The sequence below is a fragment of the Sarcophilus harrisii genome, chromosome 5 (assembly GCF_902635505.1).
Source record: "Sarcophilus harrisii chromosome 5, mSarHar1.11, whole genome shotgun sequence".
Taxonomy (NCBI): domain Eukaryota; kingdom Metazoa; phylum Chordata; class Mammalia; order Dasyuromorphia; family Dasyuridae; genus Sarcophilus; species Sarcophilus harrisii.
Window position 1 is genome coordinate 175,844,698 of NC_045430.1, and position 576,716 is coordinate 176,421,413.

The window sequence follows — 576,716 nt, forward strand, 5'->3', positions numbered from 1 at the left end:
CACATTCATATAGAAAGAAAACACTAAAGAACACAGGGGGATGAAGTATCTTTCTAGTTTACCATCAAAGTCATGTAGACATAGCCACATGTAAAGATACATGCCTGAACACTCCTGGACACAGATGCAATGAGGTATATTAGCATAAATAAATACCTGAGTAGGTTCTCTCCATCTCAACTATGGTTTTGTTGATATATGTATGCCATGATATATATGTTGCTATATTTCACTTTCACATATGTAAGCACATCATAGAAAACATGTAGACATGGAAGAGAAGGAAGGAAGAAAAGATGAAAAGAAGGAAGAAAGAAAGAAGAAAGAAAAAGAAAGGGAGGAAGGGAGGAAATGAAGGAGGAAGGAAGGAAAGGAGAGAAAGAAAGAAAAAAGGAAGGAAGAATGAAGAAGGGAGGGAAGAGGAAAAGAAGGAATATTTCTATTAAATCAAGCTGAGCTTTTAAACACTAGGTCACTGAGCATGGTGTGCATATATTTGATAGTCCTGGCTTTACATGGAATCAGACCTCACAGAATGTCTAGTGACATTCTTCTTAGTGATTTCTTAGGGAAGTAAAGGAGCCAATGTTATCATTGCTATATAGGATGGCGGGGTGGAGGTAACACCCATGGGTATATATAAAGGAGTATATGAGATTCTTATGTGCTAGTATGTAGCCTCAGCTCTTCACCATTCAATCCTAAGTGTCAAATGGCTTCCCTTCTTACCAGGTTAATGTATGTGTATCCATGATCATCAGGAATGACATTTAATATTTACAATGACCTCCACATTTTAGTTAACTTACCAATTTCAAGTGCATAATGTGGAAACATAGTGGTTGATCTAAATTCTCTAAAGGTCTGGTAGGGACTGGACAAGAGCGAGACAAGGAAAAAGGAAGCCCAGAACTCTAAAAGTCTCACTCTATCTTCATATTCTAGTGTCAAACTCGAATAGAATCCAGCAGTAGGAGTAAATGATGTTACAGTCAGCAATGTGGGGGCATGAGGACTGCATTCACCTAAGGATCTTTTTATTGGTGAAGGGTCAGAGTTCAGACTGCGTATGAGAGAAGGGGAATAATGTTCTTGCAGAATACAATTTTAGATTCCAAGGACCAATTAAGGGTGTTTCTTCCTTACCTCAGAGCTCACACACCTTTTATTATCTGAGGTCTTTCTTCTCAACTATTTCAGACCAGTTCTGATGACTTTGGCTTAGTGTAAGAACAGCTCCTGATTATGAATTCAGGACCACAGAATGTGAAAAGTGCTACTAGGTCAGTGCCTGAATGCTGCTGATGCCCCTGGATAGTCACTCACCTGTGTCTGAGTGGATTAAGGAACAGAGGTAGTACATGAATTTTATGCTGTGGTTCAATGTCACTTCCCTCCTGCCCATCAGAGCTCCCCAGGCCTAGTTCTCAGGAGTGCCCACAATATTAGGGAGATGCAAGTCGCTGCGCCCCAAGCCATGATCCTCCAGTAAACAGCTGCATGGAGAAAGGGGGTGGGGTGGGGATGTTAGGGGGAGCTAAGACAAGCCTCGGCAGATGGTGGTGACTGCGATTTCCCCCATAAACCTCTCCCTCCCCCCGCCTTTACAATGAGCTCTCTGGTCTGAGCAAATAGAGGCTCCAGACCCGGGGAGGGGGGTAAACCTGGGGGGAAGAGTGACTGGGGACAGGACTTAGAAGGAGGGGGAAGCTAGGGTAAGCACAGGGCTCAGATACTCAGCTCTCTGCCCAACTTACTTCACTGTTTGAGGAGCAAATATCAACCTTTGCGACCAGGCTCCCCCAACACCTCCCCCCCCCATCCCCGGGCTAATTGTCCCTCATTAGCTGGCTTGGCCCCCAAGCTGCTGCCGGCCCCCGCCATCTGCTCACAATTATACATTAACCCGAAGACCCAGCCACCCGCCAACCAGGTTGTGCGCCCCTCTCCGAGGTTGACCAGAGACTCCTCTCCTCCACCAGTCTCGCTATGGAACTTTGCCTACTTAGGGTTTTCCACCGAGAGAAGGTCCTGATTTAGAAATCCACAGTGCAAGAGAAAAATCCGTTCTCCGGAGAACAGGCTGAACCTCTCTGCCCTACCCCTGGAGGCCCTACTACCCGCTGAAGCCGTGCGTAAAACTGGAGAGTGCAAGGCGCGGTAGGCGCAAGGAACCCTGATGGGGAGTGAATCGAACCTCAACGTCTCGGCTCTTACTACGGCTTCCCGTCCATCCCAACACAAAATTAAGATTCTCGCCATCAGGATAATTATCTCTGATTTAGGCAGTCCCCCTCTCTGAAAAGCCTCCACTTGAATTACCCTTTGAGCGCACTGCGCCACCTCTCCAAAATAGCTCTGCATCTCTTTGCGCCTCCTAGTTTCAGCGCGTGGAGATAGTAGCTGATATGAAGCTATGGGACCCTGTATTTTCTCACCCTATCCTAGACCCAGGACTCTGCATCCTGGAAATGAAGAGAGCCCAGTCAATAATAGCGGCCCTCCAGTAGATTTCCAACTTCAGCTCTCAAAGCGCTCTTTTTGTCTGCTTCTCTTTCGTTTCTCACCTCTCCTGAAGCATAGTTCTTTGAGCGCTGGAGGAGAAGAAAAAGGGGCTATTTTTCACTTTATACAGGCAAGAGAATCAAGAAGCTTTAGAAAGCCCTACTCTTTCTTCCTCACCCTAATCCCCTCAGCCATGGCTGGTCTTCCCAGAGCCCCAGACTTTCTATATTCGGGAACTTAAAATCAGGGAGTTTTCCCTGCCTGGACCCCCAAGCATGTAGCTGAGCTGCAAAGGACAAGATGTGGAGTGGGAGCAGATGGAGGCAAAAAGATGGCATCTGATAAGAAAACCCAAAGCCTGAGCCTGGAGTCAATGGGGAGCCAGGGGAGCCCAGGGAATTTAATGACCTTGTGGAAATGACATGAGTGTGTGTGTGGGGGGGTCTTTGTTCAGGAGGAAGAGAGACAGTATTGTTCGACTACCAGATGGAGAGTCCCTTTAAGCTGGTAATTTAGAAAGGAACAAACTTCTTTCTATATCCTATGGAAAGAGAAGATGTCAGTTTTGTGGAGAGATTTTTTTGTTTTAAAGACTTAAAAAAATTTCTCCATAAATGACGGGAAGGGGTAATGGAATTTGACTGGAGACAAACCTTTCCTTAAATTACCAACTTCTCCATCCAAACTTTTAGTTTTCATCACTCTAGGAAATAAAGTAAATATTTTTTTTTTCTGTAAGTCAGTCAGTGAGTCAATAAGCATTTACTAAGCATTTAATATGTGACACCCCCTGCGCAAGCCCTGAGAAGACCAAGAAAAGTTAAAAATAAAGTCCTTGTTCTCAAGGAGCATATATTCTAATGAGAGAAGATGAAAACAACTATGTAAACACAAGATTCATATAGAGCAGATGGAAGGCAAAAAACTTAGTTCTCATGGTGATGGCAGGAATTGCTCGCTGGATACCTGGGGATGCAGCAGCTCCCTTCCCCTTAAGATGTCCAAACCAGTATGGATGGTTTCTGAACATTCTCCTCTGAAGCCTGGATTTACAGGAATTGACTTTATGATGACCATCCAGTTCTTCCTTGATTCATGACATTTTTGGTTATTTTGGCTTTATGTAACAAAAATAGTCTCCAAAAGGAGGGAAAACATAATTCCTACCTCCCACTCCTCCCCTTCCAAAGATCACAGGTAGAAATCTTCTAAATATTTCCATGGTTTTTCACCTTTACTTTTCTAATTTTGGCTGCCTTTCTCTCAGTTTCTCCTGAGTTTTTTTTTTTTTTTTAACCCAATACACATATATTTAGTCAGTGAATGGGATTAAGGGAAGGGGAAGGCAAAGGAGTAGGAAAAAGGGGAGGAGTAAATATTATAAAAAGGTAAATAGTTGAAGTTTCATTACTCACTTTGGCTGCCCCAGATTAATACTATCAGGTAACTAGGTTCTTAATGAAATATTCATTTAGATTTCAAACTCAACAAGCTTCTTAAATTCTGATCCCTGAATTATTCTGTCTTTCCTGGCAGAACTACAGAACAAAACTATCCAGTTTATATGCCCCCACACTCTAGCTCTGTGCTCCCTTAGATTAGACCTAGGGCTTCTTTTTTTTTCTTTTGTAAATGGTATTTTATTTTTTCCACTTATATATAAAGACAGTTTTCAATATTCACTATATAAGATTTTGAGTTTCAATTTTTTTTCTCCCAACCTCCCTCCCCAAGATCACAAGCAATCTAATATTGGTTATACATGTGCGATCATGTAAACATATTTCCACATTAGTCATGTTGTGAAAAAAGGAACAGAACAAAAAAAAATCACACACAAAAAAGAGAAAATGAAAATAGTATGCTTCAATAGCATTCAGACTTAAGAGTTCTTTCTTTGGATGTGGATAGCATTTTCCATCTTTAGTCTTTTAGAATTATCTTGGATCATTGTATTTCTGAGAAGAACTAAGTTAATCATAGACAATCATCACACAATGTTGCTGTTACTGTGTACAGTGTTGTCCTGGTTCTGCCCTTTTCACTTAGCATCAGTTCATGTATATCTAGATTTTTCTGGAATTTACCTGCTCATTATTTTTCATAAAACAATAGTATCCCATTATCTTCATATACTGCAACTTGTTCAACCATTCCCCAACTAATGGGCAACCCCACAATTTCCAATTCTTTGCCATCACAAAAAGAGCCACTATAATTATTTTTGTACATATGGTCCTTTTCCTTTTTAGATGAAGACCTAGGATTTCTTCATCAAAATTATCTTCTTTATGGCACACAGTTCAGGATGAATGCTCAGGAGAAGCTCCCATACCCTTTATAATTTGGACCCTTCTTTCCTGCTCTCTGGCTCTATGTTTTATGTCTTTCAGAGCACAGTATTACTGACTTTCTTCATCCATGCAGGGTGTTCTCATTTGAATTCATTTCTCTTAAAGAAAGGTATCATAGCATAATGAATAGAGAGTTGGAACTGGAAAGACAGATTCAAGTCTGCCTCTGAGAAATAATGTCTGCATGACCCTGGGGAATTCACTTAATTTCTCACCAGTCTAGGCAACTTTCTAAAACCATCAATTTCAGAGAAGGTCATACATGTAGAAATAGAATTTGAGCCCAAATCTCTGACTTTAAAGCCAGTACTCTTTTTATTGTACTACACTGCCTTAAATCATTTAAATTCTCTGAAATTTAAAATCCTTGTCCATAAATTGGGGATACTAAAACCTGTAGCAATAATAACTGAAAGCACTTTACATAAATAAGCTTATTTGATCCTCACAACCCCAACAAAGTACTGTATTGTATATATAATATATATATATATATATCTTTACATGTTTGTGTTTATATATAAATATAAATCTGTTGAAAGATCAGGAAACTGAGGCTGAAAGAGATTAAATTACTTTTCTAGGATTGCAAAACTAGTAAGTATATGTCAAGATTTGAACTCAGATCTGATTTCAAGTCCAGTGCTCTAATCAGTATACCTCCTAACTGCCTTACAAACTTATTTTGTTTCTTTTTTCTTTCTTTCTTTCTTTTAAAATACTAAGGCAATTGGGGTTAAATGACTAGCCCAGGATCACACAGCTAGGAGGTGTTAAGTGTCTGAGACCAAGTTTGAATTCAGGTCCTCCTGACTTCAGGGCTGGTACTCTATCCACTGCACCACCTAGTTGCCCACTTACAAGCCTATTTTGATGACCAAATTAGATAATGTATGTGCTTTACAAAATTAAGTGTTCTATAGATGTCATTTAGCATGTCTTCTTTCATTGATTCTCCCCTCCCAGAAATATCACCTGGAAAGTATTTCATTCCTACCTCCCAAGTCACATTTTATTCACAAAAATAGACATTTTTGGGGATCATCTCCTTTTTTCAACATGAAAACTAGGATAAAAAACAAATTCGAAAAACTGATTTGCTTTATGATTACTCCTACCAGTCAGACAAAAGTCCTATTTAAATACAGTGATATTTATATGTAGATAATTTTGGGGATATAGGTCTCTCATCACTGGTGATGCCTGAAAGATTGCACTGAGTAAGTTAAAACAACAGCCTTTTGATAGCCTCAACATTAATCATGTATATTCCATTATTTAGTGCTTGTAACATTCACATATTCTTATCTATAAGTCCACAACACAAATACAGATGCATAGAATTGCATGACAAAAAGACACATAAGTTATATGATGATGATGATAAATAGCAATTATATAATACGGTAAGATTTGCAAAATGCTTTTAATGTATTATTTCATTTAATCTTCACCACAACCAGAGGATGTAGGTGTTATTATTCCCATTTTACAGTTCAGAAAACTAACACCTAAGTAAATGTCTAAGGCTAGGTTTGAACTCAGAAATTCCTGGCTCCAGATGCAATGTTCTATCCACCGTGTCAACTAGCTGCACATATGTATGTATAAACATAATGCAAAATAACTAGCAATAATATGTGTGTGTATATGAAGAAGTTACATACTGTAGACCAAATACATGAGTTACATGCAGTACAAAGAACATCACATATCAACATCACATATTAAGCTTATACGGGGGGATAGAGATCAGATCTGTGATTTCATTAGTAGAGGGAATTCTTGGTTAAGGAAACTCCCTCTATCAATGCAGATCAGCACCTTCTATGCAATTTACTGTCTTAACATTGCTGTGGAGAAGGGACCAGCTAGGTGGTACAGTTGATAGAACACTGGCCCTAGAGTCAAAAGGGACTTGAGTAAATCTGCCTCAGGCACTCACCAGCTGTGTAAAACTGGATAAATCATTTAACCCTTATTGCCTCAAAAACAACAACAAAAAAGAATCTTGCTTAGAGCAGTGATTTTTTTTCTCTCAGAATGATATAGTTAGTATGTTTCAGAGACTGGACCTGAACCCGATTTTTCCTGGCTATGAATTCAGTTCTTGGTCATCTATGTTCTGCAGCCTCTCTCTCAGGATTATATTCAAAATGAATATTACATGTACTTCATTATTGGGTATCATCTGCCTTTATGAATAATCTGGAGAATCAAAAGTCAGCCTAGTTAATAGTTAGATCATTCTGCTACTCCAGCAGAGAGCTATCCATTCTGGATCCTTAATACCCTTAAACAACCTCAATTATTAGCCTGAGCTGTTCACTAGCTGCTTCTAGCTCCAAGTCAATCAGGCATTATAAATAACTTCTCATTTTTAGGAACCTCCACTGTTGGAGGTATAGCTTCTATCTTTATCTCTTTTTCTTTGTCCAGTCAGAAGTCTTCTCAAGCTAAAATAGTCTTTCTTGATTTCCTAGACTTTTAAAAAGGCACTAGCATGCAATTTCATCTTCACCTCAGTTCTTTTGATATGAGCCATTATCTGGCTCAAACAAATTCATCTGACCTAATATTGATTGTGCTCCTTGGGTCCCATCTGGGCAATTATATATTGCTCTTTTCCTCCTAAGCATTCAACAGTGTTATTAATCCCCTTCTGGAAAGTAGATGGGGTGATGTATTGTCTTTTAGGGCCTCAATCATAAAGTCCAGAGGTCTGTTTCATAGACTGATAGATTTCCTAAGTTTTCATTTAGTTACTATGAGGTGGCCTTCTCTATATGTTGTATTTTTTTTAGACACCAAGACTTAGATATAAATTCCCTAGCTGGAGACGCTGACAACAAACTGAATTGCCATTCCATAAGTTGTTTGTTTCCAAGTTCTTCTGAGCTGAAGTCATAGCTAGCCTCCCCTAACTGATATCTTAGTCAAAATACTTCTTGTAAATATCCATGTCTTCAACAGCTTCCAAGACCCCAAAGTTTAAATCAATTGGCAAATTTTTTCTTGGTACTCCTCACTTCTATTTGCATCAGTTCATACAAATATTCCCAGATTTCTCTGAAATTGTCTTTTTCATAATTTCTTATAACACAGTGATATTCCATTTCATTCATATGCATACCACAATTTGTTCAGCCATTTTCCAATCGATGAGCCCGCCCTTATTTCCTACTTTTGTCATTACAAAAAAGAGATGCTCACAAAGATGCATGTACATAAGGAAACTTTTCCTCTTAAATTTTTTTTTCAGTTATTGGCCTAGCAGTGGTAATTTTAGGTTGGTATTAATTTTTCGGACATAGCAATAAGTAAATGTGAATCTCAACTAAGTACAAATGTGATGTCAAGACTTTTGTGTGATTTTTAATAGCATGATATTCATACACTAGAAATGTGGATAATAGACTCCATTGATCCTTCTACCCAGACTTAAGAGTATTGAACATACTTAGAATTGAATGGTTAGTCCCATTACTCTCTAAGTGTCTTCATAGTCTCTTGGTTCTTTTCCATGATGACACTTCTTTGAGTAACTTATTCTCAATTAATAATATTCTTGGTAATAATAACTGATTATACAATGAGAGAAAATTTGACATAATGGGAAAGGAAGAGGGAGGGGGAGAGAGAGAGAGAGAGAGAGAGAGAGAAAGAGAGAGAGAGAGAAAGAGAGAAAGAGAGAGAGATTTAAATGTTAGGAAGGTAGAATATGGAAGGATATGTGTGTGTGTGTGCATGTGCGTGTGTGCGTGCAGTAGTAGAGGAATGGCTCTAGTAAAACAGATTCATTTTCTTGAGTTCTAATCTGGCCTCAGATGTACACTAACTCTGTGACTCTGGGCAAGTCACTTAATCCTGTTTACCTCAGTTTCCTCATCTGTAAAATGAACCAAAGAAGGAAGTAGCAAAATTATTCTAGTATCCTTTCCAAGAAAACCCCAAATGGGCTCACAAATAGTTGCTCATGACTGAACAAAAATCAAAGCATACTAGGTATACTAGAAAACAGCAGAACTGGAAGTTAGCAGATCTATATTCCAGGCCTATCTGGAGAATATATTGACATTATATTTAGTATTATCCTTCCTCTTTGTATTTCTTTATATCTTTTCTATGGAGTCTGTGAATTTTTAAGACTTTTTTTTCAATATAATGGGTTTTTTAAAAAATTCTTTGTATTTTATATTATGCATTTAAAAACATTCTGAGAAGTGTTCACTAGGTTTCATCAGATGACACACTAGTTAAGAACTCCTGAGCTAGATCTTCTCTAAGATTCCTTCCAGTTCTATGGAATTCTCTCCATGAACTAGGGTAGTTGTTGTTAACACCAAGTATTTATGAATATTTGAACTAGGTGGGTTCCTTGAACATAAGTTTCCTCACTTGTAAAATTAGGAGGCTGGACTAGATGACTTATCAGGTCCTTTTCTACTTTAACTCTGTGATATGAAAGTAGCTTGTAAACTTAAATACCACAAAGATAGGGAGGAGAATTTTGAAATATCTCTTTAAAAAATAAATTGTTAGTAACAGCAAGATTACATAATGATCAATTCTGACATGACTCTTTTCTATAGCAAGGTGATTCAGGCCAATTTCAATAGACTTGTGATGCAGAGAGTCATCTGAACCCAGAGAAAGGACCATAGGGACTGAATGTGGATCACAATGTAGTATTTTCACCTCTTTTGTTGTTTGTTTGCATTTTGTTTTCTTTCACATTTTTCCCTTTTTGATTTGATTTTTCTTCTGCAGCATGATAATTGTGGAAATATGAATAGAAGAACTGTACATATTTAACATATTTTGGATTACTTACTATCTAAGGGAGGAGATTGGGGGGCAGGGAGAAAACAAAATTTGAAATACAAGATTTTGCAAGGGTGAATGTTGAAAGCTATGGATATGTTTTGAAAATAAAAAAGCTTTATATAAAAATTATTAGAAATTTTATCGTTTGCTTAAAAATATTCTTTTTGCTTGTTTGGACATTCTGCTTAGCTCCAAACTGAGCTCCTCTTCCCCCAAATTATGATGAGGTAGAGTGAAATGGGATTAAGTATGTTGAGCTCAAGGGACTATTGTGGTTGTTAAGCCTCTTCATGACCCTATTTGGAGTCTTCTTGGGAAAAAGCCTGGAGTAGTTTGTCATTTCCTTCTCCATTCGCAAAATGCATTTGTATTCATTTTACTGAAGAGGAAATTAAAGCCAATAAGGCTAAGTGACTTGTCCAGGGTCATTCAGCTAGGAAGTATCTAAGGTCACATTTGAACTCAGGTCTGCTTTTCAGGGCCCAACACTCTATGCACCTCCTAGTTGACCCTCGGGTGATCTTTCCTAAACCTAATTCTAACTCTTAACAGTTCTACAGATTGTGGTTTAATATAATTTTATATTGCTTGCTGGGTCCCAAGACTTCATTATGTCTGTGCCTGGAGTTGGAGACTTTATCAGTTCCCTCCAAAGAAGATAGTATTGTCCAGGCCTTGAGTAGCATTTTTCTGATTTGTTGGTCAGCAGTATTGTTTCTGTTTCCTAGATTGAAACCTTAAGATGATGGAGCAGTAAAAGAAATGGAGACATGGATTCATACCATCTGGGAACTGCAGATGTGAGGGGAGAGAGTTTTTGGAAATAGGTGAGATAATAGTTAATTCTAATTCATTGTTATTTACTTTCACTTCTCTTTTAGATGAATGTTCTTTTGGTGTTGTTTTTGTTGCTTTTGTTGTCATGTGTATAGTGCCAGCAAGGTCAGAGAGATTCATTGGGAAAATGGGGAACTCAGCAGTGACTTTGACTAGATGATGATTCAAATAAGTTCTAGGAATCTGAATGTTGTAGTGGGGACATTCCATTCAACTTTGTGTTGCTTACAGAGGTTAGTATTTGAGTAAATATTTATACTCAATAAGTATTTGTTGAATGAATAAAAAAATGGGAGAAAAATGACTCAGGGCAGGACCCAGATTGAGACTTTGGGCTTGACTGGGAGAAATAGCAGAGAACAGAGTATTTTAAAGAAAAATCAGGAGGTTTCCTGCTCAAGGATTGCTCTGGCTGAGCTCTAGATCAAAAGTTCCTTACCTGCTGAACCTGTAGGTGATCAAAAAGAGATCTTCAAATTCATATTGATATCAAGTGTGCTCATTTTGATCTTTATTTAGTTTCCACAAAGATTAGTGCACTATTTAGTATATAACAAGGCTTTCTAGCAAAGCCTAGGGCATTTTGCATGAAAATCTTCTAATTGGTGGAGAAAATGATAACATATTGAAGCTTGATGTGGAAGAGGAGAGGACTTTGTGAAAGGAAGGATATTTGTTTATTCTTTTTCCACAAAAGGTTCCTCATAATTTCAGACTTTGGGGACCAACTTTGACACTTGGAGAAAAAAGTACTTTGGAAAGCAAAAATATAAAATAGAGGAAGTTGGCATCTTCTTACACCCTTGCTTAGTTCCCTAGAGACTTTGGGAAATTTTTGCTTGGGCAATAATGGGGCCTCTTTCTCTAGATTTAATGTGAGATATTTTACTCTCAGAGGGAGAATGAATTCACTCTGTGCATTTTAAAAGGTATATTTTAATCTGTATGACTTCCATATTTTCTGTTGGCATTTGTTAGGATAAATGAGATTATTTGCTATCTCTATTTGGAATGGTCTTTGGTGTAACTAGCTTTTGTTGGGAAGGTACCGAACTTGTGAGTGTAAGCCAAGAGATATTTTACTCTCTTACTTGTAAGGGACAGTGACCAGGAAAGTGAATAGTTTTTGTATTGAGCAAACTGTATCCCTAGATCAGGAATATTTGGGGTGTGTGGAAGAGATAGATATACTTCTAATCTATTACCTTTCTCAGAATGGGCTATGGATATGGATAGAATGCCAAAGTCAGGAAGACCTGAGTTCAAATTTCACTTCGGATACTTACTAGCTGTATGCTATTCAGTCTGTCATACCTTTATTATCATTATTGGCCACATACTACAAGTCATTAATATTCAACATGCTCTTCTCTGTAGTGTTCTTGTTGGTTTTCTGGAGGTCTTGGAACCAGCCTTCTTTTCAGTCAGAGTAATCACCAGGAGAACAACCAGGTGTTAAAGTCCAAATTCTTTATTGTCTCCTTGCCTGGGGCTGGGCAGCTTTCTGGAGAGCCTTTTAGACCAGCCTTGGTCTCAGTGGGGGAAGTGCAAGAGGCCAGTCACGAAGGTGGTGTGAGATGAAGTGAATGAATCTGGCTGAGTTCGAGGGCTTGTGCTTCAGCCTCCAGCCACTACAAAGGTGGACAATGGAATGAATGTGTCTCTGGATCCCACCCTGGCTGAGATTGTCCAGTTAATTTGCTCTCTTACAATTAAATCCATTCATCATACTAAGTATAAGCCAATCATTATATCACTAGGGAACCATTATTTGTTGCAAAATTAAATCAATCATACTGAACTAGAGAACTATGCTAAACTAGGTAATCATTGTCTTATCAATTCCACTGACTTAACACCTTGTAAGAATATTTAAGTACAGAATTCTGGTCCATAACACTTCTCCATTGTACTTTGGGTCATTCACACTTTTGAATTTTCACAAACCTTAGCATTCCATGATCTTCAGCCCTCAAAATAGCATTACAAGATAACACTATTATTTTTAATGGGTTTGTATTCAAGGAACAGCTTAGAATATTTGAGTTTAAGACATAGATGTCTGTTACCTGTGCTTTGAAGTCTTAGAGGATGGGGATGATCTAGAGAAGTGACACATAAGCACTATCCCTTCTAACTAAAACACTAGTCTATACTTTAGCTATAGCTTTAGATCAGTAAAGCATAGAAAGGAGACATGCTCAAGTTCATCAGGACCTTTAGCCAGGTCATAGAGTCCTATTACCAAAATTTAATTTCCTGGGAAAACCAAAAATAATGGACACATGGTAAGTCATCCTATAGAAAGAGTTGAGAGAGTAGTCTTGAATGACTGTGTACCTAGACAGGTGAGGTATCAAAATGACTTCTGGCCTCTAGAAGACAGGAACAGGAACAGAGATGGTCAAGAATTTAGGCTTCATGAAAGCTGTGTTCACTAGCTGAATGGTGATTCATAGAGATAAAACTTATACAAAGGATGTTCCCAAAACATGGATGAAAAGGAAGCTGAGTTTGTCTACACTACTGGGTAATGGGAAAGATGGCAGAAATGCTTCAGTTTTGAGGAACACTTTCTGGACAAAGGAAAAGGGTTGGATTTGTTTTCTGTCCTATTCTCTGGCTTTGAAAGTCCCAAGGGAACTATGCCACTTTTGTTAATACTACCCATTAGAGGAGGGAGACAACTTCATTTAACCTGAGGCATTCATAATTCAGAAATAAGGCTAGGTGCTGGTGGATCTGAAGAAACTTGTTTTCCAATGATACCAATGGGAGGTGCTTGAGGATGTCTAGGGATAAGTGAAGTAATAAGGAATAAAACACATTATAGGAGAAAAGTAAAAGTCTCTGTCTTCACAGAGCTTATATTCTAATGGTGAACAACAGATACCCATATAATTATGATATATGTACAAAAAGAATTTAAAAATCTTGGAGGAAACTAGGATTCCGAGAGATAGAAGTAAGGAGGAAATATTTTTCAGAAATGGAGGATAGCCAGTAAAAAGGCTTGGGGATGAAAGATGGAGTGTCTAAGTGTGAGGAGTAGACTGAATTGCAGAGTTCATGAAGAAGACTAATGTTTGAGAAGACTGGAAATGTAGTTTATGAAGAACTTTAAATGCCAAATATAGTAGTTTATATTTAGTCAAAGAAGTAATAGGGAGTCACTGAAGTTTATTGAGTGGGAAAATGATATGGTCAGACATTAAGCAAATCATGGATGGCTTTGTGGAGAATGGATTGGAATGAAGAAAGACTTTTTTTTTTTTTTAATTAAAGCTTTTTATTTTTCAAAACATATGCATGGATAATTCTTAAACATCAACCCATGCAAAACCTTGTGTTCTACTTTTCTCTACCCTTTCCCCACATCTTCCCCTAGATAGCAAGTAATCCAATATATGTTAGAGATGCTAGAAATATATGCTAAACCCAATTTGTGTAAACATATTTATACAATTATCTTGTTGCACAAGAAAAATCAGATCAAACAGGAAAAAAATGAGAAAGAACATAAAATGCAAACAAACAACAACAAAAGGAGTGAAAATGCTATGTTGTGAATCACTCTCAGTTCCTGCACTCCTCTCTCTGGGTGTAGATGACTCTCTTCATGACAAGATCATTGGAACTAGTCTAAATTATCTCATTGTTGAAGAGAGCCATGTCCATTAGAATCAATCATTTTATAATCTTGTTGCCATTATAATGATCTCCTGGTCCTGCTCATTTCACTTAGCATCAGTTCATGCAAGTCTCTCCAGGCCTCTGTGAAATCATCCTGCTGGTCGGTTCTTACAGAACAATATTCATGTACCATAACTTATTCAGCCATTCTCCAACTGATGGGCATCCATTCAGTTTCCAGTTTCTTGCCACTACAAAAAGAGCTGCCACAAAATTTTTTGCACATGTGGGTCTCTTTCCCAATGGACAATGACTTAAAATAGAGAGACTAAACAGAAGACCATTTCAATAATCCAGGTAAAATATGATAAAGACTTTAATTAGGGGCAGTGACTAAAGGAGTAGAGAGAAGGGAACATTGATGCTATTAAAGGAGGAAATGACTAAATTTGTCATTAGATTGGATATGTGGAGTAAGTCAGAGATAATTCCTCCAAAGTTGTGAATCTGGGTGACAGAAAGGAGAGTGGGCCCTCCATGTTGTAAGGAAGTCTGAAACACGAATAGATTTTTGGGAAAATGACATCTATTTTGCAGGTCCTTTGAGACGTCTCCAACAAGTTAAGACAAGAAGTTAAAGGCATATTTATTGCAAGAGGGACCTTCTTCCACGTAATAGCAGGCATAGTAGAAGAGCAGCAAATGGGAACTGTCACAAAGGAAGGAAATCTTGAATTTCTTTCTTTCTTTCTTTTTTTTTTTAAATAACTTTTATTGACAGAACCCATGCCAGGGTAACTTTTTACAACCTTATCCCTTGCACTCACTTCTGTTCCGATTTTTCCCCTCTCTCCCTCCTCCCCCTCCCCCAGATGGCACGCAGTCCTATGCATGTTAAATATGTCACAGTAAAATCTTGAATTTCTTGAGAATCTGGAGAAAGCCCTCTGTGGTAGGCTGCTTTGTTCACACAGCGAGTGCCCCGAAGAGAAGGAGCTGACGGGTATCAGGCTACAGACTGACAAGCTACACAGGGAACTGGATAAGGAAGCGCGCACTGAAGTTCTTGAAGGGAAGGAAGCAGCCTGGGCCAAGTTGGGAGAGCGAGCAGACATTGAGCGATGGAGCTAGAGGAGCGGGGAAAGAGAACGATCGGGCGTGGTAGGGGACAAAGACTAAGGACCAAAGGACCCAGGGCTGGCCATGCTGTGTCAGTGCTTACGGCACGCGCAGGGAAATTTCTACCCGGTCCAGGTTCAGGCAGGATGAACCTTTTTTTAATTGTGGCATAAAGTGTAATGTTCTTGCTAGCCCGAGGGCTTGTGGGGATGCTTTCCTGACAGCGACGGCGGCAGAGGGCTCTTCCCCGGCGGCGGGGAATGCGGCCCGGAAGGGCTTTCTGGGAAGGCGTCCCCAGGACTTTTCTCGGGGGTACCTCATCGGCCTCGCGGGGCCCCCATTTACTTCTGGAGTTTCCCTTGGAGGGCCGGGACCGCCCCCTCCCTCCCCGCTCCTTCCCTCCCCGCTCCTCCCTTCCCCCCTCGCCTCGGAAGTTCTGCGCTGCGCCGTGGGAAGCCTGGGACTCGGGCAGAACGCGCTCTTCCCGAGTTGGTCTTTACGTCATTGAGCGCCTCTTTGGTTTGGGAACTATTCTGCACGTGGGCTGCCGCCGGTGACGCCAAGTCAGCGCGCACGCAAGTTCCCGGAAAAGTTGAGCTTTTACATTTAGTTATTGTTTATTTACTTTTAGTTATAGTAACTTTTTATTGACAGAAGTTTTTGTTTATTTGTCAGAGCAGGAGCGCTCCCTTTTCACCTCAGCCCGGCTCGAGAAGCGGGGGCGGGGGGTCTGGTAAGGCGTGTGCAGAAGGAGGAGCTGTCCTCCTCGCCTTCCCCGCTCCCATGGCCCCCTGCGCCCCGCCGGCCAGATGCTGACGTGTCCTTCCCTTCCCCACCACGCCTCCGGGCCCCTCCAGACACCGCGGCCTCCCGCGGCCCCCGGAAGTCCCACCTTTCGGTTCGTGACGTCACGACGAATCAGCTCTGTCAGTGCCTCCGGGCGCCCACATCCCGCTACGAGGCCCGGGGGCGGGGCTCCGCCGACAGAGTGTCGATTGGCTTGGGTTCCGGCGGACCGGACGTTCTGATTGGGCGGTGGGCGGCAGGTCTCTGGCGCGCTTGCGCGGCGAGTAGAACGTGTGGCGGCGGCCGCTGTAGCGTCTCCCCTTTGCTTCCAGTCCGGGTGCTGGTGGTGCTGTGGACCGATTCCGTCCGCCTGTCCGTCCCAGCCTCTCGCCCGACAGCCTCGTCGCCGCGCCGGCCGCTCCTCTACACCGCAGCCGATCTTCCGGAAAACTCTTCTCCTCGATCCATGGCCTCATCCGCGCAGAGCGGCGGCTCCTCTGGGGGACCCGCGCTCCCCACCCTGCAGCGGGGCATCGTCAAGATGGTGAGAACCGGGGGCCGGGCCCCCCCAGCCCGCCACCCTCCCGACAGCCGGGTCTGGGCCCCGGACCCGCCTCGAGCCCTCCACAACCCGGAGCCTCCTGCCCCCCCAGGCGCTGCCCCTCGACCCTCACCCCCTGCTTGAGCTCATTAGTGCGGGAGAGGGGCTTCTCCTTCCCCCTTCCCACCCCGGAGCCCGCAGCAGGAGCATCTTCCCTTCCTTTCCCCACGCTTCTGCCGAACACGGACACTTTTCTGTCCCATATGTTCAGATGGAACTCTGGGAGAGTTTTCCCTCCTTCCTTCTCCCGTACCCTCCCCCAGGGCCCCCCGAACTGAAAACGGGAATCCCTAACTGTAATCCAAGGCATCTCCTTCCCAGCTCCGAAAGGAGCGCGCAGTGGAGACCTCTTCCCAAACTCAGAGTTTCGGACCAGCACTCCTCCAGCGCGCCTGTTAGCTGAGGCCCGGGGCACTTACTGTACACTGCCGTGGGATCCGGACGCGGGGACGGGACGCCTTATCCCAGGCCCCCGTTTTTCTGCGCTCGAGGATTGGGACAGGAGTGCTCGTTTTCTTGGGCAACCTACTGGGAATGACATGTGGATCCAGACACTTCCCTGTCTCCTCCCTTGCATGCTCATGCACCGTGTCTGTTTTAGGTTAATAGCCTCCTTTTCCTGATTGTCTCCTCTTTCTCCAATCTGTCCAATACAAAGTGCTGAAATAATCTTCCCCGGGGAAATGGCTGAAGGAGTGAGTCTCTTGCTCAAAAGTTTCCAGTGGCCCCTCATTACTTTCAGAATGAAATAGAACCCCCTGTAGTTGATCATTTAAGATCCTCCACAGTCTCCAACCTAGCTTTTAAGCCTTGCTTCATATTATTCTTTATCACGAACTTTATATTCCTACTAAACTAAATTCTTCAGGCTTTTCAAAACTTACTTGTCTTTGCCAAGCTCCTTTTTCCTCTGTTTATTATCTTCTTGGCTCATTTCTAGTGTGGCCTCCTTGAAGCATTTCCTGATTCCTGCTTCCTCAGTTTTCCTTTTACTGTACTTATTTGTATGTTTTGTATCTTCCCATTTGAATATAAGCTTCTTGAAGGCAGGGACTTTTGGGGGGATGGGTGGGTGAGAATCTCTCTCAAATGTAGTAGAATGGCTTGCAAATAGTAGGTGTATAATAAATGTACTGAATTAGTTGGATTTGAGACAGGAAAACCTTCCTTCCAGGAAGCTAAATCTGCTACTGCAAAATGGATGCCCCTTCCCATATGCACATGTGTGGAGGGGTAACATGCATGGGTTCTTAGTGATCTGGGATCATACTTCTATTAGTCTCAGTCCTCACACTGGGATTTGTTGATTAAAGAGATAAAAAACCTTTTTTATCTCGTCTCTTTATCCTCCATTGTTTTTGACATTAACTTAGTCTTGGTTTGCTTTTTTCAGGAGTCTGTTATCCAAGTCTTTACAACTGTGCTTGCCTGTGAAGCCATTCTACTCCACAGCAAACATCTTCTGAGTGCTGAAGACAAAACAATAAAAAAAATAATATAGATCTTGCACATAAACAAAATGCATCTGCCCTTAAGTTTCCTGGGCTAGAGGCAGGGACAGCAGATGTGACTTATAGGTGGAAGTATCATATAGTAAAGTAAAGGCAGTATTTGGGGCAAAGGAGATATACTGTGCAGAATGCTCTTAGAAAAATTTGTAAAAAAAGAAAATGTCTTCAACTGGATGGGAATTGGAGAAGTTGATTAGAGGGATTGAGAAGCCTATAGGGATTGGAGAAGTTGATTAGAGGGATTGAGAAGCCTATGTAAAATAGGTGGTTACATCAGAGCTCTGGTTTGAATGAAATCAATTCTGAAATGTGTAAATAAACATTGGGGTGTAGAAGTAATAGATCCATGTAGGAACAAAATGGTACTTTTTCAGTTTGACTCTTCCAGCCTTTTTTTTTTTTTAAAGGCTGTAGAATCCCCACATTTTGTCATTGATAAAAACTGATAAATTTTCTTGCTTTCTCTATTTTTCTTTGGACTTCTCATCTTACTTTATTCAAAACAATCTATGATGCTTTTGGACTTCTTCCCCAACTTTACTTTGATCAGTGGAGTCTCAATCCTACCTTTTCATCCTTTTAACTTTTATTTTCAAGCTTTCACCTTAAGGATTTTTTAAAAATTTTGGACAAGATTCTTGGACAAGTTTTTCCAAAACTCTGGTGCATTCTTAATAATCTACAGTTTTAGGACCTGACCTTTTTTTTTTTTTTTTTTTTTTTTTTTTTTTTTTTTTTTTTTTTTTGTCATTTCCAGATGTCTTAATCTTGGTTACTTGTATTTTCTACTTTTATATTTTGACTGAGCAAGTGAGTGTTTATATGTATAAGTTATGGTATAGTAGACCAAGAGCTGATCTTGATTAGCTGGGTTAAATTTCCTTCTCGGAGGACAAATAACTTAGTTAATCTCTCAGTGAACTAGACAACTCTAAAACCAAGAATTACAGAATAGATTTCTGTCAATGTCAGTGGGAGGAGTTCTCACATCTAGTGAACCCAATGGCAAAAAAGTTAAGTCCCCATTCTTTCCCCTTACCCCTACCCCACTACAGTTCCAGGGACTGAATGAAAAAGGTGAGGGAAAAAAAGTGTCTTCCCTTAAAGAACATTTTTTGTTTTTTCAGTTGTGATCCAAGAAATTCTCTTAATTATAATCACTCGTGAAATTTTATTATGTTTTTTATATACTAGATTTCAATAAAGTATCTAGTAAAAGCCCTGTTGCTTTTGTTCTTATAGAATGAGGAAGAAGTGAGAGACATTGGGATGTAGAAGTTGGAGAGGAGGCCTCTGGGTCAGGAAGATTTAGGTTAAGTATCTGCTTTGTGTACACTTTGTAAATCCAGGCAAGTCATTTGACTCCGAGTTCCCTAGTAACTCTTGAGGTTCAGGTACGTTTGATGATCTGCATTAGTATTATTTCTTCACCTGGAGTTTCCTTCACTACTAAAATCACAGATCTTCCTTATCTACTGCCCCCATCCCCTTTCCAAATGAAAAGTTTCTTTTTTCTTGATTTAAAATGATAGGATTTATCATTGAAAGGTCATTTAGAGAACATCTAAGTCTGCCCTTTCATTTTACACGTAGCAAGCTGAAGCCCAAAGAAATTTAAATGATTTGTTCAGAGTTACACAGATTTTTAGTGGTAAAACGGAGATTATAATTAGAAGAGGATGGTAGGTAGTGCAGTTATAGAGTGATGGATCTGAAGTCAGGAAGGCTGGAATTCAAATATGACCTAGGACCTCGAGACAGTTACTAGCTGTATGGCTCTGGAAAAGTAATTTAACTCTGCCTGTTTTCTCATCTGTAAAATGAACTAGTGAAGGAAATGCCAAATTGCTCCAGTGCTTTTGCAAAAACCTAAATGGGATCATAAAAGATTGGACACAACTGAACAAGGTAAATTTGGTATCAAAAGTGCCCACGCAGGCCTTTTAAATCAGCCCTCTCATTTTGGACAGGAGGAACAAGAGGATATTAGAAATATAATTTGCCCAAGGTCATACAGGGGATAATGAGCAACAATTGAACCCTGATTCTCTGAATCAGATTCACTGTTTTTACAATAAATATAGTCTTGTGTAGATATAAAAGAGAAACTAGATCTTAACTTCATGCTGTTCTCTTTTTTTTTTTTTTTTTTTTTCCACTGCCTTCTCGGACCTGTCCCTTAATATCTGGTAGAAAATTAGTTAAACCTCCTCCCCCCCCCCCCCCAAAAAAAAAAAAAAAAAAAAAAAAGGTGAGATGAGAATCTCCAATATCCATTTTTATTTTATCTACTAGAAGGTTTTGCTTAACCTAGGAAAGAATTACCCCAAAAGAGTGCCTAAGTAGGGATAGCTAGATGGTACAGCAGATAGAACACCAGCCCTGAACTCGGGAGAACCTGAGTTCAAATCTGGCCAGTCATTTAACCCCAATTGCCCAAGAAAACAAATAAAATTTAAAGGGGGAAAAAAAAAAAAAGATTGCCTAAGTACTTATGTCTAGCAGAATTACCATCAAATTTATATAGCTTTTGAAAGTATGCAGCTCCCTTCATATATATCGGTTCATTTTATCCTCATAGCAAGCCTATATCGTAGGTGCTATTATTACCATTCCTATTTTACAGGTGAGGAAACGACCTTAGGTTAAGAAATTTGCCTGAGTTCACACAACTAGAGAGAATTTGAAGGGGTCCAGAGTTTGCTACTCTGTCCACTGTGCCATGTTGCTTCTGTGGTGCAAGTGGGTGCTTAATAATTGTTTTGTTAAGTGCATAGTGGAAACACTAGACAGGAAATTAAAGAAATCTGCAGGTAATTAGTTGTGAGATTTGGGGCAAATCCTGTCACCTCCATATCGGATAATGAAGAGTCTTAAGTACTTTCTACTTCTAATGTTTTCTCTGGAATTTGATTTCCTTATTTGTTAAATGTGGTCTACGATTCCAAATGACCTCAGTAATTCTCTACTGTAATTAGATAGCTTTTTCTATTCACCATTGAAAAAATATTATAATTGTGTACATGTACTGTATTTCCATATTAGATTATGAATTCTGGAATGACAGAACCTATTTTAGTTCATCTTTATCTTTCCCAGTGCTTTCCAAAAAACTCTTTGGTTATTAGATGCTTCAATTTGGAAATTGACTATAGAGATTATCAGGAAGTGGTTTGGTGAAACAGCACACTTTTCCTTTGTGACAGCCTTCTCTTCTCTCTTCTGTTCTGTCAGGGAGTTGGACCAGGCCTTCTTAAAGGCCTTTTCCACTTGAGATCCATTTTTGTTAAATTGGCATATCTATGCCTGGATAGCTGGATAGCTATCCAGGCATAAAAAATAGGTATCTGTAAAAAAAAACAGGTCACCATTTACTGGTGACAAATATTTTTGCATACTTAGTGTTTAGTTATATGATCCAGATGGGTTCATGACCCACAATTTAAGAAACTTTGAATTAGACAACTGGCATTAAGATACTATGTGGGCAGCTAGGTGGTGCAGTGGATAGAGCACCAGCCCTGAAGTCAGAAGGATCTGAGTTCAAATGTGGTCTCAGACACTTAATAACTTCCTAGCTGTGTGACCCTGGGCAAGTCACTTAACTCCAATTGCCTCAGGAAAAAAAAGAAAAGAAGAGAAGGTGCTACTATGTGCCAGAGATGATAATAAGCTTTGGAGATAGAAAGGCTCACATCTAATAGGAGAGAAAATATACAAATAACCGTATGCAAACAAGATATACATAAGACAAATTGGGGATAGTCTCAGAATGGAAAGCACAAAAGTTAAAGAAGGTACTTCTTACAGAATCTGAGAATTTAGCTGAGACTTAAGGGAAATGAGAATTTAGCTGAGACTTAAGGGAAATGGTAGGTGAAGGGGAAATGGCATATGTAGCATCTATTCTGTACCAGGCACTATGTCAAATGTTCATCCTCACAACAACTTGGTGAAGTAAGTATTATCTCATTTTACAATTGAGGAAAGTAAGGCAGATAGTAATTGACTTGCCCAGGGTCACTCAGCTAGGGTGGATTCAAAGCCTTTGCACAAGAATGAAAGCATTCAGTAAGGAGATGGAGTGTCATATTTGAGGAACAGTAAGGAGGCCATCATTGCTACTGGGTAGCAGAATACTTAGAGGGGAAAGTAGGGTGTAAGGAAATTGGAAAGAGGCAGGGGCCAGAGTATAAGGGTTTTATACTTAATTTATCATCTAGAGGTGGTAGGGAACTACTAGAGTATTGAATAAGGGATAAAATAATCATCTCTGGACTTTAGGAAGAGCAGTTTGACAGCTGAGTAGACTGCAGCAGAGATAGGTTGGAGGTAAGACCAACCATTAGGCTATTGTATATCACCAGTAGGTGGGCCTACTGCATCTGGTTTGTGGCAGTATCAGAAGAGAGAAGGAAGACATCTGATTGACTATGGAATGTGAGTGTGCAGCTGTCAGAGGCTAGGCTGTATTTTCTTTTACAGAATTTGAAGCCATTCAAGATTGTAGTTCAGTGAAATTGGTAACAGTTGAGTTGGGGAGAGGATAGTAACTTGGTGTGTCCATGACCTACCAATGTTATCAGTGTCTTTATATGAGTAGAAATGTAGCCTTCATGTACGTAGAAATATGGCCTTTATTTTTGTTTTTTGAATTAAAAATTCATTGTTCAGGTAGACTGTATTTTCTTTGAATCTTGCATTTTTGTGGTTGTCTAAGAAGATTGCTTGAGAATTGGGGGAAATTGTAGGATATAAGTTTATGCCAGAGTAGAGAGCTGTTTCCTAGGTTGGCTTAATACACTGGTCAGTTGAGATTATTTCTACTCTTGTGCTAAGCATGCTTGTATTTAACTTGAGTGTAATTTTCTTCTAGAGATACTGAACAGATTGCTTTGTTATTGTTGCAGAAAGGTAGAGAAGTTTGTGGAGGGAGGTGCAAGTACTCTTTTTTTTTAACATGTTAAGCATGTTAAAGTATATCTTAAATACAATATATGTGTACACATCTGTACAATTCTCTTGTTACACAAGAAAAATCAGATTCAGAAAGGTAAAAATAACCTGAGAAGAAAAACAAAAATGCAAGCAGTCCACATTCATTTCCCAATGTTCTTTCTCTGAGTGTATCTGGTTTTGTCCATCATTGATCAATTAGAACTGAATTGGATCTTTTCATTATTGAAAATATCCACTTGCATCAGAATTTATCCCCATATAGTATTGTTGTTGAAGTGTATAATGGTCTCCTGGGTCTGCTCATTTCATGTGGCATCAGTTCATGTAAGTCTCTCCAAGCCTCTCTGTATTCATCCTGCTGGTCATTTCTTACAGAACAATAATATTCCATAACATTCATATACCACAATTTACCCAACTATTCTCCAGTTGATGGGCATCCTCTCAATTTCCAGTTTTTAGCCACTACAAAAAAGGCTGCCACAAACATTTTAGCACATACAGGTGCCTTTCCCTTCTTTAGTATCTTTTTGGGATATAAGCCCAGTAGTAACACCGCTGGATCAAAGAATATGCACAGTTTGATAACTTTGAACATAGTTCCAAATTGTTCTCCAGAATGGTTGGATCCGTTCACAACTCCACCAATAATGCATGTGTCCCAGTTTTCCTGTGTCCCCTCCACCATTTATTATTATTATCTTTTCCTGTCATCTTGGCCAATCTGACAGGTGTGTAGTGATATCTCAGAGTTGTCTTAATTTGTGTTTCTCTGATCAGTAGTTTCTGATTTGGAACAGCCTCTCATATGAGTAGAAATAGTTTCAATTTCATTTGAAAATTGTCTGTTCATATTCTTTGACCATTTATCATTGGAGAGTGGATTGATTTCTTATAAATTAGTCAATTCTCTATATTTTGGAAATGAGGACTTTTAACAGAACCTTTAACTGTAAAACTGTTTTTCCAGTTTATTGCTTCCCTTCTAATCTTGTTTGCATTAGTTTTGTTTGTACAAAAGCTTTTGAATTTGATATAATCAAATTTTTCTACTTTGTGATCAATAATGATCTCTAGTTCTTTGGCCACAAATTCCTTCCTCCTTCACAAGTCTTAGAGGTAAACTATCCTATGTTCCTATAATTTATTTATAATCTCGTTCTTTATGCCTAAATCATGGACCCATTTTGATCTTACCTTGGTGTACAGTATTAAGTGTGAAGCCATACCTAGTTTCTGCCATGCTAATTTCCAATTTTCCCAGCAGTTTTTGTCAAATAGTGAATTCTTATCTCCAAAGTTGGGAGAGGTGAAAGTACTTTAATGATTAGGCAAACATGTGGTCCTTTTCTCTTGGTAACAAGTTGGTTAAATAGAGCTGTACTTATTCTGAGAACTGTCTGGTCTTCATGGACCAAGGCTGCCTTAATGTGCTTTGTAGATGTAGTTTGCTTCAATAGGTGGAGGATCTGGGAATAATACTTTATAATTCTATTTGGCCACACAGGGGTAATAAAGTTGTGGTGGGGTACAGGTTGTCACTGGTTTCTGACTAGAAACTTTTGCTTTCTATGTAGTCTATTACCTAGATGTAGACTGATTTTTTTTTTTTTTTTTTTTTTTTTTTTTTAACTCAAGTAGACTTGAGAACCAAGAGGTAAAAATTTCTGGATTTTACGAACTGTTGGATGAGAGCAAAAGCAAAAGGCACTATCATGTTACTCAAAATGAGGGTGAAGGAAGCACAAGTACTGTTGAGAGTGTCAAGGAAGAATTAGACAATGATTTGACAAACATGTTGGAGTTGCTCCTCACTGAACTGATTAGAACTGATGGACAAACTGACGGTTTTTGAACTTTTGGGTTCTTCTGAGGAATAACATAGGCTTTCCTTGATACAAGAAAACGGTCAGCTACTGTTGGACCAGGTAATTAAAGAGTTCAAAAGCTATAAGCAGGTATATATTTTCTCTATTTCTGTAGGCTTTGATTATTCTTTGTCACTGAAATAAAGTATAAATTTTGTCATCCATGTTTTCCTATGGTTTGTCACACTAAAATATATCTGCCTTAGTTCTTCACTTTATTGGAAGGATGAGCGATAGCAACTTTTTTGATTTTGCTTTTTGTGTGGAGTGTTAAAATAAAAAATAGCTACAGAATTCTCTTTTCTTCCACAAGTCCTGTCATTGCTTCTACTTATGTTTAGAAAAAAGGAAGGGCATCTCGAAGGCACAGGGAATAGAGTACCAGTCCTGAAGTAGGGAGGACCTGAGTTCAAATCCAGCCTCAGACACTTACAAGTTGTGTGACTGGGTAAGTAACTTACCCCCAATTGCCTTGTGTGTGCTCCTCCCTGTTGCTCCCTCTAAAAGAAAACGAAAAGAGGCAGGAGTGCTTTTGTTCACATTAGGGTCTCTTCCCTGGGATTTGTCAATTATTGTCGGCATTTGCCAAACAAAATTTAAATTTCCTGTTGAGTTGCTTTAGACGAGGTTATTCTCAGTTCATAGTGTTAAAGTGCTAACTATTAATTTCCTGTAGTTGAGTACTTCCTATTTTTCAGAAGTTGGAAAGTGTCTGTATTGGAGGAATTCAGCAAATTATTAAAAACCTACTATGTTCAAGATGCTGAGTTGGGGAGACAAAAAAAATAATCGTGATAACATTTCAATCCCAAATCCCTATTTCTAGTTCTCTTTTGAACTCCAATCACTCATAACAAAATCACTTTTTGTACATTTCCCTTCAATAACTCAACCTTAGAATGTTTAAAATAGAAGCCACTCAAAATGAACCCTTTCACTTTAATAACTGTTTCTGGTGAGGGTATCCTTCATTTCCTCTAGTCTGGCAATATTGGAATCATTCTTGACTTTTTCTTTCCCCTATTCCGATCCTTTCAATTGACTGCCAGATTTTGGGTTTTTACCTTCACAAAATCTCTCACATCCATCCTTTCCTCTTTGCTCATGTGGCCATTTCTATAATTTGAAGCCCTCGGTTCTCTTTCTTCCCCAAGACCATTATGCTAGCTTTCTAGTTTCACCTTTGCTTTTTTACTCTTTATCCCATTCGATCTCTACACAGTTGCCAAAACAGTCTTTTGGAGTCTGATCATGTCACTATCCTCTTCAAAAACTTTCTGTGCTTCCTTATTGCTCATAGAGTAAAATACAAATTCTTCACCCTATCTTCTCATTTACTCTTTTGTAGTACTCTTTTGAATTTCTCTTATGCACTTTTGTTACTTGTGGTGGGTTTCACTACTCTTATTAGAATGCAGGGTTTTTTCCCCCTGAGGCAATTGGAGTTAAGTGACTTGCTCAGGGTCACACAGTTAGGAAGTAAGCTAAGTAAGCTAGGAAGTCTGAAATCAGATTTGAACTCGGGTCCTCCTGACTTCAGGGCTGGTACTTTATCTACTGTGCCATCTAGCTGCCCTAAAATGCAAATTTGTTGAGAGCTTATTTCTCAAATCTTTTCCCATGCTTATCATGGGCATTGTACACAGCAGGCAGTTAGATGTTTGTTGGATGATTTTTTTTTTTTTAGTTAAATAAATAATTCTCTTAAGATTTTTATTAGTATGACTTTAGAAAACTTTCCTTTCTCTTTTTAGCAAATATTTATCAAACATTTGCTGTAGGGAAAGCATTGTGAATAAATGATCAAGATAGCTCCTTCAGAGAGTTCTCTAGTAGAAGAGATAAATGCACACAAGTAACATGAGAATGGAAAAAGTATAGCCAAAGAAGTAAAAAGTTCTGTGAGAATTCAGAGGAGAGACTCCTTACTAGCAAGATTAGCAAAAGCTTGATGGAAGAGATAGCATTTGAGGTCAGTGTAGTAGTGTCTTTTCTTGGGTTACTATATTCTGATTTAGTGAAATGTGACATAAAGATAGGATGAGGTATTTTACACACACACACACACACTCTCATAATTGTCAGTTTAAAACCTGTTTAACAAATGTTGGCAATATAGAAACTGAAAAGGGAAGTGACTTTCCCTCAAGTCATATTTGTGTGTCTTCAAAGTTAAGGACAGGATTTGAGTTCCCTGACTTTTTTAGTCAGGTCTGCTTGTTCAAATGCTTTCCCTAAGGAGGTGATGCAACAGAAAATAAATATTCAGAATGACTTAAGGTGAAGCGCTTCAGTTGGTATTGTAGTCTCATTGCTCAGTGGCTCAGTGGTCACTATTGCAATTGAGGGGCAGATGGTCAGTCTATTCATTTATTGGGTGATAAAAGTTAGAGAAATGTGCATGATCATTTCAGGATGGAATTTTAGGTATAGAAAGGGAAATTCTATAAGGAATAATTCATTTTAGATAGAATCACCAAAATATTGTTTAAGAAGAGTAGCTTTTTTTCAGAGTAGTATAGATATGTACCTTTTAAAGATGACAAAGGGGTATCTCTCGTCGCAGGAAGGCAGAGGAAAAATACTAAGTAAGAGTGATACAAAGTTTGTATCTTTGTGAATATTTCCAGCTTTAGGATATTATAGTTAAATCTTTTTAAATTCTTGAGAAAGTAAGCATTCTACATTTGCTTGATAAATTGTTTTGACCTGTCTCAGTTCTGTTCCTGTTTTTTGTCAAGGTTGTGTTGTATGGCCCTTTTGGTTTACTGTTGGGAGAAGCCACCCTCAGTTTCTTTTGCTTCTTCCTCTCTTGAGAGTCAAACATATGTTTTTCAGCAGAAAATGGTGTAAAATTGCAGGTTGTGAACATTTGGTGCAGATGGAGTTTTTGTAGGATTTCACTTATTCTCATTAAGACTTAATATGATAAATTGTAGCAATATTTTTCTCACTTAGTTTTCATTTTTAGGAAAAAAGAACAGAATTGTCAGATGCTATTAAAAAATTCCAATTTAAGCAGCTTTATAGGAGTAAAAACTTAACGAACATTAAACTCTACATCATTTTCAGGTGACATTGTTCGAGGTGGCCAGTCTATGTTGTATAACCGTGATTTGGTACATTTTCCCTGTTGCAATGCTTTTGTTGCCTAGTGATTAAAGTAACATCTTCTACTTTTCTGTTTTACTGTTCAAAGTAAATTTGTGATATGGGAAGTGCCCCTATGGGAGTATTTTGTTTGTAATACTTTGCTTACAGATAGAATGTAAGGAATCTTGGTAAACATTTAGGGATTTTTGCCAAGTTTTAAGTCAGCAAATCTCTTAATATTTATCATTGATAGGGACTGCATGATAGAGATGCCCATATAATGCTTTAGGGCCAGTGTTTAAAAAGGACTTTGTAATTCCTAAATCCTGGGAACATGATATCTTTCCATTAGCTTCCTGTCTTGTGGTGAAATATTTTTTTGATTTCCTAATTCGGTGGTTTCCTATTTCTGTTGGCTGGTATTTTTGAAAAAGACCAATTTAATATTCATGCTGTGGAGTAGAATGGAATCATAATTTGAACTATACCCTGGACTAGCTCCTAGATATTTTCTTGGGTAATCCTAGTTCTTTTTCTTTGCTCCAGGGAGTAGTAGAATAGGAGTGGTGGTTGTTTGAGATATTTTGGAATATAATGAGAGTGTATGATGGCACAGTTCTTTAGAATTTATTCATCACTTCCATTACACACCTGTACTGATATGTTATAGGACAAATTTGGGGCTCTAGGTCTAAATTGAGCAAGGTGAGGGAGGAAGGAGAAGTTCAGAGAATCTGTAGTTATTTTGTGGAGAGTATAATGGAACAGTCTCAGGGAACTTGTTTCTTGTTTTGATTTTGTCACTAATTGATGAATGATAGTTGAAGCTCAGAGAGATTAAGGAATCTTGGGTAAGTCATTATTGTAAGGGCTATACTACTATCTTCCATTGATTTCAATACTCAATTGTTCCTAGTTTTTTATTTGTAAAATTAGGAGATTTAATGGGTAAGCTTGTTTTTAATTTGGGTTACATAAACTTTAAAAAGCAAAACTTGGTTTGGCTTTTGGTCAAGGGGTTGGAGGAGCCAGACTATACCAGGAATTTTCGTCTTCGTTGTTGCTTTTACTGTGAAAATTTGATGGTATGAGGGACAACCGTTTGCCTGTGGAATGAATCTCTTGCTATATTAGTTCTATCTTTAGCTTAATGCTTAATTAAAGAACATCTTATTTTAAATGATTTTCATTACATCATTCTTCTACTCAAGAGCCTATTATAATGGCTCACATTTGTCTCTGCTTAGCATTGAATTGCTTGTGCTTGGTCAGATCCTTTCCTTTTGACCCATATACCACTATATCACAGTATGAAGCATCCGCTTCCCTCACTGTTCTCAGCATTTCACATGAACCTTTCTATCTCTGCATCTTTGTTCCCTCTACCTAGAATCCTCTGCTTCCCTTCCCATCTTTAATGGGATATAATCTATTTTTAAAGTTATAGCTCAAGCCTCACTTACTTATTTTGAGTGCACATGCCAGGAAATAATGAATTTTTAATAAATGTTTATTAAATGACTACTCCAGTCCATATATTTCATATACATTTGTTATCTGCTCTGTGGAGGGAGTGCTTTGGAGTTTAGAGATCCTGGATCTTTTGTGGTATTTACTACATGCATATATACATATATAATATTGTTGTTCACTTGTTCTACTTATGTCTGATTCTTCATGTCTCCATTTGGTGTTTCCTTGGCAAAGATACTAGAATAGTTTTCCATTTCCCTCTCCAGCTCATTTTATAGATGAGGAAACTAAGGCAGACAGTGACTTATCCAAGGTCACTCAGCTAGTAAGTGTCTGGGGCTGGATTTGAATTTATTTTTTATTATAGCTTTTTATTTACAAAACATATGCATGGAAATTTTTCAACATTGACCCTTGCAAAATCTTCTGTTCCAACTGGATTTGAATTTAGAAAGATAAAGTCTTCATAACTCCCAGCTTATAAATCTGTATACTGAACACTTTAGCTACCTACCTATATAACTCGTACAGACTCCTAAGCTTAAGGTCAATAATGGAGTTTAGAGTTTATCTAGTACAAATCTGTTATTTCATGGAGTGGGAAACTCGGTTCCCAAGAAATTAAACCACATTCTGACATATGTTAGTCCTATGTTTTAATTCTAAACTTCATCAAGTTTCTACTCCTCAACTCCCGTTCTTCCCATAATCCTTCAAAAAGTTATTTTATCATTTGGTGAAATGACTAAGTTCCTCTTCTGTCATTCATGAGTATATAGATTTTGGTTATGTCCTCTCAGTTTTGCTGATCCCAAAATAAGGAAATCTATTTCCTTTGTTGTCTTGAAACCTATCTCTAGTCTTGGATCGCTTTTCTTGCACTTAACTGAAGCTTCTGTAATAATATGTGTGTTTCTTGTGGTATTTCACAACTACTGCAGCATACAGTATTCCTTCCAGATGTGGATTCATCAAGCTTATAGAAAAGGATAGAGTAATTTGTTTTCTCAGTGACCTTTTTTTATAGACCTTTCAGAGCAAAAGAGCACATTGTTACCTAAGAACCTCAGTACAATCATTGGGAGCTTTCGGACCTTTCCCTGCTTTATGACTAATAACTTAGAATACATCATTGTATATAAACAGTAATAACATTATTTATCCTTAAGCACATTCCTTTGCATTTGCTCTAATTAAAATACATCTGTCATGTTTGTGACCATTTGTTGCAGACTCGTAAGGTTTCCTTGAATTCTATCCCCCGTCTGTTTGGTTTTTCTCTACTTAGAAGATGTGTCACTCTCAAATTTGGAGAGCTCATTGTATTCTATGCCCTATCTACATCAATTTCTGCAAGAATACTACTCTAATTTTCCTATCTTGTCTAGTGCCTATCTTTCCTATTTTTAAGCAATATTCTTACAGATTTCCTCCCCTTCCAGATGCCCAACACTCCACAGCCTCTTGGTTATTTGATTTTTGAATTGGCTTTGATGTGGAATTTTGTCAGGCATTTTGAAGGTTCTGATTCAATTATGTTCACCTGGATGTTTGCATCTGTGTATCTTCATTTCTTTGTCAGATGATAGTTAGGATTTTACTGGGCAGAATTGGCTCTACAATGAGGACATTGGAGTTAGATAATCCCTTAAAATGTCTTCTTCCATTTCATTGATTCTGTGGCTATTTGGTGATCATGTCTTTAATTAAACTATAATAGGTTGCCCAGTGTAGAAGTGAAACTTATTGGTTGGTAATTCTTGCATTTCCTTTTGATGCTTGTTTTCATCACTGGGTAATTCATTGGCAGTGCATGATGGCCATTTGTAACAATAGAGCATACATTTTGACACAGTAACTTTCCCCTGTCTCTTCAGTACTCTAGGTGAATATGATGATGTATAAATAGTTGATGTACTCTTTATTTTATTTTATTTTTGGTGAATAAATATGTCCACCCTTTTAAGGGAGAATGAATTTCTTTGATATCCTTCTGGATAAAGCTTTGTTTGGTCCTTGTGCTTACTCTTCGCACAAGTTAACATCCACATTCTGCTGTGGATGTAACACTCAAGTGCTCTCTAGTTATTTTGTATTAAGTGCCTAGGAGAAAACTGTTCGATACAAAATTTCAGTAAAAGTCTCCGAGATGTAACCATCCTAAGGGCATAAGACAAAAGCAGGTAACCAGTTGGTACTGTGAAAGAAGGATAGTAGAGATGTTGTGAGATTTCCATGGGGAGGAACTACTTGTTTCCACAGTGGCATAAAGACCCAGAGAGGGCTTGGGGAAAGATCGTCTTTTGTATGGGCTTTAAAAATTAAACTGGAGGGGCAGCTAAGTGGCTCGTGAATAGAGCACCAGCCCTGAAGTCCGGAGGACCCGAGTTCAAAGCTGGTCTCAAACACTTAACACTTCCTAGCTGTCTGACCCTGAGCAAGTCACTTAACCCCAATTGCCTCAACAAAAAAAAAAGAAAGAAATTAAACTGGAGTCAATAGGGAAAGGATGGGTGAGATAATCTTTAAAATTAAAAATAAAGATAATTTTAAATTGATGGAGAAGTGAAGATATATCTGTGTTTAGATAAATCTCAGAGCTGTGGCTATAGAGCTGAAAGGGACTTTGGACTTCAATTCTCTCGTTTTCTTAATTAATATTCAGTATTCAATAGTATTTTATTTTTTCTAATTACAAGTAAAGACAATTTTTAGCATTCATTTTTATAAAACTTTTAGTTTTAAATTTTTCTCCTTCTTCCCTCTTCCTAAAACAGTAAACAATTTGACATAGATTATATATGTGCAATCATGTAAAACATATTTCCATAATTAACTAATAATTTTGAATTGAATTTAATTGAAATCTTTTATTTTCAAGACATGCAGGGATAATTTTTTCAACATTGACCCTTGGAAAACTTTGTGTTCCAATCTTTCCCCTCCTTGCCCCCACATTCTTCTAGATGGCATGTTAAAAGTGATAAAAATATATGTTAAATCCAATATAGCCATATATATTTATACAATTATTTTGCTGCACAAGAAAAATCAGATCAAAATGCTTTTAAAAAATGAGAAAGAAAATAAAATTCAAGCAAACCACAATAAAAAGAATGAAAATGCTATGTTGTAATCCTTGGTTCTCACAGTCCTTTCTAGGAGTGTAGATGGCTCTCATCATCACAAGATCATTGGAACTAGTCCAGATCATCTCATTGTTGAAAAGAGCCATGTCCATTAGAATTGATCATAGTAGAATCTTGTTGCCATGTACAATGATCTGGTTCTGCTCAATTCATTTAGCATCAGTTCCTACAAGAATCTCCAGACCTCTCTGAAATCATCCTGCTTATTGTTTCTTATAGAACAATAATATTTCATAACATTTATATACGCTAACTTATTCAGCCATTCTCCAACTAACTGAAGGGCATCCACTCATTAACAAATAATTCTTTTAAACACATTTATTACTTGATATTTTTTTTTCTCCCCTTGTATCCTGCCTTTAAGTATAAAAAAGGAAAAACCTGCCCATGATAGTACCCATTATGTTCCATTTTTGTATTTTGGTGTTGATCTTGCTTTAATTTTTAATAATATCTCTATTCTTTGTTGACTTTCTTATTATTACTATATATGTTATTTAGTTCTGTTTTCTTCATTGCATCAGTCCATTCAGATCTTTCCATGTTTCTTTAAATTTCCATTAAAATCCTTTTAGCAGAGGAATGTAGTTTAATAGAAATAGCAGTTTTCCTCATTTGTTAAATGAATGGATTAAATTAGCTAATCTTGAATATCTCAGCTCTAAATCTTTTATCCTAAGATTACATATATAAATAAGGGAGATCAGTTTGGCAACAATATAGAGAATAAATTGGGAGATACTGTGGAGGTAAAATCAATAGGGACTGGGTACCCAATTGACTATCAGTGAGAAGTAAAGATAGCTTTTTTTTTTTTTTTTTTTTTTTTTTTTTTTTTTTTTTTGATAATGGAAGACTTAGTGTATGGAAGTACTCCTGGTACCCCTGACAAAAACAGTGAAGTAAGAAGATATAATAGATTTAGGAGGGAAAATTTTGAATTTGTGATACTCGTGGCAGAAGAGATGTTTTGTGGGACATTTGGAATTATGAGTCTGGAGTTTAGAAGTTAAGTGAACACTGCTGATAGAGGTTTGTATGTCATTTGCATAGGTCTTGGCTGAAGCCATAGGAAAGAATGAAGTTGCTAAGGGAGAACATGAAGAGAAGACCAAAGAACACCCAATTTTAAGGGCTACGTGGAAATTAAAGAGGATAATGGAGAAAAGCCATTGGGTTTTGTGATGAGAACATAATATTGGTGATCTTTTATAGAGCAGTTCTGTACTTAAGGGATTTTTAAAAAGCAGTTTTGCAAGGGTTTTGAGGTATGGAGACAGTGGATATAGATACTTTTTTCCATAAATTTAACTTTGATAGGCAGAAGGGATGGACTGGATAAGGTAAGAGGATAATGGGAAGACTTTTTTTTTTTAAAGAATTGGAGATTCTGCAAGTCTTTTGACTGATGGAACTCGGAAGAGAAATGTGATAAAAGATGCATGAATAGTAAGAGCTAACTGCTGGTATAAGATTTTACATAGAATAAGAGGGAATAGGATCAAAGCCATAGGTAGCATAATTTTTTCTTTTTGACTAGAGGGAAGGAAAGTGAATGATGATGCCTAGAAGGGTTAAGGAGTAGAGGAAGGGAGCTGGAGGAGCTCATTGGATGTCAGTCTTTTTAGAGCAGTAAAGAGTCCAGGTCATCTGTGGTTATTATTGCTGTTGAATGTGGTTGGATAGAGGAAAAGACATGGGAAAAGTTGCTTCTCGGAATTAGTAGAATAGAAATTGTTGTGTATCATAAAGGACCAACTGAGGTTATTCATTGTAAATTTATAAATAAATGTAAATATTATACATTTATAAATTACAAATTTATAATTTATAATTGAAATTGATTTTGTGTGTGTGTGTGTGTGTGACATATTGGGAGTTATTTTTGAGCTCTAGATTTTGAGGAAAGGAATCATTTGGTAGTGACTTGTGTGTTGGGAATGATGCAACATGGTGATGAAGGCAAAGTATTCTGGGGATAAGTGAAAAAGTAAGATAATTGACCATCAGGACAAAGGTTGGGTTCAGTGGCATGTAAAACTAAGGTGGGAATAGGAGTATAGATGAACCAGGAGAATAGGGCAGCTTACTGAGGGACCAGATAGAGGTTATGATAAAAGATGAAGAAGAGTAGACTTCAGGTGGAAGAGAATGGGCAAGCTAAACATTTGTGTGATGGTAGTCAGTTGGACTCTCCGTTATTTTCTTTTTTTCTTTAATTAAAGATTTTTATTTTTCAAAACATATGCATGAATAATTCTGCAATATTAGCCCTTGCAAAACCTTTTGTTGTAGTCTCCTCATCTCCAATATATGTTAAATCCATATATATATATATATATATATATATATATATATATATATATATATATATATATATATTTATTTATTTATTTATCTTGCTGTACAAGAAAAATCAAAGCAGAAAAAAAAATTGATGAAGAAAATAAAATGTAAGCAAAAAACAACAAAAGAGTGAATCACACTCAGTTCCCACAGTCCTCTCTCTGGGTGTAGATGGCTCTTTTAATCCCAAGACTATTGGAACTGGTCTGAATCATCTCATTGTTGAAGAGAGTTATGTCCATCATAATTGTTCATTGTATAATATTGCTGTTGACATGTACAATGATCTTCTGGCTCATTTCACTCAGCATCAGTTTATGTAAGTCTCTCCAGGTCTCTCAAATCATCCTGCTTATCGTTTCTTATAGAATAATAATGTTCCATAACATTCATATACCATAACTTATTCAGCCATTCTCTAACTGATAGGCATCCACTCAAGTTTCCAGTTTCTTGCCACTACAAAAAGGGCTGCCACAAACATTTTTGCATATGTAGGTCCCTTTTCTTCCTTTAAGATCTCTTTGAGATATAGGCCCAGTAGAAACACTGCTGGATCAAAGGGTATACACAATTTGATAATTCTTTGAGCATAGATCCAAATTGCTCTCCAGAATGGTTGGATCCATTCACAATTCCACCAACAGTGTATCAGCGACCCAGTGTTCCTACATCCCCTCCAACATTTGTCATTACCTTTTCCTGTCATTTTAGCCAATCTGAGAGGTGTGTAGTGGTATCTCAAAGTTGTCTTAATTTGCATTTCTTTGATTAATAATGATTTAGAACACCTTTTCATATGATGTAGAAATGGTTTCAATTTCTTCCTCTGAAAATTGTTCATATCCTTTGACCATTTATCAATTGGAGAATGGCTTGAATTCTTATAAATTTGGATCAGTTCTCTTCATATTTTAGAAATGAGGCCTTTTTCAGAACCCTTGAATGTAAAAATGTTTTCTCAGTTTATTGTTTCCCTTCTAATCTTGTCTGCATTAGTTTTGTTTGTACAAAACCTTCTTAATTTAATATAATAAAAATTAATCGATTTTGTGATCAATAATGATTTCCAGTTCCTCTTTGGTCACAAATTTCTTCCTTCTCCACAGATCTGAGAAGTAAACTATCCAATGTTCTTCAGATTTGTTTATGATATCATTTATGTCTAGATCATGAACCCATTTTGACCATATCTTGGTATACAGTGTTAAGTGTGGGTCAGTGCTTAGTTGCCATACTACATTATGTTTTCATTCCTTATGAATACAATGCTAATATTAGGACTTAAGTAAATTCTTTTTTGTTGATTTTTGGGTACTGCTTAGGAAATAAATATTGAGTTAGATGGTTTTGTTTGGAGCCTTTTTTTTTTTTTCCTTTTTAATAGCACCTCTTAACTGAGTATGACTTAGAGGTCTCTGAGCTATATCAAGACATGGACTGTTTTCTCAACAAAATTATACTCCAGTAGATAAAGAATATAAATAAGAGGAGGAGTTTATTTTCATCCATGTTAGGAATTAAGGAAAATTTTGTGGAGGAAGTGATACTTGAGTTGGGCCTTGAGGGGAGTGCCTTCAGCAGTAAGTTAGAAAGCCAGGTTAGGCCTAGTAAGTTTTTGACAAAACTGCACATTCACCTGAGACACCATAGTAAGGGGCATATTTTTGTCCTTATCCCATGATTACTTTGAATAGGCTTTGGGTGCCAAAGATTTGCAAGTGTGGTAAAGTGAGGTGCAGGGAGTCCTGGCCAGTTGATCTTTGGACAATGCTGTTATCTGTATTTGTTATGATAATAATAATAAATCACTAATTTATTTGGTGCTTTAAGGATTTGCAAAGCACTGTATAATGTTTCATTTGATTTAACAATTCCATGAAATTGAGTGCAATTATTTTTATTAATATTTTGTTTTTTCCAATTATGTGTAAAGAACATTTATTTTTAAAATAAGATTTTGAGTTTCAAGTTTTTTCTCCTTTTCCTTCCATTTCCCCTCCTCAAGACAGCAAGTGATCTGATAAAGGTTATATATGTGCAATCATATAAACATATTTTCACATTAGTCACATTGTGAAAGAAGGAACAGAACAAAAGGGAAAAGCTACACATAGTAAAAATAGTATGCTTTGATCTACATTCGGACCTCACAGATATTTTTCTGGTTATGAATAGCATTTCCTATCAGGAGACTTGGGTCATTGTATTGCTGAGAAGAGCAATCTATCAAAGCTGATCATTTATACCATATTGCTATCACTGTGTACCATGTTTTCCTGGTTCTGCTCACTTCACTCAGCTTTGGTTCATGTAAGTCCAGATTTTTCTGAAATCTATCTGCTCATCATTTCTTATAGAACAACATATTACAATCACACACTACAACTTATTTAGCCACTCATCAATTGATGGGCAGCCCCTCAATTTCAAATTCTTTGCCATCACAAAAAAGAGCTGCTAGAAATATTTTCCCCATTTTTATGGTCTCTTTGGGATAAAGACCTGACATTGGTATTGTTGGAAAAAAAGGTATGCACAGTTTGTTTGTGCTTTGGTTATAGTTCCCAATTGCTCTCTAGAAACAGTTCACAATGTTCAGTTTTTCCACATCTTCTTCCAACATTTTTAATTTGTCCTTTCTGTCATATTAGCCAGTTTGATTGGTATGTGGTAGTATCTCAAGTTGTTTAAATTTTTGTTTTTCTAATCAGTAATAATTTAGAGCATTTTTTCATATGAATGTAGATAGCTTTAATTTCTTTTCACTCAATTCTTTATATACTTGAGAAATGAGGCTTTTTATTACAAACCCTTGAAAAAATTGTTTTGATTAGGTTCTATTATTAATCTGGTTCTGTAAATGAGGAAACCGAGATTTAGAGACATAAATGATTTGAGCATGGTAGCATAGCTAATCAGTGATTAAGCAGCATTTGAACACAAATTTCAGTACTCTTTCTATTATGTTACCTTTCTGGAATATTGGTAAGAATATTGTAGTGATTTCTTTGAAAGCAATTATGAGCAATCTAGATTCCCTTGTGGAAGGCAAGAGGAATTTACCAGCATGTATAAGGATGTTTTGGAGGTCTTAATTCTGATCACAAATGAGCTATCTGAACTCGGGGTATTTCCTCCCAAATCTTTTAAATCTCAAGATTTTTCAGTTCTAAAGGAAGAAAAGAATCCTCTTGCTAAGTAGCTCTAAATATCAAGGGGGCAGTTTTAATTTTGAAAACAACTAAAGCTAATGAATTATAACATTAACTGAATGAAATTCATTGGATTCTCTCTTAGGATTTTCTGCTAATTTGATGGAATCCCCTTTTTTTTTTTAATTACTCTTGGGTATAAGATGGAATATCTGGACTCTTGTCCCACTGAGAGCTATTATCCTGTATGCAATAATTACTAGAAATATTATTCCTGGGCAAGTAAGCCCTTTCATAGCCCAGAGGCCAGTAGTCTTTTTCCATTCATTTAAAACCCAAGTCATCTTATTAAATGATTCCCTTGTGAGAACTTTTAAAAATACTTACTCGCTTTTAAGACTGATTTCTTTACCAGATTTTGAGTATAACAATTAATCTTTTTACTCTTAATTAAGTAAGCCTGACCACTTGCATGATTCTGATTATAGTCATTGATGTATGACTTTCACTTTCATAGAAAAGGTGATTCTCTTGCCTATGGTCCAATTTAGTTGGTTTTAGTTTTAATACTGAGATTCACATATTTTAGTTTTTGGTAGAATTATCTTTCTTCCTGTCTAGCAGGCAGGAGAACATATATTTTAGGATCAGGAGAAATGAGGGGAAGAAAAATAAGGAATAGTAAGCAAATCCCCAAGCACTAGATGCAGGCATTCTGCTTGGAATGGGGACACAAATATAATACATGAAACAATATTTTCATATAAAGTCTTAGATCCTACAGTTGGTAGGAGTCCTTGTGTTTAGTCTGTACCCAAAGAGGAATTCTCCATGAAGTCATCCTTCGCAAGACATCTAGTGATGGAAAATCGATCCACTATAAGCTAAAGCAGCTCGTTATTCTTTTGGACAGCTTTAATTGCTAGAAAATATTTCCTTATGTCAAGATAAAATTGGCAATTTGTATCCATTGCTCCTAATTGTTCTCTTTAGGGCAAACAGAAAAGTCTTTTGCCTTTGAAACTAGCCTGGTTTCAAAGACTAATTCTGTACTGTGAGTCCTGGTGTGAAGTAGTCAACTGGCTGTTGTGACCATTGTTCATTCTTCTTTCACAGAAGCAGTTGAAAAATTCTTGCCTATGAAGTCGGAATCCTTCAGTTCCTAGTTGTGAAATATACTGTTAGCTCTGCTACTGTGATCTAATTACTTAAACTTCCTAAGTCTTTTATTTGTCTGTAAAATGTGACACATTTACCTACCTTATAGAGTTTTAATGGAGGCAAAAGTGCTTTTTAAACCACAAAGCATTCATTAAATGTAAGATAAAACTACTAATGTTTTCATGCATGAACTTTGCTCTTTAGTCAGTCTGGTGTCTGCACTGATTTCCTGCGGGCACCATATTTGCTCTTGCCCCTAATCCTTTCTTAAGTACTTCTTAATTGAAATAACCTTCCTCTCCAGTTGGTCATCTGACATTCTTCCTCCTCTCCAAGCCTTTCCTGCTGGCTGTAGCCTCATTGACACTTATCTGAATTCATCTAATAGTGACTATTCCTTTTTGCTCTCCACTTGCTTTTTTTTTTTTAATTATATGTAAAGATAATTTTCAACATTCATAAGATTTTGAGTTCCCAAATTTTACTCCCTTTACCCCTCTCTTTCTTCCCCAAGACAATAAGCAAACTGATATGTTATACCTGTACAGTCATATTAATAATATTTTCATATTAATCATGTCATGAGAGAAGAATCAGAACAAAAGGGAAAAATTATGAGAAAGAAAAAAAACAAATGAAAATAGTATGTTTTTTTTTCTTTTTTAAATGTACAATCCTTTTAAAGACATTTCCATGTTAGTAATGTTCTATAAGAAAAATCAGACGTGAAAAAGAAAAAGCAAACAAACAAAAAGGTGAAAATACCATGCTTTGATCTCTACCTAGTCTTCATAGTTCTCTCTTGATGTGATGGCACTTTCTATCCAAGTCAAATAGTATGTTTCCCTGTGTATTCAGACTCCATAGTTCTTTCTGTGAATGTGGATAGCATTGACTATTTCCATTTTAGCACTTATTCACACACTTGATTGTTAAAACTTAAAAAAGGGGAGGGGGTAGTTAGTTGGTACAGTGGATAGAGGAGCACCAGTCTTGAAGTCAGGAGGACCTAGATTCAAGTCTGATCTCAGATACATAACACTTGCTAGTTGTGTGATTCTAAGCAAGTCACTTAACCCCATTTGCCTCAGCAAAACAAACAAACAAACAAAAAAACAGCAAACAATCTCTTAAAAAAAGTTATGTCAGTCTTGTCTCCATGATGAGACTATAAATTCCTTTTTGCTAGTACTGTCTTTTATGCCACTTTTGTTAATTAAGGATTACACCTTGGATAATAAATTTTGAAGGATTTGTTGAATCAGAGTAAATGTTTGTTGGAAAGTATTAAGTATACTGAAGGACCACTATAGGCAAATAGAATGCATTAAGATTTAACAAACATTTTTTAATGTATGGAACTATTCTGCTATTTTGTGGATACAGACTTTTATCATGGACCTTGTCGTTAAGGATATATTCTAATAGATACGTAAAATGGATAATGATAATGCGTGGAATAGTGTAATTATAGTATAATAAAAGAGGAAAAGGAGGAGAAAGAAGAGGAAGAGTTCACTTTCACTTAAGTTGAGAATTAGGGAAGGTTTCATGAAAATGGCTTAAATAGCAAGTTAGAGAATAGTATTTATGAAGGGCAGAGAAGTGGGACGTACATTTAGAAAGATACGTTGTTAGAATGTGGAGAGCCTTTAGTGCTAGATTAATCTAGATCCTGGATGAGGGAATGGAGAGAAGAGAACAGATGTAAGATTACTGAAGTGACATATATGGGGGGAATTGGACTGTGTGACAGAGATCTCCTGATGTGTAGAAAGGAGTGAACAGAAGTCAGATTGAGAAGGGGTAGAAAGTAGTTTATTTAGTCAGAACGTAAGAATACTGTCCTGAAAGCAGAAGAGTTGGGGCTCAGATGTTGGTTGAGGAGAGATCAGTGAAGGATCTATAAGTTTCTCACCAGAATCTGATAAGATTAAATTTTTCAACAAACATGATTTTCTATTTCAAGATGCTTTTAAGTAGGGTGAACTTTTTCTGTCCTTAGAAGAAGGGTCAGTTTAGGAAAGAAGGTCTAGTTTAGAAGTGGAAGAAATCTATATAGAGGTTGCTGTTAGACAGGAATCATTAATGATAAAAGAGGAGTAGATGAAAATACAGCATATATTTTATTTTATTTATTTTATTTTTTTAAAAATTTTTTAATAGCCTTTTATTTACAGGATATATGCATGTGTAACTTTACAGCATTAACAATCGCCAAACATCTTGTTCCAATTTTTCACCTCTTAACCCCCCACCCCCTCCCCTAGATGGCAGGATGACCAGTAGATGTTAAATATATTAAAATATAAATTAGATACACAATAAATATACATGACCAAAACGTTATTTTGCTGTAGAAAAAGAATCAGACTCTGAAATATTGTACAATTAGCTTGTGAAGGAAATCAAAAATGCAGGTGTGCATAAATATAGGGATTGGGAATTCAATGTAATGGTTTTTAGTCATTTCCCAGAATTCTTTTTCTGGGCATAGCTGGTTCAGTTCATTACTGCTCCTTTGGAAATGATTTGGTTGATCTCGTTGCTGAGGATGGCCTGGTCCATCAGAGCTGGTCATCATATAGTATTGTTGTTGAAGTATATAATGATTTCCTGGTCCTGCTCATTTCACTCAGCATCAGTTCGTGTAAGTCTCTCCAGGCCTTTCTGAAATCATCCTGTTGGTCATTTCTTACAGAACAGTAATATTCCATAATATTCATATACCATAATTTATTCAGTCATTCTCCAACTGATGGACATCCATTCAGTTTCCAGTTTTTAGCCACTACAAAAAGGGCTGCCACAAACATTCGTGCACATACAGGTCCCTTTCCCTTCTTTATAATCTCTTTGGGATATAATCCCAGTAGTAACACTGTACAGCATATATTTTAAAGAAATCTGTTTAGAAATAACTTTTCCCTAGGAGTTTCACTTTAGTATTAAATGGAGGATGGATTGGAGTAAGACTTGAGGCAGGCTGACCTACCACAGACTCTTGTAATAATTCAGGTCTGAGGTGATGCACCAATGCTGGCGGTGTTAGAGAAGAGAAGGTGTATTTAAGAAATGTAGTAAAGGTGGAATTGACAGGCCTTGGCAAAAGAAACTTTGATAAAGTGATTTCCTAGTGGTAATCGAACATGGTAGTGAGTAAAGAAAATTTGTTCTGAACATTTTTGTAGATTAGTGATGCAATCCAGTTGTTTTGACATTAAGAAATCACTGTTAAAATATTCCAGCCAGAAAAATTACAATTTTCCCATTGTCTAAAATAACTCAGGGGAAATGAATACCTTTCATGTCCAATATTTAAATGACCAAGGATAAACGTATTAATATTTACATCATGGTGTATTGTAAAGATCATAGAATTTGTAGTTGATTGGAGTTTTTCCTTTGACACTTGTTCAATTCACATTTTTAATCAGTTTTTTAAAGTATTAATTACCTCCTTAAGAAATAAGAAAAGCAGCATAGTATAGTAATAGTAATATTATAGTAATGATCTTTGAGTCAGGATGACCTAGATTCAAATGCTTTCCCTGATACACATTGGCAAGTTAATATGTTAGCGACTCAGTTGTTGTAAGATTAAATTTTGAATGAATTTCAATCTGTATTGGTAAAGAAGTTTCTATATTGAGAACTCTCCATGTTGATGAAATCAAAGGGCTGGACTCCTCCTCCTAGCTTTAAAGAGCCAGTTGTTAAATATTTATCAGCACACCCCTGGCTGCAACATAAGACTTTGCTTTCAATTAGTGTACAGTCAGGTAAGGAAAGGAACAAAAGTATGGATGCATCTGGAGGGAAAGATAGGAAGTAGCATGCAGGGAATGCTGTCTGGAAATTTGTCCTGCAGCTGCAGCAATGAAGACCCAGAAAAGAAAGTTCTTGGCATCAAAGTCTTTGGCACTTCTGAATGATTCAACATTAGAAATAGTTTTTTGTTTGTTTTTTAAAACAGTAGAAGGACCAATCACATCAATAGTATTAAGACTTTAATTTGAAATAAAAATTTTCATCCTTCTTGTTTTTTTTTTTTTTTTTTTTTTAATTTCATGAGTAAGAAATCTTTCAAGGACATTTTGCCTTAAATTTCTAACTACTGATGAATGGAAAATATCATGGAAGAACATGCATTTAGTTTCTGGACCATTCTGCTTTTTCATCTGGTTGCAGCTGAAACATCTCTTAGACATGTCCCTTGTTAGAAATATATGAATTTGATAGCAGGCACTATCTTTTTGTATCATATCACAGTGCTTTGTAGATATCAAGTGCTTAATAAATGCTTTTTGATTCATTCAAAAAACTATTATAATAGAAAGTGAGATATATTACAGAGAGGCCTATGCAAAGTTGTGGATTGAGTCAATGAAATTGCAGTATTGAACTTGGATTTATGACACCTAAGTCAGCATTCTTCCATTTGCTGCTTATACAACCACAGACATGTCATTTGCCTTTTTGGTAACTCAGTTCAAATTGTAAGGCAGTTGGGAGTCATTGAAAATTTTTAATTAGAAAATGGCAAAATTATAGGAATATATTGAGGTTATCAGATGATGTGGTGGTGGATGGATTGTAGAGGGGATAGATTGATTGGCACTAGAAAGACTACTTAAGAGCTGTTTCAGTAATATAGGTGGGAAGATCAATGTTAAGTTTCCTTTTGTTTTTTTTTTCCCCCTGAGGCAATCGGGGTTAAGTGACTTGTCCAGGGTCACACAGCTAGGAAGTGTTAAGTGTCTGAGGCCAGATCTGAATTCAGGAACTCTATCCACTGCGCCATCTAGCTGCCCCTCCATTTAGATTTAAAAAAAACAACAACAAAACTTAATAATATATAAGATTTGAAAAGCATGGATAGACCCAAGTTTGTATGGGGGAGAAAATCTGCAAATTTTAGTGGACTGCATATTTAGTAGGAATAAGTAATGCAACATGGTTGCCAAAGATGGCTGCCATGCAATCTTAGGCTGCATTAACAGAGGCTTAGTTTCCAGAATGGAAATGATGGTTCCACAGCCCTCTACTAATACAACAATCAGCCTTTTACTCTGCCCTGATTAGGAGAGATGTGGATTTGGGAAAAGGAGGTGAAAGAGAAGAATGCTCTCTATATGTAAAGCATTTAACCTACTTTATTGGTTTGTATTTGTTCATGATATGTTGATGCTGCATATACCTTTGGATTATATTTATCTCCTTTAGAAAGTAAGCCTCTTGTGAGTAGGGACTGTCAGCACAGTTGATATTGTCGAGTCATTTTTCAGTCGTATTTGATTCTTCAAGAGCCCATTTGGTGTTTTTTTGGGGCAAAGATACTGGAGTGGTTTGCTGTTTTCTCCAGCTCATTTTACAGATGAGGAAACTGCGATAAATAGGGTTTAGGTAACTTGCCCAGGGTCACACAATTAGTAAGTATCTGAGGCCAGGTTTAAACTCAGGAAAAGGAGCCTTCCCTGACTCCAGGTCCAAATGCTAGTTATTGTTAAGTAAAGCTGCATATCTTAGGACGTTTCAGTGTCATTTTACTTCAGAGGTCTTCAGTTGAAGGCTTGACAACCATTTGTAGATGATGCTAGAGATCTGGTTTCTCTTCAGGTGAGGTTCTCACTAGAAAGCGGCCTGTCTGGCTATTGGTGGAGACTAACACTTTTAAAGGCATAAAATGAAATAATAGGATTACAAAGGAAATCAATTACATTGAAATAGAAGTGTTTTTTTTTTTTTTTCCTTAAGTTCATAAACCTTGAATCAATCTCAAAGATCCCTTTAGGCTCTGGGATTCTGTGAAGAGAAGAAGCTGAGACTAGGATGGGTGTAGCAATAGTAGAGGAGAAAGTTTGAATTGCAAGTTTTATGAATTATTGAACCTGTAGACTAGTTATTTAAAGTTTCTTCAGCTTTATTAGAATTAATGGTACTTATAGTCTTAATCTAATTTGGTTGTTAGTAGGAAGTCCTTTGCAATAGATGTATTTCCCTAGTTACTACCTGATGGACAGGTATTTGAAATTTTATTTTAGATATATTTATTTATCATTTATATATTTATTGTCATAGGTCAGCTTTCTAAATTGGATGTTGCAAGGAAGCTTTTAGAATACCAGGGAAAGAAAGCTGTGCCCCTGAAGAGCAGATGAGTGGTGGCAGCTGTTCATTAGTGCTGACACCACTGAATTCTCCTTTTTCTTGCTCCGAGTGTTCCTTTCCTTACACATCCCTATAAACTGTTTCTTTGTCAGCTTCTCTTTTAGGGCTATAAAGAAGGATGTTATTATCTTAAACAATATGGAAATTTTGCTATTCACTCTCCTGCTTATTTTAGTGCTATGGTATTTTGGTATAGAAGATGGATTGCAAATCCATTAGGTAAGAATTTTGTTTTTAAGACAAAAATAAGTTGTGAAATACAAGCTGTTCACTAAGGGAAAAGGGAGATTTGACATGGGAAGATAGCAGCAGACTAGAATAAGAAATAGAGAAGAAAATCATAGGTTTCTCTTTCTCCTCTTCCTATTGCCTTCCCTCAGTAAGATTTAATAGTATTAAACTGGGTCATTTCTTTTGGCAGGACATCTAGGCAAATTTGTCCAGTGTTTTCAGACTTTATTTGGCTAGGTAGTAGAAATACTAACAGTAAATAGCTTATCCTCATCTCTCCATTTGCCATATGCTGACCAAAAATGTATTATTTTTCAGAAATTTTGTTGATATCTTATGGGTTTATATTGTCAAATTTTCTTTGTATAAATTATTGATACTTGAAACAGTTTATTCACTAAAACTTTTTATTTATTTAGCAAGGCAAATGGGGTTAAGTGACTTGCCCAGAGCCACACAGCTAGTAATTATTAAATGTCTAAGGCTGCATTTGAACTCGGATCTTCCTAACTTTAGGACAGGTACTCTTTTTCACTGTGCCATTTAGTTGCCTCCTTTATATAAAACTTCTGAGAACTACTGATTGAGGAACTCGTAGTTAGAAAGGGCATAAGGAAAAAGAATAGCTCTAAACTCATGGCATTGTTGATTTGCAAATTCATAGAATCCTAATTGGAATTAACTATAATTAATTTAGTCCTCCCAACCAGTGCAAAAACTCTTTGTAGAATCTCCCACTTTAACTTTTACAAGAAACTGTAATAGTGGTATGTTTTGGTTTTGGAGAGTTGGAGCGAGTATGAATTTCCTTTAATAGTTAAATATGTTAAGCAAAAAATGATAGGAAAAGTATTTAGTGGTTAATTTAGAGAATACATTGAAACAATTGAAATTTTTGTGTTGGAAGCAGTTTTAGAGGACATTTTGTCCCTCTTTATTGTATGTTTGATTTCTTTCTTATTTTTTAAATTGCGTTTTATTGATATCTTTTTTGCATAATGCTCTTTTTCTTTTTCCTTAGGTAGTTAAGGTTAAGTGACTTGCCCAGAGTCACACAGCTAGGAAGTGTTAAGTGTCTAAGACCAGATTTGAACTCGGGTCCTCCTGACATCAGGGCTGGTGCTCTATCCACTGTGCCACCTACATGCTCCTTCTCTTTTTCTTTTAACAAAGAAAGAATAGTTGGAAAAATCACTTACTGTAGTGACTAGGTTGTCTTATAGGTATGCAGTATTTTGTGGCATTTTCACTCACTTTTCTAAGACAGGTAAGAAGTTCCCTTCTTTTACAAGGTGAAATTTGCACATTATAATTAGAGAACTTTCTGCTTTATTGCACTGTTATTGTTACTATAGTCACTGAGTTCAAATCCAGAGATACTAGATGTGTAGAACTTAACCTCTATCTATCTTAGTTTCCTCATCTGTAAAATGGGGCTAGCACCAGGGTTGTTGTGAGCATAAAATGAGTTAACCCTTACAATCCTATAGAAATGCTAGTGGTGATTTTTTTTTTTTTTTTTTTTTTTTTTTTTTAATACTCAGTTCTCCCCTTTTTGGGGAATATTATTCCTGGAAAAATGGGCTAAAGTTAAAAAAAAAGAAGCAAAAGTTGAAACTATGGAAAATAGGGTGTTATTTCCCAAGACCACCAAAATCTATAAGCTTTCTTTAGAAACTGCTGAAAAATACATTTTTCTCTTTTTAAAAAGTATTTTATTTTTTTCAATTGCATATAAATACAATGCTTAACAATCACGTTTTCAAGTTTTGGGTCCCAGATTTTTTCTTTCCCTCTTTGAGAAGGCAGTTTGAGATAGATTATATATGTACAATTATGTAAAATATATTGAAGGAATATGTGAAGGAAAACAGACCAAAGAAAATACCAAGAAAGATAAAAGAAAATTTTTATGAGTATTCTTTAATCTGCATTCAGGTTCATTATTTTTTTCTGTGGACATGGATAGCATTTGTCATATTAAGTGCTTTAGAATTATCTTGGATCATTGTATTGCTGAGAATAGCTAAGTCATTCACAGTTGATCATCTTACAATATTGTTATTGTGTACAGTGTTCTGGTTCAGCTCACTTTATTTTGCTTCAGTTTACTGAAGTTTTTCTAAGTTTTTCTGAGAGCATCCTGCCCATGATTTCTTTTAGCACAACAGTATTCCTCACAGTCGTAAACTGCTCAGCTATACCCCAACTGATGGCCATGGTCCTCAATTTTCAATTCTTTGCTACCACAAAAAACTGCTATTAATGTTTTTGTACATATAGATCCTTTTTGTTTTTATGTCTTTGGGATATAAACCTAGTAATAGTATTGCTCGGTAAAAGGGTATGAACAGTTTTATAGCCCTTTTGGTGTAGTTGTAAATTGCTTTCCAGGTTGTGTCAGTTCACAATTCTATCAGCAGTGCACTAATGGCTCATTTTTCTCATATCACTATTACCTCCAACAGAAAATATACTTTTCTGCACATAATCCCTTATAACAAAATATTAATTATGTTAATCTGCACTCTTCTAAAGCAGTAACCATAAAATGCAAGAGAGAGGAGAGACAGTACCACATGGGAGAGGGCAGTAATATCAGAAGAACCCCTGAAGTAAAAAGAAGGAAAGGGGAAACCTGTTATTTCTAATCTCCTTTTTGGCTCTATGGTTGAACTATTCTCTGATAAAAAACACAAGCCTTGTGGTCAGTCCCAAAGCCAAGTTTCAGCTATATTCAGGCTAGAAAGCCAGTAGGAATGAGAGTGTAGTTGTGTAGTACCATCATCTCATTTACCCACCAACTTAATACTTTTCCATTTTTATTCAATTTCCATCGGAAAGATTACTTAGTACTTTCTGGAGTAGATTCATGAACAGTTTTGTGAATACTTGTGTGTTGTACCTTTCATTTTTTTCCCTCTACTGTTGATTGCCTGCAAACAGAAGAGTGAAATTGAGGTTAGTAATAAAATCATGGGAATGCTTGAACTTTTGAAAATCAAGTACATGGAGAACTGGGTAATTTTTTTCCAGGTTTTAAGAACTTTGTCTTCCTTTCTTTCCTCTCCTTTTCTCCTGTACTGAGAAGTTAAATGGCTTGTCCATGCTCATATAAGTAAGTGTGTGTCAAAGTTTGATATCTAGGTCTTCCTGACTCTGAGCTCTTTTCTGTATTTGTTCTGCCGTGTTGGTCTTGTTTTGCTTACTTCTCAGGTTTGTCTGAATTAGGAAATTATTTGTCATTTCTTATAGTGCAGTGATTTTCCATTACATTCACATACCACAGTATATTCAATTGTTCCCTAATTAGAAAAGCCTATTTTGTTTACATTTTGCTACTGCCAAAAGTGCTGCTATGAAAATTGGTATTTATGGGACTTTTCTGGCTTTAACCTTCTTAGAGTATTTGTCTAGCAGGAGAGTTCAGGGTCAGAGTTTGGTTACTTTTCTTTGAATAATTCCAAATTACTTTCCATAAAAATAGAGCTTAGATCAGTTTACAGTTCTACTAATAATGTGTTGGTATGCCTGTCTGCGGCTCTTCTAACATGGATAAATTCTGTCTTTTGTCATCTTTGCTCATTTACTGAGAATAAGATGAAAAAGTCATTTAGATTTGAATTTATCTTATTGTTTAGTGATTTGGAGAACTTTTTCTTGTCTTCTATGCTTTGGTCATTTGTTATTAATTGTTACAAACCCCTTAAGTTCTTCAGGCTAATATTTCTTCAATTTTGAAGGGATTAGTTTATCCCATGAACACCATATCAAAGTATCAAATGAGAAAATATAAAGTACTTTGCAAACTGAAAAACAGTAAGTAAATCATAGTATTTTTACTTTCTTGTGCAGAACATTTGGTTTATGTCCTACCTAAAGCTCCTCTCTTAGCAGTTAACTCAGTGAAGATTCACATGGTTAGTTCTTAGAATCTGAGGCAGCTAGCTATTAATTCCGTGGACAGAATGGCTCACCTGAAGTCAGGTAGATTTGAATTCAGATGTGACCTCAGGCACTTAGTAGCTCTGTGACCCTGGGCAAGTCATTTAGTCTCTTTTGACCTCAGTTTGCTCAACTGTAAAAAAAAAAAAAAAAAAAATGGGGGGGTATAATAATAGCACCTATCTTATGAATGATTATTTTCTTATTGGGTAGGTGGATGTTTTAAATAGTGAGAAGGATTTCAGTTTATTTTATTCCTCTTTGGATATTATTTTGATATCAAGAATAATATCCATCTTAGTTTTCCATCTTTTCTTTTCAACTCTATTCTTGGCTTCTTTCCCCTTGTAAATAAAAACAAATAGTTGCTTCAATGATCCCTAATTATGCCTTTGTGAGAATTCCTTTTGTCCTTGGAACTCTCTAGTTTGAGATAGGCCTGTTGCCCTCATCATCCTATCTTTCTCAAATCTGAGTCTTTGTTCATGTTCCTGGACATCTGTCTTGAGTCTTTGGCCTTGGGATTAATAATGCACCTTTTTATAACAGCTTGATAACAAATATTTATTGGTATATTAAGTTATAACCCCTGGATACATTACTGTTTGTTGAATTATAGCTTATTGTAACCCGTCTGTTATAACTAAATTGTTCCTACCTGGAAAGAAGCTGTTTTGTTTTTTTTTTTTTTCCTCTCTAGCTTAATTGAACAGTAGGTTATGCAGATAATGTGTTGATAGTAAATTTTAAAATGAGAGGTATAAGACATAAGGATAGGGATGTATTTGGAGTCAAGAAGGATCTTGGACACCCATTTGTCATTTAATCTGTGTCTAGGCATCTTGTTAGGACTTCTACTTCTCACTTGCTGGTGAGGGGGGGGGGGTTTCTTCCACCAATGAAATCACAACCGTAACCCCCCCTTCGTTTTTTAAAAATAGAAAATTAAACCCTTCATATTCATCTCTTAAAAATAATAGAAAAAGAACTTTGTCTGGGAGTAAGGAGACTTTAAGTCTATTGTCTTTGCTACTAGTAAACTAAATTTCTTGGGAAATAATCTTTATAGATTTCAATTTTTTCTTAACAGTTAAGTTAGAGAGTTGAATTTAGGATTATAATGTTCTTTCTAATTTTAAAATTTGATTGGAAAATTGGGATATTTGTGTAAAGTTGAATGAAATTGTGGGAGCCTGTAGCTTTGCATCTCTGCACTGTCAGATACTCAGTGTACTGAAGGAATGGGAAATTGTACTTTGGTGCCATGCCCTTTTTTTATTTTAGATGAATGCTGATTTCTTTAAGTTAGGCAAGGCTCTTGCTTTTTGAGGCCAGCTGCCTGCCTACAGGAAATGTGTAGTTGGCGGGCATCCTGGGAAAAACCTTCTGGGCCACATATCTTAACTCTTCAGGATTGTCCATTTCTTGTCTAAATAAATTTTAAATTCTCAAGGGATGGTGCTCTCCTGTGGAGATGACTGGTGACTGCCAGGAAGCTTGTTCCTGATGCATTCTAAAACCTCTGACCCCCACCCCCATCCCCCTCAATCTCCGCTTCCAATTTAGTTTCACTCCATTATTTTTTCTTCATCTTTTTTACTTGGTATTTTCCTAGTCAACATCTACTTCATTGCTGTGTCTAGCACCTTATCACATTGTTGTTTTTTCACTGACGTCTAATAATGCCTTCCCCATTCTACTCTTTTCTAATTTCTGTGACTGGCTTTGAGCTCAGGAATGTAATGAAAATCTTTTTGTTTCTAGTCTTGGCACATTATCTTATTTCATATACCTCCACAATGGGAGATACTAACTTCGAAATTGCCTTGTTGACTTCTTTGGTTCACTGTCTCTGTGATATCTTTAATTTTTAGTGACTTTCTATGGTGTATTTTTTTTAAGTTAGTGCATCAAAGAACTCTTATTTCTAAAAACTTACCTTATTTCTTGGCATCCTTCCTGATACTTTTAGATTTCATTTGTGCCATTGCTTCCTTCTCCTTTGTGACTTCCTTCTCAACACTTATTAAAAATTTGTAGATTTAAACTAGCCCTCTATCCTCCAGTACCCTCTTGATCTTTGTTCTTATCTTTCTGTTAGTTTTTTTTTTTTTAAGTGCTTAGTATTTGAACTTCTTATCCTATATATTGAGATAAACTATTTCTGATCATTGTTTCCTTTGACCCATATTGGGCCACTATGCTTCCACCCCCACCCCTCACCCCCAATTCTGTATTTTCTTTTCACATTACTTTTAATGTTTGCTTTATTTGTATTCTTTTGACCATGGCTTCCTTCTATTTACTAGATATTTTATGTACTTAGGCCAGCTGCCCTCGTGGAGCTTAAAGACTGCAATATTGGGTTTTATAGAAGCTAATTGGATGGTATTTGAAATTGAGAGATAAAATTGGCCAGTTTAAGCCTGTTAAGGGACACTACCCCTACAACTAAATTATTAACTTTTTTATTTCAATTAAGCTACTCTCTCTGTGGTTAGTTGGCTGGTATTAGGGTGTTGGAGACTTATAACAATAATTAAGTAACCTGAAGAACATAGTCTCTGAGGTTTTCCTACTTCAGGGTAGCATTTCATTGTCTGCTTAGTATGTGCTTTAATGTAGTAAATCGTTGTCTAATCAACAGCCTTTGGTTTTGGACAGCTCTATTGGCTTTTGTAAACTGTCAAATGTACCCTGAAACTGGGTCTTTGAATTGCTTCCCTTCTTCCTTCACCCTTTATTAGCACAGCTGAGTAGTTTATACTTCATAACCTTAGGCTGACTAACTCAGTGGGATAGCTAGGTTTCACAGATAGACAGGTGTATTGGGTAAATACTGATAGAATACATAATTTTACTATTGGTAATTGGCTGTAAAACAGTTGCCATGTCAGTTGCTTTCTATCTGCTATAAATTAACAAGAATAATTGCTGTAGCTATAAAAGCTTGAAACAAGACCTGCTAACAGCTTTGATAGTGGCAAGATAGGTCTTTCTCCAGTTCAGTGATATTCCTTTGAAATTAGTGTCCTCTGGGCTAATCTCAGAATGCCTTGTGAGCTTTATCAAAGGGGCTAGTGAACATATGGGGAGAAATAATTTGTCCAAGTAGCCAAGTTAGTAGCCTGAGGATTGCACAGTTTCATAAGATTGTCTCTTCATGTTTGAAAAACTAGTCCCCCTCAGGGAATTGGTATCTGTTTTAAATTGAAAGTCAGAGGTACTTAGCAGGAAGGCATCTATCTGTAGAAAAATTTTTACAGTGAACTGGATTGAAAAGACCTGATGCTCTTGATGGTGATATTATTCATGCTCTTTAATCCAGCCATATCACTGCTAAACCTGTATTCAAAAAAGATCAAAGAAAGAGAAGGTCCTTTACATACAAAAGTATTTATACTGTATCTTTTTTGTGATGGCAAAAAACTGGAAACTAAGAGGATGTCTTAGTGGAGAAGTAATTGAGGATACTATGGTGGTGAAGAATGAATGAATTTTGTGATATGAATCTGTCCTCACACACTTGCTATCTGTATGAACCTGGTCAAGTCACTTAGCCTCTTCTTCAGTTACTTCAATTATAAAATGTAATAACAACACTTTCTTTTTGGAGTAGCTATGAGGACAAAATGATATAATATTTGTAAAAGGTGTTTAACATAATGCCTCATACATAGTAGGTTCTATATAATAGCTTGGTTCTGACATTCACAATCTTTTGTAGCTTTCACATTCTTATCTTTCCAGTCATATCTTGCATTATCTTCCTTCAGTCCTCTTTGTTGCTTCCAAATTGGTATTTTCACTTTTCTCTGTTCTCCTTTTCTTAGCCATCATTATGCATTTTCTCTTGCCGTCTCCTCTGCCTCAAGTGGACCTCTTCTCTTTGTTTTGTATTATCTCCATTATACCCATAAATAGAATTGACATGTCTTAGCTGCAACCATTTCACAGCAGTAAGAGGTATTCTTGATTCTCTTCCCATTTTGTAGATCTTTTTCTGGTCTGCAATTTTGTACATTTTTCTGACAGGTTGATTGTGTTGTGTTTCTATGCCCGAATTTTGATTTTGTCTTTTGTTTCTTCTCTCCCAGGTCCTCTCAGGATGTGCTATCATTGTCCGAGGACAGCCACGTGGTGGGCCTCCTCCTGAGAGGCAGATTAACCTCAGTAACATTCGTGCTGGAAATCTTGCTCGTCGGGCTGCAGCAGGACAACCAGATGCAAAGGATACACCAGATGAGGTAGGTGACTCCTGTTTTCTGGGTTTTCCATGTAGGTAATTGGATATAAGATAAATGCATTTCTTGGTCATTGTCACTTTTATAATTGTTTCTGAGTCTTAACAAAATTCTTGTGTCTAAGTACCAATATTAAGGCCAATTTCTCTATTCCATTCATTTAACAGAGGTTGATTATAGGTCTTGAATCTTCTCATTTACTGTCCTAGACAATTTGGCACTTCTCCAAGGTTTTTGTAGCATCTTCCACTTGTAAAAAAATGAAATTCTCCATCTTTTGGCTCTCCTAACCTTTGTGGGCCACCAATAATGATAAAAAGCAGAAAACCATCTTGGGTTCCCTTTCATTCTTTTGAAAGACCCAGCTTCTTTTGAATCTTCAATTTGTTCTCTCCAATTGCCACTACCCTTCTTTTAAAAACAAACTTTATGGATGCTTTTTGTTTTGAGAACACATTCCTTTCTAAAGAGATCCCATTCTATCTTCTATCCCGAGTTGAATCCTCCGGGCGGACTGCGCGGACCCCACCCGTTTACCTCTCAACGGTTTCACGCCCTCTTGAACTCTCTCTTCAAAGTTCTTTTCAACTTTCCCTTACGGTACTTGTTGACTATCGGTCTCGTGCCGGTATTTAGCCTTAGATGGAGTTTACCACCCGCTTTGGGCTGCATTCCCAAGCAACCCGACTCCGAGAAGACCCGGTCCCGGCGCGCCGGGGGCCGCTACCGGCCTCACACCGTCCACGGGCTGTGCCTCGATCAGAAGGACTTGGGCCCCCACCGAGAGCGGCACCGGGGAGTGGGTCTTCCGTACGCCACATGGCCCGCGCCCCACCGCGGGGCGGGGATTCGGCGCTGGGCTCTTCCCTGTTCACAACTTTTTTTGGGTCATCTTTGCCAATTTTTACCAGTAACTTACTAATGTTAATTCCATACAATTCCCCCCCCCCCCTCCCCTTTTTTAAGGCTTTGCTATTGTATAGTTATATGGAATGATTCCCTTGTTTACAAATATCTTATTATAGGAATAAGTTGAAGTTATTGTTAAAGCATTGAGATGATTTCCTTGGTTATAGTAAAATCAATATAGTTCTTTGAGAAGTTCACTCCTGACTTATTTTGCCTTAACTGATAAGGTAATTAGAGGTTTCCTTTCAAATCTTCTGAATTTCTAGTTTTAAATGTTATGTACAAAGGTGATTATGTAATGGGCAAATTACTTGAAGTACTGATTGGAAACTGGAATTAGAGTTCTTATGTTGCATGTCTATTTTGTCTTTTAGCCCTGGGGATTTCCTGCTCGAGAATTCCTGCGGAAGAAGCTGATAGGGAAGGAAGTCTGTTTCACAATAGAGTACAAGAACCCCCAGGGTCGTGAATATGGCATGGTCTACCTTGGGAAAGGTGAGCCGAAGGAAATAAAGATCGTTCTTTCCTGGAATCTAAAACTCCTGGAGAAATCTTTTTGCTTAAAAGGGCAAGTTTTAGATTCTAGTGAAGTAGCCCCTAGGGAATTGGGAGATATCAGAAAAGAGACTTCAGCAAAGAGTATTGAATGCATTGTCAGGGATGATGTGATTTTCTTGATTGTGCATTTGTTCTCTTTCTTTTCCTCTAGCTCCTCCTGGACCATCTAGCCTTGGGGTTCATTGCTAGTTAAGGTATTTGTTGGGCTAGTATTCTAGCTTATGTTTAGGGCATCGGCTCTTGGAATATAATGACTCTGGATTTTTAGGTCACAGTGGTAATTGATTTCTATAGTTTTCCTATTGTATCTTTTATTTACTTTATCCATCTTGGGACTTTTCTTTTCTAGAGGGACACTTTAGGAAAGGACAATTTGTTAGTATTTATAGTTTTCCTTATAGTAATAACCCAGTAACAATCTGTTACCCTGGAATCATTTAAATTGAAAGTGTTTGTAGAGTCTCTTTGGGAGGGCTTTAAAAGGTCCAAACACATTCATCTGGAGTTATTTTCAGTATAAATATCTTTCCAGGTTCTTGTCCTCCTGATAAGGGATTAGGTGTTGTTCATCTGAGTGGGGAATGGTTGATAGTTGATTACATGAGAAAATGGTTTGTATTTTAAAAACCATTTCTGATTTCTACTAGCTTGACCTTGAATTGACAAACTGATAGAAGATAGCACTTCTGCTGATATAGTGTTTGATTTTAAATATTTTACTTCATTATAATTATAGAATTGTGTGGAAAGTCATCTCTGGCATGTCATTATATTTGGATTTTTTTTCTTGAGGAAAATGATGTGCAAAATGTAAATATAAAAAGATGTGGGAGATACAATGCTATGTTTAGATGTTATGGAGAAATTTATTATATTTTTATAGTACAAAAAGAATATTACCTAGATGTGAATGAATTTTTATTTTGTCTTCAGGATGCAAATAGTGAAGGACTTCATGGAAAAGAGAAATTTTGCAAAATTTATCTGTATTCTCTTACTTTTCAACATTTAATTTGTTAGATTTAATTTAAAATTTTAATTGCTAGCATTAGGACTTAATCAAGTTGCCATCTCCAAGTAGAAGCAGAGTGGAAAGATCAATTGCTGAACTAGAAGCTAAGAGGGCTGTGTCTGAATGTTATCTTGTAGAGGGCTCTCTGCTTCATCTTCTGAGCCCACATCTCATCTGTAAAAAAAATATTTGCTTTGCTCAAAGTGGCTTTGACAATAGTTCTTTGTAAATCCTGAAGCACTGTATAAATGTTATGGTGGTATTACTATTAGTACTTGTTTTCTTTTCTTTCTTTTTTTAATTTTTAAAGCTTTTTATTTTCAAAACATATGCATGGATAATTTGACAACAATGACCCTTACATAGCCTTGTGTTTCAGATTTTCTCCTCCTTCCCCTCACCCCCTCCCTTAGATGGCAAGCAGTCCAATATATGTTAAACACGGTAAAATATATGTTAAATCCAATACATGTAAACATATAATTAATTCTCTTGCTGCACAAGAAAAATTGGATCAAAAAACAAAGTAAATGAGTAAGAAAACAAAATGCAAATGAACAACAAGAAGAGTGAGAATGTTTTGTTGTGATCCACATTCAGTTCTTACAGTCCTCTGTGTTGGAATCCTAGTGTTAACTCAATTTGAAACAAGGTGATAACTCAAGGGAGATGTTAGAATCCTAATGTTAACTCAATGGAATTGATACAGTGCTTGTGTTCACACCTTTAGAGAGTTCATATAAGCAAAGTAGTATTTAAGTACTCATTGGAGTTAACACATTTGGGAGATTTCAGGGTTTATTATGAGATGTCCGAATTCAGACCTCCCTTAATCCCTCTCTCAGAGGGGAGGAGTCAGCCTTTGGGAGATGATATATAAGAAGTGGACAGAGGCTCGGTTGGGAGTTCAGCTGACTTAGATTGAGAGGGGTGCGTCAAGTGAGTTCAACCAGAAGCCCTCTCTTGGAGGCAAGAGAGATTCATTACAACTTTCACCTTGATGCTGGCTGGAGGCTGAAGAAAACAGGCAGAAGCAAAGGACAAAGCTGCAAGAGCTCTTAGAACCAAGGAGAGAGAGAAAGAGGCCTCTAAGAAAGCTAACCGGGCTTGGAAAGAGATAAGAAATAAACGTTTGAACTTTTATCACCTGGCTGCCTTTGGGGCGATTATTGATTTTAACTGAAACTAAGGCTGCCTCCAGAAAACCTCCCCGAGAAACCTGCTCCCAGAGAGAACCATCTTATGTTATATTTTAAAGAAGAAAAACACCACATCTCTGGGTGTGGATGGCTCTCTTCATCACAAGATTATTAGTACTGGCACTAGTCATCTTATTGTTGGAAAGAGGTCACATCAGAATTGATCATCATATAATATTAATGTTGCTGTTACTACTTGTTTTCAATTAAATTCGTCACATCTATAATTCAGACTCAAATGATTCATGTTACATAAGAAAACTATCCTTTACAATGTCGAAGTTTTGGCATATTAACAAATAATATTATTTTTAAATGGGGTTTTTCTTTACAAACTTTTCCTTCCTTCTTAATTTTAAATGTTTTATTAATATTTTTTGTTTTTATATTACCTTCATTTCTGAATATGTTCTTTTTCATCCCCAGACACCTAGGGAATTTTTATAACAAAAAAACAAAAAAAAGAGGAAAAAAAAAAAGCAAATCATCAAAACTAATCAACAAAGCCCAATCTGACATTATATAGTGTTCCTTATTGGTGGCCCTTCCTCTCTGCCAAGAAGGAAGGAGGAGGCAGAAAGGAAAGGAGGGTCAGCAGATCACCTCAAATCATGTTAGTGTCTATGCAAGCATGAGTTAAAGAATTCATTTTAGAATGGTTTGGATTATCACAAAAGCATTTAATTACCAGATAGTACTTGTACTATCTCCCTCTGAGATAGTAGGAAATGATTGAATTTTGAAGATGTAGCGGGTGACTGGATCCTCAGACCTTGGCCAAGAACATATATCCACTTACTTCATTGACACCTCTATTTTACAGGTTCAAAAAACTGCAGTGCTTCAATGACTTGACCAAATCTACACAAAAAAGACTAAAATGCAGTTTGATTTGCTTATGATGCAATCTTTGGTCCTCTGTAGTCTGCTTCCTAAGAGTTGAGATCTGGGAAATAGGTTTTCGTTCTATTAAGAAAAGGACCAAAGCTCAATGCTTTCTGTTATATAGACCAATTAACAGTTCAGTGTGAACAGTGCCAGTGTAATGCCTGGCGACTGTTGATGCCTGACATTTGACTAGGCTTAATAATAATAGCTGGTCCAGGAATATTAAGAAAACAAAGCTCACTCGTTCAATTTCCTTTCTCTGGGCTTCTGATTTGGGGTAAGAGAGGAATGGGATGAGGTCTAATTAGTATTTAAAATATTCCTTGAGCCTTGCTATCTTGGGAATAACTATTAGTTACTATGGAACCAACTAATTTACTACTTATTATATTATTGTCAGTCAGTCAGCAATGTCCATGATCATCAGTTTCCTAGATAGCAAGAAGTTTTACCTCCTGTTCAAATGGTCTAATGATCTAAAATGTATACACTCCCTTTCTGAGAATTTGCTCTTATAGGAATCTTAGAGAAGGCTGACAGTAGGCTATGAGGGCTTGGGGGCCAATATGTGTGTATTCATCATTGCTTGACAGAACTAGGATATATATATAGAAAGAGTCAGTATTGTGAATATAAATCTTCTTGGTTCCCCCTCTCCCCTCTTCTTCCCCTTTATAGTGATATTGTTTATCAACCGGAGTGCTATTTCAGTTTGTCTAGGATATTGTTCTTTGCCATACTAAAGATTTTTATGCCATGATTTCTATGCAAATATCTTTATTTTTCTGACTGACTGACAGATTTAAGGGAATGTGTGGCTCTAAAAGCTTCTTTGATAACAAGGAATCACAAATAATATTTCAAGTGCCAGAATAAAACTTAGGAGTATGAGTTTTTATTTTCCCTTCTGGTTTTAAGGGATGACTTGTGGAATTTAAAGACTGAAAAGAAAATCTTAATACCTTTCTGAGAAGAGTCTCTGAGATGTTTGAAGATCTTAGGAATTATGAAGGGACTAGAACCGCCTTGATGCCATCTTGCAGGCAAACTCACATCATTGACTCTGCAGGCCTGAGTTTTAGGACTGCCTTGTTTTCTTTCTGCCTCATGCTTTTTGGCTTCTTTAGTTAGTATCGTCGTTGAGGGACATAAACTGGAGAAGTAGAAAGGAAGTTCCCTCAAGTGAAGTTAGGAATCAGTCCTGGATCCTAGGGCATTCTGTTGAGGCTTACTTGAAGTTGTATCATCAGACCATTTGATTTATTTCCTTGGAAAAATTGATAATTGATCTTGAAGAGTGAAGATAAAATTTTCCAAGTTTTATTGCTGATAGACATGGGCTTGATTGTTGCATTTAATTTTTTTTCCCCCTTTTTCAGATACAAGTGGGGAAAACATTGCAGAGTCACTGGTTGCGGAAGGCTTAGCATGTCGGAGAGAAGGCATCCGAGCCAATAAGTATGTACGGTTTTTCTTCTTTCCTCCTGGACATTCCAGAATTTGTTTTAATTAATATCTGGAAGAACATTAAGGGTTTGGTGGTTCTTGACAAGCATGTAGCTGCATGATGGCTTTACTGAAACAGAAGAAAAAAGTCTAAGCAGCTACTGCCATTTCAGATCTTTAGACCTATATCTAGGCAGATTTTGAGAGAAGATTTCAGTTTCTAACAAGTAACAGGCCTGTTTTTTACCTGATTGTGGTGTGAATTTACCATTTTGGGAAGTGAAGTTTAGGAGTGTTAGTAATGGGTATGAAGTGCAATATTGGATTTGGCCTCACTGGCATCCCATTTGTTTGATACTTTGGCCTGTGAGGCAAGTGCTTGTGTGGCCTAAGAATGTTGTTTAATCATATATCTACCAAATGGCGTGACTCTTAGAGGTATCTGTAGATGTTTATTAGACTTAAGAGATTTCATGTGCTGTCCTGTCACCTGTCCCTTTGTATCTTCAGTAGTAATTAAACCCGATCATATAGCACTTAAATTCTCATAATAACTTCATAATACGATCTCTGCTCTTGGCTAACTGAAGGGATATGTATTAGCATGTAAAGTGAGTGATAGACTGGTGGATGTATTTATCTAGTGGCAAGGATGGCAGGGTCACTATTTTTCCAAATATGTGTATGTTTAGGTAATATTTTTGGAAGCATGCCAAAATTTATATCATAGACAATTGCTAGAATGCTTGCTCTGTGAAATATATATTTTTTAATTATTATTATAGCTTTTTATTTACAAAACATATGCATGGGTAATTTTTTCAACATTGACCCTTGCAAAACCTTCTGTTTCCACTTTTCCCCCTCCCCCCCCCCCCCCCCCCCCCCCCCCCCCCCCCCCCCCCATTCCCTCTCCTAGATGGCAGGTAGTCCAATATATGTTAAATATGTTAAAGTATATGTTAAATACAATATAGGTATACATGCTTATACAGTTATCTTGCTTCACAAGAGAAATTGGATCTAGAAAGGAGGTATAACAACCTGAGAAGGAAAACAAAAATACAAGCAAACAATAACAGAAAGAGCGAAAATGCCATGTTGTGGTCCACACTCATTTCTCATAGTTCTCTCTCTGGATATAGCTGATTCTCTTCATTACTGAACAATTGGAACTGTTTTGAATCATCTCATTGTTGAAGGGAGCCACGTCCATCAGAATTAATCATCATATAGTATTGTTGTTGAAATGTATAATGATCTCCTGGTCCTGCTCATTTCACTCAGCATCAGTTCATGTAGGTCTCTCCAGGCCTCTCTGAAATCATCCTGCTGGTCATTTCTTATAGAACAATAATATTCCATAATATTCATATGCTACAATTTATTCAGGCATTCTCCAATTGATGGGCATCCATTCAATTTCTGTGAAATATTTTTTAAGAACACACATTCTGCCTTGTAAATATAGAGTAAACATAAACCCCAGAAGACTGCCAAGGTAAGGTTCTAATTTATTTCAAAAATGGAAACTGCACAAGAGGCACCAAATCCATATTTCTCCAAGGATGAGTATAGGTCTAAATGTTTTTGTTTTTAGTATTTAGTTTTGTTTCTTTTTCTTACGCTACATTATTGTCATCTATTGAAAATTTAGAATATATTATTTAATTTTTTGTACCCTATCTGAGTTCTTAAACTTTTTGCATGTCAGAGATACCTTTGACTATTTTGGTAAAAACTATAAATCCTTTTCCAGAGTGTTTTGAAATTCATAAAATAAAACACATTGAACTACAAAAGAAACCATCCATATTGAAAACAGCTTGCAAACTTAGAAAAACAACCCAAGAAGTTTATAGACATTAGGTTAAGAACTTCTGCTATGTAATATGAATTCTAATAATATAGCTACCTTACTATGAATTTGCAGGCTGGTGATTTGGGAAACTTTCTGTACTTGCAATTCAGTGCCAACTCTGTGCTGTGTAGTTAGGCATTAAAGTTTCCTACTGGGAAAAGTGGAACCTTAACTTGGCACAGCTCTCTTAGGGATGTTAGTTACATCCTTAGATTTTGTCTTTGAAAGGCCTTTAAATGAACAGTTCAACTTATTTTTGCCATCAAGAATAGAGATAAGTCGTTTGTATATGTGGACTTTCTGCTCTAGACAGTGGGGTACTTCTTGTTTCATTTCTAGAATACCTTAGGTTTGCAGTGATAAGGAATGAATGTTCTTCAGATTTGTTCAAATTTCTATTTAGTGCTTAGTTTATTTGGTGATAACAATGAAAATAGCAATATTGTATGTGTTCTTCAAGAACTTTCTATAGACTTTACTAATTGTGTGTCTTTTTGAATTGAGACTAAACTACTCTTAATTCTGGTCTTGTTAAAAGGAGTTCCTGGCAAGGTTCTAAGCTGAACTACTTCCATCCATATTTCCAGATTGTTGAGTCCCTAGTAGTGAGAAAGAGCTGGCATAAGGTAGTAGATAGAGAGCCACTCTTGTAGTCTGGAAGTTCTTGGTTCCAGGGCTGCCTCTAGCACATACTGGCTGGGTGATCTTGGGGGTGAGCTGCGCAACTCTTTTAAGACTGGTAATTATATAAGTTTCTGATCTTCATTTTCGTATATCAGTGAAATCAGAACCAGATTTTTAAACATGTAGTGAAGGGAGATTGTGTTATTCTTGCCCAGGCCACACTCCATCAAAATGGCCATAGTAATTGAAATTTCATTTTTATGATTTGAAATATGTTGCTTGAGTGGATTCAGTTTGGAATCTGGAATGGCATGGATGGTCATCTTTCTCTGTCTCCCCTCTAGAGGAGGCCTTGATATCTGACATGTCATGTTGGCCAGATGTTTTGATATTCCCAGGTACTCAGATGATTGTTATCCGCCGGCTGACCTTTTTTTGTCCCTGTCTCAGCCCTGAGCAGAACCGGCTTGCTGAATGTGAGGACCAGGCAAAGATGGCCAAAAAAGGCATGTGGAGTGAGGGGAACGGCTCTCACACGATCCGGGACCTCAAGTACACCATCGACAATCCTCGGCACTTTGTGGATTCCCACCACCAGAAGCCAGTCAATGGTGAGTCCCTTGGCTAGGGGTTGCAGTGAGAGAGTGCCCAGATGCATCTCATGTTGACAAGTTGGGTTTTCTTTTTCTCTGTAGTTCATTCAAAGTAAGAGACCCTTGTCAAGGTGGAATCTGAGTGGGATAATGTGGGTGCACCCATGTGACCTAGAAAGGATTTTGAGCCCATTTCTCATAAACATGTGTTTCACATTTTAAAAAGGAAAAAATGTTTTGATGTTGTTCTTAGATAGATTTTCTCTATCAAATCTCCTTCCACTCCTCAAAAACATTTTGCTCCTGGGCTTACAACACATTTTAGTTTACTTTGAATTATCGTCCATCAGTTGAGAACTTAAAATCCTTTCTTATCCCTTCCCCTGTCTTGGAAGGGAGTTGTGGATTTAAATTTTTCAGACATACATTGACAAAATGCCTGGGGTCAGGTCTTTTACCTTCCCAGTGCTTGAAGCAAGTCTTTAAAGAGAACAAGCTGCAGAGCAGCTTCCGGTCAGTGTCACTGAGGAGTACCCTCACCTCTCTTCACCAATAAAAGTGGTGGTTCCTACCAGAACTCCAAGTATTGTCAGCAGATATTGATTATACATTTGTTAGCTTGGATAAGTCACCTCATCTCTGGGACCTTATTTTTCTCACATGTAAAATAAAAGCCTTAGATTTGATGCACTTTAAATCCTGTGCTTAAGGCAGCTCAGCCATATGTTGGATAAAGTCTGGTGACCTGGAATCAGGAAGAGCTTAGACAATGAATAGCTCTGGAACTCTGGGCAAATCACTTATTGAGTTGTTCATCCTTTAAAATGAATGTGATCTCTCATAGAGTTTTCAGAAACATAAAACAGGATAGTCTTTGTAAAGCATTTTTTTCAAATCTTATAGGGCCTTGTAAATGTTATGAGGATGTTGACCACCACCTTCATCCTGGCTGTATACAGCACTCACCACTTGGTGAGTGATAGTCTTCAGATAGATAATTATAGACTTGCTAATGGAAAAGCTCTAGGCCTGGAGGAAAAAGGACTAAGACAATTGCCTTAGCTATACAGGCTCAATCTAATTCAACAAGCATTTATTAAGCATCTGGCATGCATTAGGCCTTGATAATCTCTTCCTTCCAGGAACTTCTACTCTGCTAGTGAGACACATCTATTATGTACTTCTATATAAATAGATATAAAATCATCACAACCCATTTAGAATTTAACAACTCAAGTCATGGAAAAAATCCTCTTGTCAAAGGGCCCGTGGAACTAGGATTTTTGAAAGGAACTGGGAATGATTTGTCTGTGTTTAGCCTCGTTATAGACCTGGCATTTCATGCCTAATGGTAACTTGTGAAACTTCTTATGCTGCAATTGCTATTGGTTCTCTAAGGGAATATTTTTACTTCACTCATATCTGGATAGAGGTGTGTGTGATTGGCATTTGGGGTGTATTTTAGTGTATTATATTCTTCTCAATGTTTATAGCCTCTCTTCTCTCTGTAATGGCTTTTTTCAAAAACAGAAGACTTAATTTCTTCTTTTTGTTATACAGCTATCATCGAGCACGTGCGAGATGGCAGTGTGGTCAGAGCTCTGCTCCTGCCTGAGTATTATCTGGTCACAGTCATGCTCTCAGGGATCAAGGTCAGGCTGTGCATTGGGGCTATTGGATGGGTAGGGCATTCCCTTTAATTAGGCAGGTAGTCTATAGCATATGATACTAAATTTCATTGTTGTTTGACCTTGAGGGTAGTTGTTCCATTCTGAAAAGAATGCCCTTCTCCTGTCCTGGTTTAAAACCTGCAGTGAGATTAATTTGAACTGGTTCAAATCGAAACAGATTTCTTAGGGATTGTTTGGTTGAAGATTTAGAGAAGGGGGTTCCTTCTGAAGGTATTATTAATCTATGGGAAAGGGCTGAGATATTCTGGTGTCTGGGTGATTGTGACTTGTATCGCTGCAAATTATCTTTTCCTATGAGATAATTAGGTCTTAAAACTCCGGTGATTCCTTGTTTGGTAAAACATTGTTTTTGACCCTAATTAAAGCCACCTTGGGATTATATAGCAGCTTTATTATCATTTAGCAATAATGCCTTTAAGTTGTTTGAAACTTTTAAAGCTAATTTTCTTGAGATTATTTCCTTGAGGAAGTTCCAGTCTGATTTATGAATGAGTGACCTACATTATTAGGATGAGTGGGACAGAGCCAATGGCTAATCTGATACTTGCTTTTGCCTGTAGTGTCCAACTTTCAGAAGAGAATTAGATGGTCCTGAGACACCAGAGCCATTTGCAGCTGAGGCTAAATTCTTCACTGAGTCCCGATTATTGCAGAGGGATGTACAGATTATTTTGGAGAGCTCCCACAACCAGAACATGCTGGGCACTGTCCTTCATCCGGTGAGTCATTTTATAAATGGGGATTCTTGGTTACAGGAAGAGGAATTTGGGGATGGGAGGATTCTTGTTTGCATCCTGAAATTGTGTGTGGTTGAAAGAATCTTTATATATCCTGAATTGGTGTCCCACTTACTTCTTTGATTTTTGAGACACTTAAGGAAGTATCAGTTAGTTGGGCAGGAAAAGATACAGATGTGTGGTCATTTATCATTGCTATAGAGATTTAGAATGTAATCTTCCTTAGGTTACTAGGAAAAAAGTAAATTGCCTCAAGCTTGTTCTCAAAAGATACATGTTCAAGCTGAGACAGATTAGGAAATGCTTGTATAAACTGAGAGTATAATGCTTTTAGATTCTAGGATGATGCCTACCATCATTGGAGCTACATGAGACCCTCCTGATGCTTTTAACTCTGTTTTGTGCATCCTAATACTGTTCCTGAATAGCAGTAGCTACATTACTCCTGTCCAAGATTTGTGACTGAGATGATACTGCTCAAATGCCCATTTTGATTACTGGGTGCTAATTGGATGAGAAATGATCTTGCTAGTTTGGGAAATTTATCATTCTTAAATTGTGGTGATTATTATTACTGTCTTTTGCCTACATCAGGATTAAAGCTATCATGCTGGTAGTTGTGCTGTTAGGGCTGAGTTTGAAGTATATCCTGTAATTGCTATATAAACTGTCCTTTCTTTGACCCAAAGCAAGAAGAATGGGGATCCAGATTTGCCTTCCCAGAAGAGCACATTTGTAGACTGGACAGACTAGAATTTGTTAGAGTGAAGATTCCAATATAAGAGCTAGAATTGAGTCATTCCATGCCTTCCCCCTTTTCTCATTTTCCCTTTGGAATGGGAAAAGAATAATACCAGTAAAAGAAGGAAAGAGTGAGACATACTAGCTACCAAAGGGACCAGCATGCTTTTCCTAGAAGGTCTATTGAAATGAGTTCTGCTTGTTTTTTCACTGGAACTCTGGAGTAGAATCTACTTGAAAGAATTCACTTTTGATATTGTCCTGTTGGCAGGGTCCTGTAAATCAAGAGATAGTTTTGTGTGTTTTTTTGTTTAATTTTTTTTTTTAATTTTATTTAATAGCCTTTTATTTACAGGTTATATGTATGGGTAACTTTACAACATTAACAATTGCCAAACCTCTTGTTCCAATTTTTCACAAGAGATAGTTTTCTTGACTATTTATGTGAATGGGAAGGAAAGGACTAGTGACTAGATTTTTTTGCTATATAATGAGATTCTAATGTATCCTTCAATCTCCATCTGCCCCTTTTTCCAGAATGGCAACATCACAGAGCTTTTGCTTAAGGAAGGCTTTGCACGCTGTGTAGACTGGTCGATTGCAGTATACACAAGGGGTGCGGAGAAACTGAGAGCAGCTGAAAGGTAAGGTGTGTTGGACTCTTTCAGTGGGAAAGGTGTTAGATAAGTGACTTCCAGTGAAGTCTTCCATCTTCTGTCAACATTCCAGAAGGCTTTATGGTAGCTAGGAAAATTTCCCCTACCATACAATTCATGATTTTAGTGTTGTGTCCCAGTATGCAGTATCTGTTACCTTGATCAATCTAGCTTAAGAGGAGGAAATGAGTACTTTCATGTGTATGAGCCATTTTGTTAGATGAACCATGAAGTTAGAATGGTTTTGACTTCTTCATGAGACTTGTAGCTTATCCATAAAAGGGCTATTGAGGATGGAAACCATTGTTCAAGCCAGGAATGGGTGTGAGAGAAAAAGACTTAACTGTTTAGTAGCTCCTAGAATTTAGGCTCAATTTGGTTCTTCTTAATTTTCCACGGCTTTTATTTATAAAAGTATTTCTGGACTGGATACATACCTGATTTATATAGTCTCTTCTTTTTTGAGAGGGACTTCTGCACTGCAAACAGCTGAGGCAGATATTGTTTCTCATCTAGGTCTTCCATCACCGTGGTAAGTTCCTGGGAGCAAGAGGCAACCAAGCTGCCTCAGGAGGAGTTAAAAACGAAGCTAGGTCGGGAATAGATCCAAGTGTCCATGCTGGGCACTAATATAATCAGGCTTCCAGTGTAGAATAGTTGAGGGTAGAGAGTAGCTATTTGGTGAGGAATTTTTGTTGTTGTGGCAATCCATGGAATAGATTAAAATGCAAAATGTCCCTCAGTCCTATGTGACTCCCTTTTAACCTCTGTAGTGCCCATTAATGTCATAATGGGTGCAGAGTTTATTTTCCTAATAAAATGACTATTTTATTATTAAAAATTTTTAATGGATTTTCTTGTTGAGTTTTCTGACACTTGTGGAAGTGTCAAGAACTGAAAATATAAGAAATCTTGTTGTCGTGTAAAGGACATTAGAATGTCGAGAAAATTGTATTTATATTTCAGCACTAATCCAAACTAATGATGAGCCTTTAGGCATGTCACTTAACCACCTTAATGACTAATAAACCACTGAACATTTATAATAGTTTACAGAGTTCTTTTCATATGTCATTTCATTTGATTCTCACAACAGTTCTATGAAGTAGATTCTGCTAGTTTTGCTTTTAAAAACTGAGGCTTCTAAAAGATTGAATAACTTTTTCAGATATATAGCTTCTGTGTTTGAGTCAGAATTTGAATTCACGTCTTACTGATTTGAAGTCCAGTGATTTATCCCCTACTAATATACCTGGCCAGCTTAGAGCTTCAGTTTCCTTATTTTCAAAATGAGCATAATACTTCTACTACCTACTTGATAAACTCTTAAAATATAGAACTGGAAGACACCTTAGTTCAACATCCTCACTTTATATATGACAAAATTTGAAAACTTTAAATACAGAAATATTACCTGTCATTGTTATTAATAATAGTGCTAAACTGCTAGCATTATAGTAAAACAGAAAGATTGTTTTTCTGGACTTTGATATTTTGTGTACTCCATAATTATTAGAAGCAAGTGTGTTTATAAAAAGAGGTGGAAAGGGAAAAAGTCACTTCATTAAATAGACTTTTTGCCACATTTAACTTTGCTTATATTTTTTATTAGTTATCTTCATTAGTTTCTCTTGTATTCTTATGGACCTATGTAAGTTGAAGGTTGGTTTGAATGAAGGAAAACCTTTGCTATACTTAGACATTTTAGTTTATTTTTTCATTTGTGGCATTTTCAATATATGCCAGTTTTCGCTTTTCTTTGCTGCAGAAGTTGGAGGAATTTGGAAAAATAAGAAACAAAAGACATCATTTAGGAAATTGGCCATTTGGTGAAGAATTTATTTTAGCTGTGGCAATTCCTGAAATAAATTAAAAAACAAAATGCCCCTCAGTCCTGTGTAACCCTTTTTAACCTCTGTAGTGATATGTCAGAGTGTCAGGAAAAATGGCAAAAGATGTTAAGAATTACAATTTTGGGATTATTTATAAACTTCATTTTAATTATTGGTTTTCCAAATGTGAGTTAGGTATGCAGACTCCCAGATACCTGATGATCTTGAGTGTCTACATTTGAAAGTATCTTTCCAGCATTAGCACCTCACTCTTCTGTTTTTCAATAATCCTGTTGAGCGCACAGGTTTTACTTATCCTGTAGGTTTCTGCCTTTGAATCATAGATCCAAGAGATTTATAGCAACATGAATTGAGCTGACAGAATTCTTCTGATTTCTTAATAGTCTCATTTTACTTTCTTCTTTCCTTGTAAACAAAAATCTACTTAGGGTACTCAAAATATGGCAAAGGACTGTCTACTTGTAGTGGTTGCTGAGGAAATTAGCTTTAGAGGCTTCAAGGAATTCTGCAATTCAAGTTTGAAGAAATCCTCCTTAAGCACAGAGTTTACATTTCTGAGCATTTCTATGAAGAACTTGAATTCCTTGAAGAACTTAATTATTTTTTAATGAAGAAAGATTTTGCATCTCTTTTACTATAGATTCTATTACTATTACATTCTTTGTTCTTTGCAGACAGCAACTTCCATATTATTAGTTTTTACTTATTTCATTAAATTCACTCTAATGAATGTTTATTAGGCATATGGTGCCATGATAGGTGATAGATACCAAACAAAAATAAACCCATCCCTGTTCTTGAGGTGCTCTACTAGAGGATATAGCATATGTACAACTAAGTGAATACAGGGTAATTTTTTCTTAGTAATGTTTTATTTTTTCAAGTACATGCAAAGATAGTTTTCAGTATTCACCTTTGCAAAACCTTGTGTTCCAAATTTTTCTCCCTCTCTCTCCCCATCACCTCCCATAGACAGAAATGATTTAACATAGATTAAACATGTACAATTTTTGAAAACATCCATATTGGTCATGCTGAACAAGAAAAATCAGAACAAGAGGTGAAAGAGGGGAAAAAAGCAACAAACAGCAACAACAACAAAAAGTGAGAACACTATGAATACTATATTTTGATCCACATTCAGTCTCCACAGTTCTCTCTCTGGATGCACATGGCTCTTTCCAACATAAGTCTATTGGAATTGCCTTGAATCACTTCATCGTTGAAAAGAACCACATCCATCACATCACAGCTGTTCATCACATAATCTTGTTTTTGCTGTGTACAACGTTCTCTTGATTCTACTCACTTCACTTAACATCAATTCATGCACATTTTTCCAGGTGTTTTTTTTTTTTTTTTTTTGAAATCAGCTTATTTCTATTACAGTAATAATAATATTCTATTACATTCATTTACCATAATTTATTCAGCCATTCTCCAGCTGATGGGCATCCACTCAGTTTCTAGTTCCTTGCCACTACAAAAATGACTGCTATGAATATTTTTGCACATATATATCCTTTTCCCTCTTTTTTTTGATCTTTTTGGGATACAGATCTAGTAGAGACACCAGTGGATCAAAAGGTATGCATAGTTTGATAGCCTTTGTACAGAGTTCTAAATTGCTCTCTGCAGTGGCAGTTCACAACTCCACCAACAATGTATTAGTGTCCCAGTTTTCCCACATCCCCTCCCAACATTTGTCATTATCTTTTCCTGTCATCTTAGCTAATTTGAGAACTGAAATAGTACCTCACAGTTGTCTTAATTTGCATTTCTTTAATCAATAGTGATTTGTAACTTTTTTTATATGGTTAGAAATGACTTTAATTTCATTTTGTGAAAATTATTCATATCCCGTGGCCAATTATTAATTGGGGAATGAGTTGCATTCTTATAAATGAGTCAATTCTCTATGTTTTAGAAATGAAGCCTTTATCACAAGCATTTGATATGCAGCTTTCTTCTTCCCTTCTAATGTTGGCTGCATTGGTTTTGTTTGTACAAAACCTTTTTAATTTAATGTAATCAAAATTCTCTAATTCTTTGGCCATGAATTCTTTCCTTCTCCACAGATCTGAGAAATAAACTATCCCTTGTTTTCCTTAATTTGCACCCTTTATGTCTAAATCATGAACCCATGTTGACTGTATGTTAGGATAAGATGTTAGATATTGGCCAGTGCTAGATTACTGTAATCATTGGTTATTGGCACACAGGGTAATTTAAAGAGAAAGCAAGTACTACAGATGCTACTTGTAAGAACTTAGATATCACTTCATCCATTATCTTATTGGTAAAATGAACACTTTGGACTGCATGGGCTCTCACTATGATCTTGTGACTTATTGAGGTGAATCAACATAGATGAAAGCACATACAAAGACATGTATTACTTCCTTTGGTAGTCAGCAAAGCTCAAACTTTACTGCTCCTCATTTTCTTTAGGATTATTGATATTTTAAGAGTTCATAGATTTTGCATTATATCTCTTCTCATACATTCTATTAAAAATGATTAATGTGTTATCACAAAGTTTGATTCCTTCTTCATGTATGTTTTATGGAAGCTTATTGTTAGTGATGTGTTAGACATCATCTGGTTGAACTTTTTACTTAGTACAAGAATCTTTTCTCAGTATCTCTGATAAGTGGTCACCCAGTCAAATTGGTCTGTCCTTCTGTTTTAGTAAAAGACAAGCTTTATTAACTCCCCAGTTATGTTCTGACTTCTTGAAAGAGGCTTGCTCAAAAAAACAAAAACAAAAATCTCCTGGACATATGACATGATGGCATTAGAAATTTAAAAACTTGCTCTTGGTATTTTTTTTTTTTTTATTATTGACAGTGGTCTAGAAGGATATATTGATGTCATCTATTGGTTTGTCCATTTTCTTCCCTCATTTTCAGGTGTCATGTTTATAAATCGTGTCAGTAACTTTTTTCATACAAGTCCATGCAGTATCTTGTTGCTTGTATAAATTTACTTGACTCTTTGTAACAGTGCTGCTTTTTCTTGCATTGACAGTCTTGTTCATATTATTTAACCACAAAGGTATTGGAGGGTCATGAATAAAGATATGAGTCACTAGAAATCTTTCACAGTTCAGACAGGAGTTAAGCGCTCTGGATATATCCAGCAATTGAATGTCAAAACAGGGCCCTAGTGCTTCTTCCATATTTAGGAAGTTGTTACTCTACTGGAATTGAGAAAGCGTACACATCTTTATATGACAGCATCCTACCTATGTAGTGACTTCTTGTTGATGGGGATTCTGTTTTGGGGGGAATTTGGCTCCCTTTGTGACCTTTCTTCCAGTAACCTGGCTAATTTGATTCAGTATTGCAGTCAATAAGGGCTTGAATTGAGGCTCTGGTTCTGGTTAAGAATATCCACCAAAGTATTTTGTAAGAATAGTCTCTTCTCCATTTCTTGTTTTGTTTTTGTATCCTAGTGCTTACCATTATGGCTGGCACAGAGCAAATGATTTATGTATACTTCTTGACTGACTGATTGATTCCTATTGCCAGGTTTGCCAAGGAGCGAAAATTGAGAATATGGAGAGACTATGTGGCCCCCACAGCTAATTTGGATCAAAAGGACAAGCAGTTTGTTGCAAAGGTGAGTCATTCACAGTGCTAGACCAGAGAGAACACAGATTTGTCCAGTAAGGCGACTTTAAATTCTTGTTTTCAAGAATAGGTATTTAAGTATATATAAACATAATATGCATGAATATTGAAAACTTTTCAGGCTTTCTACTAGAGTCCTGGGTTATTGTTTTTCTTTAAAATTGTATTTCTCTTCACAAATTGGTGCTTATTCTCTCTGAAAAATCAATGGAGTAGAATATATTATGGGCAGTGTTGGATTATAACATCTTTCAGTAGGATCCTTTTATGTGCTCAGAGAATTTTATTCTTTGTGAGTTATTCTGTTCACTTAATAGGACCTTAGATTGCTTTCCCTACTGTCTGTGTGGTCCTATTAGTTAAATGAGTCTGATTTTTCTCTTCATCATTTTTTCACTAGCAATTATGTATTGGGCTAGAAATCTTATGAAAAGGATTGATGAGAGCTTTAAAAAGTAGAAAAACATACACTTATGCCTTTCTGTGAGATCCTGACCTTCTGAGAGAAATTCCTTGTGGCCATTCTGAGGCTTGTATCCATATTTATCTTTAGTTGCAACATGTAGTACTTTGAAGGTTAGTGGCAAGGGTAAAATTGGTGGCTCTTCAAAGTGCTTGATTGCTGGCTTTCATGCCAAGAATCTGATTTTTTATTATTTTTTTCCTTATTTGAAAAAAGAAACTTTGCTTTGAATGGATCAAAGAGGGCTCTGACTATAAATAAAATTACTTGGTTGTTGTCAGCATTGCCATCCTTAGATTGCATTGGACCCTTTTGCTAATTTTGAGATTGTAATAGGGCCACCAGGTGGCACTGTCATACTGTGAAATATTGATTGCTGCCTTCTAACTAGAATTTAAAGTAGTGTCACTGAAGACTCTATGGGGATTTATCTTCATTACTACTATAGCTAAAGTTAGCCCCCTTACCTTATTCTGCAACTTGTTTCCTTGTGGTTGTTTAGATAATTATGCTCATGTTTTACAGAATTTTATCAGTGCTATATTGCCCTCTTTTGCATCTTGAAAAATTTTAATGGCAGGCTGGATTCCACACCTTCCTTCTTTATGAATTGAATGATGAGAAGGTAATTAAATATGTCAGGAAACATTCCCCAACATTCTTATTCACCCATAGGATACTTAATCCTTCAAAATGATTATTTTATTAAAGCACAGGTCTGGCCATTTCAGCCTCTTACTTCATTGTTTCTGCTACTTTCAGTATCAAATATATAAAGTCCTGTCTTTGCTTAGAAATCCTTCACAGTCTGGCTCCTTTGTGTGTGTCTTTCTAGTCTTACATTTTATTCTTCATGTTTGTAACTTATTCTTCTTCATGTTTATAATCCAGTTGGTTGATGTTTTTACTTTTCATTGCATCCTTAGAACTTATGGTATATCTTCACCAATGTGGTGTCTGGCACATAGTAAGTGCTTAATAAATGCTTATTCAATGACTAGTTGATTGAAAAATTCATACTGTTATTATTCTTTGCTACTCACTCAACTATGTCATTTCAACATCTATACAGGCTACATGAAACTAGTCTCCAACAAGGGTAGAAAAACACTTCCCACTGCATTACAGATTTAATTTTACAATACTAAAGTACTTCAGTATTAGAATTATAAGTGACACATGCAAAGCTGAGTTGACTGGTTGGATTCTACAAACCTAGCTGATTTCCAAGATTTTTTTTTTTTTTTTTTTTTTTTTTTTTTTTTTTTTTTTTTTTTTTTTTTTTTTTGTGAATTAGTAGGTGAAATTCAGATTAGTGGTATTTTGATTCAGTAGAATTTCACTTGTATTGAATGCTTTAAAACTCTAAAACTCTTCTTAGCCAGATGTTGTATTTAGAATCTTTGTAGTCTTCTTGATGGTCTTTCATGGGCATTCATTGTTAGTGGAGTATTCTGGTGGCCCTAGCAGGGGAAAAATGCAGTGAGGAAAAAATTAGGTTAGGTTGCAGACTTTGTCCTGACCCATGTTGGTGAAGATTAAGATTTGACTTCACCTTTGGATTTTACTAATTTGGGGATGATTCTGCCCATAGGATCCAGAGAAAGATGGGGGAATTTCAATTTTTTTTAAGGCTTAAAAATACTTCATTGTTTTTTGTATATGTCTAATCCTAATCCCCAGTGTTTTTGTGGTGTTTGGGATTAAATAACAAAAATCTCTGATCACCATCTTGCCTTTTAGGGATCAGTGTGAAGTCTGGTTCTGGGGATGCACTAGCCACTAGGATTCACAATAGGTTATGTTGAGAGGATTTTCAGTTTTGGTAATAGCAGCTCCTTAGTAGTACTGCTTTCTACCTATAGTTTTAATCACATGATACTAAATTCTGCAAACTTTGTGAAGAAAAAACCTTCTAAAAGTTATCTATAACTGTTGATAGTTCTTTCTAAAGTGTTGATGACTTAAAGGTCCTATAATCTTTGGGTGCCCTGGTCAGTGGATTTTGCCCAACAGTTCCTTCTGAAAAGGCAAAACCTAGGTAAGAACAAGTGTCTATTTTACACGAACATTGTTGGAACCTGCATTGAACAAGGGCTGATATACATAGTTTGCTTAGATGGCATTATTTCATGCAGAGTGAAATGTGGGGGGGAGCTTGCCTTGTCACTCTCAGTTAGCAAGGGAGCGTATTCCCTTCATACTGATTAGCTGAGACTTTTCTGTCTACCCTTCAATGTCAGCTTTCCAGTGTGCTTTCCTTGTGTCATTTTGCTGATTGCTGTTGTTTGGTGTAATGTTCACTTCTCTAAAATATGATCATTCTCTGGGAGCAGGTTTCTTGGGGGGCTTCTGGAGGCAGCCTTCCTTTCAGTTCAATGTAATAATCATCTCAAATGGAGCTAGTAGTTACAGTCCAAAATCCTTTATTTTCTCCTTCAAAGTCTTGAATCTTTCCCTGGGGCCCTCTCCTTGGTTCCAAGAGCTCTTGCCGCTAGTCCTTTGCCTCTGCCTTTGCTAGCTTTAGTCTCTTGCTCCCAATGTCTCCAGACAGCACAAAGGTTGAAATTGGAATTAATCTTCACTCCTCTTCCAAGAGAGTGGGATTGTGGGTTCCTGATTTGTGAATCTCCTGAAATCTCTTGTGGGCTTGTGGGAGCTCCTCCTTAAATATGCTCTCTAAAGGTGTGAGCTCTAATGTGTGAACTCTCTTGAAGGTGAACTCTAAAGGTGTGAACTAAGTACATAAGCATTGTCCCTATCAATTCCAGTGACTTAGCACCTTGTTTCAAGTTCTGGCCCATAACAGTTTGGGACCATAGGACCTTGAGTATGTGTTTTAGGTTCCTTGACAGTCTTGCTAGATCATGTGAGTCTGACTAACATTCTTAGAACATGGTCTTAAAAATGGAGTTTCCTTAGCTATAAAAACTTAGCTGAGATTACATTTTAAGGCTATGTAAAGCTGATGATTATACCTGTGTTTCAAAAAGAGGGACTGTGGCTGCATCTTTTGCAGAAATCCTGCTTTAATATATTGCAAGTCTTTTTTTATGGCTATTTCTTGAGAATTATCTCCAACTGAAAATAGCCTTTTCTGTTTTTTATTGGCACTGCAAAACATTGAAGACCTCTGCTTTTCCTGGTCTCCTGGTACGACTTTAACATGGTGACAAGAAAATCATGGAACTGTTTAGGTTCAAAACAGTTTGCCTGTGCAGTAATTAGAAATAAGGGGGTGATAGGATTGCAGGAAGGGGGGAAAACAGTATCAGGTAAACTGGTTTCCTGATGGAAATGTCCAGAGTAGTGACAGACTGGAATAGTAATTCATTGCTTATTTCTAGATCTACCCATTTTTTGCCTACGTAATGTTGAAAGCTGTTCCCTTTGTTTTCTGGGTATCCCTAAGGGCCTTAATCACTGGCATGGTAGATTGTTGTTAGCTATACCATATTTATGAGAATTGGGAAAGTGAGTTTTGCTATGTTTCTGGACATGAGCATAATGTATAGCAGAGGGGATACTTTTTGCTCCACTATTTCTAGGAAAGGGGGGAGAGAAGAAGGACTGGAAAGACTTAGCCTCTGTCTAGCCATTTTAGTATTTCTAAGGATCTTTAGGAACTGGCTGTGTCTGGTTTTAGGATCTTTGTAACTATGGAAGTCTATTATGAGTCCCCCATTTCTTTTTTAAGTGTCCAAGTATTGGAGAAATTAGCCTTGAAAAAAACATTGAGCACCCCTTAAGTGGAGCATTGCAGTGGTATTCTCTAGATTAAGAATACAATGAACAGCGATCCCTTAGTGTTCTGCCATCAGTACCAGAGATTGCTAATGCTTTGTTTCTGATGTGAGCCTTGCAGTGACTTATAGTATCCCTTGAAAAGTACAATATCATCACTAAACTTTTTGGATTTGTCTTTTTTGCAGTTAGAAATTAAGCAGGGTGACCCAGGAGCTAGATTTACTTTGCACATCTCATAGCTCCACTAGTATCTCGTTCTGTAACTTGTTGTTGGTTGCTTGCTTTTGTGCTTTGGAATCTCTTGATAGGGGAAAGCAGCAAGGGATGATAATTAATCTTTTAGCTTGTAGATAGTGTGAATGGTATGGGCGAACTAAAATATTCTGATGAAAGGCTCCATAAGTACCATTATTACCGCTATAAATATGATCTGTAATGATGAGAATGGTGCGGGCTTTGGTAGTTAAGTGATCCACTCTGTATTACACTGACTACAGGGTACATGACTTTAACCAGTATTTTTATTGCTTACTCCATGTCTCTGCTTAGAAGTTGCTTGTTCTCTTGACAGTAATGACACAATTTACAGGGAGGAAAAAAAAAACCCCCACACATATACACCAAAGCCTCATCACCAGAATCCCAGACCTCATTTGGCTAGAAGCATCATAGTGTGCAGCTCCTGAAGAGGAGGTTTCTAATCAGGGAGATATTGAAAAGAGAGTCTATTGCTGTGGCCTAACATTTGCAGCTCCCAGAATCTGTCTGCTGCTTAGTCAGTCTAGTTAATGATGACTGTTGGCAACACAGGAACACCTCCCCTTGGATCCTGATCTCTTATGAGCTTAAGTTGAAGGTTTGATCAGTACATATCACTTTACCTTCTGTTCTCTCCTCTTCTTTGAATAACTGGGAAAGGTTTAAAAAAAAAAAAGAACTTAGATATTTTTAAAGTGCTGATTGCAGAAGTATTCCTACATTTCTGGTAATTGATAACTTAAGACTGTGGTGTCTGTAAGTTTATGCCTTTTTCGTCCCTTGTACTTTTCTTGGAGAAGAAGGGTCGTTATTATTTATAGCTCTTGAATTTTCTGCCTAGAAGCTTGGCATCCCCAAGACTTTGCCTCTCGTTTGTTCTGATTATGCTTTTAATGGTTGTTTCTTTACTTCTGTAGTATTTCGAGGATTTTCTCTGTGACCTTTACAAATAATCCACAACTATTCTTTTGCCATCTGTTACTACTCATTTAGATTCCTAAGGGCATTTAAAGAAGTAAAGAAAGACCATAGTTATGTGACCCTGCACAGATTATTTGATTTTTCTCTTCGCTACTTTCCTCATTTATAAAGTGAGTGGGCTGGACTTGCTGTCCTCTGAGGTCCCTTCCAGCTTTAGATCCATTCATCCATATCCTAATTGTAACATGAAGTTACAAGATCTGACAAAGGAACAAGCTTTTTTGATTTAGCGGATGGTGATAGTAGTGAGTGATGGATGATATGGAATCAAGTGAGTTGGATCTTGAAAGAAGATATTTTAGCATAGTTTAGAAAACAACCCCAAGATATATTCTTTGTACTTCTGCCAATTTGAGACTTGAAATTTTACTGAAGAGCTAAATACAATCCGAACGAAGCTAGAGAGACTTACCCAGCAAACACAAAAGGTCCAACTTTGGAAGAGAGAGGTGCTGATACTAAACAATAAGGAACAAAAGAGGTAAAAGAGCCTTATAGAATACATTAATGTCGATTACACGAGTCAAAGCAAACTACCTGTGGATACTTACATGCAACCAGGCAGGGCCTTCTCATTTTCAAGCTTTTGTTCATGGTGCTTCCCCTAATCTCCTTTTTTTTTTTTTTTTTTTTTTGGGGTGTGTGTGTGTGTGTGTGTGTGTGTGTTGTATGATTTTGGCTGAAGACTTTCTTATGTTTACCTTCTGTGATTTTTAGAACTTTTAAAAAGCAGTTGCAAAAGCAGAATCTTTCATATTATAGTGGCTGATTTGGGCCAGTTCATTTATTACTCTTTGATCTGCAACTCACTTCTTGAGTTATAGAATGGGCCAAGCAGTCATATTCCATTTCCTTAATCTATTTACCTATTTACCTAATTTTTTTTCAGACCCTCCATTCTGCCCCAGATTGTTTTCATAACTTACTGGCAATAATTTAGACATATCACTAGTTATCAATGCTAGCTAGCTTTCCATGGACTTTGAGTTTACTCTAAGTCTCCTTTAGACATAATTGTTTTATGAAACCCACCACTTTCCATTTTCTACCTTAGTAAAGTCTTTCATTTGGTTTTCTGTTGTTCTCAGTATTTTCTTGTACCATAAAACTTATGCTTTTGTAGTATAAAATTGGATGATCTTCTGAAAAGTATATTGAGTTGGCAGGAGTATGCAAATGAAAAAAACTTCCAGGCCGCTGGGTCTTATTGGGGAGGAGGAGAAAAGGAAGGGGACTGTGGATGGATTATGATTTTCAGATTAATGACATTCATAGGAAACTTTTGCAGTTCTATAGAATTTAATACATAGCTGAAACTGATTTGTTTCACTGCTTGATAGCTCTGAGCGGGGCATGAGACAAATACAACAGAAGCTAATTTTCTAGTTGTTAAGCCATAAAGATATTTTGTACCATAATAAAAAAGGTTTAATCTTTAAGAATAATACAATTTTCTTGTTGGGGAAAATGTCAGGTACTAATAAAATCTTGGTCGACTGATACATTTGAGATGGCACTGTGAAAGTGTTGGACTTTTGCTATTTACTCTGAGGTGATTGACTTTTAATAGTCTAGGTCTTTTCCTTAACACTTCTGATCCATTGGAACTATTGAAATAACACCGATGTCTTCTTCTTTGCCACAGGTGATGCAAGTGCTCAATGCTGATGCCATTGTTGTGAAACTGAACTCTGGTGACTACAAGACCATCCACTTATCTAGCATCCGACCCCCAAGACTGGAGGGAGAGAGCACACAGGTGAGAATGGGGAGGATATCAGAATCATGATTAAAAAACTGTGGAGAAAAAGCAGGAAAAACTACACTGTGGGGTATGTATTTGGGGATGACAAAGGAAAATCATTTTAGAATTCTGAATACCATGCTACGAAATACCTGTAACAGTGTTTCTGTAACTTTTGGCAAACTTCCAATCCATATAACCCCACAACTTTACCTTATTTGGATAGGTGAGTAGTATTAGAGCCATTATTTTCTTTTTTGTGTTTGCAGTCATCTTTAGAAGTTGGAATGTGCAAGATGTTAAAGATATTTGATAAATAAGTGTGCTTCACTATTTTATTTTGTAGCTTGATAATATAGCTTGATGATGTTGGTCCCAACATCATTAATATCAGGAGATGACTGATTTTTGACATTGACAGTCATTGATCAGTTTATTACTGTTTCCAATTTTATTTCATTGTTTTTCCTAAAATAGATCTGTTTTCTTGCTAGTCTTTTATAAGTGGTAGCTGTAGAAATTATGGTTGTATCTGTGAATATGAAAAAACTCCCTCTTCCAAAGTAGATTAGTACCTTCTTTAACTTGAATTCTAAAGATGTGATGAGTGATGGGAGGTGGTAACCTGTCTAGGGTTATAGAGCCAGTATGTGGTAGAAATAGAGCTTGAACCCAGGTCCTCTAGGCTTCAGGGTCAACTCTAGCCACTCCTAGCTATAGTCATAGTAGAATAACATTTATGACACACTCAAAATAAGTTGATTTGTATGTCTGGCCAGTCAGTTCATTTTCTTTTTTTTCTTTTTCCTTCTTCATTAAGAGGCAGTTTGAAGCAGCAAATAATGCTGAGGATGAGGATGAGAATTCAAATGCCTGAAAGACTGGAAATGACAAACTAAGATTCTCTTAGTAACTATAGCTCTGCTTCATTGCACAGAGTAAATGTACATCTCCAGGTTTATCAGTGAAATGCACAATTTTACATCTCTGACTTACAGTGTTCCCACAGCAATCTTGACTTTGAAATTCCCATAATTCAAATTTTGTAATTGCATCATCAGCCAAAGTATTATTTTAAAATAGGTTTTGGAATTGAATTTTAAGCAGTTTTCCAAAATTGTGGTAAGTTTTAAGAGGAAGAGATGAAGCTTAGAGAACTCTTACAGTACGAGTAGTTTGGCCACAAAGTTTATGGAGTAAGAATTTAGTTTTTCCAGTGACCCAATATATTCAAAAAGATTTGTTTCACCTGGCTGCAGGATTGGCATGAATGGAGAATTTAGAGTTGTGTCTACTTTTCTATTTTTTTTAAATTTTCCTAATTATTTCTAATAATTACCTTTCAATAATTATTTAAGGTTCAGAGATTTAATATTTTTAGCTTGAGATGACTTTTTTTTTCCCTCCCTTATACTTCATGATACTGCCAATTCTCAGGAAAACATTTGCATAATGGGATTGATGAATGCTTTTTCTTTTATTCAATCAGCAAAGTGAAGGAAAAAGTTGTAGTTGTAGTTGGTTTTATCTAGTGTTTGGGACATGAAAACTTGTGTTAAGTCTTGGGAAAAGATTTCTTTAACTCTAAATGAAGTTCCATATTGTATAATCTTAGGACTTCTTAATGAGTATTTGACTTACACCTCAAACTGTGAAGTCTTATGCTTTATTGTTGTATTATGCTTTGAGTGACATTTGACTGTTAATGACAGAATGTGTAGCTATTAGGCCTCTAATAAAGAAGCTAGTTGATTCCTTAGTAAAATCTTCTATTGCAGTGTTATTTTCACTTGAAAAGGTAAACAAAATTGAAATTTACCTTCACATAGCTTTCATTTTACAATTACATTCTCCCCAAATTGTGTTATGTGGGAAGTTTTCTTTTGTAGTTCCTTAATTTTGTATTAAGCCTCTCAGGTGTGCCTCCTTTCATTACCCCTGTTTGGAACTCTGGGAGAATATAGATTAGAAGTCAAAAATCCATTATCTAGAACAGTTTTTTTTCCCTTTAATTATTTTCCTTGATCAGTATTTTAAAAAAATGTAAAAATGTTGAAGTTGGAAGAGGAATCATGTGATCCTGCCTTTTTCCCCATTAGAATTTTTTCTAAGTTTTGCATTACTTTTATTTTCAAATAGTTCTCTCCCCTCTTCATTTCTCAGCAACCCACCCCTTATAATAGAATAAAAAAATGGAAGAAAAAAAAGTAACACACCAACTGAGTCTGGCAGTTAATGACAGCATTATTTCTCACTTCTGGAAAGGAAGGAAGGAAGTGCGTTTTTCTCATTTCTTCTCAGGAGCCAAAGTTGGTTATTATAATTACCCAGCATCCACTTTCATAGTTCCCTGCCTCCATATTTTGAAAGTCAAGAAAAGGGAAGTGAGTAGTTCTGGCTTATTGATGTTAGTTTTCAGTATTCCTTTTTTTTTTTTTTTTTAAGTACAATGTTCTTTCTTCAATATACCAAGCTTTTATGTGATGTTGAGTTCTCTGAGACTGCTGTAAGTCACATTCTTCTTCTGTCTTCTTTGGTCACTTATTCTTTCTACAAATCTATCTCTATATTTTGCATGGTCAACTGTCAGAAATTATTCTGGGTTTTGTAGAAAAGTAGAAAGATGGTATTTTTAAAGAAAAAAATATTATAAGACCACTTAACCCCAAAACTTCATTACTTTGGTCTTTTTCTTGTGTTCCATTTGTTTCGAGACACTTGTTCCCAAGGTGTTACCCTGGGGTTTCTCTGTAAGCATTTACTTTATATACATGAGCTGCAGTGACACTTTTTATGAACATATTTGGGATTCCAGAAGGCTTTTTTTGTCAGAAGTCAAGCAGTTTGGGTGTTAATAGCTACATCCATTGTATAGCTCTCTCTTCCACATAGCTCCAGGGTGCTTCCCATTCAGAAACAATTAAAAGCCATTTTGAACCTTATTCCCCTTCAGTTTAGATTTTTAAAGGCAAACTGACTGATCTTCTTGGACTACTAAGCTGTATTTTTCCTTAGCTGCTTCTGCCTCAGTAATGCATTATGATTTAAAGCTAAAGGGCCAGAGTCTCTTAAGTTTTGTCAGAGGCAAACCAATAAACTCACTGGCTATGATCTTTGGGGTGGGACTGGAAGCATAAGGCAAATAGCAAATTATAGAGGGACTCTAGTTTGGCACTAGGAATCTTGGAGAAAAGCAAAGCCTCTTTGAAATGAATCTGATATGTTACAGGTTTCCAGGGGAGCAATTTTGAGACTGGAGAATTGTGATCAAAAGATTTTGAATTTGTTAGAACCCTGGCAGACGTAGTCTGTACCAGCATCAGGGGTGTTTGATATAAGTATTTTAGAGAAGAGTGCTTGAAACCATCTTTTTAGGTGACTTAAAAAATTGTCATGCAAACTTAGCTTGTGGCTCACCTTCCTTTTGGAAATAGTAGCTAAGATTTAATGCAGCAGGCTGATCTTTTACTCAGGTGAAGGTAGCCCAAAGCCACAGGGAAAATGTTTGACTCCTTGTAAAGAGTTTATTTAAATCATTTGGTACATGGGGAGACCCTATGATTCTTTCATGTACATATTCTGCTGATTTTAACCAAATTATAAATTTTCTCACATTGTAAGCTCTTATATTTTTTTTGGGGGGGTAGCACTTGTTAGTCTCTTTTCATTTTTAATACCATCCTCTTAAAGATTCTTATCTTTTTTTTAGACTATTGCTTGGAAACTTGCTGCCGAACTAGCTTCCTTGTCTTCTGATCTGCCAATTATGGAGTGGTTGATCTTACTTAGTACCATATTGGCTTAATCTATTTCATTTGATTTAATTTTTAAACCGATTTCTTTCAGGATGGTCTCTCAAGACACCCTTGAGTGTGTCTGCTTTAGATATATATTCTCTATATATTTATATTATATTTATATCCTTCTTCAGTTATTTCTTATTCAATACTGATTTGCCTTTCCCAGTCTGTCTTCATAAGTTAGTCTCTCCAACCATTTAATCAGTACTCTTATTATACAACTTTGAATTCCTTCCAATTTATCTATATCTTCCTAGTACTGATGTGCTCATGTGTCTCACCTCTACTACCTCCTGTGAGCTGTTGCAGTAATTCTGTCTCCGTGGGAACTTGGCAGCCTCATTGCATTTGGTATCATTTAGAGAGTTGCAGTGTTTGCCCTGTTCCCCAAACACCCTTTTCCCTACTGACTTGAGTTAACTTGAGGTTTGAGGTAACAAACCCTGTGGTAGTACAATTGTTATCTCTCCATTTCAAATTCCTGGCTACTTCTCTTGCCTGTCCTGGTTAGAACTGCATAAGCTTGTGTTTAGAAGCCCTGGAAGTAGGTATTTTTGCTCCTGTTTACCTACTTCCTCTGTAATTGGATTGTTTTGATGGTTGATTGGCACACTGCCTTCCCTGTCTTGATTGCTTCTTTTGGTATCTTGCCCTTTCCACCCCTCCCTGAAATGTGTTTGTTATTTTCCTCATAATGTATATTCCATTAGCTTACTGAAGATTAAGTTCAATCCACCAGAGGGGTTAATTTCAGGATTTTATTTGTTTTTGAAGATTGGTCTGCAATTGGCTTTCTTTTAATACCTCTCTTATTCAAGCTACTCTTAAGTATTTTTCTAGCAATTCAGTCATTTTGTTAGCTAATTCTCCTATAACCTTTTATCTTTCCCTTTCACTCTCCATTTGCATTTCCACTACTCTATTTATGGACTTTTTCACATAGCCTTTTAACTCTTTCTCTTTAGTCCATTCTCTGTATGATAATTAATCTTGTCAAAATATAATTTTGATCCTATCAGCCCCTCCCTAAAAACTTTAATGGTTCCAAATGATTTATCAAATAAAATTTCCTTGTTTTGACATTCTAAGACTTTCACCATTTGTTCCTAGTTTACCATCTTATGTTTATTGCCTATTTCCTTAATGTACTCTGTACTCCAGACAATCCAGTCAACTTGCTTGGTCTCCCTTCCTTGGTTCATATTGATTCCATGATTCCAAAATTCTCTTGACAATTCCCACTTCTTTCTCAAGGCCTAAGTTGAAGTGCTATCTACTCATAGTCTCCTTTTTTCATCCTCACTAGAGACAATCCTCTTTCATTTCTAAATTGTCATAGTCTTCTCTATATTATTGATATGTATGCTTATTTTCTTCAAAATTGTTCAAAAAGGGCAGGGATTCAATCTTATCCCTCTATTTTCATGACCATTTCTGGCAGTGTCTTATCTCCCATTAGGTACTTGATAAATATTTGTTTAATGAATAATTTCAACTGAATATTGAACTTTGGAAATTGTTTTTCTTTACCATTTTTAGACCTGTGGCTTTCGGATTTTTATTACTTGAAAAATTTAAAAAGTAATTATCCCTTGACATTTTCAGATGCAAGAATGTGAAAAATCTTGAATATCTCTAGACCCAATCCTAACAATTTCTATCATATTTATTTACCATGCAAAACAAGTAAAACAACATACTGTATCTATAAAAAAAAGTTTTCGTTTCTACCCAAAAGAATTTAGAATCTTTGCTGTCACCAGTGTAGCTGCATCAACTTATGGATTTCTTTCTCCTAAAAAAGGCAGAAGATACAGACATCATTGTAGGGAAAATCACTGACCGAGTCTAGATGGTAGAAAGACCAAGAACAGGCATTCCCAAAGAGAGTATGTAGCCTGTAGTTCTTTACAGAACTTTACAGAAACTTTTAATGCAATTTTACTCTTTGTAATAAATTTATGTACATGTACTTATGGTAGCAAATGATAAAATAGTTTAATAACATGGTATTTATGCTTTGCCTTTTTAGTTTTTTTTTAATAAATGAGAATTGTCCGTGATTTTCTGACATATGCATGTACAACATATGTCTAAAAATTCCCATTTAATGGGAATGTTGGTCTATCTATGAGTAACCAAAACCATGAATGTGAAACTCATGAATGTTGAGGGAAAACTCTATATTTAAAAAAAAAACCAAAAAACACCTTTCTCTTTATACTGATAAATCATTTTTCAGGGGGCATAATGATATTTATTTTCTAGATAAGGTACTTTCCATACCTTTGAGAGTTACAGTTATTAGGGAAAACTTTACCAGTACAAGGATGAAACAATCTCTCTTTCCAGTGTGTTTACATTTTAATAAATAATGTAAATGTCTACTAATATTATTATTATTCCTCTATTCTCTTTTAATCTTCTGTAGTAGCAACAGTGAAGAAATAAAAGTCTCTCTTTTCTTCTGAATTAGAGAGTTAAGTGAAAGCTTTATTTACTCAGTGTGAAGAGCGAGTTGGCATCCTGGATATCTTAAAATCAGCTGGAGTCAGAATAAACAAAACTCCTTGGTCTTTATTTTTGGTCTTTAGTGGTGGAAGTGAAGGGAATGGACACAGGATTTCCGCGACCTTCCATGACTCTGGCTTGTCTTACTCCATCCCCTAATCCTTCCCACAGTTCTCTTTGAACCAGCATAGAATAGTGGAAAAGTCCATTTTCCAAGCATATGCTAATAGAGTATTGTCCAATGTATAGTTAGCCTTAAGTGTTCTGTTGTCTGACCTCAGTGCATCAACTCAGAGTTTCAGCCCTTTACATCTCAGGTCCTTGGAATGGCCTGAATTAGCAGACTGAGAAAGAGGTTTGATATTACTTAAGACTTGTTTTATTTGATTTTTCATTCTTTGAGAGAAGAAGTTTGTTTAAGTTCTTTGCTCTTTTCTTTTAGTATATTTAGTCCAATGGTTTTTTTATTTTGTTTTGTTTTGTTTTCCCCTTTATCTTCACCTGAGCATTCCCTCCTCTGGACTCTTTCATATTTCAGTTCAATTCTCTAAACTTTTATCAAGTACCTGCTTTGTGCCAAGCCCTGTACTAAGCTGTGCTGATGATATGAACAGGCAAAAGATAATCCCTGCCCTCAAGGAGGACAATTGGAATCTAAAATATATGTTTTTGTTGTTGTTATTATTGGGTTTTTTTTTTCCCATAATATTATGCTATTTTAATTTATAATATTTTTGTGGCCATTATTATTAGATAACTATAAAATAGTGTTCCAAAAGTCTTAGTACAGTTTGAATTTCACTGAATTAGGATTAAGATCCCTGTATAGTCTGAGAAGAGTCAGCAGTGCTCTATTAGAAAGCTATGACTTCATCCTATCAGATACAAATTGATCAGAAGGTACCAGATATAATATATTGATATCGATAAACTGAAAAATTCAGTGTAGTTAAAATCTTACAGCCTTTTATCTCCTGTCCTCATCAAATACAAAGAAATGAAATTTGAGTTTTGAAGCCAATACTATTTAACATCTCATGTCTCTATGAATATGTTATTTCATTTCCCTCTTCTTCACCAGATCCATATGCCATTCTAGACAGGGTAATTTTGCCTATGTTGAATTAAAATGTAGGTGCTTTCTTTTTCTTCTTTACTTGATGGACTCACTGACTAGAGAGTTGGTTGAGCCAACTTATTTGCTTTGGGTGATTTTCCTATACAGTCTGTTTTTCTTGACTCATTCAAGAGTTTGTGACTTGAACAATCTTTTCTGAGTATTTTGATGAGTGATGACTATTTTTAATAAATAATATAAATGTCTGCTATTATTATTATTATTATTATTATTATTATTCCTCTAACCTCTTGGGTGTGCTTTTGTAGTCCCCAATGGAAATTTGTCACTTTCTCCCCTCATTTTACCACTTAGTAATTTTTGCTTATATGGACTTTGGGAAAGTAAATTAGTTATTCTTAATCCTAGAGAAATCACTTACCTTACTGACTTGTAAAGGCTATTGGAAAGAACTTCCTTTCTCTCCTCATTCCCTTCTTATTTTAGGTTTAATCAGGTAGAATGGAGCCTGGTTACCTAGAGCTTTCCATTTTACACTACTCTCCACGTGACTGTCCTAGCTATTTTGGCTTCTACAGCCCCTTTGATTTGAATTCAGGTTTTTCTCTTTTCTTTTCTTTTCTTTTCTTTTGTTTTCTTTTTTTAAACCAGGAGTGGATTTTCTTAGACAACCAAATTATAGCTGTTTGTTAATGGAATTTTATGAAACCACATTTGCACAATTTAAGCAAGACCAATCTTCTTTTGCTCCCAGAATTTATCTAAATTGATATCTTAATTAGTAGAGTTCTAAATATGCAACACAGATACAGATTTTAAGAATATAATTCACTGACTGCTGGTATAAGGTTCTAAGAACATAAATGAATTTCTGAATGGAAATTTTAAGCCACATTTGAGCAATAATATAGTGTTCCTGTCTGTGTCTTTGTATGTGAGGTTAAAATTTAAAGTTGAGAGTAAGTTATGGTGGAACAAAACCTAATAGTTTCACTGAGCCTTGAGTTTGGCTAATTCAGTGGAGAAGGTACATAGTATCTTGGGAAGAATCCCAAACTATATTGAGGGTTTAGAGGCAACTCCTTAGATAAAGTACTTCAGTTTTGGTCCTGAGTTCTCCAGTTTTTCAGATGAAAGGTGATAATGAAAGTTACCATGAAAGATGAAAGTTATAATAGTTTTCCTATGTGATCTTATGTTTATATTTTATAAATTAAAAAAAAAAAATTATTCTGAGTAGTCCATAGAGTCCTATCAGACCATAAGACACAAAAAGCAATCTAGGGCTCTACAATCTCTAGAAAGCCCTCGTATACTAATTTTTACAGAAAATAAAAATATTTCTAAGCAGTTGAAGTCATAGATACCTTTTGCTGAATGTTTACATTTTCAGAAAAAAAAGGTTGTGGATTTGATTTTTGTTCCTGCTGTTTTAGTTTTCTTTCTTCACAGAATTATATTTTTAAATGGATAAAAAGTAAATAAATTACATTTTTAAAAGATACATATTTTTTTTAATATCCAAGTATGCCCCCTAAATCTAACTATAGACCCCTTGAGAGTTTAGAACCCAGGATCAGAACCCCTACCCTATTTGGATGCAATTTCTGGTAGGGTAGTGTTCATTGATCATATTCGAGAACTAAGTTTTTATTAAGTTAGCCTCATTTAGCCTCATTACTCTTTTGACCACGAGTTCTCACCAACTAGTATGTTGACTTATTCCTCTTCAGCTTTGAGAGTCTCTCAAGGATTGCTCTAAAAAGGGATAGAAGAGCTGTACGTCAAGAAATCCACCTGCTCCAGATAACAGTTATCAAGGGACTAGTATCCCTCAGGGCTTATCACAGACAATTTAGGCAAAGGTTTTTGTGGGGGCCTTGTCATTCACTGTTTTCAGGGTAAATTTACTTCTCTGTAGCCAAATAAAGGGCTTATGGAATATTGCCTTGCTGCATCTGTGTTCACATGCCATGAACTGCTATACTAACTGAATTTTCTGCCTATAGGAAAGGAACAAATGCAGAGTTGGCTATTACCTCTAGTGTGTGGAAGCAGCTCTCTGCCATAGGGTCATGGCATGTTATTAGAGGAATTTGTGAACTACAGCATGCATAGTGGCAATTTGGGAGCATTTTATGGACAAAAAGGCTACAAGCACTATCAGACTACCTTATTGGGCATTCTGTCAACTAGAAATCTATATTAACTCCAACTTTAGCATATCTGCAGTATAATAATAGTTCATATGATGTTCATAATGAGGTGCTTTAAGATCCTGAAATGCTTCTTGAATCATCAAAGAAATATTAAATTATGTTAAATGTATTTTATTGAACATTAATTGGTGATCTGTGTGTGGTGTTATAAAAAGAGTGGGTGAAAAGGGGCTATATTTGGAATGGGCTTTATGACAGCTGTGCTTTCTGCCACTGTGTAGGGTACAGTCCTTAGCTTTTCAGGTTCAATAAACACTGTTCTATCTATTGATCTACAGATTATCAAGCCCTGTTAAATTGATTCACATTAATAGAACTCAGAGATCTGATCTGTAAGCTGGCATATTGATTTATTCTTTTTAAACTGAGGTCAGAGATAGAAAATAAACTTAGGGGAAGTATAACTAATTCTCAAAGGAAACATTACATGAAGACTACAGTGAGGTTAAATTTATAGGCCTTAGTTATAGTCTAGCCTGTCTTTTTAAGTTGTAAAACTGGGAGTAATGCCCTTAAAATCTTTGAATCTCATGTTTCTTACAGTGCAGGAAATACACTTGATGATCTTAAGATCCCTTTCACATATAATACTCTATGACCCAATAACTATACAATAAGAAAAATATGACTGCCAAGCAGACTGGAATGTTTATTTCAGTTACTCAGCAAATTTCTTTCCTGTAGAGAAATTTATCTGGAACACCAAATTAGGATCAGAAGGTATTTCAATAAATGTAAAATCTAAGCAAGTAGAATCAGATGATCGTCCTGAATGGTATCTTGGGAATCTAGCCTTCTTAATTAAATGGACATATTTCCCAAGTGGGCTAGAATTTTTGCACCACTGGAGTGGGCCCATTAGTATCCTCTATAGCTGTTATTTTTTTAATTTTCTTCTGGCTAGTCAATTAGTCCTTGTGATAATATTAACCTTTCTCATTAAAATTTTTCAGATTTAAATTGTTCACTGCTATCTTGGCTATGGTGATCTAAATAGGTTCCAATACATTACAATCAAGAATTGAATAAGAGAGATTGAGATAAAGGATGAAATCAAAGAAAAATATAAAAAGATGGGCTGGTAGTAATAACTTATGGACATTTGATGTTTTTCAATGTAATTGGTACTCAAAGAAAGCCTGTTGTGCATTAGATTGGAACTGTCTTGGTAAACTTATGAGAGAATGCAGACAGGATGGGTAGGCATGGATAAGGAATGATCTGTATCTGACCTGAAAGAAAGAAGTGATGCTAATTCTTATATTAGAAAAGAATCACTCAGGTCTGAGGTTTGCTCTGATAATATAATGTGCTATGAGAATTTAGGATCTCTGACCACATAGCTGAATTCTTTTAGCTCTGCCAGTAGAATCCTAATTGCACAGTTCATCACTTTGAAGCAACTTGTTATCTGGGGGCCTTAGTATTGTTATGTTACAGTATCTTTTTCTTTTTGTTGAAACAGCAATGACTACCATAAATTCACATCAGTGATGCTAGTATAAAAACATAGGCTCTGTTCAAATCACTGAAGAGCAGTAGGCTAAAACTTGGTAAGTTCATAAATGGGGCTTAACTATGTGGGCTTCTTTCTCTAGTTTGAGTACTTTCACCATTGATCTCTTTGACCTTGATGGTCTAGGGCAGTGGTTCTCAAAGTGTGGTCTAGGGAATCCTGGGGATCTCTGAAACCCTTTTAGAGGGTCTACAAATTCAAAAATAGTAAATCTCTATAAATATAATCCAGATAAACAAAAACTCTTTGGAGAGATCCTTAATAATTTTTAATAGGATAAAGATACTGAAAACAAAAGTTTGAGAACCACTGGTCTAGGGCAATGGTATCATATTAAAATAGAAATGGATCCTTTGCCAGAGGCATATTGACTTATAAAATCACAATTTATCAATATCTTTGTTGTGTTTTTTTTTTTTTTTTTTTTTTTTTTTTTTTTTTTTTAATAAACAGTTCTCAATTTCATTTTAGTTTGGGTTATCTTTTTTGAGAATTTTGACACTTCTGGTCTCTAGTGAATAAGGAAAATGTAAACCTTTAAAAGTAACTAGAGTAAGGACCTACATATTTTCAATTTCTAGAGTATATAATCAATATCTTGAAGGATAATTGGAAGCCAATAAGCAGCCATTAACTAATTCAGAACTTTGATATAATGTGCTGCCTGGAATTCATGGCACTAGAAGTAAAGCTGCCCAACCAAGTTCACTTCAATTCTTGAGGAAAGCCTCACATAGGATCTGTTCTAATAACCTAACAAGAAAGCTTACAAAAGCATATACAACGATAATTTCCCTTCTATTAAATTTGTTCTTTCAACTTCTGTCACATCCTCACTTTTTGTTATTTTTGTTGTTATTGGGGCAAAAGCTTGATTGTATTACACCTCCAGTTTTAATTTTGTTGTTGCTTTCTCTTTTTACTTTGTTATGATCATTATGTATGTAATTTTCCTTTCTGCTTTTTTTCACTTGAATCAGTTTTTTCTTCCCATACTTCTCTGCACTCTTCATTTTCATGATAAAGTAGTATTTCATTATTTTCATGTACCACACTTTATTTATCCATGTACTAATTCATGGACATCTACTGTGTTTCCAGCTACATACATTTCCTACTACATAAGATGCTGTTATAAACACTTTGTTGTATTTTAGACCTTTCTATCCTTCGTCTTCTTTATATATATATATATATATATATATATATATATATATATATATATATATATATATATATGGAGAAAATTAAAACTGGAGATTAAAACAGGGAGAAAATCATTGTATATGCTTGTGCGCTCTCTCTCTCTTTATACCCCCAACACTCTGCTATTTCATGCCCTTCCTCTTAAACTATCTTATATTTAACTACTTAGTATTTGTTGTTCCTTATTTTCTCAATATCGATGCTAAATATACTTGATGTATTTGTTTTCTCTCTCATAACTATATAAGCTCTTTGTGAATAGGAAATGTTTTCATTGTTTGTATTTGCGTCTCCAGTGCTGAATGCCGTAGCAGTGTTGGTGATTATTACTAGGAATTCAGATAGGTATAGGAAGGGGAAATTTTCTCTTATTGTAAATTAAAGTCCCTTTATAATGCTGATGTTGTGTGCCAAGAATTTGTTTTTTCTTTTTTAACCCACCGTGACTGTCTATTCTTTTTGCCCAGTACTAAACTGAAGGTGTCTGCTCTTTTCTCCCTTTCCCCCTGGCTCTAGGGGAAGCCAGCCTAGAAATTATTTAAGGATAATTTATGGATAATTGTCAATCATTGGGCCTTTTTGGTTCTGTTCTTTTGAGATTGTGATTATATAGATAGATGTCTGTCAGTAGTGGCAAAGTGAGAAGTGGGTAATAGAAAATGAATAAATGAATGGTGCTATAGAGATTGGTTGTGTCCTTCCCTGTTAGTTCAGTAGAAGAAATTAGTGTCTTTGCCATTTTAAAAAGTAATTTTAGCCCATAGATTCCCTGCCACACTTGAACAACTTTTGGAAAGTGTAATATTTTACCCAAACCCCAGTAGATGCCAGCACTCTTTATCTATTCCCTTTACTGTTCTTTTACTGATTATAGAGATATTTATGTGGATTGAGGAGGAAGACTTATTTATTTATTTTTATTTTTCAATAACTTGGTTTTCCCTAGTGCCAGGAGCTTTCTAAGACTCAAACACTTTGTAATGATTTCTTTGGTAATAATCATTTGCACTTTCCTGGCCTCTTTCCTCGAGGGATTCCTTTGTACTTTCCAAGCATTAATTTAACTGTTCATGCCAGGAAACTGTACCACCAAGGTTCAGTGTAATTGACTCTGAGGTCATATGGCAAGCCAGTAGTAGATCTTTAGAGTTTTAAATCTGACCCCCCCTAAAAGGCAGTAAAAGAAATGCACAGACAAAATGGCACATGCCAATGTGGTACGGTGCAGGAACTTCTGGCAACATTTTTGCTATTACAGGCTGAATGCCTAGGTGTTATAATTTATAAATATACTCAAGAGAGGGTGCTTGAGAAGTCCTCATGAAAGCTGAGGAATTGGCTGTACTGTTTCAGGGAAGGCAAGGCATTGATCCCTGACATATTACTGGAAATAAGCTGCAGACCTACCGACTGAGTTCTTAATTAATGGTCAGAAATAACTAACCACGAGATAGTCATGTGTCACAGAGCAATTCAGTGGAAAGTTAGTCCAGGCTTTGATAAAGATTTTTTGATTTGATACCTCTTTATCAAAATGCAGCAGTTGTGCATCTGCATGGCTGGCTTCTTCTTGGTAAATCTGTGTTTAGGTTGTTTTCCAAAATGAAATTCTCCCTGTTGTCCATGAATACATATCTCAAGTACTGATTTAATGTTTGGGGCAGAAGCTGGCTCCCTTGGTGTCTTTTCTACTTTTAGGGTAACTGGCTGCAATTGTTTCTGATTACATGTACTCAGTTTGTAGGGGCCATTTCTCTTTTAGTCAGTACCTTCTCTGGTATGAGAGGTTATAAAAACTTTTCTAAGCAAGTACTTTGTTTAAAAAATGTATTTTCTTAAATGTTGATTTGTAGCCATAGAGGGAAAAATACACTACTTAACAGTGCAGTAAAAGATTAATGAGAAACAAAGGCATGAACTCATCAGTGTCTCATCTCTGTTAAATTACAGCTACAAAGATCACTCTTACTCATCTATGTATCACATATCACAACTGATTATTACTGGTTTTGGGTCTGACACTCCAGAAACCCTGCTCAATCAGCACAGCAGCTCTGTGTAAAAATGTTAAGTGCCTATGGATTAATTTTTAATGCATACTGAATATGTGTTGCAGGAAATGCGTGGTTGTGTTTTGAGGTGAGGGAATAGATTTGTAAGTCACTAACCCTAACTAGGATCCATCATCAGTTTTTTAAAAAATATTTTGTTATTAAGCCTTTGGTTTTAAATGATTCCTTTTTTTCTTTTCTTCATTTTCTTCCTCTTGCCCACCCATCAACAGCAGAGAATATAGTACATACTTGCTTTTCTAGCCAAGATGACATGATTGGATTGCCCATTTTATAATCTGCCTTGAGGTGTTATTGTTTATAGTAAGTCAAATTAGAGTTATTAGGAGATACAGTGTGACTTATGACCAGTAGTTTAGCAAGCAATTCTGATGACGTAGTACTGTCTGCCTCAGAGGGCAAGTTCCAAAATGGAAAATTTTGTTAAGGCAAGTGCATATGTGTTAAATAATAAATTTTTTTACAGCATCCTTCTTCCAAGATGATTGAGAGCATGCCTCAATTATATAATTCTCCCTTATCCTCATATTGTTCTGAGGGAGGAAGAGATAAGAGGTACTTACTTTTAAAATTGTCTTTCTTTTGGCATAGGTAACAATTCCCTTAAAAACCATAATGTGGCCTGTTTCATGAAGTTTTTATTAAAATAATTTATTTGATTCTGAAAAAGACATACCTGGGGCACACTACCTGGGAGGTTTTTTTTGTTTTTTGTTTTTTTTTTGAGAGAGAAACAGAGACAGACTGTATTTTAAGCTTGACTTGTTTCCTGTCATAAGTAACTTTCCTGAGTTGGTAAGACTAAATTGACTTTTCTTTCCAAAATGATTAGCACATTTCCATGACTTTGTCTTTGTTTACCAACAGGGGTAATTGTAATTGTTTATTTTTCTTTATGGAATTATTTATTCTTTTTTTTTTTTAATCTTCCTCTCCCACCCTTCTTCCTTCCTTCCTTCCATCTCCATAGTTCTCTCTCTGGATGTGGATAGTATTTGCCATCACAACTCTATTGGAAATCATGGTATATGTCTGCCACATAATCTTGCTGTTGTTATGTATAATGATCTCCTGGTTCTGCTCATTTCACTCAGCATCAGTTCATGAAAGTCTTCAGGAATCTCTAAAATCATCCTGCTGATTGTTTCTTATAGAACAATAATATTCCATAACATTAATAAATCATAACTTATTCAACCATTCTCCAACTGATCGGCATCCATTCAGTTTCCAGTTTCTTGCCACTACAAAAAGGATGGTTAAAAGCCTGACTCTTAATTTCACCTCTCCCTTCTTTTTATTTTCACCAGGAGTCATGTAAGAGATTCTGGTTACCCTGTTGTGAAATTCAGGTGATAGTGTATCAGTAGCTTCAGATGTTTGTGGTTTATGAACTGCTACAAATTGTGCCGCTAGCAGTGCTTAGTGTGGGAAGTGTAGACACTGATAGATTGGCTTCAGAAATGTTGTCTTTATTTCGACATTGGCTCAGGGATCCAGAGCTTGGGTGGCTTAAATGGAAAGCGTTTGACTATTGTGGTTAGTTTGTAAATGGAGTGCTCCAGGGGAGGAGTAATGTGACCAGAGGTTAGAATGTGCCACCAAGATGAGTCTTTGGCTGATGTTTAAATTGTATCAAATTAAAGGGTATTTCTCATTTTCTTCTGTGGTGTCACTAAAGGGCAGAATTAATGGCCTTCTCAGCATCTCTTGGGGTCATGTTCTGTCACTCTGCCAGCAATCAGCATTATTTGGGGGATCATCAGGAGGTCAAGGTAAATTTTTCAAATTCTACTGGCCAAAGAAGAGAATTATCTCTTTGCAGACCTTATGTAGGGCATTAATTTTTTTTTTTGCCCTTTCATTTTACCCTTTTTAGTCTTTGTCTTAACCATGACATGCTCTTTCTTTTGATTCAGTCTGATATTACAATTAAGAGTATATATCACACAGCTAGGGACGTGTTCAATGTATGAGGCCAGATTAGATCTGAGTTCAAATCTGGCCTCATACACTGAACACGTCCTAGCTGTGTGATCCTGGGCAAATCACTTAACCCCAGTTGCCTCAGTAAAAAAAAAAAAAAAAAAAAAGTGTATATATAGTACTCTGGTTTTACACTAAAAAATAGGCAGAAAGTATTGGAGGAAGTGGTAATGTTAAAAAGTACATCTGCAGTCATACATAAAGCCCTGTCTTTTCACTGTGATATACAGAGGGTTGTAGAAATGCTAAATCTTTCTTGTCATTGTCCGGTAGTTTTGTACTTTTGTCTTGTTGCTTTGGGGTTAGTGTTCTTGTCTAGACACTTGTATGAAAGAAGACAATTCCCTGGGATGTAAGTACCTGTTGTACTATTATAGTTCACTTGTGGGTGAGACAAAAGTATCACTAGAATAGGCAATACCCAAGTTTCTCTTTGAATTTCAGTCTGTTGTTCCACATCCCTCAACTCTTCATTCACTACATAGTAATTAGGTTCTACTTCCTAAGTTAATGCTCTTATGTTTTCTTAGATTTTTCTTTATTACTGAACTGTGACCATGTTCTATCCCTGCCCCATACCCCAAGAAAAATGTTAGTTTTTATTGTAATATCCGCTATGCCTGTATTGTAGTGCATTACACACGTAGTAAATGCTTTAATAAATGTTTGAGTTGAATTGAATTCATTCAGCTTCACATTGGTCATCACCAAGTTGGATGAATTTGTAAAGATTTAGAACAAGTAAGTCCTTGTCAATCTAGAAAAGGTTCTTTTTTAAGGAAAAGCAGAGTTGTGGCTTTGTGAATCACTACTATGTGGGCCAGAGTTGATTTATAGGCATAATGCAGGGTGCTTAGTAAATGACTCTTAACTAATCTGATGACATATGTCACCAGTAGACTTAGTATATACTTTGTTTTTGAGATTGTTGTTTTCTCCTAAGCACTCAGGTTTTTTGTAGAGTCCTTAATGTCCATGGTCTTTTTTGGATTTGAAATGAATCCTCCCCTGCCAATCCCCCTTATTCCAGAACATGGGATTGACACTGTTCTCTCTAGGCATCCTGGTTAGTCTCTTTAGGGAGCCTCTGTTGGTTTGTTGTCATTGAGTTCTTTCTGTCACCACTCTTCTGGGGAAGAAGATGCTTTCCCTTTCAGTAAAACAGCTTTTTGGATGTTCTACATGTAAAGTTCAGTGCATCCCTTGCCCTTGTTATCATCTTTAAAACTTGAGTCTCTTTCTCTTGAGGGTCAACTTTCTAGCTTATGATCCCTTGTAAAAGCACCAGGAGCTATGTCTGTTTTTGAGTAAAGTTTGAAGATTTCAGGCCTCATGTTCCTGTCTTGAACTGAGACAGTTACATTGTACCTTACGCAGGAGGGTGATGGTCCTTGACTTGTGGTAGAAAAGACTTCTTGGCTTGTCTCAGTAATTGAAATCATGACTAATCTAAGAATTAGTGTGTCAGGTTGTCTTTATCCAAGTCTTCCATTTTATTTACGTCCAGTTATCCCTTCCACATTGCAGGGTTTAGGGGCACACCACTCCTACAACCTGGAAAATTTGCATAACGTTTTTTAGCCTTCCCTTTATAACAGAAAAGTCCAAATTACTGTGGTATTAAAAGATAAAATATATTGATATACAGTGGCTTACATATATTTTATACATTTCTGAGTTTTTAAATATTTTCTCTATCATCTGTTGGCCTTTACATTTCATCTGTGGCTTTCAAAAAATTCCTTCAAAATTAATTTCTTATGCTGACCTACAATATATCAAAAATATGTCAAGTGGTGGGGAAATTTGAGATGTAAATGGAATAACTTTATGAGGAGAACTGAGGTTTAGGAAACTTAAAAGTCTTTCCAAACACAAATCTGAAGCCTGAATTGCCTGCATTTGGGGAAAAAAAAAAAAATCAGCATTAGGAATTACCTAGTCTAGATAGTTATAAGTTTACCAGAACATTTCCACACTCACCATGTGTTATTTCTCAGTAAGGGTCCCTCTGCACTCCAGGTCCTTCATCTCTGTTTTAGGAGATGGTTAATATATTTCACCATGGGTCCTTTGAAATCATGGAGGTTCATTACACTGACCAGAGATCTTTAGTTTGTCTTGATACCATTCCTTCCCTTAATATATTCTCCCTTTTATATTCCCCATCTTCTCTCTCTGTTAATTTCAATTAATTTTTACATAGTCAGATCCTTATTATGTAAATAAATGAAGCATCAAAAAATAAACTTCAACATATGCCCAAGATATTTCAGAGATTTCTGCCCTGCATGCTTATGAAGATAACTTCCTTATACCAGAAACATGAGTATAGAACAAATGTTTATGATTTATTTCAATGCTTGTTATTAAACATATTGGCATTTTAATCAAATGTGGTTATCCAATTAATTCTAGTCATAATATCATTATCTTCACACTGGAGCAATACAATGTTTGATGTTCAGAAGAAGACATTTCATATTTATTAAAGGAAGATCTTTTTAAATTTTCAGGTGATATAACATGACCTAACAGTGCATTGTACATAAATAACCATTCAATACATATTAGAATGAATGAATGGTTTGAATTAATTGCATGAATGATGTATTGATGAGGGATATGAAATTGCCATGTTGAATCTAGATAACTGTATACTACTCTGACCCATGAAGATCAAATCAATGCTTTGTTTTCTTTCACTTTCAGACTATATATATATATATATATAACTTTTCTTCTTTTTTATTATGTAATAGAGTTCATTTTAGAGATTGAATTATAAGTTTAATCATGCAGCTATTTACTTAGTAACATAGTCATGAATATTCCCTTTGTGATCAACATTCATTAGAAATAGGTGTTCTTGGTTTGTTAAAGAGGCTTTTCCTGTCCTCTTTACTTTTTCTATATCCTTTAGCCTATCTTATCCTTTTTGATGGTTTGAAGGGAAATAGAACCGAATCCTTTTTCTGTTATTAAGTATACCATTTTCCTTGTCAAATTTCTTGATTATTTGCCTGGCTGTTCAGTTTTCTTCCTTTCTTTAATTAACAGCTTCTCAAAGTTCCTTAAAGTGCCTAGAAAGGAGTGTTACAAGCTGTTAATAGATTTTATTGATTAATTGATGGATATTTCTCCCTTGGTGTCTTTACTTATTAATATAAGTATTAAGCATGAGTAGACTATTTCTCTTGACTTTTAATCTGTCAAATTTCAATCATATGTCCTACTAGAAGTACCAATCGCATTTTTCTCCCGATTATCTAGAAGTGGTACTTTTTTGGTTTTTAACTACTATTTTTTGGGAAAATTTAATATTAGAATGCTTTCTGATATCCAGATGAAATCTTGGATTCCTTTCTCTAGGTTGAGAAATACATAAGCATAAGGGAAAATAGCATATGGTAAGTTGTAAAGTAAACTGATTTTTAGAGATTCAGATTAGTGCTGGTCAGTGGGATGAATTTTTGGAAAACCCATTCTCTTTCAGAGATAAGGATTTTGGTGTAGTTCACATTCTCACCTGATTGTGGGGCTGGATGGCATCTTCATATGATGATATTAGTAGTTAGTCTCATAGCAGGGTTTTGTTTTTAATCCTCTATTTTGTTAGCAATGTAATCCTTAAGAAGATCAATGCCCAGAGAACCTAAACACAATATTCCTAAGCCTTTAAGATTCCAGGGCTTAGTATGAGATATCCGAATTCACACCTTCCTTAGGGCCAGAGAGCACTCTGGGAGATAACCCAGAATCCCTCTTTCTCCAGAGGGTGGAGTTAACCTTTGGGAGATGATATATATACAGGAAGCTCTTAGAGCTTGAGAAAGTTACTTGGGAACATTTCCAGGGGTCGGAGAGGAGCACTCTGGGAGGAAGCCCACAAGCCATCTGTCTGAGGCAAGAGAGATTTCATTGTATCTTCTACCTTGGTGCTGGCTGGAGTCGGAAGGACAAACCTTTGGATTTGGAGACATTCTGGCGGAGCTCTTAGAACCAAGCACAGAGATCGGCTCTGAGCTAACCGGGCTATATTGAAGGAAACAATAAAAGATCTGAACTTTTATCACCTGGCTGTGTTTTGGAAAAAGAACACCACAGTATTGTGCGATGATCAGGGGATACAAATACTAGGAAGCAAGAAAGGCTGAAATAAACAATCTCTGTGGTTATTGTTATTAACTAGGGAAGCAAAACTGACTTAATCTACAGTTTTTTATAACATGACAGATGGTTTAAAAAGTGTTTGGTAATATTACTTTACATGCCTTGCAGTTGTTAGGAGACTAAACATTAACAATCAGAAACTGTGCTCTCAAGGAAGCGGCCCTAGTTCTTAGTCTTTGGTTTAAATTGGTGCAAAGCCTAGAGTACAACATCTGGGCATGGTCTAAATTTTCATACCCCCTTCAGGATGGTCCTGATTTAATTTAGAACTTATTCAGTCTACTTTACTATCTTGTGCAGAATTCTTTTCTTTGACACATTGTCCAACTTCTCTTATTGAACATTTCCATTGATAAGTACTAAAAAAGGCAGGTTTTTCCTCAAAAATTTATCTGCATATAATCTTCCTTTTAGTAACTTGCATTCATTGGGTATTTTAAGAAGAATGTCTATTGTCTTCCATATGACAGAACTGCACATATTTGAGGACAGCTACATTTTTCCTGTTTTGTTTCTGGGCTAAACATATAACCATTCCTTAGAATGACATTTTAGGATTGAGCAAAATAGTCCAGATGTCATTTGAACAACATAGCATCCCAGCATAGGGATATTATCTCCCTTATTATAGATGCCTAACTGCCTATGGTTGCATTAGAATTTTTGGCAGTCATATCACAACATTAATGTGTTGCAGTTAATTAAAATCCTGAAATAATTTCCACCTGAATAGTTTTAAACCAGGTCTCCCTCTTTCATGTGCAGTTAATATTTTTCAAATCCTATCCAAAGACTTTATGAATTTTCCCCTATTAAATTTTTTTCATTTGTTTTGACTCATCCTTCCAATATGTTGATATTGAATTGTGTTTCTGTTATCCAGTTTATTAATTTTTCCTCTTACCTCTGCTTTTTTATTTTCCAATTTATCAATGTCTTTTATATAAAATATATGTGTAGTATATACAAGATCAGTTAAGTGCTAGAGCCCTGTGTCACCTTATTGGAATTCTTCCTTGAGGTTGATATTGATTGGTTAAACAACTCTCTAGGTCCCTGAACCAGCTGTGACTCCATCTAACTCCACCATTACCCAGTCTGTATTTCTCCATCATAATATCCATAAATATATTAAAAAGCACCATGTTAGATATCATCTATTAATTTAGAGCTAGTTAAAGTAATTGATGATAGATTAGATTTCAGAAATTGAGTTTGCATGATAGTGGATGGGTTGTATTCTACCTTGGAGTCTTGGAAAAGCCTTCAAAACTGCATATTGTTGCCTTTCTCCCATAGAGGTCCAGGAGAGACCAGGACTTTGATACATCCATTTAGCTTTTATGTCCCAGAAAAATAAGCATAATCAGTAGTTTTAAGAGTACCGGAGACTCACAACCTACTTGCTAGAGGACATAACGAATTTTGTGGGCCTTATGTCTATGGGGCCTTTCTTTTCGTCATTGAACTTATTTTTGTCTTTACGTAGTAGTGGACTTTCTGAGTCAAAGGGTATGAACATTTTAATAACATTCTTGTTAAAATCCCAAATTTTTAGGAAAGCCTTTTAAAATTGTAATGTTCTCTTTAAATGTGAGCTAATAATTATTAGTAGTCTATTAATGACTTTTCAGAATCCAGTTTCAATAGAGGAAGTAGAACATACTTCATGGTGAAGTAGAACATTTAGTAGGAAGTAAAGGAATGATTGGAATTTGCAAACAAGGTTCTTATTCTGAATTAAAACAATCTGGTCGTCATCCAATGTGACGCAACATTTTACCTGGGGAGAGAAGAATGGATTTGTTCTGTAGGTTCAAGATTGCTCATTGCATTTGCTCTCTTTGACTGAATTTTAGTGATGTTTTTCTTTACGTTCTTGTAGTCATTCTGTATATTTTTTCTATCTAAGTTTATATTTATATGATCTTTAAGGAAACTCTGGAAAGAACATGACCTCTCTAGTTTTTGATTGTGTACATGGAGTGAAATAGTTTCTCTGTTGCTTGCTTGGGGGGCTCATAGAACATTCATAGTTTATCCCTGGTAAGATTGCTTTCCAAGGATGGCTTTTAATAAAAACTGCTGGTTGTCTATGAAGTTAAAAAGAGAAAAAAATATAGATCATTTTAAATTTCAGGAGTTAGTAGATTCTTTTGGAGCTATCTGAATTTTTTTTTTTTTTTTAAAGCTTGTACCACTGTTTCTTAGGGGGAATGTTAAAAGATGTAGACATTAGCCTCCAAATTCTAGCTTGACTCTAGGAAAAACTTTTTAGGCAAGAAACAAAAGGAGTACTTTTACAGAGGGATACTTAGCTCTCTCCTGGCCTTTGGAGTGCATGAAATGTTTGTTATAGCACCACTCTTGCCAGAATTATACTGTTTGATGCTGTGAATGCCAGTGTCATGGTGGGGCAACATATGCTGTGTCGGGGAGGGAGTGGACTCTTGCCTTTCCCTTAAGCACTTTGTGAGGCCATGAAAGTAGGAAAAGCATTGAATTGCTACGCCACCCCCTGCAATCTCCCTTCTGCTGGTTTTGCATGTAGAAAATGAAAGATTGAATAAAAAGGGAAATTATGCAAAGGCAATGTAATTTGTTTCTCAGGCAAGAAACTGGATTGTAAGGAGACTCAAGGCAACACCTGTCTTTTGGCAGTGGAGCATGCTTTTTACAGAGGCTGGTCTTACTGTACTTATTTATTTGGAAGATAATGGTGTGGGGTTCTCTTCTGAGATAGAATAGTTTCCTTATTAGAACAGGTTCTTTGGCCAAATATTTTCCTGGATTGCTGTTTTGAACAAATGGCCTTTTTTGCACTCCTTGGTTACTCAGCACCCTCTGGACACTCGCCCTAGTCATGGGCAATTAGTTGTCCAAACAGTGTGTGCAAGACTGTGAGGAGGAGCTCTTGTTAAGGAAGACCCTAACTACTTGTCAAACTGACAACTTGCTGATGTTTTTACCCTCGTGGTGGCTGCTTCTTGAATCACAAATAACTTCAGACTTGATGATTTGCTATTCTTGAGCTCCCCTTTCTTTTTACTTGCAGCACTTTGAATATCTGATCGATGAGGCTGCATCTTGGCAGTGGGCCAGTCCAGCCAGCCATATCCTTAGATATAGCATTTATGTGTCTTTGGTTCTTTCTTTTCTCATTTTCTCTCTTCAAGCAATGCCCTGGGAAATCTCAATCTGATGGAGATGAAGCATTTGCTCCACCAGGTATTCTTACCTACATGCTGTCCCTCCAATGATTACAATGGCTATTCCCTTACTACTGTTATGCCAACTTTTGTGCTTATTAATGTGATTATGTGGGGTGTTTTTCTAAATTCAGTGGTGCTCCATTACTTTGGTAGGTAAACTAGGGCTTCCCTTCATTTAAAGCCATTTTCCTAACCTGAACTATTCAGTTGAACACCCAAAGTCAGAACATTCTTGTTTTTTTTCATCCCTGAACACAAACTAAAATGAGGTATTTCAGGTGTCTGTCTTGTTTATGGAGGAAAATAAGTTAATATTTCACACTGTTTCATGATTTAGCTAGCAAAATGCCCATCACTACCAAGACTTCTTGGATTTCAGACTTTAGGTGATTGAAGAATATAGTGATCAGAAATCACTTAATACTTATAGGTAGGGCTCCTCCATAAACTACCTTATTTCTATTCATGGTTGTTTTCAATAGCTTGAGTGTCTCTTCTCAGATAGCTGACTGCATTGTTCAGGTAATATTTTCCATCAACTTTGTATGATTTGACTGGATGGAGACATGATATTGATCCAGTTATTCTTAATTCCCTGTTTTATTAAGGATAAAGAGTTTCTTCCTTCAGAGCTACAATGGGCTTAAGGTTCCGAGTCCTACCCTTTGATAACAATTTTCTATCAAATGTCTTAGCTCAGTGAAATTATTCTTAGGGAGTTATTTAAAATTTTTATGTCTTTAGTGCTTTGAGGAAAAGTTAAACTGATCAAATCTCTTACTACTCACCAGAGATTTATAATAAGGGAAAAAAAAAAGTGAGGTAGTCCTGTAGCCATAATCCATTAACTGTCTATATGCACACTATAGATAGTCATATTATCTTGGAATCTAGAGGAACCTCTAACGTGAATTCCTGAGATGGATGTGGTCAAGAGTTGCACAGGATAATAAGGAATAACTGTGTTGTGAGATCACCTATTTGAGAGAATTGTGATGAGATCACTAATCCATGTAAGTAAGAAGACATTGATGGAGTTGACAGTGGAATTCTTTCTCCTAAAAACTAGAGGTAACCTTGGAGAGAATCCTATTTTGAGCTCATTATTATTGGATTTTTGCAGCCAGATATCAGGAACAAGTGTCATTAAAAATGAATTGGTTGCAAGTTTGAACTGATTCTGTAATGCCAGAGAAACTGAGGCAGAGATTAGAGAACAACTTAATAATTTATTTAGAAGGGAGAGATTTACTGGGACCAAATGGATCCATGGTTTGGTCCCAGGGCTGAATGAGACTATCGTCTCAAAGAATCCAGCAGTGAATGTCAGATACAAGATTCTTTTATAGGGTTACCAGAACGAAGACATAATGGGGGGGGAGGTACCTGGATGGGGATGACATAATGGGGGGAGGAACCTAGGCTGAAGATGACATAGTGGAGGCAGGCACCTAGGATGACATAATGGAGGGAGGTACTGGAGAGACTCCTACTCTAATGATGTCCAAAATGGATAAAGACCTTTATCCTAACTATTAAGAGGGAATGGTTATAATCTAAGGCAGAGTAACTGAATAGGACAATTGGGGAAACTGGGTCAGAACATTAAAAGGGAACTGTGGCACAACAATTCTAACAAATAGGAGTGTTTCATAAGTTTTCCCAGTGGCAAACAAACAAAAAATTTTCCAGTAACAAATAAAAAGCCTGTGGCTGACTTTTGCCCTCTAAAATTTGGGGATAGGAGGAAAGGAGACTCAGCCCCTAACACATTGCAGTTGTCAGATCCCTCACAAGGCATGTGCTTGGGACATTTCATCTCATTACTGCCATTTGCTGAGACAGTATTCCGAATGTTGCTGTTTCACTTGAATCTCTCCAGGACACCAACCATGTAGTAACAGTTGTTAGGGAAGCAATTTCTTTTTCTTTCATGTAACAGAGTTACAATGAGTAGTATCTCAGCCATACAGAACAAGACATATAACAAGGGAATAAGCATAAAAAACAAGTGTCCTTGTACATAAATGTATACAATTATATATACATATGCTCAGGTATATGTGAATGTGCACTCACATTACACATATATCTCAAGAACCCCTTTTTATTTTTAATTCATCTAAGATGGAGCTTGGGAGGGTGTATGTGTATGTGTATACACTGATCATTTTGAGTTGACAGCTAACAAGGTAGGCAAGAAAAAAAAATACAAAAATCCCAGAAAGAAACAAGAATTTCTGTCTCTTAATTCCCTAGTTCATCATCCTAGACCAGCATGAATTCAAATCTTCAACTTGAAGCATGGAAAGCCTTTTATCACTAGAATCTCTTATCATTTGAGGATTAAAGAAAGGAAGGAATTTTTTTCTGGTAAAGATGGAAATATCCATCACATCTTTTCATTCTGAGTGTAACAGGATGGTGACCAACACAAGCACAGTTACTTAATGCTGGCTTAGTAAAGTGAGGATGTTCCTAAGGAGGTATTGTCTTGCTTCCTTGTTTTGTTATGCCATAGTTCCCTTTTAATGTCCTGACCCAGTTTCTCCATTGTCCTATTTTAGTTACTCTGGTTAAGAGTTTCCCCTCTTAATGTTGATGAGATAAAGGTTTTATATCTTTAGGCTATAATCATTCCTTCTTAATGTTTGACCGGATAAAGGTCTATCCATTCTGGACATCATTAGAATATCAGTAACATCTCCAGTACCTACCTCCATTGTGTCATCCTAGGTGCTTCCCCCTACCATCTACCTCCCCCATTATGTCATTGTTCTTGCTGTCCCAATACTTAGGGCTGGATTCTTTGAGATGATAGTCTCATTCAGCCCTGGGACCAACCATGGATCCATTTGGTCCCAGTAAATCTCTCCATTTAATAAACTATTAAATTGGTCTCTAATCTCTGTCTTGCTCAGTTTCTCCAGCATTACAGTTTGGGGGTCAAATAGCTTTTTTCAGATCAAATAGAATCTCTGAAATTCTGGCTTTAAAAGGAATTAAATGCCATTCCTATTAATAAGTCCAAGGAATGGTGTATTTGTATTCATTATAGCCCTATATTCCCATACAATACTTCTAAATTCACACAGCACCACCTTTCCTTAGCAGCAGGCTTAAATTAATAAGATTATTTGGCTTTATAACTCTAATATGACTGTCCTTGACATTGATCAAATTTCTGATCTTGTTAAACGACCAATTCTAGTTGACCGAAATGTGACGTCTTTTGTGCTACAAAAAGGACAAAGCTGCCGCAGTTTTATTAATTTGCTTATGTCATCATTGATGATATATTAAAGCTTTAAAGATTAAAAGAATGGCAGTATTTAAATAAATGATTATTAATAATCAGTGATTTGGATAGATCCACAGTTTTCCCTTTTTCTACAATCCTCATTTCAAATTCAGTCTCTTGAAGGGCATGATTTGATGATTAGATTAATTTTAACTAGCCTCAGTCTTGGTCAGAATCCAGGTGTTGTGTTCTACTCAGGTTTGGGTGGGAATAAATTCTTTGATTAGATTGCTGAAGTCTGAGGGTAATTTAGAAGTAAATGACATAAAAGTTCATTAGAATAGACCCATTCACTCACTATAATATTTACTCTCTGTCATTTTTTTTTTTAATTATTTAATATCCTTTTATTTACAGGTTATATGTATGGGTAACTTTACAGCATTTGTCTGTCATTATTTGTAAGCAGTGTGAGTTGATTGTTACCCATCTGGAATACTCACTTTTCTAAAGGCATTTAAGCCTTAAGCCAACCATGAAGGTCTTTGGAATTCAAGAATGTCACTGTTCTATTTTATTAAAATGGCTAGCATTATTAATAAAATGACTTTTTTAACCCAGAAGTTATGCCTCTCTAAATTTTTAAAACATTACATCATTTATGCTGCAGGTTACTATGCACATAGTAGTTTTTTTACTTTTTTTTTTTTTTTTTAACTTTTTCTACAGCCCAGTTTCTTTCAGAACTAAAACAAATTTTATTTGACCCATTGGTTCATTCTGATTTGCATAGCTGTACTTAACTCTGGAGTTTATGTGGTGGGCATCTATTTGATCTCATACATACAGTTGACAAATCTTTATCTGCCACCTAGGTGAATGATTCCAAGAAGCCTATTTTATAACTGATATCTATTTCCTGAAATATTTGAAGAAACTTGTACTGATGCACAAATATGATGCAACACCACTAAAGTTGGGCTGTGTGGAGACAAGAATTGAGTGTGGCTTTTTTAGAGTGGTGACAATGCAGCCACATGGAACCAAAAGGGATGTTCTGTTCCTCTGGAAGTCTTCATTTCACTTCTTTCTCACTCTCCCTGGAGAGAAATTAAATCCAATTGTTTGATGTGAATGGAGTACTGAGGCTTTAAAAAAAAAAAAATCAGTTTTAAAGTCTAACTCATCTTTTTAGGCTTCCCACTTTTTATCCTTCAACCAGATTGAAAACCTGGAAGAGTTGCTGTGATTTTGTTATTTCATAGGCTTCACAAAATATTGTCCTCCTGTCATTGTCAAAATGTGGTCACCTGTCACTGAGGGGCTTTGTAATGGGCAGTGAAATGAGAGTAAACCTGCTGCTGAGAAATAATAGGATTTTTGCTTGAGTGTGTGTGCTGCATGCGTGTGTGTATGTGCCCTTCAGAATGTGCATCAGTGGGCTGCAGATGATGGTCTAATTTGATGTAGTGTCTCCCTTTGAGAGCGGAAGCTGCTGGTTTCAGATGGGCTCCCTGTAGGATAATGAATTGTCGTGCCTCTGCTGATTATCTAACTAGTTTGAACAACGTGTAACACAAGCTGACAAGACAAACAATTTTATTAATTTAAGCCTGCTGCTAATAAGATTGCAGAGCTATATGAATGCAGAAGTATTATATGGGAACACAGGACTATAATGCCTCACAAATACACCATTCCTTAATTTTATTAATAGTGGAATTTGGATTTCTTTCCAGAGCAGAAACTGTAGTATTTCTGTTTGTCCTCAATAAGGCAATGTTCATTTGAATGAATATTGAAAAGTACTTATGACCATTTGGGGAATAGTGGAGCTCTGACAAAATGAGTTGTTTCACTTTGAAGTATTATAGCAGATACATACTGTGTGGCCAGTAGATAAGCTTTTGGTTTTTGCAAAGCAATTACAAGTAGAGCAGCTTTTGTCTTAAATATGCCTCAAGTTTGATCTTAGTTTGAGTGAATGCCTGGATTTGCAGGGAAATGGATCACATTTTCAATTTAGTGGCATTTGATCTTTGATATGGGAAGTGGGTTTTTTGGGGGGTAGGGTTATATATTAACTTTATTTCTTTTTTTCCTCTTTCCCTGTCATCTGTAAAGAATTCCTGGAGAATTTCTAATTTTCCATGAGTTCTGTTGTGAACTATTTGAGGTGTTTTGTCTCTTGGATTGTTGAAGAAAAATAAATGTGTCATCATCATTTAAGGGGAAACTAGGTTGTTATAAATTGTTTCATTGAGAAGAAATGGATATTAAAAGTGGCAGTTGTATTTTAATATGGCTTTATGAAATCTCCTTCAAAGATGATATATTCCCCCATTTCACTGAAACAATCAAGAACATCCAAAGGTAGCACCTGCCATCTCATTTGCCTTCCTCCAGAACTCAATATCTGAATCTATTTTCCCTGCTTATCTCAGATAATGAGGTGACAGTCTACTACCCCTTACCAAGCTTAATCCCTTATCTGCACCCATTCCTTTTCTTTTTTCTTTGTTCTTTAGTCTTCAAGGTTACATCAGTAGGCCTCTCCTCTTTCCTTTGATTATCTTATCCAACTCCTTGCTTTAGTTATATAAAAATTTCTAATGCTTATTCTTTTGGCCTACAGCACAGACCCAAATTTAGCTGCTCTTTCAATGAGTATTTATTTAGAATATATTAGTTTATTGTTGTTTGTATTCTCAAAGAGGTCTATGACATGCAAATGAATTGGATTTAAGTGAGAGAAGTCTGTGCAAGGTCCCCAGCCTCATTCCTCCAAAGCCATCTGGGTCCAGTGGCAAGACAGATCAGAATGACTATCGATGGCCCAAGATGCAGTGGGAGACCTTGGTCTTTTTAAACTGAGGTCTTTCCCCGAATTTGTTTATCTGAGGCAACACCCATTCATGATTAAGGATAGCAAGTTTACTCTGAACTGAAAGGATGACTAAGGTAGATTTGGGCTGGGCTTATTTTAGCTAATTAGTGAGAACCAGAGTGATTTGTATTTATGACATGGCACTTAAAAAAAAGTCTAGCTCAGAAGAAAATCTATATTCCTTTGGGTAGAATTGGTATTCCAATTTGTGGACAGAGGGAAAGGAAGGAGGGAGGGAATTGGGTTTCCCCACCTGGAGGAAGTGTCCAGCTGGGTCTCAGTGGGGAGGTTGAGTCTGGTGATTTTGTGCAGCAACAATCTTGTGACATGACCACACAACACATATCGGATTGGGATTCTGTATTTGTTTCCCTTAGTTTATTCTTTGCCACTACAAAGAGAGCTGCTATAAATTTTTTTGTATACATGGGACCTTTTCTTTGTAGTGATATCATTCGTTAAAGGGTATTCACGGTTTAATGACTTTGGGGGCATAATTCTTAATTGTTTTCCAAAATACTTATCTATTAGATCTCCAACTTCTGTAGCAGCTTTAGTAAATAAGAATATACTTCGGGCTTTTGGTAGTGGTTTGAAATATTAGGATTTCTTAGTCATATCTGTCTTTTCCTTTCTTTGCAGTATACCTGAAAACTTAAGCTTTTTTTTTTTTAATCTATTTGCAGATTTTTCTTGTTTTGAATACACATTGGAGATTTTCTCTCTACTTCACCCTTTATTTAAAATTTTGGATTATTAGTCCTTAATTACCATATAATGACAAAGCTGCATTCTTTACTTCAAGCTTAAAACAATATTTTGGACCTTGAACATTTTCCTTCTACTGAGCCATGAGGTTTAACTTTGCAGTGCTATTGAGGTGTAAAGCCCAGTTTGATTATGAATAATCTGAATTAGAAAATTTCCAGAAAGTTTTCTTTAAAGGTACACAGAGCTCTAGTGTCAAGAAGTTTCTTAGAGATTGTTTTAAATGAATAGATGACAATCACATGACTTTGCAAATTGTTTTTGACTCTTGTTGCAGATTGTTTCATGATTCTTAACTAATGTGGTTTTCATCTGAATTACATAAATTCATTTCCAAATTAATGACATTAAAATTAATAACATCTGTTATTTTTTACTGTGGAATTATGTGCTTCTAATAGTTATTGGAAATTTAAGTACAAAATTTGATTCTTGATAGTACTTTCTTACCATATTTTATAGTTTCAATCAATGGTGAAATTTTTTTTTTTTTTAATGTTATTAACCCAGATTTGTAAAATTTTCTTGTGATTATTACTTTCAAGGTAGGGGGTTAGGTTTGTACGAGAAACCCACTGTTTCTTAAGTCCTTTATCACCAGTTTGGATAATCTGTCAGTGGCTGAACAGAGAAAGGCATGATTTATAGAGAGATATCGATAACCTTTTCTCCTCAGTTATGAGTTTTATTTAAGAATTTTGTCTTATTTTGTTTTTTACATCACCTACATTTTTCATGCCTCCCTTCTGCTCCTTATTACAAAGAATTAAAAAAAAAAAGAAACCCAGAACTATACCAAAACTGCACCATTGACTTGTTGACTAGTTTTACTGTTTAAAGACACAAGATAAATTGAGGTCAGCATGAATTTGAAAGACAAATGTGGACTCCTGCAATTCTGGGAAAGGCACAGTGATCATGTTGGGATTCTGGGAACAAGTACTGAAAATTGAACAGGTGCTTTTTGCCTTGTTTTATCTAGACATGCCATGTTTTCCCCAAATTTAAGCATTTTCCTGTAGTTTCTTTGGGTTGTCAGTATCTAGACTATCCACAAAAGCCTTTTTAGAATAATTGATACCCTCTAGAAGCACACATCCTAGAATTCTGTTGTATTTTCTTCTATTCCCTCCTCCATCAGAATGTAAACTTCTTGAAGTCGGGGACTACCTGATCTGTGTCTTTTGCACCTGCCACATAGTATGCACTTACTAATTGCTTTTTGATTGATATTGGAAATGTGGGATGCATTTTATTTTCTCATCAGGACCAGATACATAGTTATCCAAAGGTGTTAACAATTTTCATTGTTCCAAAAATAATTTTTAGTCTCCATTTCAAATTGCTGAATGCAAATTAAGCTTAGATTTTAATTTCCTAATTTAATGTCCTAAAATGTCAAGCATCCTAATTTACATTTCTTTCTCTCATAGTAGTTTGATGGGTGAAATCACTTTTCTGTAGGATTTTTTTTTTCCTTTGCAGACTTAGCATAGGCTGAGTTGTTGATCAAGCATTGAGCACTTTTAAAAAGGCTGTGATAGCCACATGCCTGCCCAGAGGCTTTTTTTTAGCATTTGGTCACATTAACTCTTAACATGATGCTTTGGACCTCTTTAAGACAGCTAAATGATTCATATTTGTCTTATTGCTAGTCAGAATAAAATAACTTTAACAACTGCTACTTAAGTCAGATCCCCTTTGTTCTCCTCAAACTAGAATATATCAACACCTACTATTTGTACTGACAAAACATTTGACATATGCATTTATTATTAGCTATTATGAACATATCCAGCCTTGATATATAAACCCTTTTCTTCCTTCCAATATACATTTTATTCATAGAGAACATAATTTGAAAAATAATGTCATTACACCTGTTTTGTCACAAGAAAAATTGTTTGGGTCACATTCAGTCTGACCTCTTAAGCTGATGGAATAATGTAATTGAAAAATCGAATGCTTCCATATGCTACTCAACCTTGTTTATTGGTGAAAAGACATCATTAAGTAAAATAATATTATTAGGCTAGTGTCAGAGAAATTGCACTATAAATGGGTCATTCTTCAAGCTTCCAATCTGCTTTCTTTCCCATAGGCACTTCTTTCCCCCGTAGATGCTATTTAACCCTTGCTATGGCTTTTTCGTCACTGTTTTCTAGATGTTGGAATTACTCTGTGGAGGGCATTGGTACACATATAATGTTGCCAGCCAGTTGGTTTTGTGTATATGCATTTACACCTTTATGAAGTGTCCTAATTTCTTACTTTCCTCATTTTTCATAACTTGAAATTCATACAAGGGATGTGTTCTCTTGTATGTGTTCATACAAGGGAGTTCTCTAAGAAGTGGAATTTCCCACAAACCCAGGGTTACATCTCAGAACCCCAAATTATTACTAGTTTTGTTCTCTTTTACCTAATCTTTAAGAGATTCTATACTAATACAAATACAAAGGACAGTTCTCCTGATATTGTCCATAGTCCCCTTAAAGACCAGATTTCTTACTGTCACATCCAAAAAATTAAAAGTATCTGGCCAGGCAATAATTACAGGCATCTGTGAGCCTCTTTTATCTTCGGTGTATAGTTGCTTGCCTTTCAAGAAAATAAGATATTTCTTGACTGTAACATTTTTATATATGGGTTTCATAAAAGAAATGTGAGTTAGGTGTAATATTATTGATGAAATTTGACAGGGGGCAAGGTCAGGATCCTATTCAGGGTTGACACATTTTCCTCACTGGAGAAAATTTCCATGTTTAGCTCTCTGCTGTACAGGAGATAACTCTATTGTTGACATCTGAAGACTGATAATTTATCCAGTACATTTTGATTTGAAAACCAAATATTTATTCCTTTTTCCAGAGGGATTTCTTTTTTACCTCTACCCTACCCAGCAGTCGTACATTATAGCCATTTTGCACAAAACCTGCAACTTCCATTTCTTTTGGCTAGCTCCATTAAGTAGGTGCAGAATCTGTTCTTTTTGTGAAGTATTTTAATAGGGTGATTTGGTTTTTAATGGTATTTAACTCTAGAAGGAATTCCAGATACTCATTAGATCAGTGATGTTGCTGTATTGCAGAAGCTGCAAAAGGCATCTTCTGCCATCAAGTCTTCATTGTTAGTGTGCCTGGTTTAGTTTAAAATAAATTTAAAAACTTGAAGGGCCAAAGTGGGTATGTCTTATTTGCTTTGAGAATCCACTTCCCTAAATGTTAAATTTTTTTTTTCTTGTCTCATTTTATGTCACAGTGACGGATTTGGGAGCTAAAAAAGAATAATTTTGTAACTTGGTACTAAATGACATTTCCTAGACTGGTTGGGAGGATCAAATGTGAGTTTTTCAAATTGGAACTTTTTCTAATGGACTCTTGGGAAATGTCTTAGCTAAATTGCCACAATGACTGGCGAAGTCGATCGAGGTAAATTGCTCCCCATTGCAGAGGATTCAGAAACCAGGCAGTCAAATCTCAAATTCCTGGGGAACTCGGGCAGAACTATTGCAGATGGTTTCCCTCTTGAATAGAGTAAAGAGTTGGAGCTACAAGGAGTTAGAGTTACAATTGCTGAATGGGTGAAATTATAGCTGTATTTTTACATTAAAAAGTTTAGTGATAAAGCTGCTTGAAAGGCTAGAAAAATTAAAAAGAGACCTATATGTTGGATAAGGTGAGGTTCTTTCTGATATTGCATATAAAACACTCTTCTCTCTTACAATTATCATAGTTGGTTAGATTAGTGCTCTATCCTGCTCTATATTTTGTTCCATAGAACAAGATCAAGGAATGTTTGTGATTTTCTTGGTTTCCTTAGAAATTTAGCACTATTATGATGCTTTCTGCCATCTGTTTAAGAATCCATTCCACAAATATGCATGAATTTCCCAAACCTTCCTGGAATTAGTTTATATGTAAAGTCAAGCTAGGATTTCTTCTAGCTATCAAGAATAATAAATTCCACAGATAAGCTACAATTCAGGTCCTTACTGAAGCTCTCAAAGACTTGACTATTAGTTTTTAAGATTAGGAGTTATAAAATGATGCATAACTCCCTGAAATCACTGCTGCAGAATTGACCATGTTGGTAAGGGCTTTTCTGAATATTTGAACCCTTGAGTTATAAAGCTAGTAGAATGTTTCCTGTGATTTGACTTCTTTCATCTCTTGGAATAACATTTTCTTCAAGTATGCATTAATTCACTTTGATATTTTGTTACTCTCCCTCAGTGGCTGTTTCATAGTTTATATTCTCTTCTCAAGCCTTCTATTTCATTTAGCTTCTTGCTTTACTGAAGGGGGAAAAAAAAAAAAAGCTTTTAATTATGAGTTCTGTTTCCTACTTCAAAACCCTTGTTCATTGTTCTGTATTCTCACCTCCTTTGCTCTAGGCTCAGACAGATTTGCTGACTAGGCCATTCCTTCTTCTTGTGTCTTTGATTCCATTTGTATGCTCTGGGAATTTGTCTCTTTAATCATCTCACCTTATTCTCTTATCTTCCATTTCTCCTGTGCTGGCTGTTCTCCTGCTAGTCTCATAATTCCTTTAAAAAACAAACCACCTTTCATCCCATATCTTTTCTATTGTCTTTCAAGACTAAACTACTTGACTTTGCTTCCTTTTCACTCACTTCCCAACTTCTGACCCTTTCATTCATCCAGAATAACTGAAAACATTCTCACCTAGGTGTGCCCAGTAATCTTTCTTTATTTTTTTTTAATTAAAGCTTTTTTTTATTTTCAAAACATGCATGGATTATTTTTCAACATTAACAAAACCTTGTGTTACAATTTTCCCTCCTTTCCCCTAAGAAGCAAGTAATCCAATAAATGTTAAACATGGTAGAAATATATGTTAAATCCAAATATACTTACCTTGCTGCACAAGAAAAATAAAATTAAACAGAAAAAAAATGAGAAAGAAATTAAATGCAAGCAAACAAGAAAAAAAGTGAAAATGCTAATTTGCAATCCACACTCGGTCCCCACATTCCTCTCTCTGGGCATAGATGTCTCTCTTCTTCACATCATTGGAACTGGCCTGAATCATCTCATTGTTGAAGAGAGCAACATCCATCAGAATTAATGATTGAATAATCTTGCTATTGCCATGTATAGTAATCTAGTTCTTCTCATTTCACTCAGCCATCGGTTCATGTAAGTCTCTTCAGGCCTCTCTGAAATCATCCTGCTGGTTGTTTCTTATAGAACAATAATATTCCATAACATTAATATACCACAATTTATTCAGCCATTCTCCAATTGATGGGATCTACTTAGTTTCCAGTTCCTCACCACTACAAAGAGGGTTGCCACAAACATTTTTGCACATGTGGGTCCCTTTCCCTCCTTTAAGATCTCTTTAGGATATAAGCCCAGTAGTAACACTGCTGGGTCAAAGGATATACACAGTTTGATAGTCCTTTGGGTTTCTGGAAACCAGAATATTTGGATCTCCCAGTAATCTTTCGGGCTACTTTGCAACTCTTGGCACTATTGACCATCAACTTTTAATGGTTTCTCTGGAATTATGTACCTCTGCAGATGGCAGATCCCAAAAGTATATAGCTGATCTTACTTTTCTTTAATTTTAGTTTCAGGTCTCCAGTTTCTGCTGGACATCTTGTAATGTTGGAGAATATGAATCAAGATAGAAATTAGAGTATTTCGTTTTTTATTTGAAAGGGTCCAAATGGATCCATGGTTTGGTCCCAGGGCTGAATGAGAATCCAACAAACAATGTGAGTTCTCAATGACATATATATGCTTGGCTCAGATACAGGGGGTAGCTAGAGGCCGGGGCGGAGTTGAAGAGGGGATCCAAAACTCTGAAAATCTTTGAAGGAGAAAATCTCCTTCAACTCTGCCTCAGTAAGGGATCCTGCCTTGAGGGACAAACAGTTTCATCCTGTGGGGTTGACTTCTCCTGAAACTCATTGAATTCAATTCAAATTCTAGCTCAAGCTGAAACCTAGGGAGGAGCCAACTTGGGACTCCACCCATGGGCCCCTTCAGCTAAATCTCTCATTATAAAAGAGCCAAACTAAAACACTTTCTTTGCAGAGGTTCCAAACATGTCAGCTCTATCCTTGGCATGCCAAGGAGCCTCTGTCCACTGGAATATTCTTTCCAGTTCTCTTTATGCTCACCTATTTCCCTAAAGAGACTTTATGCCTCTCTGTCAGGATTTCTAACCTTACTTCCAATCCCCATAATAAACCCTTTTATCAATCTAGGTTTTCTTTCTGTAAATTCCTTTACAGAGAACCTCTACACAGCTAGAAAGGGAGTCCCAAAAACTTCCTACCTTTGCGCCAAATCCCAAGGGGTGCAGCGGAGCCAAACCTCTCCATTTGGTTCCCTGAACCTGCCACTAGATCTTATCATTTAACTCCCTGACCACCAGAAACCCTAATTTCATTTTGGTTCCCTAAATCTAAACCTCATCATTTGGTTCCCTGACTGAGAATCAAACCCAGGCTGTTATGGTGAGAGTCCAGAATTCTAACCACTTCAGCTTGAGCCAACCCCACACAGATAACAAGGGTGAAACTTGTCCCTCCAGGCAAGTTCCTCAAGGCCCTTTACCTTATCTTTTATAAATATCCTTCAAATAGGCTTCTAATCTCTCCTTTTTACTATCCAGCTTTTACATAGTTGCCAAAGTAAGAAGCAAAGATTTGAGCCAAGTCTCTTTCCCTCTTCCCTTTTCTGTGGCTTCCCATTGTCTCTAGGTTAAAACACAAACTCATTCTGATATGTAAAGCTTTCTGCAGTATGATTACTACTAGTCTTTATTAGGTACTTAGCATTATTCTCCTTCCCAAACTATATTCTAGCCATACTGTTATGCTCTCTCTGCATTCTCAGCCTTTTGTTCATGGTGTGTGCATCTTTGCCTAGACTCTTCATCCCTGAAATACTCCTTGTAAACACTTCTCTTCTGTCTGCATCTCCCTCCGCCACCATGCACCCACAAATGCACACTTTGCTTCCTTTTAGTCTCAGCTCAGCCTGAGAATAAAAAAGAATTTTAGTGTTTGCCATGTGCCAGGATTCCCTTAAGTACCCACTTCCTAGTAGAAAGCCTTTTTTGAACCTTTCAATTAGTAATTCTCCCTTCAATTATTTTTATCTCTTTATATGTTGAACTCTGTAGTGGAATATAACCTTTTTGAGGGCAGAAACCTTAATCTTTATATCCTTAATGCCTAGCATAGTGCATTACTGTGATCATGCATCGAATTGGAAGCAGCTCACTCTTAATTGAATTTTTTCCTTCCTAATTGTCAGATGTACTGCTCATTGGCCCTGAGATGAGGAGCAGAAAAGGGGTAGAAATCTTGTCAGCCAGTTTTTATATTTTATATTTTCAAATTATCTAAGTAAGCAAAAGAAGTCAAGGATGGATTTAGAAACCCAAAATGTATAGTTCCAACTTTGGAAATTGCAAGAGAATTGATATAATAACATTAATCTTACCATCTTGAAAGAGTTAAGGGTATGTGTTACTGATGGATCCATTTGAATATCTCATTTACATGACATAGTACTTTTCTTTCTAGATATATTTGTGCTGTGTTCCTTTACTCTTGCCAAGATTTTGGTGCAAGTAAACATCTTGCAGTTTCCCCTACATTTTGTCCATGCCTAATTTAGGTTTGAGGCTCCTCTAGGCTCTTTCTTTTGCCTATGTTCTGTGCTTTGTAAAATGCTATGTACTTTTATAGCTTCTATAAATAACAAAATATAGCTCATGGAAAAATATAGCTCATGGCAATAACACGATGGCACCCCATGTATAGTTTGGGGTGTGTGTGAGAGAGAGAGAGATCTTAAATTATGAAGAACCTAGTATTCAGACTTATGTATCTTTTCATATTCTCACATAATTCCTGTGATTCTGAACTTGAAAGAGGAAAACTTTATTCAGTATTTCATCAACATTCAGTTCCTTCCTTCCTCTCTCAGGTGCTTCTAGGTAGCTTACACTTGAATGAAATTGAGATTAAAAGATGAAGCATTGTATTCTGTGTTAGAAAGTAGAAGATTCGAGTCCCAGATTCAAACCCTGAAGCTTCCATTTTGTTTTGGGAAATTGTTGAAGGTAGGGAGTTGGGAAACCCAGAGTTTAGTAAGTGCTTGAATTAGACCTGTCAATACCCTTTGATAAAATGCAAATCTAGTTAAAACCATAGACTTCCAATTAAAAGGCTCCAGCAGGGAGTCTGTTTTGATAATGAAAGTGATTAACAATGGTCTATTTTTTTCCCTTCCATATGAATGTTCAGCCAAAATAACTTGAGTTTCTGGCTTTAATTGTACTCTGGTAATGAGGTTCTAATAACTCTTTGATTCCAATAGTGACTAACAAATCTATTAGTTCTCTTCTGTTCCTATGTTCATTGCTAGAGACCAATAAGAAAAATATAATTTCTAGTTTCCATTGTTAATATAACATTACTTTCCCACTACTTTTTTATCTTGTTTATATTATATTTATATTGTTATGAAGAGAGCATTTTTCCATTAAGCTGTTTGTAAAGAGTCATTGTTTAGAGCCAATCTTCAAACCAAATTCAGATTCTAGTTTCTTGCTAATATTACGTCTCACTTCTGGATAAGAATGTTAAGATTCTTTGTTTAATTGTCCTTAGGTAATTCTGCTGAAGTAACTTGATTCAGTAGAAAGAGTTGGGGGGCGGGGGGGAAGGGGGAAGGTGAAGAACTTACACATCAAGCATATATTGATCAGAGACTGTTACCTAAATTAATTGAAACCTTAAAGGCCTGGGTTTAGGCTTCTCCAGAAGCATGTGATTTTAGATAAGTCCTGGACTACATTTCATTGTCCAAAGAAGGCAGTTATATGTTCTACTACATTCCACTGGCCAAATAGGGGAATAGAGCTTATGTGACCAATCATACCATATAGAGGGTGGGATTTGGGGGGTTCTTTGTCTGAAATATATAAATACTGTGAACATTTTCAAGGGAGTGGCTCTCTTTCCTGCTGTGGGCTTTGGCTCGCAGACCCAGGATGAGGGTCTGCTTCTTTAGATTCTAATAAATAATTCTTCGTGATCAATTTGGGTAGGTCTTTTTGTCCCAAACAGGGTTCTGTCTCTGGAATCAGAAACTGGAATTTATATAAGATCACTTTTCCCTTACATTTTCATTTTTGTTGTCTTCCTTTTGTTTGGAGTAGTTATGAAGAGATTATTTTTCCATTAAACTATTTGTAAAGAGTCACTGATTAGATCTAATCTTCAAACCAGATTCAAGATTCTAATTTCTTGCCTTTATTATTAATTCTATTATGGTTTACTTCTGGATAAGATGGTTAAGATTCTGCAGTTGTTGTCCTTAACTAATCCTGCTGAAGTAACTTGGTACAATGGAAAGGGTTCTGTTTCTGGAATCAGACTATGTGTGTGAACTTGTATGTGAAAATCACTATCCTAGTGAACAACAGTTTCCTTATTTTAAAAAAAGGGAAGGGTTGCTCTCTTGTGGCCTTGGATCTCTCTTCTGTCTCTAGATCCATAATTCTGGAAACCACTGACAATTTTCTATGATCTCCTTTATTACATGTTGTTCGTATAAGCCAAAAGACTGGCAAATTAAAGACAGGGGTGAGTAATGGTGGTTCTGTATGGAAGCTAACACTACATAGGAACAGAGAGGATTTATATACCTTGAAGAGATTTTAGGGACAATACAACCTCCATGTAGAAAGGAAGAACAGTCTGAGATTCATTGAAATTAAATAAATTGACCCATATTATAAAGAAAATAAATATAACCAGATTATCCTTGTTCATGAGGAAACCTGTGTGTTCAACTAAAACTTTAATAAAAAACATCTGAGAGCACCTAATCTAAGAGTTTATTAATTACCATGTATGTCCATTATCACCTTGCATTTCGTCTCCTTTGGTTCATTACTGATGATTCTTTTTCACTAACTGCTGATTACAATTCATCTCCCCCATGCAATTTAGGGCCTAATATTATAAAATGTGTTTGTTTTTCAATTGGTTTCCATTACAACATAACTGTGAGAGCAATCTGGCAACAGAATTCAGAGCTTGGCCTCACTTACTTTCTTGGGTTTTGGGTTTTTACTTTGAAAGTTCACTTACCGTTTCTTGTTATGACAAGATTACTCTTTGTCAGGCTGCTAGGAATATTACAAAGAATGTTATAGAATTAGGAAGGCCTTGTTATTTAAGGGGGTCTTATGAGGCAAACCAATTCAATATTTTGACTAAGAAAACCCTAAATGGGGTCACAGAATTGGACATGCTTGAAAAAGGGCTGAATAAAAACAGCAATGGTGCAGTAATATTCTTTATGTTCATATACCATAAATTATTCAGCTATTTCACTTTATTACTATGATTCTTGATCAGGTTTGGCTCATACTGGTGTAGAAGATACCCATAGATCGTATAACATTTAATAAAGAATTTTTATTTAGCAATAGCTTGGAAAGGACATTTGGCAAAGATATCATGTTGATTTAATTGGGTACAGCTTCCTGCTTCTCCATATTTTCCATGGTGGAATGCCCGGTCCAAAAAGTATGTTGACCTAAACCCCCTGGACTAATTAAGTTTGAATGGTTTCTTTGCCTGCTGCCCTCTTTTTTTTTTTTTTTTTTTAAAGGACCTTTTTCTTTTACTAATGAATCCTAGCCTAACTAGTAAATGTTGCTTTCACCAGCTGTACCTAGTATATTTCTAGATTTTCCTACTCCAGTAAATGTTGTTTATGAGACCTTTCTGTTATTACTTCCTTGCGTCATGTGCCCATTTGGGTGCTTGTGAGGTAAATGAGTTTTAATAGTTTAATAACTTTTCATAGAATTCCATGTTCTTTTCCAGATTGCTGGAATAATTCATAGCTACTTGAACAGTCAATCAAGAAGCAGTTAGTAAGCTTATCCTTAGTTTCAGACACTCTACTGTGAGATGAGGAGACAAAGACAAAAATAAAAATCCCTGTTGTCAAGGTGCTTAGGTTCTTTTGTTCCAGAGAGTATTGCTGCTGCTGGCGCTTTATTACTTATCTCCCATTTAACATCTTAACCAATTTAATTTGAATGAGGTAAAACAAAAAAAAAGAAATTTTCATTTTTATTCTTTCATTCATAATTTGGAGTTTTTTTTTCTTATGATAATTTTAAATGTTCATTTCTTCCTTTGAAAACTGTACATATCTTTGCTTCACTTATGCACTAAGTAATGCTCCTGGCCTTTATATATAGTCAATTCCCCATATATTTTTAATTTTGGATTTTCTAAAATTTTTATAAAATTCAGAGGTATTGGATAATTGAGGTATTTGTAATATTGACTTTTTCTATTTAAAAAAAATTATTTATGGGGCAGCTAGATGGCACAATAGATAGAGCACCAGCTCTGAAATCAGGAGAACCGGAGTCTGGTTTCAAACACTTAATACTTCCCAGTAGTGTGACCCTGGGCGAGTCACTTAACCCCAATTGCCTCATCCAAAACAACAACAAAAAAAGGTATTTACCTACTTTTTTTTTTTTTTTTTTTTTTTTTTACTTGTGCTCAGCATATTGATTTTGTATGTACATGTAAAAGCTGTTTAAATTTTATGTAACTTATTTTGTGAAATCTCTCTTCTTTTTGGAAAGGGGGTGTTTAGTTATGATTAAATGATCTGGAAGACAATTTTTAGTATGTCTCTTAGCAGTATTTTGAGAAGTGAATACTTGTCAGACTTCCTTTCAGAAGGTAGAGAGTGATGTTGGCATTGAAATTACTGATTCAAGTCCAGAAATTAGAATCCAGGCTTACTTCTGGAACAAGGTAATATGAAAACTCCCTCCTTGGGGCACTACTATTTTGATTTGCCCCACTCTATTATTACATCTCTAGGCCTGTTTCCAGACATGCCTAATCCTCTCCTCCCTAGCCCTTTCTTCTGGGGATAAGAAACCATATCCCTGGAGAATTTTAGTTTTTCCACCCTGATAATATCTTTGTCATCCCAATCCACCTCACCCTTAATCACTGTTTGCTTTGGCCAACTGTTTCAGGCTTGCCCCCCAACCCCTACAAGGTATGTGACATTTCCTTTCTGCTCCCTGCCTGCCTTCCCACCAGCTGTCTTGCTTTCATGAGTATTCTTCATCCTTTCCCTGTTTTAGAATTGTAATCAAATCAATACTACTATTGCTTCTGGAAAGGATATGTCATTGTACTCTCCTATAATTATACTTACTATCCCTGAAACTTTACAGAACAAAATATTTTTCTCTCATCATCATCACTCTTCCCATATGTATTCTTATTAGAATAAAGTCCGTGGACTTTATTCTGTTTTGTATTATAACCATAAAGCTTTGTACTGGGTTGCAAATAGCATATAGTAAGCAATCTTTAAGGCTTTTTCTTTTATTCATTCATCTGGCATGGTAAATATGCAGTGATCTTCACCTTTTTAGGTTGTGTTCCAAGTTTATTAGCCAGAAACAACCATGTCAGTCTGGTGCCTCATCACTCAGTTAATGGCATAACTTTTTCATTGATACCTAGAACATATTTGCTTGTTTCTTCTGTCTCTCGTGTAGTCTTATTGTGACTGACTGCTGACCCAGGTTCTATTCTAGAAAATCATCTCCAGGTTGTCGTTTTTTTTGTTGGTATTTGCTCTTTTCATTCATGTTACCTTTTTTCTCAGCAGTATTTCTTGAACCAAACAATTTCCTGGTACAGTTTCATTTCCTCTGGATTTAACTATTTTTTTCAGCAGAGCTCTTTGACCCTCACTCTTTCCCATGCACATTTTAAAGTTCTCTTTAAAAATGGTTTTTTTGCACACTCTTTATGAGATCTTTATTCCTTTGTATTACAGATATCAGAGATATAGACACTTTTATTGGGATTATGCCCTCTTGTGTCCTATTATAAGAGTGTGTATTACCCAATCTTTCCATTTGCTTTCTCAATTTCCAGTCTGAAATGAATTAAGAAATTCTGACATTTTCCTGATAAAAAATATTTATGGATTTTGTTGGCAGACTTCCACAAAAGTGCATTAGTATTTATTTCCTTGACATTTTAGTACAGATGTAGTTGGGGAGACCCTCTGAGTGCAGAAAAATGTTTCTTCTCTCTCATCTTTTGCCTTCTAAAACTGTGACCTTGTCCTTAGCTCTTGAGTAGGCCTACTTGAGGTTTTGTGGAATGGTAGCATTGGAAGATTTAGTCAGGGCTAAAAGGAAGCTGTAGGAAATACTTGTCTTCTCTCCTCATCTTACAAATGAAGAGGTCCGAGCCCAAAGAAATGCATCCGTAATCCATAGTACATAATACATAATTAGGGGCAAAGGCAGCCCCGGAACCCAAATGTCTTCCAGTCCACCCAGCAAGAACAAGTTTTTCAAGCTTCATAAATAAAAGAGGCAGAGAAATATGAAGAGAAATGAACATGTGTAACCTATTATGCTAAATACCATATACCTCTGTATGATTATTGTTTAGTTATATCAAATTAGGCATCTGCTTGATGAGCTTTTTAAATGCTGACCCTTATTTGCTATGCTTGGCAAAATCATTTAATAAGGAAACTTTTCAATTCCAGCTGTTTGATGTGACATCCTGACAATTTGATTTTAGGAGATTTGGGTTTGTAGGGAGGAGAGAAAATCAAGGTCAGGAGAACATTGATAACAATTCTGCTAAAGAGAATGTTGATCCCTCATTGACCAAAGCATATATTGGATCACAATGCAGTTATTCAGCATGAAAACCTTAAGCAGCTGTCGCATCCTTTCTAGCACAACTGTGACATCTGGACCCGATATTTTTGTGTAAGAGAAATGGTACTTGCTAAAATTGTTGTCATGGGATTGTATATCATATGAGGCTGGAGGTGGGGATAGCATGTTTCTCTGTTGGACTGCTGAATCACTATAATTTATTGCAAAATAAAAAATGCTCTTTGCAAAATCTTTAGTTTGGAGTTTATAGGTTTCTTTGTGGCAAGCATTTTTGGGGGAACTATGGGAACTATCATGAACGTACATAATTTAGCTAAGACTTAGAAGATGCATTCTGCTTGATGCACATGATACATGGATGTCCTCTAGGTTTATATATGATAGCACCAAGGATGAGGATTCTTGTAGTGGTTTTTTGTTGTTGATGTTTGGTTGGTTTTTTTGTTTGTTTTTCTCCTCAATGTGAAATTAGTTTGGAGTAAGTCTTTATGATCTGTACTCGTATTTTCCAGAAACTGAAATTCAAGGTTATAAGTGTCATGTCAAGGTTATACAATATTAAGAATGAATTTCATGTGAGATACATATAATTGACACATCCCAAGCAGTAATATTAGTTACAATTCTTAATTTCAGATCATGAAGTTTGTAATTTTTATGGATATGATTTTTCTTCCCATATATTCTCCACAGGAATGCAGACAATACAATAGATCCAGGGGATTAATGAATGTGGGAGAATACCACAATTCTTTGCAAGGCAGTAATTTAGAAGATGTGGTTATAAAAACTGCCAGAGCCAAGGAATTTTTAAAAAGTCTTTCCTGAGGGTTTGTAGGTATATATTTTTCTCCTCAGGATTTCTGCCATGATCTGTAATCACTGACTTACTTATTCCTAAGTTGTCTGTGTTTCCCTTGTTAATGGAGGGAAAATTTTGGGTGTGAAAGATAGGGAAGATATCTTAATGTCCTTATCTGTAGGATTAGATTTGCTGCCTATGCATTTATATTCATACTTTGTATTTTTTGTGCACTGTTTATTGAACTCTCTCAACACAGTAGATAATTGAGAGAGTGAACCAGATTTTAACTTTAGGCAGTTGTAAATTTGTACTATCCTTTTCCCACTCCTATAAGTCTTTGAAATTTTGGCGTGTGATTCTTTCCTTTGATATAGCCATTAAATTCATGTTAATGCTGTATATCTTTTGCATGTTTCCACTGCCAGCTCACCAGAAAGGACACTCTCTACTACTTTCTACTATAGTCTTTTGCTGTAGCAAGTTTTTCTGTCTCTTCTTCCCCCTCCTTCCTTCATATATCCTTTATATTTTTGCTAAGCTACTGTTCTTTATTAATAGGTATGGTCATGTGATTATTTATTGCTGAAATCCCTCCATTAGTCTCATCTCCAGGGAGGCTGAAATTCTTTCCTTTCTTTGGCTTTTAGAGCTCTCTTTATTTGGTGTCTTCCTGCATGCCGAGGTAGCTAGGTGGGACAGTAGGTAGGTAGAGTGCCTGGCCTGGAATCACGAAGCCTTCAATTCCAATTCAGCCTCATACTTTGTGATCCTGAGCAGGCCAATATAGCAATATCTTCCTCAGTTTCCTCATCTGTAAAATGAGAATTAGACGTAGCACTGTCTGCCAGAGTCACTGTGAGGATCAAGAGAAATAATATTTGTAAAGCATTTTGTGAATGCTGCACAAATCTTAGCTATTGCAGTAGAAAGGGAATTGAACTTGGGTGAAAGAAACCAGAGTTGAGTTATAGCTCTGCTCCTCCCTCTTGGCTTTATTTTTCTCACCTGTAAATATAAATATCTGTAAAATAAAGTACTTGAGCTAGGACACACCTCTGAGATCTTTTCCAGCCTCAATCCCTAAGATCCTAAGGTTTTTTTTCACCTTTAAGTCATTTAGATAGAAGAGGCAGTATTGTGTAATAGCTAGAGAATGGGTCTTAGAATTCAGAAGATTTGGGTTCAGGTTTCATTGAGTTGATTACATGACTAGGGCTAATCACTTAAGTAGTTGATGTCTCAAACATCCCAGTAAGGCTTAGGTTTCATCAATGGTAACAGACTAGAATACAAAATGGAGTTTCCTCATTGGGAGTTTCCTAAACCAATGAGATCAGAAGTCCAGTTGCCAAAATGTCATAATTCATCCAGTTTTCTCCCCCTCACCACACTTCAGTCAACCTGTATAACTCATGCCTTCCATCTGCTACTACCCCTAATTTATCCGGTATCTGCCTTACTTTACATGATTTTTTGCATATTGTCTTCTCCATTACCCTCCTGAGTGTCTTGAGTGCAAGCACCAGTAGGTTTCTTTCTTCCTCTTTTTGACTTTTCTTTGTGTCCCCAATTTTTATTTTTTTATTTTATTTTGTTATTATTATTTTTTAATAGCCTTTTATTTACAGGTTATATGTATGGGTAACTTTACAGCATTGACAATTGCTAAACCTCTTGTTCCAATTTTTCCCCTCCTTCCCCCCACCCTCTCCCCCAGATGGCAGGATGACTAGTAGATGTTAAATATATTAAAATACAAATTAGATACTCAATAAGTATACATGACCAAACCGTTATTTTGCTGTACAAAAAGAATTGTTGGCCCCAGTTTTTAACACAGTATTTAAGAAGTATTTGTATCCCCTAAAGCAGACACTTGTAAATATGTACTGACTTACTTATGTTCCTTTATAAAAAGTTGAGAAAATGAAAATTTCCCATTTAGAATAGGGACTAAACTTGGAAAATTCTGCTAAAAGCCATGCAAACTCTGTAAGCATTTATATAAGCTCCTTTGACACTATGAACATTGAGGGCTGGAATTTTGTGTTTCCCAAGTGCCTACCACAGTAAATGGCATATAGTAGATGTTCCATCCATTGTGATTGATTGTCTACCTTGTACGGTGTATTAGATACTGAGAAACAAATGTGGAAAATGGCATAAGCTTTATTCTGAAGGAGTTTATAGTCTATTAAAGGGATGAATAATATAACAGATTCAGTTAAATATGTAATATAATCAAGCCCAGAGGAATGAAAAATCTTTCCCCTCTCCCTTTTCTCTTCCATCTCCTTTATCTCCTATTTCTTTGTCTCTATCTGTTTCTTTCATATTCTTCATATTTCATGCAATTCTTCCTACTCTTTCCTTTTGGAATAAAATCTACTCCTTTGAACATTGATTCTTGACAGTTAGCAAGTGGGTTCTGTTAGAAAATATTCTATAACCTGAGTTCAGGGAGACGTGGTCCATAGTTTGAGGCAACATTGAGCTATTTCCCCCCTCACCCTCTCCCATGGCAGTCCCCACTTACTTCCCTTCTTTCAATATTCTGCTCTTATTCTTTTCCTATCTTTGCCTCTCATTTTTTTCTCTATTTAAAACCCTGAATAGTCTTTCTCTGGATCCTCCTTTCTTATTTTCTTTTTATGGGAGTGGAGTTCCTCTCTTTTATTCCTCCATTTTTATTATTGATTTACTAATGTGAATAAGATTTTTTTCTCTCAAACATTAATTTACTTCCATCTAGTCTCCTCATTATTCTCATTATGAATTTTGCTCCTTAGAGTTTAGCCAATAGAAAGATAATTTTTCTTTGCATTTTTAATGTTTGTTTTTTGTTTTTTTTTTTTAACAAAAACAACCAAAAAGCCTTAGTTCTAGTTTCACCTCCACATCCATATCTCTTAATCAAATGAAAATAAGCTTTTCATTTCTTAGGCTTTCATTGGTGGCAGAAAATGTTTAATTTAGTTCTCTCTGGCCATTTTTCATATAGATTTTGGTTATTTGGGGTTCTTTTGATGGAAAAATATTTATTTCTTTCCTTTTACTATTATTGTTATTTTAATACTTAGATTTAACTATAGGATATGCTCTTTTTAAGTGTCAACCAATCCTGTGTTTTTGTTTTTTTTTTAAAGAAGGAGTGCTGTTCTGCAGAATAGCCTGCAAAATAATATATGCAAGCAAACAAGGGCCCCTCAGGTTGATGGTGCACATAAGAAAAAGTGTGATTGTTGTAGTACATGAAGAAATCCATTTTCTCTCATCTCTATGTGGCAATGAACACATTCTCTAGGCCAGGCAAGTCATGAAAGTCTCAGACATTACTTGAATAATTGTAAATGAATTTAGACAGTGTGCCATTAAACATTTTATCACTTGAATAGGGATAATACTGCCTTCCCTTAACCTCCATTATAACAGTAGGGAACAGCTGAAAGAGTAGATGTCAGATACTTTGATTTGCTGGTTGAAAATTTTTTGAACATTACTTGACAGTACTAGTCTTTTCTAGTGTTTTTAATCCCTATTTACTTCTAGTCTTTCATAATTGCTGTGTTTGAGTAGCTTTCTCTTTCCTTCCCCTCAATTTACTCCAGGTAATAAGTAAAGGATTTCCATTGATAATTAAACCATTGTTATTTGTGGAAATATTAAGTGCTTGTTCCAATTAGAAATTCAGAATGTTTTTAGGGTTTTGATTTAATATTTTTCTCACTTTTTTAGAAGGAGGTACTACTATCTTACATATTATCTAATATAACTGCCTCCTTTTATAAATGAGAAAGTTGAAGCCCCCAGATAGGTGAAATAATTGAGCAAAGTCAACTTGAATCATAAGATAGAATTTAATAATTTTTATATTTTGCTGTCCTTTGGCAACTTTGTCTTTGACTTCTTGCTGTCTGTGCCCTCATATAAGAAATTTAGAGCCTTCCTTTAGGGTTTATTTTCAAGATACATTAAAATGATGTTCCTGGAGTATTCTCTCTAGGGTAAAACACACACTTGCTAATCTTAATTAGATCATTATCCCTTTCTATCTTTGTAGAACTCTTGGTTAATAGGATGGTTACAATCCCTGTGTGTGTTTGACTTGCTTATAAGACAATGAGTATGAATTGTTAGTACCTACCAAGCAAATGTTTATGGAATGTATCTTCAAAATTTGGGGATACACAGATCCAAAAAATGTAGTAATTCCTGCTCTCAAAGAATACTGCTCAACATACATCTTTAACAGGTAAATTAAAGATCATTTGTGGAGCGTAAGAATACTGCAAGGATTGAAAAGGGCTTTTCAAAAGCGATAGCAACTGATCTGACTGTAAGTAAGGATTCTGAGAAATAGAGGGTAGGAAGGTATGAGAACATTGAGGGGAGAGCTAAGGAAGGAGGAGCAGCAAGTGCAAATAAGTCCTTTTTTGTAAAGCTTTACTTCTCTATGTTGTGTGCATGATATGTATCTCAGAGCTATTTTGAAAAATTATTTACCTACAACAAATGATAAAGCTTTCAGAAACATTTAGTATATACAGTCTCAGAGATTTTAACAGAAATGACTTTTATGTCCCCAGAGAAAACTGATTGGGTGACTAACCATCTGAGGTCACTTAATTTTCTGATCCTCAGTATCTTCATTTGTAAAATGAAGGAGATTGAATTGTATGATCCTTTAGACTTCCTTCCAGATGTATAATTCGGTGATTGAAACTATTAAATTAAAAACTTGCTTTCTGAATTACTGATTAGGGCTAGACAAAATTACCCCAAAGATCCCTTCCAGTTTTAAAATGCTTAATGTAAAAAATAAATAAATAAATAGGAAAAAAAATGCTTTATGTAGACTATTGCTTTAAACATCTTTCTTGTTCTAGTCTCCTTAGAGTAATATAATGGCTGGCTTCTTTCAGACTATAATTCATTTTGAAGGTATGGAATAGAAAGCTATGTGGGACAGTCTAGATGCGAAATAGAATGTTTGTTTCCAACACTTTATTTAGCAATTTGATGCCTTCCCCCCCCCCCCCCCCCCTTAAGTTTACATCTTTAAATTAGGGAAGCTGTTGAAAACATCTTTGGTGGTTGATGATCACAGTCATAGTCATAGTTTTTGTTACTTTTGAAACAGAATAGAAAATTAATTAAAACAAAGCATCTTAACTTGTAGAACAATTAGTGGCCTCCTTACCTATAGTCAAAATGTGTTGATAAATGGCTTTGTTTGATCTGTACCTTTAAAGTATTATTAGGGAACTGTGCTGAATTAATTGGGGAACTTTCAGTAGCTGGCAGGCAGTTGCTGGCCAGGGAGGATGAAGATGAGATGTGGGACACCTTTGAGATGATGGCATCTTTCTGCTCCAGAAGGAAACTCATTTTTCTGTTTAAACCTCATTCTGTCATGGGTTATAGCTCTTGGAGCCATATATAGATTGTTAGTTTGCTGAAAATAGTCTTTAATTGGCTATTGTAAAACATAATGATTTTAATTTGCCAGGAGAGTCATAATTCAGTCAGCCTATTAGGTATTTAAAGTTACATATATATTTAGGGATGGGAATAAACTGCCTCCCAGAATTTTTCTGGAGGCAGCATCCAGCAGACTCAGACTATGAGGTTGGTTATATTCTACTCTTGACTGCTGAAACAAGTCCAAATGACAGACTTTTTTGCTTTTATTTTTTTTTTCCTCTTCAAAGAATCTTTTAAACACTCTTGAAAAAGAAATGGTATATTTTAGACTTATTGCTTATAGCATGCCAAGGAGTGGATGTTTCTGAATTTCTTTTTCATTCAGCTATGAGATCTTTAGATTGATTTTTTTCACCTAGAGAATGAAGTCCTATCCATGTGGAGATATTAGTGCATATATTTGCCCTAGTTGATGCAATTATATTTTTACTCAAGCTTTGGAGTGTTTCTACTTAACCAGTTAATCTCCGTTCTCCTCCCTCCCCACCCCACCCCAACAAAACAAAATAAAACAAAAAAGCAGCACAAAAACCCACTACTTGATAGTTGGTTTCTAGGAATAGTTATTCCATTTTTCTAGGAAAAGTAAGTCTGTCTTAATTTTTTTTTTTTTAAGAAGGAGAGAAAGGGAATGCTTCTTTGTTGCTTCCTTATTTGGTGAGATAAAATCCATCCTTCTGGGCTTCCCTTTTCATTCCTTTTATTTATATAGTAGTGCAGTGATATTGTTTTTAGCAGACTTGGAGCCAGATGTGCCTAACTATTACAGAAATGAAGTCTGACAGCTGCTGGTTAACCTTTTTAATAACGACTCTTCTACTTAAGTCTTTTCAGAGCTTTAAAGCCTTATTAGATATGAATAGTTGTTGCCCAAAGGAAACAGCACCCCTCTTCTTGATTGTCAATGCTATTGTCAGCAGAAGGTGATTAGCAGTTCTATTTTTTTTTTTTCCTGATAGAAACTGTTACTAGATTCTGTTACATCTTAGTATTGTTACAAAGTGTTTTGGTTCTGTAGAAATGAATTGCCTTAAAATATTTAACTCTTTTATATATGAGGATGTAAAGGAACTAAAGGTATAAAAGTACAGTATTGTCTTGCTCCATATAAACTTTCCTAGAGTACTTTGTCTAAAACTGTCTTGCTTTGGTCTCATTCTACTTCGTATTGTGCTTCTTGTGGACATATGATATCTCTCTTAAGGCAATCATAATCTCCTTAATCTAACCTGTTGAGTTAACACTTTGACAATTAAAGTTGATTGTGAATTCAAAGAAATGGTAGGAATGCAGGGATTTGTACTTAGATACGTAGGAACATATCTTGACTAGTGTATGAATCCTTAACATTTTACAGATGAGAAAACTTAAATGAAGATTAGGTGTTTTTGCCTATGGAAACCCTGGTAGTAACCTAGTATAGCAAAATTGAAATTTGACCAGAGGCCCCAGTCTTATTTCTGTAGCAACTCCCATCGTTCTCTCAATACAAGGTGTTTCTGCTTGTATTTCTAAGGGCAGAAATATCTATTCCATGTAGTATAAGTGATGCTTTAAAAAAAATTATCCATTTCTTTAACAAGTTTTTATTACATGCTTAACTTCACACAAAGTACTGTGTTTGAGATTTGAAAATGCAAATCCAAAAATGAAACAAGACACGAGGAGGGGAGATAAAATGTAGCATTATGTCAGAGACTGTTTGCTCTTCTGAAGGACTTCCTTTTTAGCCTGTTTTGCTGGATCATCTTTTGTTTCTTCAGCATTTGGATGTACCTCCAGGTTCTGTCCTGTACTTCTTCTAATTATCAGCCTTATATCTAGGTAATCTTATGCCATTGATTATTTTTTTTTAATGCATGTGACACTCCAAATCTATCTGCATCTATTTTCCTCTCAAAACATCCATCTGTCTGTCTTTTGTTTGCATCCATCTCATCTATGTATCTATGTATCTATCTGTCTAGATCTCCATTTAGTTTCATAGTTTCAAGTTCTCAAACATAGTTCTCAAATTAATATTACTAAGACTGGTTGACCATGCATCGTGACTTCATATTCTGTTTAGGGTAAAATAGAATCTTCAGGCTTGCAATTAAATCTTATTTCCATATTTTTAGATTTACTCTGTATCATTTCCCTTAAGCCAAATGGTTTATTGACTGTCAGTAAGCATTTATTAAGTATTTCCTATGTGCCAGTTTCTGTGATACATACTGAAAGTTCAAAGAAAGTTTTTAGGGTAGATTAGGTGCAAAAAACTAGATGCAATATGTATACAAGGCAGGTTAGAGATCATCTCAGAGAAAGGGCACTGACACTGAGGGGAACCAGTGAAAAACTAAGGGACAACTACACAGATACTCAGTGATAGCAGCAGCATTTGATCTCTGATTTGCCCTTTTCCCATTATAGCCAAAGTGTCAAACTGCTAACTTGAAAAGTGAGGCTGAACTCAATTAAAATATAATTGGAAAATATTTAATAAAATAAACTTTAAAATTCAGGGACATATAGACAGTATCCATTTCTGATTTTTCTATGTCAGCATGGTCTTCAGGATGTGTTTCTCTTTGACTTAGAAACTAGTGTCTATTTGACTTCCCTCCTACATGTTTATTTTGTTTTGAGGAGTAGAGTGGTGGGTCAGGGTTGCTAAAAGGTAGCTTTGGACTCCACTTTCAAGAAAAAACTGCTCAGTAATTATTGTAGGAGTTCTTATTTGGGGCCTGAGAACTTGCTTTTATTTTTAATATTTTGAAATTTTTATTTCAGTATAATTGATTTCCTCTGTAATCCTTGTTATCTATTTTAAATGTTTGAGAATACATTTGTGAAATGGCTCCTCCATAGGCTTTATCCTTTTCCAGAGGTCAAGAAAGTAAGCATTCCACAGCTATCCCAAGGCCTGGAAGGAGTATTTCATTTCTTTGGGGAACTCCAGATGAGAAAACTCACTGGACCAAAGTGCATAACTTTCTCTACAACTTATCTTCTTAGTTGCCTAAAGCAAGTGCTGAGAAGTGACTAGACCTTAGTTACACAATCATTAGTGTCAAAGGTGGCACTTGAATCTGTCTTGTTTAAAAAAACCATTTCTCTCTCTGTCATACTACACTGCCTTGTAATGATAGCTACTTAAAAGAGGATGTGTGTCCTATATAGCAAATTCCTCATCAATTGAGGTTATCGAGATAGCAAAAGCTGAGTAAATAGTATTTTATCATCCATTTTTATTGTATTTTGAGTTGCAAATTTCTTTCTCTCCTCTCTTATGATAGTAAACATTCTCATATAATTTATGCATGTGCAGTCATGTTAAACATTTCCTGTTGTGAAAGAAGAAAAAGAACAAAAGGGAAAAATCATGGGGGGAAATTGGAAATATGCGTTGATTTGCATTCAGATTCCATGGTTCTTTCCCTGGACATGGATAGCATTTTCCATCATGAGTCTTCTAAAAATTGTCTTGGATCACTGTATTGCTGAGAAAACCCAAGTCTATCATACTTGATCTTTGCACAATGTTATTGTTTGTACAATTAGCACTTTAGCATTCCATTATATTCACATGCCATTTGTTCAGCCATTTCTCAATTGATAGTCATTCCATTTTCAATTCTTTGCCACTAGAAAAATAGCTGCTATAAGTAGTTTTGTACATTTAGGTCTTTTCTCCTTTTTTATGATCCCTTTGGGATACAAACTTAATAGTGGTATTGATAGGTCAAAGGTGACAGACCACTTCTCATCAATACTGGAAATGAAATTCTTCATCATATATGAATTGGATCAGATGACCTTCAAACCGCTTTTGAATGAACATAAAATTAAGAGCACCATCTTATTTAATAAAAGAACTTTGAAGAATATCTGATTTCAGTAATGTTTCAGTAATTATTGTAATGTTCTCTCTAAAATGTAATGTTTTCTGTTGGGGTTTTCTTGGGGTCTCTGGGGGCAGCTTTCATTTCAGTTCAATAATCACCACAAGTTCAACCAGGTATTAAAAGTCCAAATCCTTTATTGTCTCTTTCAAAATCTTGTCTCCTTTTCTGGGTCCCATTCTTAGAGTTCAGATCCTTCATTATCTCCTTCCTGGGGCTGGACAGCTTTCTGGAGAGCCTTTCAGTCTGGCCTTGGTCTTAGTGGGGGAAGTGCAGGAGTCCAGGCCTCGGAAGATGGAAGAGCGAATTGAATTTCTCCTTTTGGTTCTGAGAGGTTAAGTTCCCGCCACCAGTCCTTTGCCTTCTCTTTGAATGTTCCTGAATCTTCCTGGCTGAGGCTTCTAGCTTTTATGTCCACACTGAGTACAAACCAATCATTATATCACTAGGAAACCATTATTTGTTGTAGGATTAAATCATTGCTAAACTAGATTTAACCATTGTCTCCTCATTTCCACTTAGTATCTTGTTTCAAGTTCTGGCTCATAACACTATACCTCAAGCACAAAGTTCTGTGTTATATTTAGATATCTACAGTTTTTTCCCTGTATAATGGTTTTAATAAATTATAAAATGAACTTGGATAACGTACAAATCATGTTATTGTATGTACTCAAATAAAACTTTCTAGAGAGATTTTTTTCTAAAAGATGAGGGGAAACACAAAGAAGTACACATGAGCTTGCCTACCTCCAGTGAGCTGTTGTTGGTTACTCTATACTTCTATTAGTTGTCAGTGCTTTCTTCTTTCTGAAATAATCTTGAGGTTAGTGTTTATTTTGTTTTTGTAAACACAAGCATATTCTGCAAAATGTCTTCATTTGACAAAGTGTACAATACTCTACTTTAGCTGCACCATCTGTGATTCATAAACCTCACTGGTTTTTCAGTTACTCAGTTCAACTTCCTTGTCATGTATACTACTTAATTTGTTTCTAGTTAATTCAATGTTTCTCTGAATTCCTCACAATTATAATTTCTTATTGTGTGATAATACTCTACTTTGTCTACAAAGTGACAGTGTTGAAACCATGTATTCCCTGAATTTTAGGAATTTCATTTCTAAAAAGTGTGGATAATACTTGCGTTATTTGTATAAATCAGGGGATAGGTTTGTGGAAAGTGCTTTATAAATCTTGGAGGGCTGCATAAATGAATGTTAGGCAATAATTATTGTCAATAATCTATTGGAATTTGATAATTCCAATAAAAATTTTTAAAAAACCAAATCAATGTGTTCATTTCCTTTTTTCCCCCTAGGTTTCTTTACTGTACTTTGAATTTAACTTAGTTGCTTTCTCCCATGTGATGCTTTTCCTGATTTACTTTCTCCCTGTTTGGTAGAGATTTCTCTTCAATGTAATTGTTTAAACTTGTCTTTGTACATTTTATATTCTTCCATAGAATACTAACTCAAGAGAAGAGTTTATTTTTTAAAATCCCATTTTTAGTTGGTGTATTAAATAAATTCTTATTAAATGAGATTAAATAGCTCCTTTAACCTTTTTTTCTTTTCTTTTCTTTTCTTTTGATGTCAAAATTCTTTCCATTTTTCTTGACTCAGTTAATCCTTTTCTAACTATTTTGGCTCATTGTTGTTCTCTTCCCTTCTCTGACCATTTAACATTTTATTTCTGTATTCTTTCTGATACTTGTTCATTTAAGTGTTGGTAAATCTTATTACTCCTATAAGATTGCAAGCTCCTAAAAAACATTGTGGCATACTTTAAATCTCTAAATTCTAGGTATATGACTCAGATATTTCTTAATTTCCATCTGCTTTGCATGTATTGTCCTGTTGTCTCTGAACTGGAGTGAATTAATGGTTTAGAGACGATTGAAATTTTTCTTAGAGATGTTATTAGTAATGGAGAGGTAATTTTTTAGATGGGTTGGTTGAAACTGTTCTAGTGGCATGGAGTGATTTTTCTAAGAAAGGAACAGAGTAAATAGTGAAATGAAGTAGAGGAAGTAGGAAAAAATGATTGAAGAAAGAAAGGGAAATGGTTAGTTACAGGCATTGCATTCCTGAGGTTTGGTACAACTGTTTGGGAGAAATAGTGGTTAAGAATTGTAAGCGTTTTATGACTGTAGTATGAAGTTGGAGAGAGTAGTAAGAAAGAAAAGGAAAAGTGAAGATAATGAAAAATAAAACATTATTGATTTCATAGAGAAAAAGAGGGAATTGTACACAAATTTGCTTAATCAGTATTTTTGTTTAGTTGATTTGTGGTCATAGATACCTTAACTCTTTTTTTAAATTTTAATTTAATTTAATTTTTTTTCTTTTTCTTTTTCTTTTTTTTTTAATTATTATAGCTTTTTATTTACAAGATATACGCATGGGTAATTTTCCAGCATTAACAATTACAAAATCTTTTGTTCCAATTTTTCCCCTCCTTCCTCTTACCCCCTCCCCCATATAGCAGGTAGACCAATATATGTTAAATATGTTAAAGTATATGTTAAATACAATATATGTATACATATCCATAGTTATTTTGCTGCACAAGAAGAATTGGATTTTAAAATAATGTATAATTAACCTGTGAAGGAAATTTAAAAATGCAAGCAGACAAAAACAGAGGGATTGGAAATGTGATGTAGTGATTCACACTCATTTCCAAGAATTCTTTCTCTGGGTGTAGCTGGTTCTATTCATTATTGAACAAATGGAATTGATTTGGTTCATCTCATTGTTGAAGAGAGCCACATCCATCATAATTGATCATATAGTGTTGTTTTTGAAGTATATAATAATCTCCTGCTCCTGCTCTTTTCACTCAGCATCAGTTCATTTAAGTCTCTCCAGGCCTTTCTGAAATCATGCTGTTGCTCATTTCTTACAGAACAATAATATTCCATAACATTCATATTACCAGAATTTATTCAGCCATTCTCCAATTGAGGGCATCCACTCAGTTTCCAGTTTCTAGCCACTACAAAGAGAGCTGTCACAAATTTAATTTTAATTTTTAAAAAAAAAAAATTTCCTGCAGTGAATTTTGATGATTGTCCATGACATATCATCTATGGTGGCTTCTGGGGATTGTCTGCCATTTAGGACCTTTGATCTAAAAGTAGTTTTTAAAAAGTATTATCTTAGCATTCTTGCTGTTATATTGATTTTTAATGTATATTTGCAAAACCTCAAACGTGTCAAATCCTTGAATGTTTTCCCAGAATTATCCACTATGCCCTTCTCTTAGATATGAAATATAATTTTTACAGCTTTGCAAAATGGTATTTAATGGTGGCTAACAGAAGAGTATTTAAGCACAATATTTAAATTTTTCTGTTATCTAGCTCTTGGCACAGATCATTGAATTGAAGTTGTAAGGAGATTGCAAAAGACCTGATTGCCTTAATAACCTCAGTTATGCAGAATGCTTATTTGGTCTCAGGTCTCTTGTTTTTCCTATTCTTTCTTGCTTTCTAAAGCTACATTAAAGAAAAGTAAATCATTTTTGTTTTCATTTCTTTGTATTTACTGTATCGAAAAGGTTGTATTTGTATCAGTAAAGCAAACAGGATGGACTTATTCAATAGAATTATGAGTTTCTAGCTTACTTTTTCTGGACTAGCTTTAGGAAGCCTCAAGCTTCATGTTTAATAGCCACATTATTTGCTATCAATAGATTTAATTGAATTCAATTTTAAGTGGATAACTCTACATATTAGTCATACTCAGTGCTTCCCTCAACTTTTTTGCATGAAATATATGCTCCCTTTGGATAAGCAATTTCATTTACCCAGCCTCTACCTTAGTTTAGTTCCTCACCATTTGTCCCCAGGGTTATTGCTATTGCTTTGTAATTGTTTTCCTTATTTCTAGTCTCTCCCACACATCCTCCGGAGAATCAGAGTTGGAGTAGAATTCAGCCACCATAATTTAACCTATATTTAGAACTGGAATTCTCCATTACAGTATAACTCACAAATAGTCATTTAACCTCAGCTTGAAGACATATTTTTTGAGGGTTCACCTGTGACTCCCTGAGCAGCCCATTCTAGTTTTGGATAGTTCCTAACATTAATTTTTTGGTGCTATGGTGGATATAGTAAAGAATTGATTTGGAGTCAGGAAGAAAGAAGTCTGAATCTTGTCCCAGATACTTACTAGTTGAATTAACTCTCATAAAGTTAAATAATTTTTCTAGGGTGCAGTTTTCTGTAAAATATGAATAATATCACCTACTCCTCTCCCCCAGGGTTGTTAGGATCATTTGAGATTGTGTGTGTATATAATAACTCTTTGCAAACCTCAAAGGGAAAGAGAGACTGGATTTGTACGGTTTGAGGCAACTGGCACAATGGATTAAAGTATGGGGCCTGGAGTCAGGAAGACCTGATAAAATTCCAACTCGGACATTTACTAGCAGAGTATACCCTGGTCAAGTCATTTAACGTTTGTTTCCTCAATTTTTTAAGCTTTAAACTGGGGGTGATAATAGCACCTACCTCAACAGAGTTGTGACCATCAAATGAAATAGGTATAATAATGTTATATTTAAACACTTAATCCCTTTTCTTTTCATGTGATTAAATTAGTATAGGGACCTCCCATATTCCTTCTAAAGTGTTAGCACTTTAACTGAAACAGCATTTTATAAAGATGACAACAATCTTGAGAATTCAGGTCATTTGCCCAGTGTTAGTTGGTATGGGTCAGCATTTGGAATTCAACCCAGGTCTTCCAGGTTCTGATGTTGGCTCTCTTGACATTTGCTAAGCAGATCCTCAAGTGCATCACCACCACTACCATCATCATCATCATTTTCATTGTCATTTTCATAATGTTAGGTGCATACCTATAAATTGCCTATTTATTTTATATGTTGCCTTTAAGTATAATGTAGTTTTAGTGTTCCTTATCTTCTTTAACTATGTCTACTTTTATTATTGGCCTTTTGTGAGGTTAAGATCTATTTTATTTGAATATGAAGGTTGGTAAAATTAATGATAGCACTAGCAAAGAGCCACCCCTCTGTTCCTCCTTTCTTCAAGTCCAGATTTTTACAATTGATTATTTGATTTTCTGTTCCCCTTTCATGACCTGTCCTTATTTAATTTTTTTAATTCATTCATTTATTTCTCTCTATATTTGCTGATGTTTGCTCCTCAACTCTTCCCTTCCTTTTAAAGCTTACTTTCTCCCCACTTGCCTGTTTATCCCTGTGAGACTAATGTATTTCTAGATAAAACTTCATCGTATGTATATGCTGGTGTTATTGTATAACCCTTCCTTGTTTATTGAGATCTTTGTGCTTATGTACTATGCATTTATGTGACTAGATGCTTATGTTGCACCTATTTAAGAAAAAATTTTCTTTCCCCATCTTCCTCATTTCTTCCATAGTGTTTTAGTTTTTTCCTCTTATAAAATCCAACTAAATGAGATAATTTTATTCCCAGACATTGCTTTTTTTTTTTAAACTCTGTGCCCCTTGAAGATATCAATGGTATATTACTCTTTTCTTCTCAGAATATATTCTCTTAGGATCCTCCAATTGCTTAAATGTATTTCTTTTTCTTGGTTTCTCTTGACTTTTTTATTTCCATTTTAAAGAGTCCGTGCTTTTTCGTACTTTTTAAATCGGGAATGATTGAAAGTTCTTTTTTAAAGATCCACTTTTTTTTTTCTCTTTAGGATGATTCAATTGCAAAATAGTAATTGCAACTTAATGATGAGGCCTTTCCTGATGCTCTTAGTTGGTAGCACTTCCTTTCCCCCCAGTGCCTTCTCCTCAAAGGTACTTTTCATCTGCTTCTTATATATCTTGTGTTTACTAAAATGTTGTCTCTTCTATCATAGTGTTAGCTCCTTGAAGGCAAGGACTATTTATACTTTTTTCTTTCTGTCCTCAGTCCCCAATTTAGTGCCCTTCATATAATGGTTAATCCAATATTTGTTTGATGAATTGGAACTCTTTTCTATTCAATACTGCACCTAAAATCACAAAGAGCTGAGTTCAAATCCAAGTTCACTCATTTACTAGCCATGATGATCCTGAGCATTTAACCTACTTTTTGTCTCAGTTTCCTCATCTGTAAAATTGGGATAATACTTTCTTCTCAAAATTGTTCAGATGAGAAATAATATTTATAAATTGATTGTAAACTTTTAGGTGCTATAAAATTCTATATATTATTACTACTATTTTATTTACTTTTTGCTTAATCTTATTTTTCCGTTGCAAACTGTAAGTAGCCTTTTTGATTGTTTTCTTTTTATTTTGTACTTCTAACACCTAGCTTAGGGCTTGGAATTAAATCTCAATATTAGGTGCAAGAATGTCAGTTTTGTTTTTTTTTTTCCTTTTTATGAAAAGAAAGAACAGGAGTTGCTAGGAGACTTACTTGCCTTTTGCGAAATTCCTGTCTGGTATGACCCTTTTCTCATTCAGTGTTGTTTTTAAAAGAAAAGAAAAGAAAATCTATCTTTCAAAATGAGAGAAGAAAGGTTTTTTATTTTCCTATAGTTGGGAAAGTATTTATTGAAATTAATGGAATATAATTGTGGTTGTCCAAAACTTAACTACTCATATCTACAGATTATTCTAGAATTCATGTCAAAAGTCTGTTCATTTGTCATTTTAAAAGACTGTCTTGTAATTTGAAAAGGGGATTTCAAAAGCATTGAAGCATATTAAAAGTAATGTCATTTTTTCTGAAGTTTATTTTTGCTTTTGTTTTTGAATAGTATCAAGTATTATTGGGTAGGTTAATAAGTGTTTAATGGACCTTTTCTCTTTTGAAATGAACCACAAGATAATATAAAGACTGCATTAGAACACACTGGAAAATGGATGAAGTAGTAGACTGAGGCCTCACTGCCTTTTATCATCTTGGGTATTCTTTTTGTTTTTGCCTAGCTAGCCTCACTAGCACCAAATTAAATAGGGATAATGTTTTATATTACATTACATTTATAAAATATCTCTTCAAGGCACATTGAAGCTGATACAAATGGAGTCAATTTTCAGTGCCACATTCTTTCCTGCTATTTATAGTTGTAGTTCATTTTGCACAGTCTGATATTCTTAGAAAATTCCATATGAAGTTAAATATTTGTGAATTACATAATATTTTAGATTTAGTAGAACTTATGGTAGTGAACAAGAAAATGAACTTTTTGTATATGAAACAACTCTCATTTTATTTTGGAAGTTGAGGGTTCCCTCCATCCCTTATAGAGACTTATTTCAATGATACCTGCTTATTCAAGTAATAGACCTTTTTGGTTAATGTAACATCTTGTTTTGTGTGTGCAAATTTATATCAGCACAAGTACCAAGTTGCCTTAGGCTTCTAGGATAAATAAGAAATTTCATCATACTTAACATCTCTAGACTCATTTTTTCATTCCATATAATGTGGAAACTCTTCCTCATGAAGAATAGACAACCTTTTGGGAGATAACTAAGTGAATTGGTGAATCCACAAATATTTATTAAATGACTTAAATTAAATTAGGGTCAGCCCTATCTTGGTACAGATACAAAAAACCCTCCATAAGGAGTATGTATGCTAGCAGTGAGAAAACAATGCACATTTATAGTCAATATAAAAGAATACAGAATAAATACCAAATAATCCAAAGTTAAGTCGATAGGGTGTCCACATTGGGATAAGGGATGGCTTTGTGTGTTGTGGTACTTGAGCTAAATTTATTTTGAAGAGAGGGTTTCTTTAAGACTGATTTGAGGAGATAGTGCTTTCTATTCATTGTCCAGAGACACAACAAATTCAGTGTCATGTAAAGAACAGAAAGTATAATGTGGCTGAAATGTGTCATTTGAGAAGCAGAATAACATATAAGCAAGTTTAAAAGATAGGTTGGTATGGGTTATGAAAGGATTTTATTTTTAAAATTTATATTTAAGAAAAAAAATTTAATAGTATTTCATTTTTTTAAATACATGCAAATATAATTTTCAGCATTCAGTTTTGCAAAATCTTATGTTCCAAATTTTTCTCTTTTTATGCCCCATTTAAGGTGGCAAGCAATCTGATATAAGTTTAAACATGTGCAATTCTTCTAAGCATTTTTTTTTTCATGCTGAACAAGAAAAATAGGTCAAGAGGGAAAAAATAAACAACAACCAATCCTTGTACCTTAAAAGAGAGAGAGAGGGTACTATGCTTTGATCCACATTCAATTTCCATAGTCTTCTCCAGATGGCATTTTCTATCCCAAATATATTGGAATTGCCTTGAATCATCTCATTGTTGAAAGGAGCCAAATCCATCACAGTCGATCATCACATAATGTTCTCTTAGTTCTTGTTCATTTAAATCTCTCCAGGCTTTGCTGAAGTCATCCTGCTCACCATTTCTTACAATATAATGATAGTCCATTATAGTACAATAAGTCCATAACTTATTCATCCATTCCCCAACTGATAGGGATCCACTTAGTTTCCAGTTCCTTGCCACCACAAGAAGGACTGTTACAAACATTTTTTACACATGTGGGTCCTTTTCCCTTTTATTTTGTTAATTTTATTTTTGTTATTAGTATTTTTAATTAAAGCTTTTTATTTACAAAACATATGCATGAGTAATTTTTCAACATTGACTCTTGCAAAGCTTTCTGTTCCAAATTATCCCCTCCTAACCCCCATCCTTCCTTTAGATTGCAGGTAACCCAATACATGTTAAATGTGTTTTTATATATGTATGTATATATGTATATAATCCAATAAATGTATACATATTTATGCAGTTATCTTGCTGCACAAGAAAAAACGGATCAATAAGGAAAAGAAACTGGGAAAGAAACCAAAATGCAAGCAAATTGCAGAAAGTGTGAATGCTATGTTGTGGTCTACACTCCCCACACTTCCCAAGGTTCTCTTTCTGGGTGTAGATGGCTCTCTTCATCACTGAATAATTGGAATTGGTTTGAATTCTCTCATTGTTGAATTAATTGAATGAATCAGAATTAATCGTCATATAGTATTTTTGTTGCCCTATATAATGATCTCCTGGTTCTGCTCATTTCACTTAGCATCAGTTCATATACCTTTTTCCTTTTTTATGATCTTTTGGAGATACAAGCATAATAGAGACACTGGTGGATCAAAGGGTATGCAAAGTTTGATAACTCTTTGGGCATTGTTCTAAATTGCCCTTTAGAATGCTTAGATCTGTTAATAGTTCCACCAACAATTTATCAGTGTCCCAGTTTTTCCACATCCCCTCCAACATTCATCATTATCTTTTCTTGTCATCTTAGCCAATCTGAGAGGTATGTTGTGGTACCTCAGAGTTGACTTAAAGAAATGAATTTTAACTAAGGTCTTGCAACTAAATACAACATCCCCTCTATTGTACAATATTTACTGTCCTATTATTTCATCCCCTCTATTGTACAATATTTCATTTAATTTCTCTGTTCTTAAGAAGATGTACTTCTGGCTGTAGAAATAGCCACAGAATTTTAATACTGTTACTCCCAAACGTTTTAAATGACTTGAAGTAACCAATTAAGTATTGTCAAGCATTATTTCTTGAGTATTATCTTAATAAATAGATAAGATCTGAGTCTAGTTCAATCCACTCAAGTTTTACATGAGAAAACTAAGGCTTCAGGGAGTTTATTTGACAGTTACTTGGGAAAAGAATGAGAAAGAAAGAAAGCGAAAGAATGATTGGCTTAGTTGAAATAATCTAGTCAAGTACTTAGAGGGGAGTAGTGGACTAAAAAGGGAGGGCCAGGTCTTGTTCATCTTTTACACAGCACAAAGAGATTCTATATAAATGTGATGAAGTCCCTAGTTCTCATGCTTTTCCCAGGCTAGAAAAATCTGTGTTATTTCAAGAACTGTTAAAGAAAAATATTAGGAAGAAATTAATGGTGCTGCATTTAAGCACATGCACTGGTGAAATTAGGATAATGTTTTCATCTGCCCTCAATAATGGTTGGTATTTGGCATATGATAATGATTTTCTGCCATTTCCTCTCTATGTGCTTTTCTCCTAGTCCTTCTCTATAATCTTGTCCCTTTCTTTCTTGAACCTATTTTTCTTCTCCTCCATGGAAAAACTGTATTTTCACTTCAATGGTATGTTTTCATTACTTTTTACCCTCCTTTACCAGTTGCTTTCTATAAACGGGGATTTGTTCACTTAATCGGCAACTTGATAATTAACTGAATTATTAGTATGGTCATGGAATGTGAAGGGTTATGTTAATAATGATATAAGCATTTACATAACTGCTTATAAGGTTTGCAAAGTATATTTCTTCTGTGATTTCATTTGATCCAACCGTATGGAATAAGTGTTCTTATCCCCATTTTGGAAAATCATTTGTCCCAGTCACACAGATAGTAATGAACCCAAAATGAGGTTATGAAGAGTCTGAAAAGACTGAATGTCAGATGGTTGGGAAGATATCAACCTATTATCTAATTAATTGTCTAAATGGATGAACTTATACTTTTCAGTGTCATGTTTCAGTCCCATTTAAAAAATTTTACTAGAAAAATTTTGAAATTTCCAATTTCATGTAAAGATTTTTCTTTTTAAAGATTTGTGAGTATATGCATACATATAAGTTTTTTCTCTTACTGTCCCTAAGACAGCAAACAATCTGTTATAGATGTGCATTTGTATAAAACATTTCCATATTATTCATGTTGTATAAGAAGAATCAGATCAAAAGAAGGAAAAATGAAAAAAATTTAAAAAGAAAATTGTTTGCTTTAATGTGCATTCTGATTCTGTCAATTCTTTCCCTGGATGTGGGTAGCATTTTCCATTATTAGTCTTTGGAATTGTCTTGGATCATTGTATTTCTGAGAATAGCTAATGTTGTTCCTATGTACAGTGTTTTCCTGGTTCTTCAATCTTCACTCAGCATCACTTGTGTAAATCTTTCTAGATTTTTCTGAAATCCACTTACTCGTCATTTCTTATTGCACATCCATGTACCACAACTTGTTCAATCATTCCCCAATTGATAGGCATCCCCTCACTTTCTAATTTTTTGTTTACCACAAAAAAGAGCTGCCACAAATATTTTTGTATATGTAGGTCCCTTGCCCTTTTTTATGATCTCTTGGGGATTCAGACCTAGTAGTGGTGTTGCTAAAACAAAGGATATGCATAATTTGATTGGTACTTGGGCAGTTTTAAAAGATATATAGGATGCAGGGTCAACAGACATATTTTAAAGGAACTGAAGATGGCTGAAAGTAGCAGTTTGAAATCCTGATACTGTTGTTCAAAAGGAAACTGTTTCAATGTTGGAAGGATGTTTGCCTCCAAAACTATGTATAAAAGATCTAGCACATCAGTGTATTGAATGACTTTCATTGGCTTGGGGGGTATGTGTGTGTGTGTGTGTGTGTGTGTGTAAACCAAAGAGAAACAAATTTTGGTTTTCATATGTGTTGAGTATTTGCATACATATATATTTAAATTTAGACATATACATACGTGTGTGTGTGTATATATATATATATATATATACACGCAAACTTTTGCTTCTTGCTTTAGTTTTTATATCACCTACATTTGTCATTGCATATTTCTCCCTAATTCCTCCCTGAAGAGTTATGATAAAAAAATTAAAAAAAAAAAAAAAAGAGGATGAAAAAACTGACATATTCTTTAAAAAGCCGATTTTATAGTAATTTTCTGCATGTCCCCCTTCACCTTTGTAAAGAAAAGGGCAGGGGAAAGTGGTCTCACTAATATTCTTTGGGGCCACACTTGGTGATTTGGCTACGTGAAGTTTTCATTCAGTCACCAAGCAATAATTAAGTGCTTACTATATTCCAGGTACTATGTTAGACCCTAGAAAGCCAAAACAGTCCCTGCCAGACAAAGTCTGAAGAGGCATCTTAAATAGGAGACAAAATAAAAAAAAATACATACCATTTATATTCAGGATATATGGGATGAAATATGAGAAGGGAAGGAATAACTAACTAGGGGAATGGAAAAGTCTTTTTGCAGAAATTGAGCTGATTCTTGAATAAAACCATGGAAATTAAGAGGCAGAGATGAGTAGGGTATTTATATGGGAGATGTTGTACAGGTTGAAATGACAATATATTTAACAGGAGATTGGTTTGTGTATTGAGTAATAGTGATGAGTCAAAAATGGTGGTTAAGTTGTGAGATTGAGTGATACATTCTTTCCACAGTAAAATGGAAGTTGTGAAGAGGGGAGGTATTTGGAAAAGAAACATCATAGGTTTTGTTCCTGTTATATTGAGTTTGAGATGCCTGTGGAACATTTGGTTGAAGAAGGCCAAGCAATGGTTATGAATAAGATTTTTGAAGAAAGTGGAAGGGAAAGAATTAAGACAGATAAAAAAACAAACTGCAAAATGTTATAGCAAAAGGCCCATAATAAAATGCTGATAAGCAAAAGAAGCTGGAGAGAAAAGAGTAGGAGGGAGCATTAAAATTTAATTTAATTGACAGGGGAAATGGAAGAAGTGGGCATATAATTAAATTAACAAATCTAAAAAAAATATTAATACAAATTGAAGAAAATAACTCAACTTTAAATATAAATGACCTAAAAAACAAAAACCAGTTAGACAAAAGATAGTTGTAGACAAGATAATAAAATAAAACCCTACACTCACGTTTTTTCTTTCCTTTTTTGTTAACAAGATATCTAAAACACAATGTAGGTTCAAAATGAAGTTGAAAACAAATTTAATATGTATCATATTTTCTCCTAGTCCTTCTCTATAATCTTGGAAATTATTGGAATGGAAATCTATAGAAGCAAGACTTGCAATATTTTTAGCTAATAAAACAAAGTAAAATAAAATTTCATAGCAAAATAAAATAAATTATATAATATATAAAGATGCCATAAAGTGTTAATATCCTTAAATATTTCTGTACCAAATCATTGAACATAAAAATTTATAAAGAAAATATTTAAATGAATTGCAAAAAGATACTGATAGTAATATAATAATAGTGGGAGATTTAAAAATGTTCTTTTCTTGCTTCAGAAGAAAATATGGTAAAGATAAATGGGAAAATACAGAACTGAGCAAACGAACTTGAGAATTTAGAAGTAAGATTTATAGCATCTTCTTAATATGACCACTAAAGAGTATATAAAGACAATATATTTCTCAGCATCTGTACAAAAATAGAGCTTTTATTAGAGCTTAAAGAAATTATAAATAACTGAAAAATCATTTTAAACACATTCTTTACTGAGCAAAACATATTAAAAGGAATAAACAGTGAAGGGAGTAAAAGCAAAAGACAAGCTATATAGAGATTTAAATCATAAAGAATGAGTATTTTGAAGAAGAAATCTTTGAAACATTTAAAATGTGAAATATAATTCATTATAATAATGAGATATACCAATATTTCTGTGGTACAAATAACCCAATCCTCAGAACAACCCCCAAAACATTTTAGAGGTGGATCGAACATAATATATGCTTAATATTTTTTAGACACCTTACTAATTACTATTACTATTACTAGGAATATTAATACAAGCTAGTAAGGCATTCCCTATCCAGGGAACTTCAGTTCTAATGGAAGGAACCACAAAAGTGGGTTGGGGGGTAGTGGAGGAGGGGGATAAGTAAGTTTAAAAGGTAGCTGGGAAGAAGTGGTATCTTGACTTGAGACAAAGGTGAAGTGAAAGCTCACTTTAGAATTGTGTGAGCTACATTGTTTTTGGAAGTAATATTCATGGAATGGGAGGTTATGATGATATAAAGTTTTAAAGACTACTTAATGGCTCTGTTGTAAATTATTCTGTGAAATTGTGGTTAACTCTCTCAATTTCTTCTTAGGAGTCAATTGTTGTCCTAATACTTAAACTCAGAAAAGGAAAAAAGCAAAGAAAGATCACTATTGACAATATTATTTTGATTTAAAATATTAAAATATAATGCTAGGAAAAAAGGCTACTGTAATTTGTCCAGAAATATCTTTCATTTTAAAAGGGTGGTGCATAAGAATATTAGGATGTGCCAAATATGCATTCATTTGATACACAAAGAAATCCAAGAATGGGATGCCATTATTGTCCCCGTTTTATAGTTGAGGAAACTGAGGCATAGTTCAGGGTCATTCATCTAGTAGGTATCAGAAATCATGTAAGAACCTTGTCTGCCTCACTCCAGGACAGGTATTGTAGCTCCTATGCCTTCAGCTCTCTCTGATGACTAAATGGGCTTTATAGAAGGATGGCTCAACAATAGGAAAGCAGCTGATTATGGAATCAAGTTATGGGCAATCTTTGATACACCTTCGTTTCCACATTCCATTCTCAATATTTCTTTTTCATTGCCTTTACTTATTCAGTAGAGTGTTGTTTGGATTTTCTGTTGTCCACATGGACGAGATATTATTGTTATCTTCCCAGTATCTTTCTGTAATTGTAAAATAATTTTGTGTACTGCTTCTAGTGGTATTGAGGAATGTTTCCAGATAGCTCTTTCTCCTGGTAGTTACCCATAGAAGTGACTTAGCTACACATTGTCTTATATGTAGGTCCTAAACAATTTGAGACTGTCAAAATTATGTTCTTTCAGGACAGCTAGATAGAATGCTAGGCCTGGACGGAAGACCTGAGTTCAAATCCAGCTTCAGACACTTAACAACTGTGTTCTCTGGGCAAATCACTTAACACCATTTGCCTTGGTTTCCTTATTGTTAAAATGAGCTGGAAAGGGAAATGGCAAACCTCTTCAAGGATCTCTGCTAAGAAAGTTCCAAATGGGAATATAAAATGGGGGTTACAACTAAAATAACCGAAGTGCAAGTATTCCTTCATAGTGCTTATACCATCATGGAATAATGGTATTTCTGACACATTCCAGTATTTTTGACTTCTTCTGTTCAGATTACCATTCATTTTATTCTCTGTGTCCAGATGATCATGATGACATATAAAATGCAAACATAATTGAGTAGACAGGTAGTTTCCAAAGAGATTTTTTGGGGGGGTTGAGGGGTGGGATAGTTATTGATAACAGGTAAGTTCCTTTAAGGACAACAAATTACATGATTTAGATTTGGACTTTTTTTTCGGTTGTGAAACTTGTCTTCATATTGGCAAGATACTAGTGCTAATCAATGGTATCTGAAAATGTCTTTGGAATTCACCAATCTGTGATGTTCAGTGTAATCTATACCCTAATCACCCTATTCCTTGGTTACTATATTTCCTTCTATTGATTCTACTCTTACCTTGTATATTCCAGTTTGCCTACAAAATGTCAGTTCCATCTTCTTTCTATTGTCATTATTATAGATGCCCCATATGAGTCGATCTTTGTCTCTTCTTTTTTTATACTTTCTTTATTCATTTTGAGAGAGTTCATGTATTTTCTTGTCTTCACCTTTACCTTTTAACTAATGCTTTTTAAAGATGCAGGTGGCTAGGTGATGCAGTGAACAAAGTTGTGGATCTGGAGTCTTCCTAAGTTCAAATATGATCTCATATTTACTAATGAGTAAATCCAAATGGGGCCACAAAGAACTGGACACACCTGAAAAAAACTGAACAACAAAACACTAACAATTACTTTTCTTATCTATTCTTTATTTTCAAACCTCCAGCAAGCAATCTGATGTCTCTACTTATCCTCATGTCAAATTTTATAGCCTTTCAAATATCTTCTTTTGGGACATGTGTCTGTCTGTGTATCTATGTCTATGTCCTATTGGTTACCAGCTTTTATCGATCCTTTCTTTAAGACAGTGTTGTAATGTTCTTAGTTTGGTTTTCTGGAGGTCTCTGGGAGCAGCCTTTAATTCAGCTCAGTAATCACCACAAGACTAGCTAGGGGTTAAAGTCCAAATCCTTTATTATCTATTTCAAAGTCTTGTCTCCTTTCCTGGGGCCCAGTTAGCTTCTTCCCTCTCTCCCTCCTTCCCTTCCTTCCTTCCCTCCCTCTCTCCCTCCCTCCCTTTCTTCCTTCCCTTCTTCCTTCCTTTCTTCCTTCCTTCCTTCCTTACTTCCTCTCTTCCTTCCTTCCTCCCTTCCTTCCCTCCTTCCTCCCTCCCTCCCTCCCTCTCCAGGGTCACAGAGCTAGGAAGTGTTAAGTGTCTGAGGCCAGATTTGAGTCTTAGGTCCTCCTGACTTCAGGGTTGGTGCTGTATCCACTGCACCACCTAGCTGCTCCCAGTTAGCTTTCTTAAAGGCCTTCTGAAGTCTTGGTTTCAATGGGGAAGCTAAGGAGGAGAGTCTGCCACTAAGGTGGTGTGAGATAGGATGAATGAATCTGAATCCAAGGGCTTGTGCTTCAGCCTCCAGTCCACTTGTCTTCTTTAGTTCTCTCTCTGAATGAATCTAGCTGAGGCCCCCAGCTTATATGCTCTACAGTGAGTATAAGCCAATTATTATATCACTAGGGAGCCATTATTTGTTGTAAGATTAAATCAATCATACTGAACTATTAATTACCATTCTAAACTAGATAACCATTGTCTCATCAATTCCATTTAATTAGTACCTTGTCAAAATGCTTGTTTCAAGTGCCCATAACACAGTATGGTGTAGGTGATAGGCTCAGGAAGAGTTAGGACTTGGACTTGTAGTCAAGAATAAGTGGGTTGACTCTCAAATATTTACTAATTGTGATTCTGGGCAAGTCATACATTGATTGAAATCTCAGGTTCCTCATTTTAAGTATGGATAGTAATAGTACCTACCTCTCAATGTCATTTGATAAATGAAATAGCATATACCATTCAAAGTGTTGTATAAATGGCAGTTATTCTTGTTATCATTATTATTTTTATCCAATCTGTTCTTATTATCCCTCATAGTTATCATATCTAGTCCAGGCTGTCAACTTATAATTTGAATATTTAAAAGCTTACCACTTGTTTTTTATGGTCCTATCCATACTTGGGCAAATGAGATAATAAATATAAAACACTATGGAAATCTTGCAATACTATAAAAATGTTAGTTATTATTATAAAATGCTACCTTTCAATTAAATTATAAAAGATATTTTATCATCTTTTTTGTTCAAAGACTATACTTGTTAGCTTCTATCTTTAACAGTTTTCCACTGTCAATCATGTCCTTTATTCCAAAGGATAAATGTTTTGGCCTCTGCTGGAATTCTTTACACATTCCACCTATTTATTATGCTTATTCCCTTTTTTCTGCTTTTCTATTTCTATTCCTCTCTTTTGGAGTGTTTTGCTGTTTTACCTTTAGCATCTTGCTAAATTGTCCCTTTTTCTATGAAATATTTAATAGTAACTGAAGACCACATTTATCCCTCTTACTTGATAGCAACAGCACACAATGTCAATAGCTCACAAGAGTTTGTGTGTTTTATAATTATTTGTATGAAATAATATATCTACAGTTGTTGCCTGTGAAGTTATGTTGATTTTGTCTCTTCAATAAGATTATAAATTCCTTTAGGTTTGATATTATATCTTAATATTCCCTACCTATGAGTAGGTAACTAGTATAGTAATTTATACCAACTGACATATTAAAACAGATTGATATAATAAATTTCCATTGTAGACATATGGTTTAAATGCTTTGCATCATAAATGAGTTCAGTCAAATTGGCAGTACCCTACCTCATCTAAAATTTAATTTTTTTGATAGAGGCACTGAGGGGCAGATAAAATGTCTCTGTTTTTACCTCTGGAAAATCAGTCGGGAAAAACAATTAAAAGCATTTGAAAAAGATTAACTGGGAAACTAAAACTCAGGTTTTTTAAAACTATACCCTCATTTTAAAGAACACATAGATAGGCATCTATAACTTTACTACAGTTTAATCAAGTTGGAGAAAAGCTGAAGGTATAATCTGTTTGGAACCATTTCCTTTACCATCCCCTCTTCTGACTGCCTTTACTTGGGTAGATGATTTCTTTCTGTGCTGAGAGCCTCACATAACCTCATTCCATATTATAGTAAGTCTGTCATTGTGAATATCAAGAAGTATATTGAATTGAATGAGTTTTCCCACTGGACTTTTGTGGAAGGAGATTGGTATCTGTAGAAAGGAGAAACCTGAAGGAATCAGTTATCAAATATCTTGGTTCCCAGCTCACTTTTATGTAGATATAAAATAAGATTAAGCTGTATATTTATGTATTTACCTCTTCCTTTACCCCCTTTATTGAAGTATAGTATATACATGATTTGCTTGTGTGTATAGGTGATTTTAAAAAATAGCACAGTAGAATATTTTCCTTGGTTGATGAATTGAACTATTCAACTTGGAGAAATCTGTACAAGACACTTCTTCAATTTGAAACCCCCAGACATAAAGAGCATATCAAAGATTCTGCCTTTGCCTCTTCAGCTTCAGAGTAGATAATTGAGGAGAGTCTAGAATGGCGGCAGAAAATCTTTCATCCTAGCTAAGAGAGGAATCTTGTAACTTCTTTCTGGGATAAACCTAGTGGAAGATATCAGCAATCCAATTTTTTTTTTTTTTTTGAGGCCTTCACCATGTTAATTGTGTTTTCTAAAATTTGGCAAAGGTGTATGAAAATTTGAAATTGGGCTTTTCCTCCTGGATATTATCAGTCCTCTTAACTCAGGCATCTTTAGCCATATTTCCCTGTTAGTAAATCTTCCTGTTAAACAGACTTCTTCAGTTGAGTAATTCTAAAGTAAAGACCAAAAAGCATTAAAAGATTCTAGACACTATCTCCTGACTGCCATGATTCAAACTCAAATCTTCTATAAAAATAGCATCAATAACAGGGCAACTAGAGATGATAGTTTAGAATCACAGCTCTTCAGTCTAACCTCACTCTTGCTTCTGGCAGTTATTTATATACTTTCTCTCACCTCTTTTTTCCTTCTCCTTTCTTTACTCTCTCCTTTATTTCTTATTTCCCTATATACATTCCCCCATTCCCTGATTCTTCTCCCTCTTTCCTGTCTCCTTCCCTCTAACTTCTTTTCTTCTCTTCATTTCTGTCCCCCTCCCCCAGCTCTAAGCCTCATAAATGAGGATTTAGTTTCTTAGGGAAATGAATTTTCTGAAGCCAAATTGCTCTAAAGGGTCATAAGGAGAAAGAAGTATTTGCTATTCTGTTCCAGGGAGGTTCTAAGAATAAATTTAAACTACTAAAATAAATTTAACTATATGTTGAGGAAACTTCCTGGCAGTTAGATAGTATAAAAAAATAGGAAATGATGCTCCTCAAAATTTATGGAACCCATTTTATTGGAGACCTTTAAGAATAGAATATACAGTTCAGAGCTAAGCAAAGGCAGAGAAGGGACTTTCATCCATAAAGGCCTTGGTTGCTATCTGAAAAACATAATAACTGTGTCAGTTGAAAATAACTGTGGAATCATGCTAAGCTAGTGCCTTCAGATGTCGATATGTGGGCGATGGTGTTTTTTCTTTCACTGACTAGAAAATGGCAGATGACTGAAGCTAGGTTTCCCATCTCGGATCTGAGTCATTGCAAGGCCTACACAGAGCGTCATTTCCAGAGTGATCAATGACTGCTTGCACATCTTGATTTGTGTATTATCCACCCACCAGAAAAGCAAGAGTTTTTTTTTTATTTTTTTTATTTTCCTGTCTTTAGAAAAACAACAGATTTTCACATAAATTGTCATCTAAATTAGACAGTTCTTTCAAAATAAGGCTTTAGCAAAAGTCTTGTTTTCATGGGTTATTATACCTGCAATAAGCTAACCATTTAAAACGTTTTTTAGTACTTGGTGATTTGGTGGGATTGGTTTTATTTTGGAATTTCTCAGGGAAATTTCTATTTCATAATTTCAAAAAACTAAATAAAGTGAATGCCTCAATCTTTTAGAAATATAAAACTGTCAAAATATGTTTTCCAAGGTGGTCAAATTTTCCAATTGTAAATAGTTTATTTGCCTTGAGAGTGAGACTTGCGTGTTAGAACAAATAGATGCTGCTATTTTCCCTCGTTATTTTGCTCATTAGTGTTTAGTTTTTTTGTTTGCTATGTGAATTTTTTTAATGGATAGTTGGCTTGAAGAAATTTGCTGCTTATTTCTAAAAGAAAGCTTATTTCTAGCTTTCTTTATATGATGTCTGACCTACACCTCACATTATCTTGTTATGACATAATCCCATAGGAAATGATAGAACCATGACTATGAATATAATTAGAGAATTGTAACTGTTTTACTTTTTAAAAAATCTTTTTTCAGACTCCTGATTTAACTTTTATTTGAAGTGAATTCCCTCTGGTCATGATATGGGGAATTCATAGTTCAATTTGACACATTTAGTGTACTTTACAATAGGCACTTTGGTGAGTGGATGTGATCTGATCTCTTGAAGGTCATAATCTAGTTAGTATCATGTATTTATCATATACAAAATAATTCAAATTACAAGACAGAATGTGAAATTTACTCTAAGAATGATACAAAATTCACTGTTTTGATCATTTCGTGCTGAGATAGATATTCATTGTTGAACTAAAGCAGAAAAATAATCTTAAATTGATTGGCGAAGTCATGATGTGTGAAGTGACTATTGGTGTTTCAAAATGGTGTTTATTTAGACTTGTATATTCACACAGCTTATCAATGTGTGTTATAATTTCTATGGCAAAATGAACATATAGGTCCCTTTCTAGTCTTCAGTGCTAATAGTGTTGTCTTTATTTATATTCCTTATAATTTCCAGTATGTTGCACCTCCTGCCAAAGGAGAATGCTTAATCTCTTTAAGTATGTACATAAAGCGTACTATAGACCTTGAAACATGGGAATTGGCATATGGAACTCTGCAAGCATTTATAACTAGTGATATATGTTTTTAAAAATCGTTAACACTCCAGAAACATTGCTTTTGCTATCTAATATTTCCTGTTTCTTAGTAAAGAATTTTGAAACTAGAAGGCACTTTAGAGGGCAGGCAGCACAAGCTTTTCCATTTTACAAGTCAAGAAACTGCGCTATGTAGAATTCATCTAATACCAAGTCTCTGGACACTATTTTCCGTATTGTTTCTTCTTATTTCTGGTAACCTTCTGTGTTATTCTTCCATATGTTTATAACATATTTACCATCAGTTCTTTTCATCACTTATTGGGCATTGAATTAGGAACATTTGTGGAGCCACGTAGCTATCATACTCTAGGATCTTAATTTTAGCTTGATTCAATGAACTTTTTTGGTAGTTATTTCTTCTTTTGGCTTAGGGTAGTATGTTTTTTATAAAGTAATCTCCGAGTTGTTCAAGGGCAAGCTTTGGAATGATGCTGTTGTCATTTTAACCATGTAGTATTGAGGTTGGTTGAACAAATCAGCAAGTCTTTTTCCTGGTTGTTATTTCCTTGTGATTGTCTAAAAATAGCAACTTTCTATAATCAGACGCTTTCCTGATAGTATTTGCAGGAGTGATGGTTCTCTATTTGTATTTAGTAACTTAAAAATTTTTAGGAAAAATCTAGTGTTCATGTTTAAATTTTACTAAAAAGCATAGGAAAGAAAAGCTTTTTCCTTAATGTGATCAGAAGTTATTATATAAAATCAAGAGCTAATATTTCTTTAAATGAAGATTCAAGAATGCTAGCTTTATTCAGTAAGATTAAATATGTCTGTTCCACTTGTGAACACATATATACATATACACACACATATCCCTTTCAGTATGCACATAGAATCATTTATGTACTGTGCTATGGATACACATAAATAAAATGTGTATACACAAATAAAAAAAAAAGCCTTTGTAAGCTTACATTCTACTGAAGAGGTTTATCACATATAAATAAATATGTAAGCAATAATTTTAATAGGGAGAGCGTACTAATGACTAGAAGAGTAAGGAGGGACTTTGACTAGGAGATGTCCATGACTGAATTCTTGAATGAAGCTAGATATTCTGAGAAGTGGGAAGTAAGGAGTGCATTCCAAGTACAGAGATACAGAGGCCTGAAATTAATTGTTGAGTTCTGAGAACAATATGGTGGCAAATTTTCCTGCAATGTAGAGTGAGCAAAAAAGAAGAAAGGAAAATAAACCTAAAATGTAAACTGAAGATACATTGTACCAGGTTTTAAATACTAAATTTAGGAATTTGTATTTCATCCTAGAAATACAAGAACCACTTAAGGTTCATGAACATAGAGATAGCATTCATGGTCAGATTTTTGCCGTAGTAATGTTATTTTGACAGCTTTGTGTAGGGTGGTTTGGAAATGGGAAAGAAAAAAAAATAGAACTGGCTAGGACTGTTTCAGTAGTTTAAGTAAGAAGTGATAAAGGATGATGGTCCCAAATTCCTTGTATTTCACTACCTTTTATATATTTATATTTATGCTGTATATATTTGTATACTTATCTCCTCAATTAATATGCAAAAATCATTTGAGTAAAGATTATTTTATTTTATTATTTCCTTTGTATTGTTTTCCCAGTGCTTAGTATAGTGCCTAGCAAACAAGAGTTGTTTAACTATTTTTTGATCCAGTGGTATGAGATGTTGAGGAGGAAGAATCATCATGAATTGGCTATATAATTGGTTGGTTGATTGGTTGTTGTTTTGGTAATGCAATTCGGGTTAAGTGAGTCACACATATAATGTGTCAATTGTCTAAGGCCAGATTTGAACTCAGTTCCTCTTGACCTCAGGACTGGTACTTTATCTGTTGCACTATCCAGCTGCCCCTTTTTATTTGTTGTGGAGAGTCACGGATGGCTCTGACATTATGAATCTGGGAGTTTCTGTTGGGAGCACGGTGGTACTCTAAACTGAAATAGGGACATTCGGAGGAAAGTGGTGGGGTGGTATTGTTTTTAGGGGAAGGATTTAATGCGTTCTGCTTTGACATACTGAGTTTGAGATACTGAGAGGTATATAGTTGGAGATATTCATTAGGAAATTGATGATATTTGATTGAAGCTTAAGAAAAACATTAGGTTTGTATATATAGAACTGGGAATCTACTGCATAAAAACAATTCAACCCTGGGTAACTGATGAAGGCACCTGGAGATAAAATTGAAAGACTGAGATTAAAGCCTTAAGAAATTGGAGGGGGACACCCACAAGCATGGGGTGGGACACAAATCAGTCCAGTCCTGGAAATTGAGATGTGACATATACAATCAGGATAGTGTAGTTATGAAAAAACTGAGGACAGAAAGATTTTGTAGGACAAAAAAAAGGGGAGTGGTTAAGAGAGGTCAAGAAGATTAAGGACAGAAAAAAAGTATCTTTTTTTTTTTTTTAAGCAATTAAGTAGTTATTTTCCTTAGAGAAAGAAAACTGTCATCTATTGATCTTGGGTCACAGTTTTCAAGAGGTTGAAAAAAGAGCCATAGATAAAAAAAAATTGTGGGACCAGAGTACTGACAACTTTTTCTAGGAGTTTGGCTGAGATATCTGGCCGAGAGATATGAAAATGACTTATGGGGATAAGACAGTAGGATCAATAAATAATTGTAGACCAGTTGAAATCATAGTGTGAATCTCAAGTAGTCTTTAATATGGGTATTTGATATCCATATAAATAAGTTTTACATAAGTAGGATATTTTTAAAGAAATAAACTTTGGGGAAGTTTATGAGTAAGAAATATTTAAATTAAAAATTCACTTTAGACCCATTGCTTTCCATTTGGAATATAGCATGTGTATGGCAAAAATGATTTTTGTCTATGGTAAGATATTTTAATCATTCGGTCAACTGAGTTAGTAAAAGCTTATTAGGCACTTTGTATGTTCCCAGCACCATATGCTCTTTAGCAGCAGAAGAAATAATTGTTTTCATTGTTACTTACAAGAGTTTTGTCAATTTTTCTGTTAGGCTACCCTATACTGATGCTTTCCTTTTTTCTCCCTCTGATTTTAGGACAAGAACAAGAAACTTCGTCCTCTGTATGATATACCTTACATGTTTGAGGCTCGAGAGTTTCTCCGGAAAAAGCTCATTGGGAAGAAGGTAAGCAGTGCATTCAATCTGTGGAAACTGATGATATTTCCAGTATATAAAAAGACTTATTCCTTCATTGTGGTTGCATCCCAAGACCAAGTAAATGATCCTCTCCTCTTGAGTTGGGAAGAAACTCTCAGCATTCTAACAGATGGGACCCTGACTCAAGGTTGACTGGCAAAATTAAAAGCATGTTCTCTTTTAGGGTTCAAGCCTAATTCAAGTTCTTGTTGAATTGTTAAAAGGCCTAACTTGGGGATACTCCTCCTTCCCCACACCCACCATGTTCCCATATTGGTGAGCTTTGAAACAATTTTACAATTGGAGGAGTATTTTGTGTTGTTGAATTTAAGTTGATAATGGTGATTTAATGAACTTGTGAGAAGCACTTTGAGTTTACAACTAAATAGTTCTTTTATGCATTATTTTGTTTTCTTGGCATTCGCATTTTGGTGGTCTCATTTTTATATAGATCCCCTTTTTTTTGTCCTACAAAATCTTTCTGTCCTCAGTTTTTTCATAACTACACTATCCTGACTGTATATGTCACATCTCAATTTCCAGGACTGGACTGATTTGTGTATTACCCCATGCTTGTGGGTGTCCCCCTCCAACTGAATCTTCATTGAATGGAAATACAATCTTGCTTCTGGAGTTTATCCCCAAATTTCTTCTCACTCTTAATTTCTCATGTGTTCTGACAGTCATATATAGGATCATTGATTGGGACTTTAAAGATCATTTAGTTCTTCCTTTTACAGTTGAGAAATCTGAAGGAACTAAGGAAGTTAAGCAGCTTGCCTAAAGTCACACAGGTAGTTATTGATGTAAGCGGAATAGAAAATCTAGAGTTCTTGGCAATGTTTTAGGTTGCCTCTTAGCTTTTGTGTCTTTAATAAAAATGAAAGATTATTTATTTTCTTAAGTAGCAGGTTTATAATTTCTAGCTAAGTTTTTGCTGTGTTTATATAACATGTCTCCAAGGGAGGTGGGGCTGCATAGAAGTCAGTATTTATAGGGAAATCATGTTGATTTAACCGTTGATTTCCCTGATGATGAAATTTAACTTGTTTTGTAAAACTAGACAAGTATGGAAATTCCTTAAGAGTTTTGTCCCCCTTCCAACTTTCTTTTACATATTTCCAATAAAGATAATATAAGGAAAATCAGTATTTATACTTCCTTACATCCAAAACAAGATACCTAAAAGTATTATACTTCATGTTGATTGCAAAACAATATGTCAAATCTTATTTGGGATATGGTTTCAGGTAATCTTCATTATTAATAAAATAATAAAAACAGAATTTGTCTTTAGCAATAACTTTGGTGGAATGTATATTGATGAGGAAGAAAAAACACCATAGCTTATTTTCTAAGATTTCATACCAGTTCAGAATATGTGTTAAAAAGTTAACCAAGGTAATGTCATCACATTTTATTATACTTTATAGCTTACAAAGAGCACTTTCTTAAAGATAGCTCTTTTAGGTTGGTAAAGATTATATTTCTCCCACTTCCCTACCCCCCTTTTTTTTAAACTTGAAGAAACTGAGGTTAAGTGACTTCTTTGTAGTTTAGTCATCTTAGATTGGTTTTCCCTTTATTATTGTGCATGGCTCCTATATACATTGTCATGTTACTTGTTCCCTTGAATTCTTCATTTATGTTCAGGATATATATTGTGATAATAGCCTGGAGAGTTGAGTTACAGAATGGTAATGTCTGTGTATTAGACTGCTGAATGAATTTTGCTGAGTTTTATACTTTAACCACCAAACGTGACATCGAGATATGATAAAGTCCTATGCTTGAGTGACTTAATTGGTTCTTATGTTAAATTTTATGAAGCCCCCAGTTCTCTATTATTCTAGATCTCTTATCTATGAAAATATCATCAATATCTTGACTTTAAAACTTAACGTCTTTTCTCTAACTCTTCCCTCCCTATAATGTTTCTCATAAGATTAATATGAGATCATAGGAGCTAGATCATAAGTTTCTGTCCAAAGCAAAAATAGTGCTCAGACAAGCTTTTCATCAGAATCAAACCAAAATGGAATAGAAATGAATGGTAATTTGCATTAGCTGTCTTTAGGCCTCCTGCCTATTTTGTTTTAGAAATGTCCTGATTTAATTTAAACTGTGCTTTTGTAGGTGAAAAGGTCCCCAGAAGGTGTTTATGGAAACCTGTTAGCAGATTTCTTATACTTGTTTATTCTTAATTAGAAAGGACACTGTTCCAATTGTTCAGTAATTAAGAGAACCAGCTACACCCAGCGAAAACCACAACATAGCATTTCTACTCTTTCTGTTATTGTTGGCTTGCATTCTTGTTTTCCTTCTCAGATTATTTTTACCTTCTTTTTAAATCTGATTTTTCTTGTGCAGCAAGATAACCGTATAAATATGTATACCTATTTGTATTTAAAATATACTTTAACAAATTTAACATGTATTGGACTACCTGCTATCTAGGGGAGCGGGTAGGGGAGGGGAAAGGGGAAAAGTTGGAACAGAAGGTTTTGCAAGGGTCAATGTTTAAAAATTATCCATGCACATGTTTTGTCTTTAAAAAGCTATAATAATTTAAAAAAAAAAAAAAAAAAAAGGCACCGGGCATTATGGACAAAGCTATAATGCTGGGAAGTCTCCTTGGATTTTGAAGGACTTCATATGACAATAATGATGGACTCGCTTGGGGAATTTTTTTTTTCCTTTAGGGTATAAAGTTAAAGTCACCTGTGTTTTAGAGGTGAGTTGTATTAACTTCAAATATAATCTCTGAAGTTGTCAATTGAAGTTGTCAATGAAGTTGTCAAGTGATGAATGTCTAACCATTTTAGGTGAGAAACCTGATGTAATTCAGCTATGTTAGGCTAGAATATCCTCGATTCAAGATGCTTTCCCTGCTATCTTTTATTTCCAAATTGAAACCAGATAGTAACTGTGCTTTGTAGAAATATCATTTGTGACAATTAATATCTTTATGCTCTTAAGGACGATGTTACATCTTCATGTGAGAAGAATGGTGAATAGAGCATTGCATTTTTTTATAGACATTTCCAGACATTTGCAACTGTTCTACATTGTATGTGGTAGCTAAGAGGCAAGGAGGAAGAATCTTTGCTTTTGGATTAACATAAATAGATAGATTGTCAAGATTTAAAATAAATAATTGAGATGAAAATTCTTTTAACTGCCAGAGTATCCTCAATTACAGTAGTTTTTAGATTATATAAAAATGTGATCAAAGGTCACTTAGCTACTTTTTAACTGAAAAGAGAGGCTATCCTCTTAGATATAGGAATCCTGCAGAGTAATGAGACCATGCTGGCCTGTATGTCAGCATTAGAAAGAAATTGTAAGAGGATTTTTCTTCCTGAAAGACTGCAGTAGGAGAGAATAAATATTTCCATTGTGTGGATCCCAGAGCTGAAGTGAGGTTTCAGGATGAAGAGCTGAAGTTTATAGTAGAGGAAGGTCCAAATACAGCCTTGATAGGAATGAAGAGAGTATTGTGAGAGAAGAGGAATATATTGTGGCTTACCTGTAGATACTCATTCTTTATAAAATTTTTTAAAATGTTAAACACACCAGTCTTTGTAACATTTCTGATAGGTTCTTCTCTAGTCTTTGATTGCTTTCTTCCAAATACAATTTATTTCCTCATCTTTATTCAATTATTTATTTATTATTGTTAAACATTTCATTTCATTTTAGGGAGAGGAAAAAAAATGTTTGCCTATGATATCACATTGAAAAGTTTACAGTCACACCTGGAATAATAAATAGCTCTGTTATAACTTGTTATGCTTTTGTTATCTCCTACTGATATAATAGAATAACTTATCCTTCCATTGCCCAGGCATTTGGATAGTGCGCATTTTGTGAGATAGCACTTTAGTTATTGCAAAATGAGCGCATATATACATATATATACACACACCCATATTTATTACATGTATTACTTATTATATCTATACATATGCTGTGTGTGTGTGTGTGTGTGTGTGTGTGTGTGTGTGTGTGTGTGTCTGTCTTTGGATCTATGTGTTTGGCCTGGAATTATTTCAGAAGATGCATATTCTGTACTGCTTAATAGAGTACTCTCACCACTCCCTGATTTACCATCTGCTCCTTTTACTAGTGGCTTAACTAATAATGTGTATTGGTTCAGAGCTCATCTGCAAATTTCCTCTTTGAAACCACATATTCTTATTGTGTTAAATGAGTAGCAAAAGAGAAAAACCAAAAGGATGACTTTCTTGTTGGACCCTTTTAATTCAAATGTTCTTAATAAAACTGTTAGTTTGCAGTAATTTTTTTTAAAGTGCAGTCATTTTCCTTGCTATTTGGTTAAAACAGAAAATATTTATCATTTTGGGGACCACAAGATCATTCATCTAAATTCACCTAGATCATTCTGTTAATGCGAAGAGAAGCTGCTAGGTATTAGTAGCTATTGTCTTCAATAGGGTTTTCTTTTGTTTAAATGTATGAAATGGCATTATAAAAGGACTTTTATGCCAGTAGTTCTATGACATAAAATCACAATAAACCTATTCATAGAAATTGCCATCACCACCATAGTCTCCTACCAATGAAACAGATCCACTAAAGATTTGAAGTCTGCAGGAAAGAAGTGAAAGAAACTTCAAGTAAACAAATCAGAAGAGCCAATCTGATAGTACTGATTTTTGGCAGCAAAATCCCAGTTCTTTAGGGGTATAGGCCAAAGAATAAGCATTTCTATTTCACTTCCTTTGTGTCAGACACTCTGCTAAGCACTTTTAAAAATATTATTTAATTGGATCTTAACAGCAATCTTGAAAAATACATGCTAATTTTTATCCCTATTTTACTCTTGAGAAAGTAGAGATTAAATGATGGATCCAGGGTGAGAGAGCTAGTTTGAGGATGAATTTGAACTCATATCTTCCTGACTCCAGGCCTGAGCTCTATTGCACCACCATGTACCTCAATTCCTCAAATATGCTATCATGTATAAGCTGATAGAATTTTCTTCAATGTATTGCCCTACCTAATATTCCCCTACAACACATTCTGAAGTCCACGTAGTTTAATAAGCATCTTTTTGAAAAAGTCAGATGCCTTTTGGAAATTTAAAGGATATTAATAATTAAGTACAGTCTGATTGTTTTTTCTGTGAATGGTTTGCAGCATCAGGGGCAAGCAAAAAGCTAAGCTGGCAGGAAAATTTAAGGAGATATCTAGAGATAATGGGCAGGTAGATCTAATTACCCTATTAGATTCATGCTCTTAAGTTCTGTACTATTGGTTAAATGTAAAGCAGTCTGCTCTCTCCCCATCCAATTTTGGGCCTAGTTTATCCACAATCTCTAGTTTACTGGTCATGCTTTCTGAGAGCATGTGTGCGTGCACACATATGCTATAAACTCTTATGGGATTACTCATTCATCTGGGAAATAATTGTTTTGTATTCATTTTAATTTTGTTTTTTGGATGATTAAAATGAATCTCCTTTAGAAGGTACAGCAATATCATTTATAAAGTTTGAGAAGTAGTACATTTTTATCCAAAAACAGTATCTGGACTCTGTCTCTGTCCCTCACTCTTTCTCTTTTATTTTACACCAGAAATCTTCTAAGAACATGGCAGATCCCTTTGGCAAGCATGCTTCTGCCATATTTTATCCCTTTGTTAATAATCAAGATTATCTAACATATTTACATCCTTTATGATGTCTCTTAATAGTAACTGCACGTAATAGGTGCTTAAAATATTTATTGAAGAGTTTCTTGTCTTTTGAAAAGTCCAAGAGGACCAGTAAGTGAGTAATTTTTTGCTTAGTAATTTTTGCTCAGGCATTAATAGCTAAAAGCATATCTCGTTTGTATTGAGGGGAAATATTTATATTTCCATCTCTACCTTGCTCTTTTTTTGAAGACCCAGCTCCCAATTATCTCTTTTTCAGCCCTTTTCCAGGGTTAAGTACGAACCTTCCTGGTGGTCAGGTGATTTTATCAGTTCTTGACTATCTTTGATGTATTTAGGTTTAAAAAAAAAAAAAAAAAAGCTTTCCCTTGTCATCTCTCCTTTTCATATTAGATTTATTTGATTGAGTTAAGATGATTGTAAATGGAAAAGTGTTTTACATTAGTGATCAAAACAGGCCCTAGAGGTTGTGAATACATTATGATTTCAGTTGACAGATTTCTGTGAGACTTCTTTTCCTTGTCTTCTCAGTTCCTGCTGACAGAATCAATCTTGACTATAAATTAATTTAATAAATGAATAAAACAACTTATTAAATTCTGGAATATGTCAAATGGCTAGCTAGCTCAGGCTACCTCTGACCCTCTTAAATATTTGATTTCTGTGGTTACACAAGCTTTAGTTTCATCTCAAAGTTCTGAGCAGGTCTCTTAGGGGCGATGTGTTTCTAAGCTCTCTTATTTTGGTACATAGTACCTATGCACCTTCTACTGGTAACTTTTTTAGTTGGAAAATGCATCACTTGAGCTTTGGAAGCCAGGATCATCCTAAAAGTGGTTTTCCCTATTGATTTCAGGGATATTCAGTATTAGAGGATTAAAGCTTTTGAGTGTGGATTCATTAACTTCATAATTTGGAGATGGTAATGAGAGATGGTATTTGTGTCATCTGATACTGCTACCTATATTTTCACCCTTAGTTGGAAATAGGTTTATAAAATAAAGTATTAGACTCCAGCTCTTATTCCCCAAATTTCCATTGCTGAATGTGATCTTATCTTTATACTACCTTTGTAAAGAAAAAAAGATTCCATGCTTTTGAAGCCTTTAAGGTCTTAAATTGGATACATTTTTGTGTTTTGGGGAAATGCAGATTTGGTGTAGAGAAATTATGCATCTGAATACCAAAACTGAGCAAAATCACTATTTTAGTTATTATTTTCCTAAAACAATCCATTTCTGCTTGGTTTCCTGTGGAAAAGGAAAGGAGAAGGGAACAAGCATTTCTTAAGGACCTACTACCATGTGTCAGGCACTGTACTGAGTGTGTTAATATTATCTCACATGATCCTCAGAAGAATACCACAAGGTGAGTGCTATTATATCCCGATTTTAGAGTTTAAAACATAAGGGAACCTGATGAATTCATGGAAGCTCCACTCATTCTTTGGTACTTGGACCTGTAATATCACTTCTCTTTTGTTTAAGGTGGGATGGAATAGGGAAAGGACTCTTTTTGTCTGTCTTCCTTAGCTTACAGTTTGTTGATGAAAAGTTACAAGCTATAATGTGTTATGTGATCATCTTGTTCTGTGTCTTCTTCATATCTTTCCACCTACAGTTCTGCAACATTGTCCTTGGAGCTGGAACTTTCCGTGCTCTTTCTCTGCCAAGTTTGGTTTTTATTTTTGGGGGAGATTTGTGCTGAATCAGTTCAGCTGTGTTTGGGGGTAGGGAAAAAGATTTGCTTCTTTCCCCCACAGTAAAAATAACCCTTTTGTACCACAAACTCTATAAAATGTGCTGACTTGCAAATCTTTGAACTTCTCATACCTTTTAGTGTAGAGAGAATATAATTTTTTTGTATCCTAGGGGTTAGGATGTAAAATATCTTCCTTGTTTGGTTTTTGAAAGGAATAATAATTCACATTTATATAGTATAAATTTTATAGGACTGCAAATTGTTTTCCTTTCAATGTCTCTGCGATATGCAGTAGAAATAACTTTTCCAGATATTTGAAATTGAGACCCATAGAAATTAAGCGAATTGTCTATATACATCACCTACCAAGAAAATGTCAGATCCCACCCTCATCTACTAATCCTCAGATCAGACCCCAAATCATGAAATTATGCCTAATTTTGGTAGGAAAATAGTCAATATGTTTTGAATATTTTTTTTTTTTTTAAATTTTATTTCTAGTTAACATTTTCTTAAATAAGGTCTAGTGCAGATGCTGTTTACATGTTTTCTGGTCATTTTCTTTGATTCCTGTGAGAACAATTTAATAAGATAAACTTCTCATAAATTTATATGCTATTCTAAAACAGTAAACTAAATTCTTATTCAGTGTTTTTAACATTCATATGGACCTTATTGTTTCTCTTTGCTTATTTTTGTGTTTCATGAATTCAGGTTAAAAATTGATTTTTCCTTTTCATTATTCTTTAATTGTGCCATGGTCGAGGGTGATGGTGGTGATAAGATTGAGATGGTTTGGTTGTGAGAATAAAATATGTGCCATTTACAGGACCATCTGGGACTACAGTTCTCTTAGTTCTTTGCATTTGGATAATGGAGCTATTATTTTAGTGTAGCAACTTCATATTGGGATCATATTGATTGCCTAAGGAATATGATCTCATTTCATAACAGTGCTTGAAAGAAGCTTTTTGTTTTTTGTCACAAATGTACATTCTTTTATCTATTTATCTGTATCTGAGACTGATCACTGTGATTAGATAAATTATTCCTGGCTCTGTTTTGAACAGATTTTCACATGTTCCTAAACTAGTATTCTAAAGAAATAAAAAATATTGATGTGGAAAGGAGTAAAGTGATTTTGAAACCACCCAGTTAAAAACAAACACACACACACACACAAAATGGAAATATATAGTAGTAATGTAGACTTAATAGTGAAACACTAAATTCCATTATTTCCTTATCAATATGAAGTTTATTCATATAGAAAGATGTTATCATCACTACATTTTTTTGAATGATAATATAGAAAAACTTTTTTATTCATCCTATAGGTTTCTTCCATATTCCAGCTTTAGCTTGACTTCTCTTTATCTTTCATATTCATGGATGCTAAGCCGTCTTCATAATAAATCTGAGTATTTGTCACATGTGGTTCCATCTCATCCCTTCCCATCTATCTATCTTCTATTGGGAACCTTACCTGTCTTGTTATACTCCCTTTTATAAATTTTGATCTCTTGTGTGATGGTGGTTATTCTTTGTCAAATTAAGTTTTTGATAGAATCCCATGAACTAGCATGCTTAAGAGAAAGTTATACTAGAATGGATGGAGGGTACTAAAATTTAAAATCTAAAGATGTAAAGGGATAAAATTCCTTTGAGCAGGAAAAATAAAATTTGTTTTAAGAGATTGATGTGAATGTATAGTGAACTCACTAAGCAACTTGAATTTTAAAAAGCAATGTACAAAAGAGACAAGCAAAGCTTTGGAATAGAAGATGAGTACAAGAACATGGCCTGCTTTTACAAAAATCAGTGTGATGAGTATGAAGGATGGACTCAGGTGAAAGAAACTAAAGAGTAGAAAAGGGGTTTGGAGAGAAAAGGGAGAATTGCAGAAGAGATAAGAACTTTGCTTGGTGATACTTAAAAAATAGAAGGGAGAGATGCTGTCATCTCTTTTATCTTCAAAGAAGAATGTAATTTTCACTGGAAGAGATAGAACAAATGGGATTAATAAAGTGTTTATAACCAAGATAAATAAATAAGGAGATAATTGGGGAACTATCCTTGATAAATTCAAGACACCTGACTCAAAGAAGCTATGTTCTTTCTTCCTCACCTGATCCTTGGGTCACTATCAATGATACTGGACATTACAAAGACAAATTCCATTCAGAATAACTGTCGACAGCATAAAATATTTGGGAATCTATCTACCAAAGGAAAGTCAGGTATTATATGAGCTAAATTACAAAAAACATTCCACACAAATAAAGTCAGACTTAAACAATTGGAAAAATATCAAGTGCTCCTGGATAGGTCTAGCAAATATAATAAAGATGACAATACTCCCTAAACTAATCTATTTATTTAGTGCTATACCAATCAGACTTCCAAGAAAATATTTTAATGATCTAGAAAAAATAACAACAAAATTCATATGGAATAATAAAAGGTCAAGAATCTCAAAAGAATTAATGAAAAAAAAATTAAATGAAGGTGGCCTAGCTGTACCTGACCTAAAACTATATTATAAAGCAGCAGTCACCAAAACCATTTGGTATTGGCTAAGAAATAGATTAGTTGATCAGTGGAACAGGTTAGGTTCACAAGACAGAATAGTCAACTATAGCAATTTAGTGTTTGACAAACCCAAAGATCCTCACTTTTGGGATAAGAATTCATTATTTGACAAAAACTGCTGGGATAACTGGAAATTAGTATGGCAGAAATTAGGCATGGACCCACACTTAACACCGTATACCAAGATAAGATCAAAATGGGTCCATGATTTAGACATAAAGAATGAGATTATAAACAAATTGGAGGAACATAGGATAGTTTATCTCTCAGACTTGTGGAAGAGGAAGAAGAAATTTGTGACTAAAGACGAACTAGAGACCATTATTGATCACAAAATAGAAAATTTTGATTACATCAAATTAAAAAGCTTCTGTACAAACAAAACTAATGTAAACAAGATTAGAAGGGAAGCAACAAACTGGGAAAACATCTTCACAGTTAAAGGTTCTGATAAAGACCTCATTTCCAAAATATATAGAGAGCTGACTCTAATTTATAAGAAACCAAGCCATTCTCCAATTGATAAATGGTCAAAGGATGTGAACAAATTTTTCATGCCAGCTCTCATTACTGGTTATCTCAGAGTCACACAGCTAGGAAGTGTTAAGTATCTGAAACCACATTTGAACTCAGGACCTCCTAACTTCAGGGCTGGTGCTCTATGCACTGCACTACCTAGCCACCCCTGAATCTGCTTGTTTTAGAGAAGTAACTGACTTCTGAGAAAAAAGGATTGTAGGAACAATATGATGAAAAATCAAGTGGTAGACTGCCCCTTAAATTCTGAATTTCCTCTCCTTTGAGGATCTTTATATGTTGGAACTGAGGTAATTATATTTGGTGGAGAGTCTATCCACATGAATAATTATCAGGGGCTGGTCCTTCTTTGTCTCTTCCAATTCAAAATGGATGTGTAATGTTCATACATGGTATCTACTAATAAAATAATAACCCCCAAATTATAGATTTGCTCTCAGTGCCTTAAAATAATGGATTTCCCAAGTGGCCAGTTTGATATGAAGATTTTTTTTTTAATTTTCCAGGTCACCTTCTCTTTCATAACATTAAAGAAGTAAGGGATTTCTTTTACTGTCGGTATGCTTAGTGAATTATTGTTTTATAAATACTGTTGGAAACAAGCTTTATATACTTTATAATTACCTTTTTATGGGGTAAATTTTATCTAGATAGCTAGTTAATAATAGTCAGTTTAATAACTCTTTCCTCCAAAGTATGTTGTTAGTTTTCCATTACAGATCTGTGACTGTTACATTAACATTTATGATTCAGACATATATATGTAGGTTTCATAAGTAGAATGTAAGCATCAAAGCCACAATTTTCCACCCTCATTCAGAGGTCGGGTACTATATCAGAAAATTGTGTAAGTAGGTAATTATGACATTGTTTGGGAAAGAATATCTACAATTCAATATTTAAATTGTTCATACATTGGGGCATATTTTTGCCAAATGTACTAGGAAAACATCAATAAAAACAATAAGCAGATGTTCTGTTTTACCAAAAAAAAAAGTTTATTGGATATTTTTGATTAAATGGAAGCATTTATTTAAAGAAATATCTGTATTTATATGAAGTGTGGTAATTTTAAAATTATTTAGTAGGTGTTTTCCAAGGCAAAAAAGACAAAAATATATTATATTTTTGTATATAAAATAAAAATATATATAAATAAAAATTTTATATAAAAAATATTATAACTTAACCTTATTTTTTCTTTCACTGTTCGAACTGTTGGAGTATATGGCCTTTGTTTTTTGCTACCACTTTTTTCAGTGTCTGTGCTTTCTGTAACCCGTGGTTCCTGAATTTTTTTCTCTATCAATTTCCCAATAATAAATTGTCAGTCATTAGTCAGTGATGTGTGGGTTACTAAACTCCATGTCTGTTTCTCAATTTTCATTCACCTTGACTATTTGGCCTTTATGTTTACCTCCTTTGTGGAGATCTTGTCTTACCTTTCCATCCTTTTCTTCATTGGCTCTTCTCCATCCTTTTCTGCTTCTTCTGTTCTCTCCTTTTATTCCTTCCTTGCCCTTCATGTTTTCCCTTTATTCTGTGACTACCTGCCCCTTTTCCCTTCCTCCTTTCCCTTTGCCTCTCCCTTCTTTTCTCACATATTCTCCCTGTTCCGCTATCCTGTCCCTGTCCCTAAAATAGTGGTTTTCCAAAAGCCTGATTATTAGCCATTTACCTTTTTTCTTTATAGAATTCTTCCATTGATATTTCTATTGGACAACTCTTCAATTTATATTAACTTTTTATTATTTTATTATGTGAAATATTTAATTTAAATTAAGAAAAAACATAATTGCATTGAATGAATTTCAGCTAACTCAATATGAGAGTCAGAATAAAAAGACCTGTGATCTCCAGTCAGCTATTGCCAACTATACCTTTTCTCCTTAAGGCTAGTTACCACAAACATAAAATGCTTGAAGTTGAACTGAGGTATCTGGGTGCCAGGAATTTGAATTTTATATTCTCCTACTCCTAGTCCATTGAAGTCATCTTATTTCAAATGTAATAAAAATGCAAGTTTTTGGAATATTTTTTCTCCTTCCCTCCCTTTCCACTTTCCCCCTTGATGTTGCCTTTTCCTTCTCTCCCTCTTTCTTTCCTTCCTTTCAAAGCAGGGCAGGATCTACTAAATATAAAATATATGCACGTAACAAAACATAGCTTAATTTAGTATAAAAACCATTGTTTCCAAAATAAATATTTTAAACATTGTAAATGTGCACCCAGTCCCACAATGCATTAATAATGGGTGGGGTTTTTTGTACACAAAAAGTATGTGACCTATCATAACCAACATATGAGCTTCAATTATTCATCTGTATTTTGTATACTAATAGAATTTTAACAGTGATGATTTTACTGACATACAATAAAATATGCAATGTAATTATTTATGAAAACTCATCTAAGTTTTTTTTTCCTTGTTAAATAAATAAGTTGGATATTTTAGAAAAAACCTTTTCTTATATAAATAAGTCATTTTACCATTTTATCTTCTGCATGGTTAAAAATATGTAAAAATATTGGTTTCAGAAGAGCCATTTTTTCTTATTTTTTTTTAATTGGTACTGATTTATTTTCTGTGTTCATATTCATCATTTATTATTTCATGTTAATACTATATTAGAACTCTTTGACATTATAATGTTGGTATATAAATTATTATACTGGCTTTGCTCACTTCATTCTGCATCAGTTTATACATGTCTTCCCAGGTTTCTATGAATTCATCCCTATAATTTGGCATTCTATTCTATTCATATCTTTTCATTTACTCAGTCATTCCTCAGTTTATAGAACATTCTTAGTTTCCATTTTTTTTTTTTGTCATTGCAGAAAGAATTATTATTGTACATACATATGGGTTCTTTCTAGCTTTCTTTGAGCTTTTTGGGCTGAATTTCAGCCTTTTTATAGAGGTAGTGCTAGTTCAAAGGGTAGTTACAGGTTAGATACTTTATAGAATGACAGCCCTCTTTAGAGCTATATCAAAAAAAAAATTTTTTTTTTTTTTATCCTGGTAGTGTATCTTTTTGTTGTCTTTGCAAACTTGATATGAGGCAGAACCTCAAAGGCACTTAGATTTGTATTTTCTAATTATTAGTAATTTGGTTTTTTTTTTCCCCTTCATATGGCTTCTGACAGCCCTGTTCTTGAGAAGTGTATGTTCATATGCTTTGACCATCTGTCTATTGAAGAATGGTATTTATTTTTAATAACATGAAATCTTTTCTTATATATTGTGAACTCTTTATCTGAGAACTAACAAAGTTATTTCTTCTGCAGGTTTCTTCCCCCTCTCCCTCCCTTAACTGTCTTTTTCCAATTTTAGTTGCATTGGTTTTTTTTGCACAAAAACTTTTAAAATTTTGACAGTATCAAAATTGTCCATTTCTTCTTCTGTGATCCTTTCCATTTTTGTTGTTCTTCTTATTTTGAATTTTCTTCCTTTTTCCTTTAATTTCTTCCCATTTGGAGCTAATCTAGTTATGTGGTCTCCCTGCTTGACAATGGATCCTCTCTGAAGGAAATCCTCTTTTTACTCAAACATAGCCTTTAAAGAAACTCTATTAATCACTACTCTTAAAAAGTTGTTTGGGAAAGTGTTTGCTTTTAATGTGAGTAGCAGTTCTTTAAGCTAGCAAATTACAGAGTTCAAACTGGACTGTCTCTGAGCTATACAAACCAGACCACTCATCTCTACTCACTTACTGTGTTGTTCACTTAGAATTGAGCTGAAAGTAATGCAATTCGGGTTTACTCTTAAGCTTGCTCAGCGGGGTAACAAAGCAGCTTGAAAAAGGTATAGTAGGGGGCAGCTGGTTTGTGCAGGGAATAGAGCACCAACCCTGAAGTCAGGAAGACCTGAGTTCAAATGTGGCCTCAGACACTTAACATTTTCTAGTATTGTGACCTGGGCAAGTCACTTAACCCATATTGCCTCGGGGGGAAAAAAAAGACATAGTAGTTCTTGTAGCAGTAGCAGCTGCTAAGATTTATGTAGCCCTTACTATGTGTCAAATAAATATGCTAAGGTTTTGATCTATATAAGCATTCTGGGAAGCATGTACCTTTTTAAAATCTCCATTTTACAAATGAGAAAACTGAGACCAACACAGGTTAATTGACTTGGCCAGGTCACAGAGCTGGTGTCTGAGGCAGTTTTTCAACTTGTCTTTCTGACTTCCCACTTGGGTCCTTGACCATTATGTTCCCTAGATATCTTGCCATCCCATTTTCTCCTCGGGCCTGAGATGGCAGTAGAGAGTAGAAAACTCTCTTCAGTCTCAGAGCCTCTCTTTAGCTCTCTCTGGATCTCTTAGTCACTGGGGTCAGTTTTCTCTGACTAATCTGATATCCCCAACCTGAACCCTTCTCTCATTTGAGAGAATGTCCATACACATCACAGCTCTAATCAAACATCTTTTCAGCTCTCGCCTTCTCTTTGTTTTCAATACTGTTCTGAGATTTTTTTTTTTTTCTTCCTTTTTACTCAGCTTCCTTTATATTTTCTATGGGGATGTAGATACTTTTAAGAATTAAACACAACAGAAAATATGGAGTAACAAGCAAGATCTACACAGAAAAAAAGAGATACTTTTGTGTGACGACCATGCTAGCACCCAGGACACCCCAGAATCGGCCGGAGTCAGGATAAGCAAAAGTCCTTATTCTTTATTCTTGGTCTTAGACTCAGGATAGAACAGGATGGAAGCAGAATCTCCACAACTGCCTTCTCCTGTCTACCGCTGAAAGTGTGTCCCTGACTAGTCTTACTCCACCCCTTGTACCTCCTACAATCATTGAGCCAGTACGGATAGTGGACAGGATCATTTTTAAGAGTCTCCTCTGTGCTAGGCACTGGGAATACAAATACAAAGGGAAAGAGATTCTCTGCTGCTTTATAATATAGTTTTAGATCAGGTACAGCTAGGCCACCTTCATTTGATTTTTTTTTTTCATTAATTCCCTTGAGATTCTCGACCTTTTGTTGTTCCATATGAATTTTGTTGTTTTTTGTTTTTTGTTTTTTTAGATCATTAAGATATTTTCTTGGCAGTCTGATTCGTATAGCACTAAATAAATTAGTTTAGGTAGTATTGTCATCTTTATTATATTTGCTCGGCCTATCTAAGAGCACTTAATATTTTTCCAATTATTTAAATCTGACTTTATTTGTGTGGAAAGTGTTTTGTAATTTTGCTCATATAATTCCTGACTTTCCTTTGGTAGATAAATTCCCAAATATTTTATGCCATCAACAGTTATTTTGAATGCAATTTCTCTTTGTATCTCTTGCTGTTGGATTTTGTTGGTGATATATAAAAATGCTGAGGATTTATGTGGATTTATTTTGTATCCTGCAACTTTGCTAAAGTTATGAATTATTTCTAATAGCTTTTTAGTAGAATCTCTGGGGTTCTCTAAGTATACTATCATATCATCTGCAAAGAGTGATTGATAATTTGGTTTCCTCATTACCTACTCTAATTCCTTTAATCTCTTTCTTGACTCTTATTACTGAGGCTAGCGTTTCTAATACAATATTGAATAATAATGGTGATAGTGGGCAACCTTGTTTCACTCCTGATCTTACTGGGAAAGGTTCCAGTTTTTCCCCATTGCATATGATGCTTACCGTTGGTTTTAAATATATGCTCCTGACTATTTTAAGGGAAAGTCCATTTATTTTTATCCTCTCAAGTGTTTTTATTAGGAATGGATGTTGGATTTTATCAAATGCTTTTTCTGCATCTATTGAGATGATCATATTTTTGTTAATTTGGTTATTGATATAGTCAATTGTGCTAATAGTTTTCCTAATATTGCACCAGCCCTGCATTCCTGGTATAAATCCTACTTAGTTATAGTATATTATCCTGGGGATGATTTTCTGTAATCTTTTTGGTAATATTTTATTTAAGATTTTAACATCAATATTCATTAGGGAGATTGGTCTATAATTTTCTTTCTCTATTTTCAACCTACCTGGTCTAGGTATCAGTGCTATGTCTGTGCAATAAAAGGATTTTGGTAGGACTCCTCAAATAGAAGATTTTCTATTTGATTATGGATGTAATAAAAAGCCACTAGAATTTATCATATTACTAGCATTTTTTTTTTTTACCTCTCCCTTATCGATTAGACAATTTTTTTAAAAAAGAAAAAGATACGTATAGTTCAAAAACAAAATTCTTACATTGGCCACACACAGCTAAACATGTAGATGTCATTCAGTATACTGAATCTATCAGCTCTCTAGGTGGAAATGTTGATATGAGTCATATTTCTTCCTTTGGGCTTATGGTTTAATCATTGCATTAATCACAGTTGTAGAGTCTTTCAAAGTGATTTTTCTTGCAAATATTGTTATATTAATATTCTATTTCCGCTCACTTCATTCTCCATCACTTGTTAAACGTCACCAAAACTGTTTGGTATTGGCTAAGAAATAGATTAGTTGATCAGTGTAATAGGTTAGGTTCACAAGACAAAATAGTCAACTATAGCAATCTAGTGTTTGACAAACCCAAAGATCCTCACTTTTGGGCCATTATTTGACAAAAACTGCTGGGAAAACTGGAAATTAGTATGGCAGAAATTAGGCATGGACCCACACTTAACACCATATACCAAGATAAGATCAAAATGGGTCCATGATTTAGGTATAAAGAATGAGATTATAAATAAATTATAGGAACATAGGATAGTTTACCTCTCAGACTTGTGGAGGAGCAAGAAATTTGTAACCAAAGAAGAACTAGAGATCATTATTGATCACAAAATAGAAAATTTATATCAAATTAAAAGGCTTTTGTACAAACAAAACTAATGTAAACAAGATTAAAAGGGAAGCAACAAACTGGGAAAATATCTTCACAGTTAAAGGTTTATCAGAACCTCATTTCCAAAAAGTGTCTCATTTCCAAAATATATAGAGAATTGACTCTAATTTATAAAAAATCAAGTCGTTCTCCAATTGATAAATGGTCAAGGGATATGAACAGACAATTTTCAGATGATGAAATTGAAACTATATCCACTTACATGAAAGTGTTCCAAATCACTTATTGATCAGAGAAATGCTAATTAAGACAACTCTGAAATATCACTACACACCTGTCAGATTAGCTAATATGACAGATAAAAATAATGATGAATGTTGGAGGTGATGCGGGAAAATTGGGACTCTGATATGTTGTTGGTGGGGTTGTGAACGAATCCAACCATTATGGAGAGCAATCTGGAATTATGCCCCCAAAGTTATCAAACTATGCATACCCTTTGATCCAGCAGTGCTACTACTGGGCTTATACCCCAAGGAGATACTAAAGAAGGGAAAGGGACCTGTATGTGCCAAAATGTTTGTGGCAGCCCTGTTTTTAATGACTAGAAACTGGAAAATGAATGGATGCCCATCATTTGGAGAATGATTGGGTAAATTGTGGTATATGAATGTTATGGAATATTATTGTTCTGTAAGAAATGACCAGCAGGATGAATACAGAGAGGCTTGGAGAGACTTACATGAACTGATGCTAAGTGAAATGAGCAGAACCAGGAGATCATTATATACTTCAACAACGATATTGTATGAGGATGTATTCTGATGGAAGTGGATTTCTTCGACAAAGAGAAGATCTAACTCAGTTTCAATTGATCAATGATGGACAGAAGCAGCTACACCCAAAGAAAGAACACTGAGAAATGAATGCTTTTCTTCCCGGATTATTGTTACCTTCTGAATCCAATTCTTCCTGTGCAGCAAGAAAATTGTTCGGTTCTACACACACATATTGTATCTAAGAGATACTGGGACATATTTAATGTGTATAGGACTGCTTGCCAACTGATGGAGGGAGGGGAAAAGTCGGAACAGAAGTGAGTACAAGGGATAATGTTGTAAAAAAAAAATTACCCAGGCATAGGTTCTGTCAATAAAAAGTTATAATCATGAAAAATAAATAAATAAATAAATTGACTTTTAAAAAATAAAAATTAGAAAAAAATTAAATAGGGGAAATAAAATGAAATTAATAAATTAAGCAAAATTCTAAAACTGATTAGGTGTGACCACCTTCAGTTATATTCAGAGGGGCTCATCACTTGGTTTACTACACTGTAGTGTGTGAAAGTGGGGTTGTATTTCACAAGCAGCTCCCACAACTCATCTGGTAAGGCACAGAAGGATTACGATATGCTGCTGAAAGGAATTCCAACATAAAATTATATGATTTTGAAGTACTGAAGTAATAGTACAGGTGTATGTTGTTTTATTGTGCATCACTTCATTGTGCTTTGTAGTTTTGGGTAGTATTTTTCTTTCACAAATTGAAGTTTTCTGGTAATCTTGGGTCTAGCAAATCTACTGATGCCATTTTTCCACAGCATGCATTCATATCATGTCTTTGTGTGTTATTTTTTGGTAAGTATCTCAGTATTTTGAGAAATAAACCTATTGAATTCAGAACAGGATGAAGTTAAAAGTCTGTTTTATTATACATCTGCAGAAGCAGTTGTATCCTTTTGTAGAATAGGCATATACCAGGAGAGAGGAGGATCAAGCATTATATTCCAATTCCTACCTGAAAGGTAACTTTTGTTTCCCCATTTGCTGGGTACTCCACCTCCTATGTACTTACCCCTAGATATGTTCCCCCTCCTACCACATACATTGCATGATCATTAAAATAAGCCTAAACTCCTCCTAAGAAGGAGAAGGTAATATTCATAAAGCAAATAAGCATTCATACTACAGCTGAGTTACAAATTTAACCTTCCTGTTTTCAGGACACTCAGTTTAGTCTGGTTTCAACTGTAAATTATAGATAATATATCTACAACAATGTGCTGTCTATACAGGATGCTTCTCCTACTTGTATTTTTCTCTGGAAATTCAGCAAAGTAATAATCCTACAGTAATCTCTTAAGTGTTCAAGTGAAAGGAGGAGACAATTCATATAGGAAACTTCATTGGTGTCTAAGAAATTGTCAGGAACAAACTCTCTCCCCTTTCCACTCCCCCAACCTTCTAAAACTGCCACTCCAATCAGTCAACAGCTATCAACATCAAGGAAAGACCCTCGAAAAACAAAAAGATAATGACTCACTGAATGCTCAGATGATTAGCATTTTTTAGCTATAAACTATTTTTTAATTAAGGCATGTATATCGTTCTTTTAAAAAGAATACTATTGCAAACTTAGTAGTCTTACAGTTTAATATAAATCTAGCTTTTATTTGTATCAAGAAAACAAAAAATTAGTGTACTTGCTGAATTGTAGTGGTCTGGAATATAATCTGCAGTATTTCTGAGTTATGCCTCTACTTGGAATACCTGTAATTATAAGATGTTTGAGGGGCATTCTCTTTAACATAAATGTATAAATAAATTATCTGTATTTTTACATCCATAGAAATAAGTTTATGGGAAACAATGTTATTGATATAATAGTTAATATCCTTATTCCTGGTAGATTGAATTATGTCATAAAAATAATGTGTAGCACATTCATCTGGATATATAAATGAAAATAGTAAATTACTCTGCTTGGCATCAGGAAAATTTAAATTTAAATCATGCCATTTATACTTAATAGTTATATGAATATGAGCATATAACTTATCTGAGTCTTAACTAGTTGTCTGTGATCTGTGATAGATCTCTCTCTGAGAATGTAACAGATCCTTTTTTATGTCCATCTGTCTCTTCCCTGCTCCTTGCTAAATGTATCTCTTCCAGAAAGATCCATTTTTGGGGAGTGAAATCCATGGCTCCCTTATCAGCTCTGTCATGTATTCTGGAAAAGAAGCAAATTCTTCCCTCTTACAGGAGACCTCTGTTAAATATTTTCAAACTTTAGCATTTTGAATTGACTTATGCATATATGTTGTGTTTACCACAATAAAATTTAAGGTCTTTCCCTTTCTCTTTTTCCTTTTCCTTTCCTTCTATCACTAGTGCCCAGTTTAGTGTCTAATCCGTAATAGGTGCTTAAATAAATGCTTTTGATCTTTTGAAACCAATTGGATTAAATAATTAGATTTCCCTTTTTCTAATTTAGTGTTATACGAGAGTTTGCCATTTTTGTTTAATACTTAACCAAACTATTCAATTTGGAATATAGAGGAAGGAAGAATATCACAAGAGTATGACTCTGGGTGACAGGGCAGAGAGAGATATATTGCTTTGTACACAAAATATATTTATTCACACAGTCCAGGTAACCAGGATACAAGGGTCCTTGAAGGATAAATTCAGTCATTTTGAGTGAGTGTCTGCATTGGGTTTATATGTACATGTGAAAGCAGACTGCTGGTGGATTACTTTATTATCTGAATGATAAATGGAGATGAAAATAAAGGTCCCTTTTGTGTCCTATTGCATTTTCCCAAGGACCATAACTGTCCTGCTGCATTCTCTTTTAACTTAGTTCAAATAATTTGTTTTTTCTTTTCACATCTCAGTAAAACTCATCATTGTTTCCCCCTGGCAAACTACAGTACTTTTTGTTGAGAAATTTCTTTATCAAATGTTTTCCCTTTTTTGATTCTGTACTTTACTTCTGAGACATGGCCCTTATGAGAATCCCTCCTATTTGAGCATTGGTATTTTGGAGAATTTGCCACCCTGAGAGAGACAGAAAAGTATCCCCTGAAAGAAAACCTTTTCTTCCAGAAGACTCTGGTTATTTCTTTTTTTTTTTTTTTTTTTTTATCTCTAATTTCTCTCTCTCTCTCTCTCTCTCTCTCTCTCTCTCTCTCTCTCTCTTTCTTTCTCTCTCTCTCTCTCTCATTTTATTTTTCTCTCTCTCTCTTTTATTTACAAGTTATATGCATGGATAATTTTATAGCACTGACAATTGCCAAACCTTTTGTTCCAAATTTTCCCCTCCTTCCTCCCACCCCCTCCCCCAGATGGCAGATTGACCAATATATGTTAAATATGTTAAAATATAAATTAAATTCCATATAAGCATACATGTCCAAACAGTTATTTTAGCTGTACAAAAAGAATCAGACTTTGAAACAGTGCACTATTAGCCTGTGAACGAAATCAAAAATCCAGGCAGACAAAAACAGAGGGATTGGGAATTCTATGTAATGGTTCATAGTCATCTCCCAGAATTCTTTCGCTGGGTGTAGCTGGTTCAATTCATTACTGCTCTATTGGAACTGATTTGGTTCATCAGAATTGATCATCATATAATCTTGCTGTTGCCATGTATAATGATCTTCTGGTCCTGCTCATTTCACTCAGCATCAGTTCATGTAAGTCTCTCCAGGCCTTTCTGAAATCATCCTGTTGGTCATTTCTTACCAAACAATAATATTCCATAATATTCATATACCACAATTTATTCAGCCATTTTTCAATTGATGGGCATCCAATCTATAATTTTTCCCTTTATAATGTGTTAATATTAAAACTTAAAGGTTTTTGTAAACCCCTATATTATATTCCAATCTCTCTTTGACAAGTTGTGGGAAGTTATTTGAGAATAGTCTGTAACTAGGAATTTGAAAGTTTAAGTTAGGAATATTTTTGTAATTTCTTTTAGGCATTGCTCGAGGTAGGGAACAAGAGTCATTTCAGTCTGGCTCCATGGTCAAGAAAAAGTCAAGCCAATAAGTGTCTGTTATGCCGTGGTGATCCAAGTTCAAACAAAAGCAAAGTCCCAGATCTTGAATGTTGGTGCATTCATGAAAAGTCAGAATCAGAGCAAAGGGAAAAAAGAAGGATGATGTCCTGGGCCCTTGAAATGGAACTTCCAGAAGGAACTCATGAGTTAGAGAAAGAAGCTGTAGGAATAAAGAGATAAGAGTGAGAGCTTCAGAGGATGAGGGAATTTTCAAAATGAGAATGAAACTGACTCATCCAAATCTCTCTATTTTAAGGCCTTTCTGAAGGGACTTACTTCTTATTTAGTTACTAATGTTGTGCCACAGTTCTCTTTTAATTGTCCTGCCTCAGTTTCCCTAAATTGTCCTGCCTCAGTTCCTAATTGTTCTGCTCAATCCTGCAAAACCTCCCCTCCCTCTCAACCATGATGATCCAGATAAGGAGAAAGACCTTCTGTCTTAGACATCATGCCCCCAGCCCTTCCCTACTTATCAGAATGCCTCTCCCAGTCCCAGAATGTCTGGTGCCTCTTCCTACCCTGTCAGAACTAGATTCATAGTCCTATTCCCACTCTCGGTGCCCTGCCTCTGCCTCTGCCTCTGCCTCAGTCTATCCTGAAGTTGAGCCAAGTGTATATATATATATATCATTGAGAAATCATATGGGTGCTAGATTCTTGGAGACCATAGTCTCATTCATTAAATTCATTCAGCCCTGGAACCAAACTATCAATCCATTTGGTCCCAGTAAATCTTTCTCTTTCAAAGAAAAATATTCAAAAGTCTCTAATGTCTATCTTGCCTCAGTTTCTCTGGCATTACACTACTTCATTGGCAATAGATACAGTGGAAGAGAAAAGGCAATTGTTACTTTTCAGTAGATGCTAGAAAATTCAGATCAGTTCAAATAAAAGATGCAAAGTGGTCTCTGGGTTCAGTTTCTGTTTCAGATTATTTATTTCCTATATTTAGGATACTTTCTGTCTTACAGACTTTTCACTGTGGAAATTTATATTTCACCTAGGAGGGAACTATACATCATTGTTTCAGACAGTTCCTTGTTTTAGTATAGTACTGGTATAAGGAAATGTTTTTCTAGACTTTCTTCTGTTTTAATTGACATGCATTTCTTAGTAGATATAATTGACAATGTTTTTTTTATTTTTCGGAATTTTTTTTTTTTCTTCCTCATTTTTGACAGCAAGTAAATTTACTGACAGCTGGCAGTCTGAGCTATAATTCTTTCATCATATTCTGTTGATAGGTAGTCTTTCATTGCGTCATTTAAAAAGAATTCCAAAGCTTGCTTTTATTTTGTATGATAATTTCTGCTTTTAGTATTAGATGGAATAACTTTGATTCAAGGAATTATTACATAGAACTGAAATAATAGGCTCTTAAATCCAGGAATGTGGAATTCTGGTTTACTTTATTTTAAAAAATTTAATAGTATTTCATTTTTCCAAATACATGCAAATAAAGTTTTCAATATTCACTGTTGCAAAACCTTGTGTTTCAAATTTTTCTCCCTCTCCTTCCCTTTTTCCCCTCCCCAAGGCAGTAAGCAACTTAATATAGGCTAAATATGTACAATTCTTCTAAACATATTTCCACATTCGTCATACTGCGCACCCACACACATAAATATCATCATCATCATCATAACGGGGAAAAAAGCAAGCATACAAACAACCACCAAAAAATTTAAATACTATGCTTTGATCCACATTCATTCTTCACAGTTTTCTTTTTGGATGTTGATGGCACATTTTATTGGAAGTACCTTGAATCACCTCATTGTTGAGAAACTCCAAGGCCATCATTGTTGATCATTATATAATCTTGTTGTTACTGTGTACCAAGGTCTCTTGGTTCTATTCGCTTCACTCAGCATCAGTTCACGTAAGTCTCTTCAGGTCTTTCAGAAATCATTCTGCTGATTTTTTTTATATAGAATAATATTCCACTACATTCACATATCATAACTTATCTAGCCATTCCCCAGTTGAGGGGCGGCATCTACTTAGTTTCCATTTCCTTGCCACTACAAACAGGGTTGCTACAAACATTTTTGTACATATGGGTCCTTTTCCCTCTTTAATCCTAACTTACTTTATACAAAATAGCTGTCTCATTCACCATCTTTTTAAATCATGACAACCACATCTCTTATATCTGAGTTTCTATTGCAGGTTTAAGATGGCCTGAATTTTCTGTTGACAAGGTTAGTTTTTTTCCTATCTACAGAATGAATTAATAACTTTTATCTCCATTAAGGTCATTGAGAGTGGCTTTAGTCCAAAATAATTCACAGTGGATATTTCATTAAGGGACAAAAATTGATTATTGGAGAGAAGAATAAAAGATGGTAAGATAGATGTCATAACTTTCCTACCCTACCCTCAATTGAATATTCATAATCTTGGTAGTGGGTACATTATGTTATGAGAGCTCACAAAGGTAATTACTATCTTGCCAGATTCTAATAAGGCTTGCAAAGTACTATCAGCTTTTGTTATGACATGGACGTTTAACGATTTGGATCACTCTGAGTAAAATGTCCAAAGTAATTATGTTTCTCTTGGTAATTTAATACAATTGCCTCATTATCTATTACAATTATGTTTGTTTTGGAAAAATGTTACTTCTTGATAAAAGTTAGTGTTCCTGGTTGAGTAGTGACAGAGAAGATTGATTTATTTTTAATCAGGACTTTTGCAAATTTATGCCACATAATTAGAAATCTTTGCTTTTTAAATGATGTTGATAGACTTTTTTAAAAAGGAGTAGGTTGAAAGGTCCACAACTTTATGTTGAGACTTTTGGGAAAGAGAATTATGTGATTTTGTGTAAATTTTTGGGGGGAGAAACAGCCTTCGACCTGAAAATGTTGTCTTCTATTCTTGAGTGAAGTTAGCTGTTTAAAACATTGAACATATAACCAGAATTATGTTCTTATGATGGAAGAGTGAGACTGGTGAAATATAACTAGATTGTTATAGTAGATTGTCAAGGTACCTTTCCTAATATTTCCTTGTTAGGAAGCAGGATTGAGAAAGGGAAAAAGGAGTATAGGATTTACCCCTCTTGAGATGATAAAATCAGGAGTATAGAGGAAGTCATATAAACAGATTGTATAGTGGATTTATTATAAAATGTCTCAGTGACAGCACAATTGGGAGAAAACATTTTGGTATCCCTTTCATGGAGATGATGTTAGTGATCAGGTACAGCAACCAGACCAACCAGAAATGTCAGACTGTCAGTGATAAGCCTGCCAAATTGCATTTCCTTGATGTTTATGTGACAAGTAGAGAAAACATATCGTAACATATGGCAGGCATGTGGTAGTGGCAGCATCATCACTTACTCAGAGTGAGATTGGCAGTACCTTTGCAGATAGGGATGTGTGTATTTGCAATGGCACCAGTGTAACACTGCACTGGAATCAAAAGTATCCAGCCATTTTACTTTGTTCCTCCATGATTCCCTTAAATTGGTGACCCTTTTTTAGCTTGGAAATTGTTAGGAAAAAATGAATTTTGGCGACTCAATCTAACAATGAAAGAATCATATGATATTTTATATCTTTGACTATATCGTGAATGTATCTTAAATTCTAATTGCAAAATCTTAAAGAGATTTGAATTTCCAAGGGACTGTAAGGATATTGAGATAAAGGAACTATTAGATAAGTATGAATAACTGTGATAAATTTGAGGATATGTATAATTGGATTAAAGAACTTAGGTGGTTTACCCAATGAATATATGAATTTTTTTTTCAGAGAAATTATAGAAGTAGAATGAGTAGGTAGAGTGAATTGAGAGCTTTTAACAAGAACTCTTCACATGGTGAAGTGAAGGAAAATAAAGATCACCAGGTCCTTCAGTCTATGAGGTGTTTAAAGCAGCTCTACTGCCTTGGATTATTCTCTTGTGTATAGTAAAGCAGGAAGGTTGAGGCAAAGATTTGTACCTTCTGTGGCCTTCATAGTCGCTCCTTTTCTTTAGCTAAAGACATGTATTAACTAAACTAGAGAACTATAATTATGAGATAAAGTAACATAACTTTGCTTACTTTGATCCTAAGATTCCCCCTTCCCCTTAACATTTAGATAGAAAATATCACACACAATAATTATTGCCTTTGAGAAATCATGTATAATTCCTTAAGAGTGTGATGATAGTGCCCTCTACTGTAACCAAGATACAGCATAGTCCTCTCAGCCAGCCAAGTGTTGGCATTTTGTGCAAAAATAACTCCATGTCTCATGGTTTCTTATTTATAGGTAGAATTGTCTGATTCATTGTTTTTCCTTAATTCCAATGAGAACATGGCCATAGAGATTTGAGAATTGTGAATAAAAGGAATCCATTTTTTTCTGGACATTATAGCCAAAGAAATCTTGAACATTTGTAATATTTGAATTGAAATTAGTTTTTGCTCTGGGTACTGATGCTGAGTTGTTGGGTTTTGACATTTTTTCTTTCCACATTGCTTATCTTATTTTTCTGCTTGTTAAATTTGGATGTCGAATTTTTCTCTCGCTCTCTTCTTCTCTTTTCCTTCTCCTTTCGTCTCCTCACCCTCTCCATTTCCTATACCCTCTCCTCCTGAAAAAATTTAGTTCATGATGAGGATTACATATTTCATCATCTTCTAGAGAAGACAATTTTCATGGCTGTGGAAATAAAGAAAATAAATTATGCAGTCCTTGCCCTAGAGGATTCTACAGTCTAATGGACTTTACATAACATGTACAAATAAGTATGGTATACAGTAGAAGCCCCCCCCCCCAAAAAAAAAAAAAAAAAAAGAGGACAAAATGAGAAAAGACTTTTAGCTAAAGAATCAAGGAAGAATTCATGGACAAAGTGGTATCTGAATTGAGTTTTGTAGGAACAAGAATTCCAGCTGGCTAAAAAGTGAAAGTATGTTCAGGGAATGGTAGGAGAGAACAGAGCACTATTGGGAAGTACTAGTTTGGCTTGGCCAAAATAATGTTTGATGTCTAAAGGGAAACAGAATGAGAGTGTAAGAAAGGTAGTGGGGTTAGATTAAATGTCATGCCCAGGATATTGTAATTTTTTTAACTAGTAAGTGGAAAGCCAATGTAGGTTTTTTGAGAGGAGGTATATATGTGATAAAGGGTTATAACATTTTAATTTGTTTCACTTTCATGACTTCAAAGATTTTTTTTATCACTTTTCTTAGGAGACATTAAGAAAATACTCATCCATAAAACTAATTTTTTGTTTCTATATGGCTTTGTATTTTCTGTGTTTTTACTATGTAAATTATGTAAAATTTTGTTAGAAAAAAGTTTTCAGGGCTACTCAGTTCGAGTGATCACAATAAAAGACATCAGTATGTGTATATTTAGTCTTAAGTCTTATGTTTGTAACTCCTCCAAGGACTGTTCTTCCTGGAATGGTTTTATTCCCCCTGACTGTAGCTGACCTTGGCAGCTCATAGATAGATATGACTAGGATCGACATTTGGCTTTGAACTGAAAAAACTCAAAACTAGATATTACCACTCTAGGGAAATGCTACTATAAAGTGTGACGTTTCTCCTCAAAAAGAAACTATTTGAAATAGTGTTATTTGAATTTATAAAAGCCATTTAAATAAATTAATGGGAATAGAGACTGGTCCTGTGAATTCATTGAGGTAGGGGAGAGGGGATTCTCAGATGAATAAATGCTACCTGTTCAAGGTGGCCATTCCCTTTTCAGCAGTTAGGCTATTCTTTCTACCTGGATCACTGAGAAATTAGGTAACTTGTCTAGGATCATACAGTTAGCATATATTATTAGAGCAGTAGTGAAATATAAGTCTTCCTGACTTTGAGGTTGACTTTTTATCTGCTTTACCATAATCCCCATCAGTAATTTAATAAATATGAATAGGATCACTTAAGTCAGTTACTACTACATGTATTAAAGCAATTCAAAGGACATACAAGAGTCCTGATTTTATGTACTTGTTAAAATATCTTAGGAATGTGTCTAACTTTCCTGATTACTCTTGGAAGTTTTCAGCTCTTAGAATGGCCTTTTCAGCTCTATGGAGATCAAAATTCTCTATTTGTCTTCTGACCATACTAAACTAGTTTCCACCAAAGTGCTGTGCTATGTTAAAAACATTTAACATAGGTAATCAGAAAAATGTGGCTTTGTATTGTTCTGTGTTGAATAGATAGCAGTTTTTTCTTCTGTTGTATTATTAGAAATTATAATCACTTGTTCAGGTATGCATCCATAAAATAATTTGCCATGATATTTTAGAATAGTTTCTCTGTTATAGACAGCTTTTATTTTAAAGGGATTTTGTAGTGGGGTTGAGACAATGGAGCAACAAATATTTATTCAGCTTGTCTGATCCTTTCTCTTTTTCTCCTTGTGTGTCTCCTCCTCTCCCCTCCTTCCTTAAGTGGCTTTTTTCTTGGGTCAGGTATTTGTCTTTGTCTTTCTTGGTAACTTTATAAATGAAATGGATGTTTTCATACTCTCTTATTTCACAATCTCATTTAACCCCCATAATTCTGTGTTTAGTTCCTGCCTTTGATCCTTCTATTTGGCTTTCCAGTCTGCAACTGTTTTCATAGCTCTTCTGCAAGTTGGTACATTCTTGTCTGTTAATTTCACAGAGGCTGCTTCATTGCATTACAGTGGAAGAAGTTGCTGCTTCTTTCTGGGCTTTGGTTTCCTTTTGTATAAAATGTGTTTGATGATCTCTAATGTCTCCACTAGTTCTGAATCTTTGATCTTAAGAAAACAACACCTCTACTATTCTTTCTTCAAAAAACCATGTTAATGATGGTAATGAATAAGTTGGAGGCCAAAATGAATTCGATTTACAATTTTCACAAGAGCATATAATTAAAATACACACACAAATTGTACAGTATATATTCAAGTAATATTGGTTTTTTAAATTTTCTTCCTTCTTATTATTCTTCTGGCATAATTAATACAGAGGTTCCATACAATAGAAATGTATTATAAAAAAAGACCACTTTGGTCATTAGAAACACTTGCTGAATAGTAACTGATGAATAGTAACTTATTTTAAGTGTTTCCTCTTGCCTATTTTCAGACCTCATGCTTAGTATGATATAGACTTTGAGTTTATCAGGTTGGCAGAGATATTCACATATAAATTTCTGTTGTCAGATGGAGCTTGTTAGATCTCTATGGATTCCATATTAAATAATTTTAAGAAAAATTCTTCTTTCAAGATTTAATATCTTTAGGGAAGATCCATTGTCAGAAATGCATGAAATAGTGCAAACAACATGGTTGACTGCTTTACAGATTTTGTAAACATTATAGATTTATATATCATTGATGAGATGTGCTTCAAATCGTGCTAACCATATGGGGAAAGTAGTAAGAAGAGTTAGAGAAGCAGAATAAATAAGTGTACATAAAGTGTCAAACGTAGCACCTAATTAAAATAGTTTGGAAATGGGATATTTTTCTGAAAACCTTATCTGAGTACTTTAGAGAAGGAGGAAATTTTTTGACTTAGGGATTTGCGCACATGCGTGTATGTGTGTGTGTGTGTGTGTGTGTGTGTGAGAGAGAGAGAGAGAGAGAGAGAGAAAGAGATTTACAATTTAATATTTTATATTCAAATAGATACATAACACTGTGATCAATCTTAAGGAGTTTATATTCCAGTCTTAATTTGTCCTAATCCCTTTTTTTATGATTTTCATTGTCTTTATTGGATTTTCTTTTTGTTGAGACTTAGGAATGATTATGTCTCAGGATCATTTCAGTTTCTAAAGAATATGGTGAATCTGGTCAGAGAACCTTCAGAATTCGAGTATATAAGATAGTTAAATAGAATAGAGTCAAAGGACTTTAGGACAAGTGGAGACCCACGAGTGCAAATTTTGTCATAGTGTAAATGAGAAATGTGAATAAAAATTTGTAGTAATTTCCATTGGTATGATAGTGATGATGATACTATCTATGAATTCCTTTGATGTATTTGTCAATTTTCTTGAAAATTGAACCCCTATTTGCTATGTTGTCCTTTTGCCTCCTCATACTGTTCTTGGTGTACATGATTATATCTGATGGAATATAGTATAGGCTTGTTGAGGGCAGGACTGATTTCCTTCCTTCCTTCCTTCCTTCCTTCCTTCCTTCCTTCCTTCCTTCCTTCCTTCCTTCCTTCCCTTCCTTCCCTTCCTTCCCTTCCTTCCTTCCCTTCCTTCCCTTCCTTCCTTTCCTTCCTTCCCTTCCTTTCCCTTCCTTCCTTCCTTCCTTCCTTCCTTCCTTCCTTCCTTCCTTCCTGTCCTCCCTTGTCTTCAAAGCAATTGACAACTACAGGTATAGTAAATGGAATACTAAGAGAACAATTCATTGACTTGCTGAATCAAAGATGCATCCCATATGCTATCAATCATTTATTATCTGTATCTCTTAAAGAAACCAGTTTGTGGAATGAATGTGGCCTGCCATCTTTTTTCTTCTTCTTTTTCTTTGTAAATACTATTTTGCTGAATGTGATGATGTTTATTTGTTGCTTTATCCTTTTGGGAAATTGCTTCTCATCCTACTTCCCTTCTCAACTTAACCTTATATGATCAGTTTTCTCTTTTTTTTCCCCCTTCATTCTGAGCCTCAGTGGCTGTATTCACAATTTACACATTAGATAGACTCTCCGGAGTCATCCTTACATATTTTCCTTTTGTCTTATGACCAGAAATAATTAACCTAAGTTCTACTTTTTTGTGACTCTATCTTTGCCAACACTCTTCTTCTTCCTAAAACATGATTTTTAAAGCTGCTGGGTGTTCTGACAGGAAGAATTTGGAGGCACTCATCTCTTTTTGTATTTCCATAATTTTTTTTTAAAAAAAGAGTTCTTGAAAAGTTAACAGTGTGAAAGAATTTTGATGATGTTCACCTGTGGCATGACTTATTTGATACCAGAGCCTCTTGTCCCCTTTGACTTGTTAAATTCACTGACATGGTGTATGGAAAAGTGGATGCTCTGTTTCTAAGTATTCAGGGATGGTTTCTAGTTAACCAGTAACTGGTTTTTCAGTAGTTTTTTTAAGCTTGTAAAGATATGTACTTTAGATATTTTTCTTCTGAATTTTTATTCTTATATTTATGTATATTTTTATACATATCTTTAATATGAATCACAGTCTTATTTCCTTATAGATATATTTTCATATTTAGTTAGGATTTGTACCTCTAAAAGATACATTCTTATGAGATATTTAATATACCTCATATTTTGTAACAACTGCTTTATTATCTGATTCCACACATAGCATCATTTGAGGCTTCACGGGATGTTAAGAGGTCTTTTTACTTACTTGGTATTTGCTAAGATGAATGTGAACAATTGGTCCTTTTGCACATTTAAATTCTAGGCCTTGGTGAAAATTTTTCTTTTAGCACAGAAATGAAACAAAGCTTATGGGAGCTTTGGTGACCATTTTTCAATGTAAGGCCAGAAATGAATAGAGGATATATGAATGTGGCTTCCTGGTGGTGTCCTGTGTGAGTTAACTTTATGTCTTCTAAGAGGGAGATTCCATTTTTTGTCTTTGAGGTATGTCCATATCAAGTGTGTCTCTGTAGGGCAACACACAGCATGTCCACAAACAATCCATTTTTTGCCTATGAAGCATGTACACTGCTGACAACGGATGCCCACATTAAGTATGACCCCATAGAGCACAACCAAAAACTTAGTTTCTATGTTGTTATACTGGTGGAGAGGATTTCTGATGTCTCTGATGTTATCTCTGCTGCTTACACTTCAGTATGAACTTGTTTGGGACAAAAAGACTTACCCAAATTGACTACTCAGAGATCACTTTTAGAAAGCAGAATTATTTATTAGAATCTTGAAAAGCGGTACAATAATTCAGAGTCTGATTCTTTTTGTACAGCAAAATAATGTTTTGGTCATGTATACTTATTGTGTATCTAAGTTATATTTTAACAGCGGTCCCTGGTCTGTGAGCAAAATTTCACAGCAAGATAGGGCCAGAGCCTTGAAAATGCTTATAGCTTTTATACATTTCAGACAAAGAATCTCCAAAATCCCACCCTCTATATGTTGTGACTGGTCATATAAATCTACTGTTTCCCCAGTTGGTCAGTGGAATGTAGTAGACAAGGTGATATACAGTTTCTTCGGCCATTCCCTTCCTTGGACAATGGAATGTAGTCCAGACCTTATCTAATATCATGTGACTCTGGAGAAACCAAAACTGAGGCCTATAGGCTTGGTCTACTTTAGAATCTGTAAGTTCTTCACCTTTTCCCACACAAACTTTTTAATGTTTCCATTGGTGGGGCACTGTGTATTACTATCTTTCACCTTGGTTTAGGATATTTTTTCATTACAATTGTTTAAGGAGGTTGAGAATAGCAGGCTGGCCTAGTAGTATCCTACTACACACATATAAGGCACTCTTTGATTCACAAAGTCTTATCTCTCTAGATAAACAGGTATGTTTGTTAATATTATCACAGTAAAGCCTATTCAGGAGTTCCATAGGCAAGCAAAAAGACAAAAGGAAAAGTCTGCAAATTATAACTAGTAATCTTGACTTAGATTTCTATCTAAATTCTGTCTAGAATGAACATACAGAAAAGGAAATGGGATTTCAACAGGAACAACTCATGACAGACAAAACTTAGTACCTTTTTGTGACAGTTATTAAATTGGTAGAACATGAGAATCCAGTACATACAATTTACTTGGATTTTAGCAGGAAATTTTGATATAAGCTTTCCATGCCATTCTTATATTTTAAAAAACCCCAAACATAGCAAATTAGGTGGTATACCAGTAGATGAATTTGTAACTGGTTGATTGGCTAATTCCAAGAAGTAGCAATTAATAGTTCATTGTCAGCATGGACAGGGATACATATGCTAACAAACCTTCTTCCAAATTGCAATGGGTTGTGCCATTGCCTTAAGAAACTTATAGCATTATAAAGAAGGGAAAGGGACCTGTATGTGCACGAATGTTTGTGGCAGCCCTTTTTGTAGTGGCTAGAAACTGGAAACTGAATGGATGTCCATCAGTTGGAGAATGACTGAATAAATTGTGGTATATGAAAATTATGGAATATTACTGTTCTGTAAGAAATGACCAACAGGATGATTTCAGAAAGGCCTGGAGAGACTTACATGAACTGATGCTGAGTGAAATGAGCAGGACCAGGAGATCATTATATACTTCAACAACAATACTAGATGATGACCAGTTCTGATGGACCAGGCCATCCTCAGCAACAAGATCAACCAAATCATTTCTAATGGAGCAGTAATGAACTGAACCAGCTATACCCAGAAAAAGAACTCTGGGAGATGACTAAAAACCATTACATTGAATTCCCAATCCCTATATTTATGCACACCTGCATTTTTGATTTCCTTCACAAGCTAATTGTACAATAATTCAGAGTCTGATTCTTTTTGTACAGCAAAATAATGTTTTGGTCATGTATACTTATTGTGTATCTAAGTTATATTTTAATATATTTAACATCTACTGGTCATCCTGCCATTTAGGGGAGGGGGTGGGGGGGTAAGAGGTGAAAAATTGGAACAAGATGTTTGGCAATTGTTAATGCTGTAAAGTTACCCATGTATATATCCTGTAAATAAAAGGCTATTAAATTAAAAAAAAAAAAAAAAAGAAAAGAAACTTATAGCAGCTGTCCAAAGCTATAATACCAACAGGTGTTATAAATGACTGATATAAAACATACAAAGGGATTAGAAAGAATAGATACATTTATTTGTATGAATACAACTCTCAAACATCGGACAATGATATGCGTTGATAGTTGGTGGACCATCAAGACCTTGCCATGGACCTCTGAGTTAAACATTTTTCTTTAACAAAAGAACCAAAATGGAATGAGTTCTTCCCTTCCTCTGTGCACTTTTGGATTCGGTGAAGAATAATTGGTATATGAAGTAGAATTCAGGAGGGGAATAAATGGTGCCTGTAAATCTTTTGGCAGCTAAGCAGCTCAATGGATAGAGTGAGGGACCTGGGGTCAGGAAGACTCCTTTCCCTAAGTTCAAAACTGGCTTCTGACAGTTACTAGAGGTGTAACCCTGTGCAAATTACTTAACTGTATTTGCCTCAGTGTCCTCATATGTAAAATGAGCTGAAGAAGGAAATGACAAACTACTCCAGTATCTTAGCGAAGAAAGCCACAATTGGGGCCACAAAATGTCAGGTACGACTGAAAGAAGTGAACCATAAAAAATCTTCTGGAACAAATGACTCTCCTTCCTGAAGAGAAAGGGAGATAGATATTTATCTGCCTATATTACCGTGTTGACCAGATATCCTAACAATTTCAGTTAAAATGAGAATTTGGAATTCAATATTCTCATTCAGTAACCTACTATATTGTAGGTTGTATTGTTTAGGAATGAGGTATGAACAAAATACTGTTGAGAGAAGGAGATTAGTTTTAAGTAATTTATGAGTTCTGATTATGTGAAAATTTTCTCTCTTTCTCTCTCACACACACACACACACACAACACAACACAACACAACAAAACACACATTAATTAGAACATATCTCTGTATTGGTGTCAAATAAAGATAGAAAAAGCTGTTAGAAAATACTCAAACATAAACACATTCATATGAAGTTTTTACTTATTTAGCACTTGTTCATTTATATTCACACATAAAATCACCTATTTTGGAGGTTATTACACAGAATTATATATATTGTCTTGAAGTGATGAATTATTTAACAAGAAAGTATGTATATATAGAGTAATATGTACGTGTTAGTAGATATTAGTCTATATTTACTTGATATCTCACATTTTTTGTATGCACGTGTATATTTGTTTATGAATAGGTAAACACATCACAGAATTTCAAAGTTAGGAGAGTTGATGACTTTTGTTTACAAGCACTGGTCTAACTGCCATATTTTCTAAGTTTGTGGATCATTAAGTTTAAGAACTTACTGTGTTAGACTAAAAATTCTTTAGATTTGGTTTATTATTATTATTATTATTATTATTATTATTGCTTTTTATTTACAGATATATGCATGGGTAATTTTTCAGCATTGATAATTACAAAATCTTTTGGTCCCAATATTTCCCCTCCTTCCCCCCCATCCCCTCCCCCAGATGGCAGGTTTACCAATACATGTTAAATATGTTAAAGTATATGTTAAATACAATATATGTATATATGTCCATACAATTATTTTGCTGTACAAAAAGAATCGGACTTTAAAATAGTGTACAATTAACCTGTAAAGGAAATCAAAAATAGAGAGATTGGGAATTCTGTGTAGTGGTTCATACTCATCTCCCAGAGTTCTTTCACTGGATGTAGCTGGTTCAATTCATTACTGCTCTATTGGAACTGATTTAGTTCATCTTATTGTTGAAGAGAGCCACTTTCATCAGAATTGATCATCATATAGTATTGTTGTTGAAGTATATAATGATCTCCTGGTCCTGCTCACTTCACTCAGCATCAATTCATGTAAGTCTCTCGAGGCCTTTCTGAAATCCTCCTAATGGTCATTTCTTACCAAACAGTAATATTCCATAATATTCACATACCACAATTTATTCAGCCTTTCTCCAATTGATGGGCATCTACTCAGTTTCCAGTTTCTGGTCACTATAAAAAGGGCTGCCACAAACATTCTTGGACATACAGGTCCCTTTTCTTTCTTCAAAATCTCTTTGGGATATAAGCCCAGTAGAAACACTGCTGAATCAAAGGGTATGCACAGTTTGATAACTTTTTGAGCATAGTTCCAAATTGCTCTCCAGAATGGCTGGATGTATTCACAATTCTATGGGCAATGTTAGATTTGGTTTTCATTGTTTAAACGAAACACCTTGCAAAGTCCTTGCTAGCTCCCTGGAGGCCTCAGTAACAGCTAGAGTCAGGATAAGTAAAAGTCCTTGGTCTTTAGGGGGAGAAGTGAAGCCAGAAGGCTAGCTACCAACTTCTCTTTTTTTGGTCCTGCCTCAAAGTGAAGATCTCTCTCTCACCCCACCCTGTAATCCTTACCTACAATTCTCTTAACCCCAAACATTGAGCCAGCATTAACTCTGAGAAGAGCTATTCCAACACATTCTAATGAAGTCATTGTCAAATAGGTAATTAGCCTTAAGTGCTGGGTTGTCTGATTCAAGTGTACTTATTCAAAGTTTCAGCCCTTTACACCTTAATATCTTAACATTACCTTAAAAACTTTCCCCATTTGTTTTATAGTGCCCTACATAATCTTTTTCATTAGCCACTGGTCTTTTAAGTTTTCTAATTTTACATATATAAAATATATATGTATGTATGTATATATAAAATCATGTTTCAAACTTTAAATGTTCTGTTTGCCTTTGCTTTCGTACAAATTATCTTGGGACTTTCAGATTATGTCCCTGGTCATAATTTTTATAGCTTTAAAGTTAGAATAGTGCAGTGGAAAGTATTGTTCTACTCCTGGTTCTCTCATTAATTGTTTGATTTTAGGCAAGGCAAGTCATTCCTCTTGGCCTTTAATTTCTTCATTTGTTGGATGACAGAGTTGACTAAGGTCTGAGATTTATTTGTTCAGATCTACAAGGTTATGATCAATTGGAATTAACGTATTTCCCTGATTATCTTGGGATAAATGGATGTCCCAGGGTCATTTTGTTAGGTTTATTCACCAAATTCATTTTTTTCTTTCTTTGCAGGTCAATGTAACTGTGGATTATATCAGACCAGCCAGTGCAGCCACTGAAACTGTGCCTGCTTTTTCAGAGCGTACCTGTGCTACTGTTACCATAGGAGGAATGTGAGTGACTTTACTGGCTATAAATTAGTTACCCCATGAGAACAGAGAGAAGGAAGTTGAAAACTTTTTTTAAAAAATAAAAGAGGGTTTGTACATTTGCAAATTACGCTAACTTTGCTTACTGACTAATCACATATTTTCATTGTTAGTATTTCAGATATATGATATATATATATATATGCTACTTTGTGAAAAATATCACCACTATTAATAGTGCTATTTATTATGTGTACTCCATATCCATGGTATTATGGAGAAAGTATTGATTCTTTATTCTTTGGTTGCATATTTTAAATTGGGAATGAAGAGCAATGTAGACTGTGGTTTTTCAATGCAAAAATGGATAATGATTATACAAAGATTTTTTTATCTTCAATGTTAGACACATCGATGGCTATTTTTAAGGTATTTTGGTTAGTTAGAGAATGTTTAATGAAAAAAGGATTTTTATGGAGTTGGGTGGAAATGAAAAGAGTTACCTTGCGGGGCTAGGCTTCTACAATAAATATTAAGATAATCAAATCAGTCCCCCAGTAGCAGTCATCATCCCATATAAAACATACAAGAAGATAATTGTTTCTTTTTTTATTCAACTCTTTTAAATGCTTATTTGTTACCAAAATGGTATTTTTTTTCCTGAGGACTATTATTAAAGAGAGAAAAAAAGTAAGTTGCCTCATCAGATAGTAGAATTGTCTTATTAAAATCATAGTGAGGCACATTCAGGCAAAAATCTTGGTATTCATGACCTACTACAAGGTATTCTTTAAAGCTGCCTTGTTTTTCTTCACTCTAGATAATAGACATCCAAAGCATCCCAATCAAGAATTGTTAACTTCACTTCTTAAAGGTGTAGTTTTGTTTCAGTCTGTTTCACATCTGGAAAGAATTGTCTACTTTATGTTTGCTGTCATGTGTTTATTTGGATTCCACATATTGAAAGCATTTTCATCTCTTTAGCACTGGCCATACTTATATGAAAGAACTTTTTTTTTTTTTTTTTTTAACTCTATGCATCATGTAATCTTTGCTGAAGGTCTAACTTCCCCATTGGTATCCTAGTGACTGTGATTACAAAAGCCGATGTGAATAGCTATCTGTGGTCTAAACCTTTTATGCTGTTCACATTTCAAGCCTCACATGGATTACTCAGATTTACTATTTTTTTCCTCTCCCCAGAAATAGATTGCATCTTGGGATAAACTATATGCTGCCCTTTTTCAGAAGAGCTTTGAGGTCAAATTCAGTGTCTTTTGGTCCTTTTTTCTGAGAGTATCAATTTGATTGAGCAACCTGAATTTTTTCAAGCCTAATTTGATTAGATGAGGCAGCTAGGTGAGCTCAGTGGATAAAGTGTAGGGTCAGATCAGGAAAATCCATTTTCAAGTAAAACCTTACTCTTACTATGTGACTCTGAACAAGTCACTTAACACTGTTTAGTTCACTGAAGTAGGAAATGACAGACTACTCCAATTAAACTACTAAACAAAACCAATTCGGTGAGAACTATAACGAAATCATATGTAACTTAAAATTCAGAGTGAAGGACTGTGTGAAAACTGGGCCATGGTAGATTTTCACATAATGAAAAGTATCTGAAATCCTACTCACTGCTTGATTAATTTTAAAAAGTTTAAAAGACTAAGCATGCCTAAGTATTAAAGGAGAATCCAAATGCACTTTTGAAATGCTGATAGGATTTGTGTATTTGATGAGGTGGGAGAATTGAGGGTAAGAGATCCCCTTTGGTTCATGCTGCAGATCCCTTGAGAAAGAAGCAAACCTAAAGTCTTTGTGGCAAAAAGGAATTTATTTTCACTAAGAAGAAAGCTTTCTTACTGGGCAAAACTCCTGATTAGGAATTTGGCAAAGGTGGGTTAACAAACCCTTGATGATATGGGACAAATTTTGGCCTGGGGGCTGGGGAGCAGTTTGAGCCACTCAAGAGAGGACTATTACTATGCCTCAGGCCAAGATCTCCAATTGAATGAAATCACTTAACTTGGGAAGGGTGTTATCTGGGAAAGGTGTACCCTTCCCAGCTTTTGAGGATCAGGAATTTCCCCCAAAGGGGAATGAGTTTACATCAGGGGCCCACCAAAGGTTAAAGGGGACACAATTTACATCATTTTTCCCCAAAAGATCTGTTTACCTCATTCTCCTCTAAAGCAGTCTCCCAAAATTCATTTGGGGTAATGGAAATGAAGGTCTCATCTTCAGTAGCTGCTTCAAGATGACAAGGGTCATAGAGCTGTCCCTACATTCACCAGGGTTCAGGCCAGGAGGGGAGGTGTGGGATCTGAAGATAGTAGTATCAGCATTGAAGGGATGTGGTGTGTCCCAGTCTCATGATCTTCAGGCTGAAGGAGCAGTTGAAAATTCATAACTTGAAGCCTGGAGGAAACAAATCTCATGAGCAGATTAAAAATGCAGGAGCCGAATATGAGTAAAAAAATAATAATTAGCAGTGAAGTTACTATCGCGTTTAGCAGACACCATAACCAGTAACCCTCCCAGAGGAAGACTGGGGGTGTGTGAGGAGTTTTCTATGAATGTCTTGCATCCAGCTAGTTTTCTCTAAGTATGAAGTTCAACTTTCCCCAAGTTGTTAATGTACATACAGCAAGAGGCACAAACACCTCAGTTTGAGGCAAGAGGATAATCCAAGACCATTCAGTTACCTAAAACTATGTTAGCAAGAGAATCCAAAGATTCTGGGATCTCCTGGAGACAGTGTACAATTTTGTTGGCCAGCTGGTTGACTGTGGCAGTCAGGTTGGAAAGGATGTTCTCCTGTTTCCCATTCAGGGGATTGCTGTGACTTTCTTTAAGAACCAAAAAACATTTCCCAAAAATCCCCACTTTTGTCTCCTTTAAGGAATGGAGGCTGTGCCTGAGGTGCTGGCATTATATATAGTGAAAGGAGCACTAAAGTAGCCTAGAATGCAAGATCCGTAGTGCTTAAAAGAGGTTAAGCAATGGATAGAGAGAATATGGGATGAGGAGGGTTTTAGTCAGAGGCATTCCTCTTAACAGGTCCCTTAGAAATGTTGAAGTGGAATGGAGAACTTAATTTACAGAGAAAAGCATATCTCTTAGGCGCACAGATGGTATCTGAGATCAAATCCTATAGTAGTCTCCTGGTTGTTTGTCCCCAAGAAAGATTGTAGTCACATACCATTCTATCAATTGAAATGTTAGTTTTCAGGAGATTATAAAGAAGTTTCATAGAAGGTACTGTAGAAGCATTGAGAGTGAGTCTGCCAGGATAATCTCAGAATGGATACCCTACAGTTATTTTGCGGGGTGGTCCATAATCATAGGTACATTTAGCCCTTGACCCACCATGCAGCTGCTACAGGTTTCTGAGGTGAAATTGAAGCAGATTTGAGAGGAGTCATATTCACTTGTACCGACAGTATAGGTGGTACAAGTCAGCATCCCCATATCAGGGATGTAAATGTGGCCATTATGATCTATGGTGACAATTACTGATTCTGGGTGTGATAATGTGTAAATATAAGATCTTTTCTAGCAAGAAAACGGAGGATAGTCAGGTCAGAGTAGTTCACCTGGAGGGGAGCTAGTACAAATGGGGTGTTGTCCAGGGTGGAGATGGTGACATTTGGGATGGGACCGTTGCAAAAACTACATTAGGTTGCATCTGTGGGCTGCCTTGGGGGTGTTGACGGCACACCCAGCAAACCTGAATGTCTCCATTACTCACAGAGTTCCCTAGTCTGACTAGGCCACCAACAGGGCCCACAGAGTAACACCAAGAAAACTGGAGAGAGAGTATTAGGGGTAAAGTTCTCATGGTGAGAAAGACAATTTCACCCTTCTCTCTCCAGAGGGTTTTTTTTCCCAGTTACTTTTCAGTCATGATCTATTCTTCATGAATCCATTTGGAGTTTTCTTGGGAATGATACTGCAGTGGTGTGCCATTTCCTTCTCCAGTTTAACTGAAATAAACAAAGTTAATTGACTTGCCCAGGGTGACACAGCTAGTGATTACCTGAAGCTGGCTTCAGGTAGTTTGAATTCAGAAGGAAGTCTTTCTGACTTAAGTTAGATAGAGTAACTCTATCTACTGAGACAGCTACCTCACTCCTTGCATTTATGGATGCCTTGCATATTATATCACCCTGGTGAATTTTGAAAATACATAATCATATATATTATCAGATGTAGAGGATCACAGACATTGGGGGAACTCTGGGTGAGGTATAAGACCCTTCAACCCAGAGGGAACCTGCTGACAATGTCTGGCTCAGCTCCCCAGCTCCCCTAAGGGCTCTCGGCCTTCCTGAGAAGTCGGGGTGGTGACAACCTGTGATGACCGCGTATTTTAAAATCAGCCGGAGTCAGGAATTCAGGTTAGGGGGAAATCGTCAATCTTTATTCTTAGCTGAGATGAAGAAAGATTGGAGGAAGAAGGGAATCGGCAATAGCATTGTGTGCAGCTGAGTCAAGAAACGAGCTAGACCAGAGGCCACAAGACCAGCAGCTACCAAAATAGAACCCCCAGCAGTCTCTCTCAGCCTCTCTTCCTGTCTCCCTTCCTCCACCCACCAAAATCGTCACTTCCTATACAACACATCAGGACTTGCACAGAGAGTGGGCGGGGGCCATTCTTTATCCAAGCATGTCTATTAATAGAGTATAGTCCAATTACTATTTCACCTCATGTGCTTGGGACCTCAGTGCATCAACTCGAGCCTCAGCCCATTACAACAACCTGTGTTGAGATTGAGGTAGAGTGATACCAGGTGGCAAAATACATGAAGTAGCAAGTTTTTTATGTGGTCCCACACATAGTATATACTGGGTGCATGCCCAGTGTTTTTGTTACACAAGGATTCCACCATCCTTAGGAGTCTCACCTCATCACTTCTCCATTAGGAAGGTATATTTTAATCATTTAGCATGGGGGCTCTAGAAAGCAGGACACAACAATCATAGATTCTGTGTTATAGTTTTTGTACTTGTTGATTCCCTTTTAGTCAATAAGCCATATTCTCTTGGGATCCCCAAGATCAACATCCAAAGAAATCCATGAGATCAGTATTTTAATGAAGACCTGCCATCTAGCTAGAAGTGTAAAATAGTAATGTTTTCATGTGTCTGAGATGCTCACAATCTTAGTGTTTTTGTGTCTTTAAGATTGCATGGCTTTCACAATGTTAACTTCTTTTTTTGTCTTCATTTTGTTGTATAGATTCTCTGAAACAATTCAGTTTGTCATCCTTTTGGAAGGAACGCTTATTCATCCCTTGCCCTTTGGGGAATCCATGAAATGTTATAATCAATTAAAAATTTTTTCTTAATTAACTTCACTGTGGAGTTAGCTAGAATTGTTATTTGTTAATCAAATCAGTCTAAAGCAAAAAAAAAATGCAAAGACAAAGCCTGGATCCTTCCTCCTGTCTTGTTCCTGCATGAAGAATTAGTTTAGCCTTTCAGTCCTTGTTTTTTAACATCTAGATGCCAAGATGTTATTTCCTGTTAATTTCTTTGTATTGTATATAAGACACTTAAATAACTCTTTTCTGATTTAATTGTCTTTTTAATTAGATTTAGTCATTAAAACTCATCCTTTCATTTGTCCCAGAAATGTTCAGTGAAAACTGAGTTTTCTTGAGTTACCTATAGCCATTTCAGGTTCTTTTAGTCCTAATTTCATAAAAAACATTTAATTCTGTTTAAATGCCCATATTTTACTTCATTTTATTTTATTCTGAACTTAACAAATCCTAAATAATTCAAAGCATCCTATACAAAGTGAAATAGGAAAAAAGATTGTACATGAAAATAAGAATCTCATTTATATATAGATTTTCTTGGTGTAGTGCTCTGGGTTTCTCAGTCTCTTTCCTTTTGTACATTCAATGATCCTCTTTTTTGTCTGTTTTCTTTATTTTCTCTTGAGAGAAGGAAGTTCTATTGCTATTCCCTCCTTCTAGCCATTGGAAAAAAGAAAAATTGAAACAAAACCCTTGCCATAAACATACTTTTTCTAAACAAAACAGAATCTTACATTGACTATGTCTTAAAAATATATTTCTGGTGTCAAACTTAGTAGTTTTACCAAGTCCTTCCTATCTGTTTATATAGTTCGTTTATTTTGGGGGTTTGGAGTGGTCAAGAAAGGTTTTCCTTCAGGAAAGGTATATTTAAAAAAGCAAAAATTAGTGACCATCATCCCAGTTAGAATTTTGTCTTTTTCATGTTTACTTACCATGTGATTCAAGACCTGAATGTCATTAGGGCATCCAGTCATTGTTCTTTAGCATGCTAGTTGTATGTAGTGTATGATAGAAGTATCTCAGGTTTTAAAGAACAAGCAATACACAGCGGATGAATAACAGGCTAGATTAGAGTTAGAAATAACTGTTTTTAACCCCTAAGACATAAGACAGAGCGAAGTTACGAATTGCCTAAATTTTAGTAAGTGTATTTATTGTCATTGTCAGTTCTGTTCACTAATTACTCTTCAGTGCTTGTGTATTCTTTCTTTATCTGGTTATGCTCTAGTTAAACTTTTATTTCCAAGGCAGCTAGGTGCTCAGTGGATAGAGCACTAGCCTTGCTGTCAGGAGGAGCTTAAATATGACCCCAGACACTTAACACTTCCTGCGTTACCTTGGGCCCAATTGTCTCAGCAAAAAAAACAGGAAAAAAAAAAAAAAAACACCTTTCATTTCTATATGAACAAAAGACTATTTGCTGAATGATCATAATGAAATGCTACCAAAATCATGGTTAATGAGATTTTACTAAATTCTTGTAAGAATATGACTCGGGGAGGGGGGGGGGGGGGGGGGAGGGGATGAAGGGAAGGAGAGTGGAGTAAAAGGGGTAGGAGAAAAAGGGAAGGAGAGCAGATGTCTATCTTTGCATGCTCTTTCTACCTTAGTCTCATCTTTGCAGTACTGATCAGGAATGTTATTTTGCCATAATACTGTTAAATTGATTTTATATTATATTGTTAAATGCACACAGTGTTAGAGCAAGATTTCTTTCTTAGGGGATCCTATCTTTACCTTTTTTTTTTTTAATCTAGAGAAGTGGAACAAGTAACACTTAACACTTCTTCTAATTTTATATTTTATAAACTATTGTCTTTATAAGTATTGCAAGACTTTTCTCAGCATTATGGTCTTTCCCTGTTGTCAGAAGGTCCACATGGGATTCTCTGCAGCATATTTAACTAAGAGATATCCTGATGTGCATAGTGCAGTGCTAAAGAAAGAAGCAGAATTCTATGTAAACGCACATTCCTAATTTTCAAGTAGCTTTTGATCTTTAAAATCTTTAGGACACCAAGCATGTTTTTCCATCTTTTATGTATTTGCTCCTACAGACATGAATCCTTTATTTGTTATTCAAATCTTGTATTGTTTTAAAATACACTGCCTCTTATTTCTGTGCCAGGCCCTCAAAGACTTCCTCTTTCCCCATTCAGTAACTTCAATAACCAAGTGAATGTAATATAAAGTCATTCTCTTAGCCTTTGAGAAAGCATAGTACCAGTATTAATGTAAATGGCTTTGTGAGAGACTGATACTTGGGTAGCAGCCAATGTACTGCATTACAGATTAATCTCATATACTTCATAATATTAATGAAGTTTGGGGATACATTTTTTTCTTGCTAACTTCTTTGAAAGGGAAGATAGGAAAATGCATTTAACTTTTTAAATCCTAAAGAAAGAGCAATCCAGAATGGGAATAATCTTAAATTTGTTTGCGATTCTTCTGCTATGTATGGCAGAGGTTAGCAAGCTTGTTAACCTGTAAGCAATCTAAAAATTAACTTGCTAACTTGTGTTTATTTTGTCTAGTATGATTTAAAGGGTAATCTAGTGATAACTGTGCATATTTCTTGCTTTGGGTAATATTTCTTTCTAGGAGTTGCTTTTGATTTTAGAAAACCTCGCTCCTTTGACAGTAACTTAAATCATGCATGGTCCAAAGAAAATATGTATCTTGTTCTTATCTTATTCTTATTTGGATATTTTGAGATTCAACATATAGAGAAAACTTTCACCTCTCTGTAAGAAAGTCCATAAAATAATCTAATATATTGGCATATTTGTAATGATACCTCTGAGAATATGCCAGTCAGTTTGTATTTTCTAATAAGATTTATGACAATTTTTTGTATGTTTTTATGTAATTTGAATGAAAAGGATGCAGTACCTTTTGGATGTTTAATTTTCTTTCTTTTTCTTTTCTTTTCTTTTTTTTTTTTTGGCACCTCATGGTAAGTAAAGACATTAAAGGAAATTTGATAGACTATGGTGGAAGTAAGTATGCATTTTAAATGAAAAAGAAATAAATCTTAATGAAATGAGTCTTGAAGCTTTGCACAAAAAGGGTAAATTGCCAAGAATCAGAAGATGGTTAATGTTATATCAGTTTTGTTGAGAAGAAATTGGACCCTGGGTAGCCTGTCAACTTAAAATGTACAACTGTATAGGAATTTTTAATTAATTCCTACCATTTGGTACAAGAATTTTAATTCTTAGAAAATGAAAGAAATCTGCCTTTTTCATTTAGTCATTTTGATAGGGTATAGCTTTTAGGGGAAATATAATAATAATTTTAAGGTGTCTCTCCTCCCTCACCCCATCTCAGAATGCTTCTGTTCTAACAATCTGTCAATGATTCTAGAGCCTTCTGACTTTAGAATCGGTGATCCTGAGGCTCCAGTCTTATAATGCTATTCTAACAATCTGTCAATGATTGTAAAAGTCTTCTGGCCTAGGAATATAATAGTATTTCTTCCCTTAGACTTTAGGGAAAATATATTAGTGATCCTAAGAACCTCTGACCTTAGAATGATATTGTTCTGACCCTCAAACCTACCTGAAAGCCATGAAATTAGCAAATAAGTAACATGAAGCTCTGGTCCAACTGTCCTATAAATCTATCTTCTTGTTCTTGGTTCTTTGATAAATTCTTTTGGAATTTAGGCCGCTTCCTTTGGTATTACAATTACAATAAATTTGCCCCTTGACTTGGAGATGGGTTTAAGCCTGAAAATTCTTTTGAAACAGCAACACCAGTCTGTGATCCCCAACCTTTTAGGGTCCCTTTCTGAACCTCAATAATTTCATTCAGTGTAGCTAGGAAATGGCAAATATTCTCTGATAGTTAGACTATCATTTGGGAATCTTGAGGAGGAAAAAAAAGGCACTGCATTGGAGAAGCAGTAAAGATTGTTTCCTATTCTTGTGTCAGGATGAAATAAAGAACAATGCTCTCATTGCTGGATTTAAACTCAAGAATAGGTACAAACTGAAGATGATGTGAAGATGTTACCTGGTTAAAGTTTGTATTTAAAGCAATACTTGTGTTGGTCTCTGAGCTGTGACAAATTACAGCAGTTGCCTGGTGCAGTTGTAGTGAAGGTAAGACTTATGGATGGGAAGATCCATTACAAAGCCACTGAATACTTTCAGAGGCCCCCATCAGGTCCACACTGCATAGTGTGGTAATCCTGAAATAGAGCTCTAACTAGTGGAACTGAAAGTCCCAGGAAGTCACATGGGAGTCTGATCTGAGCAAATAAAGGGATAGTGGATACTGATGTACTTAACTCATTATACTTAACCCCACTTTGAGTAAAGCTACAAGTACTCGTCCATCTTCCACTTTAAAGAACCTTTACTACTGTGAACTTACATGGAAAAAGGATTTTTCTGTCCTTATGATGTAATGCTGCAGAGACGGAGGCAAGATAGAGATTAGAGAGTTTTTAATATTTTATTTGAAAGTAAGAGATTTACTGGGACCAAATGGATCCATGTTTTGGTCCTAGGGCTGAATGAGACTATCATCTCCAAGAATACAGCAAATAATGTGAGTTCTCAATGATTGATATATATATACATACATAAACACAAACACACACACACACACACACCTCAGATACAGGGGTAGATGGAAGTAAGGACAGAGTCAGAACACTGAGAGCAGGAATGGGGACTATCATCAATCTGGTTCTGACAGGGTTGGGAGAGGCATTCTGATAGGGAAGGACTGGGGTCATCATATCTAAGATAGGTCTTTCTCCTTATCTGGATCATGATGATTAGGAGGGTGGGGTAGTTTTGCAAGATTGACCAGAACACTTGGAAACTGAAGCAGAACAATTCAGGGAAACCAAGGCAGGACAGTTGGGGAAACTGAATCTGTTCAGTAAAAGAGAACTGTGGCACAACATTCCACACTCTTTTCTGAATATTCAAATCATTGAATTACCTTCCTCTAGATACCTGGAAGGTCTTATCACCATAATTTTGACTAACCCTATGTAAAGCAAATAAGCCAAAATAAAACTAGAAAAATGGAAGGACTTATGGCAAGGACAAGTCTCTCTCTGATAATTCCAGAGTTAATCAGCAATACAAAGGCTCCCTGTTGTAGGCATATCAGGTTCTCTGCAGTTGGGGCACCATCTCAGCCAGAGAATCTAGTTTGAGATGGACAGTTCACTGTGAGTTCTGTGGTCATTTGTGCACTTAACTCACCCTCTACGGGCTCAAGGCCCATTTAGAGAGGCAACCCTCTCCAGGGGAGAAGGTCTAGGCTTGGAGTAGCTCCATCTGTCCCCGCCCAGAGGAACAGACAAGGCTGCAAAAAGGAAACAGATTTCTGAGCAGTGTGCACAATTATACCAAGGCAGGCAACCCTGAACTTTTAGAGACCTCATACCAAACTGCAAGGTCCTTTGAGAAGGCTGAAATACTAATTAAGGAACTAGGGGTAAGGTGTGGAGAAACTGATCAGAGAGACTGCCAGTCCCAAGACACGTGTCTGATTTCTGGTTGTTTTTAAAAAAATAATCTCCAGAACTGAGTCTGCCAGGGCAATTCCAACAGAATAAGGGATTCCAAAATTAAAGCAATAATCAGCAAATCATAGTCCAGTAAATTTAAGGACTTCCCATTCAATCCTAACTAGGGAGTGGGACAGATATGCCTAAAGCAAAGTGAATAGGATTCCCCAATTTTCTATGTCTTCCTCCCTTTTTTTCTCATGGAAAGGAATTATTAAATAACCATACCACATATATAAATCCCAAGAGTGAATCAAAATTCCTATGCATAACATAATAGTATACTTTTAACAAATTCCATCCCAAATCTTAAACACATAGTAATAGATGACACAATCAGTGTTCCCAAATTCCCCCATAGTAGTCCAAAGTAAACTAGGAGCAGGGATGGTCTCATTCAAAAACTACTTCAGGTTGAGAAATGGTTGGAGGCTCTCAGTACATGTAGGGGGTGCGTGTGGCTATGCTGACAGCTACCAAAGCTTCAGATGGGCTGATCCATGTCCCAGAAGTGGTTCAATAATCTATAATTTGACCAAAATCTAGAACAACAACAACAACAAAAACCACATCTAACAAATAAAGATTAGAACAGTCTGAGATAGAAACAACAACAACAACAACAAAAACCCCACATCTAACAAGTAAAGGTTAGAACAGTCTGAGATAGAAAGACTTGGTTCACAAGACTGCTACAAAATGTGAAGAGCTAGCAGCTTCCTATGTGAAAAGATGAATTTGCTTCATGGGACAGACAAATGACTATCAGCTATATTCCCAATTTAAAAAAAACAGCAGTTAGGTCTCACAGACCATTGTTAATTGTTCCCTCATTAGTTAGAAACCTTTTTTAAAAAAACTTTAATATCAAAGACTCAATAACCAGTAACAAATGGATGACTAGACTAAATACTTATTTGCCGAAGTATTTAGGATATAATGATTACATTTAGCCAGATTGGAAACAGCAAGGTATGACATAATTGAATTGCATTAACAATTTCTATTGACCATGTCTCTGATCATAGAAATCAGTCACAGTAGGAAAAAAAATGCAGGGACATAATTCTAATATAACATAAGCAGTTAAAACTCAACCTTCAGCACATACAAGGTAAAATAGTTTTAATTCAGTTTTACTCCAGTTAATTGTCCCACTAACTGTCAGAGAGTGAGCTTTAAAACTCCCAAATAGCATTAATTATAAGCCCAAGAAGTTTTACTTCCAATAACAAATCCCATTAACCAAAGTTTCAGATAAATCTTGATATTTACGATAACCTTATATTGATAACAGTAAGAAATTTGTCCTAGTAAGTTCACTTCTTTCATATCTAAGTAGACAGTTTCATAAGTGAACATTATACATACAAATCATTTTGCTTTAAAATGCCCAACACATAGACAAATACTCCAAACTGCATATTATCCATAACAAAAACATTTTCAAAAGGACAAAGAAAAAAAAAATATATCTTCAGAGGCTCTTTAAATGACTGCAGAACGACCTAATACAATCAATTAAAACTTAAGAGTATCTAATACAGAATATCCTAATAGCACATAAAAGAATCCAAGAGGTTCTTAAAAAATATCAAACTTTTAGAAATAACCCTACCAAAATATGGATCACATTTATGACCATAAGGAAGGAACCAGGAAGGAAGGACCATGAAGGAAAACACTATGTTTCAAAAGAAACAATTATTCAGTCATTTAACTTAAAATCGGGCCTATCTCTTGAAATCATTTGCCAAAGCCAAGCTGGAACACCCTTTGGGGGGTGGCGGGGGGAGGTTTGGAGTAGAGGATTCCATGTAGCCACCCTTCCATATCAGGATTAATTGGGTTAAGAGGATTTCACATGGCCTCCCTTCTGCTGTTCCCCTATTCCATGTGGCATTTCTCCTAACTCCACTATGCTTCCTGACCCTCTATTCAACTCCCTCTTGCTACATAGTTTAGCCAGTTCCCTACAACCTTTAAAGTAGCAGACTGGGGAGGTGGGGGGGTGGCGGCGCACGGCGGGGTAATTTAATCTTCAACTTTGAAGACTGAAGATCCCATTTCTCCTTACCCCACCCAACCTTCTCTCTCCTCTTCCTTCCTCCCCCCCCCCCCCCCCGCACATGTAAATTTTCCTTCTAGTCTCTCCTAAATTACCTTCAAATACAGTGGATAGTTAAATGATTCTATAAAACCCCCATGTCCAGCAGAGCTGGATTTAAAGCCTAATTTATAATGTTAACAAATTACCCAAAGTGTTTGAGAAGGTAATAAACTTTATCTAATTAGAGGCAAGTGACCCTTTTCAGGCAAGTTAACAGAACTTCTCTTAAAAAAGCAATTGTTCTTAAGATCTTATATTCAGTGACCAAATTTAGCCTGCATAGGCAACAGTAAAATTATTTCCACAATTTTAAAACTGCCCAAAAGAATACTCAGAATGAAGAAATCTATCATGCAAAAACAATAGTAAAATCACTTCCCACAATTTCAGAATCATCCTAAAATTCAAATGTTTTCTCCTTTCTGAGTTTATCAGCTGTGGTTTTGCAACAAGTTAAAAAGTATTTTATACTGAGCAATTGCAACATTGAAATAACCAATTCAACTTAACAGAGCCCTTTAACCAACAAGACAATATAAGATCTTACATTCAATGACCAAATTTAGCCTGCATAGGCAACAGTAAAATTATTTCCACAATTTTAAAACTGCCCAAAAGAATACTCAGAATGAAGAAATCTATCATGCAAAAACAATAGTAAAATCACTTCCCACAATTTCAGAATCATCCTAAAATTCAAATGTTTTCTCCTTTCTGAGGTTATCAGCTGTGGTTTTGCAACAAGTTAAAAAGTATTTTATACTGAGCAATTGCAACATTGAAATAACCAATTCAACTTAACAGAGCCCTTTAACCAACAAGACAATCGAGTCACACAGAATACAAATCACACAGACATAGACTGCACAAAAACATTTAACACATGTAACCAGATAGTGCCCAAAAAGGCGCTCAGAGTCAGATCAGACCAGATTTGTCTTAGAAGACACCCAAACCAGAGGGGATCATACAGCGTCCTGGAATGATACCCTTCTCAGAATGTAATGTCCGTGGGCATTTTATTATTCTGAGAATCCAGATCCTTGCACAGATAGATAAGAACAGATAAACAGATCAGATTATGTCCTAAGACATCCAGACTTACTCTCCTATGGCCTAATATGAAAGTGTCCACAGTTGGACTTGGCTGCAGCTAAAACCCGCTCTTTCCCAGAGACTCTGGAAAAAAATCCAGAGGAACCCAGATCTCTAGCCACCCCGAGGCCCAAGGCAGAGACCCGAAGGTCTCTAATCTCTAGTCCTGTTCACATTTTTTAATATCTTGGTGGGACCTCCTATTGTAATGCTGGAGAAACTGAGGCAAGATAGAAACTAGAGAGTTTTTAATATTTTATTTGAAAGGGAGAGATTTACTGGGACCAAAGGAATCTATGGTTTGGTCCCAGGGCTGAATGAGACTATTGTCTCCAAGAATACAGCAAACAATGTGAGTTCTCAATGACATATATACACATGGCTCAAACATAGAGGTAGACTGAGGCAGAGGTGGAATCAGAGTGCTGAGAGCAGGAAAGAGACTAGCATCAATCTGGTTCTGACAGTATTGGGGGAGGCATTCTGATAAGTAGGGAAGGGCTGGGGTCTTGATGTCTAAGAAGATCTTTCTCCTTATCTGGATCATCATGATTAGGAGGGAAGGGTAGTTTTCCAGGATTGACCAGAAAAATTAGGAATTGAGGAAGAACAATTCAGGGAAATCAAGGTGGAAAATTCAGGGGAACCAAGGCAGGACAATAAAAGAGAACTGTGACACAACAATGAGACAAAGTCTTTGCCATGGTTGTTAATGCAGTGATAGACTGTGTTACCAAATGACTTGTAGGTTGTAGATATTTCAAAGAGTAACCACAACTTTCATTGCTGTTTATGGTCTGAATAATAAAAGCCCCTGCAGTGGGGCTTGGTGAGGAAATAGAGATGTTTAATGAGTTGGAACAATAGTGTTTTGTGTTTGTCTAGCACTTTTTTCTAAGATGCAAAAAGTTTTTGATTTAATGGAATACATAATTTTTTCTGCTATTGTTTTTTTCCACGATTATCTCATTAGGTTTTAAATTTGGGAAATAGGGTTAACTGTTAATGCAAAAAAAAAAATCCCCAGGCAATCATTGTGGAGGTCTATTTAGGGGGCTTAAATTATATTTTTTGTTAGGGGGGGAAAGTACTTGTTCAGCCATCTTCTAAAGTACTCTTCTTCTTTCTGTCTTTTCATTTGACCTATGGTTCATCTTGCTTTTGGCTAAGTTGTCTGAGCTTATCATTTCCCCTAAGGCTGTGATTGAGCTATTTAGATTAATTTTTACCAGGGGCTTCTTGATAGAGGAGATAGTGACATGCCTGAATACCCAAATTTATAGTGATGATAGGTTCTAAAGTGGGAATTGGGATTTGGAAATAAATGTTGTTGTTCTTTATGATGATGATGGTGATGTTCTTGTCTTTCACTTGAATATAGCATTGAAGGGGTGTGGAAAGGTATTGTGAGAGTTTATCTCCATTATATACATATTCAGGTTGCTTTATAAGGTCTCTCTCCAGCCTGCTTCATGATACCCTCTGTGGTCAGCATAGTGAAAAGTAGCTAAGGCAGGAAGATACATTTTTTTTTACACACTGGTATCACCATTCAAGTTAGCTTTTGATGCTCATGTTTCTGAGAGGTCTGTTTGAAAAGCAGGCCCAATGGGAAAGAATTCAAGAACCTCGAAATCTGTGGCAAAAAAAGGATTTTTATTGTTCAGTAAGAAGGAGGCTTTCTTAGTGGGCAAAATTCCTAATGAGGAATTTGTCAAAGGTGTGTTAATAGACTCCTGGTTATATGGACAAATGTTGGTCTAGGGCTGGGAGCTGTCTGGGCTAATCAATAAAGGACCATCAGACAGAGATCTCCAATTGAATAAAAACACTTAACTGAAAGCTTTTCCCAGAGTCTGGGCACCCCCTGAAGGGGATCTGGGCCACCCCCAAAAGATCTTTTTCAATGGAGGGTGATTTGACCAAGATCTCCAATTGAATGAAGTCACTTAACTTGGGAAGGGCTTGTCTGGGTAGGTATGCTTTTCCCTGGAGAGAGCCTGAGACCCTGAATTTCCCTTCTTTTACAGATTAAAGGCAACACAGTTTCAGAGTTCATCCCAATCAATGTGCTTGGATATACACATGATGACTCCTACCCCCACCACTTTCACTCTTAGTCTGTGAACTTCTAAAAATGTACTTGATTTCTAGGCAACTGTTACATCTTTTTATAAACCACATATCTCTATCCTTCTCCTAAATTTCAAGGGAAGAGAAATTTCAGGTGAAGGAAAAGTTTATCAATGTATTTGAAAATTAAAACAAATTGTTCAGTAATGAAGAGAGCTAGCTATATCCAATAAAAGAACTATGGGAAATGAGTGTGGACCACAACAAAGCATTTCCACTCTCTTATTGTCTACTTGCATTTCTGTTTTCCTTCTCAGGTTATTTTTACCTTCCAATTTTTCTTGTGCAGCAAGATAACTGTATAAATATGTATATACATATTGTATTTAAGATATATTTTAATATATTTAACATATATTGGACTACCTGCCATCTAGGGAAGGGGGTGGGGGGAGGAGAGGAAAAGTTGGAACAGAAGGTTTTGCAAGGGTCAGTGTTGAAAAATTACCCATGCATATGTTTTGTAAATAAAAAGCTATAATAATAATAATAATAAATAAATAAATAAATAAATAAAAATAAATTAAAACAAATTCTTTTAAATGTCTTTGGCAGATTTTTATAGGGTAGTTAAGAGGCTTATTTAACTTTGAAATAATCCTCTTTCTCTTAAATGCTATTGCTTGAATAAGAATAACTAGTGTTTTCTGGCCTAATGAGATTTCTGTCATGACACTAATTTCTTCTTTTTTCAAAGACTGACATTTTAGCTGGAGTGTCTTGAGGATAGGGTGTTCCTGTTTTGGGGATGAAAATTGGCAATTATAGTTTTTTTTATACATAATATATTGTTTTTTAGATATATGTTGTTTATACACACACATATATATATATATATATATATATATATATATATATATATATATATATATATATTACTGGTATATGACTTTTATCACTCCTAGTTCCCTTGTAAAGTCACATTTTCAAACTATTGTGGACAGCCTAATTTTCAGCGTGTCATGTACTCAGTGGCATTAATTTTGATTATTGGAGTCAAGAACACTTCTTTGTAACCTTTGTCTTAACTTTATCCTCTCTATTTTCCTCATAGCAGTAAATATGTCCAAAATTGTAGTTTAGATAATTATTCATAATTTTCCTTCAAGCAGCCTTATCAGTTTCTTCTCCATATCTTTTATTTTGAATGTTTTCATTTCAATTAAAGCTTCCTTGTTATATTAGAAAAGTTTTTTTTTCTGATTATTTTTACTTTTTCAGGGGAGAAAACTTTGTCTGATGGAGAACTAAATCCTGATAGATTAAATTATTTAGATTCTTGGATGTTGTGGCATTTTATATAATCAGTGAATTGCAAGGTCAAAATGGAGGGTTGTGTTTTTTTATTGTTTGTTTTGCTTTGAGGTATGTTTTGCTTTTTTTTTTTTTTTTCTTCACTGTATTGCTTCACTGCCAGTTTGCCACTTTTTAACCTATGTGATCCTGGGAGAGCCATACATTCTTTTGAATTTCACTTTCCTTATTTTCTCATTAATAAAAGTGTGGGTATTGAACTAGATGATTTCTAAAGTTCTTCAAACTCTAAATTTGTGAATCCTGGGTCTGACTTTCTTTTTTCTTTAGATTGGATATGTTGCCAATATGATTTTCTTTCTTAAATATAAATTATAACTCCTGAACCTCTTCCCCTAAGACAGGGTTCTGTTGAGCTTTTGAATTATGTTCAACAGTATCATACCAGTCTATCAGGAATTATAATTCATATACTAAGACATAGTTCACATTTTACATCTTAATTTCATTGACTGCAAATTCCTTTATTTTTAAAGAACCAAAATACAAATCTTTTACCTTCCTCTTGGATTCCTCAGAAAGCTGCTTCTAAAATATTTTTTGTTCCTTTCTATCAGTACATGACTATGGAAAAAGATTGAGGCCTTCCAGAGTGTTGATTACTTTTAAAATAAAAGACAGGAAAAGGAGAAAGAAAATATTTCATCCCTCTTTATCTTGTACTATGCTTTAATAAGTTTTGAGATAATGTCAGAAAGTAAAAAATATCTTATAGCTTCTTTTTTTACTTGCCCTTGTTAGTAGTGAATAAGTAAGATAGATGTAGATTTGAATCTTGCTTGTGACAGTTACTAGTTTGTAATAGTTAGGAAGTCACAGCCTCTCTGGGCTTCAATTAATTCATCTTTAAAATAGAAATAAGAATATTAAAAAAAAAAATAGGGGGCAACTAGGTGGTGCAGTGGATAGAGCACCAGCCCTGAAGTCAGGAGGACCTCAGTTCAAATTTGACCTTTAGACACTTAATACTTCCTAGCTGTGTGATCTTGGGCAAGTCACTTAACCCCAATTGCTTCAGCAAATAAACACACACACACACACACACACACACACACACAATGTATGAGAAAGGATTATTGTGAAGCTCAAATGAGATAATGAATGTAAAGTACTTTCCAAGCCTTAAAAAACCCTATGCACTAGCTAATATGGAAATGTTTTACATGACTTAATATGTAGAATAGTGATCATGATTTTTGCCTTCAAAGTTAGTGGACTAAGAAGAGAGTTTATAACCAAAAATAAAAATTTTAAATAAAATTAGAACTTTAGAAAAATGGTCATTTACATTTACATTTATATACTGTAAATGCCACTTATTTATCTGTAAATGTCAGGGTTGTCATGGACAACCAAAAATCCTGGAATCCATGCTTTGCTTATATTACACAGTAATGGTCTTATACAGGAAACACCCCTATATATTCTCAGTATCAAGAAAGCAAAATCTGTTCTTTATCTAGTTAAGGAGCATAATTGCTCTATGGATTCAACTTATCTGAGTATTTGATATGTATTGAGCTTGTCAAAGAAGCTTGAGCCTGACAAAAATGTTTGTTCTTTCAGTGGAGATCAGCTTAATATCTTTAATTAACCTTTTTTTAAAAATTGAAACATTTGCCTTTTAACTGTAGTCACCTAAAGAGAGAAGTTAGAAAGGCAAAAGAATGCCCAGAGCAGAGTTTGGCTGGTATACCATGACTTCAATAATGGAACGTGAGAAAGAATATTCAGTAGGTAGGAGAATTAGGAAAGAATTCTGTCATGAAAAAAGAGGAAGTGGTGGTCAATGTCAAAAGCTGCAAGAAGTCAAGAAAAAAGAGGTCGGAGGGGAAAAGAGTTGGAAATGTCCTATTAGACTGGCATTTGCATGTATATCTTTGTTTTCAGCAGACTTTATTACAATTTAATTGTTATTGCTGTTGTCACATCAGATCACTCCAGATGCTGTAAGCAATTTTCTTTCGATTTGGGGTGTATGTTTTTATGTAGGTGGGTGGTTTTGTGGGGGGGAGGGGTTGTTTTTTTTTTCTTGTTGTTTTTAGTGGTTTTTAATGTCACACTAATAATAAACTGGGTACGTAGGCCTGGTTTTGTCATAATGTCCACAGATTTACTTTATTTGTCCCATATTCACTTAGAGAGGGAGGAGAAAATTCTTGAGGCTGATATATACTGTTTGGCTGGTGCTTAGCAATTCATATGGCAGCCTGTAAAATATAACATGGCAGGTTGTATTTTGAAGAAAGAAGGATAACATTCTCTTTATTTATTTTCTGTCCAAAGGTACCAGTGATTTCTTGAATACTAAATTTGATGGCTTTTCCTTAAGTGTTCTTTTCTCTTTCTATATTCCTCTCATTTGGTTATTCACATAAATTCTCCTTTTATTCACATGCATATAATTCCTAAATTTATATATATGTTTTTAATTTCTCCCTTGAGCTCCAGTCTCATATCACCAAGATATCTGCTGAGTATCTTCACTTGCATGTCCTGTAGAGGACCGGAATGCAGATTGTCCAAAATAGAACTATCATTACTGATGAGGATTAGAGTTTTCTTGGCAGAGATACTGAAATGGTTTACCATTATCTTCTTCAGCTCATTTTATATACAAGGAAATGGAGGCCAACAGGGTTTAAGTGACTTGCTCAGGGTCACACAACTATTAAATATCAAAGACTACATTTGAACTCAGATCTTCCTGTCTCTAAGCCTGATACTCTATCCACTGCACTGCATGCATTGATTTCATTTCTTTTTCACATTTCTGTCTAGGGCATACTCCATCTGTTTATACTTCCATGTTTTACCTCTCTGTCAGATCTCTTCCACCCTCACATTTAATCACTTCGGACATCTTAGTAATACTACTTCCAAAATATCTCTTGATAGATTCATTATTTCATCTCATTCAAAGGAGGTTTTAATATTTTATCAGATTCTTATCACCATTACAATCCACAGAAATAGGGAAGATTTGAATTGAAAAGAGATGAGAGAAGTCCAACTTCAGACATTTTGTTTTTGAAATGCTAATTTGATATGCAGGTGGAAATAAGCATTAGACAGTGAATAATATGGAAATAGAGAACAAATAGGGAATAGGGGAATATATTTGGGAGCATATGCATAGTTTATAATTTAATTTCATTAGGACTGGGTAAGATTGGCAGAAATGAAGAGACGTTATATACTTAGTTTTGGGGAGTGCCCCTGTTTAGAAGATGTAAAATGGAGAAAGGAAACTGGTGAACAAAACTCTAACAGGTTAATAGACTACGAAATGAGGCTTAGGGGTTCTACCATTACTCCAAAAGATACATCATTCATTTGGAAGGTGGAAACATGGGTTATTCCTACCCTCCTTCCTCCCCATCATCCCTCCTTCCCCTCCCCCCCCCCATCATCCCTCCTTCCCCCCCATTATTCCTCCTTCCCCCAGATCATCTCATGGCTGTGTTAAACAGCCCTCTTTTAGGAGAGTTTTACAATTAGGGGCAGTGATTGGTGAGTAAGAATCCTACTTCTTCCCTTCTTATTTTGGGTGACAAAGAGTGAATCATAGAAGATGACTAGGAATGGATGGGCTGCAACAGATTGTACATCTTAAGACATTGTCTTTCCCTCAAAATCCTTCCTTTTCCCATACTGCTCTGCTAATATATATTTATAGCTTTTCAGTCCCCAGCCTTGGAGATTTGCCTCACTTCTTCATGGCAGGTATTTAATCAGTGGCCATTTCTGATTATCATCATTTCTACCTCTGTCTCATTTGGGCCCTTTCTACCCACACAGCTACCACCCTATTTCACAGCCTTATACTCTTTCACCTTCCCTATTATAACAGATTCCTAATTGATCTCTTTTTCTTCTCAAAGCTTTCTATTCTCTAATTCAACCTTTGCACAGCTGCCAGTGATATAGCTTAGATCTGACCATACCTCTCCCTCAGTAAATTCCAGTGATTTCTTATTGATTCAAAGATAAAATATTTGATAATATAAGAAATAAAATAACATCCTTTTAAATATATTTTATGTAAATTTTATTATTAGAACAGTAGTATATATTTGTGTATATATGTAATTTAAAATATATACATTTAGTGTGTCTGATTAAAAATTTTTTTGTGTTGAAAAAACATTTGTACATCACTGAAGGAGGCAATAGGCAAACTAGGAAAGAGCAGTGTTACAAAAGTTAAGATATTGCCCAGAAAATAGCCTTGATTGGAGAATGAGATACATTTGGTGGCCAGTAGATCACAACAAAAATTATCTGGAATGACATAAATTTATGGTTAGACCAAGTGGTAGCAGAAGAGACAGATCTGTAAATGTGTAGAAATTTTTCATTCATCAGACAAGAAAAGTGCAAATTATTCAGGTATACAGTTCATCAGAGTAGTTATTGCAAAAAGGTCATTAGTAATATAAGTCTGGAAGATTTTAATTCACAGATGTACCTGTTTGAGCAGACAACTCTCCTCACCTAGTATAACATAGTCCTAAAAAAGGAGCTGGGTTAAGCAATTGAAAGTTAGGTGGTAATGGAGTAAGTGAAGTAGAGCACTGTTTGTGAATTTCTTGTCCTGAGCAAGACATAGCTAATCCTTACTACCATTCATTCTTTCCATCTCAGATCATGAATGCTAAGGACGAACAGTATTATTGTGGTGTCTTCTATCTTCCCAGGAGTGATAGCCTTCACCTGTCTAGGTCCTTGTGACTGAGGATATATGGTTCTATTTTCTTAGATGGTAATGTCATACAGGATATATTGCAGTAATGTACAGGTCTCAGGTGATGAAATTTGTTTTGCTTGGCCCTCAAGGAAAAAGTAAATGGAAGTTACCACCACTTTAAAAGGGGTGTGTGTGTTTCTGTCAATAGAAGAAAAGAAGAAAACAACTACAATTCATTCCCTTCATAAATGTAAAGTGCCTTCCCATAAGATAGTAAATTCCCTACTACTAGAGATCATGAAATAGATTACATGGCATTTTGTTAGGGATATTAAATGCAATTTCTTTTCAGGTATGGGTTGAACTAGGTGATCTCTGTCATAACATATCACTAATGCTTTGCATTCCTGTGTGATTCTCTGAATAAGTTTCCTTCTTTATAAAATGAGGGAATTGAATTAAGTCCCTTTCTAACCCAACTCTATCAGTTTTGACTCAATGTGGGTGGTGAAGTAGGAGGTAAATTTTAAGTTTAAATTTTTTTATTATAGCTTTTTATTTACAAGTTGTATGCATGGGTAATTTTACAGCATTGACAATTGCCAAACCTTTTGTTCCAGTTTTTACCCTCTTTCCCCCTATCCCCTCCCCTGATGGCAGGTTGACCAATACATGTTAAGTATGTTACAGCATATATGTCCTAACAGTTATTTTCTGTACAAAAAAAAATCAGAGTTTGAAATAATGTACTATTAGCCTGTGAAGGAAATCAAAAATGTAAGTGGATAAAAATATAGGGATTGGGAATTCTATGTAATTGTTCATAGTTATCTCCCAGAGTTCTTTTGCTGGGTGTAGCTGGTTCAGTTCATTACTGTTCTATTGGAACTGATTTGGTTCATCTCATTGCTGAGGATGGTCACGTCCATCATAATTGATCATCATGTAGTATTGTTGTTGAAGTATATAATGATCTTCTGGTCCTGCTCGTTTCACTGAGCATAAGCCAAGGTATTAAAGCAGATATTGGTATAGAATGGGGGAACACAGGAAGAACGACAAGTTTTTGATGATAAGGGTGTTTTTGTCCCCCAGATAGGTCCTTGGAATTCTGTGTCTGCATCTGAGCAGTGAGTTTGGAGGTAGAGAGAGTGATTTACAACCCATGGGTATAATGTTTGTGGTCTTGCTACTGTTTCAAATTGTCATGGGAAAACGCTTACGTAGAGAATTAGAGAGCATCAAAAAGTTATCAAACTGTGCATACCCTTTGACCCAGCAGTGTTTCTACTGCGTTTGTATCCCAAAGAGATCTTGAAGGAAAGGGAACCACATGTGCAAAAGTGTTTGTGGCAGCCCTCTTTGTAGTGGCAAGAAACTGGAAACTGAGTGGATGCCCATCAGTTTGAGAATGGCTGAATAAATTGTGGTATATGAATGTTATGTGATAATATTGTTCTGTAAGAAACGATCAGGAGGATGATTTTAGAGAGGTCTGGAGAGACTTACATTAACTGATGCTAAGTGAAATGAACAGAACCAGGAGATCATTGTACACAGCAACAGCAAGATTATATGATGATCAATTCTGCTGGTTGTGACTCTTTCCAACAATGAGATGATTGACGCCAGTTCCAATGATCTTGTGATACAGAGCCATCTAGGCCCAGAGAGAGGACTGTGGGAACTAACTGAATGTGGTTCATAACATAGCATTTTCACTTATTTTGTTGTTGTTTGCTTGCATTTTATTTTCTTTCCCATTTTTCCTGTTTGATGTGATTTTTCTTGTGTAGCAAGATAATTTTATAAATATGTTTACATATATTGGATTTAACATATTTTAACTTATGTAATATATTGGATTACTTGCAGTCTAGGGGAGTGGTGGGGAGAAAGAGGGGAAAATTTGGAGCACAATGATTAATCCTTGCAAAGGATTAATGTTTTGAAAATAAAATACTTAAGAGAGAGAGAATTAGAGAGTATATGACTGAAATATCCGGCGGAAAGTACAACCAATTAAGAGTGTGGTGAAAGAAAGAAAAGCAGAACCAAGAGAATGGTTGTAGACTTAGAAAAAATTTCTAGAAGAGTGTGACCAGCAGTTAAAAATGTACAGAAATCCAAGTAGATAAAAGTTGAGTTCTGAATAAAAGGCATTGGATTTGGCTCTTAGAGGATTATTGGTAACTTAATTTATTAAAACTCACATTCATTTTACTCTGAGTAACTAGGCTATTTTCTGTTACTAAGGAGAATTTGAAGCAACATTAGGTCATTCTGGTCCCAAGCATTCTTTTGTGATAGATTTCAAATATTGAAACTGTGCAATTTGTTGGGGCCAGAATTGCTTCAGAGAGTCCCAGACCAATCTGGGCTTCATGCTTAGCTTCAAGATTTTATGGTATGTAGAGAAATGTAGGAATAATCCTTCTCTTTAACTGCAGTTGTCTTTAAAACTGTCATTCTTCTTAGCCCACGTTTATTTGGCCATTATGTGAAACTTCTTATTACCCAATATTCTTTGACCATTTCTTAATTTCACATGTGGATTAGGTGATTGAAAGAATGTTTTATTTGTTTTTAGGTGTGATGCTGAACATCTTGATATAAACGGTTATATTTTGTTTGAGAAACGGTTTAGGCAGGGCAATATGAGAGTTATAGATATGTTCTTTTAATAATATTTCTCTTCTTAGAAAATAAGTTAATTCATATGAACTTTTTTCCACAGTGGTACAGTGGTGGCAGAATGGCTTATTGTGGACAAAGGAAAATAATAGAATAGAGTTGTTGCTTTCTAGTTCAGCTAGCCGTTTTTCTGTAATACATTCTTTTCCCTTTGCCCTTGGCAGTTAACTTGAAAATGAATAAGTTTGATTGCCAATTTGTGTATGTATGTAATGGAATATAAGGAGCTTGTCCTGGTATAATGTAATCTGACTTTCTGGAACCAGATGAGTTGATTTCAGTCCCTTTCTCCCCCTATTCTTGTATCTTTCCCAATAGATCCCTGAAGAGCTACTTACCCCCCCCCCCCCCCCCCCCCCCCCCCCCCCCCCCCCACTGTATGTCCTGTAAAGATTAACAGGAGCCATTTGAAACCTGTATGAGTGGAACAGTTTGTTCACACAAATAGCTTTGTCATTAGCTGGGGAGCAAGTGGACAATCTGGATACTTGTTTGGGTTTTTGTCAGTGATTGTTTCTGGATCAAATTGGTTATCCAATTTAATTCAATTCAATGAATATTTATTCACTTTAATTTCAAAACCAAGCAAAATTTATTTATTAAGTCTTTTATATGTGTTTGCTAAATTCTTCTCTCTGCTACTTGTTACCTTTGTGTTGCTTGTGGTTTGGTAAGTGATTGCAAAATATGGACTCATCCATACCTACATGTGGACTAGACACTTCTGTAAGGCAGCAAATACTGTAAATTCAGAAATTTATTAGTGTTAATATTGTGATGTCAACATGTAGCTTTAACCAGGCATCTCTCAAGCACATCTTTTATTTTCCAAATTGGGAATTCTATATCTATTACGTCCTTGCTATAAATTGCCAGAGTCTATATTTAGATCCTGTTAGGGTAATAACACTGGGGTTTAGTGATTTCATTCACTAAAACACATTCCACATCCTCTTAAAGATTAAATATTGAGGTAAAACTATGTCAAGAATTTTTGATCACTTTAATTGTAAAATTACAATTTACTAATTGTAAATCCTTTCCTTTCCATAATCTGCTAGAGTTTGGTCATCTTGAAATCTAAATCAACTTTGGATTGAATTTATTTTGTCCCAAGCATCTTTCCCTCCTCATAACAGAATTACTGTGAAAACCTACAGACCAATTGTAAAACACTCATCATAATCTATTTCTAAATTAGAACTTGTTTGTCTCTAGTCATCTCTGTAATGTATTATAAGCATCACTCATGGCATTAACTATAGAAGTAATTTAACACTGAGTTTTTAATGACTGTTGCATTAATCTTGGAGTTCTAGAATTTAGCATTCACTATTCTCTGACCAGTAGAAATGATGAAAACTTCAATTTCGTGCACTTTGGATAATAGTAAGCTTCAGACGGGAGTGCCATGAATCTACTTCTGCAAGGGATATGTGATTGAGAGGTCTGTGGATGGGATGGGTGCTTGCAGATTTAGGCCACAGCTGGTAAACAAAGTATAACAAGGTCTTTGCCTGCTCGGGGCGATGTTGGCCTCTTTGTGTTTGGTTACAGTGGAAGGAGACTGGAATTGGCTTCCTTATCAAATAGACAGATTTTTGTACTTGAAGCCAGAAAATTGGACTCCTTATTCCCAAATATTTCTGTTCTAAGACCTGTTTATTTTGAAAGTTTATTAAGTACTTTAGCTTAAGCTATAACTATAAATAAATGGATGCCCATCAATTGGAAAATGGTTGGGTAAATTGTGGTATATAAATGTTATGGAATATTATTGTTCTGTAAGAAATGACCAGCAGGATGAATACAGAGAGGCTTGGAGAGACTTACATAAACTGATGCTAAATGAAATGAGCAGAACCAAGAGATCATTATATACTTCAACAATGATACTGTATGAGGATGTATTCTGATGGAAGTGGATTTCTTTGACAAAGAGACCTAATTCAGTTTCAATTGATCAATGATGGACAGAAGCAGCTACACCCAAAGAAAAAAAACACTGGGAAATGAATGTAAACTGTTTGCATTTTTGTTTTTCTTCCCCGGTTATTTTTACCTTCTGAATCCAATTCTCCCTATGCAACAAGAAAACTGTTTGGATCTGTACACATACATAGTATCTAGGATATACTATTACATATTCAACATATACAGGACTGCTTGCCATCTAGGGGAGGGGGTGGAGGGTGGGAGGGAAAAATCGGAACAGAAGTGAGTGCAAAGGATAATGTAAAAAGAATTACCCTGGCATGGGTTCTGTCAATAAAAAGTTATTATAATAAAAAAAAATGTAAAAAAACAACAAAGTTGATAGGCATTTAACTTATTTTCTGACCTCTCAACATAATTTTAAAACACTTGGTTTTGTTTTTTTTTTCCCTTTCTTTTTTTGGGGTGTGTGTGTGTAGGAAGTAAGGCAATTGGGATTAAGTGACTTACCTAGGGTCATAACTAAATGTTAAGTGTCTCAGGCTAGATTTGAACTCAGGTTCTCCTCACTTCAGGGCCATCTATCTGCCCTTCAAAAATATTTATTAAACACCTACTGGACTAAAAGTAGAGCAATTAAGTTCTAGTGTCTTCTTCTAGCTTACAGTAACTGGAGAAATTTGACATAGATGACTTATGTATAATAGTGAGTGATTAAGTACATTAGAGAAATATCCAAAAAAAAAAGCTTTGTGAAAATTTAGGGGAAAAGTCATTACCAATAGGGGAATCAGGTAAATCGAGGCTTCATGGAAGAAGTGGCATTCAAATTGGAATTTGAAGAAGGGTTAGGAGTTCATCAGAAGAGTCAAATAGCTTTACTTTTCTTTGTCTTAAGTTTTTATGCTCACTCAAGGCTTCTTTACTTATTTTTTCTTCATTGTCTCATGTTCATCAACAGGACATAATTCTCATCCTTTATAAGCCAGCATCTAACCTGGCTTAGCCAGCCATCACCCTCTGCAATGATGTCAGAGTTCTTTGGTTGGTTTTTGTTTCTTTTCTGACATGGCCCCTTATGAATATATGTCTGGAATAGCAGCTGTATCCCTGGTGCCAAATAATGTGAATTGGAAGCACTTCTCATCAATGAAGCACCTGGACTGTTTGGCAAGGTTGGGGGGTAAACAGCAACCAGATGTATCAACAAGAGGATGGGAGGCCTCTGGTTGCTTTGTAGGGGGTGCAAGACATGTGAATGAGACTATTATTGAACTGGTTATGTGAGAGTGCTGTTTGTATCAGTTAAATGTAAGGGATTAGATAATCTATCATTATGCTAATTCTGCATAACAGATGGTGGAGAGTTTGATCAGAAATGTTCACCATGAGGGAAATTAAGCTACATTCACAACAGCAATCAGGCAGGAATTCCGCTGGGAAGCACAACTGTATACTAGAGTAGAATGTCATTGAGAATACCTGAACTTTTTTTGTTACTTGGACTTTATTATATATTTGAAAGTTCTTGATTCTGGAATCATTCAGCTAATGATGTTATCTGACCCCCTCTAGTCTGTTAAAGTCAGGGTTAAAGAATGTGAAATAGTACATATTACACATGATTGATTTGCTGGTTAGTTTTGCTAAATCAGCTTTTTCTCTTTAAGTCACTGGTAGAATATTTGTATATATTATTTAAAATTATACATAAAAATACATATATAATTATGTTTTTTACATAAATGTACATGTGATATATTTTTTTAAATGTTATATATTTTTAAATCCTCCCTAATGTTTTTCTGGGCACATGACAATGTTTTGTTTTGTTTTTTAATTTTCCTTTTCTTTTTTCTATTTTTTTTTTAAGGGAGCTTTGTCCAAACAATGAATCTGAAATCTTTAGAACTAAAGATCATAATTGAATAACTAATCATACTTTGTTGAGCACTCCTTTTATTAGAAGTGTCCACAAAACCAGCATAATTTGGTCTCCAAAGGCAAAGTTATAAGATATGTATTAAATGCAAAACCCCAATTGACTAATTGAGTATGTGTGTATATGAGAAAATAGGAAAAATAGCTGTCTCTATAAGATGCAAGAGAAAGAACAACTATTTAACTAAGATTCTCTAATTACTTCCTGACCCGTCAGGATGCCAGTAAATCTATCTGTAGACAAATATATAACTTAAATGACTTAAGACTTTAAACATTTTTTAAAATTAGATTTTATTTTATTTTAATAAAGATCTCCATTCTGTCCCCTACCCCAAGAAAGCACAAAAAAAATTGTTACAAATATGTATAGTTTTGAGATGGCCTGAATTGGCCATTTTAAGGGGAAAAAAAGGCTGAATCTACACTCTCTATCATAGTTGAGTGATGTTTCATTATGAGTCCTCTGAAGTTATGGTTATTTATTGTGTTGATCAGAATTCTAAAGTCTTTTGGAGTTAATTCTTTTTAATAGTAGTATTATATTTTATAAATTATTCTGGTTCTGGACACATCCCTCTGCTTCACTTCAGGTAAGTCTTCCTAGATTTATCCAAAACTATCCCCTTTATTATTTCTTTACAGCACAATATTACTACATTGTATTCTTTATACCATAACTTGCTCAGCATTCCCTATTCGTGGTAACCCCCACTTTTTCCATATATTGGCCCACATTTTTTTGTTTTTATAATCCTTTTCCCCCTTTCTTTGCTTTTTTTGAGACCTGGTAGTGATGTTGCTGAGCAAAAAGTATGTAGTTTATTTAATAGGTTTTGGAATACAGTTCCAAATCGCTTCCCAGAATGACTATACTATCTCACAGTTCCCACCAATAGTGTACTAATAATGTAACTAATTTCCTATATTCCGTTTAGCATTTGTACTAGCTTAACTCTTTTAAGATAGTAATAGACCATTGAGAGATGCTACTAGAAAGACTAAGCTTAGACATGAAATTTGACACAGTCAAGGTTTGTAATACAAATGATGGGTCCAGCAAACTACAAGTTGGAAGGAAGAGTACAAGCTTCCATCATCATAGTGGAATCTGATGCACTCTCTTTTAGGTTCCTGGGTTCTCATAATTATGAGTCTAAATATTTGTTAAACCTAATGGTGTTTTCTGTACCCTAAAGACTTGAAGTTTTCCTTTAAAAACAAATTTCCGTGTTAAAGGTTTCTGAAGATAAAGGCTTATAGGTAAACTTGTCTAATTGTATAAAGCCTGTTGACAAGCAGGAAAGTCATAAGAAAGGTAGAGATGTAACTTTTGCTCTGAAATACCAAGATTGTCATTAAAAATAAATTCCTTATTTTGGAAATATAATCTCTTTTCACATCCTCACTTCTAGTTCATGACCCTGGTTAGGCTATTCCTACTTTGTTAGAATTGAAAAGACCTCAGTTGCAAAAGGAAGGAACTTCCCCAAACATGACTAGCTATTGTGGAGCTTAAAGTTTAGCTGTGACAATTCTTTCCAGGATCTTGTTTTCTCTGTACTTTTCTTCCCTTTTACTTTTTCCATCCATTTTCTACCCACAGGGAATTCTTCAATTACTTTTTTCCCCTTTAGTGCATTGATTTTCATTTTGTAATACTGTGTTACACTGAGTACTCCTTCTGTATGCTAGAATGAATGGAAATTACTTTTTCTAAAAAGTGCACTGAGCAGCAAAGCTTTCAGCCTTCCAGTGATAAACTTTCCCAAACTTAGCTAATCTGGTTCTTGGAAAGCAGATAGGGTGTGTGTTTCTGGGACTGTACCCAAAAAAAGGCTGTGGCAGAACTTTCTGGGGTTTGCATTCTGCTCATATAGCCTTTAAAAGCACAAGGGTACCTTTGTGATATGATGAGGCATCAGAATCAGACTTTATGGGGGTCCATATCATAAAATGAACTAATTATCTGTAGTTGAACCATAAGAAATTAACAGGGAATTCATCTTTCACAGTTTTGGCTGGGTGTGGGGTGGCTTACTAATAGAGGGTTAGCCCTAACCTTGATATCAGGAAGACCTGAGATGGGGCCTCATACATTTCCTAACTGTGTAATTCTGGGCAAGTCACTTATTCCTGTTTTTCTTAGTCTTCCTTAGGAGAAGAAAATGGCAGACTACTCTGGTGTTTTTGCCCCCCCAAAAAAACTAAGGACAATATGGTCCACAGGGCCACAAAGACTCGAATGATTGAACAGCAAGAATGAGTTCGTTATGTAAGCATCACATAGAAAACATTTTTTAAATAATAGCTTTTTACTTTTCAAAATATATGCAAAGATAGTTTTCATATTCATCCTTGTAAAACCCTCTGTTCCATATTTTTCTCTCTCCTTCCCCAACTCCCCACTACACTAGTCAGCAAGTATTCCAATATAGGCTAAACATGTGCAATCTTTCCAAACACATTTCCACATTTAAAATGTTGCACAAGAAAAATCAGATCAAAAGGGAACAAAAAATGAAGACTTTTAATCATACACATTCCATATCTCAGTCTTCTATCCAATCTCTCTCTTTCCTCAAGATCACTGGATTCCATTGAGTTTTGGAACCCTGACCTTGGGACAGAAATGTCTTGACCTCTAAGTCAGTAAATGCAAATTCACATCATGATATCAAGGAAAACTTGTGGATTTGAAATTTGAGCATATAAGTTCAAACCTTGTCCCTCCGTGGCTTTGAGAAAGTCTCAGGGTCTAGTTTCCTCTGTACTGGATGACTCTAGAGTTCCCTTTCAGCCAGGATGAGACGAGACTAGGCCATGTTTCCATCCTGGCCACTATGTGTTGTTCCACACAACCCATCTATTCCATCTCTTAAAATTTGGGTTCTTATTATAAGAACCCTAAGTAAAATCTCATAATATATTCTTAGTTTGTCTACTGTAAGATGCTTATCATGATTTTTGTAAAATCCTGCTTATATTTTGTTGGTCTGATCTATATAAAAGTATCAAATCTATACAGTCTGGAATATTGCTCCAAGTAGAAATTAATCTCATTTTGTGATTCATATGTGATCGGTGCTCTAAGCAAGTTTTGTTGGTTCAGTATGGGAGGTCTGAAGGGGAAAAACATGTAACCAGATCAGGGGTGATGGTCTGAAAATGTTCTTAGAGGAAGATATATTAAAGATCTTGATGCTGAAAACAATGAATAGAGTTAAAGTATGACTAGATCGGCCAATGGAGGTAGGCAGTGCAAGTTTGAGTAAGGTGAACTCTTACCAGAATTAGTTATTTGCACTCAAGGAATCTTGAAGGTTGGTATCATAAGAGATTGTGTTCACATATAAGAATTTCAAAATACATTCTTGTGTGGTGACAATATCTAGGTTGTCACCATCCTTTATGAGGCTAAAGTGCAGTGGAAGAATAAGTTTTAGAAACTTATTAATAGCTTCAAGAATTGTGAAATTAGGGTATTTGGGGAAACATTAACATTGAAGCCCCCTAATATGAGGGCAAGGAATTAAGTAAGTTGACAGAGAGGACAAAATGCTTTAAAATATTGAAATTCACTTTCAGTGGATCTTATTTAGAAATGAGGTAGAATGGAGATTGCAGTAGATAGAACACTAGCCCTAGAGGACTGATGACCTGAGTTCAAATTCTGCCTTAGACATTTGATACTTACTAGCTGTGTGACCCTGGTTAGATAAGTGTGTATATGCTTTATGGAAAACAAATCTGGAGAATCTGGATAGGCATCTTTGAAAGAATTGTCAGGAGCTCAAATGACCTTCAAGATTTTAAAGAGGTCTGTCAATAAAAAGTTATTATTTAAAAAAAAAAAAAAAAAGATTTTAAAGAGGTTGGTTCCTTGGGTTAAAAACAACTTCATCATATAACAGGAGTCATCATGGCAGATGGTGTGCACTATACCCTGATCTCTTATTAGACTAATAGGAGTAGAGCCCTACCTTTCAGGAGAATGGGTTAGAGAGGATTTTCTTCACTAAACTTTTATAAGCAGAAAAGTCTGTAGTTATATATTTCCCCCTCTGACTTTGGGACATTTTCTACAAAGAAAATGTTCATGTTTCTCATCCTAAGGAAAGGGTGGAAGAGTACTTCCTTCATTCAAGGCTCATCCCATCTTTCTCCTCTCCAAAGTCTTTACTGACTTTTTGGTAAAATGATATTACTGAGAAAGAAGCTGATAAAATGGAGAATTATACAACAATTTTACTTGTCTTATAAAAGCCATAACTGTGGTATTACTGGATAAATGAAGCCATCAAATAGAGGTAGCAATGAGATTACAGTACCGCCGAATTCCCGGGGGCAAAATAAAATTGTCTGTTTAGTAATCAGAGAGAACGATATAGAGCCATGTTTCTTATACTTCTTTTTTTCTAAATAATTTGCTCTTCCTCTATTGGAACATCTTATCAGGCAGATTCATAAAGTTGAATGTTACTTTTTTCATCACCAATTTCTCTATACTTCCTTGGCTCTACTGTTTTGTCCTTAGTGCTTACTTACTTATGGGCTTGCATGCCCATAGTGTAACTCCCTTACGGGCCTCAAAGACTTTGTTTCCTGTGGTAGTTCTGGCAAGACCTGCATTTTAGGTAGCAGGTAAAAAGCACCAGGCTGACCATTAGTATTTTCCACATTGTATTCATCTCTGGTCACTTCTACCTAGCCTTCATAAATCCAGGCCAAATCTGTTAAGAAGCCTGTGGGCCTGCAGCAGGCCTGTACAATAAACGGCAGCATAATTTGTCAGACCAGCCTTCACACCAGACTTTGGTAACTTAGGGCAGAAGTGGCACAGACAATCCTATCCCCTTCTATACGGGCATAAGCAATCTGGCAGATAATGGCTTTGTTGGTGACCCAGATGATCATACGACACTTGGGGGTGTTATACTTGTTCTTGTTCTGGATTATTAGCTGTTTCCTTGCATAAAATAATCCATTTTTCCTCTTGCCGTTTCTGAAACTACCTGGTACCTTTTGAAGTGGGGGGGGTTTTGCATGCCCTTGAAAAAAAAATTTGTGATAATTCATTTATTTAATAATCCTATTCATTTTCTTCCATGTAGTTAAAAACATTTTCTGAGAAAAGTTGTTCATAAATTTCACCAAATTATCATTGAGGATTGAGGAGGAGGGAAACTAACATTAAAAAAAAACTTAATCACTGCTCTAGAGCAAATATGGGGTGGTCATGAAATTATGAATTATTATCAGTAAATGTTTTGTGTGTGAGTATGTATCTGGTAAAGATTTCTCAGGTGAAACAGGGTCATGAGTGGGAAAAGGTTGAGTAGCCCTGCTCTTGAGGAATCAAGATAGGGACTAGAATGAATCTTTTAGCTTCTCCCATTCTTGCAAAATAAGATTTTTCTCATATTCATTTCCAGGTAGAAAACACTGCCTATTCCTCCCCCAGGCAATTCTTAGGCAAGTATGTGTCTTTAGTGAAATTATCCATTGAAAATTCAAGTGACTCCACAATCCCCAGCATTTTCACTCTATAGAGCTCAGTTTCATTTTTCTTTTGTCCAGACTAAACCCAGTGCATGCTATGATGGTATGGATGGCAGAGAATGTGGTGGATTTGGTGACAAAGGACCTGTTTTGAGATCCTGAATTTTTTTCCCCCTCTTATTGGTTGTCTGACTGTAGACAAGTCACTTTACATCCTTTGGGTCTCTGCTTCTTCATCAGTAAATGAGAGTGTACTCTCATTTATTCTACTCTAAGGTCTCTTACAACTTCTTAAATCGATGTTCCTGTCTTCTGATGTTCCCTTTCTTGCATCTTAGGTTTATAGGGATATAGAATACTCAAAAGTATCCTGCTCTAAAGGATTTAATACATTTTTTAATCTTATTATTAATTATTGAATTGGGCTGAATTGAATGTTGGAGGGATTCAATGACCCTATCCCTAATTAGGTGGGATTTTTTTTAGGTCCTAGATTTACCTTTTGCAGAGAAAAATGTTTCAGGAGTTAGTAACTGCATTGTTATTTTTGCCTGCCAATTGTAATTTATACTTTATTTTTGACAGTATTTCTTATAGCGTCTTCAGCCTGGTAGTTTCTGGTGATGGCAATAAGAATGGATATATCTCACATAAGCCTCTCACCTAAGCATTTTTTAAATCTTGAGAAGCCCATTAGCTATTTTCTCCTGTTGGCATGTTATGTTTATATTTTTCATTGGGAAAGAATGTAAAAACACCAAGAGAAACAACAGCAGCTAATTTTCCTAATGTTCAAATGGGGAGTATTTAAACAGAGGTAGCAATCAAGCCTAAGATATCTTGAATGTCAGTCACCTTCTGTAATACTAGAGCATTATAGTCAGTGGAAGGATTGTGTATATATTTTATGTCAAGTGGTGCTTGGAATGTTTGAAAGGACTTACAGAAGACTGAATATTGAGGATAGACTATATAAGTATGTCTGTCTTTATTTAATAAATGGTTGTCATTTAAAAGAGTTTATTTTGTTCATTGTGATGGTGCAATACACCAGGTTGGGGAAGGGGGAAAAACAGTAACAGTAGATAGAATTTATGGGAATGAAAAGTTTATCTAATTATCTAAAAGAACTGACAATACTTTGTTTTAAAAAAAACACTGAAGATATCCAACTGGAAAATATATGATTAGATGTCAAAGATACCAGGAGGGTATTTATATTTTTTAAGAGATTAAGAGATTGGATTGGATGATTACTAAGGTCATTTCTAATCCTGATATACTCTGATTTTTTTACTTTCTGTATTTAAAAGAATAAAATTAAGTAAACCAGAAAAAAATAGAGGTTATAATTTACAAAAGGTTCTGTGATAAACAAAGGCCGATGGGTATGTCTGTTTTCCAAAGGCTTGTGTCTTTTGTAGGATCAGGACAGCAAAGTGGGCATGTGATATATCAGCCATTTTGTCTAAGTTTTTTTTTTTTTTTTTTTTTTTTTAGTCGCATATATTTTTCCCTTTGGGAAATGTGGACAGAATTCCATTTCCTAGATTCTGCAGAAAAGAGTACAATCTGAATGAACTCTTGATGATCACTTAATCTGCCCTCATTTCATCCATGCTGCCTGCAGGGTAACCAAGAGTGTAAAGATATCTGAACTTTCCTTTCTCTGTATTCAGAGCTAAAGTTTGCATACCGGTGACATTTTGAGAGGCTCTCCAACTCTTTGGGTGCCTATGTACTGACTGTGTTAGTTATTAAACAGAAGGAAGAGTTAAATTACTAAGCATCACAATTAATTTGATACATCATAGAGCAGCAGGCATTGAGGGGGAAGGGTTAAGGGGAAACAAGTGTATGAAAGAGGTATGATTGCTGTGTAAAGGATGCGGTGCCATCTTTGAAATTCATAGTTATTGATGTTTCTAAAATTGGGCTTTGTTTATAGATGTTCCTTGGTTGGTGTGGGCAGCTCCTCTATCTGACAAACCAATTTTTATTTACCAGATTTGTAGAGATCCAAACAATAGAAATTTGGGGAGAGGACACTAGTAACTGAGTTGTGGTCCTTTCAGAGAAGTCATGCAATACATTTTATGGAGGTCATAGAGAGTGTGTCTCCATCTGCTGCTCAGCATGTGCTGTTCTGATTTGAGCCTAAGTGGGAAGATAGTAAATTCATAAGAATATCTGTACTGCCTCCAGCTCCCTTCCATCTGGAATAAGGCTCTTGTTCATTTTGCCCTTCACAGATAGATTGTTTTTCTTTTTAATTCCAACCATAAAGAAACCAGTTCTATCTTGAGACTACAGTTTCTCATTCTGTAATTATACTTGATCCCTTAATTTGCCTGGTGACCAACCTATGTGATCCCAAGTTTGCTCTCGTTTCATAAATGAAGTACCTAGTATATTTTTCACTAGGCTTTCTATGAATATATGGCAGTGAGAATGTCAACTCTCAAATTTAAGAAGAAAGTTTCTCCTCCACCCTGAGCTTTCTAGGTCCTCATCTCTGATTTGTATGTTTGCTTTATCTTATTCTATCTCCATATCCTCCTCTTCTGAGAGGATGATCCCAACACCTATTGGGTTCCTGAATAGATTAGTGATATTTATATCTGGAGATTCCACTCTAAAGACTTTGGTTCCTATGGTAGATAAAGGCTGTAGTAAAAGAAGGAGATTTCTAGCATGGACATTGGGATCTCTTTTTCCTTGTGAAAGATGTAAGTTGTAAATTATGCCTTTCAGGTTATCTGTCTTATTCTTAATTCATGAGTTTTGGCTGATGGACTTCCTTACAGTTTGTAAAGATTCTCAATGATTTTATGTTTCTACTGGAGGTCACATACTGAATGAATCTGAACTGCTGGTTTTTCTTCTTGTCATTTTATTTAATCTTGAATCAAATTCTGTAGAGATATTTTTGTGCCTATATATAGGTTTGTCTACATACTTTTCTTTTTAGAAAAAAAAATCTTTCCTTTTATAATATGCATAGAAATTCAAAGCTTGGCACTGGTTAAATTCAGATGTTCCTTTTTAGTGGACATCATAAAACACTGCCACATCATAAAATATAGCCACATTGAAAAATGACTATGCTTCCCCAGAATCAGGAATATCAGTTTCCTCTGGATAACTGGAGATTTTCATTTCATAAGACATGCCTAGTTTTGGGCTCGATTCCTGTTATTTCAGTCCTATTCATTAGTGCCTATTTAGAATCAGAATTTTTAGGTTTGGATGAATTTTAGGGAACATTTAATCCAATTTCATGTTATAGAAGAAACTGAGTTCCAATGAAGTAAGGTTATGTAATTCACCAAGACCAGGATTATTATTCCAAATCTATAGCACTCTTACCATGATCAAATGATATACCCTGCTGGAAGAATTGCTACTATCTGACTCTTAAGAGTAGTTTATTGATAATAGGAGTTATACCTTATTGTTTTATCAATGTTTGAAAAGACTGCCCCTTTACCGATTTATTTCCAATGACATTGACAAAATTAAGAGAATTCAGTTTTCCTGGGAAAGCATTTGCAATGATTCCATGCTATATATATTTTATAGTATATTTTACTTTGTTAAAAATGACAGCTTCCTAGTTACTTAACTATAGACTACACTTTAACTCATTCTTATTCCTTAGGGCTCCCTCATGTTCTAAGGCTTGCTTTTTTTTCCCTTCACAATATGCATCCTTGCATTTATTAATCTGTTATTCAAGAATCTTAGTATTGTTTATATGAAATTTATATTTTGCTACATGATTTCTCTTAATGGTGGCATAGGGAATATGGAAATTATGTTTCTAAAACTTCCTTAGATTGAAACAATATGGAATCAATGTAGCTCCAAGTAAAACGTAAGGAGAAAGATATCCATGCATAAATCTCCCTCACCTCAACATAGCCTGCATATTTAATTTAGTGTCAATATTATAATTATTTTTTTCTTTAGTAAAACAAATTCCATATGACAAAGGAGTTGTTTTGTCATATCATATTTAAAAATTGCCCTTGTCCTAATGTATGACAACTTTTATGCCTTTTCTTCTCTGCCTCTCTTCTTCTTTTTTACTTTCCTCACTGTCTCTTCTCTCCATCCCTTCTTCCCTTCCTCCCTCCCACCCTCCCTCTCTCAGTTTCTCTCTCCCTCCCTCCTTCTCCTTCTTCCTTTCCATTCTTCCTACCTTCCTCCCTCCTTCCTTCCATTATTTCCTTTTCCTCCCTTCCTTCTTTCCATAAGGGTAGATGACTTGTCTGGGATCACAGAAGAAGTAAGTTTCTAAAACTGGATTTGAACTCAGATTTTGTTGAATTCAGAGCAAGTGCTCTATCCATTGAGTCACCTACCTGCGGCCCCCCCCCCCCCACACACACACACACACCCTCTATTTAGAACTAAAACAGGGATAAGATTGAAGAATAACAATATGGTATTTGTGGAATATTGACAAAAGTAGAGACTGAAAACCAATAATGTCAGATCCTGCAAGCATTATTCATCATTTGTATGTTTCTTCCTTCTTTTTATCCCCTATTTATTTTTTAAATGTTTTATCTTTAATTCTTATTTTTATATCACCTTTATTTCTATATCTACCCTTTCCCTTTCCTGCCTAGAGAGAGACAAAATAATTCAGCAAGACAAACCAGTACACCAACTAGGTTTGAGGATATGTGGTGTTATTAAACATCCAGAATCAACAAATTTCCCTTTATTCTAGATCTTTTGGTTTTTTTTTCCTTCTTCTCTGCCTTTTTTAAACCTGGCTACCATCTCCATCTCCTTTGCTGGATACTTATCTAGCTCAAGCCCTCTAACCATTCATGTCCTTCAGGATTCTCATCAGCTTGTCTCCACCTTCCTTTCAGATATATCAAATAGGATGTCCTCTAGACATCTTAAACTCAACTTATACAAAACAAAATTTTTACTCTCAAGACCTTCCCCTTCCTGACTTTTTTATTGTAGTCAAGGACAACACCATCTTCCTAGTCCCTCAGGATCAAAACTTAGGTGTTCATCCTCTGTTTCTCACAGAGCCATCATCCCTTTTACCACTCCTCATTCAATCTATTGTCAAACCCTGGTATTTCACCTCTGCAACATCTCTTATCTATGCTTCTCTTTTCCTTATCACACCACCATTCTAGTTGTAAACTCTTATCATCTCATTCCTTGGCTATTGGACAGGAATGTCCCAAGTCTCTTTCCACTCTGGTCTATCCTCCAATTAGCCAACAAAGTGTTTTTCCTAAAGCACAGTTCCAACCATGTCCATGTCTGTGTATAACCAGAACTTGGTCAGACATTGAAGACTCCAAAGCTATCCACTTATGCCATCCCCAGTTGTCCCTCTTATGCCTTACTGCTAGATTTCCATTACTCTGTAAGACAGAATGGGATTGATGACTTTGTGCAATCTCCTCACTTAGATCCAATTCATGCATGTGTCAAAATCATCATCCCTAATGGCATTGGTTCTCTTCAAAAATGAAGAATGAACAAGTGGCTCTCTGTCCTACAAGATGTAGTACAAAATCCAGAGTTTGGGATTGAAAATCCTTCATGATCTAGTTATCTCCTACCTTTTCAATCTTATATCTTATTCCCCATCACTTACTCTCTGGTCTAGTGAGACTAGCCTTCCTGGCTCTTCCATATCCAAGATAGTTTCTGACTGTCCTCCAAGCCTGGAAAATCCTCTTCTACATGCTACCAATCACCTGTCTTTTACTGGAAGATTTCCCCATCCCCTCAATTCTAGTGTCTTCTCTCATTGCGCGCCCCCCCCCCCCCCATTCATCTTATATATAGCATAGTTGTACATTTTTATTTGCTTGTTGGCTTCCCCAATTAGATTGTGCACTTATTGAGGGCAGGGACTATCTTTTACATCTTTAATATGCCCAGTTTAATGACTGACTCACTGAATCCCACCTCTACCATGAATACCTTTCACAGTAAGGCAATTAGTTTCATCTTTTTCAATTCCTTCATTTAAAGGGCTAGATGTTCCTTGAAGCAAAGTCCCTTCCAACTCTCCATTATAATCTTGTTACCTAGAGTTTTACTTCAAAGATACATTCTAGTATGTAATGCTGGAATCTGTTGCCTTTTAGTGCCTTCTCTTTGTTGATTATTTCCAATTTATCTTGTATATTTATGTAATTGTTTCCATATTGTCTAATAATACTTGTGTTACATATTTCACAGATTTGTTTTGAGGAAAGTGTTTTATAAACTGTAAAATGTACTTTAAATGCATTGTTGTTGTTTCCAATAAAATAACAAAGTTAATCCCTACTCTTTGCCATGTTTAGAAGCATTCCCTCTTCTTTTTTTTTTTTTTTTTTTTTTTTAACTGATGTTGAGACTCATATAAGTTGGCAGTCCATTGAGGAAGAATTCTTAATTGAGGCTAACTGGACAGTTTCATTATTTTACATGTTGGCTAGTTGAGGGGTGAGAGTTAACAAGAATTAAGCTCAAGAACAGCATATAAAATCTACCTTCATCTTTCTTTCCCTTGAATTACATTTGTTTCCATTGGAATCCATGCTTCAGAAATAGCTAGCTTTCCATCAACTTTTCTTTATGTTCATTTATAGTCTTTCTTCCTGGGAGTCCACTTACAGAGAATAAAGGACACTAGAATTTAGTGTCTAACTAGTTTTTCAAGTTAGAAGAGGTATGCCTGGAGACCTGGCTCTGCTACAGTGTGTGATCTTGGGCGGGTCATTTTTTCTTCCTGAGTATCAAGCTCTTTTATGTAAAAAACAAGGGAATTTAAATTAGATAACTTGTAGACTAACTTACAGCTCTACATTTTATGATTTTCACAGCACATGAAGTCACAAAATTTTAAAGAGTTCAAGGGGACTTTAGTAGAAATGTAGTTCAACCCATATCCATAAGTAATTTCTTTTATAACAACCTGATAGATGGGTATATAATCTCTGCTTGAAGATTTCTATTGAGGGGAATTCCATTATTTCAAAGCTACTGGTAGTATTTCTGAAAAACTCACAATTTATTCAGAAGCTTGGGGTTTTTTGTTTGTTTGTTTTTAAATCTGGCTTCAAATTTACTTTGGCATCAAACAGAACAAATATAATTCTACATTCACATAACCTTCCAAATACTTAAAGATATCTATCATCTCTCTCCTTTTTCTTCTATTTTTCATTGAATATGCCCAGTTCCTTCATTTGAACCTCATATCATGGACTCACCATTTTGAATTCCCTCATCTATCCACACTGTCCATCTTAATGTCATTTTTAAATTGTGTCCATTCGTCAGCTAACTTTTATTAAAACATCTACTGTGTTCTAGGCATTGTGATGAGTGCTGAAATATCCAACACTCTCGAGAATCCAGATGTGTTATTGCCAAAGCAGAATAGAAACTATCAACTCCTTCTTGGGAGCCTTGCCTTATTCTTTAGTCAGTGATTACATTAGCCTTTTTTGTCTACCACATTACAGTGTTGATTCAAGTTTAATTTGCAATCTACTGAATCTTCTGGCTCTTCTTTAGACAAACTGCTGTTTTAAACATGCCTCCTTTCTGTCTTGGACTTGTAAAGGTGACTTTTTTTTTTTTTTTTGGACTTATATGTAAAGATTGTTCAATTGAATGTCATCTTATTAATCCAGCCTCATTATTTAATTCAATTCAATAAATACTCATTAAGTGCCTGTGCTAAGCACTGGGAATACAAATTTAAAAAAAAAAAAAAAAAAGACAGCATCTTACCCTAAAGAACTGAAGACTGCACACAAAAGAAAGCTGGAAAGCAGAGGATGGAAGGACAAGGGGAGCCTCTAGCATGGGAATATCTTTTATTATTATTATTATTATTATAGCTTTTTATTTACAAATTATATGCATGGGTAATTTTATTACAGCATTGACAGTTGCCAAACCTTTTGTTCCAATTTTTCCCCTCCTTTCTCCTCTCTTCTCCCCCAGATGGCACGTTGACCAATACATGTTAAATATGTTAAAGTATAAATTAAATACAATATAAGTATATATGTCCAAACTTATTTTGCTGTACAAAAAGAATCAGACTTTGAAATAGTATACATTTATCCTGTGAAGGAAATCAAAAATGCAGGTGGACAAAAATAGAGGTATTGGGAATTCTATGTAGTGGTTCATAGTTATCTCCAAGAATTCTTTCGCTGGGTGTAGCTGGTTCAATTCATTATTGCGCTATTGGAACTGATTTGCTTCATCTTATTGCCAAAGATGGCCACGAACATCAGAATTGATCCTGCTCATTTCACTCAGCATCAGTTCATGTACATCTCACCAGGCCTTTCTGAAATCATCCTGTTGGTCATTTCTTACAGAACAATAGTATTCCATAATACTCATATATCACAATTTATTCAGCCATTCTCCAATTGATGGGCATCTACTCAGTCTCCAGTTTCTGGCCACTACAAACAGGGCTGCCACAAACATTCTTGGACATAAAGGTCCCTTTCCCTCCTTTAAGATCTCTTTGGGATATAGGCCCAGTAGTAACACTGCTACATCAAAGGGTATGCACAGTTTGATAACTTTTTGATCATAGTTCCAAATTGCTCTCCAGAATGGCTGTATGTGGGAATATCTTTTTTTATGGAGTTCAGGACCAAAGGTGAAAGATTCAGATGAGCTCTGTCAATGTGTTAGCTATGTCCCACAGCTTTGTGTTATCTGTGGTTTTGACATACATTCCATCTATACCTTTATCTAAGCAGCCCATTTGGACAAGAATTTATACTATAATACAAAGAGTGTAAAAACAATTTTTAAAGACTTAATTGTGGTGATCAACACAGTGCTCAGTTATGGATTCCAGAAGTCTAATAATAATGTATGCTATTTGCTTTCTGCCCGAGAGATGATAGTTTAAGCATACAAAAGGAGACATCATTTTGGACGCAGTCAATATGAATTTTAAATAAGTTGATGCTTTAATAAGTATATTTGTTATAAGGATTTATTTGTGGAGAATACAAGGTGGAAAGGAAAGAAAAGAAATGTTTGTTAATTGGGGAAAAAAGTTAACTAAATATTATTATTTAGTTAGAATTTTTTTCCATATTCAGAGTATATCTGCTTATTTTCTTTGCATTGGATCATATAAATAACATTTATAATAGGATTATATAAGTGAATAGATTCAGATTTAACCATCCTGGAAGTTCTTATTTACATGTTTAATAAAGCTTCCACTAAAGTGCTACTTTTTGTCTAGGGATCTTCTAAAACTTTGGGGGTGGAAGGGAATTGGTATAGACCAGTAAAAATAGGACTTATTACACAGGGATTGTACTTCCCCAGGACTAATTTATTTTTGATTAATCCCATGTTCCTAAATATTATTTTTAAGTGTCTTTCCTTCCATTAGTTAAAAAGCAAAGTACAAATCCTAATATATCATCAGTACAATAGTGACAGAGTATTTTCTATTGTTTTGGCTTTTTTTTTTTTTTTTTTTTTTTTTGCATTGAGCATACCACACATGATCAAAGGGCCTAGATTCCATTTATTTCATATTTATTTCTGATGATTTTGTAATTTCTCAAATTCAACTAAAAGTAGTCTAAGAAGAAAGTGTGCAAGGATGGCATTTTGGGAAATTTAGGTGATATTTGTGATTTTTATAATATCTTTAGATCTGAAATTTTTGAGCCTAATTTTTGTTTTCAGAAAGTAAGTACAGGTTTAGTCTTTCTGTAACTGGAAAAGTGCAGCCTAATTTGGTCTTTCAATAGATAATTTGATTTTGGGATGTATATATTTGGGAGAGAATGTGTCTCTACCCACCATGGGATCTTGATTCTTAGTTTTGGTTTCTTAGCATTTAAGGTCTTTGATCTGGTGTTCTTTATTTGTTTTGTTGTCGGGATGGGAGTTAGGGAAGGGGAGTAAAGAACTAAAAGCAAAGACGCAATTCCTGTCTATATAACTAAGTACTCATTGGCCTTTTGTATTACAGAAACATTGCTGAGGCTCTTGTCAGCAAAGGACTGGCAACAGTGATACGTTATAGACAAGACGATGACCAGAGATCTTCCCACTATGATGAACTACTTGCTGCTGAGGCCAGGTAAGACGGAATAATTTTTTTCCCAGGAAAAGTTAGGAATATGGAACCACTCATTTCAGTTCTACATAAAACAAATCATTTTATTTTATTTATCATTTACACACATAGATATATACACACACACATATATATGTGCATGGCGTGTTGTTCATATTATTAATACTGTTATTTTCTAGCTGCTGCTATTGGGTCCCGGCTTATATACCTACTACATCTCTTCTTTACCAACCAGAATGCACTATAACTCAACACCTATTTTTCACCTATAAACCTTTTGTTATATAGAGAGGAAATGGAAACATTTATTAAAAAGTGAATTTTATCTTCACACTTCTAACAACTGACAGGAGTGTGTTTTAAAAAGCCAGTGACATTTCACCACTGTGCTTTTCCTATGGCTAAACACCCCAAGGGTATTCAGATAATATGGTACCATTTCTTGCCTTTGACAGACCTTAAGAACCATTTCCAGGGAGATTCGTGTCACTTGGTCCCAGTAGCAATTGAGTTCATGCTTCTAATAAGTAAAGTACTTTTGGAAACCACTTTGAACAATACAACAAAATTCTTGGCCCTATCCAAAATTTAACACTTTTTGTGGTAGTTATTGGAAGGGCCAGCCAGATAAAAAGCTATTGTCCTTCACTTAATAAAACAGACAATTCAGATGACATAAGGTCTTTTTTAAGTGAGTAAGCCATTCTTGTCCTAGTAAGACTTGAAGAAGAAAAATAAACCTGAGTACATGATATCCAAACTATATTTAAGACTTTGTAATTGACAAGTGTTTTTCTTGCTCTTAGGGCCCAGAATAACATTCTGGGCTGGCATTTCCTTCTAGGGCTATGCCACGTGTTGATAAATAGATTACTTCTGGATTATTATGCAAATTGTCAAACATTGTTTCAGGCATCTCTGTTTTTTTGGTCATTAGTGGCTTTTTCCCAGAGGAGTGGGTAAAGATCTGATTTCTGGATGGACTTGGGGAAATAAGAAATCATCATTTTTGTCTATTCAACATTTATTGATGCCAATAATGAACATTGTAAAAGACAGCCCAAATAAGTCAATTTTCTTCTGTTTGGATATTGGGTGGGATTGTGTGTTCTCAGTTTGCCAAGAAAAAGAGGTGACAGTATTGCCCAGTATACTAGTGAACATATGTTTCTGATGTGTAGAAATTTGGGGGAAAGGGGAAAATTTAAGTTAGGAAAGTTGGTTATGTGGTGATAATTATCAAGATTCCATTAAAGATTGAGAATTTATAACCTTTTTACATCACTTTTAGAAATAAATTTATTATACTACAATGTTTGACACACATATCCAAATATTACAAGCCTTTAATTTTATTTAATAAAGAGAATTTTTCCCTGATATTAATTATGAATTGGAGAGATACAGGTAATAAGATGTTTGTTCACTTAAACTGAACTCCTTGGAAATCATTGTGTTGATTCATTCAGACTAGTAATGGAAAAACCTGCTAAAGAGTTATTGTCTATTAAATCAGGATTCTTTATTCTTTCCCACTTGACAGACAACAAAGTTTTCAGAATGAGTAGGCACAAGCCATTGTATGTTACAAAAGTTTTTCTTCTGGAGTATTAATAATACTCATGAACGTGGTGACTCTGAAACCTCAAAAGTGTGAAGTTAATAGAAGATTAAAGTTTTATAAACTAAGAAAGACAGAAACAGTTGACCAAATCAAAATGCTATGTGATAAAATGTTTTAACATGTGATCATGCACATGCAGTGTGGTGTAATTGAGCTAGGAATTGGTAGATTGGGATTCTTGGTTTTGTTTTGTCACCAATTGACTATGTCTTAGCTATATTAAGACTTCTTTAACTTCTTTTGGACACAATTTTTTCATCTGCCAGATGATAGGGTTGAAGCCAAATAGATTTCTGTCACACTATTCAGTCCTGAGAGTCTAGGAAAAAATAATCATCAGTCTTTCAACACCAGTCACTTCCGAAATCTTTAGTCTTTTGTTTTAATTTGAGATTCCCTCATCCTCACCACAGTGCTATCTCCCATTCTACCTTTTATTTTTCTTTTTAGTGTCATCTCCTCATGCATGTCTCACTAAGAGCCTTATCATCTTATTTATCTTTTCAGTTGATCCTGAAATGTGAACCCATGTCTTTTGAATACTTTGGTTTGGGATTATTTTTCCTGAGTTTTCTTAGCTATATATTCTCTCTTTTTTTTTTTTTTTTTTTTTATTTATTTATTTATTTATTTATTTTTTAATTTAATAGCCTTTAATTTACAGGATATATACATGGGTAACTTTACAGCATTAACAATTGCCAAACCTCTTGTTCCAATTTTTCACCCTCTTACCCCCCCCCCACCCCCCTCCCCTAAATGTCAGGATGACCAGTAGATGTTAAAATATATTAAAATATAACTTAGATACACAATAAGTATACATGACCAAAACATTATTTTGCTGTACAAAAAGAATCAGACTCTGAATTATTGTACAATTAGCTTGTGAAGGAAATCAAAGATGCAGGTGTGCATAAATATAGGGACTGGGAATTCAATGTAATGGTTTTTAGTCATCTCCCAGAGTTCTTTTTCTGGGTATAGCTAGTTCAGTTCATTACTGCTCCATTAGAAATTATTTGGTTGATCTCGTTGCTGAGGATGGCCTGATCCATCAGGACTGGTCATCATCTAGTATTGTTGTTGAAGTATATAATGATCTCCTGGTCCTGCTCATTTCACTTAGCATCAGTTCGTGTAAGTCTCTCCAGGCCTTTCTGAAATCATCCTGTTGGTCATTTCTTACAGAACAGTAATATTCCATAATTTTCATATACCACAATTTATTCAGCCATTCTCCAACTGATGGACATCCATTCAGTTTCCAGTTTCTAGCCACTACAAAAAGGGCTGCCACAAACTATATATTCTCTTAATTGAACTTCTACTTAATGATTTTTCCCTGTATTTCTGAGGCCTTAGTACTTCCCAACTAAAGTCTCTTCTGAAGATCTCATTAATGAGTTGTTTGCTTCTTTTCTTTTCTTAGGTCTTATTCCAAAATAAGTACAGATTTGGTTCTGACCCCATAGCTTGATACTGGTCTTTCACTTAATGTTAACACTTTAAAAATCTTTATTGCTTATGTTTTGATCTAAGGCAATCTGAATTAATTTACCAAGAAAAATTTCATGAGGTCCTGTAACCAATTATTAGCAAGGCCAAATTAATGACATCTGCCATTTCCATTAAAGATTCATTCAGAAACTCTTTGGGAAAATAATAGAGAGGTTTCAGGGGAAAGGTCTTCATAAAAATGAAGAATGAATTCTTTAGGCCTCAGAGCTGGGACAGTTCATTACTAAAGATAGCTTTGATATTCCCTCCCCATTGCTTAATGGATTTCTCTTCATGCTTATACTTGGTTAAGCCAGTAATTTTTGCATCATTTTCCTCTGTAGACTTTATCTTCAAGAATACTTTGTTACTCCTTTTAGATGAACTTGGCTAAAGGGCAGCTTGTTAACTTGTCTCTCTGCTTGGGTTAGTGCAGCTGGCTCTGCAGCCAACACAGGAGTTGATGGGGTTGTTCTTTACTCTGGCCTGATCTGCCAGCTCTCCCCATCATGCACTGATGGGAGCTCAGGAAGAGGTGAGCAATGAGTACTTTGGGAAACAGAAGGAAGATTATTACTGCCAATTAACAGCTGGGTCAATATTTTTTAGGTGCACACACCTGTGTGTTGAAAACTAGCACTTGCTTGTTTGTACCTGTAGACTTTTTTAGAACCTTTCTTTATTCAAATTTTTTTGGAAGCCTTTACTAAACCTGCAGTTTGCATAACGCTATCTCTCTCCTTATTTAAAAGGCAAACAAAAGACCAAATTCCCAAATGATGGCCTTCCTTTTTTGGCTCACTTGTCTTTTGCCAGCTGCCTCTTCCCCCAGCTGCCTCATGTCTCACCAAGATAAGGTTTTGCCATTTACATGAACTCTTGGATCTTTTTTCTCATATAGGCTCTGTGGAAAAGCCTTCCCAATTAACAACCTCTCCTTTTGGGAAGGATGGCAGGAGGGAAGATAGATGCCTGCTAGAGCTAAACCATACTTTAGCCAACAATTCTCCTGAACTGTGTATCTCTATAAAACCTAAGAAAATGACCCCTAACTCCCTTGTTAAGTTTTTCTATATATTTCATTTATAGAGACCACATAGTACTTATTCTTGATTTTTCCGCATGACTGTTCTAGTTTTCTGTTTTCAGATATTGCCAATCCTCCTAAAGCAGAAATTTTTAAGATTTATTTTTTATTTTTTGATGACAAAGATCTATGGTTCCCTTCTCAGAATAATATTTTTCAGTGTAAAAGGGGATGCACAAGGTTATAAAGGAAACTAGTTACCCTGGAATACAGTTAGCAAGATATTTTGAAAATTCATTCAATTCTCAAAATCTACTTCTCTAAGGCAAAGGGGGAGTAGATCTGGTTACATGTACTACAAAAAATTTGAAGAATCAGAGGATAAATTTAGAACCTTTTTTCCTTAGCCTTTATACTCACTTTCTCTCTCTCTCTCTCTCTCTCTCTCTCTCTCTCTCTCTCTCTCTCTCTCTCACCTTTCATCTCTACTACATTTGTTGTCTTTTTCTTTGTGGTGCATATTATTTGCATAATCTTATAGATCAGTGTTGTAACTTGGAGTATAATACCTTACCCATGATCATCAAATTTAATGTGATAGAATGTTAATTATTTGGACACATTTCCTGTTTGTCTTGCTTTAAGCACCTTGGAAGTTATGTTCTGTTGTCAGTATGGTTTTCAAGTAAATTAAAAAGAGGAACAAAGTTGCACATGGATTCTGCCTTTACATTTCTTGAGCTCCCAATGGGTGCATTTTTGGAAAAAGTAAAATTATAAAAATACTTCATGAGCTGTAAAGAAACTAATTCTCATTACAGAGAAATGGAGCTTCTTCTAAGGAATTTTCTAATTGTAGATCCTGTGATTTAGAATAAGAATGCATTTGTTTGTATTTTTTCATGCCTTATTTTATCTGGGGAAAAAAGAAAAAAACAAGCATCTTTTTATAGTACAGTGTCTAAGCCAATTTAAATACATTTTTCACATTTTATAAATTTATTAGCAGTATCTCAGGAAATTATCCAACATGCTAGCTACATAGGAATACAGAATTTCATAGTTATGCTGTTTACCTTTGTGGGTGACATACATAAGCCTGTCCAAATTTCAGCTTCCATTTACCTCCTTTCTTCCCAAGCCTGTCAGGAAAATTCTGTCTAAGAAGACTTTGCTTCAGCCACATCCCTCAAAAGTAGAAAACTTGGTATTCTGACATTCTGACATTCACACTTGACTTTTTAATCCCTACAAGACCCAGTCCTGATTAAGGTTCTCACAAAAAATACCTTCTGTTTTTTTTTTAAGCCAACTTAAAGATTCTCATTCCTTCCTCTTTTTTTAATGTTTAATTTAATATTTTATTTTTTATGTTACATGTAAATTTTTTTTCATTTGTTTTTAAAAGTTGAGTTCCAGATTCTCTACCTTCTTACCTGCCCAGCTCCTTCTCCCCCATTAAGAAAGTACACGTGAAGTTATGCAAAACATTTCCATAAAAGTCATGCTGTGACCAAACACATAGATTTTTCCCCATTTGTCCCTCCCCCAAAAAAGAAACCCCTCAAGAAAACTATAATTTAGAAAAAAAAGTATGCTTTAATCTATATTCAGACACAATCAGTTTTTTCTCTGAGTATGTTAGATCATTTTTCATCCTAAATCCTTCAGAATAGTTTTGGATCATTGTATTGCTAAGAATTGTAAAGTCATTCACATCTGATCATCCCTCAATATTGCTATTACTTTGTACATAGTATATTTTGCTTTACCCGAGTTCATGAAGGACTTTCCAGGTTTTTCTGAGAACATCCTGCTTATCTTTTCTCAGAGAGCAATAGTATTACATCACAATTACATATCACAATTTATTCAGCCATTCTCCATTCGATGGGCTTCCCATCAATTTCCAGTTTTTGCTGAAAGAAAAGAGCTGCTCTATACCTAAAGAAAGAACGTTGGGAAATGAATTGCATTACTCTGCATATTGAAATAACCTAAACTGAAAAGACATGCATGCTATGAGGCTTCTCAATGTGCAATCAACACACAATAACATTTCTTAAAGCTGGTGCTGAGATACAGGATAAAAATCACCTCCTGGGTTAACCATCTTATATCATGTTCTAAGTCTTGTAGTTTTACCAAGTAGTTTCACTTAACCAGTACCATTAAGTATACCGAGATTGGAGCAGTGGCTGATGGCCTTGTTAAAAAATATGAATAATGGATCCTTGCTGTATCCTTTTGAAATTTATTTGCTCAAAATGTTTGTGGCAGCCCTTTCTATAGTGGCAAGAAACTGGAAACTGAATGGGTGCCCATCAGTTGGAAAATGGCTGAATAATTTATGGTATATGAATGTTATGTAATATTATTGTTCTATAAGAAATGATCAGCAGAATTGGTTGAGAGAGGCTTGTAAAGACTTACATGAACTGATGCTAAGTGAGATGAGCAGAACTAGGACATCACTGTACACAGCAACAAGATTATTTGATGATCAATTCTGATGGACGTGGCTCTTTTCAACAATGAGATGATTCAGGCTAGTTCCAGTGATCTTGTGATGAAGAAATCCATCCACACGATGAAGAAATCCATCCAGATCCAGAGAGAGGACTGTGGGAACTGAGTCTAAATGACAACATAGCATTCTCACTCTTTTTGTTGTTATTTGCTTGCATTTTATTTTCTTTTACTTTTTTTCTTTTTGATTCTACTTTTCTTGTATAGCAAGAGTATAGATATGTATCCATATATTGGATTTAACATATAGTTTTACCATGTTGAACATATATTGGATTACTTGCCATCTAGGGGAGGGGATGAGAGCAAGGAGGGAGAAATTGGAACACAAGGTTTTGCAAGAATTAATGTTGAAAAAGTAAATTTTGCTTTAATAAAAAAAAAGAAAGAAAAGAGCTGCTTCAAATAGTTTTGTACATATAGGTCCTTTTCCTTTTTTTTTTTTTAATCTTTTATACAATACATGTTTATTCGCTAGATCAAAGGGTATGCAGATTTTATATTTCTTTGGATTTGGTTGCTCTACAGAATAGTTGAGTCAGTATACAATTCCACCATTAATGTCTCATTTTTTTCCTACATTGGCTCCATCATCTATCATTTTTCTTTTCTGGCCTGTTAGCCAAATCTAATAGTAGTACCTCAGAACTATTTTAATTTTGCATTTCTCCAATCAGTAAGAATTTTTTTTTTTTAATATGGCTATAAATAACTTGATCAGTTCATCTGAAAATTTCCCTTATCAGAATTGGCTGAAAGAGGGAAACTTAATTGGGCATAGATATCTATTTTATCCTACAAGTTAGTAGAAGGGGCGGGGGGAGGCAGGTAGAATAGTGAAGGGGAGGGCCAATTGTGGGAAGGAGATGATCAGAAGCAAAACACTTTCAAGGAGAGACAGGGTGAAAGAAGAGAGAATGTAAAATAAATAAGGGTAAAATATAGTTAGCAAGAGTAATTGTGGGGGAAAAAATTGAAATAACTTTCTGTGTAATTGAAGCAAGACCTCATTTCTTAATTATATAGAGAACTGAGTCAAATTTTTAAAATAAGAGCCATCCCCAATTGAAAAATGTTTAAAAGATAACAGTTTTCAGATGAAGTAATCATAGCTATCTCTAGCCATATGAAAAAAATGCTCCAACTCTCTATTGATTGGAGAAATTCAAATTATAACAGTTCTGAGATACTGCCACACACCTATTTAGTTTGACTAACTGGACAGAAAAGAATAAGACAAATGAGACATTAATTTGGTGTTGGTGGAATTATTTAGTGATTTGACTGTTTAGACAATTTAGAATCAGGGCCAAAGAGCTATAAAATCGCGCATATCCTTTGCCCTCACAATACTACTGCTACATCTGTATCCTAAAAGAGATAAAAAACCAAGAGAGAAAGGACTTATATGCAAAAAATATTTATCACAGCTTTTTTCTGGGATCAAAAATTGGAAACTGAGGTGATATTCATTAGTTGGGGAATGATTAAATAAATTGTGGTATAAAATTATGATGGAATACTATTATGCTCTAACAAATGATGAGCAAGATCTTCTGAGAAAACTTGGAAAGACTTCTGTGATCTGATACAAAGTGAAATGTGTTATGTACAAAGTAACAACAATATTTTAAGATGACCAAGTATAAATTATGTAATTATTCTCACAATACAGTGATCCAAGAAATTTGGGTATGGTATCCATACCCAAATAAAGAACTGCTTTTCTCTGAATGTAGATGAAAGCATCTTTTCTCCCCTTAATTTTATTCTTGTGGTGTTTTTCCCCCTGTTGATCTGTTTTTCTGTCACAACTATGATTAATATGGAAATTCGTTTTACAGCACATCTAAAATTAGTTCAAACTGTCTACCTTCTTTGGAAGAAGGGACGAAGAAAAATTTGAAACTCAAAATGTAAAAATATATGTTTAAAAAATTCTTTTTGGAGGAAAAGGGTCCCACATGTGCACAGATGTTTGTGGCAGCCCTTTTTGTAGTGGCAATAAACTGGAAACTGAGTGGATGCCCATCAATTGGAGAATGGATGAATAAGTTGTAGTATATGAATATTACGAAATATTATTGTTCTATAAGAAAGGATCAGCAGGATGATTTTAGAGAGTCCTGGAGAGACTTACAAGAACTGATGCTAAGTGAAATAAGCAGAACCAGGAGATCGTTATACATGGCAACAACAAGACTATAAGACAATCAATTCTGATTAATGTGACACTTAGGGGTCCTCAAACTATGGCCTGAGGGCCAGATTGGGCAGCCAAGGGCAATTATCTCCCTCACCCAGGGCTATGAAGTTTCTTTATTTAAAGGCCCACAAGTTTTTGTTTTTACTGTATCCCGGCCCTCCAACAGTCTGAGGGACCATGAACTGGCCCCCTATTTAAAAAGTTTGAGGACTCCTGCTTTACAACAATGAAATGATCCAGACCAGTTCCAATGATCTTGTGATGAAGAGAGGAGAGCCATCTACACCCATAGAGAGGACTGTGGGAACTGAGTGTGGATCACAACATAGCATTTTCATTCTTTTTTTGTTGTTCACTTGCATTTTGTTTTCGTATCCATTTTTTTTTTCCTGTTTAGTCTAATTTTTCTTGTGTAGTAAGATAATTGTATAAATATGCCTATATTGGATTTAATATATATTTTTAACATGTTCAACATATTTAACATGTTATTATATTAACATATTTGGATTACTTGCCATCTAGAGGAGGGGGTATTGGGAAGGAGGGGAAAAATTGGAACACAAGGTTTTGTAAGGGTCAATATTGAAAATTATGTTTTGAAAACAAAAAGTTTTAATAAAAAAATTTCTTTGGGAAAAAATGAAATACTATTCTATATTGAAAAGAAAAGGAAAAAATTCCCAGATTTTAGACAATTAAGAAGCCAGTAATAGCTGAATGTGATGTTTTGGGTTGTGTTTTTTTTGTTTGTTTGTTTTTTGTTTTAATTGCTTTTCCTCTCATTGATCACGTTATAATTCTTAAAGCTATACACATAAGCCTTCTATATGGGGGAGAGAGGAAGGGAGGGTTTATCTAGTTTGGTGGTACAATTGAGATGGTACTGATATTCAAAATGTTTATTTGTGAAGGAAGTTCTTTCTTATTGGGGGAATAGGCAAGGCTAAGCAGATGTGATAACAAGAAAGTGTATTAAAAGAGGGAAGTAGTTTCTTGATGCAGATAAATGTGAAAAAATTTAGCTCTTTCTTTTCTTCAGAAAAGATGATGCACTCAACATCCAAGTGGAAGCAATCAATCTGTATTTAAGGCTGTACAAATGGCTACTTCTTGAGAGCAGTGTAATATCTCCATTTCCAAATAGTTTTTTCCTTTAAGATATTAAGAATTGCTGCTCAGTTCCCTTCTTCAGATGCTGTTCTTCTGCACTCTATCTTTATATTACTTTTCTCTGAAAGGCAGTCTCACTTGCTGTTTTGGGGTATGAAAATTTAGAAAAAGTCGAAACGGATCACATTCATTGAGCACCATTGTTGAGGTCATACAATAATGAAACAGTGACGTTTGGATTAATACCCAGATGTCTTCCATATTACTATCACTGTCTACTTCTAATTGTGTGAACAATCTAGATTACATTTCTGAAAATATATAATTTACCCTGATTTCCTCAAATATTGCTAAGTTCCAGTAATCTCAACATGTGCAAGTGATTTCACCATTTACAATCTTATAGCATGAAACATTTTTGGCAACATTAATTTGACCATAAAAAATTTAAAGAAAAAGAATATATTTTAAAAACTAAGTATTAGAAATAACCCCTAATATAAAAGGAAATTTATATAAAATAAAGATGTATCTCTACCCATGTCATACATGTAGCTTACTATCTTAGTATAACAGACGAAAATCATAGTGAAAAATTCTAATTTATATGGTTCACATCCTTCTTCCTTCCTCCTATCTGACTTTCCTCTCCTCTTTCTCCTTTCCTTCTCCCCCATCTGACTCTCTCCTTTATATCTTTAATTTCCCCCACTCCCTATTCTTTTCCCTCACAGAGGCGCTTGTGAGTAGAATATCTTGGTCAAGTAGTGTTGTTTTATTTTTTTTTTTATCAATTAACTAGATCATAGAATAAAAAGGAACACTGGTCCTAGAGTGAGGAAGACTTGAGTTCCCTCCAGTCTTAGAAACTTCCTAGCAGATCACTTAACCTTTGGCTGCCCTCAACTGTAAAATGGAGGTAATAATAGCAACTACATTGCAGAGTTGTCATGAGAATCAAATGAGATTTTAAAAAGCTGAGCACAGTTTCTGCCTCATAGTAGGTGCTTATTAAATGCTTTTTTTTCCTTTTTTGTCCTTATAATTCTAAGTTGCTTTCCTAAATGGTTGTACTAATTCACAAGGAATTGGGAGGTTACTATCCTTTTTACATAACGCATACCTTCTCATTATGTCTGAATGTCCTTCCATAAATCTTTCACAAAGGATCTACCTAATACTATAAATTCTGTTTTTTGTGGGGATAGGGAGGGTATTTTTTAGAAAAAAAATTGGCTGTGTGACCCTGGGCAAGCCACTTACCCCAATTGCCTCAGCCACCAAAAAAAAAAAAAAAAAGACAATAGAAAAATTATTGGTTAGTGAGATAGTAGATCCTCAGGCCTAGAATCAGGAAAACCTAAAACCAAATCTTGCCTGAAGACACCATGCCACCCAAAGTCAGTTTTCTCTTCTGTAAAATAATGGTATCTAGCTCTTAAAGTTGCTATGGTTATTAAATGAGATGATAATTGTAAAACCCTTAATTTAGAGCCTGCCTCACAATAAATGCTATATAAATGCTAACTTTTGTTGTTATTATCATCAAGAGATTTCTTTCTCTTTAATTCTGGCTCCTCCCTCCCTTATCTTGTCTCTCTGTATACTGGCTGTTTTTCTAATATCCAAGACTATATCTCCCCCTCACCAAAAACCCTCACTTGATGGATACAGTGATGGATTCTTCCATTCCTATGAATTGTTGATTTATATTTCCATTGCTCTTTGGAGGTAAACTCTTTGAGGTTCAACTTTTGAACTTTTTGAGATGTTCAACACCTCTCCTAAGTTACCAATGATTTCCCAAATAGAGCATGTAGTAGTCTTTTCTCAACTCATTCTTTTTGACCTCTTTGTAGATACTGACATTGCCATATGACCCTCTTCTTCTCAAAAGCAAGACATTGTTCTTCTGCTTCTGCTACTTACCTGATCATTCTTTCTCAATTTCGATTGCTAGATCTTATTCCAGATCTTACTAACTATGGATGTGCCATACTGAACCATCCTGGTCCCCTATATTCTTCTCCAGTCACCTTATTTGTGATCTCATTAGCTCTTATGGATTTTAATTATCATCTCTATACTGATGATTCTTTTTTTTCCCCTGTTAGTTTTAATCTTTTTAAATAGTTTTTTATTTTTCCAAATACATGCAAACATAGTTTTTGAGATTTGCTTTTGCAAAACTTTGTGTTCCAAATTTTTTTCCTTCCCATCCAATATAGGTTAAATATATGCAGTTCCTCTAAATATTTCCATATTTGTCATGCTGAAAGGAAAAAAATAATAGGAAAAAAATCAAATAATAAAATGTGAAAATATTATGCTTTGATTCACATTCAGTGAACATAGTTTTCTCTCTGTTTGCAGATGGTTCTTTCCATCACAAGTCTATTGGAATTGCCTTGCATCACCTCATTGTTGAAAAGAGCCAAGTCCATCAATAGATGATCATTATATAATCTTGTTGCTGTATAAAATGTTCTGGTTCTGCTCACTTCACTTAGCAACAGTTCACAAGTCTCTCCAGGCTTTTCTACAATCAGCCTGTTTGTCATTTCTAATAGAATAATAATATTCCATGACATTCATAAACCATAACTTATTCAGCTATTCCTCGGCTTGCTAGTACAGAAAGGCTACTAGAAACATTTTTGCATGGTGGGCTCTTTTTCCTTTTTTTTATGATCTTTTTGGGATACAGACTCAGTGTAGACACTGCTAGTTCAATACACAGTTTGATAGCCCATTGAGTATAGTTCCAAATTGCTCTCCAGAATGGTTGGATCAGTTCACAACTTCACCAGTTGTTCCAGTTTTCCCACATACCCTGCAACATTTATCATTATCTTTTCCTGTCATCTTAGCCATCTAAGAGGTGTGAAAATGGTACTTCAAGTTGTCTAATTTGCATTTCTCTAATTAATAGTATTTTAGAACATTTTTTCATAAGATTAAAAATTAATTTCATTGTCTGAAAATTGTTCATATTTGTTTACCATTATCAATTGGAGAATGACTTGTATTCATATTTATTTGAGTCAATTCTCTATATTTTAGAAAAGAAGCTTTTATCAGAAACAGCTTTCTATTTTCTTTCTAATCTTGGTTGCATTAGCTTTGTTTGTACAAAAACTTCAAAATAATCTAGTTTTCATTCATTATATTCTCTAGTTCTTCTTTGGCTATAAATTCCTTCCTTTTCCACAGTACTGAGAGGTAAACTATCATTGCTTCTCCTAATTTGCTTATATCATCTTTTTTTCTAAATCATGAACCCATTTCTGCCTTATCTTAGATGTTGGTCAGTGCTTAATTTCTGCCAAACTATTTTCCAGTTTTCCCAGCAATTTTTGTCAAATAGTAGAGAAGTACTTATCCCACAACCTGGGGTCTTTGGGTTTATCAAACACTAGTTTACTATGGTGTTGACCTGTGTCTTTGTGAACCTAACCTATTCCACTGATTCACTACTATTTCTTAGGCATTACCAAATGGTTTTGATGACTACTGCTTTATAATTCTGGTACAGCTAGGCCACCTTCCTTTGTAAGTTTTTTTCATTAAATCTCTTGAAATTCTTGACCTTTTGTTTTCCCAGATAAATTTTGTTATTATTTTTCCTAGTTTTATAAAATAATTTTTTTGTTAGTTTGATTTGTATGGCACTGAATAAGTACATTAATTTTGTTAAAGTTGCCACTTTTTTTACATTAGCTTGGCCTACCCATGAGTACTTGATATTCTCCCACTTGTTTAGATTAAATTTTGTCTATGTAAAAAGCATTTTGAAATTGTGTTTGTATAGTTCCTGGCTTTCACTTGGCAGTTAGACTCCCAATATTTTATATTATTACAATTATTTTAAATAAAACCAAGTCTTATTTTTTATTTGTTGGTTCAATAGTTTTCTTATTTTCAACTTTGTTAACTTTGATTATCAGAATTTCTAATTTGATATTTAGTTGAAATATTTTAAATTTTCTTCTTTTTTTTTCATTTTTCATTTTGTTTGACTCATTCTCGATTTCTCATTGGGTCATTCAATTCCATTTATCCAGTTCTAATTTTCAGTGAATTATTCTTGAGTTAGCTTTTTTTAACCTCCTTCTGCATTTGACCACTTGTACTTTTAAAGGAGTTGTTTTGTTCAGTGAATTGTTTTTACATTACATCAAAATTATTTTAAGGAGTTTTTTCTTCAGTAAATTTTTGTGCTTCCTTTTCCAAGGTGTTGGCTTCCCTGCTCCCCACCCTCCTCCCAGTCTTTTATAATTCTCCTACAGTGCTCTTATTTCTTTTCCTCATTTTTCTTCTCTCTCATTCTTAGATCCTTTTTGAACTGAAGTACAATTCATATTCCCCTTTGCGGCTTCATCTGCAGGCATTTTGCATTTGCTGTCCTGTAGTCTTCCTTCCCTTTCTCCATAGTAACTCTCTATAATCAGATCTCTTTTTGCTCCTTTTTAAAAATTGAATCTACTCTTAAGTCTGCTGTTAAAGGTTAAATCTATAAGGAAAATTGTCTCGAGCTTTCTATAGTAATCAGGGTCTTTTTACTAGATGCACTGGAGCTGTTGGTGCAGCCTTCCCCACTGTGCTGAGTGGCCTGATCAAGTCCTATCTATTAGGCTAGAGTTCATAGGCTCACAATTTTCCTTCTGTGGTTGCACTGGAGTTCTCACAGAGCTGGTCTGTTGATCTGGCCTTCTGAACCAGGACAGAGTAACTGACACTCCTATATTTTGGCCAAGAGCTTCCCTGCATCGGGCTTCCCTGTTATGTTGATGATTCTTAATTCTATCTATTCTGCTGACTTTCAGTTTTAGTTCTTTCTTCAACTGCATATTAGACTTCTTGAACTAATAAACATGTTGAATTGACTATCCAGTGCGTATTTTAAATTGAATGTGTACCAAACAAAACTCATTTTTTTCTCTTGAACTCTTTTCCCCTTCTCAATCTCTCTTTTTACTGTCAACAATACACAGCCTCCTTTCAGTGCCCCAGATTCACAACCTAGGAATCCTCCTCAATAGTTCTTCTTTATCTTTTATATTCATAGCTAATCTGTTTCTAAAGTTATTCTTTGCAGTGTTTCTCAGATACTTCCCTTAATTTTTCTGATAACTGCTCCATTATCCAGCAAAATGATCCTAAGTTCTAGTCTGACTTGAGTTGTACCTCTCTATGCTGTAAACTTCAGTGGTTTCCTATTAAATTCCAGGATCAAATACATTGGTATTTGTCCTTGCCCCCAGTCCTCTTACATTCCCCTCCTCCTTACATACATATGTGTACTCTTCAATACAATTAAACTGACTTTTTCACTGTTACACAAGCAAGAAACTCCATCTCTTGATCTAGACATTTTTCCTGGCTATTTCCCATCCCTAGAATACTTTTCCTTTTTACCTCTTCCTCCTGGCTATTCTGCCTTTTTTTTTTTTTAAATCCCAATTAAAATCCCACTTTTACATGCCTTCTTAATAACTTTCAAATTATCCAGTATATAGCTTGTTTACACATTTGTTTATTAGTAGCTTCCCTAGATACGCTACTCTAGGGCAGAACTTGTCTTTTTTCTCTTTTTGTATCCCCAGCACTATGTGCAATACCTGCCACATAGCCGACATTTATTAAAGGTCAGTGAATGATAAACCATCTACATATGATTCTGGAAAACAACTATGTGATTATATAGTTAACCTCAGAGTGTTTACAGCACAAAACAAATATTGCTGACTAAATGTCTATTCATATTGAATCAGATTCATATAATTTTGACTCAGAGTAATACCAGTTGCTCTTTAATTTTTAAGTTAAGAAAAACAAGTCCCAGTCATTTAATTTCTATGTTATTCTATCTGAAGATTATAATGAACATGATCAGTTTTTTTAAAAAGCAAAGAACAGAATTTTTATCTTCAAATGATTATAATCTCAATGTTATATATGGACATTATTGAAATGATAATGATAAGAATACATTAGTATAAATGTTGAGAATACTCAGAATATATTGGGAATGCCTCATTTGGATTTGCCTTCGGTTTCTGCGTCATGTTCTTCTGAATATCTGCAGAAGTGGCAATTTTGTTTGTCTTTTGAGGGGACTTTAGATTTTTTGCAACGTAGCCAATACTCTTCATTGCCAATTCTGATGAGTAAGGTCAATAATTTGGCCAAGATCATCCTTGTTGTTCAAAAACTCACATTAAAGTAATGGAATGCTTTTATTTCCCTTTTTTTGTGTGTGTGTGCCTCATAAATGTATTTAAATTCCGTTTCCTTTTTGGGAGGTGGTAGGGGTATGTTCTAAAAACGTGGTAGGACAAAGATGATGATTGAGCAGTTGCTTTGTTCTTTTAAATGAGGACAGAGAGTTTTAATAAAAAGAATTAAATGATTGTGGGTAAATGGACACCATTTTTTTAGTCATTGCCCAATTCTTCTTAGTGGTTGGGAAGATCTGAGTCTCTAAATAGTTCTTTATCCTTTCTTTTTCCCAAAATACTATTTCTCTCTGGTTCCTTCCTTTTTTTTTTTTTTTTTAAACCCTCCTGTCTCTGTCCCTACCTGTTTGGCAGGTATTTATGAAATAATACTATCTAATATATTACTGCCTTAATAGATGAAACTTATTTGCTAATAACTTTTTACCCTTCTGAAAGCTCAGTTGATAAGTGGTTAGCAAAGAGAAATTTTGATTGGTATATTTCTGATTCCTATAATGCCTGATTCCTTACTTTTGTCTTAATTTCTCTGAATTATAGTCAGACAAATAATTAAGAGAGATTTCAGCCTTCTGGTTGGTGATTATTGAAAATCAACTTTATAATTTTTCTTACTCTTGAAGGATACTTTTTAATCTCTATTCCCTTATTAGCCCACCCAGTGAATCTAGATTCTCTTCTTCCATCCTCTTCTCTCCCTCCTAGACTCTTCTTTGATTGTACTTAAGGCTGCATATACATTTTGTCCAAAGCTTTAGACTCAGGAATGAGTATTAACAGCAGTTTCAGAGAGATTATCTTTTAAAGAGTGACTGTTGAATCTCAGTTTTCCAGTGAGTGCCATTTGATTTATATTTTATATAAGAAGTATCCTGTAAGTGAAAAGAGTTGTATTTACTGCTTAACAAGTTGTATGGCCCCTTATTCCTTTTTCATCCAATACAGTCTCTAGCTCCACATACCCATAAAAATTTAATATGTGGTTCTCATCTTAATTTTCTTAAAAAGCTTGTGATAGGTAGTATTTTAAAAAGGATGGTTTCTTTGAGAGAATACATTGTTTCTATAACTGGTAAAACTCAGAAAAAGAAGTATGAAAATGCTCTGCCACTAAAAACATAAAAATACTTTTTATTCATGAATTAGACTTTCCTTTGATCAATTAGTAAGGTAGTGTTGTAAACCAAAAGCCTTACATACCTTCTTCCATCTTTCTCCTATTCCTTTGACTTCCATGCAGCATTTACAGAGGCAGCTGTTGGCACCATAGTGGAGTCTAGAGTCAAAGGATCTAAGTTTGAAAAGATCTCAGACATTTACTAGCTCTGTCACAAGAGACAAGTTTATCTGCCTCAATTTCCTTAGTGTATAATTTGGGATAATGATATTGCCTTTCTACTAACATTTTTTGTGAGGATCAAATTAGATAATATTTATAAAAGCATTTAGTGCAGTACTTGGCACTTAAAGACACCATATAAATATTTATTTTCACCTCTCACTCCCATTTGACTGCTGATGCATTGAATTAAGGAAATATCTTTTGTTCCTGGGGCAGTAGTAAGAAATTCTATGTGACTCAGCTACAACAATGTCCTAGTTTTTCCCCATTTTAATAATTATTTTGAATAAAAGGGATAACATTTTCAGGTGTGTTTTCCCTCCTTACTGTTCCTGGTCATAGATCTCTTGGTTCTTTTGTGTTCCCTGATGTATCTATTCAATCTTTCTTGCTCTGTTATGTGATTTTTCTGAAATGTATTTACTATCTAACTGCTCTCATTAAATATAGTGAATCTCTTTCTTTTTATTGTGAACCTGTCTTCTATTGACACCACATTTCACCAACTTCCTTCTTTGCCTATAAATTAAATTTTTTAATCTATCTTTAATTTATGTTGAAATCTATTTTTGTATATTTCACCTATGACTTCAGTAAATGGTATTGTAGAAGTTTATGAAGTCTTTCACATTTTAAAATTACTTTAAAATAAATATATTTAACATACATTTATGATCTGGCCTACCCCTGGTCTCTCTTCTCCAGTTGAACTAAAAAAATGAAAAAGAAAACCCATATAATAAATAAATATAAATAAGCACAGTACAGCAAACAGATTCCTATATTGGCCATATTGCCACATCCATGTGAGATCACACAGATCTTGGGCCAATAATACAAATAAATATAAGTTTCTGCCCAATGTTTCCGCTTCTCTATTGAATTAACATATTTCTAATAAATTTCGTATAACTTTTCTTTCTTATTTGACAAGTCAGACCACTACTACCACCTGACCATGAACCTTCCTTCTTCCCTCTCCTCTCACTTCAATGAAGACAGAACACAACCTAAAAGTCCTGAGTATAGAAGTGCTTCTAGCATACTGCCCTCAGATATCATCTAAAGCAGCAATCTCCATGAAGGCGTTGCCTGGTAATTATTCCTATAGGTATTACAGCCATAGCTACTGAAGCCTGAGAAAGGAAAGTTCTGGCTACCAAAATGCCCTGGCACTGCCAAGACTATGACATCAAAAATAATAGGGGCATCTAGGTGGCGCAGCAAGTAGAACACCAGCCCTGAAGTCAGGAGTACCTGAGTTCAAATCTGGCCTCAGACACTTAATGCTTCCTAGCTTTTTGACCCTGGGCAAGTCACTTAACCTCAATTGCCTCAGCAAAAACAAACAAACAAACAAAACTAATATGAATTTTTCACTGACAGTGGAATTAAAGAAGCCTTAAAATCTGTGTTTCTGCTATAACCTAAAGACCACAGGACTTTTCTCTATCTTTATTGTAGTAAAAAAAGCTTATGTGTGTGCTTTCTTTCCCCCTTAGAATGTGAGTTCCTTAAAAAGAAACTGAATCTTGCCTTTTCTACTTTCATTCCAAATGCTTAGCACATATAAATGTTTAGTGTTCAATCACATGAAACAATACATTGGCAGGTTCAGTCACTATGTCAATTATTTTGCTTAATTGTTATTGTTATAAGGAAGGGCTATAGAGTATACAGGTAGTAGGTTACACAAAAATTACTGTAACATAAAAAGAAAAGACATCTATATGCCCAGCAGTTGAGATGGAATACTATTGTGCTATAAGAAAGGATTTCTTCCCTCAGTTTCTCTATTTGTGTAGTTTTTTACTTTTACCAAAAAGTATAATGCCGGAGAAATTGAGGCAGGAGAGAGATTAGAGAGTTTTCAATAATTTATTAATTGGAGAGTATAATTGACTGGACAGGACTCTTGTCTCAAATTATCCAGTCAGATAAGAGATAAAGATATACTGGGACCAAGGAATCCATGTTGGTCCCAGGGCTGGGGAGCAAAGAATCCAGCCTGCTGCATCTAACAGCCAGGCTCTTCCAGCAATGAACAAGAGAAAGCCATTCACTTAAATATTCTCTAAAGATAAAGACCCAAAAAGGCGGGAAGGCTTCTGTCAGGTTGGGGGGAGACTATAATTCCTAAAAGCCCAGAGACAGGATGTCTGAATACCCAGAGATAAAGATGTCAGTGAGGTATCTTGGAATATTTTAGGAATATTGTAAATTCTTGAGGACAGGGGAGGGTCAGGAGTTCTGCTCTCTTGTTTATCTTGCTAGCAATTTATAACCTTAAAGTAAACGGTTCCCAAACTTAATGGACCAGAGTGGGTTTTTACAACTAAGGGGTTTTGACAGAACAGTTAAGGAAACTGAGACAAAGGAAACTAGTTCAGGGAAACCAAGTTAGAACAGTTAAAGAGCACTGTGGCATAACAAAAGAAGCAGGTCCATCATCTCTTTCCCAGAGACAAGGTAATTGTTTTGTTTTCGATTTGACAGTCATCCATTGTTCTTTCTGTGTGTCATGGTATTTTCTTAGAAAGATTTGTTCAGTCCTATTATTTGCTTTCATCTTTTTTTAGCTAGACATAATTGTCATACTACATCACTGCTATACTACTTTTGCCCTGAGACATACCGTACTCCTTTACTCTCTGTGAAGTAACCTGATTCTGGGCAACACTGTATGTATCCCATTGTCATATCTTTCTCTGTTTCTCTCTGTGTGTGTTTCTTTCTCTCTCTCTCTCTCTCTCATATTTATATATATATATATATATATATATATATAATGTGTTTCTGTGTGTATATACATACTTTTACATTTATGTTTTACATAAATGTATTATAAGCTTTATAGTACAGCTTATAAGTAAATATAAGCTTTTTGAGGGTAGGGACTGGTTTTTGTTTATTTGTTTATTTTCTTTAGTACATCTTCCAAAATCGTCCATTTTCATGATTATTTGGCCCACATTTTGCTGAGTGTATTTCATGCCTGAGAAGTTCCATTCATTTTTGATCACTGGCATGAAAGCAACTCTTCTGTGTCTGTGTCATTTGTGCTGAGACTGTGTTCCAGTAATGCTGAGACAGTAGAACAAAATCACTCTAACCTTCATTTGCAAGTTTCAGTTATGTGTTTTCAGTGGAAGGAAGCAATACCTAAAATATACACAAATTTCCACCTTTTCATGGAAGAGTATGATCAATAATTTAGGCTTTTGTTCAGTACTAGACACTTAACCCCAATAACTCCCTTACTTGTATCTGGAAGAAGGTTGCAAATGGCTACCGTGCAAGTTTTCCCTCTGTTAATTTTGTGGGTAAGGTGTCTTTTGGATGCATATTTTCTGACTCCTTACTATCCCTTGTTTAATTGCTACCTTTTATCTGTACAATTTTTATATTGTTATAGATTATCTCAAAAAAAAAAAAAAGAGAGAGAGACCTTCAGGGTTGAACAAGCTGCATTTTTGCTTCCTGCTTTCTTTCTCCCATCCTTAATGAGCACCTGTCTGCCTTTGTGCTGGAAAGCCATTAAGGAGACACAGTAGGGAAGTTCAAAAGTCATAAGATTCATTCCTTGCCTAATGAAAGGGGATTGAGAGCTGTGGTAACAACCTGCAGAGAGAGGTGGGGAAGAGAAGAGGTGAAATTTAGTGTTTGCATTTGTGGAGCAGGTGTCAATGAAACAAGGTTGTCATCTGGCCTTCCAATCCTCTGTTTGCTCTGTACTTAAAGGTAGGCTTTTTCATATACCAAGGAAACCTTACCTATAAAATGAGTGAGTTAGATATCCAAGGTTATTTCTAACTTTTAAATTCTGTGATTCTCCACAAACATACCTGAAATTATCTGTTAATGTGTAGGATTTGTGCAGGGAGAGATGGTTGCTGCATGGGTTTACACTGCATCTGTGCTTGAATCCCATTGATGGCAGTGGTGAAATAGGGCTTTGACAATCAGTCATTGACAGCAGCATGTTATATCTTATCCCTTTTGCAGAGATTTGGAGAATATAAATGAGAACCTCTAGGATCTAAAATAATGAGATGTTATTCTGTTTTGTCGACTACCTTTAATTATTTCTGAAGGACCTTACTTTCCAGAAAGATATTAGCTTTCTGCTTTGTGAACCCTGGTTGAAGGAACATCTATGATACAGGCTTCATCTCTTTCTCTGCAGCAGAACTTTACACACACACACACACACACCCGCCCAAAATGAAACAAAATGAAAGAAATTTATATTTGAATCCATTTCAGTGATAATGTAACTTTTAAAAATCTTAGTCACCTACACTCAACATATTTATTCATATATATATATATATATGTACCTTGTATTTGCATAGATTTATCATTTCCCTAAAGAACTCTCTAAGCAGAAAGATACTTTGTCTTATTACAACTCAGTATGAGACAAGTAACAAAATCAGATAGATAAGACCTTTTTAAAATATGCGATACAAATTATTTTGGAGTTTGATCTCTTTTTCATATTTTCCTGTCATGTATTTCCTTCTTTCCAATTTGACCATGCGAAGCTAATTTTTGTTAGTGTTTTTTAATTCTTCCTTTTCAGAAAATATCTATTTGCTCTTGTTTTATAGCCCACTTTCTACATACTTCTTATAACGACTTCAAAATTTCTTTTAGCCTTTTCAATTTTAAGAGCTTGGTCTAGTTACCTTATAACAGTCTAAGTATGAAAAATAATTTAACTCTATAACTTTTCCAAGTTACTGCCCATATTGTTTTCCAAGAACCACCTAATTATATATATATTGCAGCTTCTTGACTTTTTTGTTTTTATGTTGAAAACTTGTATATATTTCCCCTATTTTAAAAAAAGTTATCACTTGAATATGCTGCCATAGCCCAAATTCTTGAAAATGCTTTCTATATTCATTTTATATATTTCTTCAAATCTCACTCTTTTCTGAACACTCTTATAGACTAAACCAGCCACTCAACCAACCATTTTTTCCAAAGTTAATTCCCTATTTCTATCAAGGACATTACATTATTCTAGTCAACCTGGTCTACAATCCTGGAATCATCTTCCAATCAGTAGCCAATTCTTTTTTTTTTTTTTAATTAATTTTTAATGATATCTTTCACTTTTACATTTTCCTACTATTTATTTCCTTTCTTCCCTCCTCTCCTCTTGTTCCTTCTCATAGAGCTATTCCATATAAAAAAGGGTTTTTTTAATATTTTAAAAACTCAACAAAGCTAATTATTTTTTCATTAAAAATCTGAAAATCCATGTAGTATTTCACATCCTTAAGTTCCCATTTCTCCTTTAAGGGAGATTGGAGGTAGATACTTCTTACCTCTTCTTTAGGGACAAGTGTGATTGTTACATTTATACAGTGTTCATTTTCATTTTGTTTTGTTTTTTTTTTCTTTATATTATTCAGTTAGTAGGCTATGTGGCAGATAGCAGTATATACAAATACAAAGAATGAAATAATCTATTTTTAGGGACCTTATATTATATAGAGGAAACAATCTACTGTGTAAGTATATTCCAATTAAAGACAGCATAGCTAAGGAAGGAGACACCAGTAAGGAGAGGAATAAGGAAACTTTTTGTGCAAAAGACATAGTCATAGAATTATCTGCAAAGTAGAGTTGAGGAAAGGAAACATTTCATGAGGGTAGTAGGGGGGGAGGGGGGAATCAGTGCAAAGGCAAAAAGTTTTAGACATATGTATATATAGTTTCCTACTTAGTTACTTATTTACTTTATTTTACTTTTTCATTTTGATTTTCCCAGTTTTCTCAAAATCCTTCATCATTTCTTACATCACAACAATATTCTAGCACAGTTTTTTTAGCTGTTCCTTTTTATAATGGACATCTCCTTTGCTTCCAGTTCTTTGCTTCTACAAAAATTGCTCCTATGAATAGATTAGGCTCTAATGAAACCTTTGTTTCTGTCTGGTGTACCAGACATGCCTAGCAGCATGATCTCGGAATCAAAGAATATAAACATTTTAGTCACTTTCTTAGTATAATTCCAATTGCTTTCCAGAGTGTTTAGACTGATTTATAGCTCTACAATTGGCATGTTAACATAACTTGATTTTTTTTTTATCTCTTCTCTTATAGTGACTTTCTTTACCTTTTGTCATTTTTTTTTTGCCAATTTGCTGAGTTTGAGGTAGAACCTTAAAGTTCATTTAAATGGGATTTTTCTCACTGGTGATTTGGACCTATCTTTGGTATGGTTATTATTAAGCTGCAGTTCTTTTAAGAATTGTTTGCTGTCCTTTGGCCTCTTTAACTTTTGGGGAATGGCTCAGCAAAGTGCTTCCTAAAGCATAAATCTAAATATACTATTTCTTTGCTCAAGAAACTTTTTCAGTATTTCCCTTTTGCTTCTTGGAGAAAGTATTCATTCTTATTTTTTTCATTTGAAAATCTTTGAGAATTGGTTCCTGTCTTTCTAAATTGATTTTATAATACTTTTCTATACACTTAATGATGAAACTATAGTGGTCTCTTCACAGTGTCCTTTTCTTCCCACCACTCCTTTGCATATGCTACATCTCTTAAGCCTTCATTACCTTAAGTACACTCTTTTACAAGTCTTTCAATGTTAATACAGGTCACTTTGAATTACTTTGTTGGTTGGTAGTTGTCCTTAGAGGATCAGAATGACATCACTATGTTGGAGTCAAGGCTGATCAGACTAAGAGCTTGGAATGCTCTGCCACAAGTTAGATACAAATAGTCCAGAGGAACCTTTGGGGTGGATTCTTTAACTTTTTGCATTTTATGTTTTTCTTAGTTCATTCACTTCTGCTTTGCTCATAGAACACGTGTTTTCTGATGGGGGCATGCCATGCTCCTGAACTGATTGTGTAACCTTTACATAAACAATAAAATGATAGTCTTTTTGCATCCCTAATGTTGCCAATTGATATGTGGGTGAAAGAGGGGCCATAGGAGGCAGTGTAGAATAAAAGAGGGTACAGTGGACAGTAATCAGAAAAGCTAATTTTTTGTTCTGGTTCTTCCACATATTAGCATGTGATTTCAGCTAAGTCATTTAAACTATGAACCTCAGTTTATTTATCTGTGACATTAGTATTAATCATCCTTGTTATATTTGAATAATAGGATTAATAATCTAAATAACCATATTGTCTGCAAGAAGTACATAATAGCTAAGAAATACTAAAAGATTTGAAATAAAAGTAGGAAATTATTTCACTTGCAGAGGAAATAAATACTCATGAAGGAAGTGCTTTAGAGTAGAAAATTAATTAGATTTTATGTGAAATTTTTACTGATTTTTTTTCCCTCCAGAATATTTATGTGTTCACTATTGGTCTGGCTGCCCCCAAGGAAATCCATAGAGGGGCCAAGACTTTTGGGCATCATTAAAGGTGGCTGAATGTTACTCAGATAGAAATGGTATTTCATCAGTTTGGATGTTCCCTGCAGTGACAAAGATGGACATCTAGGTATACCTGCCTATATCTGCCTATGGTAATGACCTCTCTTGGTTTTTCTTGACAATATGAAGTTGTCACTGAAGTACATTACCTGTCCTCCATTTATCTCTTGCTCCTACTACACTACAAGTTTTTTAGTTATGTATTTTCCTGGTGACATTCTTTGTTTCTTATTTGAAGTTCCTTATGTGTTATATATTCTGCACTGTTCACATCCACTATGTAACCTCTCCACTGTCTTTACATAATCTTCAAATGAATGAACTAAATAATGAAAAATATTTTAAGTGCTTTCTTTGTGCCAGGCACCTTGGTAAACCCTGGGGATACAAAAAACAAGTAGATATACCATTACATGAATTGTAGTCATACAAGACCATTAGTAGAATATTGGTTGTAACAAAATGGGCCTTTTTGGGGGAGGGGGAGGAAATTTAGGTATTTGGAATGTTCCCCATGAATGAAAATATTGACTTTATTGCCCAACTATTTAGTGTCTCTCAATTTGAACCTGAAATCAAACATTTTGTCTATATTGAAAACAAAGAGCTTAAAGTTACTTTTCATCACTTTATAGTTCAGATGCCAACTAACTTAACACAAAAATAATTCATTTTGATGTTCATGAGCACTGTTCTTTTCATTTTGCAAATGCATACATAGTGCTAGAGTTAGAACTAGAAAACTATACTCCTACCATTCCAAATCCTATTCTCTTTCTGTTCATTATGTCACCATTACTATCAGTACCCATTGTTTCATAACATAGAAAACTGCCCTAATTGGTTTTCCGTGTTTTATATTCTTGCCCCTTACCTATTCATATAATCCAGAAGAAGTGAGTCATTCTTTAATAGATCCTGAAGAGGATGTGTTTGGGGTGTTGGATTGATTCAAGAAGAACATTTAAAAAAAAAAAAGTTAAATAAAAACTTTACTGTTATTAAAGGAAAAAAGTTATATTAGCTTGATTGTGAGAGAGAGAGAGAGAGAGAGAGAGAGAGAGAGAGAGAGACTCCTCAAGTTCGGCTTTCTAGTGCCAGAATAAAGACTTTGGGATTTAAATTCCAAATTGCTTTTCATAATGTATTAACTCTGTCAGCTAGGTGGAAGAAGTAAATAGATTCATCTGCTCGGAGTCATAAAAGCCCTCTGAGAAAAAAATCATATCAGATTTGTACTTGAGTCAGAATCTTGTCTGCAACATTCTTGACTGGTGACAACCCAGACTCAATTTGATGACCCCCAAGCAATGAGGAATTTAGTCTTCTACATTTGACTTTTTTCACCATGATGATTTTTATTTTCTTAGGCAACCTGACTCTGCATTTCTATTAATTTTTGTCTTTTGTTAATATAACAAGTTTAATAACATGACAGCTCTTAAAATAATACTTAATAGTCTCCCTCTCCCCCCCTCCCCCCCAGTTTTTTTCAGGCTAAATGTTTCCTATTTCCTTCAGTTCATTCTCATGAATCTTGTTCATCTTAGTCTGTCTCCCTACCTTTACACACACTACAATTTATCCGAAACTGTGATATACAGAACTAAACATATTATTATCAGATTGAGTTTGGTCACAGTAGCAAAAATATAACCTTCCTCATTTTAGACATTGTGCTTCTGCTTTTTATTCATAAATGTTGGAGCTAGATTCTTGGAGTTGACAGAAACCTCCATCACAGCCATTGCCTATGTGGTTCTTTGTTAGAAAGTTTTGAACCTTTTTCTGTTTTAGAATCATCAACATTCTGGAACTGAAGGAGCTTTTAGGGATAATTTCATTTCATAGATGTTCAGAGCTAAAAGAAAAATCAGAAGCCATTTAATTCAACCTATACCCTGACTCAACTGTTCTCTACACAGCAAATATAGGACCTAAGCTTGAGTGTCTCTATTTATGTGCTCTCTTCAAGAGTCCAAGTTTTTTGGGTTTTTTTTTTTTTTCCACTAGGGAGTGCCTGAACTTCAGGGGTACGTTAAAATAGAAAGTCTTACAAGTTATTATCCAGCTTCTATTAAAGAATATTGAATTCAGAGTCAGTGGTTTTGCCACTTATTTGCTGCAAGACTTCAGATAAATCATTTCTCCTCTTTGGTTCTCAGTTTTTGATCTGTCAGGTATGTCAGTTGGCCTAGATGACCTCTAAATTTCTTCTAGCTCAAAATAATTGATCTTATGAGTCAACTACAACACAGTATACCATATCTTGGCATATTTGTTTGGTGGCTCTAATTGTCTGGAAGTTTTTCTTTCTTTAAATGAGACAAAATACATTTCCCATTACTTCTCTCCCATAGTTCCTAATTCTACCCTCAGTGTCTAGGACTATCTTTCCCTTCCCCAACATCGCATAATATTTTGTAATGTACAAGTAGTATTTTTAGTTATTTATGTATTATACCCTTATTTGAAATGTTAAGCTCTATGAGTTACCAAATCAAGTTTTATTAAAATTTTGTGCCTCATCTAGCTCTTAGTTACAAATGTTACAGATCTCACAAGTCCTTGTTATATATCCACTTAAAGTTCCTCCATTTCTCTTTGCTCTTTGTTACTGGACTCATTCCTGCTCTCACTTCCTTTGCTAAGGCTCTTTCTCTCTTCTTTCCTCCTTTCTCCTTCATCACAATCCTATCCATCCTTCACTCCCCAACTGAATTCTCCTTCTGTGTCTCTGTCTCCTATCTCTATTACATATCCTCCTTCATCTCCTACTTCTCTTAACAACTCAAGTCTTTAGGTTTGGGTTGTTAATATTGTACTATCTTATCTTATTCTTCAGCTTCCTTGGAAACTCAAGGAAGTTCTCACATTTCCCCTTCAGAGAAGGGACCCTGATTTGTTGTTGCAAGATACTGGACCTAAGATCCCTAGTCTTTGTCTTTGCTTTTTCACTAGGAAGTTCTTGAACTTCTGAGATTCATTACATTGGAAGATTTTACAAACTGCCATTCACTGAAGTGAAATAACAAGAAATGAGCTTTCCATCCTAAGGAAAAATATTCACTTTTCTTTTTTACCTCTGAATTTTAAAGTTGAATACAATAATTATTAACTACACCTACAGATAGAGGGTGCATTTTCTTTTTGTTGCCGCTTTTATTTTTTATTTTTAAATAATATACCCAGTGATATTCAGAATTTTTATTACTCTGGAAGGAATATCTAGGGTCAAACCAGTTTGGTGCAGGATTTTTAGGCAAAAGGATTGTATCTCTCTCTCTCTCTCTCTCTCTCTCTCTGACTCCATTTCACAGGCTCAGTATATATAGCCCATATTGCTAAACCATTTTAACCATCTGGTTTCATAGCCTAGTCTGCTTTTCTTCCTGTCTTTTATCTGTCCCAGCTCTTCAAGTTTTGTAAAAATTACCTCTTTCTACAACTCTTGAGTCCCAGATTTTTCCCTCCACTTTGCTTTGTTAAAACTGAGATAGACAGATTGTGTTCTCAAGTTCCCATCAGCCAAAGTCACCTCTCCCTAGTGCCACACTTTTTAACTTCCTGCCCTGTGGAGCCTCCCTATCTGGACCTGCCATCTATCCTCCATTTATCTCCTAGACATTTAATTCTATTGCTGTTTTTTAGGGGTGCTTTGTGTCATATCCATTTAGTATGTCTTAGGTTTCTAAGGCAGCCAAATAATTGTATGAACAAATATATCCTAATACAGGAATCAGAAAAGGTACTCTTTTGCCAGGAAACTTGGTGAAATTTTAGTCAGTTATCAGTTTGTCTTTATAAGAGACTGAGAGTGATGGGGGTAGAGGGGTGTGTGGGTGTGTGTTTTAAATATGGAAGATAGATGGTTGTAAGCTACAAGGTCTCTGAATATTCCTAGGGTCTGGGCAAGATTAAAAAGTTGAGAACTGGATTGTAAGATATGGTATTCCATGTTAAATTATAAACTACGATAATTACAGCTTTAGAGTGATTTAAAAATTGAGCTCAGTGTCAGTTCTGTAGCATCTATTAATTTTTTTCCTGCCATTTAATGACTTTATGATACTACTTCATTCAGGGCAATTCAGCTTGTTTACCCAGAGAAAATGATTTCCATTCAAATTATAACAATACTTACATATTTTGCATTTTAAAATGTTAAACTCTGAAAAAAAATTATTACTTTTAATTCCTACTAGTATGTTCTTCCAACTGATTCTTTTGTACTTGGAATAATGCCATTTAATTTGGAAATAAATACAAAAACTCCTTCTGATTATCAGGTACACATTTAGCTGAAATTATCAATTGAATGCTGGTAATTGAGATTGGGAGAAGCAGGGACACATAGCTCTTTTCCCCCTTTTCCCCATTCTCTTACACACTGGTTATAAAGTAGCATACTGTATGTTTTGTTCAGATTACAGTTACCTTTTCTTCTACCCTTCTGTACCTGTCCATCCTAATTTTTGTTTTTAATGTGCTTTTTTCCCACTTTAACAGAGCCATTAAAAATGGAAAAGGATTACATAGCAAGAAGGAAGTGCCTATCCACCGTGTGGCAGACATTTCTGGGGTAAGATACATCTTTGTTTGAATAGAAGAACAAGGCATTTGTGGCTTATTCTTTTCAGGAACTCAGATTGTAGTTTATTATTGCACTTGCTAGTTTTCATCTACTGAAATGTTAAATGTGTCTCCCTCTCTCACCCCCACGAGTTCCTATCTCAGTGCTTAGGAGATAGTGTCTTGTGTTCTGGCAAAGCAAGGATTTGCACATTTCATTGCACAAGTTCAGTTCATTGCATTTACTTAAGCTGCAGTTCTGACATTTTTTTTCTTAGCTTTCTAAGTGAACTTTGTATTGTGTTTAAGTTGTTTTTTCTTTAAGCATAAGATCATAATCTTATGCCTAGTAATTTTTGAAGAGGCTGGGGGACAGAGAGGATGGATGTTAGTCTTTAAAAGTTGAAGAATAATTTCCTTATGACTTGTTTCCCCAAGTTTGAGTGATTGTAAATAAGAGGGCTAGATATATGGGTCCAAATAATACTAGATGGCTGTATAATGCCAAAGAAACTGAGCAAGACAGAGATTAGAGACCAATTCAATAGTTTATTAAAGAAACTGAGCAAGACAGAGATTAAAGACCAATTCAATAGTTTATTAAATGGAGAGAAATACTGGGACCAATGGATCCATGTTGATCCCAGGGCTAGACCAGACTATCATCTCAAAGAGTCTAGCCCTGAGTATTGGGGCAGCCAGCTTTTTATGGAATAACAAGAACAATGGCATAATGGAGGGACCTAGTTGGGGATAACCTAATAGAGAAAGCTTACTGATATTCTAGTGACATCTAAAATGGATAAACCTTTATCTTGTCAAACATTAAGGAATGTCTATAAAACCTTTATCTCAAACATTAAGAGGGGACAGTTATAACCTAAGGCATAATTACGAAATAGGACAATTGGAAGAACTTGTCACCCCATTAAAAGGGAACTTTGGCATAACAGCTGAAGAATACAAATAGATCAATACCATTAGCAATTTTGAGCTCCCTAAAGTCTCTTTCTAAGATTGTCTTATAATAAAGCTCATTTTCAAATATTGAAAATTTTTTCATTTTAATTTCTTACGTCTATTTTTAGTGTTTGAAATCAGTACTGCTTTTTCTTCTCCTTTGGTGGTCCCTTCACCAGCATTTCCAGCCCTTGTGGTTTGGACTTCTTATTTATGATTTGCATGCCCATGTTCTGCTGTGGCCTAGACACTGGAGAATGTAAAATGATTGCATGACCCAAGGTAGGTTGTCTTTCCATAGATGATGCTGTTGAGGTCACCAAGTGTTGAGGTCAGGACCACATGTTGAGGTCCACATTTGGGGTACCTAAATGAAATTAGGGTTAAGGTCTAGTGGCAGGTTTGGGGTACAGGGAGTCAAACAGAGTTCCCCTGCAACCCCCTTAGATTCGGCGCAAGGATACGGTGGTACATGAGGTCTAGAAGCGGCGCGGATTCCCAATAAAAGCATTTATTAGCCCAGAGAGCTAGATTAATAAAAGAGGTTTATTATTGAGTTTAGAAGTAGGAGATAGGTGAAGGTAGAGATAAAGAGGGCACTGGACAGAGGATCCAGTGGACAGAGGGTCCTCACATGGCGACCATGTTTGGAATCTCTGCAAAGAGGGGTTCCCAGTGTGGTCCTTTTAAGTCAGAGACTTAGCTCGAGGCACTTTGGGGTGTAGCCCCAAAGTTGGCTCAGATCCGGGTGGGGCTGGGATAGGTCCAGACCTTCTATTGGAATTCAAAGGGACCAGGATTTGTGAGTCAAAGGGTAATTTACATTAGCTGGGGTTGGGAATCAAAGATTGGAATCCTTCCCACATCAATGCTTTAAAGGTGAACAGGTTAACAAATCTCAGCCCAGACATTCCAGGAACATGCTTCAGGCAATGGAAAGAAAATACTGAAAACAAAAAATCTTCTTGAATTCAACATAGCCTACAGCAAAGATGAATTAGGGTCCTTTATCTTCCTGTTATACTTTGTTTTCCAGCCTGCTGGTTCTTTTTCCATTGTTTCTGTAATTACTTATTACAAATGAGACTCTGAACAGTCCACACATTCCTGGGTGGCCTTGGTTTCCTCCTCATAATAAATGAGGAGACTAGGTTGAACTGTCCACACATTGTAAGCAACCAGATAGCAGCAATTTTATTTCTACAATGCTTTTGAAACATGAAATTGTAGTTTTGTCCACTTAGTGCCTCTGAGTTCTACTATTAAATCATAAAACCATTTGTGTTACATTTTAATTTTAGATCAAAACTGAGAAACATAGCTGTTCTGTGTGAAATTTAGTTAACTTGCCATATCTAGGGGTGTCTTAGTATTGATGGTTAGAGATCTGTGCTCTAGGCAATTAAAGTTACTTTGAGTATTTGGACTTTGGATTTCCATTATTATTAGCTTTTTTTGTTAGCTTGCTTATTGATATAGTCAGTTATGCTTTTAAGGATTCAATAGTTACATGGTAAATTTTATTCCTGCCCCTTATTTTCGTTATTCATATATATATATATATATATATATATTTTTTTTTTTTTAACTACATTTCTTGTGTACTGCCAGTTGTGAAATTTAACCACTGTTTACCTTATACTTTAAAATGTAGAGAATCTTTCTTCTTTCTTTTTTCTTGGTGTTGGGGGGAAGGGAGGTTCTCCATAGATTAATTGCTTCCTGCCATACTATATTCATGGTTTCTAAATTATGTTCTATTGGGAGGCCCATGGGTCTTAATTTATCTCTTTGCATACTTTCTTCAAGGTCATTTTCTTTGAGTTTAGAATTCATATGTTCTTTCAAAGTTACCTTGTTTTTTTTTTTTTTTTCTTGCAAATTTTCTTTTGTTTTTTTAAGATCCAAATTTATCTTTCTCTTATAGCCTCTGCCACTTTGGAGAGAGCCTCCATCTTGTTTTATTTCTTATCTATTTTGTCATTTGTCTTTTTAAATTCAAGTGATAATTTCTGATCAATTTTTATCCTAATATCTTTTTTTCAAATGCTTATTTCTCTTTTTGACCCGTTTTGGAATTTCTTCTTTTTGTTTCATGATTTTCAAGGAATGTCTGGAAATCTGATTTTTCCTGGGTTTTTTGGCTTATTTTCCTTCATAAGAAGGTAATTGTTCAATGTTGTTGTTTTTTTCCATATTTTCCCATTTATACTTATGAGTTTTAACATTGTTTATTTGCTTAGGATCTAGATTTATTTTTTCCTTTGAATTTTTTGTTGTTTGCCCTTTTCCTCCCCTTTATTTTTAACACATTGCCTTTGTCTTTCTCTATTCTTGACCCTTCTCCCTTCTAATACTATGCACACTTCTGTCAAATCCTCAAGTAGTCACGCTTAGTCACTATCCAGAGTCAAGTCTAGAAAAGGGATGAATCACAATTATGTTTTTGTCTCCTTTTCTTCAAACTTGAAAGACTGAGGATATGAAGATGTAATTTAAATGATTCATGTATTCTGTCAGAGGTGACATATATACATGCACACAAATTTTCTAAAAGATCACTACTGGTTAGGTAGATTTAATCAGGCAAAGTTCCTTGTAGAAATAATCCCATGAGCAGAGTTTTACAGAACAGCAAGGATTCCATAAATAGAAGTGACATGGAAGTGTATTGTAGGCAGAGGAGACAGCCAGTGCGCCAAGATGGATGGATGGACCTATGAGGAATTGCAAGAAGGCTTGACTGTAGAATAAATGAAGAGAAATAATGTTTAATCAGCTTAGAAAGGTAACTTATGACCTTAAAAATTAAGAGAATTTTATATATGATCTTAGAGGCCAGGAAGCCAGTCATTGAAGTTTATTGAATCTCAAGGGAATGGCATCTTCAGATATACAGTGCAGAAAAATCAGTTGAGCTGGGCTGTCATTTTGCTGTCTTGAATTTCTTACCCTCAGACATTTAAATGGTTTGTGATGGATTCAAAGATCTTCTTTCACACATTTCAGTACTGAATGGTTTCAACATTTGTTTATAAACTTGATTCCATTGTTTATCATATTTTAAAGGTTTATTATAATGTCTAATCATGTTAGAATATAAGGATGAAAATTGGATATATGAAAAATTAGCTAAAAAATTTTTTTAATTATTCACTGACTTGAATATTTTAGAGATTCATTAAGGGACTAAATTCGAATGAATTCAAGGGACTAAAACAGGCCAAATGTCTTTTATAGTGTAATTCTATAATACCATGTAGATTAAAATTTTATTTCAAATTTTTAGTATTTTTTTGCTCTTTAATGTAACATGGAATTTTCTAGTTAATAATAGCAGTATTATTGTTTCATCCTTTATGGACATCTATGAGATGTCCTTCTCATTCCTAAGGAAAATGAATTCATTTCCTTTTATGTTTTGAGTTTACACTTTTGTTTCCCCAAATTTAATTGTAACTAAGTGTATTCCAATTTGTGTGCTTAAAGACTTTTATGCTTCAAGACTAATTTTGTTAATTCTAGATGAGAGATATCCATATTAGGAAATGGTTGTTTTAAAATTATCTTTGTGAAATTAAAGTTTTAGGCACTTATTTTGGATGTTTCTTTTATTGACATTTTTTCATCATTTCAATTCTTGTTTAGCATCAATCTTGTATCACATCTCATAGAGTTCTTGATTTGCCATAAAATGGTATTTGTACTCCATCAAACCATCTTCTACCTCCTTTTTACTTGCCTGATCATTTTAAACCTTTGTTCTATCATTCTTTACAATGATAACATCCATGTAGAATATAAATTCCCTTAAGACAGGGAATACCTGTGACCCTGGTCCTTGGCCCTTAGTAGGTACTTAAGATGAATTAGAATTTGAATACTCCTCCCTTATAGATACTATAATTAATAAGTTTTCAGCAATGTTTCCAAATGTAAATTGATTTTTTCCTCTATAATCATTGCTGTTAGCTAAATTTAAAATTTGTTTTTATTTTCTGTTTAAATTTTCATTGTTACAAATTATTTATTGGGTTGACTTAAGTTTTCCTATAGGTATTTCTTTAGATCACTTTCTTACTGAGAGTTGTGATGATGATGATGATGATGATGATGATGATGATAGTTAACATTTATAAAGCATAAATTATGTGTCAGGAATCATGTTATATGTAGTACTTTAGAAATGTTATATCATTTGACTGTCACAATGCCCCTAGGATGTAGATGTTGTTATTATCCCTATTTTTTTTCTGATTAAACTGGTTTAAAGATTTATTCAAGCCAGTATCTGAGGCTACAATTAAACTTAGGTCTTCCTGACTCCAGCTTTATTGCTTTATCCACTATACCATCTGGATGCGCGTATATATATATATATATATATATATATATATATATATATATATATTTACACACATACATATATAATACACACACACATACATATTATATATATAGTCCCTCTGATTCATGTAAAAGTTCCATTTATTATCTTACTTACAAACACCACAAAAGAATTTAAAGGTCCAAGTCAGAAAACAATCTTTCCTGTTGTTCTCATTAGGGATTTCATAATATGAATATCTTCACATAGCATTGTTTTCATATCCAATGTTTTACCTAATGAATCATACACTTAGAAGGTTTTAGCTCTCCATTATCTTTCAGTTATTTATTTTGTACATAGATTTTATGGGGAATCAGTTGCAAAATATGTCTCAGGTCAGATTTTTGAGGCTATTATGGACATCAAATATCTCCTCACTCATTAGCATTTAGTTCTCTGTTTTTAGTTATGTCTTTTTTATGTTTACTGGAAATTTGATTTGAAAATGTACCAAATATATTTACATCACACTTTAATTAAGCTGGAGATGTTGTCAATAATGTGGTTTGTCTTTTGAGAAATTATTAAGTAATACACATTTCCTTACTGATTGGAGAGCTAATTGCTCATTCATTTTAATCTCTGAAGCATGGTATTCATATTTATTTATATTTATGTCTGTGATTTGTCTTTCTGCAAGTGTACATCTACTGAGTGTTGAAATTGTTGATTAAGTTTATGGTTTCTATCCTTGACCAAAAAGTCAAATTGTACAAAATTATTGCAATCTGTATATTTTTCCATCATCCTTTACTTAGTATCCTTTTTACATGGCAGACTGCCTTCAGTATGTTATTCCTAAATTTCTTAAATAAGAATTGACAAATCTCATCTTCTTTGTTTTTAATTCATTCTTCTCCTTTATTGTGTTTTGTAATTCATTCTCCCCTTTATACTTCATATTTGACTTGATCTTTTTCCTTTAACTTGATCCTATCTGTCCTTACAGGAGAGTCAAGTCATCTAGGTCCTATGGACTATTGGTGCATGACAAAGATTATGCATTTTAAATCTTTAATATGGGACTCTAACAAGCAAGATAAAACAAGTAAAACAAATAAAAACATAGGTATAGGGATTGTAAATCAGCATGTGGTTGAGGAGTATAAATGTCATGATGTACTTGCAACCTGCAGAACGTGTGGGATTATTTTTTGAAAATTTCCTAGAGGAAAGAAATCTTGATAAATAATAGAAAGGGAAGAATGGATAGATGACCCTTTGGTCATCTTTGGTAAAAAGTTGTGTGCTAAAGAAACATTGGAACAATAAGAAGTAAACCAAAAAATTTTAATATTGTTCTAATCGAATTTATGTCTGCCTTTTACGTCTAGTTGAAACAAATTTGCTAGTATATTGATCTTTCATAAATCATAGATTTCAAGGTAGAAGGAATTTTAAAGGTCAGTTAGTCTCTCTTCTTATTTTACACATTAAAAAACAAACCCAGTAACTGTGATATGACAAGGTCATGCAGGGAAGGGAATAAGGAACAACTTTGACTACAATCCCAGCACTAATGAAATCCAGCAAGTTGCATTTGCTAAGCACACAGTTTCTATTAGTTTGTTTTTTTTTTTTTTTAATGAACTTCTTAACAATGTGACCTTAGGTTTGTAACTTAACTTCATTGAACTTCCATTTCTTAGTTGTAAAATAAGATTAATCTTTTGAAATTCCTGGCAACTTCAAACTAGGATTATAGTAGGATGTCAAGAATATTTTGTTTAGTATTGATGGTAAATACAGACATTTATTTAAAATATAATTCTATCTAGTGAATTTTGTAAAGTAGTATGAGAGATGAGAGCTATAAACCCAATCTCTGAACCTATGTTTTCAGTTTGAGAAAGGAAGCAATTTCATTGTCTTTAAAGATCCTCTTTCAGTTTTTGCTTCATAGTGATCAAATAAATTTCAATGAAATGGTAACTTTCTTTTTTGGGAGGACAAAACATTTCTTTTCTTAATCAGATAAAACGGAGACATTCTTTTCATTTTCAGGATTATGATTGTGCTTTTTAAAAAATGGTTTTAACACTACTCTGCCTCCTTTTTTTTTTTTTTTTTTTTAAATTTTTTTTATTTAATAGCCTTTTATTTACAGGATATATACATAGGTAACTTTACAGCATTAACAATTGCCAAACCTCTTGTTCCAATTTTTCACCTCTTACCCCCCCACCCTCTCCCCTAAATGTCAGGATGACCAGTAGATGTTTTTTTTTTATTTTTTTTTTATTTTATTTTTTTTTATTTTATTTTTTTTTTTTTTATTTAATAGCCTTTTATTTACAGGATATATACATAGGTAACTTTACAGCATTAACAATTGCCAAACCTCTTGTTCCAATTTTTCACCTCTTACCCCCACCCTCTCCCTAAATGTCAGGATGACCAGTAGATGTTAAAATATATTAAAATATAACTTAGATACACAATAAGTATACATGACCAAAACATTATTTTGCTGTACAAAAGAATCAGACTCTGAATTATTGTACAATTAGCTTGTGAAGGAAATCAAAAATGCAGGTGTGCATAACTATAGGGATTGGAATTCAATGTAATGGTTTTAGTCATCTCCCAGAGTTCTTTTCTGGGTATAGCTAGTTCAGTTCATTACTGCTCCATTAAAAATGATTTGGTTGATCTAGTTGCTGAGGATGGCCTGATCCATCAGAACTGGTCATCATCTAGTATTGTTGTAGAAGTATATAATGATCTCCTGGTCCTGCTCATTTCACTCAGCATCAGTTCGTGTAAGTCTCTCAGGCCTTTCTGAAATCATCCTGTTGGTCATTTCTTACAGAACAGTAATATTCCATAATTTTCATATACCACAATTTATTCAGCCATTCTCCAACTGATGGACATCCATTCAGTTTCCAGTTTCTAGCCACTACAAAAGGGCTGCCACAAACATTCGTGCACATACAGGTCCCTTTCCTTCTTTATAATCTCTTTGGGATATAATCCCAGTAGTAACACTGCTGGATCAAAGGGTATGCACAGTTTGATAACTTTTTGAGCATAGATCAAACTACTCTCCAAAATGGTTGGATTGTTCACAACTCCACCAACAATGAATCAATGTCCCAGTTTTCCCACATCCCCTCCAACAATCATCATTATTTTTTCCTGTCATCTTAGCCAATCTGACAGGTGTACTACTCTGCCTCCTATAGCAAGTTGGCTCCTCCCTGTGTAACGGTTCCCTTTCCCCCTTTTGCTTTTACTTTATTCTTTTAACAGATTAAACAGACTTTACCCTTTACTTCCCTGAAAGAATCCTGAAAAGATTATAATTGACAAGTACTCAGTCACATCCACCCTACCTCCTGCATTTCTTTCCTTTTCTCCTTTCTTTCTCAGAGTAACAATATTATCATTCATCACAAAGTCTAAAGTTCTTCCACTTGTACCATTGATTTTCTCACTTTTCATATTCTCTAGCAGTTTCTCCTCCTCAAGTTCCCTCAAATGCTGCGCAAACTTTGTCAAATTTTTATATTTTACATATAGATGTCTGTAATCATTGTCAACCCTTGACAGCTAAATATTTCCTAATTACATGTAAAAATTTTAGCAATCATTTAAAATATTTTTGAATTCTAAGTTCTGTCTCCCTTTTGCCCCTTCTCTCTCCTTACGCAGACAACTTTTTATAGATTATATATGTGCAGTCATACAAAATATATTTCCACATGTTGCCATTTCTTTCTCTTCTTCCCTGCCATATACAAATCCAGCTTCAGACACTTGTTTTGAATGACTCAGAACAAGTCATTTAACCCTATTCGCCTCAATTTTCTTGTCTGTAAAACAAACTGAAGAAGAAAATGGCAAACCCCTGCAGTTTCTCTAACAAGAAAACCCCAAATAGGGTCACAAAGAGTCGGACACAATTGAAATGACTTGACAACTGCTAAACAGTGTTGTTAGTTCAGTGATGCAGTGGAGCAAGCATCTGAAGCAACATAGATTCTTACCTAAGTGTGGGTGATGAAATAGAGGATTCTTAATCCAATCAGAGATTGAGGTGGTTACAAAAAAAATCAAATAACTTGTTTTGATTATTTGAAATAGAAAAACTTTTTATAGACATAATTGTGATCAGGAGTGTGAATGAATGGGGAAAAACATCTTTGTTCTGGCTCTCTTCATTTCACCCATAATCCTTGTCTTGTTGTATGTTCAAGAGTCCTTTCTACTGTATTTCTGACAAGCAGTCTTTGCTTTAAACAAATAGATTAAGTAGCCTTTGCTTGAATGCTGTCCCTCCCTCTCCCCCTAAGGTAGCCTTTTCTACTTTTAGATAACTCATTATTTAAAAGATTTTTCCAAACTGGAGTACTTTGTTTCCCCTACATTTGACCTCCATATTCTTGCCTCTCAATTATTCCCTATACCAAGAATGTTCTTTTATTTCTTCACCTTTAAATTGCTTCATGCACTTTAAAATGAAACTCAAATGACACATCTTCCATTAATTATTTTCCATTTGTCCTAAGGAATGTCTTTCTATCTTGGGATTTCAAATAGAAAATTTTGTTTTGTGTTTCTCTGAAGCATTTTTATCTCTATGTTTATTGTACTCCAAACTCACTATAAATTTCTTGATGACAGTAACTTATCCACACTTGAGATTTTTGAACAGAGAAGTGACATGATTGGATCAATTAACAAAAAAGATTTATCTTGCAATAATATGCAAAGTTTATTGGAAACAGGAAGAGGGACAGATCTTTTATAGGCTAATTTAAATTGTCCAAAGAGGTATTAATGAGGGATCTGTATTTGCATCAAGCAGTAAAAATAGAAGAAAGAGAAGTGGTTGGCCAACAGGCATGAAGTGGTAATATTGATAAAACGTAATAAATTATTGGATGTGTCATAGAATAAGTATTTTCTATACACAATAGGCTCTTAATAAATATTTAAATTAAATTAATTTTTATTGTTCTTCTTTTAAAAGTGATTTTATTTTTAAACAATAGCTTTTTATTTTCAAAACATATGCAAAGTTAGTTTTCAACATTCCCCCTTGAAAACCTTGTGTTCCAAATTTTTCTCCCTCCCTTCCCCTCAACCCCTCCCCTAGATGGCAAGTAATCCAAAATATGTTAAATATGTGTGGTTCTTCTATACATATTTCCACATTTATCATCCTGCACAAGAAGAATCAAATCAAAAAGAAAAAAATGAGAAAGAAAGCAAAATGCAATCAAACAGCAAAAAGGTGAAAATACTATATTGTGATTCACAGTCACTTCCCACCATTCTCTCTTTGGGTATAAATGGCTCACTCCTTCACAAGACCATTAGAATTGGTCTGAATCACCACAATGTTGAAGAGAGCCACATCCATCAGAAATGATCATTGCATAATCTTGTTGCTCTGTAAAATGATCTCCTGTTTCTGCTCACAGCATCAGTTCATGTCAGTCTCTCCAGACCTCTTTGAAGTCATCCTGCTGGCCATTTCTTGTTAAGTCCAGGCTAGCTCCCTAGAGGCCTCAGGATCAGCCAGAGTCAGGATAAGTAAAAGTCCTTGGTCTTTAGGGGGAGAAGCAGGCAAACTCCCAGAAGTTTAGCCAAAGATCTCTTCTTGATCCTAGAGTCCAGAATCTCCACCTTTCTTCTCCTTGTCCTGCTGCCAAGTAAGTCTCTGGCCTCTGTCATCCCACCCTCTAATCTTTGCCTATGATTATCTGTATACACCAAACATCAATGATGAGAAGGACCATTTTTCCAAACATATGCTAATAGAGTCATTGTCAGGTAATTGACCTTAAGTGCTGGGCTGATTCAAGTGCACCTTTTCATAGTTTCATCCTTTACAGTTTCTTATAGAGCAATAATATTCCATAACATTCATATACCATAACTTATTCAAACATTCTCCAACTGATGGGCCACTCAGTTCCTTGCCATTACAAAAAGTGTTGTAAAAGTGATTTTCTACTTGAAGAAAGGTGAACACTTTAGTGAGTCTTGCCAATATGAAAACTATATAAGAATACTAGAAATTGACACTGAATCTAGACCCCTTTTTTCTACTTGTAAAAATTGACAGGCATTTATTAAGCACTTGTTATGTACCTAACATTGCACTTAGGATTGGAATTAGAAATAAAAGCAAAAACAGACTCTTCATTCAAGGAACTTACAGTCTAATGGATTAGACCTCAAGCAACAATAACAACAAAAGGGTATATAGAGGCTAAATTGGAAATGAAAGTTTTCTAAAATTGTAATGTAATTGCTTTTTTTAACCCATTATTGGTTCAGAATTGGTTTCTAAGACATGTTTGACTTTATTTTGGTTGGACTGCCTTAATTAACCCTTTGCCATGTTTTGCTTTGTGTCTGAAAAATTAAATTTGCTTCACTGCATGGGAATTGTGGTTCCAGTGACCACTTTCCCAATAACCTGACAAATGTGTACATGTGTATGTAGTATAGTACAGGGATTTGATATTCTTGATTCCTGCTTCTTCCCAGTGAACTTAAAACTTTATCCCCCTTGCTTATGTTCTCTGTTTTCTTTGTTTTAGCCTACAATGAATGGGGGGAACAGTAAGTTGTCATTTGGAAAAATCCCATATACTATATCTCATATAAACATGAATATGGAATAACTCTCTCAACCCAGCCCTTTAAAAAGGTATTTTGAATAAATAGGATTTCAAGATGGTTTTTGGTAACAATTGATTCATGTGTTTGTCTCTAACTTCAGAAAATGAAAGGAGTAATATTTCCTACCATTGATATAGGAAAGTAGAAGAAAGTTACTCCCTTGATATAGATAAGAGCAGATGCTCAAGATGATACCATATATTTATCTCCTGACTTTTTGACTTTTCTGTGACCTGAAATATTCTCCTTCCTTCTGAGTTTCTTTTGTTGCTGCTGTTTACCTAGAAGGGCAGCTTGATATATTGGGTAGAGGTCTAGACCAGAAATTAGGATCAGGAAAATATAAGTCTATAAAAATTAGTGACTTTATTCATGCTGGACAAGTCACTAAGAACCTAAGTAGGCTAAAAGAACTGTTTTTTAAAAAGACTTTAAAAATCAAAGATTAAGGAAAAATTTTTTTAAAGTAATCTAAGAAAACTAGAAGATTATGAAAAGAAAGTCAACCATCTAGAAAAGAAAATCCAAAGTCTTAAAGAAGAAAATGACCCTTTGAAAATTAGAATTGGACAAGGGGAAGCTAGGGAAGTTATGAGAAACCAAGAAAAAAATAAAAGAATTATAAAGAATGAAATAACAGAAGAGAATGTGAAACATAAGAAAAACTAGAGAATAAATCAAGAAGACATAAGCATAATTGTACTACCTTAAATCTATGACTAAGAAAACCTTAACACAATAATATAAAAAATAATTAAAGAAAATTGTCCTGAAGTAATAGAACAAGAGATTACCCACCTTAAAGAAATTATACAAGTAAAACATAGAAATGTCATCATTAAATTTAAAAAAACCCAGATCAAAGAGAAATTTTACAAGTAACAACATCCAAAAAATTCAAATATGCTGAAGCTACCATAAAACTTGCACAGAATTTATTAAGGGCTACAATAAAAGACCATAGATCCTGTAATTCTTGTATATTGGCAAGTCAAAAGAACTAGAGTTAAAGCTGAAAAATTTAAGTATAATATTGAATGAATAAGAAATGGACATTCAACAAACTGTCAGATTTTCAGGATTTTGTCTCCTAAAATAACAACACTCAACAGAATATTTAACATCATATAAGCCAATATCAAAGACTAATTTCAAGGGAGTCAAGAATAAATTGTTTATGTTTTATGATGGAAAAGTAAACAATGTATCTAAGATTGACATTAGTAAGATTGGTTGGTCCAAAAGACGGATTGAGGTAAAGCTGACTCTACAAACCGGGGGGGGGGGGGGGGGGGGGGGGGGGGGGGGGGGGGGGGGGGGGGGGGGGGGGGGGGGGGGGGGGGGAGATGAAAATAGTAAAATATACAAATAGAGGATGAGGACTGGTAGTTCTGAACACCCATTCAGGGCGTGTATTGAAGAGGGAACAGTGAGTGTGCCTGCACACACTTACAAGAAAGGCTTAACACCCTCCAAAATCTACAAAAAAAAATAAAAGGGCAGGGAATAGTTGTGGGGTATAGAAGGGTGTGTACAACACCTGGAATGGGATAAGATATATAAATTAATATGAATGGGATAAAGAAAGATGGGAAGAAGATAAGGGAGGGAATTATGTGGTGGGGTGACTGCTGGGACATTGTTTGGTAACTAGGCAAGGTAATAAGGTTGTGGAAGTAAAGTAGCAGAGTAGGCAAGGATAGGAAATAAGAGATAAAGAAAGGATAGCATTGATCAGGAGTAGAATTTAGTAGAAAAAAAGTAGTGTTGACCAAAGAAGAACTAGAGATCATTACTGATCACAAAATAGAAAATTTTGATTATATCAAATTGAAAAGTTTTTGTACAAACAAAACTAATGCAGACAAGATTGGATGGGAAGCAATAAATTGGGAAAACATTTTTATAGTCAAAGATTCTGATAAAGGCCTCATTTCCAAAATATATAGAGAATTGACTCTAATTTATAGGAAATCAAGCCATTCTCTAATTGGTAAATGGTCAAAGGATATGAACAATTCTCTGCTGAAGAAATTGAAACTATTTCTAGCCATATGAAAATATGCTCCAAGTCATTATTAATCAGAGAAATGCAAATTAAGACAACACACCTGTCAGATTGGCTAGAATGACAGGGAAAAATAATGCAGAATGTTGGAAGGAATGTGGGAAAACAGGGACACTAATACATTGTTGGTGGAATTGTGAATACATCCAACCATTCTGGAGAACAATTTGGAATTATGATCAAAAAGTTATCAAACTGTGCATACCCTTTGATCCTGCAGTGTTAATACTAGACTTATATCCCAAAGAGATTTTAAAGAAGGGAAAAGATCCTATATGTGCAAGAATTTTTGTGGCAGCCCTCTTTGTAGTGGCCAGAAACTGGAAACTGAGTGAATGCCCATCAATTGAAGAATGGCTGAATAAATTGTGTGCTATATGAATATTATGGAATATTATGGTTTAGTAAGAAATGACCAACATGATGATTTCAGAAAGGCCTGGAGATACTTCATGAACTGATGCTGAGTGAGACGAGCAGGACCAGGAGATCATTATATACTTCAACAACAATACTATATGATGATCAATTCTGATGGACCTGGCCATCTTCAACAATGAGATGAACTAAATTAGTTCCAATAGAGCAGGAATGAATTGAACCAGCTACAACCAGCAAAAGAACTCTGGAAGATGACTAAGAACCATTACATAGAATTCCGAATCCCTCTATTTTTGTCCACCTACATTTTTGATTTCCTTCACAGGCTACTTGTACACTACTTTAGAGTCCAATTCTTTTTGTACAGCAAAATAACTGTTTGGACATGTATACTTATTTTGTATTTAATTTATGCTTTAACATATTTAACATGTAATGGTCAACCTACCATGGGGGGAAGGGATGAGGGGAAGGAGGAAAAAAATTGGAACAAAAGGTTTGGCAATTGTCAATGCTATAAAATTACCCATGCATATAACTACTAAATAAAAAGCTATAATATAAAAAAAAAGAAGAAAAAAAGTAGTGTTAGTAATTATTGATCTCAGACAAAATCAAAGAATATTCAATTGAAAATTTTACATTATGTCAGTAATATTAAATATTGCTTTAGGTATATGTGTATGTTTGGGGGGAGATGCATGGATGTGTATTTGTATATGTGCTATATATATACACATATACACCATATGTATGTAAACATAAATATGTCTATGCTTGCTTAGCAGTAGAGAGGTGAAGAAAAGGGGAAAAAGCAAAAAGTACACAGCAGAGAACAAAAGAAATTACATAGAAGCAAAGAAAAGATGGATAGGAATGCAATGTCTTCTGTTATTATATATGCTTTCTTCAAATGTAAATTTATCATTACATATTCTGAACCCTCTTGGATATTCTGTGCACATGACAATTTTTTCTCTTTTTTTTTTTTAAATTTTGCATTTAAGTTTTAAGTAAATATATTTTAAATGATCAGAAAATAGCATTGCTCAGGAAACAAAATCTGTTTTAGTTTTCATTTCTCTTCACAGTTATGTAGTAAATTCAAAACATTGCTTTCAAAGCTGTTTCACTTGTCTATATCTACCTCTAAAATCCTGTTCTGACTCTCCTTTTTTTCCATTTTTTTGGGGGGGGGAAGAGAATCACTCATCCCCTTCTTCCTTCCATTCTCCTCATTAACATCAATTTTTAAATAACACTCTTAAATCTTATAATAAGCAAAATAAGTTGGCCCTAAATCCTCATTTTAAAGAAGAGGAAACTAAAATTCAGATTGAGTTACTTGACCAATGCCACACAGGTAGGAAATGGGGAGTTCACTCTTATGCCCCCAACTCTAAATCCAGCATTCTTTCTCTTCTGTACTCTATAGTCCCTTTTTATTACTGGATTCTGATATAGTGCCTAACTACCTGAACAATATATTGATGTTTTAAAGGGTTTCCTTCTTTACTATTGTTAAGATAACAAGTTGTTAATATGGATACTGAAGCTCATAGCGTTAGTCAGAATTGGTACTATGAATAGTTTTTACGTAGAAAAATTCTGATTTAGGTTATACACAATTTATCCTTTAGTGTAATTTGAACTAAATGTACAAAGGCCTTACTTAAAGGCATGGATTTTCAAATGCTGGTGGAAAACTTGAGAGGTAGTGACAATTATACTTTTAGGGAGAAACCCAAAAGAAAGAACATTTTTTAAATGTCAAAAACTACAGAAAGGTCCAGTTAAAATAAGGAAAGGCCACTGAATTTGGCTGTTAAGAGTAGTGGATAGCTGGTAGGATTCTTGGAAAATTGGAGTATGTTGGTAGATTTCCCTGCAAATATAACACATTTGCACCTCAGGGTGAACATAGCCTGCTAAAAAACCTGGAAGACTTAAGGTAGAACTAGGGGTCTTCCTGACATAATCCCACAAGATCTGAAGAAAGACCCCGGGCTGGCATTAACCTGTGTGAAGTGCAAAGACCTCCTGGCTAAATGCACAGAAATGGCAAGTGGAGACTCTTCAGTCAAGTTGGGTGTGGTTGGAGCCTCAGAAAGAACCAGGGAAACTTTCATATCCTGGGACTGTTTTGTCTAGTGGAGGGTTGAATTCAGGAAGGTGAGTGAACCTAGTTGCTTGAGATTGCCAGTCCCAGCTGTGCTGCTGAGACATGGCTCTGGGCTAGAAGGAAGCAGCACCCAGTGAGTGCAGAAGTAGCAAGGCACAGGTGCTGCTGACTATGGGCACTTGCAAGAGGGTAGAGTTCTTGGTTTGGGGTTTCTGGTCAGAGTTGGAGACTTGAAGAGAAGATTGAGGCACCATCCACCAACCCCAGGATTAAGAGGTGCTTATATTAAAAACTCTTACTTTAAAAAAAAAAAATCTGCAAAGAAGAAAGAACCTCACCACTGAAAAATTATGAAAACATTCAACAACAATACTAGATGATGACCAGTTCTGATGGATCAGGCCATCCTCAGCAACGAGATCAACCAAATCATTTCTAATGGAGCAGTAATGAACTGAACTAGCTGTGCCCAGAAAAATAACTCTGGGAGATGACTAAAAACCATTATATTAAATTCCCAATCCCTATATTTATGCACACATGCATTTTTGATTTCCTTCACAAGCTAATTGTACAATAATTCAGAGTCTGATTCTTTTTGTACATCAAAATAATGTTTTGGTCATGTATACTTATTGTGTATCTAAGTTATATTTTAATATATTTAACATCTACTGGTCATCCTGCCATCTAGGGGAGGGGGGGGGTAAGAGGTGAAAAATTGGAACAAGAGGTTTCGCAATTGTTAATGCTGTAAAGTTACCCATGTATATATCCTGTAAATAAAAGGCTATTAAAAAAAAAAAATTATGAAAACAGGGAAGACTGGGATTCATCTTCAGATGAGGATGCTTTAATTTAAAAAAAAAAAAAAAAAAAGCCTCTATCCCAAAGAGTAATGTAAATGGCTCACTGCCCAGAAAGAATTTATGGAAGAACTCAAAAAAGCAAAACAAGAAGATTGGGAGGGGAGGGGAAGGTAACCAATTAGAAAAGGCAATATAGAGTCTCAAAGATGAAAATAACTTTGAAAATTAGAATTTTTCAAGGCCAAGACAGTGGAGCTATGAGAGACTAAGAAATAACAAAATAGATTATAAAAAAATGTGAAACATCTCATAAGAAAAAACAGATCTGGAGAACAGGTCAAGAATGAAAATGTAAGAATAATTGGATTGTCGGAAAGTTGTAACCAAAAAGAGAACCTTAACACAATAATGCATGAAATAACCCTAGAAAATTGTCCTAGAATTGATGGGGTAGGAGAATTGAGGGTAAGAGATCTTCTCTGGTCGATGTCACAGATTATTTGTGAAAGAATTCACAAACCCGAAGTTTGTGGCAAAAGAGGATTGTTTGCACTAAGAAGACAGCTTTCTTAGTGGGCAAAGAATCCTGTTAGGATAATTTTGCAAAGATGGGTTGACACTGAGAAGAAAATATCTTCATCTGTGGGCTAAGTCCAGAAGGGCAGGCCTTCCTGATTCAGAATTAGCAAAGATTCAGGGGTCGGAGTCAGCTTTTATTAGCCTTTTTAGGCTTATTAGCCTATAAGAAGGCTTATAGAAAGCCTTCTATAAGCAAAGCTTATTAGGCTTTATCAAGGTTTGCCCAGGCCCCAGAGCTGAGAGAAGGGACTAATCTCCACTTCAATAGAGGGTGGTGATTATGTCCCTGGTCAAGATCTTCAATTAAATGACATTACTTATCTGGGAATTGTCGGGGAAAGGTGTGCCCTCCCAGGATTTGTGACTCAGGAACTCCCTTCCCCTAAGGGGACACATTTTATATCAGGGCCCTCCCAGTTAAAGGGGACACAATTTATACCAGAATGATTGACCATGATGGGGAAATAGAAATAGAACATGTAATAGAAAATCCACCAATCACAACCTCACAGAGCTCCTTTATGGAAAACACATAGGAATATTATTGCTAAATTTCAAAACCCCCAGATCAAAGAGAAAATTTTGCAAGAAACAAGATTCAAGTACAATTGGAGCTACAATTAGAATTATACAAGACTTATCAGCAACTATAATGAAAGACTACAGGTCTTGGAATCATATCTACAGATAAGCAAGAGAACTAGACCTGAGGCCAAAAATATCATATCCAGCAAAATTATAATTTTGAATGAGAAAAAAATGGACATTCAACATTCTTGCAGATTTTAAGGACTTTCTGTCAACCAAACCCAAACTTAACAGAAAATTAAATATATATCAAACCAATATCAAAGAGCAGTTTTAAGGAACTCAGCATGGACAAACTGTTTAAACATAGGCAAATTATTTATGGTTTTCTTACATGGGAAGTATAAACTTTAAGATTTATATCAATAATAGGATAAGCTCAAAAGAAAGATTGGAGAGTAAAGATAAAAATACTTTCTTAAATTGGTATTTATATTTTGACTCTATCCTGATGTTCTTTTGGGGGCATGATAATGTTTTTTGTTTCATTTTGTTTTGTATTCCTTTCCTGTTTTTCTTTTTTCTTATTCTGTTTCTTCAAATAAATTTTGGGAAAAGAGTGAAAGTAATTTTAGTTGAATGGTGACTCATAAGTCAGAATGCATTTGTTTGAAGAAGTTAGTGAAAGATGAAGATATAGGCAATAAGTATTGGTAGTTTGTTCTTCTTGAAGAGGATCAAAATAACATCGTTATGTTGGAGTCAAGGTGTGGTGTTTGCAACTGTGGCTGATCAGACCAATATAAGCTCAGAATGCTTTTTTGCAGGTTGAACTCGAAGTCCACATGAACATTTGGAGTGGAGGTAATTCTAATTTTTGCATCTCACATTTCTTATAAGCTATCTGTTTTGCTTTTCTCATAGAGCAATGTTGTGCAGTTGACACCAAAGTTCTTCAGAGAAACCTTGTATCACTTCTTTTGACTGCCATGTAAGCACTTGTCATCTGTGAATTCGCCATAAAATAGTCTTTTAGCCAAATATATATTTGGCATTCAAATAATGGCGACAGCCCCTCCCAGTTGCTACTGTTGAGTAGTAGAGTTTGACTAGTTGGCCATTTAATTCAAGAAAGGACTTCAGTGTATAGTACCTGATTTTGCTAGATTGATAGATTCTTCAGAATCTAAGGCAATTCAAATGGAAGTGATCCTATTTCCTGATAGAGCACTAGTGGACTTTCCAGTTTTCATATAACATTGAGATCTGTAGGCCTTCAGTTTAGTAGACAGTGTAATACTCTTCTGTCCCACATTCTCCTTTGGAACTTTCCAAAAAGCTGAGCTACCTCTGGCTGTGTACATCCTTGGAAAGTATACTGCCAAGGTAAATGAACTTATTTACAATATTCAAAATTTCCCCTTTTGCTATAATCAGTGCTTTCACGTATGAATGATGTGGTGCTGGCTAGTTTTTCTTGGTGTTAAGTATTAGGCCAAAATTATCACAAGCCAGCAGAGACTGGATCTCTTGCATCTCAGCAGCCTGTTAATTAAACAGCACTAAGTATACAATCATTTGTGAACAAATTATCATTCATCAATTCTCCCTCTACTTTAGTCTTAACTGTGAAAAAGAGAAGAGCTATCAGGATGATACCTGAGAGGATAGGTGTGTTAAATGAAGGGGTTTTGTTTGTTTTTAAACTTTTAAAGCTGTGGATGATCTGGGCGTTTGTAAGTGCTGGGGAATGAGTTAGCTTACTTTAAGAAACTGAGGATGAATGATGGAGCTTTAAGAAACTGGAGGATATAAGATTAAGGGTGTAAATAAAAGGGTTGGCCTTTGGAAGAACTGTCTTGAGATTGAAATATGAAAGGAGAAAGGGGAGAGGTTGTCTTAAAATGTGGTTATGAGATGCGATGTTGTTAGAAAAACATTTAAAATTACAAAGTTTTTTTCTTTTCTTTTAAAGAGCAGTAAAATAATCCATAAGAATTATTTTGTTTGTTTATCCAGGGTTATACTTTCCGGATTAAGACCTGGTGCTCTGGTAGTTGGCACTCCTTGATATTGTCATGTGGTTTAGCATCAGAAATTGATGTTTTTTCACTAGGGAAAAAATATAAAAGAAGATATATTACCATCTGTTTTGCTGTTACACCTTAAGATCCACTTGAACAAGTGTCAGAGTTTTATTGATTGGTTGTATCTGTGGGAACTCTCAGTGTAGAAGGCAGGAACTTAAATTACCAAAAATAAATGCTAATGTTTTTCCTCTGTAAGCCTTTTTCCAGACCTTAGAGAACATCTTCATAATCTTCCTTCTATATCCCAAAATTTCTTTTTATTCTTGCTTGACACATTTTTTAATGTTGACATTCTCTCCATTTAACATAGATCACAACCTCTTTTTTTTTTTTTTTTATATATATTTAATAGCCTTTTATTTACAGGCTATATACATGGGTAACTTTATAGCATTAACAATTGCCAAACCTCTTGTTCCAATTTTTCACCTCTTACCCCCCACCCCACCCCCTCCCCTAGATGGCAGGATGACCAGTAGATGTTAAATATATTAAAATATAACTTAGATACACAATAAGTATACATGACCAAAACGTTATTTTGCTGTAGAAAAAGAATCAGACTCTGAAATATTGTACAATTAGCTTGTGAAGGAAATCAAAAATGCAGGTGTGCATAAATATAGGGATTGGGAATTCAATGTAATGGTTTTTAGTCATCTCCCAGAGTTCTTTTTCTGGGCATAGCTGGTTCAGTTCATTACTGCTCCATTAGAAATGATTTGGTTGATCTCGTTGCTGAGGATGGCCTGGTCCATCAGAACTGGTCATCATATAGTATTGTTGATCACAACCTCTTTTTACCTTAGTCCATATCTTTGAGTTGCTGTGTCAGAAAAAAATTCATCATCATGAAATCAAATTTCTAACTGGGTTCACAGTTGACAGATGTTTAATCCCTCCTTGAGTCCTTATTCAAAACATTTCCAGCTTAACAGGACCAGCTTATTGTTCTGGTAGCTTAATAGAATTCAGGGTCACTCATGTGCCACAATAAAGCAGCAGAATAGCTTTGATTTCTGAGTCTAGGTTGTTTTTATATACTTTTTAGTGCTTAGGCAGTGGCTTGCACATAGTAGGCAATCAGAATCATGAGTGCATGACAAAAGAAATCAATAATGTCTTGCTCATCTAAAAGTGATATTTCTCAGTAAAGTCTTCTCCTGTCCTTACCAAATAACGTTGCTCTTTCTGCACGTCATTTTCTGATGCTTGAGATTCACTCAGTTGTGCCAACAAAGCAGCTTCTTAGTGTAGGGGTTAGTATATGGTGCAGGTGCATCTTGTTTTAGGATAGCTATTTTAAGGTTAAACCTTTCAGTTGTATTCGATTGTTTAATTACCCCCTTTGGAGTTTTCTTGGCCATGATACTGGAATGATTTGATATTTCCTACTCCATCTCATTTGACAGATAAGTAACTTGGGCAAGGGGCAATTATATGATACAATGAGTAGAGCAGTGCTCCTGGCAGTGGGAGGATCTGAGTTCAAATCTTCTGGTCTCAGACACTTTCCAGCTGTGTGATCCTGGGCAAGTCACTTAACTCCAATTGCCTCAGCAAAAAAAGAAAGAAAAAAGAAACTCGGGGAAACACGTTCAAGTAATTTATACAATGTCACACAGCTATTAAATGTCTAGGACAAATTTGAATTCCAGAAGCTGAGTGAGTTCTCCTGACTCCAGGCTTGACATTCTATCCACTGTACTATCTAGATAGTAGATGCCCTCAAACCTTGGTTTTGCCTGGATTTTTTTTTTCCCTTTACAAATGAAGTTACCCTGTGCCTACTTATTGCATCATTAGTGTCTTAATTTCTTTTTTTTTCTTTTTTTTATTTCCCTGAGGAATTTTGGTTAAGTGACTCACCCAGGGTCACACAGCTAGGAAGTATTAAGTCTGAGGCCAGATTTGAACTCTAGTCGTCCTGACTTTCAGGACTGGTGCTCTACCCACTGCTGCCCCATCTTCTTACTTTCAAAGTGCATTGAGGAGGCAGAAACATTCTTTTAAAAGATGATATCATTGATAATTTTATATGTCCCTAATGCTACTTTAATCAAGTTTATCCAAAAGAATCAAAAATTCCTAAAAATAATCAAAAATCAAAATTAAAAAAAAATTAATTAAAAAAAAAATCAAAAATTCCTGTTCATTTAAAACAGATTGTAAAAATAATAGAACACAAAGTACACTCTCTGTAGTTGAGAAATAGTTTATTTATAATGTAGAACAAATATTGCAACAGATAACGAAAAGCTATGAGGAAGCCCTCTGCTATATGTCTTTGGCAAAAAACAATGATGAAAAGATTTGGCTCACATGATTTCTGTAATCTCTGTGTAGTCATTGGTGTTTGGCAATATTGTGTGATAACTAAATAGCCCTATCCTGTGATGGTATGATCAGTCAGCAGTGCTTTTTAGCAGTATGTTAATGGCCTTAGGAAAAGTCATTGCAAATAGTCTTTACCTTTCTGTCATGCTCAGTATAAGTTAATTTGGGGGATCCTATTATTTGAAAATGAACAAACAATTGGAAATAATTGATAACGTCTTTGTGATGCAAAAACATTATAGTGGTAAAATTTTGAGTATGTCTTTCCCTTTATATTTTGACAATATGTAGTCCCCAAAACATAAAAGATTGTTTGCAACTAATAGTACATATAACCTTAAACTTTTGTAGTTGACTGTCAAAAGAAAACATAGGTGTTTGCTTTTTATGTTAGTCCAATAGTTGTACTGTGGTTTTTATATCTTTTGCTTCCATTTAATGTTTAGATTTATATATTTTATATATTCCTTTCCTTATTATTTAGTTCATCACTTCATAATATAGCTTTCCCTTTTTTCCTCATAGTCACTGTTCTATATGGCACAATAATATTACATTAATATACACAATTTGGAAGGGAAACTTGGAATGGTGAATAGAGCCAAGCAAACCTGGAAGCAATAAGCTCACCTGGTACATACTAGTTGTATAATCATTAACAGAAAAGATGCATGTCTGCATTGGTAGAGCAAGTGTCCTAAATCAGAATATTCTCTATAGTACTGAATACATAAATGTATTAGTATCCTACAAGTTTCTTCAGTCATTCCCCAAGGGCACTTAGTTTTCCTATTTTTACCGTATAAATACCGTTGCTCTGAATGTTTTTTATATCTATAGAATTTTTTCATATAACCAGAGCTACCTATTTTGTTTAAATCTATAGTTGTGAAGAATATTTCTTTTTCTCTTTATATTAGAGTAGTCCAACCTTGAGTAATTAATAATTCTCCAGTTTTAAATCTCTTTTTGTAAAAATATTTTGTAGGTGTATTTATTCATATAGTTCCTATATAGACTTGGGTAGATGGACTCTTAAATATTTTATACATTCATTGAGTAGAATCTTTCAATCATCTGCCTTTTTAATTTTAAAATATAAAATAAATAAATATAATTTGAAAGCCTTTATGTAGATCCATCCCTTATAGTTCATTTTTGTAATCAACACTGATGCAATAAATGGCAATTCTATTGGTAGCTTTTTTTTTTAAAGCATTTTATTTTCCCAGTTGTATATAAAAACAATTTATGACATTTGTGTATGTGTTTGTTTGTTTTTTTCTGAGGCAATTAGGGTTAAGCGATTTGCCTAGGGTCACACAGCTAGGAACTGTTAAGTGCCTGAGATCAGATTTGAACTCAGGTCTTCCTGACTTCAGGGCTATTGCTCCAACCACTGTGCCACCTAGCTGCCCTGACATTTGTTTTTAAAAGTTCTTTCCCTTTCTCTTTCCCCATTCTCTTCTTCCCCAAGCCTTATTAAGAAGGCAAGCAGTTGTGTGAGTTAATTTCAGTTTAATATCTATATTTCTCTAAGTAGATTATATTGTTTTCAAAAAGTGGTATTTATGTTTCCTCTCTACCAATGCTTATTCCCTCTTTTTTTTTTTTCTTTTATTGCTCTAGTGCTGTATCAAATAATAGTATTGATATTGGAAATTGTTGCTTTACTGTTGAGTTTTTTGTTTGTTTGTTTGTTTTACCAAGGCCTCAAGTATTCTTTACATAAAATAATGACCGAATTTTAAAGACACTATTTTAGAGAATAGAGAACCTTTAGAGAAGGTTCCTTTTTATTGCCTATGCTTTTTAGCATTTTGAATAGAAATAAATATATTTCATCAAAAGCCTTTTTTACACCTATGGAGATGCAATTGAAGGAGTAGAGGGTGTTATAAGATTGACCGGATCATAGATTTAGAATTGAAAATCACTTTGACCAAATCATACCATTGCTGGACATAGATCCTCAAAGAGGTCAAAAACTATGTAAAAGGATTCATGTACACAAATACTTAAAGCAAAAGCTTGGAAAGAAAAAGTCATAATCATTTGGAGAATGTCTAAATATCCAGCTTCAAGAATTAGACTTCAGGAAATGAAGAGTATTAAGAGAGTCAGAGAAACTTGGAAAAACTTGTGTGAACTGATGGAGATTTAAGTAAATACAGAAGCAGAAAAATTTATAGTGACCAAATAATAGAAAAGAACACAACTTTAGAAAACTAGTGTCAAAGTATACATTCTCCCTCTTGGCAAAGAATTGATAGATTAGAGACATAGAAAGATATAAACATTTTTTTAAAAAATAATGACCTGCTAATTAGTAAGTTTGTTTTCTTTTTTGTTTTCATAACCTTTATTACATATCATAATATAAATTCAAAAGTGAAATAGTTACTTTCCTGCTGAATCTGACATTCTATTGTGGGAATTCAAAGAGACGAAGAGAGAGCCCAGAATTGTTAGTTTGGTTATTGATATAGTCAATTATGCTATTGCTAATAGTTTTCCTAATATTGGACTAGCCCTACGTTCCTGGTATAAATTCTACTTGATCATAGTGTATTATCCTGGGGATAACTTTTGGTAATCTCTTTGCTAATATTTTATTTAAGATTTTTGCATCAATATTCATTAGGGAAATTGGTCTATAATTTTTTTCCCCTGTTTTCACCCTACCTGGTTTAGGTATCAAGCACCATATCTGTGTCATAAAAGGAATTTGGTAGGAGTCTTCTTTCCTTGTTTTTTTTTCAAATAGTTTACATAGTATTAGAATTAATTGTTCTTTAAATGTTTGGTAGCATTCACATGTGAATTTATAGTGTAAATAGGACCATCAGTCCCAGAGATGTTTTCTTAGGGAATTGATTAATAGTCTTTTCTATTTCTTTTTCTAAAATGAGACTATTTAAATAATTTATTTCCTCTTCTGTTAAACTGGGTAGTCTATATTTTTGTAGATATTCCTCTATTTTACTTAGATTATCGAATTTATTTACATATAGTTGGACAAAATAACTCTTAATTATTGCTCTAATTTCTCTTCATTGGTGGAAAGTTCTCCCTTTTCATTTTTTTGAAACTAACAATTTGATTTTCTTCTTTCATTTTTCTGATCAAATTAACTATAAAGGTTTATTTTGTTGGTTTTTTCACAAAACCAACTCTTAGTTTTTTTATTCAGTAGTTTTCTTTCAATTTTATTAATCTCCCCTTTTATTTTCAGAATTTCATTTAGCATTTAATTGAGGGTTTTTAATTTGTTCTTTTTCTAGCTTTTTTAGTTGTAAGCCCAATTCATTGTTTTTTTCTTTCCCTATTTTATTCAAGTAAGCATCTAGAAATATATTTCCCCTTATAACTGCTTTGGCTGCATCCCACAAATTCTGGTATGTCGTCTCATTATTGTCATTCTCTTGGATGAAGTTGTATTGATTGATTTGTTATTTCACCCATTTGTTCTTTAGTATTAGATTGTTTAATTTCCAATTAATTTTTGGTCTTTTTCCCTTAGCCTTTTTATTGCTTGTGATTTGTATTGCATCATGATCTGAATGCATTTACTATTTCTGCCTTTCGGCATTTGATTTTTAGATTTTTATGTCCTAATACATGGTCAGTTTTTATATAGGTTCCATGAACTATTGAAAAAATGTATACTCTTTTCCGTCTCCATTCAATTTTCTCCAAAGATTTATCATACCTAACTTTTATAAAATTCTGTTTACCTCCTTAACTTCTTTCTTATTTTGTGGTTCGATTTATCTAGCTCTGAGAGAGCAAGGTTGAGATCCACCACTAGTATAATTTTGCTATTTCTTCTTGCAGCTCTCTTAACTTCTCCTTTAGGATATGCTCCTTCATTATCTATGATACTTTTTAGCAAGATATAGTTTTTTTCCTTATCTCTTTTAATTAGATCTACTTTTGCTTGATCCGAGATCAGGATCACTACTCTGGCTTTTTTTACTTCACGTGAAGCATAATAAATTCTGCTCTAGCCTTTTATCTTTACTCTGTAAGTATTGCTCTGCTTTAAATGTGTTTTTCTAAACAACATATTGTAGAATTCTGGCTTTTAATCCTGTCTGTTATTGGCTCCCATTTTATGGGAGAGTTGATCCCATTCACATTCACAGTTTAAATGACTAATTCTGTATTTCCTGCCACCTTATTTACCCCAATTTATGCTTCTCTTTTTCCTTTCCCCCTTCCCTCCTCCCTAGTATTTAGCTTCTGACCACTACCTCCCTCAAACCCCTTTCTTATCCCTTTCTCCTAATACTTGTGTTTTCCCTTCTATAGCCTCCCCTTTTGCTTTCTCCTTTTCTCTTCCATTTCCCTATAAAGTGAGACAAGTTTCTCTATGAAACCAAATATGTCTGATATTCTCTCTTTGAGCCAAATCTGATGAGAGTAAAATTCACACAATGTTCATCCCCTTCCCTTCTTTCCCTGATTTATAATAGGTTTTCTTTGCCTCTTCATGAGATTTAAGTTCCCTCATTTTACTTCCATTTTCCTTTTTCCAGTACTATCCCCTTTCTACCTCTTGTTACATTTTCATATTATCTTAATAAAATCAAATTATACCTGCACTCTCTAAGTATACCCATAACAGATATTCACAAGAGTTCTTTCTTTTTACCTTTTTATGCTTTTCTTGAGATCAGGTTTTTTGTTCAGCTCCGGTCTTTTCATCAGAAATAGATGAAATTCACCTGTATCATTGAATGTCCAGCTTCTTCCCTGAAAGATAATGCTCATTTTCGCTTGATAGCTTATTCTTGGCTGTAATTCAAGTTCCTTTGCTTTTCAGAATATCAGATTCCAGGGCTTTTTGATAACTTGGAAGTTGGAAGCTGATAGGTCCTAGATAATCTTGATTATGGCCCCACGGTGTTTGAATTGTGTTTTTTTTTTGGGGGGGGGTGTTCTTGGAATATTTTTTTCTTGGTCTAATAGTTCTGAAATTTAGCCACAATATTCCTTGGGTTTTTTTATTTGGGGTCTCTTTCAGGAGGTGATTGGTGAATTCTTTCAATAACTATTTTGCCTTCTGATTCTGGGACATCAGGGGAGTTTTCCTTTATGCTTTCTTGAAGGATAATGTCTAGGCTCTTTTATTCATCATGGCTTTCAGGAAGTCCAATAATCCTTAGATCAGGGGTCCTCAAACTTTTTAAATAGGCAGCCAGTTCACTGTCCCTCAGACTGTTGGAGGGGGTGGACTATAGTAAAAACAAAAACTTTGTTATGTAGGCCTTTAAATAAAGAAACTTCATAGCCCTGGGTGAGGGGGATAAACGTCCTCAGCTGCTGCATCTGGCCGGCCGTAGTTTGAGGACCCTGCCTTAGATTTTCTCTCCTAGATCTATTTTCCAAGTCAGCTGTTTTTCCTAAGAAATAGTTCATATTTTCTTCTATTTTAAATTTTTTTGGTTTTTTTGACTGATTCTTGAAGTCTTATTGAGTCATTCACTTCCATTTGTTCAATTCTAATTGATTTCTTTTCCAATCTATTTTTATAAGGAGTTATATGCGTTTTCTATTTCATTAAATCTATTTTGTAGGGAGGTATATGCTTTTCCCCTTTCATCAGATCTATTTTTTAAGGAGTTTTCTTCAGATAATTTGTTTTTCCTTTTCCATATCCTCTTGCAAAGATCTTATTTTCTCTCCCCATTTTTCTTATCTTTTAAGATCCTTTTTGAAATCTTCCAGCAAGGCCTTGTGAAATGGGAACCAGCTTATATCTCCTTTTGGGCCTTCATCTGGAGTTGATTTGACTCTAATAAGCTCAGGGTTTGAGGTCTGTTCTCTTTATCCATAAAAGTTGTCTATAGTCAGTTCTTTTTACTTTTTTGCTCATTTTTTTAAGGTTTGAGATTTTCTCTTACGGCAAATTACAGCTTTAATTTGCCCTGCAGCCAGTGTTTCTGAGTGACTTATGGTGCTGAGTAATCCACCAGGTGCCAACTTCTTCTAGGGCTCTGTGGCTTACAATTTGCCTTTGCTATTGGCTTTTGGGTGTCTTGCAGAACATCTTATAAGCCACCCACCTGCAACCAGGGCAGAGTAGCCTAAGAGACTCACAGAAGGTTCCCATCCATAGATGCAGCAGCACTCTGGCTCCTTGCCCCAGCCTCCCTGTGCTGCTGTCTGGGTTCAGCTGACTGTCCCCTTGCCCTATTGAAACAGACCTGTACTGAAGTTCCAAGGTATCTTCTTCTGAAGATGTATTGGGTTCCAAATACTTGTGGTTCTGTGACTCCAAAACCAGAAGCTTTAATATGCTATTGATTTGAGAGAAAGTCATTTCTGCTCTCAGCCATCTTTTGAGAACCCAGAATTAAATCTTAGTATACTAACAGTTAAAAATGAAATATGGGTGATAATATCACAAAGGAAATTTCATAGACAGAGTGGTCATACACGTCAGAAGGGAGAACAAGAAGACACTTTTTCTAAAATTGAAGTTAGGAAAAATTATATAAAGGAGAGCTGGTCAATAGATTTCAAAAAGACCCTAGAGATCATTATAAGACTGAAAACTAAAAAAATAGCCATTTCCGTTATCATTCAGAAATTTTATTTCTAGTCTTACCAATTCTATATCTTTCTTTATATCTTTGATTATAAAAGATTCTCTCCTCTCCCTCCCCCCCTCCTTTTTTTTTCCTGAGGCAATTGGGGGTAAGTGTCTTGCCCAGGGTCACAAAGCTAGGAAGTGTTTGAGGACAGATTTGAACTTAGGTCCTTCTGACTTCAGGCTGGTGTTCTATCTTCTGTGTCACCTAGTTATCCTAATTAAAAAAGTTGTTGCAGGCCATTTTCTCTTCTAAATCTATTTGTTTACTGTACTGGGGTCTCTCATATGTGGTTGTGTTTTATTCATTTCTTTAGTCTTTCTGTTTTTACAAGAATGCTTTCTCCTGTGAAGCATTTTTCTTTTTATAAATTTGACACATTTTTTTGTAGTTTCAACCAAGCTGACACATTTGAATTTAGTTTTGAACATTCTGCCATCTTGCTAAAATTCTCTTGAGAAATTACCTGGACATATTAACTTGTATATTAATATTATTTTTTATTCTTTTTTTTTTTTAATTGTAACTTTTTATTGACAGACAGAACATATTCCTGGGTAATTTTTTTTTACAATATTATCCCTTGCACTCACTTCTGTTCCAACTTTTCCCTTCCCTCCCTCTACCCCTTCCCCTAGATGGCAAGCAGTCTTATACATGTTAAATATGTGTATAGTAATATTAAATTTCATTACCTTCTACTGAATCTGGATTATTCAAGAAACAAATATTCGTAAAACATCTGATGACAGTAGGAAGGAAAAAGATTCTGTGGTTTCTGTCTTCATCTACTCTTTTTTAAAACAATCTCTTTTTTTAATGTTGCTTGTTAGGCTTTATATTAAACAACTGAATCTTTTTCACAACAATATCCATAAAAGGAATATAAGGAATAGAAACACATTTCTTAAACTAAACAATAATTCTGAAGGGCAAATCATTTAAAAGTGTTCAAAGTCAATTTTGTAGTAATAAAATCAGTATTCCCAGAGTAAACAATTTCAGTTTCTGTCCTGAGTAGGTAGATTATTTTCAGGTAAGTTCTGGGTCACCTAAGGGAACTTGTCATTCTGGCTTATTCAACTTTGCATTTGATCTACTATGAAACTAAAGTTAGAAGAAAATAATTTTGGTTTTATTTCTTGGTACTTTTAAAACAAAAAAGTGCAAATTTAGAAGAAAAAGGAAGTTTGAGGAATATATTTAAAGGCTCTAAAAGACTCTTCTATGATTCCTATGATTGAGCTTGAAAACAACTTCTGAATGGAAAGAAGAAAACTAAATTACCATTATTAAAAATGAATAGGCTGAACTTACCACCAGTGAAGAGGAAATTAAAGGAATAATTGCTAGCTCTTTTGCCCAAATATGTCAATAAATTTGACAATCTAATGGAAATGGATGAGTATTTACATAACTATAAAGTGCCCAGATTAACAGAAGAGGGAATAAAATAAATAACCCCATTTTAGAAAAAGGAATTGAATAAGCCATCAATTAACTCCTTAAGAGAAAAATCTCCTAAGCCAGATGGATTTGCAAGTGAATTCTACCAAACATGTAAAGAACAATTAATTATAAACTTATTAGGAAAAATAAGCAAAAGAGGAGTCCTATCACATTCCTTTCATTACACTGATATGGTGCTGATATCTACACCAAGAACTGCCAAAACCAAAGGAAAAAATTTATAGACCAATTTCCCTAATGAATATTCATGTAAAAGTCTTAAGTAAAATGTTAGCAAAGAGATTACAACAATCACAAGATAATACACTATGACCAAATGAGATTTATGCCAGGAATGTAGGGCTGGTTCAATATCAGGAAAACTAACAGCATAATTGATATCACTAAGAAATTGTAATTTCAATAGATGCAGAAAAAGCATTTGATAAAATGCAATACCGGTGCATTTAAAAACATTAGAGAACATAGGAATGAATGGATTTTCCTTAAAATGATAAAAACCATCAACAGGCATTTATTATAAGCTCTAGAAGTATTCCCAGTAAGATCAGAGGTGAAACTAGATTAACCATTATCACCACTATTCAATATTGCACTAGAAATTTTAGCTTTAGCAAAAGAGGAAAAAAAAGAAATTGAAAGAATTAGAAAATAAGGAAACAAAACTATCACTGTTTGCAGAATATATTATAGAGAATCCTAAAGCATCAACTAAAAACTACTAGAAATGACTTATCACCATTATTATCCAAACTAGTAATGTTAGCTTTAGCACTTAGAGAAGAAAAAAAAGCTTCTAATTTATTAAAATTGAACCTATGGGGATCACTATTATTTTTTACCAAGATAAGTTTTGGGTTTTTTCAAGTCAAAAGTAGATACTGAAATGTTGTCGGGATCTTTCTTGCACTGATTCTTCTCTATCCAAAAGTATGGGCACTTTCTTACCTTGGAAGTTCAAAGACACACATATTTATAATTAATTTGGGAAATACTTTGTAATCATATTGTGAATGATACAGCCTAGAAGTTTAACTAGGAATAGAAATCTGGTCATAGTTAACCTGGAACTGAGATGATATCAAACCAGACATTTTTCCATCTGGATTGTTGGTTAATGAGTAGTCCATATTCTTGGTGCAGGAACTCTTCCCTAAAGAGTTCACCAGATGATTCATTTTCTTCCCTCTAAACTTTTGTTTTCTGACAATAAACACCATTGGTTTTGGAAAGAGACTTTTGAAATTGGCTTTTAGTTTAGAGTTGTCACAATCAGCACTCATCTTTAACCTTTACCTTTAAAAATGGCATTTCAGATTCCACGTGCTTCCTCACAATATGTCCTTTATGCAACAAAGACTGTTGAGTTGTGGGTTGAGTCTTAGGCAGCAGCTAAGAACATCCTATTGATTTTTTTTTTTTAATTTTTAAAAAAATTTTTTAACATGGCTACAGTGAACTATTTTTTTTCTTTGTATTACAGTCTGAACAGGTAGGCCCCTTGATGAACTAGCCTAGTGGCTTAGCTAAGGGAAAGAAAGTTTGACTGTAGCAAATAGATCATCCCTTATAATTGGTTTTTTGAAATCAATTTTTTGTAATCAATTCTGATGCAATAAATGGTCACTACTGATTGGTTATGACTTTTGTTAAAAAAAAAAAAAATTCCCTAGTAATATATACAAACAATTTGTAATATTTGATTTCAAAACTTTGATTTCCAAATTCTCTCCCTGCCTTCTTCCTCATTCCCCTTTTACCCAAGCCTCATTGAAAAGGTAAGCAATTCTATTGTACATACAAGTCCTTTCCCTTTTCTTTCTTTTGGAATACAGACCCAGTAGTGGTATTGCTGATAAGTCTGAGATTATATATGCTTTTACAGCATTTTGAGCATAGTTCCAAATTGCTTTACAGAATACAGCTCCACCAATATTGCATTAATATTTCATTTTTCCCATATTCCTTTCACCATTTGTTATTTTCCTTTTCTGTCCTATTAGCTATCCTAATAGGTATGAAGTAGTACCTCTGAATTGTTTTAATTTGCATTTCTCTAATCAGAGTGCTATAGAGCTTTTTTTCATATGTCTATAGGTAGGTTTGATTATTTCATCTGGACCCTGTTCATATCTTTTGATCATTTATCAGTTGGGGAGTGGCTCATGTTTTCATAAATTTGACTCAGTTCTCTCTGTGTTTGGGAAATGAGGCTTTTATCAGAAAAATTTGCTTCAATTTTTTTTCCCACAGTTAGTATTGCAAACTGCATTTTTCTCCATCTTCCTCCTGCTTTCCTTTTACCCTGTTCCCCTCAAGTGTTTTGCTTCTGACTACTCCCTTCTCCATCTGTCCTTCTTTCCATCATTCTCTCCCCCTGCTTGTCTTGTCTAACTTTTCCCTCCTACTTTTTTTTTGATTATTCTCAGTTTTGCTGGGTAGTGGTTCTTGATTGCAATCCTAGCTCCTTTGCTCTCCAGAATATCATCTCAAGCCCTCTTTTTATGAAGAAACAGCTATGTCTTGTGTTAGCTTGACTTTCGGGAAGTTCAGTAATTTTAAAATTATCTCTCCTGGAACTATTTTCCAGGTAGTTGGTTTTCCACTGAGATACAGTTCACATTGTTTTCTAATTTTTTGTTTTTGTTGTTTCTTTATTTCTTATAAAGCCATTAGTTTCCTTTTACTTCTAATTTTTAAGGAATTATTTTCTTCAAGTGAACTTTTGTGCCTCCTTTTCCATTTGTCCAGTTCTACTTCTTAAGGATTTTTTTCTCTTTAATTTTTCTCTCTCTTTAATTAGTTTTGCTTTTTAGGAAATTCTTCTCCTCATAGGCTTTTTTTGTACTTCCATTGTCATTTGGCCTAGTCTGTTTTCTAAGGTAGTGTTTTCTTTAGTATATTTTTTGTGTGTGATCTTTTACCAAACTGTTGACTTGTTTTTCATTATTTCTTTGCCTCACTTTAATTTCTCTTTCCAATTTTTCCTCTACTTCTTTTTGTTTTCAAAATCCTATTGATCTCTTCTGTTCTCCAAGTCCAAATCATGATTTTTGGGGGAAGGCTTTAGTTGTAGGAGCTTTGACTTTGTTACAATCTTCTGAGTATGTTTTGAGCTTCCTTGTCAACATAGTAACCTTCTGTAGGAGAGGTTATCTCTTATAACTAATGTCTTACCACTTTATCCAGATGTCTCTAGAAGAAGCAGTAAGCTGATGACTTCTTCAACTGGACTTAGATGAAGATGGACCTTCTCTCTGATGTCATAGTCCTCTTCAAAAATGAAGGACAAACAACTTCCTTCTATGCACAGGAATTTTTTTTTTCCCATTTCCTCATTTTCCCAGCTTGTTACTTGACTTTTAACTCTGTGTTAAAGTTGAGCTCTGTGTCCAGGGTAGAGGGAGCCTTGTCCTAAATTTAGTAAGGCTTTGTGTAGCTGTATTTAGAGATATGCCTATAAGTTTTCCAAGATCTTAGGATCTAAGGAGAGATATTTACTATTCTTCTGCCCTGTGCTTTATTCTGTAAGTGACCACAAACACTCTTTTCTGCCTGATTCTGTGAGGAAGGTTCCCGCACCTCTGTGGCTACAAGTTCTGGTCTGCTAGTGTTCCTCCTCACTCTAAAACTGCCACCTGGAACTGTGACCCAGATCCAAGTATTGTCAAAATGACAAAGTCCTGCTGGTAAAGAAACCCCTGTAATCTCCTTTTGACTACTTCTTGGATCCCTTTACCATTCTTGCCTTGGAAGCACCGGAAATAGCCACTGCTGCTACTTACTTATTCAGTGCCTCTCAAGACATCATCCTTCATCGTGGGCCCCCATCACACATTTCTCTCTCACCTTGATGCAAGAGACGTTCCTGCCAGAAAAATTGTTTCACTCTGTCTTTTTTGTGGTTTTACGGCTCTAGAATTTGTTTAGAGTAACTATTTAAAGATTTTTGGAAGAGTTTAGAGAAGAGCTCGAGCAAGTTCTTGCCTTTACTCTTGCCATTTGGCTCAGTTCTGAGATGGCATGTATGTAGCGTTCCTTGGGGTGGAGTAGTAGAAGAGTGAGTGATGATGAGATAGAGATTTCTTTTGCTTTGGAACCACTTTAATTTTTTGAGTTATTCACTGAATTCGCAATATGATTTATTCAGTTCAAAAATGTATTGTTGAATTGGAAGATCCAACTGAGAAATATAATACCCTACATCTTGATGTGAAAAGGGCTTTAGTATGTTTTGTGTTTTATGTCCCATCACATTTGTCATAGTTACGTATTCTAGGCATTTTCCAAGTGTATGTGAAGTATTTGCACATAAATGTCTATGGGCATTTGTGTGTGTATATATATATAAATTATCCTCATGGGCAGCTAGATAGCACAGTAGATAGAGCAGCAGGTCTATTGTCGGGACCTCAGTTCAAATCTTGCCTCTGACATGCATGTGATCCTGGGCAAGTCACTTGACCCAGTTTCCTCATGTGTAAAATGAGCTGACAAACTACCTCATTATTTTGTCCAAGCAAACCCCAAAAGCACTCATTCAGAGTCAGATGTACCTGAAATGACTGAACAACATATTGTACTCAGTTGTACATAGGAAGAATTTCAACCAAGCTTATATGTAACCTTATTTATATTTTTAATAATATGGTTGTGTTGCTGATACATTGTTGGTGGAGCTGTGAACGAATCCAACCATTCTGGAGAGCAATCTGGAATTATGCCCAAAAAGTTATCAAACTGTGCATACCCTTTGACCCAGCAGTGTTTCTACTGGGCTTATACCCCAAGGAGATACTAAAGAAGGGAAAGGGACCTGTATGTGCCAAAATGTTTGTGGCAGCCCTGTTTGTAGTGGCTAGAAGCTGGAAACTGAGTGGCTGCCCATCAATTGGAGAATGGTTGGGTAAATTGTGGTATATGAATGTTATGGAATATTATTGTTCTGTAAGAAATGACCAGCAGGATGAATACAGAGAAGCTTGGAGAGAATTACATGAACTGATGCTAAGTGAAATGAGCAGAACCAAGAGATCATTATATACGTCAATAACGATACTGTATGAAGATGTAATTTGATGAAAGCGGATTTCTTTGACAAAGAGATCTAATTCAGTTTCAATTGATCAATGATGGACAGAAGCAGCTACACCCAAAGGAAAAAAGAAAAACACTGGGAAATGAATGTAAACTGTTTGCATTTTTGTTTTTCTTCCCGGGGTTACTTCTACCTTCTGAATCCAATTCTCCCTGTGCAACAAGAAAACTGTTTGAATCTGCACACATACATTGTATCTAGGATATACTAGGACATATTCAACATATATAGGACTGCTTGCCATCTAGAGGACGGGGTGGAGGGTGGGAGGGAAAAATCAGAACAGAAGTGAGTGCAAGGGATAATGTTGTAAAAAAAAAATTACCCAGGCATGGATTCTGTCAATAAAAAGTTACTATAATAAAAATAATAATAATAATAATAATATGGTGGTGTTGGAAGTGCTTTGAGTAGATTCCCATCTCACTTTTCTGCCATCTTCTATTTGAGGAAACTGTGAATCCTATTACTGTAAATATTGTTTTAGTCTCCACCTAATTCACTGTCATTTCTGGATATGTATGACTCCTCAGCTGATATGAATACTCTCAGATATTTGATGGCTTGTTAAATTTCATTATCTAATATGCATTAATTTAGTTATAATAGCCCTGTTGCTTAGAAACAAAGATTGAAATTAAGAGATTGCAGCAACAGAGATAAGTTGGATCCTTGTAGTCAGAAAAATATGGAGAACCTTCTGCCCTCAAGAATTTGTTGTTAGTGTATGATTAAGTGTGGCAAGAGAAAGTAAGTCATTTGCTGCTACCTGTTATGTCACCCATGTGTTTTCCAAGGAATGCCTGTTTGCCACAAACTTTTGACATACAATTTGACATACAATTTTCTTCAGATATCTTCAGATGTGATAGTACTTATTTAAAATAATAGCTGTAGTTTGATTGCCTTGCGATTTGGATCACCTTCAAAAAGCCGGGGGATGTGTTAAAGTAGATAATGTAAGTCTTAATATGATCCCACAATGTATATTAATATTGTTTCTTGTTTTGGTATTAGTGGTGTTTATAAAACTATCACAATTTTTCCCTAACTCTGACACCTTCCGAACTTAAATCATGTCCCTCGGATTTGTCTAGAGTAGAAATTATACATAGGGAGAAAATTATTGGCACATGAATAAAGGATATCAGTTTATATATAGTTTTACAGATTGTAGCTTTAGCACATCTTTAGCACAACCAGTGAGCTTAACATTTTATATCATATTTTTTCTTGTGCAACATGATAGATGTGGAAATATGTTAAGAAAAATTGCACATGTTTAACCTATATTGGATTGCTTGCTGTCTAAGGGAGGGAGAAATATTTGGAACACAGGGTTTTGTAGGGATGAATTTTGAAAACTATCTTTGCATGTATTTTGAAAATAAAAGGATATATATGTTTGAAGGGGGAAATGAGTCAGAGCCTAAGAAAAAACATGGTATTGGTTTTTTAAGCACCTAGGGGAAAGAGCTGTGAGAGGAATTTAGTGCGCAACAAAAGTGATGCTTAGAAAGAATGTCTGGGGTAATATTGTTATAAGATTGACGTTTTTGTCTCTACAAATTAAGTGTACTTAGAATTAATAAAAATAGAATATCAGTTGTATCATATCCATATTATTTAGTCTGGAATTTTTGATTGTGAACACACGTTCCTGAGTTCTGCTAGTCATTTGTTCCTTGGTCCTGAAGCTCAATGATGCCATCAAATTATAAATGATTCTCTTTATTCTTTCTTCTGACCAGGATACCCAGAAAGCCAAGCAGTTCTTGCCTTTCCTCCAGCGAGCTGGTCGTTCTGAAGCTGTGGTAGAATATGTTTTTAGTGGTTCTCGCCTCAAACTCTACTTGCCAAAGGAAACCTGCCTCATTACCTTCCTACTTGCAGGTAAGTTTAGTGTATTTTCCCAAGCATTTGTCCTCTTTTTTCTTATGATGGTGATATTTTCATCCTTTCTAAATAAGCAGGGGCTCATTAAGAATTCTTTATTTTTTTTCTAACTGATAATTGAAGCTAAGAAATTAAAATGATTCTTGCATCCATTAAGAAAAAGGGCATAATTTTAAAGAGATGTATGGAGTTCTTTTTGGTTTCTTCTGCTTCACTCTGCCTCTATAATTTGAAACCTGATAATTGGCACTTTGTATGTTGCCTCTTAAAGCAGAATCCTTTGATATTTGGAGATTGTAATGAAATTCATTCTTTATCTCCTTTCAGAGCTCATATGATGGAAAGCCAAGCTTTCTGGGTTTCTTTGTCGCCAACAATGTGTTCTGAATGTTGGACATGTAATTTACCTTTCCCCTTCCTATTTCTCACTACTCTAGGAAATGGGGGATAAACAACACAGCTGGAGTGAAGAAACCTTCAAATACATATAATCAATTATAATACTTCAGTACATTAGAAATCCATGATTTCGTTATGAATATACCATAAATATATATCACAACTACTCTTTAACTTTGTAAGTGATTTTAGTTATTTACTATGACTTTAAAATTAACAAACCTAAAGCCAATCTGGTAGCGAACCTTTCCCAATAAAGTTTGACCAAGGCATAATTGTACTTAGTCTGTTGCCAGGTTACTATCTAAAAACTTTTTCTTCCACTAGGTAGGCACTGTTTATGTTCAACTAGTATAACCTTCAGAAACCTAGGTGAGATCATCCTTCCATGATATAGTGAGGCTTTGGAATAGGACTCTTGTGGGAAATTGACAGGCTTTTTTTGATAAGATTCCACTGTAAATTCCTCTGCTGTTATCTTATTTATGGGAAAGCTTCATAACGTTTGTGAAGAACATAGTTGTTTTCAGATCTCCTGTGTCCCCAATTTTTTATGAAACCTTGGGCATGACATTCCCTTTGTTTCCCAGTATTCCTTTGTTGTAGTAAAGTTGATACACGGGGGGAAATCTGCCTCTCTTTTGTCGCTGAGTTTGCATTTCTCTTCTCCTGTGTTTTATAGAAACTTAATATATCCTAAACCAACAAGACTATGTATCATGCACTTTGAGGAATTTCCATTTATGCACTCAAGGAGCAAATTGCTTCATTTCTTCTCTGCTGGAAAATAATAAAGTTTTTTTTTTTTTGTTTTGTTTTTTTACAATAACCATTTCACAGAGCTTGATATTTGTAAGGGAAAAACCATCATTTTGCCTCACTTCCTTTTCTTCACTCATCTTTGAACGCTTAAGAGGCATACTTGTCTTGTTAGTGCTGTCCAGGCTTCTTCATAACTGCATTAACTTCTTGAAAAGAATTTGCTTTTATAGGGAGAAAAATGAAGATGCCACTTGTTATCCCCCATATAATTGCCTTGTTTTCCTAAGAGGGAGATAGCTTATTTCTTTTCAGGAATTTGCTTTTCTGAAACTATAGGTAAGCAAATTGTGTCCTCTTTTTAAACCTCAGTAAGTGGGTTGAGTTATGGAAAATAACTCCTTGAGGACTATAGGATTGAAGCATGTAGTAAGTGCTCAGTTATCAGTTCTGTCCTAGGTCTTCTCATATAACCCTTAAGAAGTTAGTGATCAATATACTAATTGGTCCTTTGAGTGATTTATTGTAAGACCATGCAATGAAAAGAATCCAAACCTTGCTGGGCACTTGGACTTTAGTTTCTGAATGGATAGGTTCTAGCATAATTGCATGACTATGATTAAAAGGAGTCATTTGTCCATTTCCCAAAGATTTCTTAACAGAAAGGAAAAAAGACTGTACTTTGGAGTAATTTGGATACTCTTAGGTGTATAGGAGAATGAAAATAAAGAGGAAATCCGAATACAAAAGCAGCTAAATAAAACTGACCCAATTCACAGACCCAACAAAATAATGACACACTTTTACTTTTTTTTTTTTTTTTTTTTTTTTTATCAGAGTAGGGAAGCATATCATGATAACTTGGCTTGCCTTTGCATCAGAAATTATATGGCAGTTATACTTTATAATTATTCCAATTCAAAAGACATTTCTTACTCATAACTAGTATTTAAAACGTTTTTTTTTCCCTCTCTAACCATATAATTTCCTTGTAATATATGAACTTCATTGTGTCAGAGAACTGTGATGTATCTTACTTCTGACCTCAGAAAGACTTCTGCTTTTTGGATCAAGAAGTCTCTTTAGGTTGCTCTGAAATCCGATTCCTTATTATGTGGCTCTGAGGGAAGAACAAGCAAGGTTTGGGTTGTCCTTTTTGTTGCCTGCTGCACATCTTCACATCCATCATGACCTCATTAAGAGGTTTCCTTAATAAGTTGAGGAACTAGATTGAGTTTGTCTTTCTAGAGACCAACAGAGAGTGAATTAATAGCCTTAAACTTTAATTCCTTGTCACAAAAGCAGCTCCTCATTTCGTTTCTTCCTTGGCTAAACTTCAACATGAGTATTTGCTAACATCTAAATAAAAGAAACTAATGACTGGCTGCAGTATTTGTGACAAAGCCCTAGTTACCAAATGGCTGGGTCTGGGCTGTTTGTTTGTGGAATTCATTGATTAGAAAATCATGTTTTCTAATGGGCAAAATATTTTCCTTCCTGGATTTGTCTCTTCTGTAAAGCTGTACACATGTTTGAGCAGTGTTCTTCTTCCCAGGGATAACTATACTACACAGGGCACCAGGAGAATATCTCTAAAATTACCAGCAGGTAGCTGTATTTCTTTCCCCCTTCATGTTCCCTCCCTAATCTCTGTTAGAGTCTCCTGCTTAAGAACACAGATGCACTATTTGTTAATTAGTTTTCACACTTGATCATTTCATGTTTGAAAAGGTTTTAAATGAAATTTTCCAAAGTTTATAAATCTAGGTGTTTTGCGTCTATGCATCAAAGCTAGGTGATTAGAGGATTTGGGCAACTTTTTCTTTGCTTTGTAGTTGCACTACAGAGCAGGATTTGTCAGGATTAATGTAGGCAACTTATGTAACAGGCTCACTTGGACACTTTCTTGGTATAGTTTTCATTTTTGACTTCCTTACTATGTGATTGAATTCAACTTAAGGATCCTGGGTGTTGGCTTTCTTTTGGACAAATTTCTTCGGCCATAGCAGTTGGAGTTTATAGCATTCTCTCTACTCACAATCAAGCAAAATTGTTGAGTAAGCAAATTCATGTTCTCTTCATATTGCATTTCTTTGAGCCAATATATGCTAAACTCATAACATGTATAGACACTGTAAAGTCCAGTATATACAAAAACAGAAACAAAAAAAAAAGTTGTTCCTTCCATCAAAGAGTTACACATTCCTTTTGCTAGGAAATATAACTTAAAAACGTGTAGAGTAAATGGAGGGTTATTTGGGGAAGGAGTTAGGAAACACTTAAATTAAAAGGGTCTGCATTAATTTTCCATAGGAGTTGGCATCTAATGTGAGTCTTGGAGGACCTCAGGATTCTGAGACATAGTTAAAGATGAATTCTATTCCAGGCATGGGCAGCCCTATATGCCGGTACTCAGACTGGAAATAGAGGCAAGCTCAAGAAAAGTTCATATTATCTCGCTAAATTGTTGAGTTTCTCAAGGGGGAAAGTAGTAAATCATGCTGGGGCCAGAAAGAAAGAAAGGAAGGAGAGAAAAGGAGAAAGTTTCCTCTTTCTCAGACTGGAGGGAAAGAGAGAATATGGAATTGTAGAGAGATTCTGAAGTTTTAAAATAGAGGAGGAAAGGAAACTTACAGGTGTCTTCTATTTTCTTAGTAAAGACAAACATGGGCAAATTGCCCAACTAGATTAAAGTGTAATTGGTAAACGGTTAACAAAATAAAATGTGATAGAATAATTCTAAGAAAAATTATTAAGACCCCCTTTTAAGTTTGACATCACTTGGAAGTGGATTTCTTCGATAAAGAGAAGTTCTAACTCAGTTTCAATTGATCAAGGATGGACAGAAGCGCGAACACTGGGAAATGAATGTAAACAGTTGGCATTTTTGTTTTTCCTCCCGGGTTATTCATACCTTCTGAATCCAATTCTCCCTGAGCAACAAGAGAACTGTTCGGTTCTGCACACATATATTGTATCTAAAATATACTGTAACCTCTTTGACATGTATAGGACTGCTTGCCATCTGGGGGAGGGGGTGAAGGGAGGGAGGGGAAAAATTGGAACAGAATTAAGTGCAAGGGATAATGTAAAAATTTACCCTGGCATGGGTTCTGGCAATAAAAAGTTATTTTAAAAAAAAATGTTTGACATCACTCTATTGGGGACTTGAGGCAAGAATAGGACATTTAGAACAAATATTGTAGGGAATATGCCTGAAAGGCAAGACAGAATAAAAGAACAGACATGCAGCTAGTGGAACTAGTTGAGCACAACTGTGTAAGTTAAATTTGTTTTCAACAGAACTAAGTAGAAGCAGAGAAAAGAAAGCTGAGGGTTGGAGTTTGGCAAGCTATAAAATTCAGAAATGGTGAATACTTTAAGGATTCCGCTTATTAATATTTTATTCTTTTCCAATTACACATAAAGATAGTTTTCAACATTCATTTTTGTACCATTTTGAGTTTCAATTTCTTCTACCTCCTTTCCTTCTGTCCCTTCTCAAGGCAGCAAGCAATCTGATAAAGACTATACATATACAATCATGTTAAATATATTTCTATATTAGTTCATGTTGTGAAAGAAGAATCTGACAAATGGAGGAAAAAACAACAAAAAAAGTGAAAATAGTTTCCTTTGATCTACATTGATGTCATAGGTTTCCCCCCCTCTGGATGTTGATAGCATTTTCTGTCTGGAATCTTTTGTAATATTCTTGGATCATTGCATTGCTGAAAAGAGCTAAGTCTATCATAGTTGCACAGTGTTGCCGTTATTGTACATAATGGTCTCCTGGTTCTAGGAGCTCACTTCACTCAGCTTCAGCTAATATTACAGAAAAGAAAAATGACATGAAGGAAGAGATGTGGAAAAATTGGAATGTGGCTAATTCGTTATTGGTGGAATTGTGAACTGATCTAGCCATTCTGGAGAGCAATTTAGAACTATGTCTAAAAGGCTATAAAACTCTATACCCTTTCATTGAACAATAGCACTACGTCTATATTCCAAAGAGATCATAAAAAAGGGAAAAGACCACATCTACAAAAATATTTATAGCAGCTCTTTTTGTGGTGGCAAGAATTGGAAATTAGGGAGATGACCATTAGAGAATGACTGAACAAGTTGTAGTATATGATTGTAATGGAATCCTGTTGTTCTATAAAAATAATGAAGACATTTCAAAAAAAACTTGGAAAGCTAGTTCATTTTTGAGTGAATTTGGGATCAAAAAGTATAACCATACCATTTGGGCTAAGGTGAACTGTAGCTTATTAAAGTTTAGGTCAATATACTGGAAACTGGAGTGTTTTTGGAGGGGCCATTGGCTTTATATTGAGGATGTATCTTATTGATGAAGATGAAGACTGAAGGTAAATACTAAAGCCATTGGAGGAGCAGGAAATGAAGGGGAAGTATAACCCAAGAACCAGTATGTAATGACAGCTAGTACTACATAATATCTACATAATCATATAGACCAGTGGTGTTCAGGCTCATGGGAGAATTGGTTAAGTAATGAAGAGCATCACTCTGAGCTGGAGGAAATTGATTCTTTCCTCCTTGTCCTTTTTTTATAAAAACATTTTTGGAGCAGGCAGGTCCCCAGCGTGATAAACTATCAGGTGGCCTAAACCAGGTGGCTTTTCTGTCACAGTTATTGCACCCTTGTAGAGTGATCAGATGGAAAAGCAGGTGGGAAAAGTTAGCTGTACCTTGCAGGTCATTGCTTCCTAAGCTCTTGCCCTTTAGTCCTCTGAGCACCTGGATTTGGTTTGATTGGTAAACAATTGACCTTTTGCAATCATAGCCAAAGCTATTCAAGGTCCTACTGCTCTGGCCTCTTCTCATGCATATTTATTTCAGCTTAGGACACAATCACATCCAGTTCTTGTCCTGCATCAATAAGGAAGCCAAAATCACTGAGTAGCCTACGTTGGTATAAAAAAATCTCTCCTTCACCCTCCATTCTCACCCAACTCTTTCCAAGTTTAATGAATTTCTTCCATTTCCCTTGATTAGAACAAAGGTCACTCAGTTTTAATTTGTCTTATTTATTACATCCTTTGAAAAGAAAGAGAAACTGAGGTACAGTAACTTAATTCCTATTGTCACTTTGTAAAACACTGATATACTGACGGTAAAGTCTCTTGTGATTTTGCCCTTTTAAAATATGTCTGCCTCTTGGGAATCATCATTTATGCTGGAGGCACAGTATAGGAAATTCACTTGATGGCTAGGGGCAGCATTTTTCAAGCTGTATCTTGCAAATCTAATATATTCAGAAAGCTAACTGACCTCTCTTCATGATTAAGGTTTTAAAATTTTGTGTATCAGTTAATCTACAAAACTTATAGCCATCTTTGACTTCAGATTCTCCTCTCAAATCCTGTTATTTTTATCACCACATTTTCTCACCTTTCTGTACTTTTCTTTATTCTAACTTCCTATACATGCCCCTTTTAGTACAAATCCCAATCTAACAAGTCTAACAAAACCCATCTAACAAGTCATTGCCAGATTAATCTTACTAATTAATCTTCTTCTGATTATATCCTACCCCCTTAAAAATAATTTCGTATTATTTGCTGAATAAAATTCAACTTCTTAGTCTAGCATTCAAAGTCTTTCAAAAGTACCATACCTTTCCAACTCCAAGGACTCCACATTACTTCAAGTATGCTTGGAGTATGCTTTCACATATTCCAAGTTACAGTGTTCTGGAGACATGCACTGGACTTTCCACCCTCTGGACTTTTCCTCACTCTGGGCTCTCCAGCTATAATGTCTTCAGCTAATCCATTTAATTCCTTTTTATATTTCAAATCCCAGATGAAATGCTTCTCCTTTTTAAAGTATCCATAACCCAGTTGTCTCCATGTATCCAACTTCCTATTTATATTTGTGCATTGTATCTAACATATTTTCTTATATTCTACATAGCTGTGTTTTTCTTCTCCCCTATTAAATGGTCAGTTCCTTGTTTTGTTCACCCTTCTATAATCCTCCTTACTTGGAAGAAAGATTTTCTAATTAAGTGCTTAGTGAACAATAAATGAAAGAATTTTCCTCCATAATGAACAGTATAATATTTTATAATGTCTGAAGTGTAAAGGTACCCATGATGCTGATTCCATTGACAACCCATTAAATAATCACATTCTGTCTTTTCTGTTTCTTTGTACCTGTTGTTTGTAGTAGGGAACAATATTATTAAAGAATAGGAGAATTTCTTGACTTTTCAGTAGATTTCCTGTTAAGATCACATCCATGTGTACCTTTTCATCCCAATTACCTCTTTTCTCTTTGCTTTCATAAAGTCTCTACAGTGGTTGAGTTTCTTGAATAAGCTCCATAATTATCAAAAATTGAAAATTGATAAATTGCAATGTTCCATAAATGTTAGGTGATAATCCAAAATGTCTGAAGTACTGTCAATAATGAATTATTAATAACAATTTGCCTGGTAGAGGTCACAGTGATTATACCCAAGACTAATATCATTACTTTCTTCAACAAAGACAAATGCAAAGTACCTTCTTAATTCTATATGAATGAAAGAAAAAATAGACACAAAGTATGACCTGAGTTGGATTATAATAAGGACAAGAGAATCCAAACCCCTTTTTCTATGTGAAATATTCTATGTAACTTTTGGATTATGAATTGGAAACTTGGAGATTTCCCCAGAATCATTCTATAATTAATCCTACTATTATAAATTATTATGTAATTTATTCCACACTAGTTTGATAAGTGGGTTTTTTTGGGGGGGAGGGGGAGAAGCTAGAGAGGCCTTATCAAGGAAAAACATAAACGAGCAAAAAGAATTTATTAAGGACTTACTGTATACAAAGCAATGAGCTAAAAGCAAGTTCATCCTCAGGATAAATGAAAAGGCTCAGAATTCTAAAGGTAGCATCTTTTGGTGGAGGTGCTCCTTAGATGGAGAGGCCTGTTGGTCCTCAGTGATTCCCATCAAGGGCTACATCTTCCAGGCAGGAATGCACAGGGTGGGAGCACACATGATTTCTGGCTACTGGGAGAGCAGAGATTTGGGAGAAAGAGAAGACAAGTGGGAAGAAACAGGAAAGAAAGTATTTCAAACTTGCTTTATGTCAAAACCAAGTGTGCCTCAGGATCTTCAGTGGAAAGTATGCATAGTCAACATAGTCAGTGATTTTATGTTGGCCATGCATTCTTTACTGAGATTGTGATCCTTTTAATTATGTTCATAATTTATTCATTCTAACCTTTCAAGCATGATGAGATTCAAAATGTTGGTGGCTTCTTTAAATCTTTTATTTTTTTAATAACAGAACCTATATTGAAACAAGGAATACTCTTTATCTTTCCAGTACTAAGCCAAATCACACAATTTAAGGCTAATTGAGATATCCTATTGTACTATCACAAGTCTAATTGTTAGACTCTCAGAAAATACATCCTTAAGTAACATAGAATTTGTTGATACTTTTTAATTTCTTTTAGTTTCTTCAATTTAATTCTGATATTATTGAAATTCATAAGGTGAAATGGCTCCTTCTCTCCATATTTTTGTATTTGTATTTTCCATTCTGACTCTTCCTTTTGCCTGCCATCACAATGGGTCAGGCATACTTTAAGGTCAACTAAAAGAATACCTCAGGATCATAAACCTGAATCTGAGAATCTTCTCACCAGGCTATACTGCTTTTTGTTTGGTGAAGACCCCAGGGTATGATTAGTTAAGACAGGATAATAATTATATCTGACATTTACATTGTTTTTTAAAACCTTTTATATCCATTATTCTACTTGGTCCTCACAATAGCCCTGTAAAATATCAAACCCAAGCATAATTTTTATTTTACAAAGAAGGAAATTGAAGTTCAGAAGGTCTAAGTGGCCTGCCTATTAACAATTTAAACTCAGGTAAATAGCAACTTTACTTGAGAATCGTTTATATAATTTAATAATATTTCAGTTCCCTAGATCATAAGCAACAATAGGAAAAGGAACTCTTTCACTGTCATTGTCTCCTACTTTCAACTGTCCAATTTTCTCTGAGGTTTTAGGAGAACCTGCAGGAATTTATCCCATCTTTTAAATGTGTGATCTCTTGTCTAGCTAAGTATAAGTTCTCCTGTTTATATCTGGTGTCTGAATCATAAAATACCTTAGATTAATCCCCTGTGATCCCGTTGCTACCTTAGGGATGATACTAATAACTTAGAGACCTCTTTACTTATCTTCTTGTGCTCATTCTTCTGTGCTATGTAAACAGACAGTTTCAGACATCCTGTAATGGAAAAGAACAAGTGTTTATTAAGCAAAGAGCTTTACAAATATTATCTTATTTGCTCCTCACTACAACTATGGGAGGTAGGTGCTATTGTTATCTTCATTTTACAGTTGAGAAAACTGAGGCAGGTAAAAAATAAGTGATTTGCCTAGGGTCACAAAAACAAGTAAGAACCAGATTTGAAGTTCACTCTTCCTGACTTGGGCCCAGCTCTTTATCCATTGCCCCACTAGCTGTTTCTGTGATGGACAGAAAATGTCTATATTGCTGTCTACTAAACCTGAGTTTCAATGGATAATGCAATTTCAGGAATGTAAATATTTTGCATTTGTTTAGCATGCCTTATCTGGCTTTTCCTGGCACTCTTCCCTGTATTATTCTAGCTGATTTTTGTTAGAACGGACCAAAAAATAAAAATTGTTCTCAGGTGCTTAAGGGACAATCCCTGGAATTCCCATTTCCCACCCCTCAGAGCTGATCAAAGGTGAGTGAAAAAATGATTCTCTTCCTTAATTAATAGCCTAACTGCATTCATAATGATATCTAGTCATCTGATCCATTTTTTTCCTTGACTTCTCAATAGATATGGTCTTAACTCTTCTCTGTTTTTAGAACTCCTTGCACAGGAAATAAATTCTAAATGGCATTAACCCTAGAACATTCAAATGGTATTTGTCAGCAAAATGAGTCCAAAAACTAAGGGCTATGACCTTTTTTTCTTAAAGTAGTTATATATTTTCTATGTGTCCTTTGAAAGTATTTTCAAGAACTATGAATTCTTTATTGTGAATTATGAATTCTCTCTGGTGGAAGAGAGACCTCCCAGGATTGATACCTGATAAGTAATATGACTGCTTTTCCCTCTTTTTTTTTTTTTTTTTTTTTTTTTTACCTTTTCCATGATTGGATATGCCAGTCATCAAAATCTCATCAACTTCCGTAGATTTGATGCTCAGATTACTCTGAGATCTACATATCCAGCCCTAATTTCTTTTCTGAGGCCTACTGTAATCTCACATTATCGATTTCCTATTGATCCTTCTGCCTCCATTGCCAATTGGCATCCCCAATCTGAAGTGTCTAAAAGAGGACTCATCACCTTTCCCCCCAATTCTACCTCTTCTTAATTATCTCTACTTCAGTCAAGAGTGCCATTCCATTAGCACTAACCACTCTCACTACATTCTCCCCACTTGTCCAGTCTTTTCATTTCTGTCTCCACAGTATCTCCTGTCTGAACCTTTCTTTTTAAGGCATTCAGCTACCAATGTAATTAAATCAGACCTGAACTTTTGCATTGCCTGGTTTTGTTTAAAGCCCTTTGCCATGACTCGGTTAACCTGTTAATCTTTCTAGACGGATTTCATATTCTCTCCTTCATAGTTCCTTCATGTCAGTAAAGCTAACCATCTTGCTATTACTTGTATGTGCTATTTGCACAACTTGTATTCATGCTTTTGAACAGGCTACCTTACAGGTCTGCAATGTTCTTCCTCCATCCCTCTCCCTGTTTCTTGGTACTACCACCCCCCTTTAAGACTCAGTTTCAGTATCTTCTATCCCAGTTGTTTCCAATCCTTCCTGCTTTTAATGTTATCCTACCCTCAAATTGCTGTGTATTTTCCTCTCTGTATGCTTATTGTATCTTCTTTTCTTCTCTCTTTTCCACCACCTAGATAGTTAAGCTCTTTAGGTAGGATAAGTTTCATTTTTATCTGTCTCCCCTTTCCCTACATATTGCCTTGAACATTCAGAGGCTCTTAAATGCCTCACATAATTTAATAAATTGTTTATGTAATCTAGCTTCCCCCAGACCTTGGAAGCTTACCTCAGAAAATCTTTCCTCATTTCAATTTTAATATGACCCCTTCTTTTTAAAATTTGTGTCTGTTGAACCCAATCTCTGTTAGCACCTTTCAAGCTGAAAAGCCTGAGAGTTTTGGCTCATTGATGTATATCATGTCTTTTGTTGAAGGATCAACTTCGCTAAATTTGGTCTCATTACCAAGTTGACTATAGTGTGATGAATTTTTCATCACATTTGTTCTTAAGGAACTGTATGGTGCTGTGTTGTAGATAACATTGTAGGAGCACCTCATCAAAGTAAGCTATGGACTTTATTAAAGGTGGTATAATAAAATAAAATTAGGATCCCTTTTCATAGGTTCTGGGATTTCCGTTAGAATTAAAAAGTGACCTTAGAGATCACCTCACTAGTAGTCCCAGCTTTATAAATAAACTGAGATTTTATAGATAAGCAAGATAGCTACTTATCTGTCATCACATAGGATTGGGACACACATCATTAGGCTCTAAATCCATTATTCTATACTACACAATAAACTATTTTAAAGATGCCTCTCTAGCCAAGTGGCTACATACCATTAGTGGCTGAAGAATATATTTGTGGCAAGATCTGTGACCTCAGTTATTCCAAGCATTCTTTTTTTTTCCCCTGGTGTGTGACCCATGTTGCACCCATGGCTATTCTGTTATTTTTTTAGAAATAGCTATGATTTACCTGCATACTTTGATGACATTTGGGAAAATTTGGACTTAGTTGTCTAGTATGAGTTTTTATTGATTCCATTCTCCTATCCTTGCATTCCTTATTTGCCTGAGTCTGTGCATCTGCTAGTGATTTTTCTAGGGTTAATTTGGGCTTTTTTATTTTTAAATTGGAACATGGTGTCTGTCTCTTCTTTCTCTGTGTGTTTTGGATGCAGCCCCTATGCCAAGCATGCAGTTATTAACTTCACTGATACACCAGTTCACTCATTAGCATTTGCATTTTAAATTACAAGCCAGAGCAGACGACATTTATGCTATATTTGTACCACTGCCTTGTTCATGAATGATGTTGTGTGCGGGGAATTCAGAAATAACTTATCTAGGGCCTTGATTTATTTTTGTCTCTTTCCAGAAAATTGCGCTTATTTTTTTTCCTTTATTTTATTGGGAATTTGTTCTTTCCTAACTTTAGACATGTTTGTGAGTTCTGGATGGGCCGCACTAACGTCGAACCATCCTTTTTATGACAAAATAGTCATCATACATGAACTGAGAATCTTTTTATTGACATTTTGACCATTATCAGCCTACCTTACATAGAGAAAACAGATTTTTCTTGGACCACCACATGTACATTAAGAAGAGAAGCAAGCTCTTATTCCTTTTAGCAATGTTAGTTTCATCCAGGTTCCTGTGGTTCATTAGGTTCAATGAGTATTCATTATTGTCTTGTGCTTGGCAAATGGGATTATAAAGGAAGGATAGAAGTCAGCAGAATTCTAGAGGCAGAGTCACAAACCCTGGATTCAAATTCTTCCTCACGCTATGTCAATGTGACTTTGAACAAGTCACTTATATTCCATGATCCTCAGTTTCTCATCTGCAAAATGGGGCTGATGATACCCATATGTTTATTTTCAAAATCTACAGTACTTAATCTAGATTTTACATTGAACTCTTCCTATAGTCTTTCTTGCTTTTCTGGTGGCACATGAATGTGGAGAGATTTCTAGAGGTGAGACTTTAGTAGACTTTACTGCTTTGTTCTTTTTTCATTTTTTTCTGTGTTGAACACATTGCTTAGTATATTACTAAGAGAGAGATTCTAAACTGCTTATATTAAGTCTCTTGAAGCATCATAAGTCACAGTCACTATAATCAGACTGGGAATTGGGGAGCACCTAGGGTTTTTTGGGTTTTTTAAGTACTAAAATTGCTACCAAAAAAAATCACATTTCCCTTATCCAACCATAATATCTTCTTCACAAATCTTGTACTATTATTTACTATTCAAGGAGCAAGCAAGGAAGTAACAGCTCTGAATTAGCATCTGAGAACTCCCAGGGCAGGACAAGTCCAACATATGATTTCTATAAAGTGAAATCATAAAATTTAGAGCTTGATAGGACCTTCAACATGATCTAGTTAGGAGGACAAAAGCTTTTTTTGTGTCATTGATATGTCATTCTGTCTGTTGGAACCTATAGAATGCTTCTTGGAATAGTTTCAGATAAATCAAATAAAATACATAGAAAACCAATTATATTGAAAAAACTACTGAATTTTTTTGTTTTTTAATTTTATAGACTATCATATTAATCCCTGATTCTAGTCCTGTGTTTTTATCTAACATGTAGAACTGAGGCCCAGATAGGAGTAGCGGACTTGTCCTAAATAGTGATCATCTTAACAAGGATTCCAATTCAGAGTCTTTTGACTTTGAATTTAATGTTCCTTCTGTTGTACCACACTGTGTATCATAAAAGGAACACACCTACCTATAAGGAATATACATTTTGGGATCTTCTGTGAATGTCCTGTGCCCCCTGCAGTTAGCTCACAGAGAAGTCCTATCACCCTAGTACTCGGGTTCACACACCCATTGCCTGGTTCCTTTTAGAAACCAGCTTCACCCATTACAGGAAATTGGATTTGTATGTATTTTGCTATTTAAGCACCTCAGGTAAATAGTTTCCTGAATTTACTCACTGTAGATGACTTTCAAAAGTCTGGAAGTTGTAATTGGAATAATTCCTCATCCTAGAATTGCTGCTGATGGACCTACATTCTCTACACACTTGAGTACACAGCGCAACAAGAGCTTCGCAGGGTCAGGACTATATTTGTATCCATTGGAATAGAGATGCTCCACAGGACACCCACTTAAACATCTGCTACTCTTCCAAAACATATACATGCGCAAGCATCCACACGTGGGCTTACACACCTACTTTTTTAGCCTTTGAACCAAATACCCAGACTTTGTGCTAATGGAAAGCTGAATTTGCAGCCAGGACCTGCCGAGTTAAAATTCTACTTCTGCTGGGAGCTATGGTGGACAAGTCATTCAACCTGTCTGAGCCAGATTCCCCATTTATAAAGTGGGGATAATAGCTCTAGTATTTAACTCCCATGGGGGTAGTTAGGCCATCTTGTGAATGACAGCTATTATTAGTAGATGCAAATGATTAGTAGATTTGACCTCATTGATTTGTGCAGAAACCCCTTTCCCCTGCCCCTGCTTTTGTTTCTCTGTTTCTCTGACTCCGAATTATATTAATCCTATGACAAGAAGGGCCAATCTTCCCTTGTGAACCTTTGGGCAGTGTCCAGAAGCCCCCAAACCCATTCAGTGGTCCTCAGTCCTACTCTTTAACTTCATCCCTGTTTAATAAATATTTGTTGAAATTTTTGACGTACACTATCCTAATTATCTTCTTGGAAGCTTGTAGTCATTTAGGCCACATGTAAGAGGACAGATTTTCATAAATTGGGGGAAGGTTTCTCTAAGAGAGACAAGGAGCTAAAATGCTACTGTGAAGGAGTATGGTGCTTTTGTCCTGAGTTATCTTACATTAGACAGAGACATATGTTTCATATTCTCCTGAAGTGATTGCTGCCACTTGTTCTTTAACTTATTGAACTAATACTCCATAGAGTAAGAATGACCTGCCCTTTCCTTCTAAACTGCTAGGTTATCTAATCTCATGTCTTTCCTATACCCACCTCTACTATGTTGTTGCCTACTGACAAAAAACTCAAATTAAATAGGTTATGAATAAACTGCTTGAATGTGTTTGGGCAGATAACTTTTCTTCCCAGCTATTTGAAGTGCTCTTTGAAATACACCGGAGTCCTTTGTAAACTGCTTTATAAGCTGTGAAGTCCATTGTGCTGTTCTCTGCAGCCAGGATGTCTCTAACCCAAGTAATGTTTCCTTGGCTCTTGGCCAATGCTTGGTATTGGAAATTTGCGTAAGCAGCAAAACCGCCCACCAGAGTCACTGTTGCAGCTGTTGCAGGTTGGAGGATTTGAAGAAATTGAGATTGCTGTTCTCAGATATTGGCACTTGCCTGGTGATGAATGACCAAGTCTGTGCAGTAGGATTCTGTAAGCTTCCCTTCAGCCTTTTATTTTCAACGCTCTATTGTGGTACCCATTCAATGGCCTCGTTGTGAAGAAGGCAACTGAATGAAGGAGTGAACGGCCTGCCTCTGCCATGATTCCCTCCCACATCAGCTTGAACTGAGTCATTGATAACGGGTCTTTGAGACCCTGATTTGGCCCCAGAGAGAGAAACTTGTTGCCATATAGAATAGATGCCAAAAGCTGGAACTCTAACCCTGGGCTTTAGAGAATGAACTTAAACAAAAAATGGATGGGATCTTTGCTCTGATCTTCTTACTACCAGAAGAATAGCCAAGGAGATAGGACAAAGGACCAGAGATAATCAATCAGCTGTAACAAATAACATTGCCAGTTTCCCGTTTCTGGTAGGATTCCTGAGAGATTTAGAGTAATGGTCTCCTACTTCTATGTTGCCTTATCTCTGTGCCTTTTAAAAATTTAGCTAAATTAGTTTAAAAAATATATTGAATCAGAATATTAAAAGTGCTTTCTTGTTAAGAAAAAATGAAGACTATCGAAGAAAATTTTGGGGGGAACAAAGATCTGTCTTCAAAAAGTTTTCATTCCCTTCTTTATAATTGCATTCCCTGTCACAGCTACTGTTTAAAAACATAGAAAAGAGAGCAATAGAGTTAAGATGGCAGAAAAGTAGGAAACAGTACAATCCATCTCCCCACAAAATCCTCCAAATTGATTTAGAAAATGCATTTGACTGAATTCTAAAAAGTCATTTTTTTCCAGGTCAGTCTAGTGAAGCAGAGAAGTTCTCTGTACATAAGGACTAAGAGCTGACCAGGGAGGGGAAGGAGAGAGGGGAGAAGAGATATCAGTGAGATGCGGGTACTAGAGGAAAAATTTCAAAGGAAAAATTTCAGAAGAAAAATGAGAACTATGGGAAGATTAATAAGAGAATTAATAGTGGTATTTTGTTGCAAAAACAACTGACCTGGAAAACAGATCAAGGAGAAAAAAAAAAAATTAAAGAATCATCGTACTATCTGTTATGACAAACAAAAAGCCTAGATAGACATCACATTTCAAGAAATCTTAAAAGAAAACTTTGTCTTTTAGTACCAGGAACCAGAGTAGAAATATAAAGAATCCACTGAGCATCTCCTAAGGGAAAAAATACACACTCTAGTAGCATTTTAGCTAAAAGCCAGAGCTTCCAGGTCAAAAATTTAAAAAAAAAAAAAATCTTGCCAGCAGCCAGGAAGAAAGAATTAAAAGTACCAAAGAACCATAGTTAGAATCACATGATTTAGCAGCTATTGCTGTAAAGGAACAGAGAGCGTGGAATAAGAGTCTAGACGGCAAAGGATATATAGACTTACAGCTAAAAATAATCAGCAAAACTCAATATAATACTATATTGAAGAAGGAGGGGAAATGAATATGAAAGAGAGCACTTCTGAGCATTCCTTTTGAAAAGAGCAGAACCCTGTGAGAAAATATTGGAATTAAAATGTTGAAGTTAAACATGAAAAGATAGTCACAAGTGGCCATGAAGGACTAAACAAGGATAAACTATTACATGAAAATATGGGGAGATGATATGTGGGAATGGTTCTTTTGTGCATTGATGAACATAAGGAGAGAATGGAAAGAGAAAGTAAGAATAGAGAATAGAAAGAAATTATATGATGATGTGATCGTTTTATAAATAAGGAAAAAGAAAGGAGTGGCAGTTAATACTTGAACCTCTTTTTCATTTGAATTAGTTAGAAGGAGAAAAGGGTTGCAGATTATAGGCAGGGTTGGTTTTAAACAAAATAAAGTCAAACTGAGGAGATACAAAAATATAGCTTGTTGTGAGGTGGCAAAGACTGGTAATCTAAGAAGGTGCCTATCAATTGGAGAATAGTTGAACAAGTTGTAACATTTAAATGTGATGGATTATCATTTTCCTAGAAGAAATCATGAAGGAAATGGTTTCAGAGAAACTTGAAAAGGTAGCTTGAACTGATGGTAAATTAAATGAACAAAATCACAATAATTTGCCTAATGACAGCAAGGTGGTAAAGACAAACAATTTCTAAAGGCTTAACTCTACTCATTGTAATAACCATCCACAGTACCAAAGGACTAATAATGAAACATGCTACCTGCTATAAAGAAGTAAAAAATTACAAATTCAGAATGCAAGCTTACTTTTGGTCATAGCCAATGTGGAAATTTGTTTTGCTTTAACTAGTTATTTTTATGACTGGAATTTTGTTATTCCTTCGGTCTCAACAGAAAGGAATGGATTTTTACAGTTTAAAAAAATATGTGTGAATGTATGTATATATAATTTTTTTTAAATAAAGATTGTTTTTAAAAGAACATAGAAAAGATTCTTACCATTTGGAATTTGTGCAAGGATCTTCAAATCTCTAGATTTTTGTTTAAACCACCAAATAGTTGTATAATTTTGAACAAGTCACTTATAGTCTATGGGGCCCAGTTTACTTATTTCTAAACAGAGAGAGATAGAGAATTGCCAACATCTCTTTACTAAAAAATTATAGGTTCATTACACCAGCTCTTAATTAGCTTTTTTCTGGGTTCCCTAACTTTCCTTCTTTTGAGGTGCTTAAATTTGAGGAGTTGCATGATGAATATAGAGCAAAGACAAAGGATCATAGATTTAGACCTGAAAGGACCTATGACTACCATTGAATTCAGTCCATTTTACAGATGTGAAAACTGAGGCCCAACAGTCACACAACTAGTGTCTAAACCCAAGTCTGACTCCCAAGTCCCACTATACCACACTGCTTCTTAAAAAGTTATGGCCTAGCCTAATTTTTGTTTTTTGTGTTTTCCCACTTAGCTGGTGGAGCTCAGCCATCATTATGGCTGTGAGGGCATGCTTGAGCATGTGAGTATAGATGAGGGAGCAGGTCAAGCCAGTGGGGTGGGTTTATGATCAGGGAGCATGGTGTTTATGGACAAATTAAACTTTCGCTCTGAATAAGCAAAGTCCTAAGTCAGTTATTACAGCTTTACCACTTCTAATGGGCCCTGTGCAACTCTTATAAATTATTCAGCTGCTTCACTCATAAAAGGCCAAGCATCTCAGCTGGCTCTGGTAATTCTCAGGGATGTAGTGTGGAGAAAGCAAGAGCAGATCATTTGCCACCCACCAAGAAACCTGTCTTATCTCCCCATCAAACTTGAGTTTTGTGTTAAATCAGTCCATAGAAGAGCACTTGAAGGAGTGATGACACATAAAGTTTTAACTGAAGTGTTAAAATTGTGTTCTGTTCTGTAAAATGTCTGCTTCCCTTTACTCCCTTGTTTGTTACATTCTTGTGGTGAAGATGTGTAGTATATACAGTAAAGCTAGTTGTCTAGGTGCTATGGGAGAACCTGGGAAAGAAACTAAAAAGAAGATATTTCTAGCCTTTGACCTAAAATTGTCTAAACAGAAAAAGAAAATGAAATCGTGTGTGTCTGTTTTGCACAAGCACACTTTCCACATCACCTATATTTTGCCATTTTCCTTTTCCCTTCCATTTCAGAAAAAGAATAATCATCTTAGTCTTATGGGAACTGATGGTCAAGGCTTGCTCTACTTCTACAGATACTATCATATCTTTGTTAGTCGTAAGCTATATTCATACTAAATTTCATCTACTTGTATGATTCTAATCATACTATAACATAGCTCTTCTAAACTGTTGATGACAATCATGTTATCTCTATGTTTCTCTCTTAGTCTTCCATTGCACTTACAAGACTTACAAAAGAGGATTTCTTGGCATAATCAGACCAGGAATGTAGGAAGCAATAGGATTTTATTGTAGCTGGTAGTTTACATAAGATAATCCTTAAGACCTAAAATAATTTTGAGAGGCAAAGTGGCAGTGCTCTAGAAGGAAAAAACAGAGTAAAGAAAAAATGGATAAAATTGGGTGGCTACTGGGACCTTGTGTAAACTGGCCTAAATTCAGATCACCCTTAGACAAGGGAAAGTGTCAGAGATTTTCTTTAAAGAGTCTGTCCAGCTTGGCATACTAACATCCATCAAGATCTCCATCACTTTTGGTTGGTGTGTGAAAGTCCCTGATTATCAGTCATCTCTGGGCCAGGATAGCTCCCTGAGTGAGATAAAAGCTCATGGGTTATTAAAAGACTTTGACAGACTCTTGCTTGAGCAGATATGATTGATTTACTGTTCTCTAATGTTAAGAGCTCACATGAGAAGTCTGGCTGAACCAAGTAAGAAAGAAAAACATGGGATGTAACAATATCAAGGCACGGTGAGGCTGGTGGGTAGGAAGAAGGAAAGAGGATGGGTTAATGTCCACAGAAAGTGAACCGCTTACTTCAAGTGAACCTGAAGCATTTCAGAACTCTTTGTGGATTTTTCCAAACATAAAATCCATCTCATGTTATAGCTGGGAATAGTGAAGTTTGGAAGAAAGAGGAATTTAAGATTTATCTTGAACTTTGAGAACTTGATGAGATGAAATCTACTCTAGTTGTTATCAAGTTCTCAGAGTAGATTTCATACTTGATTTTGCTTTCATCACAAAGAATTGTTTTTCATATGAGGCCCTGTTTCCTTTTCTATTCTACTACCTTCTGTGTCTTTGTCCAGCAGGCCATCATTTGTGTCTCTCTACATCTTACTGAAAGGCAGGTTTTATTCTGGACAAACACTTGTATTCAGATCTGAATGTAGCCTCTCCAGCTTCTTTAAGATTCTTTTTACTCCTTTGTGAATGGTATTCATTCTTTTGTACTAGTAATAACTATCATCATCATAAGAATAATACTATTAATAGTATTTGTTCTAAACTTAATGGTTCAACCCTTGGCTACTGGGCATTCTACTGTTTTCCCAGATACTATGCCATGACAGAACACAGCTGCAATATTCTAAAATAGGAAACTGTTTTAAGATTATTAAAGAAATAATAGTTGCCAATGGGATATATTTATTAATTCAAAAAAGCTAATAGTGTAGTCCAGTAAAGTTTCTTAAGAGACCTGCTTTTAATCAATTTAGTTGGTAATTGTTGAGAGCCTACTCTAGGAGTATGAGCTAAAGAACACTCCCCAAAAAATTAAAAATATGGTTTACCTCACAAATGTGTACATGATATATGCACATGAAATGCCATAAAGTATGATGCTCTGATTTTTTATCATAAGACTGGATGTGGGGATTATTAAAGAGCTATTAAGCTCTTCTTTAGATTCTTTTTCTCAAGACTGAAGATGATACAGTGGAAAGCGAATCAAAAGAGGGTTGAGTGGGATTATTTTACTGGAAAACTGACCCTCTGGATCCTCATAACTATCTCATGCTTAATTTTCATTCTGAAATGAGGTGATAGGATCAGTTGCTTGAATTGGCTCCATTTCCTTTTCACCCTAAGCAGAATGTTTATTGGTAATAGATGACCGCTTAAGAGACGATCCAATCTCATTCCTCATTCACCCCATAAATCACTCTCATTTGCTGACTGAGCTCAGTTTTTAAGTATCTTGAGCTCAAAGGTGAGTTAGCCAAGGGCTAGTGCTAATGTCATTGATTTGGTTCCAGGAAGAGCAATTACAGTCCTAATGAGAAGAAATAGTATGGACATTTGAGACACGAAAGAAGAGAATTTGTGAACTGGAGGAAATTAGGATGACAACCTGGCTTGCTTGGCTAGTTTTTCTCAGGCAAGCTTCTTTGTGCCCCAGTGTCTCCCTTATAATCCCCTTTATGTCTTTATGTCCCAGTTATGTCTTCTTGGTGCTCATTTCAAACTTGGTCCTAAGCACTAACTTAGGTTTGCTTTGAAATGTCACATGCTGGTTCTTTTTGTTTTGTTTTGTTTTGTTTTTTTAAGTTATGACTTGAAATATACAAAATGCGAAGCTCACAACTTTAAAGTTCCTGTAAGAATGCTGGCTCGCCCACTTCACACATGCAGTATATTAAGGTTCACCTTTAGCAAGAACCCAATTAGTAATTGCCAATACTGCATACATATGGTGTAGGAGAATTAACAGTTGCTATGAGAACCTTAACTTTTGCATTCTCTGACTCATTTTACAATGAACGATGTTAATGTAAATGTGTTTTTGAATTAACTATTCTTGTTAAGGATTTGGGGGAATGTATAGAATACATATAGAAATGGTATTTTATTGAAAATTAGTTTCTTCCCACATCATTTTGAATAGTAGGTACTCTGCAAAAAAGCATCTGGTTCTTATTCCATTCTGCAAGTCTATAGTCATGGAATTGAAAATTTTCCATGATCTCAAAGAAACAAAACAGTGTGACCTTTATTTGCACCATACTCTTAAAAAAAAGAAAGAGAAAACACCTCAGACTTAAGTTTGTCCTTTGAAGAAGGTAGATTTTAAAATATTAAAGTTCAGAATGTGATATACATACACTGTAAGCAAGCTTGCATCTTTAACTATAACATTCAACACTGAATATTTCCTGGAGGTGTCCTAAGGGACAAAAAAAAATCTATATATGTTTGTTTTCTGTTTTAGTTTTTTGAAGGTCATTGTGTTAGAGGGTGTTTTCAGAAATTGTCTCATGCTTGTGTGTAATTTCTACCTTTTATTTCCCCCCTCCTCTTAAATTTTTTTTTTTTTTAACATTTCCACAGTAGTCCTTGGTAGATGCCATTCAAGTCTGGTATCAGCAGAGCTGCTTGAATTAATCTACAGGCACACTGATGTTAAGCTATACCTTAGATCAGCTTATACATGTCACCTCACCATGAACCCTTTTAACATGTAGTATCAGTATCTCACCTTCTACTTACTGGATCCAGTAAAGAAGTTTATTAACCCATCCTTTATGGCTTAGCAAACTCCCACTTCTTACTTTTCAGCTTATCAATTCCCTGACTGCCTAAATGTGAAATCCTACTCCCATGTAGTCATATAGCAGGGAACTTGGTTTGTTGGAAAGCATTGAGTTCCTTCTTAAACAAGTTGCCTGAGCCTAGAAAGGGTCCTTCCTTGAGATTCTAGTTTGGTGTAGTTCAGGCATGGAGTATTCCTCTCTGCCCATTGTGTGCTCCATGTAGAGCACACGTTATCGCATCCTTCTTTCTCTAAAACCTAAAAAGTTTCCCATGTTCTTTGGAAAGCAAGGTCTATCTCATTACATTGAAGCTTGTGTTTCCCAGGAGAGCCCATGTCAAGAGAAAATCTCAAAGCATTCACTGTAGTTACCACCATGGAATAAGTTGAGGGAAGACACACAACCCCAAACACCTAAGAGTGGAGGGAAAAGGAAGGAGAGAAACAAAGGCAAGTGTCAACTGCACATAGGCTAAACAGTTGTCCTCTGCCTCAGTTTTAATATTTACTTCTGGCACCCCAATGAATTCTTTTGCACACCCAATTTCTAAGACCACTGTTCTGTTACCCTCAGCAAACCTTTTCTTCTCAAATCTCTCTCATCATCTTTTTAATCCTCTCAATAAACCTTCATATTTTATTGAAAGAAAGAGGAATTTGCTGGAAGTCCTTGCTTGTCACCCTCATATTCTCCCTCCTTTCTTCAGTCTCAGCTTCATTCTTTCCCTGTGTCAGATGTGTTCAGAGCTCCATTATCTCTTAAAAACAAACTTTCGCTTTACCCTTCACTCTTTCTCCCCTCTCAATGGTAAATTTAGAAAAGTGCTGCCTACATTGCATCCTCTACCTCCTCTCTCCATTGCCTTCCCAACTCCTTGCAGTCTGCTGACCACATCTACCCTTAACTTCAGTTACCAGTGATCTTGTAATTGCCAAATTGCTGGGGAGTAAAGTGAAGTATGGTTAGAATTGAGTTAGATGTGGCGGAGATGTGAGACATTTACTAATCCAGCAGAGCAGGGCCCCAGACCAAGAAAAACATGCTATTTAAGATGGTTTCTTGTCAGGCTGATGAGATGGCTGATGAATAAACTCTTTGGGGGCGGGGTGTGACCCATTTTATATGTAGATACCTGATGTCTCACCTGGTAGAATGTAAGCCTCTTGAAAATAGGAGTTTTTTTATATTTGTCTTTACACAGTACCCGCCACATACTAAGGGCTTAATAAATGTTTGTTGATTGATTTGTTTGATTGATTTGTTACCTCCCAACTTCTGAACTTCAGCCTAGGAAAAAACCCAACAGGCTTTAGTTCTAAACTTCCCATAGTGCAAACAAAGGGCCTTCCAGCTGCTTTGCTTCCCTGCTGTAGGTTTGTCCCCTCCCAGGGTTAAATGTGGGTTATAATCTCCAAAGAAGGAAAAGGTGCTTCCCTCAGCCTTTGTCAGCGCTAATCACCAGCTGTGTTTAATGCTTTCTCACTTAGTCTTTCCTTTCCCTTGTTATTTGGTGGGCCTGGTTTTATGCTGAATAGAAGAGAACTTGTGTTTGTTTTTCCTTACTCCCCTCCCCTCACTTTCTTTAAAAAGAAATCTGAATACTAGGTTAGAAATTGCTAATTTGCTATCTGAAACTGAGGCTTCCAAGTATTCATAGTTATCACATTGGGTGGCTTTTTCTCCCAACAAGAATGTTTAGTTTGGCATGTTGTTTGAAAATGGGTATTATTTTTCCCTAAAATTATTATTTTATTCCCTAAAATTCAGGCATTCTTCTGGGTCTTTCTGATGTATGTTGCCTGTCACTAGATATCTTTTCATTTCTTTCTAAACTTCCTTCTCATTATATCCTCCTCTATGGACAACTTATTATTTCCAAAATTTACAGTTGCTTGGTCAGATTTCGGAGATGTACATCTGAAAACTTCGTTGGGCCAAGAAGCCCTGCATTTTTCCTCGACTCTTGTAGAAGATGGCAAGGAAATTGATTTTCTCATGAATAGGATATTGGATAAAAGTGTAAGTTTTATTGGGCACTCACTTGTCCATTCACCCAATAGTTTACTTTGATTCATTTATGTCTTGCAAAAGCTAAGTGCTCACTTGCTGTATGACTCCTCGAAATTCTTCCTTCACATTAGAAAGAACTTTTATGGACAGACCTTCTAAAAGAAATAATTGTGATACCCCCTTCTCAAGTGCAAATCTCACTAAGTTGAAGATGAGGATGATGGCTAAGAGTATAGGCAGCTTAGTCAGGAAGAAGGAAAGAAAAAAAAATAAGTAAATTATTATTTTACATGATTCATAGAGTGGGGAAGAGGGAACCTCCAGAATTATAATTTTTTTTTATTCTAGATTGGGCAAAATATCTAACTATAAAAAACAGTCTGTATCTAGAAATTAGAACCAAGATATCTGGATCTGACCTAAGTAGTGTTTCTGTCTCTGTGAGGATGGAACCAGGATTGCTTTAAGCAAAATAGATTTTACCTGGGACTGATTTTTTTTTGTTTTGTTTTGTTTTGTTTTTGAATAAGCAAAATCTTAAGAATCTGATTCTGGGCTAGAATTGGAAAAAGAGATGCAATGTAAGAGATAGAGTCTCTGTGAGGAAGGGTGGGGTGGGGGGGACTAGGATTCAATTGTTTACAACAGAACAGGCTACTTGCTGCTGGTTTTCTTAAGGTAACTTAACAATATTGGATAGAATCTCTTTTCATTAGGAATTGCAGTCAAGTTTTCATTTAATAAATCAACAGTAGTGTTGTGAGATTTTATTATACTTAAAAACATCTTTGATAATGAAAATATGCATATTAAATAAGGAAAGCAAGGAGCAGCATGTTACAGTAGAGAAAAAACACCATTTGGAATGAATGTAGACCTGGTCTGATTTAATAAATATGTGACTATAACAAAGTCTCTTCACCTTTGTGAGCTCCCATGGAAATACTGGTTCTTCTAGGATAATAGAAAGTTCTTTAAGATAGAAACAAATTCCTTTTTTGTAGTATCACTAGTACATGTTAATAACTTAATAAACATTTGTTAATTGATCATTAGATCATAGGGCTATTGTGAGATTCAAATGGAAATTATTAAAGCTGCTTAAGTTTCACTTAAATATTTCTATCATTATTATATGAATTCTATGAAGAGCATAGCGTTGATGTTCTTTGGGGAAAAGCTAATAAAAATGCAGAAATGCTTAAGTAGTAAAACATTAATTGGAAGTAACTTTAAGTTCCTCTTTCAAAGCTTGACAAATGTTATATAGAAAGATAAACTGAATTGAAATTGTGGATCTTAATTGTATTTTGGAAAAACTATTTCAAAGGCCTGTGGTAATAAGTGGGCATCTTAGAAGAAAAAAAATTTTTTTAGCATTGTATTTTAACTTTTAAAAATATGATTAAGTTCTGGATATTAAAAAATTCATAAATACAAAGTTTTTATGTACAGAATGAAATATGAAATTGTTTATAAAAATCCTCTACAGAACAAAAGGCAATAAAAATTGTAATCATTAAAGGAAACATGAACCCCCCAAATGCAAAGATAAATAGTAGTGTCAAAGAAAGAATAAAATTCATATGAATTCATATAAATTCAGTAATATCAGAGAGTGTATCATATTCATTCACAAGATGAAGCATAGCATTTTATTTAAGCAATCCTAAGGAAATTTATAATTTTGAACACTTAGTAAGAAGGGAGAAAAAAAGAGGACTAATAAATAGAGTTTTTAACATCAAATACAAATTTTTTAAAATCACAAAACCAAGACATTAATCTGAAATTTTAAAAAAGAAATCTAAAATTTGAAGGGAAAAGCATAATTAAAAATAAACTTTTGAACTGATTTTTTTAGTATGCTTGTCTGAGGCAAACACCAGCAAATTTTTTTTTTTTTTTTAATTTAATAGCCTTTTATTTACAGGATATATACATGGGTAACTTTACAGGATTAACAATTGCCAAACCTCTTGTTCCAATTTTTCACCTCTCACCCCCCCCCACCCCCTCCCCTAGATGGCAGGATGACCAGTAGATGTTAAATATATTAAAATATAACTTAGATACACAATAAGTATACATGACCAAAACATTATTTTGCTGTACAAAAAGAATCAGACTGAATTATTGTACAATTAGCTTGTGAAGGAAATCAAAAATGCATGTGTGCATAAATATAGGGATTGGGAATTCAATGTAATGGTTTTTAGTCATCTCCCAGAGTTCTTTTTCTGGGCATAGCTAGTTCAGTTCATTACTGCTCCATTAGAAATGATTTGGTTGATCTCGTTAAACACCAGCAAAATTGAAGAACTTAATAAATTATTTGATTTTTTTTTTTTAAAGGAAAACAGGGAAGACCAAATTATGAGGATCAAAAATGAAAAATGAATCCACTACAGATAAAAGGAGAATAAAGGAAATTTTCAGAAAATGCTGTACTCAGTATAACAGCAAAAATGAAATATGAACTAAATATAAAAAATGAAATGGCACTATAAATAAAATAGATGGCCATTGATTGAGAACTTTTCAAACAGGTTTTGGTACATTAAGGTCATATTAATACCCTATAAGAAATGATAAAAATGATGAATATAGAGAAACATGGAAAGAATATAGAGAAACATGGAAAGAGAAGAACTGATACAGAATAAAACAAGCAGTCAGGAAAACAATGCACACAGTGACTACAACAAAGTAAATAGAAAAAACAACCCCCACCAAAAAAATGAGTTAAAATTATAGAAACAAGCATGGCTCCAAGATATGAAAAGGCTCCTCCCAATCCAAACATTCCTTTGCAGATGTAGGAGGTTTATTAAATAAGGAGAAAGGATAACGGGAGAAATTTTGATGATGTTTAAAAAAAAAAAAGACAAAATAATAAAAATGTATTTTTTAAATGGCAAAGCAACCTTAAAAGCTAATACATAATGGACATGTATACATATATTGTATTTAACTTATACTTTAACATATTTAGCATGTATTGGTCAACTTGCCATCCGAGGGAGAGGGTGGGAGGGAAGGAGGGGAAAAATTGGATTAAAAGGTTTTGCAATTGTCCATGCTGAAAAATTAACCGTGCATATATCTTTTTGTTTTTGGTTTTGGTTTTTTTTGTTTTTTGCTGAGGCAATTGGGGTTAAGTGACTTGCCCAGGGTCACACAGCTAGGAAGTGTTAAGTATCTGAGACCAGATTTGAACTGAGGTCCTCCTGACTTTAGGGCTGGTGCTCTATCCACTGCGCCACCTAACTGCTCACATACATATATCTTGTAAATAAAAAGCTATTTAAAAAAAAAAATAAAAGCTAATACATACACAAGTCATGTATTCAAACTACTGGAGAACTATTTATCAAGAGCTACAAGAAAATGCACAGCAAGTTTTGCAAAAATCAATTTAGATCAGCTTCTTCTATCATGGTACAATAAATTTAAACTGAATAAGTGATCTAAACATTATCATGGCAATTTATATAGCACTTTAAAGTTTGCAAAACACTACAAATATTACTTCATTTAGCCTCACTACAAGCTTGGGAGATAGGTGCTACTATTATCTCCATTTTACAGATTTTGAACCTGAAGCAGATAGTTTTAGTGACTTGCATAGGTCACATAAATATTAAGTATCAGAGGCTGGATTTGAACTCAGTTCTTGATGACTCCAGATCTAACCCTGTGTCTGCTGTTACATCTAATAAGAGTCTGGTATCCAAAATTTAGGTAGTTGACATGTTTTTATAAGATTAAACTATGACCCAAAATTATCAAACAATAAGAATAAACAGTTTTCATCTCACTGCATTTATTGTCAACTTATGTCCTATGTGTAAGGTACATGCACAAGAGTGAAAATGTAATAGTTCCTGCACTTCAGCTTACATTCTACTCAAGGGAAAGCATTATGTACCCAGATTAGTATAGGGCCAGGAGAATTGAGGTGGTATCAAGCACTAACTAAGGGGCTCTTGGAGAAGGTTTTGAAGAACAGGCCAGTCCTGTGCTGCACCTTGAGGGAGATAAATGGAAGTTGAGTCCTGAGAGGTAGAGATGAAGAGGTAGTCCTTGCAGGGATCAGAGGGAGCTTGGGTGAATTCATGCAGTTTGTGATGGCTGTGGCATGTCAAGCTTGCCAGAAGCTTATAGATTAGTGGGATCCTGATTGTAGAGACCATGTGGAACCTCCCAGGCCAAGGAGGTTCATCCAGGAGGCAGCAGAGAGTCACTGACAGTTTTGTTTTTTGGGTTTTTTTAGTTATGTAATCAAACCTATGCCTTACAAGGATAATTTTGGCAACTTATTTTGAGAATGAATTTCAGAGGAAAGAGACTGTAAACAGGGAGATGATACAGGTGCCAAGCTATGCTAGTGACCATATGAGGATTAAGAAGTGAGGGGAGAGATTACAGAAATGAAAGGAAATAGAACTAGAAAAAAAAAATGAAAACATTCACTAGGACTAAGGCAATGCAAATAGAACAAGAACCACTCCCATTCCTCCCAAACCTCATCCCTCCAAAAAATCTCTTGGCTGTGTAATTCTGATAACCCATCATGACCCTGAAAAAGAAAAGAGAAAATGTAGTTCCTTCTCTTCTAAAGAGAAGTGACTTAGTGTATGTGTGGCCCATAGCCTATACTGTCAGATTAAGATGGTATTTTAGCTAGTTTTGTTGAATTGCATTCTTTCTTTTTTTAATCTATTACAAGGAATATGGCTTTCTGAGTAGGGGAAGAAAGAAAAGGAATGGATATATTTGTAATTGAATGTGATGTGAAAACAAAGGATCAACAAGAAGTATTTTTAAAGAATCAGTAAGACTTGGCAATTGATTTTTTATTTATAGATATGTATATATATATTCACATGCATGTGTGCATGCATACATGTATTTGAAAAATATAAAGTCAAACCTGAATACTTGATGATATTCCCAACCGAAATAAGGAAGTTTAGAGCTGTGGGAATTTTAGGGGAAAAGTCAATGCATTCCATTTTAGACATACTAAATTTGAAATGTCAACAGATACTCAGAAGCAGATATCCAGGAAGAGTTGGTGCAAGACCACAATTCAGAATGAAATCAGACCTGGATATATGGATTTGAGAGTCAACCACATAATAATGATTCTTGAATATAACCCATTGTGTTCTGTTTGGTTTTGTTGGGGGTTTTTGTTTGTTTTGGGGGGGGAGGGGTCCACTGAGGCAGTTGGGGGTAAGTGACGTGCCAGGGGTCACACAGCTAGGAAGTGTTAAGTGTTTGAGACCAAAATTTGAACTCAGATTCTCCTGACTTCAAGGCTGGTGGTCTATCCAATGTGCCACCTAGCTGCCCCTAACTCATTGTTATATCAAGAAAGAATCACAATAGAAGAGTGAGGGGAGGTACAACCATGGCTAATAACTTCTAAGGGATCAAGAGATGAATACAAATGAAAACGACAGAGGTATAATATGACTGTATACCTATCAAATTGAAAAAAAGGACAAAACACATTGAATGGGATCTATGGGAAAACTAGCAAACTAATGCATAGTTGATGCAGCTACCAATTTATCCATCCTTTCTAGAGTGCAGTTTGGAAACATTCAAGAAAAGTTTCCAATGTCTTTGACTCAATAGAATGTCTTTTAAATTATGGGGTTTTTTAAAAACCTAAATATTAATTATTTGGAGGCTGCTTTGTGACTTGCCTCACTGCCATTTGCTTCCATTCATTCCTCTTGTGTAATTTTTGTTTTTAGCTGTTTCACTACTTCTTTGTACTTCCAAAAAGAAGAAAGCAACTTTAAAAAGCAAAACTCAAGTCAATCAGTGATGCTAATTATTTGCTAATTTGATGGAAATATTAGTGTTAGGCAATATGCAAATTATTTTTTTAAAAATCAACTAGATTTAGAAATTTGATGTATAGATTCTTTTATATGTTCTTATTTACAAGAAGTAGATAGAGTGCTGTACCTGAAGTCAGAAAGATGTGGATTTAAATCTGGTCTCAGAGACTGGGCAAATCATTTATCTTTTGTTTGTTTCAGTTTTCTCAGCTCTGAAATGGTGATAACACTTACCTCGAGTAGTGTTGTGAGGATTAAATGAGACAGTATTTGTAGAAAGCACTTAGCATACTTCCTGGCACATAGTAGGTACTACATGAATACTTATGATACCCCTTATACCAAATTTAATCAGTAGTTGACTAATGCTATAGTTATGCAATATATCAACTCTTGTATTTAAAAAATTTGGAGAGTAGAGTTTAAAAGAATAGGGAAGTAAAATTGGTTTTAGTCTGTGTGGGCAGTAACTAACACATGACAGGATCAGGTGAGAACATCAAGCATGGGAGGATGGTGCACATTCACAAAAGGTCTTTTATCTCTAAAAAAAAAAATTCTTCCTCCTTCTACCTATATCTATGAGACCTATGTGTCTCATCTCTGGCTGTGCAGGTATTTTGAAGTGAAGACTGAGGGAATACTGTGATGATTTAAGTACTTTAATTTCTCATTCCTTCACCTCTATCTTTAGCCTTCCACTTCTTTATTCTAGCTTCCTAATCTGAAAAGACCTATGTACCTGACCAAACTACATCAGTACCTTAGCTTTGCTGCAAGAAGCTATGATCTGGCTAGTAACGTTATCAGAGGATTAATTGCCAAAGTAATAAAAGTATGAAATAATAGGCATGATTGATCCCTGGGTGTTAGAAGGCTTCATCGATTCAGGGACAGGAGCCAGTTGCTTGTTTAGGAATGAAGATTTAAATTGATAGCTTCCATATAGAGAGTAGTTGATGGTGGGAGTAGCTAATGTACCCAAACAATGTCTGGAAGGTTAACATAATAAGAAGTTTCTCTACCCATTTGTATTTCATTAGGAATCTAGGAGCTCTGAGGGACAGCAGAAAGTGGAGTAGATGACATCTTTCATTGGACTGTGACTTATTTAGAATACATTAAAGATACAGGGAATTTCAACTGACCCATTACCCCCATTAAGTAGCCCCATTACCTCCTTCTCTCATTGATGCTACAGATATTTTTATTTCGCGCACCCAAACTCAAAAAAAAATGCAGCTACGTGAATTATCTTCCTGTACAGTGTCTGGTGATAGAGGCTATGCAGCCTTTCTGTGTGGGCAATGGCAATGTAACTGTATGCCTTATTTATCTGCGGCCTTGAGCTTGTGTAATGTGCCTGTTTAACTCTCTCCTAAAAGCACTTTCCAGCAAAAGAGCAAGTAACGAAGCTCACTAAATCCTTCCTCTTCTGAGCACAGTGGGCTGTTTAAGTTTGTCGCTTCTGCTGCTGCTATCAGTATTTATGGACAGGGACTGGAATTATGACATTTATTTCTGTTGGTTAGGGCGCTGATATATATATATCTATATATATATATATATATCTATATCTATATATATATATATATATATATATATCTACATGCATCTCCTGTGGAGGACTGTGCCTTATCTTGAGAGACAAGTTCATCCATAATTCACGCTGGCACAGTGCTAGGGTACAGTAGCTCTTCTTCCTTCCATCCTCCTCTATTCAATTATCTTGAAGGTATCCCCATTTTCAGGGTGATAGGTAGCCAGAGTTCTGGCTCCACTCCCTTGGGGAAGTGGGACAAAGCTATTTTTCTTATGTGGAACTCATATGAGAATGGGAGGTTTGCTTGGTGGCCTTTACTGTATGTCATTCTGCTTAGGTGACCAAGGAAACCTGACTTAGGCTCCAAGGACCCCTCCTAGTGGAAAATAAGAGTACGCGGGAAATTCTGTGTTTATATAGAGTTGCATCAGAAATGTAGACCTGTAGCCTTAGAGTAGCAGGTACTAGAGAGTTCAAAGCTGTTAAAAATACATCTGGCTTCCTTAAGTAAAGTCTTTTCTCATCTCCTCAGTTGATAGTCTTTCTCCTAAAGTGGGTGGGTGAGTGTGAGTGGGTGTGTGGGGATGGGTGAGAGAAAGAGAGACAGACAGACAAGAGGGGAAGGAGGGAGATAGAGATGGACAGGGAGAGGGAGAGAACGTGTGTGAATGAGTATGAAAGTGGATGGGGGGCTTCTCCACTAAGATGTAAGCTGTTAAAAAAGCAGGGATTCTTTTTGGGAGGCAGAAGTGGGTCTTTGTATCCCAATTATCTAACAGTGCCTAACACATGGTAGATAATAAATAATTGTTTGATCAATTATACTATTACCTTACCCTTGGATTTCAACAAGTTATTCTATCAAAACTAATTTAGCTGTGCAAAATAGCAAGTGTGTACACCACCCATAGTTACCAAAAGTGTCAGTATAGTCTTACCATTTCTGCCCAAGGGTCTTTCTACATCAGAAAGGAGAGGGGAGAGTCGAGATTTTTTTCCTAAGAATATCCCCGTTTTTTTACTATATGTATTTAGAATCAATATGTGCTGATACAGATCTTTTAGTTCTGTTCACCCCAATTCAAAGCAAATTTATTATGCATCTCCTTGCAAGGTCTTAGAGATATAGAAATGAAAACAAAACAGTCTCTGCTTTCTTGGACCACACTAAGCATTAAGCACATTCAGAATATTCTGTTGGTTAGAAAGGGGAGTGGGGGTAGGCAGGACCTTGATAGGCAACTGAGAAAAAACACTGGCTCCTAAATCAGATCTGGATTAAAATATAACCTGGTGCCCGTTTGGCCTATGACAAGTCACTTAAATAGTTAACTCATCCTCCAGGCTATGGTCCTGTGATCCATATGTATGGAGAACTGATGGAACTAAGGAAGAAAAAGGAGAAACTCAGAGTACTCTAGAAATATTTGAGAAAGCAGAGACAGAAACAGCACTTGAGCTGATACTTAAAAGGAAGGAAAGGATTATGGCAGGTAGAAATGATGATATAATATATTTTGGAAGTAGGAAAATGCATTGAGGCAAAGGATGAGATGTCAGGTTTGGGGAACAAGAGTTAGCCCTAGTTGTGAAGAGGAATGATATGAAATGCCAAGTGGAAGAATTTGCATTTTATTGCATTTTATTCTAGAGGCAATAGTGAACCACTGGTTTGCAAAACTTAGAGAGTTTTGAATTGAATTTGAATGTGAATTGAAAAATGATAGCATCTGACCTGTTTCTCAGGAAGATTTTTTTGGAAGTGATAGATGACTTGGAGAGCCATTTTCAGGCCATGGCAGTTGTGATGAAGACTAGGACTTGGTCAGCAAAGCAGAGAGTAGGTACAACTGATAAGGAAGTTAAGGATGCGGAAGAAAGAAAAGAGAGGTAACTTGAACCTGAGCCTCGGTAGAGAAGACAGAGGGGAAAGACTATCAGTGGTTTTTTCTGTTCTGTGTCTCTTTACCTTCCCTTGAGTTTTTTAGTTACTTTTATCTGCTGGTGAAAAAGATACTCATTTCATATTGAAAAGGTAGCACATTTTCCCATTGAAGCTATATTTGGAATAGAGATCCCATCTTCCTTCCTCTGCACAAGATTCCTCTGACAGTTCATGTAGATGAGGTTATAAAGTTTGATGACCACATAATGTGATTAAATGTAAAGTTGAGTGCTGGGGGATTTAGCTTAAGTGTAAGAGATCATTTGGGTTATAATGACCAATTAAAACTTCTATAATATCAGCTTTTTAAAGTAATGAAATAATATTATCTATAATGATATTACATTATCTATCAATCAACAAACATCATACCAAGTTCTGAACCTCAAGTAATCTTCTCTCATAGAGTATAATGTCTAACCATATGTCCAGTGTTGACAAGGTAAATACTAGGTAATTTTGTAAAGTAAGCACTAGTAGGTAGAGGGTCAGAAAAACTTTATCAGAAGGATAAAAAGCAAGTTCATTCCAAGCATGTACTTTGCAATGACATATGGGAATATCACATGCAAGGGAGCATGGTCACCAGTTTAGTTGAAACAGGAGTATGTCAGAGGGGAGAAATGTGTAATTAGTCAGTGAGAAACAGCTTTCCATATAGGATGCATTTTTTCTTTTGTTCCTTTCAGGAGAACTAGGATTTTTGTACTATCTTACATATGAAACTTAGCAATATGATTTACCTGAGGTCACATGGGTAATATTGGTAATATGGGACATTTGAACCTAACTGGAATTAATTACAAATCCAGTGTTCTTTTTCTCACACCAGTCTGCCTATGGGGGGAAAAAGGAACTCGAGTTTGGCTCTAAATGATAATTCTTGACCCATTTTTGATTGTCACCAAAGGCTTGTCTTTTTTGTCATGGCTAAAGTTTCTCAACCAGAATTGTGAGATCCTCAGTCTCCCACGTCTGCTAGAGTCACAAATACTCATGTGTCAGTTCACTTGTGTTACTCACTGTTGAAATATGTGTCCTTATGATTGAATTCCTGGCCTTTCCAGAAATGACCCCTCCTCCTTGATGATATAAATCAGAATGCATTTTCCTTCAACTGCATTTGCTTTGCCAAGTTGTCTCTATGCTGCTTAAAAGCTAAGTTGCAAAGTCTGACCTTCAGAGAGGTGAACACCCCAAATCACATAGATTGTATTTGGATAAAGGAAAATAAAATGGGGATTGCTATATTTATATCACAGAAAGAATTTACATTTAATTTTCTACCCACCCTGAGCATAAGAAAGTTTCCTGCTACTGGCTTTTTGAGTCAGTTGACTGCCCCAGGGCGTTTGTGCTCTGAGATGGTTACTACTGTCTTGCCCTTAGAGTAGGGCAATATAAGCAAATGGATAATAAACTTATTTGCAGGCCTGTGGTCTGGCACTTGACAAGAATCCCTGGTTACTATACTCCTCAGGATCTCAGCGGTCTGATTAAACCCCTTGCTGTGAAGTATACACGACCTAAGTTACTGTTATTTGCTGTTGCCTTGACTGACTAGGGCACCAACTATTCTGGCCTGAAAGAAATTAAAGCAGTTTCATCAGCTTATTCCTATGTTGCTACATCTCTCCCATGCTGGATGTTGTAAATCAGAATAGAGATTGAGGTTCTGACCTGCCAAATTCTAGCTTCTGCTGTTCTCTAGCTGCCATGGGCAGGGCTGCCTTTTTCTGTTCTGCATAGTTTTTTCTTATACTCTCTCTCAGTGATGTTATGGGGTATATTGGCTGACTTTGGTAGGAGCAGTAGTAAATCAGCTAGGTTTCTCAGAACTTTTGTATTGAGGTTCTTGGGACAAGATCATGTTCTGTTAATCATACTGTGATATCTGTTGTTGATCGTCTGGTTCTCTGAGGGATTACATGGACCATGTCCATATTATATTTCTTTTGGTCTGAATATAAAGTAAATGGTAGATAGGATCAAAACTAAATCAGTGTCTATTCAGAGGTTCAAAAATGATCAGCTGTAAGGATAATGGTGTGTTTCAGAAAGTGTGACTGTTGAGTTTCCTTATTTATCTGCAAAATGTCAGGCGATTATAAAGATAAAGTTTGTTAGGGAATTCCTGGAGTCATGCTGCTCTTTATTATCTTCTACATTCTAACCATTCTCATCTCCTCTGCCACTGATTTCTACTGCTTCCTATTACTCTGTCCTTAAGAAGGGGCTACAGAACCCACAGCCAATAGGTAAGATGCTGTACCTTCACACTCCCTTAATTGCCTTTCTGTAAGAGCTTGCTGGGCTGAAAGCTGTATCAATTCTTTTTGGATCTAGGCCACCCTATACAGGGGACTTCAAGATGCAGGCTTACCTCCCCAGAACTAGAGCCTCAAAGCTCCCATCTCGCCTCTGCCATCTCCTGTGAGCTTAGTGCTGCTTTATTTCCATCTTCGGCCGTGTTAATGTATTAGCATAAACCTCCTTGTTCTCAGTATTTATGTTCTTATTTTGGTGCGTCTCCTCATGCATGTTCTGAAAGCAAACTCTTGCCCTGAAGGCCTTATAGCTTCTAGCACTGAATCAGAGAAAGGGAGTATTCCAAATGACCTTGAACTGGGTTTATTTTTCTCCCTTTATTTTAATGCATTCTAATATGATGTTGGCCTGAGAAAATTGAAAAGAGGCCCTTTTTATTTCTTGAGCTTTTTTGTACCGCACAATTATAGCATTCCTCCTTATCCTAAATAATTAGAATAAGTAAAGAGAATTCAACATGATCCTGCTAGCTCTACGCAGCATACTTTAGGATCCCTAAAGTGGAAGGTGATTGGACCTGAAGCAGTTTGAAAAATTAATGTCATCCATGAACATAATGCTGCTGAGTTCTAATCTATTTCTGTTATATGCAGATCTGACCCTTCATCATTTGGTTATTGCAAAATAGAAATTTCTCTCACCAGTTTTCTCTCTAGGGACCAGAAGAGGACCTTTTTGCAATTCAGACAAATTACTCCCTTCTTTATCACCCATCCTTCCTGTTTTCCTTCAGGCCACTATAGGTACCTACCCACACACTAGTCTATCTGTGTGTTTGTTTATCATCATGTTACTCTAGCTTACTACAAAGTTTTTCATCTCTCCCTACTCTCAAAAAAGCTCTTGCCTGAGAAGTTGGAACCTAGCAGTGCTGAATAAATGGCTATAGTCATTCATGAAAATAGCCAAGTCTAGCATGGAGAGCTTTCACATCTCATTGGTAGGGAAACTGTTCACATAACTGCAATCACACATCTTTAAAGTGTGACATGAATTGACTTTAGAAATTATCTGGCCAAACCAGATGAGAAAAATGAAAAAATGACTCAGAAATTAAGTGACTTGTCCAGGATTATGTAACTACTCACCAAATACCAGAGTGAGGTCTTCTCAATCCAGATCTGGAGAGCTAAGATTATATTTTCTGCATTTAATGTCCTTTAAAGCACTTATTTTCAGTTAAAGCTGTTAAGGAAGGGTAGGAGGAAAGGAATAAGAAAAATTCAAGCAAATGTTGTAAGCATTACATTTGTCTTGTGGAATGCAATCAGCCTCATTTTCTTATTACTATCAATTGTTTTCTTCTGATACTTTATTTCTATCATTTTCACAGGCTTCTGAAAACAGAAGGCTTTTCCAGATATAAGATGTTTTAGGTACCCTGTCTCTGCTGGAATAAATGAATGAGAGTTCCAATGTTTTCTCCATTGAGTCTTCTTAATTAGAATGATAAGAGCACATTTATCAACTTGAATCAAATTATCAACTTGATCACAAGCAAAGAAGGCACTGTAAAGGGCAATACTTCCATAAGGACAGAAATCTATCTTACTATTTTATTTGAAAGCCTTAGTCTACATCTTCTTACTGCACAGAAATTACCTCACATGGTAGATAATCTTACATCAGAATGTCCTTTTTATATAGTTTATAAAAATTATTTTGAGGAAATAAAAAACTAGGTATATATATCTGAAACATTTTGGTCTTCATAAGAAAATCTTCCAGTTCATAATACTATAGGCTTGTTTGCTTTTTAGCATCATCTTGGCTTTACCTCTCTATATAGCTTTGTATTTTTCTGTCACCTGTTGTAGGATAATAAATAATCAATGTGAATTTGTAGCATCCTCAACATATCAGGGATGTGATGAATACTCTTGACTCCATGAAGGTAATGGGCAAAAAAAAAAAAAAAAAAAGTCAGGGCAATGAATACAGATAACCAGATATATTAAATCACAAAGCCCAAAGTGTGATAAGTGAGCAGGACGGTTGTAAATTAAAGTTAATTTGCTAAAGAATGCATTAGATATTTTTCATGGTGAAAACTTGTCTATGAGCAAGAGAACTGAAATAGATGATTTTTCTTTATGTTCTTTTTTGCATTTGGAATCATATCACAAAAATTGGGGCAGCTAAATGGCAAGGTGGGATAGAGTACTGGTCCTGGAATTAGGACCTGAGTTCAGATCCAGCCTCAGACATTTGTGATGCTCTAGCTGTGTGACTCTGGGCAAGTCACTTCACCCCAATTGCCTTACCACCACCATCCCCTCCCAAAAAAAAAAAAGAGAGAGAAAAGAATATCACAAGAACTTTAAGTATATACTATAGGTGGTATTATTTATTATTCACATTTTAGAGAAGAACCTGAAGTAAATGATTGATTTTAACAAGTCCATGGCTGCATAGGTAATATTAAAAACAGGATTTGAATTTAGCAATTCTAGACCATACCATGCTCTCTCCTGTATTGATGAGGCTACTATTAGTTGCTGGTGATATCCTTACGTATTTCTGTCTTTTGATAGACTACTGTGTTGTCTAGCAAAGAATCAAACTCATAATCGTCTTTGCTCCCTGACTTCTTCAGAAAAATGTAGGAGAGTATAGGGGATCTGTGTTCATCTATCTAGAAAGAGACATGTTCAACAGGAATGTAACATTCATTTTCACACACACAAAAAAAACACCACAACATATAAAATAGGACATAGTCACTTGTTGTTGCCCATGCTACCCCTTTATAGATTATGAATAATAGCCCCTCGACTTACTTACCTAATTTCCCAGCTGCTATCTTTTTCATGCTTCAGAAACTTCTCTTGGCAGCCTGCACCTGGGACCTAAAAGTCCAGAATCTCTTTCCATTTCTGCAAATGGGATCTTTGGGAATCATCCACCTCACATTGCCTTTTTCTTGTCATTTAACTTAGAAACATAGCATCAGCCATTAGTTTTAGAACTGAATCTCTCCCTCATTGTATAGGTATATTAAATAGGTCCAGCCAAGTCTGGCTTTTTCTTGAGCATGAGTTTCTTTGTAGTTTTGCCTTCATTTCTTTCATGCATGCTCAGACTATTTGCAAGATATTTAAAGTTCCTAAATTTTCCACTGCATCATCTCTCAGAAGGTGGTGGAAGTCACCTTTTAAATTTGAGTATTGTGTCTCCTTTCACCAAGAAAAAAGATTAACCATTGCAAGATAATATGTATTATATATACATACATTCAAAAACTTAACATAATATCTGAGATTCTACTGGAAGAGAGCCATGTAAAATATCCATAAGAAGGGCAGATCAGCACTTTCTTTCCACTTTATGAACTTGGTCTTTTCCTGAGACATAGAGTTGTCCAGGGTCACACAGCCAGTAAGGATCAAGGTTTATCTGTCTCTAAGAAAGCAATATTTAACTTCATCAAGAGTAAAAAAGAGATGAAGTTTAGAGAGATACAAGTTTGTTGGCTCAATAAGAAACAAGGTGAAATTCAGCTTTACACTGATAGTAACAATCCAAAGCACTTTTCTTGGAGGCTGTTTATGGGCCAAAGACCTCAGCTTCTCAGCACTGATGGAGCCACATTGAAAGTATCAGTCATAAGGACATTATCCTAGAGAAATGAACTGGACACTTTCTTAGTGTTTTCAACAGACCATCATCAATCAGTGCTGAAGCTTTTGACTATTATGTATATTTCAGGTTGAAGTCCGTCCCTCTCTAGCCAAAAGTTCCAACTGAAGAAATGATTTTTCATGCCATTAAACTCCTCTTGTGTGGCAAAGTGCCTGGTGCTGATTCTACTCCAGCTGAGATTTACAAGGCAGGTTGTTCACTGCTCATACAAAAGCTGACTGAAATCTTCCAGGTTATATGGAAAGAGGAAATTATGTCCCAGGAGTTCAATAATTTCTCCATTGTCCATCTCTAAAAAGCCAAGGAAACAGGTTGTCTTGTGACATTCATAACAGCGTGTCTCTCTTAGACATTGTTGGCAATAAACTGATCCTGCATCTCCCCAAGAATCATCGAAAGGGCCAAGGAACAGTTGATATGGTTTTTCTGCCTAACTCTAGGGAAAATGTCAGTAGCAAATACATGTCTGTACACATTATTCATCAGTCTGACCAAGTCCTTTGATACTGTCAGTCAGGAAGGCTTGTGGAAAATCATGGCAAAATTTGCTTGTCTGGAGAAGTTCATCAATATTGAACAATGGTTCCACCATGACATCCTTGCATAGATCACCAGTGGATTGAAACATGGCTTGTATGTGTTTGCATCCTGATTATGTTGTTTTAATCAATATTGTCAGATGCCTTCAATGAGGATTAAAATGGCTTCAAGGTCAGCTGCCACACTAATGGTAAATTATTTAACTTGAAAAGGCTACAAGCCAAGACCACAGAAGAGAGAGAGTTGATATGTAACTTTTTGTTCACAGATGGTTGTGCATTTATTGCAGCCTTTGAAGCTAAGATACTAGAGAGTATGGGTCTATTCTCTGCTGCTTGTGCTAATTTTGGCCTGAAGAGAAAACATAGGTTCTCTACCAACCAGTACTACACCAACTGTATATGGAACCATTGGTTGTAGCAAATGGATACATTTTGAATGCTGTAGATAATTCACTTACTTTTGCAATATATTTTCCAGAGATGTACTTCCAGGTAATGAGATTGATATACACATCACCAGGGCTAGGTCACCATTTGGAAATCTCCAAAGTACACTGTGAGACAGAAGAGGTATCAGGCTGCCCATCAAACTGAAGAACCATAGAGCCTTTGTGTGCCTATGAAACCTGTTACGCCAGGAAATTTGATTACTTCCATTTAAATTGCATTAGGTAGACTGTAAAGATCACTGGAGTCCTTTCTGAAATGAACTGCTTAACTTTCAGACTCTACTTGCAAAGAGCGCAATTCTGATGGGTTGGCCTTGAATGCCAAATATACGTTTGCCCAAAAGACTATTTTATGAAGAACCCACAAGGCAAGTGCTCAGGAGGAGTTCAGAAGTACTGCTATACAAGGAGACTCTCAAGATCTCTTTGAAGAGCTTTGGTATCATTTGGTAGACATGAGAGACACCACCCCCACCCTTGACCCCCAGTGTGGTGTATGTGTCTGCTCATGAGAAATGTGACATTTGCTTATTTAGAGACATCTCCATTCCAAATGTTCATGTGGACTATTTATGCCCAACCTATAAACCTTTTGAGATTATATTAGTCAGATCAGTTACAGTCAGACAACTTTGACTCCAGCATAGTGATGTTATTTTGGTCCTCTTCAAGCACAAAAGATAATAACTAAGAATAAGGGTGGAGCTTAAACCCAAAACTCCATGACTCTGAGGCTTTAGAGCTGGAATAACCTAGGAATTAAATCTGTTCCAACTCTGTCATTGGAGAGGTGAAAGACTGAAACCCACAGAGGGGAAGTGATTGTTTCCCTTCATAATAGAATGTAAGAAACAGAGCTGGGATTTGAATCAGACCCATTGACTCCAACGCCAATACTTCAAGTTCCCTAGCCTGTCAATAATAGTCTTATAATACTAGTGCAATATTATCTTGTATTATAACATAATTCTGTTTTTCAAGTGCTTTGAATATATTTTTATCATTTGATCCTATGAATAGAATTTTAGATTTGGCCATAGAATTTCAAAACTTTTAGGGACTTTAAATATCATATAATCCAGATTTCTTATTTTACACATCTGACAAGTTATTTTTACACATAAGATCTCTTTCCCACACAACTCTAGACCATATCCTTCTTCAAGTTTGATGTGTAGGGATCCCAACGGGTATGTTGAGAGCTGTCCTTGAGCACTTCTGACCTTTCAGGAATATCAGTGAAGCTCATGGGCTGTCTATTGATTATTCCATTGCTCTTAATAAGCCATCATCTTCTTCAGCCATATATGACTCAAATGGCTTCCTTATACTGTTTTTCATGCATTATTCCCTGTGTGTAATTTGTGCCTTCCATATACTTAACTTGTCCATTGAGTTCTGTGTCTTCCTCAGCTTCAATTCATCAGACACCATCATATTCCATGACACATAGTCTAACATCACCTGACAAATTTGATGCTTAAAAAGATGGATATTCGTTTCAGGAAAAATGTTGTGTTCTTTAAAACAAAATCTTTGCATTTTCCCAAAGGTTGCTCTTCCTTAGCTCCTGAATGGACAAACTGGGACTGGAGGGCCAAATACAGATACAGATCAAGAAGCTAAGAATGGTTCTTACAGTTTTAAATCCAATAATACTTTGTTCCAAAAAAGTAAAAACCATTATAATCTCTCAGATCTGCTGGCCATGTGATTCCACTGCACCTCACTAGGTTCTTCCTGATAACTTCATTACCCGTTTATGTCTACCCAAGTTCTATAAACTGGATATCAAACCTTGTAAGTCGTTTATGCCTAGACCAAAGGTATTCTTCGTCTACTTGATTTAAGCTCTGCAACATTCCATTGTCAATTGCAGATTAATAAGATGTCATCTGCAAAGAGAATGCCACCATATCTAAGGAAGAGGAGGAAGAAATAAGAATGTATATAGTACCTTCCAGTGCTTGGCACTGTGCTAAGCACTTTGCAAATATCTTAATTGATCCTTAGAATAACCGTGGCAAGTAAATGCTATTATTACCTCTATTTTGCAGTTGAGTGACTCACTCACGGTCCCCCAGCTAGTAAATATATAATGCTGGATTTTAATTTGGGTCTTCCTGACTTTAGGCCCAATGCTCTATACATTGCACCCCTTAACCAAGGAAGAATTCCTCTTCCATTTAGACTGGATGTTCTCATGATATACTCATAAAATGCTGTGACCAAAAAAATAAGATCTCACAGGCAACCTTCAATGATAATCATTTCCTAATTTAGCTAGGCTTATCTTGGATTGGTTGTCAGTCCATTGCTGAAGCTTTTCCCAACTTATAACTGAAATAGTAGTATAGATATAAATAGAAATAGTAGCTTCCTGCTAATGGAACCTGGAAATTGAACTGTTTATTCCGTTTCAGTGGATGGAGTGCTTGACTTGGAATCGGGAAGACTTCATGAGTTCAAATCCAGCCTCAGACACTTATTACCTGTGTGTCCCTGGGCAAGTCATTTAACCCTATCTGCCTTATCTGTAATATGAGCTGGAGAAGGAAATGGCAAACACTCCATTATCTCTGCCAAGAAAACCTGGAATGGAATCACAAAGAATCAAATGCAACTGAACAACAGCAACAAACTTTGTTAATGATTGGAATTTCATGTGATTTGCAATACCTTGAGTTTAAATCTCAGCTTTGCTCCTACTTGTGGTGACATCTTGATGATTCATTTGTCCTTTCCACTACTCAGATTCCTCAGATCTCTAAGGGTTCTTCTATCCTAAATCACATGAATCATGTGGTAACAGAGTTCTTCCAGTTTTTAGAATACAGAGAAAGCAGCTCTACCAAGTTATGAGAGCCAGATTAGAGAAGGGAAAAGAATACGGGAGGAATGAGAGAGGCGGCCAAACCTCTCAAACCTGGAGAGATTTTTTCAGTCCATCCTAAACTATTGGCAAAGTCCCTTAAATATGAGGGAACACTTGAATAAAGTATATGACTGTCTTTACTGTCTTTCCCTTCTTCTATATTGAGGTATTCTTAAGAGGAATTATTATGGATTTGTTTTTCCTATTCTATTTTTTCCTTAGGTTATATAGAATATGTCTTAGAATCTCAGGTTTGAGTAGAATGGAGAGGTCACCACCAAATCTAACCAGCTACTCAATATTACAATCTTCACTTGACTCATTGAGTTTGAAGTCAATTAAATCAATAGGTAATATTCATGTGAACTGCCATTAAAGCAGTTTTTTCTCCATCCCTCCAGTCCTGTCCTTGTACATTTCATCTTTTGAACTTTTCATTCTCTTCTGTCACTAAATTTATTATTGTTTATTTTTGCCTATCTTAATCATTGAAATATTTTTGAATATTCTGTCATCCACGATACAGGGCATCCCTCTTAGATTTATTCAAATCTATAGCTCTGAATAAACATGCTTTATATTTATGTGCTTTAAAGTTGTTGATACAGAAGTTAAGCAGATCATATCATTAGAGACCTTTCTTGGGTTGGAAAAAGTGTGTTAATCAACATATTGTACTATTTTCATGAAATAAATTATATTAAATCTCACTGGAGCAATAAATTCAAACTCTCGTTGGAGAACTAGGGAGATAAGAAATCAAAAGTTACTTGCTGAAAATGACCTGCTTAGTTGTTGATTATTCTTAATAAGCACATCCATCATCCCTCAGCCCAACAGGATGAAAATGTTTGGAAAAGTTCTCCAGCTTATTGAGCTTTATCTATTGTTCTTTTGAAAAACTTTAAGAACATACATGTACACCATGGGAATCTTATACCCTATTTCTTTTCCAAGTGTTTATTGAATGTTTAGTCTATGCAAGAGCCATTGAATAAGTAGATTCCAACACCTAGACATGATTAGATCAATAGGCTTGACAGGCTAAAGCAAATACCTTCCCCCACCCACACATAACACATATTTCCATACCATCCCCCTTACACACATGCCCACCTCTCCTCCTCTCCTTCTCTCTCTTATCCTCCCCCCTCTCTCACACACACAATTATGATAGAAAGTGCTAACAATTTCCACATAATTTATTTAGTGTATTGGGAATGGGAGTAGTAGTTGGGAGGGACTCTAGAATAGAAGAATATATATAAATATTTGGGGACAGCAAGTGTTCTGATTCTAGGGCAGTCCCCATGCTGGGTGACCTTCTCTGATCTTGCTGCCTGCACCTCCTTAGGGGATGCTCCCTTGCTGAGGCAGCTTGTTACTATTTGGGCCCAGCTGCCAGGGTTCAGAGCTTCCTTTGGCAAGCATTAGTTTGTGTGCAAGACAGAGGTGGCTTTAAAAACTAGCTATACAAAGTCTCGGGGGCAGCAAAACATTACCCCTGGGTATATTCCCTCCCTTCTTCTAGCCAGAGCTGGGTGGCTTCTTCCACTTACATAATATGTGTGTATTCCTGGCAGGGAAGAGGGATGCCTGAGTGAGTGTTTAGCAAAAGTGATTTGTGGTGAAGTTATTTTGAGACCCCAGGGGAGAGAGATGGCAGCCAGACACTGCAGTATTTTAAACTGCATCACTCATCTACAGAGATTAATACATTTCTGCTTCCTGAGTAGAACATTGGGAAAGGGGGAAGGGAATGCTCAGTTTCCCATCATATCAGTAGTAGCAGCTCGTTTCACCAGTACTAGGTGATTGATTTGGGCAGAATTTGGTGCCCACCTCAGTATAGTTTCATAAACACTCTCTACCCCCCAGAACCTTGGTTCATTTTAGATCAGTAGCAGAATGTTGTTTCCCTAACTAGTTCACTTTAGGTATCAGTAGCAGTGGAAAGCAGTTTATACTCCATCCCAATGTCTTTTTGCTTTCTTAAGAAGGAATAGTGTGTATGCCTAGATTAGATAGAAGTCCCAATTACTTAAATTATTTAGATGATAGAATTCTTTGAAGCAGAGGTATCACATGGAGCAGAAAGAACTTGCCTCTCTTTTCCAAAGAAATTCTCCCCATTTTTAAAGCATTATTGTTTGTTGGGTATGGAACATTAGAGAATGGTTTTCTAATTTAGTAACATCTAGAGGAGGCAGCATTGATATGAAACACTTGGTTTTTTGTTTTCTCTTGACTGTTGTGCTGTAAAATTCCCCTTCTTACTCCCCATTCCCTTTCTGACAGCCTTTGTCTTTACCCATTCAGTAACTAGTTTTCTGGAATGGATGTTTATTTGAGCTGGGAAAGACCTATTTTTCCCTACAACTTTCCCTACAACTCAACAGCTGAGGAGTTCCCATTGTCCACTTAGATCAAGGGAGAGCTGATAGGTCATGGAGATAGAATGTGATAGGATAATGACTTGAAAAAGTAGCATACAAGGCCAAAAAAGCCCTCTACCCTTTGGTATTCAATCTATAGATTAATTTAGCTCCCCTATCAGAGGATTCCCCCCAGCTTTGGTGATGCAAATGTGGAGGCTCTTCTCTTAAATGCTTCCATGATTTGGCAGCTCCAGTAGAGGAAGGGCTTTACTGGGCATAATCTCATTCAGATTTTGAGAAATGACTGAGGAGTGATCAGATCCTTTGGTCAAGATAAAATGAAGAGGAACAGAGGAAAAAGCATCAGTGAGAAAGCACGATTTCTAAAATATTTGTCCAAATACTACAAGACTTTGCATGATAATTTCTTAAGCTGCTGCTAAGAAACAGCCTTTCCTGGGGTGGGGGAAAGGCTTAGGAGAGCCCTAGGCAACCAGAAAAAAGAACTATAATTTGAGGACTACCATGTCAGATTATACCTCATAGAGGGTTTCCCCCCCAAAGTTAATTATTGTTGTACCCTTTATCTCTTCAAATTTCTGTGAATCCTGAGTCTGCACTCACACAATTACTCCCAACATTTTATTTACTCCAATTTGACTCCTCCCAAATCATGAGCTAAGTGAATTGGTACCAAGCAATCCAGCCTCCTTGTGGCTATTTCAGGGGAACTGCAGGTTGTCTCTTTTGGCATAGTAAAGCTTGATGGTTTAGCTTTTATCTCCACATATGGATTTGTCTGATTTGGATCATTAAAGTAAGAATCCTCTCCTATATTGGGTGTAAAATGTACATATCTACAGTAAATCGGCTCAGATTACAGTATTTAGAGACAATTGGAATAGCTGCCCCATTGAATTAAAAAAATAAATAGATTCTCTATTCAAATCCAGGGGACCTCCTTTATCCTCCCCGGACACACACACACACACACACACACACATATCATACTATCACAGTCACTCTAGAATTGTTAGGTCCAGTGATTGTGACTAAGAATTGTTTATCCCTACAATCTTCTTTAAAAACTTCAGTTTCCACTTTCTTGATCGTATGCAAAGCACCATCTTTTTAGTTCAAAGAAAAGAGACAAATGAGCAGTGTCAGGTAAATCAAACCATCGCCACCACCTTTACTACCATCATCCCTCAGACCCTTCTGGGGAAAGCCTAGAACACTAAACCCAAGAACACTGAAAATAGTGACATTAAATAATGGCATTAAAAGAAGAGATATTAACATTTGCTTTGCCACCATACCCTAAAGACCATTGGACTTAATCATCTGACTTATGGCTGAAATCTTCCATGAGTTTACTCCCTCATTAGAAAGTGAGCTCCTTAAAAAGCAGATTCTGTCCTATTTTTCAGTGGCATCCCTAGTACTTAGCACTGTGCTTTGTGCACTTAATAACTGCTATACTCATTCATCCATTAATTTATTAAAATAGGTTTGATAAGACAAGTTAACTTCCATTCACACTGTTATCATCCAGAAGTTTGCCTCCTATTGAATATGGGATTTTCTTCATTCCTATTCTTCTTGTCCTTCATTTCTATTTTCTTCATTGAAACTTTGTGTTTCTTGTACCTCAGTGCTTAGGTAGCTACTTTGACAGGAGCTAAAAAGCCTCAATTAAGTGCTAACTTTGCTCTCTCTGTCCTAGTGGCTGTAAGGGATGACTGAAATAGTTGTTTATGCAGTGTTACATCAGTGGAAAAGAAAGGATGCTGAAGCCCTTTCCTTTCCCTCAGGTCCTCCAAACAGGGAAAAATAATCACTTTAGTAGAACAATCTTTCCCTGAATTGGCTTCTAGGCTATGGTTTGGATTTGCTGTTCCTTTTTATCCCAGAGAGCCCAATGAATAAGAGAAGGAAATGAATAGACTGCTTGTCACACCACCACCCAGGGCCTTAAAATGCCTGGAAGCTGCTGCTAGGAGGCAGAAATTAAAAACAGCCTGGAATAGAGGGCAGTAGGGGCTGAAAGCTACTCTACAAGGGCAGGCCCAATCCCTGGAAGCCAGTGTCCAGTCTGAGAACCTTCCTACTCTAATGAAACTATTTCTATTGCAGTTCCTGGCTTAGAGGCGAGTCTTGCTGTCAGAGGCATGGGAGATAGGCCATTAGAGAACCTCTGATTGGGGGGTGGGAGGGGGTGCCACCCAGCAAACACTGGCTGGGCATGATTTCCATTGGGTTAATCAGCCCAGCTGCAAGAAAATAAATGAGGAGGCACAGCCCCATTTCTTTACCTCCCTGTACTTAAGTCAATAGGACAATGAGTCCTCATACCACTGTTTCCGAAGAAAACAGCAGAGTGAGGAGGAAGTGGAAGAACATGAATCAAATCAGGACACTTGTGTTGGAAAATGACACATAAGGGTAGGCTTTTTACTCTTGGGATATTTAATAAAACCAGACTTCAGAAAAGCTGCCTCAGCAACCTTAAATGCTTGTATTTGACAGAATGTTTCCACCACGTATTTTGTATAGGGTTGGAGGGTGACAGAGCATAAATATTGGAAATACAGGGATAATAGCAATTTAGAAAGGGGAAGAGTAGACGACACAAACTCAGCTTTTTCTTACACTTAGTTAGATAATCTACAACTATTTCATAGTTAGCTATTAGCAAGAGAAGTTCCCTGATGGAACAGGAGCTATGCATGTTGAGGGATAGAATAAAGGGGAGGGGAGGAGGGATTGATATAAGATGGAACGTGAAAGGATGGGGGCTTTTGTTTGCTGCTTTCCAGTTTCTGATGAACCGACACATTGATTATGTTTTTGAAACAGCTACAAATATGTTCACATAGTAGTTTCCAAATAAAAAAGAAGCTTTCAGGAAATAAATAATTGAAAACTAGTTAATAGAATCATATCTTCAATCCTCTACTCAATGTGCACCATCCTTTCTAGCTTTCCTGACTATTCTAGGAGATGTAATCCTGGCATCTCTATTCCTTGACAGTGTTCAGAAGCACAAGTTTATCTGCTTTATACTGTTTAGGTTTTTTTTTAATGAAATATTCTCCTTCCATCTCCATTTACTTCTGAATTTCCTTCCCTGACCTAGAAGAACACACAGGAGAAGATAACAGTGGGAATAAGAGGCAGTTAATATATCAGGAATACAGATGTAGCTTACTTTTTTTTTTTTTAAGTCCCACATAAATGGTATTTGTATCCTCTTAGCCCAAAAGCATTTGCCATTGGCAGCCAAAAGAGAAAGGTGCCCACATCTCTCTTTCTAGGAAATTATCTAGGGTCATTTTAAAATGTTAGGGAGATTTTCTTTTCAGAATCTTAATTGTACAGCCAGAAACGACCTTTGTTTTGTAGATAAGGAATCTGCTCCTTCCTTTGTGCTTTTTGAAAACTGACTATGGGGCAGTGAGGTGGTGCAGTGGATCCACTATATTATATTTATCCCCTATATATCCACTATATTATATTTATTTAGTTTGAATACATACATGACTTGTATATGTATTAGCTTTTTTTTTTCTTTAATAGCTTTTTATTTACAAGATATATGCATGGGGAGGGGGGGGGGCAGTTAGGTGACGCAGTGGATAGAGCATCAGCCCTTAAGTCAGGAGGACCTGAATTCAAATCCTGTCTCAGACACTTAACACTTCCTACCTGTGTGACCCTGGGCAAGTCACTTAACCCCAATTACCTCAGGGAGGGGGGGAACTGAATATACCATTCTTTGTAACCTGATTATCCTTCACCTACAGCCCAGGCTTTAAGTTGCTCATAACAAATTTGAATTTATACAGCCAGGGTTGGGTTGTTTTCTTGGAGTGCTTCTTGCTTTTTAGAGTTGCTGTCCCCTTTTCACTTGCAATATATATCTTAGAAGTAAGGTGAAGGACTCTTGGAAATAGCTTCTGATCTTTCAGCTTATTTATATATTCTCTGGTTTTCAAGCTGTTTTAGTTACTGAGATCAGTTCATCCCTAGTTCAGCTGCATGAGTAAGCTTAGTGGGTTTAAACATTTGGATTTCAAGTGCCTCATAAAGAGGACATGAAGAGCTCTAAAAGTGAAAAGTTTGAGAAGAACAAGAGTTTGGAAGTGAATGTTGATCAGCTTAATACTAAGCACTCATTTTTACTTAATCTGTCATATCAGCATCTGGATCAATTTGGGGAGTTCCTTGTAGGAATATCTACATACATTTCTCCCCATAATACTTTTCCTCCTATCCTGAGCCTGCCATAACACTACAGATTCAAGCACAAAGTACACATTTTGTATATTAAAAAGACTATTCAGAAGATTGGAAGCACTGTGTTATGGAAGGGGGGAGGGGAATAAATCTCTGTTTCAGTGATAAGGTTACATGTTTAAGTTCAAGACAGCAAATATTGAGCCTGTCAGAAATCCACACCCCCCCATTACACAAGAGTCAGGGTCTCTGCTTGTTAGATTCTCGTTTTCACTGAGCCACTGTTACATAAAAGGTCAGGTTTTGGAGATGCTTTGCTATAATACCGAAGACCCTTGTGTCTCCTGCTTCAGTTCTTCCAGATAGTGGAAGACAGTGGAAATGAAGAACAGGGAATAAAAGGCATAGTCAGGAGATGATATATCTTATTTGAGAAATAGAAGACCTGCATATCACTGGATCATAGAATACCTAGTATGGAGTAAAGTGTAAGAAGAATAGAAAAGTAAGAAGGGGCCAGCTTCTGAAGTGTTTTAAAAGCCAGATTGATTTATATTTAATGCTGGAGGCAATATTGTTGTTTGTTACTTTATTACAAAAAGCTTAGGAGAATCTAGGAGTCCATTTCAGTATTTTCATAAAATAAACACTGGTGGAAAAAAAATATTTTATCACAGACATAGAATTTCTGTAACTGTCTGACAACTACGTTATTGCAACTACTGCTTATAATGAATACGGAAATTGACAGCTGTATTGAAAAGCAGACAATCGCACTGTCCCTGGCACAGCCAGCTCAGTCTGAGTTGTTTACAGCCGTGCTTTTGGGATGCAACAAGAAGAGAAAGGCCATGTTAATCATTTTCTGGGGGAAAGGGGTTATTTTTAAATCATCATTTTCAGCTCTTACTCTGCAATGAAGAGAATTATAAAAGGTTATTGTGAGACTCATTGTTATCTGCTATACCAACTTAACATGGAAAGTCCTGCTCCTTTTGGGGAGGGTAACTGCAGCCAAATATAAATGAAGCTCAGAGAAACCTATTCTAGCTACTCCTATCCACACTGAAATAGATGATTTTCACTTAAATCCTACAGTCATCCTTTCCATAACTCAGATTTGGCAAATGGTCAGTACATTGGTATTTACTACTTATTGGCTTTGAGTTTGAAGCTCTCAAAAACCTGTTAAGCCCAATGGGAGGAGGAAGGCAATTAATGTGTAAAAAAGAGGTAGAGTTGCAGAAACCCAGGAAAAGAAAAGTTTTTTCAATTTGTTTTTCTACTCCTAATGGTTTTTTAATTTTATTCACAAATGTGCTTTCCCCTGCTACCCTTACAGAATTAAGATTCACCCATGACCAAGATCCAGAATTCTTCCAGCAGAAAAAAGAAAGGCTCTTTCTTCAGTGAAGCCTATGTTAGCATAGCTGAAAGACCTAAGAAATCCTGCACTTCCTTTCTTTATCTTTCTTTCATATCCTTTCTGCAATGGAATCTGCTGTTTTCATCTCATTGTAAAGACTCAGTCCTGTTGCTCTCACTTCTGATTAATCAATTCTGTTAAGAAAAACACCAAATAACTACTAAATAAGAGAAACTCAATGAAATACTACCTATAAGAAAATCTAGAATTTAAATATACAAACTAAAAACAGCTCCAGTCTCAGATCCTGTCTCATTCTGGATCCCTTAACTGCAATTACATTTAATCAGAATCTCTACATCCTTTCATTATTAATATCCAAAGAGCTTCATATTCAAGATTTACCTTACCTGTTTCTGCAACACTACCACCTGGAGTAAGGGATTGAAAAAGGTTGTAAAATAGAAGAAGAAAATTCTAGATACCCTTGAAAATACCTCAGTATTCTTTTATTGTTTGAACTCTCCCACAAAACAAAGGTGACACAAACTCTTAGGCACCAATCTCAACTAACTCTGTGGTCTGTGGAAGAAAATGCAAACATGAGAAAACTTTTTGGGTTCTAGATATCAACTGGGATTCAATTTTTAAGTCATCAAATATTTATTAAGCACTTATTATGTGATAAGCATTAGGGAGACCAAAAAATATAAAGACAATTTCTGCCCTCAAGGGGTTCACAGTCTACTGGGTAAGATGGCATACAAACAACTATGTACAAACAAGATAAATAAGGGAATAAACTCAGAGGGAAGGCACTTAGCAATAAGGGGAAATCAGGAAAGCTTACTATAGAATGTAGGATTTGAGGTGAAATTTGAAGGAAGCCCAGACAGGGGAAATGAAGGACAGCAAGTAAAAAGCATATTCAGGAGATATATTTTATTTGAGTGATAGTTAGAGGACCAGCATATCCCTGGATCATAGAATACCTAAAAGGGAGTGAAGTATAAGAAGAATAGAAAAGTAAGAAGGGGCCAGCTTCTGAAGTGTTTTAAAAGCCAGATTGATTTATATTTAATGCTGGAGGCAATAGTCATCCGTTGAAGTTCACTATTAGGGAGGTTACATAGTTACATCTGTGCTTAATGATTACTTTGATAAAGGAATAGAGGATAAACTGGAGTGTAAATAAACTTGAGTCAGAGAGACTAGCCAGAAAGCTACTAAGGGTAGTAGCAGTATCAGAAGAGACAAGGGAGCGTATATATGACACGTTGTAAAGGTGGGATCAAGAGGTTTGAGGTTGCTGTATAGATTTGTGAGGATAATGACTACACAAGTTCCTCATTTAGCAAAATTGCCTAGCAAGTCAATCTCCACAAGGAAAACCAATTGTATGAATAAAGTATCTTTCCTAGATTAAGATATATTTTTAGATCAATTTATTTAATCTGCTTGTACATATATCTTAGACTGGCACAACAGCTGAATAGTGAGCCAAGTCTAGAGTTGACTTAGAAGAGGTCAAGCTAGATTGCACTTGAGACATTTTGCTCTCATTGTTCCCAAACTGCTCCTTACTACCAAAGTCCATCTTTTTAATGCCAGTGTTCTGCTGGTAATTGTTTTAAGCCATGAAAGTACCATGATCTCAGTAGAATCCAAAAAAAAAAAAAGGATTTGGTAGGTGAGTATAAATTTGTTGTAGCATATTCCCAATAATGTTTTGGATTTATCATTATCAAGATCAGAAGAGAAGGGACACTACCAGCAAGAGTTAGAGATGAACATAGCGTCTGCATGTTTAATCCCAATAGACTTTGGACAGAAAACGCCATCTGCATTCAGAAATAGAATGATGGAGATTGACTGTAAATCATCACATGCTATATTCAGTTTTTTTTTTTTTTCTCCCATGGTTTTCCTTTGTTCTGATTTTTCTCTCCCGACATAATTCATAGAGCAAGGTGTATTAAGAAAAAATTTTAAAACGAAAGATTTCTAATATATTGACCTCTCTTTGCCTTGATTCACCAAGAAGAAAGTTAGCTTTATAAGAACCTCAACTTTTGTCAAACACCATCATTCATAAGTAATCCCACTGTACTCCTCCTTGCTTCCTATTCAGGTACTGCTGAATAGAGTTAGGGCAAATTCCCAAACCTCATTGACTGAGTCCCTTCAAATGTATTTTATGTAATCTAAACTGGGTCCCCATTTCAGCAGGGAAACCATTTTGTTCTTCCTTACTTGATTCAGTATCCTACTTCTTCATTTAAAGACCTCACACTTCACTGAAAAGTCTGATTTCATTCATTAATAGATTTCCCTCCTCTCCTGATCTCACTTTTTTTCCCAGACTTATTCCCCAAGTATCTCTTCTTTCACTCCAGTCTTAGATAAAGAAGTAGCCTTCCCCTTCCATATATCCTTGAATCTAGTTTCTCTAGGAAATTGCCCCCAATGTCTCTCCCCACTCATTTATTTTCATTCTCTGTCTGCCTGCTGCTTTCCTGCAGTCTACAAACATGCCCTTTCTCCACCCCTCCCCAGCTTCCTTGTCCTTTAAAAAGCAAAACAATCTCTTTCATTTGATCCTGCCATTCCTGTTTTGCCCATCATGATCCAGAAAGCCATCTAAACTTGGTACTTTCATTCCTTCTAAATACTTTATAGTTTTACCGGTGTTACCGGTAATCTCTTAAAGCTTGTTCTTGGTCTTCATTATTGATCACTTTCATTTGGTGTTCCTACTCTCATCCCACTGGACTCTGGGTGGCTCTCTTCTGTCTACCCATTCCTCAGCCTCATTTGCTGGTTCTTCATATTACACCCATTAACCTGGGTGTCTCCCAATTCTTTGATCTGAGCCCTTTTCTTCTGTTCAATACTATCTTACTCAGTGAGCCTCAAATTCTTCAAGTTCAGTTATCATCTCAATTGATTCCTAATTTATCCATCCCACCCTCATCTTCTCATAAATTATTGTGAAGCATCACCAATTGCCTTTCAGACATCTCAGATTAGTTGCCCCACACACATCTCAAACTCAAAATGTATAAAACAGAATTTTATCTCTTCCCAACTTCACTGTTACTATTGAGAGCACTATTATCCTCCCACTCACTCAAGGTCACAGCTTAGACTCATCACCCTAACTCATCCCACATATCCACAGCCCTAGTTCAGGCTCTCTTCACCTCCTGCCTGGATAATTGCACTAGATTTCTAATTGCTCTTCCTGCTTAATCTCTCTGCTCCAATCTCTGCACCACTCACTGTCACATTGATTTTTCTGAGGTTTAGATCTGACCATGTCACTCCCTGCTCCAATGACCTCTAGTGACTCCCTGTTGCCTCTAAGAGCAAAATATAAGCTTCTCCATCTGTTATTTTTGGCCCTTTCTCCTTTTGAAGTCCTCTTACCTTCCATTCTTCCATTCACACTACTTTCAAGCCACATTGCCCTATTAAAGTGTGTACCTTAAACCAGAAATCCCATCTCCCATATCTGTGCCTTTACACTGAATGTCTCCCATTCCTGGAATGCTCTCTCCAGAATCAACTGAAATCCCACCGCTTGCAGAAAGCCTTTCCTAGACATACTCCTCTGCTGACTCCTGAGGATTTCCCTCTATTACTTTTCATATACTGGGACACTTTATAATTTGCGTTTCTATTTATATTCATATTGTCTATCCCATTAAAACATAAGCTTCTGGAGGGCAGGGGCCATTTTTGCCTTTTTTTTCTCTCTCCAGCACTTAGTACAATTCCTAGCTCATAGTAATTATTTAAAAATATTTGTTGACTCTTGTCATTGTATATATTGTTTTCCCAGCTCTTCTTAACTTTGCATCAGTTCATGTAAGCCACTTCTCTGTCTGAATACATTTTTGTTTTTAGTTTCTGATAAAGTATTAAGTATGTGTCCAGGACACATATGTTAGAATTATCACTGAAGAAGCTCCACTAAGAGTTATGCTGATTATAAATTGGCTGGTGTCAGTGACAAAAACTTAAGAAAAGGAGAAGTTGGTGTAGCTAGTGGTTTACTAAGTAGTTTGATCCTTCTTGGGAACTGTGCAACACATGCTGCCTACAAATAAAACCTCTGCTGTTTCATTTCATTTTTTTCTTTAAGGGTCTATAAGAATAGCTAAAGCTCTATTTAGGATGCCTTAGATATATGCAGAAGAAATACCTCCTTTTAGTTTCAGGGTTTGATAATGAAATTTCTGCTTTCATTAACAACCTATATCTATTAACTTAGTCTTTATAACCAGTGTGTATTTTTCTGATACTTAGTCCAGATTTTCCTTCCCTGCTCCTAATTATACCCCCTATTTTCAGGCTAGGCAATTTTCTTCCTTGTGTTTACACCTTTCAAATATTTGCAGATTGTTATCATGTCACCCTCTTAGTCACTGCTTAGCTGAGCTGTACAGATTTAGCACCTTTTATCTTTCCTCTAAAGGCAAGCCTCCCCACCCCCGAATGATTTTTTTGTTGCTTTTCTCTGCTTTTCCAATCTTCTCTATTTCTCTGTTACCACAGAGATATCCAGAATTGAATATAATATTCTAGGTGGGAGTTCCCCATGTATTTGCCCTTTCCCCATTTCCTTCCTTGTTGTATTGGAACTCAACAATTTGCTAATGCCCACCTCAGGCCTGTTTGTGATTATCAGTCATTGTTCACCATGTCATCTCAATATTACATTTGTCTTCTTTAGGAGAATCAGTTTAGGTCCATTAGGGTAAAATTTATTATTATTTTGCCTTTATAACTTACATAACTATGAAATTTTTGGTTAGAGTTTCCATGTGAAACACTTAACCCATGTAAACCATTGCACCCTAATTCTAGAAACTTTTACTTAGAGCAGAGAGGTTGAACTGCCAGAAAGGCTTCATTCCATGGGTGTTCTTTAGTTCCAACCTTTAACTCCATGTGCAGGTCAGAGGTTAACTAGCTCTTTCAGATAGGTTGGCATTTAGGATTTTATCTTCTGTCATTCTTTTTTTTTATTAATGTATGTCATGTTACTGCATAGAAGATGAGGACAAAGTCTGAATCTTTTTCTATATTTCATTCACACTTTCTTCACATACTCTCTCCTCCATTGTGAATCTCCTTAGTTCCAGTTTTAATGCTCAGGGCCCATTGGGTACTTAATAAAATTCACTATCCCACTCCCCTAACCTAAACTTTTATTTTCAAGAGAGTTCTATTTTCCTTTGCTCTTACTTTGGCTGCTTCTTGGCTAGGGTGATGAGCCATAGAAAGTTATCATTTCTAGGCTACATCATTTGTCTCATTCCACACAGCTCTTATGACCAATAAAAAAATTAACTTTTGAATCCCCAAACTTAATTATTATAAGCATGTGACATACCAAGTGTAGTATTCTGCATCATTCAGTTTCTCTTACTTTAGCTATCATCAAAGTATCCTTTATATAGCAAGAAATTTTAACTTCTTAGTTCTAAAACTGGCTGAGCAAGTAGAGCACTTGTGTGCTCTACTTGGTAGATGGTTGATAGCATAGTTCAAACTTAGCTCAGTATCAACTTGACATTTCAGAGTTCCACTCCAATTGGGAATTCCCCATCAATCATTCCTAGAATTTTAGCCATGGAAGGGAACTTGCTTCAAGCAAGTTCATATTGTTCATTTTAAGAGATGAGGTGTGAAGTAATTTGTCCAAAATCACAAAGCTGGTTCTTATAAAACCCAATGATGATCCCCGAAGATGGCTCTCCTAGCTCCTTGTTCAATCCCTTGGATTCACATTTAAGTGGCAGCGTGCAGGGCTAGATGGCACAACCAGAATTAAAGCTCATCATGGAGGTTTTAAAGTAAGCAGAGAGCCACTGTTCAGGGAAAAGGGGAAGACCTTTTGTGACATGCCTGCCTCACTTGGTTCTGAAGTCTTTGAAGGAAACCCAAGAGCAGAAGAATGACTTGGGGAGGTTTGGAGGGGCTTTATTTTACTATCAATTGCATTTTCAAATTTAAAAAATTTTTTCATTCTTTGAATGATTTTATAGGATTTGAGAGCAAGCTTAGCACTTAACTTGCTTCTGTGGTATTCAAAACATTGCAAAGTTAATATGCTCTTTTCAGCAGGTGGCATTGGTCCTGATAATTCAGGGAAGTCAGCTATTAGAGGTAATATGCACAATCTAAAATTACTGCACTTCCCAAACTGGGCTGGGAAAAATGACTGAAACTCTGGTGATACCTCACTTCCTGTTTAGAGCCTGAGTCCCTGCATGGCTTTAAGCTCTCTTTTTGCTACCTATCAACTTGCACGAGGTCTGCAACAGCAGGCTCTGATTATTCTTGAAAACTGAGCTTTCTCCTTTCATCCCAGCGATTTTTCTTTTCCTTCCTTCTTAAATTCCATTAATTGGAAGCATCTTACCAGACTTGAGCAGAGTCTGTTTTTCACTACTTGAGGGATAGTGAGGAAGTAACCCGAATTTTCCTAAGTAATTTAGTTTTACAGCTGCTAAGAGAGGATGCAGTGAAACTTCACCTGCAGTTAACATGTGGCTCTGTCTGATTTTCAGCAGGGCAATCAACTGTGTGTTTCCTGGCTCTTGGCTTTGGATTTTAGAAAATTCTGAGGAATCCTGTTCTCATTTTGTCACTCCTTTGTCACCTAGCAGGCTCCTCCTCTTGTGTCACTTGTGTCTCTGGAAGCTGACTCAGATTCCTTTGCATTTGTTTGCATTAGAACAGATTGTGCTTGGCAAGAAAGTTAGATTAAAAGCTGATTCTAATGGCTCTGGTGCCAGCAGTGCTGGAAAAACTGAGGCAGGAAGATTGGTGAAAACCTAGGCCTATCTAAAGAGGAAAAACAGATAATTGGAAAGTAGATCTCCATTTGATGCAGGTTGTGGTCCCTTTAAGAATTGATTTATTCCTTTCTTTCTGATTCCTAAACCCCCTTAGCTGATGGATTATCAGTCCAGGAAACTAGGACCTTTGATTCACAAATCCTGGTCCCTTTGAATCCCAATAGAAGATTCTGGCCTGTCCCAGCCCCCACCAGGATCTAAGCCAACTTGGGCTCTCCCATCCCCCATTCTAATGATCTGCTCAGGTTTCCCAACTCCCACCAAGCAAGCTCAAGCCCCCACTGGAATCCATCAAGGAGCCAACTTGGGACTCCACCCAAAGGCCCCTTTAGCTAAATCTCTCATTATAAAAGAGCCAAACTAAGATCCTCTCTTTGCAGAGGTTCCAAACATGCCAGCTTTACACCTGGGATGCCAAGGAGCCTCTGTCCGCCAGAATCCTGTTTCCAGTGCCCTCCTCTCTCTACTTTCACCTATTTCCTTAACTATACTTTAAACTTACTTCCAAGACCCCTAATAAACCTCTTTTATCAATCTAGCTTTTCAGGCCTGTAAATTCCTTTATTGGGGACTCAAGCTGCCATTAGACCTCATTTAACTCTGTATCCTTGCGCCAAATTCAAAGGGGTTGCAGGGGAGCTCTGTTTGACTCCCTGCATCCCGAACCTGCCGCTAGACCTCAATTAAACCCTAATTTCATTTAGGTACCCCATATCTAGACTTCATCACATTTGTGTGCATTTCTGTTCCCCTTTCTTTTCCTCCTTACCTATCTGACAGACAATTACAAGGAAACTCCCTTGAGGTGACTCAGAATTAGGTGAAAGTTTGTATTTTGGCTCCTCTGGAATTATTTTCTATCTCATGTCTGCTCTCTGCTCCTGGTGTTTGTTTCGGTGACTGTGCCATGACTGTAGATGCTTTCTGATGCATGCTCCCCTGCTTCATGTTAAACAGGAGCAGGCAGGCAGCCTAGTTGACATCCTATTGACTTAAGAACTCAGATTGGCATAGGGGAGAAGAAAGGCAAGGGCACTGCTCTCCCTTTAAGAGATCTCCCAGAAGCAATACAATTATATACAAGTAGCCATCTGTACTTACATTTGAGTAGTCAGATCTTGCTTGAGTAGCAGATGTCTTACACTAAGCTTGTTTCTAATGAAGTTTGTTGAAATGAATTTTCATACAGATCCAATGACTACCTTGAACCCCATTCTCTTTATTGTCAGTTTAGTTGTCTTTCAGTATTCTCACTCAACTGCCAAGGATAGCTGCTAAGGCTCTCCTGCATCCTGATTTCTTTTTGATGTTCAGGTGAAAATGAAGGCTTACAGAGGCACCCAGATCCAACCAATCTCATATTATCAGGTAGTCTGATGGAAGAAAAATGTTTCTTCTGATTTCATCTGTTCTAAGATCCATTGTCATGTTCCTTGATACATGGCCCAGAACTATGCCATACCATACTTGGCCCCCCATTCTACTCATTGTACCACCACTTATTTCAGCACACTATTATGGAACTGATTTCTTCCCCTTTTTGACAGTGTATTTTATAAGAATCAAAAATCAATTAAATAGATGTTTCAAGAAATTATTTTTACTGTTACTTATTACATTGTCTTTATTGGATTGCCTAGATCATTCTGATGGATTCTTTTGCTCTCACTTGGTTTTCAAACATTAATATTTTCTTTTGTTAGATACTGCTGTGAAAATCACAGACTGCTTTCTCTTTCACTGTAGTAGTCTCTCCTTTCCTAGACTAATCTTAGGCACTGTCTCTGAGTGTTTATTGCCTTTTAAATGACTTTTGTAGAAATAGGCTCATTATAATGTATCTCTATCACTTGCTTAGGCCTTCCTTGTTGGTAATGATCCCGCTCAGATGAGTTGCTACAACACATCACTCTAGTTGGTATTTCAACAAACAGTCCCTGGACTCATGGCTTACATGATTGGACAGAGCCTGTTCCCAACTAAAGCTATCACAAGTACTTCCCTCTTTTCTGATAGTTGCATTTAGCACCTGGTACTTGTGCTTAATTTATATTCTTTTCTTTGAGGGACACTGAGTCTGAGGAAGAACATTCTGCTGTCTCTCTCCTGTTCCTGAAAACTGGGGAGAGATATAATGCATTCCTTTTCCCTTGTGCTTTATGAACATGAAGAAACGGAGCTGTCAGGGACATGGGTACTCATAATGGGGCATGCCCATCTTCTAGTAGAGCCAAAATATGTTTAGAAAATACGTTGTAATATGGGGGAACAATAGCATCTAAGATTGGGGAATCAAGAAAGGTCTCATAGAGACTAACACTTCAGCTATGCTTTGGGGAAAGTTTAGACTTCTGTGGAGACAACAGGAAAAAAGGAATGCATGCCTTGATGTTGGAAGGGAAAGGTGGCAGGAACCCCTTGGCAAATATTCAGAAACAGGAATTGGCATAGCTTGCAAGACATTGAAAGGCTTTAACCAAACAATTGTTTTTTCATCCTAAAGACAATAGGGAGCCCCTGGAGCTTTTTGAGCAGAAGTCAGAACTTGCTTTAAGAATGTCACTTTGGCATTTATGTGGAGAAGGGAGAAAACTTGAAACAGTTAGTCTGATTAGGAGGCTTTTAGTCACTCAGGTGATTATTGAAGAAGACCTGCAGTAGTGGCATAGAGATGCAAGTGAATAAAGGGGGATGACTGCTGGAAATGTTAGGTTGAGAAAATCCCCAGCACTTGATTGTTAATCATTTCCCTGTTACTTAGGGGTGGTGCTATACAGCTACTTAAATGAAGATTAGTAACTCCCAATTCTGTATCAGGGCAAATGAAGAAGTCAAAATTGGACCAGAGGTACAAGAGAAAAATTCATCTTCCATCTCTGAATATGTCTTTTCCCTGCTAAGCAAGTCTTGCCTTGAAATATTTTGTTTTATCTTGTTTTAAGTTTTCAGCTAAACTAACTTCCATCTACCATGTCAGCATGCCACATATTCCACACCCATTGTTCTCCACCTCTCCAGCAAAAAAAGAAGAGGTGAATTTTCTATTATATTTTCTGGGACCAATCTTGGGCCTTTTAATTATACCATTTTGTTTCTGTTTTATTTTATTATTCTTTCAGTTTATATTGCTGACAATTTTATATATATTGTTTTCCTGGTTCTACTCCTCTCTTTGTCACCATGTCTTCCTCTTTTCTGAAATCCCTATATTTGTCACTTCTTATGTAATTATGTGCCATAATTCAGATACCACAGTAGCCTTTCCCTAATTGATGTGCCATCTCCTGCAACTGACTCAACTTTCTCTTTGCCTAAAGTTCTTTCTCAGTTCAACTTTCTTCTGGAGCTCTTAGAATAGCTCCAGGTTATACTAGAGTGACAGTATTCATATTTTTAAAGTGTGCATCAAACATGCAGCTCTTGTTTGGCTGACCAGTATTTGTAGACTAAAAGAATCAAAGGAACTGTTAATTAAATCACCAGGGATTTATTGAATACCTACTATGGATGAGATGCTACACTCAGTTCTTAAGGGATGGGGAACAAAAAGTGTCTTCATCTTCAGGGAGCATGAATAAACAAAACATATACACAAAAACGTATTATGAAAAGTTTCCTCTAAGTACTAAATGAGTGATAAAAATAGTCTAGCAAGAATTGAAAGGACAAGAAGACTTTATGTAACCCCATGGAGAACTAGAATTTAAGATCCTCTGAAGGATGAATAATAGGGTTAATAGGGTTTGGATAAATCAAGAGAAAAAATAGGGCACTTCTGATTATGGCATATTGTGAACAAAGTCAGGGTGACAGGAATATGCAAAATACATTCTAAAATCTGTTAGTTCATTTGGTTAGAGCATAAAAGAGTAGTAGAAGTCAAGGTTGAAAAAGGTAAATTGTACTTAAAACTATTGATTGCTGGGCCAAAGAATAGACTTTAGCCAATGATGGTTTCTAAGCAGGGAAGTGACATGATGAAAGCAGTGCTTGAAGAAGATTAGTCTGGCAACAAAGTAGAGAAGAAATTGTAAAAGGCATGTGAGCTATTGAGTTAATCTAGCTATAAGATAATAGAACTAGGATGTTATCTTGGGAATTAAAAAGAAAGCTCATGCTTAATATAAATTTTTAAAACTGAAGAATCAGTTGGTAACACTTTGTGAGTGACTGGATAATTGAATAGAACCTAGGGGAGGGAGAAAATAGAGACACTTTTGAGAGCTCTTGCAAATGATATCATCATAAAAGAAAATTAAAGAAGGAGAAACTGATTTGGGATGGAAACCATATTACTTATAACTCCTCCTATTGAATAGTAATTCTGTAGTCCTAAATGGAGCCTAGCTGTGGTTCATACAAAACTATTTGTCATTGTAAAGACTATATACTGGGCACCATTCCTTAAGATGCTGTTGGAAAGCTTGGCCTCTTCTCACTGTGGTTTTCCTGCCTCAGGCATCGAATGTCCTCGTGGAGCCCGGAACCTCCCTGGATTGGTACAGGAGAGAGAGCCCTTCAGTGAGGAAGCAACACTCTTTACCAAGGAGTTGGTGCTGCAGCGAGAGGTAGGTGACTTCTGGCCAAGAAGCCAGCTCATAAGAAATGTTCTTCTGCCATGTTGTCCACAAGTGAGTCCAATTCTGGAGGCCCATGACATTCACTGCCCAGATTTGCCATTCTCTGTTTGGAAATCAGGTCCGTTTCCACGGAAATATCCTCTAGTCTGCTTGCTTTGAGGTCTTTCTGAACTCTGTTCTGGCCATTGTCAAGTTGAGAAGTCACAAAGCTGAGAGTTCTAAGTCCCCTGAAGGCACAGCCAAGATCTTAATGCTATAAACCAAGAGCTCAGCAGCACTCTTTCTTGGCCTATTAGCTGAGCTCACCTGCCTCTAGCTGAATTTAGAAGCTTGACTAACCCTGTCAGGGTCCAATTTTCTTTGAACATTTATTTGTATCTTTGAGTAATTGCATTTTCTGTAGCGGGTTTTCTGACTTAATTTAATGGTATTTTTGTTTCTGCCTGTTAGGCGATTGCTCTTAGGCAGGAGTTAAATTCTCAACTGCTGTGGGCACCCCCTTTACTTCTTCTTAAATCCTAGACAGCTGATCCTTCACCTTTTTAGGATTATATTGTTAGCCACTGGCCTTGATAGCAATGTAGTGGGTAGGAAGGGTTGGGGAATGGTGAACAGGGTGTTTAGAACCACCTTCTCTTTCATTTTCCTTTTAGTCAGCTTGATTAAGGAATCATCAACCCTTCATGCAATACTCCAGTGCTTCCTCTGGTTGTTAGCTTAAAGTGTAATCCTAGATATCCCTTTCAGGAAATTCTGTAGTTGAACTCCAACTCAGAATGAAATTGTTTTTTTAAAAAATGTTATTTTATTATTGCTTTTGCATGTGAAAAGACTCTTGTCAGTAAAATAGAAGAGAGAAACTACTGTAGGGCTTTAAATAATGCAAATAGCAATTCTAACTGCTAAAACTCTCCACTTGACCTCCATTTTGAAATGAACCTACAAAGTATGAGTCCAATAAGACTGGCTTTGGAGGCATGTGTTTATCTAAACCACAGGTTTAGGGAAACTAAAGCACTGAACCTGGAATCTTAGGTATTGTTGTAATTGTATGGATTGTAGTCTCTTAGAATATACCCAGTGCTGCTTCTTGGAAAAGTCAGTGCATTTTGGATGTTGGAGCTACTGTGAAATATTCCTTTTATTATTTGTCTGTCAGTAGCCATGGGTTTCCATTTTAACTGTTAACTGCAAACTGTTAGGGAATCACTTATTTGCTTCTTGTTTTAATTTTCCTAATTATCCACGCAGTCAAAGTATATACGAGTTCTTTAATGCCTTCAGAAATTTATATATTAGGATTAATTTTACCTTGTAAAATGAAATCGTCATGCTGCCACTCAAGATCCATATGCCTTCCTATATCATCATTAGGAACTCTAAGATGGATTTGTATTCATTGAGTATGTCCCTCTCCTAGAGAAGTGTTCAAAGAACTCCAATCTGTTAGGAAGTCATTTTTATTCTGAAAGAGCACAGATTCATTAGTAGGAAGAAAGACTGCAGATTTTCCCCATGGCTACTTGAGCTCTTTAGCCAGCCTATGACAGAACTGTACAGTTGGGATATGTAGTAGAAATGAGCTGCTCATATATCTGCAGAGGGCAGTTGGGTTATGGGCTGGCTAGAGAAGAATTCCACACAATTTTCCATGTATGATGGACAAAAGTAAAGAACTTAAGGTTGCAGGTGCTACAAAGTAGTACCAGAGGCTTTTTCCCTTTTTTCCTTCTATCTCTTACTGTGATTGGGATCTACCAGTGTGACTAAATACCACACAAGATCAGGAGTGGGCTGTAAGGATATTGTGCCATTTTTTTGGAGAATATTCCATTTAAAAGGAACTAACTGGAACCCTTTTCCTTTGTGTTTGCAACAGCTGTCTTGATAAACCTGTCTGTTCCTTAAACTGATGATAATACTCCTCATCAAACTCACTGTGGCTGCTGACTGACAATGAGTTTGAAAAAACTCAAACATTGATTTTTATCTGCTTCACTCACCCACCCCAACCCAACTTCACCCCTGCACTTCCCAATAGGCAAAACTCAATCTTTCTGAGCCTAGATGGACATGTTAGTGGGAGAGCCTTGGATCAATTTTAACTATTCTCGAGCCTAAAAAGCTTAAAGGGGAGGAGACAGGGCTCTAGATCTTTGGGAACAAATTGATGGAATTCACATATAAGAGACTGTTATAATAAAGAAAAACTTGTATTATTCTTTCCCCCCCCAAAAAATTTTTTTTCTGAGTAGTAGTGTGGTGTCATACTTTTTTGTAATTTCAAATTGTGACTAGAGTGACTGAAAGAAATTCCAGGACAAGGGAAAGAAGATGACCTAGCCTTCGTTTAAATGTCCTGAATAATTTATCACCTTGACTCTTCTGCCCCAGAAGCAAGGGAAAGGCTGATATTTGCCATGGGGTGAATTCTGTAGACACTTCTTTCCCCAGTCTCTAGACTCTTGAATTAATTGATGCTTTGATGCTCTCTGTATTTGTCTCCTTACCCTGGAATTATGCTTACCTTCAGATCTCCAGTGATGAGGCAAAGCAGCATCCTCCTGGCTTTGTTGCCTCTCCAAAATCTTTCAGTGTTGCTACCATTGTTCATAAACACCATACTCTTATTGGATCGGCTGATAATTAGATGTGAAAAGATTCTATTACCTTTGACTCAACTAAGCCCTTTATCTCTCCTTACCAAGATGGGCCTGCCTCCTTCACTTTTTTTTTTTCTGGTCACTACTTATGAACTCTCCTAGAGCATTTTCAGGACACTGAATTGTGACCCCAAGTATCTCTGGGGCAAAGATAAGGTGGACAAAATTTCTTTAGAAGAAATAGTGGTAAGAGTTATAGACTGGGCCTGATTTCACTGGTGTAGAGGACTCCCTGATGAGGAAGCTTGATACCTGTTCTATAGCTTAGAGTCTTAAAGAGTTTTCTGAAAGACTGAGAAGTTAGTGACTTGTCTATAGTCACATAGGCAGTATGTGTCAGAGGCAATCCTTGAACCCATCTTCCTAGCTCTGAGGCCAGCTTTCTATTTACTATATCTGCTTTCAAGATAAAGCTGGAATTATGTAATATATATTGTCTGTGGAATGGGAATCCTCAAGAAAAGAATACTGTAACCTGGCAATTTGGCTGGGAATAAAAATGGACAGTTAATCTATTCCAGGGGTCCTCAAACTTCGGCCCGCAGGCCAGATGCGGCAGCTGAGGACGTTTATCTCCCTCACCCAGGGCTATGAAGTTTCTTTATTTAAAAACCCACAAAACAAAGTTTTTGTTTTTACTGTAGTCTGGCCCTCCAATAGTCTGAGGGACAGTGAACTGGCCCCCTATTTAAAAAGTTTGAGGACCCCTGCTCTATTCTATAGATTACCACTTAAGACTACCCAAATTGAAATATCTGGCAATCTGTTCCTTAATAGGCACTCTTCTCTGTCATTCTAGTATATCTAGTCAATCTGGAATTTTTCTATTACAAATCCTCTTGGAATATTCAGTGTCACACACAGTCCTTTTTCTACTTTGTCAGAGTTTGGGTTCAGGTTCCTTGCAGTCATCGTTATATTGAGAACTGTCATCTTCATTCCCCTGAAATATTTTTTACATGGCACAAGTTAACACTGAGTTTCTGATATTTCAAGTCATTGCTCAACTCTGCTTTCTACTTTTACATTTTGGAGTTTTAAAGACTCTGATTTTGTTCATTTCTCTTTTTTTAAATGTTTCCTTTCAGAAACCTCATCTTGGTAACCTTTTTTTTTCCTTCTTTATTGGTAGCCTGAAATTGCCATTCTAGAACAAGGTTTTATCTCCTACTTTCAGATATCTTGAAGACCAGTGGTACTAAGTCAAGAAAAGTAATATTTTAGGTGTACACTAAAGGTATCTTAACCAAGATAAGTCTATTTGTAACTTCAATTCCAAGAATTAATAGTTTGTTGAATGGAAGCCCTGATATGCCAAATACCACTTAAACTTCCTGAATGGAATACAGGAATAGAATTCTCTTTAAGCTCATCCCAGAGCATTTGGACTAGGAATTAGCTTATTGACTTCTTCAAATCCCTTGTCAATGACACATAACTAGTTACTCCCTTGGAGAATCACTGATATGATTATTGCTATGGTGTGACACAGTGTGACATGTGACATTGGTCTTATCCTCTTCTTGTCTCAGGCACAGAGTTACTACCTCCACTTAGTATCTATCCAAAGGTCTCCAAAAATCTGATTTTAATTCCCAGGTGGAGATTTATGTCAGTTAGTAGTATGTCCCTAGTAATAAATACCCAAGGTCCTATAGTACATATATTGTAAACTGAACTAGAAATTAAAAAAAACAAAAAACAAAACTAGGTTTTCTCCCTTCACAGACTACATGGCCTCAGGTAAGTGATTTGTCTTTACTTCATTGTTCCTTTAGTTTAATGACCCTTCCCTTCCTCTTGGAGCCATTCTAGTGAACAGTATGGCAATAGTTTGTGAGATTTGGGGGCATCTTCTTGCTAGCAACTATTTGTTGATCATTTACCTTGTATGCAACATAGTGTTTAGTCTTTAAAAAAAGCCTTAACTGCAAAGATAGTAGTTAAGGAACCATCATACGGGAACAAGACCATGGTTTTTCCATTTACAGGCTAGTGAGGTCTCTGTCTATAAATAATATACAGAACCTTCCTTATTGAAATCAAAGGCCATCCAGTCCTTTCTCCCAAATTCTAAGCATCTCAGGGTCCTCAGAAATCATTCTCTGCTACTTCATCGATAACAGTGGGTTCATGCTGTCTAGCCATACCACACGATCAGTGCTGCTGCTCTGACCTATTTCCCTTCTTCCTGCTAGCATTGAAAGAAAAGTCACCCTGGGGAGCTGGGACTGCATGCTACAGCTGCCAATGCATCGTTCTGCATACCCTTTCACCTCTACCACCTCCACTTCCTGCTTCTTGAAAACAAAAAAATATATATAAGCATTATAAACTACTGAAGAAAATGAACTTTATGCTCTCAGGGAATGCAGAAACCCACAGTGGGAGCTGATATGGGTTTAGGTTAGATAAAAGAATGAGAGAAGAAAGAAAAAAGGGAGGTTGAACTCTTCATAGTAGACCGATCATCATTTTAAATATGTTATGGTAGTCTGAACAATTATAAATGAATCTGAATCTTTCTCTCCTCCCTTTGTCTATCTGCTTCTGCTCTCCCCTCACCAAAAGAAACTTGCAGCTTCAAGGATGTTAGGAGGGCCTCTGTGCGGTCAAGGAACAGAGCATTGGGAGCAAAGTTTCACCAACAGATCCAGACCATGAAGACTGCAGGAGAATCCACAAGGTTAAATATAGCTTACCCTATGATTAAGGTCTAAAATATATTATGCTTCTTAAAAGAAGGTTTTATGGAAAGAGTAAAGTCTTTGATCTTGGTATAACTGAGTAACACTCATCTAGATAACTAGAGATCTTTCTGGAAAATCATTCAGCCCTACCCAGTGATTTTCTTTTGTTATTTAATAGAATTATATTTCCTTTCTCATTAAATTTCAAGGGCCACCTTGTCAAAGAGCAATCACAAATTTGGGTAAGCTCATCTCCCTTATTCTAAAAATAATTGGAAGAGTGCCCGCAGTCATATAACCAAAAATATTCCTATTGCATCAATATTCTCCCCAGTTATATATTATAAACCACCTTTGGCCCCCATATTCCAGTAATTTGTTTGCAGTTTTAAAGTCATTTTCCTTTGGGTAGATGTGTATAAAGAAGTCATATAAATTAATTAAAATTTTAGAATTGGAAGAGACTTTATATTTCATGTGGTCCATTCCCTTACTATCTGAAGAATATAAACTCCTAAATAAGTAGTCCAGTTTCCACTTGAACACCCTCAATTACTACCCTTCTATGACCATTTATTATCTTCAAGGGCTTTCTATGCCCCAAATCTTAGGAAGTTCTTCCATTATAACAAATTGAGGTCTTTATTTCTTATAATATTTAGTCATTGATCTTCTCTGCCCACTGGAGGTAATCAGTATAAACCTAGTTACCCTTTCATTTGAATGCTTCAAATATTGGAAGATAATAGGTATGTTCACACTAAGTCTTTTCTCCCAGATGATGGTCCTTCCTCCATTCTTATGGTACTTGCACTTCATGACAAGGGATGCTTTATCCACAAAGATAGTTTCTCTTTTAAACAACTTTTAATCTCTTCTTGGAGTCCTCTTTTTCTAGACAAGAAAAGGAACTGGACTGGGGCAATAGGAACTGATTTTAAATCAGAGCAAACCTGTAGAACTAATTGACAGTATTATCTGTTACTGTAGCTTCTTCATTACAAACATGATTTGGATACTCTATCCTTACTTTACCTGTTAAGATTAAGTGAGTTGGGATTCTTTTTTTAACTCTTTACTTTTGAGGGTTGGAGTAGGGATAGAGGAAAGTAAGAGGAGAGCATGGTTAGGTTAAAATCATTTACCAAATCTCTTCTATAGCCCATTCATCTTGTGATATTAAAATATTAAAATAGCAGTTACTCAGAGTTTCAAGTTACATTTTAATTTCCAACCAAAAGAAGTTTCAGATTTAGCTGATTAGTCAAAACCAAATGCTATTACAATGAAAATAATACTAGCTTTCAAAGAGATTGAGTAAAAGGAAAAGACGTGATGTTTTCCTTTTAAGCTATATTGTGCCGCCTCCTGTTAGTTTTTGCTATCTCCAAGTAATCATCAGATCTTAGATTTATGATCACCTCCAAACAATCTCAAGTGTCCTAGCTCCAATGGGGTTCCACTCTTGAAAACTACAGCCGGAGCTCAGTTGTCTATTCTCCTCTCTGGTTTTCATAGGCAATGGAGCATAAAATTGCATCTATTTTTTTGAAATAGCTGCCGAGACTAATTTTTCATTGGTTTGGCCATACTCCTGTTAACCTGTAATTATGTCATGTAATCAAATTGGCATTGGATTGACAAGCCCCACTGCTTTCAGGGGTTAATGTGCCACTTTGGGGCCTGGAAAGATGACGTAGTTGGTCATAGCCTATATAGTTTGTCCTTTTGGGTGCCTCTTCCATGAGAAAAGAAACCTTTTTCAGCAGAAACATCCTATTCTTACGTATGGAACCTGTTTAAAACTTGCCATGCTTCTTCTCCTTAATGTTTTTCTACCAAATCAGTAACTCCTTAATTTTTTCCTAAACAAATACAGTGTTTATGACAGATTTAACCATTCCAACTATGCCAACTGCACTTAAGTTTTCTTACTTTCGTATCTTTACCTCTGAAGATTAGTCTGTATGCTATATACAAAATATTAAAACACTGGGACATTTTAAACCAATACCTCCTCTGGTTTGCACTAGAATGGCCTGGAGAGCTTAAACTGAATTCTATTTAAATTAAGGCATGAGGAGAAGATTCCTTTAATGATATTTTCATCAGAAAATCCAATTACTAGATCATCCACCATATTTTCATCACAAAACAAACCATGAAAATTATTCACATTTTTCAGACAAGGAAGAAAAACCTGTGCTACTCATGATATTTGACAGCAACATCTTATCTCAAGTAGATATTCATTGTGCAACATCTTCAGAGGAAGGCAAATATTAGAGATCCATAACCTGTCTTTTTGTGATGCATGTATGTCTCAGAACAAATGAAAAGAAGCTTCTCCTAACAATAAGCAGCTAAGAAGAGACTTCTTGAGACCCTCACAGAATGGACTGGCGTAAAGTTAGCAGAGTTGGATGTCATTTATTTTCATTTATATACTCTAGCAATTGACTCTGTTTTATCTTTCCTCTTTGATCACCTATATTTTTGATTCTTCTTTAGTTGTATTAAGCTTTTCCAAAGGAAAAGGAACTTAATTCTCAATATTATCTAGAACTAATATGTTAGTAACTTCATTTTTTGGTTGGAATTTTATTTCTTCTACAGAAGAAAAGAAAAATTTGAAGAATGTTTCCTATCATATTGATATCATTTTGGAGCCACGCCATGGTTATCTTCACAATGAACTTCTCCTAAATCACCATTTTTATCCCCAGAGCTAAAATGACTAATTAACTATTCCTTGAGTGTGACATCAAAAAAATCCTATTCTTGAAGAGGTCAGGGTCAATGCCATCCTGAAGGCTATCCATAGTGGTTTTGATAGTTTGCATTCCTGATGAAGATTTATCTGTTAACTAATATAACTACTGTTTAACTAGCATTTGTTTGATATTGCATTCTCACATATTTCTAGTTTTTATGACTTTTATATAGTTACTCTGCTTTTCCAATTCTTACTGCCTCACTCTATCAGCTAGCCCCTCTTAATGAGACCCTTCTCTGTACATCAGCATTTTTTCCCAATGTTGTGTGACATAATTATTTTTTAACCCAAATCTTGTTAAACATCAGATGGATTATTTGAAAATACTGATTAAAAAATAGGAAAATGTGTGAATTTATATGAGCTCTGGTCTATCTAATTAAAACTAACATCTCTATTTTGGTGAGTGAGATCTGCACTGACAACACAGACATGAGTCTATTCTGGATGGCAGACTGACCTTAATGCTACCATCTGCTTTCTCTCCCATTCTATCAGTCACCAAGAACCTAAGGAGGAGAAAGAACCTGTCTGTTGCAGAATTGGTCAGGCTATATTAGTGAACTTCTTCTATTTCTTTCCATTAATGACCGTTTCTGGTCAGCTGAACTTAAATGAGGTCTGATAAAATAAAATGACTAATGATTTGTTACAAATGTTCTAAATTTCTGGTATACGAAAGCTCTATTATTCCAGTATAATATTCCTGATGCGAAGATGGTTTCATTACTAAAGATTGATTGTAAAGGAAGTTTCTGGGGCAGAGGTACCAAACAACCCACAACACTTCCAAGTATAACCCAAACTAGATTAAAATGTGTAATTGAGAAATATTTAACAATCAAATAAGAATATATAAGTAACCCTATCTGATATCTACATTAGCAGTAGCTCCTCATAAGTCTCTGATGCATTTATAGAATGCTAGACTATTAACTGTTATTTTATTATTTAATTCTAAAATTACAACTTTGAATTTTTATAGCAATATAATAACTTTACATGAGGAAATGCAACAAATAATCCATTACTGCTGACTGAATATAGATTTTTGGCCTGCTTCCCTCCTATCTTTTAGAATGAAGCCATTTCAAAATTGTATTCTTTCTTATTAAGAGCCCAGGAGTTAGTTATACCTTATCCCATAATATTTTTTCTTAGTAAGGGGATGTGGGAAGTTTTCAGTAGTGGTGATTCTGTTCTGTTTTGTTTTGTTTTCTCATTCTTGCTATCTTAGATCATGCTATACTCCTATTAGGTCTTAATCTTTCATCAGCTTACATGGCTGCAGACTTAGCCATTTCCAAATGCCCAGGGTGCACTTAGCAGCTTCCTCCTACTAATCAGCATTTCCACTATGGATGGATCAGCAGATTTGTAACTTGTATTTTGCTAAATACCCTGGCCCTTCAGGTACTTTGATAGAGATGCAGAAAACAAGGGCAGTGTCAAAATGATTTCAGAATTAAAATTCTGGATGAGGTTCTTACAGTCATTTTCACAGTCTGTGATTACTTCTAGTTTATGCTTGTTTGTACGTGTTTACATGTTGTCTCCCTCACTAGAATGTTAGTATCTTGAGAACAGGAACTATCTTTTTTGCTTTTCTTTTATCCTCAGCACTGAACACTGCCTACCTCATTGCACTTAGTAGGCCCTGAATAAATGTTTATTGATTGATTGACACTCCTCCCTTGCAAGAGTGAATTGAACAGGTTCCAGTTTATTGGAAACAGAGGCAGTGGGATTCCCACATAGGGCCTAAGTATTCTTCCAACAAGGGAAAAGCAAAGCTAGATGGCAAATTACCAGCAGCTGAATACATAACTGTATGCTTTTATGATTTGGAAGAAGTTCTGTGCTTAAGCAGCTTTCCCTTTATCAACATCCCAAACATAGTTCAGGGAATGTTTCCAGTATTTTCTGGTAGGAATTGCTTCCAGTGGGCTAGCTGAAGCCAACAGAACTATGTCCTTTTTTCCTTGAGACCTAAGAATAAGAATATCCTTATTCCCTTCTTGGGCTGGATACCAATGAGGTAATTAATTCCCTTTGTCTACATACGTTTAAAAAAAAAAAAAAAAAGCCTGTCTTTTACATTCTTCCTTATTCCTGACCAGCACAGTGACTTTAGCTTCTCTTGGCAGAATTAGTTATGAAATAGTAGTTCACCTGGGTATTCAGAAGACTGAATTGAAGTTGAACTATTCTACTCATAATGAATGCCTCTTTTCTGCTTCTCTTTCTGTTTTACTTGCCTATTGAGTCCCTAAATATTCTTTGTCTTACTCAAAATAGAAAGTGCATCAGCTACTCAATAGCCTGATCCCAGGACTAATCAACACAGGAGGATTGGCCTGTTCTGTTTCTGACCTGCACTTGTTCTCCCCTCCTTAAACAGCCTTGTTTCTCACCATTATCTTGGGGGAGAGGAGGACTTAACATATTAGCACCAGATTTAGGGCAAATACCCGACTTACTTGATTGCACTTCTGGAACTCCAAAGCAGTCCTTCAGCCCCAGCCTTTTTGGTAGCAAAAATAGCAAGTCTGGGCCACCACACCTGGCACTAACTCAGATGCCATCTTACTCAAGAAGACTTCTAAATGCCTCCTCTCCAACTCTATAATGACTTTAGACTCACATGGTGCTTTGCTTTTGCACCTCGGATTCAATCCCAACATATTAATTTTGTGTGTGTTTTTATATGCGTCATGCTCTACTACTAGACCATAAGCTTAATGAAAAGCAGGAATCATGTCTGACCTCACCAAACATTCTGTATTCTGTGCACAGAAGATTCTTTATAAATGTTTGTTGAACTAAATTTGAATATAATAAGGCACCCAAATTTTTCAAGGTCCTTCACGGAGAGGTGGTTTTTTACTTTTAGAACCATTGGCTAGTATATTGTACTCTTTTTTTTTTTTTTTCCTTCTTTCCTTCCAAATCATTAGGCCTTTTTTAACCAAGAACCTACCAGAGATTTTTATCACAACAACCTCAGAGAGTAATATTCTATAGCGACTTGGGTCATTAGAATCAAGTATAGGCTTCAGGTGAATGAAAATATATGTTGGTGTTTGTTAAGGCTAGGCATTAGGTAAGAAAATTAGGTAAGAAAACATTGTTCAGTTCAAAAAACTTTTATTAGGCACTTGCATTTACCAAGTGGTATTCCTAGGCCATGGTGGCGGGACAAGACAAAAATAAATTCTATAAGAAGGTTTTGAATTAGAGAGCGTATGCCACCATCAAAGGGAAAGATCTAGGAATCCAAAAAGACATCACCTTTAAAATATGAGGTAAAGGCAAGAAAGCCTCCAAAAAGTACTCCATGGGAGTATTACTTATAGCTGCTTCCTTGGTCAAATTATTTTGAAGTAGAAGCTGAAAGTTAAGAGGGCAGGCAAGTTTGCTGATAGGGAGCCCCAGCTATGGCTCCTTAATACCCGTAGACACCCTGAAAATCTTAAGACTCCTGTATCTCTCATCCAGAGGTAGACAACTTGTAACATTCTGAACTTGCCCCTACCAAAATATGAAAACTAGGAGAGCTTGTATTCTTCATGCCTTTCTTTGCTTTCTGAAAAGCTTATTTACCCTTCCAACTCCCTTTCTCCAACCAAACTAATTGTAAACATAAATGTACTTGCTACATGTAAACTTTGATAGCATGCCATCACTTCCTGTCCAATTTAATGCAGATAGATTTCAAGTGACTAAAGTATTTACAGAAAGAAACATTGGACCAATATCATTTTTCTTGGGAAATGTAGAGACTTTGCTCATAGTCATTTATGGCATCAATAAGTTGTGCTGTACATTCTCTCTCATATTCATACATACATACATACATAGCAGGGATGAAGTCCAGGGAAATACTCTATCAAAGTACTAACTTTTTTTCATCTATCCTTTCTCTTAAATTCTTTTCTTCCTTCCCCTTGTGTTTTTGTAATTTGTATAGTGTTGTTAAGAGGTGTTAAATAGATCAATAACATTTCACCTTTTTCTCTTATTGATTAAAGTTACAGTACAAAAAAAATGGTAGGCAGTATCAATCCATTTATCATTAAAACATACACCTTCAATCAAGCCAGCAGTGACCTTTCCGACTTGTTGTGTTACATGCAGAAAGGGTCTTCCTCATTCCCAAACTACTATACTTAGAATTAGAAGAATCTTGTTCTGAGGCTACTAGAACAAAAGTTAATTGCAGGTTAAGGGAGGTGCTAGTTCAAAAAGTGATTACTCTGTGGCTTAGATACTTGCATATTAGTTTGAGAGTTCAGTATATAAGGAAAACTGAGTTCTTGGGAAGAAGCTAATGTTGAACAACATGGATTATATAATGGATGTTTATTACCATTTTCTTCTGCAGTACTACATATCTCTAGATAGAAGTAAACTTTGTTTCTCTTTACCCATATTTCTCTAAGATAGAAATTTATATTTGTGACAGGAAGTGTTTATGATCCCTATGAACTATTTGAATATATAAGTATTTTCTTTCATCTCTCTTGGGAATGAAGTCTTGCCAGAGGAAATGGAGAATTTGGGATCCCCTAGGTTTGACCTTGTGGAGACCCTTATACTGTCCAAGATCTTGACAGAATTAACAGAGGAATTTGTATTATCCAGAGAAAGTGGGAAGAGAATTCCTATGTCTCATTTGATGTTCTACAAACATCCTCATTTCCTTTACCAAAACCCACAAAGCCATGATAACGAAAAGATTCCTGGGGTATGAAATTCCAATGCCAAGTTCTTTTTAAAATTCTATTCTTCCTACACAGTTTCATAACACATCTGTACTTCATTGTTATATTAAGTACTACACATCCATCGTATCCTCCTGTGACCACCCAATCAATCTTTCTTGGGGGCTTCCAATAGTGAATATTATCCAAAAATTGAAGTTCATTTCAACCAAGCTCAGGTTGTTGTTCTTATTGTTAGTGTTTTTTTAAACATAATATATAAATGATCCCCATCATGCTCAACCAGGTCATTGCACCCTTCCTTATCCTTTTTAGATAGTAAATTTTATTGTTGGGTAATATGATGGCCCAACTCCCAGAAATGGTTAACTGCCTTGAACTTTGAGAATGGAACTACTTTCACCTTCTCTTTTCACCCACATGGGAGTCACTTAAGATGACAAAGTAAATAAGGGATACTGGGGGCTAATACACTGATTTTCATTGGCGTGATTAAGATACTGGTTCTAGGATATACACCCAGGATATAAATGTATGGGGTTTTGTTTTTAGCAGCATTACTATAACCATTTTCTATTTGTTGAGCGACTACTAGGCTTGCAATACTGCTTTGTGTGCTTCTTTCTACCCCCACAGGAAAATTCCATGCTGCAAGCTAGACCCTATCTCAAAAGCCTGGCATCTATGTCAGGTAGCTCTGGACCCTGTGGATACCAGATCTGATGAAAGCAGTTAGCTTTCCCTGAAGCCAGTTAATTACATGTGCAGCTACCAGCAGGCAAGTTGCTCTTTGCATAGGAATCATTAATAAACTGTTATGTCCAAATAGGTAGGGTTAGGCGAGAATCTGGCAGCTCTGGCAAAACCTTTGTTGAACATTCTTTTTCCTCTCTTCTCTAGTCTGTATTCATACAAAGGAAGCAGAAAGTAAGAGATTGGAGAAGATGTCTTTTCAATATTCTCCTCCTGAAGTGGAACTATTCCCCGCTATCCCTGAAATAGGATAGGATCTTCTTACAAACATCATCTTGGCAGGCAGGGTATAAGAGGGTTCTCAGCTTGCTGTGGGTGGGAAATGTTGGTGGTTTTGCTCCTAATATTTACAGCAAATTACAAACAGGGCCTAGGCTGCAGAGAAGGTAACTAGTACAACAGATGGCAAATAGTCCCCTTCCCACTGCAGTAGCCAAAGAATGAGACCATCTTCCTTCATCCAAAGAGGTCTAAGTCCTGCTATATCCAAATGCAAATTTCCATTTGTAGTAGCTTCTGGTTCTTCATTTTTAGCAGAGATATTATTAGAGGTATAAAACATTGAATTTGGATTAAGGTGAAAATGATAATTAATTTGAAATTTTACTCCAACTAAAAATGTCATCCTTCCTTTTACAAGCTACAAAAATAATTATTTTTCTTTTGTGAGTGACAGTACAAGCCCTAAAATTTTCTTTAATGTGAACAGAAAAAATTCACTCTTCCTAGATTTCAGTGTACCACACTTACATTATAGATCATAAAATTTTTGACATAGAAGAACCTTTGATCAAGGCTTAATAAATCTTGGCTAAGATATAGAGTATTTGGGGGGTATCTTAACCAAGCAATTGAAGCATTCACTTAGCTCTTCTTATTTTTTTTCTTGTTTAGTTATAATCATAGCTTGTAAAGAAGTAGTATATAACTCCAGGCATCAGTAAGGGTTTGTTCCTGACAGCAATAAGGATTTAATTTAAACTGTATTTGGCATTTTTTCTGTGCCTTTCCAAAAGATCTCTTTGAAATCTTTCTATTGGCCATATTTTGGGTTTCAACCTCAGATTGAGAACTAGTGCCTTATAGAAATATACAACCTGTTCCTTTATTTTGTTATTTCTTTCCTGGATTTCTATGGCTCCTCAATCTAAAGTAAATTTATCATCTCTATTTTAGACTTTACCTAAGCCAAGAATTGTTTTTACAGCTGAAGTTTTGTATTAGAGAAGTTATATAACATGCCCTTTCTTTTGGGGTCTCAGTAGAATTTGGAGATCATGTCAGTTCTATAGATAAGCAACTGATACAAGCAGAGTGAGATTCAGTGTCTTTTAGACTAAAGATATAAATAAGAGGAGAAGATGAAGTTGGTCATGAAGTGGGGGAAATGTTATGTAAAGGGGATTCCCCTTAGCCAAAATTGCAAAGCCATTTGGAAATAGGGATTGAGGACAGATCATTAAAGATAACTGCAGATATCTGGCATGGGGAGTTGATATACCTGGAATTTTCCAGTGACTTTCTATGGGATTTGATAGTGGAAAAACCTCTTTTTCTTGCCAAAATTTAAAAACCAGAAATGCCCATAGGTAATGATCAGGGAATGCTGACCTGTTATCAGATTAGATTTTATTTTACTGAAAGACAAGTAAGAGTCTAGCCAGAATTACCCTACCTGGAGAGCAGTCAGCACAACACTCTAGACTAAGTGCTTTGCCCTGTATCTTAGAATAGCTTCCTAAGCATGTAAAGCAAAAAAGAATCCCCAGGTTTCATACTGCTGCTCCTACTCTACCCCATCTCCCTTTTTTATCTTTCTATTGTGCCATGAGTTCAATTAATCCCACATTAATGATATCGGCGTATATGTTGGGGAGATGGATATCTGAACTGCACCCCCCAACAGTTGTCCTCTTGCCCATTAACAAACCTTGCTAGCTTTGATCTCTTTTTGTTTTCCTGAGGTATTTATCAAGTGGGGGAGGAACATATCACATTTTCTGGCAACTTCATTTTATTAACTGACTTTTTCTTTCTTTTTTTTTCCCTTTCCAAAGCAAAGCTAAATGGAGCTATACATGTACTCAAGGATTATATTTAGCCTTGATGGTGTGGCAGAGTGGGAAAGGCACATGTCTGGAGGTTTATCTGTTACCTAGTAAACACAGGGAGGTGTGAATACTTAATAATTTGATAGTAACAATAAACATTTTATATGGCACAATAACAATCTTGATGCAGAGCATAATTTTCTTTGGGTTTTTATTAATTGTGTTTGTGCATGTAAATAGTGACTGGTAAGGGGCTTGGAATACCACACACAGTTTAACTATATTAAACATCAATTAAAACATAAAATGGAAGCTTAATAAAATATGCAAAAATTAGACTGGCTATGATCACAAGTTCTTCTGACCATAAACATCTGAACTAAAACCCCTGTATATAACTTTCCTCCGTGTGTCTGAAACTTTTGTCACCCTTCTTGGTTGTAGATGAGACCAGTTATTGAGGCAGTGTAATGCAGTATAACCTTGGTCAAGTCTCATGAGCTATAAAATGAGAAGAATGAACTAAAATAGGTATATTAGGCAAGGGGTTCACTCCAGCTTTAACATTCTGTAGTCTTGTCATGTGTGAGACTTAAAGAGTTTTTCAGGCTTCTTTTAAGGAGTTTAAAAGGCATAGGGTTTCGTTTTTTTATGGAAACATAACAGAGGGACAGTGTTAAAAGGCTATATACATTGTCTTGTTAACACTGTCCCTCTGTTATGTTTCCATAAAAAAACAGTTTTAAAAGAGAGAAATTTAGTGGCGGGATAGTGGATACTTTCTCTAAGGTGTTGAAAAGCATATTTTGTTTTTTAAAAAACAAAACCAAAAAGACCTGTGCTTTTTAATGCTTTTGCCATTTCTGGAGTTTACTGATGCTACAAAAAGGCCATATTGGTGTGCTCTAGTAGTCAGTTGTCATCACAAGTACTCGTGTGATATGTTAGGTCTACCCCAGAGACAGCTTTGTACTGTTGCAGGCCAAGATAATGAGTTTGTAAGTGAGTGTTGAGTCAGTCAGCAAATATTTGGGCGCACACACTTGTGATGAGTATTATATGATTGGGATCTTTACTCTCTCACCATACCCATTATCTCCAAGCCCAACTGCACCCAGCAATCTAAAGTACCAATTCTAGTAGCCAGCCTTGGCCTCGATGAGCTGTCAACATGAACAGCTTACAGAGGACCTGTGGCATTCCTAATTGAGGAGCCAGCATGCGAACGCCCGCAATACAGCTTCATCTTTTTGAAGAATGTTTTATTGTTACTTTTTTAATGAAATAAATAAATATGAATTTTGTATACTCTTCAAGTAGTGCCCAGGAACCATGGAATTGTCAGGGGTGTCAGTGTGCCCCTCACCATAGGCTTGTGTAATTAATCCTCCCCATGAGCAGGTGCTGATGCTCAGTTTGCCAAAATATTAGGACATAGAGACAGCCTGTGCAGGAGCAAAAGAAGCTAGGAATAGAGGCAAGGAGGATGGGCATGGTGGTACTGATGCCTGGGGCTTCTGTGTGCAGCCTAGCATTTTTACATCCCCTTGCCTGAATAACAGGGAGCCATCCTCACTTGTAAGCCTAATTCATGCCTGATCCTTCCTATTCTCCTCTGACTTGATTTCTGAGAGTACACAGCAGTGGCGCTCTCACTTGTTGCCTCCCCCAAGCTTTTCATTACCTTTCTTTTCAATCTGTTCAGTGGGATGTTCTCTATTTTGAATTACAGCTGCCTTATCTGGGGTACAAGGCATCCAAAGGGTTTTTCCCATCTCCAGAAATGAGAGCCTCTATCAGCAGGGAAAGTAAAGGGATGCATCTACGTGCCACTTGATACATAAGACCAATTCTCATTTTATAATTGCTCTGTAAAATCTCCAGAAAAACCTTATTTTCCTACCTTTGGTCAAGTTCATATAAGTATCTTGGACCTGTGGTGTCTGGGGGGTAAAAGTGAACTAAATGATACAATCGAGTCTGTATTAACTGGCCAAATTCAGAAAAACAAAGGACTAGAAAGTTACCTTGTCCAGTGCCTTGTCCTTAACCATCTCCAGCCTACCTTTTATAGCTTTTTACTTTATAAACAGACAGCTGTCATGTGACAAAACATTATGGGAAAACTGTCATTTCTTTGAAATGTTTAGTGTTCTGCCAGATGGCACTGACTGCTCAGTGCCCAAAGCTAGAGAAGAACCTTGTAATGTCCCCTCCTCTCAATTCATTTTCATAGCTGTCTTCTCTGCCTCTGTTTGTCTGTTTCCTTAATACCAGAACACTGGCTTCATTTAGCAGATAAAGAACCAAATCCAATAAATTTCTGATTCCTAAACTGAAGTCTTCAGTGAAAATGTTAATTATCAAGGAAACATAGCTGACCAAAGCCCTCCTTTGACATCATCTTGAAAGAGAGCAGAAGTCTACTCCACTAGACTACCTCTGATTCAGATCTCTGTACTTCTTTCTCTACCAACTTTATTAATGGTGGAGATTCCTATGTCACCTTATTTTGTACATAGGACCTTCCCATTATTTTTAGCGTGCCATCTAATCCCCATATAAATTAGACCAGTGTGTCTGTTGTCAAGTCAGATTAGAAAGAAAATGGCAAATGATCAGGGTCTTCTTCTGTTTTTTTGGGTTTGGTTTTTTTTTTTCGTTTTTTTTTTTTAATCAGGGAACAGACCTTAAAACTCAATTTGAGCTATGCTACTGGACCTTGAGTAGTAGGATATGGGTGCTCTTCAATGATTATCATCAGAAAATATCAATTAGAATAATGTCCCACTTACTCATATCACCACAGATATTCATCAGCACCAATCTAACCAACATTTCTTTAGCTATAACAAGTGCTCAGGTAGAAGTGCCAACACCACAGTCTAACCACAAAGGCGGATAATCTTAAACAACTTAATGTAAACAATTTCTTCATTGGGATTTGCAGGGGAAGGTAGGCCGATCTAGACAAATGCGAGAGATTTATGAGGAAGTTTTAAACCAGATACAATAAAAACATAAAATAAAATAAAAATTGACCTTTCTTCTCCCAGGCAAAAACTTTACATGTCACATAATGAAGCTATTATGACATCAATTCATTCCTGAAAATGTAAGGAAAAGCCTGTGAATGTAAAGGCCTATCTCTTCAGCATAGAGTGAAAAACAATGGTACCCAAAATACATGGGCTCTTTTCCAGTCTTCCCCTTTTGGATAAAGAAGTAGGCCAGCCCTTCAGTTCACTTTGGAACTAAGATGAACCTCTCTTTTCCATGCTTTAAAGTAAAAACTAATCCAAATTACAAGGTTAAAGCTCTTTAGACCAATTAGTCTAGGTGTAGAATGCTGGTTAACTTCAAATTATGGAAAGAAATCCCTGCAGCAAACACAATTTCCAGCATGCATCTGAACTAAACTGCTTATGCAAATTATCCTAGATTCAGCCAGTTTACTTTCCTAGGAATTACTGGAAACTAAAAATTAAGCAGGTGAAAGAAAAAGCACCAGAAAGCTCAGCCCCTGATCCATCTACATCCCCAGTCCTTCTTGTCTCTTAAATGGACTCTGCCTTTTCTCAAAGCCCTATACCTTAGTTTCCCAGTTTGTACCAATGTATAACATAATATAGCTTCCTGCCATTATAGAGAGGAGAATTTAGCTAGTGGTTTTTCCTTCTTCCTTTTTTACTCCATAAGAAAGACCAATCATATTGATTACCAAATGTGAGGAAAGTATCCTGTGTGAATGACAATATATATGATATGTAGCAACTTCTAGAAAGAGGAGTCCAGAACCCATACCTCCTAAGTACCTGACTTTATTTCTTTGTGCATGGCAAAGGGATAGAAAAGGAAGTAGACTTAGGGTTCAACAGAGGAGATCCCATGAAGAAGAAGATCATAAGCCAAATGCTGCCTACTCAGTCTAGAGAGCATCTTCACATTAGTCTTAATGCCAAAATTCAGATTGCCATGATCCATTATGACTTTGATGGCCAGAATCAAGAACCTGGCCTCCCTCTGTCTTTCTCAGTCTGCACAGCCCTTTTCCATGATTCTCCACTGGGGTTCCCTTCCATTATCTGCCTGCCTCTCTACTTGCATGAGCTGTTACATAATCACTTAGCCACAGATGACAGGATCTTTGGCCCCTGCGCTTTGGCAACAATCGGGTTTCTGTTGGACTGCCTGTTTTTCTTTCCAGACCAAAAATTCCCAGGACTCAAGAGTGTTATTATTGAAGATGACTCATAGGAATGTCCTGCTTGAGGAGGGCTATGAGCTACTATGAGAAGTAACTATGTGTTCTCAAAAGCCAGCATGGCACTGGATTTCCACATGATGGAGGCTGTAGATTCACCCCTTGGACTAGTTGAGAGAGCATTTCTAAAGGTACCTCTGGGAGTAATCAAAAGGAGGGCAGTAGAGTTCTGCAAGGACCTTATTCCTGTAACACCCAGATCACTGTTAAAGTGGTAAAGGCACCTTGGATAAGGGTAGTTCTGCTGTTTCCCCGGGACTCTGCTTTCACTGATTCAGGCTTGGCCAAGAAGGGAGTTAGAGAAACCTGCCCCCTCTACCTTTATTCATTGATTGGGAAGAGGTATTACAAAGTCAAAGGTCTTCATAAGTTAGTTCTCATAGGCCTGATTGATAAACTAGCCAAGGGCCTCAGATCTGTGGCTTGGAAAGCTGTACCAGGATAAATGGTTCTGCATGTTTGTCTCTGTGCCCAAGTGAAAGTCTAAGCCTAATATAGAACCTTCTCAATCTCCCGGTACCCATCACATATTCTATATCATTTCAGACACAGATAATGAGATGATCTATCTTGTAACACATGGAGACAACAAGACATTCCAGGATTGTCTTTTATAAGTTCGAAGAGTAAAACTTGAAGGAATGCACTGCTTTTTGGATTTAAGAGTAGCCAGTATTTGTTTTGGCTGTTATTTTACACATTAGATTACTTTGAGTCTTGTGCTTTCTTGGCTCTCCTGAATAGCCAAGTTATGGATTCATTATGGCAATCATGTAGAAGAAAGGATAGAGACATGTCTTTACTTTAGAACTTTGGTACCTGTAAAAAGTTCTGTGTTCAGTGTAACAAAATGAATTTTAAAACAATAAAGATTAGATTATTTAATACATATTCTTTTAAGTCATCATACTGCCTGCAAGGATATTTATATATGGCCTCTGTTTCTGTTTGAATCGGTTACTGCAGCTTCAGAGATTTCTCTGTCTCCTGTCAAATGGAAAAACTTATTTGTACACTACTTTCTGCATTGTACTTCCAAAGTTGTGTATAGTTCCAAAATTGTGTATAACATAATGTCCACACTCGCCTGAGTGGACAACCCTAATCACCCATTAGATGGATAATCTTCCCTGTTTGAGAATCTAAAAAAGGTTTACTTTTAAATGAAAAAGAAGAAAACATCTATGTCATATGGGGCCTCTTATTGGATTATTGTTGATGATGACCTTTTGCAGGGAATTGGACAGCCCACTGGGGACAGTAGTGGGCATCGTCAACTCAGCTCTCAAGTGAGGAAATGGGCTTGCTCTATTAACAAATGGAGCTGTGAGCCCATTTTTAGCCTTTACCCAGAGGGGCAACCCAAAACTGGGTAATTTATTTCATTTACTCTTTTCCTTTCTAGCTTTCTTCTTCTGAGTGAGAATGAGAGAGAAAAGATTTGGCAGAGGAACATACCTTTAATGCCTAGGTGCTGCCAGAGCCAAACTCACAAACCACAAAGTTTCTCTATCCTACACATAGCATTTGGCTGTGTTGCAGGCTCTCTGGCCAAGCTGTCTTCTGGCATATATGTCATAGGAGTTACTAAAAACAAGATAGCTATATCACAGAAGTGCCACCTGAACTGTCAGGAGAAAGAAGAAAACGTGAAAGGAACTTCTCCCAAACACTTACTGCCAGAACCTGACCAAGAGCTACAACCCCATTAGTCTATACCTTTTTTTCTCTGGAACTTAAAGACTTTGATATTTCTTCTCCTAACCAATCTCTCTCCATGAACTTCCTACTGAGTTTACTATCCATTTACTGGAAACTACTAACTTTACTATCTAAAGTTACTATCAGTTTCCCTATCCCTGCCACTTAGTACTATTCACAGTCTGTTATCATTCTCAACTTCTTTAACCTAACTAGAATTATCTTTGAATTAATCAAAAAAATATCAAGTGTTTACTACATGCCCGTGTACTGCGTTAAACACTGGGAAAACAAAGAAAGTAAAATAATAATTACAGAATCCCTACCTTCAAGGAGCTCACATGCTAATGGAAAAGACAATATAGGGGGAAAAATTTGTGAAGCTCTTTCAGTGTCTTTTGACTCTTTTGAAGCTCTTTCAGTGACTACCTTGAATTTTATTTCCTTCCTCCCTTGTTTACCCCCAAGACGTCTACTCCTCATTCTGTTGGCCTCTGATCTGACTCTCCATGCTTTATGAACCATAGGCCAATCACATAAAAATCACAGCCCTCCAATTCTGTGTGTGACATCAGCAGTACCTCTTAAAGGAAAAAGGCATTTTTAGTGTCATATTCATCTAAACCAGCAAACCGAAGTACAAGCTGGTGTTGATGAGAGCATAGTACAATCCATTATCTTAATGAATTAAAAACTCATTTGTTTGCATTTCTCCCCATTCCTGCCCCTCTTTATTTTCTAGCTCCCCTTCTCAGTTTTAAAACTGAGAAGAAAGGTAGCTCCACCAATTCCAGGATGGTAAATTTCTGCCAAATTAACTTGTTTTAAAAAGGAGTCTTGGCTGCAAGCGGCCACTTTTATGGAATGTTCCTTTCAGCACTTCTTGAAATCTTTATGAAAAGGACAATTTCTAATTAAATGTGTGTGTTAAAAGACTATATATATAGCCAAGGCCACTATTTTCCCTGGGGGAGATTTATTAATCTATGGTAGGAAAGAATAACACATTTCATTTTAAAATTTTGAGTGCTGCTTTGCAAGCTCACAATTGAATCCTTGTATTGATTGATGGGCAAACTAACTCCATCTGAGCCTTCTAAGGTTCTCCATTCCACATCAACCATTTTCACCCAACTGCTTATGTTGGCAGCACCTCAGGAAAGGTAAGTTGGGAGCAGAAATAGTTTTCTGTTCTGTCTGGATGACCTAAATTAAATCACTAATCTTGTCTGGTTTTCTATAATCTAAGATTAAGAGAGTAAATGCCCTTTTATCAGTAGGTCAACCTGTTAGTCAAACCTTACAGGTCATGAGCACAGGGGAAGGGATGCCCAGTTCCTACTACTTCAGATTATTAAGTTAGGGTTAGGCCATTAGAATGGCCATGCACATTGTCACTCTTTCTCTTCTTTCCTTTCCCTCCTCTTCTGAGTTCTAATAGGGTCTCTGAGTCCTAAGAATTAGAGGCCTTGACCTCTTATTTTCTCCTCAGGACTCTTTATCCATCTATGACATCTGCTTCCTTTAACATTGCTTGCATCAGAGGAGTGAGCCCTCAGTTGACAAGATAATCCTGGCTGTAGTGGATTTTTGCTCTGGGGTGAATTGGGATGAGAGACTAAGGAATAGGAGAGTCATCCAGAATGACCCAGCTAGCATCCATGTGCCTCAGGCAAGGAGACTTGGGGTAAGCCAATTCCTTCTGTCTTTTATTTTATTTTGATACCCAGTAGTTGGGTATCAATCTTCAAAGGAGATTTTTGAGAAAATTAAATGCAGACATGGTTTCAAAAATCTCATCTTAGGCAGCCCTCCTCACCAAGTTCCCTTTGGAGGTGGATATACAGGATGGTGCCTTTCTTATCCTAAGTATTTAAGAAATGTTTTGTGAACTAAATTGAATTGAATTGACTGTTTCTAATCTCCATCTCTGCATCCCTTCTCTCCCAATTAGTAAGAATTCAATTCTTACCTTCCCTTATTCACTAGTCCACTGAAGCTATTGTTTCTTAGTCCTTCCTTTTCTTCTCTTACTCTTCCAAGACTCCCCCTCCTCAGCCTTGGATATTCCATCCAAGTGAATTGAATGAATATCCTGTCATGTCATACGCAGTGAAGTCCATTGTCAAATCACACAGGCTGACACTAATAGGATAAAGTATTATCCGACATTCTTTAAAGTCCAGAAATTAAGTCTCTCTGCCATAGCAATAGATTACAACTTGTAACTACTGTGACTGGGGGAACTGCAAGGACAGGGCGGTCCAAAAAGAGCTGGGGCTCTTTTTCTGGGTTTGTACTGGACCCATTGTGAAGGATGCTGTGAGCATCTCTTCATAGTTTTCTCCTCACACACAGTGGCTGCACTGTACAGGGAACCACCACCTGGTTCCTGGCTGGAACTGCCTCTGTGAAGAGCTGCCTATAACTCATTCATTTCTTCTCCAGGGGGGAAATGGAGTGGGAGAAGCTGTTTGAATGATCTTAGAGAGATTGGGTGAACAGGGGGTGGAAGGAGGAAGATGAGGAAATGAAGACAGAAAATACCCACATGGGGACAGGAAAGTAAATGGTGTGTTTCCCTTGCCCAAGGAGCGATTAATATGTAAAATCCCTTTCCTTTAACTACTGACTCACTGAACTGGTTAAATGACTTATCCTAGTGACTAACCCACTTCCATTTTAGAGATAGATAGGAAGGCTCCATGTAGTCTTCAGTTTTAAAAGTACTTTTAAATGAAAATAGTAGTTGTAGCAATGATGGTGATGATACTTAAATACTTACAAGAAAAAAAAAAATTAGTCCTAGAGGGAGAAAATATAACAGTAGAGTAAGAGGGGAAATGTAATTGTAACATTCTTTTAAAAGTGGAATACTCTAGGGGATTTACTTGGGCGGCCTGGGTCTTATCAGTGTGATCCAGAGAATTAAGGTGGTAGATATGGGAGAAGAATTTAATTTGAGATTAATTGGATAAGTTAGATGAGATAATGTATGTAAAGTATTTGACTTCATAAATATAGGTTCTTAATATTACTCTATTTAATATTACTAATATTGATATTAGGTGTTTGATAGTATTTGGTAGGGGACTGTGGTGAAGATTACTTAATATGGAAATAGGAAGATTATTCCTTTGGTATTTTGTTATAGCCCCAAGCTATTAGCCTAATTATGCAGAAGGAGAAGAATAATGTGGCATAAAAGATAAGAGTATTGGACCTGGGAATCAGGAAGACTTAGTTCCATCCCCACCTTTGGTGCCCTTTCTAACAGTAGGTTCTTGGACAATTCTAAGACCATCTACCTTAGTGTTTGCTATTTGTGTTGGTTTAAGGAGTTCCTGCATCAGTGAAATTACAGTCCCTGACTTGGAAGGCACTAGGGAGACTAAGAAATAGACATGATAGGTCTATCCTTTAATTCCATATATTTAGATGGATATCTGTTAGTAGAGGATCATTTCTTTGATGGCCATCTCTCCACACCAGAATATAAGCCTTGGTTGCTGTTTTTGCACTTATCCTTGGCAGTGTTAGGCAGATGAGTACAGCCCAAGGTAGATACCTTGACACAGCTTTTTGGTAGCTAGGAAATTCAAAGTGCTTGGCCTGGAGACAAAAACCCCTGAGTTCAAATCTGCTCTCAGATACTTATTAGCTATGTGGCCCCAGGCAAGTCACATAACCTCTATCTGCTTCAGGTTCCTCAGATATAAAATAGGAATACTACTCCCTACTTCATAGGATTATTGCAAGGCTCAAATGAAATAATATTTGTAAAACCCCTGAGCACAATAGCCAATACATAGTAGGTACTTAATAAAGATATGTTGTCATCCCCTTTCCCCCTAGAGACGTCTACACAGGCCTAAGCTCCCTAATTGCCAGAATCTACCTATAGTGGAGTCACCATCATCTTCGTAGTCATAGTCATTGTCACCATTAACATTACAATTGTTTTGTCTGTATAGTGGTTTCCTTTTGAAAAACCTCTTTAAATCTATTTACCATTATAGGTAAGAAATATTGACAACATCTTAGCAAGACTATTAAAACCATGGCAAGAACTTAGGTCTCTGATTGTTCTCCATCCCCTACTATGTACTATCCCCTGGAGTCTAGAGTAGACTTTAGAGTTCAATCTATCTTTAAGATGGAAAATCAAAATACATCTTTTCCTTACTAATTCTTGGAAATTTGATCTTACTCTTTTTTTCCTCCTAACACCATTTTGCTGCGTTTGTTTTCTAAAAGGATGGAGATCAGTCTTTTCTTTCTTGTGTGTCCTGGCTTCATACCAGTTGTGTTCCCCTCATCGGTAGGGTTAGCCAATAACCTCCTAATAAAACAGAATAGTCTCCCAGGCTTTCCTTCTCAACTGCATTGCAGACCCTAAGCTTATGACTTCTGTATCTGCCATAAAACTCTACTTTTCTACTATCATTAAAATGCCCAATACTGTATAGTCTTATTTCCTTGGTCCTGCCTATATTTCCTCAGTAACCCATCTCACTGCCCTTCTTCTTTCCCTTCCCTGACTTTACCTATCAGAATTTAGTAAATGTCTTTAAGTGTACTTTTTGTTTTGCTTCCTGTAATGAAACAAGAATAAGGAGAGAAAACTATGTAAATAATAAGGATTCTTTGGGTAAAAAACCAAGTCTCTATAGATGAGAGCTAAATCAATTTGCTTCTCAGCCTGCTACTCAGAAAAAGTTAATTGGTCAGTAGTTATTCCATCAGAGCAGTCTCTGCCTACCAGTAAGACAAGGCCTCATGAATCCCTATCAAGGATAAATGTGTTAGGATCTCAGGGGATTGTGGAAGAGGACAGAATCTGTGTCTACTCTCAAGCACAGTGCCTGAAGCTGTCTTTGGTACAGGTCCCTTGGCTTTTGGCCAATATTTCTCCTTCCTAGTGTCTCCTGTTTTCTTTCTTCTGGGCATAGATGGGGTAGCCTCAAGCAGTGACACCCAACCCTGTGCATGTAGTCCTTTGTGTATGTAGTGACCCATGTACTTGACTGTTCCATTCCAGAAAACCCTTATTCCTTGCTGTAGGGAAATCATTTATTCTTTTAATTTAAAGCCAGAATGAAAACATCCTTAATCTGCTGCCCAGACTATTTCCCCCCCTACTGGGGAAAGGGTGCTTTCTGAATGGACAGGGACAAGGAGAAGCACTGTGAGCCAAAAGCTTCCTTGCAATTTAGCTGAGGCAGGATTTAGAAATGGAGCGAGCAGTTTCTGCATTAGCCTGATGGCATGGAGCACTGAGTGCTGGCAGTGAAGATAAAATCAGACATATGTTTAGATTAAAATGTTCCTTCTTCATTTCTCTCCCTCACCCCAATTTTTAAGTTCCTGCTGCTATGTTGCAATAAATGTTGGATCCCCAATTATGGGCTCTGGCCCCCTCAAGTGGGAAGCCTGTAGTCAATGAGGGTTATTCAACTCTTGTAGTCTCTACCCATCATTCCCCAAAGGAAGCCAAAGCTCACTAGAGCTGACCCTGGACTGTAACCCTTCTCTCACAGCAAAAGAAGATAATGGCAGAACTCAGTACCCAGCACATTGTTGGCCTCAATACATGTTAAATAGCATGATAATGCTAATGTCTCTAGGCCCCAAGGCCTGTCTGCCCTCCATAAATAATAAGTTTACAGTATTAGACTTGCTGAGATGAAGGCCTCTGAGTAGCTTCTATGGGTGTGACAATCCTGATGTCCCTGATTTTGCAGGGATCAAGAGATCTTCTCTATAAAGATTAAAAGGCTTCTCTATCAGAGAACTTTCTCAGTAAGGCAGTCCTAGATTGGTGATCCCTATAGAGCTTCTGGGGGAAAGATTAGGTAGAAGCTGAGCAGAGCCATATTTCCTCAGGATTACCCAACCTGTCTCTCCCCTCGCCATCACTCTTTGTCTTCTCTGGAATCATGTCATCATGATTTGCTCCATCCCTAAGAAAGTCAGCAAACCTGCTTAGGAATGTTGTGTTACTCCACGCATTCAAGAAAAGAAATTTCCTTTCAAAAAGTGGCCCTTTGCCATTGGGTCAATACTTTCGCTCCTTCTGGTCAGAATTCAAGACGGGAAGTCAAAAAGAGCAGAGAAAGGATCCCATTGAAAGGGCATCATGTTAGATTGCAGAGTCATGTATCTTTTGTTTGGTGATGTAAAGCTTTGTCCAATGGACAGAGCTGAAGACTAGAAGGTCTCAATACTGATGTTCATCTCCCAGTTTGTAGCCATTAACAAGACATAGATGGGATCTTTTCTGTCAGATGGATGGTTGGACTTGATTTCTTTTTTCTGTGGTCTTTCCTGTCTTTCACATTTTTAGTTCTAAGTCATAACTTCCCCAGAACTGCCTCAGTTTCTTCCTCTTAAAATGAGGAGGTTTTACCAGATGTCCTCTAAGGTTCCCTATAGTACTAAAATCATCTGTACCAAAAATGACAAGTCACTTAGTGCTCTCTCTACCCAAAGCCCTCTTCTCCTTTTGCTTGTGCTTTATCCACCCACAGAATTTACCGCTGCCAAGGACCTATGCATTCATTCTGTGGGTGCTATCTTTGGTGCTACAGATTTTATAGCTTCACAGTGAATTTTAGGAATATCCTAAAAGTCTAGTAACTCAGTATCCATTTCCTTGGCTACTTTTACCTGATCCTTCCTGGAGGGAGATATTTCAGAACCACCAAGTAAGTGCTTTCTGACAAATTTTAGATCTAGACATGTCTACTAGTCTACAAATTAGTGTTTTCTCTTAGAATTAATCATTGAGAGGTATTGTATTTATAGTTGGTTGAGCTGGAAGATGGAATATTATTGTCTCAGGACTCTCTGAAGGCCCCCTGCTGGTTATGGAAAAGCAGTTACTTGAATATATTTCTCAGATAACAAATGCCACAATTCATTTGAGCGTGCAATTAATGGTCTCCATTGTTCTGATGGGGTTTCCTCTCTTCTCTGCTTTGAAAGCCTGCCAAAGAAGAGATTTCCACTTGTTTTTGAGCAGGAAGTTTCTAGGAAGAGCTAGCATGACTTTAGGTACTCTGTTCTTAAAACAATCTATGCTTGAGAAGACAGGGAAGGAGAAACAAAGCTTTCATTAAAGGACTAAGGCCAGCAAGGCCTTTAGCCGTTTTCCATATCACTTCCCAGTTACCTTTTTGGGCTGCCTTGATCATAGCCATCATCCCCAGTACATTTAAGTGTTAATATGTGAATACCAGGAATATAACTCTGATGCCAAAGTAAAGTAGTGTTTCGTTCTGGGAATCCCTAGCATAATTTCAAATTACCTTCTCTTTCTATACCATAGTACTTGCACCAAAGTCTTACTTACTCTACTTATTCGTACTATTTTAGATCAGGGAAACCATTTCTGTAAAGAACTATTGTATATCCAAGTCAGTCTTGTTTGAAACAACTGCTTACATTGTGGTTGGATTGGGAAATTAACTTCCTAACTCTCCCTCACTTCTACCATTTCTGCTACTTTCCTCCCTATTCTTCACTAAGGAGAAAAAGCTACAGCACATCTGAGAAGCCACTCTGAAGTGCTTGATTTGCCTCTCTGAGAATTATCAAGGGGCTGAGGCACTGTCTTTTCTACCACATTATCAGGTTAACTCCTTTCTCTTTCTACATTGTAAACTTTTTCTGTGTTCTATGTGTATATATGGAGAGAAATGGAAATATGATTGAAGCAAAATGTATTTGGGAACTAATGATATTAAAGAGGCAGCTTGTCATCCTAGAAGAGTATAGTCCTGTATAAGACATAATTCTAAACTGAACTATCATGACTATTCATATAGCATTGGGATCTAGAATTTATTTTCAATATTCCTTGATATCTTGACTTTTATCTTGCTCCATGTTATTATTTTGACTAATTCTATAAAGTATACCCTTGCTAATTTGATTGGAATCCTGATAAATATGTAGATTAATGGAGATAGTCTTGTTATTGTTATATTGGCTCACATATGAATATGAAACCATCTCTCCATTTAATTATATCTTTATGTATTTCTGCTCTGTTTTGTAGTTGCATTTATTTATGCATTTTGTAGTCCTCTTAAATGGAATTTTTCAGCCTATATTTTCCTGGCTTTATGTTAGATCCCAGCTTCTGGATATTACTATTTTATCCATTCTCTTATTGTTGCAAAATACTGCTTTCCTGTTTCTTTTCTTCCCTCTTTAGTGCTATAGTGATCACTCCCACTCAGTTCCCTTCCTTGCATCAGTAGAAGCACTAGCACTTGAGAAACACAGGGTCCCCATTTCAGATCCATTCACTCCGGACATCATTAGCTCGATCCTTTGAACCCATTAGGCACCTAATGTTTGGTTTCATTTGGATGGAATTATTTTAAATAGATACCCACCACCAAAATAGTCTCAGCCACTTAGCACCCTTAAAACAGAGAAGACTTGCTGTCCATCAGAAAGCTGAGCCAACATAGGTTGCTGCCAGACTCCTAAATCTAGGTCCCACAGGGTCCTTGAGCAGAATAGGTTCGGCCTGCCCAAAGCATCTGCTGAGGTGGCATTTAATTTTGGCCAGAGAAAGTGAGCTGAGGAGCTGAAGTTGGCCCATTGCCCTTCCTCTCTTAGGGCACAGTGAATTGGGTATATCCCAACAGGTCCTAGGGAGCAACACACTTAGCTCAAGGAGGATGTCTAGCATTGTAGGTGCATTTATTTATGCCAAGGAAAGGATGACAGTTTTTAAAATGTTCAATAAATTTTTTTATGAACATTTCCTTTTTTCCATCTCTCCTTTCCTCTTTTTTGTTTGTTTATTTGTTTTCTTTTTTAAATAGTTTTTATTTGGTACTTTTGACCCACTCAGTGAACCTATGGATTTCAGAGTCTGCCATTCAATTTAACCCTTTGGGGACACTGAATTAAAAATTAAACAATATTTATTAAAATACAAAAATACACTTTTCTCACGTTACAGTCAGTATGCTTTTGTTGACGTTTCTCGACCCACCCAACCCCTCCCTCTTTCAAATCTGAACTCTTTTTTTTAAAGCTAAAATAATAAATGAAAGTAAGTACATCATTAAATGGACCAGAAGCAATAGAGACCTCAGCTTTCTCCACCCTCCTCCCCATCCCCAAATTCCATCCTTTTCACTCTTCCACCAGAGGTGGGCCTGGGGGAGGGAAGCCTTCCCCCTTTTGAGCTGTATTTAACAGAGCTTACTTTGAAACCCATCTAGGGGAGTGGGGGAGGAGGTTGTTTGTGTGTCCTTGACTTTCTATATGGATTTTTAAATATATGTTAAACAATTTTTTAACAGTAGATTTTTCCATTATTTTTATCAACCACAAAGGTGAGAAAAGGCTGCATTCCATAAACAAACTATAACCTATCATGGCCCTTTTCTCTTTCCTCAAGTTGTGCCCTTCTCTACTCCCCACCACTAGTTGATAGCAGCCAATAATCCCTAATGAATCAGCATTTATGTTAGCCACATAATCACAACCATGAGAAAAGCTTCCACTCTCCCAAACCCTTCATCCTTTCCCCACTCTTAATCTTAAAACTTAAAAAGAAATCATAAAATATCAGAATTGTCTACAATCATTTGTCAGATATCTGGAACAACAGGTGGGCGGGATGATGCTAATTTATGGCCTCTTATGAATACATTCACCCTGCTTCCAACCCTCCCCCCACCCCTAACCTCCCCATCCCTGACCCTGGATCCCCGGCAGGTCTCCTCCTCATAGGAAACCCTGAATACACACACAATTCCTACACACAGTGGGTTAAACCAAACTGCAGGAATCTGGTGCAATGTTAAAGCATTTGACTGAGAGCTACGCCAGTTCCTTTCCTCCTCTGCTCTTTCCTGAAGCATTCCATTAGATGAGCTGCATGTAAGTCCGTGTGCGCAGACAGAGGAGCCGTGTGCACATGGACAACCATACAAGCTGAGACCTTTCAAAGGTTCGCTTCAATTTTGGTGGTTTTCCTATTTAAAAATACATTTATAGTTCTATTTCTCCCAAGGACTCTGAAGAAAAAAATTATTGCATCTTAACATTTTGGCACAGTACAAATTCTTGGTGCTTTTTCATGTTTTTTTTTTTTTTTTTTTCTTTTTCTTTTTCTTTTTAATATAAACCTGCAAAGACAGCTCTCGGGAATTAAGAAAGATGTCTGTAGAAATGGATATTTACTGCATCCTATGAAGCATCTTCTAAAAATGACAGTATTAGTCTATCCTTCCCACCCCCTTACCCTACCTCTTCAGAGATTTTGTTTTATTTTTTTTTTTTTTTAAACAGATTCAACCTTATTCCAGAAAGCCCTGTAGCAGGATAACAAGTCATTTTTTTTTCTGTCATCTACCCCCACACACACACAAACATTGCCAAAATTCCCTTTCCCCATTCCCCTTTAAATAGAACTTACAAGTTAAAAAATAGTTTTTGTTTTGATTTTGTTTCTGTTTTTAAATTTTAATATAATCTTTCTCTTATCAGCCCATAGATTTAATATATAAGCATATACAAGAAAAAAAAGTCTTTCCCCACTCTGTACAAAAGTTGCTGTCTTTTTTTTGTGCATTCTATTGCATTTTATAATTTTTGGAGGGGTAGGGAAAGTCATATTTGAGTTTCCTGTACCTTGTCCTTGGTGTGAGTCTGAATTATATAAGGTTCAGAGATAGTGGTGACTGTGGGGTGCAGAGAGTTCCCCAGGCTGTTTTCTGTCCAGTGGGCCCCATGTGCTGGTTTGTAGGTGTTGTAGTTAATATGGTCATGAATTGTGGGCAGCACTACTGCCCCCTCACCTGATACACTGGATGAAGCCGCTGTTGCTGTGGTTGCTGGCATGTCTTCATCTACTTGGATAATCTCAACTGTCCGGGCGGCTGATACTGTACTGCGCTGCTGGTGCCTCTTACGAAGTTTATAGAAGACGATCAACATGGCAGCAGCCAGCAGAGTGACTGCCACAAAACAGCCAATGATGATCTTGGTGGTCTTCATGACCTCATCCAGGCTGGTCTGCATCTTGTCGTTGGTGTCTGCCGTAGTCACGGCCACTTTGGGCACTCGGGTCGTCTGGATGAGCACTGTGGTGGAGGTGGTGTAAGCTGGCTGGTAGCCGGTGGAGGTGGTGGGCACAGGCTTGTACTTGCGGGTGGTGTCCTCGGGAGAGATCTCTGTGGTCTCCACCGTGACTGTAGTGAAGAAGCTGTAGTTGGAGGTGTTGAGCTCGGCCGTGCTCACATTGAGATAGGCCGAGGCGTTGGAGTTGCCTGCCACATTGGTCACCATGCAAGTGTACACCCCTGTGTCTGTGAGCAGCACATGAGAGAAGTTCAGAGTGCCATCGCTGAGGACAGAAATCCGTGGGTGGTGGGAGGCGTGGCTGAGCACTGTCCCATTGGGCAGCAGCCACCGCACAGAGGACATGGGGGGAGTCCGACACTTGAGTTCTGCCATCCGACCCTCGGAAATGTTGAGGTCCCGGGGTGCATCCATGATGAAGGGAGCAGAACACTGGAAGGAAGTCTGGTCGACCTCCACAAGGTAGCGGCCACGCATGTGCAGGGGGGCATGGCAGCGGCCACAGCAGGTGGAGTTGGTAGGGATGTACTCTCGCAACCACCAAGCTAGCCACAGAATGTCACAATCGCAGTTCCAAGGGTTGTGGTGTAAGTGCAGCTCCACCAGGTACCTCAGCGGAGTGAACAGGTCATGGGGTAAGGAGGAGAGGTTGTTGTGGGCCAGGTTGAGTTCTACTAGTGAGGCCAGCCCGTCAAACGCATTACGTTCAATCAGGCTGACCTGGGAGTTCATGACCCACAACTTCTTAAGGGAGCTCAGGCCACGGAAGGAGCCGGGCCTGATCTCAGGGAAATGGTTCCCAGACATCTCAAGCTCCTCCAGTCCCACTAAGGGTGTGAGGTTAGGCATGTCCTTGATGTTGCACATGCCCAAGTTCAAGTACTTGAGGTTGAACAGTCCCTCAAAAGCCCCCTCAGAGATATATTCCAGCTTCTTAAGTTCCCCCAAATCCAGGCGCATGAGGGAGGGCACCCGGTTAAAGGCATAAGAGGGGATACTCTCAATGGGATTATTTCGAAGCCAGAGCTCCCGAAGCTTAGACAAATACTCAAAGGCCCCACTAGGGATGACAGTCAGCCAATTGTCAAAGAGCTCCAGGGTGTTGAGGCTGGCCAGGCCATTGAAAGCCCCCACCTCAATTTGCCGGATGGAGTTCCTGCCTAACTGCAGGACCTCCAAGTGATGAAGGTGCCGGAAGGTGTCAGCCTGGATCATCTGGATGTTATTTTCCATGAGGTTGAGGTACCGGGTGTTAGAAGGAATGCCCTGGGGGACCTCAGACAGGCCACGCCGCGTGCACACCACCTTACTGAACTGGTTACTGCACGAACAGACGGAGGGGCAGTTCTGGGGCCCAGCGGAGGCGGCGGCAGCGGCGGCGGCGGCAATGGCAACACACAGAATCCACACTTGCGCTGTGAGGTAGACGATGGGGAGCAGGATGGCATTCCAGGTGTGGTACACAGTTACCTGCCACAAGAGCTTCATGATGTGGCACGTTCATAATTCACCATCGCCTGGGATTTTGGCTCGGAAAGGAAAACCGGCCCTACCCCGGCTTAAGTGAGCTAGGAGCTCCTCTTTCCATCTGGAGAAGGAGGTGGGGAGGGAGCAGTCAGAGAGACAGAGCAGATCCGGCCAGGAAAAAGGCCAGACTAAAATGTGGTCCCCCATCCACCATCTCCTCTTCCCCTACACCCACGTTTCAGAAAACGAGTTCTCTTCCCCCACCCCCAAAACTAGCTCTCTGGCCCCCTACCAAAGCAATCCCCGAACAGTTCACCGGCACCTACCTCAGAAGGAATTGGCGTCGAGTCCTTAGGCTTTCACCACAGGAGCTGGGTACATTGTTCCCATTCTCACTCCTTAGTTTTAATTAACAAAGGGAAGGGGGAAAGGAGTAGGGATGGGGTTGGGGAGTAGAGGGGGGAAAAAGGGGTGGGGGAGACAAAATGGCTTCTAGTAAATCCAGAGCAGGAGCAGGCGAAGCAGCAGAATTGAGTAGAACCAGAAAAAGATGAGGCCCTCTGGGCTATGCAGGTGCATCCCCCCCCTGCGCCCCAGAGAGCAGCGCCACCAGCACTTCCCAGCTTTGTCCTTGGACCCTGGCGCCAGCTCTCACAAGCAGCCAGTGAAGAAGCTTCATTGCCAAAGTGTTCCTCTGACCCCCCCCCCAACTGTGCCCCCTTCTGTTGCCACCCAAAGAAAATAGAAAAGAGGGAAAAAACCAAAGCTTCCTAGGAGACACTCCTTCCTGCTGATACTCCCACTTCCCTTTGTGAACCTCCTCTTCGGGGAGCCGCACGCTTCTCACCCACGGAGCACCTCTCTTGGGCCAACGGCAGCTGATTGCAGTTGTTAGCTCATGGAGTGCTCTTAGGGTTGGGGAAGAAGGGGAGGGGGAGGCAATGTATGTGGTTTCTTTCTGCTTCTCCCTCCCCAGATAACACACCCCCTTTTTATTCTCTCTCTTAAGAGGAGGAAGAGGGGCAGGGAGGAACTAGCTTAGCTTTCTAGCCGGTAGATGCATTAGTATCAGCCTTCCTCTCCAGCTGCGAGCAATATTCCGGCCAGCCCTCTGAGGAGGGCCGGCAGTGTGGAGAGGTTGCTGGGGCCAAACCCAGTCCCCCCAAGAGGGGAACAGAGAGCCAAAGGTGGTAGGAGGCTTTCCACAAGCCCCTCCAGTGAGCCCTCGGTGCCAAAACGGGTCCAGCAGTGGCAGCAGCGGTAGCAGTAGCAACTCCCAGATATCGGCCGGCTTTCTCCTCCTCCCAGGGTCCCCAGATCGGAGCTGGCTCTCCCTTTGTGTTGAGGTAGCGAGTTGTGGGGTTTGCCTTTTGTTGCCTTCAGTGCCTTTGTTGTCCACTGACTGCAGCAGTGATAGAAGCAGCAGCACCAGAGGCAGAGGCAGCGGCAGCGGCGGTGGTCGAGAATGTGTCAGGAGCGCCCATCCCGGGGAGCATCTTCCCCTCTTCCTAGGAGCGGTGGTAGCGGGCCCCCTGCACTCTCCTCCCACTGTCTCCTCTCGCTGGGCTGGAGGTGTTGCAGGCAGCAGCCACGCAGACTGCTCTCTCATCCTTTTGTCCTTCAGTCAGAACGTGAATGTACTGCTGACGCATACTGTTCTGGGGAGAAGATTAGCGTGATGCAGTGCTCTTATGTATTAACACAGCCACCCCCTCCTCTGCTTTCCCTCGAGGGGTTAATGCCGAAGGCTTCCAGTGAAGCCGAGGCGATTTGCTCAGGCAAGCAAGCTCCTCTCCTCTCTTCTTTCCTTCCTTCCTTCCTCTGTTCCTTCCTTCCTTCCTTCTTTCCTTCCTTCCTTCCTCCCAACGTTCTTTTCTCTGTTCCTTTCTTCTTTCCCCCCTCCCCCCCCAAGCTGCTTCTTCCTCCCTGCCCCCCCCCCTCCCCCTTCAGATTGAAGAGAGAAGGGCCGGGGTATGAGCAAGAGAGGAGGAGTGAGAGTCAAGTGCCGGGCTGGGAATCGAAGGCGTTGGCAGCTATTTTGGTACCGTTGGAGGGAGATGCTGGGTAGCAGTTGATAGGCTAGATTGGACAGGGCTGCAGCAAGAGAGTCTCTGAAGCCAGCTCCTCGTCTCTCTCTCTCTTCTCACACAGTTGCTGCTCCTTCCTTCTTTCTTCTGGGGGTGGCAGGATGGGAGTGGGAGAATGGAAGGAAGACAGAAAGAAGGCTCCAACTGCCCAAGACTGGGCTGCTGCAATTGGCCGGCCTCCTGCCCACGCCACATCGTCCTCACTCCCACCCCCAAATGCTGACTGAGCTCTTCTTTGGTGGCAGGGGTAACATGCTCAGTTAGGAGTTGTGTGGTAGGTTCTGGGGCGGAGGGAAGAAGAAGGGGAGGGGGAGTAAGGGCGAAGGATTTAGAGGGGCTTAGAGCCAGAAGAGAGAGACTAGTGTCACTGAGTAGCATGATACCCATAGAATCGTAATTAGTGCTTTTTCCTTCCTCCTTCCACTTCCTCACAAATTTACCCTTCTCTTTCTGTGGGCTTTAACCAGCATAGAGTTCTCTTAATGAAGGTTTGGTGGGAGGAAGACAGGAGGAAGGACCAAATTCAAAGGAGTGAGGAGGAATGACAGCCTGGGACAGCACAAGCAGCCAGGGCAGCACAAATGGTTTGAAGTGATCTCCCAGAATCCACGGTACGACTGGTTCATTCATACTGCTGCCACCGCCTCCTTTCACTCTTAGCAACCATCTGCCACCCCCTTTCCCCACCCTTTCACCCAGGGACTGGGGCTGCTTGGGTCTCCTATTTTCTAGCAGCCTCCCCAATCCCCTCTCTTGTTCTTTTCTTTACCTTTGACTCTCATTGAGTTCTTAGTAAAACCAAGCATCTAATATAATCTAGAAAAGAGCTTTCCTTTTCTTAACCAGTTTCTTGCTAGGGAGCAATTGGAATGTTTGCCAGATATGGGAAACATATGGGTGGAAAAAGAGGAATAAATCAAATTCACTCTCGTGGATCCAGCAGATTTCCTCTTCTCCATCCTAGGGAGTGACTTCTGAGTCTGACTATGTGAGTCTCTGCAAAGTTAATCTGTCTGTTCTTCTTTTAGGGGCATCTATTAGCTTCTCTTAAGCGTATCTCAAGACCACTATCGGGCACGTGAAGGCTTTGTGATCCTACACAAGCCAAATTTAGGAATTGGAATCCAGAACCCTCTAAGTTCCCAGCTTCTTTGATTTTGCCACAGTTTTGTGATAGTCTTGGGAACATACCTATGCCTTCGTTTCCTTGATTGCCTAATAAGCATAGTAAGTGCTGTATCTCCAATATTTATTCATGAGTTAAAGTTTAGGAATGAGGTGGGAGCCTTACTCTTAAAGTAAGGTAGTGGTCCATATTGAAGATGAATGGTGAACATTTTCTTGCTATGAATTTGAAGTCAACTAGGCCATGACTTTGGTTGTCTCTAGGGATTCAGTCAGAGTGAGGATGCTCTGTGTTTTACCCCAAATTAGTAAGGTGTCCTACTGACTTTTCTCACTATGAATAAAGGAAACAAGGAGAAGAGGCTGCATAAAGCTTAATTGAAGAGGAATCAGTGAAGGGGGTGCATTGTATGGAAGTGAAGTCAGAGGCCATCTGGAAAGAGATCCTTTACTGAGCCCATTGCCTATTGAGCAGTTCTGACCATGGACATGAGAATGAAGCACGAGGCGGGAGGAGATGGAATGCACCTGACACAGTAACCAGGTTTCCTGATCAGCATGTGCTTCTCTGTTCCAGCATTTGTCTTCCTACACATTTTAGTAAGGGCAAGACTCTTCTCAGCACATCTGCAACAATAAACAGGACACAGGACACTGAAACTGGCCCCTTTGATCCTGTGGCACGTTAGAGAGAGAGCTGTGGGTAAGGAACAATCTCTGCAAGCTCATAGAGGCCAACCTGATGGAGCACAGTATGAGACTGGGGCTTTTCTCTGGGTCAGGCTCCCCAGGATGGGACCTACAATGGGCGTACCTCAGCACTGTCACCTTTCCACAGGCGAGAGGGGGACTCTGACTGTGCTGCTTTCCTATCCACGTAGGCGAGCGCAGGCTCCATCTGCTCTGTTCTAATCCCAGCAAATGCAAGTTTCTGCCTCCGCACCATGAGGGGAAAGAAGAGTAGTTGGATTGACTTGGGTCAAAGTAATGCCTAATAATGAAATTGTCACTAAACTAAGCAAACACGTGTTGATGATATAGACAAGTCTTTTCTCCTGGGGTGGAGGAGGAGAGGAATGGAGAAAGGCATTCTCCCCTGCTGCACTGCCAGAAGGGGCTGCCTGCCTGCACCTTGGTCATTTGAATTGAAAGCATAGGAGCAATGTATGGCTATAGAGCTGGCCAGCTTCTTACCTCCAAGCCTTGCTTGAGTCACAGGGCCAACCAGAGGGATGCTACACACCTAATACAGCCTTATTCATTCCAAGAAGGGCCTGTGCTTTTACACTGATTATCACCCATGCCTAGAATTCATTTCTTCCTCACTTCTGCTTCATATTACTTCTTCCAAAACTCGGCTCCAGTGCTGCCTCCTACAGGAAGCCTCTCTTGAGCCACCATTTTCCTCTTGGGTTACTTGTTGTAACCAACTATACACATGTTATATTCGCTCCTTCTTCCCTCTCCCCCACCCCCACCATGAAAACTTCTTAAGAGAAAGTTTTCATTTTTGTCTTTATTTTTCCACTGTTTAGCGCAGTGGCCGACAGTAGGTGTTAATAAATGTTTATGAAATCAAATGTCTCCTGAAACTCCTTTTGTATTAAGGTACCATGCTTTACTGAAATAACTTTTCCCACATTATTTTCATTCTTTCTACATTTGTAGTGAAGAGAAAGCAGAAAAGAGAATAAAAAATTCAGTTTTAAAGATCATGGTAAAATTAACAAAGTGCTTTCTTAGCAACAAGCCTGTGAATTAAGTTTTAGCCCCTTTTCACAGGTGAAGATACTAAGGCATCAAGAGGTTATGGTCTCAATAAGCAAGAATGAAGGAGTAGGTAGATGGTAAAGATAGAATTTGATTGATTAATCGATCCAGTGTCATTCATTACTGGATCTATATCCCGAAGAGGTCATTTTGTAGTAGCAAGGAATTGAGTAAATATCCATCAATCAGGGAATGGCTGAATAAGTTATGGTTTATGAATGTAATGGAATATTATTGTTCTACTAGAAGTGATGAACAGGCTGATTTTTAAAAAGCCTGGAAAATCTTACATTAACTGATGCTGAGTAAAGTAAACAGAACCAGGATAACAGCAAAATTGTGATGATAAACTATGATAGACTCAGCTCTTTTCAGCAATATATTGATCCATGACAATTCCATCCACATCCAGAGGGAGAACTGTGGAGACTGAATATGGATTGAAGCATACTGTTTTCATCTTTTTTTTTTTTAAGTTGTTTGCTTTTTCTTTCTTGTGGTTTTTCTCTTTTTTTCCGTTTTTTTCTTATACAACATGATTAATATGGAAATATGTTTAATATGATTGTACATGTATAAGTTATATCAGATTGCTTGCTGTCTTGGAGAGGAAAGCAATAGAGGAGAGAGGGAGAAAAGAAAATTTGGAACTCATAATCTTATAAAAATGAATGTTGAGGGGCAGTTAGGTGGCGTAGTAGATAGAGCACCAACCCTGAAGTCAGAACGACCTGAGTTCAAATCTGATCTCAGACACTTATGCTTCCTAACTGTGTGACTCTGGGCAAGTCACTTAATCCCAATTGCCTCAACAACAACAACAAAAAGAATGTTGAAAGCTATGTTTATGTGTAATTAGAAAAATAAAAAAATATTAAATTACAAAAAAAGAAATATAGGCAAGGAAGGAAGGATAAAAAAGAAATGGTCCAGTTTTCAAGTACTACCTAAGGAAGCAGAAACACAGTCACTATCTTTCTCTTCCTTTCCCTTTCCTTCCTTTCCTCTCTCTGTGGAAAGACTACTATTTAAACTGACCAATTAAATAACAGGTTAAATAAATAATTCTCTTAATTGACAGTTGATTTTTTACCTAGGGCCAAAAAGTGAGGGTGACCATTCCAGTCCAAGCCCAATAATAACCATTTAAGCTTCTTATTGCACAGTGCTCTGGCTTCTCTGAAATTGATCCTCTTCTTCCTTGTACATAAAATCAGCTTCCACTGTTGTTTTCCTCCAGAGATGGAAAAGGTGAGGGAATTAATTTTCTCCTTGCCACTGCCATCCAAAATAATTTATGAAACCTCATCAAAAAACAGCAAGTTCATAGGATCAGAAAAAAAAAAAAAACCTTTAGAGGCAATTTTTAATTCAGTCCCCACATTTTACAAATGAAGAAACTGGGGTCCAAAGAAGTTAAGTGACTTGATGCTTATTAAGGATAGCACAGAACTAATAAAAGACTTTGGAATCTAAATCCAGTTGGGCTAAAGTCAAATCTAGCATTCTTTTTTCAACCCTTATTTCCTCAACCTTTCTCCAGAATTTGACATGCTTTTTGGATACTCTCTCTTCCTTTGGGTTTTGTGACCTATCTGACTTCCCCCTTCTACTTCATCTAATTGTTATCCTCATGGTAATTCACTTAAGAGTGAACCAATTTTCTCACTTAAACCCTTTTTATTCCTTGTCTCATCATGTTGTCTTAGTGATCTCACGCATCTCAGTGTTATACATATAACTCCAAACTCTTATATCCAACTCCTTATAAATCCTTATGTCCAACTCCAGCTTATAATAGCTCCAGCTGAAACCTGGACATCTTCCCTTATTTCTTTCTGGCATATCAAATTTAATAGGTACAAAAAAACTAAACTGAATTCATTCATCATCTTCTCCAACTTCCAACTTCTAAATCTAATGATGGTACCTCCATTGTTTCTTTCAAAATGGCAGCATCAATTTTATAACTCTTTCTCTCTCACAGCCTAACTTTTAGCAGAATCTTTTGGGCAAGAGTTAGGGTAACCCTTTTGTAAGATATAGCTTATTAGAGGTAGAAAGGACCTTAGAGTTCTTCTCTCTAGTGCATAACTGTTTTAATTTTTCCAGTCTCTTAAGCTTAGAGCTTCAGCCTTATTTCACCTCCCAATCTAGTCAATTACTTATTCTTTTTATTTTCTTATTCACAATAGCATTTTTGTCATTATTACTAATTATTAGTTACTATATCTAAAGCACTTTGCAAACTGAATTTCCATATAAATGCTGGCTATCATTATTGTAAATTACTATTGTTCTCTTCTTCACTTCCACTTCCACTACTATAGTTCTCAACTTTTAATTGATCTCATTGCCTTTAATCTTTGCTCTCTCCAATCCATGGTTTACTGCATTATTCTAGTGGCCTGTAACCTCATGTTTATGAGATTTGTTTGTAATCTAGTTATGCAGATTACAACTCATTCATACCTGCTTATCCTATGCAGCTTTTCAAAATCAGTCTGTCAGTGCCCTCAAAATAATGTCATGCTCGGGACAGAAGGCTTCTATATTTATGTAGGCAAATCCAGGTGTTCTTCCTGCTTTGTGTTCTTCATTCAGTATCACTTCATTTCCTCTGTAAATATGTCTGGGATTAAAATAAGATTTCAAATGTAGTGGTTCTAACTGACCTTGTTGATGGAAAGGAATTTATTAAAGTCATTACAAATTTTTTCTGGGTTGTTTTTCATTTTGTTTTGTTTTTTGCAATCATTGTTCTTATGGTTTCAAAATCAGGATAACTTTGCTTAGTTGGGTATCTCATTCAGCTTCCTGCCCCCAAATGCTTAGCTGCCCCAAATGTTTAGCTCTATAACTCTAGCCAAATCATCTAACTTCTCTCTGACTTAGAGACATCTACAAAGTAGGTATAACAACAGTCCCTACCAGAGTTGTTGTAAGAAGAAAATTATTTAACATATGTGCTTTGTAAACCTTAAAATACTGTGTAAAATGCTAGCTCTTCTTCCACTGCCTCTTTTTTTTTATAAGGCAGTACTCCTCACCTTTCATCCTTCTTTGTAACATTTTACAAACAGGCTTATGTTTCAAAACGTTGTTGCTCGTAGCTACAGTATCTGTCTTCTTGTCAAATAAATCAAATGTTTGTTAACTGAGGCAATTTAGTTTTGTTTGATTTCTTCATTTTTCTGATTGATTTATATCAGTTTGTAATAAGTGTTGATTCCCTTTTTCCATCTATTTTCTATAATCCTATGCTGGATGTTTTTCCCATTTTTTAACCTTCTAGTTTTTTATTAATCTTTGCTCCAGGATAAAAGTTGTCTGATAGCCATTTCAGAAATGAGTACTCTAAGTGATTTCTTATCTGTTTAAATTTAGTAGGGTTTTTGTGATATGTTTGACTTACATGTCCAGCACCTTTCTCTTCTTTTCCTAAAAAAAAAATCAGGATATGTAGATATGAGGCTTTGATTTGTCTGTAAGTGTTTGACCTCTGTCATTCCTTCCTCCCAAACTATATTTTCCAACATTTTTTGCCATCTTCCTCTATGCCTTTCTTTTCATTAAAGTCACCAACTGTCAGAGGTACTGATATAATTTGAAGGTTTTTAAAGAATTTTTTGGAGAATATTTACCTTTTTATCCTGTGCAACATGCATTTGGCTCATAAATTGCATTTATCTCCATATTGGACTTTTTGCAAATACCTTTTTTTTTTTTTTTTTTTTTTTTTGCAAATACTTATGAGCACTGCAATATGAAATGATCAAATGTCTCACGAAGTTGTTTCCTGCGAGCACAAGATAAAACTAGTTCTGCCAACTCCTTTATATTCCCTCTTCATCTAGAACCTGTGAATCCTCCTTCCATTTAGCTGCAACTTCCTTTTGATTTCATATTTTAGGAGAATATTAAGATTATCATATTTTGCTTCCTCCCATGCTATATCTGCCTTTTGGTCATTGGACAGCAATCTTAATAAATTTAGCCTAATAATAGCTCGTTTTCCATTCCAGATTAAAAATTGGGGGGCCAGTTGTCACATTCCAAAGTTAGTTTTCATTTTGTAGTTTTCTGTTTCCTGGATAGCTATAACCAGAGAATTCATCAACACATGATCAGACTGATCCTCAGAGATCCTATTATGGGGACTGAGAGTCCATCATGGGGATTGAACCCTAGAATCCCTTTCTTTGTTATTATTCACTTGTGTCCAATTCTCCATGATACTGGAGTGGTTTGCCTTTGCTTCTCCATCTCATTTTAAAGAGAAGGAAACTGAGGTAAACCGGACCATACAACTTTATAAGTGTTTGAGGCCAGATTTGAACTCTTCCTGACTCTAAGCCTAGTACTTAGTCCACTGTACACCTTGCTGCCTGATTCCTTTCTCCTGGATTAGAAATTGTACAGCTTGTAACCTTTCCCTCCCCTTTCTCCTCTTCTTCCCCCCCCCCCCCCCCAAGCTCATCTTTAGGCTGTGGTGCAACATCACAGCCAGACTTGGCAAGAGTAGTCCCATTGCATGGTCTCACTGTGTTCCTTTCCTGCCTGAAATCCCAGCCCTCATGCTTAGTGGTTTTCATCTGCCAGTTTGGTCTTATTTCCTTTATGCATTTCACATTCCAGTCATGGTAAACTGCTGACTGTTCCTGCCCATTCCTCTGTCTAATTGGAAATCTGCTTTCATACCTGTTCCTTTCTCCTCGGTCTTTCGAAATCCTTTTCTTCCTTCATTGCCCATATCATGACCATTGCTGGATGGTAAAACATGCAGGATTTGGAGCCAGGAGCTTCTGGGTTCAAATGCCAGGTTTTCTATCTTCTACCTGTAGACTGTGGGTAAATCACTTGATCTATCTTGCCTCTGTGTTCTCACCTGTAAATGAGGAGGTTGGAATATGTTGACTCTTGGGTTCCTTACACATCCCAATCTGTACTCCTATAACTTCCATAAACCCTTATCTGACACAGCAGCTCATATGTGTATGTGACAAGGAACCAGAAGCAACTAAACAATCATTCAGTCTAACCCTCTCATTTTACTAATAAGGTAAGTGAACCCCAGGGAAATTAGGTAACTCATGCAAAAGCAACCACAGGTTTGAGAAAACAAAGTTGAAATTTTAATCCAGGTCCTCTCTGCCTCCTACAGAGCACTTTGCCTGGATTTTCTTCTACCTTTACTATCATATTCATTGATGTGGTGTCTTTCTCTCCTCCTGCCCCCAGCAACCAGTTATAGGACCTTTGAAGACAGGGACCACAGTCCTCATCTATGTATCTTTAGCACCTTGATGTAACATCTTGCACAAAATGAATGCTTATTAAGTATTGAATTGAATTGAATTTAGAAGGGAGCAGCTTCCTACTATTCTAGTAACTCATAGAATGTGAATGTTGGAGGGGGCCTTAATTATCATCTAATCTGACCTTTACACATATAACAAGGAATTATATTTCCAGGAAATCAGTTCCATAAAATATAACAGCAAGATAAATTATATAGTCTTTGGAATATAAAATGTAATTTATAAGCCAGTAATGGGTGATTAACCATAGAAATCTTCCTTCTTGTCTTCCCCCTTTTATTTATCTTTTGATTCCTTCCTCAACAGGTATCTTGATGTTTCTGTATATCATACCTATGTTTTCTTCCAAGGATCTCAAAGTAAATGACAATAATTCTATAGGGATCTCTTAGTAAGAGTTATAGCATTTACTACATTTGTAAACAAATCATAGAAATCAAGGGCAGAACCTATAGTTCTACTGTTCTCCTTTTAGTACTTAACTGATATACTTCCTTGAGCCCAATATCGTAGAAGAGTACTGAACTTAGAATCAAGATACCTGCCCTTGAATCCGTCTGCAGACACTCTAGCTGAAACTATGGGACTAAAATCACTTTTAACCATCAAATTTAACTTCCTTATTTGTGAAATGAGAATAATAATGCACTCCTTACCTCAAGAGTTGTAACCAAAGTGCTATGCTTTGCAAACCTTAGGTCATTATATAAGTAAGGGGCAAGTATTATAATCACCATAGGCATGAAGCAGAAATTTAGGGACAGAATGATCTTTAGGGATGCTCAGATGATTTGGATTTTCATCTGGTCTCTCTGTTGTTACAGAATAGACTTTCTGCAGACTTCATCCAGAGTAATTTTCAAAGCTTCATTTAAGAAAGAACAGTATGCTTAATAATGGTAGCAGAGGTAAGAAAAGTCTTTAAAAGGGCAACTGAGGGCTTTTTTAAAAAAGCCTTTGTTTTTTCTCTTTCACACCTTCTGGGAAGAGCAGAATATGATTAATATTAATTCATTATTTTTCTTGGTGCTTGAGAAGCCAGGAAAGAATTAGGATAATTATACTTCTTTTATATTTATGTCCAGGGGGAATACCCAGAGCATTATAAGAGTGAAGCTAGGAGTAGGAGCTGTGTCTCTGATTCCTGGTATATAAGGTGAGGGTTGGTAGTGGTGGTGGTGGTTTTACTTTATTTACTTACTGTTCTTCTTGCTGTTCCATTTGACACACCAAAAAATAAGATTCTCAGTCCTTTGGACATAGGATTACCATTATCACTCCTGTTTCAGAAGGCCTTGGGCTTATTTCCAAAAGAGAAGTTATAGAGCTAGTACTGCTCTGCATTGGTAGGAATTTCCTCTCTGCCAATTCCCTAAAGCACTAGTCCACAAAGTTTTTTGTTTGTATACCCTGGTGATTTAAAAAAAAAAAAAATATATATATATATATATATATGCAATTCCTGCCACTCTATGTGAATATTTACTTATTTCTAAATTGTGAACATTACAGAACTTACATGAAAAATAGACATTATAAAGGCATGAAATAATATTTGCCCATAGAATTAATAGGATGCCCCTAGTAGGAGTCAGACCTTCACATTAGAAAAATCATTTTGTCAACTGAAGGATAGATTGAGAGAGAGGCAAATTGAGGCATATAGGATAGTGCAATAGTACAGGCCAGAGATGAGGAGGAGGACCTTAACTAGGTGGTACTTATTGGTATTACCTCCACAAATGTCTTTTGCATTTGTTTCTGACTTTTCACCCACATAAGATTTGCCAACTGGATGAATAAATATGTGGAGTGAAGAGTTGGGTATGATAAAAAGGTTGTGAACCTGAGTAGCTAGAAGGATGATAAAATCCTTCCCAAAATAGGAAAGATAATATAATATAGGATCTGAAATGCTCATTAAAACTGGTCCTTATCTGCTAAGCCTCTGAAATTCACTTTGCCCAAAATGAAGGGAGGCTCTCAGCTGTCACTATCCCAGAACACAAAGAACCCTTCCTTCTGCTATAGCTACTAGGTGATCTGGGGGATAAGATGAGTAAGTACACTTGAAGCAAGAAAGTAAATTTACCCTCTCACCTCAACTGCACTTATCTCAGCTGTTGCCTGCTCAATGTTAGATTATAACTGCCCTCAAGGGTCCACTCCTGGCTCAAAAGGGCTGAGGGTAGGGGTTTGCAAGAGCAATTGAAGACGGATTAGGAGAATTCATGGAAATAAATAGATAAGATGGTGTTGGAAACAAGTGCCATTGTGAGGAGGATGAGATATAATTCATCTTTTTTTTTGTTGTTCTGAACTTACTTAACAAACACCAAATTAAATGAATATTTCCATATACATTGTAGAGCAGAAGATAACTCTTACAAAAAACTGAATAATACGTTGAGTTGGTTTCTCTCCAAGTAATAAATTCATCATGTCCTTTTCAAAGTTATCTTGATTGTCTATGATTCCTTCTGGCCTCCTTTTTGTTTCATGAGGACCAGGGAGAGGGGTTGGAGAGAAAACTTTTGTCTCTCTTCATTCTCTCACAGAATTGATTTGAGAAAAACAAAATTTTTTTCCCCTGAGGCAATTGGGGATAAGTGACTTGCCCAGGGCACACTGCTAGGAAGTGTTAAGTGTCTGAGACCAGATTTGAACTCGGTCCTCCGGTCCTCCTGTCTTTAGGGCTGGTGCTCTATCCACTGAGCCACCTACCCCAAAACAAAATCTTTTTAACAAATATGCTAGTCAGTCAAGCAAAACATCCTCACTTTAGTCAACATTAAAAATGCATTTCTTATTCTGCTTCTTAAATGCATCATCTCTGTTAGGTGGATAGTGTGTTTTATCAGAGTTCTTCATTCTTCCTAGTTGTTGGTATTAATAATTTGTATTAATTGTATTCCTGGTTCTAAGTTTTCCAAATCTTTCTGAAACTATCCCTTTCATCATTTCTAATAGTACAGTAGTATTCTATTACATTCATTATTTGTTCATTCAATCCCCAGATGATAGGCACCCCCTGAGTTTTGAGGTCTTTGACTCTACCAGAAGAATTGCTGTAAACATTTTAGTACATATGGATTCCTTTTTTCCTCCTTCCTTTATGCTTTTCCTTTCTCCCAGCATTTCTCTGGAGTTTAGACATAGTAATATGTTTAAGGGTATACATAGCTTAGTGACTTTGGAACTCCCATTCCAAATGACTTTTCAGAATACCTATACCTTTTCATAGCTCTGTCAAAAATGCATTAATTTGCCTATTTTCTATTGTCCTAAGTTTTATCATTTCTTTGTTGTCATCCTTGCTAACTTAATGTCTATACAGGGGAAATGCAAAGTTGTTTTAATTTTCACTTCTCTAATAATTAGTGATTGGGAGCATTTAACATGGCTGCTGACAATTTAGAGTACTTTCTTTGAAAACTGCATGTTCAGTTTGGCCATTTAACCATCAGATAATGGGTCTTAGTTTTATAAATCTGAATCTGATGAAATCTTTTTTGGAGAATCTGACTGCAGATTTTTCCCCCCATTTAACTGTATTCTAAGGTCTTAACCATCTTCTACCCTCTGGTTGGTTGATCACATACCCTTTGGGAATCATTGCCCTGGAGTGATGAAATCACATATCTGATTTAAAAAAAAAAAAAAAAATTCTAGAAAGCAGAAGAGTGTTCCCTATGGACCAGAAGAGATTGGGTAATAAGGGTAGCACAGTGGATTGGAGTATTGGCCAACTGGTCAGGAGGAGCTGGGTTCAGGTCCAGCCTTAGGCACTTGCCTGGGCAAGTCAGTTAACCCCAGTTGCCTCTAATAAAAAGGAAGTGTAACTCAGTAATCACTTGAGAAGTGAAGTTGCTCATCTGCATGCATTCTTCCCCTCTCCCTTAACCCCCCAAAAAAGACTCTTAAAGCATCCATTCATTTAACTAGCAGTAATTAAATGTCTTATCTGCCACAAAAAAAGACAGACTGAGGGACCTTAAGGGTTTCTCAGTTCTTCAAGCTTGAGGTTCCCTGTTACTGAATAGACTGACCCATGTACATGGTTCTCTAGAAATGCTGGGTTTCATAATGGGAAACTCATTAAGGGGTTTCCAGAAACGTTTCTGTGTCTTCTCCCTGTCTATGCTTACCACCTTCAGATTTACTAAAGAGCTACTTCTCCATGTGGCTGCCAGGGCTCTTGAGCAGCACAAAAAGAACACTGGGGCCACCATTTCAAATGCTTTAGAAGTAACTGTGCCAATGATTTTTGCTAATTAAAAATTTTATCACCATGGCCATGAGAAGCAGTGAAAAGTGCCCCTACCTTCCCATTATTGAGAACCAAATTTAAGTTGGCTGTAAATATCCATAGAGTACCTGAGCCATATAACACAGCCAGCAGGTACAAAATTGGGGTAATACTGAAAAGCACAAGGACCCAGGTTCAATTAATTTTTCTTTCTGTAAATGTTACAATTTTAAAGGGTGAATATTTCAATCAACATTTACTTGTAAAGTGCTGTGTAACTTTAGCAAGACATAACAGTGTAGTCTGCTTTAAGAGAGTGCCTAATGGGCCAGGTCACCTGGGTCCTTATCCTAACTCTTTCAGTGACTGATTTTAATCTTGAATGTTGAGGTTCAGTTGAACTGTTCTTTCCCTAATACCTGGGAATACAGAAGGATGAGCCAACATTTATCATCAAGCTCTCAACCAGTAATTCTTTTTCTGGGCCTTCTATTCACTTTTTTCCAGTCCAGGTTCTGTGGAATGACCCACACATTAGAGTATAAGGAGGTTTTGGGGTTTCTTTTTGCTTTTTTATTGTGCTCTCCTTACAAAACTTGGAACTATACTTACCTTGATCTTTTTCTTCTTTCTTATCCATTTAGTTTAAACCCTATATCTTTTTTGCATGTCTTATTCAGGAGTTCTAATCATTCTTTGCTGCTTCTTCCTATCTCAGTTTTCTCAAGACTTTCAGCAAGATATAATATCCCTTTGGTTTTTGTAATGTCATATTATTACTGTTCTGTGTCTGCCAAACTCCCAGAGAAATACCGTATCATCCTGATTTGTTTTCCAATTTAATTGTATATTTGTTGCCTCAGTAGCACCATTTAATGAGAGTTTTTTGCTCTGTAGTCCTTCCTGATCTTTGACTGAGGGCAGAACTTTTCTGATGCTAAGTGATATGTGACCTCAACCATATTCAAAATTTAATTTATATATAATAGCCCATCTTCTAGATGGTTCTTGTTCCTTTGTATATTGTCTTCTGTGTTTTCAAAGAAGCAATTGAAAGTTCATAGGGAGACTATGAAGTTGGCTTTGTCTTCCATTTGCTTCTCTATGATGCTTTCTGATATAAGCTGCTAACACTAATTCCATTCTTGACCTATTTTGGCTCTACAATCAACCCTTTGCCTGAAGGAAGAAGGGAATAGTACTAGGAACATGAAGAGTTGGAACTCATGGTTCTGAATTCTTTAGTGTTGGAGTCATCAGATTACGGAGCATTGCATAAATTGAAATTGTGAATAGTGTTCACTATAGGTATTTTATTTTCCTATTCCCCAAGCTGCTTTTATCCTTACTTGCATATGTAACTATACTTGCTTCAAGGAGTGATTATAATTAAGGCCACAAAAATTTAGAATGGACAGTAAAGGAACTTCACACACACACACACCTTCTATCTTATTTGGCTGTAACAGGCCAGAGATGCACTAGTAGATTTTAAAATGTTTATATAAATCTTGACTTGTACAAATTTTAATATGACCAAGTGCAAAAGAAAATGGTCTCCATTGTAGAAGAAGTAGCCAAATGAATTTACATCTCAGGACCATTAAGAAGTTTTTGAAAACATAATTTTTTTTTTTTTTTTTTTTTTTTTTTTTTTATTAGAAGGTTTTCACCTTTGCCCAATGCCTTTATTCCAGGGTCCAATGGAGATCTGATTTCTGCTTTCTTTGGAGATTGCTTCTGGTGACGAATACTACTGATTTAAGTTTCATGTAGCTTATAGTTTGAGTTCCTGGGGTTCCCCTTCTCCAGTGGTGGTTATTGACCTTCTGGCTGCAAGACCCCTTAATCTGTATTACTTTCCCAGTTACAGGAGTCAGTTTTTGCGGTAATCCTGATTGTGGATGATTTGTATTCAGTGCACAAGTCTCTGAGCAGAGCCCTATGGGGAGCGATGCCAGCCATCATCTCTGAAAGGAGGCTTTGTTCAGTATGGATGGACTGGCTCTCACCCCTTGCCCTCCTCCTTTTCCCCAAAATGGTCTGCTTTGCCTGGCCTAATGCTTTGGAGCTTTTAAAGGAAGAGATAGTCCAACCACCCTGGACACCCATACAGATTGTATCCTGTCTTCTTTACCCTAACTACTAACATTCTGCATTCGAATGCCAATCAATGAGAGTTATTGTATCTTACGAGTATGTGCATGTGCTTGTATGAAAGAAACTAAAGAATATTTTAATTCCTAACCCTTTCTTGGGGTAACTTCATGGAGCTCAAGAAAGATATAATTTTGTTAGCCATATCTGAGCTTCTATTCAGATCTTGCTCTTCTTCTTGCTTACTACTCAGTTTCATGCCTCTCCTGAAGTAGAACGCTGTGCTAGATAAAACTCCTTAGATTGTGACTGATTAAAGTATTCTCATTCCTCCTATGGCCTAAATATATGGACAGAAGCAAACTCCTTAGCTTCCACGCACCTGGCAGCTGCAATGTCACATTCTCTGTAAAACCAATAGGAGCCTCCTTCCCTGATTGCCAGATGGGAATTTTAAGACAAAGTGAAACAGAAGGATGGTATCTCATCCCTCACCATACTGCAATTTTTTTCATATCTTTTAGAAAATTGAATCCATATTAGTGATTTTCTCAACTCATAGCCTTGATAACTTCACCAGAAGTTATCTAGTCAACATATAGCCATCACTTTTTAGCATCAAGTAGGTGTTCTGAATCCAAGGGTTTGATGCCCAGTCTTTTATATCAGTGGCCCCAAAGTCATATTTAATGAATAATATGTGATCTACAAATATGTATTTATTTTTTTTGTATCCATTTGCTTCTATTTCTATCTGAACAGCTTGTTCATTGACTCATCCCTCTAAATTTTCAGCCTCCTGATTAGCTATCTGGGGACTCATAATATATGATCTGTACATCTGATAGTCTTTCTGTTGTCTCTCATTATGGTTAGGGACACCTGAATAAGGAAACTTCTACCAATCAAGCAGATGAACAACTGCTCTACAACTTAAAGAGTTGTCTAGAGTAATGAGAAGTTAAGTTAAATGCATCAGAATTGGAATCACATATCTGGGCCCTTGGGAAAAGGTTTGGGAAATATTATTAAGCACTTCCTCTGTGCCAGACACTGTGCTAAGTACTGAGGATATAAATACAAAAGAAAGAAAAGTCCTTCCCTCAAAGGGCTTCCATTCTATCTAGGGAGAATAACTTACATATAGGGTACTCATTAGTAGGCCTGGAAAGTCACATACAGCAGTCAGCTGACATGCTTTTTCTAGAAGCGGTGGTAGTATTGATTTGATTGTTATTCTCAGAGCAAAAGATAAAAAGCAGCAAGGAGAGGTCATGGCCAGGTTGAATCATGGCCCCAGGACAGTAGTTCCAGTAGTAACTGCAACAGGGCAGCATGGCAGAGGTGAAGCACTCTTGGGCATCTGAGGTTAGATACAATAGGTAAAGACAGTGGAAAAGTCTCAAACCACTATTATGAGAACTAAATATTGCAAATGTTCTGCCTAACCAATTAACACCATAAAGGTTAGTTTTTTAAAGTAAAGGGAATTTCAAGTCCTTCATTTCCCCCCTCTTTTTTTTTTTTTTTTTTTTAAGTTTTAATGATATGGGGGTGGGGGGTTTTTTCCATTACAGATCCTTATAATAATGTAAGGTGGCTTTCCCTGCTACCCCTACTGCACTGAAAAAAGGGGGAAAGGTTCTTGTAACAAATATGTATAGGTAAAACAAACTTCCTTCTTGGCTATAATACAGAAATGTTTGTCTTATTCTGCACCCTAAATCCATCACTAATGAATAGATATACTCCATTCCCTTGATACTCCTGTATTTTCCTGTACTTTCAGTTTGGTTGTTGTTAGTTGGTTTTATATGGATTTTTAAAAATGATAAAAGAAGTCCCCTGCTTCTCTGAACGACCTTCCTCTTCCCTTTATCCTTAAAGAGGGAGCTTATTAACATGGGCTGAATGTCATCTTTCAAGGCCAGGTTCTCTATTCTTAACTAAGCAATACATCTGGAATGAATGTGCCTGTTCCTACATTTGTGTGTATGAAACTATGTTTTGGCTTACTAATGCCATTTGAGTTTCATGAAACCTAATTTTGCAAATCCACTTGTATGCCTGGTTTAGCTTCTGATTACAGGATTAGCAGAGATTATAGGGTCTGTCTGATGTCTTCTATGTGCTTTCTAATATTATCATATCTGTACTTGTGAAATAAGGAATTTGCACACTGATAATTAAAGTGGGAACTGAAGGAGTAAATGTATTATGATTTGACTTTACAAAAACAACAAAGTATCCATTGCAACTGGGGACTATTATGAAGTTAAGTTATGCTAGTGGTAATCAATTTTCTGAGCATTCTATAATTTTAACTGTTGCCATACTGATACTCAGAGAGCCATGGGATTGTGGCATCTTCCCAAGGCAATGGAATGGTTTCAACCCTATGACCATAAGCCTTCCTAGACAGAAGTACAACAAGTCATTGATGAGGGAATCTGAATGCTTGTTATTTGTAACTGGTCCTTTGACTGTGACTCTGACCTTAAAACCCTCCTAGACTTTTTGGAGCAAATATCCAGTGGGCTCAGTGTCTTTCCCTCCATCCCCTAACCTAGTCATTGTAATCAGGATGGAGCTTCAAGTCATTCTCAAGTCCATGAGAATAGCATCCATAGCCAAGAGCTGTTCCTGTCATTAGCAGTCCCCATAACCTCTATCTTGTCAGTTCTCATTAGACAGCTCCTCTGTGCTGTGCTGAGGAGGCTGAGAGGCTGAAATAAGGACAAAGAAAGGGGCTTGGGGCAGGGGAAGAAACATCCTACTGTTCTTACCCGATGAAATTTGGGGGCTAGATTGATCCAGCCCTTTTCATCAGAGGTAAAAGGCCTATTTGCATAGGTGGCTATATTCAAACCTTGTTTGACCTTAAAGTCCTGGGCTCCCTTCCACACTCACCACCCTTAGAACTAGCTGCATCATTAATAATTATTCATACTTAGTATCATAGAATCTTTATAGCTTTAGAATGGGATGGGACCTCAAAGGTCCTCTAACGCACCTCCTCTACTCTTTATATTAGGACACTAACACCCAAAAAAGTTACATGGCTTGATTGGTCAAGCTTCTAAAACTCATGTCGCAGTAGAGATGTCAATCCTGGTCTTCTAACTTAAAATTGAGTTCTCTTCCCACTGCAGTTTAGTGGCTCTGGTGTCATAGATTTCCAGCATGTTCTCCCTGATCTCCAGCCTACCATGGGGGATAGAGGGGCTCCTTACCATCAGACCACAGGCCTCTTCTGTGTAAAGAAAGATACCATTCCATCAAGTTTCCAGCCTGGTCTCCTGCCTTGGGAAGGAAAGTATCACTACTCCTTCTTCAAGTTCTTACCCTTTTTCAGTCAGTAAGAGGGTCAATCAGCTGTCAGTTAAGCACAAGAAACAAATAAAAAAGCTTAACAAGTTTTATTAAACACCTGCTATGTGTCAGGCACTATGCTAAGCACTGGGGATATCTAAAGAAGCAAAAGCTAGTCCCTGCTCTTAGTGAGTTCACTGCCTAATTGAAGTGAAAGGGAGGGAGAAGACAAAAACAAGGAAACAAATATGAAAAAAAAAATTTTTTTTAAAAAAACAAATCTGTACCGACAAATTATAGATAGGAAATTAAATTGGGAGGAAGTGTTGTTAATTGGGATTTAAAGGAATACAGAGAAGCCAGTGAAGTCAGTAGGCTGAGATTAGGAGGAAAAACATTCCAAGTATGAAGGACAACCAGTGAAAATGCACAAAGCCAAGAAATGGAATGTCTTGTTTGTGAAACAGCAAGGAGGGCAATGTGACTGAAGAGTATGTGTTAAAGAATGATATATAAGAAGACTGGAAAGGGAGGAGGAAGCTGGGTTTTGAAGAGCTTTGAACCCCAAACAGAGAATTTTTTTTTTTTTGGCTTTTCTCCTAGAAGCAATGAAGTTTATTGAATAGTAGGGTGATATTGTGTCCCTACATTTTAGGAGAATCACTTTTGTGGCTGGAGGATTATTCTAATTTTCCTCAACCTACTCAATTTCTACTACTTAATCCTCTATTCCACCTCAGCCACACACAAAGGCAGACATACCCTTGAGTTTGCCTTCACCTCCACATTCATGAACTTTGAAATCCCTTTACCTGATTCTGATTTATTGGCTTCCCACCTCTTCTTTGGCTTTGTAATACTCAGCCACCCCATGACCTTTGTCAACTGACTAAAGCAGCCTCCAACCTGTGAATGGCCAGGGCTGAAAAGAGCTCTCTGAGATCCCCAGGGAGGACCTGCAAGCTAGGAAGCTGGTAAGGTCCCATGCCTGGTAGGGGGACCTGAGGCCCTGCAGAGGGTTATGCAGTGAGCTGGAGTCTGATGAGTGATAACAGCCCCACGGTGGGGGGGGGAGTGAGGGATGGGGGACACAGCTCTAACTCATTGCTGGGCTTCATCACTGTGACATGGATGGGTATCTGGTGCTTGCCTGAACTCCAAGAGTACCTGCTGCTGGTCGGAGTAATAACTATGATTTTTTGTGATTTTCACTAGAGGGTGAAAACCTTAGCTCTGGAAAACAAGGTGTCTCCTACTATCTTGACATGATTAATCTCTCAACTCCTCAGTTCTCTCCTGGACCATCACCCTGGAGCTAGCCTCTTTTCCCTCCTTTCCTTAATCTCTTAACATGCAGTTTCAACTCTACCCTGTCCTCTCCTCTTAAGTATCTTGCCCCATTTTCATATTATCAATTGTGCCTTGCTAAGCTTCAGTCTTGGATGGCTTCCTCCATCCCCTTCCTTCACTCATACTGTTCTTATTGGGCTCAGTACAAATCTGTTACCTCACCTCAACTAGGCCCAGTTTGGAAGAGCTGCTGGGGGTAGTGAATTAATTAGGGGTAGACAAGGAAAACCTTGGTCATGTTATCAACTCCCATCTATTCAGTTATCTCTCTACTAAAGATTTTCAGATTTACTTATTCAGCCCTAATCTGCTGATCCACAGTCTCATATCTCCATCTGCATGGTAGACATCTCAAACTAGATGTCCTGTATGTCTGTTAAATGCAGTATGTCCAGAACAGAGCTCATTACCCTCTCTTCCCCCATCTCTCATTTCCCATATCCAATCAATTGCCATGGTATGTGGATTTTACCTTTACGATCTCTCTCTGAACCTTCTCTTCTCTGATAACTGCCACCGCCCTGGTCTCCATTTGCTTGGACTGTTGCGTTAGTCTGGTTGTTGGTTAGCTTTTCACAACAGCTATCAAAGTATTTTCCTAAAATAAGAGGCAGATCATGTCACCCTACTACTCAATAGCCAGTGGCTCCCCCACACCTTCAAGAATAAATAGAAAATCCTTTCTTTAGTATTCAAAGTTTTCATAAGCCAGTCTCTCCCCACCCCCACACAAACATATACACATTCATATATTCTTCAGTCCATTGACACTAACCTCCTTGTTCTTCCACAGTAAAATATTCCATCTCTTAGCTCCAGGTATTTTCTCTGGCTGTCCCCCATGCCTGGAATGTTTTTCTTCCTCATCTCTACCTCCTGGCTTCCTTCCAGCCCCATTCAAAATTCCACCTTCCACAGGAAGTCTTAACCACTTCCTCTTCTTTCTAGTGCCTTCCTTGTGTTCAATTTTTTCCTATTTCTGTCCTATATAGCTTGTTTGAATGAAGTTGTTTCCAAATTGTGTCTTCCTCAAAGTCAAGGACTATCTATCTTTTGCCTTTCTTTGTATCCCTAGTGCTTAGTACGGTGACTGCTATATAGTAAGTCTTTAATTAGCTGACTGACATGCAGTTCAGTGGTACATATCACATCCTTGCCGTATGTTTTCATTCTGTCTTAATCTTTTCTTTCCATCCCTTGCTACTTCTTCACCATGTAGGCTTTTCTTTGGATCTCTTGAAATTACACACATTGTAAATGGGCTTTTACATTTGCTTTTCTATTTATTCTGTTCATATACCTGTTTGAGAATATCTTTTCATTGCTTTGAGCATCATTAGTAATATATTGCAATCTTTTCGCATGAGTTTCTCCATTGTCCTTTGGATGATCCACAGTTTTGATTCCTTGAAAATTGTAGCATTTTATGATTCTTAGTCATAAAGCAAAAAAGTAAAGCATATTAATATTTTGTGTATAATGAATATAAAATTTCTTGCCTTCTAAATGGATAGTAGAGGAAATGAAGGGAGGGAGAGAATTTTATATTAAAAAAAACCCAAAAATAGAAATATGAATTTTGGGGGGAAATACATACAAAATAAAGCTTGCTTTTTGCTTCCAAAAGAAGCTTGGGATCATTAAAAGTGATGTAAAATTTCCCAAATGCAATCTAGCCCTACTCCTTTCCTCTTAGCCTGTTTTTGGCCTCAGTTCATTTTCTAAGACATGTGTACCAATAAACCAACTTTTGGGCCTATCCTTCATCCACTTAGTTTATCCTGTGAGGATAGTTAACTATTTGTTGTGTAAGAAAATTTATTCTTTGTCCCTATTTTAAATAAATGAATGAATTAATTCTTTCCAGGAACTCCTTAAGGAAAAAGAAGAAATGGTAATTCCATAAGCACTTATTTGGGGGGAAGAGGAGAGGAGTGTAAGGGTCTGTACTTGGCTATCTCTCCCAGGCTGGGAGTACATGAATACACAAGGATCCAGTCCCACTGCTGGTCAGAACTGAAGTTTTGATTTGTTCCATTTCAAATCTGAACAGATTTTCCCCTCCATTGGCAGCCTGGTAGGTCCCTTTTTTCGGGACCAGGCTGTTAATGCCAAACTTGGTGTAGTGCCCACTTATCTTTAGTCTTTCTAGATCCAAATTCCTGAATTCAAGTGCTAAATGATATATTAGCCTCTGCCTCTTCAGTAGGCTTGTACCACCAACTAAACACTTTTCCATAAGTATTTCTCGGGTAATTACTTAATTTATGCAAGGGACTGTGTTTGTATAAGCAGTAAAAAAGAGAATATATTGCATGCCCTTATGAATCTTGAAATCTAATAAGCAGAAGAGAATTCGAGTGAAGTTAAGGAAGGATATCCTTATTGTTGTATAAATAGATTTTCAGAAATGCTTGGTTTATTGATTAAGAGAAAGCATTGGAGATCGTAAAAGTATAACATTTAGTTTGGGAAGGAAAAAATCCAATCACATGGGTCAGTGGCAGTGAAACAGATTTTTTTTTTTTTTTTTTTTTTGCCTGGGGCCAGCCTCATAGCTTGAAAGAGCCTGATTAGACAAGCCAGATTCTGAAGATTTGACTATGGAATGAAAATCAGGGAAGTCTAGTTTCCAACACAGTTGGGAGTCAGAAACTGGAGAGGTAGGATAACAGGCTCGAGATAAAGTGCTGGGAATCCCCCGCTGAGTGTCCTGCTCTAGGACCAAAAACATGCATGATCAGTATTAATCGTTGTTAGCCAAATTGCAGTCCCTTTTTCAATGAACTGTATACTCTGGGCGCATCACCATGAACAACAGGTAATAAAACCAAGGGGACTGCTCTGCCAACTATGTTCCCAAGGAGAAAAAAAACTTTTCAGCTCCCTTCTCAAGCATATACCCTTTCCCTGACAAAGCACTCTGGCCACAGACTCTCGAGGAACCATTGTCATCCCAAAGCTGTGTGGGTATGACTACTGAGAAATTTGAGAAAAAGCATGAGCTGGCCCATGGGCACTTCTCTTCATTCCTGGATCCTCGGTGTTACATGAGGACCACAATTCAGATCACCATACAGCAAGTTAGAGCTGTGAGAAGGTTTCTGTTCAGGGAATCCTACTGAGAAGGTTCTGGTTGACAACTGCTGGAGATATGTTTGCATTCTTAGGCAGGATTTGTGTATGTGTGAGTGTGCTGTTGGAGTATTTTGTGTGTGTTTGTATGTGTGAGCATGTGATGAGCTCCTGGGAGCATGCCGTTTGCATAATGCCTCAACTGAAAAGCCTTTCTTAATGGTTTGAAACGACAAATGTTATTGTCTTTGAGTTAAGTGGTTCAATTAACGCTGATTGGAAAGTGTGGGATGAACTGGGGAAACACGGCAACTGTGTTTGGTAACAGCCCTGGGAGCAGAGCGAAGAAAAGAAATAGTGCCATTAGAGGTGGCATCTTGGGATGCAATTTGGACAGCTACATGACCGGGAGGGAGGACAAGAGGATAGGAAAGGGCAGAATTCCTTCTTGAGAGGCAAAGGCTGATGAGTCCAAATTCAGTTTCCTTGAGGTAAAATGAGTAAAATTCATCAGGAAGGGATTATTACCATGAAGGTGAACTAATATCAAAATTTAAAGATGTCTTTAAAATGTACGTGTCATCCTTATTACTTTAGGAGGTCCTCATTTATCCAAGTAAATAAAATATTAATCATTCCTCTCCCTCCCACCTACTCACTTGGCTTAGTTCAACACTTTTCCAGTGGAGCTAAAACAAACCTTTCTGGTTTGGCTATCCCGCTTCCAAACTGTTTATGGTTATATGCATGATAGTCTATATAATGAGGGGGCTGTGGAGAACGGGTGGCATAGAGACAGTGTAGTTACTCACCCCGTTCTCTTTGGGGGCTCTTTGCAGATAATTGTAGTCCTTTAGTCATTTCTGGGGGCAGATATAGGACAAGAACTTCCCTGTGCCTGGGAAAATCATCCCGTTTTTCTTTTCAAACCCTAAGAACAGAAATGTTATTTTAACCTTTCCTTGTCTATGAATATCACAAAAGGGACATCTCCAGTGGTAGATCTCAGTAGTCATTAGATGACCCTTGTCAAGGAAATCATTAAGGGAGCTGCCTCTCTTGGATGCAGAAAAGAAGTCCTTATTGTTCTCCTCCTATGTCTTGGGGCGCTGCCTTCTTAGTCACTTAGTTCACAACTGTTCACTCAACAAAGGTACACACAGTATAAGGGACCATGCAGAGTTTGGAAGCAGAGTTCAAGATATGTCTCTTAAATTACTACCTGTGTGATCATAGACAAAGTTCCATTCATCTTCCTCATCTGCAGAATGAAGAGGTTGGCCTGGCTTCCTTCAGACTCTAGACTGATGATTAGACAACCCTGAAAAGTGCCTTCTCACCCAATCTAAATCTCTGATTCTGTTATCCTAAAACACTGTGGGACATTACAGGGAAAGATGGTTTTCTCCAAGAACTTCATGAGCAGGGAATCCAGTGACTCTTCTTTCTTCCCCCTCTTCCTCCCTCCCCATCCCCAATCTATTCATAGTCCCTAAGATGCTCATTATTTCACTTTCTTATCTTATTGGTCATGTAGGAGGACTCCAGGGAGGGATCCTGAAGATTCAGTCTGTATTGTATGGTAATATCGGCCAGTATAATGGAAAAAGAAATGAACCAGGAGTCAGATGGGTTCAAGGTCCAATGCAAATACTTCCTTAGCTGTGTGCCTGTAGTTAGTAACATTACTAACTTCTTTAAATCTGTCTTCTCATCAGTAAGAGGATGTTTTACCTATCTCACAAGACTGATGCAAAAGAACTATTTATATTTATGAAACTTTATCTTCTCCTGGATCCTTTTTTGATCACTCTGCCAAAATATCTGTCCAAATGGTCTGCCTTGAATTAAATAATTGATTAGCGCAAATTTATTTAGCACCTTCTGTGTTCTAGGCACTGAGGAGACAAAAGACAAAAAGGAAATAGACCCTGCTTTCATGGAGCTTACATTCTATAAGGGGAAACAAACTATGTATACCTAAGTAGATCAAAAACTTGAAATTTCTGTCTTCTCAAATAGGACTACTTAACCAAGTTAGCTTTCCCAGAGTAGAAAACACGAGGTTTTCTTATGCTTCAGACTTAATAATAAGTAAGAAACTACAAGAAATTCTTTCCTCTACCACAAATTTCAAATTACCAGAAAGATGTGAGAAAGGTTAGTTTAACTTGGGAAAGAACAGAGAGTAGGCCCCGGAGAGAAAGAAACAAGGTAAGGAGAGTTACTTGAAGAAAAAGAGACAGCTATCCTGAGATGAATCTAGAAGTGAGAAGAATTTTTTTTCTCTCTCTCTCTCTCTTTCTCTCTCTCTCTCTCTTTTTTTCTTTTATTATAATAACTTTTTATTGACAGAACCCATGCCAGGATAATTTTTTACAACTTATCCCTTACACTCACTTCTGTTTCGATTTTTCCCCTCTCTCCCTCCACCCCCTCCGCTATATGGCAAGCAGTCCTATACATGTTAAATATGTTGCAGTATATCCTAGATACAATATATGTGTGTAGAACCGAACAGTTCTCTTGTTGCACAGGGAGAATTGGATTCAGAAGGTATAAATAACCCGGGAAGAAAAACAAAAATGCAAGCAGTGTTCTTTCTTTGGGTATAGCTGCTTCTGTCCATCATTGATCAGTTGAAACCGAGTTAGATTTTCTCTTTGTCAAAGAAATCCACTTCCATCAGAATACATCTTCATACACTATTGTTGAAGTATATAATGATCTCCTGGTTCTGCTCATTTCACTTAGCATCAATTCATGTAAGTCATGAGAAAAATTCTTAAGAACTACCTCTGTGGTTTGGGTTTCTTTAGGCCTTTCAGCTATGTAATGTTTAATATTTTCTGCTAAATAGAACACTATTAATCTGGAAATCCTAAAGCAAGGAAGAAGATAGAAACTTCTATTGCTAAGTTTCTCCTTATTGTCCTTTCTTAACAAGATATCTCATACAGTTAGCATCCATCCTGTCAGCCAAAACAACCCAGTACAAGAAACATCTGCAGTTTTATCTTCACTGGCTCCACCAAAACAGTTGCTTCTGGAGAATAAATATACATGACCCTAAACCATTCAGAAACATTTCTTTCCATACCTACTTCTACCTCTCAACACCAATACTGCTGCATACACACTGCTCTAGGGATCTTGAAGTCCAAATAAGTCCCATAAGGCCCCTGGAGACCAGGAGAATCTGCTGTTTGAGCAGTCTCTGAAACATGCCCTATTAAGCCTCATATTCCTGGGTAATTTTTTTGTCCACCCGCACACAATTTCTCCCCTGGTCTCTGGGCCCAAATCCCTCTTCCATTTATCATGTCGCCTACAAATCCACTTTCTGTGCTTCTGCCAAGATTTTTCTCTGCGTTTTCACAGCCATCTGCCCATGACCCAGCCCTCCCAGAAGAATTTCCACAATTAGTTGAAGGGATCAGTGTTCCAGGAAGTTGGGCAAAGCTGCCATATATTTGGGAGCACCAAACTAGTTTTCATGTGATGAAAAGAGGAACCACTTCACAGCTATTTCTAGATTCCTATCACCTCTCTATTTCTAATGCACATTCTCCAGAAATCCTCTTTTAATCCTGAGGAGTGTCAGTCTGTTCTCTTGTTCCAGAAATAGGTACCTTAACGGCCTTTGTTTAAGGATAACAGGAGCATCCACTTCCTTCTCTGGTCCTAGTCAAGTTGACTTTGTAGCTTTCTGCACAGAGAACCTAACATATGAGTTTTCACTGAAACTTCCTAATTCTGATTTCAAAAACTCAGTTGCAAAAATTCAAAATAGAGGAAACAGCTTAATAGCAATTCCTAGGTAAAAGCTTCAATGATCACTTTATTAGATTGAACCAATGACTGCTTGAGCCTTTTTTTTTTAAAGCAATCTTAGGATACATTAATAAAAATATAGTGCATCCAGATAAAAGATACACATAGTTATGTTTTACTGCTATAATCAGGTAACCATTATGTTCTGTTCCTGGATGCCACATTTTAAAAGACATCGTCAGTGAAGTGTTTGGTTGAAGATTATCTATTGGATTGTAATCTTGTTGAAGACAAGGTCTTTATCTTCCTAACACTTAACACAATGCTTTGCACCTAGTGCTTGCATAATAATTATTTGTTGATTTGAATTATTACAGGAACTATAGATGTTTGGCCAGGAGAAGAGAAGACTTAGGACATAAGTTCATGAATATTTGAAAGGCTGTTCTTTTGAAGAGGAATAGAGGAAATCTGTGTTGCTCCAGAAAACAAAATTAGGACCAACAGAGATATAGATATAGATATAGATATCTATGTCTATATATATATATATATATATTTCTATTCAGTATAGGAAAAAACTTTCTTTTGAAGAGGAATAGAGGAAATCTGTGTTGCTCCAGAAAACAAAATTAGGACCAACAGAGATATATATATAGATATAGATAGATAGATAGATATAGATATCTATGTCTATATATATATATATATATATTTCTATTCAGTATAGGAAAAAACTTTCTAATAATTAGATTACAACAGTAGAATAGGCTTCCAAGTAAAGTAGAAAACTCCATCACTGGATAGAGGCTGTGCATGCATCAGGGATGTTTTATAAAGTATTCTTAACTGATATAGATCCTATGATTTATCTAGAGAGAGCAGCAGGAGAGAGTCCTAGGAAGGACAAAAGCAAGTTGCCAAATAGTCCTACCTGGAATAAAAAGCTATTGTACAGAAGGGAAGAGTTTAGTTACTCTTTGACTAGGTACCATTCCTAAAGCCTGTTTAAAAAGGTCTTTCTCAGAGCTCTGAGTAGATTTCCATCTGCTCTGCTTTTTTAACCATAGATCTATTACATTCACATATCCAACACAACTATTCAGCTTCCCAGTTCAACCCACAAGATGAGATGCTCACACTCTCCATCCTTTTCCCAAAAGTCACACTCCCCAGAGCAGAGACTTCTAGAGGTCAGGGCAGTCATTCTGGCCTGGGACAAAGCTATCTCCCAAATAAGGGATTTTTAACATGGGACTTTATGTGTGTGCGCACTCATGGTGATAGATGCCTGTCAAGAACGAGGCATCACAATGACAGCTGCGCACTGAGCTGTTTGCTGAACAAAGCTCATCTGTCAGAGGAAATCAGACAAAATACATCTCCCTGCCCATGCCTGGCCTAGTGATCCATGTTTGGCCATTGCCGAACTGCCAGTCATGTATTCTTCCCCATTCTATGCCCCAGAAAGAATTTCTACTGGCAGAACAATGATATATTTTTGGGCCCACCTGTATAATGTCAAAATTCCTGTTGCCAGAGAATTACAGTTAGCAGAATTATTTTCATAACCAAACTTAGTCCCTTCCCTTTAGGAATTTATAATCTGAAGTAGAAAAGAGTGTGTGTATCTTGAGTGGGGCTTGTGCCTATATAGTTGTGCAAGTATAGGAGGATGATTTAAATTAAGACACATTATATTGTATGTTTTTGGGTGGTGGAGCAAATTGTGAAATTATTTGAGTTATAGAGAATAGAGAATTAAGGGATATGGAAAGACGTAATAACTCCATTGAGGAAGTGTATTTCGAGGCTTAGTATCAAAAGATTACAAGAAGCAGGTTTGACAAGTTCCATGCCCCTAAACTATTTTGCTGGATTTTCTGAGCCACCTCAGATCTAACTATAAGTTGACTAATTGTTTTTCTTTATTCACTTCTGTCACCTAGAAACCTTTGTCTTTAGAGGTAAGAGAACCACTATAGCCTCTAGGTATTATAGAAGTCATGTTGGCTTATTTTGTCAGCAGTTCTGATCCATACATAGAGGGACAAGTGTCCAAAAAGGGGTTTGCTTTTCTTTCAAGAGCTAGAAGGAAATTCTTTGATTCCCTAGCTTATCCCAGAAAAGATAGGACAGAGTAGTAGACAGATTAAGTTGTTTGCTTCCAAGCCTCCATAAAGGATGAATAAGGGTTAGAGCAGGGCTTCTTAAACTTTTTCCACTCATGAGCCATCCAAGAAATTTTCATGTGATCCTGGGTATTTGGATCTGTAAAATAGGTATACAAATTGAACACTTACTAATTTTAAAAATCCTAATTTTTCAACCCCCCACATTCAGTTATGAGACCCAAAAAGGGTCTTAAATTACAATTTAAGAAGTTGGGGACTAGAAAACATTAGAAACCCCTGTACAAAGAAATCTGTCAAATGAGAGGGGTTGGACTAAGTTATTATCTGATGTCTTTATTATTTTGAATGTGTAAAGTAAAATGAGGAGGGGGTGACTGTGGAGGGGTGTATGATTTCATCTGCTAGGCATCAGATTTCAATATTGGGGAAGAGCCCCTGGCAACCCTCTCACTAGAATTTCTCTTGTGGAATAGTTCCAAGGAATACAATTCATAATTTTCCTTCTCCACAAAACCCCAATCCAAGTTTTTGAAGTCTAGCAATCAAAGATTTATTTTTTATACTGACACATAGGAGCCCTTCCATGATAAAAGAAAACAAAACCATGTATTAGGAATGTCTGATGCAGAGGGTGAGCCCCTGGAGAGGTAAGTCTGTTATTACCTCTCTTCCTAAGACTCTTGGTCACCATTAAGGCTGCTGTCAATAAATAAAGCCATCTCCCAGACTGTTTCTTGGGCCCGTTTCCTGACTTTTAGTGATGACCCACCAGCAGTCAAGTGTCAGTGTGATACCATGTCCAAAAAAACATGTTTGTTCAGAACAACGTGGTCCAAAGGTATCTATTTCGGTGCCAGGCTGGGAATCAAAAAGACTAAATTCCTAAACCTTTAACTAGGAATTTTTGCTCCTAGGGAAAATGGAGACAGCAGCAAAAAAGGACAGTTCAACTTTGAGTACAGCCATACCTGGACAGGAGGCAGCCTGTCACTCCGCAAATGTGACCCTGTGGGAGGCTGGGAGGGAAGGGAAGTCACTATTGAATATAGGAATACATGTCCCTCCATGTCAGTGCTTTAGAATAAAGTACCAGGAACCTCCTGTTTATTATGGTATTAGTGATTCCCCTACCTGAAAATTGGGGGAAGTGAAGGAAAAAAAGCACTCCTCAAAAAGACCCACTGCCTTTGCCCCCTGGAGGGCAAGCTTCTGCAAAATGTCACTGAGTCTCACGTCCTAGGAAGGCTGACATAAACTCCTTTTGGTGCTGAGCAGCAGGGCTGGGAGACATATGAAGGCAAAGATATAAGTAAATGGAAGTTTAAAATGAAACAAGAAGAGGCACTAACATGTAGCTGTGTTTCTTTCCAAGGCTCAAAAATGGTATATAACCCCCAAGAGAATATTTCTCTGCATGATAGATACTCATGTCGAACCCAGAGATTGGCATTAGCAGTGGTTCAGAATCTCTAGTAATCTTTCTTTTCTCGTGCATCATGTCTGGACCTTTGACCGAAAAGCTTTTAAATCCGTCCTTCCCTCCCCCTCCTCCTTTCTTCTTCCTGAGTTTCTCCATCCCTAGGTATTATCGAGACTTGTTGATGAGCCCTGGCTTTTCCCTACATATGAGGCTCTAAATCTTGTCTGCCTGGCTTGCGACTCACTATCATTTCCCTGGCTCACCTACGCCTGTGAATACTTAATTTAAAACTTCTGCTGCCACTCAGCAGTTTGTAATTCTGAGGCCGATTTCAACAGAGGAAACAAAATGGACTGATGAATTGTACTGAGAAAGGTGAGCAGAAAACCATAAATAGCATCTCTGTGATATGGGAGAAAGGCTTCGTTAACCATTTAGTTTAATAAGATAGCTATCTGCAATGTATAATTATTCTAATAGAATAAATATCTCGCTGTTCTATTGACCTACAAGACAGTTATGAGTTTTAAATTTCCTCTTCTCTGCAACGATAAATTCTCTGGTATTTACAATTATAAATTTAGTTTTCTGTTTGGGAATGAGGGAGGGTTTTATTTTGGCTAGGAAGTAGCCAGACCCCATCTGTATGCTTAGAAAAGAAGACATGTTCTGTACTGGGGTCAGAGATTTATCTGTATATATAATTTATCTCTTAAGGTTCTTTCTAATGCTGAGATTTTCATTATTCTAGTAGAATCAGCTCCCCCCTTCAACTTTATGTGTTCCTTTCCCTCCATGTCACTCATACACTTCATGATACCACTTCTCCCTAATAAATCTGTTTTGTTACCTTGTTTTCATTGCGACTATTCTTTTTCCCATGGAGCTTGAAGGAGTTCCAGAAATTTAGACTTTAGAGGTTTATGATCTTTTCAGCTTGGGGCCTTCCTCTTCTTTTTGGCATATGTCCTCATATGTGCTGAAGAAAACAAAGGGTGAGACATGGCATCCACTCATACCCAGAAGAGAGGATGCCCAGCTAGGGGCAATTTAGATAGGATAGGTATGTCCCCTGGCTACTCGGGAACCCGCAACAGTGTCTCACTGACAGCAGGCCCTTGACTGGTGGCTTTTCCTGAGAAGGTGGTGATGAGTTTTCTGGACTGGGATCATGCTGAGCAGCCAGTGCAAAATAGATGCAGCAAGTCCCGCAGGGTAATGAGCCCAGAATGCCGCTAACTGGAGTGCTCAGCATGGTGTCAGTGTGGAAACGAGTTCAGGCAAATCTGTTCTCAAGGTAATAGGCACTTTCTTAATGACTTTTTTCCCATTAAACTGATGCACCCAGCCCAAAAACATAGCACCCAGGACCAGCAGGAAGATGAATGCCTTTTTTCCAGACTCTTCGTCCTGGTGCTTCTTTCCCATCATACCTTAAACCTTGAACCCTGAACCCAGGTCCTCTGAATGGTCTTAGCTTTATTGAATGACTTCATAAAAAATAGCATCTTCACTGTCCAGCCCACTTTTAGATAACCCCAAAGACCAAGAACACAGCCTCTTTCAATGGATATTGTCTTCAAGCCATTCCTGTCCAGAGTCGCATTCTTTCCACTCCTCCAAAGCTTGGACAGAATCCTAGTTTTGACACAACACCTAGATAGGGATTACTAGCGAGTGATGAATCCTCAGAAAAGAGAGCCCTGCCATAGGTGATAGGAGAACTGTTCACCTCAGCCTTGGTTCTGAACCTTAGCTGTTCAGAAACTATATAGATTGTTCTTACATGTATATAAACTAAGGCCTTATTTTAAAAAGATTATTATAGTGAGCAGAACCAGGAGAACACTGTACATAGCAACAAGATTACGTGATATTCAACTGATGGACAAGGCTCTTCTCAACTTCTGGCCAGTTCCAACAGACTTGTGATGGAAAGTGCCATCTGCATCCAAAAAGAAAACTACACAGGCTGAAGGTGGATCACAACATAGTGCTTTCACCTTTGTTTTTGTTGTTGTTTGCTTGCTTGCCTTTTTATTTCTTATTTTTTCCCTTTTGATATGATTTTTCTTTTGCAGCATAATAAATGTGGAAATATGTTTAGAAGAATTATACCTGTTTAACTTATATTGGATTGCTTGCTATCTACAGGAGGAGGGGAAGGAGAAAAAATTGAAACACAAGGTTTTGCAAGGGTGAATGTTGAAGACTCTTTGTTTTTATTTTGAAAACTAAAAAGCTACTGTTATTTTGTTTAAAAAGAAGAAAAGAAAGTATCCACATGGCATATAAGAACAGATGTCTTGTATAGGTCACATTTGCTTTTTGTGTAAGGGACCACTGGCCATCCACCCCTTTTTTCATTGGAAAATTCTTCTGAGGTCCTTTTCTCCTGGCTTTGTCCTTATGGGGCTCCTTGTTCTCCCTCTGTTGTAAGCTGATTGCAACTGAAGCACCAGATTTAGAAGGTGTGGATTGTTGGCCTAGCTTGGTCACTAACAAGTTATATGACCTTAGACAAATTGCTCAACTTCTTGTTGCCTCCGTTTCCTCATTTACAAAATAAGAAGTTTGAACTAACACCTCTCTGATTCTTTCTCACACTCATAACCTCTGGTCCTTTCATCTGGTAAAGCTATATGGTGAGTCTTAGAGGGTGTTGAAGCAAAGAAAAGCTTTCTTTCCAATCAAGCAAAGATCTGCAAGAAAAAGAGCATAATCCTTAGTAATGTTTTTGTCATTTTCCCACTCACATTGAAAATTCTCATCAGAAGCAGAAAGATTTGTCAGCTAAAAGCTAGAGGTTGGTACCATCTATTGTTAAACTTCTTTCCTCCGCCTATCTATTTCTATGGGATAAGTTTCTTGAGGTCAAGGATTCTGTCATATTTCATTTTGTAACCCTAGTGCCTTGATTCCATGATCATTTGATAGGAACTTGTTGAATTGAAAAATGAAGGCAATTGTTGCTTTCTGTGCAACAGTACTTCAGTGGAACTATAATTTCAGTGACTTGGAAACTCCCATCCATCAGCGCAATTCACTTCAAACCAATCTATGCTCTCTGCTAAGCAATTTTTGTCCACATCTTTGTATAAATCATCCACAAAAGATTCAATACTCAATACTTTAGAATCTTTCTTCTTATTCCTTTAGTATCTTACTGATAGTATACAATACTTGAACTATCCATTTATTTATTTATAATTTATCCTTCCTATGTTGTTACATCACCAGTCTACCTTCTATTTTAGTTGTAAATCTTTTACATAAAGTTTTTTATGTTTGATTCATCATTGTTGTTGCCTACTTATTCCCAGCATGAATCTTTCCATTGCCCTTTAGGTCATGTCAGCAGCAACTGAGAATCTTTCAAGATCATATTGTATCACAGTTTGTAGCCATGTAGCTTCACCATGTTATTAAACAACTTTTGTTGTTTAAAAGATGTGTTTTGTGTAAGAGAGCCACCTGGGATTATTGAAAGCACAATGTGATTTTTTTTCCCCCCATGTGTTTTCCCAGCCTGATGTCCTTTGATAATAATTACCGAGCATTTTTCATATAAACACCATATGAAGTAGAGTGTTTCATCCCCATTTTACAGAGGTTAAGAGATTTGTCCATAGTCATGTCACTAATGTCAGACCTAGGACTAGAATGATAGAGTCATAACCATAGAGCTAGAAGGGAGCTTATCATATCTAACATTTTCAGTTACAGATGAGGAAACTGAGTCCCAGAGAGATTAAGGAAGTGCTTTTCCCCTAGGAAAGTGACAATTTTAAACCAAGATCTTAAAACTCATTTTCTGTTTCACTATGCTGCCTTTCTAAGAAACTATGCTGGAAGATGCTGCTAGAAAGCCTAAACACCATACTTAGCTACCCATGGGCCAGAGCCAGACAAGGTAGCAAGAAGTAGCTTTGTGCAGGTGTATCTATCTGTGCTTGGATCTCTCTCAGAAAAAAGCTGAACTGGCTTTGCACCCTCTTCTTGGCATTGTGACTCATTTCTGTCACTGCTTTTTTTTTTTTTTTTTTTTTTTTTTTTAATGAGAATACTTTCTGAAATGAGAATTATAATGGCCACTGGAAGTATTATACTGCTTCTCCTTTACCAAATTTAAAAGTAGAATAAGCCAGATTATATATGTGGAGGATGGGAAGGGATTCATTTATTTACATGAACCACGAAAATACAGATATCTTATGTTAATATGTCACACATATAATGAACATTTTCCCGAGTTCTTTACTTCTTTTATGTGTTCATTGTCTATAGGATCCCAAATTTGGCTATAAGTAGCAGGTTGGAACTATAATAAATATTGGAAATAATGAATTAGGTGGGAAAAAAATCTAATTTTGGACTGGATGTGAAATCCTTGGTCATCTACTTACTGTGAATGTGATCTTGAGCAAGTCATTTCTCTCTGGGCTTTATTTCCTCTTCTGTAAAATGAGGGGGTTGGACTAGGTGATCTCAAGTTGCCTTTCAATTCTAAATCTGTGATCCTATGAAAGGAAATGAAAAGCACTTAGACAGGGGAGTCATGAAAACTCATTCCGAAAGACCAGTTTTGCACAAAGATGGATTTTATTTCTCTATCACTCAAATCTCATTTAGACCTCTACTTTGCTCCTTATTAACTAAGACACTTTATTACCCTAGTATTAGTTGCACATTTTCCCCATCTCTCCATAGCACAGCCCTTATTTCTTATATAAAAATGTTCTAAGTTTTGTTGTTTCCATTTCATTTGTGAATATAAGCATCAATAAATAGATTTCAATGAAAAAAGAACATTTTTAAAGGATTGTTATAAAGCTATGAACTTACTATGTATAATTTAGTAATTTTTTTCATATATGTACACATATATACATACATATAGATAGATATATCTACATTACATTTAATATCATAGTAACAAATTTCCTCTGCATTTCTGTAGGCCTTTCTGAGCTTCCTTCTGTTTCTTTGTATATTTGTAATTTTTTATTGATATTCTTAACCCATCAACTCTTCTCCTCAAGATAACTAACTATTCCTTGGTTATAGAATATACAGTCAAACAAAGCATATGCATTGAGCTTCTGAAAATGTATATTTCATTCTATACTACTAGTCCATCTCTGCCAAAAGGTGAGAAGCATGATTCCTCTTTGGTCTTTCTGAAGTCATGATTGAATATTGTATTTATCAGAGTTCTTTCAAAGTTGTTTCCCTTTACATTAGTGTAGTTGTAATATAACTGTTCTTATTTTTTTCAATTCATTCAAGTCTTCCCAGATTTCTCTAAATCCATTAATTTCTCACAACACAATAATATTCATTTCCATAATTTGTATAGCCAGTCCTCAGAAAATTGATAACCACTTTATTTCTAATTCTTTGCCACAACAAAAAAAGGTTTCTAACAATGTTTTTGTACATCTGGAACCTTAAAATTGTTTTAATTACATGTTTTTCTTCTTCTTTTTTCTCCAAAGCAATTGGGGTTAGGTGACTTGCCCAAGGTCACACAGCTAGGAAGTATTATGTGTCTGAGGCCGGATTTGAACTCATATCCTCCTGACTTCAAGGCCACTGCTCTATCCACTGTAACAAGATATTTCTCTTCTTATTAAAATTATACATTATACTAATGATAATCCAAACAAAGACACAGAGAGGGATCATAGTATACTGTAGAAGAGAAACAGAGTCTGCTGGTTTGAGCTAGAGGCTCAAAAAGATGGAGTGAAGATAGTTGATGTAGGGTCTTGAAAGTTTTATCCTAGAACTCTTGTAATGATTATCATCACCTCTTTCGCATGTTTTTACTGTAGGTTACTTCTCCAGTCATTTTGTTCCTATTCATTTTTTTCCCTTTGCTCTGCCCTTCCTTCTTCATAAAAATGTAAGCAATGATACAATAAGCCTGACTCATGATCCATTCAAAATAGATTTTCATGTCTGTATCAATCAAAAGGATAGGTCCTTTTTGCTATCCCCCCATCTACAGGGGGAAAAAAGTATTCCTTTTTTCCAGAGTTTACCCTTCTACCTGTTCTTTTGATCATACCCTTTCCCACCTAAGCCAGGACCTAACCTTTCCTCTTTCTCTGATATCTATGTCTCCTCTTTTTCCTCTTCTTACATTTTACACAGCACTTTCATGCTTTGAAAAATGCCTTCAAGATTCCTTACTCCCCCTCTACCTATGTCCTCCATCCTTTTACTATCAAACTTCATGGAAAGTAGAATTTTATCACCACTCACTTACTTAACACCTGCAGCCTAACTTCCACCACTTCATTTGTACTGGTATAGAATTCAGACTCTGGATCCAGGCTGATTTTTTTGTTGAAATCAGAATGCCTTAAGTACGATAGAATCTGGTGCTCCCTCCCAACTATGAGATGCTGTAATCTGTAAGGCGTCCTAATTGCTAAGTCAGTCCTTTCCTCAGTAGTTCAATTTGAACATAATATTTAACACTGTTAGCCTTTTACACTTTTATTGAAACCCTCTTATTCCTTGGTTTTGGAGACACTGCTCCATCCTAGTTTTGATTACTTAATTCCTTCCTACCCCCTAAAATAGTTCCTTAATCTCAATCCTCAAACTGATGCTATTTCTCCAAAACTTTCCCCATCAAAGATTTCACTCACACATATTGCTTCAGCTGTATGTTGATGTGAATATATTTGACTTACTTTACATAGAATATTCCTACCTGTAAATATCTGGTTTTGATTTCTATCCTCTTAGACATTTCCAATTGATTGCCTCTCCATTATCTCATAGTCAACATGGCTAAAACCAAACTCCTTCCTGTTTTTTACTGAAAAGCATCTTTGCTGCTTCCTTACTATGTTACCATAATTTTCCCAATCATCATATTCCTCCATTGTCATCAAGCTCCTATCGTTTATCTGTTTTGATGTTTTATGACATCTGTTTCTTCCTTTCAGTTCTCACTACCATGACTCTAGTTCAGGTAGTTCTATAGTCAGAGATATCTATAGTCAGGTAGACTATAGTTCATCTATAGTTTACCTACCCCACCGCCTATTCATCCTGCAGTCTTATCACCAGATATTAATACCTTTTAAAACAATGTTTTGATCCTTTTACTTTCTTCCTCACAAATCTTCAAAGACCCTCTTTCTAAATTCCAATCAACTATAACATTTATTATTCACCCATAACAAATTATACCCAAAATAATCTTTTCACTGTTTTCTATGTGTGTATGTATGTACACATGGATTGTATGCACACATATATTACCTACCAGTTAAAATATATATTGCCAAGACTATTAAAATATTAAATATTTATTACCCATCTTGGGTACCATCTTTCCCTACTCCCTTGTACATATATATTTCTTTCCTTTTGTTCAGTGTCCTACTTCTCAGTGGAACTGTCAGCACATGCTAGCTCACAGTGAGCCATTTGAATGTCTATAGAGCTTACTGGGTATCTCACTTGTTCCTACTTAATATGCACTGTCTTGTATCATTACTTTTCCTTTTGTGTAGATATTTTGTGTAACCACTGTAAGTTCCTTGACCACAGGAACTGTGTCTTTACTAATTTGTTATCTCTCACGGTGCCTAATTTACACATGTTGGGCATTCAAATAATACTTGTTAAATTTAGTGAATGAATAATACTCTGGATTGGTTGGAATATAAAGTACATGGAGAAGGGTCACATGGAGTAAGTTTGGAAAGAATAGTGGGAAGCAGGTTATAGTAGACTTTAAATGCTAGGCTCAGGAGTCTTTGTTTTTGATGTAAAGGCAGTAGGGAGCTATTGAATATTTTTTAGAGGAGGAAGGTGACAGCTATGGGGAAGGGTGTATTGGAAGGAAGAGAGATCAGAAGCAGGGAAGACTAGTGCAAGAATCTGACTTAAGAGATAATGAGCCTACCTACTGGCAATGTGAGTGGAAAGAGAAGCAGAGATACCAAAGATAGAGAGGTAATATTGGTGGTAATTGGTAATTCAGTGGAACAAGTTCAGGGAGAGAAAAAAGATATCTTCAAGATTATAAAATTGTATAAATGGAAGGATGGTGGTAGCCTAAAAAGTATGATTATCTAAGCCATCTCATTTAAGCACCTTTATCATCCTGCCTTTTCTTGTTATTCTTCTTGGCTCCTGGACTTCTTTTAAATAAGGGAGGCTTTTTATTGCTACAAACCAAGGGGTGGTGAACATCTGGATTTATACAGCCAAGAAATAATTTACTAAGGCAACTGCAGGCAATGATGAGCTGAAAGCTAGCTACAGTAGCCTCCCATTGCTTAAGTCCTATAAGTTGAAAATTTTGTATAACCTGCAAATAATGTTATAAATATCCAAATGGCCCTTGGCAGAAAAAAGTTTCCCCACCCCTGCTATAAACTAATTGTATAGCCTGATAGTTTTCTCTGAGAACAAAGGTGATCAACCAAACTTGTAGCATCCCTGCAATGTTACATAACCAATAGTCATTCACCAGCATTCTCTGTACATCTACTTTCTACATACTGACTCACATCCTTAGCAAGCAGGTCATTTTGTCTAAAGTGAGAGATCTAGGAGGTGAGCGTGCCAAAGCAGAATTTCAGGCACTGGGCCAGCTCAGAGAGCCGTCATTGAAGTCAAGATAAGACGCCTGTGCTAAGTGATGAAATACATAGACATGCACAGGGGGAGTTATCAGGAGAGGGTTCTTGAGGGACACAAGTTCAAGACCTGGGTTAGAGAAACATGAGAGACGTGGCTTGGCAAAGTAAATGGGATAAGGGGCATTAGTGGGACATAGCACAAGTCAAGTGCTGTTCCACTTTCACACTGAACCTTTCCAGACCCTATTTTTCCAAAAGTCTCCTGATCTGTTATAAAGGTTCCAACCACATAGGACCTATACCCTTTGTGAATCCCTTAGCTACATACAGATGCTTTGTTGGAGCGATATTGATATTTGTGAGCAGTGAGCAAAGCTTGAGGAGGTTGGGCAGATTCACAAGCGGGTTTTTTGGTGGAGTCATGCACCGGACTTAGGAAGATCTGAGTTCAGATTCCACTTCAGGCCCATACTAGCTCTATGACCCGGGACAAGTCACTTAACCTATATGAGCTTCAGTTTCTGTATGTGTAAAAGGAAGTGGGAAGACTAGGGTAACCTCTCACGTCCCTTCCAGCTCTATATCAATTATCTTGTATTACATGAAGAAAAAGAAATAAGAAATTTAAAAGGGGGGGGGGGGGTAGAAGGTAATCTACCAGAGCATAATCTCATCTTCTTGTTTTATTTAAAAAGAAAATAAAAAGAAAAAATGCGAAAAGTCCATCCCTTACTCCTTTTTCTGAACTGAGACTGACCTTTTAATACCTTCTTACCCTTGCAGCTCTCATCTCCTCAGCACCTCTACATAGTATTTCTGAAAGAATAAACTCTTGCCTATACTTCAGAAAATATATATATATATATATATATATATATATTTTTTTTTTTTTTTTAAACGTTGCTTATATAGTGTTCACACCAATTGTAGGGGTAGCCTTGAGTGGCAAAAAGCTTTTGGCAGAGGATACTATGTCAGGAAACCAGTTAACAGTCAAATTTGCATTGATGGTCTGTGTTATCAGAGCAGGAGCTTAGAACCCCTTTGGAGAAACCACAGACAAAGGAAGCTCAAATTGTTCAAGGAATCTGACAGAACCAAAATGACTGAACGAAGGGATTTATTTCCTCACTTTAAAAAGGGAGTCTGTTCCCCTTTTGTCCACCATCGGCTTCAGAGATAGCCCAGTCAGAACTTCATTTCCTTCCTTCTGTTTTAAAACAGTACCACCCGCCTGAGGGAAATACCCCCTCTAGGGCAGATTTAGTGGTCCTCAGAATTCTGCTTACAGCAAGAAAATAAGCAAATAGAGCTGGGCTAATGAGGACACTGTGGCCCCTTTGGGGTAACAGAAAATGGCTACTCCCTAAAGGAAAGCAAGGTCAAGTTAGCCCAAGCAGATCAGTAGAACCCAGGGGCCCCTCAGGGGCTCTGGGGACCTTGTTAAGCTGAGTTGTATTTGGGACATTTGGTTGAAATAGGGAGCAGAGAAATAATTGAGATTAATGGAATCCTGACTCTTGTCATCAGGTTGGTCAGAGAACAAAATTAGTTAAACTGCTGACCCATCCCATAAACCATCCCTTACTTACCCCCACCCCTTTCATTCTATCTCCTACAAGCAATTCTGTCAATGTATTTCTATATTATGGTATAGTATTGGATTTCGAAACTTTCAAGTTCTGGCTATAAGAGCACAAGAAACAGTACCTGAAATGTTAGGTGGGAGAAAGAGAAGAATAAGTCTCTCCTCCTGAAAAGATCAGTTACACTGTGCGCTCATTCAAGGAGAGATTTCAGAGAGCTTGAGAAGCTGAGTAGAAAGCTCACTCTTTATTAGTTTATACAGGTCTTCTCAGCTTTCTCTGAATCTATCCCCACTTGTCATCTCTTGCTGCACAGTAATAATCTAAAATAATCCTAAACTATAATGTGTTCATCAACTCCTTAATCAATGGGCAACCCCTTCTTCTATGACTAAAAAATACTGCAGAAGAAGGTGGGGAGAATGTCTGAGTCTTTGCGGCCTTATTTGGGGTTTTCTTGCCAGAGATAAGATACTTAGGTTTTCCCTTTTTTTCTTCCTCCAGCTCATTTCACATATGAGGAAACTGAGGCAAATGGAGTTGTGACTTTCTCAGGGTTACACAACTTGTAAATAGATGAGGCCAGATTTTTATTTTTTTATTATTTTTTTTAATAACTTTTTATGGACAAAACCCATGCCAGGGTAATTTTTTACAACATTATCCCTTGCACTCACTTCTGTTCCAATTTTTCCCCTCCCTCCCTCTACCCTCTTTCCCAGATGGCAAGTGGTCCTATACATGTTAAATAGGTCACAGTAGATCTTGGATACAATATATGCGTGCAGAACCGAATAGTTCTCTTGTTGCTCAGGGATAATTGGATTTAGAAGGTATAAATAACCTGGGAAGAACAAAAATGCAAGCAGGTTACATTCATTTCCTAGTGTTTTTTCTTTGGGTATAGCTGCTTCTGTCCATCCTTGATCAGTTGAAACTAAGTTAGATCTTCTCTTTGTTGAAGAAATCCACTTCCATCAGAATACATCCTCATACAGTATTGTTGTTGAGGTATATAATGATCTCCTGGTTCTGCTCATTTCACTCAGCATCAGTTCATCTAAGTCTCGCCAATCCTCTCTGTATTCATCCTGCTGGTCATTTCTTACAGAACAATAAAATTCCATAATATTCATATACCACAATTTACTCAACCATTCTCCAATTGATGGGCATCCATTCATTTTCCAGCTTCTGGCCACTACAAATAGGGCTGCCACAAACATTTTGGCACATACAGGTCCCTTTCCCTTTTTTAGTATCTCTTTGGGGTATAAGCCCAGTAAAAACACTGCTGGATCAAAGGGTATGCACAGTTTGATAACTTTTTGGGCATAGTTCCAAATTGCTCTCCAGAATGGCTGGGTGTGTTCACAATTCCACCAACAATGTATCAGTGTCCCTGTTTTCCCACATCCCCTCCAACATTCCGTGTTGGAATCTTTCCCTGTCATTCTGGCCAATCTGACAGGTGTGTAGTGGTATCTCAGAGTTGTCTTAATTTGCATTTCTCTGATCAATAGTGATTTGGAACACTCTTTCATATGAGTAGTAATAGTTTTAATTTCATCATCTGAAAATTGTCTGTTCATAGCCTTTGACCATTTATCAATTGGAGAATAGCTTGATTTCTTATAAATTAGAGTCAATTCTCTATATATTTTGGAAATGAGTCCTTTATCAGAACCTTTGACTGTAAAAATGTTTTCCCAGTTTATTGTTTCCCTTCTAATCTTGCCTGCATTAGTTTTGTTTGTACAAAAACTTTTCAATGTGATATAATCAAAATTTTCTATTTTGTAGTCAATAGTAATCTCTAGTTCTTCTTTGGTCGTAAATTCCTTCCTCTTCCACAGGTCTGAGAGGTAAACTATCCTATGCTCTTCCAGTTTATTTATGATCTCATTCTTTATGCCTAGATCATGAGCCCATTTTGACCTTATCTTGGTGTACGGTGTTAAGTGTGGGTCAATGCCTAGTTTCTGCCATACTAATTTCCAGTTTTCCCAGTATTCTTATCCCAAAAACTGGGTCTTTGGGTTTGTCAAACACTAGATAATTAAAGTTATTGGCTGTTTGGTCCTTTGAACCTAACCTATTTCATTGATCAACTAGTCTATTTCTTAGCTAATACCAGATGGTTTTAGTAACCGCTCCCTTATAATATAATTTTAGATCTGATACAGCTAGGCCACCTTCATTTGATTTTTTTTTTTCATTAATTCCCTTGAAATTCTTGACCTTTTGTTTTTCCATATGCACTTTGTTGTTTTTGTAGGTCATCAAAATAGTTTTTGGGAAGTCTGATTGGTACAGCGCTAAATAAATAGATTAGTTTAGGTAGTATTGTCATCTTTATTATATTTGCTCACCCAATCCAAGAGCATTTAATATTTTTCCAGTCGGTTACATCAGACTTAATTTGTGTGGAAAGTGTTTTGTAGTTTTGCTCATAAAGTTTCTGATTTTCCCTTGGCAGATAGATTCCTAAATATTTTATACTATCAGTAGTTACTTTAAATGGAATTTCTCTTTGTAACTCTGACTGTTGGATTTTGTTAGTGATATATAAGAATGCTGATGACTTATGTGGGTTTATTTTATAATCAGCAACTTTGCTAAAGTTGTGGATTATTTCTAATAACTTTTTAGTAGAATCTCTGGGGTTCTCTAGTATACCATCATATCATCGGCAAAGAGTGATAATTTGGTTTCCTCATTGCCTATTCTTATTCCTTTAATATCATTCTCAGCTCTTATTGCCAAAGCTAGCATTTCTAATACAATATTAAATAGTAACGGTGATAGTGGGCAATCTTGTTTCACTCCTGAACTTATTGGGAATGGTTGCAGTTTCTCCCCATTACATATGATGCTTACTGGTTTTAAATAGATGCTACTGATTATTTTACGGGAAAGTCCATTTATTCCTATACACTCAAATGTTTTTAATAGGAATGGATGTTGGATTTTATCAAATGCTTTTTCTGCATCTATTGAGATGATCATGTGGTTTTTGTTAATTTGGTTATTAATATAGGCCAGATTTTTAAATCAGAAAATTGTCTTCCTGACTCCAGGCCCAGCACTACACTACCTTAGCTGGAGGAAAAGACAGAGACAGAATGAGAAAGAGATTGATCCTTTTTTTTTTTTTTTTTTTTTAATTCAGTCAAGTAATGGATTCAATGATATGGATTGTTCAGTGACTTTTTGGGAATTCCAAATTACTTTCCAGAGAGGTTAGACTGATTCACAGCTCATCAACAATGCATTAGTGTGCCATTTTCTCCACAGTTCCCTTCAGCAATTGTCATTTTGATTTTTTGTGATCTTTCCCAATCTAATGGCTTCAAGGTACAACCCAAGTTGCTTTAATTTGCATATCTCTTATTATTGGTAATTCTGAGGCTTTTTTCTTTTTTTTAATCAACTTTTTATTATTATTATAGCTTTTTATTTGCAAGATATATGCAAGGGTAATTTTTCAGCATTGACAATTGCAAAATCTTTTGTTCCAATTTTTCCCCTCCTTTCCCCCTTCCTCCCCCAGATGGCAGGTTGACCAATACATGTTGAATATATTAAAGTATATGTTAAACAAAATATGTATACATGTCCATACAGTTATTTTGCTGTACAAAAAGAATCGGACTTTGAAATAGCATACAATTAGCCTGTGAAGGAAATCAAAAATGCAGGCAAAGATAGAGGGATTGGGAATTCTGTGTAGTGGTTCATACTCATTTCCCAGAGTTCTTTTGCTGGTGTAGCTGGTTCAATTTCTGAGGCTTCTTTCAAATGATTTTCATTTAATATCTTGGACTTCCTGTTTATACTCTTTTGCCATTTATTTAGAGGGAAATGGCTCTTATTCTTACAAATTTTAATCCATTTTTTATATATCCTAGACATTAAAAATTTTCTGTAAAGATTTTTTTTCCCAGCTGTTTCCTTTCTAATTTTAACTGCATTGGTTTTATTTGTCCAAAAACTTGGGGTTTTTTGTTGTTGTTGTTGTTATTTGTTTTTTACAAAATCAAAATTGTTCATTGTATTTTCCATGAATATATTTGTTTTGTTCCATTGTGAATTCTTAGTAATTAACAAAAGAATATTCTCTACTTGTTCCTGTTGTATCTAAACCATATATCTATTTGGAAATAATCTTTGTATATGGTATAACATGGCAATCTATGCCAAACTACTTTCCCAGCAGCTTTTATCAAATAATGACTCTACCCCAGGAGTTGGGGGCTTGGTCTCTAAACATTGCAAAGGATTGCTTCTGTCCATGGTTTTTCATTAAATCTGTGCAGTACATGAAATCTCAAGAATCTTATTTAATCTTCCAGTAATAAGTTAGATTTGAAGAGGTTCTCATAATCCATATTCTCAGAAGCCTTGCTTCATTGTAAATAAATCTTTTCTTACTGTATTTTGATTAGTATTATAAAAGTACAGAACACTTCAAATTTTTTTTTTTTAATTCTCCAGTTTTTTCCCCCACCCTCCAGTGGGGCAAGGTATGGTTCTATGTGGATATATTAGGGTTAAGACAAAAAGATCCTCCTTTCCAGAATAAAGGCTAGGAAGATTTTCAGTGATCAGAAGTCAGCAGCATCATTGTGAGGAGATAGGCTCAGACAGTGCCATCATGAGAGTAGCAAGGCAGACAGTAAGGGAATCTTCTTGGAGAAATCCACCCGATCCATGTTGGAAGATGCTAATACCTCTTCCCCCAAGCAGAGTATGAGAGGAAGTGAAGAGAGGTGCTAACCTTTTGTTTTTTTTAATCAATGGCAATAACTGTCAGGCTTATCAGATTTGCAGATCACAAGGCTGGGAGGGATAGCAGTTGCTCTGAGTGAAGTAGTTGGTATCCCAATAGATTAGACAGACTGAAATGTTGGGCCAGGTTTAATTAGGTGAAATTTACTGGGAACATATGTGTATAGTCCTACATGTATATGCAAAACCAAAATTGCAAGAATATGGTTCAGGCTGTATGTGGGGAAACAGTGTGCCATAGTAGTCAAAAAAGTTTTAACACAATCTTAGTTTAATGTGCATTAAAGGAGAATAACCCCAAGAGAGGAGATAGTTCTGAAGTCTGCCCTGACCTTACTACACCTATAGAGTGGTGTTCAGCTCTAGATTCCTCTTGAGTGAACACAGGTCTACCTGCACCGTGCCAACCAGGTATGAGTCGCGGTAGAAGGAGAGCTAAAACGGAAAGAAACCAAGACCACCTGAAATAGAGACTGGTACTCCAGCTGCTGTCCCTTCTTGATAGTTTTCACTTCTACAAACCATAGATCTGGAAGAAAGAGAGGAATAGGCTCAGGGGTGTGCTGTACTCTGCTGCCTTCCCTTGTACTTGGTTAAAAAGGAAGTCGTATTCCCATTCCAAACATATTCTGGGCTGCCAAAGGCAACCAAGCCAATTGTGATTCTGCCCCCTCTGCTCACCATGTTGGTGAGGGAGCCTACCTCTCCATACTTCTGAGTCATCACTGCTGGCTGCACTCACCAAAGGCAGTTTCTCGTGTGTCTCCAAGCTAGGTCAGCTGTGGAAGAGGCAGCCACAGGGATACTCTCACCCTAGAGAGTTGCCTGGCAGAGTCCATTTCTGCGCAACATGACGCTGGTTCCTTCCAGGAGATGGCTTCCTATCTCGGCAGCTCTACAGTTGATTCTCCTGCTGTTGGGCCGGGAACCCTGAATGCTTACCTCAAAGACCAAGAATCGAAGTCAGTGAAAAGTATAGCAAATAAGGACACTGAGGTTTCGAGCTCTCCTCTGAAAGTATTAGAACAGGTCCTTGGATCAGCTGTTGGCATCAGATGCCTGCAAAGAAAAGTTCTGTATTTGAATTTGCCTGGTTGGCAATTCATTTTTCTTTTTTAAACCCAGAACAAAGTCTTGTCCATCTCACCAATCATTCGTTCTGATCTTCTGTGAAGCAAAAAAAAAAAAAAAAAAAAAATTTCTTCCCATTTCCACCTGGATCTAGAACTAGATAAGAGCCAAAGTTAGTTCTGCTATATCTGGGAGGCCTCAATCATGGAGAGAAGGAACACCATCTGGAGGCCACCTGACCTGAATGAGAGCACTTTTTATTCTTAATCTTAGCCAAAAACAACTTTGCACAGCTAGAGGACCTTTGGGAGCTGCTAAAGCCCGCAAGTACATGCATACTTAGGTACTTGTAGTATATACAGATGGAGCCAGCCAAGCTCAAGCCAGCCAGGGTTCCCTAAGCCATACCAAGGATAGGAAGGGTTAAGACTCACTACTGGCCTCCAGCCTCGGGTTTTCCTAGGAAGATGATCAGTCTGCTTTCCTTATTGTCTGCACCAAAGGAACAGATTGCATCAGTTTGTAAACTCTGTTACCGCTTGCAAAGGCCTGGAGTCAGCAGGCTTTCATTTCCCGGCAGATGAGGACGCTGCTGATCGGCTTGGCTGCTACATCTCTGCCTCCGGCAGGGCCCAGGAGCCTCCCCATCATCCTGCTCCTCCTTCTGCACATGGGGGAAAGGCACACAAGTAAAAAGAGTATCAGTCTTCGCACAGAGAGACCCCACTTAACTTCCCAGCCATCAGGATCCAGAATCTGAGGCCCCCTTTGAGCACTGTGCCAGGCCACGCTTGGCTGCCGAGCCTTCCAGGGTCTGGCTTACACCAGAGTTTGGATGTCAGAAAGGCGGCTGTATACACAGGCAGCTAGCTATATGCACTGGGCTTCCAGGAGTCAGCTGCTCCAGCAACCATGAGGAATTTGGGCAGAGGCTGCTCATTGAGAGCCACAGTGACGCTGCTGCCTACTCTCACCTCCCCACCTCTTCCTCCTTGAGCCGTCGACCCAGACCACTTCCCACTTGGGTCCCAAGAAGCCTTTCTGAGGAGCTACCTCTCTTGCTACTAGGATTGTTCTATTATCTCCTCAAAGTAATTGAGTTAGGATGAGCAGGGCTTTGCAACTCACTACTGGCCAAGTCTCATATTATGGCCATAGGCTGTAGTATTCATATAAGGTTAAATTCAGCATTCGGCATAGTTCCTTAGCATGCTCCCTTAAGCTGCATGACGTCTCTCCTGCCCAGTTCCATTACAGAGTGGCCCCTCTGCCTACTTGGTACTCAGATGGCAATCTGAAATAGGTGCAAGGGCTCTCTCTTTCCCCATCCCAGGCCCCTTTCTACATTACCTCCTTCTGTCCTCCTGCCCTCCCCTGTCCTAATTCCATTGCTTCTTTCCTGGTAGCTCACCAGTGCTCCTATTAGGCCTAGGGCCTTTAGCAAAGCAGATCTCACTGACTCCTCTCCTCTATACTGTAGTTTAGTTTAGCAGACACTTTTTTCACAATTGCTATTCACGAGAAAGAAACATAAAAAGATTGTATTTTCTGTCTTCAAGGAGCTAACAGTCGAATGGGAAAGATAAAACATAAATAATTAAAATACAGACTAGTGTATTGTAAGTACCCAAGAGGGATGCAAAATGCTAGGAGATCTTTGAGAAGGGGAAAAAAAATCATCTGTAATTGGCTGGATCAGGTAAAATAGAACATTTGTCGATCTTCAAGGAGTAGGATTTCAACACACATTTCTATTGGGGAATATGAGCAAAGGCACAGAACTTAGTTGGGATATAGAGTAATGAGTTCTGTGAGGACGGAAAAAGATTGGTACCATGATATGGAGAGCCTTGAATGCCAGACTAAGGAGTTTAAATTTTACTCAGGCAGTATGGACGGGGCTTTTTTCTTCTTACTATGAATACCCATCTCCAGCTTCTTAACTCATATAATTTCTCACATCACCCATTTACCCTTTTGCCCCAGCCCCCATCATAGTCTTTGTTTGTACCTACATCTCTACTCCACCTTGCTTGCTAGATAATAATAAATAATAATTAGTATTTACATGGTGCTTTAAGGTTTACATAGTACTTTGAAAATATCTCATTTTATCCTATAGCAGGTGTAGCTTTAAGAATTATTTAAGTCAAGAACAGAGCCAAATAATATATAGAGATAACTCAGATCCTAGTAGTGGTAGGATATTCAACCTCCCCAGATCTTAGACTTGTTTGCTATCCCTCAAATGTTAATTGAGCTGTTGTACCTCAGCTGTACTTGCTCCAGTATACTGTGTATCTAGTTCTTTCCTTATAACTCTCACAGGTCTTTCAGGATAATGGAGAATCCCCATCAGGTATTTTCCAGGGATCCTGGAGTTGCCACTGGGTAATTTCCTAAGGTGCCTCAGGCATTTTGCATAGCTCAAATACAGTTCCTGCTGTGTGAGTGGGAGAAGTTACTTCTGTCTTCCTGACAGAAGAGGGGAAAGGGGGATAGGGTGAATCTGTATGCATGATCGGATGGCTTTCCCATTCGACCATATCCTGATATGGTATAGAGCACATAGACCTGATCTCTCATCCTTATCCCCACCCTTTTGTATTTTCCAGATCAATTGGGCTTTAGAATCTGTGACATTCTTACTTTCTGGACTTTTAGTGTGGCTGCTTTCACTCAGTGATTATTCCACAGTTTCATAGGTCACTAGGCAGAGGCTGCAGGAGACCCATTCACAATATTTATACTTTATCTGATACCTGTGCCCGGGAAACACTTGGGCATTGAGGCAGAAGAAGAGTTAGGATTACTAAATGGGGCTCTGGGAATTGCAGCAATCTATTGCTATGTGTACTTCATGTCCTGCCACAGGGCAAGGTGGTTGTCCTTTCTCTAGCACTTTACATTTCAGTACCTGTTCCCTAGAGGTTTAGGAATGATGAGCTAAGAAGTATAGGCCTTGTTAACAGACAGCTCTGCAAAGAAGCAGAGATTTCAGGGTTCTTCTTCTCCTCTTGACTATTCTTTGCTACCAAAGATGAAGGACATAGCCCCCTGATTATTTCTTTGAGTAAAAAACTGATTCTGTTCATATTTCCCATAAAGGAAGAAAACAGTACTAGTCTGAGGGAAATAGATATCCAAAACCCAGGAAGGGAAAGGGAATATTATGTGGATTAGGGGCACGTGTGTTTGAGGATGACTGTGCTTAGAATTTGTTTCTGAAAAGGAAAGTTATAGAGAATGACATTGAAAACCCTATTACTATTAGGTTTTATGTCTCCAGCCAGCAAAAAGGCTAGGGCCTTTTCCCCTGTAGGAGGCAAGGATAAGATCAGAGTAAAACAGCCTCACTCAGTGGACACAAAGGTATATGCCATACCCAGATGCAAGAATCTCTTCTTCAGTAATTAGGAGAAACCCAAATTAACAGCCTGTGCCGTTTGTATTAATTTGGTAAATAAGCCAGAACAATTTCATTAGTGGCACATTAATGTGCTTGGGAGCAGAAGGATGTATCCTGCTGTGAGGCAGCAGAGCCTGTACATTGTCACCTCCAGGAGAGCATTTGGGGGTCAGGCCCAGCTCATTGCCTCTGACCCCAGCCCTTTTGTCCTTTCTATGTGGCTAAGAGATGGCTCCCAGCCACCATAATAGAGGTAGACCCTGGGTTATAAGGAGTAATTGTATCAATGCAAAAACACATTGACTCTCTGACTCAATAGATTGAATTGTTTTTTATGGGGGACAGAGAGGAGATAAGAAAGGGCATCCAATAATGGATGGATGGTTGAGGTTTCCCAAAGAGTTTCTAATTCAGAGAAAGATAGACCTGAGAAATAAGTGTAAGGTGAATTCTATAGCTTTAAAAAGTCACATTCAGATTTTTCCCTGTGCCAGAGGGAAGTGTAACAGAGTGGCTATGACTAGATTGGGTACTGTCCTATAGACAACTGGATTAAAGAGACAACAAGGAGTATGAGACCAGTCTGGTTAACCAGTAGGCAGCCTTAAATAGATATTGATTGCTTACCATAGACCATTTTACTATGAGTTGAGAAGAAATATAAGATCCAACACTGGGCACTCATTAGGTGTTTGTAAGGTCTGCCTATTCTCAGTCAAACAAGAGGCAGAGGGATTAACACAATAAGTAAACCTAGAAGCCCTGCCTTTAGATATACCAACTTGAGCTTTCCGTTGTGTGTCTTGACTTCTTGCTTCTATTCTAACCGGAGACTCACTTCTCATTTCCTTTGGCATAAAGTCTCCTGTTTGCCTTCCTATCAGAGTAACTCAAAAGACTCACATCCTTTTCCTAGTACATTGTACAATGTGTCTGTCTGTTCATCTCAGCTTCTGTACGAATGGAAAGCTATGGCCCCCCAGAGAGATGAGGCAGAGGAAGGAGGTGATGGAGTAGAGCTACCATCTGTCCTATGTTGAAGCTGCTTGCAACCTCCTGGTCATATTAGCCCATATACATTCTCATTCTCTCTCCCCCACACACATATAACTATACACACATACTTTCTCCCTCCTTTGTTCCCTCCTCTCTCTTTCTTTTCCTCCCTCCTTCCCTTCTTCCTTCCCTCTGACCCCTTCCCTCTCTCTTCCTCCTTCCCTCACATACACACACACACATACACACATACTCTCTCTCTCTCTCTCTCTCTCTCCTCTCTCTTCTCCCTCTCTCCCCTCCCCCGCACCCCCCCTCCCCCCGCTTTTTATGCCCTTATCCTCACCTTTCTTGCCCTCTTCCTCTCTGGGTCTCTGTCTGCTGTCTATCTCTCTCACACTCTTTCTCCCCCACCCCTCTCCCTCTCTCCCTCTCATGCATGTATTGCTCATTCTCAGGCCATCTGGCTACCTATGGGAATCACACATACCCATATCTGACACCAGAAAGAGAAGCAGTTCTGTCACATGCCATTGTATATAGCCTCTAAAGGAGACCATCATTTCCAGAGTTCATGCACCCTACTCCTGTTGATTCTTTCCTTCTGAGCTAATAATAGTAAAAAGGCTATATAGATATACTGTGGGTTAGAGGAAGAAGAATGTTCTTTGATATTCTGGAGCTCATCCTATTCATTTAATAAATCCCAGATTTTCCAATAGTTTTCCTAAAAACCAAAGATAGTCCTCATTTCCATTAAACAACATTTTTGAATCCTACTTAAACTATTTACTTGATAGGTAACCCAGGACAAGTTGGTTAACTTCTTTTAGCATCAGTTTTTTTATCTTTAAAATGTCAGTGATAATTGTACTTAAAACAGGGTGGGAGCATAGAAAATAGGTGAAGATTATATACCATAAGGTATGTATGTCAACTACTTTGTCCAAAGTACTGAGCTAGGTATAATTGAGGCTATAAAGATAGTTATGATTTACTCCCATCCTTCAGAGAGCTTAAAAGTTATTAAGGAAAGAAAACCCAAACACACAGATGAAAGATGACATGTACCATGAGAGAGATGAAATACTTTAAGGATTCATAAAGAGGAGAACTTTTTTTAGGTTATCAAGGAATCAAGGAAAGGTTTATGAAGGAAATGACCTTTGAGTAGGGATTGCATGTCAACAAGCTAAGATATGGAGCAAGGGCATTCTGGGGAAAAGAGACAGTTTTAGCAAAGATGTAAACGTGGAGGTGGGGGGGAGACAAAAAGCATATTCAGATTAAATCAATAAGTCCAGTCTGGCTGGTAGTACAAAAGATATATGTTGGAGATTAATGAGAATTAAGGCTAGGAACATAAGTTGGGTTGAGTTGTAAGACACCTTGTTTGCCGTAATAGAGAATATGAACTTTCTTTATTAAGTAAGGAGTATGTAAACAGTGATAACTTTCAGGTGGGGAAAATGGTGTGATGAGAGCATTAATCAGGCATCAAAAATCTCATACATTGCTCCATAGAACTTGAAGTGGTTGACGCAGGCTGACTTCTGCCCCAAAAGGCAACTTCAGAACTGAAGGGTGGCAGTATATAGAAAAAATACTAAGGCCCACAAGCCTGTAGAGGAATTGTCCCATAGGGCCAAAGGCAAGAAGTTGCACCTTCTCTTTCTACTGAGCTTGCCTCTACCTTTACTTGGGGTCTGTGGTTTGATTGAGAAAATCATAGCAGAAGAGGCAGTAATAAAAAAGGAAATAATAGTAGCCCATGGGTGACAGCTTTATATCCTCCTGCAGCCCACTTCAAAGCTTTTTTCTTGAGTAGCTGGCTGGGCTCAGAGACTTGTCAGGCACAAGTTAGCATATTGATTGCAGGCAGGAAAAGACTGGTTTAGTGCCAGGGTGGGCCCTACCTATTAAGAAAGAACTGGGCAGTTCCCAAAGGCCATTGGTCCTTTCATGAGGCTTGCTGTTTCTGAGAGCCAAGCACTCTGGGTCTTGTCTCAAAAGGGAATGATGTAAATTTGAAGTTGGTGACGATAGAAACTGCCTGGTGGCTTTTTCATTAGAGGCGATGGGATTATGGCCAGCTTTTTCCCTGTACAGCTTTGTCTCTCAGTACCAATCTTTAAGAGTCTGGATCTGGGGTTCTCAATCAGAGGTTTAGGAAAAGGTGCTTTAACGGGACTCTGAATAGAATAGCAGATTTCAGAAGAGAAGAGGAGAACTTGGAGAGCAGAAATTATATCTTTGTTTCCACTGACCTTTGGATTCCTTTGTTTTATTTTTCTTTAAAGAACATCATTGGTAAAAGAATCCATAGACTTCACCAAACTGCCAAAAGGGATCCATCCGTGATACAAAACTGGTCTAAAGCAGTAGTGCCCAAGGGCTAGTAGAAGATGCCTAACAATCTTAGCATGCAGTACTCCCTCAGAGCTGCTGCTACTACTACTATTTCCAAGCATATACCTCCACTGAGCCATGATGATTGTGCCAAGGATGCAGTAAGAGTCCCAGTTTCTTAGGAAAGGCCCAAGAAAGAGACAGAGAGCCTCTCTTCTTCCTGTTACTTCATTGGAATTCCATGTGGAGAGGAGCTGTTGGGGGGAAGGGAGGGAAATGTTATCCACATGGTTGACAAAGCCCAGCAATGAAAAGATAATGTCCACATTCCCTATTTCTCCCATCTCATTCTTCCCCACCATCATCTTGAAGTCATAGCCATTCAAATGGAAAATCTCTTCAGTCTTGAACTGAATGTTAGAAGGAAGGGTTAAAAGCTGCTTTTTAGCATTAAGGAAGACACCATAAGGAGGCTCATGAGTGTGACATTCCTATCTCTGATCCTCTACTGAATTCTGTCCCATCATTTAAGAGCTAATAACTTCTATCCTTGAGTGTCCTGTCTTTATCTACTCCATTGTCAGCTGGCACTTTTTGGGCATCAGGGTGGTAGCAGGAGGCATTGGGGAGTTTTCCCTATAAACTAGTTGCCATAGCAGCTTGTGATCCGAGCACCTATTTTTATTGGTTTGGCTGCTTTCTGAGCAGCAATTCTTCTGTTCCCCTCCTCTTATCTCCCCCACCCTCCTTTACCGCCTCCAATTTGGATCCCTCTTATGAGATAATTGCCAGTAGAAAAGAGAGGAAATGCATATCTAATAGTCTGTGCCTCTTTCCTCTTATTGCATGAGGTTTTGTTGGAGCCAGGTAGTCTAGCATAGTGGGAATGCTAGAAAGTGACTGGCTTTCCATTCAGGGTCCTGGCAGGACTCACCCCTCAGTATGGAGCCTTAGATGAGATAAAGGAAAATAGGCAACTGAGTTTGTAGAATGATCAGTGTAGTCCACTTGAGGTCCTGATACCCTTGTAAGGGGAGTTGGAATGTATTTGAAGAGGAAGAGGTTAATACTGAACCAAAGAAAGCTAGTAGTATTTGTCAAAGGTAAAAAGGAAAAACTTTCCAGTAGGGACTAGTCAGTCAATTTTCAAGCATCTATTAGGCATTATGCTAAGCAGTGATGATACAAAGAAAGGCAGAGACAGTCCCTACCCTCAAAGAGGTTATAGTCTAATAGAGGGACCAGGAGAGAAGGGTCCCTTCACCTCTAATTATATGAACTAAACTATATTCCATTATTCACATAATTATAATATTTAAAAGATTAGCTATCACTATGTATAAAATGTAGGGATGAAAGTCTGGTTGTTGTCTGGTCAGCGGAATGCAGGTTTCATCTAAGGCTCTTTCCCCTTGACCTTTGGTAGGCAGCAAGGATAGGGCTCTTCCCTCTCAGATAGAGAGTAATCATATCCCCGTGCAAAAAGCTTCCCAAAATCCTGGTGGAGCCTGGGTTGCCCCATGACCCACGCTGCAGCCACTGCTGGCTCTGTCCCAGGCACCAGTGAATTCTCAAGTATTTAGACATTCATTTTATTGTTTAATCGAGCTTGAAGCCATTTAAATTAATACAAGTTTTTACACTTCGCAGCAAAGGTTTTTATGGCCCCCTTTAGTGGAGTGAGAAGGGAGGTGAGAGGAGAGTCAGGAGAGAAATACAAAATGAGCTAGGTTCTCAAATGAGAGGGAAATAGTCATTGAAGGGAAGGGGCATGTATCTGAGGCCTTTTCTCACACTGGACATTGTAAGCTGTGACTCGGTTATTTAGTATTACTCCTAACATTGTACTCCTTGGATACCAAGTAGATGAAGCTATTTCTAGAATAGGAGAAAGAAGCCAGTGCGCTATGTAGGGTGCCCAGAGGAATTATTTAGACCTGACCTCTTGCCAACCAGCACAAATGCCTTGTCTGGGCCCATGACCTGGGCACATGGTTACATTAGAGGGCACTTGCCATTGCTGACACCAAGGCCCTGTGCCATCTATGAGTGCAGTACATAGGATTATAAGATTTTTATGTGTAAGGGACCCTAAAAATCACCTAGTCCCACTCAGTCTGTCTTCCTCCTATTCCTGCCTGGCATTCATGGCAACCACTTTAATTACCTTCATTAAAAATTCATTCATTCAACTCCTCCAGGCAAAGCACTGCCTCCCCAATCCTTAGGGACAGCCAGGTTCCCTAAGGGCCCATTTGTCTTTCTGCTGCAGAGCTGGAGGTGGGAGCTGAAGAAGGGTGGTAGCCAACACCAGCCATGTTCCTCAGCCTTTCTCTCTGTCAGTCTCAAAGCACAATGATATTTGCCACCCCAAGGCAAAATCACTGCTGTGTCCAGAAATCTGGACTTTCCCTGCCCTCTGTTCTTCAAAGAGCCTTGTAGTGGACTAAGATTGCTTTAGTGATTAGATTCACCCCTTGAAGCCCCAAGTTTGTGGCAGAGTGATGGGAAGGTCTTGGATGGAAAGGCATGGTGCAGGCATGGGGAACATCTGCCCTGCAGGCCATGTAAGGCCTGTAAAACATTTGCTAAGGCAAACTGCAGGAGATGATGAGCTGAAAGCTAGGTACAACAGCCTCCTACTGCTTGAGTTCTACACGTTGATGATTTTGTATGGGCCACGAATATTTATAAATATCCAAATGGCCCTTGGCAGGAAAAAAGGTTTCCCTTTCTTGGTTTAGTGGATGTCCTGGTTGTCTGACATTCCATCTGGGGATTCCCAGGCCATAGGGAAACAAGGAAAGTTTCCAACAAGGTTCCTGTTAAGGGGACACAGATGGCCTGTAGCCCAGGGGCAAGAAAGAGGGGTTCCTTGGTGACATGATTTTGGACTATGAGGTCATGGGTCCTAGCTTTAGAGGAGGAAGGGGTTCTAAGAAGTGCAGTCGGGCAGTGTTTCTAGCCAATGATATTCCCCTGCCTGCCACATCCTTGCCCACTACTGTTTCATAGAGCAGATTCAACCAGATCATGAAGAAATAGCAGTGTCTTCTACACACACTAGATAGTTTCTTGCCTTTCACCATGCATCAGCCCGGTGCCCCAGAGCCATCTCTCTGCTGACTGGTCCCTTCTCTGTCTCCCCAGGTGGAAGTGGAGGTGGAGAGCATGGATAAGGCTGGGAACTTCATCGGCTGGCTGCACGTCGACGGTGCCAACCTGTCCGTCTCCCTGGTCGAGCACGCGCTCTCCAAAGTTCACTTCACGGCTGAGCGCAGCTCCTACTACAAGTCCTTGCTGTCTGCCGAGGAAGCCGCCAAACAGAAGAAAGAGAAGGTGAGCAGTCCCAGGCAGACTGAGGTGGGGGAGGCTGCAGCCCCTGGAGCCAGAAACCGGGCAGCTGCTCCCTCCTCTCTGCCTGCCATAGGGTCGTGAACATAATCCTATGAGGAAGAGTGAGGGCATATTGTCCTCCTTCATTTTACAAAATCCCGGAAAGACGAATGGCCTGCCCAGGGTGGCAGAGCTAGGACACCAAAGACAGTTGTCTTTTCCCTAGAAGGTCACATCCAGGGACAAAAGTCATTTTGAGCTGGAACCTCAGCTTGATGGCTTGGGGTGGAGTTCTTTCTTGCCCCAGATAAGCTGGGATTGACCAGCAAGACCTGGAGTTACCAGGTGGAGTTAAGAAGATTCTACTACAGGCGACTCTGACGTCTCTGCACGCCGTAAGGGAGTCCTGACTTTAAAGGGGAGCCAAGCATAGGCATGTCCTACAGCTGGAATGGCATCAATGGGGAACCCTCAGTCTGGTTTCTAAGGGCTGAGCTCACTGAGCTCAGGCAGGCTCATCACCAGGTTGGCCACAGGATAAAGATTTTATTCTCCTCCAAAACAATTCTCAATCATCTACTAAATTGTAGTGGATTTCTGGTTGGCGTCAGGGGGCAGATATCCACACCTACAAAACTACAGATCTTTGAAGTTAGGTCAGCAAACCCCTTGCCGAAGCAGGGACAGCCACAAAGGGAGCCATCTGCTTGGGTCAGACAGGAGTGGCCATTACATTTGTCTCCTCTTAACTTCTTACCCAGGACATTGAGTCATTCTGCCCCAGGTACAGCTGTCGTTCATGGTATAGCTCAAGAATGCTCATTTAGTCTTTGTAACAATAAGGCATTTGGAGTGAGAAAATGGATTAAGGTAGATAATAGGGAAACAATGGGGACTGAGCCCCCATGAGGGAGAGAAAGAGGGGATCGTTGCACTTTTACCAGACCCCTGACTTCTCCAGGATTCCTTGGATGGCCCGTCATTTGAATCTGCTTCACATTACCCCGCCGCCAGGAAGCCCATTTTGGAAGCTACCCCCAGAGAGACATAAACCTGTTAGGATGGCAGATTTACAGTACATCAGCCTCTGCAGATACTGCATTGAAGAGATGGGGGATGGGTCAGGAAGCATTTTTGGGAAACAAATTGTCGATTAAAGAACAAAGTACTTGGGTGATGGGAGCCAGCCTTCCCTGCCCCCACCTACCCTCTCCAAAAGCCTGGCAGTGGTTGACTTACAGCCCAGCACTGATAATGGGGATAAATCTATCGGCCACCAATTTGTCAGGGTTTCTCTGTGCTTGAGGAGGATTTTGTAGGACAGCCGTGCTGAGCCATAAATTTGTTCCAGGAATAAATGTTTTCTTCCCTATGGGGGTAATCATCTGGTTCTACGTCTCCAATTCCCAGAGTGGGGCCTGCTTACCTAACTAAAGGCAGGGGTTCCTCTGCTCTTTTTTTCATTTCTCCCCATAAAAGAAGACTCCTTCCTTTATCTCTTTCTGCCTTTATCTTTCCTCCCCTTATGGAATTGGTTTTTTCTCCTTAAAACTTCTCTCTTTCCTCCTCATTCCTACCTTTCCTCTCAAATCACCCATCTACCCACCCAGAATAAGCCAAATACACAGAAAATTTTTTGGAATTTGAGGAGAGCAATATTAAATTGCAGTTCAGAAATCATCCAAGATAATAGTGAGGTATGAGAGACCAGTCTTCCCCATAATCACTTTGTGATAGAAGCCAGCTTTCTGTACACAAATAAATACCCCTCAACTAGGAAAGGATTTTCCATCTTTTTTTGTTGTGGCTCTTGAAAAGAAAAAAAATTATTTGAAATGCATGAGAGCTGGTGCTTTGGATGCTGAGAAGTGAAGGATGGTGAGATGGGAGAAATTGAAAGGACTAGAATATCTTGTTTTATTCTCCAAAGCCCAGTTTCCCAAACATCCTCTTTTCCTGCCCCACCAGCTTCTCTAAACATGTGGAGGCAGGGCAGCATTTTCTGCCATATAAAAAACCCTATCCTTTCTGCTGCATATTCTAAGTTCCCAAGATGGAGATGAGAATTGGTTGATATGTTTAGGTGAGTGCCACATCAGCAGAAGTTGAAGTCCTCTCTGAGTAGTCACGATGAGTAGTATGAGCAGCAAACACCCATTTTCAAGACCCAGATTCAAAAACAGCCTCTCCTTCTGTCACTCCCACTCAGCCACCTCCTCGCTGCCCACTGCAGATGGAAACAGTTCTCCAGACCTCTTGAGCCAAGAGTAGGAGACTCCAGCCAGGCCCTCCAGGCTTAAGCCAGTGGGGGATGAAGGGAAGCACAGCCTGTGCCAGGTGTTGGGATCAGGCGTCATTATTTACTCTAAAGTAGATTGGGCTCAACGAGCCCAAGTCATCATTTACTGTTGCCCTTTCATAAAGCCAGGAAGTCATTATCAGTGATTAATTACTTAGATTGAATGTTTTTATTTCAGGCCAGTTAAAGAGCCTCCTTCCCTGTGCCTAGGGGCTGCCCTCCTTCTACCTTCTACCTCCCACCCCCACCCCAAGCAGAGCACAGAGCCTCTTCAGGGCCCTGTAGGTGCTGGCAGAAGCTGCCGGGCCTGCTCCATGCAGATCTCCTTGCAGGCCCCGGCTTGGCTAGCTGACCTTGCACCACAGGCTATTAGTAGGACTGCAGGGCATGATTGCTGGCCTTGGGGCAGGAAAATCTGGTGAGTCTTTGGAACCAAAACCCAAGACTACTGAACTTGTTTTGGCAGAAGATACATTAAGTTAAACTCCAGACAACATTACCAAGGCACTGTGAATGAAGAAGGGATGTCTGTGGCCAGCTAAGCAACAGGAAGAGATGGACATTGGGGATATTAGTACATCAGAGCTGAGAACAAGCACCCATTAAGAGCCCAGGAAGTGAGCCTGTCCTCTCCTCTCTGGGACTCTGGGGGAGATGTTAGGAGAAAAACACAAGACCGGGGGCAAAGAGGGTGATGCTTGTGATTGCCTGCACACCCTCACACCCAGGCACGTGTACATGCATCTATTTGGAGAACCTGACAATTGGATTTTCCATTTAGTAGCTACCCCCTGCTGGGCTAATTCCTCCCTGTCCCTACACAGATTCCTCAGTGAAAGGACTGGGTAGAGCCATGCCCTCCCCCTAGTAGGAGGCTGACTAACGGCACACCCCATTTTCCTCCCAGGGCCCTGGGTAGACCTGGAAGCCATGGGGTCAGCAACAGTTTCCTCTTTCCATTATACTGCCTGTTTTCTATCTCTTCCCATCCCATCATGGCCCTGACTGAGAAAAAGAGGGTATCATTGGCCATTGATTTCATTTTATTTATTTGGCTCCCCTGCTGCGGGCGTCAAGGCATCCTCCACCCTGGCCCCAAGCCAGTCCCTCCCCTGAAGCCTGAGAATAGCAGTATTAAATAAGAGTTTAGCAAGGAAAGACTTGAGCCAGCACATCCCCAGACCATGCTTCCCACCTCCTGCCAACTAAGGACAGGGGGCTCCCTGGGGAGGGGAGAGACAGGACCGAAAAGAAAGCTACTACTTCCTGACCTGATTTGCCCTTCACCCCATACTCTAGGCCTTGCCATACAGGTTCTTTACCAGCTCCCACCAACAGGTAGTAGTTCAGAGCCTGGTATGAAGGTTCAAAGTGCTGCAGCAAAATGGAGATTTGTGGGGCAAAGAACTTTTGGGGAAGAAGTCAAGGAAAAGGGAAAAGCTGGACTTCCACTTGGATCCAGGACCATTGCTCTGAAGGAGTGTGTAGACAGGGCTATCCCAGCCCAGTGAGTGGAGAGCAGGGGGAGAACCTTCCCTGGTCTAGTGAAAATCTCCTTCGTAGATCTGGGCCTAAAGGGAACCTGGGCAGGAAGAAAAGGGTCGCTATAGCCTCTTTCTTTTTAACCACTAATCCACCAAACTGATGAGTAAACAATGAGCTGGAAAATATAGCTGGCCCGTGGCAGAAGGGCGAGCCAGCAGCGCCCGAGTCCCACTGCTCTGTGGTTAGGCGGAGCCCCCTCTCCTTTTCCCGCGAGGCTCCAGAAGTCCCTTGTCCAGACTCTTCCCACTGAGGAATCAAGGGGAATGGCCAAAGTGCCTCCCTGTGCTGCCGCTCCCTGGGAGAGGGTACGGGGCTTGCTCCTCACCTTGCAGAGGCCTTTTCGGTGACAGTTGGAGTGTCAGCCTTGGGGATTACAAGTGACACGCTGCTTCTTGGTGATCTGAAGTGATGAAACGAGGGAGTGTGTGATGGCAGGGAGGACGTGGCATTAGCAGATGTCTTGTCAATGTCTATCTTCTCACGACCCAACATCCAGAGTGGAGGGGGAGCGGATCGCTACCACCAGAGCCCCCTTTGGCTCCGGGGCAGGGAGCGGGCCAGCCGGCCTGTGTCCTGAAAACCACGTCCTCCCTACCTTCTTCCCATAATGAAGTTCCACAACCCATCTCCGTCTATCGGTGGCCACTGGCCTCCAGGAGCAAGAAGCTGCCCTCCCCCATTTTATAAGAATGAAGACTGAGGCTCAAAGAAGTCCACGACTTTCCCAGGGTCACCCAGGTAGTAAGTAGCAGAGGCAAGACTCGAGCCCAAGTCCAGCATTCTCTCCACTACATTACATTGCCTCTCCTGAAGAAAAAAATGAACCCACAGTCTTCATCCTTGGACTTCCTCTTTCTTACCTTTAGCCTTTGGCCCACCAGGTCCTGGCACTCCACCATTACTGTCCTTGGTTTCACTGGCTCCTTAATATCCTGTAACGGGTGACTGGCCTCCCCAGGCGCTACTTCCCATCCCTTGTTCTGAGGGCAGCTGTGGAACTCTTGATATGTAGCCTTTACCTTAATGCTGCTAAATCCCCTTGAGCTATCACAGTAGGGATCAAGGAAAAATCAGTCCGCTCTCTTCACCATACTCCACTTACACTGGAAAAGTTTTTTCTCATACAGACGGTGACTCCCCTTCTTTAGATATCAAGAGCACAGACTCCCATTATGACCTAAACAAACAAAGATGACTTCTCTTCTCTGTTTATGGAGCCTGGTACTGTCGCCAGAATTTCTTTCACTCCTCACAGTCATTCTGGATTTATCCTTCATGCTCTGGCATTCTTCTCCCCCACAGAACGAGAGGGGAGAGACCAGGAAGAGTTAATACTGAGGCTGCTGTGTGCTTCTCTCCAACCTGAGGTTCTGTCCTGGGATCATCCCGGGGACACTGCCTCTTGGATTGGCTCTGTTAGAGGTTTGGGCAGGGAAGACCCTGGGATCATATAAGGTAACAAGAAGGAAAGAGTGCTGGGCGTCTAAGAGAAAATAAGGGGAGCAATAGGGGAGGTAGAGGGGAAAAAAGAAGTCTATGAGAGGGACTACATAGGAGTGTCGGGTGGCAGCATGGGCTGTCTTAGTCCAGCATTAATAATCTGATTGAAGATTGAAGCAACAAGCAGCCCAGCTGATCCAGAGATGATCCTAAATTAGTAAATTCTCCATGTGCCCTAGAGATAGGGGAACATGTTGACAACCAGGCATAGCTGGGCGGATGCAGACTGGCAGTGTGGGGAAACTCTGCCATAGATAAAATGTTAGGCCCTAGAAAAAGATTTACATGAAGTGATGCTGAGCAAAACAAGCAGAACCAGAGATACATTGTACACAATTAATCAGGAATGTTTGATGATCAACTATGAAAGACTTGGTTCTTCTCAGTGGTTCAGTGATCCAAAGCAATTCCAATAGACTTTGGAACAAAAATGCCATCCAGAAAAAGAACTATGGAGACTGAATATAAATCAGCACACACATGCTATGTCCACTTCTTTTTTCTGTTTTTTTCTCTCTCACATGGGTTTTTTTCCCTTTTGCTCTGATTTTTCTCTCCCAGCATGATTCATAATGTGTATTGAAAATCAATAAATTTACTAAAAGTTAAAAAAAAAAAAGTTAGGCTTCAGAAGACTAGCAGACAACCTCATTTCTTAGCAAACCAAGGCAGAAAGCACAAGCTAGGGAGCTGGGTACCTCTAGTCCCACTTTTGGGGATGGGTTCCATTGGTGAAAAAAAAGTCAAAGCTAATTGGGGGGGCAGCAAGAAATAGGCAGAACAGAGCTGTCATTTGAAAAACTGTCACTCACTTTTTCTGGTCAGCCAAATTTTGGGGAAGAGGGTTTTTTTGTGTGTGTTGACCAAATCTATGTGAATCTGGTGGGCAGACTTAATGGGAGTGTAAGAGTGTGTAGAAGTGTCTTGAATATAAGGATGTTGGAGAGTGAACATAATATATGGTGTGATGGGTAATGGTAATAGAGGAATTAATAGAGTGGAAGTTAATATGTGAAGAAGTAATTAATTGAGTGGCAAAATGAATAGCAGTACTTTAAAAAAAGTTCTAAATGTTCTACTTTTTTCTCCCGTCTTATTATTTCCTTCTCCACATAATCACATGCAGTGCTAACATTCAATCCAATAGTCATATACATTTTTATCTTAGGAAACGAGGAGAGGAATCTTGACAAAATTCTGTTTTGTAGAATGGAAGTCTTGAAAGCAGGTTTGGCACCACAAAAACCGTACCTACAGCTTTAGTCAGCATCCCCTGCAACTAGCCCTCTTTCTTCATCAGTGCCCTCTGTGAACCATATGGTGGAACACCGCCCTGATGCCCCTGTCAGAATGGGGGTGGGATGCCCTTTCTAACCCAGGGGGGCATTTCACACTCTTTACCTGTACTCTGCTTCCATTTCCAAGTATGAGCAGGAGTCTGGTTCTGGCTGTCAGAAAATCTTGGAAAAACTGCTAAACCTGGAAGGGGCATTGGAGAGCTTCCAGTTTATCCTCACCCCTCTGCCCACCCCTACCTCCCAAGCCCCCATTTTTCAAATGAGGAAACAGACCCAAAGAATCTAAATTACTTCCTCAGGGTCACACGGCTCTGTGACAAGGAGCCAGGACTCCTTACTACCAGGTCACAAGTATTTCCATTACATTCCTGCCTCTCACCTCTTAGCTGTTAGGGTCCCTCTCTGTCTAATGCCCCATTGAGGCCCAGGCCTCCCATGTACTTTGTCCCATCCTGTGGTCTTAGACCTCCTTCTAGCACCACCCACCAGTCCTCAGCTTCCAGCTGCTCAACTAGAAAGTCACCTCCCTTCCCAGGTCTGACGGGCCCCAGCCCTCGGATAATCTCCCTCCTGCAGGATTGGACTTGACGTGCCATCACATTGAATCAGTGTCGGAGCCACCTCAGTCCTGATAGCTTGGTGGGAGGAGAAGGGAGGGAGGCGAGGAGAGGTGAGAGAGGAAGCAGCCCAGCCTCTGCAGTAAAAAAAAAAGGGACCAGGGTGATTAGGAAGAGGCTTCCTTGATCCCTGTGCTGCCTGGGGCAGTCTCAGGTGCTGAGGGCCTCAGAGGTTGGACTTAAGGGACTCGCCCTAGCACCTCACCTGTGGAGTTCAGAGTGGGCCTGTTCCCTTTTGGGCCTCCTCTGTCCCTCCGCAGGCCCAGTGCCTATCCATTCTCAGTCAGTCTCTCAGCCCCTCATTGATTCAGAGCTGGAATGTCATCAAGATCAGCATCCCTCTTTTTACAGATAGGAAAATTGAGACCCAGAGGGGGGTAAGGGAGTTGTTCCCAGTAATGAGTAATAAGGGAGTCATCCCAGTAATGAGTGACCGAACCAGGTGGTGGCAGAGAGGGTGAACTTCTCTTCCTGTACTCAGTTCTGGCCTCGGGCACTTACGGATGTGTGACCCTGGGCAAGTCACTTCATCCTGTCTTCCTCAGTTTCCTTATCTGTAAAACTAACTGGAGAAAGTGGCAGTCCATTGAGGGCCAGCTCTGAGGAGTCAGAGGCGTCAGGCCAGCCCAGGTGTTTCCTGTTGCTTGTGCTGAAGCTGAAGACTGTGTAAACTCAGGAATATTGGCTCACCACTCCTCTCTTGTCTCTTGAGAACCAAATTATCTTTTTGATAACAAGGAAGCTAGGAAACTGCCAGAGAAAAATTCTCATGAGAAAGTTGCTTGTTATGGCTGTGTCTGAAGATATTAAAAACTCTTATCCTCAGATCAACAAATGTTCTTCGTTGCTAAGTACCCGCTTTTCTGGCATCATGCTTTCTCCTCAGCAAGGCCCCTAAGCTAGAGTCGGCAGTCCACTCCATGATCTTTGCCAAGAAAACCCTAAATGGGATCACAAAGAGTGGATGCTACTGAAACCAAGAGCCCTTTACCTCTAAATTCAGTCTTTCCCACTTTGCCAAGCTGCCTTAGGTAGCCCCAGTAGTTCCTTTTCTGAAACACCTAACCAGGTCACCTAGAAGGTGTTATACAGTGAAAACACCTAGAAACTTTGTTGGATGAGCTCTACATCTTCCAGAGTCAATGAGAATTTTGGGCAGACAGACAGGGAGGGAGGAGAAACAGCAGACAAGGTAAGATGCCCGCAGAGAAGACTTCCACTTGGCTCTCCCTTTTTCTCCTTATGTAGCTTCCTGTCCCGGTCCCATATCAGTGTAAGACCGATCCCGTCTCTCTGTGTGACTGACTGTGCTTCTCTCCCCTTCTCTGCCCACAGGTGTGGGCCCATTATGAGGAGCAGCCCGTGGAAGAGGTGTCGCCGGTGCTAGAAGAAAAGGAGCGCTCCGCCAGCTACAAGCCTGTCTTTGTGACAGAGATCACCGACGACCTGCACTTCTATGTTCAGGATGTGGAGACCGGTGAGCACACTGGGCTTGCCATTCTCCCGGTGCCTGAGAAGCTCGTTTCTTCTTTTGTCCAGTGGGAGAAAGACACCAGGCCCCTTGCAAATAAATTTCCCTGAAGTGAAGGCCTGATGCGCCCGGGTGTGCCCTTAGCAGCCCCTACCCCACCCTACGCCTGTCAGGTTCCTGTTCTTTCTTCACCACATCCTGCAAAGGCCTGTCTCACTACTTTTAGTACAGACTTGAGGTTCTTTCCTGAACCTACCGTGAGACTTGGAAACACCACGAGGCAGCGAATGTGGCCACTGGTTTCCAAAAGACGAGGGGTTTCCACTTTCTCCCTAGAACACCTTGGCCAGGCTAAGTAGAAAACAGATTGTCTCAGTGTCCAAGAGTCTATGTAAGCACTCCCCTCCTTCCTCCCACCTCATGATTCCATTTTCTGAGGTGCACATCTCCCCAGGGAAGAGAGCCAAAAAGGGAAGATCCTTGGTTCGCCTGTGCTGCATGTTTTTCCTTTAGAGGTTAACAGAACCCCCAGTGGAGTGAGTAGCCAGTTACCATGGAAACAAGAGGAGATCTGGGGGTAGGCGTCCCATGGGCATTGCCAACCCTCCTTAAAGCCTCTCTTCACCCCCTTGAAGCTCCTCCTTTTCCAGCCTCTTCTGCCTATGGAAAATTGTGCTCCTGGAGGCCAGAGAGGCGTTAAAAAGATGACCTTTAGAGGCTGGGCCAAGCTTCCCTGCCCTTGCTGTGTACTTCCTTTCCCCCTTTCATCTCTACCCTGCCTAGAGGAACAGAGTGATAAGTGAAAAAGAGGAGGCTCTCACAACATCCTCCAGGCAAGCTTAGAGCAGAGGGGCAGCAACAGCCAAGGAGCAGGGCCGAGGAGGAGGCTCCAGCAGCCCACACAGCCTGGCCCGCTGATGGTCTCGCCTCCTCCTCTCTCATGGTATTTCTCAAAAAGCTGCCTTTGGAGCAGGGCTATTCTGACAGACACCCGTCCTTTATTGGGCTTAGGCTCTCTGCGTCTGGGATGAGAGAAAAAGAGGAGAAAAATGTCCTAGTTATAGAGCAAGAGAAGAGAGTGAACAGCTTTTGGCATTGGGACAAGTGGGATCCTAGGAGAGACTGGCTTAGGAGACACTGATACCACCTCAAGGGAAGCTGTCTCGGACCCTTGGAGCCCAGCCAGGAAATCAGAACTGAAGAATTCCTATTTATATGCAGCTTTGAGGTTTACAAAAGGCTTTCCTCCCTGCACAGAGAGAGGGAAGCAATGAAAGGATTATTCTCCCATTTTGGAAATTAGAAAGCCAAGCCTCTAAGGGTTTAAATGATTTGCCTACAATTACACTACTAGTAAGTGTAGGTAGAATTTGAACCCAGTTTTCTTGTCTCCAAATCCTGGACTCTGCCCACAGTGCTGTGCTACTTCTGGTTATGTCTAATATGCTAAAGTCGAAAAAATATTAGTTTTTTCTCTAACATGATCATAGACAACTCTGTGGATTGAATTGAATGAGAATAAGGATTTCTATGTGGTAGAAATGAGAACCGAATCTAGACACAAGGCCAAAGTTTGCAGAGAGTTGTCAGGCAAACCAACTCGCATCAAACTCATCAAAAAGTAGCTGTTTTAATGAGACAAGACCAAGTAGTGGTCATTTTTGGAATGGGAGCAAAATAGGTATCTAGTTTTGCTCAAATAAAGCTGAGTACTTCTTCGAAAGGAGCATCTCACAACAAAGAGGACACTAGTACAGTATTGAAGACTACTTGCCATAGTTTCTCATTTTGACAATAATAGTAGCTTGAATTCACATCATGCAGCATCTTCACCTACACATAGAGATTTTAATTAATGTCAAGAGGTTGAGGAACTGTCAAAAGAGAGATTGAAGATGAATAATAGAGCGAAGCATTTTGAGCATTCTTTACAATGTACATGTGTTTGCATGTGTGTGTGTGTCATATATTCACTTATTCAATCTTCACAGCCACAGATAACTACAGAGTATTAATAGACAGATACAAGTATTAAAATCCTCAATTTATAGATGAGGAAACAGGTTCAGAGAGGTTATGGGGTCTGCCCACAGTTGAAGGAATCTCACTACATGTCTAAGAAATGTATACAGCCTTTACTTGAAGAACTTCAGGGAAGTGGAACCCATCATTTTCAAGGTAGTCCTTCCTGCTGAGGGGTAGCTCTCATTGTTAGGAAGCCCTTGCTTTGCAGCTTTCCCTCTTCCTTATGATAGACTCTCACATGCTTGGATTCCTCTATCATTGTCTCCCTGTCCCAAAATCTTTTCATTTTTAAGCTAAACATCCCTGGTCTCTTTCACTTGCTAGGATGAAGCATAATCTTGAGATTCTTCATCATTCTGGCTGCTTTTCTCTAGATGCTCTCCATCCTATCAATTTCCTTCCAAAATTATAGTGCCTACTACTAAGCATAATATTCCTGATGAGGTCTGAAGTACAAGAAGATAATAACCTCCCTGGACCTGGACACTTGATCACTCTTCATGTAGTCCTGTATTTATCGCATTCAGTTTTTGGTGGCCACATCACACTGTTGATAAGTGTGTTATCTATGTCTTTATCCAAGTCAAGATTGGTCTAGGTCTGACCATCCAAGCATTCCATCTACTAGCCCATATCTTTTTACTTTTGCATAAGATTAGCTTGATACTGCTAAATGCTTTGCTAAATCTAGGCATGCTGTGTTTGTACTACTACTCTTGGCTACCCATCCACTTGCCCATTCAAAAAAGGAACTTGTCTGGCATGATCAGACTTGGTGAATACATGTTGACTTTTCGTGCTCACTTTTTTTTTTTTTTTTTTTTTAATATTTACTAACTTTTCCTTAGTGATATATTCCAGTATTTTAGCAGAAATCAAAATCAGGCTTATAGGCAGACTTTATTTTATCTCTCTTCTGAAGATTAGGGTTAATATCTGCCCTTCTTATTTCTTCTCCCCTTCTTCATAATCTTTCAAAGATCACTTACAGTAACTTAATAATTGCATTTGTTTATTTGTTCTGTTTGTTGTTTTGGAGATAAAGTTCCTCTGTACCTGCTGAGTTGAATTCATTAAGGACACCTGGTTACTATCTCCCTATTTACAGGTGCATTTTGAACCCAAGCTCTTTGACTCCAGAGCCGGTGCCCTGCTGCCATTTTTAATCTGTCCCCTTCTGTCCAAAGATCATTCTCCTTGATAGAGAAAACTAGTAAAATAAAATGCAGCTCTGCCTTCTCTCCATTTTTTTTTTTTTAACCTTCCTTTTGGCCCAGATAGCAGCTCTGTCTCATATTTGAGCAGCTTTTCTATAGTATGAGTTTAAATTTCTTTTTTCAAACAAATTCTTTTTCCTTTTCTGTCTAGCCTCACTTTGTTCAGAGTCTTAGCACTCTCAGCACTCTTCTTACAGGATTGGGCTATCCTTTTGTATTCATGCTCCATTACCTGCCCTTGCTTCCATCTTCTGTTTATAATCAATTACTTAATGACTACTTCTGTTCCTCAGACAGGATGTTACATCTCTTTATCTCCAAGCTTTTGCACTAGCTGTCCCTCATATCTGAAATACTTTACTTTTCCCCCTTAGAAGCCACAGTTTCTTCAAAATTCAGCTCAAACTTCTGCAGGAAGTCTTTAGATCTGTTCTAGGTGCCAAAGCTTACCCTTTTAAGGTTGAATCCTGCCTAGTCTATATGTATCTTGCAAATACTACTTTTTTATTATATGTTCTCTCCAACTACAATGTAATTTCCTTGAGGAAAAGCACTGTTTTTATCCCCTTTTTTTGCTTACCTTCAATTTAGTATAGTGTCTAGAATATAGGAAGCATTTAGTAAATGCTTGTTGACAAGTTGTGCTTCCCCATCATTTTTTTTTTTTTTTTTTTTTTTTTTGGACCTCTTCTTTTTCCTCATAATATGAATTGTTTTTCTTTAGGATTTTAGAATTGTGTTCTTGAAACTTTTATATCCTTCCTAGATTCATTCACTTGTCTTGTAGAAATTTTTATCCACAGGATCCTACCTATATTTTTTTTTTAATTGCGAAGAAGGAAGGAATTTTATTTTATTTTCTCAATGGTTCTTTATTTTTTCAATGTAAAAATAGTTTTCAACATTCATTTTTGTAATATTTTGTGTTTCACATTTTTTTCTCCTTATCTCTCCTCTCCCCAAAATAACAAACAATCTGAAATAGGTTACACATGCATAATCCTTTTAAATATATTTCCATATTTGTCATGTTTTGCAAGAAAAATCAGATGGGCGGGGTGGGAGGTGGGGAGAACTACAAGAAAGAAAAAGCAAACAAACCAAAAAAACAAAAGGTGAAAATACTATACTTTTATCCCTATTCAGACTCCATAGTTCTCTCCATATATGTGGGTGACATTTTCCATCCTAAGTCCATTGAAATTGTCTTAGATCAATGTATTTCTTTTTTTTTTTTTAATTTAATAGCCTTTTATTTACAGGATATATACATGGGTAACTTTACAGCATTAACAATTGCCAAACCTCTTGTTCCAATTTTTCACCTCTTACCCGCCCCACCCCCTCCCCTAGATGGCAGGATGACCAGTAGATGTTAAATATATTAAAATATAAATTAGATACACAATAAGTATACCTGACCAAAACGTTATTTTGCTGTAGAAAAAGAATCAGACTCTGAAATATTGTACAATTAGCTTGTGAAGGAAATCAAAAATGCAGGTGGGCATAAATATAGGGATTGGGAATTCAATGTAATGGTTTTTAGTCATCTCCCAGAGTTCTTTTTCTGGGCATAGCTAGTTCAGTTCATTACTGCTCCATTAGAAATGATTTGGTTGATCTCGTTGCTGAGGATGGCCTCATCCATCAGAACTGGTCATCATATAGTATTGTTGTTGAAGTATATAATGATCTCCTGGTCCTGCTCATTTCACTCAGCATCAGTTCGTGTAAGTCTCTCCAGGCCTTTCTGAAATTATCCTGTTGGTCATTTCTTACAGAACAGTAATATTCCATAATTTTCATATACCACAATTTATTCAACCATTCTCCAACTGATGGACATCCATTCAGTTTCCAGTTTTTAGCCACTACAAAAAGGGCTGCCAGAAACATTCGTGCACATACAGGTCCCTTTCCCTTCTTTATAATCTCTTTGGGATATAATCCCAGTAGTAACAAGATCAATGTATTTCTGAGAAGAGCTAAGTCTATCATAGATGATCATCACATAATCTTGGTGTTTGGTTCTTCTCACTTTATTCAGCATCAGTTCATGTAAGTCTTCCCAGGCTTCTCTGAAATCAATCTACTCAATCATTTCTTAAAGAACAATAATATTCCATTACCTTCATATACCATAACTTATTCAACCATTCCCCAATTAATGGACATCCACTTAATTTCCAGTTCCTTGACATTACAAAAAGGGCTGCCACAAACATTTTGGCAATATGTGGGTCCTTTTCCCTTTTTTATGATCTCTTTGGAATACAGACCCAGTAGAAACACTGCTGAGTCAAAGGGTATGCACAGCTTGATAGCCCTTTGGTCATAGTTTCAACTGGTTCCCCAGAATGTTTGGTTCAGTTCATAACTCCATCAACAATGCATTGACGTCCCAGTTTACCCACATCTCCTCCGATATTTATCATCATCTTTTCCTGTCATCTTAATCTGACAGGTGTAAGGTAGTATCTCAATGTTGTTTTAATTTTCATTTCTCTTATCAATAGTGATTTAGAGCATTTTCTCATATAACTGTAGAAGCTTTGATTTCATCAACTGAAAATTGTTAATGTCCTTTGACCATTTATCAATTGGGGAATGACTTGTATTCTTATAAATTTGAGTCAGTTCTCTATGTATTTTAGAAATGAGGTCTTTATCAGAAACTGGCTATAAAAATTATTTCCCATCTTTCTGCTTCCCTTCTAAATCTTGGCTGTATTGGTTTTGTTTGTGCAAAAACTTTTTAATTTAATATAATCAAAAGTATCTACTTCGCATTTCATAATGTTCTCTATTTCTTGTTTAATCATAAATTCTTCTCTTCTGCAGTCTGATGATCTGTTTGCTCTTTCTGTCCAGTGGCATGTAGTTCATTCTAATGAGAATGCTGTTTCTGTTTCTGTTTGTTTTTCTCATGCCTTCTACCATCCTTTCCCTTCTGGTTCCTGTCTTTCCATATATGAGTTGATCTTGTGAAGCTTGATGGCACAGTGGCCTAGAGCCAGAAGGATCCAACATCACAGCTAGCTTGTGATGCTTCCCAGCTGGGTAACCCTGACAAGCCTTTTAGCTTCAGTCTCCTCACCTGTAAAGTGAGAAAACCATAAAGGGCACCTCTTCTCAGGGTGATTGTGAGGATCCAATGAGTCAGTCTTTGTAAAGTGTTTCACTCAGGGCCTGGCACATACGAGATTTAATAGTCTAGAGTCAAGTACCTCATCTCTCAAGTCCCATATTCTCCTGTACTTCTTTGTCTCTACAAGGCAGACCTGAAGTACTTTGGAGAATGGCACCTTTCATATTATCCCACACAAGCCCAGTTCTGTGATATTGAGTCTTTGTTTAGTCATGATGTCTTGTAGGACAATTGTGGAGTTACTTCATCAGGACGAGAACTTCATGGTTAGTAAAGAATGAGTTTCAGAGAACAGCAAGGACAAAAAAGAGGAAAGGGATTGAAATGATGACCTCAGACTGAATTTCCAGAATTACAGAAGAGAATAAGTAAATTGAGAAAGAGAAAAACTTTGAAACTTTTGTGCTCCCATTTCCCAACCTCCCCAAGACAACTTTTACTCTTTATAGTGACCTAAATGGTTTTGTTCTTTCTTCTCCCATCCACCACTTACTTTTAGTTAAAGCAAGTTAAAACTTGCTTTTAGGAGGTAACTGATAAACTGATCCTATTAAATTGTATCTAATGAATAGAACTGGGGCAGGGAAGGGAGAGCAAAAAAGCTCTTATTTTATCATTTCAAACCAGGAAAAACCATATGAGTGAGTCATGAGATAGAAATGATCCTAAAGTGTCTTAGGGTAAGCTCAGCCCTAGTCGTGACATTCATTTTTGTAGGAAGGAATTGAGGATTGTAAAGTGTTCACTGGTGGGTGAGGAGAGGAGTCAGCTACCTTCAGATCCAGATTCTTGGAAATGCAAGGAGGAATAGCTTATTACAGTGGCAGTGAGAGACCATATACACAGGCATGAGTGCATACACACACACTCTCTCTCTTTCTGTCTCTTTCTCTCTCTCTCTCTCTCTCTCTCTCTCGCTCTCGCTCTCTCTCTCTCTCTCTCTCTCTCTAATCCTCTGACTTCACTGAGAGCAAAATTATCCTCTGAAGTGACTAGAGAGTAATAGAGAAAGTGATCTGCCAAAGGAGAGTTAGGATCTGGGCAGGCTGCCCTGAAAGAAGGCAAGGGAGAAGCCAGCAGATCTGCTGTTGAATCAGGGCAGGCTTCCCAAGAGAGCGGTCAGGTAAGCTGTGTTAGACAGTAGTGCGGAGAAGAAAACCTAAAGGGTTCCCACAGGGACAAAATGCATGGACCAATCCCCCAGGGCACATGGCAGTAAGAAAAAGGAAAAACCAGGAAAGGATGGGAGCTGCTTACTCTAGAATTAAGAGGAATTCAAGTTCCCCCAACAGGGAGAAAAAAATGATGGCATTTCTGTGACATAAAAGGCCACCTAGACATTCCTTCTGTTACCGATGAAGCAGCCAGGGATTACAAATGAGGTTTTAGAAGTTAGCACTGTATCCGTGTTCCCAGCATAGTACAGATTGGAACAGGGAAAGAAGAAACGAACCCAACAGCAGCCTTGAAGTTCATATGGCCCCCAGAGTGGGTAAAAATATCTGAAAACCAAGGAACATTGAGGTCAATGATGTAATCATACCCATTTGAATAAAGGAGAATCTGGGCTCATTAGGCCAAGATTTTATCACTTTCTTCCTAGATTCTGACTCTGCTTTTTCAGGTCAGATCCCTAAGTTTTATTATTCCTTTCTAGAGGATTTTCTGTGGTCCCTTGTCTCCACTTTAGCCTTTCATCTCACCACGTAGGTTATAAGATGGTGTAGTGGGTAGCCATACTAGTTTTTTTTGCCTGGAGGTAGACAACCATCTGTATGACCTAGGCCAGATATAGTCCTGGAGTAGAGAAGCTGGAGTATAAGAGAGAAGAGTAGATGAAAAGATAAGTTAGTATATCCAGAGAACTGTGATTTTAGATCCATGGTTTTAGTTGGATCCACTCTTCCTAGAAAAATCCCACCTTTAGGACTGGTAGGAGTTGGAAAAATATACACCACTTCCATGGAGCCATGCTCCTTCCTGCTCATCCAGCTGGCCTAATCACAGAATCATAGGCTTTCAGCTAGATGGAACCTTGGGCCAATATTGTTGATGAGGAAACATAGACCAGAGGGGGAATGGAGCTTACAGCCACTCAGTAAAGGCGGACCTGGAATTTGAACCCAGGCCCCTGACTCTCAGCCCTAAGAGGCATTTTGCTCAGTGGGACCAGACCAGTCCCTTCCTCTTCAGTCTGACTTAAGCCTTAAATAACCAAGACACTGATATCCTGTTTGCCCCTCATCATCCTTGGGGGTGGGATGGGAAGCTTTCAAAGGAGGGGGTAGGGAGACCAACTCATGATTGAGAGTTCAGGAATGGAAGAGGTCACTGCCTTCTTACTCAGTGCACCGGCAGAACCTTGAGGCACGTCACACCAGCCTCACCTCACTTTTCCTCCACTGTCACCCACATGCACAGGTACACAACTGGAAAAGTTGATGGAGAGCATGAGAAATGACATTGCCAGCCACCCACCCGTAGAGGGATCCTATGCCCCTCGGCGAGGAGAATTCTGCATTGCCAAGTTTGTGGATGAAGAATGGTAAGCACCTGGGACGGAGCAGGTGAGGGGAGGTGTCCTGGGAGCTGCCCACGTTCATGGGCCCAAGGTAGACCTCTTGGGTTTGTAGCTTTTCCAAGGTGGTGTGATGACATCATTTTGCTCCTCTCCTGGCAGCTCCCTTGGCTGATGGGTTGCATTGCATTGCTAGTGATTTCCCCCTGCCAGCCCGGGGCCAGCTTTGGGGGCAGTCAGTTGGCAAGTTTGGATAGGAGAGCACCCTGCAGCTTGGCCTGATCCCCGAATGCAGAAGCAAGTGGCATTCTCCCAGCTCCCCTGGGGAACTAGCCTGGGGAAGGCCTGATGAAACTAAACCAACTGGCTTGTTCCACACTCACACAGCAGAAACAGAAGTGCTGGAGGGTGAGATAGGGGGAGGCTGAGGAGTACACTCCAGCCTGGGGGCCACCCCCAGGTTGTCTGAGGCTGGTGAGAGACTAGCACCCTGACGTTGGAAAAGGATCAGCTAAGGCTGGCTGCAGAGGGCAGGGCCCATGGCCTTCTCTGGGTGAAAGAGTGACTTGGATGTGTTCCCTGTTATAGCCTCCCAGACAGATCTGCCGACTAATTACAGCTACTGTTTAGTGTGCTGGGTTTAAACAGCAGACATCAATCTAGTCATTAGTCTTGTTGCTTTATGCCCTAAGGACACATTAATCTGCTCCATGCATTCCATTCTCCCTCCCCTCTCCTTCCCTGGTTACTGAGATGCAGTAAAAGGATGGGCATTCAGCCTAGGGCGAGAGTGGTGATCCCCAAAGCCTTCTCTGGGCCCTTAGAAAGGTGACCTGGTGCATGACCCTGCTGATTCATTCCCTGCAGCCGAGGGTTCCTAAATAGTCTGGGACCTTCTTCCTCTGTTTCCCCCACCTCAGCTCCCAACCCCACCTACTGTGGCTGTATTTTCACTATGGCCAATATCCTTGCAGGTACCGAGCTCGGGTAGAAAAGGTGGAGTCTCCAGACAAGGTTCACGTCTTCTACATCGACTATGGCAATGTGAGTGTTGGGGTTTTAGAAGGCTACCCTGCAAACGCAAAAGACTCACTGGGAAGGGGGAAATTGAATGCTTTCTAGCATGCTTGGGGTACAGACAAAGCTGCACTGGGGGAGAACACTGGGGTTCTTAAGATTTTTTAGGTTATAGATTTCTTGGCAATCTGGTAAAGCTTCTTAGATTCATTATTTGAATGCATAAAATGAAACATTCCAAGTTATAAAAGAAATCAATTAGCAACAGTTATTATAATATTTTAAAACAAGTTCACAAGTCCCAGGTGAATAATCCCTGGAATAGGAGATCTACTTCAGGTACATACGTCACAATGTATTGCTTCATATAATCCTAGCAAGGAATTGAACCTGATGCCCTTCATTCTCCTTCAGGGAGGCCCCTCAGGTCATAGCCTTGTAGGATGGGAGCACAGATTGTAAGTGTGTCTGGGTGTGACTGTGTTGGGTTAGATGTGTTCTCAGGATCCCTGTACCCTGAAAGAAAATTAACTCAGGCCAGGAGCAACAACAGCAGCAAACAGAAATTCCAAGGGACTCCCAGAAAGTCTTCCATGTCCCTCACATAACCCCAAGCTTCATCTCTCACTCCTAGAGTTAGGGATGATACCTGTTCTACATCCACACACCTCCCCACCCGCCTTGGCCACAAGGAGGAATAAGGAGCAACTTTTATAGCCTCTGCAATCAGGTTCCCCAAAACAGGAGGGTCTTAGTTGTGTGGCAGGTGTACAGGAGTCACACTGTGGATGCTGTAGATACAGTGGCAGGAGAGGGAAGGCCTTTCCAGCTGGACCTCTGACACTGATCCCGGGCTGTTTCCTGTTTCCACTCAGGGGTTAGACTCAGTAATGGGGCACAGAGAACAAAAGGAAGCTCTGAAAGCAAGGGAACATGGGAGTCCAGGCCTCATTTGCTCTCTAGTAGAGCCAAAGCAGAGTAGGCAGCCCTCGAGGGACTCCCAGGATGTTCCCCTTCTTAGCTGACAGCCGAGACCTCCTCCGTCTCTGCCTAGCAGAAGAATCAGGAACCTGTCTCCCAGAAGATAAGTCTTTGGAAGGAAATGGAAACAACAATTAGCCCAGTTATCACTGTGATTATTTTAATAGGCACCTCGGGTGTCCCCGGCACCAGACCTGGGGTGAGAAGAATAGAGTCCCTAAAATTAGCTGCCATCTGGGGCGGACACTGCCCTCCAGGGGTTGTATGGCTGAGAAAAGCCGTGGGTGCAGCTTCCGTGGAACCCGCCCCAGGGAGTCAGAAACTCTTAGTTAGATTTCAGAGATTTTAACTAGAGCCAAAGACCCAATCTGGATGGTGTCCTGCAGAAAGATGGGAACCTGAGGATGGAGGCTCATGGGATCTGAAGGTGTGCCTTTTCCATGCTTTCCCCTCAGAGAGAAATCCTTCCATCTAGCCGTCTGGGTACGTTACCACCCACCTTCAGCACCCGAGTGCTGCCCGCTCAAGCCACAGAGTATGCCTTTGCCTTCATCCAGGTGCCACAAGATGTGAGTCCAGACTCCTTGTTTAATATGCTGTGTTAAATGTCTGCCTATCTCTAGGACAGATGTGCCTCCGGGTATATGAGTACAAGTGCACTTGGGGGAAGATTGTGGGGGGAAGCAGCGAGTGCACAAGGACTGGGCTTAGGGGCTTAGTAGGATCAGGAGGGCTGATGTCCCAGTCACTAATGTCCTTGCTCTTTGTGGTGGTACTCTGCCCCCCAGGAGGATGCCCGCACAGATGCTGTGGACAGCGTGGTTCGGGACATTCAAAACACTCAGTGCCTCCTCAATGTGGAACACATGAGCCCTGGCTGCCCCCATGTCACCCTTCAGTTTGCAGACTCCAAGGGTGATGTGGGACTGGGCTTGGTTAAAGAAGGACTGGTCATGGTGGAGGTTCGCAAGGAGAAACAGTTCCAGAAAGTGGTATGTTATTAGGGGAGGGAAGCACCCTGTTCATGGCAAGGACTGAGGCCCTGCTGCTTTTCTTGTGGCAAAAATTACCCATGGGGTTAGGGGTGGGGTATGGAAGGGGAGTAGCCACAGAAAATGAGAGAAGGGATCAAGGCCAGACAGACTGCTTAATTACTTTCCAAGTTAAATGAATTTGACTAACAATTTAAGTGCAAACTGGAAAGGGAAATTAACCCTTAACTTTTCCCCTGGATGATGGGCTTGAGGAAAGGGCACATTTAGACAGTTCTGGCCAGAGATGTCTTTTCCCCTTCCTTCTTCATGTTCATGAGGAGACAAGGTTCCTTAGCTCCCGTAATGCAATGCAGACAGATGACCCCCTTCCTAGATCTATGCTGAGGTGTTTTAAGCCACCTTCTAGGGATATGATCTTCTTTATCGCTAAAATGAAAGTCATCGCCCTGCACCCCTTCCATTTACATCCCAAGATTATCTCTATACTTACTCTAACGCTTACTATACTGAGGAAGGTTCCTTTTGTAAGGAACCCAGGCCACTTCTCGACTAACAGGAGGGAACCTGCTTCCCACACAGGTCAATCCCGGTGTACCCTCTCATGAGGGTAAATCAGAGATATGAAATTCCTTCTAGCTCTGCCATTATGAATCAGAAAACTCATCACTGAGCAAAAAGGAGGATATTTTTGTCTTCCACTCCACCTCTTGGCCCAATTGTTTGCAGAAAGTAGAGAAATTTGGCTTGAAAACAATACCTCTTTGGGGCCTTTACTATCCTTCTTTCCTCCATTTCACCATCTTTTCCCCTTCTTCCAGTCTCTCCATTCCCCTTCTCTGTTTCCCTCCTGACGACCCAGTCCTAACTAATTTATTTGTGGCTGGTTCATGGGTCGATGGTGTTGATTGTGAGAGTCAATATTTCATTTGCAACAAGACACCACTGTTTATAAAATAAAGCCTTTTCTGCTGCTGCTTCTCCTTCTACTTTGGGGCCTGACTGCTCACATTCCCTGTCCCTCCTCCCCCCCCCCCCCCCCCCCCCCCCCCCCCCCCCCCCCCCCCCCCCCCCCCCCCCCCCCCACTTTGGAAAGCTACCTTTTCAAGGGCAGAGTGAGTTTTCCTAAGACATATTTATGTTCTAAAGATCCATTGGATGAGGGAGAAGTGAGTTCTTCCAGTCATTGAACAGCAGAACTGCTCAGACATTCTCTGGCCTCTGGAATCTCCCAAATCACAGAACCAGAATTTGAGAGTGGAAAGGACTTCAGTGGCTAATCTAGTCCAAACCATACACAAAAGGAAATATTCATTGTGTCATAACCAACAAATGGGCAAGGACCTCCAAGGAGGACTGTATCACCTCTTCGTGGTGGTCCTCAGGCTCATTCCACTCTGCTCAGCTCTCACTATGAGGAAGTCATTTCCTGATATGAGCCCAACCTATAAATTTGCCTTTTTACAACCTCAGCCTATTGTTCCTGGTTCTGGCACTCTAGAGCCAAGGGAGCACCATATGACATCTCTTTAAATACTTGGACAGCTTTCGTGTCTTCTCTGAATTTTCTCCATTTGCTTCATGTTCTTAATCCTGATGAAAATGATGGGGGTAGAGGGTGTCACTCACAAGATTAGGAGTGCCATAGGCTAATTTTTGTGGTCCATAATTTCCCTGACATCCTTCTCCCTGCTCTTTAACTTACAGATCACAGAGTACCTGAATGCACAGGAGTCAGCCAAGAGTGCCAGGGTGAGTTCCTGCCCCCAAGGATCACTGTGAGGTGGGAGAAAGGTGGGTCATATTGTTTGGGGAAGAACGCACTGAACTAACCCTGATGTTTTCTCTTTCTTGTTACAGCTGAATCTCTGGCGTTACGGGGACTTTCGAGCAGATGATGCAGATGAATTTGGCTACAGCCGCTAGAAAGTGTCTCTTGTCCCCATCAGCACCGCTTACACTAAAACCTTTTCCCCCTGGGAGGAAGGTGTCAACTGGAGAGCCCAGGACTGGGAAGGGGAGGGAGGCGGGGGAGGGGGGAAGAATGGGTCCAGCTTTGCTTCAGTATATGGGACTGTCTTGGGAGGCAGAATTCCTAGGCAGGAGGATGGGGAGCCGGAAAGCTTTCCTAGGGGCTGGGGGCATTGCCATCTGGGCTGATGGATAGTGCCGTCCCAGGTTCCTCCTGACCTGATTTGTGTTTTTTAATTGTCTTCAAATCAACTTGCCTATGAACAGGAATAAACAAAAAAAAAAAGACTTTGTGCACAGGGGAGGCAAGGGAGAGCCATCAGCTAAGAGAAGCTGCCACTTGGTACCCTCCCTAACCCATGTGGCCTCCTTTCCTCTGTGCCTCCTAGTTCTCTGACTGATAGTTGATTACGTTACTTCTCTGATCTATCCATTCTTAAATGCCAGCAGCATCTACCCCTTGCTCCTTGCCCTAGATGCCAACCCCTGTTCTGTATTTAAAGCTTGCGAGACCCAATAAAGTAGTACAGTGCTGTCCGCAGCCCGTGTTGGTCATTATGGAAGCCAGAAAACTCTCTGCAATGTGCTCAGCCAGTGGGGGCAAAGTGTTCGTTCAGACAGTCATCCAGGGTGTGAAGCCGTTCCCCCATCCCCCCACTGACCGAGCCAGGTTTCATCAAGCCAAAACTGGGTCTGGATGTTTCCCTAAGGATCTGCTTTCTCCTCTGTTATTGGCTATGCCTTTTATGCTTCCAGTGGATCCCTGAGCTGAGTCATCCCACTGAGGACTTCTGGGATTCCTAGCTCATCATCACCCAAGTATTATAGGACAAGAGACAGTTCAGACCCAGAGTTCTGATTAAACAAGTGAGCTGAGACAATAGGGGCAACTGGTTGGCCCAATGGATAGAGCGCCCAGCCCAGTTTCGGGAAGTCCTGAGTTCAAATGCAGCCTCAGACACTAGCTGTGTAACCCCAGGGACTTAACTCAGTTTCCTCATCTGTAAAATGGGTTGGAGAAGGAAAGGGCAAGCCAATCCACTATTTTTGCCAAGAAAACCCCAAAAGGGGTCATGAAGAGTTGAACACAACTGAAAGGACTGAACACCAACAGCAGACAGTCATACCTACTTGGAGTCAGATATAAAACACATGCACAGCTTAAAAGCCTGAGGCAAGGGGAGGGAATGGGAAGCCAGGTTAGATCTTGGAGGCAGAGGCATGTTCTCTCTTCTGTCAGCTGTTACAGGATGATTCCCTGCCCCCTAGAGCCAAGAAAGGCACTCTGAATCCAGCTATCATGGCTTGAAGAAGTCAGTGGAACTACTGGGAGGAGTCCTCCAGCAGACATTGTCCCACCACCCATTACAGCCCGTCTCACCCATCCGAGGCCAGAGCCAGGAGAGAAGCTTTTTGGGAAGAGTGGACCCAAAGCTCTGACTCTGGGGCAAAAGACATCTACCACATAGATAGCATAGGAAAAGATTGTGAGCTATTCTGGGTACCTTTTGACTTTTTGTTTTTGTGGTAACATCAAATGCATAAGAATAAATGTAGTGCAAGTTTTTAAATGATTCCCCACTGGAAAGAAGAGAAACCATAAATTGGTGTTAGGAAAGGAAAGTGTCAAAGGCTACAGAGAGATCAAGAAGGATTTTAGATTTTAGCAAGTAGATAAATTTGTAACTTTGGAGAGAGTTGAATGATAAAGGCAAGATCATAGAGAGTTCAAAAAAAAAGGGGGTGAGGAAAGGGAGATGGCTGTTGTAGATAGCCTCAAGTTTAGTCACAAAAGGAAAGATGAAGACAAGAGCTAGTGGGGTGGGATGGACCACGTGAGGGTTTTTTTTTTAAGATGTGGAAAAAACATGTTTATTGACAGGATGGAAGAAGTTGAAGATGAGAGTGGGGGTGATTGAGGAATAATCTGCTGACGTAGACAAAATAGAATGAGATTACTTGTGCATGTTTACCTTGTCGAGAAAAATGGTCACCTCACCTGTGTTGGGTGGAGGAAAGAGTGGCAGAAGGCAGCTGGGATATGTGACTTAAGTAGAAAAGCTCAGTAAATGGCCTCCATTTTTTCAGCGAAATATTAGGGTTCTTAGCTAAAAGAACAGGCTAGGGAGAACTATGAGAGATTTGCAAAGGGATGAAAAAGTTTGGAAAAGCTGCTGTGAAGAGTAGAAAGTGAGTCAATTAGGGAGATGTGAGAGGATTGCCTGGTAGCAGTGAGGGTCCATTTAAGTTTATATACCCTTAACAAATAGTGGATCCAAACAGCAAGATTCTCTCCAGTTTTGTTCAGTAAAATATGAATTGGGAACAAAGCAGCAGGGTAGAGGAAATTATCCACAACTGATGCTTGATGGAGGGAGAAAAATGATGGAAGATGGGGACAAGGGATTTAAGAAAAGAAAATGTAGAGTTGAGCTTGAGGAGTGTAGCATTGTGGTCTGGGCAAGAGCTAAGACGTCAAGTAATTACATATCACAGCGAAGCTGAAGAGCACAGTTTGGAGATAGGGGCTGAAGTAGAATAACAATAAAGATCATAAAGAGAAACAACATTTTGTGGGTGATGGCAAGATTGAGTATGACTATCTGTGTTGTTGAGGAAGCTCACAACTACCAATACAAAGGACCAGATATGGCTATAAAATATCTGAGCAGTTCTTTGTAGAAAGACAGGAATTCAGACTGAGGGTAACCAGAAAGGATTCCAAACACAAAAGGTGACTTCTATGAACACAGGTAGGAGACAGAGCAACATGTTCAAGAAACAGCAGTAAGGCACTTTGGTAGAATGCAGTACATCAAAGCAGAATGAATTAAGTCTAGGGCACATTGGGGAGAGCATTAAATATCAAGCTGAAGAGCTTGTGTTTTAGCAACAGGAAGACATTGAAGATTCTTGAGCAAGGTAGTGGTATGACTTGGGCTTTAAGAAGCTTATTTTGGTAATTGTTAAAGATCCATAGAGAGGCAATATCAGAAATTGGGAGAGAAATTAGGGTATCACAATAATTAAGACAAAAAATGAGGGCCTGAGCTCAGGTTGATTGGAAAGATGATGGTAATCCTCAACTTCAATAAGAGGGGAAGAAAGTGCAAAAGGAAGATAATGAAATATCTAGAATAGAAAAAAATATCTAGAATATTTTTAGGAAAAACAATAGCTAACATTTCCATAGAGTTTACTGTGTGCTGGGCACTGTGCCAAGCACTTTACAATTGTCTGACTCAAACCTCACAGTAAACCCATTTTACAAATGAAGAAACTGAGGCAAGCAAAGGTAAAGAATCAGCACAAGTTGATTATGCAAGAGCGATGTTCAAGAGACAGATTAGGACTGGACGTAGGGATCTGAGAGCCATCTGCATGGATGTGATATGTGAATCTGTGGAGGAAATGGGACCATCAAGAGAGAGGTCAAGTTAGAAACTGAACTTGGAGAGACAGATGGCATGAGCAGAGTGGGCAAGTGAGAAATTATATACCAAATAGAAGAAACAGTCAAATAAGTATTTTTTTTAAAAAGAGACTAGTGTCATGGAAGTCGAAGGAAAAGAATATCCAGGAGGAAGGGGTAGACAATAGAATCAAATGCCATAGCAGTCATGGAGGAGGCCACCTGAGAATACTGTTGGTACCATTGACATCCTTGTACAGAGTGCTCCAGTGATGTTCCTGTGGGATTGAAAGCCAAATTACAAGGGTCCAAGAAGTGAGTATGAGATGTTAAGAAAGTAGAGGCAATGAGTGTAGATTATTATTCTGAAGACTTTGACAGTAAAAGAAAGGAGTTCTACAAAATGATAGCTTAAGAGATCCACACAATTAAGAGATGATCTGGGTTTGAAGAGTTGGCAGGTTAGGAGCAGCAGGTCAAGAAAGTCATGGACCAAAGACAGTCTACATTTGATTAACTTGTGTCAGAAAACAACATGAGGTCAAAGTAGGTTACAGAAGAGCTCAGAACGTGAAAGGATAAAAGAACTGGCAATTGAAGCAACGGTAGAGAAAGGGCTTAAAGAGGTGTTTGAGAAAAGAAAAGGAGATTTTAAAGTTCAAAATCATGGCAATGGCACAGCCATAAGTGAAGGTGAGATCAGGGATAATATACCATTTCTGGAGGTGGCTGTGAAGTTGCAGATAATGGGAGCTAAGAGGTTTATAAACTGGTAGACCACAGTGCTTGAAGGGACATCAGCCATGAGTATTAAAATCTTCAGGTAGAATGGTAGGGTTTAGGTTGGAGACACTGAGCCAGCCACCTACTGAACTTCTTGAGAACGAATGGAGATTGTTGATTCTAAGTTCTTTCAACAAGAATTCATTATGTGCTCAGTACTGGATAAAGCTCTAGAAATACAGATAAAAGGAAAGAGACAGGTAGTCCCTGCCCTCAAGTTTATTGTCTAATGAAGGAAGAAAGTGCATAGAAGGAAACTAAGGAGGAGAAAGAATATGACTGGCTAGCCTTTCCACTTGCCTTGAAATGGAGGGAACTGGCCAAAGGGCCTCCCGTTGAGAAGGCTTGTGGAGGGATCTTTCAGGACAAAGAAGATTATTGGGACATAGAAAAGTCTAGAAACTCAGGAGTGAAGCCCAGAGAGGAAGAAAGATGGGAACATGACTGATCTGGGGATTTTCCTTAAAATGGAGGGTCTCAGAGGAGCCAACCAAAGAAAGGGGCTAAAGGGACAGAGTCATCTAGGGTGAGAAAGCTACTAGGTCATGGTAAATGAACACATTCTAGAGAGTAAAGAGCAGAACCCTGAGAGATTTGAGGAGAAAGTACAGCTAAGAGGATCTCCAATGCATCATATAGAGCATGAATTTTAAAGGGGAATTTGCTGAGTGATTATGGCTGAGGGAGGGTCTTGAAGTGGCTATGAGAGTGGAAGGCAAGTGCCCTCTTTTCCCCAGGGTGTCAGGAGGTATGAGAGGAACACCAGCACTGGAGAGAGTGGGCCAAGGAGCAGCATCTTCTTGAGGGTGGCCGGGATTGTCTGAACAGATGAAGGTACAAAGTAGATGAAGAGAAGTCAAGTGTTGTCATTGGTGATAGAGCAGATGTTCCAAGTAGTCTCTAAGCTCTTTATTATCAGATCCCCTGAATCACAGGGATCAAAAGAGCAACATTTGCTAGCCATAGGATGGAGAGCACCAATTGCTGGGGTAGCTACCTTCCAACTTCCTATTATAATGAGACTTGGAGCTCCTTAAAAGCAGGCCTGCCTTTTGCCTTGGTGGCCCCAGCACTCGGCACAGCCCCTGGCACACGGTGGTTCTTGTTTTTTCTTTGTTTTTGAAGACGACCAATGCCGTCACGGAGTAATGACTTGCATATGAACTGGACTTAAGTGAGATGGAGTTGCACAAAGTTGTCAGCCTCGCTTTCTCTTCCAGAGTTATCCAAGTCCAGTGGCAAGACTACAGATGAGGTAGATGGCCCCGGTGTCTCTGACGTCCACTAAGCACTCCACAGCGCTTGCTTCAGCCACCTTGATGGCCACTGGGCCAATTGTTCTCATCCACTCATTCCGCCAGGGAAAGTCTTCACATCCTGGGGGTAGACACCCCTCAACTCATTGAGAAGAGGCCGTGGGTTCCCCCCAGACTGAGTTAGCCCATCTGCCAAGATGATTTTACCAAGGAGTGGCCACTGCACCTGCCACAGCTTCTTGGAGTAATGAGTTGGGTGACCCGTTAGGTGCACGGGGCAATCAGGGAGTTCTCACAGCTCTGACGGGAGAGGCTGTGCGAGCTGCTCATCCTCCAACTGACCATAGTAGGTGCTTAATAAGCTGCTTGCTGATTGACTGATAGAAGTTGGAGAAATTTAAACTGAGAGTCTGAGTCCTCAAGCACTAGGCTGAACTCATGCTCCTTTTCCGTCCATACCTCAAAATATCACGGGTTGAGGCACACCCAGAAGTATCCTAAATATAAAGGGACTTAGGCATTCAGTACTGTGTCAGGTCCGGTGAGCTCCCTATATTTCCAACTACAGGAATGGTAAAGCAGGTAATGAGCATATAACAAGGAGATCATCATTTCTTGTTTAATCAAAATTTAGTATATTTCATGTCTATCCAGTATTATCTCCTCTACTCACCATCCATCCATCACTTGTCCAATATTGTCCCAGGCACAGAAATCTCATAATGCCTTAATGGTCCTTTTTTCTGATTCAGACTGGGGGATATAACTGACCTGGAGCCTTCCCTGCTTTAATAGTACACACACATTCTCTGTCTTTGTGTATGTGTATCTCTCTCTCTCTCCTCTCTCTTCATAAACATTTAGCTCATTCCTTCTAGTGGAATCAGGAATGAATGGAGTTGTGGGACCATAGAGAGCTATTTGTAAACCAGATAACTTAACAATATGTCCCCAGATCATTTTGACTTTTCCTTTCTTTACCATTGAGAAAATGATTAAGGTAAATGCTTTGCTAGAGAAATAAAGACTATAGCTACTGGGGGATACCCTGCCCTCAATCTCCATGGGAAAACAAGATGGATGTACAGGAAAAGTTAAGAAACAGCGCGAGTTTGTTTATGACTGCCGAATGGGTTTTTTAAACAATATTGTAAAATTTCGGTTTCAAGTCAGTATTTAAGTGGCTATTATGTACATAGATGGAGAGACCCCTATGGACTGATGAGTATGGAAATCTTTATTGAAAAAGCCCTTTAACTGGGTTTTAAAGGAAGAACAGGATTCTATAAAGATCAGTGGGCCAAAGCCCTGGGAGTTTTCTTCCCAAATATACCTCCCTTTTCCCCTCTCTTCCCACCCTCAAACAGGGGCTTCAATAGCTTCTAGGAAGTTTCTCTCAAGCCCCTCCCCACAGATCCTTCTCTTCTGCACTCTCAGTGTTTTGCAACAGTACAAGAGAGAGGGGGGGGAGTATTTATGTGACTTTCCATCCCCTATGCTGACACGACGTTATTTATTGGTTTGATTATTTCTGAGTCAGGGAGAGGTAATAGAACCCTCTTCTAAGCCAGGCCAAGTTGGGAGGTAATATGGAGGAGTAGGGGGCCTTGTGTCTCAAGAGTTGTTATTGATATGCTAATTACAGGGGATACTAATTTAATTTGTACCTAATTACAGTGTATTGCCCTGGGTGGCATGTGTTTTAATAATTAACATCCTTCAGATGAGTGGGAGTGTAATAATATTTACACACTATTGGCTGCCAGCCTGGGGAGGCAGTGCTAAAGGCCCACACGCCACCCTCCCGGGGGCAGTGTGACTGCTGGCAGGTGGGGGTAGAGGTGGCAGAGGTCTCCACGGACCAGCCTCTTACCCCCTTTGCCAGTCAGTGGGCCTGACCTTGTCTCCCCAGCCACTCTGCGACACCAGAACTGAGTTAGGGAGCAGCTACAGAGCCTTCCCTCCTCCCCACACACCAGGCGACTAACGGCTTCAGCTCCCCGGAGTTTCCATAATCAGAAATTATAGATTGTCAAGGACTTGGATGGGGCAGGGTGGAGATTGGATAATTTCAGATTGTCTTTTTGTGGGAGAAAGGGCACAGACCTAGGAAGGAGTCAAGAGACCTGCGTTGTCCCAGCTTCATCACAAGCTTAACTAAATGACAGAATCTTAAGCTTTCGAAGGGACCTCAGAGGCCACCTGGTCCAACAAAAATCCCTTCTACAAATCCATCATCTCTCTCCATTCTCTTTGCCCCATAAGGAAACCCATTTCACTCCAGAGGGAAGGGGCAGTGTTTTTCCTTAAATAAAAAGCCAAAATTCACTTCTCTGCAACTTCTACCCACAGCTCCTAATTCTTCCTTGGGGACTTAAGCAGAACAAACCCAATCCCTTTTCCCCATTATATCTAACATATCCTCTCCATCTCAATCCTATCACTCTTCTCTCTAGGCTCAAATCCCAGTTTCTCGGGTCATTTGGGACTTGTCATTTCACTGCCCCCAATCTCAACTCATACCTTTGCTCATCACCTCATTTTCTGTGATGGGACTCAAAAGATAAACCATAGACCTCAGCATAAGAAATATCTGCCCTGTTCTGGCTCTAGGACCAGCTAGTAAAAATATAACATAGAGCTTTTTTATTTTAAAATGGAAGGGGGCAGCAAAAAAAACCCTAAAGATTAAAAAAAAGATCTTGAAAATCTAGTTCCTCATGTTTCATGCTATAGAGGCCCTTTACAATCTTACTATTCTCTTCTTGATGTACTCAGCTCATCAAGGCCTTTCCTAAAATGGAGCCCCCAGAACTGATGTAGTCTGAGTACAAGGAGACATTACAGTCCTCACTCGAGACAATGTACCTCATTGCTTTAGCTCTTCTGGCTACCATGTTGCACTAGTTACCTTGTATTCAGTTCAGAAAAATTAATCTTTTTTGAGACATACTGCTTTTTAGCAACACCTACACCCATTTAATAATAATGAAACTGATAGGACTCACACAGAAGGGTACACTTACCCTTACCAAATCTTGTCTCATTTAGTTACATGGTAGAAGGAAGAGACCATTAATAGAGCCAGTGAGATGCTGTAGCTAACTTATACCAGTGATAGCAGAACCAGCTGTTGGGATGTCATTGTGAGCATTTACACCTCAGAAATCAACAAACCCTACAGATCAGGCCATAATTTATTGTTTTGTTGGTGTATAGACTTAAGAAAGTAATAAAGAAAATGTTAATAGTGCAGATTAGGGTTAAAAAGTTTGCCCTGCATATTATTTGGAAACCAGCTGTTAAACATAGGCTAACACACGTCTGAATGCAGCGCATCTTATCCACTGGTTTCCATGATACAAGCAAGGGTACGCCCTCTATGCTCAATTCCTATGAATTCAATACAAATCCTGTGAAAGGACATGGACAAGAATCCTCATGATGGACACATGGGTGGGTTGCAATCTGTATCCCTGGAAGGAAAACCCACATCAATGAGATGACAGAGCCATTTGAGAGATTTGGTCCAATGTTCTTATCCCTCATTGCCTTTATCCAAGTCATTGATAAAAATTTCTTCCCCTGAGATCTTTCTATGTATATTCCATTCCTAAGATTTTTCATGCATTCAGATTTTCCTTTTAATTCTTTCTGGGGTTTTTTGCTCATTGACATTGAGTAGGATAATAGATATCTTCAAAGAATTAATCTTTTCATTTATTATGTCTTTAGTCCTACTTCTATAATTCTCCTAAATTTCCCCCCTGCCTCTCTAAAAACCACAATAATGACCAAATCACCTAAATTCTCTGGGTCTCACTTATCCATGAAATAAGAGGCTTGAATGGATGCTTTTCAGGGTCCTTTCCATTCTATGATTTCCTTTTTAAGTCTCATTCTTTTTAGTTGTGGTGGTAGTTGTCATGTTTGTGGTGGTCATGGTGGTTAAATAAATAAACTCCGAATAATAGGAATTGTGGGTCTAGAACCAGGACCAGAATAGGAGGTGGTGTCCCCTATGGAAAATCTTACTGCTTTTCTTCTCATTCCAAAAATTGAAATGGAATTAAAAGGGTGATGGGATAATCTATGAGTTGAGATTTAAAACAGTGAAATGTCAAAATGCACCTGGCGCCAGACTAACCAAACTGCCCTTTTTATCATCCCATTAATTCATTTAATCTAAGTGTCTACTAGGTGCAAGGCTTAGAGGCAGTGAGGACTATTTGAGAGTTGGTCTTGGTGCCTGAGTTCAAATCTCAGTGCTCTTGGCTATTCTATTCTTAACTTGGGGTCAGTTAACTTTTTTTTTTAAGTGTTTTGATAACTTTCAATATAATTCATTTTCCTTTTTAAAAGAACGTATTATAGGCATCAAAAAACATTCTTTAAAGAGGTCCACAGCCTCATCAAACTGTAAAGAGTCCTTGACAGAACAAAACTTTTAAGAATCCCTGTTCTAAGTCTATAAATTACAGAGGTGTTGGTCTGAATTAATATGTTAGGATGTGATAAGTACATAGGGAAAACCCAACAAGAGACATTCAAGGAAGGAAGATTATTGCTACTTGAAAGGAAGTGATGGGTAGTTTCATGGAAGAGATTGGCACATATTCATGTATGTAGGCCTTAAAAAAGGCATTTTCATAAACTGAGATGTGTAGGGTGTTATTGCAGTCCTGAGTGTGGGAAGGAATGGATGTTCACAAATGCCTACAAAATGCAAAATCGAGACTGACTATAGGCAAGGAATCAAATCTGGACGTAACAGTGTCCATATGACAACCTTCCTCATCTCCTTATCAAAATCATCTGCTCAATGAGCCAGGATATGATGACTCTGTGGTCTTTAGAAATTCATGAGATTAGAGGGACCCTGACTCCAGATAGATGAGTTGTTGATTTTTTAAACCTTTGGGTATCTAGGAAGCAGGGGTCATTCAAGTCCTACGGGCAGCTTTGTTGCTTTTTAGGACAAATTAATCCCAGATCGAGGAAATGAGGGGGGAGAGGAATTCTGATCCTACAACAATTGACATTAGCTATGTGACCTGAAGCAAATCATTTATTATCTCTATGTCTCAGTTTCCTAATCTAAAAACTAAGAGAGTCAGCTTTGATGGCTTCTAAAGTCCCTTTAAATCTTTGATCCTCTGAGTACTTCTACCTTCAAGTACTCCTTGTTATCAAGGAAATTCACTTTCAAGTTGACTAGTGGGGTGAAGTATAATGCCATAGATTGGGATAAAGTTAACAGGACCACCTAGAAAACCAAATTTGTGACTTTCATCTCTGTTCCAATCATGATTATATTTCAGACAACTCTTTTGCTTTCAAAGGTAAGAAAGGATAGCCTAAAAATACATTCCACACAACCATTCATTTCCTAAAATCTGGGTTAGAAGAGATCTCAGATGTCTTTGAAGATCTCCACAGAGGAAAAGGGGGCTTCAGAGGCCATCTAGACCAACCTAATCTAGTCTAACATGAAACCCCTGGATAGCACACCCAACAACAGGTTTCACTTGAATCAGAGAAAACCCACTATTTCTATTCCACTATTGAACAGCTTCAATTATAAGGAAGTTTGTTTTTGTACCAACCCCAAATGTGCCTCCATGGAACTTTTATCCATCACTCCTATCCTCTGAGATAAAAAAAATAAATAAATAAATCTTTACTCTTCCCCATGCTGGCCCTTGAAATACTTTGAAATAATTCTCATGCAGCCAGCTGTTGCATCTTTTCTCCAAGCAAAGCATCCTCAGTGCTTCAACCAGTTCTCATACTAGCACAATATGAAAGTCCTGCAACAGCAGGAAACGACATGTCAGCATCCCTTCTAAAAATCACACAAAATGCCCTGGATTACAGTCTGATTTTGGCAGGATACAGTGGTAGGGTTATCATCTCCATTGCTCTGGACATCATACCATCTACTACAGTCTAAAATCACATGACCTTTGTTTGCCACAGCACTTAAAAAACCCTTGAATCTTTTTCAAATAAATTTCAATTTAGTCTCCATTTTTTCCGCTAGGGAGATTTTTTTTTAACCCAAATCCTATGCCATCTCTCTTATACATGGTCATCCGATTTTTCACTTGAAGACCTCTTAGCCCATTCCAGTTTCGGATAATTTTCATTTTGGGGAAGTTTGTTTCCATCAAGCAACTAAAATTCATTTATCTACAATTTCTGCTCTTTGCTACTGGTTGTGCCTTCTGGGGCCAAATAGGATGAATTCAATCCCTCTTCCAAATGACAGTCTTTCAGTTACTGAGAGATAGCCTATCTTTCTCCTAAGAAATCTTATCCAAGCTAAACATACTCGTTCCTTCAATTGATCTTTACCAGTGTGGCAGAATCTTTAGTCTCTTGACCTTGTTGGTCACCCTTCTTTGGATTCACTCTTGGATTATATATGGAATACAATAATTCAAATATTGCAGAATATAGCACGACCAGTCTCTCCCTCATTCCAGATCCTATGCCTCTATCTTGCATTTCCTATATTGCATTAGTTGTGCACAACAAACACAAATGTGTGGACACACATGCCTTCATGCATTTAAAGGAATATCCTGAGTATAACAGCTTCTCATGGCCTCCTGGATGGTCTTAGTTCCAGGATGCCAGGGTTTCATTTGATTTTTCAGTTGTCAAAAACTAACTATATGTTTCACAGCGTGAAAGATGCTGAATCGCCACCCTCTTCCAGCTGAGCTAGAACATCAGGGGTCCCTACCCCACTAAGGAGTTGTCCCTACGTGATTCTAGGGGCCTCGCTGAGCTCCGATTTTTGTAAGATCCTGGCTGAAAGGTGTCAGCACCAGGGTCACTGAAGATAAAAAGTTCCCTAACCCCATTATTTGAATGATTCAGCCTCTCCTGATCTTGACAACCCATCATCACAGTTCAATTGTTATTCCAAGCCTCTGGTCATGGAGTTGATGTTGCAATTCAGGGAACAAGTGGCCTGAATTCTATTGAGGGTGATCAATTAAGCCATCAAGTAATAGACATTTATGAAGTAATTGCTTTGTGCCAAGCGCTGTGCTGAGGATATAAAGAAAAAGTAAAAACAGCCTCTGAACACAAGGATCATGCATTTTAATGGGAGAGACTATATATACAAAATAATGTGTGTGTGTGAGAGAGACGAGATAGAGAGAGAAATAGAGAGAGAGAGAGAGAGAGAGAGAGAGAGAGAGAGAGAGAGAGAGAGAGAGAAAGAGAGAGAGAGAAGAGAAGAGAAGAGAAGAGAAGAGAAGAGAAGAGAAGAGAAGAGAAGAGAAGAGAAGAGAAGAGAAGAGAAGAGAAGAGAAGAGAAGAGAAGAGAAGAGAAGAGAAGAGAGGGAAAAGGAGACGGAGAGGGAGGGAGGGAAGATACATACAGAATGGTTAGAAGGTGACCTTAGCCCTGCAGAAAATGGTGTTTGAACTGAATCCTGGAGGAATCTAGGGATTCTAAGAACTGCTATAAAGCTGGAAAGTATCCCACACATAAGGGACAGAAAATGCAAAAGCACAAAGAATAGCCAGAATATTGTGTTGAAGCACAGCAACTAACCCAGGCTGGTTGAACTAGAATAATGCACATAGAGGGAAGCAATGTATGAGACAAAAGATAGGGAGGGAGCTTATGAAGAGTTTAATGCCAAATAGAAGTTTACTTGGAGGTAATAGGGAGCCATTGGCTCTAGAGTGGTGAAGAGGAGCTTCAGTTCCAACGTCCTCTCTAACCTATTCCCTACACCAGAGTCCTTTTTTTTTTTTTTTTTTTTTTTTGTAAAAATCATGCCCCTTTTCAACAGTCTGGCGAAATCAATAGATTCTCTTTCTCAAAATAGTGTGTTTCTTTTTCACGCATAACTAAAAGAAATATTGTTTCAGCTAAAGGTTAATTAAAATAAAAATATTTCCCCCATCCAAATTCATAATTATTCCCCACCAGAGTCCATGGCCCCAGATTAAAAACTCTTGCCCTCCCTAAAAACATTCTCATCTCTAGGATCAGCTCCTATGTTTCTTTGGGCAAGCCTCCTTCTCAGGGTCTTTTAGCTTCTCTAATTTCTTTTTTCTTTCTTCTTTTAGACTTTTTTATTTTTTATTTTATTAAAGCTTTTTGTTTTCAAAGCATAAGTATAGATAATTTTCAACATTCATCTTTTAAAAAATTTTAATAGCTTTTTATTTTTCAAAATACATGCAAAGATAGTTTTCAACATTCATTTTTGTAAGACTTTGTGTTCCAAACTTTTCTCCCTCTCTCCTCCCTTCCCCCTCCCCTAGATACTAAGCAATTTGATATAGGCTAAACATGTTTAATTTTTCTAAACATATTTCCACATTTGTCATGCTGCACAAGAAAAATCAGATAAAAGGGGAAAAAACCAAGCACACAAATAACAACAACAACAAAAAGATGAAAATACTATGTTGTGATCCACATTCAGTCTCCATAGTTCTTTGCCCGAATATAGATGGCTCTCTCCATCCCAAATCTATTGGAACTGGCCTGAATCACCTCATTTCAACATTCATCCTTGTAAAACCTTGTATTCCAATTTTTTCCCTACTTAGACAGCAAGTAATCCAATATATGTTTAAGATGTGCAATTCTTCTATACATATTTCCTTTTCCTTTTTTCCCCCCTTTTATTCCCCTTTTTATGATCTCTTTGGGATACAGACCCAGTAAAAACACTGCTGAATCAAAGGGTATGCAGTTTTATAGCCCTTTGGGCATAGTTCTAGTTTGCTGTCCAGAATGGCTGGCTGTATTCACAACTCCACCAACAATGTATTAGTGTCTCAGTTTTCCCACATCTCTACCAGCATTCATCATTATCTTTTCCTGTCATTTTAGCCAATCTGAGAGCTGTGTAGTGATAGCTCAGCATTGTCTTGATATGCATTTCTCTGATCAATAGTGATTTAGAGCATTTTTTCATATGGCTAGAAATAGTTTTAATTTCTTCATCTGAAAATTGTGTTCATATCGTTTGAGCATTTATCAGTTAGAAAATGGTTTGGATTCTTATAAATTTGAGTCGATTCTCTATGTATGTTAGAAATGATAGCCTCTCTAATTTCCATAGATCAGATCTAGATACACTTCAAAAGATCCCGGATTTTATTTTATGAATTTGTCTGCTTAGGCAAACATAGCAGCAGGATGCTTCACTTGGGTTTCTGGAAAACTTCTGGAAGGCAGCCTCTTGCGAGGAGAACTCTCCAGTTTTCAAGGCAGAAACCTGGGTTCAAGTTCTGCCTCTGATTCCAGCTAAGTCATTTAACATCTCAGTGTTCTCTGGCTACACTCTTAAGTTGCAAAAAAGATGACGATTTGTATTGGTGGGAAAAGTTCTCTATAGTGATGAAAGCACAGTCCAATCCCTATTAGTGGTCATAAATTATATATCTCAAATTGGAAGGGATCTTAGAGATAATCTGCCAACCCATAGAGAAATCTTTCCATGTGCAGCAGTTGCCTATTTATCTATGAGTGACTATGGCCATCCTTCTGGCAATGATCTCTGCAAACTCATCTAGGTTAGTCCTCATGTGACCAGCAAAGAATTCTTAGTCAGGTTCGTATTCAAGATCTCTCCAGATTGGTAGCCCATGTGACCATGTGCAATCCATTGATACAGCCTTCAAAAACCCTGGAATATAACCTAACCAGAGTTGGAGCACAGTGAACCTAAGAATAATAACAACAGACAGTGTCAAGAAGAAAAAAAATTGATTGTTTTATTTTGTTCTCTATTTTCTGTACTAAGGGGAAGAAAGAATGGGGACAGAAATATGGATAATCCAAAAATCATTTATGTTTGCCTGTGGAATGTATTGTTGACTGTATTCAGACTTGATTATAGGTATGACTGATACTCTGGGAACTCAATCTTCACAAAATAATGAAATCCTTCTTTGAAGACTCAGCTCCAGAGGAATTGGGAAACTCTCTAATATTTCCGTACTGCCTCCTGCCTCCTATTCAGTCCTGGAAATACCATCGATCTCAGACTGATATGAAACACTAATGTAAATAGAGGGACCCTCTCCTAACTCCCCTTGGAGCAGAGGTTAGTTAAGGCTTTAATTTAACAAATAATTTGTTCACAATTATGTCACTTTGTATGACACTTCAAGGAATAAAATGAGGGATGACACAATCCTAGCTTGCATCATCTGACATCTCAAAGACTCGATCATAGACTCAAAGAGTTCAAAGGCTCTTCTGAGGTCATCTAGTTTAACCCATACCTGATCAGGAATTTCCCCTTAAAATATCTCCAACAAGTGGTCATTTATTTTAAAAATTGAAGTTCACTCCTGATTAGTGAACTCAGTACTCCCTGTGATAAACAAAACAAATCAGGCTCCTTCTCTGGATGGCTGTTTCCTCCTTCAAAAAATAAAGGAATTGATTGGACTGGATCGAGGTTTCTTAATCTAGGGTCCATGAAAGGATTATAAAAATATTCTGATAACTATTTCATCTATTTACTCTTGTGTATTTAATAATATTCTTTTAAAAAGATTATTCTAATGAGGGATCCATAGGTTTCTCACACAGCCCAAGGATCCATGGCACAAAAACTGCTAATAATTCTTGGATTAGATGGTCTTTCCCTCCAACAGAATGGGCGAATGTGAACAATTTGTTCCAATGACCATGGAGATGGCTGAAGCCGGCGCTATTAGAACTTGGTCAGACATCAAAGGTGTCAGTGTCTCTCATTGCATCCCAGACCATCTCCAGGCTGCCATTGGACTGGTGACTCAGGAAGAGACTGACAAATTTATGAAATGCAGACTCATTTAAATTCAATTCACGAATGAGTCAAGACAGACATCACCTGTGATGTCATTAGTCCTCTTCAAAATGAAGGACAAACAACAGATGATCTCTAAGGGCTGGTGGCCCTCCCAATTAGAGGTATCTAATTTATGGCCACTAATGGGGATTGGACCCGTGCTTTCATCACTGTAGGGGACTTTCTCCACCAATACAATGCACCTTTTCTGCAACTTATAGTATGGTCAGGAGCACTGAGATGTTAAGTGGCTCAGCTGGAACTAGAGGCAGAACTCCACCCAGATTCCTCCCTTGGACACTGGAGGCTGCCTTCTAGAAGTTTTCCAGAAACCCAAATGAAGCTCCCAGGCAGACAAATTTCACATCAAATAGAGGGATGTCAACTAGAAAAGTAATTGGTAAAGAGATTAGTTTTTTGAGATTTTTTTTTAAGCAAAGCTTAGAAAAGATTTACCTCAGGGGCAACTAGGTAGTGCAGAATAGAGCTCTTGCCCTGAAGTCAGGAGGACCTGAGTTCAAATCTGATCTCAAACATTTAATACTTCTTATCCCTGTGATCCTTAACCCCAATTGCCTCAGGAAAGAAAAAAAAGAAGAAAGAAAGAAAGAAAAAAAAAGATTTACCTCAGATAGACATAATCCAAATAACCTGCCTCTAGGCAATGGGCAGATATGAGTGTTCAAAGAGAAAAGATTGATAGGAAGAGAGTAATTTGGGAATAATGATGTCACTGGTACACCTCGAGTTTCTCTCCTGCCTTGTATTAGATAGATCAAGTGGGAGCCTCCGAGGGTAGCAGGGACAAGCAGGGTCCTGGGTGGCAAGGGAGCTCCTAACAGGAACTTGGATGGGCCTTCTGGTTTTCCTCTGTGGAGAGAGCCAAGCTGTCTTTCCCTGGCCTTTGGGGAAGGAGAGAGGCAGGAGAGAGGCTCAGCACTGATAGCTACATCCCAGGTCAGAGGTTTCAATCCCACCTGGACAAGCAGCATGGGGCTGAGGCCCGCCTGCCAGGTCATCGACATGTGTACAGACCTGGGCACCGGGCTCTTAGCCAAACAGCAGCGGGAGGACGGCACTCAGTGAACCGTGGAAAAGACACAGGAGTGGGGCCGGATATGGCTCTCCCAGACCCAAACACAGCCTCCTCCAGCTGCCCACACTTACAGCCTTAGAAACACAAGGAAGGGGAAGCACATGACTGGCAAGCTAAGATGCTGCCTGTCCCTCTGTCAGAGTAGCTGCTCTTCTGGTTGGCAAATCCCATAACCTGTAGCGTCAAATGGGGAGCGAGAAGCCTCTGATAATGGGGGAGGGTCCGGACCAGACGCTGAAACGGAGCGATGGGGGTGGGTCACTTATTTGGGGACAGTTCAGGGGATCTGGGCTTACCGGGTGGGTGGTTACACCCACAAATGGGAAAAGCATAGACACCTAGAGCCCTGAGGTCACTGGATCCTTCACAATCCAAATTAACCAGCCGATATCAGGGCTGCTGACTCTCCGCGGCTCTGTTCTGTCAAAAGGAATCACTAGCAGCTCAGGCTAGGAAATTGTAGGGGGAGGTGGGGACCTGCTGCCAGAGGGCACTACTACCCGGGGATGGAGGAGGGGCGGGGAGAATCATCCCCCCTGGAGCACAACCATCAAAGGACCTTGGGAGTGAGGGGGAGCATCCAAAAGGGGCATCCCTTATATTCCCCTGCTACTGTGGTACTCGGCCAAACTAGAGGTCGATATCACGGGGCAACAGTGGAACAGTGGTTAGAGCACTGGCCCTAAAGTTAGGAGGACTTCAAAGCTGGCCTCAGACACCCGCTGTGTGATCCTAGGAAAGCCATTTAAGGACAATTCCCTCAGGAGAGAGAGAGACAGAGAGAGAGAGAGAGAGAGAGAGAGACAGAGACAGAGAGAGAGACAGAGACACACAGAGAGAGAGAGACAGAGACAGAGACACAGAGAGAGAGAGACAGAGACAGAGAGAGAGACAGAGACAGAGAGAGACAGAGACAGAGAGACAGAGAGAAACAGAGAGAGACAGAGACACACACACAGAGAGAGAGACAGAGAGACAGAGAGAGACAAAGACAAAGACAGAGAGACAGAGAGAAAGAGAGTGTTATCCTAGCCTGGTCCCCAAACAATTACTTCCTTGTTTCCAAATGCACAGGAAAGATAGAGCCCTCCCATCAGATACATATGCCTTCAGGACCTCTCATATTCTGAATGGTTTAAAGGTGCCTTAGGATAAAGAAACTTAGTATCCCAAGTAGCAGGAGGACCGCAGGGAACTAAATAGCCAAAGGGAGCTCAGAACTTCCATTTTACAGAAAGAAAGATTAGACCCAGGGAGAGATGGTGACAACAATTTGGTCCAACTAACCGAGCATCCGAAGTTATGCAACAGAGAGACCACAGCCTCCAGACTAATAGCCCTGCCTCCCCTTAACCTGGATCCATTGAGTTTAAATCAAAAGGCTCGGGCTCGGGGTGGGGAAAGCTAGGACAGAGTCTCCAGTTCCAGCATCCTTCCCTGGAACCCTGCTATCCTGCCAAAGCAGCTACAAAGTGACAAGGCCCAACTGTGAGGGGTTAGGCCTTCCCCAGAGGGCCTAGAGGCCGAGCCAGCTGGTCTGTGCGCTTTTTGCAGTCTGAGGGAAACAGCCCTCCCTTGGAAATTACCCAGCAGCAGGGGAGCCTTGAGCCTTATTCAGCCTGCTCCGGGGCGGGGAGCTGATCACAGCAACTCGGAATTGGAAGAGATCTTCCGGGACATGCAGTCCAGCCCCCCACGACACGGCACAAAACCCTTCCACATCATCCCTGAAAGATTTGGTCTCCTACAGAACGCAACCAGCGACGGGGAGCCCATTGTCTTTCCCCGAGCAGTCTATTCCACCATTTGGACAGCTCTCATTGTCAGGATGTTCTTTGTCACATTGAGCCCAAATCTGCTCGTTAGTTCTTGCCCATCAGTTCTGGTCCAGGCTTCTGAAGTTACCCAGAATACAGCTGCTATTTATTTTGCACTGTTTAGCCTGGAATCGGTGCTGGGAACTATAGATTTCCCAATTGCATTTATGGATTAGTGACCTAATCCTAGCACAAGGGAGATTTCTGTATAAATGAAGTATTTCAGCCAATCACTAAGCAATTATTAGGTACTTATTATGTTTTAGTACTAGGTATACAAAGACAAAGTGAAACATTTCTTCAGTCTTACCAGGAATGGCTGGCTGTGTACGTATGCCCATAAATATGTATCTATACACACACACATGTACTTGTGCACGTCAGGCAGTGCTCCCGGGGAGTGGGGCGTATGTTCTGGCTCTGTGGAGATTGACATTCACATTGGCTGGGAGAAGGAGAACAACTTGGCAAGTCCTGATTAGTCCCTTGGTCCCAGAGACCGGGGTAGCGTTGAGGATGACTGACAAATGAGCCAGAAAGAGCTGCCCACTCAGTAGTGAGGAGAGCTGAGGACAGCGTTGACTCTGTCTCCTTTGAATATATAGATTCTGGCTGTACCAAGTCTCCTCTGGACTTCTAGTGAAGGGGGGGGTGCTTCCCTTTCTTTCCCCTGCCTCCTCCCCCACCCCCAGCAATGGCTAAAACAGGGAGGCAAGCCCAAGGCTAGCCCTCCAATCTTGGGCTGCCTTTCTTTCTTCCGGACCAGACCGCTTCAGTCATCTTGTCAGTCACATTCAACATTTTGTGACCCCATCTGGGGTTTTCTTGGTAAAGATACCAGAGTGGGTTTGCCATTTCTTTCTCCAGCTTTTTACAGATACTGAGGCACACAGGATGAAGTGACACAGCTAGTAAGTGTCCGAGGCTGAATTTCAATTCAGTAAGATGAGTTTTTCCTGACCTGTAACTATCCGCTGTGCCATCCAACCGCAATCCAGAGAAATGGGCATTTCTGACCCTAATGGCAACCTCTGAGCTGGAGAGACTGGGAGTTCCCAAGTAAATGCTGTTGCTCAAAGAGAAGTACTTCCTGTAATTATACCACTTTTTTTTTGGCTAAGGCAATTGGGGTTAAGTGACTTGCACAGGGTCACACAGCTAGGAAGTGTTAAGTGTCTGAGATCAAATTTGAACTCGGGTCCTCCTGACTTCAGGGCTGGTGCTCTATCCACTGTGCACCTACTGCCCCAACTATACCACTTCTTAAAAAACCACTAATAAGCTCTAAAGACCATGCTGGCTGCCAGGAGACTTGGTGAATTGGTCAGACAAAACAGGCATATGGAGTGTTCAGGAGGACTGTACCTCTGGTGTGAGGGCTTGCTCATCCACCATTGGTGTCCATCGGGCACTAAACTCTGGCCTGTGTCCAAGAAGCTATTGCATGCACCGAGACCATACCCTGGCACAGCCATCTGGGCAGACAGGTTAAACCAGGGTTTCCTCAAAGCCACCAGTGACGTAGGGAGGTGTCTACCCCAAACATGTGAAGACTTCCCCGGTGGGATGGACAGATGAGAACAATTTGTTCCATTGGCCACAAAGGCCGCTAGAGTCAGAGCCGTGGAGTGCTTAGAAGGAGGAAGAGGCCCAGGTCATCCACCACATCCCAGGCCCTCTCCAGCTGTCCTGACTTTTGACTTGACATTGGACAATACAATTCCTGCCCACTTGTCCCAACCATTCTTTCTAGACAAAGTTCTTACACTTAGAGCAGCAGAAAACAAATCCCTCCTCTTTAAAGAGTTAGCTTTGTTTACCTGTTGCTAGGGCATCTTTCAAATATATGGAATTATGGAAATATATGGAGGTTATCCATAGGAAAGAAATGATAATGGACAATGAAGGGGTGAAGGCAAAAGGGAAAGTAAGAAAAGACTCTTTCAGTGATTACTTTTGAAGCAACCTAACCCTCAACAGTACACAGATACCCCAACCCAATTGCTCTTTCCTGTCAACCAGTCACTAAGCATTTATTAAACATCTACTTTGTGCCAGGTTTTATAAGAGATGGTGACAGACCATAATCCCCCACCGCCCCAAAAAAAGCCCAGCCCCTATAACAGGAGTTTTTAACGGAAGAATTTAAACCTGATGCCTATTTTGTCCGTGAGTATCTTTTCTTAAAGAGAACTTGTTGATCTTTGTAGAGAGACCCTAGATATAAGATATTAAAAGTTAAACACTGTTTCATAGGTTTCCCTAGAGTTCTACACTGGAGATAGGGTCAAAATTAGCCAGAGAGTTTGGGAAAACTCTATTTGGAATGAGGTCACTCCACTTCCCCAGGTCTAAATTGCATTTATATTCAGAGCACGTGTCAGAGGAAGGGGGTATTAGAAAAGAACTGGGCAATAAATCACTTAGGCATCATATTTTGAGGGGTAGAAGGAGGAAAGGCATTAGTCTTTGTAGAGATCAGAACAGACTTCCTGGAAAAATTAATGCTTGACCTAAATCTTCAAGATTCTAAGAAATGAAGGGGAAAGGAGAATACAATCAAGATCTGGAGGACATCTAATAAGGCATAAAGGTGGAAAGCATAGTGTTATGTGTGAAGAAAAAAAAAGTAAAAGCCTTCTATTTGACTACACTGTATGATAGCGAAGAAGAGTAATATGTAATAAAGCTGGAAAGGGAGTAACAGAAAATTGTTAATATAATGACAGAAAATTGTTCACACCAAATGTAATGGTACTTGTCATTCCTTTAAAGATCCCAGTAATGTTAGAATTTCAGTAATGTCCTACTCTTAAGATATTTACTCTTTATTAGGTTGGTCTAAACCATACTCTTACAGTACCCCTTGAGATTTTACCTTGTAAAGCAGGGGTGGGGAACATCTAGCTGCAGGTGTATAAGGCCTTTGAAATCATTTGCTAAGACAACCACAGACTATGATGAGCTGAAAGCTAGCTACAACAACCTCCCACTGTTTGAGCTTTGTAAGTTGATAATTTTGTATGGCCCACAAAGACTATGGCCAAATGGCCCTTGGCAGAAAAAAAATTCCCCCACTCCTGATGTAAAGGAACCTATCTTGAGCTAAATCTCACTCCTAATGTCCTTGCCCCCTTCCCCTGGGATTCATGGCATAAAGGACAAAACAGCCAGAATGAAGTGTTTTTCCTTGCTCGGGTTGCCAAGGGCAATTGGCATCTTATGATCTTGCTCCCTCATGCTACCTCCTTCTCCTTTTCTCCTAGAAGTATAAGAACCTTTTTTCCTGAATCTCTGGGTTAGGAGATCCTGTGTGCTCTGCACACAGGGGACATTACCCCCAGGATGGCAGGTTTGCCATCCTGTTATCTCCCTTAAAGCTGCTTTATTCCTCAATTCATGACTTTGATTTATTTCAGGACTAGAAAGTAGACTGGGACCAGGTTGTGAATGGCTTTAAATGCCAAACTAAGGTGATTATATTTGATTCTGGGGGTAATAGAGAACCACCGGAATTTACTAAGTAAAGCAGTGACATGGTCAGTTCTGAATTTTAGGAAAACCAAGACCCTTTCATTGACTCTTAGAGCTGATGGGGATTTTAGAGGTTATGTAATCCAATCACCTACTCAGTGCAGAAACTTCCTCTAATCATATCACAGATGGTCAGCTAGATTGTATTAAACACTTCTGGTGGCCTTGCAAGTAAACCCATTTTCAGACACTTCTCTTAACTAGGGAGATCTTTATATTGAGTCAAAATCATTCTCCAACTTTCACCCACTAGTTCTGGTTTAGCTTTCTGGGGAACTCCTTCTCTTTCCCTTAAACCCTCCCACCTTCACCACCTTTCACTCCCCATCTCAAATCTGTGGCCAAAGCAACATCTCTCCAATACATTCCCTTATCTCCACTGACATTACCAACAACACAGACTCGTCACCTATGCCTGCACTTTTGCAATAACCTACTGGTAGATCTGCCTGCCTCAAGTCTCTCCTTACTCTAACTCATGCTCCATTCAGCCACCAAAGTGATTTTCCTAAAATGCAGATCTGACCATGTCACTTCCCTACTCAATAAATTCTGGCGGCACCCATTCGAATCCAGCATCAAATACAAAATGATCTGCTTGACCATCAAAACCCATCATAACGTAGTCTGCCCTCCACACTTCCAGTTTTTTTATACCTTACTTCCCTCCATGAACTTAATCTTTGAACCAATGATGCTGATCTCCTGACCATCCCACAACAAAACCCTCCATCTCTCAGCTCCAGACATTGTCTCTGGACATCCTTTGTGTCTGGAATACTCTCCCTCCTCATGTCCACCTCCTGGTTTCCCTGACTTCCTTGAAGTCCCAACAAAAATCCCATCCTTTACAAGAAGCTTTTCTCAACCCTTCTTAATTCTAATGTCTTCCTCCTGCTGATAATTCTTTCCTATGTATCCTGTATATAGCCTGCTTTAAATATATTTACTTGCATGCTGTTTCCTCCATTAGACTGTAAACTCCTTGAGGGTAGGGATTGTATTTGCTTTTTTTCCTATTCTCAGAGCTTAGCACACCCTTCTAATTTTAGTGTCTTCCTCTAATAATTATTTCCTGGAATTTATCCTGTATATGGCTTGCTTTAAATATATTTGTTTGCATGTTGTTTCCCCCATTAGACTATAAGCTCCTTGAGGGCAGATACCTTATTTTGTCTTTTTTTTCCCCCATCCCCAGTGCTTGGCACAGTACCTGACATGTAGTACATGCTAAATAAATGTTTATTAATTGGTTTATTCGAGTCTAACAGATTAGGGCCAATCCTCTTTTACATCTCAGCACATCAAATAAATGAAGACAGTGATTACTTTCTTTTTAAGTCTTTTTTATATGATTCCCTGTTCAATACAACTGACTCTATAAATGCCCACAGAAGCTGGGTAGCTCCTAAGAGAGTGTTGTTAATTAGCTGTTAACAAGACCTTTTGATTTGTATAACTCAGCCTTGACAGGAAAATAAGTTTTGTAATATCTTCCAAAGAAATGTTCTTCCCTAAGGGTCAGAGCATGGATGCAAATAGTATATTCTGGTAAATGTTTAACAATTAGTTCTACACACACACACACACACACACACACACACACACATACACACACACCCCCTAAAATGTATTCATTACACACTCTTATGTTTAATCTGTTATTAACATTCTTTCCATTACTTTCTTAAGTCTAGACTATTAAAAAAAACCCCAACAACCCACATGTCAAGTCAGGATTTGTAGTATTTGCATTCCTGAGATGTAAAAGTTCACATTGAAAATTTAACAATCAGTTCTCTAGATCTGGTCAAAACTGACCCTAGCACAACCTGGATGTAAGTCTCCTTGCTCTCGTTAAAGTCACTGCCTGCTGGGAAAAGCTTGAAGCCCTTTCCATCTACTTATTAGCTATGACTGGGATTGAAGGTCAGGGTTCACTTTGATAAAATTGTGAAATAGATGGTTTATCTTCCACATCTCCTTACTTTCTGTGCCGCTCCTCCACCCCCCAGTACCCTATGGTACAGCATGATGGACCCCTCAGAAAGAAAAATAGTTCTTTACATTATAATGTGGTTATTCCACAATATCTTTTCTATAGACATTGTCTAAGTATCTTCAAAGAAGATCCTGTGAAAGACAATAAAAGGGCAACATGATATAGGGGCCAGAGGACCAACCAGGATTGGAGTCAGGAAGGTGGGATCATATCCTGCTGCAGACAATTAACTAGGTAAACCTGGAAAGCCAATTTCACCTCTCTCAAGCTCAGCTTTTTAATTTACAAAATGAGCAGGTTTGACTGGATGACAGGCAAGGTCCCTTTGAGCTCCAAATTTATGATCCTATCATGTTACCACAAATCAATGACTTCTTTAAAAATTTCTGAAATACATTTAATGTTCAGGAAGAAAGCTATTCATAATTCAGAATGATTCTGGCCACAAACTTGAAATGGCAGCAATTTTTAAAAAATGACTTTCTAATGGTGAATCTTTAGACATAGCCGTTGAGCAGAAAAGATATTTTTAGGAACAGAAAACCCTTGAATAAAAGAATCACTAGATATGATGCAGAACAGGGATTCTTAATCTTGTTTTTATCACAAAACCCTCTGTCAGTCTGGTGATATCTACGGACCGCTTCTTAGATTAATGTTTTTGTGCATGAAACAAAATATAGAAGATTGCAAAGGAAACCAATTCTATTTTAAAAAATAGTTATCACAATCTTAAAACAAGTTCACTGACCCTAGGTTTAGAAATTAGGACTCAGAAGAATAAATTAATTCACCCAAGGTCTGGCAGCTAATTAACAGCAATGCCAAGGCTAAAACCTGGTTCTCCTGCCTCCCAGGCCAGCTTTCTCTCTCTTTCTACTGCAGTTCACTGTCCAGATATTCCACAGGAGAGAGCTTCTTACTGTACTCACATTAAAAGTCTGGCCCTGCTTCTCTGCCTATAATCTTCCCACTCTCTGCCAACCCCAAGAGTAGAGGAATCCAGAGTTAATATTCATATCACAGGCTGCTGTGGCGGCTGTTTTCTGTCCCCCTCTTCTTCCCCACTCCTCTCTCACGGCCCCCACCACCCCCACCACCACATCACCTTCCCCAAAACTAATAAGTTGAAACAGTGTAATTAAGAGACTCAGGTGCCTGCAGCCTCAAGGAGCAAACAGGCGGAAATTACCCACATTTGCATTTCTCCCAGAGTGTAATTGAGCTGTTACTTGAGCCGCTGTTTGAATATGTGCTACTTCTGAATGAAAGAGCAGAGAGCCAGACATTAGCTACACAGTGGCTGGGCTAGGTAAGGGAAAGTGGAGAGGAAGACGGGGTATCAGGACATATGGACCAGGGGGAAGCAACTGCAATGGAACTGGGGAGCTGTCCAACACCGCTCCCTCAGATAACTCAGTCTTCTCACCCTTCAGCCTGAATGGGGCCAGGAGATGGAGGTGAAGGGGAGCAAGAGACTGGTGAATGAATGGGCAGGGGGTAGCTTACACTCATGTTAAGATCTATCAAAGTGGGCTCTGGGCAGGACCCAATTCTATTTTCACAAATATCAGGCTTTTACTCTCTTGCCAGGCACACAGTAGGATCAAATCTCTAATATTTCCTTTCAATCACAAATTTCCAAAAAGAATGCTATTTAGAAACACCCTTTGTTTATAGTCATTCATAGGAACACCCTTGAGTCTATAAAGTCATTCATAGAAACACTCTTAGTCTATAGAGTCACTCACAAAAACACCCTTAGTCTATAGAACACCCTTCATCCATAAGGTAGCTGTTTATCCCATCACTCAGTAGCAGTGACCTAGAGGCTTAAGTAGCTAGTCATAGAATCACGAATTGAAAGCTAGACATGATCTTAGATTCTGTCTAGTCTAACGTTCTCATTTTACAAATGAGGAAACTGAGGTCCAGAGAGATTAAATGATTTGCCTGTGTTCACATAGCCGTCAAGTAAAAAAGCCAGGATTAAAACTCTATTCCAGGACTCTGTACCAGGCTAACTCCTTAGCATTACAGGATCCCCAACCTTAGGTCACCTCTCCCACCTTCCCCAATCTCCAATCATAAGTATGAGAAGTATCATGCAGTAGAAAGCACAATCGTGTCAGAAAACTTGAGTTGGAATCTTAGTTGTGTTCTTTGTTGGCTGTGTGACCTGAAGCACATCACTTAAACTCTCTGGTCTAGTTACTTAATCTGTTCCATGAAAAGCTTGGAATAGATAGATCCTAAGGCCCCTTCTGATTCTAAATCCATGACCCTATTAATTCAACAGGACTGCAAACTAGTCTCTCTGAGATTACCCCCATTGTCCAGATCTCAGCCCCGACCCCGCAGCTTCCAGGGATGAGGGCTCTTTTGAGTGACTAGGGTAATAGGGAAGGCTAACTCCTTCTGTAACCCCAAGCATGAGGCAATTCACTGAGCTGGAGTTGGGCTTTCGGCTCCTTCTTGGCTGCTGACCCAGGCCCTATAATGTCTCTCTCTGGAAATCTGTAAGTTTGGACAGCTCAGAAAATGTAGCTCAGGATTGGGAGCTAGGTCATGGTCTTGTCCCAGCTTCCAGCTCACAATATAGCTCCTTTCACAGAATTATGGAGTCTCTTCATAAAAAGGGGAGGGAGGAATGGGAGGAAGACACATGTGCAAAAATATTTATAGCAATTCTTTTCACGGTGGTAAAATATTAGAAATTAAAGGGATCATTTGGGAAATGGCTGGACAAGTTGTGGAATACAAATGTAATGGAATACTATTGTGCAATAAGAAATGATGAACAAGCAGATTTCAGAAAACCCTGGAAATATCTGTATGAACTAACACAAAACGAAATGAACAAAACCAGGAAAACATTGTATACAGTATCAGAGACATTGTGTAACGATCAATTATGAATGACTAAGTTTTTCTCATCAATACAATGATCCAAAATAATTACGAAGAATTCATGATGGAAAATACTATCCACATCCAGGTAAAGAATTAATGGATGCTGGATGCATGTGGAAACATACTTTTTTCACTAACTTTATTTGTGTGTGTGTGTGTGTGTTTTCCTTTTGGTCTGTTTCTTTTTTCACAACTGTGACTAATATAAAAATGTGTCTTATATGATTGCATATATATAACCTATAACAAATTGCTTACCATTTTAGGAAGAGGGGAGGGGAGGAAAGAAGAAAGAGAAATTGGAACTCAAAATCTTGTAAAAATGTATGCTAAAAATTGTCTTTGTATATAATTGGGAAAAAATAAAATACTATAAAAATTACAGGACTGTTAGAACTCTCCGAATTTATCTAATCCCATTTGCACCTCAACAAGAATCTACCTTTTCTTCTCTCTCCTCTATGAGTTGGACTTTTTTTATGAAATAGAGCCCAGCTTTTTAAATTGTGGTTCTTGATCCCATACGGTGTCTGACGACTAAATGGGAGGATGGCAAAATTATGATTTATTATCAATAAATGTTTGATTTGTACACCTATTTTATATGCCTACATACCGCAAGTCACATAAAAATCTCTTGTGAAAAATTCAAGAAGCCTTAAAATAGAGAATCAAGGTTGTCTTCCACCTTCTGCCTGGATTCTGAAAATCTTGTGAATACTGGGGTTCCATGGATACACAGAACTCCTCGGGGCATTTCCCCTTTGGCCTTTCTGACTTATGCTTTTTGACAGAACTGACTCGAGGCTTATCTTTCAGAGCTGCTGGGTCACCCCCTGTCCTGACTGATACCTCCAACCTCGAGGGTCTGCATCAAAGCAGCACCTTCAGGGGTGGCTGGGAAGCTTAGTCAGTTCTGCCCTCTGGAAATAGGCACAACAAGGCTAATACCCAAAGACGCTGATCATGTTTCCTTGAAGTCTTCTCTATGATTTGACACAACCAAACCCCCACATGCCCACAGGGGCTGGGTAGCTCCTTAGAATAGGATGGAACAGATTTTGACCTATATAATTCAGCTGTGGATTGAGGCTGAAAATCTGGGTTCCTTCCAAGGAAGAGCGTTTCCCTGGGTACTAGAGTCTGGATGTACACTCTACTGTCCTGCTGTCCCCAGCAGACAAATGGGAAAGGGCTGAAGTTAATCTCCTCAATCTCGTATGGAGGGAACAGAATCAAAGACCCATTCTTTCTCCACTGTGGAACACGGTGCTAGGCACCTAGTAAATGCTTCATTAATGTTTTTTAATTCATTCATTTACCTAAGAATGCCATTGTCCCCAGAGTCTCTGCTTCTTGGTTATGGAACACAAAACACCTGAGGTCTACTTGTAGCTCTATTCCTATGTCCTGTGGGACCTCATACAAATCACTTAAACTCTCTGAGTCTCAGGTTCCTTCTCTTCAAAATGAATACAATACTTGTTCAACCTGGTATTGGGATGAGCTGATAGATGTAAAATCACATTGAAAAAATACTAATCAAGGCAGAGGCTATTCCAGCTAGGACACCCTGGAATTGCAAGTGGCAATTCTAAGGGTCGATCCATAACTTGATTTGCTTCTCTCCCCAAAGAAAGCTAATGACTTTCCCAGGAAGATGGACACCTCTTTGATTATTTAGACAGATTTTATCTTTTAAGATAGAGGTTAATAGGTATGCCGGTGAATAGAGCAATGGTCCTACAGTTAGGAAGACTCAGTTCAAATCTGAACACAAAGGCAAGTCACTTAACCTCTGACTACCTCAGTTTCCTTAGCTGTAAAATGGAGATAATAATAGCCCCTACTTTCCAGAGTTGTAAAGATCAAAGGAGACAATATTTGTGAAAGTACAGTATCTATCACATAGATAGAGGCACTTAATAAATAGATAGATAGAGAGAGGCACTTAATAAATGCCTCTTTCTTTCTCTGAGAAGCTTATATGAGGAAAAGCTCATATAGTATAAGGGGAAGCTTATTATTTGAAGTAAATTAAAGTGAATATGAAACAAAAATTCTCACAGATTATCCAAAAATGATACCTCACTATTCTGGAAATAATGCATTTCCTCTTTACTGGAGATCTTCCAACTTTTGTACTTTTAAAGATAAAATGGTGGCTACATGAATGGAGAACCTTGTCACTTTGGCTTACCAGTTATTCTATTTCAAATTAATTTGCAACTAAGCCAGGGGTGACCTTGGAAGTACCTACAGTACAAGAACCCTAGAGAGTTATCTGTAACATAAGGTTTTGATTTTTCTCAAGATAGAGTTGTATAAAAGGAAAGTCCTACTCTTAGTGGGGGTGGCAGCCACTCACTTCTGTGGGCTTTACTAAAGAGCTATCTGACTATTCTTATCAGGAAAAGTCTTACGCAGTCTCCCCTAGCATGCTGAAGATGTGATGGCTTGTCTGGCCCGAAGAGATGAGCCCAGTAGAGCAACATGCTCAGAAGAAACACCAGGACCAGCAGAATTTGAGACCTAGGAACCTATAGAATCAAATAAAGCAACACACTCAACAGAGATGCTAAGACCAGCAAAATAATACATGTGCAAAGACTATGTGGTAAGATTAATGAAGTAATGCATCCAAAAGAAATTCTATGAAGATTATGAGAGCAATTGCCTTCAATCATATCAGACTCTTTGTGACCCCATTTAAAGTTTTCTTGGTTTGCCATTTCTCTCATTTTACAGATGAGGAAATTGAGGCAAATGGGGCTAAGTGACTTGCCTAGGGTCATAGCAATAGTAAGTGTCTGAGTTCAGATTTGAACTCAAGTAAAATCCTAACTCCAGGCCTAGTACTCTATTTACTGCATCACCTAGTTGCTCCAATGAGAGTAGTACAATGACACCGGAAGGCATTAGAGGTGTGAATGTCCCCTCCACGTGTGGTTCCTGATGAATAATCCGTATACATGCTCATTATTCCCAGTGATGCTTTTTCTATATATATATTTGGAAAATGTGTCAGAGGTTTATAGAGGGAATGTTCTGTTGAAAAAACCTTACCATGCTATTTCATTAAATGCTTTTACTTTAAACTAATTGTGTCCTCTGGCTGACTGAAGAAAAAAGGAAACACACCAGTGGGGACCACTGAGTTATTGCTTTTAGTGGATGTACCTTAAACCTAAGGTGACCACTTTGGGGGTTACAATATAAGAAAGGGGAGCCCCTGGTGCGACATGAATAAGTTAAGTGAAAAAAATAATTGTGGCAAAATCCGTCATTTAGCCAATAAAATTTTTTTAGTCACTACTATATGCAAAGTGCACCATGCTAAACAGGAAAAAGAATAATAGTTCCTATTCTCAAGAACTTACATCTAATGGGCGAAGACAAGACACAAAAAGAAGCTAAAAAGGGGAGAGGACAAATGAGGGGATAAGAGGAAAGATAATGGTACCAGAGGACAACTGGGTGGGAAGGGTATAATGAAAGGATACTGGATTTGGAGCTGCTAGTCTCAGTTCCACAACTTACTAGCCATGTAATTATAAGCAAGTCACAATTTTTCTGTTATTCCATTCCCTCATCTGTAAAATGGGAATAAAAATGACCAGATCTCTTCAGTACATATCAAATCTTCCGATGACACAAAGCTGGAAGGGAGAGCTAACACACTGAATGACAATCAGGATCTAAGATCTCAAAAGGCTTATTGAATGGAATGATGAGCTAACTCTAATGAAATGAAGTTTAAAAGAAATAAATGCACAAAGATGATTATGAAATTAAATTGGCAAATAGCTGATGGGGGAGGCATGCTGGACAATAAGTCCTGTGAAAAAGATCTCAGAGTTTTAAGAGACAGCTAGCTTAAACTGATTCAACTGTGTGACATGGCAGCCCCCAAACTATACATTAAATTTCATCAAAAGAGGCAATAAAGCAGAGGCTGTTAGTTGTCAAAGTGGATAGTATCAGAAAGATCTGTATTCAAATCCAGCTGCAGACACTTACTAGCTGTATGACCTTGAACAGGTCACTTAAATTTTGCCTTCCTCAGTTTCCTCAGAATATAAAATGAGGATAATAAAAAGTATCTATCAGAGTTGTGAGGATTAAATGAGATAATAATTGTAAAGCACAATGTCTGGCACAAAATAAGTACTATATAAATGTGAGCTATCATTATTATTTTTATTATAGCTTTTTATATACAAAACATATGCATGGGTAATTTTTCTACATTGACCCTTGCAAAAACTTCTGTTTCAACTTTTCTCCTCCTTCCCTCCACCCCCTCCCCTAGATGGTAGGTAGTCCCATTTATGTTAAACATATCATTATTATTATTAATGCTGAGAAAAACTAAATTAAATAATGTATGTAAAAGTATTTTACAAACCTTAAACTACCATATAATTTAACCATTTTTGTTTGCTATTGTCGTACACTAGAAAGAATTCTCCTGGACCTCTCCATTATGCTTCTATATCAGTTATCTTCTCTCCTGGTTCCCATTCTTCTGCTCCCCCTTTTAAAAACTCTGTTGTTCTGCCTTCTTTTTTTTCCTCCATCATTTTCTTTTTTTAATTTTTTTTTCTTTTTTGCTGAGGCAATTGGGATTAAGTGACTTGCCCAGGGTCACACAGCTAGGAAGTGTTAAGTGTCTGAGATCAGATTTGAACTCACGTTGTCCTGACTTCGAGGCTGATGCTCTATCCATTTCATCATCTAGCTGCCCCTCCTCCATCATTTTCAAATAGAAACAATGACATCATGTAGTAGCTCACTTTTTATGTGGTTCTGATCAGCGTACAGAGGGAACTCCCTAGTTAATCACAAACAAATAATAGTGAACACAATTTGGAGTATTTCGCTTTGGGGTGCTACAATTTAAGAAGGTCATTAACAAATTTGAATGCTTTAAAAAAAAGGATTTTCAGAATGATGAGATGAGACTTTGTTGTAAAAAGATTAAAGAACCTAGTGATGTTTAACTTGGAGAAGTGATTTATTGAGGATAGGATAATTGTCTTCAAGTATGTGAAAGTCTGTCATGTGATGTGGCAGAGGAAGCGGTCTGGTTCCACTTGGCTCCCCAAAGAGTGCAGGAAATAAAAAGGTTCAGAGAAGATTTTTGACTTAAAGGCAAAGAAATGTTCCCCAACAATTAGCATTGCTGTGGAACTGGCTTCCCCAGAAGCAAGATTCATATCAAAAGCTGGATAATCAGTCATTTAGGCTTGCTTTGATGAGAGTTCTTATTCAGGTCAGATTGTACTAAGAAGTCACTAAGGTCTCTTTCTACTCAGAATTGGTGAGCGCTGAATTCTCATAATATTGACATCATAGGTTGTTATGAGGAGACAATGAAATGATATAGATAAAAATGCTTTGTAGATCTAGAGGTTAACAGAATGGCAAATAATTATCATCATGGAGTGACAAATGAGTGCACTAAGAACTCTGAAAAAGAGAGATCATTGTGGACTAGAGCGATCAGAGAAAGCTTCACAAGGTGGCACTTGTAATTGTGGCATGAAGGACAAATGGGAATCAAATGGGTAGGGAGGAATGAGAGGACGTTTTTAAATTTGGGGTCAGGTGGTTTCAATTCAACTCATTTCAAAAAATCATTTATAAAGCATTGTGAAAGGTACTTTGAATACTGAGAAAAAATCAAAACTGTCCCTGACAAAAGGTTAAACAGAATGTGTTACCTGAATGTAATAGAATATTACAGTAAATAGGAGACAGAAACAATGATATGAAGAATTCTAAGAGGCACAGGAAGACATGTGAACTGAGACAAAGGGGAATGAGCAAAACCAAGAGAGTGATATGTAGGACTACAATAAAGTAAATAGAAAGACCAGGCTCCAAATTCCCAAACCAAATATTGTATAAGTTTGGCCACAAGAAGAGATGAGAGGATGCAACTCCCTCATTCATTTTGAAAGTAGAGCATAAAATATACTCAATTTGTAAATTTTGCTAGATGTTCCCCATCCCCTTCTTTATTTTTTGCTATTAAAGGATGGCTAACTGGGTAGAGGAGGGAGAAGAAATACATTGAAAAATAAAGATGATATATTTATGGTCTTGGAAGATACAAATAAAAAATAAAAATCAAATTTTAATATTAAAAGATTTGTTAAACAAAGGAAAGAGGTCTGACATCAAGGAATTTGAGGAAAGAGATTCAGGAGGAAACTGGAAGTAAGTCAGCTTGAATGGAGCCGAAGAATCTTTTGTTTGAAAATAGTTGAAGGCACCATTTGTATGTCGGGGTCTGAGGTCTGATCAAAAAAAATAAAATAAAAAGACAAGACTCTTGGTAAAAAGTTGTTCTAAGATGACTGGTGTTAAGCTTTGTACTGAAGTCAAGATTTCCTTACTCACAGTCTCCCATTTGCACACAGGTAATGAGAATTATGCTGAAAGTCATCATCAAAATAACCTACAACCTTCCCTTTCAGTCTTCAGGTCCCTCTTATTCTCACTTTCTTCCCAGGAACTCAGCAGCCTCATGTTCTCTTGTTCTCTCCCCTCCAAATCTGCTCCCAGCAAAAAGCTCATCTGAACTTTCTCTCATTGAAATATATTGTAAATGGCTGAAAAGATATAAATTATTGTGCCTTTCCCCAAAACACACCCACAACTATATCCACACCCACACTTCCCCACAGATCTCTCCCATACACACACTTGTAGAATGGGTGCCCCAGGATTCTGTTCTGAACTCTGTTCTTTTTTAAGAGACTTGGATGAAAACATAGATGTCAAACTTTTCATATCTACTATGGCCAGGAAGTAAGCTTGGAAGGATAGCTAAAACATCATAAGGCAGGATTGATATCTAAAAGGATTTTATTAGGCTAGAAGAACAGACTAAAAATAACAAGAGGAAATGTAATAGGGATCAAAGGGATAAATGTAAAGTTGTCCTCTTAGGTTCAGAAAATCAATTACACAAGTAGAAGACTGAGTAAGATTTGAGAAATTTGGCTTGACAATAATTCATGTGAAAGAAATTTTGGGGGGATTTTAGTGGCCTGAACCACTGAAATGTTTCTACTATATGAAACCAATATGAAGCCAAAAAAAGCTAATGTAATCTTCAGCTTTTGGTCTCCCCACTTAATTCATACTTGATATTTCCCTCTTCCTCACCCCCTCAATTCCAACTTTTGCCAATTTGGCAAAAGTGCAAACTTGTTACATCAGAAAATAGAAAAAGGACAGGAATTCATGCTGATGGGATGAGGAAAAGAACCCCATAAGAGTAAGGGAGGGAAAATCATTGTTGGGTGTTGCAGTGAGTGTCAGTCAGTCAGTCAGTGAGTTCATGGGGTTGTGAAATATTTTGCAATTCTTCTTTTGAGAAATGTTTTACATATTTTTTGACCATTTATTGGAGAATAGCTATTGGTGTGTATGTGTGTGTGTAGGTGGGGGGTGTATTGGTTATATATTATGAATAGTAAATCCTTATCAGGGAAATTTTTATAAACATTTTTTCCTATTCAACTACTTTCCTTCTTATCCTAGGTGCATTAATTTTGTCTATGCACAAATTTTTTAGTTTCATGTAATCAGTTATCTATTTCATCTTTTGTAATTGCCTCTATCTCTTCTTTGGCTATGAATCCATCTTCTATCCATATTAGAAGTATATAAACTGTTTATCTTCTGTTTGTTTGTTTTTTTTTTTACTAAAACTAATCAATAATATTAAGGTTGCGTATTCATTTAGAGTATGTTGTGAAATAAATATATGTAAAGTGTTGGTTGAAACCTAATTTCTGTCAGATACTTTGCAGTTATATAATTAACTGTCTATACAATGTGTCCCTCTAACAAAGTGTAAGCTCTTAGAGGGCAGGGTTTTTTTTCTTCTTCAGTTTTTGTCTTTGTTGCCCCAGAAGCAGGCCCATCATGGGCATTCCATAAATGCCTACTGGACTGGTTTGGATTGGATTGAGTTGAATTGGATTGAACTGGATTAGACTGGATTGAGTTGTATTGGATTAGACTAAGCAGTTTTCCCTTGGTTTTACTGCCAATCTTTTACAAGCTGCTACAAATGCTTTATGTCATACAGAGGAAGGATCTGAGCAGAGGTGACATCTTATTTCTTGGTGGATGAGCACTATCCACTGGGAGACTAAGTGGTTCCCCATCCTTGGATACCCAGAGCAGCCCCTCCCCACTTTCTGACACTACTGGTGGCTTTAGCTACAAATGATTAAAGGTGGGGGGGAGGAAGTTGTTCCCATACTTGTTTCCTAAATGCAGACCAGATCTTTACTCTGTCATGACACAGCTAGAGGACCAGGACTTTCTTTTAAGCTGGCACTTAAGCCCCCATGGAGCCTCATCAGCCGGTAGGGGAGTGATCGATATTTACACCCCAGCTCCCACTCAGCTCACAGGGGAAAGCTCTCATAAATTCACATGCCATGGCAAACAATTAAAAGAAGAGGAAAAAATCTCTACCCACTCAGAATGCTCAGAATTGAGGAATTACAAGGTGGTGGCATGAAAAAATTATACAAAAATCTATTTTTACATCACAATAATGTGTTTTTATACGGGCAGTAATTTCAAGATGTGCAGTAAAGTGGCTTTTACATCAGGCAGAATCAGAGTTTATAGGCAATCGGTGCTTTTATCTGGGAAAATATAACTCACTTGTCCCTAAGCCATTCATCCTGAAGGCAATGTCCCGTCATCTCCCAGGACATCATCGTTAGTACAGGAATAATTGGACGATTAAAGAGTTGGCCCTCTGGCCACTGAGAATCTCTCACCACATCATCCAACCAAGTCCTCAGCTTTTCTCCAGAGGATGAGAGGAGTTAACATCATAGAAGGAAGCATCAAGTAGATGGGGAGAGAAGGACCCCAGTGATCAGACAGGAAGGGGGCTTTGGACAAACTTCACGACAGAGAGTATAAAAATATCAGAATCTATACACTGGGCCCCAACTAAAGCCCCCAATCAACTTGATCCCAGAATTCGTGGTATTCTATATTATGAGGATTCTGTTGTTGGTGGAAGTATAAAAGGGAAGCTTAGAGGAAACAGTTATGTGGCTTGTAGGAGTCCACTGTGTTAAAGCAGAGACCATTGTATGAGAAAGCAGGAGACCTAGTCTCAAACCCTGATCCTATCACCAGATAGGCTTCATAGACTAATAATTCCTCTGGGCTTCAGTGTTGTCAACTAGAAAGGAGAAGATTAGATCCCTTCCCACTCAGTCATCCTATGAGGTCAGGAAACTTCAATCTCAAAAGTGAAGATGCTTTATCCACCCACTTGGTTGATTTCCACTTTTTCATTTCTCAACAAATTGCAACCTGACTGATGTGGTCATTGCCTAGACAGGTCTCTGTCTATAGCAACATTTGGAAATGCTGCTGGGCAAAACAAATCCAAGCAAAGGCGTCCCTTGGAGCCTCCGAGCCTCCCAATATTGCTGTCTTCCCTCCTAGATGGTGGGGTTGGTAACTGATCTTGAAACTGAGTGCAGATTGGAAAAGTTCCCCCAAAGTCCAGTCCTATATATAAATATACAACTTATGTTACATGTGAAGGGATTTCAGAGAGGAGAAAGATATTGCCCAAGGAGCTCCCGCTCCCTGCCAGAATATAAGAGATTCCATCATCTCTTTACATTAAGATGTGAGAGACATAGCAATATAATGGATAGAGCAGCTTCAAATCCTGCTTCTGACACAAACTGGTGGAATGATCCTGAGTACGTTACTTAAGGCAAATATCAAGGCAACTCTCTTTATTTTTTAATAATAGCTTTTTATTTTCAAAATACATGCAAAGATAGTTTTCAGAATTCACCTTTATAAAACCTTTTGTTCCACATTTTCTCCCTCCCTTCCCCCACCTCCTCCTTTACATGGCAAATAATCCAATATAAGTTAAATATGTGCAATTCTTCTATACATATTTCCACATTTATCACGCTGCACAAGAAAAATCAGATCAAAATGAAAAAAAGAGAAAAAACAAAATGCAAGTAAATAATGACAAAAAGGGTGAAAAAAAAACTATGTTGTGATCCATATTCAATCCCAAAAGTCTTCTCTCTACTTGCAGATGGCTCTCCCCATCACAAGTCTACTGGAATTGGCAAGGCAACTCTTTAGGTTTCGAAGAATCAGAGAAGAATCTGACTGGCATTGATAGGTATAGATGGGAAAATAAAAGATGACCTTGAAGGGAGAGAACAAAGGTAAATTTTGAGGAGGGGGGAAAGGATAAATGTAGGTATAAATAGACATAGAAAGGATAGATATTGATAGGGGTAAGGGACACGGCATGATGAGCCCAGACCCGGGGAGAGGAGCCACAGTGAAGAACTCAGGGTAGCCATGGCTGTGAATATGAGCACTCTGGTTATCTGGGAGAAGGAGCAGAGGTTTACCAGAGGAGGATAAAGAGATGGAAGCTAGATCTGGAGCTGGTCAGATTTAGACCCAAAGAATGATGAACTCTGGATCACAGGGTCATCAATTTAGAAATGGGAGAAAATCTGAAGACAACTAGCCCAATCCACTTACTTTATAAATGAGGGAACCAAGGCCCAGAAAAGTGAAATGACTTTTACAAGTTACATAAGTAATAATGACATTGACATGATACTTGAAGACTTGAAAAGTCCTTCACATATATTTTCTCATTTTAGCTTTACAATAACCTTGAGAGGGAGGCGCTACAGGCATTATTATTCTCCTTTTAAAGATGAACAAACAGAGGCTCAGGGGAGTTAAGTTACTTGTCCAAGGTCACACAATAAATGTCAGAGACAGGATCTGCACCCAGGAGATCCCTTAAGTCCAGTGTTCTATGTGCTGCACTGCAATACCTCCCTAGAGCAAGGAGCAGAGATATGGGTCAAACCTAAATCTCTTTCTCTCCCTCTCTCTCTCTATCTCTCTCTGTCTCTCTCTGTCTCTGTCTCTCTCTCTCTCTCTCCCCCCCTGTCTCTGTCTCTGTCTCTGTCTCTGTCTCTCTCTCCCCCCCCTCTCTCTGTCTCTCTCTGTGTGTCGGTCTGTCTCTCTCTGTCTCTGTCTCTCTCTCTCTCTCCCTCTCTCTCTCTCTGACTCTGTCTCTTGTCTCTGTCTCTCTCTCTCTGGGTGTGTATCTGTGTGTGTGTGTGTGTGTGTGTGTGTGTGTGTGTGTGTGTCTGTGTCTGTCTCTCTTTTTTCTCTCTCAATTCTCTCTCTGTGCTTGTCTGTTTCACTCTTTCAGCTCTCTCTTTCTCTCTCTTTCTCTTTCTCTCAGTTTCCTTCTCTTTCTTTCTCCTCTCTCTTCCTCCCCTCTCATTCTCTTCCTAACTGACCTATCCAAAGCTTTCTCCCTAGTAACTGGCCATCATAGGCCATTAATTCATTCTCAGAGATCTAGTAAAATAACTGCTGTGGGCAGGAATTACACAGAAAGAGAAGGAATTCCTAAGGGCCAGAGGTAAGAAAGGGAGAGACTGTATTGCAGGGAATTGGAGTACACTGATATCATCAGGCACAGACAAGACTCCTCTATAGGGACAGTGTCGTTTTTCATCTTTGTATCCGGAGTGCTTAGCAGAATGCCTTGCACATAATAGATGCTTAATAAATGTTTGTTGAACTGAATTGAATTGGGCAATCTTTCTGACTGGGGATGATCACTGCTCCACACCCAGGCAGCATTGAGCCTTGCCCACCAGCTCCCCAGCTGCCTGCAAAGCTGTGAGTATGTACAGACTGTTCTGTTCATGGAGATTTCAGAGAGCTCCTGTTTACTCTGCAGGCCACAGGCTGGGGGTTGGGGAGTGGGGAAGGGGAGCTGGGGCCCAAGTGAGGAGATATGGGACCCTGGGTCAAAGTCAGCCAGGAAGGACAATTCCAGTCCAAGGCTGCAGAGCTTGAAATCTCTGCCCCTTTCATCAATAGCTTGAATGGAGGCCTAGATAAAATGGCTTATGACTCGAAGAAGGGAAGAATGGCTAACACATTGGACAACAGACTTTGGATGCAGAAAGATCCTGGATAAAATGTTGAGCTAAACCTAATAAGATGAAATTGGCTTGATACTTCGATGGATCCATTTTGCCAGTGTTTGCCACCCCCATTACGACTCATTCACCAGGATTCTTGGTGGTTTTTCCATAATCCTCCATAGAATCTTTCTCTTGTATTTTCAGTATTTTTAAATAAATACCAGTGCAGTCTCAGTTGTCCATCTGCTACTCTTCACTATATTTTTGGAAGAGCTTCACAGTTTACAAAGCGTGTCATGCACATGATCTCACTAGATTCTCACAACAACCACTGCAGGTATCATTATTGTGGCCACTTGACAGATGGATGTAATGAGGCAGAGTGGTCGGATAACTTGCCACAGCCACACGGCTAGCATGTGGGAGAGCTAGAATCTGAACTCAGGAGTCCCAGTTCTAGGTCCAGCAGTCTTTTTAAAAAGCTGAATTCTCATTTTTATTCAACACACTGCAAAAGATAATTACTCACAAAGACCGATGCCCATGTTATCACCCGTCCTCAAAGTCTTAAGGTCATGGCTTTAGAGCTGGAAGGGACTTCAGAGATCATCCAGTCTAACTCTCCCATTTCACAGATGAAGGAACTGAGACCTAAAGGGGTTAAGTAATTTGCTGGCTTTTAAGTGTTTAAGGAGGGATTTGCATCCAAGGTCTTTCTGACTCCAGGTCCCATACCCTATGCACTACACCACACTTTCCCGGTTCCTTTCCCTCCTTCCTCATAGCTGTGCCCCCAGAAGCAGCACCACCAGCAGGGACAGCGCCTGCTCCTGGGTCACATCCACCGACTCCTGCCTTACAGATGTGACTTTTAGTGTTTACATTGAAAAGAGCTTTTATCAACAAACTAAGCCAGGAGAGTTCAACAGCTACACTTGCTACTGCTAATGAGTGCATTGATTTTGTCTGTACTCTGTGACCCAGACTGACTGGACTGAAGCTTGAGGGTGGATGCAAGGGAGTTCCAAGATGACCATTTCAGGAGAGGGCTTCAGGGAAACTGTTGCTTCCAGTCTTGCCTTTCAGAAAAGAGCCAGTAACTTTCCACCTTGCTGAAGTATCAGTCATTTGTTTCTTCTTAGTATGAGGCCCTAGGAGGTAGAGTAGGAACAACCGGAGTTCAAATTCTTTTTCTTTTCTTTCTTTCTTTTTTTGCTTTTGCTGAGACAATTGCAGTTAAGTGACTTGCCCAGGGTTACACAGCCAGGAAGTGTGAAGTGTCTGAGTTTAGATTTGAACTCAGGTCCTCCTGACTTTAGGCTGGTGCTCTCTCCACTGTGCCACCTAGCTGCCTCCTGAGTTAAAATTCTTCCTCAGAAACATAGTAGCTGCTAACACTGAGCAAATCACTGTGCTTTCTGCCGGCCTCAGTTTCCTCAACGATGCTTCACTGGAGGAAACATCCAATTTAACATCACACACACATCTGAGCTTTTTGAATATGCTTTCCCAGAAACTAAAACAAAAAGGTTTCTCTTTATTCCTGGAATACAGTTATCTGGTCTCTTATTCCTGCTGAATATTAATGGTAGAAGAGGGAAGAACTTATAAAAAGGGGAAGAGAGGAAAGTAGACATCTGAACCTTTGCTTCCTTGAATTGTATCTTCCCCAGTTGAGATGTGACAAATGCACCTCCCTTGTCAGTCACACGGTGTCCTTGGTGATATATTTTATGCCTCTTGTCATATGCAAATCATCACTGGTAATGTGCTGTAGCTCACTAACACCAACCGTTCATCATTTCATTGCCCCTTGGGTCACCAGCCAATTTTTCATGTTCACTCACAGGTGTTCCATGATTCACATCCATCCAAATTCATTGGGAGAAAAGTTGCTTCAGTATGAATGAATGAAAGAGAAGGCAGTTATTAAGCACTTATTACAGGCCAAGCCCTAGGCTAATATATATATATAGAAAAAGGAGGAGACTTCCTCCTTTCAAAGAGAAAGAACTCAAAAGCCCTAAGGGTGCTACAGAGGGACAGATGGCAAGGCTCAGAAGCTCTCAGCTGATGCCAATGGTTTGGATGACAGTTCTAGGGGTCTCTAGGATGTAGAGGCAGGGCATATGGTAAAACGCAGAGGATTTTAAAAGGCAGTGCCAGGGCATATGGGATGGCCGGGTAGTCCTCCAGCTCAACAAAAGGAACAAAGTTGGTGACTCAACTCATCTAAGCCATGTGTGAAATTAAGCAGTCAGGGTGGGTGCTCATCACAGAGGGAGAAAGGGGGAGACAGTAGGGGAAGGATACCCCCACTGGTGGCTGGTTTTCCCAATGACTGGCCAGAATGGGTACTTCAAGGAGCCATGATTTTGTCAGTATGTTCTCCCCCACCAATCCAGAAGAGAAACCTTTCACAAGTTAGGAGATGATCTACAACTATGGTGTCAAATTCAAAAGAAACATATCTCTGCAGGCCACAAATTAACTTAGAAAAACCACAGGTTGACATTATCTATATTCCATCATGCTATTTATTTTGTTAGACATTCTCCAATTACATTTTAATCTGCTTGGAGAGTTTTCTCTAGCTGCTTACAGCCTAAGGGCAGCAACACTTCTAGATTGTAAATTTAGGGTTTCTAGGATGACGCATTTAGAACTGGAAAGGACCTTAGAGCTCTTCAGATACAGTGACTTGCTTAGGTCCTCTTGACCCTATGGGGTGGAACTGATGGAATTCTAGTGGCAGTCAGAGAGTTGTGGGAATCCCCTTTTGGTCAGCGTGGGTCCTTGGTGAAAGAATTCATGAACCTGAAGAGTTTTAGGTGGCAAAAATGGAAATTTATTGTTGGATGAGAAGTCAGCTTTGCTAGGAGATTGACTTCCTAGTGGCAACGTTCTATTAGGAAAATGCAGGCTGGCATTGAGAAGAGAATGTCTTCACAGCGGGCAGAGTCCTGGCAGCTATGCGGAAGAGGCAAAGCATACTACTTTGGACATTCTGCAAAGAAATGAGTTTAAAGTTGCCCTTTAATAGGAAATGTGAGACTGAAGTTTCAAACAGAAAAGAAAGCCAAAGTCCCCAGGCCCAGATCTCCAATTGAATGGAAATGACTTCTAAGACTTCCTGAATGAGGATCCAGCTATCAATGGGGGTGATTTACCTTAGAAAAGCCTAGCCAGGAGGATATGTTCTCTTTCATAGATTCTCTGGAGCCTGGGAGACCCCAATCTCTTTTCTTTTGCAGATCAAAAGGGAACACAAATTCAGAGTGATTAATTTTACAGATTAAAGGGAACACAATTCCATACCCCCATCAGAACTACTATACCAAGAGTCTCATCTAATATTATTTACTAGGTTAAAAAATCACTCTATAGATAGTCTAACAATGACAATGGAATATAATTGTTCTATAAAAATGATCAGCAGGATGATTTCAGAGAGGCCTGGAGAGACTTGCATGAACTGATGCTGAGTGAAGTGAGTAGAACCAAGAGAGCATTGTACACAGCAACAAGATTATGCAAAGATCAATTCTGATGGATGTAGCTCTTTTTCAATAGTGAGATGATTGAGGACAGTTCCAATGGTCTTGTAATGGAGAGAGCCATCTGTAACCAGAGAGAGGACAGTGGGGACTGAGTGTGGATCACAACATAGTATTTTCATCTTTTTGTTGTTGTTTGTTTGCATTTTGTTTTCTTTCTTTTTTTCTCTTTTTGATCTGATTTTTCTTGTGCAGCATGATAATTGTGGAAATATGTATATTAGAATTGCACATGTTTAACATCTATTGTATTACTGGCTGTCTAAGGGAAGGGAGTTAGGGGAAGGAAGGGAGAAAAAAGTTTGGAACACAAGGTTTTGCAGAGGTGAATGTTGAAAACTATCTATGAATATACTTTGAAAATAAAAAGCTAAAAAAAAAGAACTGAAAGTCACTTCAAAGAAGCTCAGAGCAAGATTTTAGTAGAGACTCTAGGAGGATACACCAATTTAAAATATTAAAATAATATTTTAATGGTGTGGGAACTTTCTCTACCAGTGCAGATCACAACTCATATATGGTTAAGTAAATCAGCCCAGGAAGTTACTTAAGGCACAAAGAGATTAATTGACCTGCCCAAGTCACATAGCTAGGAAGCATCTTGGGTAGAATTTGAATTTGATCTTTATGACTCCAAGCCCAGTATTCTATGTATTATGCCATGATGTTTCTATATGAAGAGAATGTTGATGTTAAAAATATAGATTTGGGGTGGTGAGCAATGTGGAATAGTGGGAGGATAACAGATGTAAGACTAGAAGGGATCTTTGAAGCCATCAAGTGCAATCTCATTATTATTATTTTTATAAATATAGGTAAGTGTGCTTAGTTAAATGACTTACTCAGGGTTAAGTGTCTGCCATGTGTTAAGTGTCTGGCAAGTTAGTTGTCCAAGACAGGATTTGCACTTACTCAAGGCAATTCAGTTCTGGACTTTGGCTACTGCCATCAAAAGGAATGCCATCACTCAGATGGCGAAGTGACTCAAAATCACACCATAGGATTTATTAAACAATTGGGGATCATTGGGTCAGAGAGTAAAAGACCTAGAAGAGACAAGATGACTCTGTCCAAGGGCTTGAAGGGCTACCACATATCAGTCAGGGTTTTTCTGCCTGGCCCTAGAAGATAGAACTAAAGCAAGGGATAGAAGTTGTCAGATTTCTCCTTGATATAAAAGGAAAGTTACCAACAATTAGAATTGTTCAGGAGAGGAAGGAGCTGCCCATGGAAGTAGTGAGTTTCCCATCACTTGAGAGACTTAAAACAGAGGGTAGATCATCACTTTTTCAAAATATTATAGAGGGTGGGGGTATAGAGTCCAAACATCTGAAGTTCAGCTTTGAGACTCTAGGATTCAACCACATAGTTTGGCCATGGGCTGATATGGGATCCTACTCTGGTTGTTTAATAAAAGACATGGCAGGTAAGTGATCTAGCAACTCCACTTCTACCTCTCTCTAGATTCTCCAAATTTTTATGAGTCAATCATTCAGTTAAGCATTCATTTACTTCAATAATCCTCAATCTTTTTGGTTACAGAACTGCTTTATACTCTTAAAAATTGTTGAGGACACCAATGAGCTTTGTTTATATGAGTTATAAGCCTCAATACTTACCATATGAGAAATTAACACATAAATTTTTAAAATGTGTATTCATTTAAAATAATAACACATCTGTTACATGTTAATTTAAATATCATTTTTATGAAAAAATATTTTTCCTATATGTACATATAGGAAATATATTTTTGGAAAAATATATATAGTGTGAAATCACAAAAAATTAGTGAGAAAAGTAGCATTATTTTACATATTTTTGTAAATGTCTTTAATGCCTGGCCTAATAGAAAATAGTTTAATTATCATATCTGCTTTCTGCATCCAATCTGGTGCAATATGTTGTTTTGGTTGAAGTACATATATTAATGTTTTATTTATTTTCCCAGTTACATGTGAAAACAATTTTAACATTCTTTTTTCAAATTTTGAGTTCTAAATTCTCTCCCTCCCTTCCTTTATTCCCTTCATTAAGAAGGCAAGTAATTTGACATAGGTTACACATGTGTAGTCATGCAAAACACATTTCCATGTAAGTCATGCTGTGAAAGAAAGCACAGACTAAAAGAATTGGTTGAAGTATATTAAGGACATCTGGCCTCCCACAGTTATGTAGCTGGAAAGGAAGGCATATTTTAATAGGCAAATAACTTCTTAGTATTATGATGAAAACAATTTTGACCTCAAGGACCTCTTGAAAGGATCTCAAGGACTTTAAGAGCCACTAACATACTTTACTAACACTCATACATAACATACTAGCACTCACTGTGCTAGACACTGAGACTACAGAGACAAAAATAAGAGTCCCTGCCCTCAATGAGTTTATATTCAATGAGGAACCAACTTATGTATATGTAAGTATTTACAAAATAGATGCACCATCATTTTATTTTATTTTTTATTATAACTTTTTATTGACAGTACATATGCATGGGTAATTTTTTACAGCATTATCCCTTGCACTCACTTCTGTTCCGACTTTTCCCCTCCCTCCCTCCATCTCCTCCCCCAGATGGCAAGCAGTCCTATAAATGTTAAATATGTTATAGTATATCCTAGATACAATATATGTGTGCAAAACCGAACATTCTCTTGTTGCACAGGGGGAATTGGATTCAGAATGTGCACCATCATTTTAAGAGGATTTAGAAGAACCTCATTTAGGAAGTATCACTTGAGTCAAGCTTTGATGGAAACTAGAAATACTTTTTTTTTTCTCAATAGTATTTTATTTTTCCAAATACATGTAAAGACAGTTTGCTGAGGCAATTGGGGTTAAGTGACTTGCCCAGAGTCACACAGCTAGAAAGTGTTAAGTGTCTGAGGTCGGATTTGAACGCTCCTCAGGGCTGGTCCTCTATCCACTGCCACCTAGTTGCTCCTAAGACAGTTTTCAATATTCATTTTTGTAAGACTTTGTGTTCCAATTTTTTCTCTCTCCCTAACATATCCAAGATAACAAACAATCTTGATATAGATTAAACATATTTTCATATTTGTCATGTTATGCAAGAAAAATCAGACCAAAAGGGAGAAAAACCACAAGGAAGAAAAAACAAACAAAAAAGGTGAAAATGCTATTCTTTGATCTACATTCAGTGTCCATGATTCTCTCTCCATGTGCACATGGCGTTCTCCATCCCAAGTTTGTGGGAATTGTCTTGGATCAATGTATTGCTGAGAGGTGCCAGATCCATCACAATTTATCATTATATAATCTTGGAATTACCGTGTACTCTTCGTTCTGCTCACTTACCTCAGCATCAGTTCATATAAGTCTTTCTATGCTTTTCTGAAATCATCTTGCTGATCTTTCTCTTTTTTTTTTTAATTAAAGCTTTTTATTTTCAACACGGATCCTTGCATAGCCTTGTGTTCCAAATTTTCCCCTCCTTCCCCCCACTTACTCCCCGAGATAGCAAGCAATCCAATATATGTTATACATGTTAAAATATATATTAAATCCAATATATGTAAACATATTTATACAATTCTCTTGCTGCACAAGAAAAATCAGACCAAAAAGGAAAGAAAATGAATAAGAAAACAAAATGCAAGCAAACAACAATAAAAAGAATGAGAATGTTATGTTGTGGTCCACATTCAGTTCCCACAATCCTCTCTCTAGATGTAGATGGCTCTCTTTGTCACAAGATCACTGAAACTGGCCTCAATCATCTCATTGCTGGAAAGTCATGTGCATCAGAATTGATCTTCATATAATATTGAAGTTGCCATGTACAATGACTTCCTGGTCCTGCTCATTTCACTCGGCATCAGTTCATGTCAGTCTCTCCAGGCCTCTCTGCAGGTCATTTCTTACAGAACAATAATATTCCATAACATTCATATACCCCAATTTACCCAACCATTCTCCAACTGATGGGCATCCACTCACTTTCCAGTTTCCTGCCACTACAAAGAGGGCTGCCACAAACATTTTGCACATGTGGGTCCCTTTCCCTCCTTTAAGATCTCTTTAGGATATAATCCCAGTAGAAACACTGCTGGATCAAAAGGTATGGACAATTTTGATAGTCCTTTGGTCATAGTTCCAGATTGCTCTCCAGAATGGTTGGATCCATTCACAATTCCACCAACAATGTATTAGTGTCCCCGTTTTCCCACATCCCCTCCAACATTCAGCATTCTCTTTTTCTATCATCTTTCTTCTGATCATTTCTCATAGAACAGTAATATTCCTTAACATTCATATACCACAACTTATTCACCCATTCTCCAATTGATGGGCATACATTCAGTTTCCAATTCCTTGCCAGTATGCAAAGAGTTGCTACAAACATTTTTGCTCATGTGGGTCCTTTTCCCTCTTTTATGATCTCTTTGGGATGTAAGCCCAATAAAACTAAAAAAAGTGAGGAGGAATGCATGGAGGTTAGAGTAGGAATAATACACATATATGTTTATATGCTAGATATGTAGAGATGGAATAGCACAGTAACACAGAATAACACTCCTCACGTGTGAGGAGCAATAAAGCCAGCTTGACTCTAGTCATATGGCACTGTGGGTAGAGTGTCTGGCTTGGAATCAGGAACATTCATCTTCCTGAATTCCAATTTGACCTTATAAACTAACTAGTTGTGTGACTCTGAGAAAAGTCACTTCCCCTTGTTGCCCTTAGTTTCCTCATCCATAAAATGGGCTGAAGAAGGAAATCTAGTATCTTTGCCCGAAATGGGGTCGCAGAGTTGGACACCACTGAAAAACAACCAAGTCGGATTTGAGAGACAGCATAGGAGAACACTGGGAAGGTTGGCCTTGGAATCCAAATACTCAGTTTTGAGACTCTCAGTTGTGTTATTTACAAGCTATTTGTCCACTTAACCTTTCTGGGATTCTTTTTCCACATCTGTGAAATGAGGATGATAATATTTGTACTATGTACCTTACAGAGCTGGTGAGTAGTAAGTCTGTTATAAATCCCAGAATACTATATAAATGTGATTTGTTAAAATGATTGAGCTTGGCCCCAATCTGTCCCACTTTATGAGGCTATACTCTATTTCACCTTTTATTGGTTTCTTCTTTTTAACCCTCTCATCCATCTCTATCTCCCTCTGCTTAAATTTTACACACAGTATCCATCTCAGCACCTACTTACCTCTTCATTTCCTAATCTCCATATCTCTGATTAGTTTTCTGCTGAAGATGTTAAACCAGCCCTTTGTGGTCCCCGGGACACATACAGCAGTCAATCTCTACCTCTACTCTGTGACATGAAAGCTAAATTTTCGGTTCAAGCAAAGACAGCCTCTCTCTACATCAAATAGCTGTCATGCTGACCTTGGACTTCACAGGATTGTAACACTGAGTGCCATGGCCTCATTTTCTGGAAGGCCAGATAGGTTAGATTTCAGCCCACCCCTCCTGGGTTCTCCAGTGCTTTTACAGGGTTTGAGGTGCTTAGGCTCTCTACAAATGGTTCCAGCCCCCACAAATACTATTCTCCCAACTGTATGGGGGTCCCCTGTGCCCCAGTACCATCGAGTCACTAATAGATTAGCTTTTACGCAGAAATTCAGAAGGTATAATCACAAACGGACAAACGTATTCTTCCAAAATGTGGGAGGGATAATCTCTTTACCATCACTACTTACATCAGTCTTTGGAGAGGGAAGTGGAATTATTAGCTTCCTATCTTAGCTCAGTTTCTATAAAGTTCTGTCCCAGCTCCAAACCCCCCTTGGGCTTGAGTCCCAGGGCTTCCCAGGGCCTCCCTGCTTGCTAGCTGATTTCACTATCCTGCCAAGAATCCTGTCTTCAAGGTCATCATGGCTTGAACTCTCAGGTCCCCAGAGGATCATTTGAAACCAGGAACACAAAATAAAAGAGGAATACCTTCAGGCCTATTTCTGGTAGAAGGAAGGAAGCTTCATTCTCTCTAGTTTCATTCATGGCCTCATGGAGCTACCTTCTAGACACAGCAGAAAAAAAGAGGTCAGAAAAGACTGATCTGCTCAGTCTTGCTTGTGTTAAAGATGCAGGCAGCCATTCCAAGGAGGCTATCCCACCACATGGTAGAGGACTCAGAGGTGTCCATGTTAGGCAACCTGAATAGGCTCCAAAGGCCCTTCAAGGGCATCTCCTTGATAGCAAAGTCCAGATTTCAGGATCACAGATCTAGGACTGGAGGATTTCTCCTCCCCTATTTTACAGAAAAGGAAACTGAGGCTGGGGGGCAGGTTAAGAGACTGGTCAAGCATGATGTTTGTGGAAATATGTATGAAAGAACTGCACATGTTTAACATATAATGGATCACTTGTCTAGGAGAGGGGGTGGGGAAAGGGAGGGAAAAATTAGAACACAAGATTTTATAAGAGTGGATGTTGAAAATTATTCATGTACATATTTTGAAAATAAAAGGTTTTAATTAAAAAAATGAGAGAGACCTACCAAAAGTCACAAGAGTGGCAATTTGGGTCCAGGTTCTCCTATTCCAATGGCTGCACTCTTTCCACCTTACTACCTCTGAGTCTAGGAGGCAGAGTAGATAGAGTACATAGAGTACTATGTGTGGTCAGGAAGAGTTGAGTTCAAATGTGGTCTGGGACATCCACTAGCTGTATGCCCCTGGGCATGTCATTTCACCCTGTTTTCCTCAGTTTCTTCACATGTAAAATGTGCCGGAGAAGGAAATGGCAAAACACTCCAGTATCTGTCATTGGGGTCATGGAAGACCCTGGACATGACTGAACAACCTCCGTCTGGAATTTGCTGTGTGTCCTTACCTCCCTGGGTCTCAGTTTCCACATCTGTAAAGTTAGGATTCACTCAAATGATGTCTCAGGCCCCTCGTGGCCCCAACACGCCGGGATTCCGGGATGCCCCATTGCTGTACGGTCTACCTGCCAATCACCACAGTCATGGACTCATGGACAGCTAGAGCTGGGACGTTCCTAGCTTAGAGTTCCTAGGGCAGCCTCCTCATTGTACAGATGAGAAAACCGAGGCAAAGAGTCCGTCCCAGCGCTGAGCCGGGCTAGGGTGAGAGCCCTGAGCTTCCGAGCCTCCCTTCATCGCAGCCTTCGGGCCGAAAGGGCAGACCCGGGCAAGCGCCCAGGCGCCCTGCCTCCCGGATCGGTTCTGGCTGCGCGGCATCCCCGCCCCCTGCGGGGGGGGGGGGGGTAAGGGGGGGGCGCCACGGCCCGAGGACTCTGGGTTCAATGGGCTCCTCGCCAGCGCCACCCCCGCTCAGGATGCCCCCTCCCCCAACCCGCCTCAGCTTTGGCATCTCCCCGCAGGCCGGGCCAGAGCCGCCTCCCTGGCGCGGTCCCCCCCTCCCCCGCCCCCCTGCTCTCCTTCTCCCTGGGGAGGGGTGCAGCCTCCCCTCCCCTCCCCAGGCGGCGGCTGCGGCGGGGGCGGGGGCAGGCGTGGAGCCGGTGTTCCCCCACAGTGATTTCATGCCCCATAAGACGGGCAATCAAAAATAATAGACACACAGCAACCTGCCGGCGGCCTCGCTGCTGCAGCTGCTGAGGTGGCTGCTAGGGAAATAAACCAATTCCCAGCCCTGGTTGGGAGAAATAACAGCATCAGCGAGGAGCAGCGTCTCGGTCTGCAAAGCCCCAGCCAATAAATGGGCTAAAAATAAGCAACCCTCTCTCCACTGCGGTTCCCAGCCTCCTTTCCCCGAGTTTAGCTTGCAATTACCCATCCCAGCTGTCTCTCTGCTCCCCCTCCAGCCCCTTCCCCTTCCCCTCCCCCTTTGCCAACCCCCAACACGCCTCCTCCAGCCTTGGTCCGCTGCTCCCCGGCATGCCCGGGAGATATGCTGTGGCTCCTGCCGGGGAGGCACGAAAAAGGAAGATTCTTCTCTTCCTTCTCCAGCTGGGCTAGCTCGGAGTCCTGCTAGCTGTCCGGCTCCTGCTGGGGGTGGGGGGATGGGGCGCTGAGTAGTGCCCATGGATAAGGAATTGGCCGAGGTGGGGGGGTTAGGCAGGGGGCAGTTGTTCGAAGATAGAGAAGGACAGAGAGGGAGGAGGGGAGAGACAGAGACAGAGGGAAGCGGAGAGACACACACAGAGACACAGGCAGACAGGCAGAGACAGGTAGACGCTGAAAGAGGCTGTGAAACAAAGGCAGACAGAGACAGAGCAAAGAGACATAAAGGCAGAGACAGGTATACAGAGGCAGGCGGACAGACAGCAACAGAGGAAGAGAGACAGACAGACAGAGACAAAAAGACACAGAGAGATATTGAGATATAGCTATATCTAAAGAGAGAGACAAAAAGAGAGATTGAGAAAGAGACAAAACACACACATATATATATAGAAAGAGATAGACAGACAGACAAAAAGAGACTGAGAGAGGGAAAGACAAAAAGAGAGAGATTTACACAGAGAGAGAGAGAGAGAGAGAGAGAGAGAGAGAGAGAGAGAGAGAGAGAGAGAGAGAGAGAGAGAGAGAAAGAGAGAGATTGAGAGAGAAAAAGAAAAGATTGAGATACATATCTGGAGAGAGAAGGAGAAGAAGTAAATCCAATTAGATGCTTGTGGAATTGAAATGAAAAGGAGGAAAAGGCAATGAGGAGAGGAGAAAGAAAGGTAGGGAGGAGGCAGAGAGAAGTGAGAGAGAAAAAAGGGAAGAAAAAAAGAGTAGAAAGATGATATGAGGAGTAACATTGTGGCTAAGGTTTTCATTGAGCACCTTTAGCAATTATCTTCAATGACCACAACAGGTATGTAGTCCAAACAGGGACTGAATGTGATTTCACTTATATAGGGAACTCTCAAGAGAACCCTTTGTACCAGAGCAGGTGGACACACTCTCTGCAACAGATAGCTGGAGCTGCTTATAGAACTGAGACATTCAGTGACTTGCTTGGAGTCACAAAGCCAGTTTGTGTTACAAATTCAACTTGAACCCAGGCCTTCCTGGCTTCAAAGCCATCTCTCTAACCACTACCCATGCTATGATTGTATAATTTACCTTCATTTTATAAATAGGAAAAACCTTGCACGCTAGCTAAGCTGGGCCTTCTGACTCCAAGCTTGGCAAATCTTCCATCGTACCACACTGCCTCCTAATTAGGGAAAGGCCCTTGGGCTGTCACCTGAATTAGCTACTCTTTAGGATTGAATTCCACTGATAGATGGTCTTTCCTTTTAGTCCAGATGACATCATTTTGCAGCTCACTTGGCTGACAGAGGAAAGCTGTCAATCAACTGATCTCTCCCTGCCATAGCTTATAATAACAATAAAGCTTCTTTTCTGATCTGATAAAAGTTGGCACTGAAAATTCCGCTGTGGCCTGGCAGGAAACTTTAAGGTATGAAAGATGCCCAGATTGTCAGCGAGGGAGGGACGTGTGGTCACATACTTCCCTTGGGGTAGGGAGCTCACGTTTGGCCCCTGTCCTGCCCATTAACCTTCAATGATTACTACTTATTGTCTACAAGATCAAGTCCAAAGTCCTCATCAAGGACTTCAGAAATTGTGGACCCTCTGTCTTAGATATTATCTTCTATTGCTCCTTTATTCTAAACTCCAGGATAGCTTTCCCCCTCCCTATCCCACCCACAAAGCTCATTATCGCCTTCTTCCCTGTGCTAATGCAGGTTTTTCTGCCTAGAGTGCTCTTCTCTTTGCCTCATCCTTTAAGGTTCACCTTTTCCATGAAGCCAAGTAGAGAATCTGTGGCCAAGTTGCAGGAAGCCGGTCTTGGGAGAATGGGGCCATTGAGGTTAAAAGTATCAAGATCATGGAGGTCATTTTGGGAGTGTTCTTTGGCTGACAAGTTAGGATGGAGGTGGTATGTAGATTCAGAAAATCTGGCTTCATCTGTGGAAGCCAGAGCTGGGACTGGCACCCGTGAACCTTAATCAATCTGTGGTTAATAGCATAATATTGAGAAGAAAAGAGATCATCCAATTCAGAGATTTTGAGCCCCTTAGGGAGTTATAAGTAGATTTCAGAGGTCTGTGAACCTGAATGGGAAAATATATTTTTATTTCAGCATAATGGGTTTCCTTTGTAATTCTATGTGTCTTATGCATTTAAAAGCATGATTCTGAGAAGCAGTCCATGGACTTCACCAGATGGCCAAAGGAGTCCATGACACTAACAGGATAAAGAATCCTTGTCTAGTCCAGTATCTCCTCATCCTACTTTTTCAGTTTTGTGAGAAATGGAGGCTTGAAGATTTAGCAACTGGTCCCAAATCAGCTCCCTTTTATGTTTTGCTTTTTCCCACCAGAATGTAAGCTCCCTAAGGACAGGGACTGTCTTTTTTTTTTCTTTTCTCTGTATTCCCATCACTTAGCACAGTGCTTGACACATATTAAGTACTTAATAAATGCTCTATTTTATCTGTCTATCCTTCTACCTACCTACCTACCTCTATCATCTATTTGCAACATTCCTATATCTGTCTCTCTACCTTTATCTCTCTATTATCTCTGTTATCTCTCATATGTAATTTAGCTATCATCTATCTCTATTTTTCTATTGTCTATTATCTATATATCAATATATGTATCAAAGATGTATCAAATTAGCTATCATCTGTTTTATCCTCTATCATTTATCTATCACCTGTCATCTATCTATCTCTTTATTTGTCTATAGCTATGAGCCATGAGAATTTTCTTGAACTAAAAATCATGTACATGTTTAAAAGTGTGATGGCAGCTAGACTGCACAGTGATACAGTGCTGGGCCTGTAGTCAAGAAGATTCATCTTCCTGAGTTCTAATTCAACCTCAGACTTTTACTATTTGTATGATCCTAGGCGAGTCACTTAATCTTGTTTGCCTCAATTTTCTCATCTGTAAAAAAAAAAAAAAAAAAAAAAAGGGGGGGATGGAGAAAAAAATGACAAACTTTTGCCATTTTCCAGTATCTTTGCCAAGAAAACCCCAGATGGGGTCAGGAAAAGTTGGATATAACTAAATAAAAGAAAAAATGGTTTTCCAAGCTACCCCCACTGCCCCGGCTTCCCTTTGGTCTTTCAGCTGCCCCTGAATTTTGTACCCTGGTGGCTGCCTATCTCGCCTGCCTCTATTCATGGCTCTGATGGGGCATCTGACCTATTTTCATCTGGCCTCTGCCCAGCCTACTGCTCTTTGTTTGGTTACATGCTGAGTAAGTTGTGCCTGTCACAAGCAGTTCAAGGTGAAGGAGGCAATTTCCCCCAGTTCCCTTTCTTTGGTTCCCACAGCTAATCTAACTCTGCTGTTTCCAATAGTCACCGGCAGCATCCCTCTGGTCTTACTTCTGCCTAGAGAACTAAGAGCAGCTCCAGCTCTGAGCTGCCTTGCAAGAATAAGAGGACAGAAGGAGGCTTACTTCAGAATAAAAATGCTTGGTAAATGGATATTGACATGATTAGCACCGAGCAGTTTTGTTTGCTTCCATTCTTTCTCCAATTACTACCTTTCAAGAATTCTAGAATCCAGACCAACTAGGGTACTTGCCATTCCTAGTCCTGCCCTTGATCACCTCTGGACTTTTGGTTCATGCTGTCCACATCTGGAACAAACTCTCCTTACCCCCTTTTCCATCACCACTTATTGGGCTCCTTTCCTTCCCCAGATCAAGTGCCACCTTCTCCAAAACTTCTCTAATTCCCCTTTCTGCCCCCAAAATGGATATGACCTTTGTCTCCCGGGATACCTTCAACTTCTTGGTTTATATGTCTGCTTTGTACTTATTATATCTTAATAACTGTTCTCTATGTGCAAAGCCTAATTCCTCAACCCTTCCCCCACTGATTTAATTTTTTTAATTTAAGGTTTGTATCTTGAAAACATTATTATAGTGACTTGCATTGTTTTTTGAATGAATCCGTCAATGAATGAATGAATGAGTGAGTGAGTGATCTCCAAGTGATTCATTATGATGGTCAAGTAGTTCAAGTCCGGCCTCAGACACTTAGTAGCTGGACAAGTGACTTAATCTTGTTTGTTTTAATTCACTGGAAAAGAAAATGGCAAATCACTTTAGTATCTTTGCTGAGAAAACACCGTTGACTGTTGGCGTGCTATGGTCTACTAAGTCATTAAGAGTTAGACATGACCGAATGACTGAATAACTTATTCTATTATAAGTAATCAATTTAATCTAACAAGCATTTAAGCACCGATGGGTGATGTAATGGGTGATGGGAATACAAAAAAAAAAAAATGGAAAAAAGTTTGTCCTCAAGGAGATTACGTTCTATTAGGAGATTAAAAAACAAACAAACATGTAAACAGGTAAGGAAATAGAAAATAATTTGGATTTGTGACATTTATATAATACCTAGTGATAACTCCTAACTTGCAGTATGAGTGCTTCTAGAACAGCCCCTTTAGGTTTATATTTAAGATATTTTGTGGGTCTGTATCCCCTAAGACTGTAACTTACAAGACCCTGTAGTCAGAAGATATAATTCAACACAAAGGCTTTTAATTAAATATATAATAGGAAAAGTGTACACATGGCCCTGGAATGCACATTTAGGGAACATATATGTCAAGGTCATATATACTGGGGGGGAGGGGGTTGCAACTCATACCTCTGCATGCAAGGTCAATGATATGTGAAAAGAAAAAAGGATTTCACTTCAGATACTTACTAGCTGTGTGACACTAGGGAAATCAATTAGGTTCTCTGACCACCTATGTTTGGCATTTAAGCCCTTTTACAATTTGGCTCTATATTATCTTTTTAGTCTGATTACTCCCCCTCCTGGGAGGAGACTCCAGCCAATAGTTGTGGTTAATAACTAATATTGCATCTTCTCTCTCCCTTCCATTAAGCTGGCTATCCCCTCATGCCCAGGATGCTTTCCCTAGGCACAAAGAAAGTCCTTTAGGGCTTAGGCCAAAGATTACTTTCTTCAAGAGACTTTTCCTTATTCCTCTAATCAGTGGCCCCATCACACTGTGCATTTATTTTATGTCTTTCTTATATTGACTAATCTGTGAACATATTGTAGCCAACCTTCCAGCCCCAGTAGAATATAAGTTAATTGAATGCAAGGACTATCCACATCACTTATATTTATATCCCTAGCATCCAGTACAATGCCTGGCCAATAGTAGGTGCTTAATAAATGCTTATTGATTTACTGACTGAATGCGTAATCCATCACCACTCTGCTGGATAGGTGTCTTTAATAGTAAGTAGGAAGGCAGGAGAGACTCATACCTAGCAAGTGAACATACAGCATTATATAATGACAATCAGGTTCTGATTTTGTAGTATGGATGCAGTTAAGGCAATAAGCACGCACTTAATCAGTGCAAAGAGAGGACCGCAAGAGGTGGAATACTAAGGAATTTATTTCCAAAGAAGCCAGGGCAGAGAGGATTGGAAAGTGGGGAGAGAGGAATTTCTACAATCTTGTCTAGAATGGAATTCCCAGTAGAAGCTTTTTCTTTCCTAGATTGTCCCCACCCAGGCTCAGGAAAATAGTCCTCTGTTTTAATTATCCCTCCAAGGAACTAGATTCAGTCTGCACAGTCATTGGAGCACCCAAATTAATATACCCCACGAGAGGCAGCAAACGTCTCTGGAGGTGAGAAGCAGGCTTTCTGTTCTGGTTTAGGCTAAAAACAACCCAAGTGGGAGAGAAGGAGGGTTCCTACACACACACACACACACACACACACACACACACACACACACACACACACAGCTCTACCCCTGGAGCTATTTTTTAGGGCTGCGAATTTAACTGTATCAGAAAACAAGAAATGAAGCTGCTGAGGCAAAAGCAACCTTCCCTATCTCCTTGCTACAAGTGAGATTATTAGCCTGAGGTAGTAAAAAGAGGTCAGGATTTGGAGGGGGAAGGGTTTCAAATTCAGCGTTGCCATTTGTTACCTATGTAACCTTGTGCAAGTCACTTCAATATCATCTTTCTGGATTTCAATTTCCTCATCTATTTAAAAAAAAAAGTTGGAAAAATGAGGGGCAGTAACAGCTATGTGGCAAAATAGATAAGAGTACTGGGCCTGGAGCCAGGAATATCTGAGTTCAAATCCAGCCTCAGACACTATCTGTGTGACCCTGAACAAGTCACAACCTCTGTTTGCCTCAGTTTCCTTATCTGTAAAATGAGGATAAAATAGCATCCACCTCCCAAGATTGTTGTGAGGATCAAATGCTTTTTTTGCAAAACATTTAGTAGTGTCTGGAAATAGATACTATAAAAATATTAGGCAGTAGTAGTGTTGGTAGCAACAGCATTAGTAGCCACAGCAGTAGGGGCAGCAGCAGCAGTAGGAGCAGTAGCAGTAACAGCAACAGTAGCAGTAATCGTAATATCAGCAGCTGCAATAGTACAGCTGCAGCATCAGCAGCAGCAGTAAAAGCAGAACAGTGGTAGTAGCAGCAGTAGTAATAGCAATAGCAACAGTGGGAGCAGAACAGTAACAGCAATAGTAATTGAAGCAGTAGCATTGGAAACAGTAGCAACAGTAATAGTAGCAGCAGCAGCACCATAGTAGTAATAGCAATAGCAGTAGTAAGAGTAGCAGCAGCAGTAATAGTAGCAATACCAGTAGCAATAACTAGTAGTAGTAGCAGCAACAGTTGTACCATAACAATAGCAGCAGCAGCAGGAGCAGTGGTAGCAGCAGCAACACACCAGTAGCAGCAGTAGTAGTGGTATTAGTAGCAGCAGAAGCAAAAACAGTTATAACAGTAGCAGCAGCAGCAGGAACAATAGTAGTAATACGACTATAGGTCAGAGGACCTGGGATTAAATCCTTGCATTTACTACCTGGATGTCCTTAATGACCCTGGGTATCAGTTTCATCCTGAGGGGGTGGAATCACATGTCACCTGAGGTCCTGTTCAGCTCTATGGTACTATGATACTAACACTGTGCATCTTTGGGTAAATCGCTAAAGCTCCCGGAGATTCCATTTTTTATCTGTAAAATCAAGGAATTGTAGCTAGATGATGTCCCTTCCAACTTCAAATCTATAATCATTATGTCTAAGATTCCTTTCCTCCACAGATATGTCCTTGCCTGTATCTATAACCAGAGGATGCTTGCCTCAGCAAAAAAAAATGTTCTCAGCTCCCTGAGGGTAGAAATACTCTTTTGCATTCCCCACAGAGCAAAGAAATACTTGCTGACCCATTCGATTGGTCCATTTACCCATTATCTCCTCCCACTCCCCACCCCACTCCCAAACAATGAGAAATAGATATGATTAGGGGTTGTAGAAATTGGACTTTTTTTTTCAGTGATGTTAAATGATCCATCTAGAATACCTAATTAGCACTAACCAATTCACTATCTGTCAAATGATGCTATATAGGTCAGGAAAGGGGGAGAAAGAGAATAGAGAATGGAGCACACAGGAGGAGACAGAAAGAGATAGGGGTGTGTGTGTGTGTGTGTGTGTGTGTGTGTGTGTGACAGATAGACATGAAGGGAGGGAGGGAGAGAGAAAAACTAAGAAACATAAAGGGATTTAGACTGAAAGATATACAAATAGACAAACTAAATTTAGAGAGAGAAGGGAAAGAAAGAGAGACAGACAGGCAGACAGAGAAAGCCTAAGAGGCTAAGAAAGATTGATTTGGAAACTGAGGGGGGAGAAATGTTCCTTTTAAAATTATTTGGGAGGGAAAGGAAGGGGCAGAGGGAGGCTCCACCAGACAAATCGATAGGAAGCAAAAAAAAAAAAAAAATAAAAAAAAAAAAAAACAAAAAAGGCCGAGACAACTCCCCCCCCCCCCCCCCCCCCCCCCCCCCGCCCACTCAACCCCTTCATCACTCAGCCTTCTCTCTCTGGACTGCACACAGTGATGGATGGACCCTTGTCGTTGAAAGGACTTTTAGTGCCTGCTGCTGTGACGTGGGTCAGATAAGAGCTGAATCCAGACTGGAATTGGTTATTTCCCACAGCAAAAGCTATTGATCCCAGAAGGAGTTCAAATCGGCAACAGGGGCTGGAAGCAGACCCCAGAAGGGAGGGGGATGGGGACTAGCAGTTAGCCTGGAAGGCAATGCTCCTCTGTCAGGACTACTCCAGTGCAAGCAAGGCTCTGAAATAAAGGTTTCAATTCAATTTTTAAAATATCTGTTAAGCTTCTTCTCTGTGTGAGGTGCTATTAATATGAATGTAGTACATACTCTAGCGCTCACTCCCAACTCCCCGTGGACTGCAGATAGACTCTCCAGAGCTCAGATACTGCTTCTCCCCTTAGGATTCTAGGATTAACCCTGAGAGGTTGGGGGTGGGGAAAGGGGTGGTCTTTTACTATAAATCACAAACCTCCATCTGATGTGTTTCTACTAATATCAATTAACCAGTTAATATATTCCTTAATCAATTAATACCATTTAGCTTTCAAAAAAGAATATATGCTAAGAAGATATAGCAAGGACTAAATTATAACAACCCCACATAACCACAACCTGATCAATTCCTTTTTAGGTGCTCATCCACCTAAGATCAGGAAAGACCAAAATCCAACAGACACATAAGAAAACAGTATCATACATTCACAATCACAGGAGGCCAGGTACCCAGAAACAGCAGCCACTGCCATAGCCACTGCCATAGCCACTACTATTGCCACCATTACCTGTTCTGCCTCAGAGAGACTTTCTTTACAGCATTTGCTGCCCCACCTCCCCCTTCCCCACCAGGGAAGAGTATGCATACTCAGTTTTAGCTTAGCAGTTTATATAAAGCTTTTTATCCCTATCTATCTTTCTTTCTATCTTTCTATCTATCTATCTATGTAGTGTAATAGTGTATGGGATGTTCAGGAGGACTAGCCCCTCTAAAATGATGGCTTGTTTGAGAACCCTAACCCTTTTCAGGGCTGTTCATCCACTTTTGGTGTCTACCCGTTCCTCAACTCTCTCTCACCATGGCTCCAAGAAGTAGATACAGTGACCACGCTCTAGTAAACCATCTTGGCAGACAGACTAATCCAAGGTGAGGGTAACTAATAGTCCTGAAAGCATTGGTGAGTTGGGGATGTCTATCCCAAACATGTGAAGACATCCCTCAGAGAAATGGGCAGACGAAAATAATTTCTTCCGATGTCCACAAGGGAGGCTGGCGCTCTTAGAGCTTGGTCAGGGTCATCCATTGGATCCCGGGCAATTGCTGGTCATCCTGACTTTTGTCCTGCCACTGGATTTTGATGAAAAAAATGATGAGAGATTTCTAAAGATGGAAAGAATAAGCCTTAAGTGTAACATGAGTTCTGACAGAATGGCATGAAAATCTACTATATTGTATATAATCACTATATACATTTGTGTATATATATATATATATATATATATATATATGTATGTATATTTGCCTTCCTCTTTAGAATGTAAGCTTCTTTATATTCTTTGTATTTATATCCTCAGTGTCCAGCATTTAGTAGGTGCTTAATAATCTTTGTTGATTAATTAACCTTCTTGGCACAATGCTTCCACCCAGAAAATTTGAGAACTTTACTCTATGATCCATTTTGCAACATCACAGATTTGGGGCTAGAAAGGATGGTTTTATAGTTGTTGTAACACCGTGAACCATGGCACAACAAGCCCTTCTGTCCTCCACTATCTCTCTAAGACCATCCAAGTTCAAGTTTGTCATTTCTATGACACTATCCATCTTATCCTCTGCCATCCCCTTTCCCTTTTCTACTAATCTTTCTCAACATCAAGGTCTTTTCTAATGAGCCCTATTTTCTCATTATGTAACCAAAGTAGGGGCCATCTAATCTAATCTCCTCATTTTTGCAAATAAGGAAACTAAGGCTCAGAAATGCTAAATAATTTACTCAACATCATGCAGTTAAGATCAAGAAATAGAAGAAGATTCAAACCTAGATCTCTGACACCAAATGCAAGTCTCTCCCTCACAAATGCAGTTAAGCTTCAGGAAGAAAAGGTTTATTTACAGCTCAAAGAAAACAGATAGGACTCATAACAAAGTCAGTGAACAAGGCTCCTCCAGAGACCTGTATAACCACAGCCACTTATTAGCTAGGACTCCCAGCAGTAGTCCCCTCAGCATGGGGTACCTTCCATGGCTCCCGTTAGACAGTATAGCTATTGCTCCCCATGCTCACTCCTCCTGTAACTTTGGAGAGCTCCCAGCAGGTGGCATCACTGGACCCTTCTTGGAGGCCATGAGCTCTCCGTCCTAGGCAGAGTGACCACTTTGGAGGTTTCTCCAGCATAGTTGGAAATACAGACTCTCTCTCTCTCTCTCTCTCTCTCTCTCTCTCTCTCTCTCTCTCTCTCTGTCTTGTCTTTCTCTGTGTCTGTCTTTGTCTCTCTCTCCCTCTCCTCTCTCTCTCTCTGTTTCTGTCTTTGTCTCTGTGTGTGTCTCTCTATCTCTCTGTGTGTTTCTGTCTCTCTGTCTCTGTCTGTCTCTGCCTCTCTCCCTCTCTCCCTCTCCCTCTTTCTCTCTCCAATACTACTCAAACTCAAAGCCAAACCCAAGGGCCTCCACCCTGAAACCTTCTCATGCATCAGAGTTGCTGCAGCCATCTGTCCTCCCCCCAAAGTTGGCCCACATTATGCCCCTCTCTTTTCTCCAAGCTTGTCTTTGACACCTGCTTATTAAAGAGTAATTTCAAAATTGGATGATGAAAAGGAAAAAACATTATATATCCTGATACAGAAGCATAGGGCATTCTGCCTACCACAGATGGTAGAGTCAGAGCTGAGGACAGCAAGCAGCCCAGTCAGGCTGGAACGTAGAGTGAATCGAGGAGAATGATGTGTAATCAGTCTGGCAATGAAGTTTAGAACTGGATTTTGGAGAGTCATAGACACTAGGCTAAGAAATTTGCATTATATCTTGTGCAATTGGGAATTGCTGAAGTCGTTTGAATAGAGTAACACAGCTAGATCTGTGCCTTAGGAACACTGGATATTTTGAAATATTTTGGCATTCTACCATATGGCTATAGAAGGAAGAGGCTGGAGAAAAGGAGTCCATATAAGATATAGTTAGAGTGGTTCAGCTGAGAAGTGATAAGACCCAAACTTTGAATGATGGTAGTAACAGTAGGAAAGAAGAAATAGCTTCAAGATATATAGAAGGATTTGGCAACTGATTAGATGTGGGGATGAGAAACAGAGCAAGACAGAGACATAGAGATAGAACACCTAGAAAAAATCAAAGAGACACACAGAGAAAAAGAAACAGTCAACAACAAGTTTAGAGGAAAAACAGTTTTAGGGGAGATGATGAATTCAGTTTTAGATTAGTTGACTTTGAGCTGTTGATGGGTCATCCAAGTAGAGATATCTTTCCTGTTTGAGAGGCTTTAAGGAGGGCATGAAGTTGGGAGAGGAAGCAATCAGAACTAAGGAGACCTGATTTTCAGTTTTTGTTCCACCATCTATTTAGTTACTACATGGCCATAGGCAAGTTAGTTAACTACTCTGAGCAAATTTGTCTCTTTAATTATTAGTTGAGAATAATTAAATATGTCTTACCATCTTCACAGAGCTATTTCTTTGCAATATTCATAATCTCTCATTACTTATTTTTTATTGTAGCTTTTTTATTGACAGAACATATGTATGGGTAATTTTTCAACATTGCCCCTTGCAATCACTTCTGTTCCAGCTTTTCCCCTCCTTCCCTCCACTCCCTCCCCTAGATGTCAGGCAGTCTCATACATATTAAACATGTTAAAGTATATCTTAAATACAATATATGTGTATATATTTATATAGTTCTCTTGATGCACAAGAAAAATCGGATTCAGAAAGGTAAAAATAACCTGGGAAGAAAAATAGAAAGGCAAGCAGTCCACATTCATTTCCCAGTGTTCTTTCTCTGGGTGTAGCTGATTCTGTCCATCATTGATCAATTGGAACTGAATTGGATCTTCTCATTGCCCAAAGATATCCACTTCCATCAGAACTGGTCCTCATATAGTATTATTGTTGAAGTGTATAATGATCTCCCAGTTCTGCTCATTTCACTTAGCATCAGTTCATGTAAGTCTCTCCAAGCCTCTCTGTATTCATCCTGTTGGCCACTTCTTACAGAACAATAATATTCCATAAACATTCATATACCACACTTTACCCAACCATTCTCCAATTGATGGACATCCATTCAATTTCCTGTTTCTAGCCACTACAAAAAGGGCTGCCATAAATACTTTTGCACTTGCAGGTCCTTTTCCCTTCTTTAAAATCTCTTTGGGATATAAGCCCAGTAGTAACACTGCTGGATCAGAGGGTAAGCACAGTTTGATAACTTTTTGAACATAATTCCAAATTGCTCTCCAGAATGGTTGGATCTGCTTACAATTCTACCAACAATGTATCAGTGACCCAGTTTTCCCGCATCCCCTCCAATGTTCGTCATTTTCTTTTCCTGTCATCTTAGCCAATCTGACAGGTCTCACAGAGCTATTTTGAGGTCATCCAGTCCAATTTTCTCATTTTACAGAAGAGAGAACTGAACCCAAAGACTGTGACTTCCCCATGATTAGTCAGTCTAAATAATATTGGAGACAGGGTTTAAACTAAAGCCTTCTTGACTCCAAGTCCAGCATTCTGGGTACTCCAGTATTCTGACAAAATAAGAGAACGGCAAGACATAGGGTGAGCCAAGGCCAGAGCCCAAGAACAATGGGGAGCTGGAGATATAAAGAAGAGAAGCAAGCAAAGATGGCAGAAGGGAAGAGATGAAAAGGGAAAGTGAGGGAACCAAGTCAGACTGCTTCTCTGCTTAGGAACACAAAGATATTGATGATTACATATAGAAACATACTTGGTAAGATTATTGGACTCTAATCTTAAGTCAGTATGTATATATATATATATATATATATATATACACACACACACTTTTCTATATGTGCCTCTTCTAATGTGGTGAAAAGATCACTGCAATAAGTCAGGATTCCAATCCTGGCCTTTTCACTGGCTATTACCATAAACAAATCATTTCCCCCTCTCTGAACGTCATCTTTCTCATCTGTAAAGTGAAGGGGAATCTCTAAGATCTTTCCCAGACTTATGTCCAAGATTCCTTCCCATTCCCATGTGCTTAAAAATCACCTCACTCTTTTCCCCACCCAGTCCTCAGTATTTCATTAAAAGTTTAATAAGATGCTGTCTTTCCAAAGCCTGGGACCCCTCTGCTGTGAGGGACGGTCACTGACCCAGTCCCACCACCCCATGGGGTCAGTGGCTGTGAGGTTCCTGATGGAAACTCCAGGTTTCCGAGAAAGCTTGGAGAGAATCAGGAGTGATTAAGACCGTGTGGATTCTGTCTCAGAGCTCTCTGGCGGAGGGTGTGGGGTAGGAAGGAAGCAGTGATGGATTTTCTCTGCAGAATCAGCTCTAGGCTAGCAGCCCCCAGCTCTCTGAGAGAAACAAGGCAGCAGCCTGACCCCGATGAGCAGGACTGAGCACGGGGAGTGTGTGGGTGGTATGATGGATGGCTGAGGCTGCCCGCCAGGGCCTCCCTGGCCTCCCAGCACATTTTCCATCTTCCCTTTCTTCACAAAGCGAGATAAGGAGCTACGACAACTTAACAACCTCAGGAGGGAAAAAAATAGCGCCCAAGGAGCAAATGTAGAATAGATTAAATTAAAATTAAATTGAAATAAATTAAATTAAACTGGCAACTTTCCGGTGCTCATCTCTCAGGCCAAATTATTGTGCCTCAGTCCAATGTTACAGAGAAGAATGGGCTGCGGATGTAATTAACATGTTTCATTAGCAGCCTATCACTTAAACTGGCCTTTCTTGTCCACTCTTAGAATAAGATTAAACACACGCAGGGGCAGAGATCCCAAACCCTGGGGATTTAGATGTTCTGTTGCTTGACCTGAATACTCTGGGCATCTTGTCTTCTAGCAAGAGGCAGTGAAGAGACTGGAAGGAGGGAGACCTGAGTTTACAAGTAGAGCTTTATTGAAGCTTCCTCATCCAGGATTTTTAAGAATTCATTAAGCTCTAGACCTCCTGATGGTCGACATTTCAGGTCCCAGCAAGACTCCAGTTTCTTATCAGGATTTGTGGCCCCAGTCTTGAATACCTAGTCTTGAGCTGAAAGGAAAGGACTTCTTTACCTGTGATTGGAAGTAATAGAGTTCATGCCCACCATCAGCTAGAACAGCATCCTTGAGAGGCTGTATGGTAGAAAGAGCTGAATTTGGAGTCATAGACCTTCTGCCTCTATCCTAGCAGAGAAGCTTGTTGGCTATGTGACAGTGGGGACATCACTTTATCTCTCTGAGCTATTATTTCCTTATCTGGAAAATGGGGATAATACTCATGGTCTCTATCCCATATAGTTGTCCTAAGTGAAGCACTTTGCAAATCTGTAAGGAAAGATGGTTAATGTTTTTATCACCTTGAATTTCTCCAGCGGCTAGGACTGGGCACTTTAACAATCTGGGGACTCCTCCAAATTAGAATAACTTTTGCCCCCAGAGTTCATTGTGTATTGTATTTTTATAGATAGGAGTGAGTGTTCCAGGAATCCTGGATTGATGGCCAGTTGGCATTACTAGCAAGAACCTTATCCTACTGAACAGCAAGATTCAGAAGCTGGGTAAGCTCTTTGCTTAGCCTGCTGGTCATTTGCTCTAAGTGGGAAGGCAGAAGTGATAAACTATGATTCCTAGAATGACCTTCTCTTTCCTAGTCCCTCCTGTCTCTGAATGACTAAACTGTCTAGTGGGTATGAATTTACCAGATCAAATTAGTTCTGGTCCTCCACCTAGCAGCCGGGCCCTTTTCCTCCCTGAACTTGCTATTTTTCACTGAACCTTAGATGTATGGCCGTGGCATAACGGAGTCAGCTCCCCACAGAAATGAGCAAGCATGTTGGAATACCACAAATAGTATTCTAATTTTTGCAGGACTGGGACCTGTGCAAACCACCCTATAGAACACCCCCACGGGTTACAGCAGTGACTAACATTGAGCTATAAACAAAAGTTTGACTAAATCATAATAAAAAGGGTTGGTAAATCTCGTGCCAGGCATGAGATAAACCACCCTATAGAACATCCCACCTATAGACCGCGTATGGGGAACATTCAGCATGGGGGAAGGGAGAGAGGAAATGAATCCCAGAACATAAAAACTCAATAAAGGTAATGCAAAATTCACAATACAAAATTCTTAGCATATAGCTCTATGTCCACAGCTTCTTCTAGACCAGAAGATTCTTAAACATTTTTTATATCATGAATTTGGCCTTTGACAAAATTTTGATATTTCTACACAATTATTTGTCTTTACAATTCTGTATATTTTATGAATTAAAAAAATATTCTGAATACTGGTTTATTGATTATATCAGACCGTCAAAGGTTTATGATGAAGACTCAGTCATCACTATTCCCCAGGGCACAAGACATCGACTCAGACCCATGTGGGGGTCTCAGGTTGCAAATAACTGGTGTCTTGTTGATGTCAGGATCCTCTAAGTTCTTCTTGAAGTGACTAACTCATTGATTGGAAGACAGGAGGCATGGATCAATGGCAGGCCCCAGCAAGGAAAGCCTGATACAGACATTCTGCCTGGGCATCTTCCTCATCTCAAGACTTTCAAGTTACCATTCCCCAGCAGAGGTATGTCAAATCTCCTTGGTACCTTCAGGTTTATGGGAATGAGCAACTCAGACAGACCCCACCACTCTAGACAACAGAACATCAGAACCACAAGGGATTTTAGACAGTTTGGTCTAATTCACCCAATTTACAGATGAGAAAACTGAGACCCCAAAGATGGCTAACTCCCTGAGGATTATAGTACCTAATTATTGTTAGACTTCAAATAATAACAATAGCAGATATTTTTATAGTGCTTTAAGGATTATAAAGTACTTTACATACAATATCACATTGGACTAAAATCCAAGTCTTTTGCCTTTTAGATCCCAAGTCTCAACTGGTAAAAGGTCCAACACCTTCCGTTCCATTGCTATAAAATTGAAATTCTTGATTTCCAGCTCTGGGATGAGGAAATTCCCTCCTCTGATGATGGTCGACACCTTCTCTGCAATTTATAGTCTTAGAGCAGAGTTTTTCACGAGGATAGATTTTTGAATAGTCTATGAACTCAGATGGGAAAAGAATGACATCTTCATTTTCACTAATCTTGAAAATGAGCATTTCTTTCAGTTATTTCAAACCAGCCTTCACCAGATTGCCCAAGGGGATCCAGGCCACAAACAAGGTATTTTGGAGAGTGTCCTATGGCATTGAGATTAAATGGGGTGCCCACCACCAGCATGAGGCAGAGAGAAGGCTTGAATTTTGCTAGGCTTATGGGTTCCAAGGCCAGCCCTCCATCCCCAAGGCTTCAGTCCTTCTCAGGGGCTGTCTCATTGTGAGCCAGCAACAACAAAAATGTCCAAGGAGAGGAACCCGGGCAGATCCCCCTCCCCTGAAGTACCCCTACTCTTGCCACTACTCCAGGGGAGTGAGATAACCCTAGCCCACCTCTAGGAGCTGCAAGGAGGCTGATTAATTAATTAACCCTCAATAAGTACTCAGGGAATAGGTTTTCTCATTATTATTTTTAATCAGACTTTGCAGTTTTATAGTCCCTATCACCCCAGGGCTACAAAACGGCTTTTAGTTAATTAAGCCTGCCAGTACTGGGCCTCATCCTGCCTTATCCTAGAGAGACCCGGAGGGGAGGAGGAGGAACTAAAATAGGCTGGAAAAGGACCCAAGAGTCCTGATTGAGAAGCAGGGGAGCTAGCTGAGGGCTGCATTTAAGAGGGGAGCAGAGAAGGGGCAGGGAGAGAACTGAAGAGAAAAGAAGGAAGCCGATTGGTCCTAGCTTTGTACTGCTGGAACAAATTGGGATGGATAAAGCACTGGGAGTGGAGAGAGGCAGTTAACTAGAGAGTGGGGGTTTTGGGGGGGGCTATATCTGAAGATCCTTATTTCATCCTGGCACTGGTTGAGGCCTCTGGAGGTCACTTTTCCATACAAGGAACAGGGTACATGTAATCAGAAAAAGGGGAAACAGAAGCCCTTTAAAGCTTTGAGCTTCCTCACCCACCCTTCTATCTTAGCCCCCTCAGCATGGTGTCCGGAAGCCCTCCGTTCAAATTTCAACTCAGATAACTTATTGGCTGTGTGATCCTGTCTCAGTTTCTTCATCTGATGTGAGGGAGTTGGACTTTCCTGTGACCTTTTAGGATCTTTCCCAGCTCTAAATCTTTGATCCTACAAGTACAATCCACTATCAATCAAATAACTAGCATTTATCAATAGCCTCCTGTATATCAGGGACTGGGGATGTAGATTTAAAAAATGAAACAATTCCTATTCAAGAGTTTACTCCATTTTGCTATATCTCTTTTCCCTCTATTTCTTTATCTCTCTTACTTTTCTTCCTTCTTCTTTCCCTTAATCCCTCTTTTCATCCTTCCTCTCTTCTTTTTATCCCTTCCTTCTTCTAATTCCTCCCTATATCCCTTCTTTCCCCTATTGTTCCACTCCTTTCTTGCCTCTCCTTTACTTTTTCCTCTCCCCTCCCTCTCTTTACTTTTCCTTTCTCTCTATCCTTTCCTCTTCTTCTTTCTCCCTTTCATACTTTCTTGCCTCCTCCCTCTCCTTTCTCTCCCTTTTCCTCTATTCTTCCCTTTATTTCTCTCCTCTTCTCTCCTCCTCTCCTTTTCCCTCTATCCCTTCCTTTCCCCCACCTCCATTTCTCTATTCCTCCTCACTGTTCCTCTCACCTCCTTTTCCTTTAATCTTCCCCACAAAGCCCAAATACTCCGGTTTAGAGAAAGCCATTTCCGGTCTTTTTTGTATTCCGTTTCAGGCTCCCCAGGGAGGAGGGGTGGTTATCCCAGCTGCCTCCTGGGCCTTCCACTGAGTTGCTCAGCAGTGATTCGCCCACACTGGTGCAGATGAGAAAGCCCAGAACAGATGAGGCACAGCTGTCAGAAGCAGCTGGGGCACTGGGTCTGTGACCATCTACTGCTACCTCTCCACCTTCTCCCAGGGCCCTCTCTGCACAGCCCAGCGCCTCCCTTTCACAATAGGGCCAGGCAGGAATAACCCCCTCAGCATCCCAGCCAGGACACAGGCAGCAGCGCCTATGAGCCAGCAGCCTATTTTTTTTTTTTTTTGGCAAGCAGCTTCTTCCTGCCTCTGGCTTCTCTCCCCCTCCCTTTCCTCTAATTCCCACTCCTCCAACACATAAGCAAAGGAGTTTTCACGAAGTCCTTTCTCTGGCACCAAGGTAAGCATCTCGGTGTTTGAATGAGATCAGGAGTCAAAATAGCCTTAAATCATCTAGCTGAACTCCTTTCTTCTTCCTCATTTTACAGGTGAGAAAAATCAGGCTCATACAGATTAAGTGATTCACTCACAGGTGACCTTGACAGAGGCAGGATCCTGGGGTCTCCTCTCCAAATCCGCTGCTCTTTCCATTGTACTACATTACAGCTCTCAAACTCCAGGTTTATTTACAAATGGTGCTCTAGCAAACTCCAAAATCATCTGAATAAAGAAAGCTCTTCTCTGCCTAAGAATGCTATTTACAAAAGGCTACTCTAGACTTCCCTCCCCCTACTCCAGGTCAATCTCTATGAAAGAATGAGGTGTCTTTAAAATATATATTTATACATATATCCAGTTTTTTTTACTGAAAAACCAGAAAAGGGAGAGATGAGATGCAGTAAAAGCCACTTCTTAAAAGAGCGGTGTCTCATCCTAATGGAATCCATGAACACTGCCTTTCACCCATTCAGATGACATCCTCTTCTCAAATTTCAGCTCCCCTAAGGACATCATGGCTCTGAGAACATCATGGCACCAATATCTTGGCAGGAGTGCTAGATGCCAGCAATCAAATAGGGAACAAATTTGTGGATGGACCCTTTGTCCTGCATGGTTGGATACCCCTTGAACCACTTTGATTTTGAGTGCTTCACTAAAGTATCTGTTCTGGTTGTGAACATTTTTGTCCATGGTATTGAGGGAGCCCATCCCCCAGTATTTTTTTAGGCAGATCTGAGAGAAAAAGAAATATTCTCCTATGGACTCTGTGGTGCCATCAGAGAGCTCATCCTCAATGGCAATGTGGCCAAATGATGGATGTGGCCATCAGCAATGACTGGGACACCAAAGTGCTCCCGTATGTCCTTCCACTTTGTATACAGCTGTCACCTGGAGCCAACCACATGCCAGCACCTCCTGTGTAATGCAGATGGAGCTATTTCCCATGATAACCCCTAGAGTCTCCACTCAGGGATCAAGGAGGTTTGGGGTTTTTTTTGCCTGTGCAGCTGTCACCACATTGCCACCAATAACCTGGAAGTTGTTGTATTCATCCTTGATTTACTCGATCATGTTAATTTAGAAAATGGAGTTTCATTGGGAAGAGTCCAGCATCAACATTGGCCTGGGCCAGAAAGTAACACTTGTCATCTTTCTGGGTACCAGGGGGTGCCCTGGACAATAGCTACTCATTTATGTCCTTGGATGCTAATGGGATTATCCCACCTCTTTTTCAGGTCTCTGCAGGCAATAATGACCACCAGCTCTTTATCTCCCTTCACAATGGGCAGCTTCCCTTTCTTGCTTCTCTGTAGAGTTTCAATGGCTTATTTTAGCGTTATTCCTCCAGGAGCTACCCCAAGATCCTCCTGGGAGGTCATGATCTCTCCCAGGAACCAGTCACATTCTTCCTTCTTGACAAAGTGAATGTCCTGAGAGGAAATGATGGAACCCAGCAGCTGCCCATCTTACCACGGTCTGTGTTTGGGATTCTAGAAGCTATGTCTTGCCTTGGCTTCAAACACACCTCTGACTTGATCTTTGAGGGCTCAGGACCACAGGGTCAGTGATGAAGCCGTGCTCTTATTTCTTCATTTTGTGCTTCATTAGCCTAAAATTTTGAGACAATATCACAATCTTCTGTGAGCACCATCCCAGCCTCGGTGACTATGTCCATTAGGGATGAAATAAGTAGAGTTTTTGGAGTTATCTTTGTGGTAAATATTGAGGTTAGGTTTACTTGCTCTGCTGTAAAGTTTATATAACCCAGGGAGATGAGGAAGTCATTGTAGGTGAGCCCATTGTCACTGCAGTACTGTCAGAGATGAGATTGTCTGCCATGTTGGGGACAGGACTAGACATGACCAGGGAGGGACTAGTGGGATGGGCTAGTGACCCACCTGGGGATGGTACTTTTCCTGCAAAGGCACAGAAGTCTCAGAGGTGCCAATATAAACCTGACCCATGGCTTTGTACCTCAATAAAATGTCTTTTTTAACTTTCAGAATTAAATTAATGACAGGTTACATCAGAGACATATAAATGTGAGTTATTATTGCTATCAATTTTGATGGGCTATATATCTTAAAAAGTCTTGTGCACTAAGAGTAATTCCTTTCAAAAAGTGATTTTGGAGGTAAAATACCCAGGTTTAACTCCCTTTTCCTCCCCTCCCCCCAGTTTTACTTTTAACCTTGTATGACTTGGAACTCAGTTTCATCAGCTAGAAAATTTAGGGGTTGGATTTTATGATCTCTAAGGTCCTTTCCCAAATGTATGTGACCTTGGATAAATCCTGTTTACTCCCACTAGGCCTCTTTATGATGAAGAATGGGGGAAAGGAGAAAGGATAAGATTAAATGATCTCTAAGGTCCCTTCCAGATCAAAAGCATGTGATTTACCGAGGAATTCATCATCTAGAGAATTTTATGGTCTGGGGAATTGTAAAGGAATCAGAAAAAAACAATCCTAGAAAAGACAAAAGCAGATAAATGCATTCGGATGTAAGAGGAATATAATCATAAAAACAGAGGCTTATACATTTAGAATCAGGAGAAATGTTTGAGGTCTTCCATCTGACCTTCCTATTTAAGAGACCAGAAAACTGCCAGAGACATAAATAATCAAAATCAGAGTGAAGGGAAAAGAGTTCTGGACTTGGAATCAGAGAGGCTAAATTCAATGCCAAAGCACACTGCTTTCCAGAGTATGTTGGTAAACATTTATCAATCAACTCTCTGGAAAAAGAAAAAAAAGTACATTTCTCAACTTAATCTGCATTATTAACATTTTTTCCATCATTTTCTCAAGTATAGATAATCAACAGAACAAGAAATCAAGGCCTGATTTGTAGCATTTTCTTTTCAGAACTATAAAGCTCCCACTGAACTTTTAATAATCAACCCCAGTTGGTTTGAGCTGACTCTGGCTTATTCCTGATAATTGCTATTTGTATGACACTGAGCCAGTCTCTCTCTAGGGCTTACTCTATTCACCCTATTTCTCACTAGCTGATATGTGACTGTCTTTGAACCCCCAAAACACAGTGATTCTGACTCCTTTTCCATTTCTGGAACCATAATCAAATTCAGTTCTCATTTCCTGAAAAATTGAGTCAATATATCCCTCCATGGCCCTACTTATCACCTTTAATGCCCTTCCCAGGCCAATTCTTCCTCCATTTGTCATCTCTCCCTGTTGAAATGTAACCTTCCAGTAACAAATGTCAAAGTCAAGCAAAACAAATTTCTTCACTGGCATATTTGTTATAACTGTTTTCTTTTTCTTTTTTTTTATTTTGATGGAGGAAAAAGGTGAGGAAAAAAGAAAATAGACTTGTTAATTCAAAAAAAATAATAAATTTAAATTTTAAAGATCAACAGTCAGTTACTTTAAAAAAAGAATATAAAGAAAGTTAATTGTTAAAATTGTGAGAGCAGAATTTGTGGTCTGTACAGTAAAAATAAGGGACAGAATAGGAAAAACAAAAAACCCTTACCTGAGAAACAAAAAAGGGAACACTAGATTGGGAATGCAAATATACAAAAGTGAAGGACAATCTAGAAGAAAAGAAATTTGTTACAACAATAAAAGAAAATATGCTCGCTATACTAGCAAAACATACTAATCTCCAAGACAGTATTCACAAGAAATAAATTTAGTGTTATAAGTTTCCCAGGAGAATAAGACAGGATAAAAAACCTTAACACCATAGAGCAGGAAATAATTGGAAAAAACTGACCAGAATTTCTGAACATGGAAAGTGAAATTCCAATAGAAAGAACTCACAGATTAAAGGAAAAAGCCCTAAACTGCAAACTCCAAGATACATAATGGTTAAAATTAGCAATTCTATTCAGAAACAAGTTTTCCAAGCTTTCAAGAGAAAGACCTTCAAAAACAAAGGAATGGAAAGCTGAATAACCCAAGACTGTTCTGCACCCGGTAGAAAACATAAGAAGAAATGGAAAAATGTTTTCCAAAGAACTATGGAACTCAGGATGCATCCTAGAGTGACCTAGAAATCAGAACTTAACCTACAAGAAAAAAGATAGAATAAAAAAGAATTTGAAACATTTTTAGAAAGAAAAACAGAACTGAAGAAATTATTTGTTTCTTGAATACTGCAAACAACTGAAATGTAGGAGGATTGAATAAATTCAGCAGCCAAGGACAGAAACAACAACAGAATGATAACAAAGAAACCAATGAGGAACTTTGAAAAAATATACACAAGGAGACAAAGGTGAGGATTTAAGTCTGGTAGAGTGAAGAGGTGGACATGAACATTGTGGATAGAACCTGGCAGACAATAGCCAGTTTACAGGTGATAAATGTCTCCTTGGGACTAACTACATTATATTGCTGGGTATATAAAGAGAAATGTGTGATGTGCCAGGGATAATTCAAGGACAAACAATGAGAGAAAGGTGAGTTTTGTGGTCTCAGAAAGAGAAGAGACAGGGGAGTAGGTAAAGAGGAGAGGTGAAGAATTTAAAAAGTATAGGGGAAAGGAAACCCCAAGATTCAAAGTGGGAAGGGGTTCCACAGGCAAGAAGGAAAAAGAAATATGGTCTGTGAAGGAAGAGGGGGATCTTGCACTCGGTGTGGTCTGGAATTTGAAATGGGGAAAAAAATGGTTGAAAAATTCTGTTTCTATCTTGGCTATCCAGGAGTTCGAATTCCTGGGACAATTAGCACCTGGGGGAGTAGGAGAGCATGGACCCAAGAAGGAGATTTTGAGGAAAATGGTGGAAGGAGAAGGATGGAAAGGGGAGTAAACAGGGGTGGGTGTAGATCAGTGGTAAACTACATAATCTGGGGTGTGGTGAAGGAAGGATCCTAACACAGTGAAGTATACTCTGAATATCTGAAATCAAACACAATGGAAAAGGGAATCCCCGGGACAATTGCTACTAGACGCAGAAACTGTCTAGAGGGGAAAATCTAGAATAGATACCTTGAAAGCTTGTATGAGGAGTACAAATAAACGAGACCAGATAATTATACGGATCATGAATCAGAGAATGAGAATCTACAGTAAACAGAGAGAAAGGCCAGGTAATTAAAAGAGTGAGGAAAATCCTTTTTTTGAAAGGGGTACAAAAATGAAATTAACAAACAAACAAACAACTAATGAATAGAAGTAATTGAATAGAAGTAAAAGAGAGGAGAATCTATTTCACTAACTTAGAGAGGAAAATATATATATATATATATATATATATATATATATCAGGAGATAAAAAGGAACTAATAAGCAAAATTCTAAAGGGAAAAGGATAACAAATTATGTAATGCCAAAGAAACTGAGCAAGACAGAGATTAGAGACCAATTCAATAGTTTATTAAATGGAGAGAAATACTGGGACCAATGGATCCATGTTGATCCCAGGGATAGACGAGACTATCATCTCAGAGTCTAGCCCCGAGTATCGACTATCAGCGAGCTTTTTATGGAATAACAAGAACAATGACATAATGGAGGGACCTAGGTGGGGATAACCTAATAGTGGGAGGTTACTGATATTCTAATGACATCTGAAATGGATAAACCTTTATCATGTCAAACATTAAGGAATGTCTATAAAACCTTTATCTCAAACATTAAGAGGGGACGGTTATAACCTAAGGCAGAATTACGAAATAGGACAATTGGAGGAACTGGTCACCCCATTAAAAGGGAACTTTGGCATAATAATTATACCAGAGTATCAAGAGTATGAGGATAAAATATATTAAAAAATAAGATAAAGTAACTGAAGGAACATAGTACTGTGTTTACAGCAAAAGAGGGGGGAATCATAACTTGGAAAAAATAATATTAGAGACTGATAGAGGAAAAGATAAATCTAATTCTTTTTTTTTTTAATTAAAGCTTTTTATTTACAAAACATATGCATGGGTAATTTTTCAATATCAACCCTTGCAAAACCTTCTATTCCAAATTATCCCTTCCTTCTCTCTACCCTCCCCTAGCTGGCAGGTAGTCCAATACATGTTAAATATGTTAAAATGTATGTTAAATCCAATATATGTATACATATTTATACAGTTATCTTGCTGCACAAGAAAAAATCGGATCAAGAAGGAAAAAAAAACTGAGAAAGAAAACAAAATGCAAGCAAACAACAACAGAAAAAATGAGAATGATATGTTGTGGTCCACAATCAGTTCCCACAGTCCCGCTCTCTGCATGTAGATGGCTCTCCTCATCATTGAACAAGGGGAACTGGCATAAGCCTAATTCTCAAATTTTAAATATAAGTGGTTTAAACAATCTAACAAAATAAAATAAAAGAATGATAGAATGGATAAGAAAACAAAACCATACAATCTGTTGTAAATGAAATACATTTTTAAAAGATATGCATAAAAGTAAATAAAAGTTTAATGTAAGCTTTTTTAAAATAGCCTTTTCTTTTCAAAATATATGCAAAGATAATTTTCAACATTCACCCCTGTAAAACCTTGTGTTTCAATTTTTTTCTCCCTCCCTTTCCCCCACCCCCTCTCCTAGAAGCAAGTAATCCAATATGTATTAAATATGTGCAATTCTTCTATACATATTTCCACAATTGTCATGCTGCACAACAAAAATCAGATCAAAAAGGAAAAAAGACAAGAAAGAAAAAAACAAGCAAACAACAATAAAAAAGTGAAAATACTATGTTATGATCCATACTCAGTCCTGTAGTCCTCTTTCTGAAAGCAGACGGCTCTCTTCATCACAAATCTATTAGAACTAAGCAGCATCACCTCACTACCAAAAAGACCCACTTCCAGCAGAATTGATCATTATATAGTCTTGTTTTTGCTGTGTATAATGATCTCCTGCTCCTGCTCATTTCACTCAGCATCAGTTCATGTAAGTCTCTCCAGGCCTTTCTGAAATTATCCTGTTGGTCATTTCTTGCTGAGCAATAATATTCCATAATATTCATATACCACAATTTATTCGCCCATTCTCCAATTGATGGGCATCCACTCAGTTTCCAGTTTCTTGCCGCTACAAAAAGAGCTGCTGCCAACATTCTCACACATGTGAGTCCTTTTCCCTTTTTGATGATCTCTTTGAGATACAGTAGGCATAGTTTGATGGTCTTTAGGCATGTTCCAAATTGCTCTCCAGAATGGCTGGATCATTTCAAACTCCACCAAGAATGTATTAGCGTCTGTTTTCCCATCCCCTCCAACATTTATCTTTATCTTTTCCTGTCACCTTAGCCGATCTGAAAGGTGTGTAGTGGCACCCCAGAGTTGTCTTAATTTGCATTTCTCTGATCAATAGTGATTTAGAGCATTTTGTCATATGATTAGAAATGGTTTTAATTTTCTCATCTGAAAATTGTTTATATCTTTTGACCATTTATCAATTGGACTTGTGTTCTTATAAATTTGAGTCAATTTTCTATATATTTTAGAAATGAGGTTTTTATCAGAACCTTTGGACATAAAATTTTTTCCTCAGTTTTCTGCTTCCCTTCTAATCTTGTCGCATTGGTTTTGTTTGTACAAAACTTTTAAATTTAATATAATCAAAATGATCCATTTTGCATTTCGTAATGTTTTCTAGTTCTTCTTTGGCCATAAATTTCTTCCTTCTCCACAGATTTGAGAGGTAGACTATCCCTCTTTCTCCTAATACAATGTAAACTTCTTGAAAGCAAAGATTGTGTCTTTGCTTTTATATTTGTATTCCAAACACAGTGCTTAGCACACAGTAAGTACTTAATAAATGCTTATTCATTCACTCATAAAAGGGTTAAACCCCAATGTCATTGAAATCCCTTCCAGCTCTATATTACTGTTCTGTAAGAAATGACCAACAGGATGATTTCAGAAAGGCCTGGAGAGACTTACACGAACTGATGCTGAGTGAAATGAGCAGGACCAGGAGATCATTATATACTTCAACAACAATACTATATGATGACCAGTTCTGATGGACCAGGCCATCCTCAGCAACGAGATCAACCAAATCATTTCCAAAGGAGCAGTAATGAACTGAACCAGCTATGCCCAGAAAAAGAACTCTGGGAGCTGAGTAAAAACCATTACATTGAATTCCCAATCCCTATATTTATGCCCACCTGCATTTTTTATTTCCTTCACAAGCTAATTGTACAATATTTCAGAGTCTGATTCTTTTTGTACAGCAAAATTACGTTTTGGTCATGTATACTTATTGTGTATCTAATTTATATTTTAATATATTTAACATCTACTGATCATCCTGCCATCTCGGGGAGGGGGTGGGGGGTAAGAGGTGAAAAATTGGAACAAGAGGTTTGGCAATTGTTAATGCTGTAAAGTTACCCATGCATATATCCTGTAAATAAAAGGCTATTTAAAAAAAAAAAAAAAAGAAGAAAGAAATCCCTTCCAGCTCTAATATCCTCTGATCCCATGACTAATGACAGCTTTGATTTATTTATTTATTTTCTTTGTTACAAGCGAAGCCTCTTTGAGTAAGTTGTGGGAAGATGTTTTTGGAAATGATTTTGATACAAAACAAAAGGCATAATAAAGCCCTTTTCTTTAATGGTAGGGGGGAAAAAGGAAAAGAAAAGAGAATTGAAGAATCTGACCTGGACAGCAGGCAGACCAGGCCTTTTCCATTAGCCAGAATATAAATATGCAAAATAAAAGAAAGAATAAGCAAATAGTGTGGATGTTGAAAACCCTGTATAATTTACCTAGACTTTGCCTTTTTTTCTCTAGTTTCATTTGCATGTCCAATCAGAGTGTATCATGAGAATGAAGAGGAGACTATCTGGACTAACCTTCATTTATTTCCAATGAGGTTTTACTGGCACAGTCTGCAAAAAGTTTCTGGGTAGAATGTCCATCAGGGATTTAACAAAAGTTAAAAGGAATTTTCAGACTTCAAGTCAGGTAATTATCTGGGAGAAAAATCAGTCAAAAGAATAGACTTAATTTTAGCCTAAAGGCTTCTAGCTTTTGCTGGTTGCCTGAGTGGTGGGGAAGTGTGGGCCTCATAGCCCTAGGCTATTCACTAAAAAACATCAGCCTTACCTCCTCAGGGAGAGTCTTTTTAGCCACTGCATCCCAATGTATGGTACCACAGAGCAGCAAATGGCCCTGAAGAGGCTAAAGAGCTGAAGTCTAGCAGATGGTTGGAGGGAGCACTTCAGCAACCGCAAGAGAAGCTGTGACATGATAGAGAGGAGAGATGTAAATCCCAGCAGAATTAGTGTACTGAGTAGAGATATAATATCCAATTCAAGGCCCGGCAAGAAAGCAGTGAGATGACATCCCCAGAGGATGTGGACAGTTCTGCAGCACCAGAAGCATGTTTCTGGGATTAGGAAGTATACTTCATTCATGTTCCCTGGTTACACAAACTGTGTCTGTATGGGCCCTCCATGCATGTTCCCTGTGTCTGTCTTCATAGACTGGAAAAATATTAGCTCGAGAATCAGAGAATCTGTTCTGTCTGTTACTACTGGTGACTTCAGGCAAATGATTTAAATTCCCTGGACCTTAATTTCCTTATCTGTTAAAATTAGAAGACTGGACTAGATGGCCTCTGAGCTTCTTCCAGCTATAGACTGATGATGCAGTGATTTCTTCCTGATTGGTAGCATAGATATATACTACTACGCGTAGTATGCAGAAAAGTGGGGTGGGGGGTATTTGGAGAGAACTAGCCCCTCTGGTGTGAGGAGCTCTCTTCAGGGCTGCTCATCCACCTTTGGTGCCCATCTGTGGTTCCAAGAAGCTTTAGCATGTGCAATGGCCACACCTTGGTAAAACAGGGAGGATAATCTATAGGAGGCTTATTGGCAAGTTACAGGGATGTCCACCCCAAGCATGTGAAGACTTCCTCCAGCAGAATGAGCAGATGGGCAATTGTTCCAATGACCGTGAAAGTGGCCAAAGCAGGTGCTGTGGAGTGCTTAGAGCTTGGTCCAGTCAGTGAAGATGCCAAGGTCATCCACTACATCCCCAGCCATTGCCAGTAGCCCTGAGTTTTGTCTTGCCACTGGATTTCAATGATTCTGAAAAAGAAAATGAGTTTGACGACATTGCAATTCTGCCTCACTTAAATAAAATTTATGCTCAAGACATCACCTGTGATGTGATTGATCTTCACTAGATGCCTTTTTTTTTTTTGCTACGCTTTTTGATTAAAGGTCTTTTTATTTGAACTTCTATTGACTGGTATAAGGAAACACATTAGAGGGGCTGAGGGTGGTGATGAGCTATGAATCTAGTCTGGAATAGTTTTCTGAGGGTCTCTATAAGGAAAACCACAAACAATACACAAAACCGACAAAATAATTTTTCTAATACACAGGAAGCATCGTGTCTAACCCTTCTTTAACCATTATCTTAGCCTTGTGTAACTTCCCCAAGTGGTCACTGAGTCTACATTCAGTGAAAGGGACTCACTATTTATTGAGGCAGCTCTAATCTGCTGGGGTCTCACCTCCTCAGAAAAATATATCTCTGCCAGGATAAACTCATCACTTCTAATCTTATCATCTAACAAGCTGCTAACTCAAGGCTTGATATTACCTCACTCAGCTTCTCTTCTGATGGAGGACTGGAAAGTGGAGTACCAGACTCCTCCACAAAAGCTTTCCTTTATAGAGGTTAGAAACTGGACTTCCAACTCACTCCATATTGTATCTGCAGTTCTTTCCCCAATTAGATGGTAAGCTCCTTGAATATAAGGACTGTCTTTCTTTTTCTTATTTGTATCCCCAGTGCTTAGCACAGTGCCTGAAACATAAGATTTGCTTGAATTGAATTGATTTAATTGACAGAAAGTTCTTTCTTAAGTCAGAAAGCTACATCCCTACCTGCTATATTCTTCTACAGCATCTCTTATATCTTATATTTCTTTCCATTTAAGCAAACACTGACCCAGTTCATATTCTCACTTGGACTATCAAATTAAGTAGTGTCTTAGATTGCCTCCCTGCTTCTAGCTACAGCAAATTCTGGTTCCTAAAGCATAAATCTGACCATGTCACCCCCAGCTGAAGAAGACTCAGCAATTCTCTCTCACTACAAAATATAAACTCCCCTGTCTAGCTTTTAAAGCCTTTCACCACTTGGCTCCACCCTGTGTCTCTAGATTGATTTCCCACTACTCCCCCTCATATATTCTTACATTCCAAACAAAATGGCCTACTCACTGTTCCCTCTACATGACCTTCGATCTCCACCCTCTGTGTCTTTGCAGGCTGTCTCTCCATATTTGCAATACTCTCCCTCCTCATCTCTTCCAATTAGAATCCTCTGCTTTCCATGAAAAGATTTACATACTCTGATGTATAGTGAAGTAAGCAGAGCCAAGAAAATAGCATAAACAATGACTCCGGTGATGTAAATAGAAAGAGCAATCAAAAATGAATGTTGCAAAATTACCAAGAACCAGCATGGCCCCAAAGAAGAGAACTGAGAAGGTGTCCCCTCCCCCACACTGCCTTGCATAGATGGGAGATCCAGGGGTGTGTAATATTTCATATATTTTCACACTTTTTCTATGTATTGATTAGTTTGTCTAATTTTTGTCTTTTCCTTTTTTTCTACCCACAACCCCCTCTTCCTGTCTCTTCTCCTCTACAGACATAGCTTTAATTTTCTTCCAGGGAAGAAGATGGACATTTAATGAAACAAATGAATTCCATTTGTTTCTGAAGAAAAAACCAGAACTACAGACATAGCTTTAGTGACCCTGCTCTCCTTTTTCCTTCTGCCTGTCTGGCCCCTCTTTCAAAGGTTGTTGGGTTTTGTTTTTTGTTTTTTTTTAAACTAAAATTTCCTTCTTTGAAGGAGTGACTAGACAGGAAGAAGGAAAACCAGGAGAGAGTCAGGTCAAAAGCTAGAAAGAGGTCAAAAAGAGTGAGAATTGAAAGAAGACTATTAGACTTAGCAATTAAGAGATCCTTGGTAACTTTGGAGAGAGCAGTTTCAATTGCATAGGGAGGTCAGATGCCAGATTGGTGAGGGATTGAGAAGTGAGGACTAGGAGAAGAGGTGAAAGCAAAGAACATGGATGGCTTTAATTGGGAGTTTGGCTGTGAAAGGAGGAGAGAAAGAGAAGATATAGTTTATAATCCCTTTTTATACACAGGGTGGGCTAAAACCACAAGGACACACATCTATAATAAGCAAACCCTTCCCAACTTCTGTCAATACTCTGATATTCTGGACCTTAAGAAGTTCCTTCCATCCTATGGCCAATTCAACAATTTGGCTCCATATAGATCTGGCCAGACCAGGATCAAAGTTCTACTTGCCTCATTCTAGTTATAGTTCTATCTAAGAGATGTTTTCCTCCCAACACCCTGCTAAGGAGGCTGGAGTTTTGAGATAGGAATGGGAAGAATTATGGAGCATTTATTATTTGGGGACAGAAGATGGTTGGAATTAAGACTACCTCTTACTCTCACATTAAGAGTGTTTCAGTCAGGGCCAGGAAAGAGGGGCAGCTGGAGATCAGAAGGGGTTGAATGAAGATTAATGATGAGGTTTGGGGGTTGAACCTAAAATATATATTGGGCTTTCAGGATGGTATTTTAAAGTGTCTCAAAAGAATTTGTAGATTTAGACTATCTACAAATCAAGAGGCAAAGATTTTATCACACCATTAGCAGTGTGCTAAGTTCCAAAAGAGAGTTTAGTGATTAGCAAAAGGAAAGAGCTGGGCTAGGTTCCCTAGGGTAACTTGCCATTAATAAGGGGAAAGAAGCCATAAGGTGGTCTTAGAAATTTAGATCTTAGACATTAGAAAATTTAAGTTTCTAATGAGTTAGCCATTGTGATGCTTAGTAAAAGGGCTGGTTCTGAAAAGGAGTTAGCAAGGATTATGCCATTGACTGATGGACTAAGTCCCCAAAAAGGAGTTTATGAAGAAATCAGTATGTTCTTTTAGGAGAAAAATAACCTCTAATGTTAACGGGTATAATTTGGCTTTCTCATTGGATGCAGTATCTGTGAAATCATGATAATCTTTTTTTTTAAGCTCCTATTATGTGCCATTTTCTGTGCTATTTTTTTTTTTTTATTTAATAGCCTTTTATTTACAGGTTATATGCATGGGTAACTTTACAGCGTTAACAATTGCCAAACCTCTTGTTCCAATTTTTCACCTCTTACCCCCCCCCTCCCCTAGATGGCAGGATGACCAGTAGATGTTAAATACATTAAAATATAAATTAGATACACAATAAGTATACATGACCAAAACATTATTTTGCTGTACAAAAAGAATCAGACTCTGAAATATTGTACAATTAGCTTGTGAAGGAAATCAAAAATGCAGGTGTGCATAAATATAGGGATTGGGAATTCAATGTAATGGTTTTTAGTCATCTCCCAGAGTTCTTTTTCTGGGCATAGCTAGTTCAGTTCATTACTGCTCCATTAGAAATGATTTGGTTGATCTCGTTGCTGAGGATGGCCTGATCCATCAGAACTGGTCATCATCTAGTATTGTTGTTGAAGTATATAATGATCTCCTGGTCCTGCTCATTTCACTCAGCATCAGTTCGTGTAAGTCTCTCCAGGCCTTTCTGAAATCATCCTGTTGGTCATTTCTTACAGAACAGTAATATTCCATAATTTTCATATACCACAATTTATTCAGCCATTCTCCAACTGATGGACATCCATTCAGTTTCCAGTTTCTAGCCACTACAAAAAGGGCTGCCACAAACATTCGTGCACATACAGGTCCCTTTCCCTTCTTTATAATCTCTTTGGGATATAATCCCAGTAGTAACACTGCTGGATCAAAGGGTATGCACAGTTTGATAACTTTTTGAGCATAGTTCCAAACTACTCTCCAAAATGGTTGGATTCGTTCACAACTCCACCAACAATGCATCAATGTCCCAGTTTTCCCGCATCCCCTCCAACAATCATCATTATTTTTTCCTGTCATCTTAGCCAATCTGACAGGTGTATAGTGGTATCTTAGAGTTGTCTTAATTTGCATTTCTCTGATTAATAATGACTTGGAGCATCTTTTCATATGACTAGAAATAGTTTCAATTTCTTCATCTGAGAATTGTCTGTTCATATCCTTTGACCGTTTTTCAATTGGAGCATGGCTTGATTTTTTATAAATTAGAGTTAATTCTCTATATATTTTGGAAATGAGGCCTTTACATGATAATCTTTTCAATGCAAGTAATTAGACAAGAAATTCAACAAGGACCCATGGCAACCAAAGGATCCTCTTAAGGACAAGATAACTATTGCCCCTCCCTGCTTGCCTCAGAAAGTAGCTGTGGGAATTCATTTAGGGCCCACGACAAACAAAGATAACTTAAAATTCTCTTTAAAGTCAACAAGAACCTTCCCCTGTCAATGCCTTTTCCTAACTACCAAGCACCCAGGATCTTTTGCTGGAGTCTTATTCATCCTATCAGTTAGTAGGAGATAGTGGGAGCAAGTAACTAGTATATGGATAGAATGCCAGACCTGAAATTAGAGTGATTCCAGGCAAGGCACTTAACCCTATTGCCTCAGTTTCTTACCTATAAAATGAGAAGGAAATGACAAACTACTGCAGAATCTTTGCCAAGAAAACCCCAAACGGGGTCATGGAGAGTCATGACTCAAATGACTGAACAATAACAGAAAGAGATAATGAAGACAAATGTTACCTTTTCCCAAAGAAATTCTGCCTGAGTCTTTTTTTCTGCTAGAAAAGAAAGATAAGACCTTCTTCCTCTACCTTGAAACACTTCATGGTCCTCTGTTCCCATCAGCCCAAATCTCAGCTATTTACAGAGTAGGATTAATAGCTGGGAATTTACTCACCATGTATAGCACCGCTTCTTACAGGAAGATTCTGGGTGATGCTTCATTTCCCCTCTCCTACTTCTGTGCTCAATGGAAGGCTTCCCATCTGATGGATGGAACCATCATTGTTCCATTGGAATTAGAATCCAGGAAGTTTGAAATTGAGATCCTCCGGAAACAGATCCTTCAATTTGGAAATCTGAGCCACCTAACCAAACTAGAAAAGACTTTACCCTTTTCTTCAGCTATTTTCCCCCTTACCCATTATACAAATGGCCTCACCTGTAGCTTGTCTGCGGACTGGAGTCAGAAAGACCTCAATTCAGGTCTTTTTCTCCATATCTGCAATACTATCCTGCCTCATCTCTTCCTCAGATACTTCCTAACTTGGCTACATCACATCCTTCATCTACAGATCATAACATAGCATCTATCCCTTAGTGTTGTGTTATGGGTAAACTGAGACAATATTTGCAAAATACTTTGCAAACCTTACAGACATAACACAGATACCTGGCACTGTAATTATCATTGGCTTCCCCAGTAGAATGTAAGTTTCTTGAGGGCAGGGGACTTTCTCTCTTTTTTTTAATCTTTGTATACTCTAGGGCTAGCATAACACCTGGCACATAGTAGGTACTTAATAAATGGTTATTGATTGAGTTGTAAGAATATCTGGCTAGAAAGTTCTGCCATTAACTAGTTGGCAATTAGGTAAGCAAACTACTGAACCTCTATGAATCCCAGTGTCCTCAAATATAAAAAGAGGGGAAGTGGACTAAGTGGTCCCTAAAATCCCTTCCAACCCTAATATAGTGTATGTCTGGTTCTTGCATGAATCCTTACTTGCACAGAGAGCCCAGTATTCAAGCATGAGAGAAAGCGATTTGGTGGGAAAGGATAAAATGAGCTCAGACTTGGCCCCTTCTTCTCCAATCTTGGTTTTGCCTATGCAATCTTCTCAGAACAACCACAATGGAATCCCCAAGGTCCTACTCCTCTTCTACCTTCCCTAGCTAGTCTCAGAATTGGAGAGAAGCCCAGAAATCCTCTTGAGCATGAAACTAATAGTTCCTGGTACCTTCCACCAGATGGCAGGCGAGATCAGCATCTCCCCATCATTGCTGCAGACCTATTTGGAGCCCAAGGTGGGGGAGGGTTGGAGGGGCAGGTTGTGGGACTTAACACCAAGGCAACAGTCTAGCTTCCTGCTTGGGGAAGAACGGGCTTGGGATCAGACACTGACATCAATAGGGACCTAGAAGTAACCCATGGGTTTGGTTCTTTCCTGCTTGGCTCCCACCTTGTACAGTCAGCAGAAACTCATCTATGATGCTCTCCCCTCTCTCAGCAAGCCTCCTTCCTCGCTGTCAGGAGCATTCTTATTGAGGGGGGGAACCAAGATCCTCTTCTCCAGAGGTAAAGAAGCAGACACTCATTCTCATTAGTGTTGAATATATAAACATTACAATTGGAGGTTTGTTCTATGTGGACTACTTTTTGATGAAGGGGAACTCCCTCCATAGGCACAGTCTTTTAACTAACCATAAAACATTCATCAAGTGTCTATTTTTTGTGCTGTTGGACTAGATTATGGAAATAAAAAGACAAGAACAAACCAGCCCTTACCCTCAAGGAGATTACATTCTATATGTAATTAAATGTAAGTTATGTACAAGATAGTTATGATCAGCTGTGGAGATTAGGCAATTGTTCCCCTAAGGTGTCATTCAGGACAAACTTTGAAGGAAACTTTGCAAAAACGAAGAAGTACATTTCCTGTAGCAAGGAAACTATGCACTTTGCAAAGGCATTGAGACAAAAGATGCTCTGTGATGAACAGTAAGGCAAGGGTTGCAAAGGGAAGTACAGGAAGGGCAGTAATGTGACATAAAGTTGGCCTCTTTTCAAATCTGATTGAGGCTGAGTAATCTCCTTGTGAGTAAGGATTATTTCATTATTTGTAATTAAATCCAGTATCTAGGTAGGTAAGTAGATAAAAAGTATTTAATAAGCACTTATGATGTGGTAAGCACAGTGATAAGAATTGGGACTACAAATACAAGAAATAAAGTACAATTCCTGCCCTCAAGGAGCTTACAATAAGAAAAGTGACTTGAAAAGGGGAAAGAGGTAGTTGGTAATAAAGTCCTTAGAGTCAGAAGCTTAGCCAGAAGAATATGAATCATGGTTGACCTCAGCTATCTCCAAATGGAAGCCCCAAAAGGAACTTACCAATGAGAAAAAAAGCTGCTTAGTAAAAAGACATTACAGGTACACAGTGACAGCAAAATTGTGTGATGATCAACTATGAAAGACTTGGTTCTTCTCAATGGTTCAGTGATCCAAGGCAATCCCAATAAACTTTGGATAGAAAACACCATCTGCATCCAGAAAAAGAACTATGGAGATTGAATGTAAATCAACACATGGTATGTTCACTTCTTTTTTCTGTGTTTTTTTCCTCCTATAGTTTTTCCCTTTTGTTCTGATTTTTCTCTCTCAGCATGATTCATAAAGAAATGTATATTTTAAAACTTAATGTATGAGTGTAACCAGAAAATTAAACAATTAAAAACTAAGCTCTCAAGGAAAGGGGGAAAATATTACAAGGTAGGAAGATCCCATATGCTAAATGAAGTATCTGAATGAGAGGGCAATTTAGATATCATGGCAAAGACAGAATCAGAAGCAAAGCCAGGAGGGGAATGAAGAATGACTCTCCTGAACCCATCCTCAAAATGGAGGTCCCAAAGGGAACTCACCTGTGACGTTGAGGAAGACCTTACACAGGGCCAGACACATAGAAAGTCCTTAATAAATAATTGATTAATCAATTGATCCTTCCGTTGAAGAGCCAAATCTCTTTCCTCTCTCATGAAGATCTTAAATCCATTGCCTCTTATTCTTGTCAAAACTCCCTAGCCTTGGACTATAAGGTCCTTCTTTAAGTTTTAATCCTCCATTTTGCTTCTCTGTCTAGCACCCATTTGTTAGGGCATGTGGTTCAATATGGTTCAAAGGCCCCATGGGTGTGCAGAACTCTCTCCATGTCTACATGGACCTTGGCATCTCTATCCCTTCTGTTGGCATCTCTATCCCCTTGTATATCTAATGGTCCTTATGAGTGGGGCTAGGGAAGAAGATTTACCAAGTGTCTTCTGTATTCTCCCACCAGTTAAACATTTATTGTTGCTATAAAATGTAGCTATGTGTAGTGTTACTCATAAATACAATTCAGCACTCTGTGACAGCAAACACCAGGAGGTTACAAGAGTGACATCATCTATTTTTTCTAAGAATCCCATGTCAAGCAACTCACTGGCTGAACAGTCAGGACAGACCCTTGGTGACTCACTGCTACTCCTGAATATGGAATCTCCTCATCTTCTTTAGAGGAATAAATGCCTTCAGATGTCCTGACCTGAAGCTCTAGCTCTGGGCCCATGGATAGCCAAAGGCAAAAGGGGCTGTCGGTGGCAAATAAAGGGTCAATTGGCCAATTGTGATCGCTGTTCTCCTGATATATCCAAAGCTGGAGGAACGGTCAGAAAATTCATAGACAACAGTTTTCTATCTTGCATTTTCCTGCTCCTACAGTTTTGTAACATGGCTATTCCCTGGCTGGAGTTCCTGACATTGAATTTCAACAACAGAACATTGCTTTTTGCTTCTGGTCTCCCCTGGACCAAAGCCAAGTCAAATACTGCTCCTAGGTTTCTAGGTCTTTTCCATCCTTGCCCGAGCTAAAAGCACAAGTCAATAGGCAGCTGGGGATTTTACCCAGATGTCCCCATGTACAAAGTGAAGCCCGCGGCATCGATCTTGGTGGCATTCTAGGCATGATTTTAAAAAGCTCCACACTGACTCTATGGAGCCTTCTGCTTAAGCTTCAGTGCCCCCCCCCCCCCCCCGCCAAATGTTCAGCAAAGTGTGACTAAAATACTTTGGCCGTGGGTCTCCTTGAGGCAGGGATGGCATGGTTCTGGACTTCCTCATCCTGGCAGATTGTGCATTATTTTGAGCAGCTTGCTCTCAATATTTCCTCCTTGATTAGAATGAATTCTGGCAGCAAAACCACATACTGAGAAATATTCTCCTAATGTAAAGGAGAAAGAAAGAGAGAATTGGCTTTAAAGCCGGGAAGGCCTGGATGCAAGTCATTCATCTGCCACATACTGCCTGTGTGACCATAAACAAGTCACCTAACTTCTTATTGCCCCAAACCAGAGGTATCAAACACAGTCTGAACTAAATTAAAATGTAATTGGAAAATATTTAACAAAACAGATAAAGATATAATAAAATGCATTTCAACATACCATATTTGAAAACTAAGTCAACGTGTGCCCCCCAGGGATTCTTATGTATGGATTAGTGGGTCTCATTTTTATTCAGGTTTGATTCCACTGCTTTAGGCAACTCTCTAAAATGAAAAATTGCAGAGAATATACTAACCTTCATTGATAAAGGGGGTTTTCTCATCTGAGAGTTCCTTGTACTAACAAAATCACTAATCCTATCCTTATACTAACCTTTGGCTACTGTAGAAGAACCCTGTTTGCTGATGGGGGAGGCTTGTATATATTAAATGAAAATATCTGTGGCTACTAGGTAAGAGGCTCGTGTTTTTCCAGGACTGTTCCTTTGTCCCACTCCCATCCCAAGCAAGAAATATATATATACCAGTTTCCAAGGTTTACCAATACTTATGTTCTCCACATAGCCAGCCAGAATCAGTCACACTGGCCTTTGAACTCACTGGGCACGGATTTCACCTTTCCAGGTCACTCGGGGCTGGCCTGTTTTGCATCAAGTCCATAGTTTTCCCTTAGTGTTTTTCTCCCAGGTATTCAAAATCATCATGGAGGGCCTTCTAAGCTAGGGATCAATAGGCTCTGAGCAGCATTAACAGTCCTAGTCTTTTAAGTCCCAATGAAAATCCTACCTTCTACAGGAAACCTTCCCTATGCCTTCTTAATTCCTTTCCTCTATTAATCATTTTCTACTTTCAATATCCCTGTATATAACTTGCTTTGTGTGTATTTGTTTGCATGTAGTCTCTCCCATTTGATTATAAGTTCCATGAGATCATGAATTGGTTTTTGCCTACTCAATGCTTAATACTTTTCCAGCTATATAGTAAGTGTTTATTGAATGTTTCGGGGGTTGGTTGATAGTTTGTTACAGCAAACCATGGAGGATCTCCAAATTTTTTTTGGTTGGTATGTTGATTTTTAAATGTGTCGGACTCTTCATGACCCCATTTGGAGGTTTGTTTGGTTTTTTTTGGCAAAGACACGGAAGTGGTTTGTCATTTCTTTGTCTAATTCATTTTACAGATGAAGAAACTGAGGCAAACAGGGTTAAGTGGGTTAACTGGAAGTTCAGGGTGGGGAAAACTGGCCAGGGTCACATGAGGCTAGAAACAGTCTGACACCAGATTTGAATTCAGGAACATAGATCTTCTTAACTCTAGACCTGAAGCTTTATTCAATGTGTCACTTAGTTACCCATTTTCTACCACTCATACACACACACACACACACACACACACACACACAATATGTATACACACACACATATCTAGCTATCTCATGTGCTTTCAGGTCAGTGAAACCTGAGTTCCTGAGGGTCATATCTCTTTCTCTGCACCAGGATCATTGTCAGTAGATATTCATCTTTTTTTAAAAAATAATTATAACTTTTTATTTACAGAATCCATGCCCGGGTAATTTTTTACAACATTATCCCTTGCATTCACTTCTGTTCCAACTTTTTCCTTCTTTCCCCCTACCCCCTCCCCCAGATGGCAAGCAGTCCTATACATGTTAAATATGTCACAGTATATCCTGGATACAATATATATGTGCAAAGCCAAACAGTTCTCTTGTTGCATAGTAAGAATTGGATTCAGAAGGTAAAAATAACCTGGGAAGAAAAACAAAAATGCAAGCCATTTACATTCATTTCCCAGTGTTCTTTCTTTGGGTGTAGCTGCTTCTGTCCATCATTGATCAATTGAAACTGAGTTAGATCTTCTCTTTGTTGAAGAAATCCACTTCCATCAGAATACATCCTCATACAGAATCGTTGTTGAAGTATATAATGATCTCCTGGTTCTGCTCATTTCAATTAGCATCAGTTCATCTAATTCTCTCTAAACCTCTCTGTATTCATCCTGCTGGTCATTTCTTACATAACAATAATATTCCATAACATTCATATACCACAATTTGCCCAACCATTCTCCAGTTGATGGGCATCCATTCATTTTCCAGTTTCTAGCCACTACAAACAGGGCTGCCACAAACATTTTGGCACATACAGATCCCTTTCCTTTTTTTAGTATGTAGATGTTCATCTTGCAGCCCATACCAATCATTCATGTTTAACAGACAGATTGGTGGAAATCAGAGGGGCTGATATTGAGTCATGAAGTTCTGGGCTCAAATACCCACGCCACCTGTGATTGTGACTGTTAATAACTGTAGGAATGTCCATCTCAAATGGTTGTTATGGAACTTTTAAAGTTAATATTCATAAAGTATTTGGAAAACATTGAAACACTATGTAAATATATATAGTAATTCTTAATCTTGGCAGTAAAGATCACTTCAAAGCTGCAAAATCCAAGTCAGTTTCACAACTATGCCTAGGATTCCCAAATTTTTATCTCTGTCCTGAATTTTCAACTGCCTGCTAAGTATTTCTACTGGTACTTCAAACTCAACATATCTAAAACCGAACTTAATTTCCTCACCAAAATCTTCCTCTTCTCTTCTCTTTTCTTTTATTATTATTATTATTATAGCTTTTTATTTACAAAACATATGCATGGGTAATTTTTCTTTCTTTCTTTCTTTTTAATAGCCTTTTATTTACAGGTTATATATATGGGTAACTTTACAGCATTGACAATTGCCAAACCTCTTGTTCCAATTTTTCCCCTCCTCCCCCCTCCCCCCTCCCCCCAGATGGCAGGATGACCAGTAGATGTTAAATACATTAAAGTTTAAATTAGATACACAATAAGTACACATGACCAAACCGTTATTTTGCTGTACAAAAAGAATCACTCTGAAATATTGTACAATTAGCCTGTGAAGGAAATAAAAAATGCAGGTGGGCAAAAATATAGGGATTGGGAATTCATTGTAATGGTTTTTAGCATGGGTAATTTTTCAACATTGACCCCTGCAAAACCTTCTGTGTTCCAACTTTTCCCACCTTCTCCCCTAGATGGCAGGTACTTCTCCTTCTCTTAACTGTTTTCTATTTCTGCTCATGGCAGTTCCCACTGCCACAACTCTGGAATCACTTGTAACACTGGGTCCTGGAAAACCCTGAGACGTCTGACTCTGGAGTCTTGCTACATTTTTGATGTGGTCCATTTTATGTAATCAATTGGACTAATCTTGGTCTGATCTCTTTTCTTTATTTACAGATCACACGTGAGCCACAAATCAAATAGCAAAAGCATTAAATGAAGACACAAAATCAATGTTAAATAAAGAAGGGGACCCAAGTAGAAGATATCTTCTCTGCCCCATCCCCCAAATGAATGCTATCTATTACAACCCTCTAAAATGATGGGGAAGAAACTTCCTGGGGAAACTTATGAGGACTTGAAAAAATTTTCCATTAGTACATGAGAAGACAAGAAAGGAAGCCATTAATTGCTTCTCCATCTCTTCTCAGCATATTCTCAGTCCTGGAATAGAAATGTGCATCGCGTTGAGACTGACTTTACCTTGGTTCCCACTCTCCTTGTGGAGTCAATCTCTTGGGTTCCACAGCAGAACTGTAACTTGGACATGCCATATATGTTTGCAGTGCTGGCATCTCTCTCACTAGATCAAGTCCCATGATATCAAATTGGC

At 37.4% G+C, this 576,716-nt stretch overlaps 2 protein-coding genes, 1 long non-coding RNA gene and 2 pseudogenes across 3 annotated transcripts; 1 reads left to right on the forward strand and 4 right to left on the reverse strand.

Moving 5' to 3' along the window:
- Window positions 1-16,076: 16,076 nt before the first annotated feature.
- Window positions 16,077-484,541, forward strand: SND1 (staphylococcal nuclease and tudor domain containing 1). The gene is made up of 24 exons (XM_031939005.1): window positions 16,077-16,605; window positions 53,825-53,974; window positions 55,255-55,375; window positions 59,917-59,995; window positions 62,919-63,079; window positions 64,622-64,713; window positions 65,313-65,471; window positions 66,768-66,874; window positions 72,273-72,363; window positions 79,469-79,582; window positions 158,050-158,139; window positions 195,037-195,137; window positions 239,418-239,528; window positions 269,029-269,101; window positions 306,916-307,057; window positions 369,744-369,853; window positions 461,752-461,940; window positions 470,532-470,673; window positions 479,482-479,605; window positions 480,553-480,622; window positions 482,032-482,145; window positions 482,365-482,568; window positions 484,276-484,320; window positions 484,429-484,541. Exons 1-24 carry the CDS (start codon window positions 16,528-16,530, stop codon window positions 484,492-484,494), a joined length of 2,733 nt encoding a protein of 910 aa, XP_031794865.1. The 5' UTR covers window positions 16,077-16,527; the 3' UTR covers window positions 484,495-484,541.
- On the reverse strand, window positions 228,435-229,080 carry LOC116419307 (annotated as a pseudogene).
- On the reverse strand, window positions 401,602-404,103 carry LRRC4 (leucine rich repeat containing 4). Its single transcript, XM_003771583.4, has one exon. It carries the CDS (start codon window positions 404,088-404,090, stop codon window positions 402,132-402,134), a length of 1,959 nt encoding a protein of 652 aa, XP_003771631.1. The 5' UTR covers window positions 404,091-404,103; the 3' UTR covers window positions 401,602-402,131.
- On the reverse strand, window positions 458,113-466,925 carry LOC116419372. The gene is made up of 2 exons (XR_004229668.1): window positions 466,642-466,925; window positions 458,113-458,855 (listed from the first exon to the last, which is right to left on the reverse strand). It is a non-coding gene; the product is annotated as an uncharacterized LOC116419372 (long non-coding RNA).
- Window positions 484,542-554,464: 69,923 nt separating the features above from the next.
- LOC100931249 lies at window positions 554,465-556,009 on the reverse strand (annotated as a pseudogene).
- Window positions 556,010-576,716: the final 20,707 nt, after the last annotated feature.

Bases quoted from the DNA above. Each gene is read 5' to 3' on its own strand.
- SND1 (XM_031939005.1), top strand. From the start codon at position 16,528: ATGGCCTCATCCGCGCAGAGCGGCGGCTCCTCTGGGGGACCCGCGCTC. The intron at 461,941-470,531 runs GTGAGCAGTCCC...CTCTGCCCACAG, and splicing joins CCAAACAGAAGAAAGAGAAG to GTGTGGGCCCATTATGAGGA. The intron at 484,321-484,428 runs GTGAGTTCCTGC...TTCTTGTTACAG, and splicing joins AGTCAGCCAAGAGTGCCAGG to CTGAATCTCTGGCGTTACGG.
- LRRC4 (XM_003771583.4), bottom strand. From the start codon at position 404,090: ATGAAGCTCTTGTGGCAGGTAACTGTGTACCACACCTGGAATGCCATC.